Here is a 537,430-nt window from a genome sequence, read left to right on the forward strand (position 1 = left end):
TCCCCTCTGCAGGGGAACATATCCCTCCTCAGAAGACCAGTGCAAAGCTGTCATGTCACTTAGGTACCTCTCGGCCCTGCAAGATGGGTGTTGCTGCTCTCTGACTGAAGTATTGCTTGGGAGCGGTTGAAAGTCAGGATTGTTGCTCTGCAGCAGGGAGGCAGGGAGATTGTTACATTTGGGAAGGAAGGGCTGGATTTTCAGATTTTCGAGGGGAGGCAAATCCCCACATCTTTGTGTTTCTTTCTCATCTCTCCACTGTCCAGTGAAAACAAAAAAAAAAAAAAAGAGTTTGTGAATGTGAATTCAGAGACCACCCACAGCAAGGAGTACAGATAGGACATTTGAACATCCTGGAGCTGTAAACTGGAGCTTAACCGGAACAGAGGCTCAAATCCCTTTCCATTTTAGTGCAAGTCCCACAGCTGACTTTCGAGGACAAGATATCTGCCTTCTGCACTTTGATGAGCCAGGCAAGCGGGTATGGTGGAGGTCAAAGACCTAAACAAGAGGTACAGTGAGAGGCACCCAAAAGAAGTGTGAGTCTACGCAGAAATGCCCAGCCGCATAATCCGACATGCAAAGGTCCCAGATGGAAAACCTTGCTCAGTAATGACTGAGCCGAGAGCAGCAGGGAAAGAAGCTTTGTTTGCCTTAAATGTTTTTGAACCCAACCCTTCAAGTGACTCGATGGCAGCCACTATAACTGCGCAAGAATTCCAGTTTGATAAGGTAGTAAGGACTGGACAGAAGGATGAAATAAGGGCAGAAGGAGTGAGAAGGGGCAGTGAAGGCTTTTATTTTATGTCAAAGACTCTTTTAGTGGGCACTGTAGACCACTGGTTCCCTGAAATAGATACCTTTCAAAAAGTTGGCTGAAAGATAGCTCCAAAGAGGAGGTGTCAACAGCCCAGCCTTTTCTCGAAGCTGCAACAGGCAAAGGCTGAGTGAACTTCAGTGAGCATCGACTACCTACCACAAATAAAGGCGTTGTAATTACAGAGGGTAAGGTGGGATAGCCTAAGAACAGAGCCAGTCACTACTTCTTCCAGGGACTACAGACAGCCCTAGCTGAATATCTACTATGTGAACTGGTAGCAGCTCAGGAGCTGATAAAAGGCTGTTTTCCTACAACATGGTCAGGATGCTGCTGTGCTTTCCTTACTGCTGTATCTTCCCATGACTTCTTCCTTTGTAGTACATGTGGACTCCGCACCAGCAAACAGGGAAACGCAGCTCATGAAGAGAGCAAAGAAGAGACTTGGCTTCTCCCAGCTTTTGGACAGGGGTTTTTAGCCCAGGGAGGCCAGGGTGCATTCACAGGTGCTGTCAGCAGCTCCAGCAGGATAGTGACTTCAGGAGAGTATCCACAGGCAGATGAAGCTCAGCACCGCTTGGCCTTTACCAGGGTCTTGCAGATGAGCTCTGTGTGATTGAGGGGAAAAGAAGTCCCCCAGCTATGGGATGACTGCCGCACCATGTGAGAAGGGGGCACGTACACCACCGAGCTGTGCTGTGACGAAAGGATACCCCTTCCCAGGAACTGTTCAAGGCCAGGTTGGATGGGGCTTTGAGCAACTTGGTCTAATGGGAGGTGTCCCTGCCCATGGCAGGGGGGTCGGAATAACAGGATCTTCAAGGTCCCTTCCAACCGAAACCATTCTATGATTCTATGATGCAGTTCTCCAGCTTCTGCGGGAAGCCTGCTTCCACACTCACACTCTCGTTACAGAGGGACAAAGTCCTGACACCAGTAATGTCAGTAGGAAAAACTGACCCCATAGAAGGAAGAGGGTGAAACCTGCACTCTTTCATACTTCTCTTCCCCTGCTCCCACACAAACGTCAACACTTGTTTTTTATTTTACCTTGGCCCCACTGTCACTGCCCCTTCTCTTGGGGTAAGCACTGCAGCACCGCAGCCTGGGGTGCGAGGCTGTAATCCCCCCAGCTGATGAACATGGCAGAGCTGCAGAAACATCCTACGTGTCTGACTCTCCCCGCTTCCCACCGCCTTTCGTTAGATTATCACAACTTGACATTATTGTAACAGTGTTTTGGAAACAGAGGATAGGATGCATTTAATTATACATTTTAGTTGTAGACTGCGAGGCTGACAGCTTGTTTTTAATAACCAAACACTTGGTGATAATCAAACAAACCTTTAGAGTTGAGCTGACAAAGTGCCAGCCGGGAGGAACACGTCAATGCAAAAGACACAGGGACTTCCGCACACATGGCAAAAACACCCAGCCACCAGCTTGGCTCCAAGGCAAGGACCCCAGTGCTGTGCTGCCCAGCAAGCTCAACGGCCAACATGTCCCTTTAAGCTGAGCTCTCTGACAATTGCCTACTAAAGGACTGTAAGGAAGCTGTAGTTTTTGAAAACTTTATCTTGACAGACAGCAGAGAGACAATAGCTCCATTTCTTTCTTTTTTCATGACCTCCCACGAGAGCCCTCCATATTCCCTTACCCCCCGTTCAACATCCAAATGTTCTCACAGGTGTTTTTTACCTGGTAAAGACTGAGCAAGGACTATCATCTGAACCATCCACAACGATCGAAGGATTCTGAAAGATTATGACAGAGAAGCAACAACTCTCTCTGTGGTGATATTTCACCTTTATATGTTTGCCAATCACGGATAAATCCCACACTAGGATTTCTTTCCCAGCCAGCTCTGAATTTACCCACCCCTCTGCACTGCGGTGCTTATAAAAGCAGCCTTGCCTTTCACATAAACACTGCATCCTTTCCAGAACACAAAACGAAACTTTTTTGTACCTCCTAAGAACTTTCAGAGCATTACTGGTACATTTTGCAACCTTTATCAACCTATTCCTCTCTGGTGGCCAAACACTGGCTGCACAATCTCAGGCTTTTCCACAGATGCCCTTTGTCTCCATTGACAGTCAGAGCTCCAGGTGCAAACATTTTCAGTCTCTTGAGAAACACCGCCAAGCTTTGCAGCGCCGGAAAGTCTTTGGAAGTGGCTTTAATTCTGTGTACACACCTTCATAGGACCTGTCTAGAGACCTCTCTTGTATGGCCTGGAGCCAAGATACTCTTCTGTGATACATCCCACACTGCTAGTACCAGTGGTACACTGGAAATAATGTTTCCTGTGACTGCAGAGACTGTGATGACTGCTGGACTATTGCTGGATAAGGGAATTACCGACACAGTGAAGACTCATTTGGAAGCATTATAATCAGTTTCTCCCTGTTCCTCTCACCACCTACAGAAGAAACTGATTATTTCATTCCTAAGAAGGAAAAAAAAGGGTGTGCTCTGTGATAGCTGAACAAGAATAATAATCAGAACAATGAAAGACAGAGAAAGATTTCTCAAGAAGGGGAGATTTGTCCATATCGCAAAATTATTTGCTCTGCTTTATGTAAAAAATAAGTAAGATATGATACAATGAAGACTCTTTGTCTCAATGATGACTTTTCCCTGTCTAAACTCCTGATGAACAGCCTGGTGACAGGTCACTGAGTCCTGTTAGGAAGCCAGAGGATGGGAAGACCAGCTCCATCTCTTCCCATCCTTTTCCCCTGTGCTATTCAGAAAGGAGAAAATCATCCCTCAGCCAGTTACTCCTGAATCCTGATGGAGCACAAAGGTCACGGCAGCTTCACTCTGTCACCGTTCTTCTAGTCACAGGGTGCTCAATGCTCAAACCTTTTGCAGAAAATTCGGATCAAGGTGTCCAACGGATGACTCATTGTGGAGTCATTTCTTTTTCCAGTTTTCCCACTGTTCAGGCTCGGAGTTGTGATACAGACATAACTATAGCATGAAAAAGGTACAAATTTAGCAACAGCCCAAAAAAGTGTTCCAAACACAGCCCCACTTTCAGAGGAGAGGAAATAAGTTAAGACTTAGGTACGTCTCACACTTACCTTGTAATTTGCCAGTATAGGCCAATTTGTAGTACAGCTGTGACAATATTTAAATATAGTAATTTTGAATCTGAATTATAGATGATGTTTTGTACTTTAACAGATCTCAGTGGCTAAATATTTATCTTTTCCTCTTTCAGGTGTCTCCTTTTGTTGGCAAATTTCCAGTTCCTTCTGCATTACTTCTCTCCTTTGAAAATACTGCATTGACTAAGGATCTCTCTTCTTCAGAGCTTGGCTCCTCTTTCACCTGGCTCCTGCAGTGAAAGTAATTAAGAGCAATTGGTTGCTATAGAAATATTAATATTTATTATTGGTACTGCAGTAATATCCTGAAGCTTCAGCAGCTGTGGTATAAATACGTGTGAGAGTAAGAACTGTGATAGTGCCAGTTGAGGATTATTACTTCAACCACAAGGTCGAGAACCCTGCCATCATGTAGACATAGTCTGAAAACAGTGAAGTAGGGAACCTTCCAGAGAAAACTGTAAAACACACTTGCAATCATTTGCATGCAAAACAAATGCAAGCATTTTAAGCCCCATTTCTCTTGAGAGTATATCTGGGAACTGATACCTACGAATTGTTTTTTTGAGAAGTTGAAAAAAATGGGTTGAAAGAAAAAAAATCCTCCATTTAAACTTCTTTACCACGGGTCAGCTTACCTTCTGCAATTGTGCTACATGCTTCATTCTGCTGAAAGTTAACTGCAATCATCAGGAAAGGTTGTCATGACCTAAGCACAGTAAAGGAGCTTTTTTATCTTGGTGTGCCTGGCTTAGCAAACCACCGTGCTAGCCCATTAACCATTAATATTTCCTGTTAAGTGTATCAGCCCCACAAAAGGCTATTATCTTCCTTTTGAGGAAGAATGTAAAGCAGAGATTTGTGAAAGCAGACAGCATCCATCCCACCTTGCTACCAATGACTGCAGTGTCACTGGTTTCGGCCAAGAGGGAAGCAATTTCAAATGCCCCCACTCCAACCTGTTATTTTGTCCAGAAAGAGAGCCATCATGAAAATCATATCATTGCAGTAGGTCCCAGCTGATACACTATCAAGATATCACAACAGAAGGGCTACAAATAAAATTCACATCTTTTAAAAAAAAAAAAAAAGAACAGTTTAGGTGTGTCTGTTTTTTCAAATCACATCATAACATTTTGAAGAACATGAGACATTGTTTCATGGAAATTCCTCTGCCTTTAAAAGACTGTTTGTCATGCAAAAAGCACTTTGAAGAAAATTTTCACCCACTTTAGCGCATTAGTATATTCCTACTTATGTACACACAGATTAAGCGGATATACACACTGTGTATGTTTCTGAGTGAGTTTTTAACAGCTTTATATATTTACCAATGAGTCAAGATGATTACGGTGAGATCATGGGAAGAAAAGATACTGCACTTTTAACGTATAAAGGGATTTTATGAAAATGACAAGGGCCAATCATTCTAATTAGCTAACAAAGACATAACAAGATGTAATAAGATTAAAGGGACACTGTCAAATTACATTTCAGAAACCATTTAATTGCAAAAATTCCATATTCTGACAACTTACGCTTTCAATAGCATGTCCTGTTTTTGAGATTATTTAAAATTCTCTTGAGAAGGAAATTTCCACTTTCTGTCTATTTTTGGAAGACATTAAGAAATATGAAAACTGGTTTCTGTACACAGAGGTTGTGTAAGCAATTATATGTTGAACAGTTTATTGGGTTTTACATAAATAAACTAGAGAAAAATAATATATTCTATTATGACAGCTATAGCAGAATTTTCATTTTACTTCCATTCAAACACATGAAGTATTTGTGAAGAGACGTGGTATTTTTCAAATAGGCAAAGGGAAATATGAGCGTACTGTTTATGTTGCGTTGTACATGCTATGCTACTACCTGTGTCCCAGTGATACAATTTAGGACATGTTTTCAAAAAGGAATGTTGATTCTGGGTATCTCCTTTTGCAATCTCCAATTGAAGACAACTGAAAAAGCCAACTTTTCAAACTTGCACTACTTAGTTCTTTCTGAAAATGAGGTTCCAGCTCACTGTCTCAGGAAATGGAGGCCCCTAAAATGAATGGTCATTTTGAAAAACTGTTATTTTTTAAATTGCATAAGCTCTTCCAAAAGTAACATGTCAAGGAGTTAAGAAGAAATATTCTGTCTCTTTTTTTGGTATTTCTCTTCAAATGTGTCATTTGGTCACACTAATTCTTCCAAGGAATGATGGACTAACTGTGGTACGCTAACACAATTGTAAAAATCCTCTTTTTTGTCCTGCACAGATACAAATCTAGTTTTAAAATTCTGTTATATAAATGTGTTAGCTAATCTGCCCTAAAAACATAGCTGACAGTCTGAAGTGTCCCAGTTCAAAACGTTTTTCAGTGACATTCAACTTTTGTGTGGATTATTTCTTGTTTTTCTTTATTTTTCTTTTTTTTTTGAATGCCACAGAAATATTCCACATTTTTAGTTAAGAACAAAGATAAATTATGAACCAATATTATTTTTTTAAAAGGAAAAATACCTACAGTTTCCAAACCAGCTGAACTTTTTTCCTAGACTAGATCTGCTGTGGGATGCTATTAGGTACTGATGAGAACTGCTTTTCGTTCCAGGCACTGCTATTAAAAAATCCAATTTATTGACAAATATGAGGGAGTGCAAATAAAAGGAACAGAAACCATTTATGCTTGGGTAATACAAGAGCTAGGGATGAGAGCGATGAGAGCTAAGGGTCATGTTAGGTAACTGAATGACTAGATGAATTGGCAGACAGAGAAAGATGAAGGAAGCTAATCATGACTAGATTGTCTAAACAAAAGTCAGTTGCCAGTGGCATAATAGACTATGTGTATTCATAATCAGGAATAAATAGTAAAGAGAGAGGAGTACTGTTTATGGTGACATAACTGGTCATGACTTGACTGTTGCTACAGCCTGAAGATCTTGAAAACGCAAGAGATGTAGCAAGGGAAACTTCCTGACAATGAGATCTTCAGGTTGTTCAAAATTACAAAGCAGGTGAGGAAGTCCCATTGCCTGAGGCTAGACTGGACAATAGTCCAAGCTGCTGAGTACATATTTTACTGTTTCTTGAAATTCATATCAGGAAGTTCTAGGAAATGTTTTAGATGGCAAAGCCAAGGTAAAAACAGAGAGATGTGCTCCAGAGTTAAAATTACTGTCCCTGTTCCACTAAAGCTCTGCAGAGAAGTTTCAAGAAAGGACCTTTCTGTGACTCTCAGGTCCTGTCACATGTACAGGTAGAGAGTGCAGGTATCAAGCCTTTGGAGGTAAGATGAACTAGATGATGCAATAGATCTTTTCCATCTCTAATTTTCATGAGCACACAAACAACTATTCATGCCTGGGAACATTAATCACTATTGGGTAGAGGTCTAAATCAAAGAAGGGAAATAATGTTTTGTGCATGCTCAGCACACAGTGTTCTAATGTTTATAACTATGTAATTTCCAAACCAAATTTCTTCAAACAAGGCAATGCATCATTCAGGAGTACATTCACTTTCAAGGATGATGTTTCAAAATAAAGTTGGTTTGAGTTACTGGGGATGGAAAACATAGGAAAAATACCTTAAGTGGTGAAAATCACTCTTTCCCTCCTCCTGATTGGATAACTTTGAAAATAAGTACAAACAGCTGGATTGATTTTTATGAAAGTTTCTAAAACCAATTCGGTCTTGGACTGAGACCAAGCATGAAAAATTTGAGCCCCAAAGGTAATATTTTTTTGAGAAAGTTATAAATGACTGTGATTTAGAATTGAAATGCCATTTTCAAGCTTGGCAATACCATCACAACCAGAATGCTACATTAACTTGTGTTGTGCAAAGCTGTAGTGATAATAGAAAACCAAATTCTCCTGATTTCAGCTGACCTGCAGCAAGTTACTCCGCCAGGGAATCTGTCACACAAACAGAAAACAGGGAGTATGAAAAAGAAGAGGGTGAGCAGGACTAGAGAATAGAAGAAAAAAAAAGAATAGGAGGGAATGATGAGGGGGGAATGAAAAACAAAGCAAAATAATAATAATAAAAAAAGTTAGATCAGTACAGTCTCTCTCTTCATGTCCTGTATTTCCACATGGGAGGATAAGATGTCTATGGCCAACATTGTTCTTTTGAACACAGTGGTGAGCAACACAAGACATGGAAATGGTAAAGAAGAGACCAAAAAGAAGGTGAAAAATGGACTGGAGAGAGAAGAAGTGGATAAAATAGGGAGATTGAAGGAGAAATGGTAAAGGAAAGTAATTTTGGAGCTATTGCCAGAATTTCTAGGATAGTCCTGGAATGACTCTCAATTACAATTCAGTAAGAGCTCCCCTTAAACCCATTTTTAGAAACCTGCGAAAGCAGGGATAAGCTAAAAGTAGGCGGTGTTTGTATAGGAGGCAGATGAATTTTATAAAAATGAAATGGGCAGAGGAAGAGACAAACTGGTACTGTCCAAAGCTGCAGAGCATCTCTTTTCTTCTTACTATCTAGAAGGAGCCCAGGTTGGTGTTTGCCAGCAAGGATGCCCCTCCAAAGCTAAGACTCTGGCAGTGCCAGCTCCTGCAGTAGCTGCTGTTGCTTTGGGCTTGCCAAGGGTGCCTCAGTGTGAGGGGCCTCAGATTAAAGAAGTCCTGAGGGATGCAATTATCCAAATGTACCAGCTTTCCTTAAATTTGTTAACAAACTGAAGTCTTCTGACAGGGATTCTGCATAAACATAGTCCTTAAAGATCCTTTCTGAAGTTTCTATAGCTTCTCAAAACCAGAGTGGTTGTCCTGGTTGCTGACCCTGCTCTGCAAGAGCTGGCTCAAAAGCATTTCAGGCAGCAGTCCTTGGCTGAAGCTTGCTCTTGCCTTTACAGCATAGATCTGGAGCCTTACCAGTTTTCCTGTGACACCATTTTCACTCTTTTCAGATGCAAAACACATGCTCTGTCTTCTGTATTTTCTGCTTGTCTCCAGGTAGTATTCAATGAAGGACTCCCCCGTGAGTTTCAGCCACAAGTTCCTCTCTTACCTCCTTCCAGACCTTCCCCAGGGGTTGAGCATCATCCCCAGTTTTTCCTGTATAAACCAGTCACCACATTACAAAGATCCATTCAGCTTCTGATTTATCTAGTTCAGAGTGAACTGTTTGCTGCTTTGTGCCCATAACCTGACACGGACAGACAACGGCAGGAAAAATCAGCCTCTTCTCTCCTCCTGCCTACAGATATTTTCTCTCCTTTCCATATTCTTATTTTAAACTAACCATCCTTGCTCCCTAACCAACAGCAGAAGTTGTTCAGTGACTCATCTCACCGATTCTGGTCTTGCTGACATTTAGAAACAAATGTCAAGTTGATAGCTTATCTTGGACACAAGACAGGGGCATTGTCCTCTGCTATTCAAAGAACCTTAGTACAACATTCTTAGTATTTTTGCAATATTCTACATATTACATATCTTAAAATGTATAAACAATATCAAAATTCACCTTTAGTTTTAGCAAATCCTGAGCAGGCAGTAAAAGGATGTATGGCAGGCATGTTAAGGATATGGATAATAAAGCTGATAAGAGGGTGCTTTGATCCACAGTTTCTTTCCTCTCCAGGAACACATTTCTATGTTAGTTTTAGGGCCCTCTTGCATCACATATAAGAAGCTTCGCTTAACCCTAAAGTTGACTTATGCAATGAGTGTCAGACATTGGAGCTCATGAGCAAACCTTTGGTACAGCGTGAAGGTGGCTAAAGGCAGGTATTCGGCAGTACTAATTCAAAATTCAGCTATTTGAAAAAATTCCATTGGGACTGTTTTCCAAAGATAAATATCTTTGATGAATGTGTGCACATAAATATTTTGATCTGGAAAAATGTTGATTCTGTAGAAAAACAAAGCTCCTTAAAGAGAAACATATCCATAAATCTCTATCTGTATCTATGTATAAATAGACACCATTTTTGGCACTGCCGTAACATCAATAACCATAAAAATGCATTGTGGGAAAGAGAGTTTGGTTACTTGAAGTTCATATCCTGCATATTAGTTGAAGTTCCCTGGAGAAAATGTATCATTTTAAGTGGTATAAGGGACTGAAATGCAGTCTACAGGCAAGTAGCTATATTATACTTTATACTGTGACAACTGTGGTATGACTCTGTTTAATGCATCTCCAAGTGATCAGCTTTTTGCACCAAAATATATGGTTTTTAATTTTTCGCAAATACTTAGCAACTTACTTTAGGGAGCAAAAATAATTTTCAGCTTGATTCTTTAGAAAACAATAATGAGTCAGGTAATTACACGCTAATATGCAGGAGTTTTCAGTAATAAGGATGCTTAGTATGAAAGCTGGGCTGGGGAATACTCTGTACCACTAAAGGGAGTGGATAACAGGGCACAAAACTTCACGGGACTGTGGTACCCGTTGCCTTCCTATTATGGAAAAAGAGTGAGAACCCTCTCTGTAGTGTAACTCATTCTTGCAACATAGTTAAGGACAGCAAAAAATTCTAGGCATGCTTTATACTGAAAGATATTCAAGGCTAGGTTGGAATTTCATCTTGAGGGAAGCTTTTAGGGATAATTAAATCAGCTCTGACATAATTTAGGTGAATGGCCTAGGCAGGCAATTAGAAACGTATCCCAAGCTCAACAGCTCTATGACAGAACATCCGAAGACAAAGTAGACTTAATTGCTTGCTTTTTCCACATTAAAAATTCTGCCAGAGATGAAGAATAAGAAACATTAAACTATTTGTCCAAAATGCCCACAATGTTGATGGAAACACAGGCACAATATCTGACATGGATTCTATAAGAAAAATACTGTATGCAAAGTAAGTCTGTCTTCTGGGTAGTGATCACAATGGCTCAAGTCTGCCTTGATCAAAGCCAGGATCTGATTGCAGAGTCAGACCTGACAGCTTCATATTTAAAAGATTTGAAGACTGAGCAGTTAAAAGTTACAATAATTATCTACTGCAATGGGATCTACATATCTCGGAATGAAAACAGGGTCTGTAATGACGTCTAGTCACTTCTGGTTTTAGTGAAATCCAAAATAGCTAATCCTAGCCTTTCTCTTCAAATGCGTGCATACGCTTTTGATCACAATTAAAACAAGGACGAAAAAAAGAATGTAAAATGCATCTTTTTTAAACTGCCATGCAATTTAAACTTCAATTTATGTCGGTTTTGGCTGAATTATGTGCCAAGTTGTGGGCTGTTCACTAGTGGACAGCATTCTACATTGTCAACTCACTTTGATAAGGTTTACTAAGTCAAATCTTTTTTCTAGAGAGGTACAAAGGATCTAGGTGTTTCCAATAGTTACTTTTGGATCAGTTAGTAAAAGAAAATATTCTGGAAATACTCAGAGTAATGTTCCGTGTGGCAGCCTTCAGCACGAGAGATTGCTTAAGATCTTTCTGCCCTCGACTGCCCTCCCTCACCCCCAGTGCTCACCTGGTGGTTACCAGCCCCTTATCAGTGCTCTACTCTAAATTGCTCCTGTGGGTATAATCTTGCTAAGAGAAAGCAGCATTTTATGGGGAGTTTTGGGGTAAAAACACAGAGATTTTTCTCTGTGTGTTTGTTAAATAGATTATTTTCCACATCTGTAGACCAAGCCCAGCCCACACAAACAGCAGAATGGATGGAAGTGAAGGACTAACTTTTGGCAGGACGTAAATCACTTAAACTACCTCTGCCACCAAAGAATTCATAACATGGAAAAGCATATTTATAACACTGCTGACAAATAGATTAGCATTTTCCAGTCTTGCACAAAACATGTGTCTTTCCATACAGACTGATAGATTTTTATTGAGTTTTCTGATTGTTCTATTTTATCACTACAAGCAACAAAGCCATGAGTGCTTTGTTTTAATTGTCTATCAGGTACAATTGCAGTCTTTTGGGTCCCTTTGTGTTACACCATTTTTAATTAATAGGTTATGGACCTGCTCATACCCTCATAATGAGACTCCATCGAATGCAGCTGGATGGTACATAATGCTTACTGAATTCCAGCACAAAATTTGTTTGTCTGTAAATGTACTGTCTTAAGACAGGCTCCACAACCAGCTAAAATTCAATAAAAAATTTAATGAAGCTTGTCAGCTTGTCTAATAAAGAATACTACCACTCTGTACAGAGCTGGAAAGCACAGAAAATTTTGTCACAGTCTTTTTGTCAGGCACGATGAGCACTGAAGCCCAAGCTGAAGTATAGACTAGAAACAATTGCTTTTCATTTGATCTAGTTATGTTGCTCACTTAAACAAATTGAGAAAACAGTGGGTAATAAATGTGGAAAAGGGAAAGCTGGGAGTTTGGTAGTAAAGTGGGAGAGAGAGGGAAGGAGGTAGTCTGCATTTTAGAATAGACAGTAAGAGGTAAAATGAAAGGAGGCTGCTGGTGGACATCTGGTGAGTCCCTGAGTTATGAGTCTTAGCACACAAATACTTTTTGGTGATCAGAGTTGGAACGGCTGCTCTGTTAGAAACATCCTTCCATTCATAACTGGGTCCTTCTGCTCTCGAGGAATCCATTGTGCTGTGGGGTGCTCATTTAACTTCACTTGTATGGTTTTCATTTCAGTTTGAGAAAGGTAGGGAATTGTGTATTTCAGTGTATGTATTGAAGGATCCCTGACAATCCTACAAAATCTACTAAACTGGTTATTTTTCACATTTGTTTTTCTAGCGCAATCTGTTGCTGTTTAATGCTATTTGTCACACTCACCCGGTGTTCTTTACAGTTGCTTGGTTTGTGGAGGAATATGTTGTTATGTTGTTGGATTTTGAACATGATTCTTGTAAAATGCATTTATTTTGTAGTGTTGACCATGATAACTAGAAGGTTGAGGTTGGTGCAATCCATGGACACCTTAACGGACAAGTGGCTATTAATAAATTCATGATGAAAATTGCTATAGGATTCTAAGGTTTTAAGTCAGATGAAGAAGTCATCCTCATACAACATAGACGTCCTGCTATATGCAACTCCTCATAAATTTCCTCAAACAAGACATTTCTCTGATGAGTATTCCTTCAAGAATAACTGCTGATATCTGTGCGTAGGAATTGGTGAGGCTACCAGTGAATGAGAAATAAATAAACTATCTTGCAGTATGCCTGCCTTTAAAATCTGAATGTTGCCATGTTCTTCTAGGTGAGATTGTGATGGTATAGGATCCTGTTATAATGGATGAAGATACTCAAAATTATGAAAGAGGGTTTATGCTGAGAAGTTTTTGAGGCATAGAGAAAAAAATGCTCTCTGCGTGGAAAGACAGTTTCTGTGTATCCTACTTTTATTAGAACCACGTTTGTGTCTGATGTGTCTACCTGGGTTCCTGTATTTGTCATTATTAGGAAACGTGTAGAAAGCTCTAGGGAACAGGGGTGGAAATAAGAGAGCGTGTAGTGCAGCTTTTTTGGGGGCTTCTCTGAGAAGGTATTCAATAGTGTCTTTGAGATTAAAGACAGAGAAGCGTATGTCCCTTTTCTTTGAGTTGCTTTTTGTTCTGACTATCAGAAAATCACCTTCTTGTCTTGCTGATGCAGTCTTGCATGATGTACAATTTCTGTTGCTCTTCCTGAACTTAAAGATTCTCACTGTTTTCAATGCGAGGTAAAATACAACTTGAATGGAGATTATCGGTTACTCTCATCCATCTGCATGAAAATAAGGTCAGATTTTGGGCTTTCAAATGTGTCATTTCCAAAGCAATCTAATTTAGAGCTTGACAAGATGAAGAGTGCATAAAGGCAGAAAACACTATTTCAGTGGAAGGAGTTATTGACATGTAGATGGGGGAGCAGAGTAAAACTTGTATTACCGTAGAAGTCCCACCAATGGGACTGGCAGTCGCACACCATAAGGACTATCAGGTCATCTGGCCTCATTTTTTCTCTTCCATTTGTTCCTCTTTTCAACCAGTAGCTGACTGCAGAGCAGGGAGCATCCAAGACGAGACAGGAGCCACATACTTAGTGGAAAATCCCAATCTACCCAGCCTGTGCAAAAAAAAGAAAATGTGTTGGAGATGCAAGAACAGGAAAGACAGAGGTGGGATGGCCAGTTCCTCATCAGTTCCCCTCTGTCCACCATTCTCCAGCCTTCACAGGAAAAAGAAAAGTCACTAGAAATGAGACACAGAAGTGGAACATCATTGCTAAAAAGAGAGGTTATGCATAGAAAAAAATGGAACAGAAGGAGAGAAAAGCAGCAAGAGAAATACTGACATTTGTTACACTGTGGCATGGCCTGGAGGTCCCACTTTATGTTTGTGTACCCTTCTGCTAGCCATTATTTCAAACATTACAGAAATATAGCCATTACCCTGGGAGCATAAAAATAAACAAATCCTGAAAGAAACAGGAGAATCAGATTTACTGTCAGAGCTCTGAAAATGCTGGTAGCAACAATACATGTTTTAAGGGATGGGTATCATAAAAGAGGACTGTACAGCTTCTTAGTGAAACCTACTTAGATTTCAATAATATCCAAGTCCTGCAAGGCATCTTTCAACCCTACCAAAAATCCACGTAGAGAAGTTGTCCTGACTGAAAATGACCTTCAACATGCTTGATGGCACAAAAAGTCTTCTAGTGGCTGGGACCCAACATACCAAAACCTGATTGCAGAACTGTAAAATACTTGCAGGCACCAGCAACTACCTAAGAGAGAAGAAATCAGGTTAGCCTAGGGGAGGCATTTGACCATTGTGGGATAGACCAGCATGACAAAGTCCAGTCTCCTTTGAATGAGAAGAATGGAAAAGATTCTGAAACAAATGTTCCCCTCAAGCTTTTGTCCCCCATAACCTTGGGACCTTGGCTACTGATATGACGTACCTGGGAATATGCGTGCAGCTGCTGGGGCAGAGACTTCATCCAGTTGGATGCCAGCTTTGGGGGCAAAGGCAGGAGGACGGACCAAGCGTCTGCCGGCAGCTGTGCAAAGATCACACCACAGGCAGCGCTTTGGCCTTTCCAAGCAGACAGTCAGAGTTCAGCTCCACTCTGCTGACTCTTTGAAAAAGGAGCATTGTGCTTGCTCACTGGAATTTTTAAGTGTCTTTCCAGGAACATTTAGGCCTTATATGCAAACACATTTTTCTGAAATGCTGCGGGAAATCTCTTATTTGCTCAGAAAACTCTGGATGCAGTAAGCAAGATTTTTTAATGCATCTGTTAGAATCTCTAGGAAAGACAATGAGGGAGAGACTGAAAGAGGAAATAACAGCTGATTTTAAGGTTTAACAAGTAATGGGAAAACCAGTACACAGTGCAGGTACTAATGTCCTTGTAGTAACAGTAATATAATTATATAACAGCCAGCAAGAGCGGTAATGCTCATTGCTAAACGTTAAGTACCAGTTTCTAGCCTCAGTCTGCATTTTCGTTTCTTTTAGAATTTTACCAGACTCAATCCATGTAAAGTAATATACTCAATGACAATTACATATTTTCTCTAATTGCAACAAAGGACATTTCAACCCTTTTAAGATAGGCGGTGAGGGAAAATAGTCCATTCCTTTGTTTTTCATTAAAGAATTAGTTCGTTTGTTTTTGGTTTTTTTTTTTTAGCAAGTCTTCTAATGCTTGTGTACTTCACAACAGAGACATGACATTTGCTTGCTAGTGGGAGACGGAGAAGAAAGAAAAGCTCTTTGTTATGACTGGCAAAATCTAGTACATTCCGTAAATCAGAATTTCTACATTCTCACTAGAAAATCTTTGTAGCTACCAAGTGCTCTTTACATGTTCCCCATGTGTTGTGCATGTTTCTAGGCTCCCCCAAACCATCTTTTCTTTGTTTTTTGACTGTGTTGTGACACTAAATCTTACCCCCTGTCAGAAATATGGAACAGGATCCAGAGGTCTGTACTCCCCCCCAATGCAGAGACCTGGCCCTTCCAGCAAATAGCTTTAGGCCACAGCAGTGAAATGTGTGTAAACTTCCCCTCCTGTATTTAGTTCACATAGACAACAAGAGTGTACTGACAATATCAGTTACTCCATTAGCTGAAACAACAGACTTGTGTTGGCACCCAGCCTCCCAGGAAAAAACGTGACTTCTTCCACATGAGACTCTTGTGGTGTGGGAGTCAGGGCACAAGGCTAAGGAAAATATGTGCCGGAATGCAAATATTAAAAGTTTGCAAAGTCAATTTGTGAAGCCGAGGAAATATCAAAATTGTACTCGACAAGTGTACGTTGCTTTCCCCCGTAGGATTCTTGTCTTGTTCAGTACACAGGATGGGCAATGAATGAGGCAGAAGCTGGCAAGAACAGAAGGGATGTTCTCTGCTTTAAATGCTGGTCTGGGAGCTAGGATGGCTGAGTTTTATTTCAAATTCAGCTGCCACCTTTCTACAGGATGTTGGGCAAAAGTGTAACAATAACTAATATATACAGGAAAGGTGTATTATGTTGCAAAATTCACCTCAAATCTGACATCTCTTAACTTGATTGTCATTTCAACATTAACTTTCTTTTAATACATTTTTTCCCAAAATAATTTTGATACACGTTTAAATGGGTCCATTTCTCCTACCCAGGAATGCCCATTAGCAAGCTGTTCAATGCTAATCTGTGGCGTACGAAGGGCTCAGTTATTCATTCTCAGTTATTCTCAGTTATTCATCACTCTGCTGCAGCCCTGTCTCCAGGAGCCCTGCCATCCCGGTGTCTCAGCCTTGCACTGACACATACTGCGATGCGTCTTGATGATCATGTGGAGCTGTTCATGGGCTCGCAGAAATCAAGCAGGTTTTAAGACACTGTAGCCTATGCTAAGATTTGAATTTTGCCTCTTCACAGAATTACGAAAACGTAATAATATCATCTTTGTCATCCACCTGAGACTTTGGGTGAGCAGTTTGCTCAGGAAGAAGTGCAACCAGGATATGTGCATGCATTGTTTAGAGATGTATATATGTGCGTGTATGCATGATGTATCACAGGCTCATGTCATGACCTTTTGTAAGAACACAGCATAAGAACTTCCTGCTTTTTTACCTTGCACTTGACTGGATCTTGCTATTTTGCAGTATTAGCGAAGAGGAAAACACATTTTTCTTGAATTCTGTTGAATTTTCCCCTCGTATATGTGAGAACTCTGGGATCCTCACTGATCTATGCCTGATGGGAACCACTAGCCAAAATGCTACAGATGAAGTGAATGACCTTTGCCAATACCGAGTTTGTCTTGCAGAAACCAATGGACAGGGAAAGAGCAAGAGAGCGAGAGACAGCTCCGACAGTAATGGGCTGTAATTGAGTTCTCAGCCTTGCTTTAACTGCCTTGGTGCGATTGCCTGTGAAAATTGCTCTGTTTTATGCTCTTTGTTAGGTTCTGTCAAGCCCCATTTAAAATAATGAGGCCCCTTCACTCACTTTCTCTCCATAGAGTTCGGAGCAGAGAAGAGAACTTTCAAAGGAAGAACAAAAACTCATCTGCGAAGAAGAGGAGGATGTTGTAAATTACTGATACCCAGGATTCTTGCAGAGGCAGTTAGCCAGGTGTGACCTTGACAAAGGACAAATCAAACACACATTATCCAGCTCTTTCAGCCAACGCCTTCTGTTCCTAGGAGGCGCAAACTCACGCTGGATGCCCGATAAAGCTGCTGCTTTCTAGCAGCTGATCCATCTCTTTCATCAAGTGTGCGAATCCACAACACGCATCACAGGAGCAGGACGGATATAAAGACTAGTGGGTCTTAGAAGGCCCTTTATGAAAGTCGTGTTTGAATTGCAAGCAAAGGCCATGTGTAGAAAGGTGCCAAGCATTCAGAACCATGCATTTCTCCAGTGGGAGCTGAAATGCCCACAGTTCCCTTTGCAGGTGGGACAGCTCTACCATGAAGTGATTGATCTCATCACCAAGCGTGTGCTGTAACTTTCCACAACTGTTTAGGGTGCCACAACCTGCATGTCATACAATATCAATCATATGATCATCAATCAGATGATCCTTCGACTACAGAGACTAATGAATGGATATTTTGCCCTCATAGAACTCCTTTTAATCACCCTTGAAAAAAAATATAAAATATGAACATTGTGGTTTACAGGAAACCAGTCTTTAACCATTTTTAATGAGGCAAAAGGGTTTAGAGCCATTCAATAATATCTGAGTGGTTTAGAAAAAGCTTTCACTTGAATAAATTGTAAAAAAAGGCAAAATATTTTCCTCATTGAAAGTACCAATACTTATCCTCTAAGTAAAAAGATTAATTTTAAAAAGCTGTTTAATTTCATACAATTTTTCATGTTAAAACTACCACTAGCTCTAATGCTGGACTGGGCACTGAGACGATCACTCTTAGGGCAAAACTCTCTCTTGAACATAAGGGCTACCATTGTATTGCTGTAGGCAAAATACTTCCAAAAAGATGGTTCAGTCTGAAAATGTGGGAAATAGCTCTGAAACTGTGTGGAGAAAACTGATTTTCTTACAAGTCTATCCGATTCGAGATTTGGATTTTCTCCAACACAGCCTACTTGTCAGTAGAGAAGGGAACTGGAGAAATCAAATGAGATGACTACATGCCTTTCAGAATGTCATTCAGTTGAAACCTCTCCTTGGATTCCAGTTTCAAAACAATCTTACATTGCCATAAGACAATCCACAAAACACACTGTGATTTGCAAGAACGCCCCCTTAGAAGCAAGGCTGGTGCGGAGAGGATGAGAGACTGTCCAGTGAGTAAATCCACAGAAGTTGACTCCAGTCCTTTTTACCATGGAGGGGAGAGAAGGGGAAGAAAGTTATTTTTGATACAAACAGAAATGAGAAAAACAAGTCTGGGCACAGGAGCCCACCAGTACCTGAGTTCCTTTGTTGGCTTTGATAGACACTCTCTGTGCAACACAAAGCCCTATACATGCACTGTACTCACTGGTGTGAGAAGACACGTACTGTTGGGAATACATTTGTCTTTCCCAGCAGTAGTTTTTATATGTCTCAGAACCATTTTTCTGAGACAAAGGTGGGCATAGGTTTAATTACTGCTTCCTTTCCTTGTACTAAGAGGATGGAAAACAGACACAAGTCCAGCTGCCATCAGTATCCTTACTGATGAAAGTAGGAGCTCAGGGCTTGAGGGTGGAGTCGTCTAATACTTCTTGGCTGAGGAACAAAGAGTCAGATGATTTGCCTCTATCACAGCAGCAATAAACCTCAGTGTCTCTCACTTTATAATCCTGTTTTGAGAAAGGGGTAGATACCTAAAACTCTGAGAAACAGTTTTCTTTTCTTCTCAGGAATGGGAAGCCAAAAGAAATGAGCTGATAGACTGAAAACCCTGTAGAAGAGGCATAAGTACCTGGCAAACAGAGAACTGGCAGAATTCATGACACCAATTCTGGCACTGGGCTTGCCTGCAATGTATTAACAAACCATTAGATGTCCCTTCGTGCCTTGCAAAGCTCCAGACAGGGCACAGTCCCTGGAAGAAAAACAGGAAAAGCGAAGCTGGAGCTCAACCTGTGGAGAAAACTTTCTGCCTTTTTGATTGCCCCTGCTGTGGTGGTATTTAGTAAATTCCACTTGTTTAGGAAGGAACATGCTTCTGCAGTCCATGATGTTTAGCTTGGAGAAGAGGAGGCTGAGGGGAGACCTCATTGCCCTCTACAACTACCTGAAAGGAGGTTGTAGAGAGGTGGGTGTTGGCCTCTTCTCCCAAGTGAATAATGACAGGACCAGAGGAAATGGTCTGAAGTTGCGGCAGGGGAGGTTTAGATCAGATATTAGGAAGAATTACTTTACTGAAAGAGTGGTCAGGCACTGGAACAGCCTGCCCAGGGAGGTAGTTGAGTCACCATCCCTAGAGGTGTTTAAGAAACGTCTAGATGTGGCACTTCAGGGCATGCTCTAGTGGCTGAGATTGTAGGTTGTTTGGTTGGACTCGATGATCTCAAAGGTCCTTTCCAACCATGAAGATTCTATGATTCTATGATTCTATATCAACAAACTACTGGCATTACACTCTTTGTGTTAGGCATGTCCTTCTGGGTATTTTGGCCAGCGTTAAACTTCGAAGTTGTCAAAGCAGTATGTGGTGTGGCAGGTAGACAAACAGCGTGCTCTTGAAAAGTTTAAAAAAGAGGTCCAGCTCTGGGATGATTTTTACCTTTCCCACCTGCAGTAGGAAAAGGTATCCTAAAATACTGATCCAGCAGCAACACATGAGGCTGCCAGAAAACACGACAGGCAGTATGTGGCTGGGAGCTCTCGGAGCTACTGTGGTCCAGATGAGGAACCCTCTATAAGGTAGTAAACAACATCCTTTCCTCCCAGGGAGCAAGAAGCTGAGTCGTCTCTGGTCTGGATGCTTGCCTCTTAAGCCATCTTCTACTGTGTTATCAGCAGTTTACCACATTCAGCATTTCCCTTAGGTAGAAAGAAAGGAAGTACAGTTTATTATTTAGTTATAAGTGTAGTTTTATGATCTCTTAATTGGTGAAGAGACAAGAATTGTTTGCTATTCCAGCTCTGACCACATGTAGAGCTGCAGAAAGAGACACAAGGCTGAGTCCGCAAGAAACCTTGTGATAATTCATTGCTAACAATCCCCAGAGCTGCTGCTTTTCTTCCACGCTATTGCTTTTTAGGATTCATTACGCTTTCTTCCTTCTTCCCTTTTGCCCGCTTTCCTTTTGCCTTTTAACAAAGATCCCGTTGCCAGTTCTCTCACCTTGCTTCTCACTATCTCAGAATCTAGTCATATATTTTTATGTTTTTTTTCTCTCCTTCTTCTGTCCATAACTTTGTTCTTCTGTGTATGAGAGGGCATAGACAAAGCATTGCGAACTCCAAACTTTTAGTATGGTGTTTATTTGCCTTCTGGATGGTTTTATCCTTACAGCTATTTATTATTGGCTGTTTTCATTCCTCGGCATTTCTGTGTTGGCACTCATCTTCCTTTATTATACACACCAGTCAGTGAAATTTATATTCACTGCCCTCTCATAATAATAATAAAAAGGAGGGAAGATATCTTATTATGCTGTGTGTCTTGTGCATTTATTAGTATCTTGGAAGGTCTCTTTGGCAGTGCTGTTGCTGATCGAGTTCTGGAGCCATCAGATTTGAGACAGAAAATGGCATTTGTCCTGCAATGACAAAGACTTTACATTCCTCATCTTGCTGACTAGCTTACTGTCAACTGCTTGGTTGCATTTTATTAAGACAATGTTTTGTGCTATTATTTTTTATTTCACTTATATTGCTCGTGTACGTTTAAAACTGCTGTTCATCTTGCTGCTCAGGGCTTTCTGCAGCACAAGACGTACATGAACTATGACTTAAGGATGTCTATGGAAGAACTGGAGAGCTGGGAACTATGTGTTCACATAGCATGATGCATTAAATTTTAGGGACTTGAGTTGAATGATAGTGTAGAACTAGAGGAAAATAATGTGCTAGTGGTACGTGCTGAGCATGTATTTGCCCGTGTCACAGAACACCACAATGGGGGCTGCCAGCCAAGCAGAGACCCCAGGCTAAATGAAGAAAACCCGTACAGTATAGTCTGAGGAAATTCTTGCAACACAATCAGTGCCACACAAGTTATTTAAGAGTTAGGTTTACAAAAAGCTGTCCAGGGACTGGGATGAGGCTGACAATTGCATTTTATCTGAACCACACCCTGACCTGAGACTTGTCTGAAAAGCTGGCAAAGTAACATGCTCTGCCACGAGTTTCTGACATATTCTTTAGTGTGCGTGTTCACTGCAGTAGCCAGGCAGGAACCTGGAGGCTTAACATATCTGTTTGCTGCATCATCTCCTAGGGGAGAGATCCAATACCATATTATTGCTATTAGACTCAACTTAAGAGGCACTTTCGTCTCTCCACAGTCAGTTATTTCTCAGAGGTGGCTTGACTTTGGCCATGTAAGAACCAATCCATACAAGACTCATTAGCATTGTAACTGCAGATAGATTGCACCTTTGTCATTCTTTGCTTAAAGGTTTGTTCTGGGAAGAAGGAGGCTTGCATTTTAAAAAAAAGCAACCCACGTTCATTCGGGATCATCATCTCTCCTTTACTATAGCCAAGTCAGTAGCCAGAAAACAGAAGTCAGGTGGCGGGGCCATGCTAGTAACAGAATGGCATTTACAGAGATACGAAATCCATGCTAAGCTCCACATCTCAGACACTGAAACAAGGAAAGTCTCTGCTGATAGTCAGCGGTCTCAGTTACATATTACAGAATCACAGAATGGTAGAGGTTGGAAGGGACCTCTGGAGATCATCTAGTCCAACCCCCCTGCCAGAGCAGGTTCACCTAGGGCAAATTGCACGGGGATGTCTCCAGGCAGGTTTTGAATGTCTCCAGAGATGGAGGCTCTATCACCTCCCTGGGCAGCCTGTTCCAGTGCTCCATCACCCTCAAAGTAAAGAAGTTCCTCCTTGTGTTTAGATGATACTTCCTGTGTTCAAGTTTGTGCCTGTTACCTCGTCTCCTGTTATATTATGACTCAGGACCAGAGTCTCCAGGTGTGTAACCCATTGCTCAGGCTGATTTTATGACTTGTGAGGCAGTGCAGTGTCCAGATAGGTCCTGAATCACAAGCCTGCTGTGCCAGTGTTGTGGTTTAACCCCAGCCATGAGCTAGGACCATGCAACCACTTGCACAGTTCTCCCCTTTTCCCCATAAAGGCAGGGAGAAGAGGGAGAAAAGGAGGGGAAAGGGAAAGGAAAAAAACCTCATGGGTTGAGATAAAGACAAAAACAGAAAAAGAAAATAACGATAGGAATAACAATAGCAATAATAATAATAAGGACACAAGTCACTGAATTGGTGCCTTCTGGAGCAATGATTGTTTAACGTATTCATCAACAACCTGGATGAGGGGACAGAGTGTATCCTCAGCAAGTTCGCTGATGAAACCAAACTGGGTGGGGGGGCTGACACCCCAGAGGGCCGTGCTGCCATCCAGCGTGACCCAGAGAGGCTGGAGAGCTGGGCAGAGAAGAACCTAATGAGGTTCAACAAGGACAAATGTACGGTCCTGCACCTGAAGAGGAAGAATGTCAGGCACCAATATAGGTTAGGGGCGGACCTGCTGGAAAGCAGCTCTGAAGAAAAGGATCTGGGGGTCTTGGTAGACAGTACATTATCCATGAGCAAGCAAGGTGCCCTTTTTGCCAAGAAGGCCAACAGAATTCTGGGCTGCAATAGGGAAGAGTGTGGCCAGCAGGTCCAGGGAGGTCATTCTCCCCCTCTACTCTGCACTGGTGAGGCCACAGCTGGAATACTGTGTCCAGTTCTGGGCTCCCCAGTTCAAGAGAGACAGGGAACTACTGGAGAAAGTCCAACATAGGGCAACAAAGGTGACTGAGGGATTGGAGCTTTTCCCTTATGAGGAAAGGCTGAGAGAGCTGGGACTCTTTAGCTTGGAGAAGAGAAGGCTGAGGGGAGACCTTATTAATGTTTACAAGTATCTAAAGGGTGGGTTTAAGGAGGATGGAGACAGACTCTTTTCAGTGGTTCACAGTAACAGGACGAGGGGTAACAGGCACAAGCTGGAACATAGGAAGTTCTGATCAAATATGAGAAAAAATTTCTTTACGGCAAGGGTGACAGAGCACTGGAACAGGCTGCCCAGGGAGGTTGTGGAGTCCACTTCTCTGGAGACATTCAAGATCCGCCTGGATGCAGTCCTGAGTAATGTGCTCTAGGCAATCCTGCTTTAGCAGGGGAGTTGGACTAGATGATCTCTAAAGGTCCCTTCCAACTCTGAAAAATTCCGTGATTCCGTGATTTCACACACACACCCACACACCCTGCCAACCCCCATTTATATACTGAGCATGTCATTTATGGTACAGAATATTCCATTAGCCATTCCATTATTTTGTCTATGCTCTTTCTCAGCTTCTGTGGGAAGCTGAAGAGTCCTTGAAAAGTATAAACATCGTCTAGCAACAACTAAAACAATGTGTGTTATTAACATTCCTTTCACAGCAATCTCTAGAAAGAAAATTAACTCTTTCCCAGCCGAAACCAGGACAGCCAGCAGCAGAGTTGGGGAAATGCCACAGTGCTGCACCGTGCCGCTACATGAGAAGTGTGGAGGAAGTCCACTTTCTTGCAAAACAGAGATGTCTGAAGTTGCAAGGAAATTATCTTTCTACGGTAACTTATCCGGGATGGTAGGAAGTCAGAGTCCCACCTTAGGATTTGTAGGGGGGAAGGGACTGTCAGGATCTAAAGAGTTGCCCCCGGTAAGAAAGGGGACTTGTGCAGATAGCTGAAGAAGTTGGCAAGCTCCCTTTGAGCTGGTTTGAATTCAATGAGTTTGGCAGAGCTCTGGGAAGAAATAAGAATATGGGGAAGAAATATTTATAAGGAATTCACTTAGTCTTTAAATGCAATCTGGATTTCAGTTTGTTTGACTTGGATATTTGGGGGAGACATGGAAGGAACATTTGAGTTCCCAAAAGCAAAACCTAGGAAGCAGAAAACTTCTAGGGGAAAGGCATTCTTTTACTTTGCTATGAATCACTTGGTACAATCTTCTTTACATGCCACCCTGAAAGAGCCTGTCTCTCATGCTTCTGATCCCAGTTTTAATTAAACTCCACTCAAAACTCAGTCTCAGTGGTCCTCACAGGAGGCAATGTAGCAGCCTGCAAAAGTGATTCAGGGGAGAGGTGAGGAGCAGGAGAGTGGTGGAAGTCTCGCTTCTATCTGGGTTATTTTTATACTGCTCTCATCAGCACAGTACCAGTATGCCTTCCGCTAGCACAACAAGCTGCACAATTAGCATCTTGTAACTGTGCCTCTTTCTCCTCCCTCACACCCCCCTATGCACAGGGGGATTTTGTTTTTAGCTAAATACTTTATATGCAGAACTGTAAGTTTATAGATCTTCAGTACCTGCTACTGAAGATGGTGGGTTGCTAGTGGTTAAGCCGGAAGCATTCTGGCAACGTGAAACATCTTCACATGTAACACACATTTCTTCTTTGAAAAAAAAATAAAAATATATATATATACTGAAAGCCACCAGCGCAGTCAGTGCCGGCAGGCAAGATACAGCAGCCATTTCCTAATAGTGCTGCAAGAAGAGCAGGCAACCATGTCGATATGATAGGTGAGAGGTAAAGGCCAGGTAGGTGTGTTTGATGAGTGGCGGCGGCGAGTCTGCTCCCAAGGACCCCATGTTCCCCACGGCAGCGAGGCAGACAGGGAAGTGAAGCTGAAATACAGCAAAATGAGAGGTGAGACTACAATGTACAGCTAAGCAGAGCTTTTTTCCTGGGTTGTGAATAGGGGGAATACTGAAGGCCTCGCATGCCTACCTCCTTCAGTGCCATTTGATCTCTAATTGCTGCAGCAGCTTGATGGGCTATGATCCCCACTGTGGCTTTGAGACGAAGTAAAATATGGGTGAAGTAGGAACTCATCGATTCTGGTATATAATTCATAAAACTTCTGTGTAAAAGATACAGTTCATGAATTCCAACTTGATGAAATATTCAAGGAAGATAAATATATTTGCAGGTATTAGACTCCCTGGCACTTAAAATCTCTCAGGACATTGTGCCAGAGAATTCCCAGCCACGTTAATCACGCCATGCTGTGAGTTACCCACTGCAGAGCGTGCACTCTGCCAGCTGAGGAGAGCTGGGAGAGCAGGCGGCCAGAGAGCCATGGATGGTACTGAAACCACCACACAACGGCTACATGGCCAGGAACAAGATGCAAAGCCTCTGAGGTAGACATGTTTGTCCTCTGAGGGTCTAACCCCCAGAGTCACCAGGGTCTGAGGGCAGCTTGGTGCATCACATGCAGTGCTTTGTGAGAGGACACAGGACAGAGTGAGAAGTCTGGGGAAGCCCCCAGAAAATGTTTCCTCTGAGTGGAGCCACTTGACTGTGCTGGCCTTTTCCAGGGGGACGCTGGAGTGTGTGAGCCACTGGAAACCAGGTGAACAGGGCACTAGCAAGGTCCTGAGTGGGCAGGGGAGGGCACCCGCCACTAAGTAGTGCCTCTTAGTAAGCCACTAAGTCATTTGCTATCAGCGATCTCTCTCGTATATTCTCACAGCCATCATCAAAGGCCCTGTGGGGAAGCCATCCCTGGAGGTATTTAAAAGATGCGTAGACGTAGACCTTAGCGATAATGTTTAGTGATGGTTTTTGTCAGTGTTAGGCTGATGGTTGGGCTAGATGATCTGAAAGGTCCCTTCCAACCTAGGCAATTCTTTGATCTCCCCTCCCCATGCACCAGGCAGCTAGGTTATCTGCGATCACCACTTCTCTCTCAGACCTCATATTTCACAGCCCAGGAGAGGTGCACCTAGGTCCTGCTACCCTCAGCTCCCAAGAACAACAGCTCTGACATCCCAGAGTGCCTCATGGCATCAGCACCACACACCCCACAGAAAGCATCATCACTGAAGACACAGACGTGTACAGTTTCTCTTTTCAGGGAAGCACAGTTTTTAAGGCCTTGCCATTATAATCAAGTTTGTTGCACCTCACTCACCAGAAGGTTGTATTGGTGTTTAGAAAGTGTCTACCTGCTGAAATATAGGGGACAGAGCTTGTCACCACCTCTCTCTTGTGTTGGGCTAGGTAGTCTCATTCTGTGAGCTGGGAGAGGAGTGTCATGCCACCTTTCCAAAACTCTGGTGGGAGATCTGGGCAATTATTGTGTCTGGCAGGGTATGAGAGCTCCTTTGCATGCTAGACAGGAAAGTCAGCCGGACGCAACATGAGAGGGAAGAGCAGAGGCCATTGAGCTGCAGCCTTTGAGGACCTAGAAAGCAATATGTCAGAAAAGCGACTAAGGTCCAACAAACCTAGGACTTCTTGGTGTTTTTCAGTTTATGAACTACCCTATGCCTAGAGATGTACAGGAAGGAAAAGTTTAGATCTTCCTGTGCCTGGAATAAAGGTTCCTTCCCTTGTTCATTTGTTATATTTATTTTAGCCTTATAACTCCGATTCTCAAGATTGTGCTTATAGCTTTTTGGATGGGAGTTAAAACTTCGGAATACAGGATGTCACAATGCAAGGACAAGTCCCTGCAGTGATGACCTCAACGCAGTAATATCCTAACGGTTATACTAAGCATTAACTTCTTATTCAGGAGCTGAGTGGGTGACTGAGAAAACAGGAGTCACAAAACAGAAACTATGGGAATTCAGCAACCCTACAGGAGAAAAACAGTTGAAGATACTCTGTGAAAGGTCTTTCAGGAATCATCACTGATCGGTAGGTTGTCCCAACAACATTTAAGGAATTGTTTCTTTGTAGGTTTCCTAACCAGTGCTGGAAACGGCAGCTGAAATCCACTGAATTCTTGGAGAGTTGTCCATATGTTGCTAAGCAGTCATAGTTACAATACGTGTAACTATAAAGCTAAAACATTTGGTGAGTCAGGGAAAACATGCTCTGCCTCTAAGCCACCCAATGCCCAGAGTGATGGGAATCAGATCATCCTTTCTTCTCCAGATCAGCAAAGACTGAATCAGCTGATATTTGGTATAGAAATGGGATGAATTTCCAATAACTTCACCACTGATTGGGAAGATGATAAAATTTCTACAAACTCTGTTTTCAAGTGAGGGTTTTTAAAGTTAAAATTCTCATTAAACTTATTTTAAATGTCAGCCTTCTCTAATCTTCAGATTCCAGCCCTCAGGAGAGGAAAAGCTTTTATAAGGTCAAGAATCGGCTGTAACAGAATTGCAATCAATGTCTTCAGGAAGACAAAGATTGTCTTAGTTGCTATTTTCTCCTCTTTCATTATTAATGCAGCTGATGGGCCTAGGGTAAAGACAAATAGGAGCAGAAAATATTGTTGCCAAATACCTTAAAAGGTTTTCATCTGGAGTACTAAGAGTTATTACGTTTCCAGAGAGCACAGAATAATTTGTTTATCTCTTCAGTAGTTATACTCTTTCATTCAATGCAGTTCAGAGTTGGTTTATATTATTATGCTAGTGCAAACAGATCTGTAGAGAGACTATTTACTTTCAAAATGTAGTAATAGTAACCTACGGGTGTACATTAAGATATTAGCATGCAGACTGCAGAGTACTCCTAAAGGCTAATTTAGGTAAAAATAAAGGAAATCAGTCTGCTCAGCCTTTTTCCATAGTCAATGAAGGCAGAGAGCTCTTCTAAGCAGGCCAACTCATGGCATTTAACATTAAGTATAACCATTCTCTCTCCACAGGCTGTAAAGTAAGGCTGGCCCACCCCATATTAGCATTATTCTTGTAAATACCCCCATGACTAGAGCATTTGTTGACACAGTGACATTGAGGAAGGTTAAATCCAGCTTTAACAACTAAGTGCATTTATAATGGATTAGTTAAACTGCATTAAATCCTTGCACAGCCTCTGAAAAATGGAAGTGAGTAAGCTGAACTGAATAAAGGCTACATTTATTCTGAAGAAGCATCCATCACCAGGTCTGAATGCAGTCAAACGGGCTTTAAAAACAAGCGTGGATTTTTTTTTTTCTGAATATCACTGTATGGACAATATTCCTATCGGCATTAGCTGAAGGTGGATCGCCTGCTGTAAGTTAATAGCCTGCTTTGTTTGCTGTGCACTACTTTTTCCATGGACAGATCTTGAGAGTCTAAAGTTTCCACTCTGGAATTGCTGATTTGATATCTACAAAGCCCTAGCTATTGCTGTGAACATTGCAGAGGGATCTCAGTTGCTGACTTGCCTAGTAAGATCCAGAGACATTAATTATCAAGTGGAAGTGGTCAGGTTTTTTACCTCTCTTTTTACTGTATTCAGAAGGAAACACAGTATCTCCTTGTTTGGCAGACTGTGCCAGGTGATGTCTGTCTGCCTTTACCTCAAGAAATTGAGTTTATTTAAGCAAAACTTTTTCTTTGTTGGTCTTCATATCTGGTCTGGAAACATTTGGTAGGTGGAGACAAGAGCTACCTCAGTATTTCACTTGTGACTTTACAAGAATTATGGCTTTGACTAAAAATCAAATAAAATGAAGACTATCAAAGACCGCTGTGGGTGGTGCATGGTGAAAGCTGTTTTTGAAACAGACCTAAGCTGGTCTAGAGATATGGTGCATCATCATATCCACGAGGCATTGTTGCACACATGGAAAAGGAAGTGGAGTGCTGGTCACTGCCAGGTTATGGTCACAGTTGCTTGCTCACAGTTTGCTTAATGGTATTCATCCCTTGTCTTTCCTTCCTTTGGCAATCCAGCTATGGATCAGCATACAGATGTTCACTATAATATTTACAGAAGCATTTTTGCTCATCTTAATCTTCTTTGAAAGCTCTCTAAATTGCTGTGGAGAGGAAAAATGCTATTTGAAAGGAAACTGATTTAGGATGTTATAAGGTAGACTTTCTTCCTAGTACATTCCATATCCCTTTATTCATCAGAAAAATGCAGTCCATGGACGAAACACAGAAAATATTCCTGCTCACAGAGTGGGAGTTGATAGAAAAATTTATCTCTACAAGATTGCAGGTGGAGAGGATCTCCTCAGAGTTGAGAAGCAGCACCCAGGGAACTTCTATAAAATTAATTTAGGGCTGTTTGTTTGTCTGACACTTGAACTGGTCTTGGTATTAGTGGCCAGCATCTCACCCATAGATGTGCAAAATGCAGCTCACAGCTGATCACTCACTGTTGCAGATCTGGACTTCTGAACAGAGCGGGTCTCTCTGTTTTGCTTCAAGTGCTTCAATTCAGTGATGGGCACAAACAAGGTTTAAGACAGAACCATCAGTCTGACACAATGGGAGACAAAGGAGGATTGAAGTCAAATACCTTGAGATGAACAACTACAGCATCAAGGGCCCACACTGTATCAAGGGCCCGCTCTTGAAGGAGATTTTTTGAGATTAGCTTAGTTTTACAAAACAGAGTACTGATCTGTTGCACGCAAATAAAGAAAGCAGCAAATCTCCTTTTAAAAAAATAAAGAGATTGGTTACATGATAAAATATTCAACAAGGCAAACAGGACAAGTTTTAAAGTGAAGAGGAAAAGGCAAATTATCTCATGAATAGCACTGCACTAGCTCAGCTCTTTCACTTCCACACCAGGGATGACTACCTCATTAAGAAAAGGCAGAAGATTGTATCTATACAGACTGGAGGAAAGGGTATTTAATAGCAAGTCAGGTGAGACCTGGTTAACTGTGTGGTCAGATAGAAAAATAACATTTCTGAGGAACATTAACATCAGTGGACCTAGTAGTTTAATATCTTGCCCCCCACTTTTATGGCCCAGGTCTCCATATCCTCTATCTGACATTTTGTGGCACATCCACAAGCGTGGCTGCCCAGAAATAGCTAGATTCACGGACAAAGCAGAAATTACACAAAAGTATCAAATAGGGCCTTAGTTTTTATGCCAGCTCTGATGATGTGTTTTTGTTTTCATAGTGGCTTTGTTATAACCTTGGGGAATGTCACGCTACTTCTAATTCCACACAGGATCGAGATGAGCTGTCAATTTCCACCACAAGAAACCGTAAATAGCTTTAGAGGAAAAAAAGTTCCCACTGCAAATTTGGAAATCCATCCAAGCACAAAATCTGCTGGTTTATACCTAAATACTGGAGAAGGAGACATTCTGGAGGGATTAATCTCACCTAATTTCCATTTGACTAAAAAGCAGTGTCTACAATGCAGTTGGTTATATCGAACTTAATGACCTGGCTCCCCTTTGTAGCTAATCAAGAGCTAGTCAATACAGCCAGTGAAAAGAAGACAGCAGTTCTTCCTCTTCCCACTTTTTCACACAATATTTTCCAGTAGTGCCAGAAGCCTCTGCCGTGAAGGGTATTGGCCATTCTGAATAGACATGTTAAGAATCATTCCTTTTCCCAGAGAATTTCTAGTTCAGTTAGTCATCATAGAAAAAAGTGGGAGAAAGGCATTATTATCATGTACTACAACTGTGTTATTTCTTTCCCCTTGTTCCTAAGTGATGCGAACTGCATACAAATTAAATTCAAACCAGGGTGCGTCAGGAGGATGTGAAATAGCATTATTTGGAACAGAGTTCTGAAGGAAAGTGTGCAATGCATCACTAACTGTGGAGACATACAACCAGACCTTCAGCTCACCTTTCTTCCAGGGGCAAACACACATACAGCTTCTTCATGGAAAAATGCAGTGCATTTCTTTCCAGCAAAACACATTGATAGTTCATGCAAATGTTCACATTTCCGCAGTGGAAAAATACTGTGGAATGGCAGATGCCATAAAGGTCCACACTTGCTCACTTAAGCTTATGTCTAATGCAATAAATGTAGACTGAGCTCCGTCATAGTGTTGCGTTTTACATAAGGTAACAACACACACACACAGAGTTACAGATGACTGACAACTCAGTAGGCCAGAAGCAGTCGATCATGTGCCCGAAAATTGAGATTTATGTGCAATCTCATTTTTCCACTCTAATTTGTATCTATTGCTGTTATTTTGCACAGAGTAGATCTTACTCCTTGAGTGATCCCATCTGTCTTAGGTGCAAATTTTGCCCCCCTTAGAGCAAAATATGCAAAATACAAGTAGAACAGTGAAAAAAAGAAAACATGTTGCTATGTTTCTGTGAAGCAAGTAAAATTGCCTGCACAGAAGGTAAGACAAGATGTCCTGATGATTCCTAATGGCCTCATAATCCATGAGACCTGAACATCTGAGAGGGATAAGAAAGATAAAAATCAAAAAGGAATGTAGGACTTTTCTTATTAGCCTTGACAAGTTTAATTTGCTTTTATATTTGGATGGCAATAACTTCCTGTGTGGTCATCAGATAAATCCCACTAACAGTATTTTTTTGCTACAGTGAAGCTTAGAGTATCTTGCCTAAGTTCTGGCAGTAAAAGTGTCAAACTGACATTTTTTTTTGGCACTTTTGATACATCTTTCAGAAAAGCCAGCAAACAGCAGTGGGAATTGGAGTAAAGATGGCAATCCCACCTTCCTTTGGCCGCAGCCAAAATTAATCTTTCATGAGTTTCTTGCTGATGGAGGTGAGCTTGAAGAAAATAATTCTTACTATTTACATTCATAGTAATAAGCTTAAGTGCCAGAGATCTAGCATGAAAAATGTTAACAACAGAAAAGGCTTATGGGTATTTATTTTAAAGTGTGTGTGTGTGTGTGTGTGTGTGTGTGTTTGTGTGTGTATATAACTGGAATTAGGGGTACAGCTACATTATGGAAGGGTGTAGCTTTAGACCCAAACACTTATATGGTGGTTTTGACAAGACTAACTCTGTGCTTATTTCTAGGATGAGTCTTTGTTACATTCAGATGAGCTATAATTGTATAGAAGAAGATATTAAAAGGTGGAGACAAGAGGTGCATATCTTCACTCCTTGAATTTATACCTTATGAATGACTAAAACAAATCTTTTAAAATTGTTCCAGCATGTCAGCACAAACTTTATAACGTGGATATCTTTACCTAGAGAATTCAGGGACTTCTGTTACATTGGCTCTCAATAAAGCTTAAGATTAAGTGCCTGTTATTTTGAAAAAGGGACTTAACTCCAGATCCGCAAAGATATTTATTCCTTTAACTTCCATTCATTGGAATGGACATACCTTTGAGGACGTGAACTCTAAATCTAAGCAAGCACATGTGAAAATGTTACCCTGAATATCTAGCATTAGGGACATATCTCTAGCTGAAAGTTAATTCAGATTAAAGTAGCATGTACATTTGAATTGTAGGAAATATTCTGGAATAAATCTGTGAATGCAAGCACATGATCTACCACCAACAACCTGTGGTAATTTAACAAGTCACTGACTTTTGGTCAAGCCACACTGAACCTCCGGTGGGGCAGTTTGTGCTCTTGCTGCTTGTAAGCTAATGAGGCTTAATATTGAGCATTAGCTCACGATATCAAAATTAGCGTTTTTCTGCCCATACCTGTATGTGGACATGGTTACTCAGTGTCCACATATAGTGCTTTACTTCCATTCAACTAAATCCACTGTCCAAGCAGATGACATTAAAGTGCAACGAGGCGCTGTTGCTCTTGAGTAGGCCTGTACTTAAATCAGTCTTTCAGGCAGAACTAGGCAGTTCAGCTAGACATCTTGGCTAACTTAGATGTCTTCTATAGCCTGTAAAAGTGGTGAAGAGACATAGCCATGCCCAAAGGCAATTCATCCTGTTCTAAGACAGGATCTAAGAGTGTTGCTATCGGCTAGAGTGCAAATCTAGGCAACCAGGCTGCGGATATCACTTACTGTTTAGGAGGCAAAGGTAAGAAAGATTAATCCTGTCTCAAATGTCCACATACAGAGCTGTTCAGAAATTGTGGAATAGGATATCCTGAGCAATTCCATGAACGGGGTAGCTTTAAATCTTCATAAACTAACCACAGTGATATATGGAACACCAGATAGGACATCCAGTGCATTTTTTTCTAAAATGGGGAAAAGGAAAAAAAAAGGAACCACTGTGGTGCCCTTGCCTACCATGTAACATTTCAGGAATGAAAATAACCGAAATTATTTAAAATTTCACAGTTCAGATTCTAGAGCTTATTTCCAGGAAACGTTTATATTATAATGCAAAGATTAGGACGGGTGAGGTGAGATATATTATGTTTATCTCTCCACAGTTTTCTTGCATTCCAAAACACTACATTTTGGGGTGGAGTTTCTGAAAAGGTAGCTGAAAACGTCATCATACAAAATAATTTACTTATGATATTTTCTCATTTACATAGTGTTCTATCTCATACTTCAGGCTATGAGCCTACAAATGGATTCATATGAGTAGATTTAGTTTACTGAAATGTCTAGTCTGTGTCACATTTTTATCCTGGGATGACTCACACATATTAGTTACCTAACTGAAAAGTATGTCTCTCATTAACAGTTAAGAAAGGTTAAAAGCTCTAGAGTTAAGGTCTTTGTTTGAGGGGTCAAACAAATACTTAAACTCTAACCGTAATTCATTACAGCTGCTGTCTTTTTGCCACCACATGAAAAACAGAAGTCAGTTCTTTTAAATTCTGCTCATCTACATGCAATGCAAGAAGGAATTTATCTTATTTTTATCACTAAAAAATCAGCATTGTGTAATGTTATGGGATCATGCTGAATTTCACAGCAACCCAATAGCTTCTGTCACACGGTCTTGGAGCAGTTAGGAAGCAATCTAATGCCTTTGGCCAGTTGCAATGGGCTGTGTTTGAAAGGCCAGAACCCTTCCTGACCCTGTGCCGATGAGATTCAACCTCCCTTTTATTGGGTTAATAAAACTATAAATATTGTCAATGGCCCTAAAAGCATTCATTCCTTTTTAAAGTTCACTCACTGCGTTTAGTTTGATGACCTTGTCTGGCAATAACTAACTCTACAGATTATTAATTATTATTGGGAAACCTTTATGTATGATTTCAAAGATGTGAATAATGCCTCACTGACAGGAAAAACACAAGGAGATAGATTCTGGCCCCACTATTTCTTTTTTTTTTTTTTTTTCCTTTTCTCCTCCTGCCATGCTGCAGGGAATACCTGGCAGGGAGGGAGGCAGTATCCATTCATTCTTCACAGTGTTGACTGCTGTAAGCACCTGCCTCTGTGGGGATGTGTGGGTCCCACATGATGACTGCTGCAATGAGGCTGATGCAGACCGTGTGCTGCCTCCACTTGCAATGGCAATTTGAGGCTCTCTAGCTGATACCAAGGGACAAGTGCTGGCTCGTCACAGCACCAAATGTGAGTGAGTACACATGGGACGCAACTGGTTGGACTGGCTGTTGGGGATCTACATTGGGCCAGGCTAAGTGAGAGGAGTCCCAGGAGGAACAAGCCTGTGGCCTCACAGAGCAGACTTCACAGCAGCATGGAGATTGTAAGCCACCTCTGCTGGACACTGTGTGGAAAATTCAGCCACTTTTATAAGGGGAGGTGGGGCACATTAAAGGCCTGGGAATGTTTAAACCTACATGGTCCCTCCCTTTGTTGAGTGGGCTCCGTATATAACCATACTGCAAAATCTTCGGCAGCTCCTGGCATCATGGACTTTTCCCACTAACCAGACATGCACCAAGGGATCCTCTGGGCTAGTGATGGTCATATGGCCTCTGTGTGCCTTGTGTCCATTATCCACTCCCCAGCCAAGCTAAGGAAGCCCATGGTGAAGGGCCTGACTAAGTATCTGGCGTGCAAAGCTTTCCACTGGGGTACTAGGTACTGTGAGGATGGGCATGGAACTGGCCTGTATCACTCACATCATCTCTTAGAGCAGACCACACCGATACTATGCAGTCACCTTGAAGTCACCCTCAGCTCAAAGCAGGTCTTGAAGGCAAAAGCAAGTAAAAAAGTATTTATTTACAAAATCCAAAATAGACACTACAGTTACAAAGATTTATAAAGACATGGATGACAAAATGGAAATAAAACTACATTTAACCTACTTATTCCGAGATTAAATCTAAAGATTGGTGTCTTCTCTTGTATCTAGCTGACAAGCTGTTAGACACTTATTTAACCCACGTGGTTAGGGAATCAGTCCTTGGGGACAACCTACATTTTAACTTGCATTTACAGGAGATATCCTCAAGCTACAAAAATATGTCAGATTTTATATGTAATTATTCCCTTCAGGTTTCCCTGGAGCTACATGTAGATTTTTATCTCCCTTTCCCTCTTCATTTCCTCTCCTCAAGGATTATTGATCCTTAATTTATTTCATTTCATATAAATACGTAAAACTACATCTGTATTTATACAAAGAGACTTTTTCTGTTCCTTATTGAGCCTAGGCATAAGATTATCCAGTTACAGAGAGGTGATGGCAAGTCTGGATGATTGACCTCCACCTCTGTTTTTATGGGATAAGGAATAGACCCATTTTTCTTCTTCGTATATCTTCTATTCTGGTGGATGGGGTGGAATAGCAGCACCTTTTCTTTTGGTTCAGTTCATGGGAAAAATGAGAATTTGTGTCTACTGTATCCCTGTTAACATGACCTACAAGCTCATGGCCAACTCGCTGCATACAGAATGAGTGCTCAACACTGCTGCTCAACCCACAGCTCCCCTCTGGTGCCCCTTTACCCTGGCTCTAGGCTGCAGTAGTCATCTACAGAAAAGGTGAGCTTAATGCTGCAAATTATACCCTTGTTTACTGTGTATCCTTATGGAATGGGAAGAGTGGTGCTTGCAGGATCATCCCTGGTTTAGATATTGCCTATTATGATATGACCCGGAGAAGAAGTTATGAATTTCCTTTCTTTCAGAGAGCTACAGTATATCATTCATTTGGTTTAGAGGTAGTTAGAGGCATATTAGTTAGAGCAGGCATATTAGTTAGAGTAGGCATATTAGAGGCATATTAGAAAGTAGGGAGGTAAAACAGTGTATGCCAATTCTTTGTACAGAGGCCTCCAAACCAGCCTAAGGAGGAAAGGCTCCAGGGTTCTGTTCACTTTTCTCACTGCCAGCATCTAAAGCCATGTGGGATGCCCTACAGTATTCTGCCTGGCTTCCAGATGCTGCTTCAGGATGTCCCATAGGTCCTGCTCCATGCCTGCCAGCCCTCTGTGAATGTTTCAGATACTCCTGGGGCATTTCAAATGTTCCTAAATGCTTATGCTCAGGGGTAGTGTATTAAGCGTTCAATATCTATCATCACATGCACTCACTCAGAACAATGATTTTTATTATCTGTATGCTCCTCTTATCCTTGTTGTTCTGCTGTTAGCCAAGGACCTTCACCACAATCAGAGCCTGTGTGTGCCAGGAGGTCTGCACAAAGCTAATGAGATACAGTCCCTAGCCCAAAAGGATGGGGAAAATAAAAAGTGACATATCTTGCCCAAGCTTACACAAGGGATCTCCTACAGAAAAAAGAACCAAATTCACATCTTCCAAACCCAGACAACAGCTACCCAGTCTAGACTGTCTTTTTGTAGGGACCTTTTGCAATATCTGCATTATCTTGTCTGCAAGAAATCTAACACCTTGTGACCCAGAAGGGTCTGTGAAGGAGGGCTGAGTCTGAGTCTGTGAAACATAAACTGAATTAAGACAAAATCAGTCCTGAAATGCAATTATCCCTTTTCTGTTCCTTGAAATATCTCCACCCTCCCTGCCTTTCCCTACCTTCATTTCATGCCACTTGGAGTAAGATTTATTTTCAAGCAGAAGTAGTGAATTATGGTCACGGTGCTGCAGCCTCTCAGACCCTATATATCACAGAAAGCTCTTTACCAGCAAGGTATTGCTAAGAGTATTTTTGCAAAAACTTCAGCTACTTCATGGGGATTTCTTTATACCACCACAACGTAAGAAGCAGTTCAATGTTATGGCGCTTGTGTAGGTGTATATCTTTTCTCCTTGTTTCTGCTCGCTCTGTTCAGACTGGAGGATGGATTTGGGGGACCAAACAGGTATCAAACAAGAGTGGATTTCTTGGCAATGACTCATAATCCCTGCCAAGCAGGAATTTTGAACAGAAAGGTTTTTTTCTACTCTGAGAACCATTGAGGAAACAGCCCAACCCTAAATCTTGAATAACTTTGGAGAGTCCGTCTTGGATGCCCCAATGTATCTTTGTGCCTTGCTTAAAGGAGAACTCCTGATTTATTTCCCAGTTTCACAAGGGAAAAAAGACGATGCAGGCATAAGATACTGCCCTGTTGGGCAGATGTGACATTCAGGTCTAATGTTGTGACTGTCAGGGTTGCCTATCTGCTGGCAACCACTTTACCCTGCATCATCTGCCTTTGGTGACACAGAAGATCAAGCTCAAGGAAGAGTGGCTCTCTGCAAGGGTCTGGGCTTGCTTCATGTCAGGTCAGGTACTTATAAGAACTGGCAGCAGCAGCTAAGCACCACAGGCTAAAGGCCTTGCCCAGCAGAAACATTCCCAACACCCAAACCCTTCACATCCATCACCATGTAGCCTACTATACAGATGAACTATGGGACACAGCTATTTCATCTTGGTCTGCTGTTGACTTTCCCCCTGACTGCTGGATGTAAGCCTCCTGCGGGACTCCACTGACAGCAGTACTGGCCAGACAGCTGCCTGTTGTGTTTGGATGGCACAGCCTTAGTGCAGGAGCAAGCCTGAGGTCTGTCCTTGTCAATGCTGAGGCTCCATGTGCTTCTGTTTCCATTTCTCTCTCAAACTCTGCACTTATAAATGGGGCCTTTGTCTTCCACTCGCTCACGACTGGGAGATGTTCATTCACAGGTCTATCCACCCAGCATGTCCAGCCAGCCACTGCTTCCGTAGCGAGAAGGAAAGAGGCTAAAAAGAGAAGGGAACAGAGTTAGTTTATTGGGAAAATGTGGAGAAAATGCTTCAGAAAATTGCAGAGGTAGGTGAAGGCCAAGAAAATAGGATTTTAAAGTGTGGGACGCTTCTGCGTTGCACTGTGCAAACCAAGACTTTTCTTACATTTTGCAGGCTGAAGCAGAGCGGTATCTAGCTACTACCACCTAACCAAGCACCTTGCTTCACTTCAGTTTAACTAGCAGCACTTGATGAAATGTTCTGAAAGGTTCTTTTTCCCCATAATCAGAAGAAACAGTCAGGGAATAACTTAGGGAGTAGCAATATAATGCCAAACCTTTTACTTCCACTTTTTTTTTTTCGTTTTATCACCATTTTTATCTAGCTCAGTACTGCAAAGACTTGGAGTTGATGCCAGTTGCACACTGGCTGGCACTGCCCTGGTCAAACTTGTAGCAGATGACATCCTTGCTACAAAAGACCAGGATGCAGATTGCGTTTTTGCTGAGTTCTCGGCAGAAAGAAGAAGCCTTTTTTGTGGCCTACTAATTCTGAGAGATGGTCCGATCAATGAGATATTGCTGGAGAGTGCTGACAAAGGGATTCTTGTACTGCATAATGGAAAGTATTCTATGGACACAGCAATTAGCCTGACATCTTCACCAGCTTATGACTGCCTAGAGAGCACATTTCCAAAGGAGTTTGTATGTCTGTGCATTGTAGTGTTGCGAAGTTTTGGCTATTTGTTGTAGTACTTCAGTGGGAAGATAACCTACTTTGGATAAAATCTGGTCCTATAGATTTAGTCCTTTGCGTATTTGATTCTGACTCTTGGAAATATCTGTAAGAAAAAAAAAAAGGGCAGAAAAAGGTTGTTTGATGATGATGCGTATCTGGAGAATGCCCAGCAGGGAGTCACAGAAAGATGCAAATCAGATTGTTTAAAAAAAAAAAAAAAACAAAAAAACTGAAAAGAAAGATATTAATAATTGCAAACCAACCTCGAAAAGCCAAATTGAAAAATCAACCAACTGCAAATCAATTACATACAAATGGATAAAGCAGAGACAGAAAGATACTGGTCGGTTGGTTGGTTTGTTTTGCTTTACTGTTTCTTGTCGCAGTGGATATGACACGCACATTAGCCCCAGATGAATTCGTAATGATCAAGAAAGTCATTACATGACATGACAAATGAATTATTAATGACAGAGCACAGAGTAGAAAGCATCCCCTGAGCCAAGTGGTGGGCGAGGGGTTCAGCAGCTGCATTGCCAGGAGGGAACAGGGGTTCAGTTACTGATCCCCATCTCTTGCTCCCCAGAGATCAGGAAGGAGGATGACCCAACGTTGCTTGGTTAGTGTCTGCAAGGAAGGCAGCTCTCGCCACCATTTAGAATAGCCTTTCCGCCTAACTGAAGACTCGTATTTTGTGGCTTCAACTAGTGTTTGCATCTTCATGATTCAGAAAAATGCCTTTGAGTTGTACACTGTCACATAGAGGAAAATGATGGGACAGGAGCTCTGAGCTCATTAGTAGACAATCAGATGCATCAGGAAAGACAACTCAAGCAAAGACATCTGGTATGTCAACCACGATCTTAAAGAAAAGCAGGCATTATGAAATGAGCAGTTGGTTATCTGCTGCAGCAACCCAGGTCCTTCACCAGATGCAAGAGCTGAGACAGCTCCCACCTGCTCTTCCAAACCAAGTCTACCACATCTCCCAAGCTGGCTATTGCCATTTAGATTCATGGGGCTTGGAACTCTGCTTTCCCCGATCCCTACCACCACCTGTGGGATGCAAGCACTTTTGTGCTGTGTGGCTTTTAGTGGCTCTAGATTTAGCCCAGGAAATGGTCCCAAGAACCACCAGGCAACAAAGACAGCTCCATTTGCAAAACAAGCAAGGACTTGTAGAAGGCCAGCAGAGACAAGTCTGGGAGTTTTATTCTGTCCCAGGCACCAGTGTGTCTTCCTCCTTGGATAAGACCTTTCTTCTTTCCCCTCCCAAGGGAAGAACTTATGGGTGTTTGCAGAAAAGTGGGGGGAGCTGAGTACTTTTTAGTTGTTTCTTTGCTGAAGAAGCTTCTGCTGGGACATCTCTTCTGCTCTCTGCAGTGGTCGTATAAGGCAAGGAAAACAGAGATGCTGACATCCCACAGCTCTCCTCCCTTGTGCACACTGGACTTCCTAGAACTGTGTCAGGAAACAGTTTAGGGTAATTTGTTTGATTTATGTCTCATCTCCTGGTCCTCTAAGGATTCCTGAGGTTTAGGTTTCCTGAATTCTCAGTAAATAAATGAGTGTTTTGGCTTTTTCTCTTTTCCCATTAGACCAAAAAAAAAAAAAGAAAGATAAAACTCATTGTGTGTGTAATGTGTGGTTTTCAATAGGTAGCAAAGGCAGTCAGTTGAATTTGCTTTATTAGCTACAAAAAAAAAAGGACAATGGGTGATGTTTTTCAAGGGCACTGGGTTTGATCTGGGAAGATGCGGGAGAGGGAAGAAGCCCAGAGGGCTTGGGAAGGGAAGGGGGGGACGGGGATGGGGAAAGGTAAAGGGAATGGGAATGGCAAGGCCTGAGGGTGGGGATGCAGACTGGGAACTGCGGGGAAGCAGGGCTGCGTCTGTGACTCAAAGTCCTAAATGAAGGGACTCACATGTTTCACTTAAATTGGAGAGAACAGCAGTTCTGTTGCCAGTTAACTCGATACAGACATACTGTCAAAGGAATATTTGTGCTCATGGAAAAGCCCCAGTGATGGCTGCAGCTGCGTTTTTAAACAGGGCTCTGTTTCATCAGCGTGAAGGCTGGACTCGGCATGGAGGGATGGCACAGCCAGGGAGGATTCAGTTCACAGGCAGAGGTGTCTCCCACTCCCTCTCTGACTTGTGCCTGGCTTGATCTGCCTGCAAGGCTGTGGCCTGGGGTCTGTCCCTCCCCCACACGGGAGTCCTACACCCCAGAGAGTTGGAGCTCAGCAAAGAGAAGTTTTGCTTTGTTTAATTTGCACACCACTAGCATTAACGAGTGCAAAATTTGCATAGAGTGTTTGCCTCCCTGGCCTCCAAACCAGCAGGAACATGATGTGCATGGGGAATCACATGTCCCCCGGCGTCCATGTCGCTGAGGGCAGCACCATCAGCCCCAACAGCAGGTGGGTGAAATGGGGAAAGGGCAGCACTGTTCAAGTGGAGATGTCTCTGATGTGGCTACCGCTGGTGTCAGCTCAGAAGGACAGGTCTGGCAGGAGAGGAGAGCAGGGGGTGTGCAGATACTCCCTTGCCTCTGCACCCCATAAGACCAGGCAATGCGAATGAGGGAGACAGCGCCTCAGAAACCTTCACGCCCTCCCACAAATCCAGCCTCATGTATGGTTTCTTTTGCATGTTGAAGCAGCAGCCTAACTACTGTGATCTTTCCCCTGGCTTTTATACATCCTCTGGGTGGGCAAGAGTCATTACTAAACCCTGAACGAGTGTGCTCCGCCATTTAACTCTTTTCTGGCTGCAGCCCCACCTCCAAACAGCGACAGGAGAGGCAGGGCTGGAGCAGGACTCACCAGGGAGTGAGGGAGCCACGTAAGCGTTTACCCCCATGAGGGGGATCTCACAGCTCACATCTCACACACTATGTATTTTTCCTAGAACGAAGACTCCAGAAACAAGCACTTACAAGACGAGTGAGTCAGGAGTCAGGACACTTCAGGACATGTGAAATGTCACTTTTTCATTCTGTCCTTAATTCTGCCACTGCTGTTCCTTGATGCCACCTTGCAAGGGTCAGCTGTTTCTGGCTCAGTTGTACTGTAAAGGGTTTGAAGGAATACACCAGGAAGGTGACAAGGACAAAATAGATGAGACCATCTAAACCTTTGCATGGCAGCTACCCCCTGTAGCTACAGCTACAACCTCCCCCTAGTCAGGGAGGGTGAGGCAGGAGCTAGGCTGGGCCCCCAGTGCTCCTGATAAAGTTCACGGGACCACCGTGTGTCATCTTGTTCTGTCTCACAAGCTCCTGAGAAACCTGCTGCTGCTGCAACCATGTCTCCTGGCCAGACCTGGAGGAGTTAAAAGGATCCAGCAGAGCAGAAAGAGGAGTCCCACCTTACCAACAGCAGCCAATCCTGCACACCAGGGTCACAGGAGAAACTCGGAGTTACTGCCAGTCAGTTCAAGAGGGAGCAGCAGGCAGTCATTTTACTGCCTTTCATCTGGAGCTGTTTTGCTATTTGTATTTATTTCTTGGCTTTCTTTATGTCTTTCTCCCTATTAAAAAAAAAAAAAAAGAAAAGAGAAGAGAAAAAAAATAGAAAAGGGGATAAAAAGGAACAGCTCTTGTCTTCTATTAAATTTGAAGGTACGGGAATCAGGATGCAAATTAGCAATAACACATCAAAACAGAAATGATGATAACATCTAGTTAAGGCTGTTAAATTGCTGCTTGAGCTCTGAGGGTAAAAGAGGAGTGTGGCAATTCAGGAGCCTGAAAAGGAGCTAAGATTTGTATTTAACTTACAACTAAACAGCAGCAGAAATAAATACTCAGGAGACACTTAACTGCACCAGTAGAGACACATGCTAAGGGCTTGAGTTCAGGAAGCGACAGGAGGGGCTGAGGGATGCTCCAGAGGGGACTTTGTGTGAGTGCCCCCTCTTCTCCCATAGGTAGAGACAGAAGAGGGAACATGATTTTTTACTGTTCAAACTTTTAACAGTAATGGGAAAAACTCATAAATCTAGCCAGGGTATTTCACCCTGCCGTGAGCTCCAATTAAGGTTCCCGTCCCTCCACCGCTCTGTTGTTCACCCTGTGAAGTGTGCATTGATCTGGGCTTCAGGTGCTGACAAACCATCACTCTGCCATCCCCAGCTGCCGGCTGCTGCCGGTGCCAGGGCTGTTTCGTTATTGAACTCTCTTTCTAGGTGCTCAGAGATGGCTGAGTTGCCTACTGCACCATTATGAAAGCCACAGATCAAGAAAGATTATTGTGCTGAGCTATTTTTCCCTCCTTTAAGACCTATTTTCTCTCTTTGTTTCTATCTGTCATTTACTTCAGCTGCTACTGAGTTGCCAGTACATTGTCTCTTCCCTGTCAGAGATAATCTGCATTCTTATGGAACTGCCTGTTTCTTTCCATTTCTCATTTATCACTTTTACAGCTGCATGGCCAGCAAGAGAAACGTTTCCATGTCCAACACCTAGAGCAGCAATTTTCAACTATTTGGGTTATGGAAACCTAGCAGTTCTCCAGTAGATGTACAAACTGCTTTAGAAATTAAATTAATGTGCATCTTTCTTTCAATGCCTGTGAAACAGTCTACAGACAACAGAGATTTTGCAAAACATAATTGAAAACCACCCCTGTAGAAAGACCCACATCACCTTCGGACCTCTATGTTTCACATGTTCCCTTTTTCTTCTCATTTTCCTCCCTTTTCTCATCTTCCTCCTTCCTCCACCTGATTCTGTTTCTTTTCCCTCTCCCATACCTACTCTGTTCCATACCTACTGGTGTCTAACTTTTCCTTTTAGCTCCATTGTCAAAATGGTGGAAAAACTCTTCAAAAGCGCTATTACTTTGCTAGTGAGTGTCTTCACCCATTGCCATGTCAGGAGTGCTCCTGCTGCTCTGAATACTTATTTTCCATGCTGCAGGGAGAGTTTAGTAACATATGTACACATTGGTTGGACTTGATGATCTTAAAGGTCTTTTCCAGCCTAAGCGATTCTATGATGCTATGGCGCTGTGTGCCTAAAGCAGCCCAGATCACAATATGCACTGCTGTTCTTGGAAGGGTGATAACTCACACCAGTCAGTCTGCCATGCAGAAACGGGCCAAGCAAAATGGTTTATCTTTGGGAGGTATTTTTAATATGGATATTATTTTTCCTGGCCATATTGCCAACCATTTGTGGGATTTCACTAAGCTCAAAAGTGAGACACAGGTCTCACTAGGGACCTGTGTAAGAAGAAAGATTTAAAAGGAAAATCTGACTACTCCTGACATTTCCTCTGAAAGACTCACGTACATTAGTATTACACAGCGTTCAGTTTATCTGCCTGGGTAAATGTGGATCTGGGTTGAGGTCCTCAGGACTTTCAAGCTAGGAACTTCACAGTAGGAAAGGCTAATCTAGATGCAATGTTGCCAGTCCAAAACATTCAGAAAAATCACATCAGTCCCCCAAAACCATGAGGTGAACCTTAAAAAAAAAATCTCACATCTAAAAACATAATAATTTTCTGGTTTCTGTTCCTTTGAATCACAAGCAGGAAGTAGGAAGAGAGCCCAGACATCTGTCCAACAGGACCCAGTGCGAATGGGAGATGCTTAGCAAATCTGCAAGTGAATTGCCTCCCAAAGAGGAATGATTGGAAAGGGGATTTGGCACCCAAATCACTACCACTGTACTCGGCTGCTCCCCCCATGTCTCAGCTAACGGCTGCATGCAGGCTAGGTCTGCAGAGGTAAATGTATTCAGGATTATATCAGGTCAAGCCCAGAGCCTTGTTAATACAGCCTTGTATTTTCCAAACTGGGGATAGCCTACACCCACACCTCTGGGCACGGCCAGCTCAGCTTCTCCACATCTGTGTACACACACGTGTCCAGTGATGCCTGCATTCTTTCAGCCATCCCACGTGGAGTATTATCAACCCTTCCTTTCCTGCCAGCCATGGCAGATGTTCCCATGCGCTTCACTCCTGCTTCCTCTCTCCTTTGTATATTTTTTCTTTATCTCTGCCTTTTTGTCATTAGGTAGAGCCTGGCATTAGAAGGGATTTCGTTGTTTGAGCGAAGCTCCCCACAGATCCAGAGATCCACAGCAAAGGGAATTTCACACAGCTGCAGCACTTGGCCCATGACTTGTCAAAGACTTACCTGTGTGTATTTAACTTTAGGCACTCTGAAGACACGCTTTAGGCAGCACTGAAGTCAGCTGAACTGCTCACAGAGCCCAAAGTGCAGTGCACGCTGAATACATTTCATGATTGGAGCCTGAGGCTATAGACACTACAGGGCAGGACTTTTCTCCTTGAAGTTATTTCTAACAGAATGATATCCCACTCAGACTATATGTTGCCCCCGTCCCCAAGTGCTTTACGAAGGAAATCAGTACAAGCTGCATTTTGCAGTAGAAGAAGCTGAGGGGAAGGAAGACCATGAGGTACTAATGAGTCCTCTCATAAATTTGCCATTTACGCCTTGTCCCTGCAAAGTGCCTTGAAATTTGGCGGCACAAGGTGCTCTAAAAAGTTGTCATATTTCCAGTCTCCCTCATTAACATAATAGACATGCTACAGCAAAACACGTTCTTTCAGTACATGAAATGCTGTTTTACGCCATAAGTGATCCAGCTCGAGAAGCAGGCCAGTGGTCTGGGATGCTGGGCCTTTACCCTCGCCAACATTACACATCATGTCATTGCAAAATGGCCTCTGTTGCTGCCAAAGCCTGGGAATGCCTGTGGCAATTAAAACCAAAACAAATAATTATTACACTAGATGTCACAGTCTGTCCAGGAGACAGATGTTGCTTATCTGTTTGGGGCTTGTTTTTTTCTTACTGGTGGGTGTTTTTTTTTAAACTGAACTACCTTATAGCTGCATTGAGCAAAAGGCAATTGCATTTTCTATATTTTTAGAACTGCTGTACAAATTGATAACCTCTTTTTTCCCTATCCCCCGAAAAGATGAATTAAATTAAAAAAAAAAATAAGTGCAGGAGGCAGAGGTCCTCCCTAGAGATATAGAAGTAGAGCCTGCCTATACCTTTGCAAGTCTGAGCAGATGGTATTTTCTGAACATACAAATCAGAATTATTATGCACTTTATAAAAAGGTACATCTAGTCTATGAATAGATTTACCATAAAATTCACTGTTCTCTTGAGACTTCAGGAATTAGTAAAAATTCACTTGCTGACTCCAAACAAACAGTTCTTACAGGTTTGTAAAGTAGAGACCATGTTCTCTTGGAGAAGTGCCTGGTGAAAAAAAAAAAACAAAAACCCACAACTCCTCTGTCCTGCTGCTTGGAGTAGCAATATTCCTACCACACTGAAAATCATTTTAGGAATGAATTTGGGTGAGAGTGAGACTCCAGGTATGATTTCATACACCTTCAAGAAAAATGTTTGCTGTATTGTCATGAAGTTGATATTGGCAAATTCAAGTAACCTAAAGTTTCAGCAAGCCCCAAAATCATGGATTGGATTAAAAATGCCCTGAGATTTTTAAAGGGAAAATTACTTTCAGATTTTCACTCCTTGATTTTACTGTCTGGTTCTTGAGCTCTTCAGGTTTCTTTTTCAGGGTTTATCTCAGCATATATGACAACTTTTTTTGTATGATAGCTGGGTTTCACACATACTACAACAGGAGGTTGATGAAAAAGAGCAGGTTTTCCCCAAAATTGCCACTGCTCTGTCATTTGACAAGCTTTGCTGGCAGATTGAGGGAGGTGATCCTTACCCTCTACTCAGCACTGGTGAGGCCACACCTGGAGTGCTGGATCCAGTTCTGTTCGAGCTGTCCAGTACAAGAGAGACTCGGACATACTGGAGAGAGTCCAATAAAGGGCCACAAAGATGATTAAGGAACAGGAACATCGCCCAGGTTTCCCAGGCAGGTTGTGGAATCTCCATTTTTGGAGATATTCAAAAGCTGTCTGGACACAGTCCTGGGCAGTTTGCTCTAGGTGGTCCTGCTTGAGCAGGGAGATTGGACCAGATGACCACCAGAGGTCCCTTCCAACTTCAACCAGTTTGTGATTCTGTGATTCCCCTCTATTTTGCAAGATGTGTTCAGTGGTATCCGTGCAACACACAGGGCCTCCTTCCTCAGGCATCTTTTTGTTCAGACAAGGCTCATGCTCATATAGTCTAAAAATGTGTAATTGTCCTTTGGCACATCCTAGACAATGTACTGATATGTTTAAAAATACTAACTCTTATGGATACACTTGTGCCTGGGCAGAATCTTTGTACAGGGCAGTCCTCAAGCTGCAATAAGAGCAATATTTTTCTTCATAGTTCTTAAAATTCTCTCTTCTCTGCCCCTTTTGTGCAAAGCTAAAAGGATATACGCACTGATTATTCCAAGTCATTCTCAATTCTGCCAGCACCGACAGCCCCAATTTCTTAATCAAGACAATAAGTTCAAACCAGTTTTGAAGCAACTAGAATCAACTGGAGGAGAGGATTTGAAATACTGCAGCATTTAAAAAAGGAAAAACAACAAAACCCTACAGAATTACTAATAGTGAAAAAACGTAACACCACCTAAACAGTCATGCAGTGCAGAGCTTATTAGCTACAGCCCCACACTCAATCAAACAGTTCTCAGAGAGAGACTGACTTAACAAACAAAACCTTGTCCAGCTCTGGGCTGATGTCATTGATGACATATTCAGTCTCATGGTCACACATCAAAAGAAAAGAACAAAATAATAAGGGGTCTGCTTTGCCCTCAGTCTAAGAGAATAACTCAGGTTTACTGAAGATTTATGCTAGTGGTGGGAAATTGAATCTTGCTGTCCGAGCTGAGAGACACTAAATTATCTGTGTCCTGGAAAATGAATCTAATGAGAAAAATTCTATAATCCATGTGCTTCCTGTGTCAAAGGTCTTATAGAAAGCCCACTGCTTTCTTATGGACATACCTCTCCGTGCTGTCAGCAAACTGCAATAGGCTATCACTTTTGTGTGCTGTTCGTCTACCTTTTGTAACAGAATAATTCTACCAGAGTCAACAAAGGTACCCAAGAGAATCCACAGATGGGACTGAGGCATGTGAAAACAGGACCTGTCTGTAACCTCTGCATTACAGACCTGCCTGTAATCTTTGTCCTACGGACTTTTCCAAGAATTATGAGGACAAGCCTAACAATTACAGTATGTTGAGAACTGGCAATGGAAGATTAATTTTAAAGAGGAAACCTGAAGATAGGTTTAGAAATTCATGCTGAAGCACAGATTGTTTGCACGCAGACTGTGGAGTCCATGTATGCATCACTGGACATAAGGGATATGTCTCGGAGGGCTTACTGGCCCTGGGAAATGGAACTAGAAAACCGTTCCCCCTTGCTTGCTTTTCTCCTCCTCCCCTACTCCAGCTTCCACCTCTACCTGAAACTATCCTAATGATGGCAGAAAACTCATTGAGAAAAAAAGAAACTACCCTTCTGTCAGCTCAGTGAGCTGAATCAGCTTGCTGATGGCTTGGAGGAGAGCTGCAGAGCGCACAAGGGAAGAGAATGGGTAGGGATGAACAGGGCCATCCCTTCATCAGAAGCCAGGGGGTCAGCACAGCCAATTTTACCTACCGCATCTTCATTACAAATCACTTGCCTGCAACCCTGGCTGCACTGATACCAAAGCACCATCAATGCATATTTCTAAAGCATCCATCAGTAACTTGTGGGTGGGATTGCCTACTACCTACCAATAGACAGACTCATCCTCTCACTCTCACCATGGTGCTTACTAGAAAATATATACTTCAAGTGCCACACTCAGTAAGCAACAGGCCTATTATTGTAGCTAATTGGAAATTCCCCACCTAGTTTATTTTTTCTTTCCCGCAGAAGAACTGCCTATACATCAAAAATAAAATTCTTCTTTGAGACAGTTTAATTGCAATGAAGCTGCTGTGAAACCACTGATAGGCTTCAAAACCTGCCTGAAAACTTTGCCTGGCTTCCTACCAGCCCATTTTTCCAGCTGGAGGTCAAGAAGCCCCACATTTCAGACTCCCTCCTGCTTGACAGTTTGCTTGCCTGGCAGACTGATGAGGGACGGAGAGCCCAGACCCTGTGGGATATCGAGCTTCCAAGCTTCAAAGTCTTCAGGTCCCCAGCTCCTGCACGTCACAAGGTGTTTAGGCTTTCATTGCTCCTGGGCTTTTAGGCATGCTGAGTTGCAGCTCAGCAGTGGAGCTGACAAGAAACTGGGAACCTGGAAGCCCTGCAACTGGCAATTTCCAAATTCTAAGGCTCCTTATTCAGCAGATGCTATGAATGATTTTTTTTTGTTGCTTCTCCTCAGCAGAAGTCAGATTCCAGTGAAAGTGGGATCATTCTTGTTCCTGATCCATTCGCTCACCTCACAAATTTGAAAACCTCTGACTTTCTATGTCTAAAATGAAAACAGGACCCAAACAAGCATCTGAACCCTTACATATCATTTCTCTGTAGAGCTCTATCTACTAGTATCCTATGTAGCTAAAACATACAAAAACACAAACTCCCAGAGCCCTTCTTGGGTAGAAGTCTCCAACATGTCACTGACTGTTTTTATGAGTATTACAGTCCCACAATAATGGTAACAAATTATTGTTAGTTTAATCTGTTAAAGAAGACATAATCATCTGTTTAAAGAAGACATAAAATTCCTTTCACAACTGACAGCTATGTTCCCAGTCACTGACTCATTGTATGTCCTGCAATGATATTATTTTGCACTCACTTTTGTCACAGCACAATACTATTTATTGCAATTGCAGGACAGGAAAAAAGCCATGTCTTTCCAGTTACTTATGGGCTTATTTTATTTTATCCTAATTTCTTTTTTTTTTTATGTCACTGTGCTGTTAACACAAATACAGTGTTATTACAGCTTAAGCAAGACACCTCTCCACAAGTTCAGTTAATAATAGCAGACAGCTCAGATGTGTCTAGAGAGTATTTTACCCTAATTACTGAAAAGCTACCTTTATATGAAAATCAAGAAGATCAGAGCTAAAAATGTGCAACCTGAGCGCTCCCCGGAGGGTTGCCTTGCTTGAAAGATGTCATGGTATCAACTTTATTATGCAGAAACATATTTGTTCTGAAATGGAAGCTCCATTTTCAACTCTTTATGTATCCAGAAAAAATATCCGCATCTAGAAAAGTGTAATGAGATCAACATATAATCCTAATACAGACCTAGTAAAACAGCTGAAAAAAAAAGAAAGGCTTTGTTATTTCTATTCTGTTCCATCCCAGTAACCCCTGAGACACCTGGATCCACAGACAACTCAAGAATTCCAGCCCAGCCAGTATCCCTGGTTGCATGAGGCTGATTGCTCCAGATATCTTCAGAGATGGCTGCCATGAATACCAATCATGTAGTGACAACCCAAGTTATGTCTCTGACAGCAAGTGCTTCAATATAACAAAGACTGAGACATAATGAAGCATTTGAGAAGACTGAGTTTGAACATAGGGATGACAGTAAAAGTTTATAATGGAAGTAAATTGCAAATCAGATTCAACACATCAGAAATGTTAGTACAGTAAGAACAGAGAAGCCCCAAAAAGTCTTTCTTCTAGGTATTAGAATGATTTCACCCTTGCTCTCACTTCCTCTTGTAAAGAAAATTTCGCCTCCCTTTCCTCTTTGCACTGTGGGCCGGAGTAACTGATTGTTCAATCTGGTGCCTTAATTCTTCTTATTCTCATCTCTGTCTAAGCTTTGATTTTCACTGCCACAACAACTTTATTATTCAAGAAAAAGTAGTAGGCCACATACTACCATAGAATCATAGAATTGTTTAGGTTGGAAAATACCTTTAAGATCATCAAGTCCAACCATAAACCTAACACTGCCAAGTCCACGCCTAAACCATGTCCCTAAGCACCACATCTACGTGTCTTTTAAATATCTCAAGAGATGGTGATTCCTCCACTTCCCTGGGCAGCCTGTTCCAATGTTTGATAACCCTTTTGGTGAATAAATTTTTCCATATATCCATCCTAAACCTCCCCTGGTGCAACTTGAGGCCATTTCCTCTTGTCCTATTGCCTGTTACTTTGTAGAAGAGATGGACCCCCACCTTGCTACGGCCTACTTTCAGGTACTTGTAGAGAGCGATAAGGTCTCCCCTCAGCCTCCTTTTCTCCAGGCTAAACAACCCCAGTTCCCTCAGCTGCTCTTCATAAGACTTGTGCTCCAGACCCCTCACCAGCTTCGTTGTTCTTCTTTGGACATGCTCCAGCACCTCAAGGTCTTTCTTGTATTGAGGGGCCCAAAACTGAACACAGCACTCGAGGTACAGCCCCACCGCTGCTGAGTACACGGGGATGTCATTTCCCTAGTCCTTCCTGTTGACCACACTGTTCCTGATATAAGCCAGGATGCTTCTCAGCTACCTGGGCACACTGCTGGCTCATATTCAGCTGGCAGTTGACCAACACCTTCAGGTCCTTTTCTGACAGGCAGCTTTCCAGCCACTCTTCCCACTCTGTCCAGATCGCTCTGTAGAGCCACCCTACCCTCAAGCAGATCAGCACTCCTGCCTGACTTGGTGTAATCTGCAAACTTACTGAGGGTGCACTTGATCTTCTCATCCAGATTGTTGATAAAGATATTAAACAGAGCTGGTCCCAATAGTAAGCCCTGGGAAACACCACTTGTAACCGCTGCCACCTGGATTTACCTCCGTTCACCACAACTCTTTGGGCCTGGCCATCCAGCCAGTTTTTTACCCAGCAGAGAGTACACCCATCCAAGCCACAAGCAGACAGTTTCTCCAGCAGTATGCTGTGGGAAATGGTGTCAAAGGCTTTACTAATGTCTCGGTAGACAACATCCACAGCCTCTCCCGCATCCACTAAGCGGGTCACCTTGTCATAGAAAGAGATCAGGTTAGTGAAGCAGGATCCTCCTATTCTAAACCCATGCTGACTGGGCCTGATCACATGGTTGTCCTACACATGCTGCATGATGGCACTCAAGATGATCTGCCCCATAACCTTCCCCGGCACTGAGGTCAGACTGACAGGCCTGAAATTCCCTGGATCCTCCTTGTGGCCCTTCTTCTAGATGGGCATCACATTTGCTAGCCTCCAGTCACCTGGGACCTCCCCAGTTAGCCAGGACTGCTGATATATGATTGAAAGTGGCTTGGTGAGCACTTCTGCCAGCTCCCTCAGAAACTTTGGGTGGACCCTACCTGGCCCCATAGACTTGTGTGTGCTGTAGCAGGTTGCTAAACATTCCCCCCTGGATTACGGGGGCTTCATTCTGCTTCCCATCCCTGTATTCCAGCTCAGGGGACTGGGTACCTGGAGAACAATTGGTCTTACAATTAAAGACTGAGGCAAAGAAGGTATTATGTACCTCACCCTTTTCCTCATCCTTTGTCACTGTTTCCCCCCCCATCCAAAAAAGGATGGATATTCTCCTTAGCCCTCCTTTTGTTGCTAATGTATTTATAGAAACATTTTTATTGTCTTCTACAGCAGTAGCCAGATTAAGTTCTAGTTGGGCTTTGGTCCTTCTACTTTTCTCCCTGCATTACCTCATGACCTCCTTGTAGTCCTCCTGAGATACCTGCCCATTCCTCCAAAAGTCATAAACTGTCCTTTTTTTTCTCCTGAGTTCCAGCCAATGCTCTGTTCAGCCAGGCCAGCCTTCTTCCCCACCAGCTCACCTTTCAGCACATGGGGACGGCCTGCTCCTGCAGCTTTAAGATTTCCTTCTTGAAATATGTCGAGCCTTCCTGGACTTCTTTCCCCTGCAGGACTGCCTCCCAAGGGACTTTGCCAACAAGGCAAAAGTCTGCCCTCCAGAAGTCCAAAGTAGCAGTTCTGCTGATCTCCCTCCTCAATTCTCTAAGAATCGAAAACTCATTTTGTGATTGCGGTGCCCAAGACAGCTGCCAACCGTCGCATCACCCACAAGCCCTTCTCTGTTCAGGTCCAGCAGGACACCTTCCCTAGTTGGCTCACTCGCTAGCTGCGTCAGGAAGTTATCTTCCACACACTGCAGAAACCTCCTAGACTGTTTCCTCTCCACTGCATTGTATTTCCAGCAAACATCTGGTAAGTTGAAGTCCCCAATGAGAACATGGGCTAGTGATTGTGAGACTTGTCCCAGTTGCTTATAGACTATTTTGTCTGCCTCTTCATCCTGGCTGGGTGGTCTATAACAGACCCCCACCAGGATATCTGCCTTGTTGGTCCTACCCCTGATTCTTACCCATAAACACTCAACCCTATCATCGCCATCATTAAGCTCTAGACAATCAAAACACTCCCTAATGTACAGGGCTATCCCACCTGCCCTGGTTTGGGGTGGAGCAGGGCCAACTTTCTGCTCCCTGAGAGCCTCTTGCGCACACTTGTTGCTGTGGCAACCAGGGTCAGCTGTCTGGGCTGTTTACTCCATAAAGGGGTCACACCTGTGGGGAGGCGTGGACAGGTCAGGTGACACGAACTGACCAATAGGGTGTTCCATCCCATCCGCCATGCTCAGTATAAAAGCTGTGGGAGCAAAGGGGTCAGGGTAGGTCTTCTTTAAGGGCTGGCTCTTTGGTGTGTCTCTTTTGTTAAGGACTGCTGCATGAGGAGGCCCCTGTCAGTTTGTGTACTTTTGGTCCTAATCTGTGGGTTCATGAATCAAGATCTGGAATTAAGTTCCTGTTTGTCACAGGGTTCAGTCCAGAACTTCCCTAGTGCCTGCTGGTGACATCTCCCCGGGAGCTTGATATGGTTTTGTATATATTGTATCTATTTCACTGTTTCCTTTTATTATTAATATTTCATGAAAGTAGTTAAGGTTTTTTTCTAAACTTGTAAATCTCATCTCTCTCTTCTTCTTCTCCTTGAAGCAAGAGGAGGAGAGCACCTGTTGTCTTGTCATTGGTCAGCTTGGCCCAAAACTGTGACACCACCACCTCTCTTTCCTTGTCTACACCTTCTGAAAAGTTTATAGCCATCACTTGCAGCATTACAGTTGTGCAAGTCACCCCACCATGTTTCCATGATAGCAACTATATTATGATTTTCCTGCTGCACAGTGGCTTACAGCTCTTCCTGTTTGTTGCCCGTGATGTGTGCATTGGTGTTGTAGATGCACTTAATTGGGCTATTGATCCCACCACCTTTTTGGAGGGAGGAACTCTAATTCCTATGTGACCATTCTCATGCAATTCTGTGGTTTCTAACACATCAATAACCTTAGAGTCTTTGCTGCTTCATGGGGCTCCATCCCATACCTTCATTGAGGTGGCAGACCATGTAGAGACTTACTGCCCTCTGCTAAGACAGAGATTTCTGTGCTGTGCTCCATTGTCCGATATATGTTAACCATCCTGAGTGTGTTATACTGAAGATAATACCCGAAGATGGTTGATTCAACTGACTTTGGGAATTCGCTGGAAAAGATGGAGACCAATTTGAGGGGCTGACAACAGCCTCTGTAGCTAGAGCTCAATGTATGAGATGTCTGAGATTCAGCTGCAATGTCATGAAAGTATGAATGACTGAGTCTAGATCATTGACCATGAGGACCAGACAGATTCTGCTACCCAGACAGAGATTATTGAAAACAGATCACAAATGACGGTATAGGGCAGTTTAGTATTGTAAGCGGCATCTAAAAATATGCCTAAGCAGTGAGCTGAACGGGTCAATCGTGGATGTGCACGTTCAACTCCACTGACACCTGCTACTGTAATTTGCTACACACTCAGTAAAATGATCTCTTTTCTTGACTCGTGCCCCTCTTACCTGAGCCAACATGCAAAGTGCTGTTTGAAAATACAGTTAATGGTTGACTTGGCCAATGGGCGATAGTGTAGTCGTAAGCCATCTTAATGGCTGAAGAAATACCTGTGACCTGGTGGCACGTGAGTCTGCCTTGTGTGACCGCTTCACCAAATGGCTGCATGTGGATTTGAGAAGCAACAGAGACAGCTGACACCTGTGGTATCTCTGACCACTGAGTGTGCATCTAACAATCGAAAGAAGCACCATCTTGGCAAAATCCAGTGATACTATGTCCATCAAAAAGGCCAGTAACCATTGAATAAAGATGAGGAATGAGGACCACTGGTGACAAAATCAGACTGGATCATTTTCTGCAGCAAGTTCTATACTTGGAGCTGTCTCAAACTGTTTTGCAGAAAAATATTTATTTGCTGAAACAGATGTTTCCACTGTAAAAACATCAGTGCTCCTTTGAAAGTTTTATCAGGGGGATTTCTTAAGCCCAGGGTAGGATTTTAGGTCACAGCCAGAGACGAAGATAGAGCCAAAAGCCAGTAGTTGCATCCTAGTTGCATCCTGATGCAGACGAGGAAAAAGAACATGCATCTCTGATATTTTATGATCTTTTATGACCAAGTTTCCATCTCACTTTTCCTAATTAATTTTTAATATCTACACAAAGTGAAACACAGAAGAAACCAGGAACTGACTTTATACTGTCATTAGCTGGGTATTTTCCTGGGTTAGTCCAGTTTCACATCTGTATTCTGAATTGGGTGGAAGTAGAGGACTTGACTGTTGGTGTTCTGGTTCTTGGTGTTTTGGGGAAATTCTAGTTCTCAGAATATTTTCTGAGGGGCAACCAGAGCAGTCATGGACTGCTTTGAGTACCACCAAAGCGGTAGTACTTTCTCCTGGATAAAACTGGAACTGCACAAATAACATTTACAAACTTAGTATTATTAATTGCAAATTAACTTTCTCCTGAGCACTTTGATCTGTGCACATCCCAAAGGTGAGCTATGAAGGCTCTGAGAAGCATGGCATTAATGACAATTTTTAATTCCTGCTTCATAATCCCTGTAAACGTTAGCTTATAACTCTGTGAAACAGCTATAATACCATTCTTATTTTGAATGAGGACCTGATACTTCTTTGTTGTCTGCTATCACATAAGCTGTACTGCAGTGAGAGGGACTCACGTTACCATTCACATCCAAATGGAGCAGATGGAGTTTAAGAACAGTGGTCAGGTCCTTAAGCTAAATCTGCTTAGGTTGACCTAAATCCTTAGTCATGAATCATTTGCTCAGATACAGAAGTCTGCAGACTACAAACAGAGAAGGTTTTTCCACTGCTTTGGCTTGTTAAGCTAAGAATAAGAGACAATAACTATGTGTCTAGCTCCAAGCAGGCAAAAATCAGGTCCCTGTTGTCTCCCTCCAAGGACTGGAGACACTTGGTTCACATCATGGTACCTTAGGGTGTCCATTCCAGCTCCTCAGTGTGGCTCTCTGAGGACTGTGCAATCTGTTACACCAACACTGCCACTTGTCTCTGTGGAGACTTGCTCGCAGGCAAATGATTTGCGTTCTCACCTTCTTTTCAGCAGCTAGAGTTCATCATCCCTGCCATTTCACTCTCATTAGTATTACCTGTAGTTAACCTTGGAGATATAAATTTGATAAGACTTCAGGAAGATGTTATGTCACAGATATGATAAAAACTTGGACAAAGCTTAACAGCTATTAAAAATACTAAGTTTTCCTCGTGCTTCTTGCTATGCTTTGTGCATAAAATTTGCCCAAAGCCTGGCCCTCAGAGCAAGAGAGAAGACATTCTCTACTGACACCAGAGTCAACCTGTTTCATCTCATAGCTGTGGTGGCTGCCAAGAATCCTTTATTCAGACAGGTATATTTCTCTCCCCTTTGATACCTCTGGGCTGTGTCTTCATAAACTCTAGAAGTAAAATGTGTCTTGATCCCCAGAAAAGGTTTAAAGGAGAGATTCATGAAGTGTTGCCCGTGGCTTATCTTCATTTATCACACAAAGGAAAGTTGACTTCATGGCAAGTTATTGCTGTGTGGGTCGTCGCTGAGCAGAGGTATGCGAGTCATGCGTGGCTCTTCTTCTGAGCATCCCTCTGCTCTCCAGGTGCAGGATGGACTGGGACATTCCCAGAGCTGCCTCATTTTCTCTCCTAAAAACCAAGGATGCCAGATGAGCATGTAGCTCACCTCTCTACAGTTCCACTGACAGGAAGAGGTATCATGGGTCTCTTGGTCTCTTCACTTCTGTTAATGGTTCTCTTGGCTTTTCTGCACTGAATCTGGTTCCTTTGAAGCTTAAACCTTTACTTTTTTTGGCAAAGCAAGTATATCCAATGAAGATTGCACATAGTGTCTTGTTAGAGTAATGAATGGGGTAAACAGTGGGAGATAAGTTATGCAAAGGGGGTCGTTGAGTCAGTCTGAGGAAACCAAGGAAAACATCAAGTGTGTTGCCTCTCAGACTAATACATCTTCAAATCTTTTCTGTTAATATCTTTAAATGCATATTAGGAATTAATTTTTACCTTTCTTAAAGAAGCTGTCCTTTGAAAATCTGCACCTTTGTGTATATTCCAGGAAATGGGTAACTTATAATTCATAAGATCTTTGTATCCTATAAATACTAATTCTGTGTGATATAATGAGGTCCTGACTGGGTATTTACATAAAGCCCAGTTCTGCCTTTTGGCACCTCTACATAGTAGTTTACATTAACGGTAATGTAAGCCTTTCACATCCATTCAAGACCTTAATATAGCTCTAGGTAGTATCACATAATTTCATGGTAAATTATTTCTGTCTTTTAAGGCACAGAGCAAATTGCAGGTAAATTATTAATAATAATACTTAGATCTTATCTTCAAAGCACTTTACTAACATTAATTAATTCCTGCACTCCTCTGAGGTAGGTAGCTGCATTATTACTTACATTCTTTTAGAAAGGGGAAATTAAGACAAAGGCAGGATGAGATCTGCCTGCAGCTGCTGCTGGCTATGGGATGCAGACTACCAGGTGGAGGCAGACGAGCATCTAGGACCAGCTGAAATGCTTTGCCTCCAGCTGTTTGCTGTCTTCTCCTGCTGCAGGTCACTGCTTCTGCAGCAGACTGAATGACAGGGTGCAATGTGAGACTCTGCTCCAGCCCCTTCTTTTTTCAATTCTGGCACTTTTAGTTACACCTACCAGTGAAGTGTGTTGGGGAAAGGAATAAGGAGGTTAACCTAAGTTTGTTGAACCTTGCTCTGAGGGTGATTATCTCCACCAGCAGAAGGAAGACAGCTGGGGCATCACGTTTTAAACCATTACAGCCAGATTTATTGGAGGTTACTTACCTGCAGGGTCAACTTCAAATATGGAAGTAGAATTTCAGCCAAAAGAGAAAAAAAATGGACTTTCAAAAGTAATTGATTTGGGTTTTATTATTCTTCCAATATTTTTTACATGGCTTTCAGAAATAATTCTGAATTTTATGTAGGTTTTAAAATTATTTTATATTATTAACACCATATAAAATTTGTTCCTACTACTACTGGTATATCAAAGTATGACAGCAACTGGTCATTGAAATATCCTGTTATTTGTCTGTTTTCAATTATTAAAAGCAATTACACTAAGCTAGAGTATCTTACCTCTTTTTGTGAATCAGATTGACTCCTGGTTTCATTGATATCCAACAGATTGCTTTATTGTGCTAAAATCAAAATTAGAACATTTCAAAAGTGATGTCATGAAAGAATGCATGCACAAAACAGAAATATGAAAAATGCATAGAAAAGCAGTACAGATAGAATTTTCAAGTTTCAAACTGAAATTTGGAAATGGGATCCTAAATCTCTTTTTGTTTTAAAAATATTTTTTTATCCTGTGGGAATTCCATAGAACTGGATAAGCTCATTTTTAGTTTTTGCAAAATCATAATACAAAGACTTTTTTTTTTCTAATGAAAACTGTCTGAGAAATGTTATCTATCTAATCAGCCTGACTACAGATAGCTGCCAGGATTCTCCTCACACGTCTACAGCAAGCTTTGTTCTCTTTTGAAATTACATGGCCCTGTATCACCTCCTCCCATAATGAAGCCTCTATTAAACAGCCTCAGGAAAGGAAATCTACACAGCAGTGCCCTTGGAGAATTATAATATGCCCACAACTCAGAGCTAATCTTCTGGTAGGACTGGATTTATCCCCCCAAAATTCATCTATCGGCAGGAGCAGAAGCAGAGCTGCTGCGGTCCAGTCCACTTACATCCAAACCATGGGCTGGAGATGCCTAGCTCTGTCCTTTGGCAATGAAAGTAGCCGTGGACAACTTTGGTGGCCCAGTGAAGTGCCTGGTGGCCCAGCGAGGCAGCTTTGCTGTAGTAGCTGTGCAATTGAAGCAGTTCAACTCCTGTCTGCAGCCATGGGGGGAATCTGGAAAGTCTTCCCTGAACTAGCAATGGATGCGGCCCATCTGTGTAATGGGTTCAGAAAAGTATTCCAGAGAATCTAATTGCTGATAGACATCTGCCAATTAGTTATGTTTCTGAGGGTCGGCAAACTCAGCCAAAATAAATGGAGAGGTTCCCCCTGAAACACCAATAATTAAGTATCTAGAGACTAGCTTTTTTTAGATATTATTGCTATGCTGATTGTGATCTGCTAGTTGTTCCAGTTCTAACTAAGGCAAGCACCAAGCACATGTCTAAATCCATCTCTTTCCACATCAGGCTTCAGTCCATGCTGAAAAAGGGAAGGGCTATCTGTTTGGAAGGAGGCACAACAAGCAAAGCCAACCTGGCAACATTTAGGGAAACATCCCTCATCTCTAGTGTCCATGGTCCAGACAGCATGCCAGGACTGGAGACTGATCACTTTCAGCAGAGGAAATCCAGGGATCTGGGGTCAGGCCAAGCCACCCCCCTGTTACATCTACCTACACCCCAAAAATGGCCTAGTAGCAAAACAGACAGAGCTGTGCCTGATTCCTTAGGAGTTGTTCCAGTCCCTGTTTCACTGCAGTCCAGGCTGCAAGCAGTGAACAGAATACAGCCCTGCTGTTATTCTAAGCATTTTATTCCTTTTTTTTTCTTTTTTCTTTTTTTTTTTTTACACTTTTTCAGTTTTTATACATCAGGAGACATTCCCATACTTTTTATTCCCTTATTTTAAGGAGAGAGCATGTGACTGTGCGCCTGCATATATACTCAGTGCCTATAACTACCACTGGGGAAGAGCCAGGAAGAAAAAAAAAAAAAAAACCACCAAGTTTTAGTTTCCTCGCACTCTCAAGCACACTTTAAAGAGTATTTTTATATGACAGGATTTAGGACTGTTTAAAGCCATCAGCTACAGACTGTCAAACAAGGGTAGTGAAATTTCAGTTTCCCCGCATGCCCTGCTCAGGCAGGAAAGGTGTTGCAGCAGTGGGAAGGCAGACACCTACACAAGGCACTTTATGTCCATGTCTAGATAGGCAATTCAGACACCAAATGAACATAGTTTTGGCATCACCATTTTTGCTAGCTCTAAAGTTGAGTTTCATTACATACTTTTTGCTGGTGTCTCCAGCCAATCACACCATCATCACCCCCTCCCCTTTCCAACAGTTTTTTAAGATAGGGAATGTGTGTTTGCTTGATGCTTGTACAAATGGGATGATTAAATGCTGCTTCTGATATTGAGACTGGATTATTTGGCTCTGGGCTTCTCATAATAACATCATCTGAAATGAAAATCAAGCTTGGTAATGTGTAGTCCTGGATTTATTTGCCCAATAGCTTTAAGACTGTGTACAAAATCCATACCGAATCACATTTACTTCTCTGCGGGTGCCGAGCCTCTGAGGAGTGTGACAGATCCCAGCCAGACAACCCAAAAGCCTGACTAGCTGTCCACCTACATACTCTAAGATTTTTATAGGGACGAATAAAGACAGACAGACATCCATCTATATTGAAGCTGAGGCTATGTGAAAAGCTTTATGAATCTGTGTAGCTATCCCTCAGAGTCACTTCAAATTTAGTAGTACCAGAGGTATTAAAAGCCAGACTGGTACTTCGAGTCTCAAACAAGCAAGCAAAAGATAAATTGCTGAGATGTGAATCCATATAATCTCCATTTGATGCCCAGCATGTGGGCTGTTCTTGTACAGCATTGCAAAGGGAAAAAAGCAGTCACCTGAGAGAGAGAAAGTAGAGGCACATGGTACAAGGAAAGGAAAACATCATCCCAAGCTATGTTTCAGCCTTATGTTTATGTTTTGGGGGTCCATATGCATATGGGAGTAAGTCTTCCTGGAAAAGGCTGAGTTCTTGATGAGCCCCTTCTGTGTAGCAGCTGCCAAAAAGAGCCATGCAGTGTCAGCTATCCTGCATTGCAAGCTGTGGTCAGATATCTGATTTGTCTTCCATTCCCAATCTCAGTCCAGGCTCGAGTGCCCTGTTCCTTCCACAGGCAGCCTAAACCTCTTAGGTCAGTCCCGCTTCAGCAAATGAGGGTGTGCATGGACAGGGAGAGGGAAAAGAGGGCAGCAAAGTCAGGCTCCCGCCACACTCAGGCAGGATGCTCTGAACAGCTTCCTGGCAGCTGAGATCAGCTTGGGCAAAATAGCAGAGTGTGTGGAGGCAAAGCCCAGGGCTCAAGCCTAGGATGAAAATACAGTGTAAATATAACCATTCAGAGTGGCTGAGCATCTGGTTTCCTTGGGAAATGCCAATGGCACTGCACTGCACAGTGCACAAAATCTCTGAGTGCAAGTATTGGAAACATTTCAGGGGCATTAGCTGTGCTCATGCTGAAAAGCAGGGAAAATTAGGTCAAGTAGAGCTCCCGCTGGAATGAGTGTCAAAGCCAGTACAGGCACTTCTGAACTACACTATACTGTGCTACATGGTGGTTTCGATGTTTTGTTGCCTTGTTGAAGATGCAGCCTCATGCTAGCAGCCCAACAATCCTCAACTGAGCAGGGCAGCAAAGAATGAGACCCCCTGAAGGCACCGTAGGAATAGTCCTATGCCAGTGATCCTGTAGTCTCCAGGACTTCCAGCACTGAATGTTATAAAACATTTCTCCAAGTGATCGGGACAAAGAGCAGCCGCTCAATGTCTATTGGCTTAGCAACATTAAAATAAATATTTCAATATATGTGACAAGGCATCACTAGTCTTTTCCACACAAGCTCGAATCCAGTACTTTTATGAGGGGTACTCAATACAGGCTAAAAAGGTAGATTATTCCCACTAGCCCCACTTTAAGGCAGGTAAATGAGACAAAGATTAATGAGATGAGTTGGCCCAGGTCACCCTGCAGGCCAGTGATAGAGCTGAAAGCAAAGCCGTGATCTCCTGAGTCTCAGTTGGATCTGTCACACCACAGCATCTCAATGCACAAGGCAAAGTATTTATCTTGTTTAAACTATGAAGACAGGCTCAAGTCAAATGGCCAAATACTCTGTCTTGACAGAAAAAAAAAAAAAAAAGTTGCTTCAAAGCCTGGAAGAAGAGAACCATCCTATAATAAAAAATAGTTCATTTTCCCAGGAGGCTTGTCTTTCCCAGAGTCACTATTTCTCTCCACTCATTCACATGCCTGATCAAGACTACAGCCTTCCCTCCCTCTTTCTTCCGTTGCACTTCCATTTATATAACTATTCATCTCAACTGTCTTACATAAGAACTCATTTTTTATCTCAAGCAAGGTCCCATTTTCAATCATATCTGGGTCCTTTCACCACCATAAAACCATTCTGATCAGAGAGATGTTAATAAAGCCACCTTCCTTTGGTTTATTTGCTTTTCTCTTCTGGCTCAACAGGGTGCATTGAGCTATATGATAAACATTTACAGCCAACATTAGAAAAGAAATGAGGACTATAATAGAGTCTCGCTTTTTGTCTTTCACTCACATTTAAGACTGCAGCAAATATAATCCAGGCTGCAGGAAACAGAAACCAGGGTACTTTGGTGGATTGGGTCCCCAGCTCACCTTTACTTGGTGTCTAGCTAAAGTCAGCCCCATACTGTACCTCCAGTGCTACAGAATCTCTCACCTTCATTTCCAAAGACATATGGGGGTCGGGAGAGACCCTGTAGGCAAAGAGTAAAGTGAGGGGAGACGTCCAGTTCCCCCCTCCAGTACATACCAACTTTATTCTTCTCTGCAGTTCATCCACCTCTATTACTCCCTGCCCTTCAATGACATTTCTCAAGTTTCTGAATTGCCCTCAGTTCCTGGGTTTTGTTTCACGGCAGCTTCCGATGTAAAAGAGAATTAATAATGACACACCTGTGACATTTACAGCTGATATCAACGCCTGTGTTGTAAACACCAGAGAGGACAAGCAATGACAGAAGGGAGTGGTGGCAGGGGCTGGCAGTGCTTTCTGAATAGCAGCTGGCAAGGAGTCAGTGATAGTTTTCCCAGTGCTCTGCACCCATCATCACCTCCTCCTTGAGCTCCTGGTGGGTGTGAAGGGTCAGGAAATGAAGGGAGGCAGGGGAGCACAGCCAGGGCAAACTGTAAAAGTAGTTTCCATAGCTTCACAATAGATTTAGCTCTGAGATGATAATGACTATGTCTAGCAGTTTATAAAGCTGGAAAAGGGAATTGAGATATTTCCAAGTGTGTCCCTAAGCTTTGGGAAAGAAGCTCCATTCAAGGTGGTTTTGTTTGTTTTCTTTTCTTATTGCTGTGGGATTAGGAGCCTCAGCATTTGCCAAGGAAGAATGAGAAGAGTAGTCAAACAACAACATGATTAGATCTGACTTGGAGAAACTCAAGTGATGATGGTAGGGCAGGGAATCATCTGGGATGCTGGAAAAGTATTGGAGACAAGAAATCAGGGAAAAAATAATGCCAAGCGAAGCTTAAAAGGGACATTGGGCTGTGAGTGCAATTAGCATGCTGGGGAGAGGGGCACTAAAAAGTGCTGATGGACCAGAAGGTACTCAATGGTGAGGTGGGAAAGGGTGCTGTAGTGGGACCAGGTCTGATGCTGTTCATAAATTACTTTGGTACCCCCCAGGCAGACTAGCATTTGTTCTCTGTTTCAAAAACCATCTCTCAGTGGTGGGGTACTACATTCGTTTTTAGAGACCATTTCCTTCACTCAATAGTAGAGTCAGAAAGTCTGTCCTGACCATGAAAGAACTGTATGATACAGTGATAGTGAAAAAAAATCTTCCAAAGATCTTAACAGTAGGAAATATCTGAGAAGAGATGGAAGATCACACATAAAGCTCAAGGTCTCTTTATCATTAGTGTGTCCTAGCAGAAACTGGCAAGAAATTGCACCTGTACTGAAGACTAGGGGCATTGTATTATGATTATTTTTTTTAATTATGAGGAAATGATGAGGAAAATATTAGAAACCCTACCCTTTGGAACTACTTGAATAAAATATTAGTTAATGAACCAAAACCAATCCTACATTAGGAAGATATACCGAGTAATTATTTAGTCTCTTACATGTGTCTTTTATAAACTGCTTGAACAGACCTGTTTGTTCTTTAACCTCTTGGCTCTGCAGAATCACCTCCACCTCTTTTAAACTGCTGCATTATTATTGACTTCAGTGAAACTAGGCCAGTTTTTACCATCTGGATTGGCCTGTGACTACCTTTGAAAAGGGACTTCTTGTCTTAAAGAAAAAAAATCCAACCCAGGATTAGTTTCCAAAATAACTTTTTATCGTATATATCTATTAGATTAGCACATTATCTATGTGCTGCTCTCACCTTGACAAAGAGCAAAGACAAGAAACAAGTCTGCATATGCACAGCTAAATGAGAGTGTTACAACCTACAGGGCAAAATCAAGAGTGGAATAGTAGCAGAATGCCATTCTGGCACAGGTAAAGACAGAGAGGGAATAAAGATACTCTTAGACCCACGTCTGTGACAGCTGCACAGTAAGAGGCTGCTCTCAGGCATATTTGCAGCTGTAGGTGTTAAAATGATGGGTGAAGTGTGTCCATTAGCTTGGCAAGTGTCTTGATCTTTACTTTAATTACAGCCCATTGGCTATTCTCCACCTGTCCACTTGATTTCTTTTAAACCCCAGTGGAGTGTGGGGTGATGGTCAGCACTGAAACAGGGATGTGCAGACTTGAGGCACAGGTCAAGAGGGGGAAGGGCTCTGCAGGGCACACTTTCTGTGACACCAGAGGCAGGTGTGAGGGCAGACTGCTCAGCTCCTCCCTGTACAGCAGTTCCTGCTGTTTACCCCTGAGAACAGTTAAAGCCCATCAGGCCCTTGGATAGCATTAAATTTACATCATTTAGGAATACCGCCTTCTTGACACACGACATGAACGAGAAACTGAAATGAGGAGAGGCTAAAGGCATTCTTAAAGCCTATTTCAAGTCCTGAAGACAGATCCCCTATGGAGAAAAACTCTTCAGGCATTGCTCTGACGTCTGTTTAGTAACTCCCCCAAATTTCCCAGTTTTCTGTAGTGAACTTGTCTTCCTGGAAAACCTTGCTGGGAAAACACAAGCTGCAAACAGTGCAAACTGACCCTTGACAGCCTCAGAGAGTGCATAGAAAGCTACACCATCAGTAAATAGCAAGGCATACTTTGAGTTCATACATATCAATCCAGACAGCTTCTCCTCCAGAAAGCAAAAGAGGGGGGAAATAAATGGGAGGAAGCAGAAATAGCTCTCCTTGGTGGGGGAAAAAAAAAAAAAAAAAAGGCATTTGAGAAGGTTTCAAAACCTCCTTACAGCCACAAAAGAACTTCTTTGAAATTTCAAAGGAGAGATGTCTCCAGGCTGGCACCTGCTATTTACATGTAGTACCTGCACATCCCATTAATGCAGATAGTGGAAATTCAGTGTATAATATTTTGTCACAAAGCAGAACAGGTAGCAGGCTTGAAATTCTTTGAGGCAGCCATGAAAGTGGAAAGTTGGCAGCTGGAAATAAAGTATTTCCATGACAGCATCACTGCTCGCAAAGAACTGGTGGCTCTTTGTCCAGTGCTTAGAAGACCAAAGATGATGCACACCACAGCAATCCCCACCATTGTGGAGCTGAACTCTGTTGGGATTTTTCATGGGAATCACACACAGCAAAGGGAACCTACACACAGCATCAAACATGCCAGAGAAATATAAAATTACAAAAGTAATTCAGAACAATCTCTGCTCAGGGTTCTGTCTTCTCCCATCCACACCTTTCCTTCCTGTGTTATGTCCTCCAGATCATAAGAATGCCAAAGAAAAATCTTCTATTATATCTACCTACAGAATTGTTTGGGACTTCTTAAATGCAATGAGAAAATATTTTTACTATGTTTACTTTAATAGAGAGCCAGATATTGCATGGGCTCCAGGGATTTTGTTTCCCACTTGCCTTCTGATGGGCAATGGAATAAGAAAAGACATAGGAGATTTTACTATCCTCTGTAGATAAATAATTCTTGAGGGATATTAAGATGGTACCTCTCACTGGAAGCAAATTCACACGTTTATAAAGTTTGCTTTTTTGTATCTATTTCATAGTCACTTTTAGAGATGATAAGAGTACAGAGATGAAGTAACTGAAACTGTGTTCTCAAAAGAGGGGCCATATTCAGTCAAGCCGACATCCCAGCTTACCCTTGCCCAACCTCTTAAGATCTGAACACACTCCCAGCACTTCTGAGAGAGCAATAACCTCAGGCACATCATGGTTTTCCCGCATCATAGAATCATAGAAGCATTTAGGTTAGACATTTAAGACCACTGAGTCCAACCGTAAACCTAACACTGCCAAGCATCACTGCAATTTGAATGATTTGGACAGTGTGTTGGGTTGGGAGAAGGTGTGACAATAACACTTGATGAATTTCATGCCTGAGACTGCCACCCCTGGGGTGGCAGAAGCAAGAAGCCCTGCAGTGCCAGCACAGGGACAGCTACAAAATGTACGGTAACTGCATTATTAGGTTTTTTCGACCCTCTGAAGTGTGAGAACTTCAATCCGGACCTGAACACTGATGTACTGTGAGACACCTCTCCCAGGATTCATCGTTCATGTTTCTTTTTCAGGTTTTGCTGTGCAAGTTCAGATACACAAACCTCTATCAGGTCAAGCATGTGAACTCAGCAAACTCACATGAGATCTCAGATGCAACCTTTGCTGTAATATGCACATTTCTTATTATTCTGCCTCCACAGTTGAAATTCATGCACCATTTAAAGTTCTCACTGGGCTTATGGCCAAACAGGCTCAAACAGCCACATCATCAGATTTAGGAGTTTCTTCTTTTCCTCCTGGGTCGTTGCAAGTAGGAGATTTTGCTGACAGGTAGATGCAATCTTATAAATGGCTCCCTTACTTTTTTCTTGCCTGCTGGCCAATTTTGGATCCTTTCTGCATGGAGTGAAATGTCCTCCCCCAAGTAGCCAGCACAAGCTCTTGTAAGGTCACTTTGTAATTGTGGCTGGCAGTGCAGAGGTTAAACAGATCAACAAGGAGGTGGCCAGGTCTGACTGAGACTCTGAGGCAGAAAACGGTAAGGAGGTCTAGCACCAGGACTGAAGTGAAAATTAAATCTATTTTAAGATGCTGTTTTTAAACTGCTATTCTTTGAACTGATGTGCATTTTAGTCAAGCTGAAATTGGTTATAAAATTATACAGAAAGGGACGAGGGGGAGAACAATTTATTTACCTAAATGCAAGAAAAGACACATATTTGCAGTTTTCTGACTCTGCACTCTGTTGTGTGGGGGTTGTGTCTGCAATATAATTTGCTGGGAAAGAGAGCTCCTGGAAGTGGACACAACACAGCTGTCTCCACCACTCAGACATGACCTGGAAGAACGGATCACCATAGCATTGTAGGCACATATGCGTGAACACTCGGGTGCATTACACGGTGGTGCTTTGTGCTGTGCAATCTCACTCTTGCTCATTTCTTTCTTCTTCTGTTTTAATATACAGCACTCCGCCTCCTCTCAATGAGCTGCCCATGAGGACTGAATTGGGATCTTCCATAACAAAAATCATGAGTGAATCTATTATTGAGTTGGAGCCAGCGTGCCTCTGGAGTTAATGTTTATCTTCTGTTTAGGTCACCCATGGAGAAAGGCAAAGACCTTCCCTGTGCTGTAACGCTTACCACCTCGGGGACCCAATTCTTTGGGTTTTTTTATGGACACTCTTGTAGTTGTGTGCTCGCTCAGTCTAACAGAAGTAAAGAGTGCTGCCTGGGAAAGTGATGCGTGCCCACCCACAGAAAGAGCTGCAGCGTCAGCCCCATTGCTGCTAGTGCACTGCTGGAATCCGTTCAGCAACACACCTACGTTTTAGCAGTTGGGTGGGCTTTTCTCTTTGCGCTTTTCCCCATTTGTTCACCACTCTTTCAAATGCTCCTCTCTAATAAAAAAAAACCAAAGCTCTACCGTGCCAAATGCTCAGTACTGCACACTGGCTGGTGGAGTGGTTAACACACCAGCCTATAATTAGACAGCTTTCAAAGCCTGGCTTTTCCTTCTGTTCCTTTCCCATCCCTCCCCGATAAACCCACTCTCTCCTTTCTCACTGAGGGAGACCAGAGCTGTCCTCTAGGCATGCATTACTCCCCATTAGTGTCAGTGGGAGTCACAAGAACGCATCAGGGGAGGAACAAACCCTTAAGTAAAAGAAACCTTTGACGAAATCCAGACACCCCATGCTAGGTCTCTGTATGAATTCTAAGCAGTCGGATCTAAAGGAAATGAGGGCATATTTGTCCAAGAACTTATCTGAAGTACAGAAATGTCTGTTTTACTCTGTTGGCTCTGTATGTGATGAAAACTTCAGAAAAGGCTTGCTTACGAGTAGTACCCAGCAAAATGGCAACCTTATCCTACTCCTGCTAAAAACTGCAGAGACTGTAAAAGATACAGTTCATCCCTTTCCTGGGGTTTTGTTTTATAAACGAATTTAAATAATAGTTGAACTTCTCATGTGAACCAGCTTGCAGTCTTACCTGCTCCTATGGTTACTCTAATAGGCCCTCTGTGTACTAGGCTCTATTTTAACTTCACCCAGACAGCAATCGAGAGAGGTGATTCTCCCCCTCTACTCTACTTTCGTGAGACCCCACCTGGAGTACTGTGTCCAGCTCTGGAGCCCTCAGCACAAGAAGGACATGGACCTGTTGGAGTGGGTCCAGCAGAGGGCCACGAAGATGATCTGAGGGCTGGAGCACCTATGCTGTGAGGGCAGGCTGAGAGAGTTGGGGTTGTTCAGCCTGGAGGAGAGAAGGCTCCAAGGAGACCTTATAGCGGCCTTCCAGTACCTGAAGGGGGCCTATCAGAAAGCTGGGGAGGGGCTGTTTGCAAGGGCATGTAGCGATAGGACGAGGGGCAATGGTTTTAAACTAGAGCAGGGTAGGTTTAGATTAGACATTAGGAAGAAGTTCTTTACAATGAGGGTGGTGAGACACTGGAACAGGTTGCCCAGAGAGGTGGTGGAGGCCCCATTCCTGGAGACATTCAAGGCCAGGCTTGATGAGGCTCTGAGCAACCTGATCTAGCCAAAGATGTCCCTGCTTACTGCAGGGAGGTTGGACAAATGACATTTAAAGGCCCCTTCCAACCCAACGCATTTTATGGTTCTATGATTCTATGATTTCCATCTTCTATAGCCAGGATAAAGTGTTCTAGTCCCACCAAGTCAGCAACTGATAGGCCGTGGCCTTTTCCTGCTTTAGCTCCAGCACCTGAAGGAGGTCAGGTCACAGAAGACTATGACACAAGCCAGCATTGCATTAATGGAGAAACATGTATACAGTTATAGTCAAAGGAATAGTCCATTGAAATTTGTAACTCAGTTTGGAATGGGAAAAAGCTGCTTAAGATGAATATATTGAGTGCACCCTCAGTAAGTTTGCAGACAACACCAAGTTGAGCAGGAGTGTTGATCTGCTTGAGGGTAGAAAGCTCTACAGAGGGATCTGGAAAGGCTGGATTGGTGAGCCAAGGCCAACTGTTTGAGATTCAATAAGGCCAAGTGCTGGGTCCTGCACTTGGGTCGCAACAACCCCATGCAGTGCTATAGACTTGGGGAAGAGTGGCTGGAAGGCTGCCCAGCAGAAAAGGACCTGAGGGTGTTGATCAACAGACAACTGAATATGAGCCAGCAGTGTGCCCAGGTGGCCAAGAAGGCCAATAGCATCCTGGCTTGTATCAGAAATAGTGTGGCCAGCAGGACTAGGGAAGTGATCGTCCCCATATACTTGGCACTGTTGGAACGTGTCCAAAGAAGAACAATGAAGCTGGTGAGGGGTCTGGAGCACAAGTCTTATGAGGAGCAGCTGAGGGAATTGGGGTTGTTTAGCCTGGAGAAAAGGAGGCTGAGGGGAGACCTTATCACTCTCTATAACTACCTGAAAGGAGGTTGTAGGGAGGTGGGCATCAGTCTCTTCTCCCAAGTAACAAGTGACAGGAGAAGCGGAAACATCCTCAAGTTGCGCCAGATTGGATATTAGGAAAAATTTCTTCATTGAAAGGGTTGTCAAGCATTGTAAGTGGTTGAATCACCGTCCCTGGAGGTATTTAAAAGACGCGTAGATGCAGTGCAGAGGGACACGATTTAGGGGTGGACTTGGCAGTGTTAGGTTTATGGTTGGACTCAACAATCATAAAGTCTCTTCCAACCTAAAAAATTCTATGATGCTATGAATTAACAAGTTGGCATATGGACCCCAAGAAGCACGGCTTACATGTCCATGAATTATTTTGCATCCCCAAAATGATGCTTGAATTTAGAATTGAGGTTTCAAAGCATGATCTGAGCACTTCAGCTCACTCATGCTATCTGACAGTACCAAAAAGGGTCTGCAGCAGCACGAACAGGCAGCAAGGGGGGAAGAGTGGTTTGGGGAAGGATAGTGCTGTATTTTATTTTTCTCCTTTCTTTTACAAAAAAAAAAAAAAAAGAAAAGAAACAAGCTTTATATCTTCTTATAGCTACTTTGTACCTTATACCTGAAGTACTTTGTACCTAAAGAACGCCTTTGTTAGCATTTTTGCTTAACGGCTCCTATGAGAAAAATAGGCCTTTCAGTTTCAAAACACTAAGGAGAAATTATCCAAGGAAGAAGCACTCAGACTTCAATTCTAAGGGACAGGAAAGCTCTCTGTTCATTGTATTTGACATTTCTTTAAAGAAGAAATCCTGTTTTTTCCCTATGGAAGACCAAGTCTAAGTTCTACACCCCGGTGAGCAGGTTAAACATAGCCAGACGTGTGTAGGCAACAGCTGCCTAATTAACAGCCTAATTTGTGTCTGAGTGAAACATCCACTTTCTTGATTTATGTACGTTACTAACTGAACACTGAATTGATCCCATCCCCCTAATTAGTTCTGGTTCCCAATTAACAGAAGAGTAACAATTTCTGTATGGAATGACATGGAAACAAGGGCCTCTCACTCAATACCCCATTAGGAAAGGGCCAACGATCCAAGAGAGGGAACCTTGTTAGCTAAATCACACGTTAGTCGGTGTTCAGTCACATGCAAGGACCAAAGGGAACCAGCCTCATAGCCTCTCTCCTCCCGAGAGAGAGATGAGACAATACTTCATGGGTTTCCTTACTGCATCGCAACTCTGCCGTCTTATGCTGGAGACTGGGTAACTCCCGTGACTTTCTGGAGTTGTTCCAGATTTACATCACACAACTTTGGATCTCAACACTCATTTTATGGATTAAATGGAACAACACTTCTGATATTCGTTTGTTTCTTTCATTAGAAGAGGATAGCTTTGTTGTGTAATTAACATGCCAGTAATTAAGGATTCCAAGATGATGTACTAATTTCTCTCTCTCACGCACACACTCTTGCAAAATGTTATCAGCAGTAATTGCATTAACATCTTTTCTTTTCCTGTTCCCTTTGGGAGTTTATTAGGCTTTCATTTAGTCTTTTTCTCATTTCACAAATATACACACATTTCCTTTGCTCGCCTGAAAATTTGCTACAGACTTGAAAACTTTGAGCAGCTTGACACACAGACCCCCTCTCCTGTGAGAACACAAGGTAATCTTCAATGCCCTTCATTTTTTCAAGCTGTTTTAAACAGAAGGTGAAAACTTTCAAGTGATACTCTATTTTTTTTCCATGGATACAGGTCCAGATAATTCTTGTGATAGCAGGGTCATTCATGTAGATACACCAAGTCAGCTGAAATTGAGATGGATTTAGGATTGTGGATTACTACCATGGTACTCTAAGAAAGTCTTAAAATCTTGCTAAGGACAGTTTATTGCTTACTGAGCACTTCTTTTTAGTGACCTCAGCTCAAGCTGTAGAGAACTGTAAAATAACCAATGGATTTTTTCCAGTGTGATGAAATGAATAAAACAGGATAAGTTAGGAGACAGCAGAGGATGGTTCATCTTAGTTTTTATTTATTTATGTTCTGGCTATCATTTCCTTGGCTTTTTAAAATATTTTGTTCCAGGATAAAAGTTCGAGCTCTGTGGCTGAAAGTTACCATGCAGAGCTTAGTCTGAGTTGCCGGGGTATTGAAAAGCTGAACCATAAGCCTGGAATTTTGTATTCAACATTACAGCAACTGGTATTCAACCTTGGTGCCTATGCAGCAGCAGCACTGCAACGGTTAAAAGTCGCGAGCAACATAGCCTTTTGCTCTCGTTGTTGGTTTTAGCTTTCTCTCTTCCAGCTGTAACACATGCCTAGGACATCTATGTTAGAGATCCAGCCCTGGTAAATCCTTGGTGGGCAATTGGGCACCGTCCTCTAAGCCCATTAACATGTATCCTCACTCTGCTTCTTGCAGTTTTAGTACGCATTAGTCACTTAAAAAGTAGCCCTCGTATCTAAGCTGAAATATTAATATTTAGTGTTCCCATGCTGCCCCTCATTTTGGGGGGGTCAGCTGTGAAGAGTGAGGAAGAAACATGATCCAGACATTGAATCATCATCCTGACTCAGGTATTGACCTTGACCTGCAACTTCACCTTGTTCAAAGACAATTCCCAGTTCATGTCTGAGGCTGAAAATAATAGCTACCCATTCATCACCACACCCTGACAAGAGTACTCATTCTTTTTTCCTATCCCTTCACTTTCTGCTGCATTTTATCTTTCATCTGCATTCATTAGCCTGTCTCTCTTTGTCTGAGGAAAACAAATTTGCTGAAATCTACAACCATAGTGGTAAAATCACAATGTTTGGTTGCAAGCCAGCTTGATGCTGCTTAAATGATAAAAAGGGCTGGTGAAGAAACAAGTCGGTTTGTAGCTCCCTTATGTGCCTAAGCTTAAAAAAGAGTAAATCTGCATTTTTCCTCTTCTGTGACTTTGAATTGAGCCTGAGACCACAAAAGTGATCCCTGCTTATGTTCCAGGCCAGAAGGAAGGAAGTAAGAGCATCCAAAGGCTGCTGTCACTGCCAGAGCAAACCCAGGATTCTGTTTCTGGGAAATGAGATTTTGCTGTATGGCTGGAAGGACAAACTTGCGGCAGCTGCAGCTTTAGATCTTTGCTGAGGATGCCTACCCTGTACAGTCTGGTGGAACATAGATGTATCCAAGCTATTTCAGGGTTGGAAGTGGTCCAGCTGTGGTAACACAGAGCTCCAGGCAGGCTAATGCATGCTATATGTTGTCTCTGTGCTTGAGGTAGGAAATAACTCATGCCGTGGTAAACTTGCATTACACAAATATTTATGCAAACTCTTTCGAGTGCTTGGGCGGTAATAAATTGCTATCATTTGGTCTGTTAGAGCCTGATGAACAGCCTGTTGTTTTGTCAGCCTAGATAGCTGGTGCTGATGCAAACAAGAAAAATAAACCCAAAGCTCTCCTTGCCCATGCTCCCCAATGGAGAAGAATCTTTCCATTTCCACTGATAGACTGCAATGGGAACTACATGCTAAGCTGATATTTGGTTGTTCCTTTTTCATATCCAAAGGTTTACTCTTCAGGAGTAAACTGATTTCCTTGGGAGGGTGGGAAGGTGGGACAGGTAGTGTCAAATATTATCTTAACTGAGCCACGCAAGGTGCCTGTAACTAGAGGAGAAGATCAGTGCTGGGTCATGGGAAAACCCCAAAACTGGTATAGAAAAGCTGGATACATCAAAGGAACATATAATTTGTTATAGAGGATTAAGCTATTAGTCATGTAATTTGTCTGTCATGTATTTTATGCTGCTTATCCAGGAGTAAGACTCTCCATGGGGTTCAGTCAATTGAAATAAATGCTATATGTAGGACAAGGGGTCTCTCTGCTGAAGTAGATGAGGGGGGAGGGAGGGAGGCTATGATGAGAGCATATGGAATTTTTAGTCTGAATGGAAAAGGTAACCCATTGCCTTTGCGGCAGCCTTATTTTGTTTACTTTTATGCAAAGCGCAACATGCCCTCCACTAATCTGATAGGCATGGGAGATTTCCATGGAAACAGCAGGACTCCATTTCATTTAAACTCTGATGCCTGTTTTCCTTGTCAAGCGGAAATCAATGTGTTGGTAACAGGAGAAGCATTCAGAGTATCGCTTAGAGATGTTACCTGTGCAAAGGTCTCTGGAGGAGTGCAGTGATCCGCCCTATCCCATCACTGTTCACCTGAGCATGATCCACCACTCTACACTTCTTCTTTCTTTCCTTTCTTCTATTTAGTCAGTACTGTCCTCAGTTTCACTGCTCACTTTCTGTGCCTGACCTCGCACGCAATTATTATCCCCCCTGCCTGAGGGGTTATACACAGAGAGCGAATTGGCAGTGCCTGGGTAAGTGCTCCAGCTCCCTACTCTCCACCCAGAGTAAGGGATATTTGTGTAATGGGGAAATGAGGCTTATTTATAAACTAAAAAGAAAAAAAAGAAAAAAGTTCTAAAAAACTGTCAGAAGCATACAGAATTATTTAGAGAGACACTTTTTCATGTACAGGTGGCGAGGGTGGGGGTGAAAGGACCACAGATTCCTTGCAGCACATCATAGCCCAGCTCTTTTCTCAGTTTCTCTTCTCACATGCCTTAGGCAACTATTGTTTTTGTCCAACAAGAACTGGTCAAGATCTTTAGGGGCCTTTCTGTGGAGCCCATTAGGTAAAGGTATACACAGTTCCCTGCATGCTCCATCCCAATGTATGGGCAGACTGAGAGAACATTGCTCCCACACCTCTCCTCAGCTGTCCACCTCCCCCTGAGGCACTGGAACATGGTCAGGCCTCTCCACTACTTCTACACACGTCCAGGTGTCAAGGTCAAACCTCACTCATGTTCCTCTGTCTCCAAGGTATGTTGGAGCTAGAAAGCTAGAAAGGGCCAGGGAAGGAACAGAGGCAGAACAACCTGTGTTGGTGTAAGAATGGGAAGGGGCTGTGAGACAGGTCTGGTGAAGGTGTTGATATTCTACAAGGTGAAAATGTCCCTTTAGGAAGCCCCATAGCTGTGTAAGAAGAGGCCATGAGGAGGTCACCATTGTGGGGTTGCAGGAAGACCACCATCCCAAGATTTCTTTCCTTGAAGTATTCCCTCTGATGGCAGAAGCTGAGCACACAGACTTTTAGTGATGGTTCTTCCTGCAAGGGTGTGGGTCTTGGCGTCATGTGGGGGCATAGCAGCCCCACTAGAAACTCACCTCAGTAGCTTCTGGACATGCTGCTCTCCCTCCAGCTAGATATTCCCCTGCTGCCAACTCTATGCAGCCATGAACTCGGCTTCTCTCCCCTTGCCTTTATGCATGCTCTTTACCTACACCCATGTAGTTGCAAAAGTAACATAGCTCTCACCTACATTTTTTAGGTGGCCTCTGGACTCTGCAAAAGTGGTGCCATACAAAACAGCAACTTTTGGCCTTCAAATCCTGTGAGGCCAGGGTTAATCACTTAGAAGGGCTCCCAGAGTGATACTGGGGTTTCATATTCAAAGTGTGAGCTTTTTCAGTAATGCAGTTTATCCAGACCTTGTCATCAGGTTTTTCTTTTTCCTTTTTCTGGTCTCTTTCCAGTGTTTAATATATTTTTAAGTGTGGCCATCAGAGGAAGGCATAAGTAATTCAGACGATGGTGGCAGAAAGGGAGCTGTTTTACTTGGAAAGGGGACACAGGAGAAAGATGTGTTGGGAGGCCAAAGGATACACCCTAAATTTAAGTAATTCAGTATAGATGAGTGAAGGACCCTGGAGTCCTAGATTCCTGGCCTTTAATCACTGCCTATCCTTTCTTGTCTTAAAGTTGAAGCAAATCTTAGGCTGCAGATAAAGGTTTCAAACTAATCATAAATTACTGTCAATGCTTCCCCTTTGGCTGGGATAATGGCACAAGTACACACACCCTAATCTTCCTAAAGGCTTTTCTGAGAAGACACTTACTATTTAAAACCTTGTTCGTCTTCTCCGTGTATGTATCTTTTATCTTTCTTTGGCTGCTGGCTAGTGGAACCTCATTCTACCTGCTCCGACAGCGTAGTATGGGAAAACACAGAAGTCCTTCTTGCATAGCTAAAACAATGGAGAAGCCAGATCAATTTATCTTTTAACATAGTTCCAAAGGAAAAAATCAGACTGCTAGTTTATTCCTGTCAACCTCACTTCAACATTACAAATTACACTTTCTGCCTGGCCTGTCAATCGGGAGCTGTAATGCATATAGGAGGGTGTTTTCTCTTGATGAGCAAATATTTCCAGGGTGGGAGGAAGTGGCAGGAACCTGACCAGCCTCACAATCAGGCTGGGAAGATTTCACCCGACAAGAAAGTCATCACCTCAAGACACTGTGGTGCCAAGGGCAGGCAGTAATAGAAGAGCAAACTGGAAGTAATGCTGAAGAAAACTCCATGGAGACCACTGCTAGAGTCCAGTTGTGCGTTGTATTGCGGAAGGCCGCTGCTGATTGTTTACTGTGACCACCTGCAGCACTGCTAGGGAAAGCTTGGGTGATCTTTGCATGTCCTCTGATATCCCCCTGTGCCCCATCACTGCCACGTGGAGCTCTGAGCCCGTTCCCAGCAGTGGCATTTCCTGCGCTGATGAATGTGCCTCTGAATATTTTTCTACCTCTCGAAGTACCTCAGTTGCATCAAGTTGTACAGGAGGGACCGTAGTAGCCTTTCACATGAGCCAGCTGTTCTGTCATGAGTCATATTTATCTTCCAGGCCGGAAAGGCAGGGAGAGCTCCATGTAATGCAATAGGACCCAGTGGGTCCCCATCACCATTACTGAGAACAGCAGAACCTTTTGCTAGTTGCAGAAGTTTTCACAAATACTGCCCCTTTACCATAAAATCTGAGGTATTCATTAATTAATTAGTATGATTCTCAATTTTTAATTTTTAATACACATTTAAATCTAGTTAGAGTAAGGGGATCCACCTTGAATCAGGCCTTTCTGTTCTGGAGGCTGTGCTGGGAGGCAGAGGCAGATCTGTGCCTAGGGAACTTTGCTTTAAAAAGCAAAGTGTGTACAGGGAAATCCCCATCATAAAATGTGATGACAAAAGGTAATATTTTCTCTCCAATTTGCCTGGGTCAAAATGTAGCTGGATACAAGCACTAAACTGTCAAGAAGCAGTTCTGTGGGTCTCTCCAGATTAGCAACAGCTGTGTAGAGCTGACGGAATCATTGTCTTTAGCACCAGCATTTTGCAAGCTTTGCAGTTCCAAGTAATTTTTGAGCTGGGGCTTTTGTAGGATAGACTAAGTGGCATCTGTCCATTGTGCCATGATTTGAAATATTAAAACATCTATAAATTCTCTGTCTGATGGGATGGATTTTTGTTTCCAGGGGCAGGATATATTAAGCTATGTTAGTGAATTCAGAAGCATCACATTTTAATTTGAGAGACCGGTGAGCAGGAGTCAGGAGGAAGTGGGATAAGCCACACTATCTCTTCTGAAAATAATAAAAAAAAAATGTTTCCTGGCCACTGAAACTGGCTGTGCCTGTTATTGCCATCACATAACCACCACCTCTAAAGAAGTTTGTGTTTCCCCTGCCTTCCCAGGCAGCCACAAAAGATGGGCAGATGTGCTACAATACACAGGATCATCAGAACAGGCATCTGGTTAATCTGTTTAAGGAAAGTTATCAATATTAAACTGGTAGTTCAAAGAAACCACTAAGAAATTTTCTTAACAATGTGCTAGCGTCCTGAAACTCTCAGATGAAAGTCAAAGAAACCACATTGGGTAAACGGAAAATGCTTTGAGGGGCTGTCTTTTTGTGATACTTTTCTTAGAAGGATGGTGTTGTGGTTTAACCCCAGCCAGCAGCTAGGACCACGCAGCCGCTTGCTCCCTCCCCTTGGTTGGGATGGGGGAGAGAATCAGAACAGTAAAAGTGAGAGAACAGGTAGATTGAGATAAAGACAGTTTAATAAGTAAAGCAAAAGCTACACACACAAGCAAAGCAAAATAAAGAATTCATTCACCACATCCCATCAGCAGGCAGGTGTTCAGCCATCTCCAGGAAAGAAGGGCTCCATCACGCATAACAGTTACTTAGGAAGACAAATGCCATCACTCCAAACATTGTCCCCCATCCTTCACCTTCCCCCAACTTTATATGCTGAGCATGACATCATATGGCACGGAATATCCCTTTGGTCACTTGGGGTCAGCTGTCCCGGCTGTGTGTCCTCCCAGCTTTGTGTGCTCCCCAAGCCTGCTCGTTGGCAGGGTGGTGAGAGGAGCAGAAAGGCCTTGACTACCCAGGAACAACCAAAAACATTAGTGCGCTGTCATCACTGTTTCTCATCCCAAATCCAAAACATAGCACTACACCAGCTGCTATCAAGAAAGTTAACTCCATCCCAGCTGAAACCATGACAGATGGTTCTAATATCAGTCTCAATACAAAAGGACTTCTGACATATGATGATCCTTGCTCTGTGTGCGTGCACGTGTGTGTGTGCACATAATCCAAGTATTTTCTTACTAATGGCAGCTAACTAATAAACTCTGAACACCTATGGCATCCCTAAACTAAACGGTCACTTTCCAGACTCCTGCATGCACAAAATTTCAAATTGGGAACATTGTGTGGTTAATCCTGAAAGTACTTCGCTGTACATTTCCATTTGAATTTTGCGTGTAACAAGCTGTGTCATTTTGACACACACAGGGATGTTTTTATGTGACCTCTTGTTGGCAAAGCAGAGATATTGGCTACCACCAGACCATCTGTAATTTGAACAGACTGTCTTAATGAACACCAGTATCACCTTTGATCTGGGAGTGACTGTCAACTTGCTATATCTGACATTCAGATGGAATAACATGTTTCAGCTGGTGCTAGTAATGCTACGTTGTGCTTATGGCTGGCAGCTAACTACTGTCTTCCAGTGTGTTAGATAAAGCAATAAATGTGTTGATTTATTTATAATGGTTTAATTAACCTGATAATTAGATTAATTGTTTTTGTTTATATCAGAGTAAATGAAAGTAAATTGGGTTAATATTTATTTTATGTTACGCTTCTACTTAATTATTTGATTTAGCAATTAAAGTGCATAAAATTGGAAAACTGGAGGGTGTTTTTTTCCCCTCTCTCTGGAAATCAGGACCAGGTCCCTGAGGAGTTCCGGAGTAGATAAGATCAAGCAATTGTGTGCTCCAATGACTGCAGACACATTGAATCATTGGTTACTCTAACACTTGTGACACCCACCTACAGAGGAAAAATGGGCCAGGTTTGTAAAGACGTTTTGGTACCTAACACTGCGTGATAAAATTTAGTTTTATTTTTCAAAACTATGTACACTTGTCTGCATCTTTAGGTACATTTAAGGTGCGAGACCTTTAAAACTCCAGACCAAATAGCTTCTAAGAACGTCAGAAAGCCCGGGACAGAAATAGTTAGGAGAGAATAGCATTTCCCAATTAGAGGAGTTAAAATCTATCAAACTTTCAATGACATTTTTAATTTTGAAAGGGGAAAAAATCCTTCAACTTTCGCAACCTGAAAGATTTGGCAACTCTACTTTTTTCTTTATATTTTATACCAGTTGCCAAATAGGCTGAATTTTCAAAGTGTTGATACTTGGGGTGAAAAAGAAGTCTGGTTATATTCTTAGCCAGCTTTGATGCAATCCCACTGGCACAAGCATGCGTGTCTGCTATATTTCAGATTTGTAACTTCCCCCCTCGTACTGATAACGATTATCAGTGTGGGGCTATATATAGATGTATATATGCATATATAGAGACTCCTTTAGATACATATGTATGTAGCTGTAGATGTCTAAAAATATATTCAGATGTGTTCCACAGCCTGCACAAGGGAGATCAAAGAAAGCCCACAGAAGTGAAGGAGGAACGCTTGTTCAGCAACTCCATCGTACCATATGACACACCTCACCCATCAACACACTCGCCCTCACCGCCCCTCAGCAGTCACAAACGCCACTGTTGTCCAGGGCCAGGGTGACCTGAGGCACTGGAGAAGCTGACGGGATGCTACCGATAGAGCTCGTGCCAGTGCCAGGAGCAGCACTTGGTTTCTTGGCTCTGGGTCTGCCTCCTGACAGGTTGTTGCACCTTCCCAAAGCTGGATAAATGATATTCCACAACAAAATGAAAAAAACCCTGCAAGTGGTAAATAGATGTTGTATGACCCTGCAGGTATATGCTCTGCTTGCTTTCCAGATACGTTCTGGTGATTTAGTTAGCAGAAATGTTCAGCCAGACAGCTGCAAGGGAATATTACATAATGGTTATGAAAAGTGAATTTTGAGCTCTCTGGAGACATTCGTCCTGGAGTGATATTTGCCCAGCACAGGAACAGAAATACCCCCCAGGTAACCGATCAATATTTCTGTGAGCTCCTCCATGCCGCATGCACAGAGTCACTCCTGCAGCAGCAGGGGAAATGGCTTTGGAGAGAAACAAGTCCACATTTCACCTCCGGCTCTCTCTTACCCTCTTGTTTGCCCCCGAGGGTAACGAGTGCCAGGTGGTGCCTGGTCCTTTGGCTGGTTTTAGACAAATGAGGAGGTGAAGGAGGGCACTTGCATGTATGCTTGGCTGGTACTGGAGCTGCAGCTGAGAAGAAGTTTGAGCACATCAGACTGAAGCCTGAGCATAAGTGTAGCCATGCCAACAGCTCAAGCCCAAGAAAAGGGTCCCAACCTGCATAGCCAGCAGCAGACAGGTGCAAAGGAGCCAGAGATTTTGGGCCTCTGCGGAGGCAACAAGGTCCTGCCTTGCAGACTGGACTCTACACAGCGAACGCAGGGTCCATTTGGCGAGCAGCTTTGATTTTGAATGCTCCCCAGGGGACTGCCCAAGGATGGGCTACAGACAGAGCATCGCCCACAGGAAATATTCAGGGAATAATGTATGACTGCAAGGATTACTTGATTGGTTTTCAGACAGCCTGAGAATATGGAGGAGAGCAGAAATTTTGGCAAGTGAATTATTAATCATAAAACACCTTCTCCCCTCCCCCCGCAACACACACCAGAGTTTATCCAGAAGGTGGCTATTGCATGTGCAAGAGAGATGGAGGCTCTAAGGCCTTTCATCAATGCAGGGCTGCCTTATTGAGTCATCCTGATGATGAATGCTTGAAGGCTGCATGAAAGTGCAGTGCAATTACTGCTGAGTAATAGCAGCAGGTGGAGCTTTTCAGCTCCAGCTGGGATGTAAGAGGTGATGGTGAATCAATCAGTGTGGAAGAGACCTTGGTTTGGAAGGGAGGGGGAATATGGGGGAGTGTTTTTCCTTAAGTAGCCCCTGAATATAGGGAAGAGAGAGCTTAAAACAGTTAAGAGCGTTATGGGTGACTGGAGTTAAATTTATTGTTCACTAAAGCTGCACCTGAAAGGAAATATATCTGAGCTCTTTGGAGCAAAGTGGTAACTATACCTGATTAAACAAGGAGAGGATAAAAGCTCTGACAAGGCAAAGGGAAAAAGTGAGAGAGAGTTGCGCGTAGGTGCTACAATAACCCAAATAAATACAGCAAGTCCAGTCTGCTGCTTTTTCCAAGGCCTCTGGGACTTTTGGGAAGGCTGCTTTGGGTGGTATGAGCTCCGTCAAGGTGAAGTGCTAGCAAAGGTGCAAGACTGGGCCCAGATTTTGTTGCAGTCAGGATAGTATTGGATGTTGGTGCTGTTTTCCACTTCTTTTATGGAGAATGTGCCTTAACTGCCTGGTGTCTGAAAGCACATCACTGCCTGCAACAAAAAAGGCTTGGTTTTCAAGGCGTGGCTGGTACTTTCATGATGAAGAATTACCCAGCTGTGACACATGCAGATGTACCAGGGAAGAAAAGTAATTAAAACACTGTAGTTTGGGGCACGGGGAGGGATTTTTATTATATGCTTGAGCTACCCACTAAGTTCAGGCAAGGTTGCAAGCAACCAAAGGACAGGCTGAAGCCCAGCATGCAGAGGTTGGGGTGCTGAGGTTATCCATGCTCCTTTCCCACCTCACAGCCCCTACTAGAGAGCAGGAGCAGAGGAGGACTAGGACTAGTGGGCTGAAACAACCCCTGAGCTGCTTTACTCTTCACGTGCTCTGCTGGAAGAATGGCATGTCCCTGCTTTGCTGGCAACTGACATAACTTGTGTTGGATGGGCTAGTCTGGAGACTGACAGAAAGCTCATCAAAGTCAAATACTAGGGTAAAGGATAAAAACGTATTTGAGGAGGAAAGGAGGGAGACCATGGATAAAGTTGATGCCAGGCCTTATCAACCTTCTGCTTGAAAATGACAGGTGGTGCCTGTGAAACCTGCTTAAAGTTCCTGTGTGTCATAGGGAATATTTTTCCAGAATCTTGAAAGAAATTGGACAATTATATATTTAAACCAGATTCTATTTCTGGTCACCTGTGTTTTAGATGTCTGAGCAGCGCATGTTAGATGACATGTCAGACAGAAACAGCAAATGGATTATTTATTTCCCTGCAGGGAAAAGGCTTGTCCAAAAGCAAAGGAAGCAGAGACTCTCCACTGCTATGGTACAGACTGGAAATGAGGAATTAAGTCCTACTTGTCACTTTGCCTGTCGGTGGGCTGCCTTCAGGAGGGTGGCCCTATGCTCAAAGCACCAGTTTTGGAGCCTAGAGACATGTTCCTTGGTGCTGAATTATGCCACAGTCTATGAAAAACTTTGGGAAAGTTGGTTCAATGCTCTGGCATGCTGATTTTCTGTATGTAAAAGAGGAGAACTGATAACTGCTTCAGAAGGTTATTCCAAGGTTAGGCTAGTGCTAGTGAATCACTTCAGTACCTTACGATAAAAGTTACTATAGAGATGCTTATTATCATAACCTCAGTCTTCAAACATTAATACTGGCAGAACATAGGGAACTTGCCATCAAGAATCAGGATGTTCAAATTTAGATAGAGCCTACTGAAAGATCAGGCTTGCATCTTGCATTAATTTTTCATTAATTTCCTTTTTTTTTGTCTTTTGTCAATAGGGAAAAAATAGGAGGTGGAGGAACAAAGAAAGAAAGTCTCTTCTTTCTCTCCACTTCACTGCCCTCTTCACTTGCTCCCCTCTTCACTGCCAGTCTGCTACCTAAGAAAAGATGTGCACAGTGACCTATTTTAAAGCATATATTTTTACTCTGGGGAAGATGCATAAGACAGCAGGAATATGGGAGCTCTTTAAAGTAATTTCAAAATTTCAGGTATTGATGCCTGTTTCCTGTTCTTTCTAACATGTAAATATGCCAAACGTACATTAATAAAGGGATAGGTGAGAGAACAGGCCAGATGGACAAACTGGAATTGAAATGGTTCACAGGACACCTGGCTCTGGCTGACCGGAAGACTCTATTTCGTCTTCATGCTGACACTGAGTGAATGCAAAGGAGCTTTCTTCCTAACAAAAATATACTATAAAAAACACAGAAGATTCATGGTAATGACAAAGTTTGAATTGCATGGTCTCTCTTCAAAGGAACACAGACCCTAAATCACTGCCCTTTACCCCCAACCTTGTTGGAAGGAGGAAGTCTCATTCTGCCTAGCTATGATTACAGCTCTGGGCCAAAAGGTCTGCAGCTGCAGAGGGAACCTGAGAATCTCACAGTTCGGAACTCATGTGAAATTCCCCCTTGACTACTACCTTCCTGGGAAAAATGATACCAAAAAGACTCTGATCTTCAGTGCTCTCCTTGGTGTGCACTGAAAAAAAAAAAGAACAACAAAAAAGTCCTCTGCAAGTTTGTGTGTGTTTTGTTTCTATATTAATACCCATTGTGGGAATGGATAGAAGAGGATTAACAGTGGCTATCCTCTCTTCAATCTAATCTCCTATTGACTGAGAAACATCACATAGGGACGTCTTGGAGGAATTAACACAAATCCTTTTAAAACTCTTTAGTGTCTTCTCCCTTCCCCCCTCCCCAGGCCCTTCTCTCCGTGCCCCGCCCCCGGTGCTAAATTCGTAGCAGAGGATGTGGCCGACGAGGATCATGGGTAATCAATTAAAATGCAGACTTTTACCATTTGAGATGCATTATCATGGTCCCACTGACACATCCTGAAACACAAACTCGATCTATCACATTGCAAATGAATTCAAAGTGGAAGATTAAAGAGGCAGGCACACAGTCTCACCATAGAATTCAATTAAAAAAAAAAAAAAAGCATGAAAGCAGGAACAACAGAGAGAAAGCTGGCTTATCTGTAGCCAAACTTTACCCTCCACCCTATAATTCCTCCAATGGAGTCAGATCGGCAGGGGTAGTTTGCGGTAGTCTGAACCATGGCTTGGGTGTAAATCAAGGGGGTTTTGTCAACTTGAGGTGGGATGAAAGTACTTCCACACAAAGATGCTTCTCTGTTTTCTGTTTAGCCTCCCCAAAACAGTGTCTCAGGACCAAATGGATTGAATGCAGGTGTATTTATTTGTTACCTGTGGTCATTACAGGCCAGCAAAGCACCTCACCAACAGCCAGGCCAGGGTGAGCACCAGGGAACTACTAATATTCAGTGCACCTCATCTTCCATGGTCATGAGTTTCTGAAGTACAAACTGTCTACTGTTCTCCAAGGTGGGCTGGTGCTTGTCAGGACTCATCCCCCTGGCTTCAGAGTAGGTAAATCCACTGCAGGCTGAAAGCAGAGGTATAATTCTTGTAATTCAGGTGATTTCTCAGAATTAGAGTAAATGCTTTTTCTGCCTTGTTGCTTTTATTCTCATTGCCCCCTTGCCCTCCTGCAGGCGTTGAGATGGTGCCCTGTCCAGCACTCACTGCTCAAAAAGTGCTCACATAAAGAATAGTAAAAATTAGAAGAAATTTTAAATTATGCAAGGCCTTTCCTTCTCCTTTCTCAATGTTTTTTGCAATTTTTCAGAAGTCTTCATATTTCTGATACCAATACAGTAAAGGCATAAAGATTTGGGATGAATTAGTTCAACTTAAATTAATTCAGCTTAAAACAGAACCACACATAGGCATGGTCAATATGGAGCCAATCCACAAATAAGAGACCACTGATAATATTCACCATTTATATCCTTGCTCCCTGGGCCAGTCCCTAGGGAACATCCAAGTTCTGGGTCTGGAAATCAAAGGCCAGATAAGATTGAAGGCGGGGAATGAAGCTAAAGTCATTTTTTGGATGAGCTTTTACCAACTCCAGCAAGGGTTTTGACTCCTACCCTGGAAAACCGCTGCCTGCTAAAACCTGTCTGTCATTTCTAACTTTCTCTATAAAGAAGCATAAGGAACAGTGGTGGGTCTGCCAAGGAACTGCACTAATTACACAACTGCCAGAAACATACGTGTCCTCTTTCTTTAAAATTAAATTGTCATGTAAAACCTACCGTTGGGAGCCTCCATGTGTCACAGCCTAGAGCAGTTGAAGCACCAGAGGGAAAGACGACTGCAAGATTCGCTCGCTTCCCATCTGTTTGCTCACAGAGAGCTGTTCAAGGAGCCCTTCTAGCAGAGACAGGAGACAGACACACGTAGAAGGTAACAAGGACAAGTGGTGGATTCTTTATCAGCCATGGCTCGATTTGAGATTTATTTTAGTGCTGGGATTAATTTGATGCTCATGAAAGGGACAGGCTGTCACCACTGACAAAAGCCTGCCTGACAGCCAGGAGGCGGTGGGTGAGTTTTACCTACACAGCCTTTCCTTGCACCCCTCGGTCCCGGTGTGCAGCACCACCTGCCCTGGTCTCTGCCCCACTGCCATGCAGCCAGCACCAATCCTGATCACCCCGCAGGGCAACAGGCACATCCATACAGGGCTCTTACCCGCCCATCCACGCACTGCTCTTCACAGTGCCAACACAGCCTGTGAGCTGGGATCAAGTTACAGATATAGTAGGGGCATCCCAAAGAAGAGGAAAGGCTTCGGAAAAGTCAAAAGCTGAGCTACATTAGTAACTCTTTTTTTTTCATTTCCTAGCATTTTCAGTAGGGAACTCACTTAACTTAGAAAGCGTGGAGGAGGGGGGAAAGAAAAAGAAAGACCTATACAACCTGAAAAAGAAAAGAAACAGTTCTGAGCTGCCAAGAAAGTTCAGCAGTCCCAGTGCCTTCACCTGGAGCCCCCAGTTTAGTGACTGGCTGAGCTACCAACCATTGCACGCTGGTATCCTGCAATACCATAACCAGAAATACTTTGTTTTGCTGGGGCTCAGGCTTAGAAAGCGACACTGACTCCCTGGGACCAGCCCTTCTGAAAGAAAGTGCTGAGGAAAAGCATCTACATATGTGCTGTCTGAACTATGAAGTTATTTTTGTTTCCTACTTCTGCAGTAAGTAAATATTTCTGCACTGTGCAGGGCAAACCATTTTTGTTGACTTCTCATAAAAGCAATTTCTCATGTAATTCTGTTTCAGAAAGCCTAAAACGCTTCAACAGACAGCTCTAGTTTGACCATTTTAGAGTGGATTTAAAGAGCTTGCAACCTTCCAAAGTAAATGCAGTGCTCAAAATTAGCCTGAAATATTGTACTTCATATAATCCACTTTGGAAAGCTTACTCATTACTAGAAGAAATGTCAGATTCTCTCAGCCTCTTGGGGCATATGCAAAATCTTAAACAATCCACATCATGTCATGACAAACAGCCATTTATAGAGACGTCAATCCAAACATCAGTTCTTATTCCTCACTAGCATCCCCTCAAGCACTGATGCCTGATTTTACTACCTTTACTTGTGGAGAGGGCAGAAAAGACTCTTCCAGTGACTACCCCCATCAGTAATGACTATGGATTAGGAACATGTGAGGAAAGAACAAGTGTCCTCCCTTCTCTGTCCTCTCCCTGCCTTTATGGTTCAGCCCCAGTAGGTTAAAAAGTAGAATATACAGTGGTTTTACACAATTTTTTGCTGAACTTTCACAAATATTACAGAAACATGTCAAAGAGTGTCATCCACTGTGTTTTTATTTAAAAACTGTTGTCAACTGTTGACGCTGTTTAATAGTCACTTTGGTCAACAAAACCCATAGTCAGTTAAAACATTAACTGTTTCTATTAAGTACCTACTTAGATTGAGATCTGGGCTGTGAATCTTGGCAGGGGGGAGGGGGGAGAAAAGAAAGGGGGAGAATATTTTTACCTTGTCTCAGCAAAGCAGCAGAGAAGAAATCCTACTGCAAAAATCCAGGCATAATCTAGCTTTTCACATCTGCAATGATGCATCTTAAAAAATAAAGGGCTCGCAAATGAGTTTCTTTAAAATGAGAGCAATTCACAGGCTGGTCCAGATGCAAGCGCTGATGTGGAGGTGCTGGCTGTGTGGCAATGTGATACCTCTCCTGCCTTGCGATCGGGAGCACACATATTTCATCAGGCAGCACTAATGAGGAAAGAGAGGGCTGTATCCCGATTTTATTCTTCCCCTGTGAGTCTATTCCCAGGAATACTGATGACCCTCCACAACCCTGAAAGGAGCATCCTCTTGCGAAGAGAGAGGGGAAAAGCGTATAGGAATAACAAGCACATTAAAGACAAAATTACAAGCTTGAAATACATCGGACACCTGCCAGGCTAGCACACAAGGCATCCTGACTGCAGAGCTCTGTTTTCCTGTGACGAAAACTGCAGAGCAATGGAGTTTGGATTTCTACCTGCTGCTGGGTGCATTTCCATTTCAAAAACAATACCCTGCCACTTTGTTTTGTTGTCTCAAGGAGGCCTTCACACACCTAAAATCCTTCCATCATCCCAGAAGTGGAGAGAGAAGAAAGAGAGTTACGTATTTGCATCAATCCAGGCTTGAGCATGCAGCTTGATAGTTAGATAGACACAGAACTACACAATACCTAAAGCTGAAAAGCACATACAGAGAAGGCAGTAATGTATTCACTTACTTTCCTCCCCCCTTTCCTTATATATGTGTCTCCTGCTAGTCATGTATCACATTCTGATGAAAGCAGATGTGTAAGAAGGATCTTATCCTTATTGAAGCCTGTTGTATTACGTTAAGTCATCCCCCAGTTTCAAAAATAATATCCCATTCTGGCTCAATCTGTCATTCCCCTCAGCACATAAAATTTTTTGCTTCTTGTGTACCTGGCTGCATTGTTTACTCAGACACCAGTCTTAAAAAAAAAAAAAAAAAAAAAAAAGCTTGGAAATTCAAAACACTACAGAGATTCGAGGTGGAATTCTGAAGGAAAAAATACCCACAAGTAGGCCATTGGTTTCAGAAAGGCTGGGAATAATGCCAGCTGCATGCCGAAAACACACACTTGCGTGTGTAAGCCTCATACTGAGACGTTCAGTAGTTCAGCTGTTTTGAAAATCCTCTTTCTAATTTAATTTTGAGCAGAAAATGCTTCAAACTAACTGACTTCTATAAAAAGTTGGAGCCACTGAGATGGGATAATTACTTTTCCTTCACAGATTTTAGGCGTTGTGTGTCCTGCAGTGATGATTGGAAGGTCTGCTGTGACAGATAGGTAATAACCATAAAAAGATGCTCCCACACCTCCTCCCCAGCCTCTTATTCTGACTGGACATTTATCCTGCTGGTCTTCTGTCTTTTGGCTTTCACACCCATGCCCTTTACTGCCTGGCCAAAGAAGACTCTTCATTTAGAGTCAGCTTGACTCCCCGCCTTGCTGCTGGACAAATCAAGGTAGCCATAGTAACTTAAAAATAGCTACCAAGGCCCCATTTCAGGTAGAAGAAAACAGTCACTTTAAAAAAAAAAATAAAATTTAAAGATAGAAGTTCATCTAAAACCATAATAGTGCCAAGCAATTCCAACACCTTTAAAAACATTTGAGCGGTCAAATGTTTTTTGACCACTGGCTCCCTGAGATGCTGTGCTATTACATTTCAGATACACTTTTTTTGCTGACTGAGGAGTCATAGAGAGCATCTCACAAAGCCAGATGTCTCTTGCTGATCAGAAAACTCATCCATCCTATTTACATCTGGCAGCACAGATTTCTTTTTATTAAAAAGGTCTACCCTTTCCCACCTCCTCCTGCAAACTTATCACCCACACGCGGTGTTTAATGCTCCCCTTACAAAATACTACTTTTCAGCCTCAGCAGCCAGTCCAAAACGTTGGGGTCTTGCAGGTTATTGTTGTCAGGAAAAGAAACATTTGGATGATGGAGTCCCACGCCTTTGAACACACTCCCGTAACTACAGTAAGATGCATCACAGTCCTGCTGTTTAGAGGCAGGAGGAAGCAAAGCCTCAGAGTTTATCTGCTCGCTGCACTGGTGCCATTCGGCCGTGCATCTTCTCACAACCCATCCTGCACTCCCTCCGGCTTCCCTTTTACCTTTTCTGTAGGCAATTTTTGCCTGTTCTTTAGACACGTTTTTTTGTACGAAGGGATTGTGCTTGATCACTTCCCATGAGTCTTCCTGAACTCTCTCTTCTTGAGCTGTTCCTCCTAATTATTCACGTGTACCTGTCCCCTCAGCAAAGGCTTTCTAACAAAAAAATTTCAAAATTTCTCAGCTGCTTTGCATTTTCCCCCACTCTGGATGACAATGTGTGCTTGCCTTTCTGGTTTGGAGATTGCAATCATTGCCAAAGCTCCCTGCTTTCACAAGGAGGTTTAGGGATCCTTTCAAGCAAATAATTAACCAGTTAGTTAGACAAAAATTTGGTAGATGTAACACCCAACCTGTGATAATATTTTCCATTTCAAATTTCCAAAGGATTTAGTTAGCCTAAATAGGTTTCTAATCCCTGTGTCTTTCATGATCCTAAATTGAGTAGAATGTGTATCTGTATGGGGAATTAATGAAACAAAAGGGACAGCAATTGTATTCTGCTCAAAGCCTAGAAGGAATAATACCCATTTAATGGGACTTTTAAAGCTTCCTCACAGGCATGTTTTAGAAATAAAACAGAAAAGAAACAAAACACCATTACTGAAGATCTCTACAGAAAAAAAATATAGACATTCAATTTTCAAAATTAAGATGGAATGTATTTATAAAGAAATAAATATTTTATTGCCAGAAAGTTATCTCACCATTTTTCTTCTGAAAAAGAAGAAAAATTGCAATCTCATGATGCAATTTTTTTTTTAATGGGGGATTTTATTTGAGAAGAAAAACCCTTGTTTTGGTCCAAAATTCACTTTTCATTGTAAAAAGCTTCACAATGAAAACCCAGTAATCCCGTTTACAATTTAAAACAAGGAATGTGAATATAAATCCATTATTAGTTACAGCAGACTTCTCAGGACAACTCAGTTCTCAGGGCCAAATTTAACCCCATTATTAACCATGGAATTTAATGAGGTGAACTAAAAATAAATGTGGAAGTTGTCTTTGTTTTGAATTTTTTTAGCAGCAAGACAAATGGCATTAATTCGTACCTGGCTGTCAGCAAGAGATACAGAAAGTCTGGAAGTGCTGAATTTTATTTTTACCTGTATTTTGTACTGAGGGGGCAAACACTCGATTTTTAATCATAATTTCTCCCACAGCGCTTCCTTTTGTCGTGTTTTAGAAAAGACTGACGTTTTCCAGTGTAGGCCCTCTATCCAGGTAGCTGCAGGACACTTCAGACCAAGAGTTCAAACACGCCACGGGCTGTGCAGTGACCAGCTAAATGAATGCACGCCTCCCACAGAGCCAGCCCCTTTAAAACTACATATGAAACCTCTGACCATTCAGTGCTTCAGACTGTGCAGTTTCTTCGACGTTTGCAAGGCTGAGACTGTAAAGGCATCTTTTCAGAGTTTTTGCAAATAGCCTATTGACCCTTTCCCAAGTATTTTCCCAGCTTCCCTGACACTGTGTGAAGTAAAACCTTTCCTTGCAGATTCTGCAACCTCTGACTCAGAGGGGGATTATAGAGCACGCGGCTCCTCTCCGGACACGGACCTGCACGGTGCTGATGCGCCAACACAAGCTGTGATAACTTACGCTTTTAGGTGCGGTGATTCCCTGGTTCAATTTGCAGCGCGCTGGTCGAGATGGCAGTTGTCATGAGAGACAGGACTTCCCCTGGTGACACACTGATTTCAGGCAGCAACAGGGACCCAGGGGTAGAGCTTTGTGCTTCAGTCCCATAACGAACGCAGAATAAATAGCTTTTCTGAGCAGGGATTCGGCTTCCGTCTAGCTTCAAGCAACGACAGGCTTTGCAGTGCCGTCTGCCTTTCCTTACTAGAGGCTGCCCACTGGTGCCTATGATTAAGATACCATTGGACTTTTGAACCTATCAGCAGGGGACAGCAGTGTTGAAAAGGTCGGGTACCTCTATTGAATGGCAGTGACTAGATACCTACCAGCTGCAGTGCTTCCTTACGAAGTCTACTTTTCCTCATTAGGTGTATTAAATAAACTGATTTTGCGTTGCTTTCCCCCTCTCATGGGAAAATCGGTCACAGTTTCCACTGTCTTCAGAATAGGTATTTTGAAATGTTTAAATCAAGATCTTCGGTCCCAAGAAGAGATTTCTGTCATTGAATTGTTGACAGAACAGTTGCTTTCTCCAGGGAACAGCTGCTAAAGAGGGATTTGGCTCACAGGTGGTAAATTAAATGATAATTTGCTAGGTGGCAGGAGGATATTGGAGATTAGAATTCACGGGTTTACCCTGGGCATGGTAGGGAAGTATGGTGTAAAACTTACAGACAAGAGCGAGAACACCACACTTGATTTGACAGGCAGCGACTGACATTTGCTAAAGCAATCTAGGGGGTGAAGGATCTATGTTGAAGCCCCAATGCAGCCTGAACTGACTTTATCCATAAAATAACTTTACAAGAGAAAAAAAATAATAGGGCCTGACTGCTGTGCAGGTTTGGCGATGCAAGATGTCGGTCAACATGAAAGGCTGCAAAGGGCATGGAAATAAAAGGAGCGATCCATGCAGTTATTAACCACCCAACACAAGACACGCTCATTACAGCATTCTGGATGGGAGCTCTCACTCTGCTGCAATTGTAAAGCACCTCCAGCCTTACCGATGCTGCGGGATAAACAAGTTCATCAGTCAGGTTTTTTTGCCGTGGGCAAAACTCAGACACATGTGAGGGGGTTCATCATCTAGACGCTTCCCGCAGTTACAGGAGATTTATAAGAGCGTTCTTGCAGCTGACATACATTTATGTCTGCGTAATGTGAATTCACACACACTATGCTTACACAATTCCAGCACACACTTGATTTTGATAAGTCCCCTGAAGTCTAGAGTAACGTGGTGGTGTCCCTTTAGCTAACCTGTTTTACCTTCCCGTTGGCTTTGCTATATTTTCCATTTCAAAAGCCAACAGTCTATAGTTGTACATATGTACAACCGGGCCCCGTGCTGTTGTACACTGCTAACAAACATGGGCATTTGGCTCTCGCTGTGCCCAAGGGGTTCACTCTCTGCTCTTCAAGGGCAAGAAACAATACCTCCACTCAACACGCTCCCTGGAGAAAAGCAACAAGCTCTGAAAAAGCACCGAGAGAGAGCCGTGGCAGGCTCACGCTGCCTGGGCAGCGAGCCCCATCCACAGGCCATGAGGAAGCCCACTCCTACGAAGTGGTAAAAGCTTAAATTGATGGAAAGGCCCCACAATGCAGTTCAGAAGTCATTTGGCTGTCCTCAAAATGAGCAGCCTCTCCACACACTACTATGCAAAGGCTTAGGAAAAATGATCGCAGAGAACTGAGTGCCATTTCTGGGCAGTGGTCATGGGACTTTTGGGACCAGCCTGGAAGAGGTGGGTGAGATTTATTACACATTTTTCATTTTCTGCTCCCTGGAAAGATGACTTTACCAGCTTAGCTTGTTGAACTTTTCAGCCTTTCAAATTACATTGTGTTTTCAATAATACTCTTACCGAAAACATTTTAGCTACAATTTCTAAAATGTATTAAGAAATAACTCAATCAGCTTCCACATATTGCAGAAGCATTCAGCTGAATCTAGCAAAATCAACAGGCATCAAAAAAACAGGACTTTTTCTTATTTTTCAACTACCTGTATCTTTAAAAGAAAGGTAAGAGTATCTGGAAGGAAAGTATTATTTTCTCCAAAGTAATTAACATTAAGAGACAAGATGACTGAACATTGACTTAGATGAGGAGCTCTAAAGAATTTGTATGTTTAACATCAGCACAAAGGTCCTGATTTTTCAGGCATGCAATTCGTACTCCTGTTGCCATTTTGCCATGGGCTAAATTTAACTTCCAAAGAGTTTTACCCGTTAACTATCATAGGCCTAAAATATATCTTTAACTATTCAACTGACAGGCAGTTCGGACTGGAAATGCACACAGCCTTTCCCTTGTTTTAAGAGACTGAGATTAAATACTCTAATCTGAGAAAAAATAAAGCTTCAGTCGAGCTCCCTAGTCAGAAATTTATCACCAGAAGACCCCATCCAATTCTCAGAGATTTCCAATATCTAAACACAGGGAACACAGAAACACAGTTTAGCAGGTGATCAAAGGCCAACGAGTCAAAGGAAGGCTGCTTCACAGATGAAGACAGAAAACATCAGTTGTGTTTTATGTCTGCCAGGGACACCGATGGGGGTCTGGGAGGAAGGACAGAGGGAGGCCCAATCTGAGCACATGGGTTTTCAGGAAGGGAATGGACCCATCCATGTGCCCCAACACAGCAGGGACAGAGCCTCTCAAACTGCTATGTTTCTTCCTTCCTTTAGGCCTTTTGGGATAAAATGGACATCATAAGGCTGCTTATCTCACTTGCTTCTGATCTGCAGAGAAAGGTGCCACCTACTTCTTTGTATGTGGCCAAATTATGGGCAGGATGATTTACACAACTGCAGGGCTACTCCTGCAGTTTCTTTGCTGCCACCGTTTCCCTTCAAGAGATGTTCAATATCACATCCGTGAAGTTATACTTGAGCTTGGGATCCAGCTCAGAACTAGATTTTATCATTCCCTTTCCCTCTGCAAGCCCTTTACTTTGGCATCAGTGTCTGATGACACAGTGTCTGATAACACAAGCACTTTTGTTTTCTATCTTTAAGTTCTTACAGCCAAGTGAGAATAATATGGTAAAAAGGGGGTATATAGTTTTTCCAGCCCACACAAAGCTATGCTGACTTTACTCCAGGGAACTTTTTCTTCTTTTGGAAGTACTTGGTGCGGGCTGTCTTTAAATTGACAGGTATTTCTCATTTGCATGACAAGTCTTTGTTTCTTCAGTGTCACTGATTTTGAGCTCTGTATAAAGATACCTTTAGCACTTTTCTGAATCTTTTACTGGTAAACAATGTGTGTAACTCCTTGTAGTCATGTGGGTTTTTTTCTGTATGACCTTGGGGATCATCAGCCTGGTACACGTATCCTGCTTCTCTGCAAGCTGCCTCCCACACCAGTGAAAGAAACAGAACGTGTCTTGTCCGAGGCTTCTTATTCTAATAGCCATACTTACTTTCTCTAGGATTTCATCCTCAGTAGCAGTGGTGATGATCACAGTCTGCCTTTCATCTGCCACCAAGCAGACTTTAGGCTGCTTTCTGAAATGGAAAAACAACCATACTTCTGCAATCGCACTCTGCATGTCAACTTGTTTATTCTCTCCATGCATCTAGCACTCCTAACTTTTGAACTCTTTGGTTGATTTCAGCTAAATTAACGGAGGATCACTCATCTGAAATATTTTAACCTCATTTCAGCTGCTGTTGATAGTCCTGAAGAAGAGAAAGATAATGTTAGTATCCAGACAGGAGAGAAACATGAAGGGTGTCATCTCTAAAGCGGAAAAGTCCATGGACCTTCAGACTTTTAGAAACCAAACCACAAGTTTCATAGGTAACCAGACTGTCCTTGATCTGCTGCCAACAGAAAGACTTGCTGAAGGCAGACTCAGCTTTGCCCCCCCACCCCACCCCACCCCATGGAGGTAGGGGAAAGGCCCCCAAGCAATTCAGCTTCTCCAATCCCTCTCTTCACCCCTTACATTTGCATCTCTAGTCTATTGTGCATATACACACAGCAGCACTTTTAAATTGCTGGTTCACGTAGCTAGGCTAAAGATGAGTTTCCCCATGGCAACTGACTCACCCAGGGCTCTTTCTACCTTTTCTGTCCTTGCAGGCTTGCAGGCGATGATTTCAAACTACCTGTACATCTCACTGCCTTAGCTTTCCACCAAGGCTAAAGGCTTGCAGAAAGCCTCCCTCTTTTCTAGTTAATTTAGGCTCTTTTGAGCAGCTGTAGCCAGGAGCTCTGGCTCTCTCCAAAGTTGCCAAAGGCCCCTGGCTGTACTTTTCTGCTGGTTTTCCTCAGATCTAAATGTTATCAGTGTGGAACAGATTTTATTGGAGAGTCTGTTTCCCGGGGAAATGCCCTGGGTGCCCAACACATGCCAACTGTCAGTTTGCCAAAACCTTACCCTAAGGCAAGAATTAAATGTAGGCAAATGTAAGTGCCCTGAGAAATTCGGGCCAGAAACAGAGCTGACACAGCAAGCAGACAAGAAAATATTTGATGCGACCAAGAAAAAAGATCTCTAAGTGATGGGAAGTATTTCCATTTTAATGGAAACTTTCTTTATGTGCAGATGTAAATCCCAAAGAAAAGTCTTACTCCTCCCTCGGCTGACATGTGAATATAGCCTTTCTGTCAGCACTTTTGCTCAGCTGAGTTTAAAACCCTTCCAGGATCATTTGGCTTTACAGAAGGAGAGAAAACAGTCTCAAGAGCAACAATGATGGGGCATTTGGAATCCTTCAGTTCTAACCTCTGCTCAGAGCTTCTCTGTGCCTTGAAGACATCCCTCATGTGCAACCATTCCAGCCTCCTGCCCCTGCCAGTATGATCATTCATACATTTATCCCTGTTATTCAATAATCACCATCTGGTAACTTAACAGGAACATCGTTAATTCCTGAAAATTGTAAAAATGGCTCTTTGACCCTTGATCCTCCTGAGATCGTTCACCTGCTTTTTGTATTTTTAGTTAAAAAAAATATAATTACTCATACATTTTATTTTTAACATGAGAATGTGCATGTCTGTATTACAGTCTCATAATTAGCCACCTCTTCAGTTAAATTTTTAGAAGTGTTAAATATTTGACAACAGACTATTGTCAAAATACAGCAACCATGTAATTTTTATCAGCTTTTGCCCATCACTTTATGTAAAGTGAAGCAGACTTCAAACTTGTTGTACCTTTCATCTGCAATCCCAGTATTTTAGCACTGTAGTGATTTTACCTGCTCCACTTCAAAAAGAAGGACACATCTCCGTTTTGTTTCAGATGTGGTATTCGGAAATCTCTCGGCACCAAGCCTTTGGATAGTTCTGCCACTGTTCTGGGAAAGCTCTGTGAACTGCATACCTAGTTTTGAAGCTTAATATGTCAGCATGTCAGAACTTAAGCTTCCTCTTAAACTCAAATGCACTTTTTTACTGCCAAGGTCCTCTTAAAGATACAGTGCCTCCATCAGGGTCATCTTTTCTCGTGCTTTTGCAAAAACTGTGAAGCACTCCCCATCACTGATGCCTTTTAGTCTTTATCCTTCCCAGATAAAAGGAAGTCCTGGAAACAGTAATCCACTGACTTTCTTCCATTTTTCAGATAGCTCAGTAGTCTTTAAACCCTGTATCTTAGCATTTCCAGTTCCCTGAATTAAGGGTTTTCATGCTACCTTCCGAAGTAGGGAAATCTAAGGTCTTTGTCAGCTCTAGATTGTGAGGAAAGGATGTTGTCTAGAGCAACTGAAGTATGTTTTATCATGCATTTTTCTGTCTCCCTGGACGACTTCTACCTTTTCCTTTGGTCAAGTTTTTTATCCACAGTCTTCTTGAATCTTTTCTGACCATACTAACAAATACCATGTGAGGGAGCTTTTTCTTTCCCAAGCTCTTATGTGCCCTCTGTCCCACAGCTCTTCTAGCACTCTCCACAGCTCCTTTTTCAGGAGTGGATGTTCTCTTCCCCATACTTCCCGTTCCCTAACCAACCCCATAAACAGTAGCCCACAGGGCTGTCTCCCAAGGATAGTTTCTGTTTACCCCAGCCCACCACCACCTAATACCATCCGGTTTGTCTTCAAGAACAGGAATTTCTCTTGAAGCACTGCTCTCCAGTAATCCTCTCTGTTCCCTCTGGACCAGATACCTAACTAAGGTAGGAATTCTCTGTAGGTGCAGCCTGGTTATACCATTAGCTTCTTTCACTTACCACTCAGGTCCACAAGTCACCTTGATATAAGCCAGCAAGTATCGCTCCTTTTTTCATCACTCCAAAAGTTCAAAAACACCCAATCGAGCAGATGGACCTGTCTGTTGACACCAGTGAGCTGACCCTTGACCACCCTGCCAGCAAAACAACCATTCCGACATTATTAGCACTGAGCAGTGAGGAGGCACCCCCGGTTAAACACCAAAAAACTAATATTGGGCTTTGAGAAACCACTTCTTAATGATCTTTCACAGCCCTCCAGAAAAATCTCATTAGCAGCAGCAGAAACCCTGGAGCTGTGCAGAACGCATCCAGCATGTGTTGAAGGAGACCATTAGTTTGCCTCCTGATGAAAGAGGCCCATGAGTCACAGTACAGGAGTCACTTGGGGGCCAGCAGAGATTTTGAGAATAGTGGGAAAGGACATCTAAGCAATCTAAGTGGAAACCCAGCAGCAACAGGGAAGTCACAAAAGGGGTAGCTGTAGACATTCTGAACTGAGAACAAACAAGCAGAGTGTCAGGTTTAATATTTTTCAGCTTTTGAGGCAGAATGCCAGTTTAAGTTAATCTGGAGGAAATATCAGCATGCAGTACAAAATGATCTCTGCTACATGAGATCTCTTCACAGAGAAGAGTTCATCACCTTTGGTATGAACTTGGCCAGAACTTGTTCAAAGTTATTCTGTTTCTCTTTCGCGAAAGCAATGATTTTACTTTTCCAGTGAGCAAAGTTCAAGCAGGAATTATTCTGCCCACATCCCCTCAGTGCAAAACTAAAACATCCAAATGAATGGATGTTAAAATGCCTTCAGGATGTTGTAAATACTTTTCAAATTCTTCTGTCTCAGACTACATCCAAATAAAGTAGCTAGAGATGCTACACCAAGAAACTGGCTTTTACCTCTGCAAAATCACACTTAAATTTTTGACCTAGGTGTCTTTTACATTTACATTCCTCGGGCACCCTTATTTTTAATGATGCTCAGGAACATTTAAGAGATTCAGCTGCTTGTGTGTCTTCACTCTCACCTTCTATTTCTCTGTCAGTCTGCCTTCATCTTCTCCAGGGAACCAATTCTTGCAAAGTGCCAGGTATGCTCAGCTGACATTTAACTGAACAGAAATAGGGGCTGCTCAACCTCCTGAAATATCTGCTCAGATCTTTTTAGGACTTGCCAGATGTACTGATCTATGATGTGGACTAATTGGAATCAGGACAAATCCTCACATTGATTTTGTTTGAGCTAAGCTGGAACAAGAACTGAATTCTTCTGAGACGATGGCTATCCTGAGGCTCCTTGCTTCTAATTTTCCTATCAGACACATTTCTCCTGGAATCTGGTTGTTGTTTTTTTTTAAAAATAAAAGCTGCCCTGTCCCCAGTCAGAAGACCATTAAGGCTGAATATTGCACTGCCCAGTGTCAAGATTTTGTAAAAGTCTCACATTCTGGTTTCTTGTCATCTTAGCTTTCAAACAATGAAGAAAAAAATGATGCTTATGAAATCTAAATGCCAGAAAGGCAAATGAAAGGAAGCGCCACCCTATTTTGGTCCCAAAATTCAGCTCAGGATGTTTTAAAAGCATTTAGGACTGGTGATGTCTGCTGGCCTTCCCTAGGTGTTTCCTTGTGGAGTCTCCTGTAAGTAAGCAACATTCCCACAGATTCACAGAAATTATCCTTGTTCATTTATAAAGTGGTGTTCACTTCCCAAAGTTTCCTCTTTGCAGATGCAGAAAGTGAAAGTAGAAGATATGTACGACAGCAGCAGAATGTGAAATAAATCACAGGTTGTAATAGTCCATGCCCTCCTCATCTGAAGAGGAGAGCATAGGACACAAACCTGATGTGTACTTTCTCCTGTTTTCATTCTGAGAAGCTATTTGAAAGCCCAAAGAAGGGGCTTAAAAATGCCAATGATAAACATTTTCTGATCCCATATGCATCTCTGTTTGTGCCTGGTGAGGAATATTCCTTACCTTAGGATGATCTTTCATATCACGAGGTTGTTGTGAACACGAGTGGAGCTCTCCCTTTCATGGAGAGACTAAGGCCATGACTTCTTTGTTTTCTGCTACGACTTTTAGCATGAGTGGATCAGACTCCCCTGAATGCCATGAACACAGTTATGCACTTACCAGGCTGTCGAGAGAACAAAGGGGAGACAGAGTAAAACATTATCTCTGCAGTTGCCAGGGTTCCTTGGATGCTTTGAATGGAAGGCATTTTATGCCTTGCTCAAGCATGGGTGACATGGCTTTCACGTGCTGGTAGGGGCCGAGGGGCGTACAATGGCACGTTGTGTCAACTCTGCATGGAAGACACTTCTGCCAAACAGAATGAGGAGTCTGTTATTGAAATCTGCATGATCACTGGTGCTTCTTCCATGAACTCTCTCTCTCTCCTTGCCACCCAAGCTGAATTTCCAGGGTAAAGCTGCTGGCAGGATCATTCCACCTGATTTATCACCTTGGTCTGTTAAAGCCCTAAATATGGATGGAGGCAGGCTAGGAGAGAGAAAGAAAGTAGCCAGTGTCAGGCTCTGAGGCTTCATTTTTCCCACCCATGCAGCATGTGCCTGAGGGAACACAGAGAATAATGAGCATGGCAGCCTTGTTTTAAGGGGTTTTTGCTTCTGTAAACAGAAATTAGAAGGCAAAACAAATCCCTGTTAAGTGTTGAATGTTGTACATCCCTCTGCCTTTATGTTTCAGAACATCTGGAATGTCCTGTGGGAGCTTTTGTAGCTTCCCTGTAAGTGGGACACAAAGGAAAAGGAAAAGAAAGTCACAGAAATCACAATGCTCTAGGAATTAGATGCCAAATACTCATAACCACAGCATCAAGGCTCAGAACAGGATACAGGTATTTATTTTTCTGGATCGCCTGAAAGGTCCACATCTACTCAAGTACCTCTGTCTCAGCATGTTCTGGAGTTTCCCCATGCTCCCCATGCTCAATCCTCTCCTCCATGAAGTTATCACAAAACCAGATGCTTCTCTCTATGCATGGCATTCTGAATCAAGGACTCTTTCCCAGGGATGGGACCACTAAACTGTGAATGGAAAAGTTACAAGACCTCTTCAAATCAAAGCTTCCCATGTTGCCACTTCTTGCACTCTGTTCCTTGGGAGTCTGAATTAATGAATGTATACAAACTCTTTGGCAAACAAAAACATACTACGCATCGCTTCTGTGTACAAATACTAGCTTTGTGCATACAAGTGATAATACGTAAATGCTGAACATGTAGGGATTTGCATGATAAGAGAAAAGGACAATGCTGTGCAATTACAGATGTGAAGATCTGAGTTTGTGACTTCTCTGCAGCTACTGAATGTTGCAATAGGGTGGAAGAAAGCATGGGTAGGACCAAATGACAAACAGTGAGGGGACAGGCTGCTCACCAGCATGAGACAGAGCTTGATGCTGAGAAGAAGAGACATGTTAACACAGAAGCTATAGATGGGAAGCAAACCAGTCTGCCATGAAAGGAAGAGGGTGCACAAAGGCAGAACGTTGCATAGCACTGCAGAGGTTTGTTGAGTCTGAGAAGTGACAGTGCCATTAAGGGAATGTCCTGTTTGTTGGAAGAACGTAGAGTCTGGGTCCATTTGCCTGGCATGTCTTCTTCTGCTTCCTTATGGGGTTTAGGATAGCTGTCTCCAATACAAAACTTCGGAGTACAGAATGATTTTTCTTTAAATGAGAAAATTAGCTAGGAACAGACTGAAAGGGAAAATAGAAAAATTGAAATTCATAGAAGCAGCGTGAAGCCAGTTTAGAAATATTTCATTAGAAGTACAGGAAGTCTGTGGAACACATTTAAGCAGACAAGGGGAAAAACGGTGTACACTAATGATAAGGTATGTGAATATATATGTAAACATCTTCCAAAAACTAGACCAGACAGTGCTGGCAGAATCAATGAATGGAAATTACAGCCAGCAGCAGGGGAAAGCGTCATGGTCTAGATATTACTTATATGCTATTCTGAATACAGTCATACCTAAGCACATGCTTTAGCGTTTCAGCAAAACAAGATTAAAACATTGCCATTGTCCACTCAAAGAGACTCTGTAATTAGAACTGTATTCCCAGGATAGCACATAAGCATGAAAAATTTTCTGCATCTTCTTTTCGATTGTATTTCTTTTTTAAAAAATACTCAGGTGAGTTTAATTTACATGTCACAGACAACCTGATCTATATTCAGAAAGAACATTATGTCCTCCTCAGATGTCAAAATAATTTTATCTCTCAACCTGCATTGAAGTCAGACATAAAGGATGCAAGGCGTGTGCCTCCCATTAAAGTGTTAATCTGTAACACCTGCAGTTCACAGAAGATTCTGAACTTTGAAATAAACTGGAACTTTTCTTTCCTATTCTACTGGTGTGCAGCGCTTCCTTGTAAATTGTTTTTCTAACTTGACTTCCAACTTGGAAAAAATATGCAATTTAGACTTGCTACCTGGGAAGCTTAATTCAATTTCCTGCTCCATCACAGATTCCCTGGGTCTCTAAGGAAGTGACACGGGTTGAGATTTAAGAGATTGGTTGGAGCTTTGCTTCCCTTCAAAATACTTTGTAGATCTGGCCTTAGTCTCCATGACTATCTATAATATGTATACAATGATATAGACATACAATCCCCTTGGAATTAGCTTGTAGTGGATTAAGATTTTTCTGCCTGCCAACTATTCATTATGGGCCTTCTCCTGTCCTTGTAACCAACCTGCATTATGAGGTTGTACCAGCATCTGTAGTCTGCTTCAGTAGGAAATCATCTAGTTTAGCCTGAGTTGTTACCAAAGGTGGCATGGGCTATTGGCATAGCTCAGGGAGCTAAGGGGGAAATAATGCCTGGAAGATGGTCAATTCAATAATAAAGAGTAAAAAAAAAAGATGGGGCAAGTAATAGCTTAATCAGCTTCTACTTGTATGCAGAGGACATCCCTGCCTTTTAGACATAGTCATGATCTTTGGTACCAGGAAGGCATAAGCAGAATGAGGGCAGACAGGTTAGGATTATGGTACACTGGAAGAAAGTACAAGCAAGTTGATGTCTGGCCTGGAGAAGACTAAGTACCTAGCCAACAGTATCCAGGAGGGACACAGTTAGAAATTAGTGTGTGCATCAGGGCATGGGATGGAAAAAGATGAGGGCAGATCAAGCTAAAGAGCATGGCAAGAAGACGGTCAAAGGCTGGGACAAAGATGAGGAACAGGCACTTGTGATGATGAGAGAGCACCACCGGGACAAAAGCCATAGCTAAGAGTACAGGTTGGGCAAACAGGTGCTGGTTGAATGGTTTCATACAACAGCTCAGAGTTTTCCTTTGTTGGGGCTTCAGTCCCCTGGAAGCACAGTTACCATCAGGCACCCGCTGAGGAACTCGATTGTCTCTGCAGGGTCCAGCAGACAGGCAGTTCAGCGGTATGGCAATGAAGCCTCTATAAGCACTATGCTGGAAGAGCAGGTCCTTTCACAAGAATGAAACACATTACTGACAAAAAAAAATCACTTCTACCGAGAGTGGTCAAAACAAGGACTATGTTTGAGAGATCCTTGTGTTGTAAGCAGCTGACTGTCTCCCAGGCTGCTCAGAACTATTTGGTAGGTATTTGAGACCGGTAGATAGTGCAAAAAAAATCCTTTGTGGGATTTTGTATCAACATGTTCATTTTCAATCAAAGCAGCAACAAGTGCTCCAGAAGTGGGATCTCTGTTAGAAAATAAAACAATAGATACTTCTCATTCTAACACATTCTGCCCTAAATATTTTGCATATCAGGAGCTCAATTTTGGGTGTATCTCTCTGAGACGCCTCTTACACATCACTGACGTTTTAGTTAGTCCTTCCCCTCCTGTCCAAAATATAAAGTGGTTTTGGGGTCACAGATTAGAAGAAGGTGGCCTGCTCTTGCTGACAAATATGACTTCCAATACACTGTCTTACTAGTCAGCTGTTTTCTTTAATGAGGTCCTTACATCAAGCATAGGGACCGCTTATGAAAAGTACTTTTAATGAGGTAAGTATTATCACTCCGCATTTGGTTGACCCTGTGGTAATGTAAGAATGAGCTCTAGTGCTGTAATACTAGTAGATCTCTTGATACTTATCACAAGTGTCCTGAAACCTGGTGTCCCACTTCATTCTGCAGCTCCTGGGGGGTTTGTGGCTATTCGGGAATTCTAATTTGCGTTAAAAAGAAACCAGTTATGACAGAACAGAAGATCTAGTAATGACTGGTTTTCTACTTATTTGCATCCTTTGTCTGTTCCTCTTTCTGCCTGTCCCTACCACAAGGACCTCAGCTACTTCTCTGTGCACCCCCAACTTCCTCCCATGTCCCCTGACTTCAGGTTTATAACTGTATGCTCCGTAACTACTGTGGCTAGTTCAGCTCATGGTGATAGCTTTTGTGTTTGTGCTGAAGCTTTTGCCCCAGTGACAGTATTAGTCTGAGGCTTCCTTTTTTTCACAGCTGCCAGTTTTTGTGAAACCTGTCAGACCTTTGTAACTTCAAGATCTTTTGCCCTTTTGCTGACTCTGGCAGGATCAGCCAGCTTGTTCAAGAGGGTGAGACTGGCAAAGGGACTGATGGACACAGATTTCAGTCATGTTTCCTTAAAAAACCGTTACGGTCATCAAAGAATGCTCATAAGATCCCTAAAGCTTAAAAATTAAGTTGCCAAAAAAGTGTCTCAAATGTGTTTCATAATATCTAATGATTCTGTGGACAAGATCCATTAGATATTTCAGCTGCAAATCTATATAAACTGTATGTCTCTGATGTCTTTTAGCCTTTGAGATGGCTAGCTGTCTGCTGTCATATATCTTTTTTGGATAGGTGTGATTGATGTCAGTGAAGGCCCATTCTTGTTAATTTGTTTCAGAATTATTTTCCTAAATCTAAGGAAAATCACCTTTTTTTCTCCAATCCCATAGGCTGTACAGTGTATAAAGGCTACTAGTACCTAACTGACTAGAAAGCTGTGCAGTCCAATTTTACTCCTGTCAATAGAAGGTAAAATAAAGTAGGTTTTCCTCCATGAAATTACCCTTATTCTAAGGGGTTTAATCTTCCTGGTTTAAAGGTGTTCTCCATGGCTTCCTCTCTTATATTCAGCAGCATGCATTGATGTTTAGCTTTGTTCTCCCCACCACTTCCAGTTATGCATTAGCGCTCACATTTGAAATAAATAATTGGGAAACTCCCCCTGAAAGGGCAGCTGACTTTTCCCACAGATACAACTAGTGCCGTGCCACTAATTACCCTGGCTGCCTCCACCGTGCTGGTGTGCATGTGAAGAGGGAGGGAGAGCAGCGCATCCTGCCCTGGAGCGTGCTCGCATTCATTCCAGGGGCTATCTGAACCAGAAACAAAGTGCGTGAGGGGTTTATAACCACCCCACTGGGATGGCAGGAAAGTGAGCCCAAGCACTTTGCTACCTGTCCTGGAGTTAATTTTCTTCCTAGTAGCTGCTGTGTTTTGGTTTTAGTATAAGAATAATGTTGATAACACATATTGTTTTAGCTGTTACTAAGTAATAATTATATTAAGTCAAGGACTTTTTCAGCTTCCCATAGAAGCTGAGAAGGACCATAGGCAGGACAAGCTGGCCAAAGGAAAATTCCATACCGTAGATGTCATGCTCAGTATGTAAATGGGGGTTGGCTAGGGAACAGGAATTGGTGACCGCTGCTCAGGAGCACACTGGACATCAGTCAGCGGGTGGTGAGCAATTGCATTGTACATCACTTCTTTTGCGTATTATTTTATCATTATTATTGTTATTATTTTCTCTTCCTCCACTGTTCTATTAAACTGCCTTTATCTTAACCCACGAATTTTACTTTTTTCCCCTGATTTTCTCCCCTATCCCACTGCAGGGGTTGGGGGGAGTGAGCAGATGTATGGTCTTTGTCTGCCTGCTGGGTTAAACCATGACACTATCACTGGAAGAAGAGCCTCCCTTATCACTGGCTTCCCAGTTGTCGGTGTCCCCCCAGGAAAGCTGCTCGCCCCAGCAGTGTGTGAGAGCCTCAGGGCCGGCATACAGCCAGCCTGACGCTCCCCTGCACCTGCCCCTACCCGTTTGCGCTGCGTAGGAATCCACAAGTGTGCCTGCGTGGAGTATTTTAGCCCAATCCAGGCTTAGTCACCACTGTGAGTTGGAAGCAGCAGAGGCAGCTCCATAAGCTTGCAAGAAAAAACCTTCTCCTCTTCCCCGCAGCACCAGGCTGGAGCTTCACATCCCATCGCTGACAGCCCAACCAACATCTGCAATTTCTTCAGACACTCTGCACCCTGGTTTTATGAATGACTTTCTCTTCTGCACTTTTTTTGCTCTGGAAATGTTCACAGCCTACCAGAAAATCAAGCACTGCAAAGGAGCTCATAGTTTTGTAAGCCAAGCCCCAGGAAAATGGCAAGTGTGTTAGGACACCTCTCCTGCCCAAAGAGAAAAGTGACTCTGCCTGTGCAGAGTCCTGTCGGGTACATACCAGCTACAAACCACTAACAGTGTCTTCTCCTGTGTCTGCGAAATTAGTTTGAGTTTCACGTGCAACCTCTAACTCCAGCTGCCAGTCTGTAAACCAAAAAAAATACACACTAAATAACACGCATGGTTACCTCATAAATCCTGATTTGCTTTTTACACCTTTTGAGTTGATTTAGGTTCTTGGAGCCTTTAGGGTACACTGTCATTATGTTTTCCAGCTCCTCTCCACAAAACAAGGTGATGAGAAACTCTGGGTTTGCCAGTGACACTGGAGGGGCTGCCACAGTTTCCGCTCTTGATTGGCGCAATGGGCAGCTGAGCTTCTCCCGTCATTTACAGGCACAGCCTAAAGCCTGACATTTTATTTCAAAGCAAAATCAAGCTATAAACTGCAACGGTTCTGGATAAGCTTCACGAGCACTTCAGCAGGAATGGGGAGGTAGGAAGACATAACCTCAGCAGCAGCCTGAGGGAAAACTTTCCTTTTCGTTATCTTTTAGTTCACTAAAATTGGGGGGAAATCAAGTAATTGCAAAATTCAAGAGGTTGATATGAGGAGATGAAATAGCTTCAGACAGTTAAAAGGCTTTAAGATTCACAATACTCTTTAAATTTGGATTCCCTTACTATACTCATGCTCTCACCTCCCCGATGCCTGAGAACCGCCTCCAGCCAGGAATCAGGATAGGGTTATTCAGATAACACAGTGTTTGAAGTGTCACACAATGCTAGTGCCTATTGAAGATTTTCCATATGATGTCTATGCATAAACTTTCATCATTCATTTTGACCTGTGTATGTGATAGGTCTGCCTTGAAAAACGAATAAAAAGAGAGGTGGGGTTCTTTGTTGACCAAAAATGAACATCAGAAGTCAGAAGCTAGTGGAAGAGTCAGCGACTTTTCCAAAGCATTACAGCAAAAAGATAAGAAAATTAAAAAGAATAATTTTGCTGAAAAGCTAATAATGAGCATGTTACTCCTTGATTTTCATATTCTGCCAAGTGTCATATTTTGGCTACTTAAAGAAGAGATCTCGTTTTTCCATTTTTAATATCCTATTTACCTAGAAGTGAAAAATAGATCAATAGCCGAATTGCCAATTGCCCTGAGGCTCTTTCTATTGCCCTGGAATTGAAACATGTCCTCAAAAGGAGTAGAAATGGCATGTTTCCCTGAAAAGGCAGAGCAGAGGCCTTGCTGTACCTGAGCATCCACAGTGGTGTGAAAGAACAGCTCTCCCCTACGGTCCATGGGCTCGCTCCTACGGATTCTGGTTCTTGGAGGCGTACCCTCACTTATGTCTTCTGAACTGCACAGGACACAAGAAAAGGGAACAGGAACACTTCACATCACACCGTGGAGGTGCTTGGCACTGGGATAAGAGTGCATGCGAGGGCTGCTACCGTAGTCCATATATCTCAGGCTGATCCAGGGGGTTTCACAGCTAAAACCAAGAGCTGGTAAAGCTGGGGTTAAGGCTTTTCAGACGTAACAGGTTCTCGTACAATCAAGTATAGTGAAGTCCAGAGATTTAGCATCTTCCCTGGGGTTTAAAGGTCCATTAATACTTACATGTATTGCAAATGGCTTCTACTATGCCATGCCTGGCATCAGCTTTTTAACAAATGAAGTAAGACCTGGTGATTTATAACAAGATAACATGTTCATATCTGAGGCCAGAGACAGGATGATGCTGCAGGAGGTTTCCACCGCTCTTTTCGTGCAAGTTCTGTCTTTTTTCCACATTCTGCTTACAAACACCTATGTGATATATTTTCTTGTCAAGCTTGGAGTTCCAGAGGTAATTAGGAAAACAACGTTTTATTCTGCCGACGATAGGATATATTTTTATTGTTCTACTCTGTATCATCACTTGATACCGACACCACAGCTGTCTCTAGCTTCTTTACTTCATATGCTAATACCGGGTCTGACAGCAACTTAACTGGAGTTAAGTAAGTACTTAACTGATCCCTCAGGAACCAGATCTTTTAATGTTAAAGAAAAAAAAAGAGATGAATAAAGATGATTTGAAGTTCCTCTGTTTCTCAGTGCCCATCTTGAAATACTTAGGGTAGCCTTGTTTTTTTTTTACCGCAGAACGTCAAACCACCAAGCATAAATCAGCACGTATGTAAATCCACACAGAACTAGAATTTAAGTAGGTTGCACTATGGAGAAATATTTTATAGTAATTTAGACATGTTTCATAAAAAGTAATTAGTAATTAGCTAATATTCCATTGTGGCTTTCCTGCAACTGCTGTTAGAATATTTTGAACACAACAGAAGATGAGATAACAGGCAACAAATAATGGAGATTGGAAGATGGCAATGAAAACTGAACAGGCTAATGCAATCCACCTGAGGCAACAAGGCCAAATTTCTTGCTGATAATAATTCCATATAGGAAAAAACATATGTGAAGGAAATGCAACAGTTACAGCGCGCGGCAGAGCTCTTAGCAGGAGTGCAGCTGTCTCATGTTCAAAGCAGTCATTGGAGTGATGGCTTCCAATAACTGTCTAGGCATACTTAAAGGAAACAGAGCATGTGGACCCAAGATCAAGACTCAGCAACAACAATTTCCCTGATGAAGGTCAAAAGCTGCATTACCATTCCCCAGAAATTTACAGAGCATTTTATCTTGCAGATGAGAACAGAAATGACTGCAACTATTGTTGTCAGAGAGATTTTGGTGTACTGTGGAAATGTTCTCCTTATCCCTTGAAGTCAAGAGGAGTTTTATAGTTCATTGTAATAGACTCTGGGCCAGACGCTAAAGCATCCCAGATCCTGCTTGCATCCTTTATTCATCAGAGCTGGGCAGAACACAAAAAAGTACTTGCAAAAAGTCTTGCCAAAGCCCACTTCCAAACAATTAAATGGTGATTTTATCTCAGCATCATCGTCATTGTCATCATCATCATCAATGCTGCTATGAATATCCAATGGACCTTTTGCAAATACCCTATAAGCACCTGTACTAGAAGAAATGTTGCTGAAAATTAACGTATTTTCTGTGGCTTTGGTAAATTCTAAACAGTGCAAACTTCAGGCATGTGTGTACCAGGAATTCAAGAGTAAATTTGCAGCATGCAGAATCATATTGTGTGTCCAATTTCAGGTGTTTCAAAGGGCCGAATTTTCCAGATGACCAGTGCTCAGTTCTTCCGCAGAAATGCTTTAGGAATTTTTACATTCACTACTCACTTCTGAGAACTCAATCCCAGATTCCAAGGGTTAGGCTTGTTCAGTCAGGGATTAGAAACTCTTTTAAAAGCATTTGCCTTTCCCAAGTCTTGATACCTAAAGTTAAAGGCCCGTTTTACATTAATATTTCAACATCTTAGTAAGTTGCCTAGTCCACAAATTGCCTAGTTCACAAAATTTCAAGTAGATGTGGAATGCTCCTTTTCCAAAATGAGCCCAGGAGACCATCCTAGAAATAAGAACCTTCCAGTTTCTCTATTTAATACACGTGTGACTTCAAGAGTGCATTTCATGGATGCAAATGAGAAGAGAGATATCTTTTAAACTCCACAAACCTTAGTAAAAACATCTGTTTTGTCTTCCCTCTCCTCCACTCCTCTCCTTTCCTTCCTTCCTTTCTTTCTTTCTTGCCTTCTTTCTTTTCTTTCTTCCTTCCTTTCTTCCTTTTCTTTCCTTTTATTTCTCTCTCTCTCTCTCATTTTTCAGGATCTGCTCTAGGTTGAAAAGTTGCTTTGTACTCAGTGAAATAATGATATTTTTTTTTTCTAAAGGCAAAATATCAAGACCCCGAGGAATCTTTTAATGAATGAGACTTGAAACAGTGTTTTGTCAGGCTAATTGCATGCTGTAAAAGATTTCAGGTTAAATCTGAAAATATATGTGGCTTGAGGTTGCAGTGTTACGGATGAAACCACTAAGAATGTCCTTCTTCATTATTACCTTGCTTATTTCTTTGAGTAAATAATAATAATCTAATCATTGCCCTTATATATATGCATGCAAGTCACTGCAGACAACAGGACTTTTGCATCGATATCCCAGGTCAAGGTTTTGCCCTATATTTTCAGTGATAAAGAGTATTTTAAACCCATTTGTAATTAATAGTTCACCAAGAGTTCTTTTTTTTTCTTTCTTGTGGATAAACTAGTAAAAATGTTTAATGTAATAGTGGAATATGTCATTCTGGCTGGCAGCAAGGCCAGTTTAGCAAAAGTGACAGGTTGTTGTTCCATTTCTTATTCATTATGAACATGACTGCATGCTGTTCATGCAGGCTTAGCTGTATGGCATGGGCAGAGTATGGTGATATCTTGTTGGAATTTAGTTTGTTCCTTGAGTATGTAACAAAACTGAAAGATTTAAATTGTGTATAACAGATCTGTGCAATTTTTTTCTTGCTGTGCAAAGCAAACTATAATTTCATAGGAATGAGAGATTGAAACCCCCTGTTATTCACTGCATTACCTATCTAACCTTGGAGTCTTTCCCACAGTGCATTTGCAGACGTTTTGATTAGCTTAATTTTAAGTGTCTCAAGTGATAGGACGTCAAGACTTCCCTTTGCCGTAACTGTTCCACAGTGTAAGTGATCCCAGCGTCAGGAACTTTCTCTGGTATAAAATAACGTATTTTTTTTTCCATTGTTTAGTAATATTACATGTATATACAATCCTGTACATCTCTATTGCCTATATGGGTACTCTTCAAGTTCTTATAAGCTGTAACTGTACCATAACCTACCCCCAAACACGGCTTTGTATCTCACTTGAGTGCCTGCCCTTGCTGATGGCCCATTCCTGACCCCTGGTTGATGCTCAGTGCCTGGATCTGGGTCTCTCCCCAGTGCCCTGCTCCCTGGTTGGAGCTGTAGGGTGGGCCCTGGCTGTCAGGCCCTGTCCTGCCTTATGGCTGTGCCATCAACAAGTCTCTTCCTCTCATAGGTTCAGTCCATCTCTGTATGTTCTTGTCCTGTTATTAATGCTAAGTGTAAGAGAATGGGATAATTACTATATTGGGGATGAAGCTCTTACATGGGTTTGTTGGCCTGTTTTGATCTTTGCGTGAGATAATGAGATGGAAATTGCTGTTGGACGGAGTCCTGCTGTGGGTCAAAAATTACAGAAACAGATCAGAAACCCTGGATTGTCAACACTATCAGGCAATGGCAAAACACAGAGAGAGCCAGACTGCTGTAACTGCAGCATGCTCCCTCATACTCATAGCCCAGAGGGACATCTGCTCCTGGGGAGCAGAGCTGCTCCAGGGCTGTGCTGCTCTGAATTTCATTAAGATAATGCAGGAGCAGCTCAATTAAGAGAGGAAATTAATTAGAGTATTGCCCTTCCTGAGACAGCTGCACTCCCTTTGTGTGGCTACAGCCATTCCTTCACCCTCTGGGGTGGCAGAAAAGATGGTTTTAGTTCTCATACCATCTCCAAACAGGCCTTCATATCAGGTGTCAATCAAGGAACATGGGCAATGAATCGGTCCTGCTGTGTTAATATTAAATACTAGGAAGAGAGGATGACAAAGCAAACTGCAGTATTGTCTAGTGGAACAAAATCTTTCAGTGGAGATGAACTGAGAAATTCTGAGAAGACCTATCAAACTAGAAAAATTGGCAACACAGGGGCAGATTAGATTCATTTTAGACAAGTGCAAGGTAATGAACACTGGGAGGAACAATTTAAGCTACCGATACATACTGATGGATTCAGAATTAGCTGTTATTTCTTAGGAAAAAAGTTCTAGGCATCATTATGGATCATTCAATGAAGACATCTGCTCTGCGTGCAGAAGCAGCAAATAAGATGTTTGGCTGCATGGGAAAGGAGATGGTGAATAGCACGGACAAAATGATATAATGCCATTGTGTAAAACCTACAATGCTGCTTGTCCTTACTTTGAATACTACGTGTCCTTACTTTGAATACTACATTTACTTTTGGTCACCTCAGTTCAAAGAGGCCATGAAAGAAATCGGGAAATTGGAAGAGATGTTGAGAAAGGCAAGTGAAAATTATTAGAATCACAGGGGCATATTTCAAATAGGGACAAAATATAAAAGAATCAGATCCATTAATCTGGCTAGGAAAAAAATGAGGTGTGGCATGAGAGAGCTCTCTAAAATACTGTATGGTGTAGAAAGAAAGCAGAGCATATATTACTGCCTCCATTTTCCTATAATGTAAGTATGCTTAAAGAATGGTCTGTGAAGAACAGTAGGTTCTAAAAGGACACAGTGAAATATCATTGCATACAGAGAAAAATAGCCTGTAATGCCCTGAAAGGAAAGAGGGGTTGAAGTAGAGATTATAGCACAGATTATTCGAAGACCACAAAGAGTAGGGAATATAAAAGCACATAAATAGGAGGGAAAAGGAAGGTAGGCAAGTACAGGAGAGGGAGCAGAGAGAAAAGATACAAGGTAAGGAGACTTTGAAAGAAAAAAAGACTTCAGGAAAATTATGTGAAAGAACAACCTGAAATATGCCATGTAATAAGTAAAAAAGACTGTTTCCATAGAAATTAAAATCTCAGCAAAGGATGCTGAAAGGCATCTAAATGACAGAAAGTGAATAGACTCAACTGAGGATGTGTGGAAGGTGGAATTTAAGAGAGAAGACATGCAGACGCACTACCAATATAGAATCATAGAATCATAGAATCATAGAATTGTTGAGGTTGGAAGGGACCTTTAAGATCATCGAGTCCAACCTTTAGCCTACCCTGACAAGAGCCACTTCTAAACCATGTCCCTCAGTGCCCCATCTACTCTTTTTTTAAACACCTCCAGAGATGGTGAATCCACCACCTCCCTGGGCAACCTATTCCAATGTTTAATAACCCTTTCAGTGAAAAAATGTCTCCTAATATCTAATCTAAACCTCCCCTGACGTAACCTGAACCCGTTTCCCCTCGTCCTATCACTTGTCACCAGGGAGAAGAGGTCAGCCCCCATCTCTCTACAACCTCCTTTCAGGTAGTTGTAGAGGGTGATAAGGTCTCCCCTCAGCCTCCTCTTCTCCAGGCTAAACAACCCCAGCTCCCTCAGTCGTTCCTCATAAGGTTTGTCCTCCAGGCCCCTCACCAGCTTTGTAGCCCTTCTCTGGACACGCTCCAACACCTCAATGTCCCTCTTGTAGCGAGGGGCCCAAAACTGAACGCAGTACTCGAGGTGGGGCCTCACCAGTGCCGAGTACAGGGGGATGATCACTTCCCTAGTCCGGCTCACCACACTATTCCTGATACAGGCTAGGATGCTGTTGGCCTTCTTGGCCACCTGGGCACACTGCTGGCTCATATTCAGCCGGCTGTCAACCAACACCCCCAGGTCCTTTTCTGCCGGGCTGCTTTCAAGCCACTCTGCCCCAATCCTGTAGCGCTGCATGGGGTTGTTGTGACCCAAGTGCAGGACCCGGCATTTGGCCTTGTTGAACCTCATACCATTGGTCTCAGCCCATCGGTCCAGCCTGTCCAGATCCCTCTGCAGAGCCAACCTACCCTCAAGCAGATCAACACGCCCGCCCAGCTTAGTGTCATCTGCGAACTTACTGAGGGTGCATTCAATCCCTTCATCCAGATCATTGATAAAGATATTAAAGAGAACCGGCCCCAGCACCGAACCCTGGGGGACACCACTTGTGACTGGACACCAACTGGATTTAACTCCATTTACCACCACTCTCTGGGCACGGCCATCCAGCCAGTTTTTTACCCAGCGAAGAGTACGCCTGTCCAGGCCATGAGCAGCCAGTTTCTCCAGGAGAATGCTGTGGGAAACAGTGTCAAAAGCTTTGCAAAAATCCAAGTAGATAACATCCACAGCTTTTCCCTCATCCACTAAGTGGGTCACCTTATCATAGAAGGATATTAGGTTAGATAGGCATGACCTGCCCTTCACAAACCCATGCTGACTGGGCCTGATCACCCTGTTCTCCTGCATGTGCCGTGTAATGGCACTGAGGAGGATCTGTTCCATGACCTTCCCAGGCACCGAGGTCAGACTGACTGGCCTGTAGTTCCCCGGATCCTCCTTCCGGCCCTTCTTGTGGATGGGTGTCACATTTGCTAACCTCCAGTCAGCTGGGACCTCCCCGGTTGTCCAGGACTGCTCATAAATGATACCAAGTGGCCTGGCGAGCACCTCCGCCAGCTCTTTCAATACCCTTGGGTGGATCCCATCCGGCCCCATAGATTTGTGCACCTCCAGGTGCTGAAGCAGGTCCCTCACCATTTCCCTTTGGATTAGAGGGGCTTCATTCTGCTCCCCATCCCTGTCTTCTAGTTCAGGGGTCTGGGTGCTCAGGGAACAACTGGTCCTACTGCTGAAGACTGAGGCAAAGACTTCATTAAGTACCTCAGCCTTTTCCTCATCCTTGGTCACTATGTTGCCAGCCCCATCTACTAGAGGACAGAGATAATCCTTAGTCCTCTTCCTATTGCTAATATATTTATAGAAGCTTTTTTTGTTGTCCTTGACAACAGAAGCCAGGTTTAGCTCCAGCTGGGCTTTAGCCCTCCTGATTTTTTCCCTACATAGCTTAACTACCTCTTTGTAGTCGTCTTGAGTGGCCTGCCCTTCCTTCCAGAGGCCATAGATCCTCTTTTTTTCCCTAAGTTGTAACACTAGCTCCCTGTTTAGCCAGGCCGGCCTTTTTCTCCGACGGCTTGTCTTCTGGCACATGGGGACAGCCTGCTCCTGCGCCTTTAAGACTTCCTTCTTGAAAATCATCCAGGCTTCCTGGGTTCCTTTGCCCTGGAGGACTGCCTCCCAGGGGACTTTGTCAACCAGGCTCCTGAAAAGCCCAAAGTCCGCCCTCCGGAAGTCCAAGGTAGCAGTTCTGCTGACCCCTCTCCTTGCTTCTCGCAGAATTGAAAACTCTATCATTTCATGGTCACTGTTCCCAAGACAGCCTCCAACCTTCACATCCCCCACAAGACCTTCCCTATTTACAAACAACAGATCCAGCAGGGCACCTTCCCTAGTTGGCTCTCTCACTAGCTGTGTCAGGAAGTTATCCCCAGCACATTCCAGGAACCTTCTAGACTGTTCCCTCCCTGCTGTATTGTATTCCCAGCAGATGTCCGGCAAGTTGAAGTCCCCCACGAGGACAAGAGCTCGCGATCTTGAGACTTCTCCCAGCCGTTTATAGAATATTTCATCTGCCTCCTCATCCTGATTGGGCGGTCTATAACAGACTCCTACTACGATATCCGCCTTGTTAGCCCTGCCCCTGATTCTTACCCATAAACACTCAACCCCATTATCACCATCATTAAGTTCAAAGCATTCGTAACACTCCTTAACATACAGGGCCACACCCCCGCCTCTCCTTGCTTGCCTATCCTTCCTGAAGAGCCTATAGGCATCCATGGCAGCACTATAGCTATGTGAGTCATCCCACCACGTTTCTGTGATGGCGACTACATCATAGTTTCCCTGCTGCACGATGGCCTCCAGCTCGTCCTGCTTATTCCCCATGCTGCGTGCATTAGTGTAGATGCACTTCAGTTGGGTTAATTGTCCTGCCACTTTCTTGGGGGGACAGGCCCTGATTTGCACCTGGTCATTCTCGGACACTACTGTAGCTACCAAATTATCACTACTCCTTGTGTCTATGCTGCCACACAATTCACTATCCCCCACCATCGCTGGGGCAGGCTGCAAGACCCTGCTATCACTTATACCCATGAGCACTGCTATGTTGTTCCCAGGCACCACTTTTGTGATCCTGGTTTCGTCCCCATCCCCCATCAAACCTAGTTTAAAGCCTTATGGATAAGCCCTGCTAATTCTTGTCCCAGTCTCTTTCTTCCCCTTCGGGTTAGGCTTCCCCCGCCTGATGCCAGCATGCCTGGTTTCCTGTAGATCAGCCCATGTTCAAAAAAGCCAAAGTCCTGCCGGACGCACCAGTCGCGGAGCCAGGAGTTAATTTGCTGGCTCCTCCTATTTATCCCCTCGTCTACCCCTGCAAATGATGGGATAGAGGAGAACACTATTTGTGCTCCCGATCCCTTAACCAGCCGTCCCAGGGCCCTAAAGTCATTCTTCATTGCCCTCAGACTTCTGGTACCTACTTCGTCACTGCCTACCTGAAATATCAGTAGCGGATAGTAATCTGATGACTGGACCAGGGAAGGGAGTTTCCTCCGTATGTCCTTAATTCTGGCCCCAGGGAGGCAGCTGACTTCCCTGTGGGATGGGTCCGGTCTACAGATAGGACCCTCTGTTCCTCTCAGAAGGGAGTCACCTACTACAATAACCCTTCTTTCTTTCTTTGTTGAGGACGTCCTGAGGCGTGGGGGTGAGTGACGAGCACTGGGCATTTCACTGGATGGATCAGCTCCTCCATCCTCAATCGCCTGGTCCTCAATTTCCAGAGCCTCATACCTATTACGTAAGGGCAGTTGGGATGGTGAGGGGGGCCGTGAGAGGTTTCGCTTACCTCTCCGAGGAGGGATCTGACACCACTCCCCCTTATCCCTTGAGTCCTCTATATACTACCAATGCCTTCCAGTGCAGGACAGAGAATGAAGTCTGCCCCAGCAGCTACCTCTGACTCAGTTTCTTCTGGGATTTCTGTGTAGGGTCAAAGTATAAGATACATGAAAATACAATGTAATTAAAATATCTTAGCATTATAAATGTTGGACAATTCATAACACAATGGAACTAAGAGCAAATTCTGCTAACCATCTTAGAAGAAATCATGTATTTTCTATATAGTATTGCTAAACCCAGGGGAAAATGTACATTTTGCAGAGGTACTAGAAAGAATGAGCCAGTCCATGATTTGTGTCCTTCCACAAAAATGGAAAGCTAATGGCCTTGTTAACGTAAGTTCTATTGCACTGCTGGCTGGGAAGTAAAATTATCATCAATTAACATTTGATAACTGTCAAAATTCTTTAAAATATCTTTTCTGTACCTAATAATGTTCTGATTTTATAATAAAACTGTTGCTCAGAGCATGAGAACAAGTTCTGTAATCTCACTGGATTTCCACTCCTCGACACGTGGTTTTACAGTGCAGTTCCAAGACTGGATGGCATCCGCTTTGGCTATTTCATACCCATAGGGGAATAAGATCCAAAGATGAGTAAGACTGATATCTGTCCTCCTAACATTTCCTTCAATAGGCAAGCAGGTTGGCAGGGCAACAGGTCTTAAGGGGTAGGACATTGGCCACGTTCTTAGGAGATATCACTGACTTTTGTGTCCTTTTACAATTGTCAGTATCAGTGTTTCCTCCCTTGCCTTTTGTTTGCCCATTTAGACAGTAAACAGTTTAATGCAAGGTGCTCTATAGCATACAGTGTATAAAGACTTCAGGCCATATTATAAGGCAAGGATAACAATCTACTAAACATGGTTACTGAACTGTCCTTGGCTGTTATTTGCAATCTGCTTAGGTATTGACTGCTCTCGCTACACATCCCTGTCCTAGTCCAATAGCAGCACAAACATGAGATGTTTGTTACTTTTTTTATGCATTTAATCTAAAAGAATATGCATTTGGGGTTTTTCCCTCCATCTCTTAGTGAGCTTATGATGGAGACTAATATGGTAAATAGGATGTATTTAGCAACTTGCTATGAGTCTTTCAGCTTTTTCATTTTCTTGCAGGTTTGGTCACTTTCAAAACCTCACTTTCTAGAGGTTATTCTTTGGAAGGGATTTCAGTCATCTCTACAATCTTTTTTATTTTGCTTCATTTAAATTTTGCAACTGATTTTCAGACTGGAACAATGAATAAACTTAGGCCTAGAGGGGGGTAATAAGGGTTAAGAAGCTGTTTTGATTCTGTCATATCTTTCTGTTCTGATTCATTTTCAGAACTAGCAACCTCTCTTTGAGTTTCCAGTGTTAATAAAAAGGAGAAAAAAAAAAAAAAAGAAGGATAGAAGAGACAAAAAGATGGAAGGGCGAGGTGGTTTAAAATGCATATTAGGAATAAAGTACTATCTATAATTTAGTATTACTTAGTCTTTCTGCTCACATATTTGGAAGAGTGATTTGGTCTAGGCAATCTCTTATAAGTCTTTGTCTGTGATGTCAGAGCGAGCACTTTACTGCTGCTTGTCCATTTCATCTGGGGCTGCCTTCTACTTCCCTCCTTTTTACATCCTGGAGAGTAACTCTGCATCCCCCATTCTGTCCCCATGTTTTGGCAGAGCAACATTTAATGCAAATAAAAGTGATAATGGGATTTGCCTCCCCTTCCCACAGCCAGACTCATCTCCCTGGGCTTCCCCTTAGTTATTCTTGACCATCCAGATTGAATTCTTGGATTCCAGTTACAGCAGCTCTGTATTCCGTATTCAGCTTAGAAAGGGATTTCTGTTGTTGCTGTCAGCAGTGGGGTATCTGATGCCCCGTGAGTCCTGAGTCATGCTTACCAGTGGAGTGGGAGGGCCAGATCAAAGCAAATCCTCACCGAGAATAAATTCATATCCACTGAAGTTAGCAGAGCTGCATCACTGCTTATAACTTCTTATCCTTTATCTGCACTCCATTCACAGCATTATTACAACTGTTTTTGTGGCCCATTTTATATATGCTTGTTTATCATTCTCAGGAACAGTTTGATTTCATTTCTTCTAAGACCACTCTCCTCTGGCATTCTCCCATTCAGATTAGCCATTTAGTACTCATGGCTTCTGTTCAGCAAAGCACTTAAGCACAAGCTGAAGGAAATGCATTTTAAACATGCAGTGACGTATGTTGCTGATATATCATTAAGACTTAATATTTATATGGACGCAGTGCCTAGCAACCCAGCCCTGCTCCTGGAATTGTGCTGTTGCTGCGTGTTGTACTGCCACACAACAGAAAGACAAACATTCCCAGAAGCTTCCAGTCCTGAGCTTTATAAACTGTACATTCCTTGAATGTGTTATGAATATTAACCTGTGTAACCACTGCATTATGCTGAGGGTTAGATGAGCTAAGATAGCTACCATTTGTTCATAGAGAAAATTAAGCAGCAAAACAATTGTCAGTGTCAGCCTTTCTGCACTAGCACTGCCAGCTTACCCCATTACCCCTCATGGGCTAGGTGATAGGCTAGATGTACTTTGTAGTCCACCATTCTTCTGGATTTAGGTTTGGCAACTATACCAAAGCAGCGCTTCCAGGACTAGACATATAAATCGCACAATTTGTCAATCAAGAAAAAAACATACCTATGTGCTATATTGATTGCATGAGCATAGGGTTTTTGCAAGCTTTGCAAGTTCTTAATCAGTATTACAAAGACAACCAACCATTATATTAAAACACCCATTAACCACAGCATAGTTTTGTTCTTGTGTGGTTTGGTCTACTATGGTTTTCTACTACCTTTTTGCCAGTTAATCAGTCTCTTCTGGGTTTGACAGTTGGCTCTGGAAAGCTTTAATTAATTCTGGCACAAGATGGGTTGAAAAGGTCGTATTTCTGTTTTGTAAATCCTCACAAACTGGGCTTTAGAGATGCAAAACTAAAATCAGTGTGTTTCATGTGTGTTTCATCTTGTGCTCTCCTGACACTGAAAAGGCATGGAAATAATTTTAGATGCAAGATGTAAGGTGGGTTCCTCCTCCTGCTCTCCATCCCAGGTTATAATTGTTAAAAGGGAACGGTTCTGCAGGGCCATTAGTCTGGGACAGCTCAGTTCTTAATTCACTATGTCCAAACTGCTTCACATGCTCCAGCATTGGGTCTGTCTGTACTTGTTTGAAAGTAGGCTGATACCAAGAAGATATTCTGCCCACTTTGGAGACATCTACACATCTCTCTGAAGTCATTGTTAGAGGTAGATCAGCAAACTAGAAGGTTTATGGGTTTAATCCACCACGGAAGCCCCCTTATTCAGTTAAGAGGATTTGATTGTGCCCGATTTCATGTGATAATCTCCCATGGCCCATCTACTGAAAATCCACTAGTTGTTACTACCGAGAAGTACTTGGACTATCAGGGCCCTTAGCTAGTTATATAGGGGCTCCTTTCTGGTCCAGAGACCAAGGCAAATCTCCCTGTTATACCTTGACCTGCAGATATTTTCCAACAGATCTACTCAAAACATTGCCTGTATCTTTGTGTACACTGTGACACATACAAGGAAATACTTCATTAGGATACGTAAGGAGAACACATGCTCCTGTGCGTAACTGAAGGATAGTGTTGTAGTCTCTCTGCCTCACTTTGTTTCAGGAGGACTTTAACCCTGCCAGGATACCTCCCACATCTCTGCTTGCAGAACATCTAGCGCTGCTTGCAGACACCGTAGGCTTCCTGCATCAGTACAGCACACGTAATAAATCATAACGCTGGTTCTCATAGGCTAGTTCACATGTGAATGGCAGGCCATTAGCTCGCCCTCGCCTTCCAGTGATGAATTCCCGGCCGCGGCTGCCGCTTTCCCCGCCAGCACCATGGACAGAAGCCGTTTCTCTCACACCCCACGCCCCAGCCCTACCTGCTTTTGTAGATTTTTTATATCTATTTTTATCAAATGCCTAAATTCATAAGCAATCTTCGGGTCTCTGCAAATGTGTGCCTCTGTGGCTAAAGTTAGAAGTTAAAGTAAGACAACCACTAAGTGCAAGTAACATCTAAACTGAAGATTTTTGTCTTACCACCGCTGCTTTTCCATGATACCTCAGGGTTTGTTTCCTTTTAAACCTTTAAAAAAAAGGGCACTAGACACTTTTTTTATTTTTTAATGCTGACACAAATGAAAGAAACCGATGGCCTGTGAAAACAGAAGCAGCAAGGAACTCTAAGAACAGAGTGTGGCATTCAACACAAAAATGAATGTGCTAGAAGTACAACAAGAGCATCAAGTTCACCAAAAGATTTGTCCTTCCCTTTTGCTTTCATCCAGAAGTAGCCAGTAAAGATAGAATAGCAAAGAAGGTCCAGAGAAGTATACTGACCACAGCAGTCAAGAATCACAAGGAAAGATTTTTGTCAGAAATAAAGATGAATTTGATTTGTCCTCTTTAGCCTTTCTTTACAAAACCAGAGCCATAGGCATTTCTCAAATGGATAATTATCTGCTAACTAGAAATGCAGTTTGGAAATTACTCAAGCTGTTGCAAATTCAGGTTGGATTTGCAGGCTGCTTTAGCTAAATTGAATAAAAGAAATATGTAAGAGGGAGGGTGGGTAAAGCTGAAATGTTTAACTTCAACATTTTCCCCTAAAAAATGTTTGTTTGGTTGTTTTTTTTTTTAAATCTTGAAGACTTCTTTGAGATCAAGTGGAACAAAATTTATTTTGTTTACCCATTTTCATTTCCAGTTTTAAATAAAATTATAGCTATTGAATGTTTTATCTGGGTGGAGAGGAAAACTAACAATATGTTTTGGCAAGAACATTTTCTTTGTTAGTTTCAAGTTATCATTTTTAGTAAAGTAGTTTCCTTCCTTCCTTCAGTTACAGTATAAAAAATTGTTTGCACTGCACTAGAGCAAACCACAAAATGATTTTGTGCAATCAGCAACTTTGTTTGGCAGAGACAGGGAACTAGAATAGCAAAGGTGCAGATATTTACTGATAGAGGTCTCTGGGGTACAGCTATGTCCGGAACTTGAACTTGGTGAGCTTCAGAAACGGTGGTACACAGAGGAGAGACACAAGACTGGCATGTCATAAGCAACTTAATATCAGATAGGGAAAGTGGTTCTGGCAATCAGGATTAAGATGAACTGACAAAACTGAACCAGATCAGCTGGTATAAAACCCAGAGAAAACCAACCGTAGATGTTTTAGACTGAAAAAAATAACATCACAATCCTAACGGTACTTCTTTCAAACTTCATGAAGGACTGTGAAGGTTTCATGAGGTGTGGAGCCAATGCCACCAGCTCCTTGCTTGTCTGATACCTTAGCAAGCTTGCTTGCTCCCTGAAGCCCACTAAGGTGTTAGTTGTTTGGCCCAAAGCAATAGCCCCATTCCTTGTTGAGCAGTTAATAACCAGCTCCTGTGGCATCAGCATTAACTGTCACTGTCATCAAATAGCAATAAAATCTGGGTCTGAGAGTTGTTTCACAACAACTACTTGTGCCCTGGTAGGGAAGGTTTCAGACTCCACACTTTGGAGCCTCTCTGATGTATTTTAAATTTTGAGTCTTGATTTTCTCCATCTAACAGGACATATTTACAAATTCTTTGTGCCCTTTTGCAGGTCTTGAGGAGGAGGAGATGGAAATGACAGAGGTAGCTACAGGAGTTAGAAGAGAGGAAGGGAAACGCTGTGTGATAAAAAAGAGACTGCTGAGGCGCATATTTCCACACTTCCCAGCCACTGGCCAACACAGCTGGAAACAGTCTGTGTCTTTGAATGCAGCCAGTAGATCACGAGCAGTACTAAGATTTCACACAGTATTGGCAATTTCAGCAGATAAACCCTTCCATGTCACTTCATGTTCACGGCAACTCTGGGATAACTCTAGAGCTGACACATTGCACTTACTGCAATATCTCTGTCTTCAGCTTGCAACTGTCTGTCCGTAGACCTGCACCCAGCATGGCATCTCCAGGGACAATTGTCCAGGGACAGGTGGGAAGAGCACCCTGTGAGTGAATGCACTGCATGCCCCTGCTCAGGTCTCTCAAGTTCGTGTATGTTTTACCCCCAGTGATTGCTTTTCCAGCTTAGGCAGAGAGAAACCTCTTACAGTTAAATATTCGTATGACTTGAGTGGGAAAATGTTGCTGCTCTTTGCATACATTAAGCTCATCTTTTCAACAGAGAATGGAAAATAAATGTTCAAAATCCATAAATGACTTCCCTTAATACCTCTAACCCTGTTAATGCATGTGGAACATAAAGATTCAAAGATTCACTGGGCCTTTCTCAAAATATGTATAGGTTGTTCCTGAGTTTCTGTAAGAAGGACCAGTCAAGGGAAAGTGTATAATAACTCTGGTAGGAAGTCTTTATACTTTAAAAAAAAAAAAAAAGTAAGAAAGAAACCTTACATCTTCAGTTTAGCAGGTTCACTAGCTTACCTATGTGGCTGCATTTAGCACTTTGATATAAACCTTGTAATACAATGAGTACATGAAGAAGTCAGGCTCTATCCTACAGATCCTGTGTAACATACAGCTGTAGCTCACTGACTATGATTTTACTCCAGATCCTTGTTGGGACACTGAAGATGAAAGAGTGGGCTTTGCCTGAGGAAAAAAAAAAGGGAAAAAAGGTAGAGTAGAGAAAGGGAAAGAAAGGAAGGAGAAACAACTGCATTTGCTATATTTAATTGAAAAAAGGTAGAAAAGCTGTGCAAAATCACATTCTTTCCTTATCCTGACAGTTTAGGGGAATTGAAGATGTGAGTGTAGCTAGGTAGGAGGAATATAACTCCAGCAGTGTTCAAGGAAAAAGAAAAGACCTGCTCTGTGCAATCCAAATAGCTCCTGGTGCTGCTCAGAGCACCTCCAGCAGCAGCTCCTATATGCAGTTAAGATGCTTCTGGATTTAGCACAACCTGGGATACCATCTAAGTCTTTTAGCCTAAACTGCTGAGCTGATGATATACTAGTCCCAGGTCCTTCTGATCCTTCCAGGGACACCAGGCTAGGAGCAACCAATCCTTTATACGAGCCAGCCTGTGAATTTCTCTGATTAGAAATAGTATGAAAGACACACCATGAGAGGGAGACAGAGTGCCATATGAAATGTGTATAGTTACACCTTTTTTTTTTTACTTTTAATATGAACCAAGGCATTTCCCTACATGTTTGCTTACTGTTATTGTTTTGACTGCATACTGACATTCAATTACCAGAGTCCTATTCCAAATTTAGTAGGTGATGTTTGCTTTGCTGTTGCCTTTCATCCTGCCAATAATAGGTCCAGATCAACTCGTCATTGAGAAAATGGGCTCCAATATTTCACAACTTGTGTAATTGCTTCCCTTCCTTCCCCTTTTATCTCTGTCTTTCTACGGCATCTCCACTCTTTTTCTTTTGCTTCTTTGTTTTCCTTTATGGCATATCTAGGAAGAATGAAGGAGCATAAAAGAGTTGGTGAAGATAAGTTAATATGTGGCTGTGGGCATGCTTGCATCTAATGATGATGAGATACAGAGAAAATCATCTACATACAGCAAATCTGACAGCAGTAGAAGTCAGCTAAACTTCCCTGAAAACATCCAAGTCTGCATTTGCCCTATCAGCATTAGCTTTTGGCAAAGGAAGTGCATCTTTGCATTTAAATTAGGCAGGTTGAAGGGTGGAATATGAGTGGCATTTATCTGCACCACCGATGTTCAGTAAGTCAGTCTCAATGCTGGTTCATCCACGAGTGATGAAGTCCAATTTGCATGATGTTCCCATCTGGCAAATGACATCTAGGGACCTCTCCATAGTACGAGGCAGTGATTGCTAGGGAGCAGTGTTCAAATAGTCACTTAGTAGACTGGTGATGGGGCAAATTTAAGTTTATAAGCCCAAGGAGACATAGAAGTGTTATTGCTCCCCACAGGAGACAGCTGGCACCTGCTGGATGAGCGTAGGAACAGTTTTGCAGTTCAGACTACAGTGTCATCCAGCCCTGAGCTCTGCTTTGACTCTTTTCCTTCCCACGTGTGGTTTCCAACATCCCACTGCCAGGCTGACATTTCTTCTCACTGCTGCTGGTGGCTGGCTTCCTTGCTGTTTGGAAACCCCAACAGGCGTTATGACTGAGCCATGTCAGTGTGATTGACAGGTTTGTACACACAGCGGTCTGGGGCATCCAAGGAGCACTGATGACAGCTCACAGACATGTGAAGGCAAGAGAGCAAGTGGATTTGGCAGGCTGAGGAGCAAGCAAAACAGGCCTCAGCTTTAGCACGTGAGCTTTGGGGAGGCAGTGAGGCCAGTCTAGAGTTTTAATTTGGTGCATGGGGTGAAATGGAGGCAAAGAAGGATGAACAGAGGAACAGTCATGGGCAAAGAGGGACATTAGATAAGGGGAACAATACAAGGGAATACAAAGAATAAAAAAAAAAAACAAAAACAAAACACAAAACAAAAGGAAGGGATATGATATCTCCCTCATCAAAGAAAGAAAGAAATTACATTTCCTCTCAAGAAAGAAATTATGTTTCTCTTTCAAGGTGTTATCACTAGCTTCCCCATAAGGAAGAACAGCCTGTCGAGTTTGCACATTCACAGAGCACACCAAATCATTTTCCTAGTTCCATCAGGAGACTCATATCATTCCTGCTAACCTTTGTAATTATAGGTCTTATGTTTACTGCAGGTCTTCTCTGCAAGCACCAACAGAAGGTCCTGTCCAGTGGTCCAAGTGTCCCCTGCCTTGACACTATCCCAACGGCAAATGGATAATATGATTGACCCTGAAATTATGTCATTGTGCTGCTAATTCAGGAGGATAGGCTGAGTATCCAAATCTGCCAAAGACCATACAAGAGTCATTGACTCTCTTTTTGTTTCCATCCCCCACTGGAAAATAGTGACACCTGCTTTATTCCTTTATTTGATGGGACAATGTACATGGGTAGGCCCAAGAAATGCAATCACTCCTTCTCCACCTCTGAACCTGTGGAATGGAAACGAGAAATTTCAAAATGGCTGTCCAAAGGTAGCCATGAAACTAGTGCAGCCAAGTGTTTCCTCTCAGTGGGAGCAAATATTGAAGGAGCAGCCCAGGCAGAAGTCTTTTGGTCCATCTTATCTAATTAAGCTGTAACCTCTTGGAGGAAGGAATAGGCTACCAGTATGGGGTTTACATGTTAGGGAATTATGATCTCAGTTTTCTCTTCCCTCCATATTAACCTTTCCTCCTCCTTGCCCAAAGAGGTACCTTTGTGGGTTTCACAATACTTTCTCAGCAGCTTCTTTTGTTAGTTTTTTTGTTTGTTTTGGTTTTTTTCTTTGTCATCAACAAAATCTAAAGACTCATCTGGAGTTGAATGTGCACCATGAAATTTTCTCACACTGGGAGCTGCCTTATGTCTGTGTTTTTAGCACGGTCATACATGAGAAAGGATTGTGATTTTTATTCTTTCATATGTAAGCTTTGTCATTTTGCCATTTGTCTGTGCTGTTCACTGAGTTTCACTGAAAACTTCAAGCTCTCTCACGCTTCTTAGCAAGGGGAATGAATATGGCAAAGGAAAAGCTACTTTCTTTTCAGCAAGGTGTTTATATCTGGTTTATTTCTTTGTATAAACCTACTTTTGCCATCAGATTCAGCAGAGCCCTTGTAAATGCAGGCATGGGTAACATTAAACTGACTATGAGTAAGCTCAGATAGGGACCCCCAAAATGATCCATAAAACTTTCTGTACCGACTTCTAGAGCACCTTCAATGCCAGCATGTGAGAAAATGCTGTGTTGGACCAAGTGACCAGAGAGGGCGTCTGTGGCTAGGCTGGAATGAAGGCATCACCACAGCCTGGTTTAAGTTGACCTGTGGTGACATGGGACTGCAAATCAGGGCAGTGGTCGCAGCGCTGCACTGTGCATGCATGAAATGCATGTGTGTCTGTGGGGAAGGGAAGAAGAAACCACCCCTTTATTGCTTCTGTTTGATCTAGCCCTGCTCTACCTTGGACACTATCCCTTCCTTGAGTAGAGTCTTGGATCAGTCGACATCCAAGAGTACCTTCTGACCTGGGTTGTTCCCTGATCCCATGCACGTGTCTTGGTGAGACTGGCCATAACATGCAGAATGATAGATAGCCCTCATTCACTCCACTACACTTTTTACAAGGAAAGCCTAGGAGTTTCAAAAGTCAGTGACCGAGGTTTGGCTCTTACATTCTAGTCAACATAACTAAATAACTAGACCACATACAAGGGAACCATCTGTTATTGAAGAAGTGAATCAGGCGCTTATTTATCTATTTCACTTCAAGCAACCATTTTGAAAATCTTAGCATCCTTGAATACAAGTGTTATCTGTTGACTCATCTGCTACTCTCTTGCCATTGTCTCTCAACCTTCTTTCAGCCCGATACAACACCACAGTACAGCTGAGGGCATCACTGGCAGTAGTGTATGAGTGTTCTCAGCTCCCCTCTTTCTTCCCATGCAGTCAGGGTCCAGGCAACTGCTGTGCATGGATTTATGATGCTGCCTGTTAAGGAACTGTGGCTAGAGAACAGGTGGGTAGATTTCCAAAGAGTGTAGCTTCTACTTTAGGCTTCCTTATTTAAATATATGCATGGACTGGAGGTAATTATAGACCTACATCCAGATTCAAAACTCAAGACCCATCTTGAAGATTTACTTAGGTCCAGAGATCTCCTTTTTAACCCATTTGAATCCAAACTAAACTTCCTCCAAGTCTCACAGCTGTCTAGATTTATGTACTAAATAGTGAGGGAGTGGGTGTCGAAAGAGGCTGAGAGACAATAAAATATGGAGGCAGAACTATAGTTCCAAATAGGATGTCTTTCATGGTTTAGTATGGGACTCCTTGAGGGGAGATAAAGTTCAGATTTGTGTGTTCAAGGAGAGTCATACCTCGCTGATACTCCCCTTCTGCTTCCATACCCTGTGCAGCAAACCTCCATGACAAGACATTTTGTTGTCCAACTGGAAAACTAGCAATGGACCTTTTGCATTGAGAAAGAAGAGAGCACTGACTTGGACAACAGAAGATGAAGAAGAGAGAGAGAGAGAGAGAGAAGGCAGTTTCAATTTTACAATAAAAATAGAAATAATCATGCTAACAAAGACTTTTATTATTATTATTATTTTGGTTAAAAATCACTGGAAGAGGTTTGTCTCTCTGCTCCTTGACATTTCCCTGTTCCTGCAGGAATTACTATTTAGCCTAATTAGGCTCTATTTCTCCTTCATTTGGGCTCCATAACTCATTAGCTTCCAGCTGGGCAACTCATGATTCTAGGATGTCTAATTACCTTATTCTAGCAGATATCCTGATTGCCTCTGGTCAAAAAATGCTGATCTAGTCCCTTCAGCTGATCTCAACTGATCTCAAAATGAGTTGTGTCATTAGTCCCTTCTAATTTCATCCATTATTTCCACTTATTCCCCTTGGTCAAGATCAACATCACATATGACCTGATGTGACAGAGAACCAAGAATATAATACAGTCAGTATCTTAAAGGGGAACGCACTAATTCTATTGGTCTGCATTATTTTGATAGTATCAAGAAGTTTGGTTTGAAGTTCCTGAGGCACACATATGGATAAGTATCTTCATCTATTTCATCTAACCACACAGGCCAGCTCTTTTTCTCTTCTTTCCAAGGGTGACATTAAATCCATTTTAATCAGGTGTGAGACCCTAATTCAATTTTAACTCTTTTCTGGGACTGTATCCAAAGTTAATTTGTCACGGTCACATTTAAGTTTAGCTCAGTTAGTTAGATTCAAAGCAAAGTTTATAATATTCTTGTAAATTTGGATAAATACATCAAAGTAGATCCAGACTCTAGTAAGAGGTTAATTCCATTCTTTTTGTGGTTCCGTTTATTCAGATTGGACTAGTTTTCTTTAAAGAAAAGAAGTCTTCAGATGCAAGGACTTACTCTGGTTTAGTGGTCTACACAGATTATATTTTTGTGTATAATAGATGCCCCAGTCACAAGACCACTGCTGTAGCAGGGAAGAATTGCAGTTTGCATTGTAAAAACGGATCAGGATTGAAGTGTTTTGTTGATTTATTAATGACAGGTATCTAAATGCCAGTCAGCAGAATATACATTCAGGATATAATGTCAACAATGCAGTAGATAAAGCATAAGACCAAACTCTTACAAAATGTTGTTGTACACCTACAAATTTCTAAACATCCTTTTACAACCAGTCCAAAACATGTAATCCCATAGATGTACACATACAGAATTAATTTTCCAAGGGTGGGTTGTGTGGGTACCTCCACATTCAACTATCAGAGAGCAACAGATTATGAGTAGTTGAGAATCCATGGGTGAGATATCTAAAACCTGATCTCTGATACTTTTTCTGAATTGTACTAAATTGTGTTCTCTCTTTCCAGTAGCCTCTTCCAGTCTCCGTTTCCCAAGCTTTATATTATAATTTCACTTGTGCTGCAGAGAATTTTGAAAGCACTCCACAGAATTGTTTCCTCATTTCTCACTGCTATAGACTATTGTTCCCAGACTGAGGACTTCAGCTAAAGTGTCATTTTCCTATGTGAAAACAAGAGAGACTTATCCTCTCTCAAGAACAAGAGCGTCTGCCTGTTGTCTGTTGTTAATAAAGGCTGGTTTGTTATATTATAGCCTCACTAATGAGAGAAAAGTTCTGTGCTGATATTCTGCTACTCACCACCAGTATGCAACACTGGTACTTCAGACACCTGGAAGTGATGGGGATTGTGCTTCAGCTGTAATTGAGACAGTCCTCCTAAATCACTGCTCGGTAGTAGGTCACCGAGCTGTTACCACCACCCTAAAATCCCTGTTCTGATTGAGACGCTTATGGATACAAGAAGTGGAGTAAGTGGGTTGTGTTGCCCTAACCAAAGTAGTATTAGGATTTCAGTCAGAGATTTGTATTTATCTAGCACTGATACCTTCAGCATGCCAGGGTCACAAAAGTGAATTCATGCTTGTGGTGTCACCACAAGCACATGAAATCTGCTTTTCAGGTGTGGAAGTTGATACCTGGAAAGGTGACTTGCTCAAGGCCATATAAACTAGGTCAAATAAGGATTAGACTCTGGAAATGTGTTTAACCCAAAGGATTATGCTATTTTCCTGTCAGGATTTTGGGTTTCCAAACTGTGATACATTAAACAGATGAAGTTTGAATTAAAGCAGTGGGGCTGATGTTAATTTTTAAGGATTTCCACACTGAGGACAATTTATTGACTTCATTTTCTCATTACTTCACCAAATATTTTGATATGCAGTTGTGAAATTGAGTTTCCTTTGAGCTGTTACATTTTCCCATAAAGTGATAGTTTTTAATCTGTCATTAACGAGTGTGTCATAAAGACCCTGACCATGGCATAGAAAGAAGATGCCATTGCAAGGATAAAATAATTTTGCTTTTGCCACAACTGTGCTGGCAAAAGCCAGTTTTTTCCTTTCATAGCACTTTCCATGGAAGGTTATTTCTCTTTTGCCTACTCGTTATAACCTATGCCTTGATTAGTTTTTATTTTTAGTGGAGGTGGTTAACTCCCTGGCTTAGGCATGCTGACCACTTCATGTAAGTGCACACAAGTTTGTCAGGCGTGCAATGTACAAAGTCTTTTTGCTGACATAGATGCAACGTGGTGCTTCTTTCCATAAATAAAATGACAGATTCTGCTGTTAAAAGGATCAGCTGATGCAACACACTTTATTATTTCAAAAGAATAATAACTTCATAAGAATAAATAATGTCTCTCCAAGAAGTTACTGCTGCCTCTTTAGATGCATGTGAATGTGCTCCCTCCCCCTCTCACTCCAAAACTGGGTTAGCTGATATTTTGCCCTCATGTGCCAACAATGGGATAATAAGATAGATTAAGCCAAGGCAGTCACAATTAATTCCTAAACAGTTTTAATTTAATTTTCCTTTTTAAATAAACCCAATTTACCTCTGTGGAGGTGTGACACATCTGATTACATACAGAGACGCTGGGAGCAGCCATGCTTGGAGAGGGAAAGGGAGGGAAGAGAGACAGGAGTGAGCTCTGTGCACGATGCGATAAGAGATCAAAGCTAACAGAGCTCCTCAATATTTCTATTAGCAATAATTCAAAAGAACCTGAATTTCAAATGTCCCTCTGTAACTGCTTTAATTGCAGAGATATTAACTCTGAATCCTGGTAGAGGAAAAGAGTCAGGGGTCAGTCCTCTAAGCAGCAGAAATTATGGAAATTAGAAGGGCTAGTTAAGGTAAATAATCCTCGTAGCCTCCTGCTTTGTCCTGGCTTCAGAGTACTTGGTTTTCAGCTCACGGAGAGTAGCTGAGCTGTGGATGGTGGCATGTGTTGGGCCTCTTGCAGGTATCAGAGGCAGATTTTAAAATGTTTTTTAAACTCTTCCGTGAGCCTTCCGTTTTGCCTTCCTTTCATGACCTGCTATAGTAGCTCCAAGAACAAACTTTCAAAGCTTTTTAAAATTTTCCTCTCCCTTGTTAATGTAGGCTTGGTTGAGCATGTGCATGTGTTGCCCCTGTGGAGTCCATTGCTTTGCAGTGATTTCTAATTCTTTAAAAGCTTATGGGCCACCTTCCCAAAGCACAGTCTGTTTAAATCTTTTCACGTGACTGGAATTAAATATTTCAGAAAACTGGGAGATTTAGCAGCAATGGTTGCTTTTAAAGATTTTAATGTATTTGAAGACAAGACCTTTCATTGTGACTAGGTTTACCCCATGTGAGTTTTAAGCAGGTGGTAAAGCACAGCACACAGTCTGTTCTATGGCTGTTATGACACCCCAGAGTGAGGGTTAGAAGACAGGAGACTAACAGTCATGAGTGGCTTTAACTGTCCAAGACATAGCCAGCACAAGGGCCTGGCATTGTGAGAGACTTGTTGCTGAAAGGAGAAAAAGTTTGCACAGGAAAATAATCTCGAAAGTGACACCCAGGCAAGGATATAAAATCAGAGGCCAAATGGGAAGGTTCATTTAGATCCAAAAACCAGACTTTGAAGTCCAGGGCTGTGCCTGGTTGTACATCCATAGATAAGCTGTGTCACTCTGCAGCCTGGTTGTCACCTGCACTGAATGGCTTTAACCTTCTAGGTCTCGCATATCCAAACACACTTTCCGACAAGTACCCTGTAGCTCATATGAAGGGGTTTTGACAGCCTGCATGCTGGGGAGCGAGGATGGCTCGCTCTGCACTACAGCTCTTCTCTGTTTCTCATGATGTCTGTCTGGGAAGGCAGAGCAGCCACAGATCTGCTCTATCACAGAGCAGAGCCTCAGGAAGCCCCTTGGTAATTTTAGGGATCTAGGGCACAGGAAATTATTTTGAAGCCACCCTCATCTAATCTCTTCCACCAGCAGGAAGGGAGAGTCCTGTCCTGTCCCCTCATAGGTACCTGATTCCCATTGAAGTCAGTGAGAATAAGGCACTTAAATACCTTGGGGAACCAGGCAGCGAGAATCTCATTGGTTAGTTGCATCTGCGTGAAACACTCAACGCTAAGGTGTGCATCTCTTTGGCAAGGTCATTTCTAACACCCCGTATACCGAGTTCAAAGCCAGCTCAAGCAGCATTACTCAGCACTCAAGTCAGTCTTGTGAACACCATGCAGACAGTGTGAATGAAATCCTGATCCAAATAAAGTCTATGTGGTGGCCCATACCATAGATTTTTAAAAGTCACTATCACCAGCCTAAAGTACAGTGCTATGAAAGGTGACAGACACCAACCCAAAATACCTATAGGAGCTAATGGCTATGGTCAGACTGGGCAGTTCCATGCTCAGGGCCACAATAATGATTTGCTGGCTTTGAATTTAGTTGTTTCTGAATCCAGAAGCTCCATTTTATTCTTGCATTTCTCTTGTGCTTTTTATCTCTAAGCAGAAACCAGGACCAGATCAAGTTAGGAATCAAGCTTAGGGTCTATTTAGCAAAGATCAAAAGCTATAGTTGTTTCTTACCTGTTCTCTTTCCAGTTACCCCATCAAAATTTCTAGACCGTTTAGAGATGATTACACTGATCCTCAAATTTCTCCATCCAAACTCCTATGAATGCAGAGTTCAGATTGGCTGGAGAAATCTTTATCTCATTGATTTGATTTCTTCTACTTGTGCTGTTGATCTAACTTAGATCAATTTTGTTAATAATACAACTAATTTTTTCTACAGCGTTCTTCTGGTGGGCTGTGGAGGTTAAAGTGTTAATTTGCCTGGTTTCTAACACATTCCACATTTCTAGACACTAAGAAAAACCTACCTTAAATGTTTCTGTTCCAAGCACTCTGTACTTTGACTGTGTTCATTCAGTTCCATCCTTTAAATGTGCTGAAAAGCTGAAGGTTGTGAGATACTTAACGTAGTTTTTCCTTGAACCGGGGTATATGCTGCTTTTTTTTTCCCCAAAGCCCGCATGCAAGAACAATGCCAAATGTTTTATCACATTTGTGTTTTGCTTCACATTCACTATTTCTATTGATGTCTCTCTGTTCAGGGACTAGGTTATCCCACACTGTTTCTGTGCCAGTAATGTCTATCCATCGTGCTTGACTAGCATTTATCACTCTTCTCTCCTAGAGCCTTGCAGTCTTCATTTTGTACTCCATTTTATGCATTTCTTCAGCAAAGGAGAACTGGATTATCCTGAGAAACACAGGGAAGTGGAGAGAAAAACAGGGAAATGAAAATGAAATATGGAGATGCCTACCACATCCTGCCTTCTTCTGAGCCATTTTGCAGAGCCTTGTAGAGGTAGAAAATAATCTTTTTAGTGAATTATGATGAGCTGTAATCAAATAGGATATTTACCTGGCTTAGGTACCTGAATTCACAGTCTGAACCCAGAGCCTCAGTTCAGAAAGTCTTCTCTGTGTCACCTTTCAGAATCTTAGCTGACTGCATTAAAGGTTTACAAATCCATTTGACAGTTGAAATTGTCCCCAGGAAGCAGACAACAGCCTTGTTCAATATTATGTTACTATGATGTCCTACCCTTCTCCTTTCGTTTAGAAGGCCAGTTTTTCTCCTGGATACCTTTCTAATGCATATTTTCATAGAATCATAGAATCGTTAGAGTTGAAAGGAAGCTTAAAGATCATCTAGTTAAAACTCTTCTGCCAAAACCTCCCACTAGACCAGGTTGCTCAAAGCTCCATCCGGCCTGGCCTTGAACACTTCCTGGGATGGGGCATCCACAGCTTCTCTGGGCAACCTGTTCCAGTGCCTCACCACACTCACAGTAAAGAATTTCTTCCTAATATCTAATCTAAATCTACCCTCTTTCAGTTTAAAACTGTTATGCCTCATCCTATCACTACACTTCCTGATAACGAGTCCCTCTCCACTTTCTTCTCCCAAGTTGTTCTCCTCAGGGCTGCTCTCAATCCATTCTCTACCCAGTCTATATTTGTGCTTGGGATTGCCATGACCCATGTGCAGGATCTTGCATGTGGCCTTGTTGAATTTCATGAGATTTGCACAGACACACTTCTCAAGCCTGTCAAGGTCCCTCTGGATGGCATCCCTTCCCTCCAGCGTGTCAACTGCACCACACAGCTTGGTGTCATCAGCAAACCTGCTGAGGATGCATTCAATCCCACTGTCTGAGTCACCAACAAAGATGTTAACAGTACTGGTCCCAGTTCCAACCCCTGAGGAACACCACTCGTCACTGGTCTCCACTTGGACATAGAGCCGTTGACTGCCACCCTTTGAGTGCGACCATCCAACCTGTTTCTTATCCACTGAGTGGTCCATCTGTCAAATCCATGTCTCTCCAATTTGGAGACAAGGATGTTGTGCGGGACAGTGTCAAATGCCTTGCACAAAGGCATTTTGTTTAACCAAAGGAAGCTTTCCTAAATTCTCCCAGTAAGCCCTCCACCATGAGAATATCCAGGCACAAAATGACCTCTTAACTCATTAATCCAAGGTTTGGCTTTTCTTTATTCTGTGGCAAGTTTCCACAGTTGCATTCATGAGGAAATCCCAAGGTCTTGTTCTGTTGGTTTTAAGACCAATTGTAATATTTATGGCTCCAATCAAGAGTATATGGTATTTAGTTGAAAGACAAATAAATGTGAAGTATATACACAGCATTTGCATCCAGAGTTCTGAATAGGAAACAGGAAACTTTAAGGTAATTAATTGTAGGGTCCCATGCACCCTACACTTTACCAGGCTTGACTTTCTGCTCCTTTAATGAATTTGTTTGAAAGTTTAGAGAAACACTACTTGTGTTTGCCTCATGCCACATAATGGGTAGTAGTCTTTAGTCACCACTTCTCACAAGGAGAGCAAAGAGCACAGTTTTTTACTGAGTATATGAGTTTACCACTAGCAAGACCATCATGAATCTTAGGGTGAGACGCTGACCTCCTGTGAAGTTAACCAAGCTGGTGACTGGATGCTCCTAATTATAATAATTATTTCCCTATTAGGCATTGGGACCCTGCTGCCTTCAGCACTACACAGTAAGGCACCAAGGTGACCCTTGTCTCAAAGAGCTGTCTAAGGTGTGAAACAAATGACTGCAACACACACAATAGGGAGCACAAGATCAAATCCAGGCTGTTGTGACTGCGTGACCAGACATAAGCACAGGACCTCCACTCAGTTTGCTGGTATTGTCCAGTGCTGCACAGTAGGCTGCATCTGTCCACAGCTACTGAAAATCTAATAAGTATTTGGAGATGGAGTCTCACCATACCCCAGCACTGCTCAACTCATTTAATATTACTTATGTACGTGGAGCTCCTGAGGAACACCAGAGAGAAACTGAGACATGGTGCCGCACGTTGCAATATGCTCAGTCACCTTCTTTCCCAATCTCCATGTATTTTCGCTCCTCAGCCGCTACCACATAAGATTTGCCACTCACGCTGCAGTGCTGCTTCCATTTCATGTTGCTACAACAGACCTAAGATGGGATGTAGCAGTTGACTAATTTTCTACAGCCAACACCCTTAAAGGTTGGGAAAGTCCCATGGAAGGAGCAGGAAGTTCGTAGGTAAGACAATTCTAGTATAGGTATAAGAGCAAGATAAATACCCCTTTGAGGGTAAAAAGGAAAACTATTCACTTAAACGGATGATCCTTAATGAGTAAAAACCTAAATAAGCAAAGCACCAGCCGCTCTTTTTTTGCCGCTTCTAAACATAATGTTTTTTGCTCCCTCTGGTGGCTCTGAAATAAGTGGCTCTGAAAAAAAAAGAAAAAAAAAAGAAGAAAAACTAGAAGCATGTATCTGATAACAAAGACATGAGAGAGAATGAATATAGCTATTGACAGTGTGCATCAGTCCTATAAATCTAACCACTTCTCACTTCAAGGCAAAATTAGTGAAAAAAGAAGATGAAGTTTACTCCCAGTTCACACAGAAAATATTGTTGCGTGTCATGAAAACAGACCTAAGAATCTCAAGCAAACAAACACTACAGCTAAAATAATGTCTTAGTTTGGGGATTTAATCTGTTCAGATCTCACCATGGCCATTTCTTCACTGAGCAGTTGTATCCCTGGTAAAAAATGAAGAGTTAGCTAATTACATTCACAGGTGATACAAAATCAGGAGGTGTTGCAAATCCCAAGGAGAACAGAGAAGTAATGTAGATTGCATTTAATTCCATGTAGCTTCTTGTACTTGCCCTGTAACTGTCAAAGCTGAGAAAGAAATAGAGTTTGAAAATAAAACAAAATTAGATTCAGCCTGGGAAAATGCACACAGGGGAAAACTCATCTGAAACTAAATTTTTTTGAAGGAAAGGGAAATACTTGAAGAGCTGACTAGTGAGAGATGGATGGTGAGAATGAATAAATGAGTTACGAGTCCGCAGTGCAATGTGCTGAAGGGAAAGCCAATGTGATTACAAGTTTCTTCCACCTGAGGTTATGCAGTCATGCAGGAAAGATTAAAAGATCTAATTTGGCCAAAATCAATCTGTTGGTTTTGATGGGGTTCATTTTGGCCCAGATATGTGCCCCAGCATACAGAGTTTGGTTAAACTATGGGGTTAAACTTTGTCATCCACCAAACATGGCCAACTTTCATGATCCTTTGCCTCACATAACTCAAAGCTTCATGTGGTGACGATCAGCAGCGCATGTTCCTTGTACCTAACAGAGCATGTAGGATGGGGAAGCACTGAGAATGGACCACAGTCAGCTGGTGATAGGGTTTTCCCAGGGATGCTGTTGTGACACTGCAAGAGGCAAGATGAATGTGTACCAGACTCCCAGATCCAGAATGAGAGGTAAACTTGAAGTCCATAAAAGGTGCAGGTTGTCTACCCATGGCTAGCATACCTCTAAGCAAAAAAAAAAAAAAAAACAAAAAAAAACATCAAAAAGAGAGGGAGAACTGGATCCAAAGGGTGTATGACTAAAGAAAAGACAGGTAGGTGAGCAGGGGATTTGAAGGACAATTCACATGTTAAAAATGTCTTAGTAGTGAACTCCAATAGACTGTTGAATAATCCCAAGGGAAGCAACAGAAATAGTTCAGATATATAAAACTCGCCAGGTCAAAGTAGTAACAAACAGAAAATAAAGGACAATCCTGCAATGGCTGCAGAGAGAAGACAAAACAAGCTGATACCATCTCTAACTCACATTATTCTGTATCAAAACATCACTGAGCTGTCAGGAAGAGGATTGGGGCCAAATTTAGCCCCGGTAAAAGCAGATTAATCTGTTTAAAAGACAGGAGATGTTATATCATGGTGATATACACTGAACAAACATTATCACCCAGTAATTCCTGAATCATACACACACATTTTAGTTGCTTTTGAGTATTGGCAGAGAAATTCAGAATGCAAGATGCCCCTCAGTTGATGGAAAATGTGTTATATCTCTTGATAAGCTAATTCAGCGGTTAATTATCCTGATTCTTTAAAACATGCACTTTGCTTCCAGTTTGATTTTTTTTTCCCCTGTCTTCTAATGATTGGGCTTCGTCATGCCTTTGCTAAAGAGCCTTCAAACACTTTCCTCCCTGCACAGACAATGCAGCCTGCAAGCTAATCTCCGTGAAGTCAAATTAAGGCATTCAATCCCCAAGAGAGACGTGATTTAAAACTCATCCCTCCTGTTGTTTTCTCCTATAGGCTAATTTAAGTTGTTCCCTTCTCAGCATGCTGGCTCTAGTGAATTCTGTTCCTTAGCACCCAACCCTCCACAGTGTCATTAAATCAGGAATGAAGGGTTTGAAAGTCAGGCACTACAATGTTCAGTGTTGCAGCAGAAATACTCTTGTGGATCTGTGCCCCAGGCTTTGCAACTCCAAACAGAGCAAACCCTAACTATACATATGGATTCTGCTATATGGAGTTTAGCATTCCACACCATTATTTCAGGAGTGCCGTATTATCTCTGCTGGTCCTTCCCTCTAGATCTGAGACCTTGCCCTACACAACATCCCATCACAAGTTATATAGAAGGTATTTAATTCCACTATTAACAGCTGTTCTAATAGATTACTAGATTGTGACCCATAGACAGGAGCTAATGGGTTATGCAGAGAAGAGGGTGGAGTAAACTCTGACACGTTATGAATGAATGCAGTAGTATCACATTCATAGAAATTCGGTTTTAAATCAGTGACAGGTTGGGTTTCTGCACATTTTGTGGATCCCAGTAAAGAACTGCTGTTTTGGGAATCACCACAATGTGTAGTAAGCCACCAAAAATTGACAGGGCCTGCCATGGATCTGCCAGATGGGGCAAGAGTGGGTCATTAACTGAAGTAATAGCCTATTCAAGTGGAAATACCTTGAGAGAATTATTTGACTGAACACTGCTAGGAGGACTAGTTCCTTCATGGCTCTGCAGGGGTATGAGGCAGACAGCTGGAAAACCTCAGAAGTAAAATTAAAGAACCAGGAATTCGTGGTGGGATATACAAAGTCAAGTGAATCATGGGCAGGCCAGTAAGCTTTGGGTTAGAGAGAGAAAGGAGAAATGCTGGATTTTATAGATGAGGTCTTGATTGACTGCGGGACTAACCAAGCTCAAAAGAAGCTAGTCTGGATGCAGTTCAGAGGCGCCACAGTCAGGAGACTTAGCCAACTGGTCAGATTGATAGACAGCTCCAGGGAGTGATTCACCCCAGCTAAGATCTGATTCACCCTCTGGAAGTGCCAAGCCTTTGATTTAGATCTTCAGTAAGACTGACTCACTCCCTGAAGGTGCCTTTCTCCAAAGGCTATAGAGGACTCACAACACAATGGGGGCTAAAAGCCAACTGGAAGAACTGGGTCTGGCCACAGCTGCTTTTCATTGCAACCTGCCCCAAAGAGCTGAGCCTTAAGTCAAGTCACCTGCATGACTTGGGAGAGGGTGTGTGCAGGTGCTGAGCGAGAGAATGTGGTGCTTTCCTATGAGACAAAGCTCTGGCAAGGCAAGGTCCAGAGAAGGTGGACCCCAACAGAGGGAAGCACGTGACACCAGGTTGCTGGTACCCAAACACACCAGCCTGCTGAGAGTCCCCCTAGGAGCACATTACAAGGAATGCATGAATGCCAAAATCTCCATGTATATTTGACAATTTAAAGCTATTACTAAGCATGTATATTTTGGCTGGCTCTGAGGAATCAACCTGGAATAGGTCATACCTTGATAAGTCCAAAAACAATTATCAGTATTTATTCTTTATATAAGGAAGAACTATTTCATTGTTTTTAACTATGTAAGAGATCAGCATTTTTTCCCTATACATATCTTCCTCTCTCCACGCTATATTTTCTTGAAAGCTATCACTTTAAATATATACTGCAAGATGCCAAAACTGGATATTCCTACTTTGTCCTGCCCTTACTATAGTGATTGTTATCTATTTCTTACTGCTGTTGTGAAACTTGTCTTGTTATTGCTCATGAGGTGCCACAAGACCCTTGGATGGACAACACAATGACCTTGTAAAAAATATTGCTTTGATGATGTATAAACTATACAGATGACAGTCAACTCCAGGGATTAAATGCTGCCTTTTACCTGCTCTGTGAAGAGGGTTACCACACAAAAACTATTTCCTAATTATTTCTGCAGATAAAACTCATTATGACTTTCTCAATTCTTAATCAATACCTTAAAGGCCTTCTGTTTTATAGAACAGTTCATCAATATTTTATTTATTTTAATAATTTATCCTTTATTACAGAACCAGATGGAGCCTGCGGCACACTTGTCCTCAAGAAACCAGTGCAAGGAGGAGAAGGTGCCCAGAATCCACATCACCTGGGACTGAAGACTCACATTTTCCTCTATCCTGTCCATATGTCTGCTATGTCTTGGGTTCAGTCACAGGGACTAACCATACCCGGTGGCCCTGCAGCCACACTGTAACCACGGAATGACAGGGTTGAGGAGGTAAGGTTGTTCTGCTCCCCTTAATACTGATTCCTAACTGTGGGAGATGCTATCTGTCCCTGCTGAAGCCCTCAGGAGACCTTAAAATCATTTGCTGGGAGATTTCCCTGGGTGCTCACTGGACTTGGGGGAAAGGAATTAAATAGTATAGTGAAAAGGCCCATACATTCTTTCATCTGGAACTTGGAAGCAGAGTTGTGCGTGACAGTCATCTCAGCTGAGAGGTCTTTTGTGTATGGCTATGCAAAAATGCCCCTTGCCCTCTTTATGCATGTATTTGTAAATATATACGATTCCAATCAAGAAAAGCTATTTTTTACCTGAGATGTAGGTCTGAACTGAGGAGCTGGTGAAACTGGTAAAGAAACTACTAAGTTGCTTTTACTGAGAAACCACCAGGGTGCAATGGAGATATGATTTCATGTCATCAGATCCAGGTGATATGTGGTGGTATTTCCCAGGTGTCTAGCCAGGACAAAGGTCACTTTACCAATGCCAGTAGATGGAATATGGTTGCAGATAGTAGCTTGAGGAAAAGATTTTTCAGGATTTGGAACAGTCATGAATCACCTTTGTTAACATTTTTTGTACTGTTCTGGGAAAAATTGACAGCACTTTTGGATTTATGGTTATTACTAGAAACTCAGCTAGCAGTGGTGTCTAGGAGCGCTTTCTTTCACTCTGGCTAAGAAATGTGATCTTTCCCTCTGGAAGCAGTCTTCGCCTTGGCAGTGTGTTCTCCCTTTCTTTCTAGACCATCAGGTGACATAGGACATGCTGGGCAGCCTGCTGCATTGCTTCAGCCACCGGGCATGCATTACGCCATTCTCCCGTACATGCGCATTTCTGAGGCTTAACACTCAGTGGTCTTGTTTCATAGTTGTTAGCTTCCTTTTCACTTCCAGTTGCAGTTCAGGTCTTTGAGTTTGTTTTGGCTACTTGAGTGACCGTCTTTCATCACTATGGTAGGTGGTGTTAGCTGAGTTACTTAGTACCTATTTTTCAGTACAGATTGGGGTGGTGGTGGAATGTTATCAGCAAAAAACTTCTAATTATACAGTTCTTTTACCAAGTTTGACTTCACAGAGCCTGCATTGGCCTTGAATATAGATGACACAGCTTGTCTGTCTTCTTCCTATCCTGGAAGTCCATGCTGATGGGAGAGGATTGTTTGACATACACTTTTGCCATTGATGAAAAGTAAACTACTGTGTAAAGGGAATAGAAATAAATGATTGATTAATTAATTAATTAATTAATTGATACAATAATCTAGGACAACAAGATGATGAGAATGGGTACTGATTTCAGATTTGTTGACACCTGGAAAAGGTTTTCCTTTGGGTGGAGAGTAAGACAAAGAAAAGGGATCCAGATCCCTCAGGATCTGGACATGTGTGCAGAGAGGGAGTTGAGCAGGAGAAAAGGTAAAGGGAGATAAGTATGTAAAGGAAACCAGGATAGCAAAGAAAGACAATAGAAGAGTGACAGGAGGGAATAAAGACGATTCTCCATGTAAGAAAAAATGAAAGGTAGAAAACCACTGAAGACAGAAGAGGAGGAAAGGATTAAAGATAAATAGAGCAGCAAAAGAGAGTTGGAAATAAAAAGTGCAGAAGAAAACAAAAAAAAAAAACTAGACAGGTTGCTAGAGGTAAGATGTTGAGAGAAATATGTTCAAACAGTTTTATATCACAGGGAAGTCAGATTAAATACAAAGACAGTAGGGTAAGGAAGAAATAGTACAGTATATAATGGGAACTGACATAAAGAAGGAAAAAAAAGTAAGGGGAAGGAAAAGAAAGACCCAAAGCAACTGAGGCAGAATAAGCACATCACTTTTGATTGTTTCGCAATACGGAACAACTAATGTCGGTTCCTTGTAAAACAGGCAAATAGGCAGACAAAAGGGTAAGGTTGGACAGACTGTTTGCTTCCCTCCCAGGCTCAGATTCATCCTGCTGGTAGTTAGATGTCTGACTGTGCTCCCTAAAGCCTGGAATATCATTGCTTTAAAATCACTCTGTAATCAATGTCTAGCAAGAGGTTACCTCCAGGAGGGAATTCAGACTATCCATCTCCTGCTATTGACTGGACGGAGTCCAGGGTGATGAGAAGCCAGGTCTCAGTCATGTGCCTACCTCTCAAGCAATTTTACTTACTACCAGACAAGCCTTAACTTCCATGTCCCTCAGGTTATTTATGCACAGAGCCCTAATCTGCACATTCACAGCAATTTCTCATCCTCAGAGTGTAGGCTGCTGCAGAGCCCGTTGGCAGGGCACAATGGAGCTGCTCATGCTGCTGCTGCCCCTGTTGAACCTTTTATGTTAAGAAAAATAAGATTTCAGTAGGTGGATCTGCTGATACCTCTCAGTCCCAACCTAAGACATTCCCCAGTTTAGACCAATTTAAGGCTTCTCTAGAGCAGAGAAGGCCACGTATACCCAACTCCGCTGTGGCAGGAGGGTTGCAATTAGGACTAGGAGAAAGAAAGTGAGCCCCCCTGTGCTTTCTGAACTTGTTCAGGATTTAAGCAGTTCCCAGCAGTGAAAAAATATAGCTGCCACCAATCCCACTAAGTCCGGGTATTGGACATATTACACATGCTTCCCCTTCAACAGCTACATCCCTTTCAACAAATCGCTTCATTACGTTATTTGGCTTAGTGGAGCAGCAGAGTTATTCTTTCACTTGTCCTTTCCCTATCTGCTGCCTGAGCCTCCTAGCATTTTAAGTCACAACACATGAGACCAGTCAGATACTGACATGGTTTGACAAGCTTTGCTTCTGTGGCGTCTCCTTTGTTTAAAACCCTGTCGATTACGTTTTCTTCTAAAACACAGGATGATTTCTAACTTCACGCCCACAGAATGATTCATTTGACTTTTGAATCGTCTGAAAGCTTATGAAGATCCCTTCCCAGCATCCCCTCAAAAGGAGGAGGGTAAAGAGGGGGTGAACATCTTTATTTCTTTTGCTTCCAGAAGTTAAGGACATACTCAAACTTGATAAAGGCTCTCCTTGTGCTTAGTGGAGAGTTTATTAAGATGAAGTAATTGAAGTCAATGTTCAATTTAGTCTTAATAATGCAGATGTCTTCCAGTTCCCTTGAGACCTGCCATACTAGAGGCAGATGATAGCAGCGGTTTTCACAGCACCAAGGGTAAATGTATGTAAATCCCTACATCATTCAGATTAGTCCAGTGCTGAGTGGAAGCCAGATGGGTTCTTCTAGGTATAATTATTACTGAAGCAAAGAAAAGATCCATGCAGGAAAAGGCTCAGTTCTTCCAACAAGAAAAGGGCCTGCTGACCTAGCCAAGATGCACAGCTAACCACCTGTTCACCCATAGGTTTACCCATTACACATAGAAAGAATTCCTTTACCTTACAGAAGAGGAAGCTCAGAGGATGGAAAAGATTCATAGCCATGGAAAGGCTTGTAAAGCAGATCTGCCTATAGAATATCTGATGTTTACAATATGTCTGGCTAGGGACAGTACACAGACAGAAAGGAAATCCCTGCCCCAAAGAACCTACAGTCTGATATTGGTACTTTCATGGGTAAATATTTTTTTAAAAATCTCTATGGTAACAGAATTTCACAGCTTTAAAGAACACAGCGAAAGTGTAGTGCCTAAATCTATTTATAGAGATGTGTAGGAAACACAGTTAAGGAAAGAGACAGTATATTAATGGGAATGGCTTGGCTATTGAATTTCTGGAATTCAGGACTGAAGTGAAAGAGCCTTGTGGGAGAAGAGGATCAGTAAAGCAATAAGGACTGAAAAGTTCAGAGGGGCATGCAAATAGCACCTTTTACTGAAGCACAGATTTCATCCATACTGAGACTCATCCATATCAAGACATTTGCACTCCAAAATTTCCTTCCCTAAGTTTACTGTTCAAAGGCTTTCTGGAATGATAACTTATTCTCCTGTTTGGTGAGTTACTCCCACAAAGTGAGGAAATAACATGCGTGTGCTCTGCTGATTTCCTATAGAGCTTTAGCACTGATGGCCATTTTCAGACTATGTGCTACAGGTATGTAACTTACACATCAGAACTACCTCAGCATCTGATTTCAAGAGAGAGAAGAACGATTCAGAATTCCTATCATTACCCAGGGTTGATGAAACATGCCTTCCTAAAGACTCAAGGAATAATTTAAGCTTTTAAAAACCAATCTGAATGTGGCCCCAAGCCTCTGAGATGCTCTGAGCTCTGAGAACTACAGCATAGTTAGGTCTCAGGATGTCAGTGACTTTATTTATAAACCTTGACAGTAATTCTTAGGAAGAGAAGAGATAAAATCTGGATTGGAAGGAATTAGATCTATTGGCCCTAGAAACAGAAAGATTTTCAGGTTTTTAATTCTCTTGACGTTATGAAAAAAAAGGGGCTTCCTGTTCCAGATGAAGATGGAATCTGTACCAGTTCATTCATGTGGCTTTTTGCCCACAGTGATATTGCTCTCCTAGGATCTGACCTGACCTACAGGTTCATTTTCAAGGGGCACAGTAGCAGTAACATCATGTGAAAATCAGCTACAACCAGAAATTCCCAACCATCAAGCACAGATGTGGCAGTATCAGTCAAGTGTGGTGAACTGGTTGATCTTCAGTGAGGTGCTGTTCACAAGTAGTTCAAACAGGTCTTTGCCAGGACTACGTGACGTGACTAACAGGGAGAGGCAGAAGGGAGAACTACTGACTCTCTGGCTTTTGCATTATCTGAAAGGAGCATAAAGAAGTGAAGCCAGTATCACTGGTCTACCTGGGATCCAGTTCACTACCCACAAAGAAATGGTGAGATGCCCTGTGAACCACAACCTGTGAGCTGCTTTTGATGTACCCTTCTACTCCCCTCAGTCCTCTGTAAGCTGTAATGTGTGCCAGGACTTAACAAAATTCTGCAGTATAGCTTGAAAGATCAGTGAGGCTGGCCCATTTCTTGTGGTCTGCTTCACAGAAGAGCCTCAGACTCTATCCCTTCCTGTTCCCCTGGACATAATGCTCTTGTAGTTGGCAAAAGGAATGAAAATTAAGAGTATTTAAAACAGAAAGGTGAGCTGCACACAAGTAGACATGGCTTCAGGAGAAAAAGGGAAAAAACTAAAAGGTTATGACAAAAACATGACCAACGAGAAAGAAAATGAGTATCTGTGTGGTGGAAATGGAAGAAGCTGCTTCTGCCCAGAGCTCATCCCATACCCTCCTTGGGGTGTGGCTATGTTCAGGGTCAATTTTTTATAAAGCAGCACTCTGGCCCTGTAGCTGTGAGAGAGCTGTTTAAGAGCCTTTGTGGGGGCCTGCCATGGCCCATCGCCATGTTCTTTGGGACCGGAAACTTACAAGGTTAGAAAAGATACTTTGCCCCTTCTCCAGTACAATGAGAAAAATGGTTGATTTAATGATGCAATGCCATCTTCCAGGCTAGGAAAAACGGCCTCTAAGTACTAGGTATGTATAGAGAAGGGTGAATTTGTCATTTGAAAAGTTTTGATGGAAAGTGCTAGTTTCACTGCAGTTGGAATGTTTACCTAAAGAATCACTGTTAGTCAAATTCTTTTAAAAGAAATACAAGTCATCAAGCTAATTTTTTTCATACAAATCATCTTTTCCAGAGAAATATGTGTTCCTTTTTTATGAAAAAGCTTTCATTTTAGCTTGCTTCTAATACATTGTTTCCAATTGATAAACTCCCTCTCCGTAGCAGAAATTCTTATTTGTCCCTAAGTACATGATGTTTTATTTTAAGGTAGTGACTGTCGTCCTGTTTCTATTATTTCAGTCCTTAAAGTTAGCCACTTCTCCCTGTAGCATTGCTTTCTTCTCCTGCGTATTGACAGTATTTATCAACTTCATATCATTGAGAAATTTCTCCTATGAAGTAGAAATTCATCACTTGGGAACAATGGAGAAAGACAAAGACCTATGTGATAAATCAGTCACAAGGTAACCATGCCTAACAAGTGTGATCCTGTGGCACGTCAGTTGCAGTATGCTCAGTAAGGAGGTGGAAGTACTTCTGCCACTGTATGCAAAGGTGGTGAGACTCGTCACCTTCACTATTTTGCAGTGAGCTGCTGAAAGAAGTTAAGAGAGAACAGAGGAGCTCTACCATTAAAAGATGCAGTACTGAGTCTTCTTTACAAAAAACACCAGGACTATATGAAAGAGGGCCAGAAAAACCAAAGGTATCAGATACAGAGGGGAAGAGGGAAAGAAAAGATGTTTCTACAACCTGTGAAAAAATGTATGTAGGAAGGAAACAGATGTCATGGAAAAAAAACACTGAAAAGGAAGCGATAAGTGGAAAGAGAATGGTTTAGGATTGTATCTATTTTAAAATTTTGCCACAAGAAAGAGGTGTTTGAGAGTAGCAGGGAAGAGGCAAAATGCTGCCATGGGAGTGAAACACCTGGGGTGAGCTGGGCCTGCCAGGCAGGCTGCTGTCTGCACCTGAGGTGAGCAGTTTATGAATAGAAAATATCTTCTTACTTTGCTAGTAGGGCACAGGGATATTTTTCATTTGCACCTTCTTTTATTTTTCACCGCTGATTCAGTTGCACTTCAACGTCTCACAAAATCACTTAAGAAAATAACTACGGAAGTAGAATGTTGAAGCAGTGTGTCTTGAAATTTTGTGAATCAAACCTTCAATTATTTCTAAAAAAAGTAAATCAACTTTTGTTTGGAAAATTCCTTACATTTTTTCTAAAAAGGAGACAGCTTTAACTCCCAAAGGTAACGTTGAATCCAAGATAAAACTTTCATTCTTAAAAAAAAGTTTGCAGGTATTTTTGGCACCAATGGTGAACCCATAATTTGCTGCTCACGCTGTCTCAGATCCACATGCTGTATGGATAGCAACATGGCAGTGAGCATTTGTGGGGCTGCATGTCTTCTCGGAAGCAATAGCACATTTAGCAGAGAGGTATATCAGCAGCAGACAAGCCTTCTCCTCAGTGCCAGGAATATGGTCCCTCTACATGAAAGAACAGGACAGAATTCTTAATAAGCCAGCCTCCCCATTTAGTCCCAGTTTCCTTATTTATAACCTCTTTCCATCTCAGCACTATCTCAAGAGGCTCGGGTACTTGTCTTCCTGAGATGTTTCCTTCATGCCATCCAATTTGACAGTGTAATTTTCTATACTTCCCTCACAAATATCTTCTGAGCCTGAGAAACTCAGATAAGTGAACTGAAAGACAAGGAAACAGCTTGGGTGGCATGGACAGAGGGGGTGAGAGGTTTTGAACCCTTTCCAGTTGTCGTGGCCTAACCCCAGCCAGCAATTAAGCACCACACAGCCACTTGCTCACTTCCCCCCCAGCAGGATGGGGGAAAGAATCAGAAGAGTAAAAGTGAGAAAACTCATGGGTTGAGATAAAAACAGTTTAATAGGTAAAGAAAAAGCCACGTGCACAAGCAAAGCAAAACAAGGACTTCATTCACTGCTTCCCGTCAGCAGGCAGGTGTTCAGCCATCTCTGGGAACGCAGGGCTCCATTGTGCGTAAGAGTTCCTTGGGAAGACAAATGCCATAACTCCAAATGTCCCCCCCTTCCTTCTTCTTCCCCCAGCTTTATATGCCGAGCATGATGCCATGTGGTATGGAATATCCCTTTGGTCAGCTGGGGTCAGCTGTCCTGGGTGTGTCCCCTCTCAACTTCTTGCATGTCCCCAGCCCTTGCTGGTGTGGTGGTGTGAAGAGCAGAAAAGGCCTTGACTCTGTGTAAGCACTGTTCAGCAATAACCCAAAAATATCTGCATCATCAACACTGTTTTCAGCACAGATCCAAAACATGGCCCCATACTAGCTACTATGAAGAAAATTAACTCTATCCCAGCCAAAACCAGCACACCGGTGTTCCTCAGAAAAATTTAAGGTTGAGGGGCTGTTGGGTTTTTTGGGTGCTTTTTTTCCCCCTTGGTGCTCCCCTTTCCCTTGTGGTAGCAGATGCTTAGTCTAGCAGGCATGTAAATTACAAAGCTGTCAGGACACATTTAGGCAGGTTAAAGAGGCTCTGAGATCCAAAAGGGTTACCAATGCAGCTGTCAGGTGCATCTAGGCAGAAAGAAACTTTCTCCCAAGTCCCTGTGCTCTCACATGGCACACAGAGCGCCACCATATCCCCCCACCCAGCGTGCAGACACCTCCCTTCTGGGGGAGGAGGCAGCTCCAGGTGCATTGTCCTCCCACCCCAGGAGTCTGGCTGGCAGGATGAGACCACACCACATGGGACTTACCCATCCCCTCCCTGTTCCTGCTGGTGTTACCTTCACCCCAGGCCCTGGCTCCTCAAGAGGGGAGACAAAGTTGCATTTTTTATCAGCCCATGGATGAATGACAAGTTCTGTGCCAAAACCAGACTGTTCCTGCAGAGGCACTGAGCCTGGGGCAGAAGATAATGAGATGAGACAGAAAGCCATGAAGAAACATGCTTGGTTTCTGTGGCTGGAAGGAATTAGGAGCAGTGGTTTACTGACCCTAGATTAGGTTGCTCCTTCTTACAACACAAGCCCTTAGCCTTTCCTTTATGGCAACAGAAATGGCCAGATCAGATTTGCAGATCTCTGGACTTGCTAAAACAAACAGAGGGGCCACAGGCAACAGCCATTATTATGTGTGTCTGGAAACCCATGCCTACTCTCTGCCTACATCACACACAAACAAAGAAATTTTTCTGACTCTTCCTCTCCCCAGCCTCTTCTATGGACTTCCCCAAGGGTCATGTGTAGTCCGGTCCCGACAACAAAGGAAGAGATCTGTTTTCTCCTGATCCCATTCCCTGCCAAATGAGCCAATCTTCAGGAGGAGAGGGACAGCCTGAGGATACCTGAGAGCTCCAGAGAGCTTTGCAGCATCCTGTGCAGATTGTGCTAGGAAGATGTAGTTTCCAATAGATTCGTGAATTGCATCTGCCCTAGGCAGAACGGGTCACCATAGAAAGGGTGTTGACACAGTTGATGGGGACACGTGAACGCATTCCAAAATGTGAGGCAAAACCACAAGTGAACAAGAGGAGGATATGAGGGGGGAAGCTACATGGAAGTGGACAGCCATGCGTGGAGTATGAATGAATACAGAGCAGAAAAATACAACAGCTCTGCAGGAAAGGAGCTGGGAGTTACAGCAGATCAGAAACTGAACATGTATCCACAGTGTCCTGCTGTTGTGAAGAAAGCAAACATCCTGCTGAGCTGTATAAACAAAAGGATAGTTTGCCAAGCCCACAAAATAATCATTCCACTTCACTCAGAGTTGCAGTGAGCCAACCTCGAGAGTTGCCATTATGTGTACCGCCCTTAGGTGGCAAATTCTAATAGCGCTTTTAGAAAATCTCCAGGACCATAGACTTTGTTTAGGTATGATCACCTTCACTGAATGGCAGCTTAGTAGCAGTAATTACGTTCTTAATGCCAACAGCCTCCCCACTGATGATAAATATGTTTCTGCATTATAATACTTTACATAAGCATTAGGTATTTATTAGCCAAAAGGAGAGTTTAATACAAGGCCTCTAACAAGTTATCTTCCCTGTTCAAAAGTACCATAATCACAGAACATAATATTTTCTCTTGGTTAAAGCATATAGATGCTTTAAAAATTGAGGATATACATTTCAGTCAATATATTAATTCTTCTCTTCCTACTCCAAGTCTTTCTTGAAATGATGATGAATATTTTTCACTTCTTCATGAGTTGTTTGGCTAGCACAGGTTTAAAGCTAGCACATCTCTCAGATGTTGCATTCAAGTATACTTCCCTAGTTATCAGAAGACTGAACTCATTACTTTTCCTAAGCCCCAGAATTGCCGAGGGTGTTGGTGACCAAGTCATCCAGCCCACATTCATTAATATCAGTTCTTTACCCCTAACTTGACGTACTGAGCACAATGAGTTCACAGTGCAGAGATCCTCACCAAAACCCTCCCTGAAGGTTTGCAGGCAGTGCATTTTGCATTTGTCTTGTATAGTATAGTGAAAGCTGATTTGAGTCGGTTCCATCCCTTTTGACACAAAAAGCCTGATAGTGATACTCATGGACATCGGACACTCCGTTTTGAAAATCAGCAAGGTTCCCTGTGACTTCTGAAGAAACTGGACAGAAGCTCCCATGCTTCTGCAGTCTCAGAAAAAGAAAAAAAAAAAATCCATTGTTTATCTTTGTTCCCTTCCCATAAATATTAGGTCTCACAGGTTTGCCCGACTTGCAAGCATACCAAAGGTGCTGCTGCCTGGTTGGGCAAGCAGACCAGCCCAGTCTGTGTCTATGAGCCTCAAGGATAGATGCTGCTTTACCAGTTTTTTTACTCATTTGCCATTGAGTCTCACTCAGGTCTGCGTTCTAGTTTCCCTTTGCATTTTTTGAGGGAGATTGTTGTTAACCCAAGTCAGTGCAGAGGATATCCATCTTCAGCACCAGTTATAACTGATTTGTACTCATCGTTTGAGGCACGGATGAGGTGAGAAGCTAAATTTCTTCAAAGACAGATTGAATGAATTGGGTTTATTTATTGTAAAGAAGACTGAGCAAGAATGTAACAGTCTCCAGATATATAGAAATCCACTGCAAAGAAAGGAAGTAAGTTTTGCCCATGTCCATGATGGCTACGGTGAGAAATAATGGGGAAAAACTTAAAGCAAGATAGCATCAGATTAAAAGTTAAGGAACTTGCTAGCAGTAAAGCTAGCAAAACATTGCAATAGGTTTCCTCCTTCACTGCAAGTTTTCGTAGAATTATTCTGTTGTCCAAGAGATTCGGAGAGGGCTTTCCCACTCCTGTAACTATACTGAAAGGCTAAGACAATTCATAGTTAAATGTCTTCCTTAACAAAAGACTGAAGTTGGAAGACATGGTTGTATCTGATTTGGAAGCCTCTCTCTCCTTTGTGAAAGCTAAGTTCCTCATCGATATATTTGCTTTGAAAAATCACCTCCTAACCCCTATCAGACAACACTGAAGGCCTTAGAGCTCTCTGTGCCTTTGAAAGTTTCTTCCGTGGACAGATGGTCGCGAGGTCCTTAGCAGAACTGAGGTGCTTAACTTGCTTCAGTCTCAATTACTGTGGCCTGCAGGCCTGCAGTCTCATCCAATGTCAAGAGACCTTCATCTCCTAAGGTTCAAATTTCTATAGGCATTTAGGTTTTCCAACACAGTTTTAGACAATCCAAATGACTGAGGCACCTACGGCTTAATTACAAAACTAATTTAGACCTAAAGTCCTAAAACTAAAGGACTTTGAAAGAATACAAGACCTGTTAGGTCCAGATCCGCCAAGATGAGAGGTATTTAATCTCCAATGAGATGCTAAATGCCAATAATATTGTGTACCTAAGTGTCTTTCAAACATAAGACTTTGTTTTCTAAATCACACATGTGCTTTTGCAAATATGTCCACTGACCTTTATTTCAGTGTCTTCAAAAAAATCCTTGGAGTGTTTTATTTTTATCACTAGGCTCTGTTAAAAACCCTGGAGCTCACAATAGCCTGTGTAGTATCTTAGAACCCAATACAAGATGTTTAGCGTTAGCTAGTGTTTTGAGTTTTTTCTTAAACTTTGTTTTTCTCCAGGTTTTATGGAATTTATCAGAATTTATGTTCTCCTACTTGTAAATAAACACCCTGCTGCCATGGCACTAGATGGTCTATAAATCAGGGGAATAAATAAATAGAACAGGCCTGATTCATCAGGATGAAGGCAGCATATGAAGCTCCTGTGTGTTTCATGTTGTTTTAGCATATCTTTTGGGAGCATCACTTGAAGGAGCTGACTTTGCCCTACACAGTGAGTATAAAGAGTTACAGCTATATTTATCCTTTTTATTTATTTTTTTAAAATGTTCCAGTCTTCTCATAGCTTTGGAACATCCTGTTGGGATTGCTTGGAAGCATTAACATTTAGAGCGGCCTCTAAGTATCAGCGAGGACATTCTGTTGTCAATTGCTTCTCCAGCTTAGGGAGTATCAGTCACCAAGAGCACAGGTGCAGGAGCAGAAGAGCAAAGGACCTCATAAGCCTCATGGTGCAGAGTCGCTTCCAGCATGGGGTGTCCAGTGGCCTCTCCGTGAATGATGATGTAAATTACCATAGTCTCAATTTCAAAAAGGTTATGATGATCTTTACACATTGCATAACTATTTTCCCATTCAATCCTCTGCATTCTGTCGAATTGAGGCTTTCTGCTACCTCCCAGCAGCTATTTGTTCCCATCTGCTTCCTTGAACTTTAGCATCCCTTCCAAATCTGGGAGACCATCAGTGCGATTGCTCAGATCCTTATGCTTGCACTGAAGCAGATGTGAAGGAAAAAGCCTTCACAAAAACCTTTGTAGTGTTGTTGGGTTTTGTTTGGTTGTGGATTGTTTTGTTTTGTTTTGTTTTGTTTTGTTTTGTTTTTAACAGATCTGATTGTTAACTCTTGTGGAGGGCAGATCACATAACTTGAGCATGGAAAGTGATTTACAGTTTCCATCTACTCATTACTGAGAAATGCTGACCTGCAAATTTTGCAGGCGTTCCCACAACCTCTGAAGAACTACTCCAGCAGGATATAAATACAGCCGTTCTCTCTGCTGTCTGCAGTATTGAAGTAGCTTTTCAGCTTATCAGCAAGGAAAGCAATGTACACTTTGGGGCACTGGGAGACCAGACATCTCATATCTTCAGAATTGTACACACTCGTATGAAAATTACCTAGACCAGGACTACAGTTTAAGGCTTGTTTCCTAGTTGCACTTCCCCTACATAATCCAAGGATTTAAATGGGATTTTGCTGAGCCTGTGCTGACTCTGGGGTAGAGGAACTTTCTATGTGAATCACCTATTGCTGCTAGCAGTGATTTTGTCCTCTAGATGCTGAAATTTACCAATACTGTCTCAGGTAATGTGTCAGATTCATAATGTGCTGGTGTTGCATCCTTATGGTGAGTCTTGAAATTATAACAACATGCCTGAGCTAACCAGAGGAACAAAACTCCCTTCAGCAGTAGCAGAGTTAAAGCAAAAAGGGCGGCATGGTAACTGTCTCTGCTCTTTCAGTGACACTGGGTTTTTTCTGCTTATATTACCATTTCTGATAAACACCTTTGCACTTTTCCCTGCACGGCACCTTCAGCTTTCAATAGGCTCCCATTAAAATCCATAGTTACCTTTACATCGTTTTCCTCTGAAATCACATTGAGGCCATCAGCGCTTGTGACACCCTCAAAATCCTTGACTCTGGCACAGCAGCTGCTGTGTGTGCTCCAGCCGCTGCTACTGAGCTCTTCATCGCTGTCTCACAACCCAGCACACTCGGGGTAAGAACCGTGGTTTTCTTTTGTGTTTATACAACACTCAGCACAGCGGAGTCCTAGTTCAGAATTAGGTAGGATGAGTAGATCCTCCCACATTGTAAAAAACAAACAATAATGACATTGAAAAGAAGGAAAATGCACAGCAGAAATAGCTGCATTGCCAATTGATGCAAGTCAGAAGGATGGTATTAAATTTAACCTCCTACAACATTCTAGAGTTAATTTGGAGTCTGTGGGATTTTTAAGAAGAAACACAGCCTACTTTTCTGACTAATTAGACAAAAAGGATTCTTGCTAAAATGTACTAAACATGCATAAAGAACACAAAAAAAAAGGATTAAAATTTCCCCAAATTAAAAGCTTGAATAAGCTTGCTTTTTTTTTTTTTTTTGTGGGGGGGGAGGGGGGATAGAGAATCTCTGCTCTTCCTGAATTTGCATAAAACCTTTTAATTAGGGTTTTTAATTAAAGCCCCAAGGTAACTCCAAACATTTTCTTTGGGAGAATGGAAGAAGAAGTTAAATGCTGAATTCTGGCACTATGACCATCTCTACTGAAATTAACCCCGTTTTTTATGACAGAGACAGCACACACACATATGTAGTTGAGCACAAGGAAATCTGAAAGAGCTGAGAAAGGCTAGAACTGCCAGCTCTGAGGGCTCTTCAGGGATATACCCTGCACTGGACACCACGGCAGCCCCTTCACTCATCCTTTGTGTCCTGGCAGGCTTTTCCAGATGCAAGGAGGAACAGTCGGGTTTGCCCTGGGTCATTTTTTCTGTTGTCTCTCTCTTTCCCCAATACAGGTCTGTGAAAGAGAGCTTCATCTGGGAAGTCCTTGATCTGGCTTTTTGGGAGCCACCCTAACTAAAACTGCTGAGTGAAATTGATGTGGGAAGGACCTCCTCCATGCTTGTGTGAGGTCCCTGTGCAAGCATCAGGCACTGGTGGGCATGAGGGGGATCCCAGCAGGATGCTGGTGAGACAAGACCGTACTTGCCAAAGGGGAGCTCCAAGCTTTGGCCTCTGCCTGAATGAGGTTTAGCAGAGAGGTGGGGAAAATTATATGGTAAAGATGCCACATGGGCTTCTACTGTAGGGCATGGGACTGATCTAATGACTCCTTCACAGGCTGTTATTTATTGTTCCTATATATAGGCTGTTTTCATGCTTTTCAGGGTTATACTGTCTTTTGTTTTTCTCACCTGAGCTTTGTGTAGAAACTTACTGAAGCAGAAACTGAAACCCCTATTGCTCTTGGCTTCCACCACAGAGTTATGCTTTCCCAGTGAATATTTAAATATATTTCCTTATAAAGGAAGAATATTCCAAAGAGGCTATGAGGGATTGTAACTCTTGAATACCCTGTAGCCTAGAGGTAAGGGCTGGGCTAAACGTCATGATCTGAGGAAGGGATGGAAAGCGTCCCTGAAATGAATTTCCTTTAGTAATGTCCTTTTTGCTGAAGCATGGCAGTGAATCTCCCTCCACGAATCCTGTTAGAACTATTCCATTTTGTAAGAAATTATGTCAATAAATAGAGATGCAGAGCACAAGTTCAGACCCACTGGAAGGAAGACAGTCTAGTCTAACAGCTGAAAGAGCATAAACTCACATGTCTAGCGTGGTAGGAAATCAAACCCATATCACCAAAGCTTGGAGTTACAGGCAGGATGTACAATGGCCATGGGTAGCACTCCTGCTGAACCTTCAAGAGAAGTACATGCTCTCGTAAGAGGTAGCTATTAAATTCCCCGCGTTTGAGGGCACAGAACCCTGACATCCACTAGGTGAGGTCCTGAGATCTCTGCTACAAGAAACAGGGTAAATAAGCACGCTCTAAACTCTGTTTTCTGTGGCTGGACTTTTCTGCCACCCAAGATAGTTTCCTTAGTAATGGTCACTCTGATATCTCTACCCAACACCACCAGTATCAGCAGTGTAAATATACCTTCTGCAGCAATGTGCTTGCAGAACCACATACTATACAAATGAAAAATTCATCTTGCTTGAAGTATGGCTCTGTAACGTCGTATCTGTGTTCTTACAATGGCCCAAATTTCTCCCTTCTCACACAGAGGCAGACATGAGAATCATGTTTATGGTTCCCTAAAGTCCCTGCAACAGGATAGCCAGATGCACCCAGCACCATTCCCAGGCTGAGTGCTCAGCTTCTTGGCTGTCCCCAGCTCTCTCCTGTCATTTCCAAATCTGATGTTGGCTTGAAAAGCGCTTGCCCTGCACTCCACTGATTTGTCTACCCACCTACTATGAAAGGCAAGAAGAGAAAAAGAAGGATCTGAGCATACAGGAAGATAAGTTGTTCCTCAAATGAAGCTTTCGCTACAGGAGAGACATCAGTAACTGCTTTCTCAGTAGATTTGTTAACAGCTAATAAGAGAGGATGGAGGAGCCAGCACTTCTGCCTTTGTGTGGTTAAAAAGGCAATAAACCTCTGATGGGGGAATGGAGCCTGGAAGCCAGGCTGTGGTTATCTAGTGCTCATAAAACCTTTGGCTTGCTAGAGAGCTGCTGACCAGGGGCGCAGCGAGAGCTGTGAGCAGCACCACTCTAGCACGGCAGCATCGTTAAAAATGCAAGTGCTGAAACCTAGATACTGTGTCTGTAAGAACATATACTGGGCTTTAAGAGCCTCAGCAGCTTCAGGGATGGGTTTCCTGGGTTAGTCCAGGGTAGGGGTTGCTGGTTTGTCTGCCAAATAATGTGGGGAAATTCCTTATAATGCTTTGCCCTGTGGTCCCAGCTGTGAGATATGCCAGTGGGTAGGCTGGATGGAGGTGGGTGAGGCAGAGACATGTCATTGGCCTGCAGAGCACTAAATTACTGCAGTATCATCATCTGACATAAATATAGAGAGATGCTCTTCTGTTACAGCAAAGGGGGAGTGTATAATGGCACCACAGGGACACCTCTGGGATACAGCCATTTGTAGTTAATCAGAATTATTCATCTGTTTGGTAAACTTTTATTTCTTTTATGACAAGAGGAAAAATTGACTAAGGATGCAGCCAGGAGGTACAGTAAACACACCAGCCTGGGAGGCCTCTGGATGCAAGCTAAGGAGCGTGCAAAGGAATCATTTAGCAAGCTTGTTTTCAGGTGGAAATGCTGAGTGCAGGAAGTCTGCTGCTGCTTTTAATGTTGAGACCAGTCAATGCATGTCTCACTATGTCCCTGAGATGGATTGTATTTTAATAGGCTTGGCTTCCATAGTGAGCAGCTTAATGCTCCACCTGACAGATGATGCTTTGCTGGAAGGCTGGCAGCTCCTGCCAGGGCAGCATCTTGCTGAGGTAGAAGTGTGGTGTCAGCAGCAGGGAAGAGTCCAGCTCAAGGTGTCCATCTCTCTGGTACACACACACACACACACACACAAATGCACACCCAGAGCTTGTCTTCTGAAAGTGTTAGCAGAAGGGAGGAGGAAAGCAGCAAAGACCTACTTAACAGGCAGAGGTGGCTGGTGCTATAGCTTTAGCCCTTCGCAGCCTAGCTGTTATAGTTGGAGTTTGAACTTTAATGAGGAACATGGTGGAAACTGGCCTCCTCTATCCACACAGGCATTTGTGGGACTGGCTGAAATCAGGACAAAGCCAAAAGCAGAAGGGATCCTAAAGTCTCCATCTGCCCTGCAGGAAATCACAGCCAGTTCCCCAGCTGGGCCCGTTCTCACCTGGAGCATTTTCTCTAACCTGATGGTGGAGTTCCCTCAGCAATAATCTGCTGTATCATGCGAGGAATAATATTTTCTCATTACCACCCCAGAGGGTCTCCATTCCAAAGGGAATAAACCTCTGCTGAGAAAGGAGAAGAGACTGTTGATCCAGGATGTGGCATTCATGACCTGCAGTGTGAATCACAGGCATGTGACAGACCATTGATCTCTCCTGCCTGCTGGGCAGCACGTACCCTGTTTATTTTACCTCCCCAGAACTGAACTTCTTTTCTGAAGGAGTTTGGAGGGAAATAGTATGGAAATAACACAGAAATCCAAGAGTTGCCAAGTTAACTACCTTTTGTATTCTTATGATAGACAGATTTATGAAATACTTCTAGCCATCTAAGAAGCCCAGAGCAAGGCTCTTACAATGAGTGTTATTACGGGGAAAAAAAGGTAAATTAATCTTGCTCATATAATCACAGAGACCTGCAGCCTGACTCATGATTATTTATTTATTATTCTCATTTCCTGAGGAAACAAGCCTTATGAAATTATTCTTCTGCCTGCTGCTTCTCCACCTCCTTCCTTGCGTAGCTTTAAAACATTGCTTAATTTCAATCAACCTTTAAGGAGATTTTGGAGATGTAAAACTCCTATGCCCTTGTAAGAATCGGGGCTGGATAGAGGAAAGGGATCCAAATCAATGTCACCATAGAAGGAAAGGTTTCAAAGTGAGCTCTACAGTTATTTACTTTGCTCAGCCCACTCATGCAGGCCTGCTGCAGAACATCTTCCCTCTGCCTAGTTGCCGAATTAGGGACATGGGAGTGGGATGCGAGTCCCATGACGCACACAAGGGGTTGGGCAGGCTATGGAAGGCCCCGCAAGCAAGGACATTGTATAGGAATTGGGAAGACAGGGAGTCAGGGGAGGATGCATAGGAGCAGGGGTATAAACGCAGGCAAAACGAGGCTTTACTAATCCTGCTGCTCTCAGAGCATATTTGTGGTGGTCTCAGAAGCACTAGCTGCATCCCATCTATAGGAGCAGAGGCTAAAAGACAGTCCCTACCCCTAAGAACTGCCCACCAAAAGCTTGCCTGCCATTTTTGTGGAGTCATTTAGGCCTTCTTCCAATGCAGACTTTAAGTTTATCACCAGTCAAAATAATTTGAAGAAACCCATTGGCTTCAGCTGGGCTGTTTCCCAAGTCAGGCACAAGGTTGCGTATCTTTTTGAATCAAAGACTTGCAGAGTGAAGTGAGAAGTGAGGTGGGATTGTGGTAATTACCCCGCACAGGCATAAGTGGCCATTAAACCTATTTGGATGCCTTGGGTAGCGAAGCAAGCCTGTGCAGTTAAATAGTGTGTTGATAGTTCCAGTAACAATTTAGGGAAGTACAGAGCAATATTTCAGATAATGAGGCAATCTTATCTACTTGTCAAAAGTAAAACCTGAAAATTTTAAGGACCCTATTGTATTTCGCCTGAAAGAAAAAAGGAGCTAGAAGAGACTTGATTGAGGTATTCATAATTATATGAGAAATAGTGAAAACTAATCAGTCTGTGCTTTTTATATTGTCACATAATGCAAGAACAAGGGGACTCTTAAAATGTAAATTAATAAGCAGTACATTTAGCGTTCAAATGTATTTAGTGAATCGTGTTACAATTACAGTATATATAAATAATCCACCAATTTCCATAAAACTATCTGATAAAATTCACCCATAACAATAGTTCATTTCCCAATTCACTTTTCATTATTTGAAATCCTTCAGAAACCCAAGGGAAGCTGTGGGCTGGGGATTGTAAAAAGCTGTATATTTAGAACAAATCCGAGGAGCGGACTGACTTGTGCAGCATGTATTCCCCTTCAGAAAATCACAGCCCTACGAAGTTAAGGACACCAATGCAGAGGCTGGCTAAAAGGAAGGGGGAAAAGAGCCCACATTGGATAATTTTTATGACCATTAGTAACATTTGTATCTATCAAGCTAAGATAATTATAATGGTAATCATATCTCATGCTTCAGAGCCTAAAGTGATTGCCTGCAGAGGCCAGGGAAGCCTTGGAGAGTTTCCATTGAAAGGAAGATTAGAAATGCCTAAGATTATTTAATTTTGTCATATTGGACATAGCAGAAAGAAGATACTTATTTCCCATTTTAAAAGCTTTTCCTTTCTCCTTTTTGAATCAGTTTCTTCCCTGTTGGCTTGACCTGTAACCTGGTATCCCCATTGGTATCTTCACTTTTTTTTGCATTTCCCATATATTTTGTAGCTGAGTCTTGCTGTTTTCCGCAGGTCTGTTTCCCACTGTCTCATCCTATTCCTCTCTTGTGCTTGTCTCATTCATCCCCAAGGATATCACCCCTCCAGTGTGAAGAAGCTGTCCTTGCATCCAGTGTCCTTGACCAGACTTCATTAGTGATCCCTGCTCTGACTTTGTTGCTCCCGAAGTGATGTCAGCCCACCGCTTCTTTTTGCATGGGAGCCGCTCCCTCCATCATGGGAGCCTTTTCCAACCAGGTTCTCCAGGCTGTCAGTATTTCTGTATCCCAATCTTTCCACTAAGACCCATAGGAATAATGATATTAGTATCAAGCAGAACAATCTAATTTTGTAGATTATCTGCTGTTTTAAAAACTGAAGGAAGTGAATAAAGAATCATAAATGCCTCATGCTGCCCTTTAACCATCGCAGAAGTTCCTGTGGGATCTGATCACCTGATCTCCTCCTCCTTTCCCGTCCTCCTGCCTTTTTGCACCTTCGTTGCATGATGATCCCATGGGGGTCCAGATTCAGATAACCTCTCACGGAGAATTTTTGATGTCTCCACAAAGTGAAGTCTCCACTGATTTCGGTGAACCAACATGTGTAATAACAGGTATGAGAGAATGTCAGAAATCAGCCTCAGGCGAAGAAGACATGGTCATTCTCCACTTATGAAGAAATGAGATAGGTATGAAATGGTGTCCTTTTATTACTCTGTGCCACCCGCTCACAGCATCACGGTGAAAAATAATTGACAACAAAGGGCTGCTATTTCCCTCTCCATGCAAGGAAGATAGAATTATAGACAGATATTTTATTGCCTCCTGCCACACAATATCCAAGTTTCCTGAGCCTGTTGCAAGGAGATGTCTGCCTCTGGTTACTCCCTTGCTAGAAGCAACAACCAGGTTCTGACTTTCTGAGGTTGTGCGCGTGTAGCAAGACAAAGGAGCAGACCATGAACACACTGAACCCTTTGGGCCGTTTGCTTTCTGCCTGTGATAATAGCTTTTAGCTAAGGTTTCATATGGGCTCAAATGATCAACTCTGTGTTTAGGAGCAGAAGAGTTGTTGATGGGCCTGGATCATACTTCATGCACTTAAATCCCCTGAAGTAGAGCCCGAGCACACACTGGGGCTTCTCTACAAACTGTGGTGTCGGCCTCTTCATGCAGGTCTGCAGACGTGAATGATCAGCAATGCTGGTCTGGAAAGAGGGCAGGGGTGGCATCTCAGCTGATTGCTTGTACGTACCCAGGGATGTTGCCAAGCTTTTGGTCTGCTCCTGCATGCATCGCTCCCGAGCTGGAGTTTATGCCAAAGCTGTGACTGAGTCCTGAGACCAGGCGCTTAGGAGAACTCTGAGAAATTTATTTTCCCTGTGAGTGAGGTAGTTCACTTTAGGACACTTCAGAAGAAGGGAAATAATAATTTGAGAACTAAAGGCAGCTACAATAAAGGTATAGAGGATTATGAATGGCAAAAGGAAGGCCAAGAAAGAACTGCTAGTCAGGCTTTTTGGTAATAAAAAATAAATTGGTGGCCATTGAATGAAATTACAAAGCAACACATTGTGAGTGGGTGAAAGGTAGTGTTGTTTACAAAAAGTATAATTAAACCATGATATTCACTGCTCCAGAGATTGAGAGGGATGGATCTCCAGGTTCAAGAAGTGATTCAGCATTTATATAAATAAAAAGAACATCTGCAAGGACACTAGCTAAATACAATTACAAGGGCTATCAATCCTCATGCTTCAGGGCATGGTTACCTGCTGAGGTCAGGAAGAAATTTCTTCATGGTATAGCACTAAAAAGTAAAATGCATTATTGGGCATTGATGGGTATTGGATACCTTATTAGATGGTCCTTTAATCTGTTCCACTATGCAATTCTTTTGTTCTTCCATATAACAAATCAGTGAAGCATTTAGGTGTGTGCTTAAATTCCATTTTGAAATCAATAGGACTTAAACATGTGCCTAAATGTAAGTGCACAATTAAGCGCTTTCCAGAATAGATATATTAAGAAGCTACTTAAATTTTTAGATGTTTTGAAGTGGGTTTTGGTTCTGGACTGATGTTTTGGTGCCCAAATCACACAGGCAAAACCAGTAGAACTTACTGTCTCTCATATATTATCAACTGACTTTTCCGAAACTCCATACAACAATGTGCTGCCAGTTCTAAAAAACTTCAACCTTTCATCTCAAAACCCCATGAATTTGTGACTATAGCTCTACAGTTCATTCGTACAGATAATACAATATGCATATAGGCATAATCACACTGGTCTAAAATAGTGTCTTCATCTTTGGACTTTCTTCGGTGTGAATAAAATGAGCTTTGCCATCTGCTATAGTCTTCTCCCTCATATTTCCATCCTACTGGTTCATCTTGCAGTCCTAGGTAAGGCATTAGCCAGGCATTGAAGATCTCTTTGAAGATTTAAGTTTCCCTTTAAATTTTGAAGCCCATCCCTATTTATCTTTCTTTCTTCTTAGAGGAGATATCGCTCAATCCCGAGAGTGTTTCAGGGTCCATAGCAGGGCTCTGAATACAGGGGAAATGCAGTGCCAATCTGACCTCTCTACAGAGTCGGGACATAGTAGACACATTTGCAGTGTGGAAAGAGGTTTCACCTGGAGAAGGTTATATGGAAGTATAAACAGAAGCTTAAGTGTTATTCACAGTTCTTCTCAAACGTTGCTGGCAGGTTGTTAAAAGGGTTGACAGATACAGGAGATTAGGGCAACCGATGTGGCTGAAGGATAGATGTTACTAAAAACCCAGGTTCTTGCAGCATATAGTGGTACTCAGTTAAAAGGCTACTTAAAATATTGTCACAACGGTGGGAGAAGTTCCTCTCCTGTGGGTCTGTCTTCCCTGTTTTCCTCACTGGACCAATTCCTCCTTGCAGAGGGGCTGCAGCAACTCACGAGGGGTGGCTGGGAGAGCTTCAGCGACGTGCAGCAGGCAGTAGTTCTTCCTTCCAGAAGCTGAGCGTTCAGCCTGAGCAGCGCTCATAGGGACCTACACACTGAGATCAAGGGAACATTTCCAATGACTTATGGAGAAGCTGGAACTAGGCTTTACAGAATACTAAATAATTAAATCAGACCTCACGTAGAGGCAAAATAGATCTCTAACACTTAAGAATCAGCACTTAATAGCACACAGAAAGGCATAATTTTCAGTCTGTATAGGTAGATATTATAGATCTGCGCTAATAAGGAAAACCATAAATTGAGGGATTTTTCTTAAACAGTTCTTTTCTTCCCTGATCATTAAACATAAAAGTAAAGATGTTGTCTGGTGTAGTCAGATGTATGGCTTGAATTGCTATTTGCTTCCAGCTTAATTTAAGATAAAATTTTAACTGCTTAGTTTAAATGCACTATCTTAGATACCTATAAAAGACTGACTTGCAGGAAGTGTTAAGCAGATGCTCTCTGCAAATCTGATCTACTTAAGTCATTTCTAGTTAAGTGTTCAGAAAGTACCCAATCTGGTGCCTGACCAATCTGATAAACTTCTAGGATGAAACAACTGGCTTGGTAGATGAGGGAAAATTAGTGGGTATTGTCTACCTAGACTTCAGTAAGGCTTTCAAGACTGTCTTCCTCATAAACAATCTGTTGAAGTATGGGCTAGATGAGCAGGCAGTGAGGTGGATTGAAAATTGTCCAAGTGACTGGGCCCAGAGGGTGCTCATCAGTGGCACAAAGTCTAGCTGCAGGCTAGTAACTAGCAGTATCCCCAGGGGTCAATACTGTGTCTGGTCCTGTTTGACATCTTCACTCCCATTATATGGGATGGGGCAGAGTGTACCCTTAGCAAGTTTGCAGGTGACACAAAACTGTGAGGAGTGGCTGATACATCAGAGGGCCGTGCTCCCACCCACAGTGACCTCAACAGGGTGGAGAAATGGTCTGACAGGAACCTCATGAAGTCCCTCTGAAGGGACCCCAGGGACTGGTAAATGTTAGGTGGCCTGGCTGGAAAACAGTATGGCAGAAGGAACCAGGGGGTCCTGGTGGACATCAAGTTGGTCGTGGACATAAGCCAGCAATGTGTCCTTGCAGCAGAGAAGGCTAATGGTATTCTGGGCTACATTAGGAGTGTTTCCAGCAGATCAAGGGAGGTGATCCTTCCACTCTACTCAGCACTGGTGAGGCCACACCTGGAGTGCTGGGTGCAGTTCTGAGTTCCTCAATACAAGAGAGACATGGACACACTGGAGGGAGTTCAGTTAAGGCCATGAAGATGATTAAGGGCCTAGAGCACCTCACATACGAGGAAAGTCTGAGAGACCTGGGACTGTTCAGCCTGGAGAAGAGAAGGCTCAGGGAGATCTCATCAATGTATATAAATACCTGAAGGGAGGGTGCAAAGTAGATGGAGCTGGGCTCTTTTCAGAGGAGCCCGGTGACAGGACAAGGGCCAATGGGCACTAACTGAAACCCAGGAGGGTTCCTCTGAACGTCAGAAAACACTTCTATACTGTGAGGGTGACCAAGCACTGGCACAGATTGCCCACGGAGATTGTGGAGTCTCCATTTTTGGAGATATTCAAAAGCAGTCTGAACACGGTCCTGGTGAACCTGCTTTAGGTGGCCCTGCTTGAGCAGGGGCATTGGACAAGATGACCTGCAGAGGTCACTTCCAGTCTCAACCATTCTGTGATTCTCTGGTAATCAAAAGCCACAGGCACTATTGTGCGTCTTAGCCTAGGGTCTTCTATTTAAGCTACCAAAGAGGGGTTTAAAACCCTTCTAAAGAATTTTCCATGTACTGGAAGTTTCCGTTTATCCTTTTGGAAGCTCTATTAGTAGTATGCTGGGAGCTCCCTTGCACATGTAATGTTCCCTGTAGTCTTTGTAAGGTGTTCTGGCTCAGGATTTACTGAACTTCTAAACCATTATCATTTCATGTAGGATAATATGTACACTTATTTTTTCCTTTTAATATGGGATTTATAAGAACAGTATCAAAATGTGTACTCAGCACTTTACAGCATTCATGTTTCTGCATCTCCACTCTACTCCCATCAGACAGAGCTCCACACCCCTTTCCTCCTTTCCTTCTCAGCTCTCATTTTGTTAGGGCTGCAGAAGTTCAGCACTCTCTGGGTTAACGCTCAACACAAGTGAAAATCTTTATCTCACAGTGTGGGACAAATTAGATTTGAAACGGCTACAGACGGTCATCAATTCTTCAAATGGACATAGCATGAGTCTCCCATAAACTGAAACATAGCCAGTGCTGCACAGATCCATCTCGAGAGGTTATTATTAGGGAACTGTGGGTGTTTTCAAATGCAGGGATGTAATTTATCATGACTAGGTTTTGTTAGCAAGGAATTTAGACAGTTTCTGTTACTGCAACCTAATAAGTCATTTTATCAGCATATTTATTTCCTTGGCTGCTGACACCACAGCAACCCTCATACCCTCTTTGTATCACATGGCAGGAAAACAACTGACAAATAAAGAGAAATCATTGGTTGTGGACTCACTGAAATTGCATATTCCACCTGGGAAGCTTGGATAATGCAGCTCAGTAATAAAGCAGAGTGCATTAAAGGTATACAGGCCTCTTGCTCTCTCTCTGTGTCTCATCTTGTACTGTATATAGAAGAAAGAATCTGTAACCAAGGGAATGTATCATGAAATCCTACCCAGCTGCCTAGCCGTAGGGGAAACTGGCAGCAGTGTTTCTGGATACAGAACAGTCAAGGGTCCTAAGAGGAAGCCCAGGGTAAATGACAGTAGAGCTGGGCCTCCCTGCTTTAATCCCTCCTCAAACACTGGAAGACTTGTACAGATATCTACCTTATCCTAGATAGACCTCTAGACCTCTGCATAACCTAGGGTCACAAGCAGCTGCTCGCTCCCTTTAGAAAAATCATCTCCAATTAGATGTTGCAAGATCAATTTATTTTGCCTGGTTCAGCTCGTCTCTGCTATTGCTAAATAATTAACCACTTATTTGGAAAGTACTTTATATCTTTTCCTGTCCCTGCATCCCCAGCCACACACACTAACAGAAGGGCAATTAAAAGTGCATTTACCTGTGACCCTCAGGGATTGCCACATGCTGTGAGAGTCAATATATTTTGCTTCTATAAAATAGCAGAGAAGCAAATTCCAGGGTTTAAGAGCACCAAGGAAAAGCAATGTGCAGCCAGAATAGCCAAATCTCCAATCTGGAGACTATATGCAGAAAAGCCCAAGCTTTTTTTTTCCAATTGCTGTAATGAACAAAAACAGCCTTAGGAAGGGAAACCACAGCCCACAGCTGGAAGGGCTTTGTAAATCAGAGAGAACATCTCAAATTGATCCTAAAAGCCATGAGAAAACTGCGCAAGTACAGAAGGGATCTTCCATTTTCTCTGACAACCCCAAAAGAGTTAGCAGGCAGCCTTGCCCTATCTCAGGCAGAAACAGCTTGGCCGGACAGTCACGAGGGCAGAAGAGGAAGAATACCTGTTATAAGCACAGGGCCAGATTTAACTGGATGTGTCAGGAGGTGGTACCAGGCTATGTGGTGGACAGCCATCCTTCCTGACCTTCTCTTCACTCCCCACGTGCTGCAGACCCTGTCTGCAGACACCAGCTCTTCTAGGACCAGATGAAAATTTTCCACTTAAATACTTTTGTACCGGAAAAATCACAGCTTGGCTTGCTTCAGTTTATTTTAATGAAACAAAGAATGTGGATAGAAAGTGAATGCTTTCCTTGAGTTTTACATTTCATAGGTGAATCAAACTCCAGGAAAACAGAAAGGCTGGCAAGAAAGGAATCAGTGAACTGGGACAGATACTTTTGTAATTCTGATTACTAAGATGGAAAGGAAATTATTGCCAAGGGGAAGAAGAGAACTTTTTTTGTAAATTCCTAGGAAAACCCTAATTTCTGGAAAACTTGTCTTTGGAAAGAGAACTAGAGATACTTTTATAGCCAGCATATCTGCACTGCAGCCGTCTCATGTTATGTTCTCTCCGATCACATATGCAGACAACAAGAGGGACAAGCCTGGACAGCTGGGGAATACCCCTGAAGGTCATTGACACAAATGATCAACTGCCTGAACATTTCTTTGGTGCTTATTAGCAAAGAAGGAAAGGAGCTACTCAAGGACAGTCCCTGCCCATTCTTGTCAGGATCAGTCAGGACACAGCAGCAACATGGTCTCAACAAATCAGTATAGAAAAATGATCTGCCACCTTTGTTAAGAGGCATTAAACTGAACAAAACAGTGAGGTCTTAAGTACTGAAAGTTATTTTGCAAAGGGTGAAAGATTTACAAAGCCCCAAAGAGCACCCCAGTCCCTCTCTTCCATCTCTTCATTCATCTTTCCCACAAAACCAAAACCCAAGGGCTGAAGGGTATGCCTATGACTTCAGTATATACGTACTGTGAACAGTCTGATCTGCAGGCTACATCACTTTCCTAATGTCTAAAAATTGAAAAAAAAAAAAGGAAATTCCAAAAGGAAATTCAGCCTGGAGAAGACATGACATCTTTCTGCTCTTGCAGAGCCTGTCCTTTCATCCGCACTCTGAGGGTACTTGTTCAAAGACTAGAACTGTATTAGAAAGATAGCTGTTTCTTACAAGCAGCACCTTGGATTTAACAGCAGGTTAAGTATTTCCACTGGTCAAAGCCTCACAGTGATTATGGCCATCAAGGAGAAAAGCTCTTCTTAGCTTTGAAACAGCCAAAGCAGAATACTTCCAAACATTACACCCAACTCCTTCTTCTTAGTCTGGACTTGCTCTTTGGAAAGAAATGAATAGGTGAAGTCCCCAAAGGAGCCCTTCTCGGTGGCAGACCCCCTGTGAGGCTGGGTCAGATGGAGGGGCTCTAGTTCAACAGTGAACTTAATTTGTTTAGCTTTGTTGACTTCAGTGAAGTTGCTGCTGGTTTTAAAAAAGCAAAAGCAGAGTTGAAGGCAGTGTGAAAGAAATCAGCAATAATGGGGAGTGATTGCTCAATCTGCCATTCAGTGGGCTTCTACCGACCAATGACAGTTGTGTGCACAGGAGTCACAGAATCACAGAATGGCAGGGGTTGGAAGGGACCTTTGGAGATCTTCTTGTCCAACCCCCTGCCAAAGCAGGTTCACCAAGCGCAGGCTGGACAGGCTCTAATCTAGTCAACAAAGCCATTTACTATTAATCATACACTACTAGTTATGCTGTAATATTAGGTATTCATAAATAAGCAATTATTTCTTGCTGTGCTTTGCAAAAAGCTTCTTGTCTTTCCTTCCAGATTGAAAGTTGACTGGTCAGAAATCCTTGTTTCTTGTAATCAGGCTCTATCTGACACTCTTGGTGTCATTTCAGTTTTAAGGAAAGCATCTGTGCTGAGCTACATTGCTCAGGCTACAGGATGGTCAGAGAGAAGAGCAGGAAACAAGTGGACTATGTAGGTTATATCCACCTGCCAATGTAAAAACTAACCCTGAGCCAGCCTTATTTGTCTTTTCAAACCACTTCATGTCAGATAGCAGGACTCCTGTCAGAGCACAGGACCCCTGCAAGGAACAAACAGGGGAATTAATGTTCTCCGTGTGGCAGGGATGGGAAAGGGTGGTATGACATTTGTGACAGCTTCCCTCATCCCTGGGAATTCACAGCACAATTTTATATCAGTTCAAAGTGAAAACTAAGAACAGTAGGAGAGGCAGAGCTAGAAAGAAGCCTTGGCTTTGGGTGCCGGTATCTGAAGCCAGGATATTGTCCTCGCAGGATATTTACCATGTACATAATTAAACCCCTAAGTGCCAGCTGAACTGGAAATCATGCTGTGTGGTGCCTCTCCTACCGTCTGAATGACTGTTAGACAGTTGGCTCTGTTTTGACACAAAAATGCAGTCCATCATAGGCCCATTCATCTGTCATCTGTTGCCTGCTTGTCTCTTTTCCCATTTAGTTGTGTACAAGATGAAATGTTTTCCTCCTGCTGCTTGTCTGGTTTTTCTACACTTCATTTTCTTTGCTGTTTTTTATGTAGCCACAATGAAATAGCCACGTAGAGTCACACTGCCAGCCATAATCGTGGATTGAAGCTATATTAGCTTAAGAAATAAACAGCCGTCTTCATATTTTTCCTGTTGCTTTCTCATTACAAAGCTGAAATTAACATATTATTAATTAGACTTCAGTCTCTGCCCTGCCCCCTTCACTTTAAAATAGCTGGTAGAAGAGCAGGGGAAAAGTTACCAGGTATTGTTATACATTCATTACTGTGACATATTAAGCAGAGAGCCAAAGTAATGATAGAGTAATGCAGCCAAAGAAAATTACCTGTATTATATTGTCATAGGCGATTGAGACACAGTCAGTTACATGTATACAAACCACAGGAATTGTTTAAAGAGAAAGTAATTACGGGGCCAGGGGGCTGGGAGTTTTAGATAAATACTCTCATGAATTATTTATTGTAAGACTGTGGAAGATTTTTTCCTGAAAATAATTGCAAAAAGTAGCCACAAATCAGGCTGTTTGCTGAGCTGGTCTAAAGTAATGAATAAGTATGTATATATTTCTGTGCTGCACTGTGCCAGAACTGTCTGACCCACTCTGGCAATGACAGGAGTTCTCATTTTGTCTATTCTTACTCCTCAGTGCTGAAGAAAAGAAAATAAATGTTTATCCAGGAATTTAGCTTCTATGTGACCCTCTTGATTTGCAAGGACAAAAAACTCCCAAACCTTGGAATATTGCCTTCTGCCCTCCTGGTGTGTTTTTACATACCACATGACAGCTCCTGAAGCCTGCCTCCTCCTATGAAGCTTTCTCCTTTACAGACAGTGAAAACGATGAGGAAACTTCTGACATCTCCTAGAGTACTCATGATTCATCATGAGTCATGATGCCTTAATTTTGGAGTACCCTAAACATGAAGGTTAAACTCATCTTTTGTTTCTTTAAGGAAATAACTGGGACTGGATTTACAAATGTTTTTAGGCATGAGAAGATTCAAGAAAGCGCTTATCAGGATTTTTAGAAGTTCTTGATGTGGTTAGGCACAGGATTCATATCACAGACACATAAAAATTAGGCACCTAATTTAAGCACATCCTCCAGTTCATCCATCATCAATGGAACCAGAGGGCTCCCTCCAGAAAAAAAATCAGTCCATCAAATGAGAGGTGAGAAGAACATTCACATCTCTCCAATAACTGGAGATGCCCAGGTTTCTCTGAGGTTAAGTGGGATGAATCCCACCTCCATGGCCAGCTCCAGTGGGAAAATCAGCCACTCTCTGGCCACAGCAGCTCTGAAGCAGTGGTGGTTCCGTCCAGCTGTAAACCAGGCCCAGGCACTCATCCTGCACCATCACATGTTGGAGGAGTTGGACTAGATGATCTCCAAAGGTCCCTTACAACCCCTACAATTCTGTGATTCTGTGGTATCACCCTGTGTGGGATCAGTTTTGGAAAGAAAAAGGAAACACCCAGCAGACATGCGTGATGGAATGCCCTTCCTTTAAAACCACCCAGCGTCGTTCCTGTGCCTCACGGGTCCAGGGGCTGCTGCAGTCATGTCAGTGTGCAGCTCCCATCTGCGTCATGGCCGAAGCCAGTCCTAAGTGAAATATTTCTGCACGAACTAGTCTTTGCCATCCCTGGTTTCCTCCCCCTCCCCAGACCAGTGGCATTAGAGGCCTCTGTCGTGGTGTCTGAGCCGGCAGACCCGTGGCAGGCTTCCGTGGGCACCTTGATGGGCACCTCCTGCTCCTGATAGTCCCATGTGGACACCTCCCTTGTGTCTTGCTCGTCACGGCACGTAGTCTCTTCCCCCCAGCCTCTCTATCTGCCAGTGAAATCGTACTTCTGCAAAATATCCAGAGTATCCTCTGAAGAAAAGATGAAGTAACTCAGTAAAAAGGGAAATAATTAGGATTGGGCGCAAGCAGCTCCTGCATGCTCATTGTGCTATGGGCAGTGATTTTCTGGATGAAATCTGTGTATAAGGATGAAGATGCTATCTCTTAGAGATACTCTGATGCAAGGTTCATCAAATCTTGAAAAGCTACTATTTCGCTACCAAAATTTGTCAGACTGCATGCCAAATTCCCACTGGCTTTCACCCAGATTCCAAGCTACCTGAGGAACTATTAGTTTAAAAGCTTCTTTAGATCTTGTCAGCTGCACCTACCTCGCCATGTATGTAGATGAGATTCACAGTTCCTGCTAACAGAATTGGGATCCAACTCCAGGGTTCACTGTCCTATTTTAATAATGAAAAATGTTAATGGCTGTAATGACAGTTAGTTAAGGTTTTTTATTTGGTTTGGTTTTCTATTAAATATATTGAACTGAAAATTCTCAGAATTTTTATTTTTGTAACAAAAGGTGCAAGTTAAAAAAAATTATTTAAGAAATTTTCAGTGAAGGAGTAGGGTCACAATACCACAACGCCTCATAAGAAATAGTGCAGTCAAGATCAAATCAAAACATTTTAATATTATTAAAGTGAAATACTTCTCTCTCACTTGAACTAGGTTTTTTTTGGGGGGAGGGTTTCTTGGTGTGAACATCAAGAGGTTGATTTCTCTATTTTTTCTTAGGTTAGGAAAAAATCTGATATTTCAAAAAATATTATGCGATTCAAAGTGTTTCCCACTCACATCATTAAAGACAAAAAGCAGGATGGATTTACTCTTATGTAATTTGAGCAACATAAACTTGAGATACCTCTGCCTGCACTGACCAGAACACCAACACGGTGATTTTACCTGTCCTATTTATTATCAGACAGTTAAATTTACTCAAACTGGTATTTAACAGTCTACATGGGAGCTTGCTAATGGTCTTGATTAACTGTCCTCTGAGAGTTCTTTGCATTCACGTTGACACTACTGGTTACACATTTCAGGCAGTGAAAATACACCTTTAGGAAACAGTAAAAAGACAAATCTGCAACTGTGTGAAAGAACAACAAGCTTTTAACTTTCGCAGATTATGAGAAAGGAAAAAAAAAAAAAAGAAAAGAAAAACCTCTCTAGGGTTTGTCTGACAAGCCTAATTCAACTGATAAAACAAGCGCTCTGCGAAGGGAGCTGTGTTCATTACAGTGTTAGTTCATTAGAGGTGAGGTGGCAACGCTTCTGCCGCACGCAGCTGAATCACGCCCCACAGCCTCCACGGAGAGCAGGCAATTGCTCACTCGTCTGCCTCCTCACTGGTGAAGCAGACATGCTGACATTTGAGACTTGAGCATCCATTAACGCGAAGCAGAGCAGCTCTGCTCCACTTCGGGATGCTGAGCTTCCCTGCTGGTTGTCTCCTTCTGCCACCTCACTCCTCCCCTCCCCGGCCCATCTGGCCATGTTGGGTTATCCTGCTCCCATGTTTCTGTCCTCACTCAAACTCAATCCCCTGATGGTCCACATCCTCCTGGTCCCATGGTGCCTCACAAGGGCTGCCTGGATGATTGCACAGATGTTGATCTGGAGCAAACTGGCGTGGTCCCGCTTCTCCCGCTCCTGACTGCTAACCTCTCACAGAGGATCTGATCTGCCTAAGCACTCTCTAATCCATTAGGGAGTCTGAAAGCGCAGGCTCACATTCCTGTTTCTTTCTCAATTTCTGATATTTTGCAAGCAACATTAGAAACATCACTTGCCAGCGTTTCCTAACACTTCCCTTTATAAGTCTCTATTTTCAACTTTTACTCACTTCAACTGCACAGATGCTTCCCATGTGGGATTTTTATCTCAGAATAAGCATACGCATTTTTTAAGTTTTAACAAAAATGGTTTCAAAATTCCCTGAAATGAGACTGGGGAAGAGACAGCACTATTTTGCCATGACAGCAAGTAGGTAAAACTTTATTTTAGAAACTGTAGTGCCCCCATCCTTTGGAGGATGGACATAATATTTGATAGAGGTGGCCTTTCTCCCTTCTACTGTTCCTACAGAAAACTGCTTTTACTTGGTGTTGTGGTTTAACCCAGCAGGCAGCTAAACACCACACAGCCGTTTGCTCACTCCACGCCAATGGGATGGGGGAGAGAATTGGAAAAAAGGTACAACTCGTGGGTTGAGATGAAGACAGTTTAATAGGACGGAAAAGGAAGGGGAAGTAATAATGATAAAAGAATATACAAAACAAGTGATGCACAATGCAATTGCTCACCAACCGCTGACCGACGCCAAGCCAGTCCCCCGGCAGTGGCCACCACCCCTGGCCAACTCCCCCCAGTTTTATCGTTCAGCATGACATCATATGGTAAGGAGTATTCCTTTGGCCACTTTGGGTCAGCTGTCCCGGCTGTGTCCCGTCCCAGCTTCTTGTGCACCCCCAGCCTCCTCGCTGACAGGCCAGTATAAGAAGCTGAAAAGTTCTTGACTTAGTGTGACCACCGCTCAGTAACAACTAAACCATCAGTGTGTTACCAACATTAGTCTCACCCTAAATCGAAAACACAGCACTATGCCAGCTACTAGGAAGAAAATTAACCGTATCCCAGCCAAAACCAAAATACCAGGTTTCAAACGCTTAACCAGGTTAAGCGTTTTATTTGCGAGCAATCTTATTGGTGCTCATTACAGCCTCGTTAGAGCTTGGCTGCTAAATGTTTGAGAGGGTTGTAGGGACCAGCCGGGCCCTGTAAGCATTGTCCTTGAGAAAAGACCTGGGCAGGCTCCCTCCGGGGCAGGAGAGGCTGAGCGGTGCTCCAGGCAGATGGGCAGAAAAGCAAAGGGCTAGAAGCATGGTTTTCCTACCTTCCCAGCATGGAGATTCCTCCAGCAAGGAGAAGGAGAGAGCAGTGTGGCGCAGTGTGCTGGTGGGAGAGGAGTTTACGGGGCTCTAGAGGGAATAAACAGACAGAGGAGTCTGAAAGCTAACAAGAGAGAAGAGGGGAGTAAGGAAAGAAAAGGGGAAAGGAGAGAAAACTCCTTGCCCTCTTCTAGCTACCGAGAATGCTGCTGTCTTTTCTAAATTCATGATGCTTTCCTTTAGGTTGTGGAGGAAAAGTTCCAAAATAGCATAAGGTAAGGTCAAACACTTGCTCCAGGATAACAGTAATATCAAAAAACATATGCTGTGTTGTGTTATCACCAATTAGCAGTTGCTTCCACTGAGACAAATGGTCTCTGAATCACCATACTTCCAGGGCAAGGAATACGTAGAGAGTAATTGTGAGCTACGTACATCTGAAGTGTTTATGTAAATGCTTATTGTTAATAATAACAACAACAATAATGACAATAGAGAATCCCCTGCTTTGCATGGTTGTGGTTGCTCAGAACAGCTGTTTTAATGAGACATCTGCCAGTGAAACAATTTAGCCTGAGGATAATGAATAACTGTTACTTAACGGAGACAGTATTAGCATAAACTCTGCTTAATGGGGACACATTTGGCCAGTGAGTAGTGATTTCTTGGTACTTATCTAGGTGTTTAATAGTGAAAATTACGAGCTTGTGGCAAAAATAAATGAACAAATGAACAGTCATATCGTATATACTGTGATTTTTCTGGTTGCTTTAGTTTGAAATACCTTAAAGGGATCTTGTCAGAGAGTGAATTATTCAAAACTTAGGGAACATTTGCGGTGGGTGCTTGGAAATGCTGAAACACTGATGATCACCAAGAGTCTTGGTCTTTGTCTTTTGCTACAGAAATTATTAGAATATGAAGACACAATCATTTGTATCCTTATTTTATAGCATTATTTTCTCTCATCTGAAACTTTCAGTATATCCATTACGCAAGTATATGCGTATATGCATGTTTAACACACCTTACTCTGGATTGTTTCAAAGCTGGGTAAACCAAACAATCCAGAATGGCATTTCATGTAGGGAATTCTGTTCTGATAGACTCTGCTCAGCAGATTTCCCAGATTTTTCTAGTTCCTGTAGAGACGCGTTTCAGAGAACCGAGACAACTTTGTAAAAACGTCATGCTGTGATGGGCAAGCACAGTGGTATGTTGTGATCAAAGTTACAGACATGATTTTTGTAGACTACGGATTGTCCATGCAAGAACTAAAAGCTTGCTTGTAAGTGATAACGTTATTTGCTTTCAAGGGAGATGGACTCCGTGTGTGTGTGTGTGTATGTTGGCTGTTATCCACTGGCTTTAAAAAAAATGCTAGCAAAGACTATGTTCTTTATGAAATAAACTAGAATAATGAGGTTAAATGAGAAACCAGTGCAGTGTGATTCAATTTATTTAGCCAGGCCTATGAATGAAATGCATACGAACCATGAGATCTTTGAACACTGTGAAAAGTTATCTGTTATTTCTCTTGAGGAAACTAAATGAATCCTTTCTCAGATAGGATAAGAGAGACTGTTACCATATTAGTGAAAGAATTTACCAGATTCAGAAGAATGCAAAATGGTCCTTCCTCGCATATTTACAGCTGTCTTTTCCTGGACATAAAAAATGCAGCTCCTGTCATGCGGTGACTCTAAAGGTAGAAGAGAGCCCTTGGGATCTGGAAGATGGAGAAGACTTTGGTCATCTGTAAGCGAAAATGTCTGGAGCTCTCCAGAGAAATACATACCATTTGGTGTCACTCCTGACACCTGCCTTCATTCTGGAACCCAGAAATGATGAAATTCCCATCTGGGAAATGTTAAGAAAAATTTACAATTATTTTGAATGCATTGAAATATCTTGTTTCATTATATTGATTACTTGATATATTGATACAGCAACATATATGTACCATTACTATAGTGGGTCTAGTGTTAGAAATGTTTGGTAGGAGTCATTTGTAGCAGAGACGTGTATGTTAGAGCAAGGCGAGTAGACTCCCTTTTAATCAGGAATTTTAGGCTGTGATTCATTTGACCTATTTTAGACACCTACACTAAGACAAGATGAATCTGGAGAAGTGAATCATACCTGCTGTGTCTATATTTCTCTGGGCTCTTATTGAAACTGCAGCAGAGTTTCTGGGGGCAGCTCTAATTTCCTCAACTTAGAGCACCCCCAGTAAAGTTCTCCAGCTAGAAGGAAGAATCAGAGCCACCTTTGGAGTTTGCTAGCAGAGCTATGTTGCTTAGAAAAGGGAGAGTCTTGCTGTTGATGGCTTTTCTGACAGCAGTCTTAAACTCAGTTATATTGGCAGTTTGGTGGGAAAATGATATTGATTTTGGAAAGTAAAACAAGCCCTGCAGTCAAAAGACGTCTTGCACAAGGACAGGCTTTTCTTGTGTACACTTAGGGTCCATCATGGTCAGGGAACTACTACTCCTTTCATCACCTGAGGTGGGATTGATGAAGCTTTGAAATCTACAGGAAAGAGATGCTTTTTTCTGGCTAAATGTAGGTGACTGCTGTTTGTCCAAGACCTGAGATCAACACTCACAGAGGACAGTGTCCCCACTCCATGTCACTCCACCTCTCATCAAACATTTGTGTGAGTGAGCTGAGGTGACATTCTTTGGTAGTTTGGCCAACTCTACCCCTGTTCTAATGAATCAAGGCAGTCCACTTTTAATTCCACTTTGCACCATGCTTATTTTCATGCCTGGCCTGGGAATCACAGAACAGTTTAGATAGGAAGGGATCTCAGTAGTTTATCTGGTCCAACCCTCTTGCTCTAAAGTGACTTGAAATTTATATCAGGTTTCTCAAAGCCTCGTCCAGTTAAATTTTCCCTATATTTGTGGATGGAGATTTCAAGCAACAGCTCTATTCAGTCTAGAGACGGCAAACTTTGCTTACCGCTGTGCAGGCTGATTTTGAGTAAAGGGCTGCTTTGTGGCCTAGTACAAAATCACAGATAAAATATGCCAATGTATATTTAGTGTGTTACAAAGCACTAACAAAATTATATGCAACTAAAAGGTCCAAGGACAAAGGAAGAGAAGGTGTTGCCCTATTGTCCTGGTTCATTTCAATGGCCAGTCTGGCCCAAACTATGACACCTGTATAGAGAAAGCACTAGGGGAACTTGCACGATACAGCTATTTGGGGAACTGGCACCGAATTGAACTCTTACTTGCTCCAACTTCACAGACTTACTCTTGGCCAGATATCTAAATCATTTGGCTCAATAGCATTCCAGAAACATCCACATTTTCAAAGTGATGCAACAGGGAAATAAATTACCTCTATTATGTGAAAAGCAACAGGTGTGCAGTCTCTGAGAAGAAGGAATTTTGCAAGCAAGAGACCGAATTTGTCTTGGAAAACCCAGATACCAATAAATACAGGTGATTGTTCATGCACTAATTATATACACAGGCTTGAACGCAAAGTTATATCCAGATGACATGGGTATTTCATTATGGCTTGAGGATTCTTTGGACAGCTTTGAATTTCATGATGGAATTTAAAAACTAGTGCTGTGGCTGGCTGTCTCAAAGGACAGCAAGTCAGACATAAGTTGTTGGGGTTGATATGAAATATTTGAGCCTTAGTTATTTGAAGAACTAACTAAAAAACTTCATTTTATTGTTTCCTCTTTTGGCTAGCCCCTCACAGCTCCTCTGCACCTTTCAGAAACATTGAAGAGAACCATTTTCATCCAGAATGTGGTTGTTCCTTTGTCATGTCCTAAGGCACATGTGCTTGAATCAGAGTGTTCATACTAATGGCTTTCACTGTCCTTCCTTTTGGAGGGACATCAAACTTTTATGTACACTTGTGTACCTGAAGGCTCTACAAGGGAGGCTGTGTTCTCAGAACTGAGCTTCCACCCATAAACCTCTTGCTCCAGTCATAGAAAGATCACTCAGTTGGTGAAATTGCTTTAGCCCTCCCAACCTCTGGCTGATACAAGGCTCATGTGCTTTGACCATGAACACTACTGAAGGCCATTAATGGCTTGCTTTTATTACATTCTTTCTCATCCACAGAAGCAATTACCAGAGATGTACTTTCACTGTGACTCTTTCCACTTGAGCTCTCCCCAGAACCAGAAGGACAGTGCATATTGATATTGGGGAATTAAGATCAACCCTTCATCCTCACACTGCGTTTTCACAAGCATTTTTGAAGATAACAGGGAGGAATCTTCTTCATAAATTTAAAAAACAAAAAGACTTTTAGTGAGGGGTCAATAATTTCTTATTCTGTGTCCAGCCAAGGAATATACTTATTGTGTGAGCTTCTCTGTAAACTAGAAAGAATTTTTTGGCCTGATAATTGCTCTGTGTACTCTCCTGGAGAGCTGCAAGACCTCCTACTAGGGGGCAGTGTGTGATTATTTCTACAGTTGCTAACAAAATGGGGTTCTGATCTAGGAGTGGTGTTCTCAAGTATGCTCATGTTACTGCTAAAAACAATAAGAAAAGTAATCTAGAAGGATTGCTGGAGGTACCTTAAAAGAGCTCCCGTTTGACACTTCTGTTTATGAGTAGAAGAGCTTCCTTTTCTAGATGCACACGCACAATTTGGGGAGCATTTTCTCTTTCTTTTTTTCTTTTTTTCCCCTCTGATTGAAGTAACCTTTCCACTGTGCATGTACTCTATAAGTCAACAATCCTTCCTCTGCTGCAGGAGCTCAATGCATTGCTTAAGGGAAGAATAAAACAGAAACACACACCAGATCAAAAAGAAACAAGAATGCAGGTCTGAGAGAGACTCGCCCTTGGCATTTCCTCCTGCCCTGCTCCCACAGGCAAGCAATACTATAGGGGGCCTCTGTCAGTCTTATGGAAATACATTTCATCTGAAGTAAATGTTACCCTAGTCCACAGATGCCATGAAGAAAAATGTTGGTCTTCTAAAGTTTAAAGGAGCGATCTCAATTGTGGCAGTGGCAAGTTTGGGGAGGCTTTGCTTCACCTCTCTTGATCTGGACTTTGCTGATAAATGTACACAAAGTGGCCCAACAAAGAATCCAATTATAAAGCGATTAAGAATGCTGAACCCGACAGTCCCCTTGACTGACCAAATGTGTGTGCCCTGACTGTGTGAAACAGAGGGGCTCCTGCTCACACAGTGCTGCAGGTGAATGTGAAATGAGATTTTTGGAGACTTCAGCTTCCTCTTTGGCAAACAATAGGCTTCTGTCAAGAGTTGTGGCCATTGTACAGTTAGTCCCTCACTCAAAGAAATCCATTTAAGAGATGAGTTTTAAAGGTGTCAACAAATTATAGCATTGACATGTTTTATTTAACATTGCTCATTAGTTTTTTGTATGCTATACATTGTCACTACAGATCATCTTATGATAACGGCAAATCAGAATTGAATACACAGTGCTCTTTCTCCAACAAGTCACACTCCAACTATTTAAGCTAAAGGAAAATCTGTGTGAACTACCAGTGAGAGAGAACTTTAACACACATATGATCTGCCCAATGTCCATGAAACTTATTGAAAGTCACCTGTTCTAGCCTATTCACTATTTATGTGCAAAAGCAAATTGCTGACAGAAGCTCTCATGCCTAAGTTTACAGTTTCGAAATTATTTTTAATCCAAAACACTTATTTGCAATTGACTTTTTTTTTTTCTCAAAAGTGTGTCCTCCGGCAAACAAACATCATAAAAATCTCTCCTGAGTCTTCTTGAGCACCCTAACCTGGGCATTAGTGACCCAAAATTCCTCAGGCCTGAGGTGCTGACATCTCTAAGGTTTTTCTGAAAGGACAAGAGAGACTTGGAGAAAAAGGAGAGCTCTGAAAACCTTCTGCTGGCTATCTCTCCACAACAGAAACAGTAGGAAGAAAAACTTCACATCAAGTATCTGTTGCCTTTCTTCTACTCTCCCTCCTATGGGTCATCACCATACGGGAAGGCCTTCCTATTCTAGAGACAAGTATCCCTGGAATGCAAAATACTGCAGAAATTCCAGATTTTAATGGACAAGACCCCAGATTCCCATGCCTTAGTCAGCCACACAGCTCTAGAATCCCACAAAAGTTTACAAGACATCTCCAAAGCTCTGTGTCAGAGCAGCCAGGACCTCAGTTATGTACCAAGTACCCCAACTTCTCTGTGTGTGCTAATCCTGCCAGTGCCCTGGAGCGTGTGGGCTCACGGAAGACTTTCCATGGAGGCTCAACTGGAGGTTACTGTTGCATTCAGGATGTGAAGGAAACAGGCTTATAATGAACCCAAGGAAGCATGTCCTGTGGATGTCTGAGTCCCCAGTTACGAAACAAAAGTTGCAATATGCAAGAGACATACCCTGGCGCTTCCATTACACAGGAACAGAAGAGGCAGCTCTGCTTGCCAGTGATGCTTACAGAAGCAATAGAGGCTTGCTGGCTTCCAAGGAGATGTTTAGTGTAGTATCAACAGCAGTATCCTGGGGCAGGAGTACAGCAGGAGCTGTCAGCAAGATCCCTCCACAGGTAGAGAGATCAGTGCATGAAAACAAATGGTAGTGCTCAAGAATGTCAGATTTCATTTGGAAAGCAATTTTATTGTGTGGTTTCCAAGGTGTTATTACTATTTCAGCTAAAGGAAAAAATATTCTAAATTGATAGCATCCTTTTAATCCCATATCTTAATTGCTTGAGAGGAGTATCTGCCAGCCAGTGCAGAGAGAAGCAACAGGTTTTTAGAGTAATAACGAAATTACTGCCCCTACTGCACTTTTCATCAGTAGATCTCAAAATATTTTACAGCTATTTCTATTTTATAGAAACAGTTATGCAGTTGGTATTACACTTTCTTTTCATGCCTCCATAGACTAAGAAAGGATTTTGCAATGGAACAAACTGCCTTTTGTAATGGGTAAATCACTATTATTTAATTAAGCTAGCAATGAGATGATGCTCATCAGCAGTTTTAAAATATCCCTGACTCCACACCTTTGGGAATATCACTTTTATAGTCAAATAAGAAAATACACAAAACATAAGATTTGCATGGGAGCTTTTTTCTCTCTTTTATTTCCATAACTACCACTAAAGCCTTTCCTCCAGGACAAGAAAAAATAAATACCTTCAACGCGGAATGTGCAAAAGTTCAGTGAAGTGGCAGAATTATCTAATGGCTAATTTAGGGATGCACATAAGCAGAGCAAAGAGGTGACAGTTCTTTATACCAGCTGAAGTTGCGTTTCCTGAATTCATCATCTTCAGAAGCATGGTGTGCGTCTTTGATCATGGCACTTCACTCCTCTGAATCGCTGATTCTGTTGGGGCAATGATCTGTTAAAAGTCTGACATTTTCAAGCACAGAAGAAAAGCGCTCTGTTGCTAGTAGTCCATGTATTATCCACATTTGAGAACACAGGCTCAATATTGTACATGTACATGGAACTGTGTGGTATGGAACTGTGTGGTATGTATGTGCACTCAGAGAATTTAGTGATCCTGAAGTGCAATTTCTTGGTTTTCAGAGAGTACTTTTACAAGGAGTATCTGGTACCTTGAATAGGTATCTCTCTTCTTGTAGGATGGCAGCAGCTTTCTCTTTCAGTCCATGTTCTTCAATATTAAAAAAAAAAACAAACGAAACCCCAAAAAACCAAACAAATACCTACAGAAATCATCTCTGCTTTACTGTGAAACAGTCTCCTTCAACATTTCTAACGTGTAAACATTGTAATTAAGAAACCTCCTGACATACACTTTTATGTAAACTGTAGGTAAAAGCATACTGAATGTGATCCCACAAGTAGTCACAGCCTCATCCACTGTTCTGCTGAGCAGGCTTTCCAAACACAGCATGTGATCTTGTGTTCTTTCCCTAAACCCCAGGGTTAATTCATTAAAACAGGAAAAAAAAAAAAAAAGAAAATAAAGGAGAAAAAAAAAAAGAAAAGAAAGAAAAAAAAAAAGAAGAGTTTGCTGCCTTAATTCGTATTGTTATTAAATAACGTGGTTTGTCCTCTTTCGAATACATTATTTGTCCCACTTAGTGAGACCTGTTGTCTCAGAGCATGATTTATTCTACTGGAGTGGTAGGATTTCATACAGGCGTACCCATGCTAGCTTTGGACCCTACCTCTCCAATGCCCATGGCAGTGCAGAACTCAGATCATAATAAATAGTTGAGCATGTGGTATCTCAGATCAGTTTTACCGTGTGCTCTAAATTTAGGGCTACTATTGCTACACTGATAAACATTTCAATGGCTCTATATGAGCTGTAGTTAGAGCTATGACATGGTTTTGGAAAGCTTAATTTTCATTTTTTTTCAAAACTTGTTTTCATTCCAGATATTTAGTTTTCCTTGATCACGGGTTTGGGTTTTTTTCCCCTGTAATATTGTGGGAGAAACAGAGCACAATGACACTACAAACCCATATGACACATCTTCTTGCAGAGTGTATTCTGGAATTGCTGGTGTGCTCGTGTTTGAGGTGGAGCAGGGCCAACTTTCTGTTCAGTGACAGGGTCTTGCTCACACGTGTTGCTGTGGCAAATCAGGGACAGCTGAGTTGGTTGTTTACCCTGTGGAGGGGTCGCATCTGTGGGGAGGAGTGGACAGGTCAGGTGGCCCAAACTGACCAATAGGGTGTTCCATCCCATTTGCCATGCTCAGTATAAAAGCTGAGGGAGGAAAGGGTAAGCTCTTCTCTAATGGCTCTCTGTTCTTCACTGGCTCTCTTTCCTCACTGGCTCTCTTTCCTCACTGACTCTGACTGATGTCTGAGGAGGACCCTGTCTATTTGTTGGCTTTGGGTCCCTATCTGTGTGTTCCTGAATCTAAATCTGGAATCCAGTTCTTATCTGTGCTGAGTCCAGTCTGGAACTTCCCCAGTGCCTGCTGGTGACATCTACTTGTGAGCTTCATATGTTTTTTTATATATTTGTATGTGTTTTATCTATTTCATTGTTTCTTTTTTATTATTATTAATATTTCATTAAAGTAGTTCAGTTCTTTCTGAAGTTATAAATCTCTTTATCTCTCTCCTTGGAGTGAGAGGTGGGGGAGAGCATCTGCTGTCTTGCCAATTGGTGTGGCACCAGGTTCAATCTTGGTGATTTCCTATGGAAGTCTATTAGCTGTCAGTGATGCTGCTGGGGAAGAAGCTCCAGAAGAGGTTGGCACAGAGTAGTAATCAAGGGCAAGGGGGGGTGCTTAGGCAGTGAGGCAGCTCTCTTATTCTTCTACCATATCTGCTAAGCTAATGCCGGAAAACTAGTTCCTTTGGCATAGACAGTAGTCTCCCAAATCCTAAGAGTGCACAGAAGCTGTTCCACACAACCCTATGCCTGCCAGCCCAGAGAAATGTGTGATGGGATGTGGGATCATGAGTCCGGGGTGAGAAACCCACAAGGATGTATCATTCATTACGACCACCCACAGGATGCCTGCAGATGTGGGACCTGAGAACAGAGAGCTAGTGTGGAGAATGTCAGGATGCAGAAGTGTGGTAGGCTGCCATATGTTGGCAAGTGCAAGATTACCCAACCCATGGTTAGCATGCAGTGTAGGCAGGTTTTATTAGCAAAGTTCAGACCATGATGTGCTAATTAAAGAAGAGGTTGTCCTAGTTGCTAAGTACATGAATGCTTTCTGTACTGCTGCTTCTACCCCAACAAAGCATATTCTCAGATGTCCCTCCAGTTGCATTTGCCAGAAAGAGGGGTCAGGGCTTGATATTGTTGCTTCTGTGATTACAATGCTCCTGTGAGCTGATTTTCAATTCAAGAGTCATAGGTGAAAGGAACGCCAGGGAAAAGTGGTTTAAAACTCTCCTTTATTGGGTACCTGTCTAGTGACAAGATCATCTTAAAGCTAGGGGTTTCAAGGTATATTGTTTTGATTTTTAAGCTCAGTTCTGCTTCTCTTGGGAAAGATGCAGTCCAGACTAGGAGATTCGTATGCCTTAAAATTGGTCTAACTGTCAGCTCTTCTGTAAGGCAGAGGTTGACTGAGTGTTGGAGCTCGTCCTATGTAATGGTTTGAATTTTTTATTAGTAAAGAAGCTGGCTACCACCAGACAGACATTTTGCTTAGTTTAGTCTCATGAGAAAGCATTCTCTGACTTGTTATTCCTCTACTGTAACACATACTGTGCATAGGCAGCTGCTAGAGACATAAGGATGCATCAACATCAACAGGACTGAAACCTGCATATTGTGAAGTTAATGTGCAAGTGAAAAACTGTCTTCGTGGGGTGGTCCATTGCTGGCTGCTCGTTCCACAGCAACCCTGTCATCCTTCACTCTCAATGTGAGATTTACGTCAGTCCCAGCTTGAAACTTATATGGTTGTGTACAGCATCTCCAAAGCATTTTTTCTTTCCCCTCTGCATCCTCCATGGAAACCCTGTCACCAGCATGACAAACCTTTCTCCTCTCTCACTCTCTGGGGCAATGCTTGTCCAGCTATAACTTTGTCTCTGTGAGATCCCAGAGCCATGATTGTCCTGTGTCATGGAAATGGGCAACAATAATAAAATCCTCATTAAGAGTAAATTGTCTGTGTCTTTGGGAGACAACAGAGCTCTACATTAGCCTCCAGTTTCCAGTAGGTTGGACCATATATTTTTTTTCTTGTGTTTTATTTCCAGAAGTAATATTCCTTTAGCTGCCTATTATACTGGAACATGTTCCCTTTACTTCATTTGCTTCCTTTTACTTCAATGCAGATGTTGCAGCATCTGGCATCATCCCTCCCTACTAGCTGTTTTTTTGCTGCATCCTCTAAGGAATAAGTTGCCATTTCCTAAAGACCCTTGATCACAGAGTTCCACCTCCAACTTTCTCTCTCTGTGGACTCTAACCCTAATGTCACATTTTTTTCTCTTTCTCTTAAAAAATGCTCCCTCTGCAATTTTATCAGGTCTAATTTTGCATTGCGAACTGCAATATCCTTTTGCTAATTCAAATGTTTCACCTGCATTGCCTTCTGCAGAAAGGGGCTATGAAACTCTGATAACACAAAAATCTTTAACTGAACTTTAAATTGGACTTGACAAATGAGCAGGAACCTCTTGTTGCCCCAGACTTATAGCAGAGACTGGAACCTGCCAGAATCGCCTGCTGGAGATAGATGTGGAGTGTTAAACTTCGAATATTTGGGAGAAAGTTCAGAGAGAAGGAAAGCCAGCAGTAGCTGAACCTAAGCTCTGAGTTATTTTGCTTTGATGCTTTGGTTGTTGGTGTGGTTAGGACTCTTTTTTGAATAATCTTTCTGTTAATAAAGCTGGACCCAGAAAGGATGAGACCTTTGTGCTATAATGAAAGCAGCGTTTTCATTTGCATTTTGGTAGGAACTTCATTAGTTTGCAGGGAGGGACAAAAGTAGCTCCGACTACTCTTGGGTTTTTTTGTGTGAAGAATTGGGAGTGCCCATGAGAGAGAAACATTTGCCATTATTAGGTATTATTAGCCTCAATGGTCAATCGTCATCAGAAGTTCATCCTGTCTGAAACAGTCTTGGTCTGAGGTGAAGCCTAGTGCTTCAGTCTTTGACAAATTAACAGGAAATCAAGATAAACAGACATCTCTAAAGACCTTGGCTGCATATAAAATGTACCAACCATTTTAAAATCTCTTGGAACAATCTGCCTGGATAAGATATTAATGCATTTATTGGATATGTTGACATTTAATGAAGGAATTTACTTCCAGATTAACATCTATAGAATTATCATTATTTTACTCATTAACGTTCTGCTGCCTGTCATAACATTGACTGGTTTCTCTATTCAAGTTGGCTACTGATGGGACAGTTGGGGTCAATAGTTAATTACATGTCAAATTAAACACTACTTCCACTTGTGGGATACATCTTTAGTGGTATAGAAAGTGTACTGCATTTCCAGGGAGGAGGTTACAAAATTAACTAAAGGTATTTTGAATGTTCCTCAAATTGGATGAGATTCGTTGAGCTGCACATTTGGCACACTGGGAAATCTGTGGGCTGCAATTTGGAAGATGTTTTTAGTCTTCTGTGCTTCATATCTATGTTCTTCTCAACGTCATTTTAATTACTTCCTTCAGTTCTCTGAAGGAGCAAAGTCTCTTTTTCCTTCATCCTTTGTGTTTATTTTTTCATAGGTCTCTTGCTCCATTGTCCACCTCTCACCTTTTCTTTCACCATGCCGCAGTCTCTTCTCCCTGCAATACCCCTCTTTTTTCCCCTCATATGTTCTTAATGCTTATCTTTATTTACTCACTTTGGAGATTTGCATTCAAAGTCCATTTTCTTGCTCAGACACTCCCAACCTCCTCTGGAGGCCAGGTATCTGTCAGTGTTCCTATTCCACCACCAACCTGTCCTTGCTTATGACTGGAGCATTGGCTTCTTGTCATAGCTGTAGAGGAAGGAGCAACAGTGACTCTTGTACTGTTGGCAGCCATTCTTCTTTCTCTCACACGTGCTTCTCTCATCTAGCAATGCCCATCAGTTCTGGAAGACCCAAGAAAAAGACATCACACTGGCAATTTTACATTTTCCAGCATGCCATTTCTATCAGCATCTTAGGAGTTGAGTTCTGAGTTACATACCAAAGATACCAAATGTGTATTAAGATTACATAATGTTCTAATCAGGTTGTGTTGTTTTGCTAAAGGAAAAGATCCTCTTATGGGCATTCTCTGTGCTTTTTATAGAATAGCAGCGTAAAAAAAGACTGCTAATTTTCAGTGCCTACAACAGTATAACTATTTAAATGTATATATTCCCAGGTGAGAACCAGCATTAACAGTGAGTTAAAGCTTTTAGACTACAACTCCCACCAAAGCAAGCCATAAAGGAAAAAAAAAAAAGGGGAATCAAGAAATAAGCAGCAAAGTTCTTCAGTGCCTTGTCTGTGCTCCACACAATTGTTCTTTATTCTGGCTACTTCTTACTCCCTCCCACTGCCCAGATGTTTCCACTTGCACCCATGAATTACTGCTTTAACAAATCAAGGGAATCTGGAAACATATGCAGTGAATAGATCACAAATTTAGAAAGGAAGTTCATATAACCACAGAAGTCAGGTTGATTTTGTTTTTTCCCCTCTCAGTCAAACTGAAAAACTAATTGTGTATCACATACAAATTACTACTTAAGAACTTATTTCACAAAGCCATGTTTTCATAACACCAGTAACAGATTCCACCTAACTAGTTCTTCTTTACTACTGCATCTTTTGGTTCTCTCTGAAAAAATTACTTGTATGATAATCAATTCAGATTGCTTAGTTCTTTTTTCAAATAAAGGGACTGGTAAGCATAGGGGACAGAACAGATTCCTGCCAAAATCAGTGGAAAGATTCGGTGCCTGATGAGACATACCTCAAGTGCATTTTTAGTGGAGATCCTGAAATTCTAGGAGAGGATTCTGCATCGCTCATTCATCAAGTCTCACAGTTCAGAACACAGTAATACCCTTATTTTGTGTGTATGTGAATGTGAGATAAGATTTAAAAGAGTTTATGGATCTGTTTACTTGGGGGGTGAGGAGAAGGTTGTTTTGACTGTTGCTGTTAGAAAGATGGTGAATTTAGTTGTACGGAATGTGAATAGCACTGTATGAAATTACTTATTTCTTGTCCAGAACTACAAAGACTAATACCTTTAGGTAGTATTTCTTGATAGGGAAAAGTGTAGTAAGCTTTTCCTAGAATTAAAAAAAAGCATTTAAGTGTGCAAATAAATGCAGCAATCCTACCTAATAATATCTAATAATAAATGGTTCATGAACATTTTATTTCCACCTGTCTTCTGTTCCTGTATTGTCCCAGATTGAGTCACCTTCCACCATTTCAAATCTGTTAAGAAGCTGTCTTGTTTGTTTGACGAAACTTACCAAAGAGCTGAACAGGATAGACCAATTTTTATATAAGTAAACTGGAGAGGATTTCTGGTATACATGCAAGCCCCAGTCCTGCAAAGCAAGGCCAGCTCAACACTTCTCACAACATATGCAAAATGCATAAGCGGGAGTAAAGATGGGGCTGCTATTGCTGTAGGAAAGGAATTGGAGGGAGATAAGCTGTAGATGATGTGAAAAGTCTCCACCACCAGCAACTGAGAGGGTGGGCAGCATGTTGCTGGACACAGCACTGCTGGACATCGCACCAGACATCCTGCCTGTTCTCTGGGTGGTGACAGCTGCAGGCACAGTAAACAACTTAGTTTTCCATGGCCCTGGCATAGACAAGGCAGCCTGCAGGACCACAGCTTACTTGGTTTACACCTGGGGCTCATCTGCTGCAAAGATTTGCATATTCCTGTAAAAGCCTTCTTGATTTCTCTGGGAAAGCTGGCAGCATGCAGCGTTTAGCACATGTGTACGGCTTTTTCTGAGTTGTGGTCTGAGCAGCCATAGACTTCAGTGACTCACTGAGGCTAGAGATGGGATCTTCAGTCTTGATCCAAAGAGTCTCAGACCCCCACTGAGCCACAGCACTTGCAACAAGCTCTGGAAAATTCCTGAGCTTCTGCAGCTTGACATCACAAAAACATGCAAATAAGAAGAACCTGTTTGAGATAATTTGCAGTGACTGCTAAAATTCACTCATAATTTCCCCTCCCTCTGAGTCCTGTTCATTTGGACTCATGTTACACAGCATGTTCAGAATCTTACCTAATTTCCATTTGTTTGAGGCATGATTTTTAACATGCATGCCTATTAGAAGCTATGCAACTTTTCTCATTGACAGCCTTAACCAGTCAAAAAGACGTTTGTGCCCACATTTCCACTAGTTACATTCTAGCATGGTGTACTGTTGTGTTCATTTCACCTAAACTTTCTAAGTACGTGATGCAACTCTTTGGTTCCTTCCTCTCTGCTGCCTTCAAGTCCACTCTGTAAAGCTATTTATGGTATCTGGTTTGCTTTGTCACTGTCATCCCTCAGGTTTAAATAGCCAATGTACTGCTGATGTTGTTCATCAGGAACCAAAGTCTAGGTCTCAGGAAAGCAATAAGTTTGAGCGACAGTACTGGAGGCGGCAGAGCTGGTAACAGCCATAGTAGCTACAAGAAGAGGCTAAGGAATGAAGTGTATGCTCTACCCATGTACAGAATGGTTCGGTCTACTACCCAGTTTAGCCTTGTCAGGCTAAAAATATTGTGCAAGGTCCCCAGACAATTGCTGTGATTGCCCTCAAGTACTGCTGAGAGTCATTTGGGATTTTGACACTCAAGTTGGCAGTCTGGTGTTGAATAATGGATCCTTCAGAAATATGGTAAGGTTTCAGTGCTGCCTGCTGACATCTGCCAGGTGAAGATTTGGTGCTCAGTACCCAGGAGTCAGATGAAGTTTCAAAAGCTGAAGATGGAAATTTCTCTTTACTCATTCCTGCTCAGAGAGGAGTAGGTGTGAATTTAAACTGGTGGGGACAAGATATTTTTAGTGTTGTACTTCTTAGTAATTTCTATTAACTACTTGTCCTCCTGCCTTTACTCTTCCCACTTCATCCAATTTTAGAAAATAAGTCCATATCTTTCTGTCCCTGGTGAAATGACACACACCTAATGGAAGCATGCATATTGCTTTCAGACTCCTGGAGTTAGCAGCCTGCCAGGAAGAAGCTGACACATCCTTTTGAGATAACCATCTTCAGTCTTCTGGGAAAGGCAGATGCCCCAGGGTCTGCAAACGTTGTCTTCTGAGTTTAAACTTTTGTTTACAAAAGTAAGGGAAGAAGATATCACAAAATAAAAGGTATCTAGATGTTTGCATCAAAATTAATTGACAAGGACATAGTTGTGGGGCTACTGACGTTGTTGTGTAATCCTGTCATTCAAGGGATGTTAAGCAGTCCAATATGTCTAGACTTGGTATGGAACTGCACAACCACCCTGTGGACAGGCTGGAGACTGGGTCTGCTGAAATTTTCTTCAAAGGATGCCTCTGAAGTAACATGTTAAGCATCAACTCTATCAGACACGTACACTATGCTGAAACTCCATTGCACTGCATATCTGAGGCATATTTCTGAAGTCTCAAGCTCTCTGGCCGACTTAAACATTTTGTGACAATTGGCTTCAATCACGTCCTTCTTCTGAGTCTATTCTGTGCAGCAGAGGAAAGTGAAAATTAGTATTTTCCCAAAGGCTACCTCCTTTCCTAGCAGAAGGAACATAGATCTAGAAAATTGACTGGAGCATACTACTAATTCAACTGGTGTAATTCCTCTTTCAAATCAGCCTTCTAGTGTCTTAAGACAGTATGCTCTGCTTGTACCTCTGCTGGATTTGACATTTTGTCACCTGAAGTTAATTATATGGACATTTTGCTACAAGTTACTGCAGGAAAGGTAGGCCACAGCTGCCTTTGATCTGAGTCTAAATCTGCTCAACAGTAGTGAGAGAGATTATCAAAAAAATCATTGTGTGCACCTGAATACTGGTATATAAAACAATTGATCTACTGAGGTAATGGGGCAGATAGATGGAAATCAAGCAATGACAGCTGTTTCTTATAGCACCAATTTGTCATGCAGGTATCACTTGCATCTAAGCCTTTATCATGTGTATGCCGGTGGATAGGATTATCTTCCTGTTCATGCCCTGTTACACTGATGCCGTCAAAATATTCTTCAAAAAATCTAATTCATTAGTGTCCCAGTTTCTTCAAAAATGCTCAGAAGGGAGAATACCTGTTGTGAGTGTTATTTCAGGGAGCAAATGCCGAATCTGATGGCAGAATCATATTCTAAATGTAGCCTACCACAAATACAAATGGTTTGGGGTAGCATAACATTCTGAGACCTTCAATGGCGTAAAAGACATCTAGGCTTCTCGCTCTTATTTGCGCCTATTAGGTTTTTTTCCCATAAATGTCATCAGTAGAAAGAAACTAGGAAAAGTTTATATAGGCACTTGTGAGCAATGCAGTCAGTACAAGCTTGAAGCAACAAAAACCTTCATTAAAACTCCATCTTCTACATTCTTTTTCTGTAATATCGAGCCTTACACATAGAAACTACATTAATAGAACATCACTATGGTTGCAAACTCAAGTACACAAAGTTAGGAAATGACAACTAAATTCTCACATGCAAACAGAATTTGATACCCCTTTTTTTCAGATTATAATACAGTTCTTAATTACATGATCACAGAGTGATTTCTGCCTGACCCTTACTTTATTTGATGTGCAAAAAGGTCAGATGTAGACTTCATGGCACTCTTTAGTATCCTCATCTCTCTCAGCAATGTCTGATTTCTTCATCCAGACAATCCTGGATTTCATCTTGCATCCCAACTCCCCATCAAATCTCTTTTGCTTTCTTTCTGTCTCCTATGGAAGAAATAAACTCAACATTGTTAATTCCAGTACCCATCTCTACCTGGGCAGGTAGGGAATGGAAAGGATAACTAGTTTAGAAAAACATAGTTTTGCTCCTGCGGTGGTGGATAGAAAAGAAGAAGAAGAAAATATGGTTGTGTTTTTTTTTTTTTAATAATCATTTACTGTCAGTTTTCAGCAGATGCAAAGCCTGGTAATGATTCAAAGGACAGTAAGTTTTCTTAGCTGCTATGTTAGACTAGTCAAGGAAGAAGAGATCTGATCTTACTTTATGGGTATAGATTCTTCAAGGATGCAGCTCTTCCCTTTTAACTACTCTCTTCTAAGCACAAGACTTTTAAAGGCTTTTTAATGCTCACGCACATTGTTCTCTAGCAGAATTCTGAGAGGATTTCTTAATCCATCACTAGTTTTGAGGTACCAGCTGCTGACCATCCAGTAACGTGGCCCACCACCTCTCAAACTTGTCACAGATTATCCTGCAAAAAGAGGACTTGCAAGTAGTCCTTCCTTTCAATGAGCTCACTGATAAAAATGGGGTAAGACTCCTATATTACAGCCTAGTAATTGCCATAGCAAAGTTACAACTGTATTTGGCATAAAGTCCAGTCTCAAGGAATAGTACCTTTTTCACTTTGATTTGGGAGAAGGGAAGGAAATGTGGTACCTCCTGCTGATGATCACTTATTTTGGATGCATCTATTTTGCATTTGGTTATGCTGAGTGGAAGAAGGTGGGAAAGTTTTGAAGAGCCATTGGCATCAAGTCTGGTACTGGAAAAATCCCTCAAGTTATTCCCTCTCATTGGAATTGCTGTAATATCATGCTGGCATGGAAACAATAAGGCAGCATACTTGGAAATATTGTCAACATGGGCAAAGGGCACCATGCCAGTATAGTTTCCAATTCCAGCACTGAGATCTTGTGTGTTGGTTGGAGAAGTGATATTTAAAATTATTTTCCCTCTCTGTAGGTGAAATTCTTCTTTTAACTGACTTAAGGACATGCTGATTTCATTGGAAACTTTGCTTGGTCTGGTCATTTCTTTTAGGTGCTGTAGGAACTGTGAATTCTGATGTCATCCATGGTAGCAAAAGCTTATTCCTTTCCTCAGTACACAATCCAATACAGACTGCAATTTTAGAGTAAGTAGCAATGCCAGCACCTGTGTGGCTGCTAAGCACAGAAATGCAAGTGCACATACAGAGCGTAAAATATCTATTGAATTGGTTGGGCTTTTTTGTATCGGTTGCTGGGTTCCTGCAATGTCACCTTCAGACTTTGAAGGACTGTCCTTTTTCTGAGTCTGGCCTTGTCTGCTTGGCCGCTAGTATGTCTGACAGCTTTAGTTTCACCTAAGAATCAATGGGAAAACCCCCTACCGTGTCAAGATACAGTCTGAATCACAGAATATTGAAGTGTTAAAGTACTTCTCTGAAACAGAGGTGTTTAATGTTGACAGGTTCATTGGCACTAGCATTGGTCTTGCCTTGTTGCTTGACCTTAGCATCAACTTCTCTGTAACTGCTGTTGAGACTGAGGAGGATTATCCTTTTGTTACCGACAGTTTCACTGCTGAGATGGGGTGACCTTTCCTATTCTTTTGCCAACATAGCAAATCCAGATCATAGCTCACAACTTCTCAAATGCCAGCAAGAACATAGAAACTTTCTTTAGCATTGACAGTCTTGGCCAGAGAGCTGGATGCAGCTCACAGTCACATCTCAGCCCCCGCAAAGGAACATTTTAGTTTATTCACAGTACATTTCTGAGATGCACAACCACTTGTGGCCACTAAATGAGTTCATGTTTGTATGATTGTCTGTTCGGACTATGCTCCCTGTTTATATTCAGAAGCATGTACATATATTTCCATTGTGCTTTTGTCAGACAAGGACACGAAAGTGGACTTTCTTCTCTCAATTTTGTTAAACTGCCGGAAAAGATTCTTACTGTTGTAATGGACAAAAAGCAAATCAGCCTGCGTCATTAGATAGGATCTGGGTTTTATTTTACCCTCCCTTCATTGGACAGCAGCAGCTATAATGCATTTCTGATTTCTAGAGAAATCCTCTAGAAAATATTTAAAGAACAGCCCTCATTGAGAAAAAATGTGGAAGTTCTAGGATCTGGCTGAGAATTATGGTCATTTTATTTTTGGTCAAAAATATTCCTATTTGACTCATTAGGTAGTGATTCTTATAAGTGAGTTTGGGGTAATTTCCTTCCCCACGGTGCCTATTTTTAATTCAGATATTTTTTAATACAGATTCTAAAGCCCTGGCCATTGATACAAACCTTAAAATTATTTTAACAAATCTTGATATCATGTATTAATTTTTAATAGGATTTATGTTTTTATCATTCATCTGTCTGTTTTAATTTTGTTTACATTTTATATTTACACTTACTGTGTAGTTCTGTATAGGTTTTTTTGGTCAGATTTACACGAGTTTTAATATAAAATCAGAATAAATGTGATGAAGGCCAGATGTGTTACTTCTGACACTCTGTCTGCCTAAGGAAGTGATCCAAGCATTCATACGGCACCCTCCAAACTTGCCTAACCCACCGAGTTAGGGACATTGGAGATGACAGATGATGCTGGCCATAAAGGACACCACTTGGACCGCATGGAACTTTGGACATCTTGGCATTGTTTACTTCATCATTATTAGGCTTACTGTTGTTGGTTGTCTGAAGAGGCTGTTTGAATGTGGGAATAAGTAATTTGTCACAGGTGTTCTCTGTGTTCATATAACTGGCAGTTATTCCTACTTTCTGCCAGAAACAGAAATCTGTCAATGATTGAATGAGCCTTCCCACTCTCTTAAAGAAGACAAAATTCTTCAACTACTGTAAAGCCAGTTTTCCTTCTAATTAGCATCCTGGATCTGGCGAGGCCTGTATTGGTAACACTTTCAGAAGTTAATGAAGCTATTCTGAAAATAATTAAAACTACCACGTATAAGATGGGTGCTTCTAATGGAAACACAAGGTCTTGTTTTGATCAGGTAGAGTACCCCCCTTTTCACCAGAGTAGTGAAAGGTGTCCTTAGATGAATTAAAATCTAAACGTGTAAGGATAAGAGCAGAGGAGTGATACATCCTGTGCTTTAATACTTCTGGAAAGGATAGCAGATATTAATTGTACAAGTCTACAATTCATTTAAAGCTTTTTATAGTCTTATTTAGCATTCATACTGCAGGGCAATAAATGGGGAACTATAACAAAAGAAACAGAGAAACAAGAGGGAGACACTATATCCACTATTTGCTTGGGAGTGAAGTGAAGCAATCACATAGAAACAACTACTAAAAAAGAACTTCATAAAAGTGTATATATATATTGTCCCAGAACACAGACTGGGACGTAAAGGATAGTTTAGACTGAATACCACTGACATCAGTGCAGTTGCTCCACTGACTTCAACATACCTTGATTTAGGCTTGAGAGTACCTGGGTCAGTTCCACCTTCATAGACAGTGACGTTTAAATTATTTTAAAGTTTGTCCGATGCGGCTTTCCTTTCCCAGAAAATTATGTGAAGGGAATGATACAGCTTAATACAGAATAGTTATGCTGTACATTATCCAGAATTTCACTACAAACAGCATAGGTGTGAAGATTCCTTCTTAAAAAAAAAAAGAAGAAACTTCAAACATAGCACATTACTATTTTTTTTTTTTAGGATGCAGTTATGCATTACTAAAAGCATTGGCATTGACTTTTTGGCATATGAAATAAATATTTTCTGAGTAATATGTAAGTCACATCATTAGCAAAGTAGTAATCAGCTATTTCTATAAGTAGAAATACAGGATTGACTTGACCATGGTAGGTCCAAACTTAAAAAGTACTATCAACCTGAAATCAGATTAACTTCATAAAATTAAAGTTGCCCCATATTTGTTCTGCATATCTTCACTAGTTTTTATGTTTTTAAAAGAAATATTCCTTAAAAAAGACCAACCAACCAAGCAAAAAAACCCCAACTGTTCTCTAAATGACTGAGTCACAACAAAGGCAAAGCAGTAATTGGCAGCAATGAAAAAAATTCTACAGAAAGTTCTGACAGAGGTATGAAGTAAACAAATAGGAAAATAACCCTTTCCTTCAAGTTTTCTTTGATATAGGGCATAATACTATCTACGACTCCAGTACAGATGTTTACCTTTTTGTGTCTATAAGTACAACAGAATTTTGGGAGAAAGCCATATGAAAATCAAAAGAACTTAACACAGAACAATTAATTTATTGTCTGAAATCTGTTTTGGCATAAGAGAGAAATAATTTCCAGTTTAATAACTTAATTTCCTTCGCATTCTGACAGTTTTAGGTTTTCATGACGTTGTCTAGTTATTTAAAGGCATACAGTTTACCAGTCTTTATTTTTTTTCCAGTTCCTATAACCCCAGGGAACCTGGATCTTGCTCTGACTTTCTTGGGTTTTGTTGATTTTTCTTTTTTCTGTTACATGCAGAGGAAAATCTCCATTAAATTTTAATTTAGTACCCATTGTGGACAGCATATGTAACAGAGCTTCCACTTTACACTCAAGAATTGAGAATTTATTTTTCCAGAGTAGATTAAATTTCACTTATTTCTTGTCCGAAAGCCTTTTCCTACTACAAAGATGTTAGGCAGCCTGTTCCACAGTAATCCTGTATTCATTGCAGTGGCAGATGAAAAAAAGAATCTCAAGGGTTAAGACTTGCTTCAGACTTGTGGTCTTGCTCTTCATGCTCTGATGGTATTAACAGTTGTGCAATTTAGCACCTGGGAGTTAAGAGCAGCAATTTATAAACAAAGGGTCACAACCTTCTGTGTTGAAGTGGATCAGTTAACACAAGCCAGCCAGCCTGCTAAATCAGATTTGAATTTCCATTCCCCCTGAGAACATCCTGAATGGTTGTTTTTTATGAAAAGTAGCTATTTCATCAACTCCACGTAAAAGCAGGTCATGGACAACTTAGCTTTGTCCATGCATATCCCATATCTTGAGTGTGACACAGCAGCATCAGGCTCCCTAGGTATTTAAAATGCTAATTAACTACAGCAGTGTGTGTGGAGGAATGGGGACAGGACACCTTCCCGGTTTTCAGGAATATTTTGGCTGCTATTGCAGCTGGCACATAACGCACTATGAGAGTAGTAAAGTACTTTTCAGTCACCTGAACAAAACACTGTCTTTTTCCTCAAAAGACCTCATAGTGGTTGAATTCAGCTAGAACAATGAAGCAACTGTAAGAATGTAAAAAGGACTTCACTGGTGTTAAATGGGAGATGAACTTCATGCACTTTTGTAAGTTTGAATACTTGTGGGCCTTACACCTCCCTTTCATGTAAAGCGGTTATATTGGAAATAATTGTTCTTTTCATCAAACCCCAGATAATCTGTAAGCGTTTGGGGTCTTATGAACAGACTTAATCCTATTTTACTTACTTATGTTCTGGTGTAGTGAAAGTACCAGAACCTGTTTGAAGTTGTGTACTGTTATGCCTTTATCTGTAGTTGCAATAAGGAAAAAACGAGACCAAACACTAGTGTGATGATTCTACATCAGTATAACTTGATCATATAACACTATCTCAAAATCACCATGTTCCTAATAAAAAAGAAAGGACTGGTTTACATAATTTTTTATTAATAGGGCTCTTAAAGCTTTGAAATTTTCAGCTTTCTACATTTTTTTAAAATATATACTTGACATTACTATAGGTTTTCCTTTTTTGTTTTTTTTTTTTTTTTAAATGTAAATAGACATCTCACTCCAGAACCTCTGTAGCTTCTGGAGAAGGCTTCCTTCTGGCTGAATGAAATGTGAAGTGCAAATATTTGCATCTAATTTCTTCTAGCTGTCCTTGGCGTAAGGATCCTTCTGCATTGCTTGTTTACTCTATGTCCAAAGCAATTGCCACTTCAGGATTTTCCAGGACAAAAACTGATGGAGCGATTTTATGATGAATATGAAAAGATTACTTGCTTATAAACACAATTTCTGAAAAAATCTTTTCTTCACAGGTAGTCACTCCTCCTGTCCCTGTTAAGTTTTTGTAACACAGTGGTAATCATTCTCAGCTAGAGCTTCTGACAAACGCTGCTCTGGGTTTGGACAACTGTTGTCCATTTTGCAAGCAGGTCACCAACCTGACAGATGCAGAGCAATTCTAAGTAAGGCAGTTTGTTCCAGTATGAAGTTCCATCATTTGTCATGTATGGTGGTACATTAGATAACCCTAATAACCCATGATGCTCTTAAAACCCAAGAATTCTTGTGGGTGCTGGGAGTTCCCTGCTCTAATGGCAGATAAGAACATTAAGAACCTGCAGAAATCGTTCAGTATTTTGTAGGATCAGAGTCTGACAATTTAATAGTTTTTAAGACATAGCATGAGACTAAAAAAAGTGAAACTGCTCAGAATTCCAGTAACAGGCAGTAGAGAATCTCATTTTATTAATAATGAAGCCATATACACAATCCTGTTTCCTTCTCCACATACCCCCAGCAATTCATTCATTGTGACTGTCACAAAAGCAGTTACAATCCTTCAACAGTGCAAGAAAACATTATTACATAAAGGCTGAGCTTTTAGCTTTGCTTAGGAGAATGGACAGAATGAGTCGCTTCAGTATAGCTGACTTCTGACTTTGATTTGCTCATGAAAATAACTAGCACAATAAAGACTAATCTGTATGTTACTGTAGCTTCTCCAGAAAATCATTCAAATCAGAATTAAATTACAGATATGCAGAGGGTGGGGTTTTCCCCCCAAAATGCTTTCCTAACTGTTATAATATGCCAAAATTTGCAGTTAGTAACACTTAGGGGATATCACTGGCATGTTCAACTCCATGATTTACTTCAGTTCATCTGATACCACTCTTGACTAAGGCACCAGGAAGCGGGCGCTGCTGGTGGCAGAATACTAAGCTTGATGGACCAATGCCTTAATCAAATCTGGTAAATACTGTCTTGCCATGAACAACCTGTTCCAGAGTTCACAATATTTTGGTAAAGCATGCTGCAAAACATAATTTCTGCCCACAATCTAGCAACTTCTGAATAAGTTACAGCATTTAATCAGTTGATGTAACAAGAGAAGTTAGCATAGTAGTTACAGAACAACATTTTCCCCTTAAAACTCTTCCCTTATCATTCTGGAGGAAGAAAACAGCAAGTACTGAATGGTATCCCTATTATTTCTACTTCTGATTATTTACATTGTTACTCAAAGCACGTGTGTACTTTCCTTCCTCTTCCCTTCTGAGAATGGATTAATGCCTTTGCGAAATCGGATTGTATGCACATTTGCTCCCCTCCTCTCATTTCTCTTCTCCGCGCGCTCCTCCCGAAATTTCAGGCACCCTCTCCGCCCATACACAGAGTTTACCACACCATCCTCTCGGCATGCTAACGGATTGCAGCAATCCATTTTGCTACTGCTAATGAAGTGAAAGAAAGACGATGAATAAAAATAACCAAAGAAAAAAAAACAACAAACAAACAGTGTTGATGGGGTTGTTCTATGCTTACGGCAGGAAAAAAAAAAAAAAAAAAAGAAAAAAAAAAGGTGCATTTATCACTTCACTCCCAGCAGTTGCCAGCACCGAGGGACACAACGCCGGGACACGCTCCGCCGCATTTAAGCGAAAAGATGAGGTATTCGCTTCTGAGGTGAGGTGGTGGAAAGTCGGGTCCTCTCCACCGCCGAGGACTGACGGCTGGGCACCACTTCGCCCCCCTCACGGGCACCTTGGCGCCGCCGCCGCCGCCTGAGGCGAGGGCCGGGCCGGGCGCACCTCTCGCTTTCCCCTCACTTACCACAGCCCGGGTGCGGCGGTTGGGACGGCCGTTGGGCAGGCGGACGCGGGCGGGTTCCCCCCAAAACCCTGCGGGGAGCCGGCTCTCCCCTCACCGCCCCCTCCCGCGGGACGGGCTCGCTGTCACGGCGGCGGCCCGGCCCCTCCTCAGCCCGGTCACAGGTGTAGCGGGCCGGGGCACCGGGCTGCGCGGGCGGGCCGCCGCGGCGGCTGCTGCTGCTGGTTGGGCGGTTCGGGCGCCTGTCGCTGGGCGGCGTGTCAGCGGGCTGGCTCCGCCTCGGCCCCGCGCCTCCGCCCGCCCATGCACAGACATGACACAGACACACAGTCACTGCAGCTGCCGCTGAGCCCGGGGCAGAGCGGCGGCGGGCACCCCGCTCCCGGCATCCGCGGAACGGCAGCGGCCGCCCCTCGCCCCCGCCTCGGCCCGCCGGGCGCAGCGCCGGCGGCGGGTAGCCGCGGCACCGAGACCCGCAGGGGGGCAGCCTGGCACCGGGCGCCGGAGGGACCCGGCGGGGGAAGGCTGGCAGCGGGGAAGGGGCGGGAGGCAAGGGAGGAAGGAAGGAAGGGGAAGGGGGCAGCCTGGCACTCAGACTCGGAGGCGGCCGCCGGGCACCGGCAGAGAAGCGAGCCCAGGCGGAGCGCGGCACCCAGCGGCCGCTGAGGCCGGGCCGGCAGCAGTAGCAACGGCGGCGGCGGTGCCGGAGGGAGCCTCTCCGTGCTGGGCTCCGTGGTGCCGGTGACCTTCCCGGGGCTGCTCGCCAGGCCGGGGCAGGGCCTCCTCTCCCCGCGGAGAGTGGTGCACCAGGCCCCGGGGAGAGGACAGGAGGCCGGGCCGGAATCCCCCATCGCCCCCGGCTCCTTCTGGCCGCCGGCGGGGCCTGTGCGCCGCGCGGCTCGGCGCCGCCGGGGAGAGGGGCGGGGGAAGGCGGGCGGGGCGGACGGACGGACGGACGGGGCCGGGCTGCCCATCAGGAGACCGCGGAGCAGGGAGCGGGCAGGCCCTGGAGAGACAGCTGGGCGGAGGAGGAGGCAGCCACCTCGGCGGCGCATCCCGGGAAGAGTGGGGACCTCCGCGCCGCCTTCCTCCTCCGCCTCCCACCGTCAGCAGCTCCTCGTCCCGCGGAGAGTGGAGCCGCCGGTGCCGCCCCGGCTGGGACCCGCCAGCTGAGACCCGCCAGCTGACACCTCCGGAGCGCCGGGCTGCGGGGACGGAGCTGGAGCTGCCCGCCTGGAGCGAAGGAGGGGGAAAGACCGGGTTGAGCGCCCGTCCCGGCGGCCCGGGAGCCAGCCGGGGGAAGGTAAGAGCCTCGTCGGGTCGCTGCTGCTTTTAGAGGCGAGGGGCGGGGGAGGGCAAGAAACAATCGGTGAGTGTCTCCCTTCCAGTAGCCCGGGGGAGGGGGCGTCCGAGTCCGGCGGGGCTGGGGTGGTGGCTGCATCTCCTGGATTTTAATCCCCATCAGGTCTGTAGTTGAAGAGCTGCTGGGGCGGAGGCACGCTTGTCGCTCCCCGGGCACAAAGGGGGACACTTCCCCCCACCCCGGTTCCCCCAGCCGAGGGAGGTTGCCCCGCCTGCCTCCCGCTCCTTTCCCCTCGTCGGTCCGCACGGGCGCTTGTTTACACCACGCACCCGCTTCTCTGGCCGGGACGTGTTCCCGCTCCGCTGGGGGCTCGGCTCCAGTCGTGGGGCGGAGAGGGGACGGGGCCGCCGTCCCGCCGAGTACCGCCGGCTGCGCGGGGGAGTCCGGGTGAGCCGGTGGCTGCCGCCGTGCGGGTGGAAGGGTGTCACGCCGTGGGGCGGGAACGCCTTGTCCCTCGGTGTGCTTACTTCGGGAGGCGACCTGCCCGAACCGCCGGCTCGGGGCGAAGCTGGAGTTTCGCTGGAACCGCTGAGGCGGGGAGGGTGGTTTTTTTCCCCATCCCCCTCCAGCCTCCCCCCCACCAGCAAGCCCTTCAGCGCAGGAAGCTCTCCTTTGGGAAGGCTTCTGCTATCACCTCCGATCCGAGAATCGTGTCATTTAGATCATTAATTCCTGCTCACCGGGGTGGGGGGAATAGCAACTTGCGGCCTCTGTGGAGGTGACATGAAGTTTGACAATGCCTTATGTAACACTTTTTGGAGAGATTCCTAGCTCTTCCACTGTGCCCAGTTTTGTTTTTGGAAAGCAAGTGATTTCTCTTCTTTGTAGAGCATCAGACAAGCGATCTTTATTTGTGTTTTCACCTGAGTACAATGCCTTCTGCTTTGTTCGACTTGGAACAGGAGTACTGCTAGGCAGCAAATAAAGCCTACTTTTTCCAACATGCGTTTTTTTGAACTGAAAATTAGCCTGAGGAGGCATCTGAACCGTTGTTGTAAGGTCTTGCCTTTTTGTGTATGTATTGTACTTAGTTTTTATAGCACACTTAAAATTACTCCAGGAAACATTTTCACAGCACTGATTGTCATTTATGTATTCTGGAAGGTATAGATGCCAGGATGGAAATGACAATGAATCAAATGTCTTTAAAACGTTGTTAGCTTTTTTGTAAGTTTCAGTGCTAGAAAGAACAGAAAGCACCAGGCTAAACAAAGTGCTGTGTTGAAACCAGACATGGCAATTGCCAACAGGTCAACACATTTTATTTAATGAGATCTTCTGGATAGAGATTAATTTTCTTTGTACAACATTTTTTTTTTTCACCTGTTCAGAAATAGAAACAGCGGGAAATTAGATAAATGGACTGAAAGGTTGCCTAGTTTCCCTGCAGTTTCTCTAAGTGGCTATGTCTTCTACTAACAAAAAGAAAAAAGCAAAAAGCTAGTTTCATACAAAAAGACAGAGTAGTGATTTGCCACATATTTTTTAGACTCCTACTGCAAAGGTACGCTAGGGGGACTAGTTTGGGTTAGTATTTTTTCCCCATTCAGTGGTGAAAATGCACAAACTATTGTTATAAGACCTATGAAATGAAGGCTTTTTTTCCTCACTTTATAGAGCTGCATTATTATACTGTAAGCGTAGAGGAAAAATGGCATCTATAAACTCAGGCTTTGAGTTCAGGGCAGGGGGAATCTTTTAACAAAGTCTTTCTAATCCCTGCTGCAGATGGAGATAGGTTATTGAAAGGTAGTTTACTTAAAAGAACAGAACAAGTTAACAAAAAAACCTCAACCCTGAACATCCTCACTGTGTTGCAATTTTTTAAAATGGAGAAATGACCAAGGTGGAACAGGTATCCCTAGGCTTCTTGAAAACTGCAAATTGCTGATAAGTATTTCAAGTTTGAAATGTTAAATTCTTATTGCTTAGGTGTCCTGTGACGGCCGTTGATCAGCAAGGCTGCAAGTCATGTAGAAGTTGCAGTAACTGCAGATTCTCTGATGGATAATTGGATTGGTAGGTTGATTTTGATGATTATTTTTTTTTTTTCAGTCTTTTAATTGCCCGCTGTGGTAGCAGATTCTTCTTCCCCATCCTGTGGATGTTTAATTCTCACGATTTTTGATTTATGTTGTGTGTTGCATCTTTCCTGTTCAAAGTACATACGCCCTTCTTAGTTGCTGGTAAGGAAAGCATAGCCTGGAGTATCTGGATGGCAGTATGTAGCAAGATTATTGTGGGTTTTTTTAAATATGTGAAATATGCATGACAACTTCTTTCTTCTCTGTTCAGGTGACATAAAAACATTACAAGTTTTCTCAGATCTGGAGCAATATGCACTGGTTTTCTTTGAAGGAGCACTGAAAATAGTATTACTAATATGTTGAATTCCCTTTGCCACCTATTCAGTCTACAGGAATTCTAAAGTACAATTCTCAGAAAGCCAAAGTGCAGAGCAGTGGTGAATGACTGCCTGCCTGTTGGTAACACTAACTCTGTCAAAGGCTTGATCTGCTGAAATTTCAGTGTGTAGGACTTAAAATTAGTAAAAGTAGTATTCAGTCTGAATTAATTATTTTAGAAAACTGGTAAAACTAGGTGTCCCCCATGTGCACTTAAATCGCCGAACTGAAGCATTCTTAAATACAATGATTTCGAAGGAATAATGCTTCTAAATATTACTCATGTGACTACTTCTTTCTCAAATTTGAATTTCTTGTTTTTCCTGGAATAAATGATCAGTTGTCAATAGACCCTTACTGGAATACTCTCCTCTTTCATCATCTGATTTCTTTTTTGTATGTATGCCTCTATAAGAGCAATCTTAAAAAAACAAACCATTTTGCCTGGTGTTTATAAACTGAAGGCTAATAACGGGTAAAAATCATAACCTGACTACAAAGTATTTGTGCTTTATGCTAAACTTGATCTACATGCAAACTCCTGTTGATGTTGATAGGAGTGCTTGTCTAGATCCAGAACAGCGTTCCTTTTTTTTTCTCTTTTTTTTTTTTTTTTCCTGGCTCGTATGAAAGCCTATGTTAATGAGCACTTGCCAGCTTTAATTGAAGATTTCCATCATCTGCATTAGAATAAATTTAAAAAATATGCATTTTAAGGATATGAGATTTCTGGTGTATTTATTTTTCCTATAACCTATGTGTGCTATAACATTAAGGTAAAGACTTGCATGAGAAGAGGACGTAATGGCCAATGCAAGTCTCCATTCTTCACGAGCTTGTCTCCATTCTCTCCGGAGTTAGCTGTGTTGGTTATTTGCCGAATTCTGTGGCTAAAGAACTTCCTGAAAAGTAGTTTTGTGTAAGGAAACATACACACACGAGCACATGCACTATTTTTGCTCTTTCAGTTGTCTGGGTTTGGCTCATCTTCGTTTTTGTAGTGAATGCTAGCTTTAAAAAGCAATCATTGTTCATTATCCCACACTCGGCATAATTTAAGAGCTGGAGAGTCAGAACTACCATCAAGGAAGGTAATTTTACTTTTCTTTTTTTTTCTTTTTCATTTGATCACTAATTTTCCTCTTCCTTGTGGTATGCCCACCTGAAGATAAGGGTTAAGAAATGAGCTTTATACCTGGTAGGGTTTCATGACTCTCTTTGGTGTCACTTGTCTCGGTATTTGAAGGTCTGTCCCATGTCCTGTCAAAGCTTGTTCAATGTGTGGCTGTAGAAAGGGAGTAGTAGATAATAAATTCTATTTTATATGGAACTTGGTGGCTCAAAAATCAAGGAGAAATTTGCTAGAAAGGATCATCCTGGCATTGGCACTGACTTTGAAGTAAGACTGCCAAGGCTGGAATTCTTGTTTAAGTGCCATCTGTGTCAGAATTAGAAGCAAACTGTGTAAAAAATAGTTCCACTACCTGTTTAAACATGCAGATCAGACCAGGTCTGATCTAACAGTTCTTACAGGAGTATCCCCATCAATGTTCTTTCTGGGATATAGCTACTATTTCCACAACAATGGAGTTAACTGCGTAGAAACTACACTTAAAATTGTCAAGAAGAACCCTATCAATGTCTATCCAATGCTACAGCAAAAAGCCAGATCTAATTACATAAACCATGTGATGGAGGAAGCTAGAAATCCCAGATGGTGCAGGTAGAATGCAGTCCTCCTCACTAATGTCCACATAGGATAGCTACACCTGAAAATAACAAAAAGAAATAGATGACTCTTTAAGGAAAGAGTTCCCTGTCCTGTGTTACAAGGAGGTAGATGCCTCCCATGCATTTCTGAGTATCGATGAGTCATTTCTGTTATTCCATGTCTATACGAATTTTCTGTCTTCAGGGAATAGTTGTACATGTTGACCCAGACCCTGTGCACACTGCCTGAGGGGCAGCTAGTCAAGGGTCACATCAATTAACAGTGGCTAGCTTTACTGTTTTCCTAGGCATCTGTGAAAATGATAGAAATCGTAACAATTTTTGACCTGCTGTTGTTTGGCAAAACTGCAAGTAGAAGTGCTAACGCCAGAACCACAGCTTTCTTAAATCAGAAGGACAACACATGTATCACTTTAAACCTGCTTTCACATTCTGGCGCTGATACACTTTTACAAGAAAACTTCTGTTCAGCAAAAAAAAGAGATCCTTTCCAGCGCGCACACACACACACCACTTACTTCACTAGAAATTTTCTGCTACTTAAAACTTCAAGGGAAGTTGAGTCGTCACTTTCAGTTGCAGCTTTCAATAGTTCCTCTAAAGCTTATCCCAGAGTGTGATATTTACATGCAAAATGCCATCATTTCAGTTGTATCACTAGCTTTTGGATTTTATCTCCTGATAGGCATTTGACAGCTAAGATCTAGGACTAGGAGAAAACTAGAAAACTATGTTATTGAGCAATCTTCATTTAAATACAGGGAAGAAGAATGAAGAATTTGTTTTTTGTGGGGGAGGAAGAGGAGAGAAAGGGCAGAGAAGTGAAGGAAAGGAATTGTGGAATTTGATTTAAATTAAAAAAAAAATACTATGAAACTCTTTGTTTTCTTAAAATTTCCAGATGGACTTTTGTACCTCTTTAGGGGCTTGGGAATGAATTTGTCTATTTGGAGAAAAGAATGCTTCTCATGCTGGAATAAAAAGTGTTATTGAATGGTGAAATGGGGGGAACAAGAAGGATTGTGAACTGATAAAGATGAGATGAACTTTTCAGACGATATTTAGACTTCTCAACCACGCTTCTTATGGCTAGGTTTCACTTTCCTCCTTTCTCTGACTCTCCTTCTGCGCCCCTGATCCTCAGTTGCCTCAGTACTAAATTCCCTTGGTGATTGCTTTCCCTTCTGTGTTCAGTTAATGCTGCTGCTAATCAATACTGCAGATGGAATTTTATGTTCAGAAATTTCTGGACTTCAATGTATGAATCTGCTTAATTCAGTATTTTTCAGGATGAAGGTACTAGAAAGGTGTATGCGACTGGATAGAAATAAGAAATGAAAACCAATGATTCTAGCATTATTAAATCTCTAAATATATGTTCTTTAGATCATGTTGTTCTTAAGAATATTAGCTTTCATTTGTTTTCTAACAGAAGGGAGTCCTAGGCTTCCTGTTTTTTATAGAAGATGAACTGATATTAACTCTGAGGCTCTGCAAGCAGCAGTTAAATTCTGTATTTCTGTAGTCTCATCTTTTTTCAATACTGAGACTGGTTCTAGAGTGTGAGTCAGATTTAAACAGAAGGAGGTTATCATTCATTTTTGACAAGTCTTCTAAGATAAAATATTGGCTGGCATGCTTGAGAATTCTTAAATAAGGTGAAGATGGTTCCTACTACTTTAAAAGGGTACAATTGTCTGTATTTTTGTATACTTCAGTGTTGAGAGTACCATACAACTAGGTGCTGTTTCATCAAAGTAGAGAAATAGAGTGCTGAAGAATGAGGTTCCTGTAAAGGTGGCGATTTTCTGTTGTTATTATTGGAATATTTTATAACTTATATCCTTGATCTTGGTCTTCCAGAGCTCTTTAATATCAACTATGTTTATGAGAAGTCTGTTCATTTTCAGTGAGTCTTCCAAGTAGTTGAAATCAGTAGGTGATGATGTCATAAACAATTTTTAGTACTAGGAAAGTTGCATGTTGACATTAACTTGCACAAAGCAAAAAATGATCAGTTTAAAGGAATGGTAAAAGCTTTTAGTTTGGGATGTCTTCCTTCACTTGTAGTGTCCTGCATTTTGTGAACATAAATCTCAATGAAGAAAAAGGGGGGAAAAATCAGTACTGATATTTAGTCCACTGTAAGATAGGACCTGCTAGTGGCTAAAACAATTTGGTGATGGGCAGAAAGGGAGGGGTTTGTACTTGATGTTGTTGATTTTATATCAAGTTTTTCAGACTACTACCCAGAGCGCAACCAGACCAATAATTTGATCTGTACTATATCTCAGAGAATAACAATAAAATGTAGAAACTGAGAACATTTCAGGTGCAGCTGTCTTAAACTCATTGTCCAGGAATCATCTTGCAGTTTAGATGACTTTAATGAAGAAGGGATACATATGAGAAGAAATTCACATCCTTTCACAGTTACTCTGAGACCTCAAGTGTGAAGATCAGAGTATACTAACAGTGGCTTAAGTTACTATGTTTCCTTCCAAATATTGTGGTCTGCCTCTCCTTTCTCTTGTTCTCACTATAATGCTAGTGCAGCTTAAAGGCTCCTAGATGAAAATAGTAGCTTCTACCAAACTTCTGAGGTCAGTCAGACTCATGTTGTATAGGTTAGTGGTGCAGGTCCTTCATCATTGGGACACCACCTTCCCATATAAAGGGGAATTCCTTTGGGAATGACTCCTGTGTGGCCAAAATCAGGTCACTTCCCAGCTGGTTTGGACAGTGGAGAACCGTGCACAGCACTGCCCTGCAAAGTTGTTATCACACTTGGAATTTACATCTCTACTGCTAGTACCCAGAGCCTCGCCCCTTGTTTTTGCATGCCGTGGGTAAAATCTCAACCTCTTCATACTGCTAGTGTCCACTATTCTCACACCAGTGCTCATACCTGGCACCTGAGGTATATCAAGCTGCATCATGTATTGGAAACATCTGAAATTACTATTCAGTAAGCTTAGATCTTGTTTTATGTTACAATCACAATGTAAATGTGCGCGGCTGGTGAATGGGCTGGGAAGAAAGATGTTCTTAACATTTTTTTCTTAATCAGGATGAGCAAAAATAAAAATATTGTGCCACTAGTATGTAAGGAACTGAAAATGATGACAGTTATTTTTCATATACAGAATAACTTTGCCAGTTCTCTAGTTTTAGGCATGTTGTGGAAAAATACAGGTTCTTGAATGCTTTACAGAGCAGGTTAGAGTGAGGAAAATGACACTGTGGAAAGATAAACTAATGCACTGCAGGTGAATTGATTTGAGCAAAGTTGCACAGGTGGATAGTCAAAATGCAAAGAGCAGAACTCTGGTTTCCTGAAAGAGTCACTGTCCTGTGCTTTAAGCATGTGAAACCACCACTGTCTTTAACAAGAACTATTGCTTAGTATAGCTGTGCCTTAGATGATAAAACCAAGTCCGTGATGATACTCAGCATGTAATAATTATTTTCATGTAAATATACAGAATACATGTGCATCTTAAACAACAAAAAAAGAACCCATTGAAATGATAACTGAATGAATGACAAAATAAACTCATGCTGGTAGAATTTACAGATACTCCTTGTTGATTTAGAGCTATGACCGAAAGAAGAAAGGAATGTGTTTTACTTCTCAAAAATAGAAAATAGTACAACATTTAAAGGAGAAGGAAATGGGAGAATGCTTGAAGGAGTAAACAAATATATCTTGGTCTTTAAAGGTTGTGGATTAATGTTCTTTAAATACATGACGTTTTATCTATGGCCGGGTGGTGTTAAGAACCTGGAGAGGGAAACTGGCACAGGCCACTGCCGTTTAGCAGAAGTCACCATAAATGAACATTAAGGAGACCAGAATCTCCACTGAATTATTAACACATGCTAGCTGGGTTAAAAACGTTGCACTTCCATTGATGACACGATTTTATATCAATTTTGATCAGTGATAAGTGGGGGCAGGCACAGGATCTGTCTGAATAGGAGGCTACTGCCATGTTTGTATGGCATGTATCCCACTGTGCTGCTGGGCAAATTTTTTAAGGGTGAAGGGTGTGGAGAGAGATGGAGGAGAGAAACAGCACTGAGGTAAATCCATATTCAACAAGTGTTTGAAGGTGGTATAGTGTGATACAGAACAAAATTTTCAGATGTCCTTCTTTTTAGTCCCAAAGCTCTTTAAATTTTTAATAGGTGATGTTCTTTCCTTTCTGCTCTCAGACTAAAAAATACTGTATTCTACATCAGTAATAAAGATTTCTGGATCTGCAGTTAGTATCAAGAATTCTCTGAAATAATTAATTTGGCAGCATATTTTATTTGCTGTGTTTGGGTTTTGTTCCTCAGTTTTGTTTGCATTGCATTGGATATTGGTATGTTGAAAAAGGCCTGAGTTTTGATGTTTTAATATATTTTTTCTTTCTTTTTTCTTTTCCTTTTCTTCTAGGCTTTCATATTTTAAGTTGCTGTGTATGAAGGTAATACGATTTGGGAAAACATCTTGACTTTTCTGTTTGAAATAGTGGAATTGCGAATGTAGTATAGAAAACAGTTATTTATTCATGTTACTAAAATGCCTAGAGGCCTTGGTTGAGAGAGGGCTCCCTTCATGCTGGGTGAAGCACAAGTACACAGACTCTGTGTACCTTGAGGGTACTTTATGGAATAGGAAGGCTGGTATAAAACAGCAATATAAACACTGGTTTGTATCTGGAGCTTTTCTGACACAGCTTTCAGAGAATCACAGAATGGTTGAGGTTGGAAGGGATCTCTGGAGGTCGTCTGGTCCAACCCCCTTGCTCAAGCAGGGCCACCTAGAGCAGGTTTCCCAGGACTATGTCCAGATGGCTTTTGAATATCTCCAAAGAGAGAGACTCCACAGCCTCTCTGGGCAACCTGTGCCATTTGTTGCTCAGTCAATGTCACAGTAAAAAAAAAAAATAAAACAAAACAAAAAACCCCCAACCAAATAAAAAAACCAAAAAAACCAAACCCCCCAACTTTCCTGATGTCCAGAGGGAACCACCTGTGTTTCATCGCCTCTTTTCCTGTCACAGAACACCACTGAGAAGGATTTGGCTCCATCTCCTTTACACCTTCCCTTCAGATACTTATTTTTTTACATCCCTCACCAGTTTCAGCTCCAGGTGAGCTCTCGCTTTCCTGGATGCATCTCTGCCTGATCAGGCAGGGTCTCTTTATTCCTCCCAGGTTACCTGTTCCTGCTTCTACCTTTTGTATGCTTTCTTTTTGTGTTCATCCATGCAGACCTCCTGTCAGTTTTGCCTGACTTCCTGCTTGTTGAGATGAACTGTTCCTGAGCTTGGAGGAGGTGATCCTTGAGTATCAACAAACTTTTTCGGACCTCCCTTCCCTCCAGGGTCCTATCCCATGGGACTCTTGCAAGAAGAGACCAAAGTCTGCTCTCTTGAAGTCCAGGGTTGTGATGTTGCTTTTTGCCCTGCTCCTTCCTCTCAGGATCCTGAATGCCATCATAGTCAGTGTAACTCAAGGCTGCATTCAACCTTCATGTCCCCAAGGAGCCTTCCCTTGTTTGTAAGCATAAAGTCCAGCAGAGCACCTCTTATTATTTGCTCCTCATGGTTTAAGTCCACCATGAAGACCAGGACCTCTGAATCTGATATTGCTTCTACCTGTCTGTAGAGGGCCTCATCCACTTGTTTTTCCTGGTGAGGTGGCCTATAGCAGATGCCCACCACAATGTCACCCATAGTGGTCTGCTCTTTAATCCTTACCCGTAAGCTCTCAGCTCGTCATCCACACCCAGGCAAAGCTCCATGCATTCCAGCTGCTCTTTCACGTAAAGGGGGACTCCACCTTCTTGTCTTCCCGACATGTCCTTCCTAAACAGCCTGTATCCCTCTGTTGCAGCACTCCCAAGCACATTACAAGCCATCCCACCAAGTCTTTGTCATCCCAACAAGATCATAGCTGTGCAACTGTACACAGATCTGTAATTCCTCGTGTTTATTCTCCTCGTGTTTATTCATGCAAAAAAAATTCCACAAATGATGGAAGCAATTCAGATAAAAGCGCTGTTTTTGCCAATATAACTGTGACTGCTGTAGCAGCTTCTGCTAGCCAAGTTATGTCAATCAGCAGTCACTCTTCACACCATCAACCAATATAGCTAGGGTGTCAGAAATTCCCAAAGCGAGAAACCATTCCTGTCTTACAAAGAGCTTACAAAATACAGAAGTAAGAGTGTGCTGAAATGTTTGAAAACTGATAGTTTGTACTTTCCTTTTTTAATTTTTTTTTTTAGATTATACTTTTGATCTCAAGAATTTGTCATTTGAACAATACTAGCTTATTTATTGCTGCTTTTGTTTGTTAAATGTCTTTGGAAAAAATAAAAGGTGTAGTCTTGTGTGTGATCCACTGGAAGCAGCAACATGGGACAGTTCTGAAAAAATTCACCATGCTTCTAGGACATAATTGATTGTCAGATTACATACATTGGTTTTTAGTTGATGTGGTATTTGAAATACACTTTTATATTTGACTTGAAAGTGTTAAAGTAAAATCTTGCAATAGTGTATAACACCACTTTTTGGACTAACCAAACAGAAACCTTTATCAGGATGGAGACAGATCCCACTGCACCTGCCATGTGATGGTAATTTATGAAGGTGAATTGTATCTAACATGGCAGGAACTGAATCATTCATCACAGACAGCAAGAAATCCAGGTTCCCCTGTGTTTTTGTGTCTTTTTCTTTACCTGTATTCACCATGCACATCTGAGTTTGTGATACAACTTTTTTAATCACCAAGAACTTGTTCTGTTTGGTCTGTTGTGAGTCAGGTACAGCTGTCATTTTTAGGACTTAGTATCTTTGATTATTTGGAGCAAAATGTAATTTCTGGTGAAGTTTTAGTGGATTGAGTACTGGTTTTCTAGCAGGCCAGAGATAGATTATTGAGTGAGAGGCATTTTCAGGAGCTGTTTGTAACGCCAACTTCAATCTTTGTAGTGAGAAATCACTCTCTAATTGTTCAGGTTATCTCAGGTCCATTTTCGAATAGGCTCTGCTTTTAGCCAAGGAAATTGTTAGATGATACCCTCTAATGTTTTCAGTTAGATATTCCTGTCAAATGTTGACCTGTCAGCCAACTTCCATACTTTTCTTTGCTGACCGGAACTCTTATCTGAGTTGACTATGGTAACCTAGTGTGAATTCCCACTAGTAACTAGGCCTGCTAAACTAGGCTGAACAATGGGAGGACAAGAAACCTGTGCTCCTTGCTCTTAACTAGCTTCTATTCCTTTCTCTATTGAGTTCAAGCCCCCAATTTTTCAAGGCCCTACTCAAAACCCCAGTGGGAATGTTTCTGCCAGGTTCACAGGACTTCAAGCTGGGCCCTTAATGAGCTGAACATTAAATACTGAAGTGAAAAACTTTGCCATTTTTGCTTTACTTTTCCTATGAGCTGTCTCACCGAAATCAGTGCTGCTAGTAGTGGAGTGAATGAGGTACTAACCAATATAGATGAGGATCTCTGAGTCCTGCTCTTTGAGATTGGCTCTCTGTCCGTCAACTGCCAGTTTTTTTTCTGTGGTGGAATACTGGCAAGCGTACAGTGATGCTTCTGGATGGCATGGAGTTGTCAGTAGAGGTCTCAGCACTGATCTACATTAGTAGTATTAGATGCCCCAAATAAACATGAATGTAGCAGATAATGCTTCATGGTGAATCTTTTTGCATAATTCTTTCCTGTTAGCTGTGGTTAAAGAGCCACAAAGCACACCTTAAAAAAAAAAAAAAAAAAAAAAAAAAAAAAAAAAAAGAAAGAAAATGGAATTCAGCAGGGTATGTACTGGACAAACTTAAATTACAGCTTTTTATCTAGCAGCTTGACTGTGCTGGGCATATGTGCCTTTGGAAATGCAGTAATGGCAATTGCAAAGGAAAAACACTTTATTCTCAATAAGGATATAAAAGCTTTTCTTATGGTGGTATGGAATAAATTTTTTTTGCAGTCTTAATTTAAGAAAAGCAACAGGAATTTCAGTTAGAGAAGTATTAGTGTTGAAAGTAACCCAGGTCTACCAGGATCTCTCAATATGCAGTAATGTAGTATTTCTTTGCTATTCTAGTATTGCAGAACCTATTTTGATGTGTCACTAAGATGGGGATGAAACCACAGTATGCAAAACAGAAGTATCAGCCATCCATCTGTCCATTTTGCTACCAAATTCAGCATTCTGTTTTCTTGCTTCCTTTCACTGAAACAATGGTTCTTTTATTTCTTGGCATGTTAATATTTGTAAAGTGTTTTTGAAAGATGAAATGCACCAGAAAGGTGCTAAGTATTCTTGCTTTCATTTGGAACTAATTTTCATTCAAGATGTTCTTGTCATGGCTTATACTTGGTGTGAAAACTGGAGGGGATGCTGTGATTTTAAGAATTTTGGGCTTCTTTGTTTTTCTGGCAGAGCACGAATATAGATATGTGAGGTTTTGCTCTAATTCTGTGGCTCAGGAGTAGCTTTTGATGCAGGTGAGGATCTGTATTCTAGAAGCTGCTTCACTAAGGGGCGGCATAGAAGTGTATCTGAGATTACTTGCTATGTCTAGAATGAAGGTTGGGATGCGTTCAGTGCATTTCATTCATCTCTCTAAGCATCACTTCATGAATGTCCAAAGTGCTGTCATACTTGTAGGGCTTTTTCTTGCCTCCCTGCATGTCTGTAGCTAGCAGGTAGACTGAAGTTTTGGATTCTTAGATATTTATTTATTTTAAAACAGTGACTATTCAAATAAAGGGGAGATTCTCTACCCAGGCTTGGCACAGTTAGTGCAGAATTTCTTGACATTGTCAAACTACAGATGGGAGGAAGTTCTGCAAGAACCTAATTAAAACACTGACACATCTAACTGTCTGTCCCATATTTATATATAATAAACCAAAAATTTGTTGGTGTGCTGGATCTGTTAGGAAAAACTCCCTTTGAGGTGAAGGTAAGCATGGAGTATTACATAGTCAAAATTCTTATCTTTAAGGTCATTAACTTCTATGAAATTATTTAGAACAAATGGTGGTCTGTAGACCATTTCTAAGGTGCTTAGTTCTTGACTGACTAGGAAATGCAGATTCATATATGTTATTTTTCCATCTGCATGTGTATCTAAAATATTCAGGGGTTCACAAAGTGAAACCACTGATTTGAAATAAAGTGTAAACTGATGCAGTTCTGATTTCTCTAAGTACAATTTAGGATATTGTATTAGGCATACTGCAGAGCCATTGAGGCTGACTCCAACTATATAGGAATTTAATGGCATGATGCCTGTTGACTTGAATTTTGGAACAGGACTCGAATACATGATCCTAAAAAGCTCCAAGAACTGTTTTCTTTGGCTCTGAGTGGTAGTCATTACCTCTGAAGTTTTGCCTTCAATGGTTGTCTTTATTCAAGTGCATATTTACTTACCATAAGAACTGATGTCTTACTTCACAGAACAAATGAAAGACTTAGATGGTATTATACCTCCATGCATATTTTCAGTATTATGGGAAATTTCATGTCATAAGAAGCACATTTCCCCCTGTACAAATGTGAAATTGTGTTGTAAATGAAATCTCTTAATTACTGCTCAGCTTTGCTAAGCTTTTTACTTGAGTCAGCAACTGCCTTGCTGAAAAGTACTATAATTTTGAAGCAGAAATTTAGGACTGAAGATTTTTAAACCAATTTTTTTCTTCCTCATCATTAAGAGAATAGTGGCTTAGCAGTCAGGAAGAAGAGCATTCTGGCTTATAAACAGTATTCCAAGTTCTTGTGTTAGTCGAGCAGAACAGCGTGTTCTTATTTCTCCTCCACCTCTTCAGTGGCCCTTTCCCTTTTGGTTTTGCTTCTAGTTTTTGGACCCGACCTTTCACTTTGGAGCTGCATTATTTTACTAATCAAGTTTTGATCCTTTGCATCAAATGTGGGTATGTGTCTCTAGGAAGGAGGGGTTGTCTTGAGACCAAAAGTTTGCAGTTGCTGACTGGAAAAAAAAAAAAAGTTGATGGTAAACTAGGTGTTTGGGAATGTTTTTATTTATGCATGAAAGTGTATTCTGAAAAGTGTTCTTAGAAATTGAGAAGTGTGTGTCTGTAGTGATGTCTGTAATTTCAACAGAGGTGAGGTGGCATGATGACCCGTATAAGATTTGTGGGTTACTTGGTGAAATCTTTGAACTGTCTGCATTGGGTTCCACAGAGCATCAATTTCTCATTTTATCTGGAGTCCAGGTTAAAATCCTAAGTTGTTTCTGGTATGTGCAATCCTAATTTGTACTATGTATAAATTGAGCAATTTTCCTTAACTCTAGTCTTCATTTTGAGTTAGACTGTGAAATGTTTACACACTGAGGTCTGTAATGAATGTTCTGAATATTGTCAGCAAAGCCGGTGGTGTTATTTGAGAATGGTTACTCCCTTGTTGCATCCCCAAATGTGCAGTGACCACTGATTGCTATACTTGCCCTGTTTCCTCTGTCCTTCAGCTATATTTCCCTGGTTTGGCCGCTTGTTTTCCTTAATCATACCTTTGGATTGTGTGAGTACCTTGGGACAGGCATAGTTTCTTCATTAGGTATTTGCACTATGGTTAGCAGAGCAAAACCATGGGTCTTTGGTGGTGCCTGACAACCACAGTCCATAATGCCCAGTATAGTGCTTGATAATTAAAGCCTTACACAGTTGGATAAGACTGGCAGGACTCATTAAAAACACACTCTTATCCTAAGGTTACTGAGTGTGCCTTTAAAGCATACCCTAGATTCTCTCTCAACAAATGAGGGGGTTTTTCTGTTTGCCATTCGTAACTACAGGAGGCTCTAGTCTTCAGATAGCGCTTGTAGTAATAGCTACAATATTAAAACAAAGATGGAGGTACTAAAAGCAAAGAGGGAGGATGCAAAAGCCATTCTGTAATCCTCTGGGATAATGGCCTTAAGCCACACGTCCTTGTGATTTATGCACTTGTTTTTTTGTCCTCTTCGATGGAAAGCTTTGTCACTGAAGAGATTTGATAATAGCCTGTTTGGTATGATTGTAGTCTCTTGTATTCATGTAATAAAACAAATAATTTTGGACCATTTATGGATTTAGTCATTCTTGCTGTATGCATTTCACCTCTGATTTCACCTTCAATAGCTTAGACAGAGTTAGATAAGGACTTTTTGCTCACTTAGTTCTGTCCCATGGTGATACTACATAAAATGTCTTCCATTTTGTGCTTTGATATATTGGAACACTAGTAAGATACGCATGCACTGCTCCTGCAGTGTATATATGTATAGTTGGCATACGTGAGTATAAGTTGGTAGAATTTGCAACTTTGTGTACTTTCAAAAAATATTGCAACCAGTAAATGCCTATATTAAGACAAACAATCTGAAGCAGAGTAAAAAATTGGAAAAATAGAATTTATTTCTTTAACTTGCAAACTTCACTGCAGCCTCAGTTTTACAGTAGTAAATGTTGCAGTGGTAGAATCCATAAAAGATGGAAGTGAGTTTCAGGTCTTAGCTAGCTTATTCCAAGAGCCATGCACTCAAGTAGCTGAAGAGAGTAAATGTGGGAGAAAGGTAACATGCTGGAGCAGGGAACTAAGAGATTAAGCCATTGCTGATTTCTTTTGCTGTTTATGAGGTGGAAAAATCTATATGAGAAGAATTTTTCTGGAAAGGAATTTCTTCTGGAAAGAAATAAAAATAGTGCTTTTACCTTGCTGCTTCTGTGACTGTGCATCTTCTCACTACATTAAAATCTTACCTTTGTTTTTTAACCATAACCTTGTTATGAAAAAAGTTGTTCTAGAGCTAGTCTTTTATGTCGTCTAAACTGAGTTGGCTTCCCTGATGTGAGTTCAATAATGCATCATTTCGTAAGTTCAGAGGATTTAATGCATTTTGGGTGAATTTTGTGAGTTGCTGTTAGATGGTTAAAAGGAAAATAGCTATAATGGATTGGACGCCAAGCTGCTTCCCCAGCTTCTTTCCTATCCCACCCACTAACATGCAGAAGCATCTGTCTCTCATCTTCTCTTTGCTTGGTGCTATGTGTGAGTTCGTTTTGACAAACATTTTATGAACAGAGATCTTTGGTAAAACCTATGAGATGAAATAGCAGTGGTGAGAAATGGAAGTAGTTCTGTCTTACTAGATAGCTACTTGTGCAATAGAGGATGATGGTATAGCAAATAAAAATATTTCTGTAGTAAGTGTTACCACAGCAAATGAACCTGTCTTCTCTAGCTCTACTGAAATACAGCATCTCTAAATTTATAATGGTTGCTTACAACTTAAAAAAAAAATAATGCAGGGGATTTTGGCCTATATTCTTTATAGATGTTAGAAGTTCCTTTTCTTTTTGTAAGGTTTCATGGATGTATATTCTGTCTTTTAAGTTATCTGAATGCTGTGTAAGGGAGCAAGTTTTTCAGTTAAGACACTTTGAAGATTATGATCATGTTGTGACAATTCAAATGTCTTTATTTTTAGCATTTCAGACTTTGTATATTTGCAGATAGGAATTCTGACTGAAATATTTTCCATATCTGGAGGAAAGATTGATGGTGTACAGAAATTTGTAGTAACTTAGAGTAGTTTTCCAAGTATGCATGATACATGTATTGCTTCACTTCTTGGAACACGTGTGTATGTCGTGCTTCCAACATGGGAGGATAAAAGGGGTTTGAACCCGTACTTTTTTCTTTTGCTGTGTAAACTTACTGCAATGATTTTACCTGTTACTTACTCTGCTGGTTTAAGGAGTTTTTTAGGTAACATTTACAACTGGAAAGAATGAAATAGTGTGCTCTGAAAACACCCCCAAATCTTTTATAAGTAACACTACAATTTATAGTGTTGTATAGATGAAGCCTTAAATGATTTTGCTAACATCACACGATTGGAGGATTGTACTCATTTGAATTGGATCTAACAGCTGTCTGTGTCGGGTAAGGAACTAGCAAAATGGAGAGCCAAACAGTACTGGGGAATTTTGGAATAATATCCAAGATATAACTAAGTTTGCTGTTGGGTGCTTAGTTTATATATATGTTGATGTGAAATGTATTCCTGGCCTAATAGGGTAAACCAGTGTGAATTGTGACTGGTTTCTTCTGTATCCACTTGGTTTGCCTACATTTGTCCAGGTTTTCATATTTTCAGCATCTCATAAGCAAAAAAGTTTGTAAAGCTCAAGTGGGATGAGGATGCTGGGGGCGTAGAAACATTTATATAGGGTATGAGTATGTTCCGCAAGTTGCGTGTTGCTGGCTTCAGAAGAGTTTTTTGAATGTCGAAAACAGTAAAACAGTAAGAGAATGGCAGCTGTGTAAAACCAAATGCTTTTTTTTGTTCCTCGATGAGTGATTTTTTTTTTTTTTTTGCATTTATATACCAGAAGTATGTTATTACTCTATTTATATTTTAAATCAACTCTACTTGTTTGTACTGCACCTTGAGGTTGGAAAGAGGTGCTATGTAAACTCAATCACACTTAAAACCAACCAAAGAAGCTGATAGCAATAAAACCCATCCTTTGTCAGGTATCTGGTAGACCTGTTTATTGTGAGAACTGCATTAACTTTTTGGGAAGGTTCTCTCTGCACCAGAACCCCCCATTCAGTCTGTTTCATTCGCAATGGCCAGTAGAGTTTCTAGCCATGCAGCTCCAGTGGAACCAGAAGGGGTCCAAATAGATAGCTGAGCTACTCAAAGCCCAAACATTTCATGTGACTTGCTAGGAGATCTGACTTTCCAGTTTAAAGAACTTCATTTAGACATCTGTCCAACCCTGCTATAACTTAATAAAAGGACTCTCTTTTGCTTCACTGACAGGCTTGCAAGGTTCTTTAGTGTACGGGTGACTCCTGGTAAGAAGAAACCTTGCCACCCTACTGAAGCCTGGGGAGAACATCACGTGGACTACTCCAAAATGCTGTAGTAGTAATTTATTTTAATTGACTTAGTGCTTCTACGTAAAAAAAAAAAAAGGGGGGGGGCGGGGGGAAGAAAAAGATAAAGATAGTGGAATCTTTGACCACATTAATGTGATTAAACTTTGATTGCTTGAGAGGAAGAGGTTGGTAGGCTTCCTTGTTGATTTGTGATTTTTATTTTTTGCAAATGCACTTCTTTGCTATTGTGTCCATGTAAAATGCTTTTCGTTTTTTTATTAATTTGGTATGTTTTTTGCATTCAGTGTTATTCAAATTGATCCACTTCTGCTTCTTACAATTGTAATATTGAAAATTTGGTATGTTTTTTGCATTCAGCGTTATTCAAATTGATCCACTTCTGCTTCTTACAATTGTAATATTGAAACTGACTGTTTTCCAGAGTGTATTTCCTTTTGTGCTGTCCATCCTTCAAAATGTTAGCCTTACAGTAAATTGTGCAGTGTTTTGTTTTCCCCCTAGGGGTGGTTGCAGAGATTAGCAGAACAATGAAATAGTAGGGGAAAGCATCTGGAAGGTAAGACTTTCCAGATGGCTATCCTGTTGAGATATAACAGGGGATGTGCTTGGTATTTTTGTTTTGTTTTGTTTTTCAAGAGAGTAGGGTGCAAAAATTTTGCTCTTAATTTCTTATTTTTTTCTTTTTTCATAATGAGATGCTTGCTAATGCCAGAAGAATTAATCCAATCATCTAGCCTGATGGAATCAGGGTGTAGAATTCCAACGGCTATTCCAGACTCCAGGAATTAAAGAGTCTATAAATAATAGAATCATAGAATTGTCTTGATTGGAAGGGACCTTTAAGATCATTGTAATAATTAATCTGTCTCTAACACTGAGATTTTCAGTCTTTATTTTTAAGATTTTTGAGTCATAAAGAACATATCACACTTCATGGTTTGCCCCACCGATTGTTTTATCTTGTATTGTCAGTTGTGTTTCCTGGTTTCTTCCCCAGATATGTCTGTGGAAAGGCAATTGATCAGTATGGACTAAAAGCACAGACAATTCAGAAAATACAGTGCACAAGTGCCCAGCTGATCTTGAAAAAATATTTAAAGAGCATGAATCAAACCAAAAATTATGGGAGCTTAAAAGACTGGATAGCTCTATCCTGAGTTTAGTGGTAGCAAATCTTGAATGGCACAAACGATCACAATTTTTCAAAGAAGCTTAAGAATATGGTAGCACATTTTATTAGTAGCTCTCTGAATACAGTAGGTCAGTTGGAATAAGAAAAGACTTCACATTTCTCATCAAAATGAAAGATAACTATATCCAACAGATGTTCAAAGAATGGGAGCGAGCTAAGAGTTTCAAATTAACTTCTCTAGCAAGATTAAAAACAATACGCTACTTGGAATTCTTCTTTTTCCCCCTGCACTTCTAAAATTCCTTGTTACTTTTTGTCTGTCCCAAGAACATTAACTTCCCACAAGATGACTTATAATTGAAGGAAAAGCACAGATGATGTTTCAGTAAGAGTTCTTAAAATCTCTTTATTTAAACTAACCTGTCCTATCTCTGGAAATAAGCAAATTCTTTTTCCCTGTAAGACTAACCCATTTCTTCTCTAACTCAAGCAATAACCTGATATTTTTCTGAACAAAGTAAAAATCAATAACTGAATTTGGACAACCTACTCCCTTGATAACTGCAGTGTCTGCTGTTACTTTCCTGCATTGGCAGCATTTGAGTTGCAATACAGGTCCTTTTCTGGTTATTATAGAAGATCCTTTATAACTTCAAATGAGTTTTCAGGGAGATTTTATCTATATGGTTGCCTGAATGATTTTTATAGGAGCATGAGACAAATGAAGGGAGAGGAGAAAGAAGGAAGGCTACAAGACCGGCTAGATCCCAAAGCATCTCAGACTTAAGTGTTCTGTTTTTGGGGTAGGCATCTGACTAGAGCCACCCCCATGTGACATCTGTGGAGTGTGTGATCAGCTTTCAGCTCCCCCTGAAACTCACTACTGAAGCACAGAGCTCAGTCAGCATCAATCTGAGAAGATCAGTGCTCATCTGTTACCCTCAAGAGATTTAGTAGTAGGTAGCACTAAGGCACATTTCTGTGGAATTCTCTTCAGATCCACCAATGCCATTAACTACTTCCTGGCACTGTTAAAAACTTCAAAATATAGAGGACTAAAAAAACCCACAAGTTCCTCTTTGAGCTTTTCATGGAGTGGTTTATTACGCAAGTCTTTTCCCTGTCCATCTTCCCAGCACACACGTGATTTTTGGTAGCATTTAGGAGTCTTTAAACAAGCTATGTGAGTGTGTTCTAGGAATGGCAGTGGGTAATACCCACTAATGGAATTATTTTTTTTTCTACAAAAACTGATCTCCTTCTAATCTAAACGATAGCACTGTTCATGTTATAAAAAATTGTATTTAGTTCCATCTGCAAGTGAGTTGAAAACATTGAGCTGGTTTTTGGTTTGTGTTTAAAACTTTACAGGACCGATGAAGGAGTAAGTTTGTTTCAGAAATGGAATAACTCCTGGACCAAGCCAAAAGTACTCTTTGATGTATCTTTTATCTTCTTATATTGTGTGCTAGAGCCATTGCATGTGTCACTTCTGTCATGAGAGATGGTACACTAACTTACAGAACAAGGATTACTTTGCACCTTCTCTATTAAATTTGCAATCACAAATGAGGGGGTAGAGGGAGAGATTAGTCACTTCATCTTAAAAGAAGTTTAGATCCTCAGTGGCTGTAAACTACTGCTTTTTTTTCTTTTCTGTTTTTTTTTTTCTTTTTTCTTCTTTTAACCTGATGTAGGCTTAAAAATATTTACCTAGTCCAGAATTGTGAATTCAAGAACAGACTGCTGCATTAGCATGTTTGGCCATGTTTTGCTGCCTCTGCCGAGAATTGTTTTTCTGTCTGTCAATTGGAGCTGTTGCTGTGCATGTTGAAGTAATGGTGATTTTTATATGCAGAGCCGGCATACCAATCAGTAATAAGCCACAAGTTCAAAGTTCCACTCCCTAGTGTATTGGTAAAGGTTCAGGACTAAAATACTGCCTTCATCTCATGGACTCTATTTCCATTTCAAGTTGATATTAGAAGTCAGAGATAATTCATTACTATAAGTTCCCTTGCAAGTGGATGTTAGCGTTATAAGCACCATACCTTAAAGGAAGGTGGTCTGCTGGGGTAATGGCTGGCTTGGGCATTGAATGTGTAAATATTCCTTGTGTTCCTGCGTGGGAGCTTCTAAAGAATTCTTGTAAAATACTAAAGAAAGGATATGTTTAGTTAATTGTGCATTTTTTAACGATTGATAATATAGATTTCATAAAGTTGATGCCTGGTCCTGTAAGATCGTAGACTGAGTAAGTTGTATGATCCTGCTTGGATGACTTAAGCCTTGTCCTCTTGGACAAGCTATCCTTACTAATTTACTCAAAACAATGGGACTGCTGCAGGGGAAAAGCAACAGTTTTCAGATGTATGTATGCCCAGTAGAAACCTGTGGACAAAGTGAAGTGGTTACTGACTTCGTACACTTCAGATTAAATTATTTTAAAATCGTGGCCAGACTGCCTTTATGAGGTTTTCAGGATTGTTAAAACCTCAGATCCATCTGTCAAGACTGGTAAGTATCAGTGCATGCCCAGAAAGTGATAGATAACAGCACTCTTAGACACACTTGACCACTGCTGGTGTAGAAGTGGAGATTTGTAAAAGAAACACTAAGATTTTATGAATGCAGTATGAGTAGAAATGCATGTGTGTGTAAGCAACAGAAGAAACAGCAGAACAAAGCAAAACAGTTAAAAGCATGGCCTGTGTTGATGACGAAGGACACCATTCCCAGTAGTAAAATTGAGGAATGTGGTTTTCAAGACATGTATTCCAAGTGAGGAAAAAAACCAGACAATGATTAGCAACTGGCCTAAGATTTTTGGAAATTGAATTTAGCAACACTTTGAGGCTGCGAACCACCTCATAACAGCTGATGATGCCTAAGTGGGGTAAAAGAGTCTGTCTGAAAGCTGGCTTGTCAGTGAAAAGGAACCCCAGAGGCATGGTACAGACTCAGCAGCCATGATCTCGTGTCTTCTCTGTGCAGACTAATTGGGCAGATGTATCTTGTGGGAATGTAGGCTTGAGCATGTAAATGAATGAAATCTATGAGAGAATGATTTCATATTATGTGACAGTGATGCACCCCTATGTTGCAGGAGAAAATGTGTGGTCCTCAGCTTTGTATAGCAACTTTGATTCTCTCCAGGTTTCCGCACAGGGCACACAGAGCTTGAGAGATAATGTAGGTGCATGTTATGGACCTTTGAGAGATCCCAGCACTGTGGCTGACAGGCTGAGCAAGAGTTGAGCTCTACTGATAGAAACTGCTGTTGAAAAAAACACACCAATGTCAAACTTGGAGAGAGGAAATATTTATTTAGAGACCTGGTAAATAAATACCACCTTCCCCTTCTAGGAGTTCTTGTATTTTACAGTAATTTTTCTGTATAGAATACATGGCTTCTCTCTCAAAAGTTTCCATCATTAGAATGGCTGTTTCATACTGTTTTATTAGCTAAAATGTTGTGATAATTTCCAAGAAGGCAATCTGTGCCAACAGAAGAAGAAAAATCTGGGAAACTTGACATAGCTAAAATGAGTTCTACATTTGATAAGACCGAATTGTTATTTTTCCGACAGAGAAACAACCTATTTCTGTGGATACTATTATTGTCTTGAAATTCATTTTGGAAGCTTTTGCTGATTTCAGTAGAATTTTTTTTTTAAAAATTAATTTCCCTGCCTTTTAGAGAAATTTAAGTTTCTGTTTGTTTCCTCACTCTTGATCATTGTAATCAATCCAACTGTTCATGAACTCTTTACCATCCATAGCATGCAAGACAGGATATGTGGCAGTCAAGGGCTTGCTGTGTTGAATAGCTTCCTTTTGTAAATTTCGTGTGTGTGTCACTCAATGTTTTTATCTAATCTTTGGACTTTCTGTACTGCTAGTCACTGTTGTATGTAAACATTCTTGAGGCTGATACATTTGTCTAATGAAGTCCATAAGAGTCTTTCTGGAATTTTTGTGCTTTTATGCTTTGTGGTTTTTTGTTGTGGCTTTTTTTTTTTTTTTGGCTCTCGTGTGAGTGGTTTTACATGTACAGACAGCTTTTTTTCAGGCATGGATCCTAACGGTGTGGAGTAAAGGAAAAATCAGTGCAGTCTCCTTTGGATGCCTAGTACGCAGCTGATTCCCATGAACTGAAGACATGTTTTATTCCTGGCTGTTGCTATCTAGGGTCTTTTTTTGACATTTCCAGTGGCCGGGGGAAATACATTTTTTTTTGAGTAGACAACGACCAGCTCAAGGATGATGAAACAGCCAGTGGTGGAATTGTGTTTGCCCACTGACAGTCCTGCCAGAACCTTGAGGCAGCAGTGGAGGCGGATATGGGGGACTCTGTGAGAGAGTCCCCTGCACCTGGGCTGTGAACTGACAGTAGGCAAGTCTCTTGCAGGCAGGAAGGCTGCTGTGTTCTGCCAAGCTGGAATAGAGATTTTGGAGAAATTGCTTCCATTTTCTGACCTAATTACAGTTAATTACGATAATTTTGCTTGGAAGTGATTGATGCGGGGATCAACGTGATGTGGCCATGTTCTTATCTGGGAGAAAAGGCTGACATTTTCCTAGTATGCTAGAGGTTATATAAAAGGTTTCTGACTGCTTGTGTGTTTGACTGGTATGCTCCTTAGAAATTTTTACCCTTTCAGAACATGAGACCCACTGCTCTAGATTGCAAGTTTTTTGATAAATCTCTTCACGCTTTCCAGTAGTTCAGCATGTACTGCCTCAGAGTTTTCTTAGTTTATTCTTTCAGAAGTGCAGACACAGATGGTGGAAAAATACACCTATAGCAATTGTTCTTTCCTTTAGGCATTGTAAGAGAGGGCACTGTTTGAACCATGGGGCTAAATGCAGCTCCAGGATCTCTGTTCCTTCACATTTCATGTTATGTGACAGTGACGCACCCCCACGTTGCAGGAGAAAACATGTGCTCCTCAGCTTTGTATAGCAACTTTGATTCTCTCCAACTTTCCACATGGGACACACAGAGCTCGAGAGACCATGTAGGTCCATGTTATGGACCTCTGAGAGATCCCAGCACTATGGCTGACAGGCTGAGCCAGAATTGTGCTCTACTGGTAGAAACTGTATCGATGTCAAACTATGAGAGAGGAAAAATCCATTAAGTGAAAGAGGAAAATCAGTGTTGAAATTTCTTGGATATTTTTCTCCATTTTGTGATTTTTGTTATTAACGTGTACTGAAATTTATACAAAATAGAAAGTAAAATTGACAATCCCCTTTGCCCAGTAGTGTTATGTCAGTGAAATTATCATCTTTATTGGAACACTTTGGTGCCATTAAAAGAAAATTAATGAAACAATAAACATAGGTATTTAGGAATCTAGTAGTAATAGGGGTACTGCATCTTAACTGTTGACCTGTAAAGTTACTCAAAGATGCATCACACAGAAAATGTGCAAGACCATAAAATTAAAAACCAAGCGCTCTAAGATTAAGGTTGCCTACACAGCTGTTAATTACACCTGTTGTGGATGCATTTCCTGGAGGAAATTATGAGCAGATATTTTACCTTACAATATGACTTGACAGCTTGAAACTTCAATGGAATACACTGTTGTGAAGAATGTTTTGACACTTCAGAATCAACTTCTATGATACTTCTTAATCAGAAGTGTCATTTTCTGTTTTACAGGCCAAAATGTTTCACTTTGGGCATTTGGGTGCCTGTAGCCCTAATCCATGTCTTTCCTTGAAACGTGCTGAGACCTGTGCAAGACAGATATGTTGATTGACGTCATTGGTTAGATTGCATGTTGTGTGATGCTAAGTGGTCATACAAAGGCTTGTTGCCCAGTGATTCATGACAGGAGATGTATAAAGCTCAGACAGCAGCAATGAAATTATACAAGCGATCTCCTTGTGCTAGATTTCAAATTGCAAAGCATCATGTAACAATACAAACAAAATCGATGTGCAGGGAGGCAGAAAGCATAGAAACCCCCTCAGATCTGGGGATTTTGGCAGAGGTATAAATGAGTGGAAACAGGACCTTGCATTAAAGATTGTGTCGCTATGTGTGCTCTCTATAACTAGATAAAGAAGCTTTTACTGCTGTCTCTTGCAAAAAAATGTTATTGTATTTATCGTGTTTTCTCCTCTTTCTCATTCTTTTAAACACTGTTTAAATGCAGAACACGGTTTAAACACAGAATTAGAATACGAGCTGGTCCTGACTGACCACTCCAGACCCAAGCCTCCTCGTGGGTCTGGCATACTAGGAGAGTTTCTCTTTCTGCTAATTACACCGAGCCATCTAAATGAACTGTAACAGTGTGCAGAGTGTATTACTATCACTGGGAAAGAACTAAGTAACCAGCTTGGTGATTCCTACATCAGAATGTTTTTCTTCTATCAGAAACAGATAAAAGTTGTTCATAATTAAACTGAAACGTTTTTTCTTTGGTGATGGTGGTGGTAGGATGAATGGCAAGAGAAGGAATAATGGAAGTAGTGAAATAAAAGTCAAGGTAGCTGTTTAGGGAGGGCTAAAGTTTGTGATCATCTTGATCTACAGGGTTGCACTTGAGAGCTGAGCTGTTTTGTAGTATTACGCTATAGCATTTTGAGTTGTCCTGGAAGATACGTGGGTGACAGTGGGAGCCCATTTAGAGAGGAAAAGTTGAGTCCGCTTGCATCCAGTATTCACGCAGTACAAAAGTATGAATATAAATACTTTTAAGTCCTACCTTGAAAATTCAGTTTTCCTTGTTAAGAATTTGCTTGACTTCTTTTCAAGAAGTTTGGGATGATACCCAGTACTCTAGAGATGTTTTTGAAAATTTTGCCCACAGTTCGGAACTGTAAAACTTCAGTGCACAGCTGGGGAAAAAATGGGTCAAATACATCTACAACTTCTCAAGTTCTTGGGGTCTGTATACCAGGGGTTTCTATCAGCCATGTCAGTATCTAAGTGCATGATACCAAAAAGAGAGTTCTGTTGCCAGCATCTGTGCTTTTCTCATTTGCAAGGATCGGTAGGCATCACGCCATCTTTTTTCCTTGGCGATCTTAACAGGAATTTTTTGCAGCTCTTGACAGTGTTTCTCATAATGAAAGAATGCACCAAAAGGTTTTAGCTTACTTCCTGGAGTAGGCAGAAATGCTTCCTACACCTCCAGCAGACTATTAAAGAATCAGTGTCATCGTTCCTGCCAGTTTGCCCATTTTCTGGTGGGTGATAATTGTGTTTAGTGAACAATAAACGCTTTAAGTTGTGAATTTTTTTTTACTGCCCCTAACTCTCTCAATGGACAGCTGCCAACTTCATCTATCCTTAAAGTAAGATGAGAGAATATGTAAGCTTTAAAATAAGCCGCTATGTAAGTGCTGTAAAAGAAGCTGTTTTCCTTAAAATAAGAAGTACAAAAGCCCATAGAACTGTAAAAAAAAAAATTGCGGTGGTGGTAAACTTATTTTAGAGGACAACAAAATTGTTATTGCCTGAAACCCAAACACTGCCACACTGATGATATGAAAGTTAATCTGACTTGACTTGAGTTTCATTATCCACCTTCAAAGAGGAGCAAAGAGCAAGAAATGGGCTTTTAAGATACTTAAAAAAAAATTTTAAAAATCTATCTTATGAATTGGCCTTAGATTAATAAATTTGTTTGCAATACATGAGTAAGTCAGCCTCATCTTTTTAGTTAGACAAACAAATCGGTAGTAATGCTGGTTCTGTTTTTCCTTTATGGCTTTCTCAATACAAACACAGAAATGTTGCTCTTAAAAAAAGGAAGAAAGAAACTATATACCACAATTTTGTATCATATTTGAATATACTAACCATGATCCCGGTTTCTGCTGTCTTTTCTGACACTGGTTTTCATGGCTTGAGGTGCATATCTATCTCTGTTCCCTTTCTTGTCTCAAAAGTTCAATCCAACATCTTTACCTTTGGGATTTCAAAATCCCCTGAGTTTTAGCTCTGGGCTGTAGTGCCTCTGATAGTATTCCTTCTTAACCACTGGGTTGAGCTAAACTCTCATAGTTGGATTCTTTCCTTCAGAAATGCGGGACCAGTAGTGTATAAAATGTTTTCTTAAACAGGTTTAAGTATAGAACAAAAGTAGAAGGCAAAAAGTGGTTCTAGAGTAACTCATCATCTGCAGGCCTATTTGTTGTTCCTGAGCATTATGTCTAGATAGATACAACTTTATCTACCATGCTATGTGTATCTTTCTGTCACTTGGTGAGAAGACTCCTGGAGGAGCTTCCCCAAAACTGCCTAATCTTCCCTTCTTCCTGCAAAGCCATTTTGAAATCACTGTAGAAATGTTGATTCTCTTGTATTCCCAGGTCTCTAGATGTCCAGTAGCAAATCTTATGACTCCCTAAATGTTTATCATTGAAGCATCAAATAATCTGGGTTGGATGGAACCTCAAGAAGTCAACTAGTCCCACCTCTTGCTCATGGTGTAACTTACATTAAGCCAGTCGGAAAACCAGCGTTTTTGCTAATTCACTGCTAAGTCAAGACTGCATTAGACATGAACATTTTTACAGCAAAATCGCTGTAAACTTTTAAAACACTTCTTAAAAAATGTTTTACTTTTCTTCTGTTGTATTTTATTGGCCTCTTTCTCTTCCTGTCCTTAATTTTCTCCTCTTTCAAGCAGTGCTTTCTTGAGTGTTCTATTTCTGTGATGGATTATTCTGTTTGCAGCAATGGAGAGACATGCTTTTGCCTAATGACTTTTATTAAGTTGCAGGCAGCTGGAACCATGGCTGGCTTTCTCTGCCAATATTGATAAACAGGGGAAGGGGGTGTGAGACTCATTGCAGAAAATGAAACAGAGAAGGGAGACAGGAGATATTGGACTCACGTAACATCTTTTTGCATTGCAGTGTGTTAGGTACCTTTTCAAAATGTATTTGGGAGAATTGCATTCAGTAGGGTTTGCTGGCAGAGTGTGTAAAGAACCTGTAAGATTAAAGATTTAGGCTCGCAGTACTACAGGTTGAAGAAGGTAACTCTAGCAATGGGGGAGGGGGAAGTGCTGCCAGCTACAGGACGCCTGGCAGCTCTCTGAAGAAGGTAGATTTTTTTGTTGTTGTTGGGAATTAAAGTTACCTATAATGTTTTAAAGTGTGTGTGAGAAAGTTAGCCTGATGTCTTTTCACAGTGTACTTAGATTTTTCAGCACTGCTGCCTCTTTTATGAGCACTAAACTTGCTTGTGCTTTAGAGGAAACAGAGAGAGATGTTTTAGTATTTCAATTACCAGACAAAGCAAAGTTGCCAGAATTCATAGTAAAGAAATTGCTTCCACAGAAGTGTAAAAGGAAAAATAAGGAACTTGGCTCGTCATCTGTGCCATGGAAGTGATGTTTGTCAGTAAAATAGTTTTAAAAGATTCAGTATTTGGTCAGCTAAGCTGAAGTGAAGAGCGTTACCTGTATGCATAGCACTCTTTGAAGCTTTATAGCAAACAGGAACAGAAATAATTGCTAATCTTGAGCAGTATGTGACATCTAAGGGGAGGATTTAACTGGTACTGTATGATTCATGACAGTGGCAAAGGATGGGAAACTAAGGAAATAATTGTGGGAAGCTTCCTGATTTTATAATGTATTCTTAAAGTAGTGTTCAGTTTGTTTTAACAAACAAACAAACAAGTGTTTTTTCCACTGTTGGGGATGCTATGCAACATCCTCTCTCTCTTGGGCTAGGAGACATGAAATATTGATGCAGTGGGAGATATTTCTGTGTCACCTTTGACGGAGTACTGTGGGGTAGGCCCTTTCATCCCTTTTATGTCTGATGTGAGTTCTAAAGTTCTGTCCTTCAATCAGCCAAGTTGAGCTCCCTTAGGAAGTGGAAACTTCATCAAGTACTGGTGGCCATTCTGTTAAATACTCTAAATCAGGAGATAAAAAGGGGAGCCGAAGTTGTAGGCCTGTATCTGATTTGAAAAGGCAAAGCTAGGCTGCTTCAATAAGCAAAAAAATTCCTCACAGTTCTTTCTTTCTCTTGTCTCAGGCTGCCTTTCTAGCTTCGGGGAGTGACAGTCTTACAGCGGGGCTTAGAGTATCTTTGCAACCTTGTGATGTGTGTAGATATGTATGTAAATGAAAGTTTAAGATTTGCAGAAGGCAATAAATCTTGTGTCCATTTGCCTTGCAAAATTTCTTACCCACAGTTGGTGAGTGGGAGAGCGTATTTGTTACTGGCAGAGCCTGTCAAATCTATAATACACAATTGTTTTAAAGAAAGTGACATTATAATCCAACTTTCTAGAATGTTTCCCAGTACTAAAAGTTTTAAAACAACTGCACATAGTTTAGACTGGAGATTTTGCCAAGATCGGTTTTCGTGTCTGGGAGCTGGCAGGGTTATAGCTGTTATTAGATATTCATTATACTGATGGTCTAATGCAAAGTTCTTTCAGTTGCTGAAACTATTTCTCCTGATCCCTTTACGTGAAAAATTTTGATCTGCCTTTCTAGCTTGCCTGTCTTATCAGTACATCAGTCCTTAACCTTTTTATTCAGATCAAAGACATCTTTCTGGATCTTTTATTTTTATATATATTTATTATTATATTCAGTGTCAAATTAATTTTGGGAGTGTGCAGTGATCCTTGTTTTCAGAATGAGCTGTTATTCTTCCCTCCTACCTCACACCTCCAGTATGTATGACTTGTGAGTAAGCTTCCATTTCTGCCCTCTCTTCCTTGAAGCTGGTAACCTCATCTGTGCTTCATCCTATGCATATGTACATTGCTGCAGTGTGCATGTGCTGTAGAAGCTGTTTACCACAACTTCTTCCAGGGAAAATTATTTATATGGATCATATATAACACCAAGGAATTGTCTCACAAAACTGAGTTTCTCATCATATATACCTATCAAATATGATTGTCTGCAGATGATCAGACAGTTACATATTGCTATTTGTTTTCATTAATGTGAAGATTTTGTGTTTATTCCTTTCTGCAAGAGGGCATCCAAGTGTTTTCAGTGATGAAGCTTAGCTCTGTCCTGTACAGCCAGAAATGGTTAGGAATTATATTCGTATATCATTTTATTATGCTATAAGTGTCAAAAACAAAAAGACATTTGTTCTGATCTGTGACAGCTCCATTACCTCTTGGTGAGATTTATCATTTAATCATATGTCTAGCCATAGTAGTCAGCAAGTAGATTGCCTACTTATTTTGTAGATTTTGACCTACTTATTGTTTCCTAGAGGAGGAAAGTCTAGTCTGTAATTCTGCCTGACTCTCAGGATTTGGAAAGGTGCCTAGCAAAATGGTTGTTCTCTACCTTGGACTACTCATGTGCCTTCATAAGTGGTCATGTGTTGTGGTTTTGCCTACTGTGCTCTATTAGTATTCCTTATCCTATTGTAAACAGGAGGTTTTAGGTAAATTATATTTGGGTTTACGTAACAGGCAGTTCACTTGAGTTTACTGTCCTCTTTGTAAAGGCAGTGTTGACATGGAAGTTTGCTCCAGAGTTTTCTTTTGATAGTGGTTTATTCCGAATGAATACTACTATTAATTCTTTGTCAGTGAATCCAAGGATGCCTTCATTGTAGAAGGGCTGGGAGCAGCTGGGGAGGGGGGAGGATTTTCTTCTTATTCTGATAATACTCTGAAGGTCTGCACTCAGTGCAACAGGAAGAGGACAGATAAATTTTTAACTGTCTTTCCTCAGCCACAGGTGAATTTTTGAAGAAGGAACAGCGGTCGTGCATAGGAACTGAGTGATACACCCTTAATAATGTGAGCCCTTTTGGGGATGTATGAAAAATGCTACATTTTTAGTAAAATGTTGTAAGGAGAATGTTACTAGGACTGTTTAGGTTTTGGGGGAGTTTTCAGTCTACGTTTTATGTAATGCTTAACATTTGCAACAGGTATCTTTTAACAGTAGGTCCAAACCCAGGTTTAGGTGGGAAGAGTGTTGATATGTGCATACCTTAAACAGGTGAAATTCAAATGCGTCTCCTTGTGCAACAAAGATTTTCGTCATCATTTCCAGAAGCCTGGGGTTCTTTGCCATGCGTGAAAGGCCTGTGCTACTAAAAGATCTGTGTTTAAACTGAGGAGATGTGTTTGCTTCTCTCACTGATTGCTTAAGCCATGATCTGACAGCACTGGATAGCGAGTGCCTGAACCCTCGCTCCTCTCTTCAAGAGAGATGCTATAGTAGTAATGACAACTAAGTTACTAAGTGCAGTCAGTGATCCAAATATGACCCTTAGTGCCTAGACTAATACTGTCTGAACTAGATTAGTGCTCAGACTAATGTTGTTTTGGGTTCTTCCTTAAAAATCTTCACTGAAATTATGTAAAGATACAGGCCTCAGACAGGAGACTAATTCTCAGTGACTTTCATTAGGAACTGAATTCCTGATTTATGTCTATGCTGTTGAAAATTCCCCCTGTTCAAGCTTAAAAGAAATGTGCAGTGTTTCATGGATGAAATTTTTTTAAAAACTATTGAATCTAATTAAAAAACAGGATAAATCACTAAAATAGGAGTTCTTTTAAAATAGTGAAAGAGGATAATTAACAATCAAATTAGGTAACTGTCACTCTGGTAGCTGGAAATAAAGTATAGTTGACAGAATTTCCTTGTCCTTTATATTTACATAAAGGAAGAAAAATCAAAGTTGTTGGGAGGAAAATTTGCCTTCTTTGCCCTCCCTTCTAATAATTGGCATCGTATATGAATCTTGAAGCCATAGTTATATTTGAGAGAAATACTGGGTTCATTTGTCATCTAGACTCCATATCTATATTTTGAGGCTTGAAATCTCTCTGGGAGTAAAAAAGAGACAACTGAAGGTGCCACTGTGATGCCATGTCTTTAATTATGTGCATATGCTTGCAAGCATACATACATATATAAATAGATAAAATTTAAGAATGTGCATGTTTTCTAGTCTTTCACACCCAGGCAAACATGTGAGAACGTAATTTGCCTCTTCTGGCTGCATATGAAAATTGCTGGGCAGAGCCTTCAAGATTCTGAAACCCATACAAGTAATTGCCTGAGTGAAGTTATGCAAAGCCATGGCAGATAGAAGCTACAGTTAGGAGGTGTGATCGCAGCTTCTGCAAATAAACAAAAACTAGATTTAACCTAGCTAGCGTAGGAACTAACAGAGTGTAGCCTGTGGTTTTCAGCAGTGATGGCACTGACTAGTCCAGGGGTCCTGGTTCTTGTGTACTTATCCACTAAAACTTGAATGTGCAGGTACTGAATGCACATCAGTCACTTTGCTACAAGCATTTTGTATCTATTTGCAGGACAGCTAAGGACTGTTGCAACACGCATGGAGATTTTTTTTTTTTTTTTTTTGTGGTGCGGGTTTGTTTTTTTTCTTTCTTCTGGAGCTGCAAATCTTGCTGGTGTTCTTTAGCTAAGCACAGTGGCTGGTTGTGAATTTTACTCCCATTCCGTGAGTTCCAATTCCATGTCCTAAAGCAGTGAGCAGTAAAGGTTAGGCAATTAGCTTATGAGCATCAGATCTCTCTCCCCTTCACAATTAGATATTCACCTGAGAGGCTTCATGTAGTGGACTGCAATTTGTTTTAATTTCCAAGCAATGAGTGAGAACGCTTGATTACTTACTGGGTTTTATTCCGGGGGCTATAAATTAGAACTCTAGCACATGAATTTAACAAAAAAGTATCCCCTTGATCTGAGGCTTCTTCTATAAGTATTTTATATGTGAAGTCAAGGATTACATACTTGGAGACACTGGAAAACTGAGCTCTATTATGAAACATGTCAATTTTAAAGGAGTTAGTTTAACTTGATTAAATCTTCTATATGGATACTTTCTCTTCCCGGTTGAATTACCTCAAGCCAAGTTGAGCTCTCTTGATTCTGAGCATGGGTGTTCGCACAGCCTCTAAATGTAGCGTAGCTAATCTACTTGAATTCCACATGTATAAGTAACATGGATTAATTTTCCTGACTGTCCCCAGGTAGACAAACTGACTTTCATCTGTTTACTTATAGCACTGATTCTTGGATGCCTGTCTGACAAGTACTGAGGAAAGCTAGTGTTTCTTCCCTACTCTATACTGGCTCTTCTCCACAGAAGTTAACCAAGTGAAAATGAGTTAGCCTTTATCTCCTTGCAGCTGTCAATTTTATCTTTAATGTGGTGCTCAGCTGAGAATACCAAATTTGCTCCCATGCTCACTGACCTTTCCTCATCAACTTCCCAGGATAAAAATGTGTGGTGAAAGGCTAGATGGAGGATGCAAAGTAAAAATTACTCCAAAGTAAATGTACCTATCAGGTAACTATCTTCTTAATGTACTTTATAAAAGTGCAGGCACATGCTTTAAAAATAAACAACATGAGCATGAGAGATTCTTTGAAGCACAAACAGAAACAAAATAATGTTTGATATATTTACAGAAGTATGATTTGCAGCCCACACAATACGTGCTTGCTCTGGGACTGGAGCCCTCCCATATGGAAGTAGGGGGGTAAGAACAGCACAGACTCCTCTTTGCAAATGCTGCATTTGTGTTTTTTTTAATTAAGTTATGCCTTTTTTTTTTTTTTCCTCAGTGTAAACTTTTTCTTCTGCAGTAATTCTAAACTAGAGTTTCATGGTGATACCAGAGATGGTATGTATATGTGAGCGGGAAGGAGGAGAGGAATTGATGAAACTGTTCTATTGGTAGATACCTTCTAAAAAGGCAAGTTTTGAAAAAATCCCCACTCTTCAGTGTTTGCATCCCATACACTGAAGTTTGTCAGGGGACGGTTGTGCTTTTGAGGAGGGGAGAGAAGTTTAGGACTTTCTTTTGTTATTATTTTAATTTCTGTTAATTTTATTCTTTTCAAGTGCTGAATATAACTGCATGATCAAGGCTTCTTTGCAGTTGTGTGTTCTTAAAATGTTGGTTGGTTTTGTTTTTAAATGAAAGAATATTCTCTATTTTTATTTGATACTGTGAGGTCACAATAGAAATTTAGAATCAGACTTGCATAAAAGTATAAAATGTGGATCCATTTATACTAAGTTTTCTTAAATAAAAATGATGAGATGCTGAAAGCCAGAACTCTACAGTGATGAATGTGTAGAATTGACATAAGTACCATGAACAGTGGCAGTAACATGTAATTGGCACTGTTGTTACTTCATTTGTAATGCTTTTTTCAATATTGTAAAATAACTTTTCCCGCTTTTTTTTTTTCAGTTCACCTTGTCTTTTCCTCATTCGTTTGACTCTTTCAGTCCCCCAAAGGTTTTAGTAGGAATAGAACTTAATGCAGCATAGAATGTGTTTATGTTTGTTTCTTTTATTTGCAAGGGATAACCACCAACTATCTCAGCAAAGATCTGGGAATAGTTTCTTAGCTGCAGCTGCAGAGGAAGTTAAAAAAAAAAAAAAAGTATTTGCGTGTGTCCTATGTAAACGGGCTTTTAAAAAAATTCCATTTCTCAGCATCTGTTATAACAGAAGAGAATTATTTTATTTTAAAAGCAGATTTCTGGAGTCTGGAAAATTTTCCCCACTACAACTTTTTTACAGCTACTCTTTGCGCCATTTAAAAGTTGCTGGTTTAAGCAATGCTTGCTGTATCAGTTGTGAAAGGGAAGACTTTATCAATGACCACCATAACAAGCAGTGTTGTCAGATAAATGCAACTCATCAAGTGCCCAGTGCTGCAAATTTGGGTCAGAATGAGTTACAGACTTGCTGTAATTAAAGCATTGGGCACGTTTTAGTTTTCATCTTGGTCTGATTAGTGATGGAAATGTAATTAATTTGGTAGTTCAAGAAGATACGTGCCGATTGTACAGTGATTTGCTGTAGCAGATATTGTTCTTTGGGCTATATCTTGGTGTGAATTCTAGCCTAGATAGTAGAGGGTGCTACAGCAAGGTAATTGGATAAATGGATAAATTCCTACCCACCATATACTGCTAATTGAATTTAGAGTCTCTATACTTTGCATAATCAAAGGAGTACGTTCCCTTTATCCTGCTGATAGATGTAGTAGTATTGGAATTGCCTTGCTACGTTGGACGAGGGGCATGTAGTCCATTTGATCACACGTAGATGTTGTTATCTGGCTTTATTAAAGTATTTGAAATGTCCTTTGGGAGGTTAGAATTAGTGTTGAGAGATTAATAGAGTAGGTCAACTTTTGCTTGAATCAGAAACAGTAATATATATAGTAATATATACAATATATAGTATAAAAACAGGTGATCTCAAGTCTGTGAGGTAAACTTGTAGAAACTGTAATAAGGAGTTTCTCTGAACCTTTTTGTTGAGGAAGAGGCTCTCTAAACAAAATATCATTTAAGCAGTGCTGTGCTATGTGCCGATCACCTTATTTTTAGACTCAGCTCTTCTGAAAATAGAAAGGGAAGGAGAGGCAGAATAGGAAAAAAACGAGTAGTAGCACAGATTGCTTATCAGCTCCCCCTATTATGAGCAGTTTCTGGACAGGTGGTCACTGTACTTTCTGTAATGCAGATGAAGCTTTTTGATCAAAACCAGTTGTGGTTATATGTGTTGTCACCATTTCCTCTCAATTCCGCTTACAAATAATGTTTATATACTCTATTATTGCAGCCACAGCTCTTTTGAATCATTAGGGCCACAGTCAACACTTTAGTTTACTACTAGTCTTTTAACTGTGATACACAGTTTGAAACCTGCTGATAATCACAGTTCGAAATCTCTGCACTGTCCCTCTACAACAATGTCATAAAAACAGTTCTTGCCTGGAAAAGTTCATGACCTAATAACAATGAAAGTTGGACCACGAATTAGGGGAAAGCTATATTATCTCATATAGATGGGAAACTGAAACAACTGTTATTTAACTAAATTGTGTAGGTCTTGACCCAGTTACAGATCGAACTCGTATCTCTTTGAGTCACAGCCCGTTGCTTTCCCTGGAAAACATCATTGTTTTTAATCTTGATCCATCAGTTAAGAAAGTTAATGAGGAGTTTCTGTGCCACTGAAAATTGCACTAAAGTATAATTGTAAACACTATGGAAGATCAAACTAGAGAAGGAGGTGCCATTTTACAGCTCTTTTATTTGAATTCATTGCTTGATCATTGTAGAAATTTCTATACTTCAGTGCCCAAAGCTATGCTTGTTCATTCACCTGGTCAAGCAAGCATTTCTATAATCATCGTTGTCCTATCTAAGTACTAGATGAAACAGTAGCAGTTTAAACCTTTTAATGTTATATTTGAAATTCATTTTGTCTTTTTTTTATCAATAATCCCTCCTGATTGATTACACATTTCTGAGTGTTTTAAAGCTATGTACTAACTTGTCTGTATAAATACTTGCCATTAGAAAATACTTTAGAAGTTCTGAATTATGTTTGTTGCCATAGCAATACTTGGTTAGAGATTCATAGAATGGCTTTTTATTTTCTTCCTATCATAGGGGAATTCACAAGGGAGATTCTAAATCTATTTCAAATACAGGGGATTCAGCAGGACTGTGTGCATGGGAGACTGTGGGGAGAAAGGCAAGGAAAAGGAAAAAAATTGTCCAGACTTTAAATCTGTTTCTGGAGCATCAAAGGGATATACAGTGATGGGAAAGCTTAGAGCTTTTGGTTGTATCCTCTATTTGGGTTCCAGGGGAGCTTGTCTAAAAGGAAAACTGATATGGAAAAGAAGCGCCTGCAGAAAAAGTTGGTTTTCTTTGTCCATTCTTCTGTTCTCACCGAAAATGCGATGTGCATTTCTGTTTCTTCCTTTGATCCCTGTCGTGGCTTCAGCTGAGACAGAGTTAATTTTCTTTTTAGTAGCTGCTGTATTTCGGGTTTGGTGTGAGAATGATGCTGATAATGCATATTGTTTTAGTTGTTGTCAGGTGATGTTTACATTAGTCAAGGACTTTTTCAGCTTCCCATAGAAGCTTGAGAGGGAGCATAAGCAGAACAAACTGGTCAAAGGAATATTCCATACCATAGACATCATGCTCGGTATATAAATGGGGGTTGGCCAGGGGACAAGAATCCATGGTCACTGCTTGGGATGGGCTGGGCAACCAATCACTGGGTGGTGAGAGCAACTTGTGTTGTATTGTTTTATTTTGTATGTCCTTTTACCATTATTATTATTTTCCTTTTCTGTTACTGTTGTATTAAATGTTTTTTTTCTCAACCCATGAGGTTTTTTTCTGGTTGGTGTTTATTCCCCCCCTTCCTCTCCATTTCTCCTTCTTCTCCCTACCCTACTGGGGGGAGAGTGGGGGGAGGTGAGTGAGCGAGTGGATGGGTGGTCCTAATTGCTGACTGAGGTTAAACCACAACAAACCCTAAGAACTTGAAATGCTATCACTCTTCTTGGGATTGTGAAAGCAGAATGGGCAAAAACTAGGCTCCTAAATTGTCATTCATCGCTAATATCTCATCAGCTGTCTTCATAAATCTGTTTTGAGTAGTTCCCTGTCAATATTTAAATTTTTGTTGGAGTGTCAGCAATTGCAGCCTTAGTAAACAACTGAAACCCCACATAAAGCTAAATTTTGAATAGCTCTGATTAAGTTTAATCTGAGTTCTCTTCCCAGTTTCAAGACTAGTAGGAGGCCTTGGAAAAGTTTTATCTCAAGTGTGTTCACACTCTTTTGCTGCATATTTCTAGACTTGGCTGGTTGCAGAACACTGGACAAAAAAAGTCTTGATTAACTGTATGTGATGTCTCGTATTTTGTTATTGAATACTTAATTTGACAAGTGTAGTAAGTTACAATGAGATCTCAGTATTTTCATTTCTTCTACGGAGAATTCCACCTCTCGGAATCTAAGCGCTGTTTGAATTTCATGTGGTCTCAAGAGCAGCTGTTGTTTCCACATGCCCAATGAGCTGTAGGAGTGTAACGAAGTGGGGATAGTATTGGATTTAGGGGGAAATAGCAAGTCCAGTTCAGTATTTTGTCTGTATCAGTTGATTACAGAAGTGTAAAATAGTGTAATATAGGGTAATGTATGTTTTCATTTTTTTGATTGGAAGTGGTAAAATTTGAACAAATACTGCCGTAAACCATGCTTGCTTTTGCTCCTGTTCCAGCAGTGTATCTTTTCCCGTTTTTTTTAATTGAAAAAAGGAACAGAACTTCCCATTGTGCTAGGAAATTCTATTTAAGGTTTTGTAACATTCTATTTATTTAAAGGGTTAATGGGGGCTGGGGGAAAATATTAAATACTACACTTCATGGAAGTTTCCCAGCTGCTATCAGAATCCACGTGCAAACTGAGAAATTAAATCAGTCCTTGCAGGACACTCTTGTGTTAGTTTTAAAATCAGAAGGTTGCTATAAAAACATAGAATTTTAAAATAGATTCTTCTTATTTACATCTGGGGTTTTGAGCTGTTATGGTTCAATTCTTCAAGCTCTTAAAGCTCTTGTGATTTGGAAGAAGAAAAACAAATATCAGGCAACTTGTAGTAATTGCAAGAGCTGCAACACTGAGATAACAAAATATTCAGAATGCAGTTTCTCTTCACTTGGGCTGTAGTTCTGCAAACACATAAGCCATGCATTCACTTTAGTAAAGCAAGTAATCTTGTAGAGAATGGACTACTCTTGGTGACGAAGTTAAGCATTTGAAAATATGTTGTCAGGGTCAAAGCTGTAGCTATCTAGCCTTTGCTTTCAAGGACTTGTGGTTATTTCTTTAAGGTACCAACAATTCAGTGTACTCTGAACTGATGGAAGATGTATTTTAACATAGGAAATGTGGGAAATCTGATATTTGGTTTGTTTGTAGAAAGTCCAAGAGAACTGTTAAACAAACTCATTTAAGAATGTGTAAAACTGCAATGAGAAATGTGAAGAATAGATGTTGCAAAGTGAGACAAATCCACAAAATTACTGTAAAAGTTATGTTAGTGGGTTTATGCTTTTCCCCTAATGAGTTCTAGAATAAGTTTGTTGAGCTTGGGAGTTAGTCAATGTAAAATACAGAAAAACTCCAAGGTGGGACCTCAAAGCTCAAGCTGTGTTCTTCATGGTTCATGTATAACTAGAACTCCTTCAGTTCACTGAAGTCATCAGTTGGAACCAAAGTTCCTGTCCCACTATAAACTGTTTGTGGCCAATTCCACATGGCAGGAATGGAGCCTTTATTTATGTTTCTCTCTGCCTTGAGTGGGCAAGAATCCAGTTTGCTATAAAATAATTATCCCCATCACCTAAGTCTGCAGATGTAATTCTTACTGCAAGGCAGCAGTTGTCTTGATGAGCGGAAGGGTTGCATTTTTCTTTTTGCAGTGTTACTGTCAATTCCAGGTAAGAATTGCATCCCTGCTTTCTCTCCAATAAGCAAAGATGGGATTCAAAACCATGGAAATAAGTACTGGGCCTTTATTTACTTTCTTTCCTTAAACTTTTAAGATTCATTTTTTTAAGCTTTTCCTTGCTATACTAAAGGCTAGAAGTTAATTCTCAATAAAAGTGTAGATCTTCATTCAGTGGTCTTGTGCAGTGTTTGTAGAAACTGAGGGTCAGGGTTGAAAATCACCACCACCTAGGAGACTTAAGAATAGTATAAAAGCTTTTCTAAGTACAGCACTGGAGATGTCAAATAACAATGTGATCTTTGAAGTGTAGGTACTTTCTTGTTTCAATTGTAGCTCTTCCTTATGATACCAGGAAGGAGGTTTTTGATTCAGCGCCCATGGCTGAGGGCAAGAGAGGTTGAAGATGAGGAGGAATAAAGACTCATCTGGATTCTGGATGTTTCTGCTCTGGTCAAACCTCAGGAATAAGTTAAGTTTTGGCCCTCATCAGGAATGAGGAAAACACTGTTGATCTTTAAGTACTTCTAGAGGACTCGTGGATGTAATCTTGGAATGGCTGGGGGAGATCATATAAAGAAAAAGATAGATGTAATGGGAGCAGGAAAGAAGGTGTAAAAGTGACTAGGCCGCACAGCAAATGAAAACGGGAAGGGAGAAGTATAGAGACATAACACTTAGATTTTGCCAGGGTATGTGAACTCCTCATCAACTGTTCTTTATCCAATATCCTACATCAGGAAATTGCAAGGGTAGAATCGGTAAAGAACATGGTGAATTGAAGACTGGCATATTCAAGATGTTTTAAGGAAATTTCTCCACTAACATGAGTTGTTGTGAGTTTGTGGTGGTATTTTAAGGAGGTAAATAAAACATGATGGTGGGAGTGGGATTCTGTTTTGTGAATCTCCTTGTTCTGATCAGTAGAGGCTTGCCCAGTCATAGGTGCTGCATGGTATATAAATCATAGAATCATTTAGGTTGGAAAAGACCCTTGGGATCATCGAGTCCAACCATCATCTCCACTCCACAAAGTTCTTCCTTACACCATATCCCTTAACACCACATCTAAACGAGTCTTAAACACATCCAGGGATGGTGACTCCACCACCTCCCTGAGCAGCCTATTCCAGTGTCTAACCACTCTTTCTGTGAAGAATTTTTTCCTAATGTCCAGCCTAAACCGACCCTGCTGCAGCTTGAACCCATTCCCTCTTGTTCTATCGCTAATTACCTGTGAGAAGAGACCAGCACCAACCTCTCTACAGTGTCCTTTCAAGTAGTTGTAGAGAGTGATGCTGATCACAATAAAATATTATATAGAAATTAAATTGCCTAAATAGCAATAAAGTAACCATTTGTATCTTGAAAATGGCTAAATTTAAACAGCGTAATTCTAATGGAATGAAATGTGTGACATGGAACGTCATGGAACCTATTTTGAAAGCACAACCAGAATAAGAAATATTTTTCATTTTTAAAAAAGTTTTAAAAGACTGCTAAATAGTCTCAGTAGCTATACTAGCTAATTGTTATAAACTGAAGCCAAATATTATTTGGATTCCATATAGTGTGTGCAGGTGCATGTTTGTATGTCCTTGTGTGTGTGTGTATATATAATGTGTGTGTATATATGTGTTTTTACTACAGCTCAGTTGTTAAAAAAATTATTAAATCACAGAAAATAAAGATTGCTGTAGCATCCACACAAAATTTATGCTCCTTCTGTTGTCATATTTAACAAATGTGAATTCTAGAGCGATATCACTCATAGAAACAGGTAGACATTTATTTTTCTGTGTTTGATAGAATCATTTTCATAAAGCCTGAATGAGGAAGTATGTAAAATTGAGCTGAGTTAATTTCAATCTTTATTATAGGTGCTAGGGAAAAGAAACACTTTTTCAAAAACAAAAGAATAAAATTAATAAGAGAAATAAACATGTGTTTCAGCCTTTAAAGATGATTTATGAATAGTGTTTCTGAAAATCTGGACTCTCCTATTATATAAGTTTGTTATAGCATCCTAGGAGTTGATGAGTAAGTATGGCAAGGAATTTTGACCTATTTCCCTTCAAACTCAGTTGGCTGAGTCTCAGCTTCCTCAGTTGGTGACTGAGGCAGCAGTTTGTTGGCAGTTGGTGGCAGCAACTTTGGATGCAGCTTTGTCAATCAGATTGGACTATCTGCCTCTGTCATGTCTCTGCCTTTTGAAGTGTATTGTGCCAAATGCCTAAAAGGCAGCCTTTCTTCCATTCACAGAAGTTTTGCAGAAATAGGAACTTGAAGTAAGAAGGAAGACAATACTGCAGTTCTTGGTGACAGTTCGGATTTAGATTCGCTTAAACTGATTTAAGATTGCAGACAGTATTAGTGTGATAACTATTGCAAAGCAGATTATTTCTCTTTGCTGTACCAAGAAGGGTAGAAAGACCTATACTCTTGGATTTCTTCATGGTTTGTGTTGCTCTTTTCTGGAGTGGGATGCCTAGGTTTTATTTCCTACTTGAGTGGAAGTTGAACTACACTTGCAAAGTAAAAACAACATCAAAATGGGATAGTCTGGTATAATAAGTAGGTGTGTGCAACAGAAGCTGAATGGTCAGATTACTTCAAGTGAAGGAGTGAGCTGAGAGTGTCTCCAGCATCCTGGGTGAATGCTCTGGGCTACTGGGCAAAAGGGCTTCTTTTTTTTTTTTCTTCATCTTTTCCTACCAGTATGCAGAAGCATCAAACGTACCTTCCATTCAGTGTGACCTTTTCAAGTTGTTTTTTTTTCTCTTTGATCTCACGTGAACTTTTTTCTGAAGCTCAGATACTTGACTAAGTATCAATTATTTATATAACTCTCACTATCAGCACCAGTTACTTAAAAAATTAAAAAATAAAAATAATGCAATATCATGTGTATTTATTTGTTTTTAAAGTAGGCTTTTATTTATCTCTAGTTCAGAACACTTATGGGACACATGGATTACATTTTCATGATATGTTCAGAGCTATACCATAGAGTTTTAAAAACTGAGATTTTGCTTTAATCCAATTGCTTGAGTTTTTTATGTCAAAGAAAATAACCGTTTTGAGATTTTCAGAAAGCCATGATTTCAACAATTTGTCTTAGGCATCTTCCCCTGTTTACTTATCAGTCATCTGCCACTACCACAACCCCGCTTCAGGCCCATGCTCCAGATTTATTGAATATCCTATCTATATATCTGATTTATAAAAATGATTGTCCTAAAAAGAGGTAATAGAAAGGGACAAGAAAGAAAAAAATTTTTTATAGCTGCAAAATCTGAAGTAAATAAATCCCATCTAGTATTACATGCATTAACTCCCATCTGCCATTGCAGACAGCAATAAGAATTTCTAGGAAAAGAGGCCAGGCCACATGATAGACCAGTTTTCAGCCATCCTGTATATTAAGTGGGGTGACTTATCAGCAATCACAGAGGGAAATGCAAGCGAGCAAGTCATAACAACACACCTTATTTTGCACGAGTATGGAATCTAAGACAGCAGGTGGAAAACTTTCTGTAGGGTAGAAGAAAAGACCTCAAGTGAACATATGAAGAGCTCAGCAAGAACATAGAATCATAGAATCTTCATGGTTGGAAAGGACCTTTGAGATCATCGAGTCCAACCAAACAACCTACAATCTCAGCCACTAGAGCATGCCCTGAAGTGCCACATCTAAACGTTTCTTAAACACCTCTAGGGATGGTGACTCAACTACCTCCCTGGGCAGGCTGTTCCAGTGCCTGACCACTCTTGCAGTAAAGTAATTCCTCCTAATATCTAACCTAGACCTCCCCTGCCGCAACTTCAGACCATTTCCTCTGGTCCTGTCATTATTCACCTGGGAGAAGAGGCCAACACCCACCTCTCTCCAACCTCCTTTCAGGTAGTTGTAGAGGGCAATGAGGTCTCCCCTCAGCCTCCTCTTCTCCAAGCTAAACATGCCCAGCTCCCTCAGCCTCTCCTCATATGACCTGGTCTTTAACACTGCTTAACATAAGCAATGTTAAAAGGGATCAGTTTGGTTTCATCAACATTGGTTGTGAATACATGTGTCTTGTTCCTGTGTTTAAAATTTTTCATCCTAGTCCTGAATTGTAGCCCTGATATTCTGTTCTTCCCGTCTGATTTACCTAGAAAGGCAAGGTGCTTTAACGGACAGTATTTAATTCTGTCATTCTTAGCATACCTGTAACTAGCTAGCACTGACAAAACTATTATGCCTGCTGGATCTTGCAGGCTATGCTCAGAGCCACTTGCTTTTGCTTGAAAAATCTTTGAAAGTTTCTGTTGGCAGGAACTGGTCGGTTTTGAATGTAGGGTAACTGAATACTGAGTGGCATTGTATTAGTATTTGCCTATTATAGGGGTCTGACTGTAATTGGAATTGCTTGAGAATCTGGGGCGGGAGGTGCGAAAATTTAGACCAGCTTATGGGGTGGCCGAGCACTAATTACCATTTATCAGGAACGTGTTTAATTTTCCATATTATAGCCCTTTATGATTCACGACCCTAGGAAGGAACCTGCTCTGAGCTTCAAAAACTGTAAGAGAGTTGTGGAAATGCAACTTAGAGATTTGGTTTTTTTTTAATCACCACCTCCCAAAGGAGCTTTAGTAGTTGTGATAGAAAACAGGTGTATCATTACATGTTGGTCCTCGCGCATCTATTTCTTACACATTATCTGTTATCTTGCAGAAGAAAATTGCCTGGAAGGCCAGGAAGTTTGTTATTTTCTTACATCACTGACATGACCTGTTCATTCCCATTTTATGCAGTGATCCCATTCTTTTCTTCTCTGTCATTCCCAAGGGAAAGGTTCTGGTTGACTAATTACACCCAGGAGCATATGGTAGCAGGGCAGCTTCATGCATGTTTCTAGTATTCTTGCCTTTGAAGGAGTTAAATGGAAGCATTCCCATCTCCTGGGAACTTTTCCTGGGGAATGCACGTTATTTCTTTCTATGTTACTGACATGAGAATGTTGTGTGTGCTCAGGAGGGCCTTAGTTAGTCAGGTGTCAGTCTGATTCTCCCATGGTAAGTATTTTTTTTCTTTTTTTTTTTTTTTATGGGAGAGAAAAGAGGAGAATTCTTTAGCTTGTTCATTGGTCACTAAAACAAGGAAAAAAACAATGGTGAGAGTAAGAGAGGTGAATAGAGAAATGAATATTTGTGCACCTAAGGCTTTCTGAAAAAGTTAGACAAATGGGAAAAATCTAAATTTTGTCTTGAACCTGGATGATTTTCCATTTGGAAAATTGTATTTCAGGGTAGAAACTGATTCTGGAAAATTATGTGATTCTGGATAGCAAGGTGGGAAAATAATTGGCTGAGCTATGTGTGGTCTTCACTTAACTTGATATTTGGTTATAATACAGCAACACGTACTTGGCACATTCAGTCTATCCATGATTTCTGGGAAAAATCATTTTTCCTAATGCAGATATGGTTTTCATTTTAACCTTGGGAGAAATAGCAATCTCTAGAAGGTCCTGCTGCTTGAATAAATAGTTTTCCTGCTGCAAAACTAAATAGTACAGAGCTACTAAAAGAGACTATTATGCAGAACAGTGACTAGGAGCTCAGCTATATCTTGGAGTGAGAAGCAGAATTATTCTGGGGAAAAAAATTGTGGACAAGCAAAGGACTTGTCTGTGCTCATAAAATGGTAATCAACATAGTCAGTGAAGTGGGATGTAAACCACTGCAGGACATGCCCACAGTACTTTGCTTTGCATTCGATAATTTGCAAAACAGAGCTTACTTATTTATCACCAATTCTGTCACACTGTGTTTAGCAAGAGAAGGCAATTTGACTTTCTCTTATGGATTGAGTTTCCCTGCCAGATTGCGGATCCAGGAGTCCTACTTTCCTTTCAGGGGCATTTTCTGATATGCTCTTAATTCTTTTGAAACCAGCCAGCCAATTAATGTTGTTGCTGTTTATTAGATCTGCTGTTTGTGTTTTTAATGAGGATAGTCAATAATAGCACATTTTATCCACATTTAGTACAATATCCAAATTATTTTATAATGGGGATTGATTTTTAACCAAAAAGCTAGTTACAGGTATTTCTTTTTACTGTCAATTTATCTAGTGATATGTTGTGGTATGTAAGTTTATGCTGTACTAGTTTATGAAGTCACTAATCATTTGACTTGTAAATACTATCGAATCCATTATAGCATTATCAGTAATGGATAAGATAATGAGGGAAGGAAGACATTTTAAATATTGCTCCTTGTTTTCATTTACTCATATATTTTCAGGAAAACATGTTTTGTTCTTCATTGCTTCTTATTGGGTGGCAGTTCTTAGAATGTTCTGGTTATGTGACAATTAAAGTTATGTATTGAGACTGGACAGGGTGCTAGATAATCTCATTTAGGCTCCCTTTCCCATGAAAGTTTGGACCAGATGATCTTTTGAGGTCCCTTCCAACCTGGGCTGTTCTATAATTCTATGATGCTATGTGAGTCTTAATAAAAACTTACTTTTTTCCACAGCAAAAAAGAAGAGTAGAAAGTACAATATATCATTTCTGTGTGGGTAACAAAGAGAAGGCAGACATTGGCATGAAGTTAGTGCTTTTTGAGGTCTGTGTATATAACCAAATTTGGAAAGAAGGGCTATAATAAAATAATGAAAAAGGGAAAATACGTTTTCACATGTTCTGTAGGCTTCCACTAAGCCTTAATTGCTCTTTCTGTACTTCGAAGGACTTTGAGTCTGTGCCTACTAGTAAGTAGCACTTTTTCACTTGGATAGTTTGTATGAGAAATGTCATTAATTTCTAAATAAAAAATAAATACAGAATATTTTAAAATTATCCACTTGGGATTAAACAACTTTTTTTTTTTTTCTTTTATTCCATGAAGCATGAGTACAGGCCACCCAAATCTAGTCAGTAGCCTCCTCCAACTCAAGTTTGTCAAGGAATTGGATTTAGGAGCCCAATTTAACCTTCTTTAAGAGCATGATTGTTGCACAAACTCTGGCTCAAAAAGTGTCTGCTCTGTGAGTTGTACACCAAGAACTTTTGAACAAAAGTCGGCTTTCCAGCATACCTCTAGGACAGTTAAATCTGGGAAAACAGGAAAGAAAATCCCAAAGGGTGAGAAAGAAAATCCCCTTAGGGTGAACATCCTGCATAAGCAACCTCTCTTGTGTGGTTAAGTGCTCTTTAGAATAAGCAGAGGTTTGGTTGTCTAGAACTTTGTTTTCCAATATCAGTGTGCAGGCAGGAGAAACATGCTAAATATGATCAGTGGTAAAATTTCCATCTCATATGTGAGTCTGTTTTAAGTGATTTATAGCAGCTTGATCAATATGGCAGCTCGTGGGCCAGACTTGGCCTTTATCGTTCCTCCATTCATCCTCCTACCTTTTCCTCAAAGATGGACAATGACTCTTGGGGCTTGAAAGCCAAATGACTCTCCTTGTATGTGAACACCTACTTGGAGCAAGACCTGCCACCGCAGCAGCACTGTATAAGAAGTGATGGAAATCAAACAGTGACATGTCTCTTAAAGTCCACATCTTGGGTGTTGAAGTCGCAGCTTTCCCAATGACACAGCTCACAACTGGGACATAGGAATCTCACAGCTGTGATCTGGATGTATAGCTACAGAAATTCGATCATGCTGATTTAAGTTATGATTCTGTAAAGTGTGACTTGCACTAATCAAATGTGAAAGCAACAGTGGTGTAGATAAGGGAAGGAAGGTCTTTACCTGAATAACCATCTGGCTTTACTCTGGAGATAGTTCCTGCAAGACTTTTGAACAGCCTCCTAGTTTGTCTTTGCATGGGTACCAGTGGGGGAATGTGTTGTCTCAATTGAAGAATCACTTGTGATGTCTTCTGATTGGTTCCACCTCATTCATATATTATTTACTTTATGTTTAACTCTAAAGTCCATGAATAGTCCCACTGCGGTAAAAAGAACAACTGTTTGTGTGCTGAAGTACCTTGATTATTGAGCTAATTATCCTCCATGGGCAAAGCTACTCAACAGTCATCAAGACATTTGACAGCTGCCTTCCAGGGTGCTGGCAATAGTCTTTGCATTTAGTCTCCCTTCTTCTCTCCCTCCCTGCATTGCAGCCTTATTACAGGTTCTTCTTGCATATTATCCTCTTTTTTTCATGCTGACCCTTATGCTTAGAATTTCTCTCCTAATGCATCAGAAAGCTGTTCTTACTTTGTACATATTTGCAAACAGTAACCTGTTTTTTTTGACTGAATTCCTCCTTAAAACACACATTCTCTGCAACCCTCTGTCACTGTGTGCTTGAAAGAAAAGAATAATGTTACATTTATTAAACTAAAATCTTATCAATTTCCCTGCCTGTACTGTACTGATACCTAATTCACAGTCTCTCATTTTATTGGATATTTGAAGATTGCTTGGACAGAGGTTAGTGGTTTGCCAAGTGTCGTGTAAGTTGATTGTGCTTAGTAAATAGTTAATTCACTGTTAAATTTTAGGGTTTGCCTTTAATGCTGTAACTGTCTTTGGGAAGGGATTGGTACAGCAATATTCCACTCCAAGAGAGGTTCCAAGTGAAAGAGGTAGGTGTTCTTGTACTGTTGGACCTCTTTTCTCAACCCTAATCTGCTATGCTGTCTGGCATAAGTGAGGACCCCTTTTCAAGGGGGATCTGTAATTGAAATGAAGAGTTATTGCAGATCAGGACAGAAGTAGCTTGGCAAAGCTGGGTGCGATTAGCATACTGCAGGCTTTTTTCTTCAGCCAATGCTGCAGTTTCCTCATTTTGCGTAACCCGCGAATCAATTTAAAGATAAATAAATAAATAAAATCTTTAAGTCTTGGTGATTACAGCATTGTTCTTAGAATGAGTTTGATGAGTATTTACTGGGGATTTTGCACTGTTTTCAACCTGTTTTCACTAAATTTGGGTTATATTAGCACTGCCGTATTCCTCACTGACAGTACTTCTCCTCCCCAAACAAGTAATCTTAAATAAGCAAACTTAAGCCTGTAGACAGTACATCCGTTCTTTCCAGTTACCTTCTTTGAACTGCTTCAAATTAGTCCACATATTCTTGGGGTGTCTGCTACAGGGTATTCGGATGATAGCGTGAAAGGCATAAGAATTTTCCATAATGGTACTTTCTAGACTGTGAAAGATATTTTGGGAATGTGGAAAAAAGTTATGTTATACTGATTTTATGTAGGTTTTAGCTTGTGTTGTGGGATCCCCTGAGTAATTATCCTGATAAATAGGGCACCTTTTTTTTTTTTTTTTATTTGCCAACTGTAGAGGTCCAAAGACTATACGATTAGTGTATAAAGCTATTATGTAAATCTTCTTTGCCCCACTTTAAGTTAATGCTCTACATATGGCATGCCTGGTAGGGTGAAAATTCATGTTTGCTCCTTACCCAAGTGTTGCATAGCAGTGCTGCTCTTGGTGCGTTGCTGGAATAGGAGAGCTGGTCAAGGGGTTTATAAGTATTGAGGCAATCATTTTAGTTTTTCATGTACGGGATACAGATGACTCACTCCTTCTGTGTTTTTGCACTGACATGAGACTGTTCTGTAAATAGCACATGTTCAGAAATAGGACACCTCCCACCCCCATTAGCTATCAAATCAAGGTAATGTAGCTATTTGATTTTATAACAAAAAGCAGGAGCAAGTTTCAGCACTAGTAGCAATCTAGAATTGCATTCAGAGATAAGGGACCAAGTTTATTTCCACTTTCTGACAATAGGCTAAATTACTAGTCATCATCTAGGAGATAAAGGGAAAATAAAGAAATGAGGATGGCTAATACACAATGCTAAGAAGTCTGACAGTAGGTGGACTGAGGGTTTTCTATTTTCTTTCTCTCTGAGCAGCATTTCAAGGTCTTGCAATAAAACCTGAGGGTTTCTGAAAAGGAAAAGTAAGATTGTTAAAAGTAGTCTACAAGGCAGTGTGCTGATAGCTGAAGAGTTTGCAAGATGTAATGTTATGCCGTATGCATTTCTTTGTATAGAACAGTCATGTTATGACTAAGAATTACTTGATTACAAAGCTGAGAAAGGAAGAGAGGGTCACACTTCAGTCTCTGTCTTGGAAATTCTGGATTTGTACCATATTTACCTGTGGCTCACAATCTGTATGCGGAGTGGGAAATAAGAAAGAACCCAAAGCAAGAAAGAAATCAAGAAGGGAAGAATGAAAGGCAAATACAAAGTCCTGCACCTGGGATGGAATCCACCCATGCAGTAAGTATAGGCTGTGGGCAGAATGGGTAAAAAGTAGCTTTGCAGAAAAAGACCCGGGGACCCTGGTTGATGACAAACTGAACACCAATTAACAGTTTGCCTGTGAAGCAAAGAAGGCCAATTAGATACTGGGCGGTATTAGCAAGCAGTCAGCAGGGTGAGGTAGATGATTATTCCCTTCTGTTCAGTGTTTGTGAGACCGCATGTATAGTACCGTGCCCGGTTTTGTGTTCCCCAGCACAAGGCAGCCATACTTGCATGTGTCCAGTGGAGGGCTACCAAAATGGTTGGGGGGAGTGGGGTGGGGGAATAACCTTGTAGTTTTAGAGGATTCTGATACTTAAGCAGGTTAATGTGGATAACAAGATACCATATGCCAGCTGCCTGTGTTGGTTGTCCACAAACTTACCCTGACTCCATAACAGTATCTGCGTGGTAGCTTATGTCTTTTTTAGGGGAGGGGTGAAAAACCTCATATACTGCATTTTAGCATAAGATACAAATACGTGTACTGGATGTTTGTCAGCAGTTGGTACAAGTTAACTACCTGTTTTGCGGTAGCCTGTGTATACGTCACAGTAGAGAATTAACCTATTTAGGTATACCTTGCAGCAACACAACTGCTTTCTGAATCATGAAGTTCATGTTAGTGTTTTCCTTATATATTTACTGACACGAAAGAATGAACAAAATCTGTTAAAAGCCAGCGATGTGAAGATACAGTTTTATGTATGAAAAATATACAATGGATTTAAAAGCTCCATAGCTTCTGCAGGGACCTCCTCTGTTACTTTCTTTACACATATTTTTGCTAGATCTCCATAGCCCAGTTATCAGGTTGAAGGGTGTGCCAGTTTCACAAGTTCTTAAACTTTCTTCTTTTTTTGGGATTAATTCAGTGATTCCCACTGGTGAATGAGATTGTTCCTATTTATAGAATATCCTTCAACACACATTCAGTGCTCAAGTTTGTCACCAATGCAGAAGAGTAGATCTCTTTTTAAAGAAAGTCAAAACACATAGTAAACAGATCTGTAATTCTAAATGTAATGAGAGGATGAGAAAAGAAAAATGAAAACACCATACGGAAATGATTGGGTGGTGATTAAAGGTAATCTGCGTCTGGCCCGAAAGCTAAATGAATGCTCTGCTGTTGTTTTCAGTAAAGATGATAATGTAGGGCGTGTAGGGAAGACAGGATAGCTCTTGGGAAGGGGTATATATAGAAATGGAAATTACCATTTCTGAGGTGGAAGCAAACGGCGAAGAACTTAATGTGCGGAAACTGAACAGACCTGATAATTCCTACCTCAGAATATTGAAGTAACCAGCACATGAAATTGTAAATCCACTGGTTAGGATTTTTTTTAGAATTTATCAAATAAGTTGTTTTGTATGGCTGGAAAAGGGTACTTGTGGTGTCTCTCTTTGAAAGTGCGGCAGACACATCTGTCTGACTACAAACTTGTTAGTTCGATCTCAGTGCATGACTTCAGAAAATATTTTGAGGGAGGGGATACTTGTAGGCATGGAGGTGAGCAGCAAATGAGATTAAATACATAATGAATTTACCGGAGAGAGATTGTACTACACTAACCTGCTATCTAACATTGCAACTAATTTTTTAGAAAGGGGTGGGAACCCTTATTTATCTGTATTTCAGTAAAACATTTAATGCACTATTACGTGACGAAGTACTAGTGATGATAAAATGAAGTTTAGAATAAGGAATGAAAGGTGGGCTGCAATTAATCAATAAGTAAAGCTGAAGAGAATGCTAGATGGGAGGGAGAATACTGCTAGCATACCTCAAAGATAAGATTTGAAAATATTTTAGTGCTTTCCTGTTAAGGAAGTTGGCATGAAAAATAAGTAAGCTGAAGGTTGCAGATGACGTGTAGCAGTGGAATAGTGGACAGAAGCTCTGGACAGAAAAATGAGGTGCATAGTACGAAGTGAAAGATCATGCCTATAATATGCAATTTTAACACTCTTTAATATGTTGGAAATGTTCTTGTTTGAAAATGACTGAGGAACAGAAACAATGTGGTATGACTGTCAACTGCAAGATGATTATGAACTGTGACTGTGATGCAATCCTAAAGGAGAGCAAATGTGATCATAAAAGGATCAGGAAAGGTATTTTTGCAAAACAGAGAAATACCAGAACTGTTATACTTCTGAAGTGCAATGCTGTACATCCAGAACTCTAAATAACCTGTTGAGAAAAGGTGAATGTAATTTGGAAAATAAGCCGAGGGGAGGTGGGGAGGTACTGCTTTGGCTTGTCTGGTTGTTGTAATAGAGGCAGAGGAGTGGTACACTGCCCTCTGTGAATGAATTGCGTAGAGAGTAGGCACAGCACTGGGAAGAGCTACGTACGTTGAAAGGAAGTACAGTGCCATCCTTGAGGTCTAAAACATGTTGCCCAAAATACTTTCTTGAACTATGAGACATTTAAATATTTGATCCTTATCATCAAATGAACAAAACGTTCATATTTTTCAGGTCTGTCACGAAGACTGCTGCCTTAGGGAACTCCCTAGTAAGGTTGCATGTTTTCTAGAATGGATGAGGATTGCTGTTCTTGGAGGACGAGGTTTCTATCTTTTTTTACCATTTGACCTGGTAACAGGAAAAATTACAGTTACAAAGTTACAATGTTACTTGGCTAGAGATGTAAAAAGTAGATGTTTAGGCCATCATCTGGATAGTTGGGTCATTTAATTTGATGTGATTAAGCTCATTTTTGTAAGGAAAATGTCATCATCTGAGAAGGTATGAGGAAATCTGTTTTAAACCCTGAACTGCAAACAGAACTGAAAGAGTTCTTGAACCCCTTCTTCCTGAAGTTCTGGTTTGGCCTCCATTCAGGACAGCAAGGAAGCTCAGATCTCCACTTTCATAATGACGCCCCTCAACTAGTTGTTTTTCAGACTGCTGTCTGATACCTCTTTACAGATCTTCTGTGCTTTATATCAGTAAAGAGTTGTCATAATTCTGACTAAATTTCTCCCTCTGTTTCAATGGTTCAGTTTTCAATCTCTTTTAATGTCAAAACATTATTTGTTCTGCTAACCACAGCGCTCAATAGCACACTGAGCATGGAATTTAAATGTAAAACAGGTTGTTTCATAAACAGCTGAACTAATGAGGACTGATTTTCTATTGAAATGTATCCTGTTATCCTAATTTACCTCTCCAGAAAACATTCTCAGATCCCTCTCATATCACCTACTTACTTGGCTGGAGAATTAACAACAGACAGGGTAGTTAGTGTAAATCCATTCACATGCTAAAGTGTTGGGTAAAGATTGAGGTGTAATTACCTTCCTTCACTGAGAACACTCACTTTGTGCCTCTTCCTATGCTTCCTTAGTTGCTGATTTCCACAAAACTAGCACGAATTTAATCTATTGGAACTGCTGACGTTCTGTCAAATTGAGACGAAATTAGCCAGAAGTTATGAATTGGAAATACCTAGAGAAACAAACATTCTTTTTCACAAGAAATTAAGCTAAAGACCTTCAGAAGAAAGAAATCTGCAGTCACTTCAGGTCTCAATTGTATGTAATAGAAAAGGTGAAAGCCTCTATGTTTTTTCCATCACAAATAATTTAAAAAATACAGCTCTGGAAGGTCTTGTGAGGAAAAAAGGTGATGCAGAAAGCTGTATGTTCCAGGAGAGACAAGTTCTGATTATGTCTCTCCTTCTCAGTCCACATAGAAGTGTAGCTGTCCTTTTGTCCGTGGTAGATATTTGCAGGCAAAAAGCATTTATTTGGAGACATTCAAGTATCCAGCTTCTTCGAATATTACTTCAGACAATAGGAGTAAAGGACCGATAGACTGGGAAGTATTCTTAGACAACTGAAAAAAACAAATAAGAAAGACTTTGGAGACTTACAAAGCATTTACTTTTTTCCTCAGTCTGAATTAGATAGTCAGGATCTGAATTGTTTCCTACTTACGTTGTTACTGTATAACACTGAATTCACTTATTCCACTGGATCTAATCTTCATTTGGTGAAAACGAAGATAAGAATCAGATACTGTTTTAGCATTCTGGTCAACAGAATCTCAAATGACTGATATGTCTTTCTCTAAGCTAACTGAATGATAAAATTGAATGAAAGAGGACAAATTTTTAGGTAATTGGGCTCAGGAGGCTTGCTTTCTCTTTTTTTCCCCCCCAAAGTGGACAAAGTGTTGATGTTCTCTTAAAAGTGCTTATGATACATGGAATATCTAATGCCTTTTGGAATTATGTTTCCTGCTCCTAAAAATACACCACGTATAGTGTGTATATTTTAAAATGTCAAGCCACTTATTGACATAAGGGTGAATACAGAATGGTAGAAGTTGGAAGGGACCTTCGGAGATCATTGAGTCCAACCCCCCTGTCAAAGCAGCTTTACCTAGAGCAGGTTGGACGGGATCGTGTCCAGGCGGGTTTTGAGTAACTCCAGAGAAGGAGACTCCACAACTTCTCTGGGCAGACTTGAATTGTGTATTTTGTATTTAATACGAATGCAAACTGTGTATATACAAAATATGAAGTATGTGTGTTTTTCTGTACCATCTCTGTGCATAATTCTGTGATTCAGTAGGTGGGATGGGTGGTGTTGGAGGTGCTAATACACAAACAAAACTTGCATTATGTTCCCAAAAAAATGGGATGATATTTAAAAAGTTTCTATTTTTGACATTCTGTTTTATTTGGAAATGAAAAGATTTAAGATAAATTTTGGTTACTTGATTTTTGTAGGTTATGCAGATCAGAAATATTAGTAGAAACCAATTATAACAGCAACTAAATCCTTCTTTTCTTGCATGTTTTGAACTTAAAAATCACCTGGTAATTTCAGTACTGATTTAGCCAGTGTGAGTAATTTATTTTTTTTTTTCAAATGCTGATTGCAGCCAGAATCAGGAAGACAGGAAAGGGCAGAGAGAGAATGTGAATAATTGTAGGCCTCATCCTTTTGACTGGGTAGGATCTGGATGTGAAACAGTTGAATAAGCAGGAGAATTCCTGGTAGTCTTCCTATACTTGCCTATAGAATTCACGTAACTAATGTTGCTGGTAATGACAGTCTTTTTAGTTGTAAAGAAAACAGGTGTGGTTTAGTACACTGTTTGTAGGACTCCTAAATGCTCATCCCACCTCTGCTAGAGATTCACTGATGATCTTACATGATCTCGGCCTCAGGTTTCCCTCTTGTATGGGGGATGCTTTGAAAATGTAATGAGCAGCAGTCAGGGGAGGGTAAATGAGATGGGCTTGGGGGTAAGCAGAGGAATTAAAGCTTCATTTTTGAGGCAACATGTGTGTTGCAAGAGGAAGGAAACCGTGTTCTGTAGTATTAGGTAACTATAGATCAGCTGTTGCAGAAAATCAATCTTCAAAAATTCACTTGCTCTTAAGAAGCAGGCAAGACAGTCTTGAATGTGGATAGCTCTAAAACAGAAACATTGGTGAAAATCTAGACTTAGGATTTTTCTCACGTTGACTTTGCTGATACATGGAGGAAAGAGATAGCCTTTGACTCAGGCCACTTTTTCTTTGGAAGGCTTCATTTTTTTATGAAAGGGTTAAATTAAACCATATGTAAGTATAAATATAAAGAATGTATGTACATGCATTGTGTTACGGCTCTTAGGTGCTTTTTTATATTTTTCCTTTTCTTTGATTCAATGGACGGCTCTATACGATTGATCTATATGATGAGGAAGAAGGACAATGAAATGGTAAAGGTGTTTTTCTCCATAGGAATGCTTAAAAGAGTCAATGAACTATGTATTTACTTCGTGTTTCTAATGGAATACTTCGACTTGAAAATTAAGGTAGGAAATCAAATACTGCTTTTGGAATAAAATCGAAGAGCAAAATACTGTTTTCAAAACAATAATTTTTAAAAGCACTCATTATTGTTCTGTTTTCCTTTAAGTCAATAGTAAAACTGTCATGATAGAATTGCCTAAGTTTCAGATCATCTAGTCCAACCATCAACCTGACTCTGACAAAAACCATCACTAATTTAAACTATATCTCTAAGAACTGTGTCTACCTGTCTTTCAAATACCTCCAGGGAGAGGAAAGCCAGGCTGGTACTGGGCATTTCTGGAGGTCTTAGTTTTATATGTTATCTTATGAAATATTAGGGTGGAAATGGAAGATTTTCACATCAGAACAAAACAAACAAGCCCTTTTCATATGCTTCGGGAAACTGGCCAAATACAACGAAGGTTACTTGGATAACCTTTACTCTGTCAGTGCAGTGCTGCCAGCTTCTCACATCCCACTTAGCTGATCCTTTGGACCTTGTTTAAGATAGCAATTCTCCAGTGAATGGCTTTACAAAGCCTTCGATTTTTGCAAGATTGCAGATGTCTAAAATTGGAAAAGTTGTTGTAGTTTTTGTGCACTGTATGCAAGAATTTGTGCAAAATGTGTATTGGTGATATGCACATTTTGTTTTCAATGTTCTTCACTACCCTCTTCACAGTGCTATTTAATGTGTACCCTGAGAATACAGGGGTACAGTGCAAAACCTTTCCTGGTATGATCTTGGTAAAATCATAGGGCAGATGGTCCAAAAATTAAGAAATAAATGGCTGATTAAACCCTTTCAATGGACAGTTTCAGAAGCAGGCAAGACCCCTGTAGGGACATGCATAAGATGTTTCTCTATTTGGGTAGCTTGTGATTTTGAATGATACAAGAATGAATGAAAGGTGTGTTCTTTCAAATTTGGTACAAGTTGCCCAACAGATGCAGAAGTTATTAGAGACAACAGAGAGTAATTGCACAAGCTTTGTTTCTTTAGGAAAACTAATTAAAAACACAGGTGAAGTTCAGTTTTAACAAGGTAGCAGTGTATATTTTGCTCCTGGCATGTTTTTTTCTAAGAGGGATGAGAACATTGTAATACATTCCTAAGAGTGTTATTCTAATTCTGTTTTCTGTTTTGTGTTCTGGAAGTATTTTTTTAACTATTTGTTTGTGGAACCTTACTCCACCGCTATTCTTTTCTTTTTTTTTGTCTTCCTGAGAATTCCTTTAAATTCTTTACTGTTTTTATAAATAGCTAAAATTTGGCTTCATTTGTGTTAGTTCATCTTTTATTGTCTTTGTGGACTGGAATGTGTGTTGAGCTTGTAAACCCTTCGGATTACAGAGACCTAATTGTTTATGCAACCAGACTTTTTAATTATGACACTCATTTGGAATGAATATTTAAAAATACACACCATACATAGTCTGATGCCAGAGGGAAGCTTGTGCTGACATTGTAAAGTGAGGCATGATTAATACAAAAATTATATATGTGTAATTGTATATACAAAGAATTTTTCTCCTTGTTAATATTGATGCTTATTCTTTTGTGCTCTTAAACTGGTTAAAATTCTTATCTACTGATAGACTAGAAGCATAATGAGGAAATCCAGTGGATATGAAATACTTTGACTCAGAAATTGTCAACAAAGACCTATTCTCTCGCTAGATCATGTATATAAATTTTCTTGCAAAACAGTATGATCTTTTAGTTTTTTGGTTGTTTTTCAAAATGTTGAGTACTTTTGCTGTGAAATATGAGATTTTAAGTAAGCATTGATCGTTCCACTTTGATTAGATGTAAATACTACTATTGGATTTCCCAGCAACTTAAGACTTTGTGGGCATGTTAACATAATTCAGTAATGATCAGATAAATGCAGATGGCCTACTTGATTACCTTTTTTGTTTTTTTTAAAAAAAGGTAATCGAGTAGGCTATTTTCTTTTTTTTCCTTTCTTTAAAAAAAACGTAGTAAGAATATGGATTGCATCCTTCCAGCTCCTGTACTGGGAATTATACTATTGACTTTAGATGATTTTACCCCTTTTATATGTAACTCCATTGTTTAAAATACGTGGAAAAAAGGATTGGGAGCTAAGTATGTGGCCTCTCATTCTCCACTTTAGCCTTAATATTTGTGTCACAAGTGCAGATGACTGGACATACATTCGGAGGGAAGAGAGTAACTACACAGATATTCTTCTAAGCCTTTTAATATAGCATCTTTCAAGTACAGCAGCATCTCAAAGGAATCCAGATGCTTTTTATGCATGTGTTAGCTTTGCTGAACCTTAATTTATTAGGGCTTTTTGTCTTACCAATATTCAAGCTACTGTGGTGGCAACTGATAATTGCTGTAATGAGCTATTTGTAGGAAGCATAGTAATACTGACAATCAGGTGACTGAATGGGGGGTTGGATGGTCATTTATCTGGTCTCCACATATGGTAAAGAATCTCTGTTAACCCCCAAAATAACTCTTGAGCAGCTGCTGCTCTTTCAGCTGTTCCTCTAGCTGCTCCAGCAGAAGCTCTGATATTTTCAGGGAATGCTGTTCTAACCTGCAGCACTAGGTATCTCCTGCATAAGCTAAAGCCACTGTATGTCAATTCTGCCTTTGTATTTGCATGCCCCAAGTCTGACTGTGGTATAGAACAGGTTTAAATTAAAGCTATCTTTAATTAGGACAAGGTGGGAAAGGTTGTCATGGTTTCAGCTAGGATGGAGTTGCCTTTTTTGCTGGCAGCTGGTACAGTGCCGTGTTTTGGATTTGGGTTGAGAATGTTGTTCATAGTGCACTGGTGTTTTCAGTTGTTGCTAAGCAGTCAAGGCCTTTTCTGCTCCTTGCACCGCCTCACCAGTGAGGGCTGGGGGGTATAAAAAGTTGGGAGGAGACACAGCTGGGACAGCTGACCCAAACCGACCAAGGAATATTCCATGCCATACAATGTCATGGTCAGTAATACAAAGCTGGGGGAAGAAAAAGAAAGAGGGGGATGTTTGGAGTTATGGCATTTGTCTTCCCAAGTAAATGTTATGCGTGGTGAAGCCCTGCTTTCCTGGAGGTGGCTGAACACCTGCCTGCTGATGGGAAGCAGTGAATGAATTCCTTGTTTTGCTTTGCTTGTGTGTGCGGCTTTTGCTTTACCTATTAAACTGTCTTCATCTCAACCCATGAGTTTTCCTTATTTTCCTGATTATCCTCCCTATCCCACTGGGGAGGGGGAGAAGTGAGCAAGCGGCTGTGTGGTCCTAGTTGCTGGCTGTGGTTAAACTACAACAAAGGGACAAGCACAGGAGTGAGCTGTGAAGATGTCTGTTTTACACCTCTCTTCCATTTGTAAGCAGTGGAATGATATCATTTGAGTCAGGAAAGAAGTCTCTTTTTATTTCCCCTGTTCTAGATGTTATCCTTTTGAAGGAAGACACTTCCACCCCCCACCCCAACATCCTTAAATATAAGGCCTACGAGTGTCCTGGCATTGAGGTGTGAGAAGGAACTGTTTTACTGTCAACAAAAATACATGTATTAAAAATAAATTAAGGTTAATATATTTCCATGTATACATTATACATATGTATGTTTATTTTTAGAAGGTCTTGTAGAAATAATTGTAACCAGGTAAGTCACAGTCATGAATGAATTTTCTGTCTTACAAAGGATTTTGTTGATATGAATACATGTTTTCTGACTGGAAAAAAAATCACGAAAAGAAAACCTGAAAAATTATCTTTTCCTCTGAGAGGGCTTCCATTTTCCCACTTCTGGCAGTTGTGCCTTACTAACATCATAGTTTTGGGACCTTATTGAAACCTGTGCCAAGCAAACTGTTTTTCAATCTTTCCGGACTGAATACCCATGTAAAGATTTTTATAAAGTAATTGCCAATAGCTTGTACCCTCTTTGATCTGCTCTTTCGACAGGGAGCCAACTGCAGCAGTAATTCATGGAGACAGACTCTTGTCCATTCTTGTGGCCAAATAGCAATAATTCCTATTCACTAAATCAATTTGATCTTGGAGAGTGCATGGTACTTCTTTCTACTTTCTTGAAGACCGAAACAAACACATCACGTGAACTATATGTGGATTATATGTATGCTCATAATCATCACGTCAAGGCATCAGTTTGTCTTTTTTAGTTTAATGTGATCGAAACTGTGGTCCCATCCTGGGATTTGGACCTGCTTCATTGTAATTTTATTCTAAAAGAAGTTGCTTCTTAGTATCGTAACTGATAAGACTTTGTAGAAACTGAAGAAAATAAAATTCTGGTACCTGCTGCAATTCCAAGATTCTGAAGGAAGGACCCAGCTCATTATCCTTCTACCTAACACTAGAGATATTGGGGTGGGTGTACCTGCTTCTAACTCCTGTTCTAGAATCGACAACCTTGTTAACAGTGGAGGAAAAAGTAGACTAGTTTTTTTTTTATTGAGGTTTGCAATCCATATGAAAAAAATTGCAAATGTCAAACTCTATTACAAGATTGTTGTAAAAACCATTTAAAACATCAAATGTAGTTTTAGCGTAAACCACAACATGATTTGAATTTAGTGATGTCTTCTCCTCCCAGCTGTTCTCTGCACACCCACACCTACGCACCCCCCTCCTTCTCTTTTTGCTCTTAAACTTGGCTTTACTACAGCAGTGGTAAGAAAGCATTTTGTCAAGGACTGGTCTCAAGCTGTAGTTGCATTGTTGGAAAGTACAGCTGTGGAGAGTCAGATCTAGTATATTTGCAAGTGTGTTTTGATGATCCATGGGGAGTTCTGCTCTCCTCTTCTTTCAGAGCTGATGGAAAGGGCTGCATTGGCAATAGATAATACTGAACCTTTTATTTTACATAGAAGATGGGGAAAACACATGTGCAGTTTTATTTGCAGGTTCAAGGCCAACACTGTGTTCATAACGTTTTTGATGTAGTCGCTTTTTCCACTGAAAGTTTGAACAGTAGTTGGTAGAAATTGCTGTAGGAGACAGATTGGATCAATTTGAAAATGCAAGATTATGGACATCATATAGAAGATACATCATTTGTTAAAATGGTGTGGTATTTCTTCAGGGCAAAGACTCTTTCTATAAACATACATATGCACTGTTATACTGCCTGTGTTCTTGCACGTTGTGGTACCATCCATGTGCAGTGCACATCCATGATGCAACAACATGCCCTATAGTTTGTACTTTATGGTTCATGCTCCCTGTCTCATCATGGAATACAGAAACAGGGTTTTCCTGTGCTCAAAGCGGTTTATATTTCAGATGCTGCTCTGTTCCCTTGACTAAGAAGGACAGACAGCTCCATCCATGCCAGAAGTACTTTGTTTAATATATCATCTCTCCAAGACACATTTTGAAAGGGCACAACCTTAAATACGGTGCTGTCAAGGAGAGTTATGGCTACAACATTTATTACCGCTACTTGGAAGAGGGAAGGGATAAAGCACAATAAAGCACATGAAACATGCAGTAAAGATGGACAAGAAGTTCTTTGGCCATACGCTAGTGTAGTTGCAGTCACTGATTTTTGCTTGTGGAAGATGCAGCCCAGAATGTATAGGCATAGTCAAAATGCTCATGTGAGGTAGTGCAACTATTTGAAAGGTTTGTTGAAAAGAAAAGGAAAAAAAAATCATCTTAACAGCTCTTGGAGGTATGAAATTCCTTCATAGCAGTTATGAACTGAACTAGAAGTGAGCCAAAAATTTGAGCTAAAAAGATTTGTATGCAGTTACCAGCCTTTTTTTTTTTTTTTTTTTATCACAGTGATCTAACTTCAGTAACCACAGAAGTGGTATATATGTTTTGGGATCTCCACAATGGTTGTACTGTCTGCTATCCCACACAAAGCCAGGAGACAATTTCTCCCAGAAGCTGCCAGCAGCAGAATGCACTATCTTCTTCTCAGCACAGAGAGCTTGTGCAGAGAAGGAGAAGAGGGATGGCAGGTGTCTTCTGCTTAGTGCAGAAAGCTGCCTGCTGATCCTACTGCAGTTGGCGCAATAGGAGACATGGTACTGCAAGTTGAAACAACTTGCCCGTATTACCCATTTCTCTTCCCACCACTTAAAAAAGAATTTGGAATAAATTAAAAATAACTGTGTGGAATTCTGTGATGCTAGCTGGGGCTATTTTTATGTCCATGATAAACAGGATGCAGCCAGCTTTTTAAAAATAAGCATCTTGCAAGTTAACCCCATAATGTATAACTGCAATAGATAGTATTAGGTGTGAATTTCCTTAATTTCCAAAATTTAATGTTAAGACTCTTGCCACCACTGCAACACAATTTTAAGTCTACCCTTTGAGATTGTTTCCATACGACCGTCTTGCATCAGCATTGTGCAAACGCTGAAGATCACCATGGGCACAGTGGGACAGTGTGTAATTTCTTCCTTTGCTTAGGCTAGACAGAACTGGAGGTTGAATAAGCAGGAGCTACATGTGGATGGATTACATGCAGACACAGTAAACTGTTAGACTCACCAAAGTTTACAAACACTAAACACTGGGAGATACTGTTGTATAATTTCTATAACATTAGAGAAGTCCACTGTGTGCCATTGTTGCCAAAGATTCCACCATTGATAGGAGGAATAGTTAATCCTTTAACCCACTGTATGAGAGTAACAAATATGCCAGTCTGTTACAGTGTATTCTTCCACTATGCCGTGCATCTATGCCTATCGCAATGAAGGCAGCTAGAATGGGATCATTATGGCTCTGGTCTGTCAGTCCTTCTCCATTCCCAGAGAGCTGAGCTGCCTTTGATAACCATCTCTTATTTACTGGGAGACCATAGAGGACTGACTGTTTGAAAAGTCACTCTGTCAGTGCTGTAGCTAGCTCCAGTGCTCATGTTGTGCTGGGGGTGTCCTTGCCCCTGTCTCTGTGCCTAAGTGGGGGTGCTGGCAAAGGGCTAGAGTCCTCTGTCAAACCCCTTTCAGTATCCTGCTCCTCTTTAGTTCCTTCTCCATTTTACCTTATTGCTCTCTGATGTGTGTTTCTTTCCACTGCACCCACAGGAGTTAGGTTACTCTAAAAGATTGTGTATAAGGTTGCTCTCAAGCAAATGACCAGGTCATTACAGCTTTTCCAGTCATTTTCTAACCTTTAAATTACCTAACTGCTTGCTAGAGTACTTCATTTTCCATCTAATTGTCATGCTGATTTCTCTTTGAAAGGAAACTTGGATTCTTCTGTAGTGTTTTAATATCTATACGCAGGATGCTTTCCAAGAAATCAAATTTTGATGCAAAGCTTACAAATAAAAAGCAGAAGTCAAAGAAGATACACAACCTGGAGCGGGTCCTGAGACTCTGTGTAAGCACTGCTCAGCAATAACAAAAGCATCCCTGTATTCTCAACACTGTTTTCAGCACAGATCCAAAATGTAGCCCCATACTAGCTGGTATGAAGAAAATTAACTCCGTCCTAGTCAAAACCAGTACACTGGTACCTGTCTTCTATGAAAATGGAGGGCAGAATGGCTTCAATCCCATGTAGGAACTGGGCGGTGTGTCTTCTGGCAGTGCTCTTCTGGGCACTGGAAGGAGACCCACATGGTGTCCAAGGTTTTTGTTTCCTTTACTAAATACAGCAGATTAAAGGACCCACCAAACGGTGATGTCTGGCACAAGTGGGGAATAGCAAGCTGCTATTCCACAAAAATGCCAAATATTACTAGAACTTTGGATAATTGTGAAAAGCGACTTAACATTATGAATCTAGTATTTAAGTCTATGAGATATGCAGGTCTGGAAGAGGCAGAAAAGATGTCAAAGCGATCTCATTTCCATGTTCACCTAAACTAGCTAACTTAGAAAGAGAAATCTATCTTCAGCCCTTACAAGAAATAGTACTGCACCATCACATACTCAAATGACCATTTCTCATACAGTATGTGCTTCCTTCTCCTCTGTCCAAAGCCATTGCTGCTCGGGAGCCTGAAAGAGGCCTGATTTTCATGGAATATTGAATTCTACTTTATGGAAATGAAGCCTTCCACTAGGATGGCTCAAGTTAGATGCTCACAAGAACTGGTTTAAAAAGCCTTGTCACCTTAGGAACTGTATATCTCTCTGTTATGGAATCAAGAGCAGAGAATATTGAAGGTTAGACAGAGGTATGCAAGTTGAGGCATACTGCATTAAGAAACAAATACAATTCCTGCTTTCAGAGGATTTATGCCATACCATTACTCATGACAGAGCCGTTTTTATTGATGTTAAAAATCTAACCATTATTAGAGATTAAGACAAAACAAACAAACAGGCTAAAAACCCCTGAGTAGTATGAATAGGTAGAAGTTTTTAAAAAATGAATAGTATTTGAAATCACTCAGTAAGTGCTATCAGGAGAACTCTGGAATAATCACAGCATAAGAAGCATACATAAATTACTTGTATTCATAGGCACTGTTGCTGTGTAATTATCAAAAGGATGAGTCAAAACTGAGCAAGTCTGTCAAAAATTCAGCCTGTGTCAGGAAATATTTCCTAGCTAATAAATAACATGGCAAAAATCTCCCCTGAAGAAATTACCAGCTTCTTTGCATATCTGAATGATACGTAATGGGAATAAGTGAATACAGAGTCAGCAATTGTGTGAGGAAAGAAGCCACATTACTCCTTTTATTTTTGGCTGTGCCTGGGGTCAGAAGTTCCTTTGTTCTTTCTTTACCTCCCATTAGAGCAAACATAGTCTGCTTCTTTTCTCTTAAGGCTCCTTTTTCCTGTCCAACTTTTTTTTTTTTTTATTTAAATAAAATAAAAATGTCTGTCTGTGCTGCAAACTGTGACTGTGTTGGCTCATTATTATTATTTTCAACACTTGCATGTTAATGAAATGTTGCCTTATGCTACATTGTAATACTTTTCAAAGGAAAAAACCCTCTTTAAAAAGGCAGAGTAGTGAAGCTCTAATTTATTGAGTTAAAACTTCAAACAGTCATACTTAATGTGCATGCTGTTAAAGTATTAACCATGCATCAAGTATTTACGGTGTATAAGGCTACTTATATAATAACCTGCTTTATTTATCAATGCTTCCACAATTTTGCATACTACTGCTTTTTCAGATGTGGAAAATTGACTCCCTTTGTTTTGCCTTTCAGCTTTCAAGCTCTTTGGGGCCAGCATTATTGTTTGCTTAAAAGTTATTACTGTTCCATCAAACGCAATGGAGAATCCATTCTTTGTAGGTGCTTACAGGAGGAAAAAGTTAAATAATAACATCAAGCGCACGTGTGATGATGTGTTTGTAAGCATGTTTCCTTCTGTGGAGAGTATGAACTGGAAAGGGTGAGCAGAAAAGTTTCTCAGATTGCTGTTAACCAGGGACTGAACTGTAACAAATCTGCATCTGCTTCATGGTTGTCACTCTGTTGTTCACCATGACCGTATGGAATTTCACAGAGACAGCAGGGGTAGGACTTGTATCTGTATGCATCACAAATCTCGTCCCGTTGCCACTGGAGGAAGGACTCTGCCTGGTTTTGGTATTCACGCATGGGGCTCTACTAGTGGAGACTACCATGTGTGAGAAAAGGCAATTAATTGCTGCATTATTACCAGTAGTAATAGTAGAGCTGTTGGCTTTTATTGGCTGTAGGACATTAAGTTGCTTTATCCTTTCCCAGTGCTTCATTTTATAGAAGACAGCAAGAAAAGACTCGCATGATGAGGGTGTTTATACTTGAGTGACACATAGCTCTTTTTTCCTGTTTATGAACAGATTTCCCTAATTATTAGAATCCTGGGGTGTAAGACGCTTAGGGCTAGTTATTTCATCATGTGGCATATGTTTTCACATGAGACTGTGTAGTAAGCATGCATTTGTGAATGGGATCATATGATTCAGCATCCCTAAGCGCGTTCACTTGTGCAGCAAAGGACAGTATTAAGCTTATTGCTCTAAGCTAAGCATCATATGACTTTTTTCAGTGCCCTGGCCTGGGGCCGCAAGTGATGGTAATTTTTGCAACTACTGTGACAAAATATAATGTGGAAACCCTATAGAAGGGGAAGGTGATTTTGCTTTCACAAAATGCATTTTTCTTTCTCCCGCTCATTCTTTCACTGATTTCACTCTCTTACTCACCTATCCAGAAGTACCAAGACGTGTGGCCAATTCATGAGGCTAGGATTACTTACAGTGCCACGAAGGGTAAAAGATGCCAGTTATTAAGTCCTCATCATATCTGCTGTTTTTTTTCTTGATTGGTGATCACATGGTGTTTTTTGACTGTACCTTTTGTACTCTTTAGGAGTTGACAATGATTGCAATCTTAGCCTTTTCATTCTGTACCATCTCTGTGAGTCAGTAGGCAACATTGCTGATTTCCCCACTGTCCTTCTGCCACCTTGTCTGGGTGGTTTATAGCTCTATTCCTATTCTTTACCTTCCTTTCACTTTCTCTTAATGATTTGATTTTGTCTTTTATTTTACAAAACCAGACCTCGTGAGCAACTGCATACAGAAGTGCAGTTGATAGATAACTGGTGTGTTTGGGGGTGCCCATCAACACGTGACATCTCTTATTCCTTTTTTGACAGTTTTATTTTGTGCTTTCACAAGACATACATTTCCATTCATACTTAATTCAAACTATTCTTTGTTGTCCTATTATAGATCTCTACACTTTTAATTGATTGATGGGACATAACAGCATCCTTTGTCAAAGTACAAGCAAGTTCCATAATCCCTTTGAATTCTCTAGGGTTGAGAAAAAGAGATATATCATAAAAGCTGTAGTTATGTGCTCTGTTTTGTTGTATCTCAGCCTGAGGAGTCACTACAGTGTTCCCCTTCTCCCCTGTCCTCCCCCCAGTTAGAAAATACCACTTTAATTGTGTGGAGCATCCAATGAACTGATGAGTCCATGTTGCCTTATGACAAGCACTGCGCTTGAAGAAATTCCTGTGCCCTGCCTTCCATGTTTATCTTTTCTGGCCCTTTATTAATCAGAATCTTTGCCTGAAAAATAGGACCTTTATGCTTCTTGTAAAAGCATCATGAACTAAGAAAAAACTAGAAGATACTGACTTCCTTATCTTATATTGTAATTAAATGATCCAAGAGACAGAAGAAGAGTGTGTGTCCATTACATACATAATAAGCAGAATAGGTAATGTATTATATGGAAAAAATAATTTTTTCTTGTAAAGAGGTTGGAGGATGTTTATTTATTTTGCTAAGAAGCATTATCAGTGCTAGTAATGTGAATTGTAATACCTGTTCTGCAATAGCAGTTAGTCTTTTGAGAGAGGCTGGCTCAGTCGTCCACAATGATATGATTTTTTGGTTTTGTCTTTTTGTTGGGGCTGTGGGTGTTCTGTTTCTTTGGTTGGTTTGTGTTAGCTGGTTGACTGTTTTCCTAAAGAAATTTGTTATGATGAAGTGAAATAAATTGAATTGCTGCTTAAATTAAAAAAAAAAAAGCGGGAGGATCGCTTAAAGTTATCTTCCTTTTTATAGAGGATTTTTGTGTTTTGTTGATATATGTGAGTGGTAGTAGATTATGTTTCTTTTCTATTTACAGAATCCTGTATATTATGATTAGCCTTTGCTTTTCCAGGGCTAAGATCACAGCTAGCAAGTGATGAAGCAACCTTTCTTTTATTGGAGCTCAGGTAGGGGAAAGGTCTTTCATTTCCTTTCCCAAACTCTAGGTATTTGCCAAACAATACAGAGATGATTGAAAGTGGTATGTAAAAAAATACTAAAATTAAAATAAAATGGTAGAAGATACTTTCAATGCTTTTACAAGCCCTGTCTTCTTTTTACTGAGAAAAGGGGTGGCTCATTGGTATGACCTTTCCCTTCTGGGGCCTATTTTTGCATTATAATTTAGGTCATAACTTTTTAGAACCTACGTATCTGAAGCTAGTTGCTAATTCTAGCTATATTAATTTTAATTCTGAATTTGAGACATTATAAGACCTTATTTTACAAAAGTATTGAGTACACATAACTTCTGTGAAAGTCTCTAAATCTAGAACTTGCGGTATTTAACACAAAATGGGCAGTTTTGTTCATAGAGTCATAGAACAGCCCAGCTTGGAAGGGACCTCAAAAGATCATCTCATCCAACCTTTCGTGGAAAAGAGACCCTAGATGAGATTATCTAACATCCTGTCCATTTGCTTTTTATTCAGTCTTCACAAAAGTGGGTTTATTAAAAAGTCGACATCCCACAATGGCAAAGCAGATTTTTTTTTTAAAAAAACAAACTTTATTTTGGACTCTAAATTGCAACCTTTCAGAAAATAGTTCATTTTGCACCTAAACTATTGTTACCACCTCCTGTTTCTGCAAAGCCAAAGAATGACGAAATGAATAGGCCTTTTTTAAGGTATTATATTTTAGGGATTTGGTAAAGGATAACAAGACGACTGTTTTCAATAAGTAACTAATAGTCTGTCTTACATAATTTGAATCTAGGTTTTCATCTGTCTTCTATTTCTTTATTTTGGATTTTGATATTTCTGCTGCCTTCCTAAAAAGCCATGGGGTATCTCTCAGCCATTTTTTTCTGTCTGTGAAGGATTTGAGGGTGAATGATGCACCCACTGGGTCAGATAAGATTTCCATGCTGCCTAAATGTAAGAATTATGGGGGTCTAAAGTAATAATCATAGTGTCACTTAAGTGTGAGTAGGGGAAAAGTATGAACTGAGTTAGCATGTAAGGATGTCTCTCTGATTTTCAGTTACCAATTATCAAGGAAAGCCATGATTTTTAACAATGTGTGGGCATTACAGAGATGACCTTTTTGACTTGGCAGCAGATTGTAAGGTCATTCCTATCAGCTTCGTTAGTGTCCTTGTTCCTTCGTCCATCACCCTATTTTGGTAATGAAAGATAGTGCTAACCCCATTCTAGTGTTTTATTTGCAAAACACCTATTTAGGCTGTAATCTTTCTGTAATTCTCTGCAGAGCAAAGTCAGATGCCATCTCAGGAAAAGTGATGTTTGCTGGAGTGTTTAGGATTGTACGTAGCTCCTGCATGAAACTTCACTTCTTTCTCCCTCTGTGACCACAATCCCACGTAACAGCGCTGTTGCTGTGTCCTAAAAACATGAAACTTAACTGAATAAGGTAATTTATGTGTCGTGTCTGTTTTCATAAGACCTAGATTGTGAAAGTCAGCTCCATAACTCATGAAAATAATCATCTGCTTTTGTGTCTGTAAAGTAAAAATGTAAAAAGAAATTGTTTTGTATTAGTTCTGTAAATTCTTCATGAACATAAACAGAAGACCCGCTAGTGTTCCTATTCATATGCATAATGTGACCAACTTAAATCAACTCACATAAAATTGGAAGGGAAGAACAAGATTATTATTGTAATATCAATTTTTAAATATTGTAAGAATGTGCATTGTGGGAAGAATATGAGTAGGCAAATAAAATCTAGGACTGCATTGGCTTCTTATGTAACACTGGGTAGGGATGGACAAGAAGGCTGGGTGGAGAATGGATTGAGAGCAGCCCTGACAAGAAAGAATTGGGGGTGTTAGTTGATGGGAAGCTCAGCATGAGCTGGCAATGTGCACTTGCAGTCCAGAAAGCCAACTGCATACTGGGCTGCATCAAAAGAAGCATGGCCAGCAGGGAGAGGGGAGTGGTTCTGCCCCTCTACTCTGCTCTGGTGAGACCCCGTCTGGCGTACTGTGTCCAGCTCTGGAGTCGTCAGCACGAGAAGGACACGGACCTGTTGGAGCAGGTCCAGAGGAGGGCCACGAAGATGATCTGAGGGCTGGAGCACCTCTCCTATGAAGACAGGCTGAGAGAGTTGGGGTTGTTCAGCCTGGAGAAGAGAAAGCTCCAGGGAGACCTTATAGCAGCCTTCCAGTACCTAAAGGCAGCCTACAGGAAGGATGGGGAGGGACTCTTTATCAGGGAGTGTAGTGATAGGAAATGGGGTTATGGTTTTAAACCAAAAAAGGGTAGATTTAGATTAGATATTAGGAAGAAATTCTTTCCTGTGAGGGTAGTGAGGCACTGGAACAGGTTGCCCAGAGAAGTTGTGGATGCCTTATCCCTGGAGATGTTCAAGGCCAGGCCGGATGGAGCTTTGAGCAACCTGGTCTAATGGAAGGTGTCTAGTGGAGGTTGGAACTAGATGATCTTTAAGGTTCCTTCCAACTCGAACCATTGTATGATTCTAAGAAAAGGTCAGACCTTCAGGATCCTTAGGGTAGAGGCTGCAGCCCTGCCTGTCCCCCAGCACAGAAAGAACATATTTTTTTTGCTTTTTGAAGAACATTGTGCAGAGCTCTTTTGCAAGTGTTTTCTGTCCTAGAAAAAAAAATTACTTTTTTTGAACTGCAAGTATAAGATAGTGTTAGAGTTTCCTGTCTGGGATGGACTTTGACCAGCTCATTAAAGCTGGAATTTATCCCTCAATGCATCTGTAAACTGCTGTGAAAATTGTCATTTCTTTTGGAAATGATGTTTCATTTATTTCCCAGAGCTGTAATTCAGCACTAAATACTGGGCACATGCCAGATCGTAGGACTGCAAAATAAACTTTTGAAAAAAGTCTTAGACTTTCCTATGTTTTAAAATATTTGAGAGGAAAAAACAATGTAGTGACTCTTCAAGTGACAGTGAGAACTTCCTAAAAAATTCATCCCAAAATGGTCATCTCTTCAAAAAATTAGTTAAATGGGAAAAAAACAAAGGAGAATTAAGAATAGGTGTCTTCTAAATTTTTTATTTTTCACTCCGAACAGTGTTCAACTCTGCTGCTAAAGAATGTGTCAGTAATTGAGAGAAACAGCCTGAGCCTGTAGATTCTCTCAGGCGTTGGACTAGGAGAGAGGGTCTGATCATGGCATAAACGATTCCATAGTAATAATGTTTTTAAAGAGGAATAACTTACAGTTAAGCTGGTGGACTTGGTCTTCGGAGTCCATTTTTCAGCTCATATTTCAGACTTAGTCTGATTATAGACAAGGCACTTGATCAGTCTGCATTGACACTCTCTGTACTACAGAAGATCAGGATATTTTCTTTCTGGATACTTTTAGGTTTCAAGGTCTATAGGGGCAAGAACTTCCTGTGTTTGCACACCACTTACCAGACATGATCCTCCTATGGTAAGGCCCATAGGCATGATTGTGCAAGAAGTTTCTGCACCATGAGGAGGAAAAACGTAGAAATCTTGCCATTTTGACTGCAAGTAAGTTTTTATTTGCACAGTATTACTGTTATTTGCACTCTGTGGGTAAGCCAGCCACTCACTTCCAGGATTCAGTGGGACTTTTTTTCCCAGTGCCTGGCTACTGTATGTTTTTCTGCAACTAGGAAATGCGTGTCATATTTTGTATTGCCTACCGTTGTCAGAGAGATTAATTCGTTCTTACTGCCTCTCCCCTTTCATTGAGGCATCAGCGACGATCCTTCTCATGTAGTCATCTTGCTAAAAAATGTGACATCTGCCGTCTGACTGTGGCATTGCAATGCTTCAGCGTGCGTTGCTGAGAAATGCAAGCACTTTATGGAATTACATAGCTGGCTTTCAAATGGAGCACCTTTTTAGTTGAAACTCATATATTTTCTTGGAATCATTTAGAACTACAACATCAGGACGTGTAATTTCAGTCTGTCTTAGTTAAAAAATTTCTCTTGAAGCACTGGAAGTTAGAATACATCTAATTCCTTTCATTGCCACCTTTGAGGAAAAAACTGCTTAGAATTGTAGATTTGAGGAGAAAAAGTGTTGACATTAAGTAAGTAATTTATCTTTACTTCCTTTGCCTACTGTAAGTGAAAAAGCAGGAAAATGCCCCAAATAAGCTACCTTTATCAAGTACCTAATTAGCTGAGCTCTTATGCTTCAACATAAGACAGGTTATGAATGGGATGATAAAAAAGGAATTCTTTTATAGTCTAATTTTTAGATGAAGAAAAAAACTTGCATTTGATCACAGACACTGATTTTCCTGACAGCACCACAGCTTGTGAATTATTCCTCATTAATACAGCTGTATAAAACTGGGTTTTTTCAGTTCACATCATATTTTGTGTGGCTTCGGCTTTTTCTGCAGCTTGATACAGTGGTACAGCTTTGTCCGTGTTAGCAAATACTGAGGCCCAGCAGGAGTGGATTTGTGGAGTGAAATTGTTGGTGCCGAGGACCTGATACACAGGCTGCATTCATTCAAGGTTTTTACAGTAGGCTAGTTACAGTCTTGTCCCAGCAGCTGAGCATCCGTAGCATCCTTTAGCATACACTCTGGAATGCATCTTCTGGTTTTTGTTTCATCCTAAGGGTATCCAGTTTGTGTCCTCTCAGACACCTCAATCATGTAGCTCAGCCTCGAGTAAGCAGGAATGTTGGGGAGATTGTGTCAAAAGGGATGAAGGTATTCCCGCTCTGAATTAAAATGCTGATGTAAACTCACTCATTGACCTCTTTCTCAGTTAGAGCTGAAACGGCCCGTTTCCCTGGGTTTTTTTCCACATTGATTCACCAAATGGAATGGAGATTGAATTTCTGGGACATATGTCATACTAGCTGTAGGCTTTCAATCGATAATATTACTGCTATTAGCATGGTGATTGAACTTTTTTCCCCATAAACTTTTGAATTTTTGTACCTCTAAGTCTTTCATATTACTCACACAGTGAAACAATTTTAGATGCTCTTATCCAAAATCTCATAACCTCGCAGATGGCACTAAAAACTAAACAGAAAATCCAGCATGTCATTATGAAAAAAATAAATTTAAAAAGTACACAAAATGTGTAGATCTGATACATCAGTCTTTGTTAGTGACACTTAAAGAGTATTACTGAGCTACTGTGAAAAATATTAATGAGGACTGAGGTATTGCTTAGATGAGATATTTTCACTACAGTTAGATTTTTTAGATGCTTCTCCTAACTTTATCATGGACTTGTTGTGTAACCAAGTAAACTCAATTTTCCTTAAATTCTTAAATTTTTTACTTAAGAGACCCATGGACTCCAGAAGACATGCAAATATTATGACATTTAATTTGGAGATCCTGGTATCTTAATATGAGGGTACATTACAGGAATGTTAGAAATGCTTAAAAAAAGTTGAGACTTTGAAATGAAGGCTGAGAGTAGCTAACTGATAGCATTAATCTGAAAAGGTCTTAAGATGGATTCTTATTTCCATGTGAATACTTGGTAAGGTCTTCTCAATGGTTAACATACTAAAGGACCTCTACCTTGATCGGATACTAACTACTCCAGGCATCTGTTTATTAAAGTTTATAAACAGGTCATTATCGCAATGTGTGTTTGGAAGACAGTGCAACATAGCAGACCCAGTTGACGTGTATCTGCTTGAATCAGACTAAGAAGTTTCAAGAGCTGCATGATAACAGCCTGAATTTGTGATCAATATCCACTGGTGGTTTGAAGTTGCTTCCAAGAGATATGTGCATTTTCAGTAATGCCTACAACAGCAGGGCTAACCCCTACGATTTTCTCAGGAGCCATGAGGAGGTGGCATTTTATGTCAAGTTCGGTTCTTGAAGTTCTACTATAACTTCAGCTTGTTCCTGGTTTTCATAGTTGCAAGTGTAAATTAAGATAGGAACTTTCAAAGCTTTCTAATCTAAAGATTAGAAGAAGAAAGAAATTTCTGTATTTAAGAAAATGAGAAGAGCAGTCCTTCCCATCTCCCAGGCTGGTAGGGCCTCTTTTTTCAATTCTTTTTTCAATTCCTGGGGTTCCCAGGTTGCTAATGCTTGTTGTTAAAACGGCCACTTAGGCAGAAATAAGACATATTACCATAGTTTAAGGGGCATTTTACAGGAACGCCATTTTCTCTGGCATATTTTTCACTCAAATATACATTTTTAGAGTCTTCAGCCCTACTGCCCAAATATCTAAAGCTTCAAGTTCTTATTTAAAATGGTACTTACTGTCGCTTTCAACATATTTCACTGTCTCTCCCTTTCAAAATTAGTTTGTAAAAGTCTTTACCTGTAGAAATGAAATATAATTTTAAGGTCAGTTATAACAATCAATATTAACAGGTTTCTTTAATCTATTCAAGTCTCTTTAAAAAGTAAAATATTCTTATAACTACTGTATGTGAGCTAGAAACGAATACATTTCACAAGTTTTCAAATGTGAAACATTAGTCCATTTTCTTACATAATGCTAAAAGAGGACATAAAATACAAACAATTAACATCCATATTTAGGATTTTATCAAGTCGAAACCCTTCAGGAATCAATGTATTTTCTTTTAAAAATTATCTCCTTTTAGAGAAATTGAATCAAATAATGATGACTTTGCGTGGTGCCACCAAAATACAAAGTCAATGGTATGCACTTTAGAGCTAATGCATATTACTGAAAGAAACCCCTTAACATTTTTTTCTGCTTTCACAGGGTATATTTTAGGTTAGGTAAAAGATAAGAAATATTGTTATGACCCAATCATAATTTCAAAGATTATGCTATATATAATTGAAAATATGTCATATTTTCAAAGATTATTTCAAAGATTCAAAAGAATCAGCTGTTTAGGTCATAAGTTACCCTGTAGTTACAAAATTATGTCTAAATATCAGCAAATGTGAGATCTTAAGACTGTACAAGAGATTTTTAGTATATTATAGAAGAGGTATAAAGAGCCTTACATCACTGAGTAGGCCTGTCCCTCATCTCCAGCTTTGTCGTTCTTAACATCCTCAAAACATGCATTTGAGCTTTCTTCACCTGATGTACCAGAGCAACTTCTAATAAGTGGAATATATTTTAGTTTTCTTTTAATAGCATGGTATAAAAAATATAGTCACTACAAGCTATGCCTTGGCATTTCCATAAAACAAAACAGGCAAAATAAGTCTTAACATTTTGAAACTTTTTTGAGAAATAAGAAAAAGTGATTGAAAACTTAATTTCAGAACTTTCAAGACCAAATTATAAGTTGCCTGTAAAATATATGCAATATATATTTTTCCTAGCAATTAGTGGTGAAAAAAATACTCTAATTTTCTATTAACTTGTGTATCCCAAAGTTAACATAAGTACTGTGAACCGCAAATGATGACATATGATCAATGTTCATACCATTTGATTTGAGCATGTTCTCTAAATTTTCAAATATTCTTAATGCAGTTTCATTGTTGTATTTGAAATAAATGATTTTCCTTCTCCTTCAGCTGTGCAATAATGTGCAATCACTGCAAGTACCAACATGTATCCTCATAGCTGTGGGTGAATCTTGGAAAAACAATATTATATAATTTGTTGTCAAAATCAACCAGTCTGTGTGAATGACTATAGCTAATAATAATGTGGTACATTTTTCATAATACTATGGACTACTTTTGTTGCCCTTCAAATAACTGCATTGTTATGTCCTATATTTTTGTATCTCCTAGCAACAGAAAAAGTTTTTAAAAGTTATATTTTTAGAAGTATGCTAGAATTGGTTTCACAATCATTGTATTTTCATGCTGTCTTACTAACAGTTCCCCATGAGCAACTGAGAACATTCTTTTGCATAAAATGCAGTGATCTATAGTGATTATTGCTATCTATTGCAATACATATTAAGGTCTATCTTATCTTATTGGCAAAACGTTGGCATTGGGGTGAGTATCGTGATCCCAGTTTCTGTACTGGTATAGCAGAATTGACCCCCTTTAGTTTATGGTCATTATATCTGCTGTGTACCTGCAGTTTACGTGGCCCGTAGATTCTAAATATTGTGCTCCATATGGTCATGATAAAAGATAACGCTTATGATACAAGAACAGGGTAGACCATCTGTAGATAACAAAACAGACATTATAGCAATGACATTTGTACTGCCAAAGGCATTGCCTCCAGAGAGCACATCCTGAGCTGCAGGCCAACAGGTACAGAAAGGCCGTCATTCACGGCACTTGGCCCCTGTAGAGTGGGCTGCCTGCATCCATGGTGCATAACATGCTTTGCCTACATCTCCTTTGAGTCCCAAGACATTGTTATTTTCCTTTTTACAGAAAAACTGCCACAATTCACCCAAGTCATGACATGATGCAAAGGGGTGTGTGGTGTCATTTCTCGAGGCATTGCATGATAGCAGTGCCTGAAGGCAGCAGACTCGCTGAGGCAGTGCGGGGGGATGGTTATAGTGCTCAGGGAGCAATCTCGTCCATGCTGTCTGTAGGGAATGGTCCTGGTGGTGAATCTCCATCAAAACTTCCACTGATTCCATGTCAGAAAGGCCTAGCTGGCTCACTCTGAAAGAAAGCCCAGGAGTCAAGAGATGTGTGGAAAACCATAGTATATCTGGAACAAGCAAGGGAGCAAAGTTATTAAACAGTACTGGTATGCATGGGGTTATTTTAACTGCAGCTCCAGTAGTTAGACCAGCTTTGCTTCAAAATATGTGTCAAATGTATTATTTTGGCTTTGGTATCAGTTGAAGTTATATACGTGTGCTTGTATACACGTGTTTGTAAAAAGCTATATTTAAGGATCTTTTGGGTTGAAACTATTATTAAGATCTAATATGCAGAATTGTTGCAGAAATAAGTCTTCAGTATAGAAAGCTCAGGTGTGTTTCAGAATATCATTTAAATCTGTGAATATTCATAATATGAATTTCAGTCATTCCCACTTCATTATCTCACTCCAGTGAAGTATTCCATCCAGTCGGCAACAGTCTCAGACTAGAGAGTGAGGAACTTCACCTTAATTCTTCTCTGAGACTCTTAACCAGCCTTTGTCTACTCTCGGAAGACCCACTGCTGAAGTTTCTAGAGGTGAACTTTACTTCTGCTCTGGGTTTATATTAATGATTGCCAGTACAATACAGAAAGAGTCAAATTGTCTTAAAAGATACTAGAATGTAGAAGCAGAGTTAGGAGAGACAGTAAGAGGTGTTGTTCCTCTCTTTCTCTCCCCTCAGTTCAAACACCAGCCAGTGGAAAGCATCCTCTTGTGTTATATGACATGTCCATGACTGCACAGTCCTCTACATCCTTTGATGATCCTCAGCATCATCATTATCCTCTTTTCCTTTTGTTAGAAAAGATCTGGCAACCTCCCATCTGCCCCAAAAATGATGAATTATAATCAAATTTAAAGTGGAAGTGTTAATTATGTGCATTTGAATAAGGTCATTCTTTTCAGTATATTCATTTTCTTTACACGGGACTTGATAAATATTTTATATTTATTATTTCTGCACCTTCATCTAATTGCAGCATTATAGGAACTTGAGAGAACAATGATGATGATAATGAGATCAGTAGGAGATTAGAAAAAATGAAGTTCTCATGCAGAGGAACAATGAAATGTTAAGTGAAAATCACTACAATTTGAGGAAATGTGGGGAGCGAACATAGAAACCCTGAGCCCTCTGCCCTTTTTCTTTAGGCAGACAACACTCCCTGAGATGGTAATGAAGAGTAAAGAGCTATCCAAATTACAGTTCGCTTTGAAAGAACAGTATTCAACCTGCTCTGAGCAGAGGATTGGGCTAGATGACCTCCAGAGGTCCCTTCCAACCTAAACTCTTCTATGATTCTATTGAAATGCTAACTCTACACATGGAAAATTTGGATTCTTCAGTAAGTGCTTTTGTCAGCGTCTCCTCTTGAGGCTAGTTTCTACGGCTTTGTTCAGCTTTGGTAACACCTTTCATACTCTTTTTGTAATTGCATTAAACTTGCCTGCCATTCTTGTCTAATACCCACGTTAATCTGTGTAGTGCCAAATAACAAGCCATGAGAAATCTGTATTTGTAAATTCCAGTTTATCAAGCCCTCTTCCGGTGTTCCAGTGTTCAGGAATAGTCCTGTGTGAAATAACCTAAATCCACAGCTGTCTTCCCTACTTAAAAAAGTCCCTGATGCTAAATTACTCTGCAAGAGCTTTGCTTCTATGTCAGTAAAACGGAGGAGGATGGGGTGGGGGAAGCACCTTTCCCATCAGCTTGTATAGAACTCAGCTGTCGGAAAGCCTAGGGAAATGGATAGTCCTTGTAGCCTTCCTGGATGGTATAATATTTAAGAACAAATATATACTGGACCTTGATGCACAAGATTTCAGCAGGAAACTTACTTTAAAAAGTAACTCACAGTTCATGGTGCTATTTTACATTCTGTAGTAGCATCAAAGAACTATTGAGACTGTATAATGTGCTTAGTGAAGCAGCACTGTAATCATAGCGAAGGATCTGTCTTCTGCTTTCAATCATGGCCAGATACATGCTACTTTTTTTATCTATTTGCCGATTCCTTGATTATTCAAATATGAAAATCCCAGCAATTCTTGGAATTTATTACATAATTTGTTTTATTTTTATATAAATTTGATAGAAATATTTGTGGGTTTAGTAATAGTTAAGCAATTAAGCAAACCTACTGGAATAGACACTTTTGCCCCATGTAGTCAGGTGGATCCTGTCTTTTGTTAACAGTCCTCCATTCTCAGACAGGGTCCCACATTTGTAAAAGCAAAATCTCTCATGTCAATACCAGCTGTGCAACCAATTTTTGACCCACAGGATCCATACAGTCCTCAGCTCCTTCCTCCTCACTGTCAGGATTGAGGAGAGGGCCACCTGGGTCCACTTCTTTTTATTTTTTTAATTTGAGTATTTCATAAAGAGCAATTGACAAGTATGATGCCAACTTCTATTTCCATCTGACAAGTAAGTAGCTGCTGTAAGCGTGTTACAAATCCCTATGTAAAAGTAACTTGTAGTTTGAGATCTATGCAGTAAAATAAAAGGGTTTTGGTTTTTTTTTAAATAATGGAACTTTGCTTCATAGAGGGACATGGATTCTTTTATCAGGGAGGAAAACTTCAAGCAATAATTGTTTTCTCCTGGGCAAAAGTTTCTTCTGAATCTTTAATCAATTTCCTTGTTAGAGCAGCTTTTATGTAGAGGATTCTAAAGAAGGTAAACACTGCTTTTGAATAAGCATCCAAGAACTTTAGCTGTAAAGCAAAGTATTAGCATCAAAATTCTTGAGAGGTGTTAGGTATGTTGCACGTAGTGCCATACTTCCGATTTAAAGACCATTTTGTTTTCTATGTGGTTGCATGCACACAATGCCTAAGAAAGGGAATTAATGGATGAACAAACCCATGACTCTTTGGGATTTGATTATGGAGGGGAAAGATGCCCAGGTATAGAGTCAGGGAGACCAATGATGCAGCAACATACTGATGTTTTTCTCCAACCAAGAAGAGGTAGCATGTTACTTTTTCCTCCTGCCATTATATCAGGTGGAGAGGCCTGCATTTGGAGCTTTGTGCTCTTTTTAAGCCTGAAATTCAGATACATAATAATGCTGTAGTCTGAGTGTAAACCATGATTGTGGAGCAGAATTGCTTTACTGTTGAAAGATTCTCACAGTGATTACTGCTGGTTGCCCATGGTCTCTAGTATGTTTATAATTTATTGATGTTAGGATCTCAAATTCTAAGGTATTCTTAGTATGTATATATAGTAACTTGTTAGACTTCTGCCATACACAAACCAAGTCAGATTCATTAAGTTTTCTTTGAGCTATGCCAAGTCCTGAGATAAATTGGGGAGTCAGGAAATACTGGTGCTATATGCCCATATAGATGAGGGGCTTGAGTAAAGCAGAGTTTGGAGAACTCATTGAAAAACCAGGTCAGTAGCTGCTTTGAAAATAAGTATCATTCTTGAGTTGCAAATGAAATGTGAATAGCAGGCAAGATTGATCTTTCTGTGGTGATTGTGTTTTGTTGCTGCTATCTCTTCTCAACTGATAGATTCTTTTCCCCCTCATATTAACAGTGACATTTTAGTTGAGGCTTAGGACTGTTGATCTTAAATTGTGTTATTCCTTGATAATGATTTTTAAAGTTGCAGGCTCTCCTTCTTTTGAAAAGTCTAGGCTTGAAGGGAAAAAGGAACTCCATTAAAAATGCATATATAAATATATATATTTGTACATACATATATAGGAATACATAAAATTGAAAAAGGAAAAATGTGAAAGCATATTATTTATTTACTTCTCTCTGTCTGTGACTACTCAACTGTCAGGATAGAACCCCATTTTTGTGCTGGTGTTGCTTATAGCTGGAACCTTCTAGAAAACTTTGATTAACAGGAAGCTAATAGAATTTTCCTTGAGCCATGGCACATACTGAGTGAAGATATAAAAGGAGGTGTCAGTCCTGTGTGCCCTCGGAGCAGTTAGCACAGTTCCAAGGCAGAACTCATTTGTGCTGTCAACTTATTGGTTATTTTCTCTTTTATAGATAGGACTATTTTCTTGTAACTAGTTGAGAAATAGTAAATTTGGTAGCATTTGGAAACTCTGCTGTACACTTTAAAGTGGCTTCACAGAACTTCTGAGGTGGTTGTTGAGTCTGAGTTTACTCCAAATCCTTCTTTAAAGTCACAATACCATAGGATTAAGAAGTCTGATTTGGGGGAAAGGTCTCCAATGCCAAGAAAATTCAGAGTTTGGTAGCAAAGGGAGCCTTAGATTTGTTTCTTTAACACGTCGTTCTATGTGGGAGGAGAGGAAGAGATTGATGAGGGAAAAGATGGTGTTTTCCTTCAAAATGCTATTTCTGTTCTAAGAACTTGAGTAGAGTATCTTAACAAAGGGATGTTTATTTAAATAATGATTTACCATTTAATTATTTCATCTTTTATTTCATGATGTTGAGGTTATTCCATTTATGGTACCAAACTTTTTTCTAATATGATAAAAAATTTGTCACGTGATAACCAACTTCCGTAATTGGAACACTGCAAAGCTGCAAGATAAAAAGCTGACTGTGAAGGAGTAAACTCATTATAAGCCTACATTAGCAACATTTTAAAGAAAAACAGAAAAATAGTGGCTAAGATACTGCTTTTTTTTAAAGTTTATTTATATTTCGAGAGTGGCAAAAAACTGTGAAAAATCTCTTGTAAGGGACGGATGCTACATTGACACAGAGCCAAGGGAAAAGCTTTACAGTAGAAATTGTTCATTGGCTCTGTGACTGCAAGTGTGGAAAACCAGAAAGAATTAGATAACATTAATTCAAGAAACACAGCAAAGCTAAGGCACAGGATTGGTGTATAAACAGCTTTAACTGTCCATATTCATTTCAGTGGCTCTGAAAACAAATGGAAGATTACTGGGATAAGATTAACTGTAACAAATGCAAGGAAACGTATGAAGCAGTAGGAAAAGCTTTTTATAGTAGAGCAGTTAAATCTAGTTAATTGTGTTTGATTTTTGTTTTCATAATTACTTCCATTGTTCCACTGAACTCCTGCTGAATGTCCGACATAGTCGAGCTGTCATGCCGTAATTAAAAAAATAAATGAATAGAAACTGAATACCAATGTGATTAGTGTTGTGTTACATGCTTTAATATATGTGCTGCTCGTACTGGTTGAGAGCTGCTTCACACTTAGCTGAGGAGATAATCCTTGATTTAAAACAAAGCAACCACTCTAACAAGGTGGTGTAGTTAAGGGAAGCATTTAACCCTATGTGAAGGTAACAGAAGTCATTCTGTTTGCTGTTGCCATGTGGTAAGAAGGTCATGAGTAAGTCTTTGTAATGAGAAACCCAATTTATTTTAATTGCCACTGTGACCCCTCACACAGGCATTGTCCAAGCTAGTAGCCTTTTATAGCACCATTAGCAGTAATCAAGGATGTGCTGGCCTGAGGTTGCAGAATTACTGTCTGTTGATCTTGAACTGGGTGTACTGTAGAAGTGTAGAGCATCTGACTTAGTGACAGCAGCAAGACATACATGCATGACGTACATACAGCTAATTTTTGTGGGTATTACTTATTCCTAAAATATATGATGCTCTTGGAGCACATTCATTACATTGAAAATTGATGACCAAGGTAGAAGAATATCCTGAAATGCATGCATCTTCTCTGTATCTGTGTCTGGGAGGGTGAAGCTGAAACCATGTTTCAAACTGCAAACCCCTTACCAGAAACTCTCCCAACCGTTCGCTTTCACTCTGGGGCTAATTTTTATCTCCCCTGCTTTGAGATAAACACAATAAAGGTGGCTGAATTTGCAGATGTTCATTGTGGCTCAGTTAGTTGTATCTGAAAATACTAACATTGGGCAACAGATTAAAAGGAGCCATTGGCTATTTTTTGATCGGAGTATCTCACCTAGATCCTTAAATTGGTGCTTAAGTTGGCCAGTTACTTCTTAATCTTTTTTTTTTTTCTTCCAACATATTTCATGTTATGTATTTCTGAGTACAGGTGTTTAGTTAGCACAGCTGTTAAGACTAAAAGCTATCAAGAGGAACGCTCATCCATTTGTGTAAATGAAGTGAACCATCTTACAGTGTTTGTTATTACTGGAAAGATTAATATAGCTGGCAATGTCATATCCAAAGTAGCTTCATTTTTTAGCTTGTACCATGAAAATGCTTTCTAAGACCTTTTGGGCAGGTGACAGTCTGATTCAGCAAGACTATGGCTTGAGGAGCAGTGGGCACTGTAGGAGAAGTCTGAAAGGCAATGGCAAGCTCATATGGCAGAAATGTACACAGTGCCCCCTGTTCTGTGCTCAGCCCTTGCCCTAGCCAGTGTTGGCAGTCACTTTCCTTTCATGACGGGTATCAATCTGGCACCTGTTGAATTGAAAGGAAAACCAAATCAAACAACTGCAATACCTTCTTTCAATTTATTTGACGATGGTATATTAGGTAAAATTCTTTAAAAGTAAAACCAATAATGAATACATGATTGAGTCCAAATTTTTTCCTTTAAGCTATGAATCTTCATTACCATTCATGGATCTTTTTATAATTGCTTGTGTAGGATTTGCACATGATGCGTTGTCTAGTTTGGAAAAAAATACTCAGCAGGTGTGGTGATTTTATACACTGAAAATGAATATTTAAGACTCAAGGGAAGGTATTCCCAACTCTGGGGAGGTGGGGAGATGATAGAATCTTCCTTTAAAATATTTTATGTCTCTTTTCTCTTTTAAAGCACAATTAAAAGAAATATCTCAATGTTTCCTAGGGTCATCCATCACAAGCTGACTTGTCTGTCTAGGATTTTCCCAAATGTCTTCCTAGTTAGATAAAAGATGTGCATGAATGTGCAGAATGATTTGGCTGTTTTGTCTGAATGATGACAATTTGTAGAAAACTGAATTTGCCACATCCCTAGCGTTCCTTTGTAGCTGAATTGGGAGTTCAGTGTCGCTCCTTATACTTTCTTAATTCTTAGGGTACTTGACATTCATGGGGCAGAAAAGCTGGATTTTGTCCTCCATGTTGACCTATTCAGAAACTTAACTTGCATGGATATTTAAAAGCACATATAGAAAAACTGAATTATTTCTTAAATATGCAGCCCCAGGATGAATTAATCCACTACCAGCACTATAACCCCAAACTTCAGAGTCTGTATGTCATTATCCAAAAAACTTGTATCAGTGTACTTGTAACAGCACGATTTCAGAAACACATGGTGTTGACTCTTGCTTCACTACCTGTGGGTTTTACAGCTATCATGGTTAGAAGCAGTATGTATCCAATGCATGTTGCGTTACAAGATATCGCTATTAGAGAATAACCCTGCTTTTGAGGTGTTTTTTTTTTCAAAGATTCATTTTTCCATGCACAGATTGATGTCACTGATGCATGCCATGATATTACAGGGAAAAAAAATAATATTCCTACTTAAAGTAAGTAGGCACTTTACGATATGCACACATACAGCAAGTATAAAACACGTAAGCCAGGAGAATTATCTGTGGTTTTCAAGTAGGCATGTAAAGGACTCTGTTCAGGGTAGTTGTACAACCTATGTAATTTAAGGAAAAGACATGAAATATAATCGTTACCCAAATACAGTGAATGAAGATAAGAGTTCTCCACAATTTATCTACCAAATGTGTGTCTCTAACACATTGACTCTAATACCACAGTTCTTAATATTAAGTCTGTCCACATATTTTGTGCAAAATCTCTGTGGTGAGGCATTCATTGCGTTGAAAAGCTGACACAATGGAATGCGTTTTGTGCTGGCTCTGGACAAATTATAGTTCATTTTATCAGTTCCAAGGTCAGGAATACTATCATGGCTCTTAAACTGTAGTGTAGTAAAGTGGGCTCTATTGAATGTTCAAGGAACAGCTGTAAGTTTGCCTGATTACTGCAGGCAGGTATCTCCAGCAGCGGAGTTCTTTGTCTGAACCCATTTCTCTTGTCTATAATTCTCATTTTTCCAGTAATTTGATTTCAGAATTGACTTTCACTGCAATGTATCTGGAGTTGTAGAGCTCAGGCATATTTTCAAGGCACACAGTAGCCATTGTTAATGTGTCAGTATAGAAACGTTTTAATTGCTGATTTCAGCTCTAGCACTAGTTTAAGCACGAGCCAAAAGGCACTGTTATTAAACACCTCGTACTGCCATAGTCTGTCTGTTTCTTTCCCTATCATTCTTGTAGACTGATCCTTTTTTTAAAATTAGAAAATGTTAAGTCCTGAACTAGATATGCACGGACTTAGTACCTCGCTTTCCTTCTTCGACTTCTCTAGTCTAGCTCTAGCCTTTCCTACCCTTTCAGAAAGTCAGAAAAAAGATGTGAAACATTATCTTTATGCCCTGCATGCCTGCACTAGTGTGGGAATATTCATTTTGCTGTGAATAAAAATAATCAGATTATTTTGCCATTTTGGCCTCTGAAATGCAGAACAATAATTTAAACAAATAAAGATTCTATTTTTTTCTCATAAAAACAGGTACACTGCAGAATCGCTTTCTTTTCTTCAGCATACAGTTGAAAGCTCCTGTTATCCCCTTTTGTGCCTAAGGAAGCCTCCTTGCCCATTTTGCTCTTTCTCTTCTCTCCTTTTATATATAGCAGTTCATCAGCATTGCTTTTTGATTAGCAAAGTGGGTCATTTTAATAACGTCCCTCTGCCCCCCAGCTTTACCTTTCATTTTTCAGTTCACCCTCTTGAGTTCATGACCACCTGCAGACAGCTCATTGATTCACTGGCGTGACTTTTGCTCTTTGGGAACAGGTGAAGAAATATGGGTGGCTTTCTCTTATTTGCCCAGGGGCACCAGCACACACAGGCATCAAAGAACCCAGAGTTTCTGTAGAGTTAAAAGGGTGGCAAAAAAACAAATGAAGGTAATATCTCTTCGTAAGATTAGCTTAGTGTGTGTTTAGGTTATATGATGTGTTTTATTGACTTACTGTCTTAGTCTGACTTCTAAAACTTGCTTTATTATTAAGTAGTCGTGGATAATTTTGACATGGGTACTGCTTTGCAATTGCAGTAATCCTATTTTTAGCCTTGTTCTTTTAACTCTTTAGGAACACTGTCATAGTCTACCTTTCAGTAGAGAGATAAGCTGTTAATTTTCTTTTTTTCCTTTTCAGGGAGTAATATGTGGGAGGCCGTGGACTATTTGCTTCCGACATAGGAACAGCACTGGGTTGGGAATCTGCACTCCTGAGAGAATGCTGGGAATCTGCAGAGGGCGACGGAAATTCCTGGCTGCCTCTCTGACCGTCCTTTTTGTCCCAGCCATTACATGGATTTATCTGTTTGCTGGGAGTTTTGAAGGTAGGAGGGGAATAATGGCTGGGGATGGGGGTGGGGTGTTCAATGATTTGTATCAGGGCAGAAAAATGCAGATCAGACATCATTGATTTTATTTAAATAAATCTGGTTTGGCTTGCACAGGAAATAGTTCCCAAGGTGCAAATTTCAATAAAGGGCCTTCCTTACTGTGTTCTCACTGCCGAGGAGGAGGTAATTGCTGGCCCTGGTTACTTGATTTTCCCCTTGTCTTTGAACTTTTAAAAAGTGCAACAAAACCCCCCTACCATGCTCATTTCTTCTCTGTGTTTTCTAGTTTTTAAAAGTTGATCTATCCTATGCCCTGTAAGGTTTTACTTTTAATTAAAATTTACATCCAATTTCAGATCTTCCCTTAATATTATTTAAGTGTGTTTAAAAAGGTATCCATATGTATTCTGGGCACTCTTTACAGAGCTTTTGTTTTTATGAACCTGTGTGTTAGATCTTATATGTATGAATGACACGGGCCACTGAGTGTGATTTGGGGACACAAAGCAGAAAATGTATCTAGCTATGAGAGCATGGAGGGCCTACAGTACAAGTCAGGGAAACGTGTGTCTGGCGTGGTTCTTTGCATAGTGGGTTCTGCTAGGTTATGGTCACTCAGATGCAGGCTTCCTCTTGTCCAGTGGTCCAGTGCTGCTGCTCATGGCATGAGGGAACACACTGGTACCTAGCTTATGGAATGTCTGACAGTGGTGGGATGTTGCTCCAGAAGGTGTAAATGTAGCAGCAAAGAACTCCGTGAAATGTTTTATGGGCTCCTGATTTGGTTATATAAATGCCTACATGGACAAAACCTGCAAACACATGAGGCTCTTTTCTTGCCTTTGTGTGAAGATTATTAGTTCTGGCCACAGCCTCTATGCTTGTGCTCAGCTCTAGAAGGCTGAGCACAGAAAATCAATGAATACCTATATGAAATAAATCTCTTTATATAAAATCAGTTTGAATCCATATCCCTCTGGGTGGTGGTGGGTTAATATAGCTGGAATATCTTCCTGCCCTATTCTTTCTTCAGGTGGAAATCCTTGAGTTTATAGGTACATGACTTGTAGCTATATAACTAGCAGTTTTTATAACCAGACTTGGAATAAGCACTACTTTGCCTTTTAAATTGTCTATCTGGTGAATTTTTTTTCTGGCCTTTAAGGAATTCAGCCGTGATACTTCAGTTAGGTGAGGTTAGAAGATGCTGGATCACTTTTTGTTACTTTGTAGCTTTCTTACCTTTTTTTTTTATTTTGAGATGGAGCGTTTTGTGTTTGGCAATAGGTGTGTTATTTTGGCAAGAGTGAAAAAAGCTGTTCAGTCTTTGTAGTTATCTTAGCATGAGGAAAGGTGTTTCAGCCTTTTAAAAACTATTCAAACACTAGTTTACAGTCTGATAATTTTAAAAAGGCATTGTTTAAAATGTCAAGCTTCTTTCATGTAACCTTGGCTGACAAATTTGTGCTTTGTTTCAAAACAAAATTGGACTCCAAGTTACAAGTAAGAACGTGTAAAGATTTTCAGTGTGTATTACATACATTTCTGAATTAGTTACATGCCAGCTACAAATATTTGCTTATGCAAATTTATTTGGTTACTTAAAATTCTGCCTTAATGGGCAGTTACTCTATGAGCTCATTCTAGAATGAAACACTTATGGGATTCATGTTAAATTGGAAATATAAGGGGTGCTGCCTGCATACTTGAAAACTAATGATCTGGCAGGCAGAACAGTACTGATTTTGTTTGATTTTTAAAAGCTGAGCAAATGTAGGTCTCACCTTTTTGCTTTTAGAAGAATATTATGCTGCCTTGTCATAATGACTATTTTAATTGTGTCCACAATTGATAATAGCATACTGCTTTAAATTTCTGTGTGTGTAGAATCCTTTGTTTTTACAGAGAGCTCAATACAAATCTTGAAATTTGCTGCTACGTGGTATTTGAAGTGACTTAAAGCTCTCAGTGTGAATTAATCTTAAATGCAAACCAGGGAGAAAAGCCCATTACCTATTAAAAAGCCTTCACTGGAAAAGGACTGGAAATTATATAAACTCTTCCTGTTATTTTTCTTTATCTTTTTTCTTTTTCTTTTAATTTTTGGATGGGAAATGTTTTAACCTTTGTTGATTAAAAACTAAGATCAGTTAAAATATTTAACCAAATGACACACCGGAAGGCTGTGCAGAGAGACAGAGAGAGACAGAGAGACCTAGATAGGTTGGAGATTTGGGCAGAGAGGAACCTTATGAAATTCAATCAGGGCAAGTGTAGGGTGCTGCCCCTGGGGAGGAATAACCCCATGCACCAGTACAGGTTGGGGGCTGACCTGCTGGAGAGCAGCTCGGTGGAAAGAGACCTGGGAGTCCTGGTGGACAACAGGATGACCATGAGCCAGCAATGTGCCCTTGTGGCCAAAAAGGCCAGTGGCATCCTGGGGTGCATCAAGAAGAGTGTGGCCAGCAGGTCGAGGGAGGTCATCCTCCCCCTCTACTCTGCCTTGGTGAGGCCGCACCTGGAGTACTGTGTCCAGTTCTGGGCTCCGCGGTTCAAGAAGGACAGGGAACTGCTGGAGAGGATGCAGCAGAGAGCTACCAAGATGATTAGGGGACTGGAACACCTCTCTTATGAGGAAAGGCTGAGGGATTTGGGTCTCTTCAGTCTGGAAAAAAGACGGCTGAGGTGGGATCTTATCAACACTTATAAATACTTAAAGGGTGGATGTCAGGAGGATGGGGCCAGGCTCTTTTCAGTGGTGCCCGGCAACAGGACAAGAGGTAATGGGCACAAACTTGAGCATAGGAAGTTCCACCTAAACATGAAGAGGAACTTCTTTCCTTTGAGGGTGGCAGAGCACTGGAACAGGCTGCCCAGAGAGGTGGTGGAGTCTCCGACTCTGGAGACATTCAAAACCCGCCTGGACGCATTCCTGTGCAACCTGCTTTAGGTGACCCTGCTCTGGCAAGGGGGTTAGACTAGATGATCTCCAGAGGTCTCTTCCAACCCTATGATTCTATGATAACAGCTAGCATTTTCCTTAGCTCGTAGGTATTATGGGCAGAGAGTTAAAGCCACTTTATCATTTTATCTGACTTCTTGTTTTGTACTCCACTATTGCTCACACAATTTACTTAAGTTTTAAGCTCTCTCTGTATACTGGAGTAAAAAATGTCCCACAACAGCACTGTGCCTTGATTTGAAACCAGCAGGAGTGGAGAGTCCTCTGTGTCTTCTGGCACTAGTTTCTTTGGTTAATCACAGGCAGTGCTAGAAGTTTTCTTTTCAGTTCATCTGATTTTGGATTCAAGTAAACGGTTCTTCTTATACTTTTCTCCTCTAAGTTAAAGAAATTGTCAGTACCTGGTATCTTCATAGACTGACTTAATTATTCAGGATGGAAGGGACCTCAGGAGTTCTCTGGTTAAACACTTGCTCAAATCACGGTGGGCTTTGGGGTTGGGCAAGATTTCTTAGGCCTTTATCCAGTCGTGTCTTGAAAACCTCCAAGGACAGAGACTCCATGGCCTCACTGGGTAACTTGTGCACTGCTTGACTGTCCTCAGGTGGAAGAGTTTCTCCTTATATCTAGTTTGAATCTGTGTTACTTCAGTTTGTGTCTGATGTCACTCATCCCCTCACCACATATCGCTGTGAAGACCCTGGCTCTGTCTTCTTGCAACTTGCTTCTACGTGCTGGGGAGGCTGTTGATAAGTCCCCAGAGCCTTCTCCAGGCTGAACAAGCCTAGGGCAAGCACTTCAGCTCCTGAACAACTTAATAGCCCTACGCTGAACTTCATCAATGTCATTCTTATATTTGGGACCCCAGACTGGACACAGTGTTCCAGATGTGGTCTAATGAGTACCAAGTAAAAGGGAATGGTCACTTCCCTCAGTCTATTTGCTGTTTCTGTTGATACAGCCCAGGATGCCATTGGCTCATGTTTAATGTTCTGTCTGCCAGGACTAGAGGTCCTTCCCAGCAGGACTAGTCCACAGCCTGTGCCTTTATGAGGGGGTTAGTCCTTCCAAAGTATAGGACTTTGCTTTGTTCATTCCTCCAGCCTGTCGAGGTCCCCCTGGGTGCCACCCTTGCCTGTGAGTTTATTGACTGCAACCCCCAGGCTCAGTGTCATTTGCAATCTTGAAACGGATGAATTATGATTTCTCCTTCGAGTCATTGGTAAAAACACTGAAAAGGACTAGTCGCTGAGGAACTCCACATGTAACTGACTTCCAGACAGAGCACAAACGAGCAACCATCACCGTTTGTTGGAACCCAACATTCCAGCTAGTTTTTCACCCATCTAGTAGTCCACCCATATAGACTGGGAGAGTCCATATTGAAAGCTGTGCTAAATTCAAGGAAGATTGCATCTACTGGTCATCTCTTATTCACACATCTAGTAATTTCATCACAGAAAGCAGTCAGGTTGGTCAAGCATGATTTACCCTTGGTGAATCCATGCTAATTATTCCCTTGTCAGGCCTGGGTATGTTTCCATTTGAAGATACTTACATATAGTAGTCAAATCACTTCTCAGTCTTTTTTTCACTGAGCTAAAAAGGTTCAGCTAGCTGAGTTGTCATAGCAAAAGGTGTTGTGCTCTTTTTGTGTATTCTTTTGCAGTTTTTTGTTTGTATGTGTGTTTCAGGGCTCTAGAATCAAATCTCTCTCTTTGGTACTGATATCTGCAGTGCTATGTCCAAAAAATATGTGTTCTTGATGTAATTAGGAATTACATTACTTGTTCATGTGTTTATATCTAACAACTTAAGTTATTAATTTGCCATAGCATGGCAGTGGGATCACATGCAGAAGCCCTTTTTAAGCTCTTTGTTAGTGAATCTGTAATAAAAATTAGGCCCAAATGCAGTCAGTTCCCATGTCCCGCTTTTTAAATAGTTTGCAGTTCTTTAGGACAGAATTTTGTTTCTCCTGTCAGAAAGTACAGTGCAGCCTGCTACTTCACAGTTGTCACTCGGACACAGCCAGTAAGACCCTTCCCTTGAAATATTCATTAGAGGTGGCATTACCCAAGCTGTGACAGCAACAGCTACTAAAAGCCTCATTAATCATGTATAAATGTCTATTAAGGTTATGAACTAGAATATTAAAGAGGATTTTGAATATTGTATAGCCTTTGAACGTACCTGGTTACTGTTGTTGTTTTTAATAATGCACAAGGACAGCATAATTTCAGTTATCAGTTACTTTGAATGAAAAAGCTAATTGTTCCAACATCCTTAAATTACATTCAAAAGGCAAGGTAATAGAGTAGGAAGGGTGGAGTGCATTTAAAACAGGGAAGAGGAAATAATCAAATAACATATGATGAATTTTCATTAGAAAGAAAATAGCAATTTCACTAACAAACAGTAGCTCCAGAAATAGCATCGTTTTCCAAGCTATATGCAGCAATTTCCTATCCCCTTTCCCATGAAGGTCATGTCAAATGGAGACTTGGAACTGTAATTTGACACATGCTCTCCAGATTACTGATTCCTCAAAAAAATGTCCTATGTGGCCTCAGCAGATTTGCAGTCACCTCCTGTTTTGACAGGATGAAAATACACCTGAGTTATCAGTTTCTGTGTGGTGGATCCACTTGAGGTTGGAAGTGTCCGTATAGGGCTCCTGTGTAGGACGTGTTTCACAGGAAAGGAAGAGTCAGTAATGCAACCTTAAAATGAAAACTCGAGAAGTTGTGTGATGTCGTGGAGGGAGTCTGTGAGAGAGCAGGACGATGACTTTTTTTTCATAACTGCCAGGCTAACATCTTAAAAACAAAGCCTACCTTCTTTCCTGGAACTTGCTTTCCTTGATTGTCCTCTTTTCACTCCAGTGTTGGGTGACTACCGTTCTCTGACAGTATATTTTAGTCCAAGTAATCTGTATAGACACGACTGAAGCCAGAGTTGGGCAAACACCTCATAAAATACAATAAAGTGAAATGAAGGAAGGCTGCAAATATTCATCTTAGTATTTAAATGGATTCACTTTGATGCTGTTCACACTCTTTTTGTGTATGCTTTCCATAAATATTCTAGTGAATATGTTAATTGGGAAGACTGACTACAGAAACAATGAATATCCAGTTTTAATATTCATGGGAAGCAGATTTTGAAATCATATTTGTGAATACTTGAATCAGAAAACTGATTCTGGGAGTTCTGCTTTATCCAGTTAAGTGCCAAAAGTTTATCACATGATCTATGTGCGTGATGAAGACTGCCTGAATTTTTAATGCTTGCAATAAGTTGCTCAGAGGAAGAGGCAAACAAATAATTAATTGCTAAAATGTCTATCAGACACTTGCAACTGATGAACAAACATCAGAAAATAATCCCTTCACAGACAATGTAATCAGAAAGGGGCAAAATCTAAAATTGCTTTTTTCATTACAATTCGCTCAGTTTGCCTGAGTTTTATCTGCTGTGTGTCTCAACAGGATTAAACAAGAAAACTTAATCCAGTGTCCATTTAAATTAGAAGTTTCAACCTCTGTATCGATCCTGTCTTTTTATATAAATTTCTGAGAAAAGAGGTCCTGAAAGGGTGCCTCTGCATATAAGGATGTTGTTGTGATGGGTGTCTGAACAGTTTTACAGGAGATGAGTTTTAGTTAAAATTGGCTTCATAGCAACCCCTTCATAAAAGCTGCTTCTATGTACATTTCCATTCTGGAGTAAATGGTGGTGGTTTACTCCTCTTTTGCTGTTTTGATTTATTTTTTTTTTTTTTAAGAAATACGCTGAGAATTGTCACCTAAGAACCTCTATCTCAGCTGCAATCAAATACTTTCTTAAGTCTGATGCAGTTTTTACTTGGAGATCCTACAAGAATAAAATGCGTCACAATAGTAAAGACCTCAGGTTTACACCAAGTTGTGTTGCTTTATCCTGAAAAACTTGTCTTTCTATGAAACCCTTGTGATTTGGATATACAGAGTACTGATGAGATTTGGTTGAAGTATGCTATTGACCAGAAGGTCCCTGCAGTGGAAGCTGAGTCTGGTTCTCTGCACACCATCTTTAGCTTGCAAGGCAGTATCCCCACAAACAGATTTCGTTTTACAGACATGAGAACCCTTACCTATCCATCATCAAGAAAATAAAATTAACAAATGAATATGAAATAATCAAGAGTTTTACGCCCCATCATATAAAGAAGCGGTCTGTTTGTGAGCAGTGACTGGAAATTTGAAGTAGTTTCTGTGGCAAAACGAGAATGGCCTTAGGCAAAGAATGTGAGCCAAAATACAACACGATCATGAGAAGATTTTGGAGGTCAAACTGTGATGTTAGTGAGGACCATGTTGTTTTTTTTCTTCTCTACCACTCTTTCAATTAAACAAAATACTTACCATCCTGCAATAGAATTTTATCCTTAACTGATGAGGTCCACTGAATAGCTCAACACCTAAATGCTGGTGTCAGTGCTGTTTCTTCCTTAGCTTGCCAAGAATTCACATCCTTAAACCACTATAATACTGTCTCAGGAAAGGCCATGAATGTTGCAACGGCCACTTCTTTTGTCAGCGTGTTGTGCCAAATGAAAGCAAGTACAGATGGCTCTTCTGAATTCCAGGACAGGACGCACACCATCTCTTTTGACACTCATTTTTTTAAGTATGTGCTTATTCTTTCATAAAAGTAAAGTAAGCTGTAGGCTTACCTTCTTTCCTCTCTATACACCTCTTGATCAGATGGAATGTTTTTTTTATTTCTAAACACGTCTACCAGTTTTGTCTTGGCTTTATTTTTCTAGTCAGCTCTTGAGTTTGTAGTTTCTGGCAGAAACATAAAGGTTAGAATAAAAAGGAATTCTCTGAGCAGGAATAAGTGGCCAACTTCTTTGGAACAACAGCTTACTCTGAATATAATAGGTGTGATTTCTCAAGGTTTTTGTTTCATCTTTTGTCTTCCTCATTCTTGGAACAAACTTTTGGGAAAAATGCAGCCTATAAAAGTTGCATTACGCAAAGGTGAGCAAATTTCTTTCAAGAAGAGACATCTGAATGCCTAATTTCTGAGAGGGCTGCGTGGAAGACTAGCAGTAGGAGAGCTGTTTCCTGGTTATTCTTCTTTCTGTGTTTCAAAGATAGGTGCTTATTAACTTCATAGTCAAAATATGTTTTTCTGCAGAAAAACAGAAAATCAAGATGAGCTTAAATATCTTGTTGTTTTTTTTTTTTTAAAGTCAAACCCCTAAGTAGTAGTGCTTGGCTTTTTGAAACGAAATGTGCAGTTTATAAGTACACCAGACCTTCTTTGACCAAGCAGCATTTGCTGGAACTAATGTAGCCTGACTTGCTGTGATTGATGTCATGCAGCTGATTGATGTTGAAGTTGCTTTTCCTACAATTAGGGCATTTATAAAATCTATACCCCCATATGGGTCTCTTGGTATCTAAATAAATCTTGAGCTCATGTATTTCAGTGTATTTCTCAGTGGTAAAATGCATGGCATTTCTCATCTCTTTCTATGTGATCCTGACAATTATAGAAGCTTCATTACCTCTAACTTCTTTCCCTCTAACAAAGTAATTTGAAATTAAGCAATGAGCTTTGGGGACAAACAGGCAAGCAGGTCAACAAATACATACATGCAGCATGAAAAAAAAACCCTGAAATATAAATGTTTTAAAAGATTGAAATGAAAATTTAATATTTTGATTCTGGTGAATGTTTCCATTAACTCAAAACAACTAACTTATGATATTTGATTTTTGTGGAGTGTTTGTGTTTAAAATTTGGGCGGGGGGGATTCAGATCAGGAAAAAATTTGAAATCAGAATCTTTCTTATTAGAAAGCAAATTGCATCTGTAGCGTCTTCCGGTACTTTTGAAACTTATATTCTGAACATTTATTTAAATGCGTTTAATACTAGAAGGAGAAGGAGTCAAGTTAAAAATAAATTCAAAGAAATACTTCACACATCATGTGTGGTCATTCCTATGTTCTGCAGGTAATGGTCTGGCATGGTTTAGGAAAAGCAACAGAGTGTGAAGGTTCATGTCCTGATATTGGATGGACGTGTTTTAGGTATGCTTAGCTTAAGAATACCAGTATCTTCAACGCATCTCTTTATTCCCTCTTTACCCTTTTCAAACATTTTCCAGACATGACAACCATTGAATTGTTCAGTTGAGTAGTTATTTCCCTCCCTTGAAGTTTTACCTTTCTTGTGTTGCTTTGCCTTCTGCGGTTCATGTTTTGAGACTTGAATCTGAGAGATTTTTTAAAATGTATCTAGATATCGCTGGAGAATTGAGTGAAATTCACAGCTAACTTCAAAAACACGGGCTGACAGCAGTCATCTTGGTTCACTCAACTTTGTAGATACCAATAATAGGAGGAAAAGTTGATGACCTGGAGAACGATATGTTTTTAGCCTGAGATTCTCTTCCAGTTTAACAGTGCTCAAGCCATTAGAGCTCTTCTGCTGTATCTGTTTTTTCTATCCTCTAGCATGACTGTCTTTCTCCATAGTTCAGTGAAACATGAGTCAAAGTCCAAGATGTAAACATCAAGGTTTTAAATCTCCTTTTTTTCTTTTTTTTCTTTATAATTCTGTTTAGCTCTTAAATTGCTGAATGTCAGAGTTTGCAGAGATCAGTAATTGGGAGGGAGTAGTGAACGTAGTGAAGTTAAAATTACAAAAAATGTTGGATTAATTACATTTTCCTAAGTTAAATCCACAATCCATAACAGAATATGCTTCTGTTTGGTACATTTACTTTAAAAATATATATATATATTAAAGATAACGACGTATTATTGGCCTAGCTATTTTACTGTCTAAATACAGTGTTTCATAATACGATACTTTTCCAGTAAGCATGTAATAACAGGTCTATACCTATTCTAAAGAAGAGATGCATGATCTGCTTTCTGCATACTGATTCTTGAACTTCTGTAGATGCCCAATGAAATCACCATCACCAATGTATACTTTCAGACCCCTGGAGTAGTTTACAAGATTGGATAAATCCACGTTAATCTACACATTAAGGTCCTGAATTGGAAAAGCCAAAATCTACAAAACAAACTGAAAGTGTGATTGTAGTACAGTCAGACCTGCTTGTGTTTGCTGCAATTGAACAAGCACAGGTACTTTAGGGGTAGAGACAGGCCACTACAAGAAGCAGAAGAAGCCTGGTCAGCTTGTACACTGTTTTCTAGGCAGTGAAGCCTGGGCCCCTTCATCTTCAAAGTGATTATTGTTCTTCCTAAGTAGATTAAAATGAGTGCATATATGGCTGTTGGTGCTACAATGGCGTCTTCGTTTAGCTCTCTAGACACAGGATTGAGGTTGTTGTGGTGTAGTTTAATATCAAAGAAAATTGCATAGCATTCGTGTAATATACTGAAATAAAGCCATAGCTAATAAGATAGAAATATTCTTATATGTTGGAAAGGGCTTGAAGAAATTGCTGGAATAAAAAACATGAAAGAGCTATCTGTTTATTATGTGATTACTAGAGTTAAAAAAAAAAAAAAAACAAACCCGAAAATGGTTGTGTTCCTCCCCACCATTTTCTTCCTTTCCTATTTTATCATTCATCTTTCCTTATTTACCTGTCAGTACATCTCTCCTAAAGTAGCTTTGGCAGTCTTTTTTTTAATTTGTGTTCCAAAATGGAACTGGCAGACAAATTTGTAGATTCTCACAAAAATCACACACAATGGTTACTGGTGTTTTGGTGGCTGAGTTTTACCATCAGAGGGACTGTTAACAATCAATGTCTATAATATCTTGTATCGTGCAGGCTGTATTATATTGTAGACTTCATAGAAGAATGCTGACTGGTAATTCCTGCATCTGATCTGTGCCTTCTAGACCCAAAGCTTTTCTTTTAGCCAGATTTCTGAACTTGATTTTAAAGCTGGTGGAGGATTCTAGCACAAGTCTGAATAAATTATTCCACCTTGTTCAAAAATACATTCTTTAACCCTTGTCCACATTTTTCTGGCTTCAAGGTAGGAAGTGAAAGATGAGAAGTAGATGAGGAAAAAAATAATTAAAAAAGATGGCTTTAACAGTTTCAGTTTCGTGTAAAATAAGGGATCGTGACTATGAGATATTGTGGTACATAAAGTGCACTGCAAGAAATATCACCTTGAGAACTACAGATGAGTGCTACAGTTACCAAAACATATAGCTGTTTTAAAAAAGAGATAAATTTATAGGATCATTACTAACCTTACTGTAGCTTGTAGAAACTAGTTATCAGGATGATCCGTGGCCATCCCAGGACAGAAAAAATTATTTCCTAAGCACATTGTTTGTTTTGGGCTCCAGGTTACTGTACCTTTTCAGTTGTGAAAAATAACCCTTCAGAAAGGATCGAATCAAACAGAGTTTCAGCTGCAAGTTAAGAATGTTTATTCAATTTAAGAAGCAAGATTTATTTGGGCACTAATTTGGCAACCAATTATTCAAGAGATCAAGGCTTATAAACTTACATTTTATCAATCTTGTAATCTCAATTCTTCAAATACAGTCGCTTTTGAGTGTTTACAAGTTACCTTTACAGCACTGAGAAATGGAAGATTTCTCTTTCATCTTTTTCATAGCATCAAGGCATTCAGTATTCTAGAATCATATTGAACTACACCACAGCTTTAATATTTCACAATCAGTAAATTTCCTGCCTGTCGTTGCATTTAATTTAACCTAACTCCATGATTTTGCTTGTTAACTTTAGCAGGAATAATGTTTTCAGATGAATGGGTGCTATAAAAGTCTGCTTTTTATTCTCTACTAATCAAACTATTATAATGTGTATCTCAAGTGATCTACACTGACTTTAACAAAATTTTCTTTTGGTCTGAAAATGTAATACACACAGAATGTTTTCTAGTATTAACTATAATGGATTTAGCTATTTCACCTCATGCTTCAGTGCATTACAAACCCAAGGGTTTAAGGTAAAAATCTCAACAGAGAGGTTACATTTTGTAGAATATTCATATAGGAACCAACTATAAAAATCTGCACAGCTACACGTAATTATTGGTTTCCAAGGAACTTCAACTAACTCTCTGTAAAGCTTTGCCAATATACACAGAGGTAAGTAAATCTGAAAATAACAATTATCTAGCATATTTGAGTTGGGTGAAGATATTAGTTGCTTGTTCACGTACACTTGAATGGAGATGTGATGAATTAAGTAGTCTTCCCGTAGAATGCAAATGCCTTTAACCAAACGATTGAAATGTATTTATCTCCTTTAAATTGTGCCGACTTTGTTTGCCCAACAGCTGCCTCGTAGTAACCTAACTTCAGAGCCGCTGATGGTGACTCTCAAAATCATTCTGAGTTTCTTGCTTTAGGAGGTTTAACAGTAAAACGTACCTGTGTTATTTTTGTCTTTTTTTCCTCTCCCCAATTTTAAACATTCTCATATGCCCCCTTTCTCTTTAGCTACCATACTTGCACCTCAGTGATTTGATATTAATAGCAAAGATTAAGCAGTTTCAGCTGATCAGAGAAGAGATATTAATCATCATCAGGGCCAATGAGAAGTTTAATTTTCCGCTTCTCTTTTTTCACTAAGCTCTGGCGGCTGTCACTCGCACCGATGTCTGCGGGACATTTACTAATCTGCTTCTGAAGATGCATTTCAGTGGTTTCTCTCCTTTTATTTCCTCTGTCAGTCTCAGTGAGTTTCATCATTGCAGGCTTTAATTGAAGACCACTGTCAGGAGATGGAGAGAAGAAAATTATTCCTTGAACAAAGCTAGTTCAGGGACTCATGGTTTTTATTGTATTCAGGAGGAAGATGGATTAAATCAGGATATTGAAAACCATGGGAATTGTTTTTTTGGTATGTGACTCACTACCTGTTCCCTTCAAAAATGTCACATCCTCCCTGTCCCCAGCTCCCGTTTGTGCGCATTTATTTATTTATACTCAAAAGTATGGTTAGATTTGTGGTGCAATACAGATGTGGAGCACACTGAATCAGGGGATGACAAGAAAGAATCCACATAGAAAACTTCATAAATTACACCAATACAATTATATGGGTCTATGTTATTGTTGTGGATAGCATTTTGCAGTGTAAGAATGGCTTTTGCCATCTCAGTTGAAACAGCTTCCAAAATGACGTATGTACCAATAAAAGCCATCATGTGGGATATTATGCTAGTTGACATAGCAATAGCTGTTTAAAATGGTATGTCATCTTAGACTGGCACAAGCTTATTTTATAGAGAAGCCCTAAACATAACAAAATTCTTTTCTGAGATGATGCTACTGCTGTCACTTGTTAACTAGAGTAAGACAGTGGAGACATCTGTACAGGTGTTAATGTGCAATCTGCATATCCCACCTATTTGGAGGGGTTGTTTTATCAGCTTCTAAGTGGTTTTAAAAGCAGAAGCTCTCCATTAGGAGCAGCAGGTTACAGTTTTGTAAGTCAGAAAAGAACAGATCAGACTGTAACAAAGCAACACAGGGCGCTCAAAAGCAAAATGGTTAGTCTTCTGTATGCATCAGATAGACCTCATTTATTAGATAGTGGATTTGTTGGTTTAACAGTGATGTAGCTGATTAATTTGTACAGCACATGCTGTGAAAGCACTTAAGTAAAATTTTAAGCAGTTCATAATTGCGGATGCTACCGTGCTTGCTTTACTGGCTCTGGATGCCTGATTTTGAGTCAGTGTTTCTCTGTTTAAAAACAGGCCCCTTCAAATTTGAAGAGGCCGAAGTTGAGCACCCGAGAACTGTAACCCAGAATCAGTCATTACTTTTTAAAATCTCTGCAGAAAAGATCACTCCCCAGACTGATACGTTGCTGTACTGGGGAGATTGGTTTACTCTCCCTTGCCAGGAAGACTCTATACAAGAGTATTTTTTACCTGCATTTTTTTTAGCTTCCAAAAAGGCTTCTGTCTACACTGCTCACTTGGGATGAGCCTTGTAACTGCAGCAGGCCTTTAAGTTTTCCAGTCACGGAACCTTCCTGAGCTTTATTAAAAATGGCCTTTTAAAAAGAACTTTTTTGCTATCAATAGCCGCTTTTTCACCTTGGGGACTGAAAACACAATAGTCCAGTAAATCAAGACAAAATCACATTAGCTTAGAAAAAATTGCTATTACCCATTGCAATTGCTACTACTAAAGAAAGGGCAGAACCCCCTCCCCCAACAAATCTACAACAATTAGTACTGTTTTAATTGGCATGAACATTTATTTTGCAGGTTGACTCAGGGGAGCCGGATCTAGAATAATATTGTCAACCTGAAGCAAAGCATAATGGTTTTTTTGGGGGAAAAAATGTTTACAGCATACTGTATGAACATATCCGATGTACAGAGGAGGATGAGATGCCATTTCCTTTATTTTTTTAAGGGTAAGGTGTTGACCTTGGAAAAAAATTATTTGGGAAAACATTTGCATAGTTAAACAGACTGTTAGATTTTTAATAACTAAATGATCATTTACCTTACATATCCATCGGTAAATTACAAGGAGTAGGAACCAGTAAATTACAAAGCGTAGGAAGCTATTATATTATTTGGATATTGCTTAGAAATATTCCACTAAGGTCCTGGCGCATTTGTCATAGTTTGACTGCACAGAAGTAATGGAACAATCTGAGCCATTTCTGAACAGGGGGTGGTTTTGTGCTTATTACAGTTTGGTTGCACAGATGTAACGTACTTGATTTAGTATCTGTGGTGAAATAGAGACTCTGCTTAGAGGCAGACAGGGAATGGAAAGCTGCTACTGGTGGTAAGATTATCCGTGGTAATTTTAGGTTGTGCTAGTTGAAAGAGATTTTCAGCAAGTGAGAGTAGGAATCACAAGAAGAATTGGTGAAGGTTGGGAGCTCTGTTTTAGTCGGTCTCACAGAAGAGATATTCTAGTGTGATGAAAACTGAGGATGTGCGGGTTTAACTAAGGATGCAGAGTCTAATGAATGAGAGTGAGGAACGAAATGTGCTCAGGTGTTATTGTCATTTGTGATAAACGATTTCCCGGTAGGAAACTGAATGGAGTACTGAGAGCTGTTTTTTTGTAATAATCCAGGCAAGGAGAGAAGACAAAAGATAAGATGTGCATGCATTGCAAGTAGTGGGATGGAGTAAAAAAGTGGATTCATATGGAAAAGAGAGGATATTATCTTGAGAAGTCAGGAAGAAACTGAGTTCCATTATAAGAGCATTATTTGCAATATTAGTAAAAGCAGCCTCACTGGGCCTCACACTCACCTCATTGTTGTATTTGAGCATCATGTATGTGTGAAAGGATTCAGCATCACAGAGACACGTATGTTATTATCCATTCCAAATTATTCTTTTAGGTTTCAATCTTTTGAAATTACAAGGAATTTTTGTATCTGAAATTAATTCTAAACATGAAAGCTACCAGTCAAACTTGCAAATGGATAATTGATATTTGGTAGTCATCAAGCGTTAGTGTGTGGATTTAATTGAATCAGTGTTGTGAAGTTAAGAATTGTTAAGAGAGAATTTGCTGTTACAAGGTTTACGGAAAACCTGCCTATTTGGTCCTCTCAAGAGCAAACGCAACATCGAGTGAACACTTCTGCATGCGGAAACTGAAGAAAAGGAAGAAAAGTTAAGAGACTGAACTGTAAGAGTCAACATTGTCATTATTTCAAGGTAGCTGGTTGAACATGAACATGAGCTAATGGCTGTGAGAATCCAGAATACAGGCAAAACCACCTTCCTGCTTAATACTGTTGATTATTTGTCTCTAAAGAAAACAGCAGAATGTTGTTACCAACTTGATGGAGATGTCATCCAAGGATACAGGAGAAAAAAGTACGTGTAGAGGTCTTTGCTTCTTCAGGTAGCAGAAATAGGGTAAAAAAGATCAACACTTCACAAATGCAGTAATGCAAGACGTTTGAAATATTATTTCTGAAGATGTTTGTTGAGAAAGAAATGTATCTTAGTACTGTCCTAAAGTGGTGGAAGGTTAAACCTCTTCCCTGGCTGTTTGCAGGAAAGTTCAATAAATAGTGAAGTTCTCAGGAAGATGAGGACTGCGCATTTGTATTCAATGCTACAAGCCAACTAAACTTTTCATTGGATACAGAAGTGGATTTGATCTGAAAATAACAAGCTACAGCCTTAAATTGCAGCAATGGGAGATTTAGGTTGAGTTCTACAGGAGGAAAAGCAACTCTAAGCATAAGGAGTGTGAAGTATCCTGATAGATTGGGAACAGGAGTTGTGGAATCTCCACCGTGAGATTTTTTTAAAGCAGGACAATACAATGGCAAATTAAATTGAATGTTTGTAAGTGTAAAGTAAGGGACCTTGGGAAAGAATAATCTTAATTCACTGTAATGGACTCTTAGATGATTGTCACTGCTATGGAACTAGATCTTAGACTTTTAATAAATATTCCTAGGAAAGCTGAATTTGACACTGGAAGGTAGTAGGTAATGTACATATATCGGTAGCCACAGGCAAAATTTGATAGACTTGCTTGTTATTAGAATAGGAGACTTAATTGTATTTTTCCATTCCTTTACCAAATTGAGAGCTTTCTAAATACACAAGGCAGCGCAGAGATTTTCAGATGAACAGATACTGTTAATACCAAGACACATGGTTTTTATCAGATCAACAATACATTTAGGATGGAAATGGGAGGAAAATATCTGTTCATCAGATCAGTACACTTCTGGCATAGTCTCTCAGTGGGATTAATGAAAGGCAAAAAGCACTCACTGGTTCTAAGGCAAAATTCGAGCTGTTTAAGAAAGGGCTTATATGATATATCAGCGTGGGACAACTGGGCCTTAGCTCAATAACTGAAAAGGTTCCTTCTAATCCTGTGTGGTATCTTTGCAAATATATTCCCTTTTGCTTCATGGAACCCTCTTGGGTTCCACTGAACAGGCAATAATCTCCTTTGCTAGAGAAGGTACATTATTTGGAGATTATGTTTTGGCTTCGTCATGGTTTTAAAACACCATTTTTAAGGATTAAAGCACCAGCAGAGCTGATTATTTAGTGGGTATTACTTGATGAGGTAATGACACTTGCCTCCTTTACTAAGTACTTTTTGATCTACTGATGAAAAACACTGTGTAGGCTTGGTAATGTTATTGTTATTATAATGCAGTGTTGAGGACTAATTAGTCACACGAACCTTTTTATGTAAAGGAAAAGAAATGTTGATGGACAAAAAGGAATTCTGTTAAGTTTCGGGAACGCTGCTTGTAAATCTTCTTTTGAGTGACAGTCTCTCTGTGTAACCTGAACTACTCAAAGCACTCGTGTGGGAAAGTGGATTTCTTTCAAAGTAGGTGGTTCAGGGAATGCAATTTGTAAAGAAACACACAGCATGTATTGAAAAAGCTGTGATCCACCTGTTATTTCTTTGCCTGGCACATTGATTTTCCTCCTACTATAGTTCCTGTCCTGAAGGATGCAGAAGTGTTCTTTAAAATACAGACTTCATCCTGAGAGATGCTGAGAACCTGTAGCTCCCAATGACTTAGATTTTATTTGTGGGGAGTTCATGTCCATCATTATCAAATATAAAAAGCCCCTTGGAAGCATTGCACAAGAGGAAAGGTTAGGGTGTGAGGAGTAACACTATAACACACTGATACAGAAGGAGGAATTTTAAAGACAAGTATAGCTATTATATTCATATTTGACCAAAAATGCAGGGGCAAATGGCCTTAATCCTGCAAAAAAATGCAGTGAGATTGTTAATAAGTGGCTATGATCTCTCTTCATAGTGTGCCTAAACCCTGTTCAGTCGTAGCGACTGAACATACTGTGGCTGAGTCTCTCACATAGGGCATACAGCTTTTCTTAGGTGCAATGGCATTGTGTCCTGTTTGTCTCAGCTTGCATTTATGAGGTATAGGTCACCTGTCCACTGATGTAGTTTCCATATGTTTTGATGCTTATTCAAGTAAAGGTGGCCCTAAAGACTGGACCCAGGCCCATGTTGCATGTTTTTTGCACTCGTGATACTAAATTTATGTTGTCAAAATCTATAGATTTTTAACAGAAACAGAAGGTAGTCTCTTCGAAGTATAACTTTATTTTATGTATGAAAATGATTAAATGGAATCAACTTTCTTTAGGACTCACCTCCCTTTTCATACGCTTTTTCTGTTGCTCATTGAATGATTTCTTTTTTAGCACTGCAAAGCTATTCCATGTATAGGAGAATGAGTTGGAAACTATTCTGAACTGAATATCAACAGAATTTCTAGTAACATTCTGATGAATAACTCTTTTTATTGTTGCTGGGAAGAAAAAAAAAAAGATTCTTTAGTGATGCAGGTTGAGTTTTGGGTATTTCTAGTTGCTGAAACTAGTTTATATGTAAACCAAATTGCTGAAACAATAATTGAAGATCAAAAAGCATTTATAAAAGTATGTGTAAAATATGAAGATGTGTTCTTGTTTGCCCAGTTGTCTTTGAAAGAAAAGGTCTCTCCCATTTAAAACTGGGGTAAAGAAAATTTTAATTCACACTTCTATTTCATTATTATTTATAATATGTTCTGTATGTAGTTTTTTAGAAAGCTATTGATGAAATCTAGATCCGAATTTGAGACTGGATAAGCACAACAGGGTATTTATTCACCATGTAGACCTTCAATAACCTTCAACAAATAAATGAATCTATAGGAATCGTTTATTGTAGTTTTTCAAGATTATGACATGAATATGATGAATTGAATCTTTTATAAAATCAGTATGACTGTAAAAAGGTTAAATGAAATCAGTATTTTTGAGAGTTTGAATGTTCACGAAGACATCCAACCTTTTGGTTTTAATACTCTTACACTCCCATAAACTTGAGGCATTCTTCAAAAAACCAAAACAAGCAGTTTCTCTGTCATTAACTAAACAAAATGAAACAGCTCGCTCTTTCTTTTATTTGACATTTTACATAGGTAGAGATTGTCTTGAAAGAGTACTGGATGAAAAAAAGGTATCCTGTAGTCTAGATATGTAAGAAAGTATACTACTAGGGTAAGCAGAGTAATTTGAGCACCATAGCTGTTGTTATCCAGAGAAGTATTTGAATACCTTTGTTTCTTTGAATTTTCTTTTATGTGAATGGAGAAATATTTCCTGGTTTCATATTTTTATGTAACTACAGCTGTGCGGTAGACCTTTTATTTAGCCGTCTCCTACAGATAGTTGTGCCTAATGTCTGTAGTCCCTAATTTCTCTGCCCCTAATTCCTTGCTAAAGACTTTTGATTGTGAAACACTACGTGTGTTTGGCTCCACAGTAGACTGTGACATGAATATTTCATCACATGTGGGAGAAAACACTGAAGCACTCGGCTACACTTTTGAAGTTATTGGTTCCCCTTTCTTCCAGTTTGCTGTTTTCCAAATGATGTGCTGCATGGTCATTCTGACCACCTCAGCTTGGTGGACAAAATTGAAGTCAATTTCCAAATGAGTTGTTTATTGAGAATTCTTAGGAGTTACTATGGCTCTAGTTATTTTCTTACATTGCTTGCTGGTCTGTTTTCATGTAACAGTCTCTCTTCTGATAAATGATAAAAGTAAAAGCAACCCCCCAAAAAAGAAAAGAAATTAATCATTAAAACTCTTTTCTATCTGGTTTTCCTTCTTTTGCCATCTCTTATTGCATCACCGCCTGTCACTCTGCCATGCTCTATTGCTCACTTGTAGGGTCATTCGTACCCCTGTTTTTTCTTTCACGTTTATGCTTGGTTACCCTCTGTCACCTTCAGCCTTACTCACTCAAAATCCTGTTCCTGTTTTCCTCTTGCACTTGCACGGGTTCACAGATCCCTCACGCTCTTACTTTTTCCTCAGCGTTTTCACACCCTGAGCCCTTTTAAGCCTTTTGTGTTGCACTTCTTTTTCGTGCTTCATTTCACTCTGGCTCTCTGTCACACATGTTCAATTTTCTCTATTTTATCACTGAATTCCTGGGGGTATATTTGCAGTGCTGCCTAGCGGGAATAAGGGCTGCTATTCTAGTATTTCTCTAATAGTCTTTATGTTCCTCGTTCAGCACCAATGATGATGTGATCAAAAAATCTTAACCACTGCTAGTTTCCCTCCACATGTACATCATTAATTTTCTTTCTCTCTTTTGTTGTGTGTGATTTTTTTAAAAATATATAATCCCATTTGCTTCCTCTTTTTAAAATTGATTTTCACTAGAAAAACAATTTTATTTTGGAGATACAAAATCAAGCAACATTGTTCAGCAAAGTTATAATGTGTTCTGTGCAAAAGTCTCGAGGAGCCTGGAAATGGAGATAAAAGACAAGTGTGTTGCATCCTCCCAGTTAAAATAGACAAGATCCAATATGTCTCAGATGTTCCTTTATATACAACAGTGACATTTCAGAATGAAGAAGTTGTGCAAATCAGTTGTGTGCAGTTCACCTGTCTATTGCTTTCCAATGCTGTATAGTCTACTGTCTAAATACGTGCTTAGCTGTGCTTAACATAAAAACCTCATTGACTGCAGTTTCTCATACTGTATTGGGACTCCTTCTTATATGATGATTAATTATCCTCTTTATGAGTAAATTTCTCCTAACCAAGTTAGCTTTCTGTTCTTTTTTTGTAATATACTCTTCAGCTGTATAGTTTTCTTGCATCTGGTTTATTTGCACAGACTTAAATGCTGTTTAGGAGCATTTCTATTTAGGGCTTCCACTGAAGAAAATGTGGTTTGAAATCATACAGCCAGCCAAGAGTAATTAAAGTACAAGATTTTCAGACAGATGACAATTTCTTCACAAATCCATGCCCTGCTTCTCTCTGTGTAGCGTTCATAATTTAGTATGTTGGGCTAATGCCTCCCAGAAATGATGGTGTTGTTGGAGGGTGTTTGTACTTACAGTTAGTGAGTTGCTAGACAGTCTTAGCATTATTTCACTGTAAGTAATGCAATTAGGGAGAAATAAGAGGCAAGACAGGAAATAAAAGACAAGAAGATTTGTCTCTTGCTCAGTCATTCATGATAGCAGACCAGACTTGGGAAGGGGTGGGGAGAAGAGGTGCTAGGAGGGAGAAGATATGTTTAGATGTTGTCTAGAAATAAGCAAAGCAATTCATTCATTCTGACAGGGTAGCAAAACTCAAAGTACGTCTACATGGCCTTTAAAAGCACGGTTGAAGCACTGCTGTTGCATATCCAGTATCTTCATTGCTGCTGGTACTGCGGCAGCATGGATGTTTTGGGATTCCATGTGCAGCCTGAGCTCATACAGCCTCACTGTCGTCAGTGTCTGAACTAGTTAATGAAACATTTCTGGTGTGTCTGCACTTCAGAGCTGCCATGACCCATCACCAAGGTACAGACGTAATGGTTAGTATGGTAAGAGTAGGGGCAAGGAGGGAGCCTAAGAGTAGAGGGGCTGAAAAAAATCCAGTGGAGGAGAACAGAGGCCTTTCCGAGAGATCCGAGCCACTGATCCATCCAGTTACGTCCTGTCTCTCAGCCAGCACCTGCTTGCTTCCAGGGAGGTTTGGATCTGCTGCTGCTAAGCACAGAGAGGGCAATTTGTCTCCTACCCGCCGGTTCCCGCTGTCAGAAATTTGCAAAGCCTTGCGGTAAAAGATTCAACGCAACTCCCAAATAATTAATTAGTAATTACTGGGGTAATTACTGCTAGTAATTATGGGGCATTATTTCGATACCTTTTTGTAGTCAAAGTAGAACTTTGAAAGTCTGAAAGGCAATTTGATTTAGAAGATACTTAAAGAACTAAGTGTTATCAATGGAGTACCTACAGATATGTCCATTTTTCTACAGTGACAAAAATAGTCTCTTTTTGAATGATGGAGTTTAAATAGATCATCTGAGTTTGAGGATCATCTTACTTTGGGAGCAGGGGTTGAGAGGGGGAAAAAATGTTATTCCCTGTAAAAATGTAGCTCTGTTTGTTGTTTATTTCTGAATCTGTAGCATCAAATGAGTGTAAAACTTCTGGAAGAGAATGAGTTAGCAGCTCACTGGAGGCAGGAAAGGGAGGACGCTGGGATACATTTTACCACATAAATCAAAGAGGACCTCTCAATTTTCTTGAAATTTATCAGAAAAGAAAATCCAGTACTACTATTTTTTTTTTTTTAACAGCTCCATTCGTTTGTTTAATGAGTATTTGAAAAACTTTAACCTTCAAGGGTAATTATTCTCTAAGTCCTATCCATTCTTTCCATTTTGTGGTTATTTTTCTTCCTTTAAAAAAAGAAGAAAAACTGATTAATTATAAGAAGATGGATACTTAACTGAGCTTCAGGCTACTTGGTGAATCCCATCCTGAAGCTGATAAATGTTATCTCTGGCAATTTAAAGAGTTTTTTTCTTTTAATTGAGTTTTTCAAAAACGGGGGTATGTTAAAAAATTACAAGACAAGGTGATACATAACTATCATGAATGAATTAAACTCACCCGTAGGAAAGCTTCATTACATACCCATTTTCAATATCAGAAAAATAAATAAAGATTGTATCTGTCTATCTCTGTGTGAACAGAAAACCCTTCTCTTTTCGTAGTCTGTAAAATAAGAAAATCTAATAGTAAAGTCACAAAAATAGACAGAAAAAGAATGGATGTAATTTCTCAAACTTTTACATATTTTAAACAGTCTCCATTTTTAAAGATTTAATAGAATTTAATTTGACTTATGGTGTCTCTTTGGCTAGAAAAAAATAACGTTTACAGTATTGCCAATCCCAAATGTCCTCATATCATGAGTTCTGGATCACAAAAATCATTACATTGAATTTTTAGTTTTGTTTCTAAAGCAACTCTGCCTCTGTTCTCCTAAAAATAAAAGTCCTCATTAGTTGCCATTTGGGTTATGAATTATTAGATCAGAATTTACAACTAGATAACAATTTCAAGCTTTGCTTTGGCATTCTGTGAAACAAGAAATCTACTTGCTATAAAAAAGAAAACCAAACCTCTTTGAGTAACAGTCCACGGGTACAATCACATTAATGAAGATTGTATAATCTAAGCAGTACTCGTAAGGCAGGTACATGGGCTTGTCATCTAAATGACTGCAGAATTTTCTTCTTTAATCCGTCGTACAGTTTTAAGGAAGATTTGTTGACGAATTATGACATCTCAAAGTAGTACTTGGGATGTGCATCTTTTTTTCCTGTTCACTATCCTTACTACCTACAGCATGAGAGTACGGAGTGCTGCATCTCTCTCTCTCTAACTCCAGAATAGATTTAGGAATCATTAGTTTTCAGATGAAAGGTCCAGGGAATAGCAGCTCTTAGGAAATTCTGTGATAATCCACGCCAATTTGCACTGCAATGTGCAGCTACCAATGGTTGCACTGACATCTGGCAGCTTCATAGGCTCTATGGAACTTGGCCACAGATGCTGATGGCAATTGCCTGCTTGTTTACTTAGCAAAAAGGTTGTGAAATGTCTGCTTCCTCTCTTGATAGGTTGCCTTCCAATTAAAATGTGTCAAGAGAGACACTTGGGAACTGACAGCAAGAGTATGTTAGGTTAGACCTTGTATGCAGTGATGGAGTAGGTAGCGTAGGGCCTGATCCTGAGAGCAGCAAAAACGTCAATGAGATTTGTCAGTGTGCACTTCTCAGGACCAATTATAAACTTCAATGTAAGTCATATGTTCATTGAGTTCAAGGCCATTAAGGACCTCCCAGTTGTCCGAGCGGGTCTTTGATTCATGTCGTTGTATTTTACCCCAGAGTTTATTGTAGTGAGGCAGACTACTTAGGTTTTGCTGCAGTGTTATTTCTGTGTGGCTAAAACCTATCCTTCAGAAATGTAGTAATGATTCAAAACACAGGAAATTATCACTCCCTATGGGAGTGTTGTGCAATGATTAGTCATGTTCAATGACAAAAATGTATACCCTATTTCTAAATTGAAATTGTCCGACTACAGCTTCCAGTAGCTGGTTCTTGCTTTATCATTCTCCACTAGATTAAAAAGCCCTTCAGTACCTGCTCTTTTCTCTCTGTGAGGGAGCTTATACAGTTTAATCAACTCACTTCTCAGTTTTCTTTTTTATAAGCTAAACAGATTGATCTCTTTGAATTGTGGGGCATTATCTCTAGTCTTCAACTTATTTTCTGGTTCTCTTCTGAATCCTCTCCAGATTTTCAATGTGCTTTTTAAGATGCACACGACAGAAGTCATAGTGGTATGAAGTATCATTCTTGTCAGTACTACATACAGAGTTACTACATATATTTATCTCCTCCTACTCTTTACTCCCCCAATTATACTTCCAAAGACCTAATTGCTTACACCCCTCTTTCTTTTATAGCTTCAGCTCTTGAAGCTCTTTTTCAATTGCTTGTTTATCTACACTGGCTTTTAAGTCCCTTCCATGATCCTTATTTTCCAAAATTCATGATTCTGTTTTATAGGTATGGCCTGCATTGTTTGTTCTCAAAAGTATACCTTTGCAATTGGACATACTGAACTGCATTTTGTTTAGTGGGACAGGATTGCCCTGTCTTTAGCATAATTTACACTATTAACTTTATGTCATGTGTAAAATTCTTTTTTTATTTCCATAGTATCAGTGAAATATTAAATAGGAACCAGCAGAGTACTGACTCCTTTGAGGTCCCAGCAGATATTCCTATTTCAGTAATTGACGTAATTCAGTAATTCCTAATTCCAGTAATTCCTATTTCAGTTGCTTGCAATCTGTTTAGCTAGCCAGTTTTTAGTTCATTAAATAGAATGTCCTGGTATTCTATTTTTTCAACACGAAAATTTGGTACGAGATCCGACACCTTCCAGATGCCTTAGTGTATTACATCTGTGCATAATCTTTATTTGCCCACTTTAAATCTGATCAAAAGATAGAATCAGTCTGATCAGAGAAGATCAATAGTAAAAATAAAAAAAAAAGCTGTGTATCTTTAATTATATTCTTACCAATTAATTCTGTCTACTCATTTCTGGATTAACTTTTTCATTACTTTAAGTGCACTTAGTGCATTTGGCATCAGTGTAACGGGCCCAAGAGTCATCACGGTCATTTTGTTTCCCGTTTGGGTACTGGCACAGAATAAATACTCAAGTCAATAAACCAGCCTATCTTTTCTGATAGGTATTATGTAGTGTTCTTGGCTCCTCCCTGGACAAATTTCCTCCTTTTTTCTTGAGCACACTGTCTTCCCCTGGTTATTTAGTATGGACCACTGGATAGAAGATATCATGGCTTAACATTCCTGTTAACAAAAGCCGAGTCTCAAAATTGTCTGCAGTGCAACTATTTATATTATTTAAAGTCACAGTTTTTATTATGTTTAAAAATTACAGATTTTCTAAAATTTCTAAATAATAAAAAAGGTCACATTCAGTTTGACTTCAAATACATTTAGTTTTCCAAGCATGCAGTGCTTTCCAAGACTTCGGTGTGTGATGAGTAAACATACTGCTCCTCTTTTCCCATCAGCATATTAGTTTGCTTCATTTTTTTCATTTAGATTTCAAAAGCTATGCTTGAGGGAATATCCTTCTAGCTTGAATCATTCAGCTTCAAGACCCCTTTTCAAATTTTGCCGAAGCCCCACTTTAGGCCTGTGTTAGAGCATGGTGGGCTGAGTACGCAAAGGGGTATTGCATTACAAAGAACTGAATGAGCATATCTTTGCACAATAATTCTACTTCAGTATCACTAAAATGGCACTTCCAACTATGCACCACAATGAGGTTCACCAGGGAAAAAATATGAACTCTTTCTAATCGTCTCTATTTTGTCTTTCTAGCTCTCAATATGTCTATTTTGTTAATGTGTACCTGTAAATCTTGCTGCTTTCATTGAGAACTCAATGGCTGATTTATAATTTTTATAGCTCTTAAAATAAGTAAACCACACAAATTTAGAAAGGAAAACTGAAAAGTCTTCAAGCTGTGTTATACAAACTCTTCTTCCTTCTACAACATTGGAGTATATCTACCTGACTCCTCTGAACACTGTGTTACGAGAATTCCTCTTAAAAAATGAAATGGAATACCTTTCCATAGCAATAGGTGCTACTTATTCCAGTCAAGTCACTCTTTCAACATCTCCACTGGTAGGTCTGTCTTAGTTTTCCTTGGGACTCGGATTTTTGACTGGAATTTAGCTAGTAAAGCCCCTTGTTCTTCTTGTTCCCCGCAGACAGACACCATCTGGACATTGTTATGTTGTAATTGTGGAGAGCCTAGTATTTTTGTTTGTTAGGATTATGGGATTAGTCTGGCTTTTAAATAAGGTGAAACAGACATCTTCTCATTAACATTTATATTGCTTCTTTTTTTCTTTGGTTGCAGCCAATGATATTAAAGCATAAGGTTTTATGATCTAGTAGAGTTTTGAAAGAAAACGTGGCCATTTTGGTGCTATGAGATATGGCAGCAGATACATGCAGAGTTTGGCTTTGGCTGGCTTCACAATGGAAGTGTGGTAGCACTGCATTAGTTCACATGCCCTAAACCCTTGAATTCTCACACTTCCAAATTCCTCCTTGTAATTTCAGAAGCGTGGTCCTCCAGGCAGGAGCTAAGGTACAGTGGAGGTCACTGAGCTCTGGGGTCCACATTCTTTAGCTCTGCTAGTGCTCTCAGTACTTCACCAAAATCACCGATATGAAGGGAATTTCTAGTATACCAAGCAAAAAGACACAGTTGCAGTCTTCTGCATGGCATAGGGCACAGGATTTTTTTTTTTTATCATCTTTTACAAAAACTCATTCTTGATTTTAAAATGTACAGAGACAGAAAATTGGTGGTGATTCTCGCTAGTTATTTCGATGCTGAATTACTTTCTCTGCTCAAAATTTGTACCTTGTTTCTGTCTTGCATTTTTGAAAATTCAATTATCAGCCACCGGTTCTTGTACCATTCTCTTACAATTGGAAGAGTCTTCTCGGAATTAATTTGAGTATTTCTCATAGGTACTATGAGCAAATTGCCTATTATCCATACTTTTGTTTATCTTCATAGATTTCTGTCTTTCAGCAGTTGATTCTGAAATATGTTTTCTAGAAGTTGGGCCATTCTGTGGCTCTTCTCATAATCCTTCTTATCAAGTTCCTTGTTTAATAAGGATCACCGGAACAGAACAGTGTTCCGTATTCTTCATGTATGCATATTGCATAAATACACATAGGAAAATATTGAAGTGTCAAGAGTTAAGATTGTTGAAATGTTTCCATTCTAAATGTCCTTTTAAAGAGGCTTACAGTTTTTCAAAGACTGTGACTGTTCAGGCTAAAATTTTATGGTTTTGATGCAGACCCTATGCAAGATTTTTTAAAATTATTTGAGAAAATTGCTTATTTTCCAGGAGAAAGTAATTTACCTTGCAAATGTTACTCAATCACTGTTTCACCGTAACAGGAAGTACTTTCCTACTTTGTCCCCATTTTTGCCAATTCTAACTTTAAGGAAGTTGCCCATTGAGTTGAGGCTTCTAGTACTTCTTTGCTTAGAAGTTTTATTTATTTCATGGTGAGGAGGGGAGAGGTACAAAGGAGCTGACTAAAATGCTGTGCAGATTGACACAGGATAGGGGATAAAACAATACGTTCACTGCCTTGTTCTGATGTTATTTTCTGTGAGTGAGTGATTTCAAAAAGGCTTAACTGGAAAACTTCGCGCGAGCTATGAATACGACCTTTCACAAGGGCAAGTGACCATGACATTGGAAAAAAAAGGCACACATTTGAGAAAATGTTGGGTATGAAAATCAGATGTTTTGCAGGAGCAGCAGTAAATGACCTGCTACTGTTATTTCAGAACTTACTGAGAAGGAGAGCTATTTCAGCAGGAGATCAATATGAGTGTTTGAGTGTTTTGGTTATATACTGTAAAAAAAATAAATCTAGAATTGAATTTCAGTGCAAGAAAAGGCTTTGGTGTATTGTTACAACTATTAATTTAAATGCACAGAAGCCAGGAACTTTAGAGTTACAGCAGCTGTGGGAAACATAAGTTGGTAATGTTTTACATACACTTCAGGGCATAAATTTCTTAGCATAAACAGCAATGCAAAGCACTACATATGTGCCAGTGGAGAGAGTAATGGATGCTGCGGGAACCATGTATGACTTTGAATTTCTGAACTTTAAATTCAGAACCCCAAGACTGCACTCACTCACAGCTGTTTTCCCTCTGAATATGTAAGGTATAGAATGAATTAAGTCCTGTTCTAAAATGCAAGGCCCTGATTCTGCATAAACTTAAGCGCTTACATAAATCCAAGGATCTGAGTAACCACACTGCCCTGCAGTAACTTCTTCCTCATGTGATTAACATGCATATAAGTTTTTACCGGGCTTAGTTACTGGCATCCTAGAAACAATGTTAAACCAAGAAATGAAAATGACCATATTTTGCAAAGTGGAAGCTGGTATGTTTTCGGAATCACCTGGCTTTGGATCTGACAGAGCCCCATCAACTCTAAGTAGGACAGAATGGCCTAACATTGAAGATTTTTGAAATTCTGGTGCACACACAAGTTGCAACGCTGGTGTTTTGTCTGGAACTGGGTAAATGTGTCTTGAGCAGTGTGTGTTCCCAGGATAACTAATTTAAGTAGCTCTGAGAGCCGCCCTTAGATGCAAAACTGTGAGGCAAAGAGCTCGAGTCATTGGTCCATGGCGTGGTGAGGGGCACTGGATTATAGCAAGATAACCATGCAAGTCACCTCACGTGTGGGTGGAAGGAGGGAAGATCCTATGGGATTAAAGACTGTCTCTGTGGTCACCACCAGGCTCTGTGCTGCAAGATGTAAAGACATATGCTGTTTTCCCAGTGACTTTGAAAGGCACTGTACATTTTCTTGAAAGACAGTAGCGTTACCGCCTTCCCTCTGCCCCTGCTTCTCAAAGCGCATTTTCTGTCTCAGGGCAGCTGGACTAAGGTTCTTGCTGGTTTGTCAGTTTGGCTTCAGCTTCCTGAACTCCCCATCTTGAGCAACAGAAGAGATGAAGGATTCTCTCTGACTGGATATTTTGGCTTTCAGCTAATAGTTTATACTGGCTAAGAATCAAGTTAATTCACTTAATGCTGTCTAGGAGTCTTTATGACCTGTAGATCATCTGGTGCTGATGTCCCTACTATTACATGCGCAAAGTGGTTGTTGGCTCTAGTCATAGTAGTTTGTAATAAAAGGTAATAGGTTTTGTGTTTTTCACTCTCTCCACATACTATTCATCCCTTTGTTGCTCAGAGTGTGGGTATTATAAAATAATCTGTGTCCGCTTGATTGATTTATTCTCTGTTAAGCGTCAGGTCTACATATTGTTGTGTTCATTTCTGACATGTTTAGTGTGCCAGTTTATAAATACGCTTAATTGACTTCCATTTTCTTGTAATCCATCAAATCAGCCTAACCAGTAAGAAATTACTTTTTAAAACATGTATGGTCTGAGAACAAATTGGTATTTCCTTGTGTCTTTTGTGACCTTTCTGCTGATACTTATTTTGTTGTGAATCCTCTAAGAACACATCAGAGTAGCAAAATATAGGGAAGTTAGTCTGGTCTCTGCCTATATTTCGTAAACGTGGTGATTTAAGAAGCAACTGTGACTGCATGTTGCTGTTGTTTTGGTTTTTTTCCATATCTATTTTCATGATTTAGCAAAGACCAAAAGAGAGAGTATTAGAAAATTGGAAGTTTTACCACTGGTATCAGTGGATTAGGACTTCTTTCAGAAAATCTTAATGGGTGATGAAGGGGAAGTTTTATTGACTCTTTTAGTTTTAAAACTTTAGGGAACTACTTTTCAGCCTTTGTCTACCTTTAGCAGAACTAAGTGTATTTTTACACTCCTTTAGAACCTGAGATCCTACATAACTCAATTGTGGCAGTTGTGAGAGACTGGAGAACATCACCAAGTATTTTGAAACTCATGATATGAATTTCATGTGAGTGGTTATAGTGGACGCCGGTGGTCCTTTGGCCATGATCTAGCCCTCAGGGATTTGGGAGGAAGAAGCAATGGAGAGGAGCGATGAAGCTAGCTGTCTGTTTTATAGCGACTGTAACAGCTGTATGGCAATGTGCTCTTCTTTGGCAGCTGCCAGCAGCAATGCTATTAGTTGCCAAGACAATTGGCAGCAGATGGCTTTGTCCAATTGTGCCATGAAATTCATTTAAACTAAAAAGATGGAGTATTGTACTTGTAGCTGATTCATTAAAAGAAAATGAGACTCCTTATATTCTGATTTTATAAGTAGTGAATTTCACAATTACAGCTGAGAATCCAAATATTAGGTATATCCCCCCCTCAGCCCACCTCCGTGACTGTGCAAAAGTGAGAAAACTTTAGTTGTTTTTTTCAGTGATACCAAAGGAAGATTTTCTATATTTACTACAGCTGCTAAGAGAACTTTTTAAAGTGGACTGCAACTGAGGAAATTCTGGACCTGCACTTCTTGATCTGTTCTTTTGTCCAATTGCTTGTCCAAATCTTTATTTTGGCAGCTGACGCCATCATCAGAAGAATATTACATTGCAATACCTGAGTAAAAGTATATGACATCTGTGGTAACTTTTTAAATACAATTTTTGCTGTAAAATAGCACGTGTTTAGTGTAGTCCCTTTTCCGGCTTTTCTTCTATACAGTAACAAGAATTCTCACATGAGTTTGAACTGCTGGCCTTCATGGAACTTCTTGAGAAAAAACAATAAAAGAAGGATAGTATAGAAGATGTTCAATTTATACTGCTTTAATGCTAACCTGAGCCTTACAGAGTCTGTTATCTCTATACAGTTTGTAGTTTTGTTTATAAAATAGTTTCAGTTAAGTAATAACAAGAAATGCCAGAAAGCTATGCTATTTTTCTGTCAAGAACAATCTTCCTCCCTACCATTCATGTGACTACCTGACCCCAGACAGACTGTCAGTGTATAGCCATTTTTTTCTCATATTTGCTTTTTGGAAAAAAAAAAATACCTTCACAGATTATTGTGATTATTGACCAATCTCTTTTTAACTGAAGTAAAAAATTGTGGTCCTCAGACTTCCAAATAAAAGCTTGAAAAAAATTTTCTGAAAACTCAAAAAACATGTTGCAAAATTTATAATTTGAAGAAAAAAGCAAATCCATGATTTTGAGTATCTCATATTTCTGGTAAGTACTTGGACTAATTGCTGTTAATATCAAAAGTAAATGTATTAACGTTTTGAAATGTTTAGAAAGCTAAAGCAGCTAAATAATTATGAGTATCTTTTTAATTCATGTCGGAATTTAAATCTTAACTTAAAAGCTTAATATTGGCCATCCCATTTTGAAAGTCTTGGAGACAATTTATTTGGACTAGGAATATGTTTTTCAATTTTATGTAAGTTATTTAGGAGCTAAGGAAATAGGCCTACATGACAGAATCAAAAGTATCTGAGAGATTTAGGAAGATGAGCACAGCCTATTTGTTCTTATAACTAAGGAAGGCCATTCTAAAAATCCCACTCCAACTTTCAACTTTTGTATATTTTTAAAATTTTTTGGCAATTAGAAAATATTATTTATAGAGTTGTAAAGGAAGGAAAGTGATAAAGGAATTGCAAAATACTGCAGTGGCCTAACCAGTGTCTTTTGTAGCCAGTATATGATCATTTGTGTGTTATACTGGTAAAACATTTCTAGCATGGAGGCAACTGTACCAGTAAAAAAACCTTTATGTTGATATAATAAGCTGCTTCCCAACAATGAAATGTACTGCTGGTGAACATGATTTTTTTCTGGTGTAATTGTATGTACTCGCAGTGCTTCCACAAGGATAACAGTTCAGTCAGGGATTAAACATTTTCATACCCCATTTCATGGCTCAAGAAATCTTCTCGGAAGCTTAGGCATACTGCCTGAAAGCCTGAAAAATCCACTGAACAACGATTTAGTTGTTAGTTTGTTACCAAAGTAACAGGGCTTTTAATACAATAGTATAAAATCATTAGACGTTGTTGTTTGGTTTTTGTGTTTTGGTTTTTTTTAATTTTCATGATCCCTACTGGGGAAAAGGTACTCTTAGGACCTCCTGTTGTATTTGGAGCTGGTGAAGCAAATGAGGAGTATTTTAATTTTAATTAATATGATCATATTTAAAAAGAAATTAATGAGACTAACAAAAAGATTTTTGTTAGTCTTCCATATCCACGTTACACATCCACATAAAGATGTTTGATGTATACAATTTTGTGAGGCTGCTTGCTATTCTTCTCTCAAAATTGGCTTAACTGCTGCATGGTGGCTTTGAATCAGTAGCACAAGAAGTTCTGTTCTGATTCTGAAATTTCTGAGCACAGACAGCCTCAGAGTCACTGCGATGAACTGAGCAGACAAAAACTAGGCTACATTTATCAAAACTTATTCTCAAGAGCTGACTGAAATGCTTTGTTCTGTTACCTGCACAAAGCCAGTCATCACTGTGTAGGACAAGGCATTCTGTCCTCTCTCATTTATTAAAATAGGAAAGAGTTCAAATTTCAATTTTGGCGGCATTTTCATTATCACTACAATAAATGTAAAGCAGAAGTTAACAACATCTTCAGAGCCAAATTGTTTAAGTACAACATAGAAATTAGAACTGGACATGGTCAAACCGTTTAATAGCAGCCATTGACATACAGAGCACGTTCCACGTTTGTGGGCTTTCTTCTTCTTTAAACATCCATTGCTTTTCCTGAGGCTTGTCTGCTTACAGAGCATTGGCAGGTACCTGTCTGTCAGAACGGATTTATAATTAGTCTTGGGATAGCATTTTCAAAAAATCTGAAGTCTGATATTCAAGAGCAAAGTTAGTCAGTTAGTACTGTCTTTTTAAAGTCATTTAAGCAATTTGAGTAAGGATGGATGCCTAAAGGTGCACCTACCTGCATTGTAGACACCTGCTTTTCTTTGAAAATCTGCTCCTCTTAGGTTCCTCAGTTACTATTTCTTTTAATGGAATGTGCTTCTAAATCATCGTCGTGTCAAAACGGTAGAAAGACATACAAAAAAATCCAGAGAGTGAAATTTCATTGGGGAGTATCAATATAGGTGGGTTTTTTAATTAAATAATACTAATCTTCTTCATCACCTAAATGAAAACAATAATTATGTGTGCTTTTCTATTTCATTATTCTTCCATCCCCAGTCTACGATGGAAATAGGAATGAGAAAAAGGAAAAATTAAAATTAAAATTTTTTTTGATTGCTAGACTTTTCTTGACAGCTGGGGAATAAATTAATTTCAAATTAAGATAAAAAGATAGGTTTGGTAGAGCAAGCTGTTCTCGGAAAGAGTTCTCAATCAACTGTCTTAATAATTTTGGCCTGCAAATGAGTAGTAGGATTCACCCTCATCTGAATTATAAGGGGAATCACCCATGGCTTCTTTTACTGAAGTTAGTCATTTTCTTTTTCTTTCAAAGAAAGTGATGGTGGATGTTGCTGCTTATGGAGAATTCCTCTTACATAGATATATCCACTGGTTTAGATTTATTTCTCATACCTCTGAGTAAGTCAACATTACAAAAACTTTAGGTACCAGGAAATAGTTTATTAGCTCTCTAGAATTTCATTGTCCCCTGAAACTAGAATAGGTGAATTTAGTAAGTGTAATATATGTGCTGTTTAGGTTTCCCTAAAATTGAGTAGTCTTAAGAGTGTGTGATCTCTTTTTCTTCAACAAATTAACCAAAAGTCTACCAGATACATTTTTCCTTAGTAAAATGTAAATTAAGGTCAGTGTCTGCTATGGTTCTCTCGATATATATCTCGATAGATATTTTTGACATCTTCACCTTAACAGCTCCATTTCTGGGGTTTCCTTACGCTTTTTTTCTGGTTCACATGTTCTCTATTCTAAATTGGCTTTGTGCCTCTCTCTCGTTTGCTATTTTCATTTTACGAAGTAATATATGAAATGTGACCTCAAGTTACTGATTTTCATGTTTCTCGGAGCAGCGCTTCACTGCTCTCTGCATACTCCATTGCCCTAATAGTTTAAGCTCTTTTTCCTGAAGACATATATAAGCCCATCATTGTACCATGCCCTAGGTTCAAAATTCTCCATGTATTGAAATTCAATCAGCAAGATACACTCGTCGTGATTTATTGTTAACTTTAATTGATATGGTAGGAGTGGTCAAACAGGGAACAATTTCCAGTCTGCCCTTTATGCTACCCATGTGGCACAGGATGAAAGCGTTCATACACTACTTGAAAGTGACATTGCCTCACCTGTCCTGACCTGCAGTGGTCATGAAAATATCACGGATCATTACTGTATTTTCAGTAATGCTGCAGCTGAACCGATAATAATTCCAGATGGGACTTTTTTTTCTCTAGAAGCCTTTAATAGCCATGTGCATGCGCCAGTCCAATATGTACCCTAACATCCCGTATGTGATTGTAATCGATCAGTTCCCCAGAGATATGTAAGTCTCCAGTAGTTAATTTTTCTCAATTTTTTCATGCTCCATTTTAACTGAGGTCACTGTATAAGCCTTCAGAGACTCCGCAAGTTTTAGCCCTCTGAGAAGAAGATCTTTCCATTTCCAGGTAGACAGCAGTGCTCCATATGAGTAATAAAGGATGGGAAATGACATTACCTAGGCAAGCAGAAGTCTGTTGCCACCTTGCCAGCATCTTTTTGTTGAACTTGCCTGTCCACAGGGATCCATGTGAGTTCTTTTTGGTTCTTGTTTTATCACCAGCTCATCTCAGTAGCTTCTTTTTGATCTCCCCTGGAAGCTCTTCAGTAACGAATCAAAACCAATGTGCTTCAGAATAGAATTCAAACCTTGTGTTTCAGAATACAATTGAAAATCTGCTATTGTCAGCAATGGTTTGAGGTTCCCAGTGGCATAAATTAGCTTCACTTCTCCTCATGGATCGTATTTTCGAAGACTTCTGAGTGGTAGCACTGCTGTGGCCATACTACAACCCTTCCCTCTCTTTCCTGAGCTGCAGATATTTGAGTCTTTAGACTATATCTGCTTTTGGTCCCAGTAAAGCCTTCGAGTGCAGCCCTGTTCAGGAAAGGTGTGGGCCACTGTTGCTGAAAGGATGTAACCAAAGGCGGATTTCCCTGAGACCCTGGCCCAGCTGGGTTAGGAAGTCCATACTCCCTGCCCGTGCTTCTACTTTCTCCTAAGCAACTACTCATTCCCACTGTTCCCCTCTCCCATAAGTTTGTAACCTTTGTGAGGCTGTGCTAAAAACAAGATTTAAGTGGTCTGCATTAAAAATAGCCCACTCTTTATGGTGGTGGGGAAAAGAGCTTGAGAGTTCCTTAAGCACGTGTATGACAGCACTGCAGTTTGTCAGGCCATCGCCTCTGCAGACTGGAACCATCGTTAGTGTTTGCATCTCCGCTGCAGGAGTGCTTTTTGCTTTGTTTTGTCCTGTAAGCACGTGAGGCAAATAAAGGCGGAAGTACTTCTGGTATTTCCTAACTTTTCAGTGCTTATATTTCAAATCCTTATATTCTTTAAACATAGTACTGTTGTATATGGTATGGTATCATAGAATCACAGAATGGTTTGGGTTGGAAGGGACAGTAAAGATCATCTAGTTCCAACCCCCCTGCCATGGGCAGGGACACCTCCCACTAGACCAGGTTGCTTAAAGCCCCATCCAGCCTGGCCTTGAACACTTCCAGGGGTGGGGCATCCACAGCTTCTCTGGGAATTTTGTTCCAGTATCTCACCACCCTCATAGTGAAAAATTTCTTCCTAATGCCTAATCTAAATCTACCTTCTTCCAGTTTGAAGCCATTACCCCTCATCCTGTCTATGGTATGGTGTATGGTATGGTGTAATCGGCATATGATGCTAAAGGACCTTTGCCTCCCAGCACTTCTGTCCCCAGTGTGGGAACAAGAGATGCATGCATTCTTAGGATTTAATTTGTTCCCCTTCTGGCCAGGGATTTTGCCTGTAGCAGTAGCACAAGCTTCATCCCTGTTCTCCAAAGCGGTAGATGTTTCTTTTCTTTCAGCCATGCAGCCCCAATTCTAAGCATTCCAGAACGTAATGATATTTTCCTTACCATTCTTCTTCACCTCTGCGTACTGTGAGAATTTGGGTGCATATATCTGTCAGAGAGAAAATGAGCGAACAGCCTGCAGAGCACTAACAAATTATCCTGATTAGTTTTATCCATAAATGCATGATTCTTGTCAATAGTAGCTGTGCAGAAATGAGTTTTGATAAGTAAAAGAGATTTGTTTTTACTGTGTTTTCTTACATATTTCTCCTATAAGTAGACTGTCATTAGTAGATTAGAAAATAATTTTTGGCTGCTTCGCCACTGCTTTTAAAACCTGTAGCTGTAGCTCTCAGTCATGCCTGTAGCTCAGTGGCAATTGTTTAGATTTACTTCACCAAAGGAAAAGCAAATAGAGAAAGAAAAAAGAAATGTAAAATAAACTGAGTGTTAATAGCACCTCTGTGGTGTCTACTTTACAGGTTTTATGGTAAAAAGTATTTACTGTAATTGTTTTTTGCCGTGGTGGGTATGAAACAGCCAGGATTAAGAAGAGAAACAAGCATTCCTGAGGTCACACAACAGCCTAGAAAACCATCCCACAACAGATACAGGAACATTTGAACAATAACTGTCTGAGAGCGCATTTGGTGATTGCTAGTAATAGCCCCTCCAGAATACAAAAATTACTCCCACCTTCTCTAGACTGCTGTTTCACTGGGAATTGTGCCCATTTCAGCACTGAATTTTGCACAATGTCTTAGAATATTTGAAAGTGAAGGCTCAAGCTGTTATGTTTTAGGCTGAATTTATAGATTAATTTCTATCTAATTTAGAGAATCCTCACCTATGTTAGATGCTTTATATCTTGAATACTTGTGTCACTTCATCCCCTACTTAATTACTTTCATTCTTCCCTAATTGAGTTTAGGGTAATAACTTTGATAACTCAGACACCATCTGGCATGGGAATACAGATTTCACAAGAAGAAAGCAGCAGAATTACACTTGAAGTTCAGATATATTTTTTTCCTCTCTCTTTTTAAGAGAACTAATCAAAAACAGGCATGAAAATATTGTCATTTCACAATTTTCAAAGAAACATGCACCATACCAAACCCAGTGATGTATAACTACAGCGCGTACTGTAGAATTCCTCACATATACTCATTCCGTTAAGAAAAATAAATAATAACATGGTTGTAGCTACGCGATTGAGGCTTGAAATGAGGCTTATTTTCACATCTCTTGTGTGCAGCTGATAAAAGCCAGTCGGTTAGATTAGATATACCTGGGCTGCTTGGGGCTGAGTTTGGAAGGCATGAATTGATGAAAATTCATTGCATAAGCATTTTACACTGGTTAATCCATAGAGCGGGATCAGCATCAGCCTATTATGAGGGATTACAGTCTGCACAGCCACACAGAGGATGAATATGGAATTTGCAGAAATTTCAAAATGAAGAAGGGAGTTGCGGAATGCTGGGCTCTGAAATTAAGGCATTAAGGATCATCAGGACCCGATTAAGAACCAGATCCAAAATGCTTGAACAAGAGAAGCATAAAAAGGGGGAAAAATAAAAAAGGGAAAAGGCACAGCTGTGAAATTAAATACATAGTAATTGATACCTAACAGATTTGGAGGTTTATATTCTTGGCAGAGTTAAACTTCTGCCTTCTAAATGCTATAATGTGGACAGAGTGGAATTGATACTTTTATCTGAGCATTTTTCCTGGGATATGGATACCTTTTGAGTGCCCAGTATGGAGAGGGAGAAAACCCTGTTAGGTGTACTGGGGAGACATCAGTGGAAATAACATGTTTTTCAGTACAAAACTTTTCCTGCAGAGCCCTCTCAAGGATAATTCCAACAAAAGTAAACAAAACAAGAGCAATAATTCAAATGATTGATTATAAATACATGCTAATTTTGTGTATTTATTTATCTGGTATAATACTGTTATCTTGAAAGTTCTGCTGAAGATTACTGCTGGATATTTAGTGCTCCTTTAAATGCCCAACACTTAGATTGTCTTGGTAAGTGCTGTTCAGGCTGAATTGATGGTTGCACCATAGCTATCACAAGAACGTCACAAGTGCTGGCCCTTCAATTTACCCACCCTAGCTGATGTGTCTGCTGTTACAGAATGTACTCATCATAGTAAAGCACGAGTCACTTGAACAGTTGTAATAAAAAAGCGGCATTGCTAGTTCAAAGTGTTCAGAAGCCATAATTCACTGTATCTAAAATTATAAGTTTTTAAGAGTTTTGTCTCCTGATTTTTTCATCGTGACGGGTCATGTTTTTTTCAGCTTTCTCCTGCCAAGATGAAAATGAGATCTTACTGCAAAGGAAACAAGCAAGCAAAAAGCACTGATACTTTTTTGTGTAACTCCAAGATTTGACTTTCCAATAAATATAAAATATTGCAAGACTTTAAATATAATATTAAGAATGGGAAATAGCGCAGGCAACAAATTCTTTGCTCACTCTTACATTTCGTGTGCTTCTTAATGTTGCGAGATAGAACAAGATTTAATGACTGTCACATAATAGTAGAGTAGAATAGACCTATGTGGTGTTTAGGCAAGGCTGGAATTTTACTTTCCCTGTTGATTGGATTCAGTCAGATTATTCAGGGAAAGAAAGAAAAACATTGTCTGATGGAATTTACAATAAATATTTGTGCTCATCAAATAAGAAACTAAATCGTTTCTATAGAAGGTGCTAGTATAAGGTGCTAGTATGAATTTTAAATACGTACCTGGTGAATTTACAGTTTCTCAAAAGAGGAAAGGCTGTCCCTCAAAACATAAGAAATCACATTCAAATGTCCTGCCAAGTGGAATTTTACCATAAGGGACAAGATACATATTATATACTAATAGAAATGTAGGATTTTCTTCAGAGGAGCACATGAAGTCTGACCTGGTATAACTCAGTATCTGTGCTATTTTAATGATAGTTAAGACCAGAAGAAGATATAATTTAAAAAGTAAAGGTGATAGTAATGCCACAATAAAGTATTCTTATTCTGTTGTCAGCCTCAGTTTTTTTCTGGGCAGGTGGTCATCATTTAGAAGGAAGAAGACCATGTTCTCTTATTTGCCGTAAGGGTATGTATTGCAGCAGCCTGTTCTCAGAGGGGAAAGAAGGGTGAAGTAAGTAATATTCTTCTAGCATTCACTCCTCAGCCTTATCCTCTGTCAGTTCTTAACAGCTGATTCCTGTGTCTAGGTTTGTTCAAATTAATAAGGAATATGTAACTAAAAATAATGATATAGATCCTTCCTTTTTCCTAGAACAAGGTGGGAGTAGATTGGAAGGGAAGCTACTTTTTCCTTTTTTTTTTTTCTTTTCCCTTCTTTAGCTTGGCCTTTAAAGGACTTCTACAGTTGAAGCATTTTTTTATGTAGCTGACCTATTGGTTTTTTTTCCGTGTCTGGTTGTTCTTTAGGCATAAGGTGTGTTGATTTGGGTTTTTTAATATGAAATTATTTTGGTCAAGTCTCCATCTATTCCGCTTAGACTTTAAGGTACCAAAAATTATTTCACGTTATAGAAATGAATATATCTATAATTACACTAACAAAGGAAGATGAATAGATATTTTAATGAAAGTCTATCAACAGAAATAAAGGGCAATTGCAAGACTATAATTGACCACTGCACACAGCCCATTTACTCCCAAACACAATACGAGAATTTTTGTAAATGCCTCCACCTTCATCTTCCCTTTACCCCAACACAGAAACTGGTCATAGACATCACTTAGTTCATAGTCTTGGTCACTGCAGAAAGCCTATGGCAGTCAGCCCTGATCACAGCCTACCTAACAAAAGCACGATTAAAAATGCCACCCTGTAGTATTTCATTTGTGCTTCTTAAAGAGGCCTTCCACAGTATATTCCACTTTTGAGAGAAATTCCTGGAGATAATGAAAACTTAGAAAACAGGAGATCTACTTGAGAAAAAAAAAAACAACAACAAGATAAAGCATTTATTTAAATACATGCTGATCCCATTTATATTGAGCACTGCTACCCTAATTGAGTAAAGCAACTTTATTTTAGAATACTAAGTAAGCATGTCAGTGGGGCTTAACCTCAATGTTGTCCTACACAAGAATAGGCATATTCTTTAGGACCCTTATTTAGGTTCCTAAACATACATTAAGATGTTTCTTTGCACAGGAGCAAAAGTGTGAATTAGTTTCAAAGATATAACTCACCTCTTAAAAGACAAAATCTTAGTAGGCAGAACATCGAAATCTTGCTGTCAGGTGATGGTATTTAACCTTAATAAACTTGTGGCTGCTCAAAAATGAAAATTTTCATTTGCTTGCTGTACTGGAAGCTCAGCAGGTTTGTGATGGGGCACAGGGGATATGGCCCACATTCTGACCTACCACAGTACAGCACTGTGTACATTTATGGTACTACATAAAAGTGACTAACACCACCATGCTGTATGCATGCAGAATGTCATGAAATATTAGACCTATGCTTGTTTTCATCAAAGTCACTGAGTTTTGCCTTTGACTCATTTGAAATAGGATTATGTTTCTGATACGCTTTTTTCGCTTCTGTAACAAAACAAGAATATCATAAAGAAGAGTAATTTCCTCATGTTTCATAGGAAACCTAGGTCACCGATTGAAATGAAATCTGTATCTACCTGATACGATATATCTGATACAAAATCAGTTCTGTACGTACTTATTCTATCTTTGTAGAAGGAGCATCTCTAATATATTAAAGCTAAATATTTTTCTAAAAGGTAAATGTTAAGTAAGTTAATGCAAAAAAGAGGTTCCATATTACATGTCAATCGAGTCTGGTCACCAAAACCAGACTGTAGTCCTGGGATAGATTTCTGGCCACGCTGAAGCTAATTCTGAAACCACTGTTGATTTTTGTGAGATAAAGGCACTACCTTTGTGATGAGAATTAAGAGTATATTTTCTAGTTTGTTTGTTTATTTTTATTTCATTACTCTCCTTTGTGTATATTATGGGGTCTTAAGATTTTAAGTAGAAAAGTATTATTTTATCAAAGACAATAGATTGGCCATCTGTGTCTTTCTATTTGGAAAAAATGGAGGAAGTTAGAAAATGTGAAAATCTATTTAGGATTCCACTGAACTGCATGGACAACTTATTGCTGTTTAACGCAATTATAAATTTTGCAAATAGTCAAACTAGTTGCCTTTAGCTAATTTGTGAACTGTTGTTCTAGGTTGTTTTTTTTTTTTAATATTATGACTTATTTTTATATCTACTATTTTAAAATGCTACGTGTTTCATTTCTGATGTCATAGCCATGACATGTAACCTACCATCTGCATCACTGCTGTGATGTTTTATTCTTTGCAAGGTGTGTTAGAAATTTTGCTGTATATAGTACATGACGATCTGTTGTGACATTTTTGTTCATGAGGAGGACGGGAAACTAAAGAGTTATTTTATCTCTTGTCATAAATTAAGATAAATGTCATAACACTGATCAGCCTTCATGTGTTCTGAATGCAGTTATTTGCATTTTCCCCTTACTGTTCTTTAGGACTGAAGGGGCTGAAATGGCAAGTGCAGCAAATGAAAAGTGCTGAGAATGAGTGGGGAAAATAGAAGACTCAATACTGAAAGATATTAATAGCTTATGCAGTGCTATGTCATCAGTGAAATAACACTGATGTTATTTCCTAACATCATATTAAACTAGAAATATAAACTTGCAATAATTCTGTCTGCATGTGTAATCTTCAGATACGTTTAGAAAGAAGAGAAATCATTGTTTTGAAAATTTGTTCTTTGCTACTTGCCTTTATATATATGTGCTCATATCTGTCATTGATGGCTAGAGCTCTGTAAGATTTGAAGGTTCGTACAAATCTGGTTCTTGCTAAGGAAGAAATGCTGTGGTGCAGAATTCGGATTTTTTTATTTATTTACTTATTTATCCTTGAGCAATCCTTGATGGTCAGTCAGTATTCAGACAATCTCCTTTTCCAGCAGCCTCAATCAAAATACCAGTGTATGGTTCTCTGATGGCATCTCTGTGCCAAGGGAGATTAAGGGATATAACAAGCTTTCCAGCAGGCTTCAGCAGCACCAACCAGCCTGAACTAATACTGCAGCATTTCTGTAGATGTGTTGAAAATCAGCTTCTGAGATTGTGTGTAACAGTGCTGCCAAGTGACTTCTAGCAAGACACATAAATTTTACCAAATTTTAAACAACCACTTAAGAGCCTAAATGGTGTCTTTTAGAGAGGCTGGCTACCTGCATTCCCTTAGACCTCCTTTTTTCAGCCCATCTCCCATGTTTAACCAAAGCCAGACTTGGACATCTTTTGCTTTACTGTTTGTTGCTGCCTGATAAAAAAATCATTCAGGTCTGTTAATAGCAAGCCTATGATGGACTCTTAAACCGAAGTGGTACGGAGCTACATGGGGGCAGGTATCGGTGTTATGGATTCCATAAAGATCTTCCCAATTCTTTTCTACGTTTTCTTATACCTAAAACAAGTGGGCCTATGGACTCCTCTGGTATTAAACAGATCTGTGCATGCCTTGTCTGTCAAATAATTATGAAAACATGGAGAATTGCATGCATAAATGTAATCTACACAATGCTCTATGTTTATCTGTATTCTTGATACTACAGTTAACCAGAGGGGCATGGCTATGACTGATGACCAAGAATCACATTCAGGAAACGAAGTTCTGGTCTGGAGAAAGTAAGATGAGAAAAGGCTAAACAGAGAGCCACGTGATGATATTCCTTTGGAGGAGAGGGTCACATCTGGAGGTCACTAGGAATTAATGGGCTGAATCTGTCCTCTGGAGTATCTGCATGTCTTTTGAGATGACTGGGCTGTCTTGTCACAGAGCAGTTGTTACACATTTTTCAGGTTGTAAGGAAGCTTAGGTAAATGCTTTGAGGAATATGCAAAACTCCGTCTTATGTTATGCTTATTAGAGATATTCTGGTTGAAATGAATGGTTGCATTTTTCCTGTTATGCAGGGTTAGGACTGTTTTTTGCTGTAGCTTGTAGACGTCAGTATGTATAAGTGCGTTTCTTCTGAATGATTGGCCTGATGAGGGTAAGGAAGGATATGGAAAGCAGACTCTCTTGCCCAGGTTCCCCAAATCCAAGTGCTGTACAATCAGGAAATGCATTATAGCATCCATTGTTGCTTCAGCAGGGAAAGTGTGCTTTACATATGCAAATACTGCTTAGAAGTTTAACTTAATAATTATCAGCTGGAGTCTCTATTGATGAGCAGCTGAGGCTAATCATCAGCACAGAATCTGAATTAACTACTACTAGGCTTTGATTGAGCATACTTGTCTCATGCTTCTGGTTACTGTGGCAATTGTAGAAACCTATAGGTATTTTTATAATCTTTTCTAAGCTTATAGATACTTTTTGTACTTTCTGTACTCTTAAAAAACACTGTAAAATGCTGTATTTTAAACTTTTCCCTTGCAATCTCTTCCACAGTGTTTTACTGAGCAGGAACCAACAGAAAAGAGTTTCAGTCTTTTACATCCTACTGCCACGAATGATAGTCACAGTACTGTGTACAGCTGCAGGGATGCATTTGGGCACATCCTTTGCCTTAGAGAGCTGTAATGGCTGCCTGCTGTTGAGTATGTATTCTGCTATATCGGGGCCTCAGAAGTTACCTTAACACCAAGCTCACACCTGAACATAGAGAAATCTCTGGGCATAAGATATCCAAATGGTTAATGGAAAAAGAGATGCATCTCCTCCATAGGAAATCTTCAGATTAACAGATCCAATTGTCTTCCCTCCCACTCCTACTGTACACCAGGGAAATTCAGCTGGCTACAAATACTTACCCTGCAGATATCATTCATATGCCTTTTCCTAAGTGTGCTTTATTATTCACATCACACTCCTACAGTCCCTCCACAGCTTCCCTTCTAATTATTCCCTGCTTGCCCATTCCTATGAACAACCAGTGGCATTCACCCACAGTTAAGGCAGTAAGTAGTCCATCCTACTATGAATTTGATTTCTCCTTTTCCAGGAGATGCCACAGTTTGTTTAAATTCATCTGGATTGTAACTCTGAAGATTTATAATTGAGTTGCAGAAGGTTTCAGCTTCAGGGCACAAACACCCACTAGACTGTAACCCCATCGTGGAGGTGGTAGAGAGAAATGCTTGAGGGCAAAGGCAATCGGGCTGGCTCAAACCAACTCCACTGACCACTTAAACGGAGTTGGATGCTTTGCACTGCAGGAGGTAAGAGGTGTTGCATGACCCTTTGGGTCAGCCAAGCTGTGCGAATAGTGACCTCTAGCTGAGTAATGATAATGTCTGCAACTGATCTAAAAGGGGTCATTTATTTGTGCCCCCAAGTGACCTCTGCTAATTGTGATGTGGTTGTTTATGAGAAAAAGTCGTTGCTAAGTGATGGCTGGTCATAGGCTCTGTAGAGAAGTGCTTCTGCCAAAAATACTATAGGCAGCACCTCTGAGCCTGGATAGGGTGGTCAAGGACAGAAGAGGTATTGACCCTCTTCTGTTAGGGGATTCTCTGCAGTATACTTGCAGAGCATTGTTGTAGGAGTTTTCCCTCCAATACCCGTTTGGTGTCTGAACATTTGGTGTGCTGTCACGTTGGCAGTCTCTACCTGCATGCAAAGCTTTTGAAAAGAAAGAGAATACCCCTCTAGCTTTGCGAAGAAAGAAATTCCTTTTCTCCTCTTCTCCCCCCACCCCCCCTTCCCCAACTGCTACAGAAGTGGTTTGCCAAAAAATCAGCATCTTTACAGGAATGGGGCTTGGAGAAAATAACAATTCATCAAGAGCACAGATGGCTTATTTAGAATCTAATAGGTATTAAAACATTATTTTCCCCAAGCTTTACTCCTGATATTGATAACGTGTTATCTTTGCCAAGTTCCCCTCTTGATAACATGTTATCTTCGTCAAGCCAAGTCCCTGATAAAATCTTATTTTCACTCAGTGCTTACTCTGATAAGACATTATTTTCTTACATCTCCAGTCCTAGTGGAAAGGGGAAAAACACTGTTTTTAGTCCTTTTCTTGGAGAGGCATATATTTTGCCAATGCAATGCAAAGCAGGGAAAGGAAGAATGAGAAGATGACAGAAGAAAGAAAAAAAATAGTCACTGTGTTATAGACAAGAAAATGAACAAATAATTTTAAGTCTTATGGACTCTTGTTTTAAATTTGCAAACAAGCTAACATTCATAATGTTAGCTAATAAGCTAGTATTTCATTTGAAAATACAATCTATTGAAAAGAGCCGCATTCATTTTCAGGAAAGGTGTATGATATGTTTAGATTTTCTTTCCCTCTTTCTTCCTGCGTTCTGTTGCTACGTGCTTTTTCTTTACCTCAAGTCTTTTACTGTTTACCATCCTTATTATCCCGTTTAGAAGTACCAGATTTACACTCCCTCAGCCAACACATAAACAGCTCTCTGCGGCTATGCAGTGTGATGCCATCGTTGACGATACAATTGCTAACTTTCCAAGACACAACCCCGTCCTCATTTTGTGTGCATAGCAAATGCAGCAATGTGGTGAGTGGTTCTTGGACCACTCCGTTTAGTTAATTAAAGAGACTGGAAGGTGTGTCATGAACAAGGTGGGGGAGCATAGAGAGAAAACTGACAGCTTTTTAGTTTATGAAGTCAAATCTGCCCTGGAAAATTGTTTCTGTCTCTACCACTGAGTTCGTTACATGAGGTTTGTAAAACAAAGCTGTTACAAGTGACTGCTAACTGTATTTTCTTTCCCATTTTCTGGATTTCCAGCTTGGAGACTCTTGCATTACAGAAGAGTTAAGTATATACTGTTGCATATGTAGGTGATGAGCTCTGTCCTCTGAACAAATGAAGTGCAGAAAAGGTGCTTATTTGTTGACAAACTGCATCAGAACCGTCTCAATTGTGCATCCAAAACTGATATTTTCTTCTGGTGTTAATGACTCCAAACTTCTCTGCCCTGTCTGTAAAGAGGGACTGATAGTACCACCTTTCCCTCAAATAACGTCGAAAAATAAGGCACTCATCCCCTTGCTGCATTCAGGTATTATAGTGATTGGCATCATAGGCCAAGGAGGGAATAACTAAGTCTTTTTTCAGAGCATGGTATGAGTGGTCACAAACTAAATGATGAGCTGAAGCAAGCTACCGAACAGCTGTGAGCACCATCCATCCTGTGCACACAGTGATGCCAAGGTTCTTTGGAAATAAAGTGGTGATCATGCAGTTAATGATCCTGTCATCAGGCACAAGGGAATGACAGCAAAGATTGGACAGGAGACTGTCATTCTCACATTTGCAGACTTTTGAGTGTTTGACTTTTATAGGTGTGTTGACCCTGGCTGGACACCAGGTGCCCACCAGAGCCGCTCTATCACTCCCACTCCTTTGCTGGACAGGGGAGAGAAAATAATGGAAGGCTGGTGGGTCGAGATAAGGACAGGGAGATCACTCACCAATTACCGTCATGGGTAAAACAGACTTGACTCAGGGAAATTAATTTAATTTGTTGCCAGTCAAATCAGAGTAGGGTAATGAGAAATAAAACCAAATCTTAAAAAAACACCTTCCCCTCACCCCTTCTTTCCTCCCAGGCTCAACTTCATTCGCAATTTCTCTACCTCCTCCCCACCAGCAGCGGAGGGGGTCGGGGAACAGGGGTTGTGGTCACATCACACATTGTCTCTGCCGCTTCTTCCTCCTCACATTCTTCCCCTGCTTCAGCATAGGGTCCTTCCCGTGAGAGACAGTCCTCCATGGACTTCTCAAATGTAGGTTCTTCCCACAGGCTGCAGTTCATCATGAACTTCTCCAGCATAGGTCCCTTCCACACATCCATTCCACGGCGTGCAGTCCAGCATGGGTCTCCTACAGGATCACAAGTCCTGCCAGAAGACCTGCTCCAGTGTGGGCTACCCACAGGCTCACAGCCTCCTTCAAGCAACCACCTGCTCTGGCATGGGGTCCTTCTTCCACAGGCTGCAGGTGGATATCTGCTCCATGATGGACTTCCATGGGCTGCAGGGGAACAGCCTGCCTCACAATGATCTTCACCATGGGCTGCAGGGGAGTCTCTGCTCCGGCGCCTGGAGCACCTCATCCCCCTCCTTCTTGGTGTCTGCAGAGTTCCTGGTTTCACCTGTTCTCACTCCTCTCTTCAGCTGTTGTTCCGCTGTAGTTTTTTTTTTTCCGTTTCTTAACTATGTTATCCCAGAGGCACTACCGCTATTGTTGATGGGCTCAGTCTTGGCCAGCAGTGGGTCCGACTTGGAGCCGGCTGGCATTGGCTCCATCAGACATAGGGGAAGCTTCTATCAGCTTCTCACAGAAATCACCCCTGTAGCCCCCCTGCTGCCAAAACCTTGGCACGCAAACCCAATACACTCTGCAAACCTTATGTTCTGTGGGTGTAGGGTTTTTGTGTATGATGCATTTAATTTCTGAATCCACTGATTGTAGAGGGCTGTTTTGTTCAAGGAAAGGACAGTGGGAGGGCATCTCCGTGTATATGAGCAGCAGGCAATAATGTGATTCTTTAAGTAATGGTGTTCTGCTGTGGAATTTAATGGTTTAGGTTTGGGTTCAATAAAACATGTTAGCATGGTCTTAAGTACCATTAAAAGCAGTGGATGTGAACACTGACTTAGCACGTAAAGGACAAGCTGAAGTGCCTAAGTGCAATTACTATTGCCGAAGTCCAAGGCTGATGGCTGATTGGTGTCTTGTGTGGAAACAGTCTCTTCTTGCCAATGAACGTGTAATTTAGCATATATGTTGTCCGTGCCAAATCCTGAGAAGGATTTGTGCTTAATATTGGTGGGAGCAGCTTTTCTGTCAGAGCTCAGGAAACTTGTTTGGGCACTATGGAAAAGCGTGGTTGTCGTTTATTGTGCTGTCTCTGTCTAGTGAATGTCAGCCTTCGGTGTTCTTGCTGTGACACCTTTCAATGGCACAACTTTCTACCAGTGAAACTTGGAAGCATAAGCTCATAATTGCCTCACATCATATTAGAATGAAGAAGTTCTGTGTTCACAGATCTGGAGTAAATTGCTCAGACTATATGCCACTATTAAGATGGTTATTTGGGCAAGGTTTTCTACTTCCAGCTGAGATCACACTGCAGAGATTTACAAAAAGGTGTAGGAGAAAAAAATGCCTCGGTGAGTGTGAGAATAGGCACCTTGGGATGCCTTAGCACCTACTCATGGGGGCATATATCTTAAAGTACCAAACTGTTAACAAAAAGAACTTCATTCATAGCTGCCCATATAACCGATACCTACCAGAGCATCCAGCTGAGTAGAAGTGGATAGAGTACTAAGGTGTTAGATGATTAAAGCTGAGCTAGAGCTCCAAAAGAAAAGGTATAGTTTATCTGCTTACGTAGAGCTTTTATGTCTCCATAGTCCTGACCGCAGTCTTCTTACTTTTCTTTTCCCTTGGGGTCCATGGAGTTCTCTACAATGGTCTTTGTGGGAAAAAAAATAATTGTGGAATGAACTTCAAATGATTTTGCTCATGGCCTGAACAGGGGAAAATTTATGACGGTGGTTGCCTGCTATCCCAGTTCTTTCTGCAGAGTGTTGGCTTTTGGTTAAAATTGTTATACTGCTAGTCCTCAAAGGGTGAACTGATAATATGAATTTTCAACTGTGAACAAATGTGAAATGGAGGAGTGGTGTTTTCTTGTATCTGTAGTCAGACAGACTGAAACATTATCTGTGCGCAGCATAACTTCCCCTTATCTCAGAGGCAGCCTAGAGTTCACTGTCATCAGTTAATTCATTATTAAGGCATTACACGCTATTAGGCAGGGGATGAATAATAGCTAAAACACATAGAAACCTCTGGACCTTGTAAAGATGCCAAAAAACAAGCAGTTTGCACATAAGATAGCAAAAGAAATGTAAAAAATTAAGGAAAAAAATCCTGCAACATGCAACATAAATTTGCCTGCCTCAGTTATTTCCTAACAAAGTTTTAAGCATTTGAGTTCAGATCAGGGTCATCTGAGAAATTCAGGATCCCTGCTTCTGCACTTGTCTTCTCCTCTGAATCAGGGTGAATTTTTCTCTCTTGCACTGCGTTTTTCTCCTTTATCCAGCCCTGCAGTTAACCTTTGGGTAAACTTTGTTTTCTCCATGGCTCTTTTCCCAGCAAGCTTCTAATGCCACTGGGTCCTTTTCAGGACTATCACCTCTCGAAGTCTGATAACTGCAAAACTAGGAACTTGGTGTTAATGCTTATCCTTTAGGTTTTGCATGTAAGAAAATTCCACTGCTTTGGTCCCTCTCCTTTCAAATAAACTATGCTGGATTGTGTTCTATGGGCTTTATTTCTTTTAGTGTTTTAAGGTGCTCTGCATAAGTAAGGTTTAATGAAATCTTCTGCCTTAAATACAGGTGTCTCCACATATGCAGAAACATTCAACAATCCATAGAATTCATAACTTGCATTTTGTCAAGTTTTCTGAAATGTTGGACCTACTGTGATATTAAGTCATTGACTGCTGTCAGTCATGAAATAATTATTCAAGTTTGTGTTTTGTTTTGAGGACAGTGGAAATTTGTAGGTCATTTTTATTTCTTTGTTACGGGTGTATTAACACAGAAAGTCTGAAGTAAAAGGTCTGACAGAGATAGAAAAAAAAAACTAAATCCAAGACTGCCAGGGCCCAAAAACAGAGCAATAACCCCAAATGAAGAATAAAAAATAATAGCTTTATTATTATTTATTCCACCATTCAAAAGTGTACGGCTTGCTTCAGAGCACAGCAATGTTCCTTGCAGTGTTCCCTGGGAGATCTTTTGTCTCAAAGTCACACAGACCTCGTTATGTGTTATGTTATTTTATTTTGATTTAGATTAGATAAAAAGTACCTAGACATCAGCTCAGAGCACTCTGCCAGTTACTTAAAACTATAAAATTCAAGTGCAGTGCAGTCAGTTTAACTCTTGTACCAGGCAGCAAACGCAGTCAATCAAATATTAGTGGTCCCTTACATTAGTCCACTTACTCCTTCACCGGTGAAACACACAGTCCTTGCATTGCCTTGAAAGCTGATCAGAAGCAGATCAGGGTGGCGTGTGCTGGTGTTTGCCTACGAGGCAGTAGCTCCCAAGAGGCATGTTGCCATGTCTGTATGTTCACTGAGGTAAAAATATCTTCACATGTCCAGTCTGGCAGTGGGACTAAATCAAACAGTACCTTGCCACCAGCCTTGCCAACCTCAGATGTGCAAAAATTATGAGCTAGGCTATCTCAACATTTAAGACAACAATTATTTGATTTCCAAGTCTTAAGATCAAACTCAGTTCACTTTTGATTTTATTTACTTTTATTTCAAATGGGTCCTGGAATTGTCACATTATCATTTGCAGCAGGGAGCTGGGGTGTTAGGAATATACCAAATCCATCAAGATACATCTGAGAAGAATCCATAATGTTAGTAACAAAACATGACTTGTCCAGCTGTACAAACCCTGAGGAGATCATCCCAGAAAATATCTTGGACTTAGCACTTTGTAACAACACATGGATAATTTTTATAGTAAACCAATACATTTTAAGTAGTTATATATTTCAGATCAAGAAGCTAGCTGGTTGCATAATTCCTGACATGGTTTCCTTACTGCCTTTTACATACCAGCAGAAATACGTACTACTGAGAAGACAGTAGTGGAGTTTACTGGCATTTAAAGCTAAGGCTGCATAAACACTGAGCTGGTCTCGTTAGTTGCTGCAACTTCCACTCTGAGACAGTCAGGTGATATTTTCTTTCAGCTCCTTTCTCAGACTGTGCTGTTTCTTCTAAATATTGTGTAGAAACAGTTCAGCTGTTCTCATGAATACAGCTACAATTGTTCAGATGCACAAAATGGTATCTTTTTTGTTAATTTTGAATTTCGGCAAAGCAACATTCATGACCTATTGATTTATGTCTGTAGAATAGCTAGAGAGATGTCTAATTTTTTTCTGTATTTTGAAATTTTGATGAATGTTGTTCTGAGATTTACTTCCATATCTTGCAACTTTCACGAATCGCTCAGTACCTTTTCTGGTAATGATTTGAGAAGGTAGCAGAATACAGGGATGAGAATAGGAAGAGATAAGTAACATCTGTGTCATACTGGGTGTTCACCAACTATGGAGTTGTGATTGCCAGTGAAGTCTTTGGCTAGATTTTCGTCGTAATTGTATGTCTGATGATAATACAGGTTGGTTGTTGTTTGGGTGCTGTTTTTCATCTGAGTATCTACACAATACACTCTTGCTGTCCAGTAATAGGAATGCAATATAATCACATCCAAATGAGTTTTAGTCTTCCTAGCTTGGGTATCAGCAGCTGAGAAATAACACAATTTCAGTTCCATGCCTTCCAAGCTAGATGGAGAAAGATAAGTCAGTACTTTATTGCACTGCTAATTGCAGCATGGCTTTTTCCTTAATGTTGACATTTGTCTATTGTTGCACCCATGATTTTCTGGCTTTTCAAATCTGTCATTTAATTTTTAATAACTATTTCTGTGAGTGTTCAAGTTCCAAAATATCAGTAGCCAAACTTCAGAATCTGTCTTGAGACATTTTCCAAGCTCGGATTTATCCATAAGCTTTGCTAATGGTAAAAAGAGTAAATTAGAAAATTTTTTCCAGGAGAAAATCTACAAGCAAATGCAAGATACTTGATCCAAATGGTGTTTTAAAACGAGGACAGCTATTTATATATATATAACAGGAGGTGTGAACACCTGTATAGCTCAACAATGAAAATTAGAATTGAGGTTTTGATTTCTATAGCTGTTTTTTCATGAACTCAGTTTAGAGGATGGATCACCATTCATGAAAATATGAAACAGTGGGAGAGAACAACCAAAGAGCAGGTCGTTATAGCAGGGAAATAGTTTTGAGTCAGAGGGTGAGAAATGTACTTGTTAAGAGGAACTGCTGCACAGTAACTGCGTGATTTCCATTTTCTAAACCACTCAATCTGGTGTTAGTTTGATAAAGCCAAAGGGACTCTCTGCGTTGGGAAAATTATTAAATAGCAATATTTTTTTTCAATAGATGCAGGTGAAAAGTTATTATAGAAAGTTAGTACCGAGAAATACCTTAGTATAAGATACGTATCTTCACTGTAAAGGAATGTCGTGCTAATTATGACACTGTGGATAACTCTCACTGTCTTTTGCCTTGTTTCAAGTTGATTTCAATCGAACATTTTTGAACAGTAGTTTAGTTTGAGGGGTTTTTGCCACCTTTCAAACATTTGTGCTCTGTGTGTATATATATAGCTTTATTAAAGTTATGTGAAAATACATCACCTTTGAAAACACTAAAATTTGGTAGCAATAATATACTGGGAAGTGACAGTAGAATGTGTTGCAGTTGTTGTCTTTGGTTATGGACCTTTGTTTCAGGTTAATTTATCTTTTTTATACTAATTTTTTAATGCTGTTTTGAACAAAGAAGATAGCTTTTGAAAATGTGGAAATGAAGTGTTTCATGTATCTGGAATATAACTTTTCAGTTAAAGGTGTTGAATTGCACCATTTTGCTTTTTTCAAAATTCCCTTGTTTTTTCAGCCAAAATACTTTCCAGGATTTGACCCACGTGTGTATTGAATGTTTCTGTCCGTCTGAACCTCTTATTTCTTAGCAAGCACATAATACTGTGTTGCTGAATGAAAACCATCTGCTCCTCACATGTGAATCAGCTGGGGCTACTGTTTGGCACAAAATGGTAACCAAAATGCTGTAGCTTGACTGTGGAGAAAATGGGGAATAGAAGAATTATTTTGTCTTGCATGCATTTCTAAAATATATTTAACTATATATTAGTTGTCTTTGAATTCAATGCTTCTATTCTTGACTGTCTTCCCAGACTAGAGACTGGCAGGCAGCCCTATCCAGAACAAAAGAAACACATGCTTATCTTTTAGTGTGGTTTTAAAATTAGTCAGACCTGTAGCTCAAAGAACTTGAGCATTTGTCCAAGTTTACCATGCACTTAAGCATTGCCTTGAAGTGCCAAGTCTGCGTAAAACGTGGCTATATTTGAAACCCATCCCTGCCTCACGATGCTGGCATTGAAGGAAAATGCAACTTCAAGCATATTCTGAGAAACGTTTGGTTTCCTTCTCTCTTCAGATGGGAAGCCAGTGTCGCTGTCTCCACTTGAATCCCAGCCCCACAGTCCTCGGTACACGGCGTCAAGCCAGCGGGAGCGTGAGAGCTTGGAAGTCCGCATGCGGGAGGTGGAGGAGGAGAACCGCGTCCTTCGCAAGCAGCTCAGCCTGGCACAGAGTCGCAGCCCCTCGCACCACCATGGCAATCACTCCAAAACCTACTCCATGGAAGAGGGGACGGGTGACAGCGAGAGCCTGCGGGCTGGCATTGTGGCGGGGAACAGCTCCGAGTGTGGGCAGCAACCAGCAGTGGAAAAATGCGAGGTAAATAAAAAAAAGGAACCTGCCAGAAACAAAGCATGATAGGTTTGATCCTTTAAGGACGTTGCAGATCCCTGTCTCCTTCCCCTGAAACTATCTGCTCAGAAACCAGCCTCTTAAAGGACTACTGGGCGCAACCTTTTAGATAATGCTTAATTATTCTTTTTAAAAAAAACGTTAAAACATCTAATCATCTGAATATCTTTTGAGTTATTTCTTGAACAGTTTTTTGTCTTTTTCATTCTTGTGTCCCCAAACCTGGTGTAAAAATCAAAGCCTTGTTCCAAGCTGACTTCAGTACAGCTGTGCTGATAAAGACCTGTGGCAAACTGACCCTCTGTGTTTCTAAATTAAATGAAAGAGCCACAGTGCTTTGAAAAGCCTTATTCCTTTGTTTGTGCATCTGTACTAGAACAGTTCAGGGTTTACCGGTAATTAAATTGTGGCTTATGGAGCCAGCCTGTGCTTTTGAGTCACTTTCAGGAGTGTATCTGCAGGCTACTAAGGAACCACCTGCTTTGCATGAGCCGTGCTCAAGAGGTGTAGTTAACTGCAGGGAACAGGAGATCTATTTCCAAGAAGGTTTTAGGGGGTTGTTTTGGTTTGGTTTTCCCCATTTTATGCCAGTGGTTTTGTGGATGTCATCCAGCTATTTGGTTGTCAGATATCTGAATGATGACAGTTCCAAATATGGTTAGATCTGAAATGGAAAGTCTTGCTAAAAGACCTTATGCCAGTCCCAGCTGGTGAAGATATCAAAAATAATTCCTCCCTTTATTTCTGCAAAGAGGGTAATACCATATCACCTTTTATCTTGCTTTCTGCCACTGGGAAGATAGAAGTTGAAAGAAAATAAGTGGGAGAGAAAAAGAAGTCCTCATTATCTCTTCAGATAAAATATATTTAATTGGAAAATATCAAATATCGTTTAAAAATGAATTATTGCTTTCCAGTTGGACATCGTTGTCCGTCAGTGTGTGAAAAGGAACCAACATTATGTTAAAGAGAGGGAAAAGGAGGAGTCTGTTTTTCATTTTCCCTCCTCCCGATAACAAGGGCCTGATTTTCCTCCTTGTAAGCATTTGGCATTTCTTTCAATAAGGGAAGGTTCAGGCCATCAATAAGCAAACCTCACTTCTGCCTTATTATCATGCCAAGCAGTGATGAGCTGAATGTCAGCTCTTGGTTGTTCAATGTACCAACCAATTTGGGACACAAAAATAGCAGCTTAAAGGAGGAATAGTTTAAGTGGCCTTTCAGTTTATAATGTGTTTTGCCAATAAATTTACTTGCTCAGTGGGGTTTAACATTGTGCTGGAGGCAATGGTTATATAAAATAAGAAACCTCACTTTATTTGCCAATTCCCTATCTCACCGCATACTATTTTGATAACGAAATAGCTTTTTCTTCTTTTTCTTAAGGAATTCGTTCAGTAATTCAGTAACAGCAATGGAAGTTAAAATTAAACTTCCTTATTATCAGATTTGCCAGAGGTCTCATCATTTATCCTATTACTGTAGATTCTGGTTCCATGTTTGTGTGAGTGGTATCTTGTCTGCATTCACCCTCTGTTTTCAGTGTTTCAGCTGTGTAAACTAAATCTTTTTTAGCCTCTGACCATAGAATATATCACAACAAGAGTCAACAACTTGGGAAGAAAGAGACAAGGGTCCTGAGAAGACGACTGGGGCCCTGGGAGAGACAAAGAGAGCTAGGAAAAAGTTATTTCATTGAGGCAGTTCTTTGAGATTTACTGGAGCTGACATTTCAGAATCTCATTTGGGATGGTCTTTAGTGATGATTAAAACATTCGAGAGTGCAGTTACAACGATTGAACATTAAGTATCTGATAAAGCATAATCTGTGTGATAATAATTGTGATCTATATCAAAAAACAGTGGGTTTGTTGTATTTCAGCCACGGCTTCCTGCGCTGTTGCATCACAGGAGAGCTCTTCTAGTATTATAAAACAGACCAGCGTTATATTGCAAGAAAAAGTCAAGAGTTCCAACCAAGGGCTTTAGCCCTGGAGGGAGCAGATCCCTGTCATGCCTTTCCAGTAGGAGACAATTTTAACACAAACCTTGGAAATCTAACTAAGAGTAGTCCTTACAGAGATGTAGGCACAAATAACAAGCTTCAGATGAAGGGCATAATGCTGATGGAAGCTAACAGAATTATATGACTCTTTCTTATGATGTTATCCCAATATCTTTCCAGCTTGTGCTTCTGTAAATCGTGCATTTAGTTTGAATTCAGTGTTCATTTATAATTTTTTTAAAGATTATATATTAGAAAATGGTCAGCAGTATAGCATTTAGTAGCTTAGCAGAATATTATCTGAAGCATTTTTACAGGCATATTTGTACTGTTACTATTCTCAATGGTGTTACTCAATAGGGTTAAGCGTGTAGTGCTCCAGAGCCACAAAGAAAAAGCCCCCACCAACCTAAGCACTGTAAAACACAGGAAAAGCAGAAGGTACTGCCTCTGGAAATTATTTGTAGCATATTTACATTTTTGTGACATGCTTTTAATATCTCTTAACCGCATTCAGCAATTATTTATGAAGAATTAAGTAACTGCAATGGAAGGCCTGGCTAATATTACTGGAAAATTATTGAAGTATGAAATGCTTTACCAAAGATTATTTCTACCTATAAGAACTAATTAGTGTTTGTTAAGCTCATTATTTCACCATTACTAAAAGTAGCCTAAGGAGGAAAAAAACCCAACATCTGTTTTTCTAGGCACCTTAAACTCCTCATCAGCGTGGGATCTTATGTCCAGTTCTTCATGTGGCTTTGGATATTTTCTTCGCATTAATATTACCCCAGAATGTACTTGCATGAAGTACTTCTTTCAGAAGCAGTTTTTCCTGGTCTGTAGTGGCTAAAAGTGGTAGTTTTTAAATGACGTCAGCATGCACGTTGGATTATTTAAACTCCCTTTTCTAAAGAAGCTTAACTTCCCTATATGCCCATCTGTACCTGGGCCCGAGTGCTCCCTAAACTATTTAAAATCAAAAATAATTCTCTCTGTGTCCCTGATCCCCAAGCTTTAGGAAGAACAGCTTGATTATCTTCCACAGTGTTTTGATTATGTATTCATATCTGTATGTATAAGCAGAGGAAGAATTTATAGAGTCTGGAAAGCAAGATGTATCATCATTTCATCTGTTGCTGCAGTGAGTTCTATTGTCTAAAAGTAGCTCCAGTGAATGGCCTGTGTCCAGACTTCTTGCAACATCTACTAGTGATGAACATGCCTATCATTCAGTTTAAAAAGAGCGTTGTAGGAGGATGGACACTTTCAAGGAGCTCAGTTTAGTCCCACAGTGACTTCTGAATATCCACGCTAGAGTTTGACAATTAGAATCATCATGGATTGTAAACAGTGAGGAGCAAGCCTACCATGCACAGCCTTGGTGTGAGATGTTTGGAGGGACACGTTGGACCCAGCAGACAGGCTGCCACATGTTGTGGAAGCTGTAACATGCTCTCTATCCAAACGTTTATTTGGAACAAACATGGAAAAAACTGGAAATAGAACTTTTCTTGTTAGGATGCAAACATCTGCAGACAGTTGAGGTTGTTGAGCGCATGTTGAGTTATCAATCTTACCACTATTTTGTTCAACAATTAAACAATGAGGGAGAAGAAAGTGAATCAAGAAAAGGAGGAACAAACTGAGTCTTGCAGCATGCTGTGGGCAAAAACTTTGGAAAAAAAGGACTCGGTTTCTCTTCTTTTTGAGGATTATTGCTCTTCCCTGTAGCTGATTGCAGGAAGGAATAGAAGTGATAAATAGTATCGAATGCCACAGAGAGGCTGAGCAAAGGTGTACGGATGCCTGTGTCTCTGAGTGGGAGAAAGATATTCAGAAGAGCAGCAAGTGCTGCCTTCCCACCGTACGCTGGCTGTAACAGTATGGAAGACAACGGCACCTGCTAAAATACACCAAGGAAAGCATACTTTTAATTTTGAAACAAAGAAATTTAGGAAAAGGAGAGCAGATGTGGGAAGTCCTTGACAGAATAAATTCTGATTTTGAAAGGTGGAGAGAGAGGCTGTGAGGAGAGCTTTTCTGACAAGTAGAGGTAGTGTAAAATGATGTTGACAGTGATATGAATGCTGTTCTGTCAAAACCCATAAAATGTCTGTGCTTGGTCCAGTGTCTTCAGGTAAAATGTTTAAAGCAGGCATGAAACCATTATCAGTTAATTTGACTTAAATTGGCATTGAAGGGAAGGATCTCAGGTCTTCCAAAAGCCTGAGAAAGAGCATATGGCAACCAGAGAGGAGGCAGCGTGTGCAGTGTCAGGAATCTGTGCACCCACAGGAACCCATGCCCATAAGTATGGTACAAACGACTGCTGCAATAAAAGTTGCCAGCAAGCAGCCTCTGTTCTCCCCTGTTGTTATCACAAGAGAGAAACACAATCGATTTTTGCAAAGTGCTGAGCATGCTCGACTCCCATTGACTTTAACATAAATTTAAAGCGCTGAATACCTCACAGAGCTGTTGCCAAAATGTACTGCGGTATCTTTTCTTTCTCACACCTCTCTGGACAGACAGTTGCCTTATTAATTCAAGTCCTCTTAAAACCTCGGATCTTCAATGTGCCTCAGCTTGTGAGGCACACTAAGGCAGGAGGCAGCTGCAATGTTCATGTGGGGGTTGCACAATGGCACAGCCACTTGGCAATTACATGATTCAAATTGTGCCCTGTACCAGGCGATGTTAATGGAAGGGGTTATGGACTCCTTAGACGTGCCCAACACATGCCACCTCTTGTATAAATCTGCTTCTGTTACAAGCCAGACTTCAGGAATCTGTGACTATGTGAGGAGGCAGAATTCCTCATTTGTTCTCTGCGTAGTGGGCTTTCGGTGGAAAATGAGAGCTGTGTGTGTGAGAAACCAGCTAACCAAGCTTCAAATGGGAGCCAAATGAGGCTTCCCTGCAGTTTCACAGCTGTGGCCCCGATCGCAGCGTTGTGCTGCCAGCATGGTGAACTCTCCTTCATTTTTGTGACCACTAAGAAACAGAAAAATATGGAAGCTGAAGTCAAAATTTGCTAAGAATAATTGTCTTTTGTCCACAGGGAATAGCAATGGCTAATTTTAAAAGCAGAGAAGAGTAACTTAGCAGCATTTTTCAAATTATTACTTACTGCCTTAATAATAATGATTAGTAGCACCTTTTCAATTTTCCCTTGCTTCTTGAAGAGATGAGTAAACCTCTGCCTTATATTAAAAGGGAGGTAAGAAGGCTAGTATAAGTGATAATTTACCAAGGTGCTGGCGTGGGGAGAAAGTGTGTGGAGGGGATGTATTTAACTTCACGTTAACACTGCCCAGTACAGCCCTTACTGGTAGTCACAAGCAGGGAAGTGGCCACCTGCCTTCACAGCTTGTGTCCTGTCTTATCACTGGGGTACACCCAGCCCCTGGCAAACGAATTGTCCCACGCATGCTCATCCATCAGAGCTTGCACTCCCTCTCCTTAGTAGCTGTCCTTAAGATGGAAATAATGCAAAATTTCTAAGAGTATATCTGCTTCAAGTTATCAGACTTATTTTTAAACTTCAGTTCAGAAGGTTAAAGGGTCTGCATGTTTGCATACTCAGAATTTTGTGTGCTGCGAAACGGGTATGTGTGTGTGTACACACACGCGCACACATGTGCTCTTAGCTAATGAATGCAATTCTGTTCAGACATCTGATGTAATTTAGGGATAGTAATGACTTTGGAATGATGATGGTGTTATAACTCAATTAAGATGTTTTTAACAAACTGCCTCAAGTGGGCTGCAAACAGCTGCAAAACGCCCACTCAAATCTTTAACAATCGCCTCACTAAATAATAGCACTGTCATGTGTGTGCTCTCCTTAATGAATGATAGAACACAGGAGCAGGCTTTAATTTTTGTTCTTTTTGTTCCTTTTCTCCCACAGACCATCCACGTTGCCATTGTTTGTGCAGGGTACAACGCCAGTCGGGATGTTGTCACACTTGTCAAGTCTGTCTTATTTCACAGGTAAGGGTAGCTTTCTTTTCTTGTATATTTTATATCTGATGATGGCTAAGTAAGCTCTTTTTACATTGATTCTCTTACTTCAGAAGCAAGTCAGGTTCCCTCCCGTGGTTGCTTTTTCTTTGGAAGGAAGGAAGCGTGACATTTATGACCACCACAAATAGATTCACCTGTGTAAAGATTTTTAGTGAATTAGAGGGATCAGAGATCCACGTGTTACCCCTGTTGCATTGTGGGAGTAGGGACAGTATCTGTCTGTACTGTAAAGCATCTGCACACTCCTGAATGTTGTAAAATAATAACAGTAATGGTAATAATAGCATTGTATTCATTTAGACTATTTCTGGTATCAGTTTTTTGGCACAGGTGTAGATGGTAATTTGAAAGCTATACACATAAATACACACTGGTTACTTGACTATCCCAGCTTCCCATTTAGACATTTATTTTTCAAAGTGAACCTGTTACTATAGTCAGTATTATTTCATTAAAGTCAGATTATTTATTCTGGCTTTGGAAGGGCTACTCGCAGTCCCCTTGCAACCTGGTTTTAGCACGTGGAGCACAGTTAGATCCCGGAATTGAGAGGCATAAATGTACAATGAAGAGAAAATATTCAAATATTCAAATATTCAAATATTCAATTCCCTTAATAAACAGCAGCTCCAGAAGAAGAGAAATGGTATTAAACTGTGTGTGGGCATATATGTATATGCCTTGTCCAGTTTAGTTATGGCTCTCAGAGATGTTTTTCGACAGTGTTGCAAAAAGTGGATTAAAACAGGGAAGTGATCAGGCTCTTTGACACAAACAGGACAGGCAGACTAATAAAATATGCACAGAGTAAAAAGAGTTTACTAAGGAGGAAGTTTCAATACACTGCTTTATATTGAATGATAATTTTATTGCAGGGAAGACGACTCTTTTTCATGTCATGTGCTAATTTAGTACACCATTTGAACTTTTATCCGTTTTTGGTAATGTACAATGTGGAAGCAGACTCAGTAAATATTGTTTAAGAGGTTGGCTAGAGTGCAGGTGGAGAGGGCAAATTCTCCAAAATACATGAGTAACTTTCACTATCAGCACGTAGCCTTTGCAAGTCTTTCCAGAAGTAGTATGTTCATGTTAGATGAAGGCTAGGAGCAGAAAAGCAATGCTAAAAGAAGCATAACAAAAGCAAAACAACAGTAAAAACCTGTATCATGTTCGGTGCAGGATTTTTCTGAATGTTAAAATCCTGTTAAATTTTAAAACTATATCTATTTCCAATTAGACTTCTGAATTATTCAGTGTAAACTGGCTTTCTATTGCAAGGATGTGTGGCGTTTTGTCTATTTTGATTCTTGTTTCTAAAGGATTTCTTGCAAATATGCATTTTTATGGTGAGATGATTTATCCAAGTGGTTAGCTTCTCACTGTTTTTCTCTCCAAGTACTTGCATCCATTTTGAGAAGACTCTAATCTGTATTTTTCCAAATGTTCTGTAAATAATAGGAATCTCACAGCTCAAAGGTTTAAACAATCTCTTTCTGTGTTACTTAAAGGCAATGTCCCTTTTTTACATAAGCCATTCATCTGAGCAATTAGCAAACTTATAAACAATTCTGCCATATAATGGCACAGTTATGTAACTTGGAATTATATTTCATTAAAAATATGAAACCAAACCAAAGGGAATTAACATTGGTATTTCTAAGTCTGGTGGATTCTGCCCTTGTCAAGAACGTATTTGCTGTTAGGCTAGCAGTACTGCTCATCTCAAAAGATTTGTCTAGCTCAGCAGAGGTCATCAAGATAAAGTCCAGTATGGCTAATGAAACTTTAGTACAGTTAGTTACATTCAAGATAGCCGGTCTCACTTGTTTGCTCAAAACATGCTTAAAGACAAATCTAAGTCTGTTCCTGCCTAGAACTAGCTTTTTTGCAAGGCATAAATTCACTAGAAAGGGAAGATGTTCTCAAAGAAGACTTAGAGCTTCTTACAGACATTTCTTCCTTATCTTCTATAAAATACAGGCATCTTAAGCGTCTGTTGATGCTATGGCTACACGTGCAGAGGGCCATGCCTCAGAGACACTCCTTTCTTGGATCTTTCTCTTTGGAGAGGCAATGGTGAAGGCGACTGGAGAATAAAAACCAAACAAACAACAAACTCAGCTGAAAATTGATTTAGAATGAAGATTCCTTGCATTGGTTTCCATGTGCAGTGTTATCTTGGTGACTAGCATGCACTTGAAAAATTATGTGTGGAAAGAAGGCTTCTTTTAGTTGCTAGGATCTATTTAATTGTAGGAACGAAGGATGGAGACAGCTCATGATACTGCATTAGGAGGAATGAGTTAGGAGAGCTGGAGGTGGTCGGTTCAGGTAGTGGATGCTTCTTTACATCAGTAGCAAGTTCACCATCTGACTTGAAGGTCATTACTGAAAACAGGCATGGAGATGTTTTTTCTTCTAACCTCTAAATGTTCACCAGGGAATGTATCCTAGCTAGCATTGTCCAATAAGCCAAGCAAAATAGACCTTTGAAAGGACTCTATGTTTCCAGTGGAGAAGTTGTTTGCTTGTTCTATCCTAATTTCTGAAGTTAGGCTACTGGTCCTTCATTTGTAGGATCACCACATTCAATATATATAAAGTTTTGCAAGAACAGAATGAACATGCCTCCAAACATACTGTCAGATTATTTTCTTTTCCTTTTTTGAAGTTTCTTACAGTCAATGTTCAGCGAAACCTGATATAGCATGTGCAGAATTTGCCTGTAACAAGAGTGTAGGAGAGCATATTGAATAACTGAAAGACCCTTGTGTCTAAATCACGGCTGTTATGTAGCCAGGCACAGTGTGGGTTCTTCTTGGGCAGCTGTGGCGTGGCACCTCAATGCTGCCCTGCAAGACCCTGAATACAATCTACTGGTTAAACAACTGGCCTCTCAAAGCAACCACACTTAATATTCTCGCCTCTTTCTGCCGCACTTCAGTTGGTGTTTGTTGTTAAGAGCACTGATTTCAGTGAATTTGTCTGGAATTCATGGAAATGTCATAGAATCATAGAATGGTTTGGGTTGGAAGTGACCTTAAAGATCATCTAGTTCCAACCCCCCTGGCCTGGGCCGGGACACCTCCCACTAGACCAGGCTGCTCAAAGCCCTCAACCTGGCCTTGAACACTTCCAGGAAAGGGGCCTCCACAACACCTCCGGGCAACCTGTTCCAGGGTCTCACCACCTTCACAGTAAAGAATTTCTTCCTAATATCTAATCTAAATCTACCCTCTTTCAGTTTAAAACCGTTACCGCTCATCCTATTGCTATATTCCCTCATAAAGAGTCCCTTCCCATCCTTCCTGTAGGCTGCCTTTAGGTACTGGAAGGCCGCTATAAGGTCTCCCTGGAGCTTTCTCTTCTCCAGGCTGAACAACCCCAACTCTCTCAGCCTGTCTTCATAGGAGAGGTGCTCCAGCCCTCAGATCGTCTTCGTGGCCCTCCTCTGGACCCATTCCAGCAGATCCATGTCCTTCCTGTGCATGTCATTTTTAATGCATTTATTAGCATTTTTGTCTAGTTTAGTAATTAAAGCATGTTTTAGCTGTGCATTTTGATAGAAAAAAAGAGGTACCTAAATTCCCTAGTTCTGTAGGGAATCCCTACTTCTCTAATGGAAAAATTCAGAGAAAAGGAGGCCATGTCAGTCTAATTGTCTTCCTTCCATGCATTAACGTATTTGTTACGCCCCCAACTTTGAGCTAGAGTGCTAGACAGGGAGACACAAAACAGCAGGGGTGCTGGGTCATTAAGAACAAGAACTACAGGAGTTTCTATAGGTGGAGTGTGCTGTCTATTCTCTCTTGCGTGAATGTACAGCAGATCGTGCATATTGAACATTTCAGCTCTCCCCGGGTCTAAAAAAGCAAGTTTCTGATTCTAGTCATACCATATATATATTGTAAGACTGAGGAAAGCTGCTTGTTCAAACCATTTGAGAAACTATATCTGTCTTCAGGTTCCAAAGAGTGGGAAGAGGAGGGGAAAGGGGTGGTGTGGTTGATTCCTTATAAGAACAGCACAGTTCAGAAATGTGTTTCATTCCCAATGGAAAAGGAGCTTGATTCCAGTTTTGTCTTTAGAAAAACGTATGCTCAAGCCACAAAATCCCAGCAGCTTTTAACACCCAGTTTGACATAACTGACAGTCTGTTCTCAGGAGGAGACTCAGCAGAGCTGGGACAGTGCAGGGTTTGCAAACTCTTATAAATATGCATTGGCAGTGCTGCACAGAGGGAGGCTTGTAGAATGAGTACTTAGTCCAAGTCTGCAACTTTCCTGCTTTCCTCTCTTGGGCATCTAGTTCCTAATTATGACAGATTTTATAAATCTGTTGCAGTGGTAAAAAAAAAAAAAAATATCTGAGCCAGTTTAACACAGCCAAGCTCATATTACTGTGTCCTAAGTGCAACTTAACTTTAGTTTTTCCAAAGCAAAAGAGTGAACCCTAAAAATTAAAGATATTGGGAAAAATGGGCAAAATGAAATGCAAGTGGTTTTGGAAACAGTGTATACAGTAGTATGCAGAAATCATCTCCGTTTCTTTTTCAAGTGTCCTGTGGCTAATAACTCTCCTTGAAACTTTTTGCAACTACTGGTCCAAGTTACATTGGTCATTTTCAGTGTTTTTGTTTATGAAAATTATAAAGCTTAGAGTGCCACAGAAACAGACCATGAGATACAGTTTTATATTGCAAAGATGATTTCTGTCTCTGCTTAGATAAGTCTTAACTTGAGAAAGAGTGAAAATTATTTTTAATGTACTCTTATCTTTTCCAAAGACAAGCTAAATACCATGTGTCCTTTGGGAACAAAGAAAGGCCAAAATTACAAAATCGTAATGTTGCTGGCAGTTAGGTCAACCTGAGAATCTGTGAAGAATTAACTCCTCTTTTGTGCTAGCTAATACTGGCTTCTTTTTTTTTTTTTCTTCCCTCTGTTAGTCCCTCTTCTTTGGAGAAGTGGTCATGATTACTTCTTTAGCTGTACGCTCAATCTGTCCTACAGCAATAGTGGCATTGTAATGCTGGTGGGGTTTTGTAGTGTAAATAAACCCAGTCAACTAGACAAATGCTTTCTAATACAAAGTAGCCTCTTTGCTTTAAGAAGGTTGCTTATAACCTTACAGTTAAGCGTATGTATAAGCATTTTTAATATTAGAATATGAAACTGTTATAGATTGCTGTATGACTTCTCAGAACAAGTAGAATAAGGCAAACCAAATGAAAATCTAAATTAAATAAAAAAGATGACATGTAATTTCCAAGTAAGAGTCTCAAGTCAACACTGGCTGGTAATTAAAGCTTATGTAATCTAATGGCTGTATTCCAGGGAGACCACTTTGCCTTAATGGGGTTAATTTGAGAATTTAAAACCTCTGTCATTGTTTCCAACTTTTCTAACATGTCAGTCTATTTTGTGGGAGATTCTTATGGCAAAAACTTATGCCATAATTCATGCATGAACTCTGTTTCTCTGGGTCTCTCTGATGAACAGGTTTCTCTGATCAATATAGATGCATCAGTAATGCACACTTCTTTTTGTATTTTCTAGCTGTCCTAACAATGGAGGCATAATGGAGAAAGCAATGTTTAAAAAAATATGCCCATGAATCTCTTCCTATTTCCCAAAGTGCTTCTATAAATTAACACAAAACAAGAAGATCCATGAATGAGGCAGCTAGTACATCTTTAAGATCCCTCCGATAGTTTGGGGAGCATTTTAATCAATACTGGATATGAAGGGGTATGAAAAATCTGTAATGATTTCCAAATTAAAATTCTCCCTGTATGAGAGAGGGATTGTCATATGGGCATTAGGAAAAAAAAATTTCCCAAGCTGCCTTTTATAATTTCTGTTTGAAGTTCTTGTAACCATTTGTTACAGATATAAAAGGTATTACCTTGTTGTGCTTCCCTTAATAAAGTATAGGTTTTGGAAATAAACCCCCTGGGCTACTGACCTTTTTATATTCTTAGAAAATAAAATTCCTCTGTTGCAGAGAGAGAGCTGTGCAACCAAGCAGCTGCTTTTTGAACTGCTAACAACTGAGCTATGGAATAATACAGAAGGGAAGAGTGAGTCTTGGTTCACTACTCCCTTTTTCAATTGCAGATTTTTGTATTTAACTCTGCGGCAGTGGCTATTCAAAAAGAATGGGTCACAAATGCTTCAGCAAGCAGATCAAAACTGATGAAGAGTAAGAAGTTTTGAAATGTAAAAATAAGACATCATGATAAATATTATATATAGAAAAGGGTACCTCGGAATAGGGTCCTAAATTCATAACTTGACTTTTAAAATTACTGACTTCTTTTCATTTTACTAACTTTGTAGAACCTCAGCAATTCTGAAAATGAGAGCATTCATTTAATCTCCTATATTTAGGCCTAAAAGCCTATATTTAAGCATCCATGCTTGAAAATCTTGGCCAGAATCTCTTTTCATTCCTTTTTGAGGAAAGCATTTTAGGAAAGTAAATAGCTGCTCTTTACGTATGGTTTACTTTGTCATATAGTGTTCTGATCTTAAGATAAGTCGAAATAATTTAATATACGAAGATTTGCAGTTTTCTAAATAGAATGGTTAAAACCTTGAGTTTCCACTTGATGGGAAATACATATATTTTGAAAGACATTCTTCTGCATTAAGACATCAGTGCATCAGCATTTTCCATGTAGCAGAAACTGTGAAAAGTTGTAGTTGGTAAAAATTCAGATGTTCAAAATCTTTGACAAAAATGAGATAAAATATTTCTGGACCTTGGGAGAAATTCTCTGGCTGTTTCAATACCTGCTTTTATAGTGAGGAATCTGGAAGAGCTGGGGCTAAGAGTTCAAGGGTTGTCTGTTCTGAAACCTGGGACACTAGACACCTCAACTTCCAAACGTTCGAATTCTCACGAATACTGGGAATTTTCAAAAACCTATTAATTTTGTAAGAGAAGTTTATCCAGATTTTCATATATTGACCTATATTATTCCATAGTTGCGTATACTGTCACCATTTACAGTATAGTGCTTTCTAGCACTACAAGATATAACCAACCTCCACCATGTGTGTTTTTTCACTCTGTTGATGTGCCTAGTGGAAAATGAGTTATAGGGGATAACATATACATTACAAATAAATGTAACACACAGCTGTGCTTTGAGTTCGTTAGAGAAGGTGTAATCAAACAAAGTCCACCTCACCTTTGGAGCGAGAGAAGAGGTTTGTGTTGGTCATCACTTTCATTGAGACTTGATTCCAGGTTCCCTTCAACCCAAGAAAGATGGCTTGCACTGAAGTCCTGAGGCTCAGGGAATTGGAAAAAACCTGAAACCTATTGGGTCATCTCATTAACTCCCCTGCTATTGCAGGAAACCACAGCATTGAAATCCTTTTCATAACTCGATCTACCTTCACAACAGAAAGAAGTCGGGTTTCTCTTTAACCAGAGCATTGTATTTTTTCCGGTTTCATGCTACTCAACTTCCAATAGCAAACTTCAGTGTTTTCAGCTGCTCATTAAACTTATCCAAAGGCCATGCTACCCTTCCTTGTTGCCCAAATGAGGGACTCTCAAGCCTCCCTCTGGAAGACTCAGGTATCTCCCCCAGCCTTTCCCAAACTTTTTAAACCGTAGCTGCTAAATGCCTGTGAAGGATAGCTCTCCAAATGGCTATTCCTTAAATTATCATAGAAGCAATACAGCTTGATTTCAGTTTTATAAACCTCGTATCCCAAAATGTCTTTGTCCTGGAAGAAGACCAGTCTGAAGAATGGAATAGCTTTCACTCACACCAAATGGTAGAGCAAAACATCTGAGTGTAATGAAATGTAGCTTTCAGTGGAATCCTTCACAATATCCTGATTGTCACCCCTAATTCTTACAGCCAGTGATTCAGTCATGTTGGCAAATAATGATGACATCCCTTTCTCATATCTCTTGAGAAAGATTTCTCATCTTACAGAATCTCTTCCATATCTTTTACAATGGATGTCGGTTGATCTTTAAACTTCTGAACTTATTTCATAAACACTTTGAAGCAATTCATATCTTTTGCATATTGCAGACACCAGAAGAGGTAAAAGATGTCATCTGTGTGTACGCTAGTTCTGTTACCTTCAGAAGGTCTTCCAGGTTTGAGTCTGTGCTCTGTTGGCTTCTAGCACCACGCTATACCTCACACTTCACATAACTAAAATCTCATCTGGAGTAAAATTTTCTGTGACTGATGCACATTTAGTTGTAGATGTCAGTGGGTCACTGTTCTGTTTTGGGGATGTATTTTTGTAAGTGATAATCTTCTACTTTGCTTCTGACACATACTTTCCTTCCAGCTGAATCTCTACCATGAGGCTAACAACTCAAAAGAGATTTCTGTGTAGGAGTACAACTACTGCTTTTTTCTTTTTCCCAGTAGGAGCTGAACTAAAGAAAATGTCACCCACTTGTTCCCATTTAAGTTTCATACACTCTGGGTCATTCAGATAAGTATAACCTGCTACTGAACATCTGAGTGTCTTTGTATCAGATTTTTTCTTTTCAACTAGTGTATTTCATCTTCAGATATTTTATATCAATTCCATTTAACTAAATGATGGTTTGAAAGAAGATGTTTCTTCCTTGCTTTTAACTGATTTTTTACTCTTCTTATTCTACTTTGCAATATCTAGATAAATGACCCTGAAAAAAAGGAAAAGAAATTACTAAAGAACACCAGCTGGGAAATAGTCCTACCAGATACCAGACTCAGCCCCTGCTAAGCAGAGGGACCTATGTGGAATGTGTATGTTGACATTTAACACTTATTTGCCTTGAGGTATTGCTTTGCCTGTACCCAAAGCCACTGGTGTTGTACTTTGTTTCTCTTGGCCTTTTCTCTGCTAATGAAACGTATTTTCTGATCACTGCTATTTCCCAATTTTTTCTTGGCAAGGTGCCTGGTTACTGCGGAATCTGCATGAGCCAGGATGTCCTCTTCTTCTCTCCTGCTGGGCTGGTGAAGCAGATATAATTGCTGTGATCCCTTTAGCTTGATAATGGGACACTCAGCAGCTGGCAGCCTACGCCTTTCCCTCTCCTCTCCTCACTCCAGGGCAAGCTGGAGATTGAAAGACCTTTGTCTTTTTGGAAAGCATGTTGCGGCTTAGTGTTTTGGGTATTGTTAAATGCAGATCAGCTGCGGGTTTATTCTGCCATCACGATTATCTCATATATAAGGCTTGTAAGCAGCCCTTTTCTGCTTTTCCTATAAGAACATAATTTGATCCATAGTGGCCTTGAAGCCAGTACAAGAGCTTCACTGTCATCCCTGGGTATTGGATTGGATCTTAGGTGCAGTATTTCTAACACTGTAAAATCCAGCCATATACTGCTTCTTGCAACAATCTCCTGTTTCTGCTGAGAGGTGTGTTATGGTACTATGAACCATTATATGTACTTTTATGGGGGTTTTTTTGTGGACTTTGTTCAGTGAGAAAAAGTATTACTCATCAAAGCAAGAAGAGTAGCATTAAAGAGAAAGGCACGTATTGTTCATTAATGCCCGAAATGGAGAAAGAAATAACTTTCATCTTTTGAGTTAAGGCCAAAAGTGTAATGGAAGTACGTTGGCCTGAACTAACATAGATTTCCTCACTTCTTGTTCACACAGCAGAATGTAGTAGCATCAGTCATCTTCCACTTTAGCCAGCATTTGAAACTAAATGCTTCTCTTTTTAGATGAAAAATATCTGTTAACAAGTACACCCATTTACCTTTATAAATTTCACAGAAATGAGACTCCGCTATTCCACTCTAGGGATCAAAGAAAGGTTGAACTAATGCTAAAGTCTAAATGAACCATCTGTCTTCTTAGTGGCTTTTGCAAACTCTGTCCTTCTCTGCGGACAGGGAAAGTTGCTAACCTAGGGTTAAGCATGGAAGACTGCAAATCTTGCCTAACTTCCACTGACAGGTTTTTATACTCCTACCACAGAAGTTGAGTAAAGATCAGACTTTTTTGCTTACTGTCCCTCAAAGAGAGAAGCAAGGTTAAGGGATTCCAACATGGGATTTGTAATGTCCAAGTTCGCATTACTATAAAACCTAGTATGGAAGACTATATATATTACTATATCTATACACTTTGTCCAGCCGTGCCATTCTTGCTCATACTGTCTTCACTCATCTTGTTTTGAAGTTTTTCACTTACTCCAAGTCCTATAACTACATAGGTGAACCTAAATCTGGCGTTTTGAAGTGTAAAATGTTTTCTTTCTTCCTGCTTTTCTTCAACCCTCCCTCTGTCTTAGGAACAAGGATGTGGGGAGATTTACAGTCTCCATTCTAGTCACTAGCCAGTAGCTAGAAGGCACTCACCTGAAACATCTCATTTTGGGTTCCCATAGGACAGCTGTTGATACCCTAAGTTCTCTTTGTAGAAAAGATGTGTGGAAAATCAATGGAATTTCACCTTGTTCAGATGATTGTTTTTTAACCTTCCCTTCCACTCCCACTTCTCCACAGACAACTGTTCTTACCACAAAGATAAATTACCAGGTTGACCTAGAAACTGAAAGCAATCACTTTCACAGCTCAAGTCCCCAAAGGGGGATTAACTTGGCCTTCTTTTAAGGAGCCGGTAGAAGGGACCAGATCCTGAGCTGTTATAAATCATCACATTCCACTGAAGTCAAAGGAACTATGTTTATTTACAAGCACCCAGAAACTCATCCAGTATTTCTATCATTGTCATGTTTATTCAAATTTTAAGTGTCTCAGCATTTTGGCCACAGAGCAGGACTCCACCGAACACGCTGTATGCTTTACCTTGAGACCTTAGACATAGATAAAGCTTTATAAGTTCTGATGTTGCTCTTTTACAGCAGGAATTAAAAACCTTTGAACTAATGCATTCCTTTCTCTTCTCATATCAGGCGAAACCCACTCCACTTCCACCTCATCGCAGATGCAATTGCCAAACAGATCCTGGCGACTCTCTTCCAGACATGGATGGTCCCTGCTGTGCGCATAGACTTCTATGATGCAGATGAGCTCAAGGTAATGACAAACACAAGTGTTACTCATACGCTTCTGGTTTCATGTGATCCCATTGTTATTCATCCCTCTGGATTGGTGACTTGTGGGAGAATTGCTGGCTAAAATATTCTCCCTGGCTAAAACTAATTCTAGCCCACATGATTGTAGCCCCAGTTACGCTTAACTAGAAGATACCAAATGGCTAAAATCACTGCAGTTTCTCTGCTAATGGAATATGTTGTTTAGCAGCCTAGAATTTTACCTGCTATCAAGAGGATTATGGTTGCCCAGGTTGATTTGCATCTGATCACGTTATGTTCTCTAAGGTTGCTTCTTTCTAGTAGCAATTCTGGAATCTTAAGTATCTTACTCAATAAGCCCAAGTCTGTTACTGGTAACACTCAACTACCCAGCATTCCTTCAGCATGGGTGTGTAACACCGTTAGTACATAACACTCTGATGAGATATTACTACTACATTTTGAAATACCTACCTTTTTTTTTATCTGGATGCCCTTTCAAAAGGACTGAATATGAAGAGAGTTCCAAGGGGGAAAAAAAATCACTTACTCAAAGCATAAAGTAATTATCTTTTCATAGTTAGAAAGTTTAAATTATATCACGGAGGCACAGCATCACAGCATTGAGTTCGAGCTGCACGTTTTTTAGCTGTGGAGGTAGAATGAAGTATTCAGATTTTAGCATTTGGAGTTGGTGGCAATAATTTGTATGACTTATCAGGCTGATCTGAACAGCACCCTGAAACAAGGAAAAAACAAAATTTAGCAAATTGCTGTGCTAATTAAGGGGTAAATTCAAAGCACACTGTGTTGTAGAATCTTGAGTACAAACAGTCGTAGAAAGAGATGGAAAAGAGAAAAAATGATCCTTGAGAAAAATATTTTGTTTCTAGCTGTTTTTTATCGTTTTATTGGTCCTTCCACATGAAGCTATAAGCAGATATTAACCTAATTAGCTAGAGATCTCCCTTCTGTTCTTTATAGCAAGGAGGAGGTTTGTTCTTGTAAATCTTGTATGTGTCTATACTGCATGTGCTTTTCTGCAAATTGTAGGATTTTACAGTGCTTAATTAGCCTCTCAGCTGGGCAAGACAGACCTCTTAGTGTTTTCCTTCTGGTCACTGGGGTATGGTGCAATCTAGTTAAGCAAATAATAACCAAGAGAGCTTACTTCAGTGATCCCCAACTTGCTGATTTATAGGCAAAACACTGTGCAGATATGAGGCTACATAGAAAAGTCTTGTTTTGTCCCTCCATCTTCACTCAACTTTAATTTTTATGTGGCTGATGACCTAAAACAACATGGCACTGCCCTGCATGTAACACACAAGCTTTAGGTTGGGGACCACTTTCCTACTGGATGCAAGTATTGATGCATAAATACAACTTTACAGGTCCACCACTCTTGCTCAGAGCGCATCATACTGCCATACCAAGCAATTTCCCTGATTTCAGTTGTCAAAAAACACAGTATAAAGTAGTACTCAGCATAGGTGAATGTGACAGACACTGCCAAAGGACAGCAAAGAGTTGTAAATATAAATGGAGTTTAAAAAAACACAAGTGTGATGCTGGCTCATATCCAGATCATCCTGCAAGTTTTAGCAAAGAAGACAGAAGAGCTGTTTACAGACAGCTGTAGGAGCTCATCTCATGTGTTTCCTACATAGCCTCCAGAGAGGATTTAATGATTATTTTGGGTTCATGTGTTTCACCTCTCTTCTTGGGAGCTATATTAGGCTGTCCAGTCTTATGAAAACGTAGATCTGATGCTGGAATGTTTACTAGAAGTCCTGCCTTTTTCTAAAGTGACCTATGAATCCAGTGTTACAGTATATACTATGTTTCAGTTTTAATGACCCTCCATAGCTCTTATTTAAACTTGTAATCAATACCAATTGTTGACACTTAAAAGGGTTTAAACTGAACAGTAGCTTGAGAATTTTCTGCTTAGCTTTCATTCACCAATGTTTCATCATTTTGGAACACATTTTAGCTGCTACAGAAAACATTTCATTTCATATTTGGTTTTTTCCCTTTGGATAAGTATGAGCTTCCAGCTTCTTACTTCTAATGCAGCAGGAGCTGGCATGTTAGCTTAATACCTTAAGTCCTGGGAAAAGTCCTGCTTCTGCTCAAACAGTGGAAGGGAGCACATAATGTTAGATCCTCCATAAATAGTATGGATGCTTTTTTGTTTTCAAGTAGCTACTTAGAATTCAGTCATCACCTTCCACTAGAGTATTAATTTTTTAAAAGGCAGAATTTTGAGACTAAAGTACTTGGCAATGTTTCTTAATATATCCTGCAGTTCTTCAAATGCATGCTCTTTAGCTTTGAGTTAGAGTAACCAGTGTCCTGAAGGAAGGTGTAAAAAAAAAGGCTCTTCAGTAGGTGTTGTTTTCTCTCAGGTTTTAGAGGAGAACTGGATGCTTCATCGCAGAAAGGGCAGACAAGGTACCTCTGGTTATCCCAGAATTTCTAGGGCCAGGAAACCAGCATATCTACTTTATTTGTTGCTGTGAATTAAGCATGTCAGATGTTCCCTTTAAATTTTAGAGAAGACCGACTTTTACTTGTGCAAGGTGACACATCTGTTCATGTTCATTGTGCACCAAAAAGAGCCAACATTCATTCTCTCCCCGGGTGTGGGTGCTGCCAAACTAACATCAGCCTGCTTGGAAGAGGGGTAGAGCACTGGAAAGGATGGCCAGGGAGAGGTCTATGTTGAGGCACGTGATAGGGGATGAGGCAGAAGAGGAGGAGCCTTGGCTGTGAAGCTGAGCCAAGATAACAGCATTTCCAGGAAAAGGGTCAGACACAGTTGAGATGGGAGCTTGCAGCGTATATTTCTTTTAAACATCTAGTTTGATGATGGTAACACACAGTTCTACTAAGGTGCTTGTGACCTCCCCCAACATAACTTGGCCTGTGTCCTCATTGCCTTGCCAATAACCACAAGGGAGATCTGTGCTTAAAAGCTCTCCCTCAACTTAAAAGCTGTTCAGATTGTGAACTGTACTGCCAGTGCCACTCTCTCCCATTAACTGAACTTGCTACATGCAGTTAGTAATCAGCAATAATCATCCTTGAAGTGTGGGCAGCTAATAACTGTGCCAGTAATTGAGCCATTCCATAGCTGCAGACTTCAATCTTGTTCTACTCAGTATGGCCCACACATAACTCTTCCAAATTTATGTGGTCACATATGGCTGTGACTACAAACTGGAAAGTTACTTGGCAATGTAGATTCACTTTATGTGATCACATTGGCCGTGTTATTCAGCTTTGGTCCTGGTGCAGTAGATGTAACTATTACAACAATGCATCCCACAAAATAACTGGAAACTGAAAATGGTCTTCTTTGAACACTAAATAAAAGAAAAAAACACACCTGTGAAAAACATTGATCTAAAGACCCATTACAGCTGTGGCTTGCAAATTTCAGGCTGCATGATACTGTGGGTTTTTTCAGTTCAGTCTTACATGAGTAAACTCCAGACCTAATTATTGAAGATGTGCAACGTGACCGCTCAGCTTCTGTACTTTGTTATTCAACATGGAATCTCATATCAGTTCGCTCACAAGGAAGTATAGGCATTAAACCCATTGTGATCTGCATTGGCCCAGAGCAGAAGGAGCAGCTGATAAAGCAGTACTGTATGTGTGATGTGTGGAATACAGATGAGGCGAGTTTGTTTTCCCAGATGTTGCCTGACAAACTGCTGACAACATCAAGTGAACTGAGGGAAGCGGCAAGTAGAGTGAGGACTTGCCTGCTCTGCTGTGGGTGAATCTTGATGGCTCAGATAAATGTAGTCTCATCATCAGTGGTAAAGCAGAAGAGCCATGTCCTTGAAATAGTTCAGCCCACAAACAGGCTGCAATTGTTCTGTGAACTCTAAGGCAGGGTTGGTGAATAGTTTTTTGCAATAGATGAGCATTTGACCTGAAAGTGAAGCGTGAAAAGCTTCATACTTTGCTGCATATATGAACAATATTCCAGCTTTTACTCTTCCATGAAACAACAGACCACAAATCTCACTGCCAGTGCTGCCTTAGGTGATTTCATATCCAAAATGTTGATGTAGTCTGCACATTTAGTCAAAATCTCTGTGATCCAGAGAGAAAAACCAAGCTGGCATAAGGCATGGCATATATATTACTTAACTTTAGGCATTTACTTAAGCAAGAGATGAGTCACTCCTTAACCACTTCCATCTGAACTGTGAAGGCAGTTCACTAGGTCAGACATTGACATCATTTGGTCAGATAGATGGGCATGGGCTATGAGATTTAAGCAGGAAAATCAAGTTTAATTTTTTAATTATAATTGTAGTGTAGCTGGGTCTCAGAGATGTGCTTGTGCGTGCTCCCAATGCACTTAAGTTACTAATTCCCAGGGTGGTCCAGGAACTCCCAGGCTAGTCATCTGCATAGACGAGGAAAGGGGCTGAGACAGCAGACAAAATTGAAACGAAGTGATTGACTGTACTGCTGGCCATCTGCACAAGAAGTATTTGACAGATTGTTACAGGAGCTCTCACAGTGGGAATTTCAGACAGTTCTTGAGATTTCTTAGGCAGTCCCTGCAGTGCCTAGACCAATTTGTATGCTTAAATGTGTTGATTAACATCCTGGGTGGAGAATCTTGTTGTCCCAGAAATTTCCAGACAGTTCCTGCTGCAAAATTAATCACTTGTGCAAGGGTAAGACAATCAATAGAAATAGTTCCTACATATGTAGAAATGATCATGTAGGATAGTCTTCTATACTACTTAAGATAGTCAAAAAATGTTTTGTATGTAGGTTAAAATAATCTATAGTGATGGATTATGCATGTCCTGCAGTGGTCATGTAGGACCACAGGCCAGATGGATTATAAAAATTGGACAGAACCATGTTTTAGGGAGTCTCACACAATCCAACTAAGATGTCTCTGCAAGGGCCCTTACCATGGAGACTCTCTTCACCATCTAGACAGCAGCCGAGTGTCCTGTTTGACAAATTGTATTGTCCATGCAAGAGTTAGCCTAAGCTGATATCCCAATAATATTAGCTTTTTTAACGTATGCTTGTTTGTAACTGTCTGTGCAAGGAACGACACCAAAAGCAAATCAAATGCCATGAATTTTTTTGCTGCCAGTGGAAGCTTTTCCAATGAATGGTAGCATTGATGGAGCTCTATGTGTCATACAGTGGCATATACCAATTTTGGAACCATCTTCAAACAGATACTTCCAACAGAACTGCAGATACCACCTGCTGAACGCGGGAGGGAGGAAGCTGATTGACAGTTGGGAAGATGTGAAATGATATTTGATGAACAGATTATCAGCTTAGTGTTGGTCACATCAACTGCAGAGGGTAACAGTGACAGCAGTGTTGATAAAGCCTTGAAAAACAAAACTGCCCAGCATTTTCCTGTGTTCCACCATCTTCCTAGTCAAGCAGTTCCACTGGATGTCGCAGAAGCATCCGTCCATTACAATTTATTTTCCCAGGACTAATGACTGGCTACTATCTATGATGGATTATAACAGTTAGACTATATTTGCATTGCACTGCATGCAGGTTATATATTGTTCAAGGGCAGTGCGTGATTGTTTATTTATGAACTAGTTCACTCTGTGCCTCAGAGGCAGACACACAAAGTTATAAAGCAGACACACATTACTTTCCTTCCTTTCTTTTCCACTTCATATGCAAGATCTAATTGCTATTAATGCAATACAGGATGTGAAACACAGCATCTGTTTATGTTTACATTCATTTACGCAGTGGTAAGTATTCAATTAAAGTGTTTCTACAGCACTGCGGTTTTGGTCAAATACTGTCACATGTTACGGTGGGCTTGTGATGCTCCTTCATTTCACCAGCCTTTTGTCTTTCTATAAACTGGCCTACTGAACGTCAGTGAAATAATAGGCATAGACTGCTGTTTCTTCCTGCCCTTTTCCTTTCTCTTTTAAAGAATGATTATTTTTTTCTAACGCAAATTTAAGATTTTGAAAACCAAAGTCTATAATCAAAGCATTGTACAGATTTTCATAACTTGCACGGCTTAGTTTTAGACTTGAATTCCCACATTATAATTGAGATTTTGTGTATTTGCCAATGAACATAATGCATACTAGAGACGTGAAGTCTCAGGTGATAAAATATACTTGTGGTTGTGACACAATGCTACCATGCTAAGAACAGGGTCTTTTATCCATGGTTTTCAGTACAGATGACTGGACATTAACAGACCAGGTTTTGTAAGCCAAGATATTTTCCTTCAGCCTGCTTGGGAGGAAATGAGTATCCACCAAGAAACAGATAGCAATTCAAACTCCCCAGCACAGTGGAACCTTTGTGAAGTGGTCAGAATCTATCCATGCAGACTGAGTAGCCTAAGTAGTACTTCCTCTGCCCTCCCTGTCCCTCTTCTGCAGAAAAAAAAATCCATGCAACATTACAAATTAAAAATAGATGTGTTTTCCGTTATTATTCAGGCCGAGAATATGAAAAAAGTAATTTTGTGTAAAATCACACTGGGTCTTAAATTCTGCCTATTCAAAACAGGCAGTGATGAAAGAAGTGATGTAGAAATTGGTGAGGCAGGTCAGAAACTGGTCATGAGGATGGGAGTCATGGTGCCGCTACTGACTTCCAGCTGTTGTCATCTGCTTAGTGACATCTAGCTTTCAGGAGCAGCCTCACCTCTGACTTTGTCTGTGGAGGGAGGCAAGATACGAAAAGTGGAATGGCATTTTGCAGATTTTTGTGTCATTTTTCCTTGGATTTACAAGTGTTGTCGGTTAATTTGAGATTTGGAACTGTAAGAATTTGGTATACTGGGGTGAAGCCCAATGTGATGAAAGAAGGTGGAGCGTTTCCTGGGCCTCTTTCCAAGGGTCCCAGTCCACCCACTGAGCTATATTGTGCAGTGCTTCTACTGCACAACTGGCTATTCCAAAATAAATCCTCATGTCTGCCTTTATAAACCCCTTCCACTGTTGCTGGTGCTTTAGAAACATGGGAGTTCTTTCTTAATTTTATAACCTACCTCTAACTGTTGTGGGCTTCTCTGTAGCTCCACCTTTTTCTTGATGCTAAGGAAAAGCAGCACAGTCACTATGTACTACCTCCGCCAGGAAGCCAGGGTAGCTGTTCTTTGTAACATATGTGAAGTGAGAAATAAGGAGCCAACTCCCTTCCAGTGCCATCACCCACATTTGTATCGTAGTAGCTGACTCTGACATTTGAATAGCAAGGATTCCTGCTTGGCATTCAGCTTCTTAAACATCACTCTTATTGCAGCAACGTGTGCTGCATCTCCAGGGCAGGCTATTTTAGCAGAGAATGAGAAAAAGATGAATTACTGCACATGAGATTTTCCAGAAATTATTCAGTTTGACAAAAATTATCCAGTGTGCCCTGGAAAAAAAAAAAGAAGTTAAAAACACGCAGTGCCTCAAACTGACTGCTGCAGCTATTGTTTGTTCTATTTACAGCATTATGTGCCCATTACAGCAACAGCTTTCTCAGAACTTTATAATCCATCTGTGAGAAATTAAAGCATTTTGCTGTCCTAACGCTGGACATATAGAAATTATTTAACACTTTGATCTGCATAAGGGGTATAGGTTGTATATCCCCTGTACTTGCTGGGAAGAGTTAATGGTCATCCTGTGTTCCAGCACAATTTCTTGGTACTAACAGATAAGAAGCTGCAAAGAACGTATAATGACTACGGTCTTAGACCTTAATGGCTTTTCGTTTGCTCATAAAGATACCTCCTTGTCATAGGGCATTTGATTTCTGATAGAAAAACAGCAGTGACTGTTCAAGGCATTCCTATTCAGGATTGGTATTGATGTGAGCATTTTAAAAAAATGTTTAGTTTTTGCTTTTAGATTTACAAAGAACTGAAGTGTATATATTTCCATGTCTGATTGATAAGCTGAAAAAAGACAGCAGGCTGGAAGGACTCCAAAAATATCCTTGATTGACCACCAGGGAGCTGGAATTGTTAGAATCCATCATTTGTGAAGTACTTGGCATTGCTTGTTTCTAAGAAGCAACTGAAATTCAGGGTAGTGTTGCATGGTAGTTCAGATGTGAGTTTCTTCCCACGGAGCACTCCAGCAGGCAGTGTGGGCAGAAAGTATTTGGAAGGACTAGGGCTGAAGTGGTCATTATTGTGGTGAAAAATGGTATTCGTCTTACCAGGGCACGCCTCTTTGTGTGACACTTTTTCACAGTACTTTTCACAAGCTGTGCTGTGCGTCTGCCTGAGCACGAGCACACAGTGAAATGAAGTCACGCTTCTCATAGGTCTTCTGAGATCATCTCAGCCTCCTGGGTAAGGGCATTCAGGCTGATTTGGAGTTTGAGTACCTGCTTCAAAGGGGAGATATATAATAAGGTTATTAATTTGATGACACTGATGGTACCTCTTCTTGAGTCTGCTTGATATGAGAACATTTGAATTTCTAAATTGTGAAATTTCATTTCTATTGGTGGAGATATCACTTTTCAGATCAAACTGACTTAATCCTGCAAAAGTTTCATTTTTTGAGGGTAAGATGATGGTGTCTATGTCTCACCCTTTCAGCAGCAAAGATGAAAACTCAGCAGTGTTTCGATCCCCTGATAATTTTCCCATATACTGTTCCATTACTTCAGGTTTGACCCCGTTCACAGTTGAATGGATTCCACAGTTTTTAGCTGATACAGTTGAAAGCCTTTATAAAATAGTTCCAGCTGTATTCATCAGCCATTTAAGGTCTGTCTTCACCTGTCTTTCTGACTCCATTTTTATCTGATGGTCCTTAGGGTGAAAATACAAGATTACATGGAATTAGGGTGACACCGGTGGCCTTAGCCCTCACACCAAAAGGTTCAAGAAGTGTAAGAGGTACATGCCTGCTACATGGACACTTCCTTTAAACACCACTCATGCAAATTCACTGTTATCTGAAGTATTTGACCAATATTTAACCAGAACCTAGACGAGAAGCTAGACTGGTGTCAGGAACATCAAGCTCAATATTTCTTGCTTTGGAGGAGCCCAGCTTTCCCAATAATGTCTTTATTTTCTTCAGATTGTTTCTCTAGTTAGTGCTGCATTGTTTGAGAGACAACTTTTCTCTTTCTAGTAACAAAAAAGTAATACTTCCCCCCCCCCCCCCCCGTTGCATTCAGTGCTTCTTATACTAGGTTATTGTTAGTATTGCTTGTTCATAATTATAATATATTTTATCCTTTATTATCCTTTTTATCCCAGATGTATTCCTGGAGCTTTTCATCTCCAGGAGTTTTGATCTATTATAATACTTACCATTGGAGAAAAGAAGACTGCTTCATGTAATTTTTGTTCTCTTGAAGTAATAATTGCAATATAAGAAGTTCCCACTCACCTGGCCTCCAACCGTGCAGGATGGAGGATGATTTGTTTTCCTGCAAATTCTCTGCTTTTGCTGAAAACAGGAGAACTAATAGTATGTGATATGGCATTTATTCCACCAGCTGGATGTGTGTTCCACCCATTAATGGCCTCTTTCTTGGTGCAGCATTTTCAGCTGTTGAAGTTTCACAGTTCTTGTTCTGAAGGTAGAAACAGTAAATGTTCAGGTCTGGAGAGAGGTGATTTTACTGGTGAGATGCCCGATAGTAGCTAGTGATTTCCTTCTGAATAGAAGAATGAATCCTTTTTTCCTGTCTGTATTTGCTATGTTTTGACTTTATATTAGGATGTCAGAGTTCTGGTGGAAGCTGCATTCCCACATCCTTTCCACAAATCATCTTCTCTGCAACCCTGGCTGTTGCATTGAAGTTAATTCTGTTCTGTTTTGTATTGGATACAAACAGGAATAGATCTTTCAGTTGTAAAAGGGTGAGAAGTCCTTCATTCAACATTTTTGGGTTTTAGTTGGGGATTTTTTTTGAACATGACAACTAATATTTTAGACCTGCAGTCTCCTGCCAGGCATTACTTGGTTAATAATAGCCACTGTAAGTGTTCTGCTACCTTCTTTCATCATCCTTAAAAAAAGGACTCTTGCATAAAATCCGGTAGGGAAAAAAAGAATCGCACTTCAGATACATTTTTGTCACTGAGCTGAGGCTCTTGTCTATCCAACATAACACGTGTTTATGCAGGAGATGGTGTTGTTTTTTATTCTGGACAGCGCGTCTTGATGACACCTGTTTAATACCCTGACATTGTGCAAAATACAGATTGGATGCCTCTGGACTTTGACCCTAAGAGCTGCATGGAAATTTGCCAGAAAATATAATGGCTGCAGCTAATGTGCATGTATTTGCATAGTTACTAAAATTAAAAAGCTGGCAATGATAATATTTTCATGGATTTGTAACTTCCCTGATGGATTAGTACAAAGAGCTTGTTGATTGAGTTCACTAGCAATTAAAGCATGCAATTGATCTTTCTTATCTTTCCATACAGGTCAAGTGAGAAGGGCACCCATGAGCTGCTTTTGACCACTGGCCAAATTCTAGCCAGACCTACCTGTCAGTCAGCTTTCAGCAGAAAGCTCTGGCTTCCTGCCATTTTATCTAGTCCAGCTTGTGTCCCTCTTTTCACTTATTCACTGACAGGAATTTAAAAAAAAAAGTCCTTATCTTATCTTCTAGGGAAGACTTGCACTTTTGCCTCTGCTGGAGAGGTAGAACTGGGGGGCTGGTGTTTGGTTTATTCTCACTGACCTCTCTCAGGATGCTCTGACTCTTGTAGGTCCTCCACCCTTGACTCACACACTGAAAAAACTGCTGGCGTTGAGGCCAAAGGCCCCAAAGGAACAAGAAACAGCAGTAACTGGGACTGGCCAGGCTTTTCTCTTCTTGCACAAATGAATAGCGAGAAACAAAAGAGGGCATTCTGCATTTTGGAGATATCAAGAAACACTGGAGAAAATTAAGAATGTCTCAGATGAGAGTAAAGAAAAGAACTTGGACTGAAACAGAAACTGACCATTTGAGTTTGGTGGGGCTAAGGAAGGGGGGAGGAACGGAAACCTTGTGGAGGAAAGCCAGCCAAAGACCTAAAAGGAGGGAGATAATCCTCAAAGATCTCAGGAGGTGAATTTGGTCATTTCCTTTCTGAAGAAGCTGTATGGCTGAATATCCTGTTACCTAAATGGCAGAGAAAAAAAAACAAAACAACTTTATATAACAGTCTGCAGTTTCATCCGTATAAAGCACATTGGTTCCAATCACGGAGCACGGCTTAACTCTTGGCACCCTCAGTTAATTTTGTTATTAAGGAAGTTGTTTTGAAGAAGCATTCTTAAATCAGGTTTTTCCCACTTGTCTGCCCTTTGTGTATATGTGTGTATTGGTGAGAGATTTGGAAAGAAAGAAGGGGGAAAAAAAGAAAAACAAGCATCAGCATCAGTCAGACTATGTTACAGACTTTGCTACAGAGAGTAGAATTAATTTGCAGTTATTCTCCTTTGCTGTATGCTGATGCTGATTTTGTTTGTTCTGCCTTTTTAATATCTAATCTTCCTTTCCAGTTGTGGCTTGCTCCATGGTTTCTGCATTTGCTCTACATTATCCAGGACCCAGAGGTTCAGATAATCATCCATTTCTATCTCAACCTTTTTGCTCGCTGCAATTTGTACCCAGACTTGTTGCATGTATGTGTGGAAGATATCATCTGTTCATAAAGCAAGAGATGAGGCAGAATTCTATTAAAGTCACCAGTGCTTCAATGATGAGTAAGAACAACAGCAGCAAAGGCCAGCTGAAATATAATTTTAGCAAAAAATGTATAAATTCCCATCTCCTTACAGTTGTTTCTCAGTGTGAATTATTATTATTATTTTTTTTAAGTACTCAGGCACCAGAAATTCTGAATCTAGAAAAGTTCCCCAGCTTTGCTGGATTCCTGGTTTCCTTGACAACCATTCATATAAATAGTAAGGACCTGTTATGGGGGGGAATATCAGTATAATCCAAGTCTGTGAATCACCCAGGAAAAAATTAAATTCAAGGTTGAAGTTACAAGTTATCCAGCAAACATTAACAGAAGAGTCTATTTTCGTTTAAATAAGGCTCTTCTGTTAATGTTTGCTGGATATCTGACAAGGGTGGAGCAAAGGCAGTGATTTTCCGAAGGTGAGATGCAAGGAGATTCCTTTTGGCATTCCTCCTGAAGAAACTATTACAGGTAACAGTCACCTTCTTCCTCCCAGGCTCTTTGGTCACTCAGAATTACTCAGAATTGGTCTCTCTCTCTTTTGATTCTTTTTTTTTTTTATTATTATCTGCAAAAAAGAAATACAGGGTGCTAAAGACAGGCAGGAATGTTATACATATTTAAACGTTAACCTGCTGTTCCCCTCTCCTTTCTCAATGATTCAGTTAACCCAATCTCAGAAACAAGATGTTAATTTTTCTCTCTTGGAAGCAAGAGAGTGAGAAAGGGGATCAGCTAGATGTCCCTAAAAAGACTTTAGATATTGTGAGATATGGTCAATGTGAGATGGGAAAGATTATCCTGAAAATAACTCTGATCTGTGCTAGAGTTGCTGGAATTGTGACTGAATTTTCATGAATGTGAGAAAAGGTATGACAAAAATTCACAGGAGGATGAAGTTCTGCCTGTGTGAAATTGAAAAACAGTGATGAGAAAAACTGTGCATCAAGAAAAGTTCCTGTCCTGTGCTAGCAATACAATATTGTTTTCTCCCTCTTTTTATGCTTTATGTTGCAGAAAAGCTTGGTAATGTGATTGTCATTAAAATGGTGACAGTATTTTCCTCCAGTTTAGAAGCGACATGAAAACCCCAGTTCTACTAGCTTTGTCTTACATAAAGGTCACATGATTTTAAAAAAATATTACCTTGCTACTTCTAGTGTTCATAGAAGCAGCAGAGCACTAAACAAGTAATTAAAAAGCTGTGAAAACAAGTTATCAACTGCATCTAGGAAGTTATTCATCCAATCTGAGGAAATAATAATTTTTATTGTTATCTAATTCACACGTCAGAATTTCCAGGGCTGTTTCCCATGCCTGGGCCATTTGTAAGGGCTGCCTGAAGCCAGCAGCTGCCAAAGTGTTTGGATGGTCTTCCTTGACAGAGATCCCTCCAGCTGCAAGTTCTTGCACCATGTAGATTGCACTGGGTTTCAGATCAGTGTCAGGTACAATTCAGAACGATTCAGATACAATTTGTGCAGATCCAAACCACTCTTTTTGATTGTACTGTGACCTGGAAGTTTTGGGTTGTTTTGCTTTTTTTGTTTGGGTTTTTTTTTGTTGCCTTTTTTTAAGATCTGAAATTTGTTTATCACCTGAGTGATATAATCTTCAGGAAGACAGTGCCTATGTTGAAGTTGACAACATAGATGCAAGTAGATGCTGAATACTTTTGGGAATCCAGGTTTCCATCAAGTCATTCATTAGAAAGCTTAATTCACATTTCTCTTTATTTCAATCAGTATATTCTAGATACCTGATATTTTCAATAGCAAAACCTGCCATGAAAGCTCTGGGGGAACGGAATTACTTACAGACTGCCTTTTCAACTTTCCCCCAGCCTTTTCTGATTTCTGACTCCTGCTATTTGCTGCTGGCTGTTTCCCCACCGCAGTGAATCTGCAGCCATTAAGTCTGGGTGGCAATGGGATCTGGGTCTATCTGATGCCATTTATTATCCCACCTCTGAGAGGGGTGCATGCAAGTGGCACCTTCTGCATCCAGGCTTGCTGTTTCTCAGCCTGGTGCATCAACCCAGCCAGTCTGATCTTCAGGCTCTTGCAAAATACTGGCCTTAGCGGTGCTTTTGCGAAGTCAGCTGAGCAGAAAGGGTGTCTTTTATTTGGACTGGGGATGGGGATATCATGTCATAGGTGAGGATTATTATGATTGATTTTTTTTCTCCAAGCATATCTAGGAAGATGCAGTGAATGTAGTGAGAAAATCAATACAGTATTGAAGGTTGCATTTTTCCAGTGTAAAGTGTTTAAGGACAGGGAAAACACTTCATCAGCCAAACTTCCCTCATCTTACCATGCTGAACAGGAAGCACTTTCTGTAGCTCGGGGGGTGCTACAGTGCTATATATTCTGTGGGACAGTGAGGAACTCTGTTAAGAAAATGGAAAAAATACTATTTAACAGGCAAGAGGGTCTGACAGGAACCTCGTGAAGTTCAACAAGGAGAAGTGCTAAGTCTTGCACCTGGGAACTAACCCGTGCACCAGTATATGCTTGGGGCCACACAGCTGGAGAGCAGCTTGGCAGAAAAGGACCTGGTGGTCCTGGTGGAAACCAGGCTGAACATGGGCCACCAATGTGTCCTTTCCTGTTGGTCACTGTTCCCGCTGTCATTCTGTTCATGGTTTTTTTCGTGTTTCATTTTGCTCTCTGCTAAGTCTACAAGATCAATGTCCATCCCTTTTAAAGAGGCTCAAGATACCTGCCCATATACAGATTTCACTCACAGCTACAGAGCAATCAGTATTCAGCTGGGCAAATTTCCCCCCATCCCCTGTTTGGAGGGAGGGGGGAGTAGACTACTTAGGGAAGAAAAATAATCGCTACAATTCCCTAAAGAAGTATAGTATAAGAGTAGAAGTCTGGCTGAATGTATTTGTGATGACTTGGGAGAAGAGTTGTGCTTTTTGATCTCAATGTGTGGGAAACAGACTCAAGTGTTTTTAAGAGTAGAAATACCTAACGACTTGGGGAAATAGTCACTATGCAATTCATTCACAAACAGAGAAGGTGCCACTGTTTTTCCTTCTCTCCATCATAGAAACAGGGAAGCTTGATTTTAAGCTGTATGTCTGTATTAGACTTTTCTTCTTAAAAGGTGGACTTCTGCTAACGCTGGTGAACCTTTATACAGTGGTAGGAACCGTGAGAAAGCTGAGTTAGGCTGTGTACAGCCACAGCCTTTCCCAGAGGTAGTCAGAGCATAGTCAGGAAGACAACTCTCTGGTAAAATATCACTGGACATGGAGACTCTTGCTCCCACTTCTCTGGCATTTACCAGAGTGATCAGTTGTGTACAGCGTGTGGACTCATGGGCACGTAATTTCTATATTCATAGCCAGAAGCACCAAATAATTTAGATAATTTAGCGCATTTTCAGTCTTCAATTATGGGAAGAATAAAGAAGGTTCTGGTGAAAGATCTTTAGTGAGAAGGTATTATTTCACTTAGCTTACTTAAAAGAATCTGTCAGCAATAGCTAAATGCCTTTCTTTACTCTCCTCTCATGAACAAAAATCCAGATCTTGAGAGCTAGAGATCTGAGGTGTGCTATTTCTGCTGAATGGAGTATTAGACAAATGGCAAAGTATGTCACACTATTTTGTTTCACTTTCCTCTTTTACTAACTCTATTTTTTTCTCTTCCTGCCATATCTTCTAGGAATATTTGTTCTCTGAAGGCAACTCTGCTCTAGCTTGTAAATCAAATGATTCACAGACGTTCCATATATGGGCCATTTTAACTATGCTAGAGAAAAAAATGTATTGAGACTTACAGAAAATATTTAGACAGTATTTAGATAAATGAAATGGCTAAATGTTACCAGTTATATCAAAGTAGGCAGCTTGGAGGTTGCAGAATTTTGCAAGAGTTTGTGCTGAGGCCACCATAATTATCTCAAACTGGCGTTTCTTAACTACTAAGCACCTATTCAACCATAGTGTTCTTCTATTTCTTTTAGTAAGACTATCTGCAATAGAGAGATTGAGTCTCTATATAGAGGGAGTGTGTCTTCACAGTGCTGTTGTGTAGCGTAAGGAGTTTTCCTTGGCATGACTTTGGAATGGTTACATTGGTCACGAATAGCAAAGCTGTGAAGAAATTATGCTGGGGACTAATTAGGACCCCTGTTTAGGTCTCGGTCATCACTGCATCAGAGGAGAGAAAGCTTCAGATTAACAGTTCAAGCTTCAACATACGCTCAAATCAAACACACGCTAGCCAGCTGTGATGGACCATTTGGAATAGGGACTACTACTTTAATTTTCAGTAGTGGTCTTTCAGACACCAGGCTTCAGGATGGCAGGCTTTTGGCTTCGGTGTGCCAGATCGGAAGGAACAGCCAGGCAAGGATCTCCTCTCTGCAGTGATACGCAGCAGTGGTGTTAGATATTGGGGATCCTGAGAGCAAAGAAAGTAATGGCTCCTTGAAGGTGACTCTTACTTTTCCAGGCACCTTTTATCTTCCCTGCTTGTCTCAGGCTATCCATGCAACATCTGAACCCCTTATTGCATAAGTATGTTAGTAGTTATTCTGGAGCAATATTGCATTTGGACTAATTAAATGAAGGACATGCCATCCAAAATGAATAACATAGGGATGGGTAATAATAAAAGCAAGTTTAAGTCTTGTAAAATTACTTTAACTCTTACCATGTCAGTATGACTAGAGAGCTGATCTCTGTGGCTGCTCTAGCACAAGGATGTCAAGTGGCAGATTCAGAATGATAACACAGAGTTTGGGGAAGCAGGGTAAATACTGCTTTGCTGACGTGTTGATATGATGGTACGTTCCTAGGGTCATCACGTGGAGAGAGCTAGGACCACAAGTAACTAGGGCTTTGAGGGTGTGGATTTGAAATTATCTCTCTTACACACACAAAAAACATTTGTGGGGGACATTGAGGTTCATTTTTATATAACTAGAGTCTTAATATTGGCATATATCTGGGAGACAGAAACTAGATTTCTCTTTTAAACACTACACAAATTACAGAGAGATCAAGCAAGAAAGAATGAAAAAAGAATGATGCCTCTTTAGACTCATAAATTAAACCACACTGTGTATTACTTCACTCTCTAATTTCTTTCATAGTGTCCATACCAGTGTCCTAGAATTCTTTGCTTGTGCTCCTTCTGGCATTATACAGTGCAAATGCTATAGAAAGCACAAGTACATAATACATATACGTGTGTAGGTGACAATGCCAGCCAGATTTTATAGGCAAGTGATTACGTATGAATTATATTCACAGACAAGGGAACGTACAAATGGATTGTCAGGATGAGATACCTTAAAAAAAAAACCCAAACAACAAAAAACCCTTCACACTTCAGTTTGCCCTTTCTGTTTTGGGTTTGTTTTAAGATAACCTGCTTTTCCCACCTTTCTCCTTAGAGGTTTGCTCTAGTACCCTCAGTCTTTTTAAGGAACTTAGCAGTGAGGGAAAGCTCTGTACTGGTACAGGAACCCTGAGAATACAGGAGAAAATTTTGTGCCATTTTAAAGGGAAAAGAGCAGGTCAGCTGACATTGGCAGAGGCCTTGTACCTTTGTATTCAAAAAGAAATGCAGTCTAAGCAGCTATTATTAGCCTTTCTTCAGCCACTCTTCCAACTTCCAACTAAAGTTTAGGAACCCATTCTATTATAGGAAGCTTTTCTTGAAGGATTTTGGAGGAAATGAGCTCTTCTGTGCAAAAGCTGTTTCACCTAATAAACTTTACAATGTTGGTGAATAGATATGAGACAGTTAAACAACAGAATAAATATTCTCAGTTTTATGAACGCACTTAGTTTCTGCCTACTTTCTCCGAAGTATAACATGCCATGCCAAATCCTGAAATCTGTCTCACTGAGGTCCCTGATAGACAAAATACTAATTGAAGTTAATGGGAGCATAGCTTAGGGGAAAACTTAAAATCTGGGGATTGTAGTGCATGCCCTTTAAAGCATTAAACAAGAGGAGTTTCAAAGAGGGCAATAGGAATTTTTTGAAAACTTCTGTATCCCACTTTCAGCAGTGACTTTTGATATTTGAGGACTTGAGTCTCACATAAAAAAAAAATGAAACGTAGCACATGGGACATGCTAGTGCCAGTAGCACAATGAAATATTGAGTTTTGTCTCCCAACATATTTTAGAAGCTGTAGAAACGTTTTGGTTAGCCCTTACTGAAGAAATGTAAATGTTTGGGTTTGCTCTTCAATATATAACAAACAAAAGAATTGTCGCTAAAAAATGTTCTCCCACTTTCTCCACTTTTGGGCATGTCTGTGATGTCACTCCTTTTAAGCTAAAGATGTAAGGCTTCAGGAAAATTTCAGTTTCTAAGAAACAAATTTTTTGCAATTTTTTGGCCCATTGTTCCCAATGACTGGCCTTTTGCAATTCTGACCTTCAAATCCATAAGAAATAAGAGGAAAAAAATTATGTTTGTTATTTCTACTTCAGAGTCAGAAAATTCCAGGAATGGCAAACACAAAAGATTTTGTTTTATTTGAAAATGAAAGCAATCTGCAGTACACCTGAAGTTTTGGATTAAAAATATATTTCAATTTTATCAGGATACATGGATGTCTCAGAGTGGATTGTACCAAGTTGGAAAGGCTTAACTAATTTTAATTATATTGTGTAAAGCGGTTACCTCAAAGAATTTTTTTTTCAAGCTTTCAGAAACTTTGCAAATTTCAGAGCTTCTGAAGTTAATTTTAAAGCAGGATTTTAGATGACTGTTTCCACCTGGCATTTTATGGTGTTGTATTGCTGGTACTCAGAGATCTTACACTACTATAAGAAATTAGTGTCAGGAAGAGTTTCTCTCTCTAATGAAGATTTTTTTTTTTTCTTCCTCTTTCCCACTTCCCATCTCCTGTCAGTCGGAAGTGTCTTGGATCCCCAACAAACACTACTCTGGGATTTACGGGCTGATGAAGTTGGTTCTGACTAAGACTCTACCTTCCAATCTTGAGCGAGTCATTGTCCTCGACACAGACATAACATTTGCCACTGACATTGCTGAGCTATGGGCCGTCTTTCACAAGTTCAAAGGTATTCTAATGATTTTTTTACTGTCTTTATTTGTGGGGAGGGAGAACGGTAAAGCAAACAGTACAATGGGGGTAAAAGAGCTATCTGAGATTTGTTAAATGTTTTCACTCTTTCATTCTTTGGTGTTTGAATATAATTGTTCTATTTGTGAGCTCTTTCCTCAACAATGTTCCATATAGAATGATTGACAGCACTGATTATCTATGTAGTTTGTTTTATTCGTCGAATTATTTGGGAAAGGTGAGATCTTGACACTACAGTAGATGATAAAGAATTATGAGGATGCTGTCGTGACCTACCATTCAGGCACCTGTTGGTATTCAATAGTTGGAAGAACTTGTTTTATATTACTTTTTATTAATAAAACCTAATTATTACTTTCGGTATAACTTTTCCACTGACAATAAATGAAGTTAGCATCATATTTGGACGGAGGAGGAGCATGAAGGGGGCAAATTTCTACATGTGAATAGAAATGAGTTACTGCTTGTTCCTCTTAATGAGTTGATAAAGGATTCTGGATTTGAAGTATCCACCTAAAGTAGTTTTCTCTACTTCTATCTATTTTCCACAGTTCCTTGAAAACCTCCTTGATAGTTTGACAAAGAAAGGACACTTTCAGAGTTACCGTGTGAGGAGATGATCATTAAAAAGTTCCCCACTGTCCTGTCACAAACCAGAGTACTTTCCTGGCTAACACACTGCTAAAACCATTTAATTGTCCCAGGCTCCAGTGTTGCCAGCTTTTCAGAGTCAGAGATGTGATCTATTGTTCTTCTCTTGCCCTTAGAATATATATTGGAGTGCTGGTATGTGCAGAGGCATTGCTGTATCCTGGTTTGAAGGTTTACAGCCCCATAAAAGTGTAGCCTTGATGCATATCATCAGCTCTCTTAAAATCACCTCAAGCAAAGTCAGCCTAAGCAAATGGGTCCATTTATTTACAGAAGCCAAAATAAACCACTATGTTAGAAAGGTGACAGGAAAAAAAAGAGCGCATTTACGGTACTTATCCCATGCTGAAATACACAAGGCCTCTTTGTCTTTCCCAGTACCCAGCAAACTGGCAGGAGCTATTATCTTGAGCTCTACGGTGAAGGAATGGGTGCTAGTACTTGCTTTTCACTGCATTTCGTTCCTTTCCCTTCTCTGGATATTCTGATGTCCCTTTAGCAGGCCAGAAGCGATGACCTACATACTTAACTGAACTATTCACACACTTGCTTCGTTAAGGAAGATAGAGATTTCATCCTCTTCAGGTATTGTTCAAACCTCTTCACTAAGCCTTTCCTTACGCTGAACCTTGAGTTTCATATAAACATATACCTTGATACCCATAATTTACATAAATGTATGCATAGGGAGTAATGCGGTGCTATTGTACTGTCTCACTGTGTGATACTGTCCCATTAATAGTAATATTTTACTCAATATGGTGTATTAGCATGATGAAGCAGGTAAAGAAATGTGTATAAACTGAACTTGGGCATAAAGCACTGCATGGTCAAAATCGGCAAAATCTGAATTGAGACAATTAGGGGGATCATCTCCTTGCTTATATTTTCTGCCATAGTTTCAATGAAGGTCCCTTGCTTTTTAGAGGGGAATGAAACCAAGCATAAAGAAGCTTGTCAAGAAAGGAATATGGAGCAGAGGCAGGCCTAAGATTGGAAAAAGTACAGACAGAAAATATGGAAATATGGAGAAGGGTAATTACTAGAAGTAAAAAAGTTGGTGTAAGGTAGTCTCCATACACCTAGGCAATGTTGTTCAGCTGATTAGAGCTGTGAAAAGCTCTAACTTAGACATGAAGAAAGAATTCCTGTGCTACTGCCAGCCGTCATAACATATGTATCACAACTCCCAAATGTATGATTTTGTAAGTTGTCCGGTCCCTTTTTAATTCCGGCTGACCACCTGCTTCTCCACAATTTTTAAATCCTGACAATAAATTGGTCAGTGTCTACATCTGCTTATCTCCCAGATGGTCATGCACAAAGAAAGAATTAATGGCACAATCCCATAGCCCCAGGAGTTAAGCAGGGTGGGAGGGGGCTTTGAAAGGCACGAATGCCCAAAGTAGCGATCCTAAATGTTGTGGAGGAGAGGGAAACGAAAGTTTCCAAGGACAAGCTTGTTCTCTAGCATGTATCAAAGGACGCAGTCCTATTAGGCAAATACTCAATGGAAATGGATCATCCTGGAAAGCAAGGGCAAGTTGGAAAGATACTGTTGTTCTTTCACTGCTTTGTAAAAGATTGGTTTAAATCATACGGTGATTCTCAGTTTGTCCTCAGTGTCTTTTTCTTGCCAGCATTACAAAAGATTCAAAGGATGTCTCTTGTTATTAGCCCCAAATATTCCTCTAAAAGATCGGTTTTAAACTAATGTTTTCATCCCCTTGTTACTCCCTCAGAAGTCCCAAGTAAGTTTATGAAGATTTCTCTGGGACAGTCTAATGTGTTTGTTGAAATATTAATTAAATAGAAGAGAAATAAAACTCCTGTGAAGGGAAGTTCTACTCTCCAAAGGAACCTGACACTATACCCAACCCCAGCTTGGAGGGCAGCTTTAAAGAAATGTTCAAACAGCCAATTTTTTGCTAGAAGTAGCCGTTATAAACCTGCTTGCACCAGGATGTTGTTTCAGCAAATAGAAGAAAGAAAAGGCAAGAGCTTCCTTCTGCTGGTTGCTGCAGGACAACTGATAAGACAGTTCAGCACAGCGTCTTCCAATTTACAGCCACACAAATAAAGATAGAGAAGGTCCTAGAGTCTGCGGTTCTTTCTGTGCCCAGGAAGACTTTTCTTCCCAACATAAATAGTGACAAAGAGAGACCAGTAGCTCAGATTCTTTTTTTCTAGGACACCACACTTGGAAAAAACTCAGATTTAGGATTGTCTTGCAATTTAACCAGGTCCAATTTGCTGTGTAGAAAGGCCCACAGTATGTTTTAAACAGCACCTGCAAAACCCAGTATCCTTGTTCTGCAAAGGTTCTTCTTCCTGTCATCTTAAGAGTTGCTGAAAAGATCAGACCCTTACATAGCGACTTAATATTTTAGGTGGTAAAGCTACTATTACATTCGCTCTGTAGACGGAAAAAAGAGAGTAGGATTCCTTTGTAAATTATTGCTCTTCTGCCCTTTTCTGATAAGCTCTTTGCATACGCCCTTACAATAAATGATCCAACTATTCTGTAACTGAGTGCACAAATTAGGGCTGTACATACGTGATTTTATTTAAAATCTCTTCTTTGAAGTGGCAACCTTAGGCTTTGGGAGAAATTCACACCTCTCTTCAGTAGCTTGAGACAGTGTCTCTCAAGTATGTAACATTTAAAAATGTCTCTTAGCGGTTACTGTGGGTTGTATAATTATTATTCCTTTTATATGCAAGCTTCAGTCTCTATGCATAAATATGTCTTTGGGAACCAGTAACTTAAATTTCAAGATTTTCCTACTCCGCTAGGATTTGGACATTTCTGCTTTAGCCTCATTCTTTTTTGCTGTCCCAAAGATAAGCAGTCTGTTTCTCTAGGACAGATGTATACCTCCAAAATATTGACTTCAAAGGTGTGAGTCTGCAGCCAGTCTGGTGAAGATAACCTGTCATACATGTTTTCTGTGACTCAGTTGACACTGATTATGTTTTCTATTCATCTTTCACTAGATTTTGACAGTTCTAAACTTGAGAAAGCAATCTAGCCTAAGGGCAGAAGAATAGGACTGTAGATCATATGCATTCTTGGATGAAGCGCTGCAAAGTGTTTCAGACAGCAAGGATTAGTGTAACCAATATGCTTTTATTGCAGAAATTGTGTGAATTCTTCTGAGAAAAGAACCAGTCCAAAGCTATGCTTTCTGCCATCGATCTTAAAGTTCTTTTAAAGGCCACATCAGCTAATTGTTTTACTATCCTTGCTCACTCAGACTCTTGGTATTGAAATGTGGGTTTCTTTTTCCAAGCTTTTTACTTCAACTATTTGTTAAATATGGATTCTCAAGAGCATTCATTGTAAATGCTAGTTGGGACCTGACTGTTACAGTCATTGTAATTATTTGTGTTACAGGTTGCAGTTCCAGTTGGGATCACAGCCTCTTTGTGCTGGGTGCTGTACCTTTACATAGGAAGAGTCTTTGTGCTTTACCTAGTGCCGGGTGACAATTCTTGTGTCTGCCTGGTTCCTTTAGGCTATCACTATGTGTGAGTCACAGCTGAGACCCACGAATGAAACCTGAATAATCCCTGTGGAGATCAGTGTTGGGCGACTCTGTATTAAGTTGAGTGCCACATATAAGGGCACTATAGTATTTCTCAGTGTATGTCCTAACTCAGAGGCTATATTGACCGGTGATGTCCTACTGCTATGTGTAAGTCTCACAATCCAGCTAGTTGATAATGATGAATATTTTAAGTACTTTTAAACGATAGAGACTGGATAGTACATAACTAATGTATTTCAAATAACTCTCTTGTAGATTAAGTCATCCAGAGAATATAAGCTAAAATTAGTGCTTATATTCTACAGTTACATCTGTGGAAGTGACTCTTCTTTGGAAAGCTGATGAAGGCAATGAGGCAGAATCACCTACCTCCATTAACCAAGCATCCAAGAAAGAGAAATGGCAAGCTTGATAGGAAGACTGAGATTCCCATATTCATACTCTGCATGAATAAAAACATGCTATAGAAGCTGTTTGCTTTGTGTCAGGAGCTCAAACAATGATAAAAATCCATACCGACATCATAAATACCAGAAAAGGTCAACAGCGATTTTGGTGCAGGATCAAGTGCCCACAGCTGAAGCAAGACTGGCACATAGTCAATCCCAAACTTAAAATTTGCAAACACTCAGTATGTGCTGCTTTGGTATATTGTTCTGCAGAACGCCTGAGGTAACAATCTAGGTTCTTGCTATTTTTGCAGCTTCTTCAGAAAAAGAGCAAACAAACAACAAAAAAAATCACAACCATCACAAAATTCAACATCTTGTGTAGGTGGTTTAGTAATGATATTCCTACAAGAACTATTATGCATAAGATTGTAGTATCAAATGCATGCATAACATTTCATTTGTGTGTGAATTTAGTGTGCCAGAAAGTGAGATGCTGATGGCACCGGTGAGAGTCAGGCAAAGTCAGCAGGTGCTGTATAAATTTCCCTGAATTTGGCTCTATCAGTGAAGCCCCATTTTAATAAACTATACCTGTCAGACCTCAGCTCTTCTTCTGCAAAGGCTGTACTTTTTATGGGTATGCTCTTCTTGTGATGATGTAAAATATTCAGTTGTTGCCAAGATTAAAATTTAAAATTGATTGTCACCTATGGCTGAAGGCAGGGTTTGAGCCACAGAATTGATTCTGGGCAGGGTTTGTACTTCAGTCTGTCAGTTTACACTGAGTAAATCATTAAAGCTTCCACACATCATTTTGAGATGGGATCTCTGTGGGCTGACACACTGTGTTAAATCCTGCAGAGATCTTTCTGTTCCTTCTGGTCAGTACAATAGGTTTTCTTTTTTTACTAATCAAGAGGAAAGCATTAGCAACGTGCACCTTAGCGTGTGTAAAAATCCATGATATAAGTCAGTCTTTTTGTGAAGGAAACAGGATCACATTGTAGCGGAGTGCGTTAATAAAATTGTCAGGCAGCTATTAAAATGGGTTAAAATTATCTGAATTTTTATAGGTGTCTAAAAAGGCCGAATGGCACTTGTCTTTGCTCATAAAAAGAACATCTGTTAGTTTCTGAAAGACTTGTATAAGTGTTTAATGGTTGGACTACAGTACCTAGCTCATTCTAGGGTTATTCCACAAATGAAATACATTTTCTCTTTGAAAAGGTCCCTGTGGAGACTCTATCTGCTTAAGATTTTCTGTTCCCGATTGTTACATCGTGGTGTTTTCTTCTTTTCTGCTGCAGAAGCCTTGAAGCTTCATTGATAAAGAATCCTATTTGTTAGCTATAGGTGATAGAAATGTTGGGGTGTGTTGTGCCGTTCTGTCTCACGATGCTGTTGTTATCAACTATGTGAGAAACCACGGGAGTGAACACTGAATTACAGTTTATCTTGGCGAAGAGCCAAAGAAAGTAAGGATTTAGTATATTTGGAAAAAAAGAGAAGTTTGTAACCGTGGTTGAAGGTTATTTTTGCTGATTTTAATTAGGAGGGGATCAAGCAAAGACTTACTGATTCTGTGGGTCTAGGGAAAAACACTTCTGTCTCTCCACACTTGCCAGATAAGCTGACTGGCTGGAAGCTCTTTTTTTTTTTTTTTCCCCTTTTTTTTTTTCTCCTAATTGCAGTTTGCTTTGCTATGGTATTCCTTTATTGAGGAGGCGGTATGTAAGAAAGTTGACCTCAGTAAATGAGATCCAGGGGAGAGAGTTTATTATATAGATCAGCATGTGCGCATTCTAGTTTATGGGTTTTAATGTGACAAGGGACATAATCAGAAAATTCTGATTATGAATTGCTGCCAAAATAGAATGGCTGCAGTTTCTAAAACATCTATAGTTCTTTTTTAGCTGAATGGTTCTTTGTCTGTTTCTGCCACCAGGCAGAAATATTTAGAGGTGAAAGGCCAACAGTGCATAGAAATTGGGTATAACTCATGGTGGGGGGAAATTCTAAAATAAAATAAAAGAAAAGATTTGAGTTCTTTATTTTTCCACTTTGATTTCCAAGGGATACCCTTTGGTCATGTTTTCAAGCTTTTTCCCATGGGGGCTGGGAATGTTTTAATTAAAAATGAAAGCTGATATTCTTTTGTCATCTTTTGATTCCACAACTGGAGCTTTCAGAATAAAAACCCACCACATACTACAAGATTTGTAATAAAATCTTGTTGGCAATACTGAAATTTTGAAGACTTTGTTCTACCTTCTCAACATCAATCTTTTGTGCTTTTTCTGCATTATTTTTCTCCAGTCTTTGTTAACCTGCCACTCATTCTACAGCTGTCTTTTTGGCTTAGATGCTGTGATGTATCAAACACCCAAACTAAACATTCTGTGACTCACGTGGTGTTAAAGAAAAAACAGATTTTGTCTCCCCTGAGCTCTTTCTTCAGGATTTAGAGAGACTTTAATTCTATTAATCTCAAGTACTCCAACCATGGAGAGTGGACCTAGAGCTCTTTAAATTGCCTTGCAAATATTTAGTGAGAGAAATCTGGGCAGAGTGTGGCATCAGAGGAGCAAAGTGCACATCCCCATCTGCCTTGACTGGCAGGAGCTGTGACTTTCCAGAAGCTAGAAAATCCAGCTCCCAGAATGTACACACTGGGCGAAGGAGCATTTCTGCTTTGCGTATTTGTTCTTGGCAGAGGAAGAGTGCATTTCTGGGAGCGGGATGCCAGTAGACTGTGCTGAAATGAAAACCTATGAGAGCAGAGGGTGGGAGCAAACTGAGGAGGAAAATAATAACCCCCGATCACAACTAAAAAGGGGAATTCAGTCAGAAGTTGCTGTCCACCAATAAATGTTTGGGGTTGATCATTTTCTCCTGCAATCTGTTCACCTTGTGCAATTATAGACATGCTCCCCCTCAGATACATTCAGTACCCCTGTCCTGTCAACTCACAACTTGATTAATTGTATTTTTTTTAGAGGACTAAAAAATCCTCAAACCCGCATGTCTGCCAGTCTTCTTGAGCGGAGCACACAAATTAAATCTGTGCACTAATCACTCTGGCCAGTCAGTCTGCATTACGCAGGTGACAATAAAGCAGAACAAGTGTGTGAGCAGGCAGTGAACACGGAGGGAGTGGCAACCTGTCCATCATTCCAATTAATAATGTGTAATGATGATTCACACACCTCTGCGTGTGTGAAAAAGCCAAGCAGATGAGACACATGGGTCATTCACCTAACAAATAAAGTTTACTCTGAGGTTTGATAGTTATATTACTAGGACTAAAGAAAGAATGATATTTAATAGAGAGGTTTCCGTGCCTAAAGCCCTCATTCTAATCACGTGCAATCTATCAAGCACATATGCTTTTCACAGTTCTCTGTGACATGCATCGTAATAACTTGATATTCTGTTCCTTCCTCTCTGAACCAGGCATATTCTGTGAGCCTACCTTGTTCTGCATTAGTGATCCGTATTTTTGAGGACCTAAGGCCCCATTTCCAATTACAAAGCTCTTGTCCGAGGTTTCACCTTTTTGATTTCATGCTGCAAATTAAGTCTGTAATACTGTCCTTGGCAGCACATGGATTTGCATTGGGTAAAGTGGCATAGGGAATATCTGTTTCACAGGCTCAAGCCGGAAGGTAGAATGTATTGCCCAGAGGCCGATGATATGATTGTCCCATCAGCAGGGTGAGTGCATGGTATTGCTTCCCTGTTCCCAGGGAAGAGGGAAAAGAGTGTACAAAATTATACTAATTTATTACACAACTGCACTAAGGCTGTGTACAAATGCACCGCGAGCAAAAACCGGGGAGAGTTGCATGAACTAAAAGTTAGACATGTAAACAAAATCAATAATCAGTCCAATTTTGTGGAAATAGTAGAAACCTCACAGGTTTCCTTTTTCCAAGCAATCTAGAGAATCAGAGGTGTTTGAACCCCTTATTTTAACCCTCAAGCTAAAAGAAAGAATTAGATATGTCTGTAATGGCCCGCTTCACTGTGCATCTCCCAAGTTCCTTTGTTTTACTTAAATGTCAAGCTTGCTCTTCTCCATGTTCTTTGCAGTAGTGTCTAGCTTGCATTCAGCATGGGCCAAGCAGTTCAATTAAACGAAGGAGCTTTTCTCCCTCTGACTCCTTCCTCAAGGTAAATCCTTTTTGTGTTTTGAGACACTGCTAACAACAAAAAGTTTCTTGTCCTAGCCCTTCCAGGTATATACCAAAAGGTGATCGATAAACATGAAGTAGAACTCAGGGACCAAGTGTGTCCACAACTTTTCAGTATTTTTATTTTATTTCCTGCATTTAGTCACAACGGAGTTCATAATTTGGGCTTAAGTGTCAAGTATGGTGATCTGTAACACCCTCCGTTGCACAAGGGCTGGTCCTGAAAACAATTTGGACCTGAAAGGCAAAATTCATATCTACCATAAATGGTGTACAAGTTCATGTCAGTAAGAGATGCACATTCGACATTTTCTGGTGAAGACCAGGCCAATTCATGTTTCCTTTGCACCGCCTGAATACTTAAAAGGGTCTCAAGATCTAAGCTGATGCTCTTCCTGCTTGGATATAAGAGGAGCCCTGTGTCAGCTGCTTCTGGTTCTCATGATTCTGGGGTTCATTGCAGAGCTGGGACTGAACATGCCAGCAGAACAGCTTCTTGAGAGCCATTAACTGCTGGCACAACTAAGTGACCCTGAAGCTACTTACGTCCGTGTTTGGGGATATGGTGTTGTTTTCTATCTGCTTAGGGACTAGGAGAGCTGTCAAATAAGTGCTGTTCTGACACACCAAGAGAAGCCCTACGGTGAAGTGAGCCATCATACTTTTTCTCATAAAGTTGTCCTTGGCTCACTCGATGCTACCACTCTTCTGTCATCAACACAAAATGTCTGCCAGTTTATGCTCACAGCAACTTACTGAAATGCACATCGCCTCTAAAACTGGCTCAGAATCTCATGAACTTCATTAATTTATGGTATTACCATGTCTTCCTGCACATGTTATGTTTAATAGACAGTAATAGTATTTCCTTCCTGCATGCTTCAGGATACGATTATTGCAGGTGCCAAGTGGCATTCTGTAGGGCTGTCTACAGGCTTTTTGCCAACCTGCTTCAGAGTCATATTGGCACCAATTTTTACAGTATTTGGACATTCAGGCACTTTCCCATACTACTAAGAAATGATGATCTGAATATTGTTACACTGGTGTCCTAAAATCCTGAGAGAGCATATATAAACTGGTATAAGCTAGCGCTATAAAACATTGGAGTGAACAGGATGACTTAACATCAGTAAAGAAGTCTAGTTCCTATATTCCCTGATTTACATAAACATTTCTGCTTTGAACTTACAACTTCTTTTATAGGCTAACTAAAAAAAGATGGACGAGCAATCTTTAAATATGCTGTCCTTTCAACCCTAGACCCCTGATATGGGTCACAAGTAAAAAGAGTTGGGTGACCTCAGCAGTGTGACGTGCATGAAGGCTGAAGTGCATAAGCAGGGCAGCAAAGGGACACGCTGCTGGGGTATGAGTTTTGAGGCATCTCGGCAGAATTAGAAGAAGATGTTTTCACACTGTCAGTTCCGTTCTCATGATCATATAATTCTTTCAAACACAATAATAGGAAGTGGACATAACTGGTAAGCAAATGAGAAAACAGTGTGGAGACGGAAAGCAGGAGTGAATATACAGGAAAAAAAGAATAGGAAAAGGGAGAAGTGGCAACACATCCCTAGTTAGTAAAGATTCTTTATCTTGAAACCTATCTGAGATTAGCTAAAACCGCCCTATATCACAGTAAATTTCTGTATCTGACTATAAGAAAAAACTTGCCAAGGAAGTAATGAAATACTCAGTAGCATTAAGGACCTAACCCAGCATTTAATTCAGTGAAATTTTGCCCTCTCCCTCCTGCGAGATGGGTAGTGCAGATATCATCCACACTTGGCTGCAGTCAGCAATTAGTCCTGCTGTCGTTGTTATCACTTCTTTATTTGTTTTGCTCTACGGTGCAAAAGTTCTTCTTGTGGACCAGCGCTTTTAGTCCTTGATTCTAAGAGAGGGGTAAGAAGGCTCTGCGCACCCATTGCCATGAAGCCAAGTGGTTTTCTTCCTAAAGAGTTTTGATCACCGTAACATCCAATCTAGTCTTTGTGTGGGGTAGGAAGGCTGAGAATGATTTGTAAAATTGGGAAGAGCAGTGATGAAGCTCCATTTTTGTGATTTTTTTTGCTTTGGTTTTATGCTACTGCTTTTAAAAGGTTTAGTTACCATAACAACCCAAAGCAGTCCTGTATTACCATAGAAACGTGCTGTTGTGGGTGACAGTTTTTATGAGAGTCTTTTTTTTTTCTCTCCTCTTCACGTAGTGTCTTTAACACTGGCCTTTTTGCAGGTATATCACAGTACACTACAGGGATTCCATAAAGTGTCAGAAAGATGTAATAAACAACAAAAATGAAGCATATACTTCATTTTTGAATCCAGAAAGAAAATCTAAAGCTGTGGTTGACTGAGAACAGAGAAAGAGTAAAAGTAAATTCCTGTTGCTTAACTTGGAGGTCAGAAGTATTGAGCTTAGAGCAGGGCTGGCTAATCAGTCCACAGGAGTAAATACTCAAACAAAACCACCACAAAACAGGAGTTAGGTTTTAGATTATGTACCAGGGAGTTAGTGTAAAAAACAACTTTTCATGATAGTTGTCGTTATCAAAAGACAGGACTACTTTAATGTTCTCTGCATGGGGCTGCTCCTTGAGACTATTCAGAGGCTGAAGTGAGAAGTGCCGAACGAGGCAGCCCTCTTATAAAGCACAGCTTCACGCTGAGAGCTGGTTCCAGCTGCATACAGATAGCCTGCGAGCTTCAGGGCGTTGGTTGTGACCTGGAAAGCCCTACGTTGTTTGGGATCTGTCTATATTGAGGACTTTCCTTCTCCCTGTGTGATATCTTCAACAGCTGTGCTCTGCAAAGTCTCTTGCGTTCGTAAAGAATGGTAATAGAGCTTTTCCTTCCACAAATCTGTATCTCCGTTTACTTGTTACTTGGCTCTCCTAGAGCAGCGAACCAGTGGAGCGTATCAGCTCTCTTAACTTCTGATAGATTACTGAACATCTTTACTATCAAACTTCAAATTGAAGTTATGGACCAGTCGCAGACCATTTGCTCTGCCCCAGCAAACCATTGTAGTACAGAGTACACTGTTACAGGTTCATAAGTTTATGACAAGCCACACAACTTATCTGGAAAGAGAATAGACGAGCATAGCCAGATAGCTATCCAGATTGTTACTGATCATTAGTTTTATGGGGAGGCACAAGTCTATCAGTTTCCTGTAATTAGTTGCATCAATGATGAAAAAGCTTTTTATTCCTGATATGCGTGTTTTAAAGAACATAAAAGCTTCCAGTTAGGATCTTGCAAGAGTTCCCCTTGCCACGGTCGAGCAGGCAGCAGGGAATTGCATACACTTCAGACGTGCTTTATGGTTACTGACCCGTTTGTGAGCCTAGACAAGTCTGCTATTATTTCCTTTCATTTGACCCTCAATTCTCCAGGCTCCATTATGGATTTCTGAGCCCTACCTGGGAGTGACGTTTAGTGGGAAACAGGATTTCCTTCCTGCTTTCTGAATGCCTCCCTCTAACCATTCAGAGACACAACATCCTAGGGTGCTCCTTGTCTTTTATTTTCATGGCATTGGAAATCCCTTTCATGAACTTGAAGTTTCCAGGTGAGACCTGTTCCATCTAATCTAATCAAGATTTCCTGGACATGATTCCTTCCTTGATCTTCTACAACTCCTTTCTCTAATCAAGAAGTTTCAAATGAATCAGTCAAACGTTGAAGTGAAATGTTGAAAATACTTGCTTCCCCTTTTCCTTTACATGCTGATGAGGTGTTGACTTCTACTCCACGAAAAAAATTGTAGCTAAACTTCCAAGGGACTTTTATATCACCTTGAAATTAGTTCCTATTTCAATTAAATTACTGAAGAATGACCACCATGCAGTGTGATTTCTACTCATTAATCTTACTAACTAGCTACATTCAGTACAAATCCATTCTTTGAACAGTCTTTCTGCCTCTAATGCAGAACAGGCTGCCATAGCTTCTTCTCTTTGCCAGTCTTGCTGTAAACTCTGTGCTTCATAGTTGTGTTTTATGGCTGGATTAGAAGATCCTAGTTTTCTTAAGAGTTGGACTACAGACAGATGCTCAAAGCTGCCATCTTTTCCACTTGTTTAATAATTAGAAAACTCACTGTTGAGCAGGATATATGCAGGTGTGGGTTCTTAAAGAGCATAATATCAAACCAAATAATACACATACCCTAAGCTTTTTAAAATTGCTGCTACCTCACCCATTACTAATGCTAAGGCAGCTGTTACCTCTTATATGAGCTTCGTTTTTAATGGAGCCCTCTATATCAACAAATAATCCTTCCTTCAGTTTCATGACTGATTATTTTTTTCCTGTCTCACTTGTGCTGCATGAGGCAAGCTCAAGTAAAGAAGCAAGATGGCAATCCCAGGGAGCATGTCAGGGATGGATCTGGGTCTGGAATACGTACCTGTGCAAAGAATTTGTGGAGATTTCCTTTTAAAGTGAAGGAAATGTAAGGAGGAGCTGCAGGTTGTGATACGCTCTTTGCCAGTCCTGTAACAAAAGAGAAGTTATCCTGAGCTACTATATTCACCTGGAATTCTTGGTATATTGGCAGTACAGAACATATAATCAGCATTAGCCTGACCTAGCCAGTACAGCCAGTACCACTTTAAACATGGGCAGCAAACACTACACTTGAATACCAGTGCGTTTTAATGACGATAGTTCTTCATGTACTTCAGGGTTTGTCATTGCAGATGTGACACCAATATTTGAGCTGCCTTGTTTTTCACCTTTCTTATGGTTTATAACCCTTTTCCTATCATCCCATCACCATGCGTTTTCTATAGAGCATTGAAAACATTAGCAGCCCACACCTGAGGCCCATCTGCAGTGCCTTGCTGGAACACGCTCCTTCTGAACTGGCGAGGCACACTTCATCAGGTATCCAGGTCTGTACTTAACCTTTCCCTAAAAGGCACAAAATTATGAAGTGCAGAGACTTATTGATGAAGGCTGTTGTTTAGTGATAGAGTAATTAAACAGCTAGTGAACTTGGTACTGGATCAAAATGTCAGACACCTATCACTAAGTGGTAATCTGGTATAAATTCACTGATTCATTTCTGTTCCAAAATATTAATGGATTAACTATTCTGAGAAGCCCTATCCTGGATCATATACCATCTGTCTTTTCATAGTAAGCTTAAAGTCAGCATAAACTCCAAATCATGTGTTCTTGCTAATGCAATAGAAATGTCATTCTGTGCCCACATTTGATTATGTCTCAGATTTGCTCTGCTGGATGACTCAGTCATGAACAGATCCCGTATACTAATGAACATAGAGCCATCACTGGAGTGAGGCTTGGACTAACTTCGTTGAAATATATTGCTCTAGGGTACCTTCCTATGTAGCTCTGACTTTCATGTCGAAGGCAGATAGGAATGCTAATTTCTTGGGAAGAAGCTTGGAAGGCAGACGCTAAAGTAGAAGAAATTTGATTTTAGTGATCCCAAGCTATGATTAGTCTTAATTTATCCCTTGGTAGAAGAGGAAGATGTTTAATCATTTCTCTAACAATACGTAAGGTCTCTAGGTTGTCAAAATCGAGAACTAAAGATTGGGTTAGGAATCTCTGGAAAGTGTGTTGAGACCTGGAAAGCACCTTTCATTATTTTCATCCCCTTGTGACCAGTGCTTGAAAAAGCAATGATAAACTCTGAAAAAAGGTGCAACTAGAGTTCAAAGCAGAGACAGGAGATCTGTGACTTAAGGCTGAGAGCTTTGGGGGGGGGAGGGGGGGGAGGAGAAGTCATGCTTACATGTCCACCTCTGCAAAAATACTCTGAGGATATGCTTCTTAAGACATCCAAAATAGCTAGTACATTTTGTTCTACTCTCCAAAGACTGCCTCTGTCTGGACTAGCTGTCAGGCAAAACAGGAGCTTGTTCCTAGGAACTGTGTAGCTCTGCTGCCTCGTCCATAGTGGGCCCATTGTCAAAGGGCAAAGAGGAGGCAAACTCTTCCAGGTGAATCAGGATAAAGCACGATCACAGTTGTATTATTAGCCCAAAAGCTTGAAGCACCTTTACCAATTACCGATACCCATTTCCTGCCTTGCAAGTGGAATTAGGATCTCTCAGCAATATATTGAAAGCAATTGAATATCATCCAGCGATTGCCATGAGTGAAGTTGTAAGTAATTAGTACTAATGATACTTATGAGGGAAAACAGGTGTGGTTGAATTACACGTTCCCCATACAGACTTAGAATATACACAAACTGAAACTAGTTATTTAATTATATGTTAGGGTTGTTGCAGAGCTTCTTTATGTATTTCTAGTGCTGTTGGTGAGGAAGTATATTGAGATAGCAGGACGTTGTAGCCATTTCTCCTGAGATCTCACCAAAAGTTCTAATGTAATTGTGTAGAATCAATGTACTAAAAAATACTATTTTCCCCACCAGCGGATCTTGCAAGAATGTGGTGCATTTTTCACTAAAACCCCAGTGTTACTAATGGAGATCTTCAGGGAGACATTTGTGAGATTAGGCCAAGATCCTTGTTTCATTTACCATAGACTGAATCCAGAGTAATTCCATTAGCTTCATTTAAGTTATCCTTGGATTTATATTGGTGAAAATGAGATGAGAATCCAACTTTTAATTAGAAAACAGTGCACACATGAGACGTACTGTGGTTTTTTTTCCTAAGACAGCAGACTTCACTGGGCAACAGAGGTCTCCTAGAAGTAGTCTTACCATCTATGCTCAACATAAAGCCAGGAAAATAGTTGATCCAGATAGGATTTTTTTTCTGAAAAGTAAAAACCCATGAAATTCTGTTAAAATTCAAGAAAAAATTAAGAAACCAAACTTTTGGAACTGTGAAATATAGACGAATTTGGTGTTCATGAAAGAGAAGATGTGATAGCTTTCATTTAGCTTGGAGTAGTGTGGGATTTGTCTACTTATGCCTGAGCTCTAGTTTAAGGGTCTCCTTTATTTATTCCATACGCTATAGCCCATGTTATACTGGCACAGTCCTGTTCCTGAAATGCCATTGCAGTATCGATGGCTGTTGATAATTACTTCCTTGCCAAACTGATGTGACTCCTTGTGAATCACAACGAGATTTAGCTACAGAGTGGCGAGAGAAACGGCTAGATTTGTCTGGCTGTATGGTGCTGTTACGAGGGCACTTTAGATACCTGGTACTGTGCAGATGCTCTGCTGTGCCTTACTACTGTCAGCAATGACCAGAGCTTTTCCTTTCCACATTAAAGTTCAGGCAAGAGTCATCATTAGAGGAAGGAGGATCTAACTCAAGCAGGGGCTCAATGCCAGGGAGCCTCACAAGTGAGACAAGAACCAAGAAGTTCCTGTCTCTCAGTTCCTGTGAAAAGCACAACAGATCATAGCTCTCCCTCTTTATTTTCTGATATACCGCTTTCCACCAATTTCCACCCCATTCACTGTTTCTCTCTGTTTGGGTTTCTAGTCCTCAAGCTTATTAACTCCTACTTTTTCCAGGATGATTTTTTTCTTATTTCCCCACCCTTACTATTATCCTTCTAGGTCTCTGTAACATTTCTGTTCTGGTGGTGTGTGCAATAGGTCTCAATTGAATTACACTTACACTGATAATCAGGGTGCTTTCTACCCCTCTTTCAGTACTGTTAACATTCAGTTGGGCAGCCTCAGCTGAAAGAGTAGGGGAATTTTAATAGCCTGGTGTATCACAGGTCAGGATTTATGTACCTGGCCAGAGCTCCAAATGAGAAGCATGTACAGCATCAGCATGCTCTTTTTGTAGCTGTGAAATAACTGCTGGATTCAGTTTTTATATGCCATTCCTCCCTTCCCTCTCTTTTTATTTTAAGGTTTAATCCTCTCCTTAAAATTTTCCCAAGTCATGGGTTATTATTTTCATAGCCAGTTCAGCCATTCCATTATGAATGCTTCTGCTTTTATGCTGAGCCTCACTGGAAAGGATGTATCTCTGACCCACCTCCACTGCTCACTGTCAGCTGCCTTTGAAGTACATGTAATAAACTTTCTCTGATGGCATAAAGAAAAGCTTCATTAGTTCCAGCCCATATTTGGGATGTACCTCTAATCCACACTTGTTCTGCTTCTTTCTTTTTAATGTTTAATAATTGATACATCTTACCTGACTCATGCAGTCTTACAGTGGTAAGATTTTTGTTGCATTTCCCAACCCCCCCTTAACATTTTCACTCCCTCACTCAAAGCCTGGGTCACATTTACATGAGCATCTGTGAAATGCCTGGCAAAAGAAACCCATGTGCAGTAGCTGGTGATGGCTGGATGGGGCAGTAATCTCTCCTTCCCTCTAGCAGATGTTGGAGAAAGAGAAAGGAGACATAGATCCAAAGATGGGCAGCGGCTCGCCGGGAGATGTTGTATCCATGTTAACACTGGCAGGTCTCCTGAAGAGGCCATACCGCAGCAAAACTGAAGTAAAAACAAGATGTCCAAGAGAGGGTAGCTCCAATGCTCTCACCTGTTTTCCCTTTGGATACTCTCCCATGTAGAGTGTTCAGCATGACTTGGATCCCTTTGTATACCAGCCTCGTTTCAGCTGATTTGCATATGCAAGTATTTCACCTTGCTCACACTGGGAAGTTACTTAAAAGTCTGGTCATCAATACTTGTTGTACCTGTCTGTAGTCTAAATAAGGTGAACTGCAACTTGCATTTGTGTGAAACCATAGAGTTGTTTCACACAACGGCAGGCGAGGTTTGTGTAGTGCAGCATTTTGCATTGGTACAGCTACCGGTGACTGGAGTTTGGGGAAGTCCTTACAGCATGCAAGTACTTTTAATGGGGAAAACAAAACCGGTACTTACAGGTAGTTATCTTACCCTTTTGCAGCATTCGATATTTTCCCTGTTACTAGATACAAGGTAAGAGGAATTGGTTAAGTTACCCAATTGACAGAAACAACATTCTAGTAGCAAGCAGGTGAGTTACTGGTTTTGTTTTGCTCACAGTAACTGAGTGGTTTTGATTTGTGTGGGGTTTGGGTTTTGTTTTTTACGTGTCAGGTTGTACTGGCCTTAGCTAGAATAGAGTTAATTTTCTTCATAGCAGCTCGTATGGTGCTGGGCTTTAGATTTTTGACCAAAACAGTACTGATAGCACAATAATGTTCTAGCTTTTGTTGAACTGTGGTTGCAAAGCATCAAGGCATTTTCTGTTTCTCGCTCTGCCCCCTCAGTGAATAGATCGGTGGGCGCACAATAGGCTGGAAGGGGACACAACTGGGCAGATGACTCGAACTAACCAAAGAGCTATTTCCATACCATATAACATCACGTTCAGCTTAATGAAAGGGAAAAGAGGGAGCTTTAAGGGACTTGCAATCTTTTGCTCGGGACCTAGCTGGGCATCTGTCTACCCACAGGAGGGGCCTTGGCATCACTTGTTTTGTTTTGTTTTGTTTTCTTGGCTTCCCTCTTCTTCCATTTATCCTTCACTTATTAAACAATTGTTCGTTTGTGTGTTTGTTTTATCTTGACCCCCAAGTTTTCCTGCTTTTATTCTTCCTTTCCTCTTCTCTCATCCCACTGAGGGGGAGGAGGAGTGAATGACGGACTGTGTGGTGCTTATCTGCCCACCAGGGTTAACGCACAACACAGGTATAAAAAGCTCTGCCAGCTAGTTATCAGTATGGGACCAGTATCTCTTTATCTGTATTGTATTTTGGCTGGCTGCATAAGCGTTTGATGGCTATGAAGGAAACATCACTTCTGTTGCAAAACCCTGGCATTAGAAAAGGTACATACATATAGCTGTGCCAGAGAAAGTAAAGGTGTCATCATAGCTTTCTGCACACAGGAGAAAAAATCCCCTGTAAGAAGGAATATATGGTCCTGAAATACTGACTCCGAGAGGTTACTTCCTGACACCTGCCTTAATGGGGATAGCCTACTATGGTAAAACCCTCAAAGATCAGGAGACCTACTTAAAAATCAAGATGTTAAGAAAAAAGGAAGTATATAGTTCTTGTTTGTTTTTTGGCTCATTAATGTTACACTTCCTTGCTTTTCATAGCAGTCATAAGAGCACTCTTTATTCTCTAAAAAAAAGCAGAAGAAAAGCAAGTTTTTCCCATTATTAGATACTTCTAGAATATGCAATACTAATAAACACCCCCAAGGTATGGTTGTAGTCCTGCTGCCTAGCCCCACACAGGAATGAGGATATTGGGCTGTAAAACCATAATTAATTTACAGGAGTTTCATTTTCCAAATTGTTAGGACTGTTTCCAACCCCTGCCATAAAGCACAGGGTGTTCAAGAAATTTCACAGTAGGGTCAAAGCTCTTTGGCAGATTTTGTAGGTGAGTTTTGATCCTCTAAACCCAACTCCATTTAGCAGGGCACAAGTAAGAGCAGTAGGTACTGCAGATCTTAAAATATCAGTCAGCATTAAGTAATAAAAGTGACAGTATGGTTATAATACCACTCTTTCAACAAAGAATAACAGGAATCGGGATTATTAATATAGAAAATTATTTTTGCCTTTTTAATTGGTAGTACTCTAGAATCCTACCTGGGACACACTCACTGGAATAGGAGCTAGGTCATTTTAGTAGATAGGAATTACATCATATCAAATAGGAATTATAACATATCAAATACATGCCTCTGTGAACAATATCATCTCAAAAATAGAGTAATTGGTATCTGGCATAATCAAACCTCTGTTACTGTGTTTTTGAAAGCTCTTGTTCCGCATTCAACACTTCTTTCCCTTTTTTTAACATTGTGTAGTAAACTCCATCCAATGACATCAGAAACTGATCTCTCTACTCATTTGGAAGAGTCTTTTGTAAGTCTAAACCAGGGAGTTTATGACCAGCATGACCACAATGAGGTGAAGCTAGGGTAACAAACCCTGGCCTCCTCTCAAGAACTGTGTTGACTTAGATCCTCCGCTAGGATTAAACTTGAACCCTGTGCTGATAGGTCCCTTTAGTTCTGGCGTGTTCACTCTTCCAATTAAGTATTAAAGCAGGGTCTTTTATTGGTAATGTCTTCTCTCTCTGCTGTTCAAAGAAAAAACTTATATCAGTTGAAACCACCTCCTTCAACTTCCCTTCCCTTTAAGCTAGTATGCAGAGGCATGTGGCATCGGGGGGGTTAAACAGCCAGATGTGCTTGGCAGGTAACTCTCGTTAACCTGCCAGTTGCCTAGCAGGAAAGGAGTAACCTGCTGGCTTTTCCTGGAAAGGGCTTGGGAAGCTACGGAGAAAAGCCAGAGATGTAACAATAAGAAGTGGTGAAAAGGGGGCATCTCTTTTTCACAGTGTTTCCTTTAGTTTTTACCCACTATGATTTTATACTGGTAGATCCAGCACTGGGTCTGGGCGCCTAGGAAGAAAAGTCCTTTATCTGATATCCTGTCAAATCCCTAAATAAAGATGCCTTTCCAGGGAGAGAGCGCCAGTTTGGCCAGTTTTTCAGAAGTGCTCTTATTATAATCGGTGTGAGTTGCAGGTGCTCTGGCACCTTTGAGAATCCGGGCTCTCTGAACAGCATTCACGTTCTTTCTTCTTAGGATCTCTCTTATTTTTGTTCTTTATGCTGGTACTCACTCTCTTTCCCCAGCATTGTAACCCTCACAAGCCGCATGTACCTGAGGAAGAGGAGGAAGGGCGAAAGGCTTAAAGGAACCAGCGCAGGAGCCATTCTCCCTTTCCCAGTCACTAGAAATGGGTAGAAAGAAGCCTTCCATTACCAGCCTGCCAAAGCTGTAGCTCCTGGTTCAAGACTATATTGTGCTATGATTAATGAAATGTGTTTAGCAGTCTCATTTGAGCTTTTAATGGTCTGTTATCCGCATTATGGCTTTAGCATGCACTTCATGATTGATAGCCTGTTTCAGAGTAGGAAGCAGGGTAGAGGGCTGCTTTGAGGTGTACACGCTGAACAGAAAGAGAAGCGAAAATAGCTTGATAGCTTCTGGAAGTGCTATGTGCATCCTTTAGGATATGTCTCTATGGGGGCCAACACATGCACATGTACCCAAGCTAGTTAACTGCACTAGCGACGTACTGTGTTGGGCTGATTATTCGTACTGAGAAGTGGCAAAAATACACAGTGGCAACACACTGCGTTAACACGCTTGCATGGCTTCTGCTACCGAAACAAACAGATAGATCTGTGCAAGGCGCTGTGGTATGCCAGGTTCATACACCTTTCCTTTTCTGTATATCTCATCCTTTTCTGAGAGCCATAACATGATACTGTTCTTCCCTACATCAGCAATAGGGTAAACACAGGTCCCTCCTGAATCAATCAATTTCCCATGTCTTAAGTTTAGTGGGAGGATTGCTGACATGCAGATTGGGATGTTATTTTGCCACTTGTTTTGCCAGCCGTGAGCCTGAAGGGAATATGTTGCAGGTGAGAGAACAACCTTCAGGAGTACCTAGCAAGCATCTACAATTTAAATTTAATGACCTTATTTAGTGAAGTACTTAATCATAGGCTGAAGTGTAAAAGCTCATGAGTAGTCTCACTGACTTCAGCAAGGTTGAAAATGATGATGCACTGAGATATGGCGTTGAGTTAGGGCTGATAACGTCTGAGCCTGTCCTGGGTAATAGATTCAGGGCCAAGTGTTGCTCTCCACCAGCATCCTCTTTTATCCCCCTCATTGAACAGTATCTGCCAAATGTGGTCTGTCCAAGTACCGAAGATGTGACGTACTAACTTCCTATTAGCCCTTTGATGCTGAGATTTAAGCTGAAATTTAAGATCATTGAGTTTAACATTGGAAAAAAGATGGAGCAGTCAGTAAAATGTCACAGGTGACCATGATGAGCTGCTGCTCCCCTCTGGCATGTGCTGTGGCAGAGGATGCATGCCTGAGGCTGCAGAGCTCAATGATCCCTAGGAAAAAAAAGCCTTTGCCCACAACTCATAAATTCTTAACACTACAATAGTTTTGTAACTAAACTTCAGCAGGTTTTTGTGGTGTTTGTGGCCAGAGAGTGGAGCTAACTGGAAACCTCCATCTTCCATAGAAAATGAGTTTTAATCTGGCCTCTTTTGCCCAATTTCTGATCTCTCGTGTCATAAACTGTTAGTATAATCATTTTGATCATTTTTTTATGAACGGTAGGAATATGTCACTTCCATGTCCATCAGAACATGCACCTATCAATTTGCTTGTCACCTGTTTACCTATTTGTATCATGTAAAAGATGTGAGCTTTGTCATCCATTTATTCATCTTCCTCGGAATGTTCATGAATTATTCTAGTCATTTAATGCATTCTGGCTCTGCATTTTGTGGGTATCTGTTCTTGGTAGCAATAAATCTGTCAGTATAATTGCTTTCTCTGTAGCCTCAAACTTTTTCTCATTAAGTCGATGAGTAATCATCTTATATTATTAAGGATACTAGGGCAGAAAAGTTGTTACTGGTTCTCTTTCGGTTCTTTTATTTAATAAAATGAGCTATCTAAATAATAATCCCTCCCCACTGTTTTCTAAATGGTATTACTTCCTGTTAGGCACATGGGAGCTTCAGCCTGTTTGCGTTTTAATTAAAAGTAAGTTTTCAGCTACCTCTTCCATCATCAGAATTTTCTGTCACCTTGAAATGAAGGCTCTGGCATTGTCTTTTAAATTATCGAGCGCTGGCCGACTAGGGGAGTTCAGTTTAGAGTATACATTAATCTTCTTAACTACTCTCATCAAGCTGAATGTCCAGCCTGCTCTGGTTTCAGTACTCCTGTTTGCCATCCCTCCTTTGTTTGTCTGCCCACCTATACATATAAAACATGAATATAATCTTTCTGCGTGTTTGCTAATTACTGAATTATATATTCTTTTTGTCCTGACATGTTACAAAACATTTCCCAAGGTCATGTCTGACATTAACAAGTTGATGTGGAGAGCTTTTCCTTTGCCACTTGGTTAGCAGAACTTGAAGTTGAAATCAGCATAGCTGGGAGAGTTACTTCAGACCCTCTGGGAAAACGTTACATATCTGTCTCTTTTTTTTTCTTTCAAATTCTCTGATTTGCAGAAGATCTAAAAAATTAATCCTTTCAGCAGAGCTGAACTAATTTGCAATCTTAACAACTATTTAGACTCTTCTGTGGAAACAAGAACACAGGTTAGTGATTTGTGTTGTCAGTGTATTGGCAAACTTTGTTGCTTGTGAAATAAGTTGTTAAAAATCCATAGCAGGGTTGAGAAGGAGAAGAGCAGTTCCACCGGGTGGAACAAGAGGGATCTGGGCTCTGCTTCCCAGCTCTGCCGCAGCGGAACGCGGGCACCTTACTGCCTCTGCAGTCCTGGTTTGTGGTTTCCTTTCTCCTTCCCATTGTCTATCTTGCCTAGTCATTACAAGCTGTGTATTTGTACAGCACCTAGCACTGCACAACACTGGATAAGCTACCCCTGTACAAATAAATTGTCCATAGGAATAAATATTTTCTAGACTGAGCCCTTTTCACACTGGGAATTCACAGTTCCCTCTGATTTATCTCACATTTAGTCTCAGTGGAATAATTGTGCAAGGTTTACTGTGGATACGTGAAATTATAGCTGTCTGTGGCTTTATTGTGGTTGCTCAGATGCTATTGTGTGCACTCCTTAATGATAACTGTCAGACACTTTAGAGGGCAAATAGTGTCTTCTGTGAATTCCAACATTCAGTGCCACACGTGATTCTGGTACTTTCTTCTCACAGAGTTTCTTCCCATGAAAGCATCAAATTAGATGTACTCTCACAGCGATCAAGCAGCAATTTACACATCCTGCTATGCCATTCTGGTATCATTTAAAAAATAGTGGCTGGATCCCTTTGCATTTGGGAAAGTTGTTACTTTTAATTTAGCTTGCTCTTCTAAGGAACTAAACTTGGGCTGCTATGGATTAGAATTCGTGAAGCCCAGTTTCCCAAATGGCAAAGCCTCTCCTACACAGCCGCGTGCTCTATGGAGCGTGCCTTGGCCAGAGGATGGCTTGCCAGCAATCCTGTTCTTGGTCTGACAGCTTTCCTCAACAACTTGCCCAGAACGGGTAAGTGGGAGGTTGTTAATCAGCAGCGAAGCCAACAGCCTGTGTTTTTATGAGAAAATATATGAAAAATGCTTCGTTCTTCTGTAGTATAAATTTAGCGAGCCAAATTCTGACCTGCTACAAGTTGGAATGGCTCTGTTTGATACAAAAGGAGTCATACCTGCTTACCGTGCCTCTATACTGACTCCTTCAAGTTAATGTGTGTACATGGAGGGTCTTCATTCCATGTTACACTGCCCCGTACTGCTGAATCCAATTTACCAGGAACCACAGCAGCTGCTATTGCTGACATCTAAGACCACCCTCATGAGTATATTTTATTCAGCTGCCCTTCAAAGCCAGTAGTGCTGTGTTTCAAGGTGTTGACAATGCTGGCGTTCACTGGAGCACCCTTGACAGATAGCATCCAAGGACACAGGTGCTCGTGTAGCAGAACACATCAAATTTTAACCCAGACCTAGATCCGTGTGATACAGTTCTGTTGCTCAAGTGTGGTCTACAATACAAATTGAAGTTGATAAATGGAAATAAACCTGAGAAGAGCGCAAATTCCTTGTGCAAAGGGACAAGGAGCGGAGGTTTTGTAGTGTCAAATCTAGACTGAACTTAACACTCCTGTAACATGCCCGTAAAGTGGCATATTCTCCAGAACAGTCCACTGTAAACAAAATAAAAAATCATTGAATTAAGTACTGAACTAAGTCCAAAGTAATGAAACAAATTAGTAAGTCTTCAAAGAAGTGATTGACATATTCTGAAAATCTCCATTACTCAAAATAACCTTAAAAACATGTTCATAAGACCCTGTGGTTATCAGCTCCCAAGCAAAATTAACTGTACCATTTGGACTTTTTTCTTAGACTCTTGTCTTCCCTTAATTACTGATTAGCCTAACCAAAGCAAGTATATATGAAGGAGGGTTGGGCTTTTTCTTCCCTTTCCAGTCAAATATGACCCACTTACCAGTCTGATTCAGTAATGTATCTCAATCTGTCACCATGGAAATCATTTGATGTCACAAATGTGAGATTGTAGAATCAGTTAATATGTCAGGCAGGTAGATCCAGACTAATTATAAAGGAGAAAAATTAAATTTAACACACACATTTATTGACAGTAAGTAATGATGGGAAAGGAAATTAAGCAGCAGCTCATGATTGTTAAGTGGTCCAGAAGAAATACATCATACTTATTATGAAAGCTGCTGTAGGTGTTTAAATCACTTTTGGATTATACTGTGGAAACATTTTAATATGTGCAGTATTATGTACCTTATAGCTTACGTCAGACCTCCACTCATAGAATCATCACAGAATCATAGAATGGTTTGGGTTGGAAGGGACCTTAAAGATCATCTAGTTCCAACCCCTCTGCCATGGGCAGGGACATCTCCCACTAGACCAGGTTGCTCAAAGTCCCATCCAGCCTGGCCTTGAACACTTGCAGGGATGGGGCATCCACAGCTTCTCTGAGAAACCTGTTCCAGTGCCTCACCACCCTCACGTTAAAGAATTTCTTCCTAATATCTAATCTAAATCTCCTCTCTTTCAGTTTAAAACCATTACCCCTCGTCCTATCACTCCACTCCCTGATAAGGAGTCCCTCCCCATCCTTCCTGTAGACCCCCATTAGGTACTGGAAGGTCTCCCTGGAGCCTTCTCTTCTCCAGGTTGAACAACCCCAACTCTCTCAGCCTGTCTTCATAGGAGAGGTGCTCCAGCCCTCGGATCATCTTCGTGGGCCTCCTCTGGACTTGCTCTAACAGCTCTATGTCCTTCTTATATTGGGGGCTCCAGAGCCAGATGCAGTACTCAAGGTGGGGTTTTCAGTTCAATGTGCTCATTTCCTTTTTTTTTTTCCCCACATTGGTACATGATACAGTTACAGGCATATGCATTCTGTTAGTTTCTCTCTCCACAGTTATTTACTGATAGAGAATATCCAGAAATTATTAGAATTATTAAAAGAAGCTGCTTTGTTACATTTTTCATCAATGTTCATGTAGCTTCTGCTACATATGCACATGTATATATGTATATTTGTGTGATCCAAAGCTCACTGAAATTACTGAATGTTAGGTCATGGGTTTTATTGCACATGTATTCACATAGACTTTCCATTTAATTTCTGTCCACATTGAACATTTGTTACCTGGTTTTGCTCTTAATGAGAACAAAGAATATGTTGTTTCCCAAAGAGTATAGTTGGGAAGTGTCCTGGTTTGAGGTAAAACAGAACCAATTTTCTGATTTGTAATTTTACTTTTTAGCTGGGCCTCTTCTAACTGACTAAAGTCTGAAATTAACAGCATATTGTTCAGAAACTGTTCACTCCCAGAGTGATAAGACCTGATTATACCAAGGAATGGTATGCACAGAGGCTCTTGCTTAGACTTATTGCTATAACAGCCAAGGTCAGGTCACTTCGCTGTTTTGCCCCGTTAGAGGGTTGGAAGCGGAGAAATGTAGAGGGGTCCCACCCGTAGGGAGGAGCAGATGGGACAGGTGACCCAAAACTGACCAACAGGGTCTTCCATCCCATATGCATCACGCTCAGTATAAAAGCTGAGGGATCAAAGGGGCAAAGGGGGCTCTGGCTCGTTTTTTCTTCCATGGCCGACGTCTGAGGAGGACCCTGTCTGTTCGTCTGCCTTTGATCCTGATTCGAGCACTCCTGACTCTAGTTCCGGAATTCAGCTCCTGTCTGTCGCTGACTCCAGTCTGGGACTTTCCCTGTGTCTGCTGGTGACGCGATCGTCATCCCAGGAGCTGGATACGGATTTGTATATAATGTATACTTTTTTTTTTCTTTAATTTTTATTATTCTATTATTATTTACTATTTTTTTTATTTATTATTATTTCATTAAAGTAGTTTAGTTCTTCTTCTAAACTCATAAATCTCCTTATCTCTTCCTCTCCTCTCTGAGGAGGGGGGAGGGGAAGGGCCATCTGTCGTTCTGCTTGGCCAATCTGGCCAAAACCACGACGGAAGAAATAATAATAATACTAATAATAATTTATAATATTTGTTTTATCTATTTTTCTTTCCTTTCCCCTTCAGAAAATTATTTATTTCACCTTCCATACAGCAGAGGGAATAATAAAGATTAACTGGAAGTAGATTTTCCCTCTTAGCTGTCATTTAAAGGGTCTCTGACAAGGTTTGTTAGACGTAAAAATCAATTCATAGTACTTTGTTATTTGACGCATCTGTAATGATTTTCTACAAATTATTATTTTTTCTACTTTTTGTTATGGCTTGAAATTAAAAGAAAAAACCCAAAAGGATTGACTTGCTTTCTTCAATAAGAAGTAGACATCCAGTATGAAAAATGGCAACACCTTTATCTTCTGAAGGGAGATGTTAAGGATTTGCATTAATAACCAACTCAATTCTTCCCCACTGGGTTTTCTTCCAGCCAAGATGCTAGTCCAAATAACAACAAATAGCTTGAAGTCCTTCCATCCTAGTTGACAGTGGCTAGAGAATTAAGTCCAAATCCTTGCATTTTATCCACCAACTAGATTATTTCATTCAATTCTGCAGCCAAATGAAGGCAAACCAAGCTCAGATGTTCATTTCTCAGAACAGTTTGCTAAATGTGACTTCAAAAAACATTTTCACGGAACCAAAGAAATTTCCCTTTGCCCCAGCTCAGCTACCGCTTCAGATATTCTTCAGTACGGTCCATAAAACTCTAGGTATGTCTCTCTCAGTTCTCCTGTCCTAGGCTAGCTGTGTCTCACAGCAATAAGAGAGGCAGAGGATGTTTTGGACCTACTGACCTTAACTGAGCAACTCTATCCACAGTGTTGGTTCTTCCTTCTGGTACTGCAGAAATACACGTCAGGACGAGGAGCTATGTCTTAAATTTGGGTTTTTTCCCCTTTGTTGTTCTCAGACGTCAAAAAATCCTTTGTTCTACACACGCTTCTTCTTTTCTTAAATAGGAAGACTTCCCTTACTTCCCACTATCATTTGTGTAAAACAAAAAATTGACAATCCCTTTTCTGTCTCTGAGTCTGCTAGCAGACTGCTAATGTTTAGTAAGAGCTCACCGAAGTGACTGACTTTACATTAAGGAGAATTCCTGTGTGTAAACCACTCAGACCACAGAGGGACACTACCTTTCTGGTCTGGAAGCTGTCCTTGTTCCAGTAACGCGTTTGCATAACATTGCAGTCATCTTGGCTGGGGGAGAAGAGTATGCAAGGAGATAACTTTCAAGGTACGTTGATTTATCCTAATGCTCTTGCCAGTGAGTCACTGCTGTTTTGATCATTTTGTTTTTTGAACTACAGACTCAATAATAGATTGTAAGAAGCAAACGAAGGGAAGGTTTTTTTTTCTCTCTTGCAGCAATTTAAAAAATAATTTTCATGTTTCATCTACACAAAGATGATTTAATTAAATACTTTAATCCTGACCACAAATAATTTATGTAGTGGTTCAGTGAGAGAAGCCCAGCATTGTCTTGTCATACAGCATTTACTTAATCCTGTTGTACCTGCTTGATAATTACTCCCTCAGATCTGTCCTTGCATTAGCTACAAAATTAGCTTAGAGGACTTGGGGAAAAAGAGGAAAGGAAAAATCCTTCAAATTCGTTAATAATTTATGATTGCTGTTGAGTCAGCCCTCATTCAGTCTTTCTGAGGGGTGAACCTTCCCATCTGTTGTGAAATGAAATAACATTAGTACTTTACACTTTCTAGAGCTGATCAGAATCTGGTAATGATATATAGAAGATCTTTTCTCCACCTCCAAAACAGATAATGATCTCTTATTAATGCCTTAGTGTCTTAAGTCACATCTTAACATAAATCTTCCTTTCCTTCAGTGTATGCATACTCGCACATTTCTCTTCTTGCAGCATTGATCTTACAAGCTTAAATGGGAAATTGTTTATTTTCCTTTCATGGGAAGGCAGGAGCTGAGTTCCTCTTCATGTGGTGATAACAAATGGAAGGCTGTCCCAGAATTTGATCTATGCCTTGGACTTTGTTTCCTCATGCAATTAATGGGCTGAGCCTAAATGACAGAGTAAGAGCTTTAGATTTAGTCAGAAGGTCACATCTTATTCTAGAAGGAAAGAAACTGGCATTTCATGTATTGTAGAGTGGATGTTGTATTCTTTTACTTTTTTTTTTGTTTTTTGAGTGTGTATGTACCATTGAAAATGATCCCTACATTTCTTACGCCAATTTACAAAGCGCTGTTGACAATCCGTATTTTCCAGCATTGAACACAGAGAGAAAATCATACAAATCAGAAGTAAAACAACCTTGTGAAAAAGAGGTTCATTTCTGAAAACCCTTAGGGCATGGTAGGGAACAAATGTAGATCTAAGCTAAAAGTTGCACTAATGAAGTGGGGAGTTAAGAAATGCCCCAAAGGGATGCGTAAGTCACCTCCAGAAGGAGGCTGGAACTGGATGGACTAAAATAAGAGTTAGTTCAGGTGCATTTGAAAAAAAATCTGTGCACAGATGATTTCGCAAGAGTTATTTGGAGCCACTTATGTTATCTTTTCTTTGTGAAGGGTAAATCTTGGGCAGGTGTGCCTGTTTGGGACTACACAGTTGGATTTTATGAGCAGGTACAATATTTGTGCACTTCCAGGAAAGAATCCTAGAGAAAGAAGATCAGTTTTGTCTTTTAAAAGGGCAGAGGTGGAAGCTGAAGTGAGATACTGAATGAGACTTTCACAAATCTACCAGGTTATAGAATCTGTCCTCAGTGCTAACAAGGGATTTACCTTTTCTAGAGATTAGAACAGATTAACTGTAAATGTCCCATTTACTGTATGCGTTCGGAGGCATAAACTGATAGCTTGACAATATTGCTTGGCGTGATTTAAGAAATTATTGCCATCATCTCTTCATTACTTTTCCGTGAGCTGCATTAACAGGTTTTATGGGGACTCGTAGTCCCTCTCACTCTCCATACAGCCATTATAAAGGGCCAGTGAAGAGGGCTGCAGCTAATCCAGATGGCTGTACGCTGCGATGGACTAGGTAGGCAGTAACTTCTGCTATGGGGTGATAATTTTTCAAATTAGTGTGCTTGCTTGTACAGTGCTTATGTGACTGAGGTCTGAATTAATTCTTTCAGTGTTACATCCAATGGAAGCCAAGACTTCATCTCTCGATTTAACTGGGTTTTACTGATCTTCCCAATACGCAGCCAAAATTGTCATCTACATCATCCCTTTTTTTGATTTATTGCCTTTCTGATCTGCAAATGCATATTAATTTGTTGCTATTTTTCAGTACTTGAAAGGCAATCCATTTTTAATTTGCTAAAGTATTAAATGTGTTTCTATTGTAATTTGTATTTATTATGGTGCTTAATAGATCTGCAGCATGACTGACAAAAAGGTGACATCAGCTTCCACTACATGGCACTACGAGCTGATAAAGGGTCTGTCTTGTGATCAGCTGGTGGGTGAGGGACTTCTTTTTTTTCTCCCCAAGGAAGACAGAGAATGAAGCCCTTACTTTTGTAATACCTTTTTTTACGCAAAAGAGGCTTATCATACAGATAGGTTGCGGATAATTTCCTTTATCTTATTTATCTCATGCAGTTGTTCCCTTTTTAAGAGCAAGTACAGTGTGTCATCTAATGTCTGTGGTTATGAGGGAGTGAGTTAGCCAAGGCCATTTTGCAGCTTTCAATTTTTATAGTGTTTTCCATCTTGTCCCTAGACAGGTGACGAGAATTAAGTAACGGGAAATTTACTCATATTTGATTTGCTCTTTTGATTTGCTTTTGATTACAGAATTCATTGAGATGCAAGATAGATTCAAAACTCATAACAGCATCTTACTGCTTCGTAAAAGAAATGTTGCTTACACTTCATGCATTAGTAGAGATTAAGGGCATTAACTGATACGGTAACTTCCTGCCCTTTGCATGCTTTCCTGCAGTGGTTGCACAGCTGGCTTACTGCATTTCGATGTCCTCGGATTTCTTAGTACTTTCATGCCTCCCTCTCATTTTATTGTGGAAGTATGGTTTGTCTTACCTTGACATTTTCAGTATTTGAGCTGATCATTTTGATTCTTCTCTTTAGCATTTTTGAAGGAAAGCTTGCACCCTAAACCTTGCTATAAAAATCACTTTAAAAAAAAAAAAAAAAGAAGCAGTGAAACTGGGCTCAGGTTATCAAAGGGACATTATTGTTTAAATTTAAATCTAGATGGAGCTTATACACTTAACTAGCAAAGCAGATCACAGAAGTTTCCCCAAGCTGCTAATAGGCACCTTGCTTTTAGCCGCAACACGCAGGCACTTGAAGCTCTGCTGCTGTGCCTGCCTACAGATGCTGTCATTTTGGTCAAACCGGACAACTGCCAGCTATTTTCAGCATAAATCCATTTTGCATCTTTACTGTCCTGCACCTAACCTTTTAGAAGGTCCAAACAAGTTGACCTCATTACAGAGGAAGAGCACGAAGGAGAGTTTGTGGGGTGCTAGTGCTACGTTTTACATACTAATGTAGGGGAAGGAGCAGATGGCCAGAAGAGGGAAGGCCTGCTCGCAGACTCTTTTCCATCCTGTAAGGGTTTGAACCAGCTTCTCCTATCTCTTAAAAAAGCGTCCATTGCATCTGGCTGCAGACAGCTTCTTGGTGAGGCCATGCTGCTGGGCACCAGGAATGCAAAAGTAGTGAGGCTAGAAAGGGAGGGAGAATAAGAGGAATGATCATAACTAATTCACTGAGGAGGATACTTCTCTGAGAAGGAAAGGTCTGGATTTTCTTCCAGAAACTGCTTTTACTGTCTGCATTTTCCTCCTCTAGTTCTTTACAAAGACAGCAAGGTTTGGAGTGCTTTTTCTCACCAACACTGTTTCAGTATTCCACTCTACTAGGTGGATTTGGGAACAGACAGCTTGTTTTGGGGTGCTTTTTGAACTCACATACAGATGTGTGTTTCCTTCTTTCTGGTGTTTGACTTTTCCATACATTTATTTCTGTGGCTGAAAGGAACTCTGAGCTCTTCTTTGCCTCTCAATTGGCGCAACCACTTGTAACTATTGAGCGTCAGTAAACAAACTTACAGGCTTTCTCTGATGATATTTACTGCTGAGGCAAAAGAGAGCAGCCTCAACTGAATACATATATGTATGTCCTCTCTGTTGTGTAAGCACAATGCTGAATATTTCCTTAAAAATGGATGCCAGAAAGTTTAATAGTTTGTAGAGTTCTCTTCTGATCTTCTCTCTTGCTATAGTGGAAAACAGCATTCAACACAAAAGTTGAATCCTAGACTAACAAAGCCTGCCTCAAAGCACTTGCCTGAGAAGTTTGAGTTATGCCTTTTCACAGGCATGTGAGCCATGTGACATGTGAGGCAGACTGCAGTCTGACCAGGTAAAAAGCCCCTCAGCTTTCGGGAAGAGAACCAAAGAGACTTTTCTAAACATTGGGACTGGTAGGCTTTTGCACTCTTTTTGCTTTTTACCCATATAATGTCAACATTATCCAGAGAGCAAAATCCCAGTAATGAAGTCTGGGTCTCTCCCTATCTGTCTCGCTAAATGCCACTTGGAACAAGCGCCTTTTCATTTGACAATAAAATCAATGAATGAAATATTAGAGGCTTGAACGATATGATGTGCAGAATACATTATGGGAGTTGTTGTGTTTCAGTGGACAGTGAGTCTTGCCCTTTCTTCCCGTTATCATCAACATATCTACTTAATGAAACTGGCACCTTCTGCTCCTCTCTCACCTCTTTGCTTTCAGACTTTAACTCTTTTGTAACACTTTAAAGTTTCTTTGGCTCAGGGCTGTACAATAAAATTCTGTGTACTCTCTGTGTACTATTTGGCTCACATTTTTCATCTGTTTGTCTCAGTCAAAGACAGACCTGCACTAACTAAATAATTAAACAACACAGAGGGAGAAGGAGCTTAACTTGATTTTCAGAACGCTTGTTTTTATCCTTTTACTCAGTTGAGACGGCCTTCTTCCTTTTTGCTCTGAAGTTCTTCAGAACAACCGGCATCTCTCAGTGCTAAGGCAATAAACAGGAAAAAGAGGGAAATGTCAGTGCTGAGGTGGACTTTAGTTAAACATCTTGAAATATCTGGAACTATCCATAGAGATTGATCTGCAAAAGACTGAAGAATGAAGAATATTGCTTTTTCCAAGCTTTACGGGATTCTTAGACTACATGAGTGGTGGCTTCATAATTTTATCTTTGTGCCAGTCTTGACCCTGTAGTATTGGACAGGGTTATTACATGCTGGCAAAACTGAGTCAATGCTATATATGATTTTGAGTTGAGTTTACGAGTAGACACGTTTTCAGCAAGAGAACATCGCAACCCCTTTGTCCTGTAAACCCAGGTATCTCCAGGGTACAGGTTAGAAGACAGAGAAGAACATAGAGAAAGAATAGTGGTGCTTACATTTAAGAGCAATTCTCTGCACGTTTATTAGGTATTTGCAGTGCTTCATCTCTTGCTGACAAGATAACTTGCAACACCGTGTCAGGATAAAATTTTCCATTCTGTTCTCCAGGTTGTTCTTTTCTTCTTATATGCACATGTGCTATTTAGCCTGACTGCAGAATCAGACTCAGAGAGGCTGAAGCTCAACAAAGAGGTGACCCATCTGTGATTGCACAGCCGGTCAACATTAGAATGAGGAACAGATCCCAAGACTCTCGAGCTCATCAGTAAAGCATGAGGCTTCTGGTACAGCCACTGTTTTGTCATATCAGGCAGAAGCATCTCTTATTCTGTAGGCTCAAGATGCAAAAGAGCAGGTTATTGTTTGGTAACAGAGCTCTATTGTATTTTCCAGTATGAGACTAATTGTGCTTGGTCATTAGATGTGAACAAATGTTTACATGTGTTTGCTGTGTCATCTTGCCATCTGATACTCCTGATATATAAATAATGCTTAGCTGTACTGTTTGTGAACTCTAACCTGTCTTGAGGCCCATAATTAAAATGATAAGGTGAGCTGTTTACATAAACCAATTGTCAGTATAGTAAGTGCTATTAATAGCATTGGCAAGAAGTGCTAGGCAGGTAGCAGCATCTTACTGCAATCTGTGTCTACTGAAGAGACGACTCCTGAATTTCCATTATGAAAAATTTGCATAGGCCGGTAAAGCCACATAGCCAAAGGGAAATGCAGAGCTTGTTTATTTTTTAGCAGAACTGAAGCCAACAAAGGGGAAAAATAATGTCAACATAGTTGTATTTCAACACCACAGACAATAACTTGGCAACCTTTTTCCCATTCAGTGGGCAACTACAGCCCTTTTCTACTAAATATGGCACTGTTTTTTTCTGGTTTGGTATGGTTTGGTTTTTTTACTTGTCACCAGAAAACTAATCTTTTTCATATTTTTCATCGTGGGTTTTTTTCTGCCACTGCTTCTACATTCTGGGAGTTCTCTGATCCTCAGAGAAAGTACTTATGTTACGCACCTACTGATTTGTTGCTTACAAACAATTCTGCTGTGACCCTTGATTTACAAGATTTGTTCCTTTTAAATAAAAAGGAAGGGGGTTTAATATCTTGCTGTTTATATACAATAACTGCCAAAAAGGATACAAAGTAGGAAGCTGTGCACAGTTTCCATGAACAGTCTCTGGAATATTAGAAAGCTCTTACCCTCTGTCTCTAATTCATTGCTAATCAACAGCAGTTTACTCTTCCAAAAACCTCAAACACTGATTACTGAAACCCGATGAAGTGTAGTGAAGCAGTGGTGTTATCTTCATTTTACAGAACGCAAGTGAGGAACAAACAGCCAGCTGCTAACCTGTTACCTTGATGGGAATCTGAGTTAAGCGTGTTCAGTTAACGGAGGCGGCTTAAGGTTTACTTCGTCACAGCTGAAATGAGCAGCTGCCTGAACGTCAAGAAGAAAGTGATGTCCAGAGTCCCAAGGGACGTACCCAAAGTAAATCTATGGCAGAGCAGAACATAGCGTTCAGGGATGTGGCAAGAAAAACTCAGCCATCAGTGGACCCAGTAAGCTGACAGCTGCTCGAAAGACTAGCTGAGAGGGAATTTCTAAATGATAACTGGCAGTGGCAATTTAGGAACTAGGCTGTTAAAAAGGATGGTTTCTCTCAGTATCTAAGGGCAGTGCTCTGGGTTTCACAAGTCATAGATTACGAGTCACCTCCCTGGTGACCTTGGAAATGTCACTCCATCACCATGTGCCTCAGTTTCTCCTCCTGTAAGCAGGTCTCCTTTCCTTTGTAAAGCGCTACTAATGACAGGCATTGCATAAGAGTTGGGTTCTTGATTACACATTGCAGCCTGCTGCTCAGCTCCCCATTACTGAGATGCATTTCACAGATGGGGTTTGTGCCAACCAAAATATGCATATCAAGACCTTATCACCTTCGTAAAATTGGTACAGTTGTGACAGGCAGTCATGGTGCATGAACAGTTACTTTCATGCTCTTCACACACTCCTCCAAGACAGTTTTGTTGCATTATCTTTGGCATCAAAAAAGGCGGCATTTTTTGTTCAGTGATCACGTATTCTTGCACAGCACAAATTCAAGCCATGATTTTAATAGCTTGTATGTTCCTGAAACACTGAGCACAGTCTTTTAAAAATATCTTTTCTCTCACACCAATGCCTGAATATTAGAACTAGTGAATTGTAATTCACTGTGTTCACAGGGACGTTTTGCTGCTTTCAGAGCAAGAAGTTTTCAATTTTGTAAGAGTGTGGGGGTTTATATTGAGTAAATTAAAAATTAAAAAGGAGACCATGATGACGAAAAAGGAGTATCGGGGCACACAATCTTTACACTGCCATTGGTGTGACTAAAAAAGTGAGGTGTGTAGTCAGAGCAACGAGTACATCTCACCGACCTCCTACAGCCTGGTTAGGAGAGAATACCCATCACCTCAAAGAGGGTTCATTTCAAGTCTCCTATTGCTGTTAATTAGATGTCATTTCTGCTGCTGGGGCATTTTGTGCTATAAACCATGACATAAAAAATGAGGTAAGGAAGGAAAGGCTTAGCAGCACTTGAAACTGGTATGGGCATCCCTTCTGGTCTGGCTTAAAATTTCACAAGAGTTTCTGTGGCCAAGTTCATTCTTCCCCAGACTCCACGGTAGAGCACATTTCCTGACAAAGCATCAGGCAGATCATTTCCTGCCAGATAGAAAACAAGCAAAAACTTCTGTGCATGTCCAAATCATAACATCTTCGAATTCTTCTTAACTTGCTGCCAACACAGCAGCCCTGTTGTCATGGGCACACGAAGCCTTGCCATTGTCACAGAAAACCTCAAAAAGTTTTGTTCCAAAGTAAAAGGTTTTTTCTATGCTTACTCTCTTGGGCTCGGCTGCTGAGAATCCATTTCCCTGAAATTCGGCAGATGAAAGTGCTGCAAACACTAATGATAGATTTGCTAGCTTTACTGTAGTTTGCTGGACTCCTCACCGTCCTCTTCATTTTTCTAACGAGCTCCTTGGAGGAGAAGAGAAGATGTGCAGAAACCAAATATATTCTCTTCTTTTGATGGATTTAATTCTTTCATCTTTCCTTATGAAGATGAATCAAAGAGTTAGCTCTTTACCCCAACCTTTCTTGGTCCAATTCTGTGTACTTCATCCTCTTGATCATCTTTTGTGTATGATTGTGCCTTTTGAATCCTCCCTCCTACCACCTACAAAACACTTGTCACGTTTCTTTCTGTACGTGTAGAAGAATAATTCTCGCTGAGTTATTCTTCTTCTTTGGCACAAGTTGCTGTAACTTCTTTTGCCCTGGCCACATCACCATTTCTGAGTACATCCAGAAGTCAGCTGATAGCATTGCTTTAGGTCCTTGTTCCAGCGTTGCCAGTGTCTTCCGTTATTCCTTTCACTAGCTTCTTTCTCCTTCACTGACTCAGCGTGGTCCACCTTGTCTTTCCCTGCCCTTGATGTACTGTATCTACTTCTGCTTCACTTATCTACGCTCCTTTCTTATCAGGTGTTCACTGCCTGTCTCCTTTCTTCCTCTCCTGGCATCAGTGTGCTGTCCAATGTGATGCTCCCTCCTGAGACAGTCCAGTGGTAACTTCAGTGAGCTACTCCTTGGCCTCCCCCTCATCCAAGTTACTCCTTAATAACTGTCCCTGCAGTTTCACTCTATGAGCAGTTAGTCCAGTAAGAAGGGCTAATGGCTGTTGGGAAACAGCAATGTAGCGATAGGACAAGGGGTAACAGTTTTAAACTGAAAGAGGGTAGATTTAGATTAGATATTAGGAAGAAATTCTTTACTGTGAGGGTGGTGAGGCACTGGAACAGGTTGCCCAGAGAAGTTGTGGATGCCCCATCCCTGGAGGTGTTCAAGGCCAGGCTGGATGGGGCTTTGTGCAACCTGGTCTAGTGGGAGGCATCCCTGCCCAGGGCAGGGGGGTTGGAACTAGATGGTCTTTAAGGTCCCTGCTAACCCAAACCGTTCTATAATTCTATGATTTGATGCAAATATCAAATAAAAAGGGTAAACTTTTGTAGGAAGCATTATTCCCTGAAATTTGAGTTTTCCACCTGTAAAAAAGAAGCACTTCATAGTAGAGACTGCCTTTTCTTATACCTGCCTGTAAATATACACAGACTTATCTGTATATTTTTATGAATGTAAATATGTGTATGTGTGCATGTATATGCATGCGTATGTGTGCATACATATATAATGCATACACCTGTTATGCGTATGCACACCTGTGAAATAAATGCACAGTAGAGGTTAAAGTATTCAATTCTGTTGACCGTGGTGTATCCTGCACTGGCATATCCAGGCATATGAGAAAATGTCGTCCTGTGTTTCTGGGGACAGGCAGACTTGTGTTATAGTGCACATATAAGATTTCATGTGCATATTGTATACTGGATTCATGGTAAAATTTCTAAAAACTTTATAGAGGAAAATGCTGAGGTTTTGGGCTTGAAATATATTTTCAGAGGTAATTCAGGGCATTTGTTGCATGAGAAGACAGCGTCTTTTTTAGGCATGAGAGAGGACACGGCAGTAGAAGAGAGGAGTGAGTCTGGGAGCAGGAAGAAACATGAATTGATATAGACAGCACAAGAATTGCACAGGGCATCAATAGTGAAGATGAAAAGCTTGAACTTGACAGTGATCTGAAGAGGTGGATGAGAGATGTGGCAGGAGGAGTGGAAGATTTTAGAAGCCACATATTTCGTGTGAAGCAGTGCAAGATCAGGGACGGGAAGGCCATAGAGAAGGGGTCAGTCACTCAGGCAGGACTTAACAGGGAGTGCAACACATTCAGCCAGTATCAATCAGCGTAAGTACAGATTTCACTGAAGTCATGCAGATTTACACCAGCTAAGGACGTGGCCTCACACATTTCAGAAAGGAAGGGTGTCTTATGCAGATGTTTAAAGGATAAAGAAAAAGAAATTAGAAGAAGGAGAGAAGATAAAAAGGACATTAATGAAAGATTTTAACTCCAAGTCGTGCAGAAAGTAACTTAGCTTCATTTTACCATTATAGATTCAGCTAGTTCTATGTTCATCAGACTTGGTACTGGCCAATTTAGAAATGTTCCAGCATTCAGAATATGTACCTTTTCCCCTCTTCCCTCCTGTCACCTTTTTATTCTCTATTTCTGCTTCCCATTTTGGGAGCAGAACTCTGCGGTTCTCCTGATTCCTGCCAAGCTTGAATCTTAAATTCTTGTTGAGTCCTTCTCCTGTTCTTTCAGCTTACACTGAAGACATGCATTGCTCTGGCAGTACTTGGCTGAGGCTGCAGCATTCGTGTCTGTATTAAATTCCTAATGATTTAAACCACGGCTGTTAAAGTAGTTAGAAGTAGCAAGACAGAGTTCTGCTGTGTTCTCCTTTATTAACCTCCACGGTGTAGAAGTTGCTTACTTCTTATGTTTTTAAAGGCTGAAAAATACTTTGCACTTGCTTTTCACTTCGGAGGCCTGTATCAAATACAACTAAACCTTGCAAATGTAACAACCAGGAGAGCTGTGCTGATCTCTCATGGGATACCAGCTCACCTTTTGGCCATGGGCGATCAAAAGGTGGCACCCCACCCCACCCCTTCCCACCACTCTAACATGCCTTTTTATTTTTCCTTTCCGGAAACTGCCTGACGTCCTGAGGACCACAAAAAGTGCAGCTCACCCAAATTATTTGCTGTGGGCCCAAAAAAGGAAAAAAATAAGGCTTCCACTAAAGATGTTGCAAGTAGTTGCAATAACTATAATTTTTTAATATTATTATTATAGTTTGTAATAGCAAAATACCTTAAGGCAAGAACTGAGGCTAGGGCCCTTTGTACCAAAGACTTTAGAGAAGGCAGAATTGTCTAAGACTGGGAAAAATCAGGGCAGAATAGGAAAATATTGTTCAGAGGCACCAAGATTGTACTGGGCACCAAATGAAATTAGCAGATGCCAGACTTAACATAAATAAAAGCTGATTATTCTTCAGATGTGTCGTGTGCCACAAGTTACTGGAAGCCGGAGGACCGCTATTAAGAAGTGCCACCATACAGCTGCCCCGTTGTGCTCCGTATTGCACAGCTGCTACTCCCTGCTGCTGGAGACACAATACTGTGCTGGATGGAGCTTCAGCCTGGCCACAGGCAGCTGCTGTTATGCTTTCAGTAGAAACCAGCACACAGTTATTACCTCAGAAGTCTTATATTTACAATATGTGAGACAGGCAAAATGGGAGAGGGGTAAAGTTATTGTTATCCCCATTTTTATTAAGGGGGAATCGAGCAAGAGGCTGTTACGTGACCTGTCCAGTGTCACCCAAGAAATCAGTATCTGAGCTAGGAGCTGAGATGACATCTGGAGTCCCCTTTAGTGCCTGAATTAGAGGATCATGCTTTTCCATCCGTTAGCCACCAAAAATCTATGAAGGGAAAACAGAATCGAAGGCATTGAGTTGTCAGGCTCAGAAGTATCTGTTTTTCCATGGAAACTTCTTCCCAGTGACAAGCTAAGCTTTTGCAAGGAGAGAAGCACGTCTCATCATGCGAGAGCTGTCAGGGAGCTGTACTGTGCAAAATGCTGTAGCTGTGCAGCTGCCTTCTGGAGAAGTCTCGTCCCGCGGCTAGGCAGCATACATCCCCGTTCCCAGCAATCCAGCTGTAATTCTGCCTGCTCAGTAATTTTTCACCGTGGTCATGCCAGAATCATAGCCTTGTTTTCTGTTGTCTGGCTGTTAGTGGTGATGTATGAATAAGTAAGAAAGACAGCTTCATTTTCATAAGCTAACTTGTGCCTGGAGTAAGAGGGAGTGAGAGGAGTGCACTTAATCATAACTGCAGGGCCACAGCAGAAAACAATGACAGAGCTTTTGCTGTTAGCGATGGTATTTTATTATAATAACTCTTAGGAAGAAGAAACAGGCAGCTCAGAATGCCGAACGATTCAAATTCATTATGGTAGCCACCGTGTTCTCATTTGCTGGAAGGGTAACTCGCATAACTCTTTTATCCTTGCCTTTTACAAAAGGCCATGGTGGGAAGGAACTCTGGTCTTCCTCCTTGGAAAATCTGAATTCAGATTGCGGTGTGATCAGAGGTGGAATAAAGCTGGTGGAAGCTTCCGCAGAAGGGCAGGCACCTTGCAGGTAGGGCGTGAAGAGTGGCAGAGGGACAGGTTGGGGCCCATGGATGGTCAGGGAACTGCGGACAAGGGGAGCCTTCATTGTGCCTGCTCGACACCATGCATTGCTTTGGCCAGTGCCTCATTTCTATAGCTTCCTAATGCATTTGACAAAGTAAATAAATAACAGGTAATGCTCAGATACAATGGACAGATATCTTCACAATCATTCATTAGTATGAAATAATTTTGATGAAAGCTTTGAGTGAAACATTTTTAGTTGTTAAAAATTTGCAGGGTAGGACTTATGATTTTATTTTGTTTGAACTTTTAAATAAATAGAATAATGTGGTATGTATGGTATATATTATGCATCTGTATTATGTGTCACATTGTTTGATATATTTAAAATGAGGAGGGTTCTACGTTTAGATGTGGTTATTTTAGTATCTTCAGATCAAAATATTTGGGGATTTTTTCCCAGAGAATATTTCTGAATTTCTTTTCTCTGTACTGATTCAGAATTAAAACATTTTTTGGAACCATTAATATTTGCTATGCAGCTGAAGTTCTGGTTTCCTGATCACTTTTGCCCTAAGTCAAGAGCATAGAGACAATGTAAAGGGAAATAAAAATACATCATTCTTTGGCAGAGACAGCAGCACTATTCCAGCCTAGAGAAAACAGAAATATAACTAGAGAAGATACAAAGCATATCTTCATAACTTTCTCCAAAGTGGCTTGGGAGACAAGCCATCACATCTGCCTAGTAGGTTTTTAGACAGCAGCAAGAGTAACAACAGCCTGACAAGTTGCATAACGCTCTACCCTAGGACAGTACGTGAACATGTGCGCGTTCCCAGGCCATTGCAAAAGCAAACTGAAGTGTGTTAGCTAACACATTTTACTTTGTATTTCTGACAAGCTAAAAGGACGTATACGGGTGGTTATTCCACCTCAGTTGCTACACAGTAAGTCACATTATCTGATCCATGTATCTAAGCCCTAAAGCTTACATGATGTTAATTTCTGCCTTCATCCGTGTTCCATATCAAACCTCAAGGAATACTGGTGAGAGCAGGATTTGTTTGGTTATCTTCAAAAATAAAGGGAAAAAGAGGATGGAAGTGATACAGCTACAATAAATACACGTGAACATAATTTCCTGAGCCTTTTCAGTTTATCTTAGGATGAGAAATAATAACTGAGAAATAGGTACTTCAGGGGTACGTTGTCAGAACTGAGATTTTGGACTGGTAGGTGGGAAAGGAAAACCATTAGCAAGCAGCAAGGTTTGCACATTTCTTATTATTCATCAGTTTGAAGGCTGAACTCTGTGGCTTGTTGGGAAATGCACAGGGCTAAAATAATGAAAGCAGACTGGTGCTCCATGGTAAGGAAGTTCAGTATCTGCTTCTTGCAAATAGAATTCTAACATTTCTTTTGATGTTAGCAGTACTATCCTGAGAAGGATCTGGGGACTGCTGAGTTGTGAAATGCACTGTTAGAATATGGGCAGGGTGACTCTCTTCCTACCAGCTGTGCCAATCCATTCCAGCCCAGCTGCACCTGCATATTTTATTTTATTTTTTTCTCTCATCCTTTACTAGCCATGGTACTTTCTTATTTTGATTTATTCTACCTCATCTGTAAGGGTGTGATTATAAAGAACAGGCAGTCTTCCAGCTTGGAATCAACAAGTGTTGGTGTAAATTGTGCCCTTCAGCCTTTTTTGGGTGAGACCTTTTTCAGCCAGTTGAGATCCTTTTCATATTTCCTCACAATATAAGGCTTGCGACGCCTCATGTGCTGTCTAGTGTGTTCCATATGTCTCACGGGTTGAGAGATGCTACAGTTTATTTGTATGAACAAACCATCAGTTGCTTAGGATGCGTCTGCCTCTAACTTGTCATTTCTTTCATTCTCTTGTGCGTTGCATTCTGTTGATACTACCAGTTTTCAGTAGTGCCAATGAAGTGATAAATGCGTGGTGGTCTTTTATATGATCCTTTCTGCTTTCTCACAGATTTTCCACCTTCTTAAAAAATGATGTATGGAGTATAATGTGAAAAATTAAATATATATATGTTATATATAATGGAAAAGGAGAGAGATCATTAGACAATGAGGCCTGGTGAGGATTGGCAAGTTGCAATTAGGATAGAGTAGGATGATCCCGAATAGTGGTGTGAAGTGGACTTGGTGGTCTCTCAAGGTTATTTCTAGATTGATTTCTGTTCACTCCTTGAATGCTTTCGTAATATTCTGATTTATTTGTTATATGCACTGGCCACTCACTGCTGCTCCCACTCTTTGAAACAGCATTCGAGACACACGTGGAGGTTACTGACATTCCACTGAATTTGAGATACCACAGGAGAGTACCGCCATCACCTGACCTATCCTAACGTCTTCTTAGCCAATTATAAAATTTAATGAATCACTTCTGTCTTTATGGCTTGCTTGTCAGCCCAATCTTGTCTTGGGCCATACTGAAATTTTAGTAATACAGCTATGGTCCTACATAAGCAACGTATAATGATCATTTAATACTTTCAGTGCACTGCGGTGACCATAGACCCAGTTTTATGAGCATATCTGGGATTTGAAAATGTGCCTTCAGAGGATAATGCTTAATTGCTTTCTCAAAAGGTTGCAAAATAATTTCCAATCCCAGTCTTAGTGTCCTCACTGAGCGGGTACCTCTGTCAAAACACCATTCCCTCTCCTTGCTTTGACTAGATCCAAATGAAGTTTTCCCCTTCCCTCCATCCTCCATCACCAGAGCATCATTTCAATCACTTCTCTTATTTACATTTTATACAGCACATTTCAGGATAGATAATTAAGTCCTTATCTATACAAACATTCATTTTTCAGTTGATTTTCAAGCAGTGCAAACCTTCTAGACACATTTGATTTAAAACACGTTTTACTCTAGCTGAAGCCAGCTGCTAATCAATGTAAGCTAAACCAAAATAAGCCCGTCTGAAACTGAAATCATAATTTCTATGCAGCATTCCACACAGGCTTACCTAAATGACTTTTAAATTACTCTCTTAAATTAAAGCAGTGCAACTTTCTTATGTAGGTAAACTCTTAGAATCCAATATTTTCCTGAACAAAAGGGATTTCCTTTGTGACCGAGAAAAAAAAAAAACTGAAACTAGTGTGGGGGAGCATGGGAAGAGAATAATTTGTTATACCGAGCCTTGTTCTTCGATTATATTATCTCCATCAGAGTATAAACAGATCTTCATATTAGATGATGATTTTACCAACACTTACTTCTCACTAGGAGGATTTTCCATCATTGTATTCCAAAATCAAGCAGCATTCAGATTTGTCTGGGTGATATATTTTTGTCAGCATGACAAAGGTTCCCACAGTGTTTAATTACTCAGACCAGCCAGGGGAAAAGGAAAGAAATGAGCCGTGCTGAGTTTGCTGTGCCAGGCTTGCTGTCTGTTACACACGCAGGCATCTTCCAAATGCCTGAAAGGAAGACAGCACCCGAACTTCTGTCTTCTCTTTCCACTGGCTGTCCCTCTCCAGATTTTGTGTGTGTTTTCCGTTGATTGACTGTCATTTCTCTCATGATCTTTTTGCAATTTGCTCATTTCCAGGGCAGCAGGTTCTTGGCTTGGTGGAGAACCAGAGTGATTGGTATTTGGGCAACCTTTGGAAGAATCATCGGCCCTGGCCAGCGCTTGGGAGGGGCTACAACACAGGTAGGCCCTGGGGGTTTTCTTTGAATAAATGTTTGCACTGAGCATGCGATCAGTCTCCTGGTATAGAGAGTATGAGATGTGCTAACTTGCACTTCCCTTCCTAACCTACTGCAAATCTTGTCATTTAAAGCAGTAAAAATGATGCAGTGTGATGCATTTTGGAGTTTCTGGTTCTTTCCTTCTCTAAATGGTCTCAAGGAGATTGTGTGGCATCCTTTGGGGAAGGACAGAGCTTTTCAGCAGTCTGACACATCCTCGGCACATTTCCTACAAGATTTCTCTCCATGATGAAGTGTACGTAGGCCCAGCAAGAGGGAAAGAATAGAAATCAAGGCTCGTTTTTTTGTAAAGAGGTAAATGGTATCACAAACTGTCAGCCCAATAGAGATATAACTCCTGCAGGACAGCAACAGGGTCATAATTGTCCTAATAAAATGCAAACTACTGGCCATCAATTTCTGCTGCTGTGAGAAAGAAAAAAAGGCACTAGATTAGAGAATTTATTAGGTTACAAGAGCTGGGTCTTCCCACTGATTTGTGTTTGGTATGTGAGAAAACATACCAGGTGCATAAAGAACACACAGGTACATCTAAATCATTTTGATGCTAGGCTTTACATGCTGATGCAGTGAGTTAGGTTCCCTCTCTATTTGTAATGAAAGGGCAGAACAGATGGTGAAGCCTCCATTTAGAAAAGATGAGTCCATTTAAATATCCCTGCACTATCAGAAAATCATTCACCATAATAGTGGTTTTGCTTTGCAGAAATATGTTGGATTGAATTAAACAGAGTAACTAGAAAAAGGATCGCACAAGCTGTGGTTGGGTCACCTGTATGTCTATACTCCTTTGTATATTTGGGGGAATCACGCCAGTTTTTGTGAATTTGTATTTCAGCCTCTGCAAAGCATCTCTGTTCAGTGAAAATACTCTGAATAATAACCTAACAGAACACAGATAGATATGGTTACAAGGTTTTGGCAAAAGAGGTTTGTTTCCTGGTTCGCCACTTGCCAGAGCAGAATTACATATCTAAAGGCTTGGGCTGCCCGTCCGCCCTCGCCAGCCCCCCATAAAAGCATGAGACAGAGCTAAGTTTCATGTATTTGTCCTGAAACCTGAAAGCAACCTTATACGCAACTAAACTTGTTGATGTCAATTTTGCTCAGTGTTATCCCACAAAGCAGTATCTTTTGTTCTGCTGAGAGACGACCACCTTTCATAGTTACTTTCTTTCTGCCGTATTTTTGCTTTTTCTTTTTGCCATTTTAATGCTGGCAAAGAGAAATGTGTAACAACCACATAACATTAGAATAACCCAGAAATGTATGGTGGGTAGTATCTAAAATGCAATTATGTAAATAAAAATGCTGTAAAGCTTTCATTTACGTGTCTTAACTTACTGTTCCAAATGTTTTATAGGGATACCAAATGTCAGTATATCAGAAAATTCTTCCCCTGAAAGCAGAAATATTTGAATGTCTGCAGTCCTTCAATACATTGCATGTGTTAATTCTTGGTTTGGGTTAATACATACCTACCAGGCCTTGCATAATCCTGCCCATGATTTTAGTCTGCTCACAATTTCTTTCTTCAGACAACTCACCTGTAGTTATAAAAACTTTCTCTTTTTTTTTGGAAAGAAAACCAGAAGATAGATAATGAGTGGAAGATTGACAAGTGATCATAAGAAGTGGATTGATGTTTTTTCAAGTACATGAACAAGAGGTCACTGAGTGAAACAGTGCAACCTCTGAGAAGTAGCAAACGGATGTTATTGACAGAATCAGCATCATTTACTATAATTTTCTTAATTGAATTAATTCTTTGCCTCAGTAATCTAGCAGAGATTGGAGACATAAATCTCTAAAGGAAGATGAAATACCAAGTGAAACTGGAGCTTGTTTGATGTGTTCAGTAAATTCAGATAATTGACACTGAATGCAACACTGTGGCTGAGGAGGAATTGGAAAACTAAAGGCTGGAGAGGGGCAGAAAAGAGAGGCAGTAACTCTAAGCAAAACACTCATGAAAGACCGTGGGCCAGGAAAGGGAAGACTCAGAAATTCAGGTGCTTAGAGTAGTACTTAGGAACAGTAACAGGACCCCCAAAACCCTGAAACTTTATGAGTTAAGCAAAGCTGGATCAGGGTGAAGCTCTCAGACAGACTTTGCTCTTGCTCTTGGGAGAGTGTTTACTACAGTGCTAGGGTACAATCCTAAGAAAAGAGGTGTTTATGCGATCCTCTTCAGTCAGACCCTTGATGCAGAAGCACCCCTCAAAGTCAAAAATCTGTCACTGCTTCCTCCCAATTTCGAAAGCAAATAATTTATCTTTCACTCCTGCCTTTCTATGTCTGAGACACTCTGGACAACGTATAGGTTAGGGGAGCCCCAGAAGGCAGATACATTAAAGGCAAAGGTGTGTTTGTTTCTTCTCCAGTAGCTCTTTAAAGCCAGTAAGCGTGTGCGTTCTCCTATTCCTGTGTGCCCAGGCCAAATCTCCTGACAGCCAATACAGATTTTCAAGGAAAGTTTTGATTTGGTTGTTTTTCATCCTTCTTCCTCATTTGCACAGGCACATAATATAATCTTAGGAAAACCAGTCCAAACTCAAAAGTCAGTTCAATAATAATTTAATTGGTGTTTAAAATGTTCTTAGTTAGAACCACTCTTTATTCGAGGTAACATTCCCTCCCTCAAGCCATTTTAAACATAGTTCCTTCTGTACCACACAGGTGCACAGTTTTTTTCCGTACCTCATTGTCTGAAACTCAGTAAGCTTCTTAATCAAATACTTTTTCTTTGTATCATCCACTCCATTTTGCTTGTCTACACTGAGATTAACTCTTACAGACTCCTCAAGCATTAGTTAAAGTACACTTTTCTCTCTGTACAATCTGTATTGTCTTTCACTGACTAAACTGTGCTTTTGAAAGCATTGCCTGAGCCGCATTATGATTTTTCTCTTTACAGATGTTGAACTGACAGCTCCAGAATTGCACTGTATGGCATGATGTTCATTTCTGGAGTAACAGTCATCTTAGTCCTCAGAAAAATATCTTGTCAAAGAAATTCTAAACATAAAAGCTTTTAGTACTTTGTGTGCCTTGTACTTTCCATCATGGTGGAGAATAGCTTTAAAAAGCAGTTTCTGCTGACTGTTAGCATGATTTCAGGCTACTTCCTTAGCTGGTGTGACTCACCCCTGGCTTTAGTGCAGCAGGGCCAACTTACATCAGCTGAGAATGGACTCCACGCCTTTCAAATGGAGCTGTAGAATGGATCTGTGCCTGTGATTTGTGTGCCAGGGGAGCATTTGTAAAAAACTGGGCCCAGGGGATTTCAGACTTTGAGACTTCAGAAGCCCATCCTTAGGATTTGAGGCACATCTAAACTACGCTGCCTCAGTGCAGCTACTAGCTACTGTAAGGAGGTGTCTCAACAGCTTGAGCTTAAGATTCATACTCCCACACGGAGATATGTCACATTGCCAGATTTGTGGATTGAGAACAGAAGGGAATGGCTAGCGCCTAACGATTACCAGGCTACGTGTGCACCGCGCATTATTACTCCCATGTTTGTAATGATGGGAAGAATGCTAAAATGAACCTCTTTCCTTTATTGTTTCCCTGAAAAAAAAGGACCTACAGAAGATGAATTGGAAGTGGGAAGCATACGTTGTGTCATTTTTGCATAATATTTGACAATTGTGAATAATAAAGACAAGCATAGGGCAGACCATTTATACAAAGTTAGATTGGATCACATCTTTTGCTTCTTTGTGAAGCTTCAGTATGGAAAGCAAATGACTAGTAAAGCAAAGCAAAATGAGGGAGTGGGGTGGTCGTGGAACTGCCCGTGATCCTGCTCTGGAAACATAATAACTGCTTTCAGCCAAGCTCCACAGGCTTCTGCTCATGATATTATGATAATCGCTCCGATGTTAGGAAGTGCTGAGCACTTTTAATTTAATCAGACATTTCTGTTCTTCAGAAATCCTCGCAATTAATGCTTTAGTTATTGTTGCCTCATTCTGGATAGGCCTGTTACCAAAATACCTTTTTTTTTTCCCCCTGGAAGAGTCAGAATTCCATGACAGCCATCTGAATGTAGGACTAATTTACAAATTATATTCCATACTTCCTGACTGAAACTAACGCTTTACTCCATGGTGTAAAGAAAGGAGTATAGCGGTTGCTTGAGAGAGGATATTTGTCTGAATTGTCTCAATGAATGAAGAAGTCAGAGATCTCATGGTGTATAGAACCTTTAAATACCCACCACTGGGGCCTGACTCAGTTTAGCCATGCCCTCGCTAAAAGGCATTGCAATATTCCTACCTCCCATTATGAAAAACATTAGTCAAGTTTGATACACCACCAAACAGGTGGTGTTAGGTTTGGTTATAAGTACAAGGCCCTTTACAAACAGATGAAAAATACGTTCTAGCGATCAAAAAAGAAAAAGGAAAAAAATGGAGCCTAACACCGATGTCAAGGCAAAAAGTAGCACTTTCTTCACCTACTCAGATTCACACTGTACCAGTATTTTGGATTAGATTATTCCTTTGTGCTATATAATGCACAAAGATGCATTTGAAGTACAGGTGTCACACACATTGTACAGGCAGTAGTTTAGGAAGTGCCAACACATTGTTACTTTTAGGCACAACAGGAAACGTCAGTCTGTTTGTGTCAATGGCGGGAAACTAAAACGATAATTCTGCTTTTGATGAACACATCCCTATCACTGTTGGCTATAATCTGTAGCTTGCACTCAAAAATAAACTATCGCAAAGCTGGCTACCCTCAAAGAATAGCTTCCTTTCCAGTCTTTCTCATGCAGTTTCTAAAGCATGTGATGTACTGGGAACTTGTTTACAGCACGCTTGACATTTCTGAGATGTGGGTCAGTACGTATTTGATTTTGAAAACGGTGGCTCTAGTTTGAAAGGCCTGTCCACATAATAATGTCATTGCTGCAACTGCATTAGTCTATTGTTCATTACATTCTCTGAGATACATCCTCTGCTCCTTGGCAATTGAATCTATCAGACCCTGCAATAACTCTCTTTTTTTAAAACAACGCCTGCCTTTGTTTGAAACACTGAAAACTTTCATCTCCTAAGAATTCTGTGACAAAAAAACAATGGCATTCAGACAATCTATACCAGATTCTAGTTTCCATTTTATTGGAGTAAATATAAGGTGTATCTTTTTAGTTGATTAAATTGTCCTACTTTGTTTTTGGTTTTTTTTACTGTCTGACCCGAGTTCATAATATCAATCTCCATACATATGCACTATTCCGATATAATGATTTAAAGAATCATTCTGAAGCGTGGTATTTTTTGCTTGATCGAGACACTTCTTTATGTGAACGTACATGGCTTGATGAGTCATTATGTTGTCCAGCACTCTGAAATGCCCTCTCTTTATTGTAGAGGGACCATCATTAGCAGGTTAAACTTAGATGAAAGACTTGCACATAAAAGCTTAGTAGAGGCATCCAGGTGCCTAAACTGAGAACAAAAACTTCTATTATATGGCAGGAGAACCCCAGACAAATGCATAGTAATAGTAAACCCAGTACTTTTTCTTCTGAAGTGCAAGTTCACTTTGCAGTTTCTCATTGTGCTCATAAAAGTGATCGTGTAAAGACAGTTCCTTTTTGTAGAGACAGAAACAGAGGCTTTAGCCATAGTCCCAAAGCAAGGAAAGAGACATCACAATTGGCCTCTTTGGAGTAGAATCTTTGGACTCTAATGGGTAGCCTGGTGCCTGTCGCAGAAAGTAGCAGAGTAGCTAAAATGTCTTCCTACACCCTTGTGTCAAAGCTGTCACCTCTAAGAGAGTACCAACAAAAAACAGTTGAATTTGGTCATAGTCAGATCACTCTCTTAGGTGCTATTGGCTACTGTCTTGGCGAGAAAAGTAAAAAATAAAAGTCAAAAATTCCTAATTTGTAATTAGAATTTCTTTCACTGAAATTTGTGTCAGCTGCCTCTCATTCTGTCTCTGCGCATCTCTTAGAAGAGTTTGGCTCTGTTAAGTAGTCCTAGACAGCAATAAGAGATCCCCTTAGTCTTCTCTTCTCCGGGCTGAACAAGCCCAGTTCTCTTAGCCTCTCCTCATACAAGTACTCCAGGCCTCAGACCATTTTGGCTGCTCTCTGCTGGACTTAATCTAGCGTATCAGTGTCTTTCTTTGACTGAGGAATCCAAAACAGTACTTCTGATGTGGTCTTACAAGTGCTGAGTAAAGAGTGGTAATCACTTCCCTTGCCCTAAGGTGCTAATATAGCCTATGAATTGGTTGGCCATCTTTGCTGCAAGGTTGCACAGCTGGCTCATGATCATCTTGCTGTCCACCACGCCCCCTAAGACTTTTCCTGGAAAGCTCCTTTCTATCCACTTGTCCTCCAGCCTGTACTGTCCATTCAGGAACAGTCCCACGCAGGACTTTTCATTGAACTTTATGAGCTTTTTCTTAGGCCACTTGTCCAGCCTGTCAAGATCCATCTGAATAGCAGCCATATCCCCAGGGTGATGGTCACAGACCTCAATTTGGTGTCATGTGTAACATTGCTGAGGATGCATTCTACCTCATCTCCAGCTCATTAATCAGGATGTTAGACAGTATCAGCCCCAGTATCGACTCTTGTGGAATACCACTTGTAACTGGACGCCATCTGAATGTTTTATTGCTGAACACAACCCTTTGAGCTTGGCAGTCCAGTTTACTTTGCAGGCATTTCGTAGTCTGCTTATCCAAACCATACCTCAGTTTGGCTATATGAGCATGCTGAACATTTTCTCCTTTACACAAATGCATCCCTGAATTTCTGTTGTGAACCTAATCCTGTCTCTCCGTTACTAGAAGAGAAATGGTCATGGAGGAAGGATTGACCTGCAGCTGACCTTTAGGTGAAATCATTGCATTAAAATACATTGTGTTTCCTGTTTTTTTTAAAAATGTGATTGTTAATTTTTAGGCTTGTTCATTGTCTGCTGCTGCCTTACTTCCCCTAATCTATTTCTTAGAATGTTCTATTCCTTCTGAATCTTGTCCGGGGAATGAATTGGCCATTAAGAGGGGCTGAAAAAAGTTGTCTGGTTGCTTCTGAATGCAAAACCCCAAACTTCTTTGTCATCCAACTATAAAGAAATACCTGAGAGGCTGTTCAGCCCATGAGCCACATTTCTTCCTCTGTTGCTAGGGCATTAACTGAACTGAACTGACCAAGAAAAGCTATGACAGGTTCTTACTCATTGTCCCCATGCCTACAATTAGCCTTGTGGACTACTGTTAATATTAGAAGCCAGCCAAAATAATTATCACCTGTGCAGGGTGCATTTTTCCTCTTCACATAGTCCAAAGTGGAAACCTTGTAAAGTTGTTGACATTTCGACTCCTATTAAATATGATGCTTTTGAGAGGATCAAAACCAAAAAAAACCCACATAATTTAAAGCAATGGTCTCTGTTACCTTTCACTTTTTACTGTTTTCTGAGGAAAAAAGAAACATAGATAAGCATCATGGATAAGATCCAGATCTGATATAAATGCCTGACTCTTGTGTTAAATAAACCTAAGCCGATTTGCAGGAGCTGAGGATCAAGAAACAGATTTTTTTGTTTTAAAGGTGGGTGTTTCTTTGGTGGAGAGTCCAAGACAGATTAATTTTGGAAGATGTACTTGCTTTCATCAGGGCAAATATTCAGCAAATTCCAGCAAACCTCCTCAGTTTTTATCCATGGAAACAACCTTTGTGTGATCCCTTTTTCCAAACATGCCTGCACAGGGAGATTCAACGACTGGACCTCCTGCACAGTAACCCTGTAGAGTCTGTAGTATTCTGTGATTCCTCTTCAGGATAGTTCACCCGAAGTCCAGTTATTCTTGCTAGGTGTAGAGTTGTGACGGTCACTCACACTTTTATTTTTGAGGCGCTGACGTGTAAAATTGTACACTCAGAAAGAATGAAGAGATGCATGAGAATCAGTCCAGGATGAATAATCATATGAACATGAATTCCATGTTTAATACGGTTGTCAAAATACTTTCCGTGATCATTGGATATATAAACAAGGACATTTCAAGTACAGGAGATAGATTTCTTTTGTATTGGGTGTAAGCTTTTTACTCCTGACATACTGTAAGTCTACACTGTCAGATAACTTAGCTCCTTAGCTTATTCTTTGCTTGTGGCTTCCTGATCACCCATAGGGCACAGAAATTAGTTGGTACCCTGTCTTTCTCAGGGAGCAACCTGTCTTTTGCCAAGAAAAAAAAAAAATTGAGTGTAATTTGTTGATAGTTCACTCCAGGAAGTATTTGTGGAAGGTGCCATGTATAGGACTACACTCTGTTTGGCACCTCTTTCCAGTCCTTCAACACTACATCAGAAGACTTCACACTCTCCAATATCCCCACATGCCCTGATGCCATTCTGCAGTGCACACAACATAGACCCTAAGTTCTATGCTAAAAACCCTCCAATCTAGAAAATTGTAACACGGCACTCTCATAATGTTGGACACTGAGAAATGCAAAGTAATTATGTCTAAAAACGGAAGGAACACAAACTAGGCCCTCAGACAAGTACTATGTAGCGTGAATGTGGCCAGGCTGCTCAATAAAGAGCTAGACCCTGAACAGTGCGTGTACAGCCACTCCGTAGTTCTTGATCTGGGTTCTAGGGATCACTTCTTGGAGTGGATATATTTTAAAATGTTGATTTAGCTACTTTTCCAGGTCTAATCTCCACAGGTCAAAAATGAGTACTTATAAATTAACAAAGTTCAAAGAAAATACTGGAAATTTTCCCATAAAGTTGGGAAAAATGGCTCCAGGAGCTTATCTGGGAAGCCAAGGGATAGTTTGATCATAGCTTATTAATATCTGCAGGAGAAAATAACATTTCCTAATAGAGGGCTTGCCAATTTAGCAAAGGTTCAGCAAGATCAAATGACTTCAAGTTCAAAGACATGTTCAAATTAGAAATAAGGGAACTATCCTTCATCAGGATAATTATGCATCGGAATAATTTACCAAAGTCTGTGATAGATTATCCATTATTGTAAATTTTTAAATCAAGACTGAATGTTTTTCTAGAAGTTATGCTCTAGTTAAAGCATAAATTGATTTTGAAAAATCCTATGGCCTTTGTTATGCAAGAGCTAAAAATTATCCTTTCTGACTTTATCACTTAAATACGTATTTAACCAGGACTTTATTTTCCTCTCAACTGAAGTCCTCTAAGCACCCAGGCAAGTGAAATCACAGATAACCTGCCGTGTAAGAACTTACAGCATTTTTAGTGTTGAAGAGAGGAAAATTTCTTTAAAACTTTTTAGAAATTTCCCACATTTCCCCCATGTCACGTTTTTTTTTTTTTGTCTCACATTTCCAAGTGCTTTAAAATAAGATATGTACCTGACCATCTCTTTGTTAGTGTCAACTTTTGGCGCCTCCATCATGACTTCCAGACATGTAGAGAGATGCACACTGAGTAGCTGTTGGGTGATATTTATGCATGGCAGTGGTAAGAGACACATCTTTGAGACAGCTCTTCTCTGCTTAATTTAGAGTGGTCGTTGCCGTTGTGCTACAGCATATAGAATCCGAAACCTCCCTCCTCTCTCCCTTTGCTGGTGTGAAGTTAGAATGCGTTATCTGAGGTTTAAAACTGGATTTTTTCTGAGCAAAAACTTTCCTAATCTTTTAAATTTCAAGGGAATTTAATGATTTGCCTCTTGTGGCGGGTTTGGGGTTTTTTTGCCCCCTTGGAAGCCATCTCCCTAGTTCACCAGCTGAGAAGTCCCTGGAATATTTACTTTCTACTGCCTTTAAAATGTAATCTCTGTACCTATATGCTCACAAGGGTCACGGAGTGCAAAGACTATAAGAAAACTGAGGAGCTTTTTAAAACCCATGTAAGAAACTTCTTCAAAGATGGTTTTCGTCTCCTACAACTCTTTACACGGGGTTCAGGAAACACAGGGATTGGAGAAAGGTTACTATCCTTACTGTCCTCCTTGATGCCCAAGGCAAGTAGAGCAGCTGTGAAGAACTCTTACCTTCCCTTTCTGATTTTGCTAATGTTTGTCTTTTTGCCAGACACGTTGTCTTCTGTTATAGGATTTAGGAAAACTTTATCAGCAATTTGAGCAGGAAAGTGTATGACTTTGCACTGCTTAGCGTCTATGTAAGAGAGGGCCAAGTCCTCAAGGGCTAGAAACGTTTTTTCTTGCTGACCTCTGAGAGACCTGCAGAACTGTTACTTCACAAGACTGGAAGATAGGAGAGGAGGGCATTACTTGGCAGGATGGTCTTTAGCAGAGGTTTTCCTCCATAGACTTCCTAAAAGTCTTATGGCTCATGACTCCACTCCTGTAGACCTTTTAGACTCTTGAATCAAGGAAATTTTTCTGGAGCAGCCTTTGGGGCTTTAAGAAAGTTGGAGAAATTCACCCAGAAATGGAAGTCATTAAAGAGAAGATACAAAGCATATTTAACTTTTTTCAAATTGCTCAGGAAGAATAGCGTCTAAACATAAAGAAACAATTAGAAAACAAGGAAATTCTGAGCTACAGTCAGTAGCTCTATAAGAAGTTAGAATCATGCTGGAGTATATCGTTCATTTTAACTCTCCCTAAGGAGGAACAGCATACTTCAGAAGAGGAGAACAAAGAAAATAAAAGTGTTCCATTTCATTAAATGGTCATCAGGAAGTGTAAACAAAATGTTTATAATGCTCCAAGAGGAACCAGGCTCCCAGCAGAGTGAGTGCACTACATCTCAAAATGCACTCTATCACAGCTTCACTTTCAATACATGTGCTGAGAAAACAAGGTCTATTGCATTCTGTCACCGTGCCCGGAGGGACACCCACTTCCCATTTCAAATCAGATTCTCAGCCTTGTTTTGCTTTCTCGGAGAAAAGTTCAAGTACGGATTCGTCGTTTATTCTCAATTAACAAATTGTGAATCCCTGCAAGTTTTTATTAGGGTTTTTTACATTGTGAAAGGCTTTTTTGGAAAAAAAGGTTGGTGCATGTAAGTTCATAGTTAAATAATGTATCATGATACTCCAAAAATGTGTTAGATGACAGTCCTTTTGTCATACTGTTAAAAGCTATAGACATAAGCTACGGTTTTATTATACTAATGATACAGCTAGTCAAATTATAAGCAGGAGTTAGATAGGTGGTCTATAAATGAAGTGAAATAAATGCAGTGATTTTCATCCACACAGAGACTTAAAGTAAAGATTTAAAAATGCATACAGTGGCTTGTTGTGGAATTGTACCTTCAATTCAATTTTTTAATCCCAAACAGTCATATACTTATGTTTTTCTGGTTGCTCTTGATACTACGGGTGGAGAGCAGAGGCCACAGTCGGTGGCGTGGAGGTGCGGTGCAGTGGCTTCCAAATGCAGTCCTTAGCAAAACTGGTCATTTGGGCCCTGATACAGCAAAGGCATAGTCGCATTCCTGGCATTACACACTGTGGCCACTTCCATTGATTTCAGGTACAATAAACTGCAATTAAAAGAACATGCGTAAGTATTTGCTAGAGTACTAAGCAGTCAACACTATCATGGCGCTTCTCGTGGGACAGCAGAGCTACAAGCCCCTTCCATAGCACCTAAAACTGAACTCAACTTTTTGGTGCCAAATCTGTTTCAAAAACCGTGGTATCTTACTGTTGTTTGTACTGCCTTAAATCTCTGGGTCAGTTATTTATTGTAGCAAACTTCCGTGATGTCAGCCCTATTTAACACTATTTCTTACAGCATCTAAGACTCCATGGTTTGGTGCATGATCTTTGGTACGCTGGTTGAGTACTGTAAAATCCCAGTAATTTTTTTAAAACTCACTATTGCTTTATAGCGTCTTTTGAAGCGTGTCTTGCCTGTCTTTCTCAGATATTGTAATGGTGTCTGCTTGCTATCTGTCTAGATGGTTCACTGTTATAAGCTTAGTTACAAGAAGAATTTTCAAAAACCTGACAAGGAGAGGCTCTGAGGTGCTGCTCACATAACGTGGCATTGCCTCAACAGCTCACAAAAGCATCCTGTTCCAGCTGGAAGAAACAGGCAAGGTAGTGCTCACAGAAAACGATCTCTTAGTAGCTACATTTTTTCCCCCACAGCATGGAGTATTTTTTCAGCCACCTTAAAAGCGCCATTGTAATAAATTGATTAAGTTTGAAAGCTTGTCCAGTTTCACTGTAACTCCTCTAAGTGATTCTGTTCTATCTTAAAATGTTATTTATTGCTTCCAGCTCTACTATATATTCCTCTCTGAATTTCAGGAAAAGCCATAGTCTGTGTTCCTGAAGCAAGAGGTGGGGAAGCTTGGTAGCATTACAACGGAAATTGCTGATGTTTCTGCAAACTTTCAATTTACTGTTCAGAAAAATGAAATGAAATATTTTGTTCTGGAGCAAATGAACAACAAAAAACCCAGACTATTTTGCTGAGATGATTTGAAGCATCTACTGAAACCATTGCTTAGTAAAAACATCGGAAAGAGAAAAAATTTTATTCAGATTGAATCAAAAACTGGGAAAAGGACAAAAAATTCAGGTGATCTCCAGAGTTTTGTTAGACACGGAATGAAACATTTATTTTCCCTTTCAGGTCATGTAAAAATTTTTAATAAGATTTTAAATTTGAATGAATTTTGAAATTAAAAATGCTATTTTAGAATAAGTTGGCTTTTAAAATGTGCCAAAAAAAATTTGCAGTATATCCCAATTGAAACATTTTAGTCCAGATATGTTAATTCAGATTTTTTTTTGCCACATTTTCTCCAATCTATTCACCAAATTCCTTTTTCCTTTTGTTTTGTTTTGCTTTGGGGGTGGTGTTTTTTGTGTGTGTCCTGAAATTACTTTTTTTAGAAACTCCTCCTTTTGTTTGTTTGAGCAATTCAGAATCTGTCAGATTTTGGTACTTCAAGCAAAGTCTCATCCAGCAGGGGAAGAAAATGCCATTCAAGTGAAAACTAGACTAAGATGCCTTCCACAGGTTTAGTAATAAAGCATTACTTTTCCAAAAGCTCTTAGAGGTATTTGCATCTCTGTATATGCCTGAACTGTTCCTCAGGATAAGGAAAATTGGGTGTTCTATGGCTGATCATCGTTTGTTTAATACTCAGGAGACATTTGGGTTGCCACTTTTCTCTTTTTGTTTATTTGCTGCCAAGCTTTCCCTTTGTTTTTCTCACGTAGGTTAGGGCAGGAAAATGCTGCACTCGTCAAAAGATGAGAAGTCCCGCTGCCTGGGGCCAGATGTTCATAAAATATTCCTTTGAATTTCTTTTTTTTTCTCCGGTCTCCTCCTCCCTCAGCACAGCAGCTGAGAGTAAGTCCCTTTTCCCCTTGTGTTCAGCTGTCTGTCATCTTGAATTTAGTCTTAGATTTCAGTCAATTTGACTCTGAGAGGAGGGGCTCCTGAGGCAAATATTTCCTTTTCCTTATTTCAGACACTTTGCCTGCAAACTAATTGTGCAGATTGGAGTTAGTTCATTTGTTATGTTTGCTTCTGGTAACAGAACAATATGGAAGTAATACTGAGGTGCTCTGTTCTGAGGAAAAGGTAATTTTTCCTCTGTATGAACTATTTAAAAGTTTCCAACACACATCCTTTTGCTTTGCTTTTGCACTAAATAACGCTAATTGGGTGAATAGTATGAAATCCTCATTTGTTAAAAATCTCTTATTCTCACTAATACTAATGCGTAAATATTTAAACTTGCTATAAATATTCTCCAGTGGTTATTTTTACAGCAGCAGTAAATTAGAATCCCACAGTACGAGAAACCCTGAAAAGAGGCTGTGCGAAGGTGTTAAACACAAGCCTGTTGGTGAATTAAAAGAGAAGTCGCATCGAGATTAGTCTTGACGATGGAACATTAAAAGCTTGTGAATATTTTCAATAGCCATGATTGCATCATAATTTAATACATCGTTTGTCACGTATATTCCAGTTTTTCCACCCCATCTGCCTCTTACTCTCAGCTGCTACCATGATAGCCCCTCAGGACAGCATAATCTCTTTAGCTGCGACGCCATAATCTGCTGCTAGCATAAGGGAGGAAGACAAAAAAATTGGAGAATACTGCACATACTAAAACATTTCCCCTTTTCCTCCTTAGACTGGAGGCTTAAAGAAATTAAGAAAAATTGTTTTATTGTCTATAAATTATAAAAACTATTACATTACAGTTAATCTTACAATTATTTTTTTTTCTTAATAAAGAATCTTCTCAGTTGTATTTCACTATTGAAACAAAGCTGTCAGTTCTTGCCAGCTGGAAAAAATCCACTGCCAGAGAGGAGCTTATTCCACCCAGTTTATTGCTGGAGCACAAGGAACCTGTTCCACATTGATCTAGAATTTCAGTGTCTCTCTTAGAAGCTGATGCACGCACGCTACACACTCCAAATGGGCTTTGGTTATGCTGGAGAGAAGACAAACACGCTGGCAGAAATAGGTTGTAGCATGTTGTGACAACACGTCCCTTCCCAATCCAACAGCTGGAAGCAGAAAGGTTGACGGAAGATGAAAGGGGATCCCTCCAGTACAGGTTCCAGCATCTGTGGGAACCAGGTGGACTGAAATGGAAAACAGAACTAAAACAGGCCACAAAAATCACTGCCAGAAGAGGTTTTCTTTTTATTCATGCCAGTGCCAGGTTTTACTAGAAAGAAATATTCTGTGTCATAGAACCTGAAGATAGGAATGAACTGGAACCGCCTTTGTTCTCTTCCAGACTGTGCAGGATTGTTGCAGGTAGATTTTGTAATCTTTGCGTAGTCTAATTTTCAAAGGCTCATGAAATCATTTTATCTGCCATTTTTAGGTTATTTTACCACAATGGTTTTAGGAAAATTTTTCTTAAGTATTCAGACTACAATTCCTTCCTTATTCTCACTACTTTTAGTTTTATCATCTTAGACTCCCTCGGTCAGCTTTTCCCAGTGCCTTCTTTTTGCCATTTCATATTCTTCTCTGTAGTTGTTGTGTTTCTCTACAGTTGCCGTGATATTTTTTTGTAAGACCTCTTGATTAATGTCACTTGCAGATGTCATTACTATTCTGTTCGCTTTCCCCTTCCACTAATGAAGACGTGAAACAACACAGAACCTATCATTGCTCTTACTGGGTACTTTCTGTCAACCTGCTAGGCTGCTGTTTATCGGTACTCTTCCTTTATGGTCCTTCAGTTTGCATTCATTCCTCATGACAGTGCTGTTATCTAATTCCTTGCAAATTAATTTTTCAAGTAAAATTTTCTGAGACACTGTGGGAAAGGTTTTGCTGATGCTTCAATCCAGCTTCATTGCTTCTGCTGTTTTCCCTTCTTCTTCAATACTAGGGATTTTGTCCAGACAAAGAGCAACTGAGGAATAACAACTCATGTTGAGATATCTGTTTTCCCCCTTCAACTGTAACTTTCTGATCTGAGCATCCTGCTCTATGAACACTTGCTGCCTTAATGGCGGGCACTCTCAAAGGCTAGGTTATAACCAGCACGGATAATCTGTTATTCAGAGAAGTTTCAGGAATTGCAGTCAGATGTGTCAGGTGATTAACTTCTTACTAGGCAGAGTAAGGGTTGCCATATCTTCTTATGCAGTATATGTATTGCATCCTATGCAGTAAGTATTAAGGGCCAGATTTCAGACCACACACATTGAGTAAAATTTTATGAGTGATAAAATTCTCTTTGTTTCAGCGTAATCTTGATTTCAGGCCAGATAGAAATGCATTTAAACAGTGGGATTTTGGAAGAAGCAGGTCTCTGCTCAGTGTGAAGATGGCAGAAATCGAGTCACACTAGATCAAGATTGTCTCTACCCTTTTGCTAGGAGACAGTGACAACAAAATATCCTCTTGGAACCTGTAGCTTTTCAGAATAAGGAGTGGGGGGGTCACTTCTGAGTGTTAGGAGGTTCCCTCTTTCTTTCTTGTAGGATAATGTCTAATTCTCTTTGGAATGATAATGACCTTTGGATGGAGTTCACCTCCATCATGTGGAGGTGCGTTGGTTCATTTTGTAAGGAATAATCCCAATGCTAATCATGTCATAATGAAACCAATTAAGGAGACTACTAGAAATACAACACCCTTCTCTTGCTTCTCTTCTTCCCAGTTTCACTCCTCTTTGGCTACTTTAGCCTTCTTGCAAGCCTGTATAACCTGGGATTCATCTATATGCCATCTTTCCATGTCTTCTCTGTAGCCTCAGGGGTTCAGGAAAACTTTCTCTTAGTGGCATCTTGAAACCTGAAGCTTTTTTTAGTCAACCTCTTGTGTTAGCACAGGGTAAGGACTATAGTTTCCACTGATAGATCTCAGCTCATATCCTTGTTTTAACTGCTGCGTCAGCACATAGACAGGGTGGGCTTTGACTGGCATGTGACATCATGGCTTCTCTTGTTCTCTGCGCTGTGTTTTCCTTCAGGGGTTATCTTGCTGCTTCTCGATAAGTTACGGAAGATGAAATGGGAGCAGATGTGGAGACTCACGGCAGAGCGGGAGTTAATGAGCATGCTGTCCACTTCACTGGCAGACCAGGTGAGTAGGACATTGCAGACAAGGGTACAACCACTACTCAATGGATTGAGTAAGGTAAGAAAGGGAAAGAGGATGAGATGTGGGGGAAAGATATTGTGTCTGTAGTCACCATTTGTTGAATTGTTCTGGGGAAAACGTGGAGGAGAGGAATGGAGATTTACTCATGAGGCTTCTCTTGCTACACTGACATTTTTACCTCCTCTGCACAGATGATTCATACGATAGACAAATGGGGGTTTCTGTCCTTTAATTTTCTGTCCTCTTTTCTTTAACATAAAACTCTCCAGACACTAGAAGTCCAAATGTACTGTGTCTTTTCCTACTGGTTCTTGTCTAAGCAGACTTTAGTTTTAAGAGTCTCCAGATATTTCTTTACTGTTCTGGCAGATGAGTCCCAGCAGTCTTTCAATGTATTCCTTGCCACAGCACTCCTGTGAAGACAAAAGCACTGCTGTCTCCCTGCCGCAGGTGGGAAACTGAGGCCAAGAGAAGAAATAGTGTGCTTATACACAGAAATGCGTATTTATTCTCTTTATGTTTCCTGCCAGCTCTCAGTTTTAAGTCTAGAAACCCTGTTAGTGTAGTACTGGACCTGAACCAATAAGTCTTGCTCAACAGCTTGAGTATATTAACTCAATAGAGCATCATATTTAGATATTTCTACAGCTTCTGAGCTACACCTGGCTTATGACCAGTCACCACTAAAGAAGCATGCTGCTAACTGTGTATGTAGAGATGTGCACTTGTGTACAGGATCCTTGCAGGTTGATCCAAAAGCTACTGAAGTTCATTAAAATCATAGAATCGTTTATGTTGGAAGGGACCTTAAAGATCATCGAGTTCCAGCCCCCCTGCCATGGGCAGGGACACCCCTCACTAGACCAGGCTGCTCAAAGCCCCATCCAGCCTGACCTTGAACACCTCCAGGAAAGGGGCCTCCACAACTTCTCTGGGCAACCTGTTCCAGTGCCTCACCACCCACACAGTAAAGAATTTCTTCCTAATATCTAATCTAAATCTCCCTTCTTTCAGTTTGAAACCATTACCCCTCTTCCTATCACTACACTCCCTGATAAGGAGTCCCTCCCCGTCTCTCCTGTAGGCCCCCGTTAGGTACTGGAAGGCCACTATAAGGTCTCCCTGGAGCCTTCTCTTCTCCAGGCTGAACAGCCCCAACTTTCTCAGCCTGTCTTCATAGGAGAGGTGCTCCAGCCCCCGATCATCTTCATGGCCTCCTCTGGACCCATTCCAACAGGTCCATGTCCTTCTTGTGTTGAGGACTGCAGAGCTGGACGCGGTACTCCAGGTGGAGTCTCATGAGAGCAGAGTAGAGGGGTAGAATCACCTCCCTCCCCCTGCTGGCCACACTTCTTTTGATGCAGCCCAGGATGCACTTGGCCTTCTGGGCTGCAAGCTCACATTGCAGGCTCATGTTGAGCTTCACATCCACCAACAGCCCTAAGTCCTTCTCCTCAGGACTGTTCTCAATCCATTCTCCTGCTCCTCTTGTTGAGATCTACACATCACCACTTAGATTGACAGCACCCTCTATGGGAATAGAATTACGAAGCAAGGTTTGCAGAGTTCAGCTCACATAACTATTTGCATAACCTGTGAGGGGGAGAAGGACAGTCAGCTTGGGGAGGGATTGGGATCACCTCACTGTACAACCAATGTACCCAACTGCTTCTCTGCTCTCTGGTTTTGTCTGCTAGGATATCTTCAATGCAGTCATCAAACAAAATCCCTTCCTTGTCTACCAGCTCCCATGTTTCTGGAATGTGCAACTGTCTGATCACACCCGTTCCGAGCAGTGCTACAGAGATGTGTCTGACCTGAAGGTATGTTTTACAGGAGATTGGATGTGTGGTATCCTTTGCGACAGAGAATACTGGACTCCACTGTAACACAAAGATCAGGTCCCTTATTAGGGGGGAGACTAACACATACAATTCATGAGGACACCCAAGCACGGGGAAGCAAATATGACTTTGGCTTTGTACATTTTGACTGCTGGAAAAGTCAATGATGGATGCTGCTTTTAGGTTTGGCAAGGTGTTAGAGAAGTACTTCACGTTCTTATATTCTGTACCTGTCACCTATGCCACTGCACCTTACTGCTGAGTTCCTGTTGCTCTCCCAGTTCTTAGCTCTTCCTGTCCAAAGAATACAAAACCTTTTTTTTTTTTTTTTTTTTGTACTGGGCAAATTTGAAACTCTTTAGTCAACATCATTTAATGGAGTGAAATTCACAAAGAGGGTTGGGTGGATCCTAGCTAGAAATACATTAGCCAAAATCTAAAGACCTTTCACACTTCATATTTAGCCTTTGCATACACTTAGCCCAGCCACACTGCAGCTCATTTTTCCGGGATTTACCCTGGAAAAAAAGGCTGAGTAGAAACCTATTAATTTAATAAAATGAACCTATAGTATCAGTTTAATAGCACATTTTTCACTATTATCAAGTAGAACATAAAAGCGGGATGGATTTGAACAGATACCGGTAAATTAACATCAATTGTGCTGTGGTCATTTTGAAAGGCCAGACTCAAGTGCAGCATGCAGAGAGTTCAGAATTGAAGCTGATTGAGCTGCTACCAGGTGTAGAATAAAACTGGCTGTCAGTAGGTGCCATCAGAGCAGACTAGTGGCATCAGAACACAGTAAATATTAGGTAGTTTTGGGCTATTCATTTTAAAATTTGGTTAAGGTTTATATACATAATTTATGTTTTGAGAATGCTTTAGTAAATGAGGTTTAAGAAAAACAAAAAAGAAAAAAACAGAACCATGGAAGAGGTTGCAAAGTACCTCTGGAGACCATCCAAACCCCACTCAAAGCAGGACCAACTTAGATCAGGTTGCTCATCGCCTTGTGCAGTTGAGTATCAAGTCTTCAGAGACTGAGATTCTGCAACCTCCCTGGTCGCCTGTTCCAGAGTTTGACCACCCTCATCGTGCAATAAGTTTCCTAAATCTAACCAGATTTTCCCTTGTAACAATTTGTAGAATAACAGGCAGGGGTGTTCAATATGAACACCAGGTACTGGATGAATATTGAAAATCAATCATCCTCAACCCACTGATTTCAAAAGCGGCACTTCCCAAGAGACAGATCTACTACGTGGGTTAACTGATGTGTCAAAGCTGGCCAGTATTGCTTGAATTTCATAAAGTATTCACAACCGACTATACAGGTGTGGTCCATAGAAGACAGCTTTGAAAATTAGATCAGTATACTGGTCGGTACACTGATCGCTAAATGTTTTATGATAGATGTTTGTAGGGCAGGATCAACGCAGGAATTTAAAAGCATCATGGCTTTATGCCTTATAACAAAGTGCTAGTAGAGATTTTAGTTCTGTGCTTATGTTGAGAATCATGTATGACAGCAATTGCAAGGCCTGAAACAAAAGAAGAGATGTAGTAGCAGGGAGAATGTTTTCCAAAAGATTAATTTTAGAAAAATACACCTCCTACCTGGGAGTTAGCACAGTATTTTTCTGTGAATTAGAGGCTGACATTAATTCATATAATCCGCTGAGACAGCCATAATGGATTCAGCACAAGGTTAAGACACATACATTTACATGAGAAAAAGATACTGAAGGGCATCTGAGGATCTAGGGATTGGTTCAATTGCCTAAACACAGTTTGAGTCACCCTAGATACTCTTAGATATCCGTGTGGGACTGGCAGATACAACACAGACCTACAGGAAACGATATCCTTTCGGCAAGGCAGCTGCTGGGCAGACAGGGTAACCCTAAGGTGCTTTGAGTGTCGCTACACATCTGTATTTAGGCAACTGAAGTGCTCCCCATGAGTGGTTTTGGACACTGGTTAAGCTCACCTGAGAGATTAGTCTGACGACTAATCAGGCAAATCACTCTTTAGGCTGCAATGACTGTATTGACTAATCCCCGTCAGGTGTGGGACATCTAGCTTATATGTAACACCTACAAGTAAGCATTTAATAGACGTATCTTTAAAATAAATTGAATCCTTTCTTCATTGTCGATTAACAGATTTATGTTTACAACGATAGCTTAGGCTTGGGTGTTCATTACTGTATATTGTATGACACTGTCACCTCCATTACAGCATAGGCAATGAAGTCTAAGATGCATAATATCCTCCACTGGCTTTCTGGTCTGAGGTATTTAACTCAAGAAGGGGTGCAGACACATAAGCAATTTCTTCAGCTGAACCGGACTTATTCACACTGCTAAAATTATCCCCTAAATACTGACTCAGGGCTGAAATTCTTTGCTTTGAAAGAGAAGCCAGAGTCTTATCTAGTGCACATAAGCCCCCTGGTTTCAATAAAGCTCTTCCCATATTCAGCAGTTAAAGAACAGGCCCTCAGGCAGCACTGTTTAAAATTCTTCATACAATTTTTTAAAAAAAGCACAAACCAATTAAAGTTGTGAATTTGCATTACGAAAATTAGCAAAATTCTAATTCTGAAAAGGAACTGGATGGTTTGATATGTGGTCCTCTCAAAAAAGCAACAAATGTCATTTGCCCAAGTTAGAAAATACACTCTTAAAATCACCAAAGTTAGTCAGTTCCATGGCATTTAATATAAATGGTATGACACAACATATTTGGCACATCCCGTATTTCATGGTAAGACTGGAATAAGAAACAAAGTAAGAGAAACCTCCAGGGTAAGAGGGAGAGAAAGACAGATTGTGAAGTTTGTACTGGAGGATTAAGAAGGATAGTGTAGGAAAGAAGGAAATGCAGGGTAAAGCTGGCCCAGTCAAGTATTCCTCAGTCAAATCAGACTACATTCCTCATGTCAGGGTGAAAAGGCACTGATTTAATTCCATCTGGCCTCAAAGTCATGGGACTTGAAGATTTGTCATCTCTTACACACAACATTGTGTCAAATAAACTTAAACCCCAGGTCTGACTGCTGTTCAGGTGTGAGTGTGTATGTATATATGTATATATACACACACTTCTTCACTGCTTTGTTCACATTCATGCAAACATAGAATGACTGGCATACTTTTTGCAGGCCTGTGGAGCACTTGAATGTCTCATATTGCGTGAAGAGGATTCTAATCACGTTTTTCTCTTCATTAAGTTGCATCTCTATCCATTTTATTGGATTTTTTTTTTTTTGTACTGTCTTATGTTAGAGAAGGTCAGATGTTTGACTACTGCTGAACTCTACTTTCTTGCTGCAGCTGAGCAGCATATACAAATTTGGAAGGACTTGCATATGAGGATCTTTCAGAAAAGGCATAAGAAGAACAGAAATATTTATAACCAAGTTCTGCATTGTTAGTGACCACTAATTTCGTATCCCTCGAAAGCGACATCAAAATAGGACTACTTTATTATTTTTATTTATTGAAATGCTTACTTAACCTCCTGTGTCATACTATATAGTGCTAGAGACCACGCTGTACACAGCTAGACTGAAGTCTGTGGGCTTTGTTCTGCTGTCCATGGCATATGGAACCAAAACTTATGCAAACAATTACACTTACAGAAATCCTCCTTTTCCCACCCTGAGGGCACCTGCTTTAAGGATGCTTTGCATCAGTCAAGAATGTCTTGCAATGAACAATTTTAATAGAAAACAAGAGTGGGCTAAGAGGAAGCAGATGCCCTTTAATTCTTTTTGCCAAGTGAGCCAACTGCAGTCTCTAAAGGCCAGAGGTGTTTATTTTTGCGTGGCATTTGTTACACCTTGGAGATCCATTTGGGAGTTGTTATTGAAGACTGGCCAAAAGATGTGGAAGTGCTAATAGTCATTCTGTGCAGGCATCCACTGTCCATCTTGCTTATCTCACGTGGTCCCCAGTAGCCTGCGATGTCCGTGGACAAGAATGTGTGCTGTAGGACCATGCCTTGCTGAGCTTTGAAGCCTGGGGGGATCTGCTTGGAACCAAGGTTCATTTATGCGTTACTTTTGCTGGGTTGGACCCTGTATTTGCTTTTCTTTTTGGTTAATAGTTTGTTCCTGTCTGTAAGGAAATCTCAATTACTATGATTTGGCACAAACCAAATGGCAAGAAAATCCTATGAAAGAAGGTAATGAATTGTGATGCCTCTGACAATGAATCGTGACCTCACTGAATGAGTCAGTCATGAAGAGAAGTCTGGTTGTCAAGGATACAGATCCTATTTACACACAGCGAATCTGGTAATTCACAATTATAAAAATCTGATGCTGGACTCCTTAATGGGAATGAATCAAATTATTAGAATTTCTCCCCTACCCCAAAATAGGAAAATGCTTTCAATCCTGTTGGTGGCTTTTCAAACTGGTTTTGAACACAGCTGATACTAAATTAGCAGGTAAATAAATAATTAACCTCATAAATTTCCCGTTCTGAAACTGTGTTATATGATTCACTGTGTCCTCCTTGGGAATGTCCTCCACACTAGAACGTCTTTGTGAGATTGCTTACAGAAGTTTAAACAGCTTCTTGTCCGTAACCCAAATACATCATTTCAGATCTGCCTCGAACGTGACCTATTGCACCTCTTTCTATTCCAGTCCCTGAGCCACTCCATGCTGTCCAAGCACCTCAGCACTGATCTGCAGCAGCTCTGGCATTCTGCTGCCTTGCACCTTTTAATGCTAACCAGGGAAGAGCTACATTGAGAGGAGCAAAGGCTCAAGAGAGTTAAACATAGACCCCTCCCTTGAATGAACATCGCAGTCAGTAAGGTGCTTCCACTCTGCCAAAAAGGGAGCACTGTGGTATTACAGATGCGGTTTTAGGAGTGTTTTTTTAGTCAGGAGGCCTCTTGTTAAACAAGAGTTGAAGAAAGAGCTGCAAATCCTTTTGAGGAAAAACTGAGAACCTTGGTGAAAAATAGAAGACAGGGACAGTCTCTCAGCTTACTGCCTTACAGCACAGACAGTAAGCTGGCGGGTAAAGTAACCCCTGGGACTATGGGCATCAGATCAGGCAGGGCAAACATTTGAATCCCACATCCAAAAGCAGTGCCTGGACCTCTGGGTTGCTGGCGACTCCAAAGTGAGCGTCTTCCACTTAGGTAGTTCAGAAATACCACTCTGAAACCTCCCTGGTGACATTTTTGTGAAGTAGTTGGTCCTTTCTGAGGAAATTGGTTCTTCTATTAAACCAGTCATTTCTGATGAAACATAGTTTAAAAATAAAGTTTCCAGACGTCTTTAATCGAGGCATAAGTTACATATGTGGTGTGTGTTTGCAGTGTGACTTGGGGCATATTTAAACTTTTCAATAACCAGTGCCTGAAAAAATGCCTATTGAGATAGCATTAAAGTGGCATATATAGATGGCTTTACTATGCGGATTTGCTGAACATTTAACTCCTGTTGATTTCAGTGAGAACTGTCTGATTGCCTAAACAAGGAGTCTATTTTTTAAGCAGAAAAGCTCCCCATTTACAAAACACCACTTTTACTTATTTATCTAAATTGTGAAGTGCTCGTGGGCTTAATTAAGAATATCTGTTCAATGCTTTGCGGAATTAAACCTCTTTAGTCTTAAATCTGGGTTTATTTTATTCTTTTTACCCCTTCAGCCCGGAAAGCAGGTATGTAGGTATACAGGATACACTGTATTGTCTGATTTCGTAAGGACTAAAGCAGAGTGGCAAATCATCAAGATATGTCTTTAGGTAGAAAATTGAAGGGATTATGGCTAAGGAAGCATTTGGCCAATTACTTCTTCTGGAGAGAGAAGATGCTTCAGCAAAAAAATGAATAAAGGCACCTATAGAAATAAACTAATCATTCAGTGGATTGAACATCAGATACAAAATATTTCACCTCCCCCGAGAGAACAATGCAGCTGGAAACCTAAGAAGGTTTGCTGGGGTTTTGGGTTTTGGTGTATTTCCATGCAGATTACTGACCTTAGAGCCCTTTCCTACACACCACCAGCATATAACATCCTCTGTTACCTTCCATCTTCCGTATCGCCAGTCTGTGAGGCTCCAACCATGTCATCATTTGAGTGCTTTGGGTCAGAACCTGGTGAATAAATGGGAACTATCAGCGCATTTAACCTGTTTCACTAGGTCACAAGTGTATGGAAGTATTCCAGGAGGCTGGCTGAGCGTAATCAGTGAGTGGTAACGGTTGCTGATTAACTAGGAAGGTATTAACAGAAACGTAGATAGTGCCAAGTTGCTTAATGACAACTAACCAAGTGTTAAATAGATGCGAAATTTTAAGTTCTGATCTTTCACTTCTTAAATTGCTAAATGAAGATTAAGGAGCGTATTTTTCTAAGTTCTCAGGAGGCCTTGATCAAGAGTGGGAAGGGTCTGTGGGACAGCCTGAAGGCTATCACTGCTGCTCAGGTGTCCACGCAGATAACGGCACTGGAATTTTTATATGCTCTAGCTGCAGTTTCCTCCGTATGCCAACAGAGCTTTGAAATAGCTTAGAAACTAGGAGGGAAAATAGAAGAAGAAATAAACACAGAATTATGGTGTTACTCAGTCTTGGAAAGGGGATGTTGTGGTAATGAGGTTTTTACTTTCTAGATTTGCTTTCTCTTTTCAATGTTGAGATAACACTTGCTCAGTCTGCAAATAAAGTGGATTCTGAGTTCGACATATTTTTTTCTTCGGATTTCCCTGTAGTCTCTTTCCAACTCATTATTTTTTTCTCCAATCAATTCACTGTTGCCCACAATAAAGTTTCTAATGTAACGGCCATAGCTTTACCTGTGCAGCCCATTGTCTTCATCGTGTACCTCACTGAAGCCTGTGACAGCCTATGCAAGGATGCCTTGGCCTCTACAACTTCTGCTGTGACTGATGGTGCAATAGACCAAATCAGGCAGCTACAGTCAGAACTGAAGGTGAATTTGGGGGCTGACAGCAAAAAAAGAATATGGTCTTCGGATGTAGTATTGTATGTCAATGGTTAAGAGTCTTGCTCCTTTTTGAAACATGTTCTTTTTTGTGCTTTCATATATCACATAATATTTATCCAATCATGGTACATTTGGAAAGCAGCCTGCTTTTTTGCTAGACCTGTTTTGTACTTTTCCTACCTCAGGTCATCCAGATGGTTGCATAGTTCCTTGATGTTCTTTAGCTGCATTGGCGTGTGCTGTCTTTCTTGATTAAAAAGTCAGCTTTTCTGGACAGTCATCAGCTCCATTCAGCTTTCTTCAGTTCACTCCGGGCTCCCCTGACATCTGTTCACATGCAGCATCCTGACACGTTTCAACTCTGATCAGATCTGAACCACCAGCTAGGCCCTTGACACTTACCGGCTTTTACACACACACCAGATTTTGAAGCATGGGCAGCAAAGAGCCCCTACGCTGACAGCTGCAGCAGCCTGGCTTTGACATCGTCCCCCACACAACCGGGTAGAAGCATCAACACCAGTACTTGGCTGTGATGTGACACAGCGTATGCTGGTGGGAAATTCCTGCAGCACCGGGGAGCCTGTCCCGTAACACTTACTACGTTTGTCATCGTTAGCCATTTCTGTGCTCATGGTCCCCAGGGTCAGAGTGCTCAGCAGGGGGATAGGGTGCTCGTGAAGGCATCCAAAAGGAAGCTCACATGAAGTGTAGGAGTAGTAGGGAGAACACACAGAAGATTTTTCTTAGCAAGTATTTTTTTGACCCATTTGCCAGCTTCTCAGTTCTCTTTGATCCAGTCTTAAGTAAGTGCAAGTTACCAGCAGACAGTTTCCATTCTGTACCTGCTAGTAAAAATACGTAGTAGTACCCTGTAAAACCCTTAAGCAGCCCTTTAGGTTCCTTCAGCCCTATGCTTCTGTTACGTGTGCCTGTTTCCCTAAGGTAGGATTCAATCGTTGAGATTTTTTTGCATTCATTTAATGCCTTTTGCTGCAGTTAAATGCAGCGGATGAAATATGTCAAGTTCTTTTCAAAGAAAGGAGATTTTGAAGATCTATTTTTCAATGGAGGAAATCTGTCATCTTAAGTTTATGTCCTTACCTACCTAAAGCTCCTTTTGCTTCTGTGGTGTTCGGTATTTTCAGCACACATTGCAGCAACATGTTATTGCACGGTGCTATGCTTCCAAACACATGGACAAATGTAAAACCAACAAAGAATGTAGCATTACCTGGGAAAACTGTCTACACCAATTATTTTTGTCCAAATAACTTCCTGGATTTATATAGTGTGTAGATGCAACATGTTCTTGATTTAAAGTGTTCCTATAACTGGAAAAAGTGATTTGCCAATTTCTGAAATAATCTTTTTTCCCTACAGTTGCTCTTCTGTAACCTCATGTATGGTTTTCTGACATCCTAGTAGCCTCAGCAGTGAAATCCCAGGGAGGGATAAAGCTTTCCCTATCAGGAGATATTTTCATTGGTGTTTGGGTATGTAGAAGAGACTGCCATAGCTTTTATGGCAGTATAAATACTCAGTGGAGAGACTATGTTGTTTGCTGAAGTTAGTACAGGAAGAATTCAGGCTACGTCCTGCTCTTTCCCCTTCCAGTCCACTCATTCAGCATCAGTTAGCGTGATTTCAGAGGGCTCCCTGTTCCTGCAGAGTTGTGTTGCTGACACCAAGGGAACTACGTTCATCTGCTCTGGGCTGCTTCTGTTGTACGTGCTGCGCTTCAACTCCGTGCGTTCCCTCCCACAAATGCAATGCTGAGAGCAAAGCTTACCCTGCAACCGGCTCGGCAGCTGGCGTTGTAGCTCTGTGACTGTGTGTGAGTGACACGGTGCCTTCACGCAATTAACTTAATGGATTCAGAGAACCTCCAGAACTCCTAGCTTGGAAATATTCCCAAGGGAGACTTTTCTTTTAATCTCTTTAGAAGCCACAGGAATAAAACTGAATACAAAGCATTTGGTGGTGGGTTTTTTTTTTCCTTATGCCTAAAATATAGTCTCTATAAAATGAAATCATTCCTGCAAGCCACTTTTGGCTCCCTCTTAGTTTTGTCTTAGGGCCCCATTCTTGTTCACACTGGCAACAGTGCAACGTTACCTTGATGTAAATGAGAAACAGGCCCTTTATGTCAGCATTAGAGTTAAATCTAGGCCAGTGTGAGAGTCATCTCCCATCAGCAGAGGCTAAATACCTGCTAGAAATTGGAATTCAAAGGTTGAAGCATTGTACTGCATCACTGTGTCATGTAACTTAACTGAGATCAGTCTTGTTTGAAAGAAGAGATGGCAAAAAGGAAGTCACATTAAATTCAGTCCTTTTTGAAGGGTGTAAATGGGTATAGGAATTAATTTTAAGCTTTTTCTTCTCAATACCTAAGCAGCGAAGAGTCTGTCTGGCCTGAAACAGTAAATCAATTTCATTAACTGAAACAGTCATGTGGAAATCTGAGATTAATGTTTAATACCTACATCCCTGTTTCCCTTGTCCTGCCACTTTCTTCGGCAGAGTCCATAACGTATCAGGTCTGGGATTAGAGTTGTGGCGGCATTTATGAGGTGCTGCATCACAAACTAGAGCAGCACGCCAACTCAAATGTGCAGGTTATCCTATGGAGGAGTTTCAAAGCGCATCATCTGCCGAGTATGCAGTTACTTGTGAAAGACATGGCGAAGCCTTCCTGACAGAAGGAAGTCTGTGTAGTTTTGGGGTTGTGGGGTTTTTTTTGTTTGTTTTTAAGAGGGCAGCGAACTGAACACACATAAAACCAGGAAATGAAGCAAATCTGTATTCTAACAGCAGGATGTGTTTTCTCTTTTTTTTCCTTCTGAGGTGATTCACTGGAACTCACCAAAGAAGCTGCGAGTGAAAAACAAGCACGTGGAGTTTTTCCGCAACCTCTACCTGACATTCCTGGAATATGATGGGAATTTGCTGAGACGGGAACTCTTTGGCTGCCCCAGCGAGGCAGATGTTAACAGTGAAAATGTAAGTGGGGTATCTAGGGCTGAAGATTAAAGGGTGTTTCGTACAAGGCACAGGCTACATGAAGACTTGGATAGTTGGTGGTGCGGGCAGCGCGGTGCAGAGGGACCCAGGAGAATTGAGGTCAGTGCTCAGATTCCAAGAACGACGCTGTGCAAATCATTTAATCTCTCTGTGCCTCAGTTCCTTGCCTGTAAAACTGTCGTATTAATCCTGCCTTTCCCCCGTTTTTTGTGGCTTTTTTTGGGCTGCCTTGCCTTTTAAAAATCCTCAATAAGGGTGAGATCACAAACTGAAAATGAGGCTCTTAATTCTATTAGGCATATTTGCAAATCTCACCCTTAGACCTAAAACTTTCTAGGGGAAGGGCTTGTTTTGGGCTGTGTGTTTGTTCAGCATACAGCGATGTCAATTTTGGCTACTAGATAACTAATGTACAAGAGTGCCAGATTTAAGTCTATGAGTTTTTGCCATGTTGCAAACTATTGAACGAGTTAATACTTCAAGGTACACATGGGCTGTGAGACTGTGCAGGTTTTTTTCTGCACTGCCCCTACCCAAACACAGCAACATTTATGTGTATCTGCATACAATTTGCAATCAGAACCTTTCAGATGAAGCAAATCCTTTGAAAATGGCTGAAATCAAGGATGTTTGCATACAGCTGTTCTTATGTGTGTGTGTGTGTACCTTAGTACATATAGTTCCAATGTAAAAAACTGTAACTGAAAAGTTTATACACAGATGTATATGAACTCCTTGTGTATAATATGGTCTCTGGAGATTTCTGGACCAACTATCAATTTTGGTTATGTCATCTGAAAGGAAATAAAAGGAACCTGTAACATTTTATGTTATCTTCAAGAAAAAAAAAATCTAAAATACACAACATTCTCTCTATAAAAATCAATAAAGCAAAGCCAGTATCATGTACATATTAGCAGTTAAGAGGTAATTGGCAATCAATAGCATCATTGAGCCTTGTACTGTTTCCATTTAGTCTGCAGATAAAATGACCACAGGAGATGCCATTCCCAATTTTTTAACTATAGCACTCAGAAATTGGATAGATGTATTTTAGCCCAAGGCATGGCTTCCCAGGTATTTATTTGACCATTTCACTGCCTTCTAAAAGGAGTGGGGAACAATGAGAAACTGGAGATAAGCATTAACTGGGAGAGACTGAAGCAGGAGAGAGAGAGAAAGTGAATGCACAGTGAGAGCAAAAGCACATGGAGAAAGAAAATCCTCTTCAAGAGTGAGAGACTTTTAGACTATCAAGTGAACTGAATGTGATAAAAGACATCGTGATAAAAGAGTCTGACAGTCAGAGACATCAAGATACAGTACAGGGAGTATAGGATTGGAAGAGAAAAGGGGAGTGAAACATTAAAAAAAAAAGGTAACAGAAGAAAACACACCTTTGTCACGCTTTAAGAATGCAGGTTAAAATCATTCGGAATTCACAATATGGTGTGTGGGTTCGAAGAGCATGAATGCAGTCACAGACTTGTTGCTGTATTTTCCAGAGCTCTATAAATCCTTAATAAACAGATTTATTGCAGACGACAAGTTGCTGGGGAGCAGCGCACAGTGAATGCAAGTTCTTGCTGACAAAAATGGCAGGCCTGAAAGTTTAAAATGGCTCATTTTACTGAACTTGTTTCTAGTTGACAGACACTGGAAATGACTAACTGTTCAAGCCTGTTTCTTATTCAAGACAAGTAGAACGCAATATGGTATATGGTATGCCTTGTGTCTGAAAAAGAAATGTAACTCATTCTTCCATTTATAAATACATTTAAAAAAAGAGATACTGGAAAAGAATGATCTAGCCATACAAAAATACATAAGTCCTAATTTGCGAAGAGACACCAAAAAGTTAACAGCCTTCTATCAGAACAATCAGATATAGAAGAAAATCTAACTTCGGATACCTTAAAAGTAGTCACTTAGGAGAAGACATTGTTTTTTATTAGTTACCCTTGATGTAAGCTCCACTCTAAACTTGACTATATCCTTTTTATTGTAGAATACAAACAGCAAATTTCAGCCTTAAAGTTATGAGACCCTAAGAACAGGATTATCACGAAAACCACTCTTTCTCTCCCTCTCTGTCTGCTGTAGTACATACGATGTCACAGGTGTCTTATTAAAACACAGTACATTCCCATGATCTATTGCAGGATAATCCTCAGAAGCGGAGCATCTTGTAAGGTGAGCAGGGAGCCGCTGTTTGTCATTCCTCCCAGTACAAGAACTAAGGGACATGAAGTGGAAATAGCAAGTAACAGGTTCAAAACAAAGATAGACATTTCAACCACAATGTAATGAAGCTTTGAGCAGGAGGTAATGTTGCTAAAAATATACATATGCTCAAAAAGTGACTCTTCATGGAAAGAAAATCAATCAGGAGCTGTTAAGCTTTGGTGCGGAAAGTCCTTGAACCACAAGTTCAGGGCTAGATGAGCATTCTGAGAAAGCATTGCTGTATGCTCGCCTGGCTTTTACACTCTTCTCTAGGCAGCCGCCTCACAGCTGGAGACAGGAGGCTAGCTGGACCTTTCGTCTGACAAGATGCGGCCATACATTTCCATTAGGATTCCTAAGCGCATATGTTACATAAAAGGCTATAATTTCTGCAAAGTCGAGTATGTATAACGTAGGAATTGCCGTTTGATTGTCTTAATAGCTATTATTTTTCCTTTCTTCTCTGAATTGAGATGAGCAGCCCCAAAACACGATTGGGCTTTGTTAATGCTAGGTATTGTATAGGCGTAAGAGGTGCTTCTTCAGCTGCCTGTGCTTCTCTGCACTGTGGACCAGCAGACAAAATGTTAGAATAGCTCTGCTGGTTTTATAAGCGGAGAGAATTACTTAAGCACTGAATGCGCTGAGCCCTGTTGTGGAAGAAGCAGTGGCTTAGCATGAGTCTGTCACTCACAGTCTGCCTGTATCAGAATCTACCCGTAAGGTCTTGTTCCAATATGCCAGCCATTGCTTGACTACAGTTTAATATTTGTAATGATGTTTTATTTAGAATGCAACCTGTAATTGAGGAATCTCATTTGTAATGCAACTATCTGTGAACGGTGAAAAGGAAGTACGGCAGTGGGTACCGTTGGGCTGGTTCTGTTACCCTGAGGGACCTTTAGACTTCTCATCAGTACTGAGATGGCCTTAAAATGAACGTAAATTGTGTATCTTCCCTTTTTAAGGACTCTGTACAGTGCCAGAGAGATGTAAAGGGGCATTAGTTTAAAAGGCCATCAGACCTTATATTGATATCTCTCACTCTTCCTCTGTGTATGTGTGTGCATGCATGTATGCTTAAATATATATGTCTATATGCAGGTGCAAGGATTAGTACTTTTCCTTCTTTAATATTTGCTAAGGAAGTATAATACCACAGGCTGAATTTTAAGGGGTCTAATGGGAGTCTTTGGATCTTATACTGCGTAGCCCTGATCTAGTCAGTAGTTGATCTTCAGCTGCACCAAACAGCACTGTTACTAGGTTCCAAAACGTTACAAATGGGAACGAACAGAAGAGACAGGGCTCTGAAACTGAAATACTGGAGGCAAAGAAATACAGACTGGGGTAATTTTTCTGTTTATGTAAAAATGCTTATATGTATGTCTATGTGTACATACTTTTTTGGTCCTTTTCTTGAAATATTCAAGCTGAAAGACCCTGTGTGTTGCAGGGATGGGCTGTGGGCAGGGGTCTGCCACATGCTCCTTGCCATGGAGCAGTACTGTAAACCCCCTTCATTCAATATGTACTAAAATGGGATTACACAGAGCAGACTCTTCTCTGCGAGTTGGTGTTACAGTCGCCCCTTTGCATTTTTTTGCAGATTCTGGATGCGAAATTCAAAGTATGAACCAAATCCTCCTGTAAACAGAGTCATTCACACAAGTGGCCTTTGGAGCACATCCTAAGTCGCTCCATCCTACTTACTCTGTGCTATTCCCCCTTTCTCACACCTTCTTTCTTATTTTGATGCCATGCAGAAGACTTTAGGGAAACCCGCAAAGGTGAAGCTCACAATAATCTCAAATTTGAACGTTTCCTATTGGCTTTTAATGCTTACGTCCAGCGTTTCATTCTAAGGGATCTACTGTAAAGCCTGAAATATTTCAACAGGATCTTCTGTGTACCAGTCGATCTCTACAGTTATGCTATGAGATAGATTTTCTAAGCCTGATTTTAGCACACAGGCACACACTCAACCTTTCAGCATTCTCATAAAACTTCTTTCCTGCAGACAGCTTCTCACCAGCTACTTCTGCCAAAGCATTAAATCTGAAGGTTGAATGGGATGTCCCCTGTTAGCGAAGCCTGTGTCCTCATCCAAAGCCCAGAACAAGATCAGTGGGAAGTTTATCACCGATTTCACTCAGTTTAAGAAAAGAACGGTAGCTTCCCATTAGAGGAGACTTTCAGAAAACACAGGAAAAAATTATCTGCGGATTTTTGTTTTCAGGTTTTTAAATCAACAATACAAAGAAACTGCGTAAGAAAAATCTATTTCTCCATGAAAACACTTGCTTAGGTGTATACCTACTTACTAAATGTGTTTTTACTTATTTACTTTTTTGTGCAAAACCAGTGATTCCTAATACTAGCAAATGGTTGTGCATGCCATCTTGTAATATCCACCAGAAGAGGAGGAGATTCTAGCAATGTACCATATAGTATAAACTCTACTAACAAATTTAGCAATGCAAAGGAAGCTTCTGAGTCAGTGTCAGGGCACTGAACTTTCAGTCAGACTAGTGCTGTGAGTACCCTTTGCTCCTGCAGAATTTCAGAATACTGCATCATTTGTAGCACTGGGATTTAAAGTTACTATTTTGTCATGACACAGTCTTTCTCTACTAATAACAGATGGTATGTGGCAGTTTTAAGGTGAAATCCTGACTTCCCCAGCTGTGTTGTTTCTATTATTATAACTGTTATTGTTATTAAATGCTGAGCTGGTAGCTCATCCTGTTAGTTGCCTGAAAGTTGCCATTATACCACTTTCAGCTGCTTATAATATTGCTAGATGGGGGATCATGTGAACTGGGATTTTTTTTTGTAGTGCTGATGTGCCTCTTTTTTGATTTTCTCTCATATTTTAAAGTGAAACATGGGGAAAAGCTTGGGGGGGGTTGCCCACACCACAAGTTCTGATGACCTCTTCATGGAAATACTCCAAACCTCAGAGAAGGAGCTGACTGTTGGGCCAGGAACATGTCTTTTGCCAACCTGGTGAAAACTTAGGGAAGTTATAATGCTGAAAAATCATGGTTTACACGTTGTCAGCGGTATTTTCTTTGACTTTAAGGAGGCTCAGATCTCTGGACACTCTTTCTTAGGAGTATGCATGGAGTATGTTTGGAGCAGGAAGAGGAAGGGACCGATGGGTGCCTGTAGGTATAAGGAGTTGGCAGACTATTTGAACAGGCACCATGAGGCTAGAAAGAGGGCTGGGACTGACTTAGACCAGGGAACTTGCCACACAAGAAGGAACAGGGCTAGGAGCAATCTGGGGAAAGGACCAAGGAGACCAACCTGTCAATGCACTGTGCTGCAAGGGTGGTCTGGGAACAGCTCAGCCAAGAAGGTTTGGCAGGGACCTGGGGAAAGGAGGTGCAGAGGACTACCAAGACCTGACATCTGCAGCTGAGATCACGGGAGTTGTACTTCATATATACAGAACTGTCTAAGATGTTATGCATGCCTAAAAACTGGGTTCTTAATTGTGTTATTTGTGGTCAAGATAAGCCGTTACTTTCACTTAGCAAGAGTATTAGCTACTTTTTACATGCTGCAGCAAAATTCCTCTCGCTAGGTAGGCTTGCTCAGGCACTATCCTCTTTGTCCTTAGCACAGCTTTGTTTCACAGAAGGCTTAATTTGACCCATAGCAAATGTACAAAATGTTATGGTGTGGGAGGAATAAAGGTTTAATTGACGTGGGATTACTCTGGCTTTTATTACTAGTCATTGGAGAAGCCAGAAGTACTTTATGTAGGTCATCCCAAACAAGACTGAGTGAATGCTTTTTCCTTCCTACATCATCATCTGCTTTGTTTATGCCCTGCTAAAGGCAACAGTTAATTCACAGACTTTGAAAGTGCTAAATGTTGCAATCCAAATTGCCTACTGGTGGGAACTGGGACAGCCACACAGGAGGAAATGAAACTGCTTCAGTTTCTAACCAGATTATGGTTTCATCCTGGGCTAGTGTTCGTTTTCATCTCAGTGGCTAAGCTGAGTTGATTGTGTGCTGTGAATCTTAACTGTGCACACTTGGGAGGAGGAAAGATGATCTGAAAGTTAAATGTTTTCACCTAAGCTGCTCAGTACCTGTTGTGTTAGCATGATGCTGAGCGAGTGAGTGATTTAAGCCTAGTGTCATCTCAGTTCACCTTAAACACTTGATGAGACACAAACGCCTACGTTAGGGTTTTCATCCCCTTCCCCAAGATCTAAATAGCCTCTAGACACAAAACATTGTTGGTGGGTTTTTTTTAATATTGCTAATCCCTAAGAAAATACTTCTGATCCTGGATTTTGGATTGATCTCATCTGAGACGAAATCCTGTAGATTTTGGTGGGAAGTAAATTGTTTTTGTGACACAGCAGTTAAAAAAAACACAAAGCCAATCACAAATTTACTTACACTAGGAACAGCCTTAGAAAGGGAGATTTATGAGCAGACTAAGCAGTCCTCCGGTGAAAGGTACATGTTGTGTGCCATGTATCATATGGATCTGCCATATATCACATGGATAGAAAACGCCACCTCATCTCATACAAATGTATTAGTCAGACAAGTAGACCTGGTAAATCATGACGATTTATGGTAGAGTTGAATATCTTCTGGCCTGCCTGTGCCTCTCAGGACAGCCTAGCTTCAAAGATTGCTTTTCCTAAGATGAAGTCACAGCCACAGCTGGTTGCCCACAGAAGTAATTTAGCATATATTTTTTATGTATTTTTCTCTTTGTTTTGGCGTTATGCATGCCATGGCTGCCATTTTTATTTCTGAAACAAGTAACATCATGATGCTAATGAAAGTACTTGTTGTTTCCCAGTACAGTATTTCCTAAGAGAACATTACCAGACACAGTCTGAAAAGAATACATTTTTCAGCTGTGAGAGTGTTTGCTAGAGGTGACATTTCCCACATGCTCAGTGGCAAGTAGCCTTAGCATTGAAAATCTTGTAGAAACAGTGAATCTTATGCTAAGCAGGTACTCACTTACGAGAATACATGCTGTCACTCTAAGGTTGAGAAGTCTGTGCTATGTCAGGCGTATTGTAAGTATAATGGAGGGATCCATAGTGGGGATGCCATCTTTTTATCAAATCCAGCTGATATTAAGGTCCTCATTTTGATGGGGCACTGTATTTAAGGAAGCATCTGTTTGCATAGACATGTCAGCGTTGCTATTATAAACTCATCTTTTCAAGAAGACATAACATGGGATGAAACCTTAAACGAAGCTATAAGTTCTTTGTAAATAATGGTTCCATGCAATATACGTGCTGTAGGTAACTGGATTGGAGAAATGTTATGTGGTCATGTAACTGGAAAATAATATGAGGTAACTCAGAAAGAGATAAATTTAAGGATATGTATGTGTCTGTCTTAGTCAATTCCCTATCTTTTGAATGTTGTGCATCTTTAACCTTCATTTTACATATGTGTGTAAAAATGACTTATGACTGTATGCAATATGCATTTATAGCTTGCGTGGCTCCTCATAGTAAAGAAGAAGCAGCCTTTATATGCATATGTGATACTGGGGCATGGGTATCTGAAGGTATATATGAATGGGGGAACAAAGAAGGTGAGAGAGGGAAAAGGGCTCTTAAACTGCATAAAGCTGTGTATCACCCACCTGTTGTTCCTGATAATTTGTCCACGTCATAACACTATCTTGACCGAGATAGCTTGTGAGCTTATGGGTTTTGCTGGCCCAAATCCGGAGTGCCTAGTGTGTCCAGCATTGCTTCCAGTAGAAGAGAGGTTTTCACATGGATAATCGTATGCTATTGCTTTCCAGTGCCTGTTGCCTCATAAGGATGGGCCCATCCTTAACGCAGACTGCTTGCCACATAGGCACTGACAATACTACAGGCCAAATCGCAGCCTGTCCTGTGCTGGTTGGCCTACCTGAAGGAGAACACTTTAATTAAGCTGTACTTGCCTGGCCTACAGAGCATGGCTCCTAAGGCTGCCCTAGTTGTTCAGGCTCACAGTATGAGCAGGCAAGGATTGCAGAAGTATTCCTGCAAAGTGCTGATGAAGCTGCGTGTCTGGTCCTGTCAAGTGATGCCCACATATTAGGCAGGGCTCTCGGACAGCCTGTGCTTGGGCTTCCCCCTGGCAGCCTGCCTGCGCTGGAGGGGAAGGTGCTGGGGGCAGAGGCTGGGGGACAGTCAGAGCACAGCACACCTGTGGTCCTTCCGGGGACTGCTGTCTCCAAGGGGTATGGACACAGCCCTCTCATCTCTTCTCTTGGGTCCCAACACCACATACAGTACTGAGCATGAATTGGGGAAGTTCCAGGGAGAACCTCTTGGACTTTCAGCACAGCTTCAGGCTCAGAAAAACTCTGACAGGACAGAGACAAAATCCTGACCCTAAGAAATGCAGTGGAAAGAGCAAGGTTGCCCTTTCCCTGGAGCAGAAGGAATCTTCTGCTTTTTGCTGCTCTCCTTCACCTCCGTCACCAACTTTGTGAGTCAGTGAGTTTCACCATCAAAATACTGGGGCCTCCAAGAAGCTGTATCTTCTCCTCTTCCCTTACCCAGGACTCCATAGTACGCAAAGCCATAATTTAGCCCAAAACATTATTCTGTAGCTCATAATTAAGTATTTATATCCTTTTAGCTTGCAACTCAAATGTAATCCGATAATCATTTGGTGACTGCTTGGTTAAAGGCCACTGTGCAATTATAAACTTCTGGCCTGGTCAATCGTATATACAGCAGGATAGTAAGGTATCCCTGAAATGTGCTTTGCTATTGTTTTAACCATTTAAATTTTAGTCATCTGCTTGATAATTCTGTTAAGGACATACTAATGTCTCTTTTCAAGGAAGAAACAGAAAGATACAATATTCTTTCTAGTCATTGTTGTAAATACTGGGTTTAATTCAAATATTATTTGAATGTGATTTGGAAAATAATGTACAGGCTCAGCTGAATAATGATTTGTAAAGCAGAATGAATGAAACTCTGAGAATATGTAAAAGGACTCCTGATTTCTATTCCACCAAAAGAGATTTTTATTTCAGTAGAAGTTTTGCCTGAGTAAAGATTTGTCAAGATTCGGACTCTCATCTTGCTAAAAGCAGTCTCTCTTGAGGGATGTTTTAAGATCTGTGCAGAACAATAGCACAGAAGAATGAGAGCCTCATCCAAAACTCATTGAAATCAAGGGAGGTATTTCCATTATTCAAAAGAAGATTATAGAGTGATGTACGGGAAAATATCAGGAATTATTCCATCAGCCTTCACAGGAAAACATTCAGCTGTGAGCATTTCTGTTGATGGCAACCATTACGCTTATAGTTCCAAGAACAACAGCTCTTCTTCTTAACACAGTGTTAGAGCAAGAAACACCTACATTTTCCTTTCTTTTTTTTTCTTAGACATGGTGTTATAAACTATTACTTTAAATCATTCTGAACAGGACAAAAATAAGATATTTTTAAATCTAAGTGAATGTCTATAATTCAATAATCTGTTGCATGAAACTGTCCACTGTGATTTTTATCAAAACTTGTAAAATTCCTATAAAGTGAATATTTTTCTTATTTACTGATAAATATGGAATTGTATTCTTCTTATAGGATGCTTTTAATAAACAAAATATAAAAATAATACCTTTATTAATAACCTATATTTTAGAGCAACACAAATGGAATTCTATTTGACATGTTAAGACAATATACAATCTCATATTCATTAAATTTTGTAGTACGTTTTACATCACGTATAACTGATTTTTCCTTTTAAAGGAATGCATTTTAAATAATCTAGCCAGATGTTTGGCTTTAGAATAATATAGTTCAGGGACAGAATTGGTCAGCTGCATAGATATTTCATCAGTTTTTCTCTTCCTCCTTTCCCCAGAGCTAAACTTTTATTCTCTTAAAGCTAAGTGTCTAAGTGTCTCGGGATTGGATTGCTTTGAGATGCCCATTTTGACTGTGACAGGGCTTGCTTTCCAAGGGAGCCAAAAAAATACCTATTCTCTGCTAATCTGCCATCCTTTGGATTTCTCAAACGAGGCATCCAGAAGCACAAAACCCCTTAAAAGTGTAGGCTTAGTTTTGGCACCTCTGCAGCTGAAAGACTATTTTCATTGCAAAATTGGACTGGTTCAGATACATAAGTCTCAAAAGACAGAGTAATGATCAGTTAAAGATGTTACTTTTCCAGCTGTCTGTCCGTGCTGGGAGCAGCAGTTCCTATTCTCCAATAGAAGCAGCAGAACGGGAATTGCTCAGCCCAGCGGTACAGGCTTAATCTGTTGCTGAGTCTTGTCTACTGGAGCTGTATGTCTACGAGTGGTTTGAAACACTGCTGCTAATAAGGAATGACATTATGCATCATGTTGGAGCGTTAACTTTGAAACTCGGCAATTCTTAAACTTGTGATTGTTCACCTACTTCGTTGGTGTCTTGCTATAAATTATTGATTTGAGTTGGAAATTCTTTCAGATAAATGTTGAAAGCATGTAATAGATAATATATACAATATATAGGCAATAATACAATGGTCTTGTCTGCCTTATCAATTTACTTCTGAGTGCTTTCTTCTAATCTATTGTCTAGTGATTTGCAGGAGTGAGGCTTGGGGAAAATCTTGCTACTCTGTATGTTCCACTTCCACTCCCCATTGCATCATGCTGCAAGTTTCCAACCACCTTATTCTCTCTGATTTACTTAAATAATTATAAAGAACTTATCTTTATGTCCGCTCTTTCTTTTCAGCTCCAGAAACAGCTATCTGAGCTGGACGAGGATGATTTATGCTATGAATTTCGTCGAGAACGTTTCACTGTCCATCGCACTCATTTGTATTTTCTACATTACGAATATGAGCCTGCTTCAGACAATACCGATGTAACACTGGTGGCTCAGCTTTCAATGGACAGGTAGGGGAAATTTCTTGTTCATCTGGAAGCGTGAGACAATGAATATTTTCTTACAGAGAAATCCAACTATGTAATGCTTTGAGGAGAGAAAAAACTCGCTTTCCTAGAAACCTGGATGTCACACTGTTAAGACCTTTCTTGAATTAGGAGTAGCCCATGTAGATAACACACATGCAGCCAGACTTCAGCTCTGCAGTGCACGCACGAGTGTGGGTAGAGTTCATGAGAAGCTGAATAGTGGAACTGCAGGGGTTGTTACTGGTCAGGATGGTCAGGCATTGTTAGTTCATAGAGTTTTGTGGAAACTGAAAAAAAACAGGAGATGTTTGCAATAGACTTAGGCAAGCAGCTGTAGCTGACCAAGTTTTTACACAGTATCTCCTCATTAGACAATGTTAGTTTTGCTTTCATTGGCATTTTCCTTGCAGAAAATTTCAATTAGTGATTTTTCTTATAGTTAAAATCAAAACTAAAAATTTTAGTTTCAAATTTGGAAGTGGAAAATAAAACGTTTGTTTTTAATATGCTAGTGTGAAAGAAAAATCCCTCCTTTTGAGAGAAGTCATTGCATTTTAATACAAATGTTGATTTTCAGAATAACATTTCTAGTTTAACTCTTTTCAACTTTCAGTTCTTATGTGAAGTGGAATTTAACTGGTATTTCATTTGGGAAAAAAAACCCCATTTCGTGACAAGTTCCACCTGCACCTTTCTGATTCCCACCATTGCAGTTAGTTACCGCTTTTCAGAAGCTCTGAAAGAGCAGTACAGATCAGCCAGCTTTGAAATGTTGAATTGCCAATCGCCTTTTTCCTCCTACTTCTCAGTTGGAATCTAGTCCAAAGTTTGTAGTTACTGCTATCAGAGTGGGTTACAAAACAGGTCAGAACTCCTTGAATATTAGCCAGAAACTGATATTTCATTTAGCAGAGCACATACAGAATACAACATGACCCACGAATAGCACCGCTGCTACGCCAGTGGAAGGTCAGCAGTATTCCAGGAGGTCAGAGGAATTCAGATTAACAAAACATTCACAGCCTGTTTTAAAAAAAAAATGTGAACAAATGAGGGCTATTTTGTTTCGCCTGTGCCTCAACACTGCTTCCTCCACATTGTGCTATGATTTGTTATGCACATCAGCGTCTATTCTATTGATTTTTAATTGAGGAAACGTTTCTTAAGTGTTCACAAACCTTTGAGTAAAAAACTGAAGAAATAAATTAAGCCAGACCCTGAGCGAGTGCCACAGTAAATTAGTAAAGCTGGTGTGTGCACATGGTATATTTTCCCCCCAGAATTTAATTCAAAAGAACGAGCTGGGGCTCAGTGCTGATCCACTGGCACTGATGCAGAGTCTGAGCATCTGTTTCCCTTTCTGGATCCTCACTGGGGCACATGTTTTTATTGATAGACAGAACCACACGTTTTTATTCAGGAAGAACAGCCCTCCTGATACTGTGCAGGAAAAATCTTCCCTACTTCATTGGTGTGTTGCTATAAATTATTGATTTGAGTTGGAAATACTTTCTTTCAGCTGAAATCAATAAATAATATTATACCAAAGAACTGTTTAGCTGCTTTGTTTTCTTTCACGTCTTTCAGTTACTGCCTTATTTTTTCTGTATCTTCTTTAAGCCACTTTTATTAAACTCCTCCAGCATAGCTGTAGGCATTTAAGAATAGTGTCTCAGATGTAAGATGACATGTACATAAGCACTGTGCTATACGCTACATTCCTGCATCGTTCTTTCAAATGATCAGCCAAGATGAGGAAAGGCAAAAAAGCAACTCCCAGTGTCTCTAATTATAGTCCTATTGGAGACGAGACTGACGTGGCTATCGTGACAGGCTTATGTTTGCCTGTGCTATAGGCTTGGGGAATGGAAGAGAGGGATGCAGTTTAGGAGCTAACATTAATGTCTTTAGCGAGAAGCTTTGAGACACACTTTGTTCAGTGTTGTTCGTTATGGGTTAATTGCCACCTTTTATACTGATGTGACATTTTCTTCGATAATGGTTTGGTTGCATCACTGCGGTTTTCATGCATGTTTTGGCTAGGCAGCCTTTTTAAAGGCATGGTATGTACCTGGGGTTCAGAAATCAGAGTGGGAGTTACAAAAATGTGAGATCAAGGATGTTGACAAGGAAAGGCGGGATAAGCATTACACCGATTGAAGTCTGGGTGAGAATGAGTTGTAAATTGGTTGAGTATTCTTAAGAAGAAAAGTGAAAACCAATAGTCTCACAAAACTATTGAATTCCAGCAAAATTCTCTTGACTGAAACAGACCTTCAAAAAAATTTACCAACTAAATGATGACCTCATTATTATGCAGTACAAAAGTATATTTATTTTCTCTAGAGTCTTTAAGAGAATGCATTCCTCAAGACCGCTAACAAAACCAAAATAACTTGGTCATGTTGCGCTTAGAAACTCATAATTCTAAGTTTTATGGTCAAAGGAGACTATTGTGACAACCTACAGAGAGTAGATTATGGAGCATCACCCAGCAGTTCCTGTATCAAACTCATGGAAGTGGAGCCTGTCAATGAGAACGACGCAGCAAAATGGCATATTCTAAAGGGCACTAAGCTGTCCAGCTGGAAATTTATACCAGCAAAACCCAGTTCCCACTAAACTACCATGAAAAGCTTTGCAGGCATTATCAGGTGTGCCATTTAAATAAGTTATGTATGCTGTTTGTCCACTGCTTGCAGTCCTTGAAAGGCATTTTGCTGCATTTTGTGCTAGGCAAGTATTCCATTTTTAAAAGGCTGCCCTAAATCTGAGTGCTGATGAATTGGAGTCTCCTGATTAATAGGTTTCCACTATGTTGGAAAAAGGGAAAAAAAAAAAAAAAAAGAAAGTATTTTTCTCTATTTATTATTTGTAAAATCAAAAGCCTAAAGCCTTCACATACTTGTTAGATCTTTTTTATCGATTTGTGTTTCTAATTCGGCTGTATGTTTCAGGCTGATAATAACCTTTGTTTCAATAATAGATAAAAAGAAAATAATGTACCAGGTGTAGTCGTGGAAAGGTAATATCTCATACCTAAGAAAAAATGATTATATCGTCTTGGATGTCATCATGATCATTCAGAAATGCAGGAAAAAGCTATTAATGTTAAATCAGAATGTGTGTTTGCTGGTATATCATTCCTTTCTGCTGCAAAGCTTAGGGAGATAGTAGGAGGGAGAAATTATTTTCTCTGATTACAATGATGCAGAAAACTTTTCTTATGTTCTGCATAAATATTAATAGGAAAAATCTAGTAATGTGGATTTGGAAGGGAGAGAAGATAATCATGTTGCGTAGTCTACTCTTCTTAATTTTTAATAGAATATCTGGCTAGGCTGGATAAATTCATTTGCCTTTGTATTAACTCAAGAGGCTTTATAATCAGTCCATGCTGTATTTTTGGGCGGCATATCTTAATCTCTAATCTATAAATTACACAAAGTGCTTAAACGATTTTGACCAAGTTGGGTTTAATTTATGTTTGTGTGTGAGATATTTTGTTGTCATTTTCATCAATAGTATTGTAACTGCTAGAAGTTTTAAAAAATATACATCAATACAACCTGATTTAATGAAATTTGAGATACTGCTAAAACATATGCAAATTATTACTTTAAATGATGGTTTTCTCTGAATTGTTCTTTCGATATTCCACAGCAATGCCATGTCTCTCCCTCCTTCTTTCCTTACTCCCTATACATAGTAAATCCTATTTCTATCCATGTGCCATCCTTTTCCCCTTTCCCTGACAGTGAGTTTTCTTCTAGTCAAGGCAGATGTTCATATAAGTCAGTATTCCATTGACCTATCACTTTTAACAGCTTTTAAGATCTGACTAACTGCCTTGAAAAAATTTGAGGAAGGTTTTCCTAAAAAGGAGGTAAAACGATCTACTGGTCTGTACACCGTTCTCCTCCACAAGCTTGTTGAAGAGCGCTGTAGTAAGTTAGTGTGTGAGAACCGCTTGACCTGATGTGTGAACTGGGCACTAGACACTGTTTAAGGTTACAAGACCCCTATCCTGTAAGTAGATCCACATGGACAGATCCGTGCAACTGCTCAGAGCTCCCATCGGATGAAGTCCCATCGTCCATGTGTGTTTTCCTGCAGCATCAATGCTTTAGGCAGAAAGGATGGTGTTGATTTCACCTAGCTACAGGTATCTGAGTTGTGGATGTGTCTATCTGAGCTAGGGCCATTTTAGGCTCCCTTGTATTCAGTGGAGAGAAGCTGGCATATCTAGGGTGCAGTCCATCTGTCCAGAAGGAGACATCAACTTAGATGAGGTGAATTGTGCTGTAGAAATACTTATTGCTTTCCACAGCATATAAAGTGACCCCTCGTCTGTCTCACTTAGAGATAGATATCTGCATTTGATCAGATGAACCCAGGCAAAAAGTCCCAGACAGGGAAACAGTCTTTTCTTATTCTCTCCATTCCTCTTTCAGGCTCCAGATGCTTGAAGCCATCTGCAAACACTGGGAAGGTCCAATCAGCCTGGCACTATATCTTTCTGACGCAGAAGCCCAGCAATTTCTGCGCTACGCCCAGGGCTCCGAAGTACTTATGAGCCGCCACAATGTTGGCTACCATATCGTGTACAAGGAGGGACAGTTCTACCCTGTGAATCTGCTAAGGAATGTGGCCATGAAGCATATCAGCACACCATACATGTTTCTGTCCGACATTGACTTCTTGCCCATGTATGGACTCTACGAGTACCTCAGGTAAATGGACAGTGGAGGGATTGCCACTGTCACCCGCATTTTCAGCCCCTCCACACCCCACCCTTCCCACATATTCCGAAAACAATGCAGTTTGTGCAGATCTGAAAGAGACGGATTATAGGTGTTTAAGGTTTGACAATGCCCAACAAGGCACAAGAATTTTTAGGGTGGAGGAAGGGGCTGTAACTGGAAGTAAGGCAATACGGTTATGAAAGAAGAAAACTCAGGTCTAAATGTGAGCCATGTTAGCCATCAGAATAATTCCCTCAGAGCAGCAGAAGAATCAATTTGAAAAGTAAACTGGACTAAGTATTATTAAATGCGCAAGAGCATCCTGTATGAGCAGAGATGTGAACTGGGTGATTTCCCTAAACATCCCTGGTTCTTAATGTCAGTGACAGAAAAAACATGCAAAGCATTACTGAACTTGTTGTCCCTGTGACACGCTCTTAATCCAGTTCCATATCTTGAAAAGAGGGTGATAGTCTAACGAGTTCAAAAATATGACTGCAATGCCAGCACCTGTCAAGGCAAAATAATTAGTATAAGGAAACCGGGAAGAGTAACCTCAGTGTGTATTGTATCATAATGAATGTGAGCAGGTTGGGCTGAACAAACTACAGACCTCTGATCCATTAGCTGAGCTTTTTTTAATAACGACCTTTTTCCCCTGCAGAGGCTGGTCATCTGAGGCCAAAGCATAGAGCAAGGAGGACACCCTGTGGCCATACAGGAGGATTTCAATTCCCTAGTCCTGACCAGTTTTGCTTTTCATCTCTGTTCTAATTTGGCAAAAGTTGATCAAAGTGTTCCAGTGAGGGTCTGCCTGTAGGTGGTCCCTTTCAGTCCGTAGGCCCGGCATTTTGGAGTGTGAAGGGAAATATGCCTTCCGGTATCATAAACTTATGGAGGAATTCCTTTGTTTCGGGTTTAACAACTCAGTAAGCATCATCTTCTCGCTTCTCCCTCATGGGGAGAATTAATTGCCTTTTTCAATTTCTGTATCCATGTTTGGGACTGAAGTCACTATGGCTTTTAAGATATTGGATTTCAATAACATTGAAGTTTTATCGCACTGTGTCAACTTGTTTCCCACTTATTTCAGGGATATTTCTTTTTGACTTGTGCTATGAGGACTCCAAAATACTTCTATTCCTTGCACACGTTAGCTGTCTCATGTAGGGACAGTTGTGGTTAGCTTTTCTGTTCTTTGACGTTAGTGTTGCATACTGTTACATTTCCTCAGATCGATGCTGGACACAGTAAGGAGAGCAGCTGTTGATACTGGCATGTAGTACTTAAAAAAGCAACTTGTTCCTCCATGCTGCTTCGCAGCGCACTTATGGGAACCAGCATTGAAAGGAAGAAGAGACAAGACAGAATGATGTACCGCAATATACTTAAGATATTACAACCATAGAAATAGTTCTCATATGGTGCTAATGCATTATAGGACTAAATGCACAGTGATGCCACCCATTACCTGGGAATATCAAAATTGCTAATATGCTACTACCAGCTCTTTAAAAAGTGATTGGATGTTTTTGCCTGTAGACTAGAGGGTTTTGTTGCTTTTTCAATAATGATTTTTCTGAGCAAAATAGCAGGGAAGTGCGGTGAAATTATTTTAAATATGGATGTATTTAAAATAATCTGTATCTTTCTGCATTGACTGTTCCCACCGCCTCTGCCAGTAGCTGATTAGTGCTGTCTATCTGAATGGCAGCGATTGTTTGTTAGAGAGACGTACAAACATTTTCATCTTCGTTTCCTCAGATAGAACAACCATAAGCAAGTAGAAATAGTGTGGTGTTTCAGGTATCACTTTGTATAGGATGAGCCAGACAAGTCCCTCTCGCTGCGAGTTTGCGGATTTACATGTATTGTAGATTGTGTCTCTACAGACAATATATGCTCAGAAAGAAAGGAGTTTTGAAAAACATTTTCAATATATTTTGATAGTGTTGTATATGAAACGTTACGGTCAGTTTTGAAGGAGAAGCTGATGGTTACCTGTCCCTCTAGGTATCTGTTGCTAGCACTTAGATCTGTGCTAATTGAGCTTTTTCACAGCTGCCAAGTAAGACCATTTCAATGCTTTTAATCTCCATCAAACCCTCTTTTTGTCCTACCTTACTCTTTTGTGAAGTTCAAAAGGAAAGAAATGTATCATTTAAAGATTTCCTGTTTACGAAACTCAGACACTTTCATGGTCTGTGCTGAGTCAGTCTTTGTCACCTTCCCCTCATTAGTTACTGAGGTCATCTTGTCATTGCCCCAGAAGTAAAGGCTCTTTCCCATTGCTATAAGTAAGGTGTGTGGGTCATCCTAAAGGTTCTTCTAAAATAAAACAACTAGACAGGCTATCTACAGTTCTCACAGCTAGCATTAAAGTTATTTCCTGACACATTTGTGTAAAACGTGCCCTTCATTTCCAGTGACACATTTAGCATGAAGTGGGAGCTGGCATCCAAGCTCTGAACGCAGGTTTTATACCTGTCCCCTGCAACATGAGTTGTGAAATATTTCTGGTTGTCCTTCAGCATCTCAGCAAGAGATACACTTCATGTTGTGCCTATTGTTTTTTATTTGTTCGATGCCTTTGTAGGCTATGCATTCGTTGCTTTTGCAGAGAGGAAGAACGTTCAAATGAATTTAGCAGTGGACTGACGACTCTCCAGTTCATACTACAGACTCTGTGACTGCCATATTTGTTGATCTTGAACCAACCACTTACTGAGTCCTGATGGTGGGAGCTAATTTGAATTAATGGACTCTTTTTCTTTTTTTTTTTTTTTTTTCTGAATTTAGTGCTTTAAGATTAGGTTACTAAGCTGTTTGTGTCTGAGCTTCTCTGTCCTCCAGAAATGGGAATGATATTACTATATGCCCCCATGAGGATGAGAATTCCGTGTTAATTTTTGGAGAGCACTATGGAGATGAAAAGATTGATATCAACATGCTGGAGTTCATTCAACCCGTGAGGAGGCTTTTGTGATTTAAGATTAATTTCTTCCATGCTTTGTGAAAAATAGGGTTGATTAGTAGATTTAGAAATTTAACCCAACCTTCACTGTGTCAGAATGACATACGTCAGGTCTGAACACAAAGATGCCTGGGAAACGGTTTCCTGGACAACACTAGCGAAGAAAAAGCTCTTTCATAAAATCATATATCCTTATTTTGGGGTTCGGGGAAAAAGGACAGATAAAGACAAATGGATACTGAACCGATATTACTGAAACCAAAAAACAGCCCTCACAAGGATAGTGCAGGAATTAAACCGTTTACCCAGTGATGGTTTGCAAAATAAGGAAATGTATTCCCTAAATTATATTCCACATATCTTGCAACACCACAGTGAAAATTTTCCAGAAATTCCAGAACTGACAGAACCAGTCAACCAGCAAATGGCACCTCCACTAAAAACAGGAAAAAAGTCACCCCACAGAAAAGGAAAAGTAGATTTGTTCTAATAGGAAGAGATTAGGTTTTCAGCTGCTTGTCTGAGGAGCAGACCGCCAGCCAAGTTATCAGAAGAAAATGGAAGGTGTTTGTTTCTCAAGTAAATCCTCCCTGCCTTTATCACAATTTATGTGGCCTCTCTTGTCCTTTGTCACTCAGGTTCAACACCTGGATGTCAGCACTGATTCCTTCTTCCCCTTACATTAGTCCTTTATGTCATCTAGTCCACATCAAAGGCAGGCTGTTCTTCTCAGAGGTCAGTGCTGTTGGACTTACTGACTGAGCATGTCTCAACTCCCAGCTCAGTTTTGGTGAACCCCTCCAGTTTGACCTTATCAACATGCACCTCAGATGCTCCCATATATCTTGAAAATATTTCTGCAGAGATTATCCCACCATTCTATTTCACTTTTGAAGTACCTCCACCAGTTCTCTGTGTTTGACTGTATCCACTACAAGCATCTCGTTTTCAGACCTCAACTTCTCTCGACTTACCTAACTTTTCATGTTGACCTTTGACAGTGCAAGTGATTTCAGCCTCTTGTATCAGTTTGTTCTCTCTGCCTTTTGGTTTTCCTCACGAAGGTTCTGCCATCTATTCTTTCCAACAGCTCTGCCATTGACACCTATACTAAATTTGCAGATGACAAGAGTAGGGAGTGTGCAGAAAGGCTTATTGATATCCACATCATTTTTGTGCTTGTACCCTGTACCTTACAAAATGAATCACGTTCAAAATTAGTTTCAACCCACCTTGCTCTGTCTGAGAGTCTCTGCTGTTACCTTTGCTTGATACATATACCTACTTCAGCTTTGTTCAGCTTCAGACTGTGAACTTTGGTGGGCAGGATTGTCTCCTGCTCTTGACAGTGTCAAGCACAGCAAGGCCTTGATTTTTGCCTGGGACTTTTGATCTCTCAAAAGAGATAGCAACAGCCGTAAACAGAAGCTGCTGTTTCCGTGCAGAGCCCAAAGGGTGAGCATCACTGCAAACGTGACCTGCTCCTTCCTAGAACTGAATCCCCAAAGCTGTACCACTCAAGGCTGATAGATTGCGCAGAGCCCAGAAAGCCTGAGATGTTGGAAGAGAAACTATTGTTAGTGTCCCCTGCTCTCAGAGAAGGTGTGAAGGGGTAGAAACATTAAAAGCTTCAAAAAGACTGGATGCCGGCACTGCTCAATGATTCTGGAAGGTCATGGAGGCTGACTGTGAAGGAGTCATCTATTTACATGCAGAAATCTTGGCCATTAGTGATGGTGAGGGAGAAGTTAGGGAAGAAAGTACAAAAATGTTATAATAAGATGCCGTTAAAATCCTTCAGTTGTGAAAAGTTCACTGGAATGTGGCAGGCGTTCTTTAAACAATGCAAACTTTGCACTAAGGTGCTGAGAACAGATTTCTCTTTATAGAACAGGCCTATAGGGTGGCGTGAATTCACTAAAATTCAGATTTTATTGAATAGCCCTGCTCCTCTTCTTTTTCTCTGATGGCAATATAAATGAATTCTAGGTATTCTGGGCCTAGAAAAGTGTTTTGTTTGGTCCTTCTGTTATTATGACAGTCATCCCAATTCCTTCATCTTATAAGGCTGTAGAAAGTTTGCTGCTTGTCAACATTGTCTCTGATTGCTTGTTGCAGTAACATAAAAGTCAGGACAGTGAATCCTGTTAAGGGGAACTGACTTTGACAGGGAGAGAGAGGCGTATTTCTCATATAAAATATGAAGATAATGAAAGGAAAATCGAGACTGAGTTATTTCTAATGACAAGCATAGTGAGATTCAGTTTGGGGATGGAAAAGTAACTTTTTTTTCGTTTTGTTTGGGTTTTAGTTTGTTAGGAAAGAATAGACTGAATACCTCTGGCAGGCAGTGTGTAAGGTTGCTAAGCTATTGCTCTCCTGCGGCAGTTGTCCTAAGGCCCCTCTCTGGAGAAGGGCCCTACTGAGCAAAATGCAGTATGTGCATATACACACACACACACTCACTCACCAAAAGAGTCCCTGCACTGAAAAACTTGCAGCAAAAGAAGGGAAAAAGTGAGGTACCTCAGTGCATCCAGTGCACAGCCCTTCTCTGCCAGAAACAGCCTCTTTGCCCTACATATACAGCCAAGCACAAATGAGCTTTGATCTCTGGGCACTACCACACACGTGATTAACAGTAGTCAAAGAAATACTGCTCGTTTACAGTTTTGCCAATTTGCAGCACGTCCTGTTGCAGTAGATCTATGCCTTGCCTTGAACAAAGACCAATGGCAACAGTGTTCTTGAGGGCAAATATCTGGTCCATAGTGGTGTTAAGGTAATGGTCACCTTGCAGGACACACAGAGCTCTAAAGCAGAGGTAGAAAGCAAATATGATGGCACGGCGTAGCACAGAGAATAGCGAGGATGAAAGGCAACCAACCTTTCCGACTCCTCACCTTATAAAGTCCCATTGAGTCCTGGATAAATCCTATTTTTTTTAGAACTTCCATTGCCTAGGTGGCTCTTTACCATGTATGTAGTAACATTCAACTATGTTTCTCTTACAGAGGTGGTCACTTGGCCATCCTCAGACTGCTAGTTCAGCTCTGTTCACCCCTGGACATGCAGGGCAGCATTGATCAGTCAAACGTGCAAGATCTTTTTGAACTGCGATTGTTCTCCCTGCTCTTGGAGCAGCAGGTGCAAAAGGAGAGGAAAAAATGAAACACCCTTGGGAAAAAATCTGGGCCATAGCTATATTTACAGTATCAAACTGCCCATTCTCCGTTCTTTACTTAGAAAAGCAAAGTGATTCGCTCAGTTTAAAATTTTCCTGCTTTTATTTGTGGTTTCTCTTTGCCAGGAAGTCCGTCATCCAGCTAGACCTGGCTAACACCAAGAAAGCTCTGATTGTACCTGCTTTTGAGACCCTACGCTACCGCCTCTCCTTCCCCAAGTCAAAAGCAGAGCTGCTATCTATGTTGGACATGGGAACCCTCTTCACATTCAGGTAATGGAAAGTACTTTTGTTGAACCTGTGGTCATTATCTCTAAAGACTTTTTTGATGTTGTGCGAATATTTGATTTTTCTCTCACACTGTTGGCTAGCTAGCTCCATTAAGAAACCTATTGGAATTTTTTTTACCTTTTAATAGAGAGGCAGTGAACAGAATCATATATGGATATATTCCATCTGTGAGCTCAGCATTTTATCTAGTATTATAGTCCTCTACTGAAGGACTTCAGTTGTTAAATTGAATTTGTTTTATTTTCATCATTTTTTATTGCGCTACAAAATCAAGCGCGACCATTACACTCATGTGCGTGTAATTTGCTTTTCGGCTGCCAAGTACTATCCGCATAGCTGTGTCCCTCACGTGACCAAAGATAATTTCTCTCTGCTCGTTGGTTCGCTTCCTTACTGACTTACTGGAAAAACAAATGCAGCCTTGTCATGTGCTCTTGTAAAGTGTGAAACAGCTTCTTAAATAGCTAGAGTTTCTCAATGCAGAGGTAAAAGTGTACTCTGACTAGAAGTTGAGAAGCGAAGAACACCTAAATTTGGAACTCCTCTCTGAAGCAGACTCCTTTTGTGGCTGTGAACAAGTCACTTCTATTATCTGCCAGACTTTTAAAGTGCAACCAGGGGTTAACTGTCTCTTGGGTGTGTGGGGTAAGGTCTGATTAGCAGACATTTGTAAAGCATCACAGTGTTGGGAAGAGCACAATATGGCCTTATGATATTGCACAGAGAGAGGGCACAGGAGGCCTGCGTTCTCTTCTGAGCTCCACCACTGCCCTGCTGGGAGGTGGTACGTGAATCAGTTTGCTTTCTTACATCTCCGTTCTCCATCTCTGAAATGCAGGTAACAATGTTCACCTCTCCTTTTTATGGTATTTTGAGATCTGGAGATAAAAACTATAAAAAAACCTAGGTATTATCCATGGCCAGTGGATCCTCTGTATCACCTCTCCCATCCTACCCTTATATTAGGGCTTTTCTCACCCTTCTCCCGTTACCTGTATTACACACCTCTCTCGTTGCAGCAGCCACCCTTCCCTCATGTGGCATCATGCACGTGTCATAGCAGACAGCCTGTGTGAGCCTGGAAAACGTAATTCCGATACTACCTCTACCAGTGACTGCCTTGAAATAGAAACTTGAGGCAACTGTGAAAGGCATGCCTCTCTCTGGAAAATTACTTAAGGATACTGATAGAGAAATGCCTTTCGCTCCCCCATCATTCTTTAACAGTCAAAGACATACAAATTAACAAGAGATTTGTTGATAGAAAAGAATTGTTTCTCCCTTAGTTGAAAGAAAAGAACCTTCCAGTGGAAAATAGCACCCTCAGAATTTTCAGATGTTACATTCCACCAACAATCAGATTTTCAGCTTGCACAGCAGTGGCCTTCCGCTACAGATTTCATCTTCAAGTTATACAGCATGTTGGCGTGTTACATACACAGCCGGATTTGCAGATCCTTTCTCAAGTCTCACTCAGGCAGAAATCTCTTTAACATCAGTGGGAGGTTTGCCAGAGCAAGGTTAAATAAGAATTGAAGGACATGCAGTCTGTCGCTGGTGTACATATTAATATAGGGCACATTTTACAAGTGCTTTCCTGGTTTGCTTTGGCTCATTTCGTTGCTGAAATCTATCAACAGCCACAAATCAGCTGTGATCTCGGCTGAGAATTTCCACCTCCACCTTCGAGGTGCTTTAATAACGCTGCAATTCGAGGCTGAGCGGGTGGGAGTGAGCTGGGGAGGACTGCTGTGACAGTGATTGCTGAGAGTGCCTCCAGCATCCCAGTCCCTCACACCACATGGTAGATTACAATCTTTCCCTCACCGAAATTGCTTTTGTCACCTCTTTTCCAAATGGTGACCTTTTCTACCTCTGGGCAGCTAAGAAGTACAAAACGGCTTTCAATTACATCCCCCAGTCACCACTAGAAGAAAAGGGAAGACGTGTGAGCATCGACGGCTGGCAAGGTGTGCTGTGTGGAAACCCTCCGCGGCAGCGGGTTGCTCTGTGCCAGCTCGTTGGCTTTGTTTGCAGGTGCTGGCTGTGACTGTGCCTGACGGGAATGTGTCCCCTCAGTGCCTGGGTAATAGCTGATGAACCACAAATGTGCTGCCGACACAGCTTTCAGGCACGAGAAATACCACAGCTGGTAGAAGATGCATCATATTGAGAAAACATAACCAGCAACAACTGATTAACTAATTAACTGATTGCATCCACAATCCAGCAAAATGTTTAAGCATCTGAGAACAGAACTGGGAAAGTTTTTCTTTCACCAAATCATCTTTCTCACTGAAACTGGAAGCTTTTTGAAGGACAAGGCAGGGAGGAAGAACACTCTGAGAGGAATATTGATTTCATTTTGCTAACTTCAGCAAAGTACTACAGTTTTGAAATTTTATTTTAAATAAAAGAAATCCATAACACAAGTAAGATTAAACATTCGATGCAAAGCAGAAGCGGGAGGAGTTTCCCATTGTTTTCCATGAACTGTGGGAAAGAAACTCATCATTATTTTATGGAGATTGAATGGGTTGGTTTGGATTTGTCAAAACTGGCAGCGTAGTGAAAAAATACGTTGTTCACAATTTTTGCAAAGTTCTCCTGGGAGTCAGTGAGATTGAGCATGGCCTTGAAATTCAACGTGTGTTAAAATCTTAAATGAGAAGGGCCTGAGCAGGAAAATTAGATTTATTCATTTGTCCTGTGAGATGCAAGACCGATACAGACTGAACCACTTCTCACAACTGCGTCACCAAGAGTAAAGCCCATTGGAAATGACTCACTGTTTTATGATAGCTTCCTCTACATGGACATCCATGTAACGGTGTCTGCATATCTTAATTTGCAATGCATTTCATGCAATGATCAGCCATTGGCCAACACCTAGCTTTGGCAGATTGTGTGTGTGTGTGTGTGTGTGTGTGTACATATATATGTAGACCCATATATATTGTGTGTACAGATATGTATGTAATCCTGAACTCTTGCAATTCTTGTTTCCAGTCTAATTATTCCTTTATAATTAGTGTGTGCACACCTCATTTGAACATCCTGTACTCATTTTCCTCTTTGTCCCCACTTTAACCATCCTTTTGTCTTCCTCTTTCCCTCCACTCACATCAGTCACTCTGAAGAGGCAAGTAGATCATCTCTGGTATTATTTTGTTTGGTACAGTCAGGTCTATTCCTCCTCTCTGCTTTGTTTTGTCTCTCCAAATCTCACTTCCATATTTTCCCTTCGTTGTCCCTTCCCAATTATTATTTTTTCCTGCTGGCCAGCTCTCTCGACTCACAGAGGTTATACTTGAGCTGCTGTAACTGCTTACACTGATATCCCCAAAAAAGGTGGAAAGAAATTGATAGTTTTTATGGTCAGTGTCCTGTTCCCTCCCTGTTTAAATCAGTGGGAGAGTGTTACTAGAACAACATCATCGTTTGACTGCTTCTCTGCAGGAATCTCTCAATTAACCAAAGTTTGTATGGGGCTTTGAAGATACAAATCACTTCTTAAGTGTTTAGTAGTCATTATTATTATCATAATTAATTTCAAAATGCCGGAGGTAGGATTTTAGAAGATACAGCATCCTCCACAATCCCATATCATTTTAAACCCCACATTATGATTGTATTTTTTTCCAGCATAGATAGCTGCCCATTAGTGACTGGGTAGGTTACACACTCATTTCCAAGAGAGACCAAGAAAAGGGATAGGCTTTTTGGAGACGATTACAAAGGGCACTGAGGACTGTAAGCATCTTTGTGAATCTGGCACTGATTTCTTATAATCTCTAGAGAAATAATTCACTGACAGTTTTTTTTTAATACTGAAGGGCTGTGTTTTTGCAGGTCTCCAAGTCAGATATCTGAAAGCAATGCAACATGTCTGCAGTTTAGAAATGCAGCCTTCAAAGGACCATGCGTTACTGGGTCCTTCAAAGGACCCGGTGTTATCCTAATACTTCTATCCTCCTGCACTGCCCCTGAACAAGAACACCTCTCTGTTCTTCCTATTACAAGCCATTCAAATATACAGTCTAGGTGAAAACTCCGAGGGTGTGATTTTACATCCCTGTTTTTAGCAATGGCTCGCAATGTTATGAGAATTTCTAGGTTTGAAGCATTACCTCAGGTCCTAATTCTGCAAATATTTAATGCTCAAATCCCTTCGCTTTCAGCACATGAGTCATCCCTGTGAATTCAATGCACCTTATGTTACAGACTGGCAGGATGTTTGTTTTGTCCCTTCTGTTACACATCTCAGAGCATTGTAATACAGATGGCCTGCTATGCCTTTGTTTCGTTATTTAATCTATGAATCTGCAGAAAGAGCCTGTCTCATTGATTTTCGGAAGGGTGTAAGAAGAATAAGTGGGCGAGAGAGTCATTGACCCTGGCACTAATGGGGTAGATTCAAGCTGTGCTTGGAAAAGACCTGCTGTGACCTAAACAAGATTAACGAAGTATAAAAGGATCTTTTTCTGTAAATCAGATTGATTACCTTACTGAGGATCACATGGGTACTCCCCACAATGTAGAAAGTACAGCAGAAAGCCTTTATGTAATATTTTACTTATTAATTTAATTATGCACTTTGGCTCCTGCCATAATAATAACAGTAATTAATAAAACGGAACATCTATCCAGAGCTGCAGGTGTCTCTCATACAAATTATAAAATTGCATATAAAACAGATCGTGAATGTCACTGTGATGAAGAAATAGCTAATTTTAGGGACCTTATTTGAGCTACGGAATTTCACACCGATTTTAGAGCACTGATACAGCCGCTTGGTTGCTAGGAACGAGTCACAGCACTTTGTAGTGCAGATGAACTGTCTGTGTACCTTGTAATTGTTTCTCACATTACCGTTAGGTAGTGTTTTCACACTATCCTTCACCAGCTAGATGTGTTTAAGCATTGAGCACATAGAAGCTCTGGGAAGCGTGCTGGAAATAGTCCTAGAAATTGCGTCCGATATGTCCTGAAAATGATGATGTGAACTGTAAGCTAATGGCCTTATTTTTGAGCATTTCATCTAACAAGTAACATTTTGTTGCCTCGCCAAGGTGCATTCTATCTAATTGCCTCCCCACGTCCCTGCCATTTATTTCTGTTTAAGGTATCACGTCTGGACGAAAGGGCATGCGCCAACGAACTTTGCCAAGTGGCGAACAGCCACCACCCCTTACCGCGTTGAGTGGGAAGCAGACTTTGAGCCATACGTTGTTGTGAGGAAGGACTGCCCAGAGTACGACAGGCGGTTTGTTGGATTTGGCTGGAACAAAGTAGCTCACATCATGGAACTGGATGCGCAGGTGAGGAGACGGCGCCTGCATTTCTCACCCAGGGCTGGGCAGCAGGGTTGTTAAATGAAATCTGTGTTCTGTAGAAAGGCTTCAGGCTTTGCATCGCCAAAGGGCTCATTTGGCCTTACTGAGCTCCTAAATGAGTGCCTCTTGAGTTGGGAACACTCAGTTTAGTCCTTGTCAAGCACTAAAAGGAGAACTGAGTCTGAGTTAGTTTATTTGTCAGTTGTTGTCTCGCAGTAGCACAATCCCAGCAGTGTGCCTGAGCATTGCAGCATTTGTTGCCAGTCTCATCACCTACTAGGGGATCTATAGAGCTATCTGGAAGTTTTTCAGTTAAACAGAGGTTGGGGAGTCCCAAATGCTAATTTAGAATTCAAAAAGCAATCTTAATTTGAATCCAAGGCAAGCATCTTCAATTTCTGGCCTGGATTTACAGCGCATCTCTGCAAAGCCAAGGATTTTGCATTTCCAAAGTCTCTGGCTGTGGAGCAGACTCTAGAGGATCCAGGTACTTGATCCTTGGGCTACCTACTTCTTGGATATGTGACTTGGGGCGGTGCTTCTGGGCAGAATAAGTAAGGATAAGGGTGCAGAGAAAGCTCGAGAGTCCCAGACTGGCACTAGAGCTCTCAGAGCTGCCAAGATCCCTGCCACCAACCTAGATCTTAGAGGCTGGCAGTGGCTATGGCTCTGTGGGAGCCCAGCGCTGCTGCTCACTGAAATGGCAGCGTTTGCATCTCCCTGCTGTTCTTGGATGTCGAGCTAACCACTGTGCTAATCATCAGGGTCTGGGTCATGGCATTTCTTTTTAGTTTGGGTTTGTTTGGTTTTTTTCAGTTTGGTTTCAGTCCCAGTTTTTGAACTAGCAGCGTTTCATGCTAACCAAAATCCATGGGGTTTGGCCATCTGTATCCTCCAATGCTAGTTTCTGCTATGGATCTGGACTATAGCTGATCTTTCTCTGCCCACCTCTTACCAGTTTATGTGAAGCAGAGTGGCACAGGGCATGCAGCAAGTTACTGGGAGATTGTGTCTCTGGGTTGTGGGCTACAGTGTGTTTGTGTGCAGGCACATATGTGGGAGGGATATTTTCTACTTCTGCCTACAAAACCACATGGTCACCTTGGGCGGGCAGCCACTTGCCCTCTGTTTGCAAAAGGGCATTCCCGACAAATTTGCACTTTCTTATGTTGAGAAAAAATTATTACAGACTAGAAAAAAAATTGTCCCTTATATTATCGTTAATAATAATACTTGGCTCTGCTATAGCACTTTAATTTTCCAGTGCACTTTCCAAACACTAATCAATTAACCATCAGTTGTGGAGAGTGCCAGTGTAATGATTTATTATTTGTTAATCTGGGTAACAAGGCTTATGTTCCCACTGGCAGCTCTCATCTAGCACTCACGGTTTAACTCTTCTGTGCAGAGACGTGCGCCCAGCATACAGATTCACACATAGGAAATGGGAACATTTTTCACTTGATCATAGCACAGGTACTTTAAATGGCCAGTGGGTTGGAACTAACTCTGGGGAATTGTTTTTCTCACTCTTCTAGCCTTAAAAAAAATCTCACGTTGAAAAGAAGTTTCATTTTCATCTGTAGCAACATGGGTATTGGCCTGTTCTCCCACAAAATCAGCCTGGAGGGAACATGGGATCACACAGCTACCTTCCCATATGACGTTCCTCTGCTTTGGGGTGTCCGCAGATGAGGTTGCGGCCAGCTGCTTCGTTGGCTTCATTACCAGCAGGCAGAGCAGCTTCTCCACTGAATTATTTCACTGCTCCTCACAACTGCAGTGTCTGTCAAGAGAGCTGTTTGAGGCTCCTTACCATGGGCCTGTGCCACTACCGTCCTTCAGAGCAGCACACTGTGTGGGGATAATCGTCATTATTATTCTGGGGGCATGCAGATGTCCACTGGGCTGGATGCTGTACAAGTACGTAGATAATGACAGTCTCCGTCTAAAGAATTGATAACCTGTGAGGCAGGGACAGAGGTTCCTGCAAGTGCGTTGCTTTCTCAACAGACATTTCCTTATAGTAGAGATGGGCCATTAGGAAACCTTTTCCTGCCCTTCCAGTGACTGTTGAACCAGACTCTGAACAATCCTTTTTCCAGGACCCCAGCCCAGCATCTTTCAAAGGGACTTATTAGCAGCAGACTAGTAAGTTTTTGGAAGACTTTATGTGCCTGAAGGCCTTTCAGAGGTATGGGAGCACCGCTGTGCTGAACAGTTTACACTGCGGAGCATAGACGGTCCCTGACCTGCAGGATTACAGACTTGAGATGCAAACAGAGAACAAAGAAAAGATTGTACGAGGGGAAGGTATCTTCTTCTGCAGCTTCCGCCTTTAGTTTTAGGGTCCCACAGAGACGTAGTTTGAAGTTTATCGGCTTTTCTCGCTCCATCATGCCAGCCTTTGTTTTTACATTTGGTTCCCCTTTAGTTCTAAGTCTCTTCCAGCTAAATGAGTTCTGCCTGTAAGCATCAGATTATTTTGCTCTGGTTGTACATTTGTCACCCCAAACAGAAGCTCAGAGGGGCCTGTTCCCGTGTATGACAGCATTGTGATTTGGCACAAAGATTTACCACTTTAACAGTGCTTGGCAGGGAGCAGGCATTCCCATGAGGAAGGAGCAGCCATACAGCTGCATCTGCACCTAGCTGTCCAACACATCCTACTGTTCCACAGGAGTCTCCGGGACAGCACTGCAGCCTCAGCTACACTTTGGGCTGACCAATACCACTGCCTGAGTTGGGAAATCGATCCACATAGCGTTCTGATCACTTCTTTCCATTTTATTTGGGCTTCACTTTGGACTGTGTTGCGCAAACACTTGGTTTCTGGTAGCATTGTAACCCAGCAGTTTTCAGTCTTTTCCAGGCTGATGATATTTTGTTAGGTGAGGAAAGATTTATAGGTGAAGCACTCATGTTTTTTAGCACTAGTGCATTCTCTCCCATAAATCTCTTTCCTGAAGAAAATGTTTTTTGAATACTCTGCCCCTGTGCTGCAGATACTCTGTGTCTCCGCACAAACTACTAAATCTAGAACTGATGGGACTTTGCAAACCATTTGTGTACCATTTCTTTGAAAGCCAGCATGCTCTGTGGCTATTCCTTCCTTGCCCACCGTCTTCTGCGGATATGGTCAATGAGTCAATACAGCAACAGTCGTAAATAGAAACTGTGTGAGGAAATTTGCCTGTGGAGTCTTTGAAGTTTCTTTGTCATTTGCATCCTACACAAGTCATATTTTTTGAAATTTCATATGAAAAAAGAGGTAGCGTCCTAGTAGGTAGGGTACTTCACTTGGCTACAGCCTACTGAGGTTCACGTCCCTTTTCTGCCCATCTCCTTCTGGTTCTTGCCATTACCTGCTTCTTGCTCATCCTGCAGTAGACCTTCTAGCTTGTCTAAGAATCAGTCTTTGTCTAGCTTTGCTCTAATGATCATATATTTAATTATAAAAATGGAACAAATTAACAGGAATAATTGAGACTTAAGTGAACCATCATTTTTTAACAACAAAAGTTGTCGGAGAACTTGGTCAGATATAAATAAAGGGAGTTAGTGAAGTAGTTTTAGAGGAGAGGGGGAATTAGCACAGTATCTCATACTTTGTGAAGGAGAACTTAATTTGCATAAAACCTTCTCAAAGCATATGGAACCAGCAGGTCCATTTTCACACGTCGCCTATAAAAGATCTCATATTCTCACCTCATTTCAGGTTTATAAATAGTTCGGGACAGTTTTGTCGCTGTAAGTATCTTAGTACACAGGCAAAGCAGCATTATGTAGCGCAATGGATACCTCTGTAAATATAGCTTATTCCAGCATCCCAAGCGAGATAAATTGTAGGGGCAAAAGCGTGCTTTTGCAGGGACACTTGAGATTCATGCTGTGTGCAAGAGTTGGTTGCAAGCACACTACTGCCAAATCTGTGCTGCAGACATGGCTTCAGGCATGCCTTTTGTACTGTTGCCCCATCATTTGGCTTATATGGAGTAAAACATTTTAAAAGGGAAAGTCGATCTTGCATAAAAGCAAGAAAAAGCAACTTTAAAGATAAGAAGGCTCATTTGGCATATCTGTATGGGTTTGTTGTTTTTGAGACCCACACTGCCCTGTCACATGATGGACCATGTTTGGCAGTGGAGGTGCGGGAGAGATGCATTGCAAGGGGGCTCAGGAACACCCTCACAGCCGGTGTCTTTCTCCCCCAGGAGTACGAGTTCACGGTGCTGCCCAACGCCTACATGATCCACATGCCGCACGCCCCCAGCTTCGACATCACCAAGTTTCGCTCCAACAAGCAATACCGCATCTGTCTCAAGACCCTGAAGGAGGAATTCCAGCAGGATATGTCGCGCCACTACGGCTTTGCAGCCCTCAAGTATCTCACGGCAGAGAACAACAGCTAGCACAACGGAGCCCGTGTGCGGGGAACAGGGACACCGGAGGGAGGAGCCACTCAACGTTTGGGGCCCGGTCTTCAAACTTCAGACTGAGAAACACTTTCTGTTTTTATATCATACCCGGCAGTTCTAACAGTAGAAATTTGAAGTGACATGTCTTCGGACTATGCTCATCCGCCCCTTCCCTGACTACCCCCGGCCTTTCAGCTTTAGCATTCGTGAGGTGTCAGCGAGATGGGGCCGGCCACGCGCCCGCCGAGCCGCCGGAGGTGGGGCCTGGGCAGGGGCTGGGAATGCACTCTGCTCTCCTACCTGCAGAGCAAAGACAGACCTTCAGAATATAGGATTTCATGTTGCTATTTAATAATTTGACATGCTTTTTATCTGTAAAGGAAGATCTTCGGGTCGCTGTCCTGTGAATTTCAAATCTGCACTACTCTAAAAGGGAACTTTTCGCCTGTGAACTTTCACAGGGGCCCTGTTAACATGGATGACCTTGTTAATGCAGGATGAGCCAAAGGTCTGAATTAGCCTTGAAAATGAAGGGGACGCTTATACAATACTGCACTCCAGAGAAGGTGTGTTACTGGTTTAGGTGTATACATGATATTGGTTGGTCTTTTATTCTCAAAATAGTTGTTTTATCAGGAAAACCCCCTATATCCCACCCTGCCTTTTCCCAAGTCCTAAATGCTGCTCCTTTCCTTGCCAAGGAAATGTCTCCCTTGTGTTTCTTTCCCATCTTCAGTTCTGGTGGTCCAGTAAAGAAGATCAGTAGTTCTGCCAGAAAGTGAACAAAACGTGTCAGTGTAAGGTCTGTTTTCACCAGAGCAACTTGTTCTTGTGTGTCTTGTCAAATAAAGGGCCTGGCTGTAACTCTTTATCTTTTTTAGGCAAGAATTGGATTTTGCCTATAAGGCACGTTGTGGGGGGGGATATTGATTTGTAGGCTCATTTCAGTACATGCCCGTCCGTGAAGGTATTGGGCCTTGGGCTTTAAGTGGACTTCTTTGCTGAACAGGGAATATAAACGTGACAACTAGTAGCCTTGGTGCTCTCCTGCTGCCTGCTGCAAGGTCTCAGAACTACTTCGTTAACGGAGTTTATAATTAAAAGGAGCAGAACTGTTAGGAATAAACTCCTCATTCGAGGGGGAGAAAAGAATGTGTTGGGAATCTGAGTGTGAGTGTTTGCTTGAACGTGGGCTGGTCAAGTTCACAACTTCGGTACACACAGGAGTATGCTGGAGGGCGGACAGGAAACCTAACAAGCAAAATGCAGAAAACAAGACACTGGACTTTTTACCATTTTCTTTATTCTTCAGTATTAATGTTGTGTTTACATGGGATGAAAAGATGAGATTTAATGCACTACCCCTTGCAGGGCTATTTGTAATTTCTGTTGCAATGTTAATAGAGAAAGCAGAAACAACTCCGTGAGAAATGCATCTGTCTCCCTACCCCAGATCCCCATATAACCACGCGTACCAATACCACTGCCTGAGTTGGGAAATGGATCCACATTGCGTTCTCCTCATTTTTTCCCCATCTTGTTTTTCAGCCACTGGACCTTCTACTTTTCTCCCCACCCCGTCCCTCTAGAGCTTGGTTTTATTTCTAACTTGACATTTCGTGAGAGCTTTCTGTTACGGTGGAAACCATGCGGTTAAACCAGACATTTAAACTACAAATATCAGTTCATCATGCTGTGTATATATAAGAAAAGCCAAAAAAGGCAACATCTTTGACAAGAAATAAAAAGGGGTGGGAGGCTATGTGTAATTTTTACTTTTTCCCCTGGGAGTGTTGGCTGCATAAGAATACATCACTGCATAATTTTCCAGAGTGCTTTTCTTCTGTGCTTAATGGGTTTATGTAAAGATTTACATAAAAAGCTGGGAAGAGATGGGAAGAAGTGAAATGAGTGCTCAGTCCTAGCTGAGATATAATTTTTTTAAAAAAACCCAAAATCTTAACTCCCCGAGTCCTGTATTACTCACCATTAAGGGCCCAGGTCCCATTGAGGCGAAGAACCCTCCAGCACAGAGTGCTGTTGATTAGCTGATGTGCAGACAGATATCAAAAGCTGATCCTAAGAGAGGCTAACACTGGTTGTACGTACCTAAAATCTCCAGTCAGATCTTCACTGTGGCCACCATTATGTTTCATCTATATTAAAAACTTTCATTTCCAGATGTACATTTCTCCTTGGCTTAACAATGTTGCCCAAGGATGGACTGGATTGTCCCGCAGCAACATAACCTGTAGCACGGATCTGTACGTTGTTTGGATGTGCCATTGTCAACATGAACATTATTCCCTCCTTGGTGGTCGTGAGATGCGGATGGGGGAGCAGGGAGGTAATCATTTGCTACTTGCCTGTCTGCACAGCGAGTCATGGGACCTCCTGGGTAGCCTTAGGTGTGCTGGCTGGTGTCACCAGCTCAAAGATTGGTAGTAAGTTCAAAGAGCCCCCTTTTTTTTTCCCCTTGTAGACACTGTACTGACTTGTATCTGTCATGTCATGTTTGTCTTTGTGTTTCATAATTTGGGAGGTGTGGGGCTTGGGGTTTTTTAACACATTTCAGCCAATTTACATGATAGAAAATTAGGATTACATACCTGTCTGTAATTGCCAGGGCTCCTCCAACACCGTGAAAAAACCACCACCAACAACAGAAATCCCCAACTCAGCTATAACACTGTCTTCCAGTCCTCTGCTGTAGTAGGTATTTGCTAGCAACTTTGTTACTTAATTCTCAGTTTTCTCCTGAAGTCTTCAAGAAATATCAGATAAACCTGGTGACTTAATGCCTTTGATTTATTGATTTGTTCCACCAACTTCTCTCTTGAGTCTTCAGTCTATGACTTCTCCTTATCTTTGATATTTGGAAAGTGTGAGTCTCTCATTTAGATATCACTCCAGCACCCTCTCTGGTGAAGACTGATGCAAATAAATCATTTAGATTCTTGGCAATGTCCTTATTGTCTTTAATTGTTTCTTCTACTTACTGTTTGGGGTGGCCTACCAGTTATCTCCGGTTTTCTGGTTTTGATGTACTGAGCAAATGTGTATTTTCAGTTTTAACTTCCTTCTATTTGCTCTTCAAATTCGCTCTTAGCTTGCTCAAACTCCGTCTTAACTATTACATACCTTCCTTTCAGCTTTACAAAGTTTTGATTTCCATTCTTTGAAGGTTTCTTATTTGGCCTGAATAACTTCTACAATTTCCAATTTAGTCATACCAGCATTTCCTTGTCCTTGTCTTCCATTTATCTAAGGGAATACCATACTCCATGGCTATTTATAAGCCCTTTCTGGTTTTAATCTGAGGATTTCATTTTTTCTTTTTATTTGGGGCCACTGATTCTTTATTTAAAAGGAAAAAGTGTTTTTTGTTTTAAAATTTTTATATCAAATATCACCCCAGTAGATTTCAGGAGTTTGTATTTTCCTCTTTAGCATTCCTAATGATAACCTTATGCTAGTCAAGGGATCAGAAATAAAATCCTACAAAGTTCTTTTGTTCTTCTAATTTGGGCTCTTATCTTGACACGTTTTGTTCTGTGTCTCCATTTTCCCCCTCCACTCCAAGACATTGATGCACGTGAGTCACTGCAAACTTTTCAGCCCCGTAAGCCCTTTCCACCACCAGAGCCAGAACTGTGTATTTCCCAGCACCTTCTGACATCCCACCACATTTCAGACATCATTATTATTCCAAACAATAATCTGCTGGCTGGCACCCAATCCTCCTATTTTTGTTTTCATGCTTCTCCCTTTGATATAACAGGCTTTGCAAGTTTAAGTTTTGGGCAAAGCACTTCCCTTTATTTAATGCCTTATTGCAACTCTCTAAGATGTTGCCATGATTTCTCCCCGTTGTCACAGTGTATACCTTCAAATGTTTGGCTGTCAGTTTCTGGCTAAGAGTCATCTACTGTTTGCCTACCTGGCAGACCTAGAAAATGTCTTTGTTTATCCGAATAGTCCTTAATATCTATCAGATTTTTTTTCCAAGTCCTACTTTCAGTAATTCCTTCCAGCCTTGCCTATTTCCTGTTTGAGTCTCCTGTTTCCACTTCATAATTTTCAATTTTTATTTTTTTTGTAATCATTATCTTGGACTCAGTAATATAAAGGAATTAGCAGCTGTACCTGCAGTTCCGTCATTTTTGTTGGACTAACTATCAGATATGCTTGCATTATTCCTGAAGTACTCGTTTTTTACCTGGTAGGCTTCACATGGTTTGTATGTAAATTGTAAACTGCGTTTTCCTTTTACTGTGACAAGTGGAGGTACTTTGTAGTGTTATTTGAGTAGCCGTTGCAGCAGAGTAAACCCTGTGTTAGAAGGAAAAGTGCAAAAAAAAACCTTGTCAGAATTGTAGCTACTGTTTCTCTCCACAGGGGAAAATAAGGCCCTAGCACAGCTGAACAGTTTCATAAATGCCCTGCACAAAACACATTGCACATTATTTTCTGGTAGGTATAATCGTACATCGTCCAATTAAATATGAAAAATACATTTTTAATGTTCTCATTTTTACATGCAATTCTATCCAGAAGATAATGCATTTCCTTCTGTGTTGTGCCAGTTTCCCCCATTACTCCAGCCTGCCTAATAGCCCCATCTGTTTTTGGCTGAGAAAGATTAATGACCGGCAGCACTGGGAGTCCTGGCAAATCAGCAGAGATATTACTCTTAGGCATTGCACAGGACATTCCTTCCTCCTCTGCCAGATCCTCTATGGGTGTTCCTCAGGTTTCAGGGCAGCAACAGCAAAAGCTTCCACAGCAAGCTCAGGAAGTGGGGTGAGCATCATTAGTTATGGACTTCAACGAGGTCTAATACATTAGGTGGTGGGGGTGCAAACAAAAGAATGTATCATTGTTAGCTCAAAAAATATTTCAGTTTTAGGAAAAGAAAGAGCTAAGTTTCTGCAACTCCAGTAAGTGAGACTGGAAAAAAGAAGTCACTAGCAGACAATGGCAGCCAGTGACCTAGCATTTCCACTGTAGTATTGAAAATGCAGAGGCAGTGAGAGCTAAATGAAGTAATTTTTACAGTAGTAATTCATAATGTATATTTAGACGGTATGTTTATCTTCAAACACACAGGTGAATTGGGGATTGTTTGAGGATTGTTACTTTGGTTGACAATATAAAATCAAGTTTGGAAAAGCTTCTGGCTGCACACAGCAAATTATGGCTCAGGAAATGCTTACAAACCACCTGGATTTAGAAATAGCTCGCTTTTATAGGAATTTGTTTTCATCAGTAGTTCTATATTCCCAAAACAAGACACAAAGTCCTTGAGAACTTCAAAAGGAGCTTTGTACGTGTCAGTTGGCTAGAACATTTTCCTCTCATGAGCACTTGGGATTTGGGGTTTGTTTGCTCTGCAGAGTAGAATTGTTATGATCAGTTGAAAAAATAATCTGGGAATTAGAAAGCCAGCCAAATATTTATTTCTGTGATGGGTCATATGAATGTATTTGTCCAGACGTGTTAATGGGTACTGCAACGGAAGTGTTGGCTCACTGAGGTTGTTAGGATGCAAAAGATCTGAAACACAGGCTAAGAGCTTAGTATCTTTTCAGTCATTCTGTGCTATAGTTTCCCCTCAGAGGATGAGAACAGCTTCCTGTCTCCCAGATAATTACTGTTTCTGCAGGGTTAAAATGTCCTGAACCTCTGCCACATGGATTCATGGGAAGTCACTGTGCAGGTGACAAAGGCTGCATTTGAGCTCTATGGTCCATTGCCATGAGATACAAGATTTCAATCCAAAAGAAATAGTTCTGACCTGGGGGTAATTCCCTGATCAGGCGCCTAGACACCGCTCTCACCAAATATATTTGAGAAGAGGTCCCCAATCACGTGAGGCCAAGTAATTTAAGCCAAGCTAAGCCTATTCCTCAGTATTATGGCAACATAACTCTCAGACAATGGATGTGTGAATTTTCAACATTAACCATTATAACACAAGACTCCTGCTAAGGCTGTAAAATCAGTCATGTGAAAGTTAGACAGTCTGAAATTTCAAGTTGCTGGTGGAGCTGGTGATTTGCTCATACAACTTCTTTCTGTCCCCTGGCACATAAGTAATAGCACGTAGTCTCTACACAATCATTTTCTGGGTTTTTTTTTTAAGAGAACTCCTCTTTCATTCTGTGCACAGAGTGGATGGTACTCAGGGAGTGAAGCAGGTGGGTGATGCTTCTTTTTACTTTTGCTCTTACTGAGCTTTGCATAATATGATAGCTGCCTTGATTCTGAGCAAAGCCAGATTTTTTTTTCTTTTTTTTTTTCCAAAGGATAGGTTTAAGCTGTGATTTAGGAAAATCAGTTATCCCCCATGCTCTCGGGCTTTCTGAGCAGAACGCCTGCCGTTCTGTTCTACAGGTTTTTCTTGTATGGAGGGATCCTATGGAGCTGATGGAAATTACACACTCGGAGGCCTTGTAGCGCTCACCCCCCAACCTATGAATGCTAACAGCTGAACATGCAAGAGTGATGAATCCCAGCTCTGTCCAAGCATGTCTGCTGCCCCTTTGGGAGCACTCTAAAGGCTATCGGCACAGTCTGTCAGGTAAGCAGTGAAAAGATGGAGTAAATAATTGGGGCGGCATGAGGGGTTTGTTTTAAGTAGCCAAATTTCTAGAGGAATGAGGAAGGCAAAAGCATTCTGAGGTCCCTCAGAAGATCCGTTTGTAGGGTCTGTGGGTTCAACTAAGCTCATTCTTGGCATTTCTTATCCAGCACTGGCCAGTGTGGCCCACCTGTAGTAAATTCTGTGAGTTGTAAAATTCATGAAAGTCAGCACAGAGATTAAACCATTTTCAACTCAAAGATGTTTAATTTGTCTCAATTCTTTGGATTCCCACATTGCTCCTTTGGTTCTCATTAGAAAAAGAAAGAAAAAAAAAAAAGGTATAGCCGCTTGATAACAGTAGGAGTCTGACTATCCACCCTTTTTAAATTGTCAGCACTGGGTCAATGGTTGGGGAAAGCTGGAGTTAGCGAGGCTCGCAGAATTTCTTCTTTTGATCTGCCTGTGGAGGTGTTGTTCCAGCGGTGCTCTCCAGCAACATTACAAGGAAAGGAAAACCTATCCAATGCTGATTGATCCATGAACTCTTCATCCAGTCAGAACTAACCAGCAGCAGCAGGAAGGAAGCTGCACTGCTGTCTGCTTTGAGCTTTTTTAGATGGCAGTAGTGAGTTCTGTATGAAATCTATTATTTTGATGACAGACTTTGCTGAGCTTTTCTGCATTTTAGGTGTATACTCGCCGTGAGTGACAGAGGCCCCTTGGGGTCTGGAAGAGATGGGACTCGGCAGTTTGCTGGTTCAGAATGAGAGCAAGAGATGCGTGTATTTTCCCTCAACACCTTGCCCAATGTTTAGTAATTATATTAGCACCAATTAATCCAGCTGGCTTGAGACTCAGTGTTCAGGCTGGGCAGTAAGCGTCTGCTGTCTGTGTTGATAAGAGAACAGACAGATGAACAAAATGATGCCTTCTGCCCATAACATCAGTGAATATTGCCATACTGGTTCAGATGGCTTATGGAGAGTTTACATCTTTTACTTTTCACTGTTAGGGTTTATTCAAAGAACAGCAAAGACAATCCAAAAAACGATGCGTTCTGTTAAGGACCCACAAGGATTAACATTGATGGAATTTTATCAATGCAGAATTAGGTTAACCTGCCAGCTTTTTTCATGAATGCAGAGAATACAGGCACTTTTTGTGATGACACTTCATACAGCAAAACAAGTGCATGTAATATAAGCAACTCTCTGACCGAAATATTTTATAATTTTTGTTTCATTTCCATTTTCATATGTGAAACTAACAGTTTGCAAGACTTTTTGTTTTCTTAAGCTGATACAGCTTTCTTCTGCATCAGTCAGACTTGCAAACATTGCAGCGTTGTCTGGGGTGAAGAACAGAACCGAGAGGTTGTGGAGATGTCCTCAGCGCCACTTCAGTACAGAGCCCAGGGGGATATTCTTTGCTTTGTGCTATCACAGGTTTTATTTCTATCTTAGCAATGTCTCTTCCAGGAAGTACGAAAGACCACTGGCTTGTACTATACCACCGCATGAGTTCATTGCTAAAGCAATATCAACACACTATGTTTCTGGCATGGCACCTGGGGCTCCACACAAATTTCTTCTGCAAGGGTTTTTTCCAATTTTAATCTTCAAGCCTGAGAGAAAATTCAGCGATTTGAAGCTGTAAGAATGGGATTACTATGCTTTGTTTTATTTTTAACATATTCATATTATTCAAACTTTTCTGTCCACTACACCCATATATCTTCCAGAAAAAAAAAACAAACTGTTTTGAGACAAAGACAGTCATTGCAAGCAATCAACAACTGAAATCAACAGCATTTATGAAGATGAGTATCCTACTCAAGCCATAAGTTTTAGCACAAGTTTCTATAATTTACAAATTTGCTACTATTTCTGTAGGGCTCAATTTTAGGATCCTTCCTCAGCCAGCTCTTTTTTTTCCACTTTTTCCACTTTTTCTCCACATTCCCAACCCGCTGCACCCCTAAATCCATGTTTCTACCAGCCTTAGATAGGTGTTAGCAGATATTTTAAAGACAGTATAGCCATTATCCAGAGTGCTGAAGTGTGGTTATAACCGTTAGGTAGAAAAAGACATCTCTTCATTGCTGGCTCCCTTAAACCAGCAAGGACTCATTTAAAAAATAAGAGAAAAACAAATACTTGGGCTGCTGGGGGAGAGGAGAGCGAGAGACTTAGGCCTTTAATACTGTTAATGCCAAAACAAGATCAGGTTGCTTAGGACCTGACACATTACTGCAAGTTGTTAGCCATGCGTAAGGTGGTGATGGTGACTATGTGTGGCTTTGGAAGAAACAATTACTTTTGAAGACTTGACGTAGATCATTTGGTTTGAGGCCATAGGTTTTGCATTTCCTATGCATTTGAATTGCCTTTCACAAAGCCGTCTCCCAGTAGCATGGTTCCCAATGGACAAGCACTGACTAGTGTAACAAGTCTATAAACACTCCCTTTTCTTCTAAACTCACTGTAGGTCATCTTGGCATCACTTACTCTGTTTCTCCACCCTACAGCAGAGGGTCCAAAACTTGAAGAAAGATGGCACCAAAGTGATCTAAATACCAAATGTACATTGCAATGCCAGAATCCCTACGTTTTTAGGTGCCCAGCTGGAAGCATTCAGGCCCAGACTCATCCCATGAAACTTGGCAGCTGTCTGAGACCCATTACGGTAGAGTTAGTCCCTCTGGTTTCCTTTGATAATCAATGGAGTAAGCGGGACTTCTGCAGAGAGCATTTGTGTTCACCGGAGCCCCTACATCACCCTTTGCTCTCTGACTGGCAGAAAAGGTTACAGTGCTGATGGTCTCCCCTCGGGTGGCTCAGGTGTACACCTCCCCAAAGTAGCATGGGACAAATCTGGGCCAGTGAGCATCACTTTTAGAGCTACCACCTACTCATTTAAGATTGCAGGTGTCAAAATCCCCTGGAAATTTAGCAGTAAGTGCTACAAGGCCATATACTCAATATTAGCTGACAAACTTGAAAACAACAATCTATATGATGGAAAACGTGTGGGCAGATCAGCCATGGGAGGGGAGTGATTTGTGTACTCCAGAGGCTGTGATACGCGTTGTGACAGACAGCGTGTGCTAACAGCCAGGAAAGCACTCCTTTTCAGCACAAAGCTGTGGGCTTCATAATGTAGGTTAAGATATTACCCCTGGCATTGCTGGTCAGGATGTGGAACGTTCGTTGTGCTGTATTATCACTGTGTAGCTCTGCCGAGAGCAGCGGCAGCATTTGCAGTGTGTCAGCCACCACTTTTCCAAAAATGCAGGTAAGAAATCCATGAGAAAGAAGGGGAAAAAAAAAAACAAAACCCAAACAACTGCAGCCTTTCACGTGTCTTTTTTCTTATGAGTCAAACCTCATTCTTTTTCTGTCATGACCAAGGTGATTCTACATTCTCCAGGGGAAAATCGGGCTATGGCAACCTTTAGGGTGAACCACGCATGAAACAAGGCTTCTTGCAAGGCTTGTGGCACTGAAGGGTTTTGAATCTTCAACTCACCACCCTGTCAGTACATTACCTGACTGGCTGGAACTAACACTGAACTCTTTTGTTTCTCTCCCCAGGTTGGGGAAAGATCCTTAAGTAACATTTCAGGAAAGAAAAAAGAAAAATGTGTCTTCTTTCCTTCTGCTGCCCCATCGCCCAAACGCCTCCCCTCCAGAGCTAGACTGAGGCAACTTGCATTTAACACAAACCATTTAGTTTACGTGTATGCTTCAGTCCGTGTGTAAGTTTTCTAGGTGACAATTTTATCGGGGAAAATGCTGTTTAGAATGTGTGTGCAAAATAAATGGCTTGTAAATATTTTAAAAAAAAAAAAAGGTTAATTTTCAGTTGTGCAATAAAATTGTGAAATAATCCTCTCAATTCCTTTCCAGTGTCTGACTTGACATGTGCTGGCTTTGGGAGCATACCGGCTGTTGTTGCTTCAGATGAAAACAAAAAAAGACAGGTCATGGACTGTTTTGTTTTCATCTTTAAGCTTTTTATTACTTTTTAATTTTGCATTGTCATCCCCTTTAATCTGGTGTATTCCCCCAACCCGAGTTCAATCAGGCACGTTAGAACAAGGCTGTTCCCACTGAAGACAGGTGAGTCCTTATCTGCTCAGAGTTAATCATATGTTTATCTGCTTTACTTGACCTTGACCTTCTTCCTGCTGTTGTCTTTCTGTAATCAAAGACAAGACTTTGGCAGATGGGGAGAGTTCATTCAGTTCATATTTAAGTAAGACAACAAGCAGATGGATACTCTACAAGGAATGACACCTCAACAACACCACGGAAGAAAACCCAGCTAACAGGTTAGTATTGCAAATGCTTTATCTGCTGGCAGAAGCATGGATTTTACATTATATAGGAGTTCTTCTCTTGATAATAGAAAAAACTATGCAAAAAAGAGAAGCCTTCACTTTAGTATTAATTAATTTTCAGGTGCTCAGAGCTGCAGTTGCACCTCCCGTAATCTCACTTCTGAGTGCACCTCCCCTAGTTTCACTCCTGAGGCTTCTCTGCAGAACTTCATTATCGAGAAAAGAGATGGGGACAAGAGTGGGAAAACAGATCAGCTACATAATCCTTTGGAGTTTCTTTTGGTCTTTTTTTTTTAACCAAAATTCAAAGTGGAGTCTGCTATAAAAGTGTGTTTGCTGGGGATGACAGCACAGAATTTACATTTGTAGGGACATCATAAATAATAAGATGTCCCTGGATGTAAGGTATGGAGCCTCTCTCAAAGATCGAACAGAATACAAACAAAAACTACTCCAAGTCGGGACACTAGCTGAATTTCTTGTTTTTCAGATGATTACAAAATCAAATGGATTTTGTGTGGTGCAGGAACAGGCTGGGAGTCCAAAAAGAGTTAGAAAGGGAGAGCTTTGGATTCATTATCCAAATCATAAATACTTGGAAAAGTATATATACATATAAATAGGTAGAAAAAGAATTCACAGAAAAGGAAGATGAAGGGCTGGAAATGTAGAAGTGGGAGTTTTGTAAGCTGAACTCTGCAATCATTGGAGAGAAAGAAAAAACCTGCAGGTGTAACTCCCTTAAATTCCCTGACTTTGCAGCAGGGCAAAGCTGACTTGCACTGGGAAATGAATGATTGAGCAGGTGCAAGAAGTGAATGGCATTAACTGTGTAAATAGCAGCTGATTTCCAATAGTCAGGCTCCCAGAAGGGACCCTTTGCCTATGCCATTGCCATATTGCCCACAACCTTTCCTATCCATCCACCTCTGACAAATTAGTAATAAAGAACAGAGCTTCCTTTAGGATTTATGTCAAATATTAATGCTCCAGGACAGATGCAGTAGGGAGGATTACGATATGTTTACCCTGGGATCAAAAGTTAACGTTTCATCAAAAGGGGGCGAGTTGAGTTCCCAAGACTGAAGTAATGATGGGGCATTACCCACTTCTGCACCAACTCCCCTCCAGGCTCTCTGCATGATTCCCGGCTGTCTTTGTGTAACCACATTCACCTTCAAGCTGCTTTAAAAGAAAAGTTAGAGAGTGACCAGATCATACGGACAGTTGTGGGACACGTGTGCACGTTTGCTGCCTTGGGGTATCTTACGCAGCTCAAGAGCCAGGTGTTAGTCAGGCTGGAGATGTTGATGAGAGTTCTGCCACAGATTTAGCCATTAAAATGGCATAAAAGAGGGTTATCTGTCTCCCTAGTTTGCTACTTAAGTTTCTGTCTCAGGTTTCCACAGACCAAATCTGGCTACCACTCCTTCACTTCTCTATATATCACACAAAAGCACAGGCTACAATTTCTCTCCTTTGTCTCCCCAAATTATGCCTCAAGAATAACTCCTCCATGACGATAGTATGAATCACATGCCCCGTATGGTCAATGTAGCTGTAAGGTACCCAGTGTCTGTCAGGAAAAGAACAATCAAAATCTAATTCACATGTCAACATTTGAATTTCATAGCCCAGGCACGGGGAGACTCTGAAAACTTTAGTCTTGGTAATTTTGTATTTGAACATAAATAAAAGCAGAGCATATACATAGCAAAGCCAAAAAGGGGGTGGCAGTTGTACTAACCCAAAATACTGCCTGTGGTGAAACCTGTGGCATCAGCTGGTCACTAAATAGCCTTTGTATACTGGGAGAGAAAGAGCATTTTGCTGACATTCAGCCCCCAGTTTGGCTCCAGAGCTGGCAATTTCAGGTGTTAAGCAGCAGCAACCTCTCAGAGCTCTCGTTTGAGGCTTTTGCTGATACAGCATCTTCATTTATGTTGGGTTCTGATTTTGAAGGTTAATTTTGCAATTATAAGTGCCGTACACATTTTTTTAAGCAAAAGACAGTATTTTGAAGTGGCCACCAGGGATAGGAACAACTCTAATGGGTTCAATTCATCCTCTGCTTCAGGGCATAACAACAGCTCTTAGAGGCAATTGTTCCTCTTTCCTGAGAACTGCATACTTAAGTGTGAGATGTCCATATACAGTGCCTTTTCTTTTATCATGCCCTTGGATTATTCTTTCTCTTGAGGACTCACGTGTATTTCTTGCTGAGAATACCTCATTCATGTTGTTTTCAGGAAGACCCCACCTGTTTCCACACTGTTAGTCTCAGCGCTGCTCCTGAGAGAGCCAAGTCCTTGGCCCTTCTTCAGCTGCTTGAACTCTTTCTCAGTGCTGGGGGAGCACAGGTGCACACCCACATACCTGCTCATTGTCTGCTCAGCTTGAGCAATGTTTGCAGCAAGTGGGAAACCTTTACTTAGGTTTGTCGTAAAGAAATTGGGAGATCTGTACTACTGCTACATCTTCCTGATGTGTCATTTTGGAATAATCCAGGGGAATTTTGTAAAGTCAGGTTTGTCCATCACGGTTACCTGGACAAACCATTAGGAAGCTTTAAGGAACAAAGCAATATCCAGACACTCAAAGACAAACCTCTTATTCAGATTGCAGGCTGATCGCACGTCTGTTAATGACCCAGAATGTTGTTTGCCTTACATATTTGATAACTGCACCAGGATATTAAACTTGTAATATCCTGTAACTAATTCTTTGATTAATGTCCTATTTCCCTAAATAGGGTATTTGCCTCCTGGCATGCATGAAACATTAGTTGCCAGGACTTCAGGAGTTTTCCGTGTCAAGGCAGTTAGGGTTTTTTAGCAGCACTTGTCAGGTTGCTCAGTGGGGGTGTATCTGGGGTAGCGGGGATGGGGATGTGCAGTGGTCTCTTGTACGAGCACGTAGTCACGTGTTGTATGTCAGCTGGGTCGTGGGGCAGAGATTATCTGCTTGTTTCCCAAGGCCTGGGGGATCCTTTACGCTTCAGTCTTGCCAGCAATCTCTTGCTGAGAAATCGTATGCAGCTCAAGTTTTGTTCTTTGCGTCTCTTGGGATATCGCCTGGATGGTCCTATATGGACGTCTTCAGAGGCTTCTGCAAGAAAACTCAGTCCTCAAAGGCTCAGCTAAAGGAAGGCAAACATGAGATGCTCCACTAACATATATCATTCAGCTCGGTTCCCAAATGATTTTAATAGGGGAATAAGCATCTCGGCTCAGAAGGCTGCCACACTGCTCCATCAAACAGCAGAGACAGCTTTCAAGGACCAGAAATGTCACTTCATAATAACAGCATTTATTTATTTATCTATTAAGATTTAAAAAAACAAAGCAAAACAAAACAAACAACACTGCCTGTTCTCAAGCCTTAAGTAAGGCTCCCCCTTGGAGCTCAGTTCCTGTTTTAGTCACACTGTCTTCAGCCTTTCTTCACTTCTCTTTGTATTTTTCCATTATGTAGTGGCTCTTCAGGTAGTGAGGCTGTGTGCTTTCATATGGGTAGGCTGGAAGCCTGCAAACCACAGGACACTTCAAGCGTGGGGAGAAGAACTGCCATGGCAAATTCCTTCTTGCTCCCTACATGCTAGTGCCCTCACAGAGGTGATTTTTGCACAATGTCCCTCTGAGGTGCTGCAGGCTGGCAGAGAGTATGGGAAATCTCAGGCTGTTTCAGTGAGGCTCGGTGGTTTCCTTGGGGTTTCTCAGAAGGGAGGGAGCAGAAACACAAATCTGTGTCAGTGTGTCCCCACACAGTGAGCCCATAAACGCAGCATTGTCATGCTTTTGCTTTCCAGCATAGCAGGGGTGTTTGGTACTGTACGTTGAAGCAGTTCAAGGGTCAGAGCTTTCTTCTCTGTCAGGGAAGAAAGACGTTCCTTGTTACAGGAATGTCTGCCTATGCATGGTCTGACTTGTTCTTGTTGTGTTCCCCCGGCAGAGAGGCTAAGTTTATTCTGAGCAATAGAAACAATCCACCAGTGCAACTCGTTCCAGTTAGGCACGAGGCATAGGACCTTAACTTTAAACGTCCCTTAAAATAACAACAGGATGTTTAATGTTTGGCTGAAGCCTGTAAAAGTCCTTCTGCCGCAGTGCTACACCTTCTCCCCTCAGCTCCAACGAAACCCATCAGAGGGCTGGCAGTTTTTGTGCCCTTCCCAACACAGCGTGGAGCAGTCACAGCCCTAACCCTGAGCTGGGTGACTGCTCCCTTCAAGTCTCTGGCTGTCAGGAAAGGCAGGAACCATGAGCTGGGGAACCCTTGCAGCTCGGTGTCTCAAGTTTGGAGGTTATTTATCGCACCTGAATCTTTGTGAAATGTTTGTTTCATGAGAAACAGATTTAAATTGGACGGTTCATTGATTTGATTAAGAAAAGTGATTAGTATGGCAGCGAAAACTTGTTAGTCAAAGATTTTTAACCCAGCTGTTCCTGTGGAAGAAAAGAAAAAAATCAGATGGGATTTTACTGCTGATTCCATCACTCAGTGCACTTTGCTTTACAAGCTGTTGCAAAGCTAAAGGCACAGGAGCTAGAGTATTTGGTTATTGAAAGGGAAAATATTTCAGCCTGCGTCACACCTCAGCTTGACTTTGACTAGAAGAGAAAGGTGCAGGGCTTGATATGTGCATGTATTGGGACGAGGTGAGAAATGTGTGACTGGATCCCTCCTTTTGGGGCAGGGCTGCCATGCCAAATTTTCTGTTTCTTTTTGATTGAGGGCAAAGGAGGAAGGCAGAGGTCTGCTGTCTGTCAGGATGGAAGTACTGTGAGGCCTTTGTAGGCACTTTCCTTCCTGTAACTACCCCAACTGTGGAGTTCAGGAGGTGGGATGAAGATGAGAAGCAAATACTGAAGCTCTACACCAAAGACTGTAATACTAGTGTCCCCTGAACATCCATCCTCCGTGTACATAGAGTCTGGTGATGTAGGAAAGGAGCTTAGCCCATTTTAGAACTGAGTTATCTGAAGTAGGTTGAGGTTAACTGGCTTGTAAATGTGTCAGTAATGAAAAAGAAAACAAAACCCTAAACAACTAGCTGAAATGTCTCAGTTATACTAAAATCCATATTTGACATAGGTGAAGGGTTCCTAAACGTTATCATCTGCACGCTGTTATACAGGGAAAAAAAGGGCTTTACCAATGGATTATTAAGATCCTTCAGCCTGGTTACTTTCTCTTTACTGTACAGAAGACACTGTGGAGAAAGGTAGGGAAATGGGAGGAAGGAAACTGGTAAGGGCCTTGTACCGTACCCTCACGAGACACCTGGGGGTAGGAAGTCCCTGTTCGCGTGTGCCAGCCTCTACTGAGAGGCTGGTGCAATGAAGTGGTTAAAGGTTCGTACTTCACCTGGAGGCCAGGAACGAGTGGAGTAATGCAGGGGTCTTTCCTGGCACTGCCCTGTTTAACAACATCTTTATCAGTGACTTGGAGGAGGTGACAAGGTGCATATTCATCATGTTCACAAGTGACACAAAGCTGGTGATGGCAGCTGGGCGGGTCAATACAATGGTGGGCAGGGTGGCCGTCCAGCAGGACCTAGACAGGCTGAGGGCATGGGCTAACAGAAAGCTGCTGAAATTCAACAAGAACAAGTGCCAAGTGGCGCAGCGGGGAAGGAAGAGCCTGGTGCAGCAACCCAGGCTGGGACTGCCTGCCCGGGGGGCAGCTCTGTTGAAAAGACCCCGGGGGCCGTGGTGAGCAGTGAGCTGAGCATGAAACACCAGTGACCCATGGCATTCTGACTGGATGGCCTCCAGCCTCCTGGGCTGTATCAGCGGCAGCACAGCCAACGAGGCCAAGGGAAGGGATCATCCCACTCTACACAGAAGTCAAGAAGCCACATCTGAGATAGCGCATACAGTTTTGGGCCTGGACATTGATAAACTGGAGTGAGTTCAAGGGAAGGCCTCCAAACTGATTAGGGACTGGAGCTCTTGCTCTGTGAGGAGCAGGTGAGGAGGCTGTCTTTGCTCATTTTGGAGAAGGGAAGTCTTTGGGGGGACCTAACCACAGCCCGCTGTGTCTAGAAGGTTACAAAGAAGATGGAACCAAACTTTTCACAGTAGTGCATAGCCTCTATGGAAGCTACGCCAACTCATCCAACCAACAGAAAAATTCCTGCAATCACCCACCCGTCACAGCCCTGCTCTGCCCAAGCACCTGCCTGAATTGCTTTCCTGTTGGGACCTCAGTCCCGACTGTTTCTGGGGCCCCAGCAAGCCCAGGCACACTCCTGCTCTTCCATGTGCTCTCTGTGCACACCAGCCCTCCTGCCCTCATCTTTTGTAGCTGTGCTCTGCTCCTGTCACTACATAAACCACTTATTTCCATGACCTGAAGTTTATGGTCATAAGCAGGCATTTTTTTAAATTGTCATTTACTGCATGAAAACACTTGCAACAGCTCAAAACTTGACTGATTTACCTTTGGAAACAAGTGATGGGAGAAGGAATAGGCTGAAAGCACGACCCAGGACTGTAGCTGCCAGGTGGTTAAGTTAGCACCCACCTCTGCCCTGCGCCCTGTTAGTCTAGACTGCAGTTCTGCTTGGCATCTCTCTGAAGGCACTAATGATGTCAAGCTGCACAGTCCAGTGCCAAAGGCTTAACCAGGCATGCTCTAAAAATACAGAGAAATCACGCGGCACAAAACCGCTTATCATTTACCTGCCTCGGAGCTGAAAGCCGGGGGATAATAACTCAGACCATTGTGCATAGCAAGTGATTCAGGAAAGCCAATTGAACAGGCTGCAAGACTGATAAGAAAAAAAAGTGTCTGTATTGAATGGGTCCGACAGGTGCCTTACGGGTCCCAGCTTCCCCACCCCACGGCACATAGGGCTGTTCAGGGCTGTATCAGTGAAAGAAAGAGCACAATCAGGACTGGAGTGTCACAAGTCTGCGAAGGGGAAATAGCCTATTTAATTCACACTTTTCAGACAGTGTGGGGACGCAGACTGGCAAATGGGGTCACCCCTCGGATTGCTTTTGGGAGGGAAGCGGTGTGTACATGGACTGGCATTGCCCTCTGCTGGCTGGCGCTGCGGGTGGGGATGTTGGGCACATGGGGTGCCCCGGGCTTTTCGGGACTTTGCCAGGTTTCTTGCCACGCTCATCACAGTCTCTCCTTCCCTCCGTATGAAAGATAGCCCAACAGCAGTTCTGCTTTCCCGCTCCTCTGGTGGCAGCTGGGCAGGGTCCAACTTCACCCTTCTGTGTTGGACGCTTTGTTCCACTTCTTTTTCTCCTGTGGGTGTACTTTTGGCCTTATCTTCAGGACAAAAGTTACTGCCCCTCTGTGTAAGGGATATCATTGCTCACTGTGTGGAAATGCCAGCTAGTGTTTTTTAACACATCAGCTAGCAAATTTTAGCCATTGCATTGTAAAATGCTGAATAAACAGGGCAGGATCCCTTTGGAAGGAGTCAGGAAGCTGAAAGAGCTTTCTCTCCATTTTATTTGCTTTCAGTGTAGTGGTTAATAACTTACTTTCTGCTCTCGCCTAAGTTTCTGGGGCACTGTTCCCTGATGGACACAGACCCATTGCATGTAGTGGTGTCGGATTAAAACAGAACAAAGCCCACAGCCCAAACAGCCCTAAGAAGTGATTTTGCTGCCCTCCCCGTATTGCATTACACACATTGCATTTTGCAGTCTTGCCCTTGGAGACCTGGTATCTTCCCAGGAGAATATGGATCTCTCAAACAAGATACAGGAGTGAAGGGAAGTGTAAGCCAGATTTCAGGGGTGCAGAATGGAAACGGAGAGGCTTTTTTATGTGTTGTTCCCATCTCACAGAGCAACAACAGCCAAACTAGTTCCAGTTTTTCTTCTGCCCTTGCCTGGCACTGTGTCCCTCCACCAGAAAGGCTTATGCTGTTGTCTGAGGGGTTACACAAGCTTTTTTGCTGGAGCTAACGAAGTTAAGAAAGAGCACAGGGGAAAGGCTGGTTGGAAATTATTTCCTGCCATACTAGCAGCTCACACTCACAGCCAAATAGCACTACTGGATACGGTGTTCCTTCTTTGATTTGACTTCCAAAGTCTCCCCAATGAAACACTGTGGACACCGCTGGCTGGCAGAGCAAGCAAACATTGGGAGAAGGCAAGAGTTGCCATGAAAACAGAGTGGGCACCACTCATCAAATGCAACCCAGTAGACATTGTTAGTACTTAAGAGTGCTCAGCTCCTTGTGGTGCTGGTGTAATAGCTATAGCAATTATCACCAAAATAAAGACCTTTGGTGGTGGCAGCCTGCAAAACTGGGCCAAGAAGCAAAAACCTAGGAGAAGAGCAGGGAATGAAAAGAAGCTGAAAAAGGTCTCCAGACACTACTGGCAAAAGATTGTGAAGGATGCTCAACAGGGAAAGGCCCACTGTAGGTGAAGGTCCTCGCTGTCTGGGGCTGAGAACCTAGATCTAATCCAGATGGAGCCCACTGACAGGTGAGCTGTATCAGCACAGTCCAGGATAATGGAGTTGAACAGATACAGGGACAAAGTCACTGTTAAGTACCTCACGCTCAGAGGATTATCGTGAAGCATTGAAGTGGCATTAAAGTGAGACACGGGTCAGTCACCTTATGCAGGGGAGGAGGTGCCCCCCGCATTCTCCATGTGTAAGGAAAATCCTGCAAAAGGAGACAGAAACACCTAACGTGGGCATGAAACCACCCAACTTCCATATCTGGCACTGCAATAGCCTCGGGTAATCTACAACATCCCTGAGCGTCCATGCTTAGCTATACAGGAAATCAAGACACTCTAGCGATTGCTTTGCAATCTGATAATAAGTTGTCTGATATATGCTTGTTGTGAATTATGATGGAGCTCCTGTGGTAAACTTCCAAACTAGTATCATGGAGTAGAGTTTACACTGGACCTTTATTTTATTCAATAATATTGCTTGTCAGTGGCTTGGATCCTGCTCCTGCCAGCTGAGCAGGAGAGATGGGACCAGTTGATCTCTTTCCCTGAGTATTTGGGACATTATCCTCCACTGGAGATAAGCAGATGATCCTTGGAGACATAACAGCAACAAAGAACATGGCCCATAATCTTGAATTCCCCAAGTTAAGATGCACTGCTCTGAGCTCTGCTTCTCTCTTCGATGGTTCTCCGTGTGACATGGATGCCTGGAGAATCAGGTGGAAGACCCCTCTCATGACTAATGTTGAACAGGAATCAGTGTTTTTCTCAGTGTTATTTTGGACTCAAGATGATTGGCAACAACAACGAAAATACAGATGATAAATCATGTAGAACTTAAGAAGCTGCTGCCCTGAAACTTTACTCTGAAGGGTCAGCAGTAGAGTGATGCTAATCTAGTCTGAAAACAGCTGTTCCTTGGGGAGCAGAAAATAATTCTGTTGGGGAAATCATGAGCATAATGATTTTTTTGTTTTTATCTGAAACTTTATCTGCCTGTTTCCTGCTGCATTTTGGGTTGTTTTTTGGTTTTGGTTTCAGCAAAGATGACAGTTTCATCCGGGGGGCCACCCACTTATGATGTGCATTGCTGCTTGCACTCTGTGAGCGAGAGCAAGGGGGAGAAGGAGGAAAAACAAGTTATGCTTAATTATAGCAACGGTTCTGCCACTAGAGACTCCTGGAAAATATCAGTCACCTTCCTGAGTACCTCATAGCAGCTACAACAGGTTTAACAACCCAAACAAGGTTAAAGTCTGTATCGGGTAGAGAGAAATCTCTGAGGATGCATTGGAAACACTTGAAGGAGGGCAAGTAATATGTCAGATTGACATTATGTTTGGGGATAAGGTTAACCAAGAGACATTCTTAGCAAAGGACCCAAGGACTGAACAGCTGTTCCCCTGGGAGTGTGGGCCTGCTTTCTCTCAAGTGACTGGTGAATTAGGAAGCCCAGGTTGGAGCATGGAGATGGCCAAATGAACTTTGGAACTTGTACACTTATGCCATAGAGCATAGAGCACATAGAGCATAATATTTCATCCACTTCCTTTGTACTCAGCCCAGAATATACACGTTCTTCTGATGTTAAACCCTTTCTGAGAGTTGTACCTCCTAGGGGATGGCAGTCCCATACCTGTCACCTTTGTAGAGTTCTGGGCCAGGATGAGGAGGATGTTTCTGGGACAAGGTACCCAGGGGAGTTTGCACTGCTGCTGCTTGTGGTGGAAGCAAAGAGAGAAGACCAAGTTTTGTCAGCCAAATCCTTTGAGAACAACTAGCCTGGAGCCTTTTTTTTGTGGGGAAAAAGGAAGCACCTAGGGAGGAACAAGATTCAGGATGTGTTGACATGCATCAACATGCAAGGTCACTGCTTATGGACTGGGGAAGTTCCAGAGAAGTTTTTGCTGGGCCGTGTCTCAGTTTCCTCCCTTTGAAAAAGAAAAGGGGATCAAGCTCAGTCTCTCTTACATGCACTGTGGCACAGGGACAGCACACCTCTTCAGATCAGGGTGTCCCAAGCGCTTTATATCATTTACATCTAGGGTGATTGGATTGTCTGCAGACACCATAAAGCCGCAGACAATTTAAGCAGTGATTGCAACATGTTTTACGCTAGTTATTGTGGTAATGCTCCACAGAGATCTGAGTCAGTCGGGATTCTCACCAAGCCAAATTAACTAATTCCTGTCCATACAGTCAGTCTAAAGAAAACTGTGTTATAGTACAGATGGGTTATCTGGTACAATTGACAGAAATTTTACTCATGCTTGGAATAAGAGAAGAATTCTGCAGTGGGCTTGGCTGAAGGGCATATAAGCCTGGAAGCGCACATAAGCTTTGTGATGCTCTCTAGTGACTTGCACGCCTTGAGTAAGTTAAGGTAAGACAGGCTGTGAATGTAAAGTGCAGTTCTCATTCCTGGATAATTCTGTGGGTGACCCAATGTAATCAATGTTTTATCTCAAACCCAGTCTGATTTCTCAGCCTGCAAAAAAAGCCAATACTCTTCAATGAGACAAAAAAAGGAATGTTTAATCCTATGTGAAATAACCTGATGCTTTTCACTGATGTTTCCACTTCATTTATGACAGTGGGCTCTACCCCTCTGTCCTTGGAATGCACACCATTTCATGAAGACAAAGACAAAGTTGTCTTAGGAAGCCACGTCCTTTTGCTTCAAATGCTATAGTTAGCTAAATGTCACCTCTAGAAACATGGTAATTCAAGTTAGTGGACTAGATGGGAATATTTCTGAGAATTTGATTTGCTTAAATCTGTCTTTGTGCCCATAATCTCAGATCCTAACATTGCCCTTTCAAAATGCCAAACGCAACAGCTTGGATCATTAGCACACTTTGAATTCTGTTCTTTGGGTCGTGCAAATGTGACTGCTGTCCTTTAGACAGGCACTTTCATGCTGAAGGGTGAGTGGGACAGGGAAGGGGGGCGCAATATTTAATATACCGTAGGACAATTCTGATGTCGTGTACAGTGTTGTAATTCCAATGAAACCTAATAGACCTATCCCAAGCTTAATTGACATGAAAAATGTGCCCAGGTGTGAGAGGCTTATCATTAACCCATTTCTCTGTTTGAAATTTCATTTCCCATGCAATATTTCTTACCATGTTTGCTCACTACACATTCGACTTCTTTGAATTGTATTTCTTCTCTAAGAACCTAACTTTTTCCTGAGTGATTCTATACAAAAATCCTATTGAGGAAGAAGAAGAGACAGAGTTTTGGGCAGCCTGCTTCCAGCTTGCACAGGCTGCTGGCCAGCCATTCAGGCTGCACAACTGCCAGGTTTGCAGGGAGATGCTTCATGGAGCTCTGTGGCTTTCGCAAACTCTCCTACCCTCTGCTATCTGTTGTTTTTTTTCTCTCTTGCTTTGGATCTCTTCTCAATTCCACAGTGCAAGTCAAAGTGATGCTAATCTGTTGCCACAGCTCTTGCCAGAGAAATTTTTTATCTGAAGGCATTGGGTTGGGGAAGAGGAAAGGCATAAATGGGGCTCTAGCAGAGATGACAGCAAGATAACAGCAAGAAAAGAGAGGAGAAAGACTGGGTTTTGAGGAAAAACTGGAAGTGTGTGTGAGGAAAAAGCAAAGAGGAAAAGGAAGAAGGGCAATCAGAAGGGATGAAAGGTGAGGAACAAAAGAAGAGATACAGAAATTGAAAAGCACAGTATGGGATGCCACAGACGTCAAGAAAGTGATAGTATAGAAGGAAAGCAACACCAGAATGAGTTAATTAAAAACAAATTCTAACAAAAAGTTGAATGACAAAGATCTACCAATCACTGTCGATGACACTACTGTATGTTCTGTTGCTTTCCATTAGTGTAACATATACACCAGCATCATGTTTTATCACACACCTTTAAATACTTAATTCTTTGTCAATAGCAAACCTTTGGATACATGGCTATTTAGGCTTTTGGCCAACTCCACCCACATCCCCACAAGGGAGTCTGTTGCCTTTGTATGTATATGTTGCTTTCTATGTATATGTTGATAGAGGAAGAGCATTTGCTCTGCAGCTGCCATATATTCTTCTGAAATGACATGTCATAATTGCAATGTACCTTGTAACACATGCAAACAGAGAAGCCAAACTGAGATTTCACTGACAACCTTAATTTTGGCATTTCCCAGCTTTCAAATGCTTGAGTTTGCAACCTTGATGTTTTTAACATAGTTTTTTTCTCTGCAATTATAAACAATACTTTGCATCTCTCTGATGTATTCTGCCCAAGAATTTGATAGTGTTCTATAAACATTGTTGCGATTAGTCATGACAGCAGCCTTTTGAAGTAAGTAACTATTACCATTATTTCAGCTTTTGAAATGAATACATGCAGAGATCACGCTTTACTGAGAGTCACGCAGGATGTCAGTGGATCAGAAGTGACAGTCTCTAACTTCTACATCCTGACCTGTGTTTTGACTTTCATCCACACTTCTTTTTTCGGATAAAAAAGTCCTTTTTAAGATCACAGAGTTGCATTTGTGACTCTGCCTAAGGCCATCTCTCATCCACAGTAAGTCTGAACGGGATGCTCATTAACCAGTAGCATCCCCCAGTCAGCCTGGGGTTCACTGCAAAGGGCCACATGAATAGTTTATGAATACTAAAATGGACTGGAATAGTTTGGATAATGCAGGTGAGGTCTTCTGTAGGAGCTATCTGAATTACTAATGACAGAGCACCATTTAATTCTTGTTAGCTTAGTTTAAATTTGATCTCCTTGAAATAGTTTCTTATGTGTCCATCAGTAAAGGTCTTCTGTGCGTCACATTGCCTTTTGATAGAGCAGTTTCTGTCTGTTGGTAAGCTAATTACTTATGTTTTCATCCTGCCTGGTAAACAGATCTCCCCCTTTTCTTATCGCAGTTCACGCCTCACTTGTTTTCCAGTACACTGCTTTATTTCTTCTGTCAAGCTATAAAAGGCCTCTTCTTCTAAGGCAAGAAATAATAAGCATTAAAAACAAGTCCAGACTGAAACTTTATAGTCCTTTGGCTCTGTACAGGCAAAATATTTCATGAATTCAGAGCAAAGAAATCTTCACTCTGCCTGCACTCACTCACCTTTTCACTCTGTTCCTCTCCCTATGGCCTCACATCTTACTCTTACTGGTTCCCATTTCCTAAGAGGTATCTATGGTGTTGTCATCTCTAAATGCCTTCACCAAGCTTTTCCAGACCATTTTCCTTGGCTGTCTCCCAGGATCTTTCTCCTCTCTAGACCCAGCCAGCTTCGTTGGATACCATCCCTGGAACACAGGACAGTGTTTCAAGCCACTCGGAGGAGCCAGTGATAGTTGCAGCAGCCACAAAAGGAGCTGGGCTGCATGTCATATGGTTTTGTCTAGAATGAATAATAGGAGTGTGTGTCACCTCAGCCCCCAACCAGCAGCAGCCCTGCTCCCCAGTTACAAATGACTTTATGAAAATGGCTCCTGCCTGACACTTTTTCTGAAACAGACCTTTCTTGACATCCCATCTCTTCCCTCCTCTTTGCCTCCTCCATCATGTGAATTGAACTGATGGATAGGCTGATAGTGTAAAGCAGCCTTTGCTGAAATAAGAGGTAGACTGAGGTGTAAAACCTGGTGTCAGGATCATATTTCTACCTGCGTGCTTTGGAGCTTCTGACTTTTCTCCACTTGGTTATGAATGGCAGGAGGGGGAGAAAGGAGGTGTGGGAAGACCCCTGCTTTCATTAGGGGGAGAGTCCTTAGTGTGCAGTAAATTTCTCATATTTCCAACTCATTCTGGAGCACATTCACCAAGATTTTAAGAATTATAGGCCCATAAGTCAAATACCTTGCAAAATAGGTGCCATTATTATCCCATTTTTCACTTGAGCTTGTAAGTAGGCCCCATATATCTTTGGCTCTCTCTGGAACAGAGACTTCTTCCATGTTCTGTTCTGTTCCCTTATGTCAATTAAGCTCCAGGAGGGAGGTGATGTATGAATGTATCTCATCAAAATAATCATGCACAGAGCCTGGCAATGATGCTCCGACAAGAGCCGTGTCACAGATACAGCATGCCAGGAGGTGGCATCAGAACTTATTCTGGTTGTACCCAGTGGCTCCTAAAGGGCAGCACCCGTCTGCTTTGCCACATGAGACATATCAGCATCTACCATGTTAGACACATGGCCTACACCCTGCCATTGCTCCTACATCCAGGTGCTTCACAGCATGCCTCTTCCCTTACAGCCAGACATTCCCACCTCTATTTAGTGGTGTGAGAACTGAGATACCACCAGGCTAATTCACTTACCCAGGGGATTCATTTTGAGGATTAAGGATGACTAGGAAGAGAAGGGATCCACCTGACAAATAGGGATGAAGAAAAAGCAGAGGCATTCAATGTTGGGGTTTTTTTTTCCTCAGTCTTTAATAATACTGACAGACCTTGGGCTGCCCAGTCCTCTGAGTTGGAGGACCATGACTGCAGGAATAGTGACATTTGGAAAGATTTCTTTACCGAGAGGGTAGTCAAATATTGAAACAGGCTTCCTAGAGAGGTAGTCAATGCCCCAAGCCTGTCAGTGTTTGAGAGGCATTTGGACAATGGCCCCAGTGACATGCTTTAACTTTTGGTCAGCCCTGAAGTGATCAGTCAGTTGGACTAGATGATCATTGTAGGTCCCTTCCAACTGAAATTATTCTATTCTATGCTATTCTATTCTGTTCTGTTCTCTTCTACTTTCTCATTGTGAGGGTGGTTGACCACTGGAACAGATTGACCAAAGAAATTGTAGAGTCTCTACCCTTTGAGATACTTGAAACCAAACCAAGCATAACCCTGAGCAGCCTCTCTGCTCTAGCCAACCCCAGTCTGAGCAGGAGGGCTGAATAAGACCGTCTCCAGAGGTGCCTTCCAAATTCAATGGCTCTTCTGTGTCTCTGTGGGCCATGCAGAGCTCTTGGGCTGAGGCCTGTCTGCAGAATTCTACCATCAGGTGTTAGTGGTGAAGTAGCCTTAAAATACTTTCATTTCCTAAGAAATGGGAGGCAGCAGTGTTATCCCTCACCACAGACTTTGCTTCCTTTAGATATTTTTTGGTTTTAGTGTTAGGTGAAAGCTTACAGCCTGCTGTATGCACTCATCTAGTGATTTTTAGTAAAGTTGCTGGTGTTTTTTCCTGTACTGTTATGTCTGGTGGGGAAATACCCATCTTCAGTGGCACGGTGTGCTTCTCTGAGCTTTATACCTGACACCCAGGTCACACAAAGTGGGAGAATGCTCAGCCAGGTCTTCTACAAGTCCGCTGGCTTTTTAGCAGGATTAAGCTAGTTCCTGCTGTTCTCTCTGCTGTTACCCTGAAACAGCACCACGGTCTTTACTAGGTGCGGTGACTTTTTCAGTTGCCTTTTTGCATTTCCCCCCTGTACCAGCTTTCTGAGAGACCCGACTGTCCAGGTTTGGGGTGGAGCAGACACAACCTTCTGTTCGGGGAGAGGCCCTTGCTCACGCTTGTTGCCGTGGCAAACAGGGTCAGCTGGCTGGTTGTTCACCCTGTGGAACGGCTACACCTGTGGACAGGTCAGGGGACACAAACTGACCAATCGGGTGTTCCAGCCCATCTGCCATGCTCACTATATAAACTGAGGGAGGAGAGGGGAGCAAGCTGGCTTCTCTCTGAGGACTTTTTTTTAGGGGCTATTCTTCTTTGGATCTTCTTCAGTGGGTTCTTCTTCAGTGGACTGCTCCAATGACTGATGTCTGAGGAGGACCCTGTCAGCTCATCTGCCTTTTGATCCCAGTCAGTGTGTTCCAGTTCCCATTTGTCACCGAGTCCAGCCTGGAACTTTCCCAGAGCCTGCCAGCGATGTCTTCCTGGGAACTTGATCAGGTTTTGTGTATATCTATTTATATTGTATCTCTTTCATTATATCCTTTTTATTTTATTACTAATATTTCATTAAAGTAGTTCAGTTTTTTTCTGAACTCACAAATCTCTTTATCTCTCTTCTTCCTTTCCTTGGAGTGGGAGGTGGGGGAGAGTATCTGTTATCTTGTCATTGGCCAACCTGGCCCAAACCATGACACTGGCTTCATGACTCAGGCACTCAGGATACATAGGACTGTATCATCTTGTCTCATCTGATAGCCTTCAGCCAACAAGTAGTACCACTTGATCAGTTGGCTAAATGCTCTTTACCAAGCCTACGCTACCCAAAGTGAGTTGTTAAAAGACCAAAGCCTTTCAGAAGAAAGAGCTTGATGATGGATGTATTGAGGCTAGTGGTGGCCTTTCCCCTTAGCATTGTTGCCACCACAGCCCATCTTGGGATCAGCCCTGTCACACACTTACTCTGCAGAGTCATCACTGCTGGTTCCTGCAGCCCTGAGGAAGAGGAGGGCAAGCCAACAAAAGGCTCACCCTTTGCAGGATAGTTGTGCATTGCAGAGTTCTCTTTTTGGATCTTTAACGTTTTTCCTTTTCCAGTTTTGACATATATGAAGTGAGAATTCTTGTCTATATTGTATTATGGACATCTCAGAAAGCACAGTGCCATTTACCCATGCCTTTTCTTTGGGTGGGTGCATTTCTGCTCAGTTTGGACCAATCTTTTATGGGAGACAGAGTGCACAAGTAATCCTAAATCACTTTTCTGGGCAGGCATGCAGGCAGAATAGAGAGCGAGGTAATTGAACCTGGTTCCTGGGTCAGGATTGTGATGAACCGAAGAGGTCAGCTGGGAAGTCATTCTTAGGGCAAATCTTTGAAATGTTTCCCTATCCATCTCCTGCTTCCCTTTCTGCAGGGTACTTGTCAAGTATCTGCAATTTCCTACTACCACCCTTACGGATGTAAAAGATGGCTGCAGCATGATGATTAGAAGAAGCCTAGGCAGGGATGCCAAGCCAACGTGTGTGCACGTCTGTGGAAGGAACTTGGAGAGGATCCTCTTCCTCCTAGCACAGGTCTTTGTGGGGAGATCTCCCCATCACCGTACAGCCAAGGGTGTGCGTATGTCCCTTGAAGCTGTATATGATAATGAGGTTTTCCAAGTGATGGCAGTGGTGTGAAGGAAGTTTGCTAGCACTGATTTTCTCTCCTGTTGTAGAAGATAATGAAGCGCCCATAAAAAAGCAAGTGTTTGGACTTGGTTTTTCCCCCTCTCAAATGGATGATGGTGACTTCCAGCATGGGTTGTTCAGCATGGCTAAACTGTTGCTTCTTGCTACAGCAATATGGAGCAGTCAGCTGTCTGCAGGGAGTGGGAAAATGGGACACAGGACAAGCTCTAGAGCATCCTTGTGGGAATCCTGCAGGGGTAGATGGGCAGCCAGGGTCACCCCATGCCTAGTGGATGTGCCTTAGGCACTTGCACAGGGACAGCCCTTAGTAATGACCAAAGAGGACAATGCAGTTAGTTACTTACATGCCTATAATCTCTCCTCAGCATTAATGCACCCAGGATGTTGGCCCTCGGCTGGAAACATTCCCAAGAAGGGGATGACTACAGTCACACCACTAAAAGCTGATAACTAACAATATTTCACATCTTTCACCCAACCTAATCCTGGGAAAGAGAAACTGATGTAATAAAGAAATAGCGAGAGAAAGCACAATTGCAAATACATTAAGGATTTTATATGAGGAGAAATAAGTAACTTTTATTAACATGTACAAAAAGATCATTAAAATGAGACAGGAAGAAATAACAGGCCAGTGTTTCAAGCTTTAACTCTGTTATTCCCCATTCAACTAAAACCTGTAGTAGACGCTAACAGAAGTTCTTTTTTTCTTTCAAATGAGGATGCACTCCAGTATTTTCCCTTTCTGAGATATTCATGAGCACCTGCGTTAAATTCCACATTTATTTTAGCTTTGGCCAGTGGTTAGAGAAATTAAAGTTACATATATGGTCACATTCAGTAATTTGTAAGATGTATACAGCTAGTAGGGAACTTTTAGTAATTCACAGAAGGGATTTTTTTGGTGTCTCTAGAAACTTAAGTCATCTAGATAAACAACACGGTTTTTGCTAGGGATGCTAACAGGGAAATGAAATAAATAGCTCAAGACTTTGCCTCTTGTCTGCTATCTGTTAAGGGTACCTGGAGCTAATAAACTCATCTTTTATCTGAGTCTTTGAATGACAGATTAAATCCATCCCCGGTTTGTTTGATAGTGTAGACCCAGTACTTTGCACACACAAAGTCAAGGAGAGCGGCTTATGGCCCTGTCACCATGCGTAGCAGGAGGCACGTGCTTTTGATGCAGTTTGAGTGCAGATCACAGTAACAAAATCTAGTTTAGCGCTGGAGCTGGGCAAAAGATTTCATGTGGGAATGGTACCGTGACCCTGTGCCTCAGACTGCATGAAGTAACTCCTAGGAGTGGATGTGGCCAAGCTGGCATAGGCCTAGAGCAAAGATGGAAATGTGCCCAAGCCCACCTGGCCACCACAGCCCGCCTTCCCAGAGCGATGCTCTGTGTGTCTCGATGCCATTTTACTCTTACTTGGCAATATGTTGCTTCTTGTATCGACTCCCTGAGGCACTTCCGGGCCAGCATCCCAGCTGGGGACAGGCAGGTACAAGGGTGTTTCAGCAAGACTCTCCCTTCACCCTCATCTGTAAATGCGGTGCCGAGGGCAATGTGGGGTGTGCACAGGAGCCCCTTTTGCCAGCACGCACCTTCCGGGTCTTCCCTATTGAGGGTTTAAAGAGCGGAACTGAAAACGTGCCCTGAAATACGTGTTTCTTGACTTGCAAAAAGGCCATGATCATCAATGAGACATAAGAGCCTGAAGAGGACTTTGCTAGGGCCATGGTATCCAGAAGTCAAGCTTCTCAGAGTGTGCTTAAGCATTTAAAAAAAGGCCTTTAAAAAAAAAAAAAAGTAGAATATCTAACTTGATGTTTTCACAAACCAGGCATCAGAATGAAAAATAACTGTTGAAGTGACACCACAGTTTGTAAAGCTCTCTTACAGGCTGAGGTGAAAAAATAAATTGAGGTTAACAAAAGAAGTGGGGAAAGTGGAGAGGCAGGAAATTAAACCTTACTGTTCTCAGCACTTATTGGGAGAAAAAAATTAATGGCATTTTGTTTTGCAGCAAACACTTTTCACAATGGTTCCTAGCAAATATCAGCCACAGATATGTTGCTTTATCAGAAAGCTGGCAAGCGGCAGCACAAAGAATGCAGATGGGAATGCAGCGACAGAAAAATAAGCAAAAGGTATTCTGGCTTGTATTTTAAGTATGTATAAGGTACTACACTGGTATCTAATTATAGGCTGTGCAGGAAGTAGCAGCTGTAGTTAAGGATTCTTGACTTTCTTATCTGTATGTCTTCTGTTGCTTTTAATGTCAACAAATCGTTTAAGCTACTGTTTTCCATGGTGGGTATCTGCCTCTCGCTTAATATACTCCTGACAGAATCGGCCCAACTATTTCAACTGTTTTGCAGGAAAAGAGCAGGGGAGCCAATCCTGGAACTCTACCCATCCTAAAGAAACATTTGCAGCTTTTTTTTTTTTTTTGCAATCTGCATTTAAAGATATACCACTGTAAAGCTTTATATTATTGTTGACATCCATAGTTACTGAAACCATCCTGCTTTTGACCACAGTTTAATACTAAAAGAGAGCTCCCAGCACAACCATGGTCCAGACACCAGGGTGAGACCCATATTAGTGCCTGTCAACAAGCCAAGGACAGAGCTGTAGACTCCCACCCCATAGTCTGGCTTCCTCCTGTCTTGAGTTTGGACCCAGTCGCTGGGCTCAACTCCCACCCTGGCACCACCCAGAATCTCCATCCTCCTCCCACTCTGACCACACTGTGATCCTGCACTTGATGACCAAAATGGCTTTCACTGCAGTGCTGCTTACAGGCTCTAGTACGGGGGCAAGTCTGACTCGAAGCGCACCACAGTGTAGCTGTAATATTAGTCTGATAGTTCATTGGGTTTGGAAGGTTTCTTGACAAAATCCTGAGGAACCTGAGAGAGTGCTTCTAGTGCAGTATCTGCAGAGGATGCTGAAAAGAAAAGAAGTTATATTCATAGTTACAGGTGAGGAAATTCCAATAATTTTTATATTCCTTAAATAAATATGTCTACAAGGATGAAAACTGTCTTTGGAGAGACAGTATAAACAGTAAAGGAGCTGCTTTCTTCTTTGTATGGAGAGTAAGGACCAGAGTAAATGTGCTTGGTAACCAGCTGTACCTCTCTGCAGGTGCCGTGGCTTCTCCCCACTGCTCTGCCACACTGCAGGATCCCCATGGCCACAGAGGTGCCTGAGTGGTTTTTTTCCAATCAGTGCTTCTTACCCAGCTGACTACCACAATCCTGCCTTTCCCAAGACCTTTCCTTAGCCAACAAACTCATTTGCCAGCACCCTATTGCCTCATTACATCCAAGCAGATTGTCCCAAAACATCTTTGTTTCTCTTCACTGCTTGCCCTGAGTCTTAAGGATAATAACACGGTTTATCTAATAATGGCTACAACAAAAAACTTGCTGTAATTACTGTATATGCGTACTAGGCCAAATGCAGCCCTGGCAAACTTGTATCGAAATTAATGCAGTTGTGCGAAGGGTGCATTTTTTCCTTTTCCTTCATTTCTGTGCCAGCAACCATTGTATGATAAGCTTTGGTACGTGGAGCTTGAAACAAAAGGGTATCAGGAAAAAACAAAGTGGTTTCGTCATCTCAGGAATAGATTATTGTTTGGGAATGCAAAGACCTATGTACATCCAAACATTTTACTTCAATGCATAGTCCTGTTTGACCTCCGAGCTTTCTTCAAAAAAAAAAAAAGACCCGACACAAAAGTGAAATACAAGAAAAATAGTTGATGAACCCTTATTACATCGTTTTGCACTGAGGTCCTTTGTGTTGTTTGCCTTTTATTAATTCTAAGAGATATTCCATCTATGTCATAACCAGAACACAGAGAAAGCACGAGTTAATAATGTTACCCATACTGCTGTCACGGCTCCTTCATCATCTTTTTCATTTATAGCTCAGATACGGAGTCAGGGCAACTCCATGAGAGATAACAGTGAAGTTAAAAAGCCATCCCTGCTTTGGAGACTACCCACAACTTCATGCTTCCCTTGGCTGACATGTTGGCAGCGGCAGCCCAGCAGCAGCAGATCTGTTTACAGTTAGGGTTTCATAACGCACCTTGAAATACTTTATTTCTAAAAGCTGAGGGTCTCCTACTCCTTCAAAAAGCCTAGTGAGTCCACGGGCAAGCGCTCAGGAGTTCTCACTTGGTTAGCTAGAGAAGTAATTTGGACTGCAAAGTGCTTGAAGGATATAAAACTGTTTGGGACCTGTGATTTATTTTTTTTTTTTTTAAATATTGGGATCTGCAATTTTATTTTTCTTTAAAAAATTTTATGCAATAGGGTGAGTGATCACAGGCCTGTGACAAAGGAATTAACCTCATTCACGTCCAGATTCTGGGGTACTGATTCCTTTGATTTTGAAACATACCCCAGGAGAACCAGACCTCAATGTTGTTCCCACAAGGGGATTTTCCCCACTTAAAAACCAATTGCTGCCCAGCATCATTGATGGGCATTGAGCCCAGCCTTGCCTGTGGTGTGTCATCTGGGCAATCGATCAGCTGGCTCACACAGGTGGATGCCTCTAAAAGTCCAGGAGGGTCCTCCTATCTTTCTTTGGTTAGAGGTTATGTTGGTTTAGCAAAAGTGTTGAAGGAGCTTATAATGTTGTGAGAAGTTATGAGGCTCTTTGGGGAGGGCTGACTTGGTGCTTGGAGAGCTATGTCAAAAACTGAGCAAATGCCTGCTTGAGGGGCTTTGACCTAAAGGAAGTTTCCAGGGAAGTTGCCCTGTTGGGTCTCCTCTTGGAGATGAGAGTGCTGAAGTGAACATGGAGGCTGGATATTTGGATATGCTTCTGGAAGGTAAGAAAGGCCAAAACCTCATGTCGTGCCATGAAAACATAGCAAATGCTGTGCATGGACTGCTAGCCAAAAGCTTGAGAAGGTAGCTCATTACTCCTTTCCTGAACATCAAAAAATCTTGTGTTCACCATGGAAGAAGAATCTGTGTGTGATATCAGGGAATAAACGAAGATCATTAAGCTCACGTAATACTTATCTCTTAATAACTTGTTTGAGAGCACGTAGCTAAAGACAGATTGCAAATGCCAAGTCCTAGGCAAGGTCTGTTTCTCAGTCCATGTCAGCTTCTACTTTTCTGGCTTTCCCGAGGAAGAATAGAAAGAAGAATACAAGTAGCTGTTATAGGGGAAAAGTGAGGGAAAGATAGGTTTTAAAGAAACTCTAGGAGTTTTTTAAACTCCTTTTTAAATTGTCCTTATACTGACTTTTGCATTAGACAGCCACATCACAAAAATGGAATTTCACCTTTTGACAAAGCTACCTGGTTTTTAGGGTCAGCCTTTGGTATAAGGACCATATTTTTTGCAAGACCTTGTTTTGACAAAGGAGATCAGAGGTCTGGGAGCACCACTTATGTCTCTGGAAGCCTAAACGTGCTGGGGCAGGGTGCAGGGTAATACCCCTGTGCTCTGCTCCACTCCATGGGTATTGTGCACTAGCAGGGTGACCAGTCTTTTCATGAAGCTTAATTTAGTCTAGAGCCTGTCCAGGACTCCAGCGAACAATTGCTTGTCATACCTGTTTCTGCAGGGCTGAATTGCGTTCCCTATGTTAGGTTTCCTCCCCTCTCCGGAAGGGAATAATACAAACCGCCTCTGTAAGTCTCAGAAACTAGAACTAAATGAAAAAGTGGGGCTTCTGGGCACCACTAGATGGTGCCTCCTGAGCGCTCTTGCTGGGAAAAATAGCGATGCTCATCCCGGAAAACAGAGAGCGGGGAAGGCGAGGGAGGGTGGGTTCGCAGCTGACGGCGGAGCAGACCGGCTCCGCGCCCGCTGGGGGCTGCGCGGGCGGGCGGTACCCACGCCCGCGGGCGGGCAGGGCTGTCCCTCCGAAATCCTTGACAGAAAGCCTCTGCGAGCACAGCAGCACCAAGCCTGCAAGGGAAAGTCGGTTTGTTTGTTTTCTTTTGTTAGAAGACACAAAGCTATGGAAGCATTAAACTCTGCGTTATATGACACACGCACAGAGTAGAGGGAAGAGCTAACTTTTGACTTTGCATGAACTGTGATTATGTTTTTTTCCTTTCAGCATAGGAGGAAATTCAGTAGATTATACTTGCAGTAAGTCCGTGTGACTAGATGAATCGCAGGTGGGGAAGTGGTCCCTTGATCCTGCAGCCTGTTAGTGATCTGAAGGACTTACATTATAAAATTAATAAGCCAAGTGTGGAGGAAAAATATCCAAAGGGGCTGGGGTTCAGATGTGTTTGAAGTAGCAATATTAGTTAAAACAAAGCAAGCCAAGAATTAGGAGTAATCCCTAAAAAGAAAAAAAAAATTACTTCTGAGCATCTTAAATATCATCATATTTAAATTTTAAAAGAATATTTTTATTTCCTGCACCCATAAGCTTCACTTCTGTAATATTTGTAGTTTTTCCTTAAAAAAATAAGGCCTAGAATCTTCCTGTATTAAAATAAATAACAAAAATGAGGTCAGAATAGCCCAGACTTGTGGTTTAGATGCCCGTTCCAAGTCTGGCCTTCTGGCTGAATTCGAGTACGCAGAATGGGTACTACTGAAGGCAACAATATCAAATGATACAGACCCAAGAGATTGACTCACATATAGATTTACCAGCAAGGCCATGATGAATTCACTTTTCTACCATCACCGTCCCCTGGTTCTCCTCTGTTGTAGCATTGCCAGCTCACATTGTCTTCGGTAGGTGGTTCACATCCAGGGGTGGAGGTGAGGGCAGAGGAGGGGAAGAGCTGCATAGCCTCTGCTTTGCTGTTCAGATCCGGTCTGTGTATGCCTGAGGACTGGTGTATTGTCAGAAATCGCTCTCTAAGTGAGGGTTCTTCTGAAATGCTCAGGACCAGATTCTGGCTTGTCTAAGTCCAGGTTTACCGACATCAATGAGTTTATTCAAGGACTATGAATAAAGTCATACTGGTGTCTGTCACTTGTCTGAATGACATGACAGGTACATCTGCAAAACAGATAAATATTTGACCATGTTCTCACTGCACCAGGGTTCAGCTTTATTCTTGATCTTGACTTATTTTTTCCTCCCGCTTTTCCTCTTACTCCAGTGCTTACTCTTCTGCTATTGTAATCATACCGCTAAAATAAGCATGCTTTCTGCTCAGGGATGAAAGCCTGGGTTCCAAAACATGTCATTCTCTGCCACCGTGTTTCAGTGCTGTGGTTTATGCCAAGGCTGGTGGAGAGGAGAAGCCAGGTCTAGAAGTCCTTGAGGGAAGGGTGTGTGCTTTCCTGCGGTACACAGGCAAAGACAGGATGTTGCTATGTTTAGCTTGGGTTCCTCTTGGCAATAAAACATTTTCCATAAAATGTCTTCCATAAGCTCCAGGTGGATCTTTGAAATCCTATCCAGAATGCTGTAATTCCAATACACGTGCAAATTAAAGATACTCGCAGCACGTTGGGAACATATGATGTGAAAATACGTAAAGCTCTGAAAATCAATTGGTTTGGGTAGTAAAAGGCAACCCTGCAATTAACAAGTCAGTAAAATGATAACCTGTAAAATAGTAATGCTGTCACCCATTATTAAGTCCCTGAGTACTTTTATTTCATCTGTCTATGGTGCCTCCATTTCAAAAAGGATAATTGGTGGTGGGAGACGTCTGGAAAGGCTTAGAAAATGTTTATGAGGCTAATTCAGGAAAACGTATGTAACAAAACTCATGCTTAGTTTGCTTATATGAAAGATGACTAATGTGCTATAGGAGCCTACAAAGTGCTGAGTCTACTGCTGCTGCTAGATGGCTCTCTAACCCAAGAGAAAATTCTGATACACAGTGTTTGGCACCTGAATTGAGACAAAGGCCGACTAAAAAAATGAGTTCCAGCTCCCAACAGCGAGGATAATTGGTTAATGGGATGACTAATTGCAGGGAGGACATGGGGACTCTGTGACTTAAATCTTGATTAAAAACCTGGCTCTCATTCTCAAAATGCTTTATATCGCAAAGATGGGTTCTGGGCTTGATGCAGAAATTTCAACAGAAGTTTTAGGTCTGCTCTGTAGAGGGCGAACTTCAGTCTCTGAGGTGAAGTGATTATAGAAGAACAACCAAGTATGGTTTTGTAGACCACTTAGTAGGTAGGAACAACGGATTTTGTAATATAACACAGGTGGGGCTGAGATTGGAATAATGAGCTTTGCACAGTGACCTCAGTCACTAGAAAGCATGTGCACATGGGTGTTCACTGGAGGTCAGTAATGCAGAGGAGGCAGTGCAAGACTTCTGCTGTGCTTTGTTGGTTTTACGCTAGCGTACGCTTGCTGCGAGAGGTCAGCCTAAGATCCCCGGTGTGGATTACAGGGCTGCGCTATCTCTGGTTCTGGTCTTTCATGAAATGTGAAGTACTAAAAGGAGCTGCTGTCATCTGTGGTCTTAACTTACAGCTTGGTACTATTCTCTCTCCATTGCGGTGGCAAGCATTATCCTGTGACCTCACTGGTTTGGCTACCACAAAGTGGTACTACTTGGTAGTGTAAGTGTACTTGGTAGTACGCTTACATTTCTCCATGCACCTCAAGGGCTGTGTTGATGCTCAGTCCTATATGACTGTAGTCAGTAGTCTGTTTTCTTCCACATTTCCTTCCTTTTTGGAGTTTGGAACCCCTTGCTTGCCTCATGTGTGTATTTGTAGCTGAGTTTGCACACCTGTGATTATAAATAATTGTAGTGGCATAGCCCAGAGAAGCTGTACTGACATGCAAATAATGGTGGGGTTTACTGATAAGGCTTTGTCGTATAGCTGCTTGCTTCAGACTAGAAATGGAGGCAGTGTTTCTCATGCAGAGCTGCTGTGATGACTGGAAAAATCAGCTGGAGCAAAAGGCAACCACCTCGGCCTATGCCATTTTGAGGGACATCTGAGGTTCTCTGAAAAACTGAGTTCTCAGCTGTGCTGATAGCACTTCAGAGCATCTCTTCTCTGCCTGCAGAACAGAGCTTAGTCTGGCTTGCTCAGAGAGACTTACTGTGTCAGCCCAAATAGTGAACTTCTGTAGGGAAATTTGGGGTCTATGAATGCATCAATGTAGGATGTTGCTCTGAAGAACACCAGGTTCAGAGAAGAATGGAAGGGGTGACTTTGAAAGGTGCAAATCCTACTTTCAGTTAACTTGTGATTGCATGGTGCACCTATTGAATAGGGCCATGTAATTCTTGCAGGAGAGCTCTGCTTTGTCGTCATAAGCAAGAGACGCGATGCCAAAGCGTACTTCCAGACTTCTTTAAAATTCGTACTCACAAAACAGCCTCTGAGATATTTCATTTGCAGGTGTACTACCTTGATTGCCCTCTGTGTGATTCTTAGAAACCTAAGCAGCTTGTCCAGCTGTTGATGGCCAGAGGAGCACAGCTGTTAGTGTTCCTTGAAAGACATAGCAAAGATATGCAGCTGTCTGCTGAGGTTGCTCTGAAGACTAGGTGGGGTCTTTGGAGAAACTGAGATTCCCTGTCCCTCCAGTTAAGGAGAAGTGCACACAAAAGGCCTGTTGTGATGCAATAACCACTATGTTAAACGTATTTTCTCAGTACTGCAGTGTCCTGCAGGATAACAGATACAATGTCCAGACACCTGAGATAGATGGAAACTTCACTGCTTCCTCCTGCTGATGGTTCAAAATTTACCTCAATGATGATCCCAAGCCTCTGTAGTTTCTAGATGTTGTAAGCCTTATCTATTTGCTCACAGGAATACTCAATGGATTTTCATATTTAAATCTCACACGCACACACACTCCCTTCATTGAGTTTATGAACAAGCCCAGCTTCTGAACCATTTGTAGGCTTCATCCATCTGCAAAAACATCTCATTGCAGAGACTCTGCTCCCTCCATGGTATGAATAATGCAGAAGAATTGCTCTGTTGAAGCTGGCTTCATTGTCAGTTTAAGCTGAACATGAATAATTGAATACATTTTCTTTTCAGGGACAAGAACAGCTGCCATCTAAGCTGTTTAACCCCATTTGCCTTCTCACGTTTCTCCTTAAACTTGCTAAAGCCCCTGTTCTTAGCCATGCCATATAGGAATGCATCAAATACATTTGGGGTTTTTCACTCACTTGAGGTTGTGTCACAAATAATCTGCTATGCTCATTAAGCAGGTCTAAACGGGGGCTAGTTACAATTATTGTGTGTACACCATTTGTCTCCAACTTTAACTCTTTGGTTGCTGGTTCCCTGCAGGACTCTACTGGGACTTCAGCAGCAGGGTGCTGGGCAGCTAGTAAGTGCCTTCACAAAGCTAAACCTTCAGCAGCGAGAAATATCATTAAGACATGTCAAAAGATTAAATATTTAAGCAGTTGGGGTGGAAACTATGGAATTAATAGCCTGTCAGTTAAGCCTTCAAAGCTATAACTGACTTCCCCATGGAGCTTGGGCACCATTAGCCCCATTAGGTGAGGGAAGGAAACCCGTGATTTCAATTTCCTGTGTATTTTTTTTTTAATGGAACGTGTCTCTTTGAAATTATGGGAGCTAGCCTGCCAAAATGAACTTGTCTGTTCATTGAGAAATTCGGTGTTTATAATTATCTATTCTTAAATGAAATTGTTTATGCAGGGGTAGCATGTATAGCAGATATTCTAATTAGATGTGAGGTCCATGATGGGAAAATATGAATGGAGGAGGGATTTCTTTTTCTGAAGCCTGATAGGGGACTGTTAGGAAATCATGAAGAGCACCTGTAAAATCTTCGTTCTAAAAACAGTGCAAGAGCATTTAGAGTAACTGTATAATAAAACTTCACTCCTTCAAAATGGTCTTACTTGTAATTGCCCAATTATATTCCTTTTGATATAGTAATTTCATCTATATACTTGCAATCATTATATATTACAAGTGTCTGCAACCTTGGGAGTATACTACACATTATAATGAGCATATCTTAAGATATGTTCATATTTCCTAGGTTTTTCCTTAGAAATCTTGTTCCTTTTTGGTTAGTAAGTCCCTCTTTAGATGCTGTTTGTGAAGCATATGCGCAGAAATTTTCTCTTTATTTTTTTTAACAAGCCAGCACTGATGTTTTCTACTTCCAGCAGATTTTCTTCCATGGTAGAGGCTTTGTCTAGCGAGAAATCTGCTACATTGTTAGTGAGTGGGTAAATAAATTCATAAAACAAATATAATTTCAATAATAAAAGTTGTACTTACTGTTAGTGATGGAGCTGTTCTGCACGTTGTATGTGCTGACTGAATGATACTCTATTTTTCACATACTTAAAGCAATGGAGTTTGATTAGCAAGTAGCTATTACGGATATTTAAGCTGCCTCTGAAAAGAGTTTTCTTGAGGGAGCAAGGGAAGCTGGGTGTGGGAGTGTCTTCATCCTTCCAGAGATATCCTTCTAGAAATAAAATGTTTTGTATTTTAGATATCATAATGAAATTGTATGGATTCTGTGGAACTGCTGGCTTATATCATGGCAGGGGGTAGACTCTTCCGTGGTGTTACTGGAAGCAGAAAAACAGAGTTGTGTGCAACTGGCTTTATGGTGGCTGTTGGAGGAAAGCTGGAATGTCACTCACAACCTGCGTGATCCATGTGTCTTATGGTACTCTTCAGAATTGCAGAGTCTTTTGCCAAAAGTTCCTTTCCCTGCAGCTATAAAGTTGGCTGTCACCTTCCAACTTACAGATTGAATGTGTTTTAGTGGTGTCATGGCTTTGACCCTGTGAAATTAGTAGTATAGCATGAGATTTCTGCTTTAAAAGAATCTAAACTGATGAACAAATGTGCGTCAGGATAAGAACTAGGAGGCAGGAGCAGAGGACCTGGGATGATCTGAGACCCAGTGACTGCACCAGAATAGCTGGAGATTGAACCTTCTGCATTTGATGACCTATATCTTGCTGGTGGCTTGGCCATGGTAAATGGGGGTACTGATGAGTTACCTGGTCTTTACTGAGGTTGGCTACAACTGTGCAGGAAAGACCCTGCCTGTTTTGTTCGCATTATACGGAACCAGGGCTCTGGTGAGAAAGGCCAAGCTCTCAGCTTCTTTCCTAGGAGGCTCCAAGGGTCTGTGGCTCCTACCAGTAACATATTTGAGAGGAATCTGGAAAAGGCTCACTTTCCCAGCCCTCTTGCCACAGAAAGATTTTATTTATTTATTTTTTCTCCAATGAGGAAGCATCACACAAACCTTGAAATCTGATTGAGCCATTAGTTAAGCATATACTGGTTTAAAGCTTTTTTTTTTTTATTAAAAAAAGGACATCTGCCCAAAACCATTTCTGTGCAGATGTCTTAGCCTTATCCTGACTTAGAAATTTCAGCTAGTTTCAAGCAGACCATTTACTGAAAGCAGAAACCTAGCTGAGCAAAAGGCACTTAGGAAGTTAGTGAAAGAAATAAAACTTAAACATGAGCACTTCGGTCCAGGCCTCTGAATAGTAAACAACCCTGAAGAGACCAGGGCAATCTGCCTCTTCAGCAGCCGTGCCAGTGAGGCAGAGAGATAAGTGTAATTCAGCCAGGCATATTGCAGATCCAGAAGTGATTTGCAGCCCACACAGGCTGAGCTGTCTCTTCAACTCTTGCTGAAATGTCTGTCTTTTTTTCTTTTTTGTCTTTTTTTTTTTTTTTTAAGTGTAGTAGGCAATGCAGGAATGCGTTTTTACTGGCCTTCAGGAACCGCTCAAGTTGTTACCTTCTAGCCAGTAAGTTGGTGGGAAGTGAATGAAGCAGAGAAGTCATCTCACAAAATATAAAAAGAGGGACTCCCAAAGCACAAGAGATGCAGTAATTGCTATGAGGCAGGATATGAAGAAAGTTCTTCCTATGGCTGTTTCTTTGCTCTCTCTTTAATGTAAGGTTATGCTTTTTTGATGTATCGTGTCTGTTTCTACTTTTCAGCTTCGGTTTGTGTTTAACAGACTAAATTCAGTTCACCTGGGGGAAGCCACCTGAAGGCATCGCTGTTGCTGCAGGTTAGGTAATGTTGGGTACCCATCACAGTTCAGTGCTGTTTTCCAGTAGATGATAAAATCTTAGAAGGTCTGATCTGATAAAAGGATCAGAGGTAATGGTTGGGCTGTTCAGCGAGACAAATTCTTGAGTTTTGAATGTTATCTTTCAGACAAAGTAGTAGTAAAAAAATGGTACATTCATTTTGCACAGCCTGCATGTGGCTTAGTGTTTGGTTGCCTGTCCTTGGACATGCAGCAGTGCTGTGGCCAGTGCTGATGTGCGGTAGCTACAATTGCTAGAAGAAGATGTCACAACTTGGGAGGATAAATCTCCAGTGATATTCTGAAGGTGTTCAAGTCCTCTCTAATCTTTCTGATTGGATGAGACCAATGTTTAACAGCAAGAAAAATAAGAAAAATTCAGTATTTCTTATGGCAGGCCTTTGTTGTTCTTTTCTTTTGCATCCTTCTAAGTTGAGCTGTGCTTTAGCAGGGAGGTGGCAGTGTGCAGTGAAATATATGAATGCTATGCTTGTTAGCCAAGTGAAATCATACGTTTGCAGCTGAGTTGATTCCTTCAAAAGAAAGTCCTGTCAAGGCTCGTGAATGCAGTAACAGAGTATATAACTTCACAGGAGTCTCAGGTACATAGGGTGAGCTCTGAGAGGCAATGTAGAAAGCAAAATGGGCATTAACATGGGATATGGCATGAGCAGGCTTTACATTTCTAAAGCTGCCTTTTAAAGCTCTCTGATATACTTGCAAAGGGACACAAAGTGAACAGCAGGGCCTCCAGATCCACTGCACTGAGAGATGCAATGAACTGCTTGGTATCAGCTGCAGAGCTCCCACATACTCATCTGACACTGCTCTCCCATGGCATGCTCAATTTCAGGAGTGGATGATGATGCTAATGAGCCCATCCACCCTGATACTGCCTGGACCACCACTGACTGGAAGTGTGGACACTTGTCCAGGAGGAGTTTGATAAGAACTCAGCGTCAACTCCTAAAGCCAGGCAGAATCCTTGCATCACTTAGTCTGAAATACTGTTCCTTACAGGCTGTTCAGCTTCACCACTCTGAGGTGAGACTTACCCATTGAATGATCATGGTAACTACTGAAACCACTTTTTATTAGCCACTTCGAGCTACTCAGCTGAGTAAGCAATAGGTTTTAATCTTGGATTTGGGGACAGAATTACCAGGGAACTGCTTTGCCTTATCCTTGCTCTCAGTAGCTGCTCCTTTTATCTGGACGGGCTGGCCTGCAAAGATGAGCATCTTTTTGAAGGCCATGACTCCAATGTTTCAGTTTTTGCCCTCCCACCCTCCTCTGCAAATTGGTGGAGCAAAGTCTGCAGATGTGTTTAAATCCATGCTTTAATAAAGTGTCTGAACTCTGTGTGGCAAAAGAGAGGCTTCGCTAATGAAGTCTTTCACACTGACCCAAGTCTGAGTCAAAGAGTTTGCCGTAGGCACAATTTTTCTTAAAGTTGATGGAAGTCATCTAAAAACAGCAGAAGCAAATCAGGCTGCTGAAACCAAAATATAACGTTATCTGTTTCTTATTCATAAGGGGGGGAGGCAGAGAAATTTGGAACTGAAATTATTATTAACCTGACTGTGTGGCTCCTAATGACAGGTACCTCTAGCTGCAGCAAATATCTGTGTTTTTGTGACATGCAGCAGCACATTCCTGATGACAGCAGCAAGCTCTGACTGTCATGGAGTTGGTAGGAAGGAAGCAGCTCTGTGAAGTCTGCTCAGTGCTAATTTAACAAGGTGCAGCTCAGAAGTGTGGTACAGGCCTTCAATCATAGTGAAAGGCGAGGAATTCCCTGCAGGCAAGCTGGAAGAGTTTGGCTCTGACAATGCCTTGCTTCCAGCTAGGAGATTAATAGTCTCTGATGGGTTCCATGGAGACAAACGAACCAAAATGAGTAAACATATATGGCAATATATTTATCAATAGTTGTGACTTCCATTGCAAACGCAATGAGAGAAAGGCTAGAAACCTGTCTTCTACACTGGTCCCCTTTGCCAGTCTGACAGTAGTCAGTGGTGCCAAAGTATCTCATCCAGTGTGGGAAGAGAGGACCTATTGATTTCCTTCTTGTCATTTTTTTGAACAGTCAGGCAGGGAGGACCAGAATTCCTCCTGATGGTGATATTTAAACAGTTGCTTTGGTTAAAGTATGTAGGTTGTCCATTTGTAGCTGCTCTGTCTGGGTGCATTTGTAAAACATTAATCTCTTCTACCCTCTCTGATCTAGTACCATCCCTGGGTGTAGCCATACTCTTCTTTTTTTTGTTGTTTTTTCTTCTTTTTTCCCCTTCCCAACAAGACCTAGTGCTTCAAATACCCCACTTCTCTCTGGCTATCTTGGCTCTGGTATTGTGAAGTAGGCAGCAGCTCTGTGTCCATTTTGCTATCCTGGCGTATTTGCTGGCCTGTCCCATCAGAAGTAAGCAAAATGCACTTGTCCTGCAAATAGTGTTAAAAAAATGTGGTATTGCGTGACATGCAATGTTCATCCCTGTCATCAATAGTTAAGTTTTGTATTCCTGTAGTGCTAAAATACCACCCAGAACTGTAAACATGCAGTCAATGTGACAGGACAGTGTAAGCTGAGGAGAGGAGTTGATGCACTTCTGGCCTTCACAGGTGAAGTTTAGATGTCTCCAGAAGCCAATTTCCCAAAGGCAAAGTTGTATCCCAGAGTCTGTTATCCTGTAGTGTGCTGTAGCAAACTAAAAGTCACTCCTCGGGCATGCAGACGTGTGTCCTGCTTGTCTTAGTGTGCTGAGAGGGATTCTCACTGCTTGAAGATGTATACTTCAGGTGAGCACGCTGGTGTTTGACTTCTCGTCCAGGAACTCAGCATAGGAGCTGATGAAGCAGGAAAGGGGAGGACATTGAGAATCTGACCCCTCATTTGCAGGGAACAGAAGTGTATAGTGATTTAGGAGCATCAGTAGAAAAGTAGTCTAACTCAGGTCAAGCTGCAGTTTAGCATTTTAGCTTCTGTGTCTAATTTGTTTGAGATCCATGGAAATGTAACTTAATGTGTCTAACACTTGGAGAGTGATTGAGGTTATTAAACCTTTTTTGGAAATGTGAGAAATACATTATTTTTTCTTTCTTTTTTTTTTTTAACCCTTTTGATTTGCTGTTCCACATCTCTTTCGAGGAACTTGATCATAAGCTTTATAATAAGTTCATAAAGCTCAAAGCAGAGGAAGGAGATACCTGGCACTGATATGGTCTGTAGCTCTCTGTGGAAAGGGACGTATTCTGGAGGAGCTTTAGTTTCAGGAAAAGGTATAGCACGTTATTCAGAGTCGTAAAAATGTCAGTAGAGAAAAAAGTTACCTTGTCACAGTTTGGGCCAGGTTGGCCAATGATAAGATGACAGGTGCTCTCCCCCACCTCTCACTCCAAGGACAGGAAGAAGAGAGATAAAGAGATTTGAGTTTAGAAAAAACTAAAGTACTTTAATGAAATATTAATAATAAAATAAAAAGGAAATAATGAAATAGATACAATATATACAAAACCATATCCAGCTCCTAGGGAGATGTCACCAACAGGCACTCGGAAAGTTCCAGACTGGTCTCAGTGACGAATGGGAACTGAATTCCGGAACACACTGGTGAGGATTGAAGGTAGACAAACTGACAGGGTCCTCCTCAGGCATCTGTCATTAAAGAGAGAGAGCCGTTGGAGGAGATCTGACCCTTTGCTCCCTCAGCTTTTATACTGAACATGGCAGACGGGATGGAACACCCTATTGGTCAGTTTGGGTCACCTCACCTGTCCACACCTCCCCACAGGTGTGACCCTTCCACAGGGTAAACAACCAACGGCAGCTGACCCTGGTTGCCACAGCAACACGTGTGAGCAAGAGCCTCTCACGGAACAGAAAGTTGTCTCTGCTTCACCCCAAACCAGGACACAACTATAGTCTTTAAACCTACTGCCGTCAAAAATTTTCTACTTTGTTTCATTACAGAAAAATTTTCATGCATGTTAATTAATCTGGGTGTAGTTCACACCTAGCTGTTGTATCTTAAACCAACTTAAACTGATGGGGATAATCTAGGTGATCCTACTTATCTGAAGCTTCAGTTACTCATTTGAAGATCCCTTTGTTTCAATATTTTTTTAGTCCTTGCTCTAGATTTTTAGGTTTTGATTAATATATCATTTCAAAGAGAGCATGCTTTACGTGATGGGAGCTATGGGAGTTGAGTATGCAGATCTCAGTCTGTTGGACACTTCTGCACAGCCCCTCTAATAAGAGAAAGTAAGTAATTAAATTCCTCATAGTAATTGAATTAGGCCAGGATTCAGTCTTTTAGTCAAACTGGTACCCTATCCATATCCACAGAGTCCTTCAGAATGCACTAACGCAGTATTTTCTTCACTTTCTTCCTCATTAATAAAAATACCAAACATATGCTGAAACATTTCTGCCCTGTATTATATTTCAGAATGATAACGGAAGTTTAGAAAATATTGAGTGAAAATACAGAAAATATTCCAGCCTTCACCCCGTGGGAATAATTGTCTAGTGTGTGGAATTGATTTTTCTACCTAAAATTGAAATGCAGCCAACCTCCTTCTGGCTCTTTGCAATTTAAATTTATATATATATATGTCTGTGTGTGTGCGTGCCTCCACATGAGTTCTAATTTTCTGTCTTCTGGACAGCTTACTATTGACGTTTCTGCAAAGATAATATTAGTCTCTCTACATATAGCTCTGAAATGGAACACTCACACATTCTGCTGTGATAGCAGCTTTGTTTCCCCTCTCAGGGAAGGTAAAAATGTGTTTGCCTGAATTCAAAATTCAATGTGTATTTTATTAGATCTCCTTCTGACACCACATTCCTCAAGGTTTTGTATGCAGCTGTTGCTAATCTTGTGTAAAAGTCTAGCGAGTAAACAGATACGGAAATTTTTTCAAACTCTCCTTAATTGTGGCATAATACTGTTGGCAAGTGCTGCTGTAAGACTAGACAATTGAAAACAAACAAACAAACAAAAAAAAACCAGCCTGAGCCTTCTTAAAGACATGTACATCAACAGCATGAACTGATTTCCTGGACGTAAATGTCTTTATTGATGGTAGTCCCTGCAGTCAATATAGCTCTTCTCAAGTGTGGGAAAGTCCTTTTGGAGAATGCCCAGACTAATTGTGCTGATGAACCTCAAACCTGCACTCTAGATATTAGCTAAACTGTCAGTGTTTCTTGCCAAGTGAGTTACAGTAAACTGCCATAGGACTGAAGGCATTTGTCAGATCTCTGATCCCGTGTGCTTAATTACACTATTTGACTATATTGCTTTACAGCTTAATAGAAGAGCATGTAGTCTGAAAGTAGTTCTTCAGAGAAGTTACATCTTTTAAAAGTATTCTGGACTGAAGTTCTCTACTTCAGTAGACGGCAGCTTATTGTGATGTGTTGCAATACGTAATGAGGAGGCTATTCTTGTGGCTAGACTGGTGTGATCAGTTCATCAGGCACCCTCAATGAATGTTTCTTTCTGTTTTAATAGTTGTCTTCATCAGTCTGTTCAAGAGTTTAAAATGTTTGTGTGGTTTAATTTCAGACTGCACATCACTCATTCTATTCATTTCTTAAGTATATGAATTGGTGCTTTTGCTGGAATGTTAATTTTTCCTCTCTAGTGAATAAGCTGAGGTTTATAAATAACGGTAAGACTGCCAAAACTGGGGCTTTGGTTTTCTTGAAACATGCTATCAAAAAAGAAAGAGATTGAGAGACTTAGGAAATTCTAGAGCATTTCAGTATATTATTTACCTGTTCTCATGAGAATTCATTGAGTCTTAAGCCCTTTTATGACTTAGATATCTCCTATCCACTGAGTTTATCATATTAGTTGCTTTTCTTACTTTTTGAAAAAACTCAATGTTATCACCACATACTATTATGCTGTGCTATCATGAGTTGCAGAAGTAGCAACTCTATGACTATACACGCTTTTTCTTTTTTTATGGGTTGGGATTTTTTTTTCCCCACATTGCTTACCCTTGGGTGGACTTGGAATGTTGTGAACAGTACGCGACTGTGGTGGTTAAGAAGTATTCCTCCCTCACTGCCTTTACATTGCAGCTACTGAGACCGCGGGATCTTACTAAACCTGTCAGTATTGGAGATAATTTGGAGACTGTGTTCATAATTCATCCACTTTTTCTCTCCGTACTTATTCCCCAACATTCTTGTTGCTAGTGTTAAAACTCTAGGACTTCTTGGGGTCTTCCTGACCAAGGAAGCCTCACAGGTTGCTGTCTCTTGGGAAGAAGCAGCACTACTCGGTTCACATGTGTGTTCGTACGTGGGGAGGCGGCTGCTCGCCCAGGACCATCGACCCACCTTTGTTCCCCTGTCCAAGGTGCTGAGTCAGGAGCTGCTTTGTGGGTCGTTATCCTCATTCTGCCCCGCTCGGGTTTGGGAGGCCTCTGCCTTAACCTGTCTTAGCATTATCCATGGATATGCAAGATGTTGAGAGAATGATATCGAAGGTCTTGGGAAAACTACGGTTTTCTGTCATGTAAGCTTCCTCAGGGCTAAAACAGCTGAATTCAAGGTTCAGTGCTACCAGCTGCACGTAACTGCAGCTAATGGGGTTCCAAACCTATTGCCGAAGAGTTTACTCGTTGCTAGGGTGAATAAGATAGGTGGAGAGTCCCTTCAAGATAACTACATTTTTATGGTCTTCAGCATGGATGAAGCCCTGCCATGCAAAATAATCATTATGTAAGTTTCAAAGCTTTCCATTAAAATGGAGTAGAGGATTTCAGAAACAACTTCAATAAGAATGATAACAAGCCCCTTTAGTGCTTTTTCTTTGACATTTCATCATACCCAAAACCCTTGTTCATTGAAAACTTTAACAGGAAAAACAGCTAATCAACATCAAATTGATCCAAAAGAAAATTTTGGCTCCTTAAACAGAAAAACTTTTCTTTGGGGCATCTGAATTTATCTGAAATCCATCGGTGCCTTATGGGAGTGGTAAAATAGGTGTTTCACAACAACATATCTCTTCAGTGGATTGAGTGTCTTGGCCAAATTTATCCAGTGAGACATGCTAAAGAGGTCCTACCCTGAAGAAATGTTGAAGTTGTTCCTTTTGACAGGGAATATATCAAGGCCAGATCCTGAATCAATTACCTTGGATTTCTTTATTGGCCATCCAGTCTATACAGTTGGCAGGACTCTTTGCAGAGATTGAGCAAAACTCTTTAAAGTAACGTCCTTGAGTTGATTCTAATCCAATAGAAGAAAGTACAATATATGCCATATTAAAACTGACTTAATGCAAATTTTGTAGAGTTGTCACTTCTTTTGATCTCAGCCTACAGAATTAGTCAGGCATTTAGCACCAGTCAAAAGGAATTTGCTGTAGAACATATCTATATGTTCTAATGACAAACTAAGGAACAGAGCCAAACTGCTTTTCCTCTTCACTGTATATCATAGATAGAGTGGGTGGGGGCAATATCCTTTATTCTTTCAGCCAAACAGTTTTGATTTTACAGTTGAGGCTGCATCACATATCTTGTGCCAACTTCACGCTGTGCTAATATAATTTACCAAGCACACAATGCTAAGAAAGAACAATATGATCCAGAACAAAATCAGCTCCTTTCTAGTTTCTGCAAAAGGAGTTGCAAAGCACAGTTTATTTCAAAATGAAATTAAAAGTCATTTAGTTTTGTTCCTTCAAGCAACAAACTAATTACTGGAGATGGAGGTAGTTGCACAAAAGGATTACCCTTCGCTTCTGTAGACAGAAAAGCAGCAAATCAGGGTGACAGAAATGCTCTGAGGAAAATGGTAAGGCAGGCAGCAGATGACCCTTTTTCCTATCGATGCATTTGCATCAGAGTAATCTCGTAATTCTCTATTGTTGGCTGGAATTCCGTCACACAGAACATTGGCCTGGGGTATATTCAGTGTTTCCCTCTGTAAGAGGGATGGGTAATTGCCTCAGGCACTTAATAGTGTAAGAGCTAACTTCCTGCAGTAACTGTATACCCCTTCTTACTTGGTTACTAGACCTGAATACCTCAAAAGCAGGCATGCAATTTGCATAGCATGTTTCATACACTCTACTTCAAGGGAAGATGTTTTAGCCTAATTCTAGGTGGTGGGTCATTTTCTTAAGTAAGGAATGAAAAATAATAACTGCTGCAATTTTATCCTTCATAGTGGTGTTAGAAAGACTGTCTTGTCAGTGATAGGGCTTGAACCAAGGCCGTTGGGGAGTTCTGCAGAGTCTAGTTGTTTTGCTGAGGCACTGGAAGGCCTTTAAGGTGTAACAGGTGACCTATTCGACCTAAAATTTTTTTTTTCTCACAGTAGTGAGCTACACAGGTTAATCTGGATTTGTATGGATTTTTTTTTTTTAAATTATCTGTAAAACAATTGGGACCATTTGGTCAATGAGGTCTTGTTTCAAGCGGCAGCAGTGTCTGTTAAATACCCACATGTCCTACATGCACAGTGCAAATGGTACACGACAACTGTTGGGGAATACTTAATCTACCTCATCTCTGGTGCCCAGCAAACACTGCATGTTGTCTTCTAGTACATTATGGACTGCTTTTCTATTACAGTATTTCAGCATTGATGTATCCAGATGGCCCAGAACAGTAGGAGTCAGCCTTATGGAGACTTTCTGAGGGTAGGAGCAGGAGAGTTATCTGTACACATGGCCAAACAACAAACAGCCAAGACGTTGTTTCCTGAGGGATGTTTTCTCTCCACAGGAGGGTGGATCCAGTGACCTATTAAGGGCAACACTGCCTTCATGAGGGAACAGGACAGTCAGGGTGGCCGCTGTTTCAGCAGGCTGTGTTCCCTTCTAGCCACAACCTGCTAACCAAGTGTTGGTAGTGTACTAGAGCACTTCACTGACAGGTCTGAAATATGCCTTCACTTCAGACACAGTACTGTGGCTTTGACTTAATATTCAGTAGTCCCAAGCCAGACCTATAGACTTCTGTAAGGATAGTCTCCCTGCCTGGGTCTGCCCTTTAATGAGAAACCTTCTTTGCTGTTTCCCTACCTGCAAAGGGGAAAAAGGGCAGAACATTACTGTTTTTCTTTTTTATAATATTGCCTGTGTCCATTTCAATCTCCAAACTTAACATATTAACACGTGTTAAATGTTTTAGACTAATTAAGACTGAAGTATCTGTAGAACTTGTTGTTCAGCATGTGTACTTAGATGCTTACCTCACATCAGTTTCTACGTGAGACTAAATCTTGTCTAAATCTCAGCATTTTCAGCAAACTGTTAGGCACATTTTATAATCTTTGAAGGACTGCTAGAAAAATCACCATGCTGCAGAAATAACAGCTTATTATATGCATATCAGCTGGTAGTCCACCTTCCAGTTCTTTCCTGAGCTGTGGGTTAGACATTTGGTACGCAGCAACAGGGACTCTCCGAATGGCATGTCAGAATTGACGGCTGCCTGGCAGCCTGCTGTAATCTCTGCTCTGGAAAAATTACCAACTGTTCTGCTCTGCTGACATGAAAAATACATACTTTCAGCTTTAACAGCTATAAACTGGAGCTCTCCTGGTGTCAGGCAGCTTCAGACTCAAGAGCTGGTGGCAGGACAGAGTCGATAGTGGTGGAAACCATCTTGCCATCTGTCATTTCTGATGTTAAATCTGTTTGGTGTCAGCCCTACATGGTGCTAAACCCCATGACCAAAGAGCAGAATTGGGCTGTCTTTGTTCTGTGTGTCTGAGCGGTGGTTTCAAAGCTCTTTCCCAGCACAAAGACCAAGTGGCACACGATGTATCAATAGAACTGGTCAAGAAATAGAGCTTTTAACCCTAGAAAGCTTAAACATTTCAAAATTAGGCTCTCCTTTGGTCCAGAGAGACAGAAATGTACTGAAAGAAAACACTTTCTGAAAGTCTTGAATCAGAGATGCTGAATTCATTTGATGAGAAATTACATCTTTCATTCTGACAAAGGAAAATGGAAGGGTTGACACTTAAAATCTTCCCAAATACAAGATTGAAATACTGTACTTTCAAACTCTTCTGAGAATTTGCTGTAGTTTTAATGCAAGACTCTTTCTTCTATCCAAGCTTCCCCCTAAATTTCAGCTGTTAAGAATCTCCAAGTTCCTAATGTTTTGTCGTATTGCATGTGAAAATTCAGAAACAATTTAGGATCAAGGTTAAGGCTGTTGCCAGGAAGAAGTAGAAAGGCTTTGCTGTTGGTGGTGGGTTTTGGTGGTTTATGTTCTGTGAAGTGGATTGGGGGGACAGGGGGATTTCTTTTGGTATGTGCTGTAATAATGATTATAATGAGCCAACTAGAGATTCACTGCAGATTAAGTTCTGGGTGAACTGTGTGTTTTCACAATATTGTTTCTACCTTTATTTCTCCGGAATCACCACTCATTTAGTATAGCTTATAATGTCAGGTCAGGAAAAGTTGTTAGATAATTCCAGGGGTTAGCATCCTTCTTTTCAGAGTTGAAGTGCAATTTTAAAAGTTCATAGGAGTCTCCAAGCTAGAATACCAATAACAAACTGAAGATTATCTGGCATTCATGAAAATGCCTGCATTGTTTACAAGTACGGACAGACCACCTTTCCTGGAATGAGATAGAAAACTGCCAGATCCCGTGGCAGTGGTTCGTCCCAACTGATGAAAGGGATATTCCATATGATGTCATCCTCAGCAATAAAACTAGGGGGGAGGATGGCAGGGGGAATGGCTCAGTGACTGGCTGGGCATCAGTTGGTTGGTGGTGAACAATTGTTTTCATTTGCATCACTTGTCTTTCTTGGGTTTTATTTCTCTCTCATAGCTTTTTGGGGTTTTTTCCTCTTTTCCTTACAAGTTGGTGTTGTGGTGGCTGTGGTTGGTGTGGGTGGTGGTTGTTGTTTTTTTTTAATTATTAAACTGTTTTTATCTCAACCCATGAGTTTTCTCACTTTTGCCTTCCAATTCTCTCCCCCGTCCCACCAAGGCGGGGAGTGAGTGAGTGGCTGGATGGTGCTTAGCTGTGGCTGGAGTTAAGCCACGACTCAAGGTTAGTTGCAAGCCCTGCCTGGCTAATGCTTTGGGCTCTCCATGTTATTCCTACCATCTTGATAGGCCATCCTTGTTCTTCATTGCTGTTTTATAGTGCTTTTTGCTCCATGAACAGCAGTGCTTCTGCCGTGCAATCATACCTCTCTCCCAGCCTCTGGGAAGTAACTCTGCCAAAGACAGAGTGAAACAGCCACGGCACAATCTATAACAATTCTGCCTCCCAAGGGACCCACCAGGCCCCTTTCTCTCACCTCTCGCTCTGTCTAGCTAGGCTGGAAAGTACAGTCGTTGCCGAAACTGCTACGCCCCATGACTCCTCAGGTTGTTAGCTTAGCCCTGTGTATAGACTGACGAGGTCATTGGCTCTGCACAGGACACAGGCTGCCTGGAGAGTTTTACACCAAGTCACTCCTTTCCCCTTTGGGCAGCAGTGGTTCTGCTGCTGCCACAGGCAGCCACTTTCTCAAGGGTGAGGGGCTGGGCCGACAACAGGCTGCTGTACTTCCCAGTCAGGCTAAGCCACTGTTCTCTGGAGACTCGATGCAGGAAAAGCTGAGTACATTCTGCACTGCCAGTGGCTCTTCACAAGGGAACTGTGCTCTGGTTTTAGCAGAAAAAGGCGTCAGTCACAGGCAGCCGTATATGGCTGTGCACAGCTATTTGGCAGGTGTCTTGCTTGCACAAGTAGAGGCATATTTCTTGCCTTGTAGTCTCGACGCCCAAACAATCAGGAGTTCAAGTTACAAAAGCCTTTTGACATCAAGGCAAGATGACAGCTCGATTTCTACCAGCACTGTATTTCGGGCGTGTTGTTAGCTGAAAATGGCTCAGAGGCCAAGACATATTTAGAGGGGTCTGAATTAAACCAGGTGCTGAAGTCTTTATTTTAAAGAGGCAAATTAGGCAGCCAAAGGAACTGAGCTGCTCAGATGACACATTGGCGGAACAGCCCATCCAGCCTACTAAGTATTGTGTGTTGCAGACAGCAAAGTGCAACCGCGGCGCTTGCTGGCAGGAGCAGCAAGGAATGCAGAGCTACGTTCCAGGACAGAGTAAAGATGGAACCTCCAGGGCTCCATGGTCACCTGTTAAGGATGTCTATTTACCAACATACCTCTTTGCTTTCCCTGATTCTTATTTAATTACTTTGCACAATGGAGGGCAGGGTGGTCAGTAACATTGTGCAGTGTCTCTTACGTTAGTGACAAGCCCTGCACAGGAAGCCTTGTGTGTATGCAGGATTAGAAGAGCAGATTACTGATAGCACAGAAGTGAGGAAAGGTGCAAACAACACAACAATCCATATAAAATGACTATATGTTAACACTCTAAACTAAAGTGAGAATAAAACAAATTTAAGCAATGCTTTCTTTGTTGCTACAACAACATAAAATAAGCTCAGTCTGGGACAAGTCTAGACAATTCCTGAGACTCTGTGCTGCCAGATCAATATAAAGTCTTCAGCCTCTAAGTCATAATAAGAAAAATCAAATTTATTGGGTGACAGAACAAATCTTGGAGGCAAGGGGAAAAAAAATCCCATGTGATGTATACTGATCAGTGTCAACGTTGCTCTCTAATGAGACCATCTCTAATCCAGTCAAACAGGTTTAGTATGTTTCTTTTATATAAACTCAGTTGGGCCTCATTATTTCTGCTTACAAAAATCTCCTAAACAAGAACGTGAGTGTGTTTTCTATGTTTGCACACACCATTTGCAATTGCCTTATTACACCCACTCATTTTTTCCTTTTTTCTTGTATTGGCTGCAATGCAGCTTGCATGGCTGGAGAATGAACGTCTTGCAAAAGCTTAGGTGCACATCAGAATTGCTTTCTGAAGCACAGCGGACCTTCAATTTTATCAGATCCCTCTTCTTGTATGGTGGGAGCACTCCAAATAAAAGGACTAATCTGTTTTTCACAAACAGTTCTCATGCTGAATGGCAAAATGACATTGCATTGCAGGAACTGTTAATGAAAGAGCTTTGCACAATACAAAGAGAAGCGAGCACTTTGTGCATCCTGCTTGGCCCAGCTTTGACTGCATCCATGCAACAACGCCAATCCAAAGATTTGAGGAATAGTGAGGTTTGAAGTGCTGGCACCTTCATGCCTGGAAGCTGGGCTAGGGAAACCTCAGTGTTTGAAATCAGGTGGGATGCTGCTTGGATGAATGACGTGATTTCATTCATGACAAAGAGAATATCTGTTTCATTAACCAACCATGAAACTTCTAAAGCATCCCTGGTCATTGGTGTGACCCAGGCTGAAGAGTTGGTAATCCTGAAACTACTCACATTTGAGGAAAAAGTGGGTGAGAACCGATGTGGCTGTGCTCAGGGCTGTGTGGCGCCCAGCAGGGTCTGCTGCCTGAAGAGGGGATACACAACACCTAAGGAACAGAAAATGCTCCATTCATTGTGAGTGGTGGCTGGAATGGCAGTTAAATTCCCAGACAAGAGAACTACAGTACTTAAAAGTACATGGAAAAGGAGACTAACCAGCAGCTTCAGCTGCAAGAACTACGTTCAGTAACTCACAGGATCAAATGTCTGTGTCACTGATGATAACATGCTTAGCTTGCCAATTCTTCTGTTAGATTTTTGCTTTGCTTTTTTGTTCTCTGTTTGTCTTAGGGTCTGTGAGGGGCAGGAGCTACCACAATTTCAAGTGGCCATTTAAAATGCTCCTTCTAGGCTATGTAAGGAGTGGTGGTGTTGCTGGCACAGGAAAGATGGTGTTCAGTAAAAAGGAATTGAGATTTGGCCCAGCACCTCTGCCCATCTGACTCTCCATGCTCACTTGCCAGCAGGCAGAGACCTGTGGCCTCAGAGTTGTCAAGAAATTCCCCCGCTCACACATCCTCAACAGATCAATAGAGCCTCAGCATAAAGCAATTACAGCAAATTGGAAGAAGAAAAACCTTACCAGTTAGCAACAGTTGCAAGTGGGGGAAGAGGAAATCCAAGTTATAAAATATAGCAAGGGGGTGGTATGGGGTTACCCAGAAGGTTGTTTCTGCATACTGGTATTACAAATAGCAAATGCTAATAGGTCTGGAAGGTGTTGCTCTGGATACTCATGTGACTGGGCTTAAATACTTGGAATAACCCTATGGCAAGTGTCTCGGAACGGTTTCCCAAGGCCCTGCTCTGTAAACACAACTTAAACTGCTCAGAGGAGCATCCTGTTTGACTCTGAAAGTTGTTGATATTTTAATATGTCTTTATTGCAGTAAATAGCCTTACATGTTTCCAGGTTTTGTGTTAACAATAGTACTGCACAAAAAACTTCTTTTCATGGTCCCATGGCTAAATTCCCAATTCAACAAAACATTGTTACACTCTGAAGTGTTTGGCCAAGTCTCAGCTTCTACTGGTCTGGAAGGGCATGAGTCCAAAGCTTTTAAAAATCCCATTATGCAACTTTGGGCTCAGGAGATTGAACCCCTCATTGGCTGATTGGTCATTGCATGACTGATAGACCAAAACATGACTGAGCTAAGTTCATGCTTCCCTGTTGAATCTTGAAGGATTATTCAGTTTGCCTTTCTTACAGCTACCTTCTTTGAATGCACTTTTTCTGCTGTAGTGTGAAAAGAGGAGTTATTGGCTGGCTTCATGGCAAAAGTCACATCTCAATTACAGGTGGCAGGGACCCAATTAAAGAGAAGTTGATTTGTAGGTGCATTATAGCCACAATAGCCTAAGTTTTGTGGTGATGAAGAAACCATCCTAGAAGGGAGGTATGTGCGCTGCATGTTACATGTGATGGAACCAGGGAATGTTGTAAGTCTTCTTTCTTCTCCTCAGACTGCTGAAGCTTTTATTTGTGAGACATGTAATGAAAAAACATTTCTTAAGTTTCCTTTGTGTTACCTTGACAGTTTAGCATCACTGATGACAAACGGAAACAAAGTGGCATTTGCATTTGTAAGAGATTTAATTAAATGGGTTCTGATGTCTGAAGACAGTACCTTAAATTACTCTGTCATATGTTGCATTTTTTTCCCCTCATTCCTCTTTCCTGGCTTTTTCTCTGTAAGACTTGCCTTGATAAACCGGTCAACTGCTGCTTGGAAGCCCATTGGCTCCTGCTGCTCATTATCCTGATATAAAATTGAAATAGAGCTTTTGCTTTAGTGTGCTAACCATCAGACAGGTCCTCTCTCACCAGCTTTCTCCCACTTTGATTCTGTTGAGTTACAACTCAGTTACCTTAATTCACAGCATGAGAGAAGCTTTTGAAATCGCAGATTAAAATCTGGACTTGGTTGAGTTGTCCGTTCTTTCTGAATAGCTGTTTTCAGTTGCATATAGTTTTCTGGCAAGGTCATTTTGGGTCAAGCTTTCTGAAAAACAGCAAAAACCCTGAAAGTCTGTCAGTACTTGTGTAACAGTCAAAGACAGACTTGTTGCTTCAATTAAAACAGCACAGACCCCAGTGGCCTTTACCAGTGACTTATTTCTCTGTGCCGCTCTTGGGGTACCCATTGAATGTCACTATAAATCAAAATGTGACTGCACTTATTGCTGCAGAACCTACGAAGCGAAAATTTGATTGAAAGACTTCACGTAAAGCATTGCTGCTCTTTATTCATGAGGCTACGACAGTAGCTTTGCTCATAATGTCAGCTAGAGCTGGTCAGACTGCCAGGGCTGGGTAAGTGCACATATGTTGTCATCTGCATTTTATTTTGGTGATGGAGGTAATTGCAACAGAAGCTTTATCAATGCTAATTGCAGCTGCATTCCAGTGGCAGCATTTTGGCACGGTAATGAAAAGGTCACTTGGGCCAGCAAAACTGAGATGCCTGCGTGGGTACTTGTAGCACAGTTGCATACAGTCTAATAAATTATACATGTCCAGGAGTGTCCCTGGGTACTGAGGCCAACTGGCATGGAGGGGCCTATTTCTGTGACAGTGAATACTGCTGGACTACAGAACAGCACGGCTTGCTCAGGCTGCCTATTGGGAACAGTCCCAGCAATGCCCTCATCACTGAACCAGGCACAGGGTGTTTGGTGAGTGTCCTAAGTGCAGTTTGCAAGCAAGGTGTACGTAGGAATGTCCTCCAGTCAAAGATCCTGCCCATGTCCCATGTACCTCATCACCACTGACCTCCACTGTCCGAATATGGAAGATTTGCAGGCGACTACTGATGCTTCCACTGCAGACTTGAAAATAGTCTTCCCAAATATTTGTGGCTGTATTGAACTGCAGCTATTTCTTGAGATGAAAAATCGGCATTCGTTTTGATAAACAATATGCTGTGAATTGTTTTCTCAGCCCAATTAAAAATTTAAAACAAGGAAAAAGCACATTGTGATGTAACTGGCATAAATGCACACTTAGAGCTGCACGATGTCGCCCAAAATATATCGTGCTTGAACAGAAGAACAGAGACTAGAGGATACTAGGAATCAGGCTCTGGAATATCTTGCTTTTTTCTGCAGTTGGCGTTATTCCCCTTTTGTGTGACAAAACCAAGTATCTGTATAAGCTAGCACGCTCCCAGCGAGTGGGAAATCCACTCCCCCTGCCATCTGCTCTCCTGCATGAATAATTAGGAGGAGGAAACAGGCCCAGCTCACTAAGAGAGAGAGGCAGAGAACAGGCTGATGCAGAGAGAAAATATCCCATCAGAACTAGCGGCAGGCTGAGAGGAGGGAGAAGGGGGGAGATGGATTTCCAGCCCTAGGCAAGTGCAGCATGCAGTGAATGAGGCTGTTCACAAAACAACCAGCAGTGCTTGGAGTGGGAGAGCTGCGAGGGGAGGGAGCAGCACTCCAGTTCCAGGAAACACTGTCCTCGCAAACGCGCTTGGGTGAGCACTGCCAAGAACGGTGGATTTCTTTAAGCTGTTACTGCAGCTCATGACTTGCGTGTGATCTCTGAAGTGTTCTGCATCGGCTGAGCAGCAGGACTGAAGATGAGGTCCCCTTCAGAGCCAATCTCCTCTCAAAGTGCCTTATTTCTGTCCTATGAGTATCTCAGTCTTGCATTCAGTCGATCCATTTCCTTTTGCAGTTAACAGCCTCGTGTCATCCTTGATTTCTCAGAGCAAGAGATTTGCGCTCCACTTGACCTTGTGGGTTACCCAAAAAACAAGTACCAAAGATGTCCCCCATAACATGACTCTTTATCTAATGTTGACTGTTCACAGAGAGAGATGTTAGTAGCGCTGCAGGAAATCTGAGCTTCCACCTGTAGCTCTGGTTTATGTTCTGTGGGTTCACAGCTAAATGAAGAATCTTTATCACCCACAACTCATATTGATTGTAAAGCCATATTTCTTTTGAGGAAGCCTAGAACCACAGAAATACACGTTTTGTAGTCCTTTTGGTATTTTTTTTAATCCCGCCTTGTGGTA

At 40.9% G+C, this 537,430-nt stretch overlaps 2 protein-coding genes across 5 annotated transcripts; one reads left to right on the forward strand and one right to left on the reverse strand.

Moving 5' to 3' along the window:
* Nucleotides 1-184,366: 184,366 nt before the first annotated feature.
* On the reverse strand, nucleotides 184,367-209,103 carry LOC141737584 (uncharacterized). The gene is made up of 4 exons (XM_074572529.1): nucleotides 208,953-209,103; nucleotides 197,879-198,841; nucleotides 189,887-190,042; nucleotides 184,367-185,212 (listed from the first exon to the last, which is right to left on the reverse strand). Exons 1-3 carry the CDS (start codon nucleotides 209,101-209,103, stop codon nucleotides 190,014-190,016), a joined length of 1,143 nt encoding a protein of 380 aa, XP_074428630.1. The 3' UTR covers nucleotides 184,367-185,212; nucleotides 189,887-190,013.
* On the forward strand, nucleotides 198,803-481,481 carry LARGE1 (LARGE xylosyl- and glucuronyltransferase 1). 4 transcript variants are annotated; one of them, XM_074580471.1, is made up of 18 exons: nucleotides 198,823-199,178; nucleotides 201,171-201,257; nucleotides 266,441-266,495; nucleotides 267,802-267,963; nucleotides 284,243-284,429; nucleotides 337,583-337,884; nucleotides 343,842-343,924; nucleotides 354,871-354,994; nucleotides 373,604-373,775; nucleotides 417,826-417,930; nucleotides 434,415-434,527; nucleotides 436,243-436,368; nucleotides 446,226-446,381; nucleotides 457,384-457,547; nucleotides 462,020-462,298; nucleotides 468,595-468,741; nucleotides 473,885-474,080; nucleotides 478,310-481,481. In XM_074580471.1, the coding sequence occupies exons 5-18, from the start codon at nucleotides 284,324-284,326 to the stop codon at nucleotides 478,505-478,507; spliced, it is 2,271 nt and encodes a 756-aa protein (XP_074436572.1). In that variant the 5' UTR covers nucleotides 198,823-199,178; nucleotides 201,171-201,257; nucleotides 266,441-266,495; nucleotides 267,802-267,963; nucleotides 284,243-284,323; the 3' UTR covers nucleotides 478,508-481,481. The 4 variants fall into 4 exon arrangements, with proteins under 4 accessions (XP_074436562.1, XP_074436572.1, XP_074436582.1 ...); XM_074580461.1 differs by lacking the exons at nucleotides 266,441-266,495; nucleotides 267,802-267,963 and having other exon boundaries at nucleotides 198,803-199,178; XM_074580481.1 differs by lacking the exons at nucleotides 198,823-199,178; nucleotides 201,171-201,257; nucleotides 266,441-266,495; nucleotides 267,802-267,963 and adding exons at nucleotides 247,440-249,017; nucleotides 323,453-323,503.
* The last annotated feature ends 55,949 nt before the right edge of the window (nucleotides 481,482-537,430 follow it).

The sequence above is a fragment of the Larus michahellis genome, chromosome 1, assembly GCF_964199755.1.
Source record: "Larus michahellis chromosome 1, bLarMic1.1, whole genome shotgun sequence".
NCBI classification, from domain to species: domain Eukaryota; kingdom Metazoa; phylum Chordata; class Aves; order Charadriiformes; family Laridae; genus Larus; species Larus michahellis.

Excerpts from the sequence above, each read along its gene's own strand:
- LARGE1 (XM_074580481.1), top strand. Across the intron at positions 284,430-323,452 it reads GTTTGCTGGGAGTTTTGAAG|GTGGTCATCATTTAGAAGGA; the intron begins GTAGGAGGGGAA and ends TTTTCTGGGCAG. Across the intron at positions 343,925-354,870 it reads AAGTCTGTCTTATTTCACAG|GCGAAACCCACTCCACTTCC; the intron begins GTAAGGGTAGCT and ends TTCTCATATCAG.
- LOC141737584 (XM_074572529.1), bottom strand. The coding sequence starts at position 209,103 with ATGGGTGACATTGTGGTGGGCATCTGCTATAGGCCACCTCACCAGGAA. Across the intron at positions 198,842-208,952 it reads TGAGGAGCAAATAATAAGAG|CCCGGCCCCGTCCGTCCGTC; the intron begins GTGCTCTGCTGG and ends CCTGATGGGCAG. Across the intron at positions 190,043-197,878 it reads ACCGCCGCACCCGGGCTGTG|GAGACAGAAAGAAAGCAAAA; the intron begins GTAAGTGAGGGG and ends TTTCTTCCATAG.